The following is a 556,227-nucleotide window of genomic DNA, read 5'->3' on the forward strand; positions in this document are numbered from 1 at the left end:
GGGCTGGTGGCGCGGGACCTGTGAACCTCCAGAGGTTTCTGGAACTACAACTCCCATCATCCCTGACCATAGACCATGATGGCTGAGGTTGATGGGAGTTGGAGTTCAGCAACATCTTGAGGGCCAGTGGTTCCTCAGAGTGCAAGTAAAGAAGCACAAAACATCCAGTGATGGTTCCCTAGCCTGGCAGGGCTTTATTTCCTTCAGAATCTCTCCTAGAATGTACCTGATGAAGCCCACTGAATTCTTTCTCTCCCCCTTTCCTTCCTGGAATGCCCTTGTCATATTTCTGGGCAACACAATGATGGATGAAACAAAAGGAAGTTCAAGGTGCAGATTTGTTTATTCCCCGCCCCCTCCTGAATTTGATGCATTCCAAAAATTATTTTAATGTTAATAGTCTTCTTAATCCTTTTTGCAGTGCACCTATCCAGTTGGACACCAGACCGTACAGTTATCTGCAGGAAGCAGGTAATCACTCTTTATCCAGTGACACAATGCGTAGCTGTTAATGCATAGCTCAGATAAAAGTGCCCTTCAAACTAAACATTGCAAAGTTTAGCAATGCTAAATTCAGCTAATCCTAACAATAACAGTCCTCCACACCTCCTGTGTGTCGTCTTGTGCCAAGCAGCAGTAAAAGACACAGCCAAATTGACAAAAACATTAAAATCCTCAAAGTTGTACACACCCTGCACTTTCCTTATACAGAAAGCACTTCCACATAGTGGGGAAAGGTATGAAAACTTGTATGTGGAACATCATAAGTGATGACAGCACATGTGTATTTTGTTGCATTCAAATCAGAGGAGACATGCATGTGTCTGGGAATTGCAGTTTGTTAAGGGTGCTGGGAACTGTAGCTCTGACAGGGCTTTTTCGGCTGTGGCTCCAATCTGGTGGAACGCTCTGTAACAAGAGACTAGGGCCCTGCGGGACTTGACATCTTTCTGCAGGGCCTGCAAGACAGAGCTGTTCTGCCAGGCCTTTGGTCGGGGTTCAGTCTGACTCCCTCTCCCCTTTCATAAGAACTTGCATGAAAGTGGCCTCCCAATTTTTCTCACAGGCCCATATAAGTTCAGCATAAACAGTTGGGCCTGGTGAGCATTTAAGGTCCCCAACCCTAATCTGCAGGTTGCCATCTGATTGGATTTTATTCTGATCCCGATTTGATTTTTGGATGTATTTTAATTGATTGTCTGATTTTGTGTTAATGTGTTATACATTTGATGTTAGCCGCTCTGAGCCCGGCTTTGGCTGGGGGGGCGGGATATAAATTATTATTATTATTATTATTATTATTATTATTATTATTATTATTATTATTATTACAGTTCCTGTGATTCTTTGGGGGAAATTGTGCTCTTTAAATCTATGGTGTATTGATGTTTTGGCAATGTGCAGAACTATTTACATTGTAGCACTTAAATAGTTAAAAGGCATGCAGTTAATAAGCATTCTAGAATCAGCTGGCATTCCTAAAAATTGCTGTGTGGTCGTTTCCTTACTATATCTCTGTGGAGACAGCTAGCCTATCTAGTAGGAGAATGGTGGAGCAAAGGAGTGGGAGGATCATTCTCCCCTGACAGCTGTCTACCTTTGAACCTGTCTACCTTTACAAGCTTTTACCCTCGGAGAACATCTGAAGGAAGGCTGGGTGGGGGGATGACAAATGGAATTCCTCACAGAATGGAACTCTGCCTGGGTGCCACGTTTCAATAAGCACCAGCCTGTATCCATGGTTATATGGAATTTGTTTTGCCCAGTTACCTTAGCTAGGCCAGTAGTGGGGTGTATAATGGAGGGTGGAGTGTCAAAGCACACCCATAATTTAAAAGGCTCATCAGAAACCAACATGGCATTCGGAAAGAAGAGGCATGTCCAAACCTCGGATTGGAACTGATGGTTGGCATTGCTAGAGCTGCAAAAATTATTGTCGCCGCGTAAGAAATAAGTCAATCATGTATCCAAATTTCGCCTGCCTTTTACAGCCAGTGAAAATTCTGCCACCGTTTTTAATGGAAAGTGTGGGTGAAGCTCCTATTCAGATGGTTTTCTGATGTGCCAGTGCCCACATGTTCAGGCAAGAGAAGGGGGACAATCTCCATTGCTGTGTGATGACCTCCACATATTATGGGCCAATTCCCATCAGCATGGCCAGTGGTCAGGGATCATGGGAGTTGTAGTCCACAGCATCTGGAGGATGGCATCACACTGGCCCACCTATCTCAGTGCTGTCTACACTAACTGGCAGCGCCTCTCCGGCATTGCAGAAAGGAATCTTGCCCGTCTCTCTCAGCAGTCAGCAACCAGCAACTGAACCCAGGGCCTATTAAAGGCCCAGCATGTGTTGCCCTACTGAGCTATGGCTCCACCTCATGAGGGTTATTCCTCATGCAATTATAATTATGGTAGCTCAAAACTTATGGTAGAGCAACAGAAATGCTATCTGTGTCGTGAGCTCCCTTCCAGCTATCAGAAGTGACCTAACTTCTGAAGTGAATCTGTCAAAGTTGTGTATGTATCTAATTTTGGGGAGAGAAAAAAGTATGCTATATCCCAGTACTAGGGAAAGGACATTGTTAAAATCACCTGAATGGATTAATACAGTGGTACCCCAGGTTACAGACACTTCATGTTACAGATGCTTCAGGATACAGACTCTGCTCACCCAGAAATAGTACCTCGGGTTAAGAACTTTGCTTCAGGATGAGAACAGAAATTGCATGGCAGCAGCAGCAGGAGGCCCCATTAGCTAAAGTGGTACCTCAGGTTAAGAACAGTTTCAGGTGAAGAACGGACCTCCAGAACGAATTAAGTTCTTAACCTGAGGTACCACTGTACATGCAAATGAAAAATGACCTGTTCCTTCTCCCCCTTCCTCTGGAGAGTAGAGATGGCAACTCCAACCTGTTGAAATAATGGGGATTTCATCTCTCAGCATACATTTCAGACCCCCTGGTAATGCAGGGTTAGAAAGATTGATGGCTTCTCAATGGCCAGTGATTTAAATATCCCATCAATAGCCTGCCTGGTGTTTATATTAACTCCACTGAGGGTGTAAAGGGAATCATTTTTTGGAAAGTCTGCGATCCAAATGCATGGTTCACATTTGCAGCTATTGCCAAGCTCAAGCAACAAGAACAGAATTTCACTTGATTCCGACTCTTCCATAAATTACACTTCTTCTGAGTGAATGATACAAACCAGTTGTTCCCTGAAAGGGATGTGGAAAGCAATTGGGTCAGTGTATTAATGCTAAAAGAATGTGGCTTCCTTGCTCAAGTTTTATTAAAAAGAAATAAACAGAGGTGGCATGCAGGGAAAGATGGCCTTGTCAGGTAGGCCTCCTTTTGGAAAATAGCCCTGTGATCCATTGCTAGTTCTTGAGAAAATGATCTGCCAGCTTAAAACTAAGCTGTCAAAGGGTAAAATGCAAAACTCAACAGCAAGGCAGTGTGTAGCACAAAATAACTGGTTATCTCGTGCAATGATAATGAGGTCATTGTGCTTGTACAGGAGGTTGATAAACATAGTTGTGCTCTAAATGGTCTTTGATGGAGTTGACCAAGAGGTTAGAATCATGACCCATATCCTTCTGCTTCCAGAGAATGATCAGAAGAACTCATTTCTTCCACCAGCAACTGAATGCCAACAGGAAGTTTGCAATTTGCTGAACTGAAAAGGACTACAGATTCTTTAATCAAACTATTTATCCATGCCACATAAATCCATGTTTTGTTCTTAGAGTTGGCAGGCAATAAAGGAAAGCCATGTACCACGGCAGTAGGGCTGAAGGGGTGAGGAGAAAAAAAGAACATGTTAATGAATGTAATACTTTTGAAAATGGCCAGCAGATACCACTAGATTTTTTTTTTGGGGGGGGGGTGGAATGAATGAATGAACTTTATTATGGTCACAGAGGAATACAGATTCTTGTTTCCTCTTTCCTGGACACACCATGGCTGGTGCATATTTGCCCTGGCATCCAGTCTTTATTGAGTAGAGTATAGACCTGGGCAAATGACTATAGAGGCAGAAAGAATGGCTCTCTGCTTCCTCTTTTTCAAATCCATAATTGCTAAGGAATCTTTAGTGATGGACTTTGTCAAAAGCTTTCTAGAATGTCATATCTACTGCCCAGATGCTTGTTGAAAATTTCAAAGAACTCTAAAATATTGGAAAAGCGGGACTTTGGTTTAGGCTTACAGAAGCCATGCTGATATTCCCAGCAGTGCTTGTTCTCTTAAAAACTTATAATGATTTCTGCACATTTACCCCAAACAGATCTATTTATTTTTATTTATTCATTGCCTTTGTATCTCAGCTTTCTTCCACAGAATCCAAGGTGGCATACACGGTACTCCCCCTCCTCATTTAATCCCCACAACAACCTTGTGAGGTAGGTTAGGCTGAGCAGCAGCGACAGCCTCAAAGCCGTCCCTGAGTTTCATGTCTGGGGACCTGAACCATGGTCTCCCAAGTCCTAGTCTGACACTCTAACCACTATGAAACACTGTTGTTAGGGTAGCTGGCCTACAACCCACCCACCCCCGTCACATTTTTAAAAAAGGCATTGCATTGGCTACTTTACAATCCTCAAATAAGAAGGCTGATTTTAGGGACAAGCTGAACATTTTCATTACCAAGCCACCTCTTGCCTTCTCTGTTTCACTAGTTCTATCAGTGGTCCTTCCCAAATAAAGCATTTCAGAACTGGGTATGTATCTAACATCTTCCAAAGCCCTTCTGGGTGGTTTCCTGCTTTTGATGTACTTCAAGACATATGTATTGTTTGTCTTAATGTTTTTGGTAACATGCTCCTCACATTCCTTTCTCACTTGCCCTGTTGTCAACCTTATGCATTTTCCAAATAAAATATTACTGAGTTTCCACAGGCCTGTTTGCTCTGTCTTCTCTCTCACTCCTTTATTCATTCATCCCTGCAGAAATCCAGAGTTCTGAACTAACTCAACTTTCCATGTGATAAATGGCTTTTTAGAGCACATTACAAGCAGTAACTAATGCTCAGAAATGTGATATTTTAGGTGCCAGTTCTATATGCCCAATGGTAGGGATAGAGAAGAAATTTGATTCAGTAGGCATTAATAGCTGACTCTATAAAATTTGCACATTCCAAAACATTATGCAAACCACAACACAAAGATCCTTCAAAATTTGTAAACTTGAGTCTTGTGATGTAGTTCTCTAGCCAATGTTTACTTTTTTAAAAGAAAAAAACATGCATTAGGAGACAGTGTGCATAAAAACAAATATATTGGTGAAAATAACATACAAACATACATTATATTAGAGGAAACTGCTTTCAGAAATGTGTACATTAGTCAAAACTGCAGGTAAAATTCTGTTTTATTGAGATAAATTGGCACTAAGATATTGATGAATTTTCATGAGGATTCTTATTTTAAAACCCACAGACTCCTGCAAAATTTAGGGAACTCAATTTAAGATTTGAGAAATGAGAAACTGGGAGAATCAAAATGGAAAGATCCTTCCATCCTTACCTGGGAGTAAGTCCCATTGAATTATATGGTGTTCTTTCCGAGAAGATGTGCTGCTAAGAGTTCATTTATGTTGTCTTCAGTGTGATCCAAGATCTATTTAAAAAAAAAAAAAACTTTAAAAATGGTCTCTGGTCTACTATTTGTAGTGTGATTCATTAAGGTGAGCAGAAAAAGTAGCCTGCCTTTCTCTTGGGTTTTAAATTAATTTTTAAAGTAAAAAATGCAAATAAAGTAGTGTGTACACACACACACACACACACAAACACACCAGAGATACTACATTCGACAGGGTATTTTCTGTGATGGCACCAACGCTATGGAATACTTTGCTGAATGAGGTCTGTCAGGCCCCATCACTATGCTGTTCAGGTGACTGGTGAAGGTCTGACTTTAAAAAAAGCATTTATTCATTGTGTATTTTTTGCTGGCTCAGTTATGCTACTTTTGTGCTACTGGAATTTGTTAAATAGGTTGGATATTATTAACTTATTAATTTGAATATATATATATTGGTGTTTTGCTTACTCTGTTTTCATTATCGTCTGTTAGCTACCTTGATTTCCTTTGGAGAAATAACAGGGACAGACAATTTTCATTGAAATCACAGGAATCAATAATAGAATAATTGAAATGAATGACTAAATAAAATTGAGGAGGTAGGTTCCCCACTGTGCCCTCCTGTGGATAAAAAGCTGTATCCACTTTAATATCCCCTTTTGTGACAACTCAGCATTACACTTTCCATTTTTAAGTTTGGAACGGTTCTTGCAGCTGCCTAACATGAACATGTATCTGAAGCTGCCTAACATGAACATGTATCTGAAGGAAATCAAAACGAGTAAGTCAAAATTTCAGCCACTGGGGGGCAGCAGAGCCCACAACAATTCTAGACCCAATGTATGAAAAACTGCAGTGGGAAGAACAGTGGCCATGCTATCTAAGGAAGACTTTACAGTAATATGTTTTATTGGACGGATGTGTTCTAGTGAAACAGCCTTCAAGCCTTTGAGTATTGCAAGGTGCTTCTTCAGAAGGTAAAAGCAGAAAGTGGTGTGTGGTTTACAAAGCAAATGATCTGAGCTGACACGCTGACGGAATTGATTGAAATACAAATATAGTGCAATCGTTTTAAGCAAAACAATATATTAGTGTTGGCCTTACAACTGTGGTTTGCCTCTGCTTCCCTGGAGAGAGAAAAATATACAGTAGTACCTCGGGTTACATACGCTTCAGGTTACATATGCTTCAGGTTACACACTCCACTAACCCAGAAATATTGCTTCAGGTTAAGAACTTTGCTTCAGGATGAGAACAGAAATCGGGCTCCAGTGGTGCAGCAGCAGGAGGCCCCATTAGCTAAAGTGGTGCTTCAGGTTAAGTTTCAGGTTAAGTACGGACCTCCGGAACGAATTAAGTACTTCACCCGAGGTACCACTGTATAGGCATGGGAAAAACAGATAGGCACGGGATATCCCCAGTTAGCATGCTGTTTCCTGGGGGGGGGGGGGTGCTTCGATGGCCATAGTATTATTAGTATGGCATGCAGGAACCACCTCTTATTAAACTGCAGCATAAATAAACTCTAATTCCAAAGTCTTGTGCAAGCTTAAAAACTTTGATAAAAGGCTTCTGTCAGTTAAATTAACAATACTAGTCTACATGGACAAATACCCTGACTTGGTATTGGCTAACTTTCTACATTCCTATGGTGCCATATTCTTTCATGGACCATTTCATCAGATGCATGAAGTGCCCACTTAAGTGCTTAGGCATATATACTCTGATTACAGAGGAAAAAATGAACAAAGTTAGGCCAAAAGGTCAAGCAATGCAAGAGGCAGCAGTTTGCGGGTCATAGTGCTGTGGTTTTGTTTTATTGCAAACTGCCCTGTGATCCTAAGATGGAGGGCAGCAGGGAAATTCAGTAAATAAATAAAAGTAATAAATTCTATGCAGATCACAGAAGAATATAGGACTGGATTCAAATCTGATACAAGACACAAACAGTGAGGCTGTGACTCATTCATAGCTGGGGGCACACTTCTGTTTTTGTTCTGCCTTGTAGCCTAAAACAAATAGACTTGAACCAATCTTGTTATTGTCCCATATTTCTAACTTGTACCGTGCAATTGGTACAAGTGAGAAACAATTGGATACAGTACATGCAGTTGGGTTTCGCTTTTATTTATTTTGGATGGCTTTGGCCTGATTGAGTCTGAAAGGCCAGTGGTGGTTGGTGGTGACAGTGTTATAACTGATACCGCACCTTCCTAACTAGTCATGGAGTCCATTTGGTCAGCCATACATGCCTCAGTTAAAATACAGGAACCAGTCAGGGGAATTTGCCACAGTGCTGTGTTATTGTTCCATCAAAGGGAAAGGCTGGCAGCCAAGGCTCAGTTGTATAGTTTAATCAGCAGAATTAACCCAGATGCAAAGGAAGCAATGGAAGGCTCAAATGATGCTTGGCACAGGCTTCAAAACATCTTTGCCCTGGGCTCGGCAGGGCGTACAGCAAACACACCTCGTGTGACTATTTGTTTTTGTCTGAAAGTGATTTAGACTTTGTCCCAGGAAGCAAATTAACATGTTCCAAGCAGTCTGCCCATTGATCTTTAGCTCTTGGAGTGCTGGGGACACTTTATTTCAGTAACCCTAAGTGTGCCCGGCACGCCAAGAGAGCTCTGAAGTGTGTGTGTGTGCGTGTGTGTGCGTATGTGTGTGTGTGTGTCAGCCTCGCTTAACCACAAAAGCTGTCAGAATAGCTCTCATACTTAGTTGGTGCAGTGGGGATTCATCTATATTACACAGCGCTTTCAAGTCTTGTTGAGGCAGGGGGTGGCGGTGGCAATGCTTGAAAGGTGAGAAAGTAGAGCAACCTACTAGAGCAACATCAGAGTTTTTGCTCCCAACTTCAGGGATGGGTTCATAGTAGCAGCTTTAATAGTATAATGGGGCACAGTCTCTTCCAGCTGGATAGCGACTGACGTAACAGACTCTCTGGAGAGCGATGGGCAACAGTCCTTTTCTATCTTCCAGTAATATCATTTTGATATCTGCTGCTGGTTTTCTTGTTGCAGCTACAATTTACACAACATTAAAAGAACAATCATAGAATTGTAGAGTTGGAAGGGACCCTGAGGATCACCTAGTGTCCAACGCAGGAATCCCAACTAAAAGCATCCAAGACAGAGGGCCATCCAACCTCTGCTTAAAAACCTCCAAGGAAGGAGAGTCTACCATCTTTGAAGGGAGTCTGTTCCACTGTCAAACAGCTCTTACCATCAGAAAGCTCTTCCTGATGTTTAGTTGTAATCTCCTCCTGGTAACTTGGAAGCCATTGCTTCAGGTCCTACCCTCTGCAGCAGGAGAAAACAAGCTTGCTCCAGCTTCCACGTGACAGCCCTTGAGATATTTAGAGATGGCTATCATATCTCCTCTTAGTCTTCTCTTTTCCAGGCTAAATATATCCAACTCCTTCAACCATTCCTCAAGGCGTTTGGTATCCAGACCTTTGCCTTGACCACCTTGCTCACCCTCCTCTGCACTCATTCCAGCTTGTCAATGTCCTTCTTAAATTGCAACGACCAGAACTGGATACAGGACTCCAGGTGTGGTCTGACCAAGGCAGAACATTTACATCTGCCTTGTCTTGCCTCAGCAATGGACTAGATGAGAGCCATTAAAATGAAGTTCAACAAATCTTTGGCAAGGGCATTCACATATTCGAAGCTTAGCAGTTTTATCCTTTTTTTCTGCCATTCCGATTGGGAGTGTACATGAGGTATGTTTACCATTCAGGCTCTAAAATTAGAAGCAGACTTGTCAAGTTGCTACCTTCTTATGACATTAGCCTGGAGCACAGCCCTTCTCCAGCTGGAATAACAGCAGAGTGTCAGAAATGAAAGCAAAAAATGTGCTTTTGATGATCACTTGATCTTCTTTCATGCTGTTAAGGACTTGAGACTTGCTTCTTACTCATAGCGAATATTCAGTACACCTCTAAGATATTGTCAAGCTTTTTGTAGCCCTTCAGACATAAGATGGTTAATAAGAAGATCAAAATGAAGTTCCCAACATTTTCTGGAATGGACTCCTTTTCTTAAATATGTATTGCATGCAGAAATTCAGCAAAATCCGCTTCTCTCATTACAGTGGTACCTCAGGTTAAGAACCTAATTCATTCTGGAGGTCCGTTCTTAACCTAAAACTGTTCTTAACCTGAAGCACCACTTTAGCTAATGGGGCCTCCTGCTACTGCTGAGCCACCATCACGTGATTTCTGTTCTCATCCTGAAGCAAGGTTCTTAACCCAAGGTACTATTTCTGGTTTAGCAGAGTCTGTAATCTGAAGCATCTGTAACCTGAAGTGTCTGTAACCCAAGGTACCACTGAACTTCATCACCATACAAAGGAAATTTGTATCCAATGGGCTCCTTTACTGACCAACTACCTGATTCTAAGCTCCAGCTAATGCTCTTGAATTGGGGCTGGTTAACCCCCACCCACCCCCGCTACTGCTTTCCATGTAAGATGGGACTCCTCACACAGATCAACAGGGCTAAGTCTAATCCAGAGTTTCGGAGTGAAGTGTGGAGGGGAAGCTTTGGTGGCAATATAAAAACAAATAACCCAATGAGTACATAAGCATCTGTGTTAAAAAAATTGTCTATTTGTCTATTCCATCAGATGTTTCAGTCCAAGAAAGTGATACTTTCCTTTTCATTCCAATTAGTTTAAACAGGAAACTTTGTGGTAGACCTGCTTTGTGTCTGATTGTTAAGCATCTTGGATGGCTCATTGTTCCTCAAACACAACCTTTTCACCTGAATCAGGAAATATAGGCAACCAGGGCTCTGCAAAACCTGCGTTTATATTTTGCAGTCACAGTTACAAGCATCATATGCTGCTGCAGTTTGATTAGTGTAATCAGATTTCATTTAATCAAAGGGTCCAGTGCTAGCCCTACTCAGAGTAGACCCATTTAAGTTAATGGATAAGACTGAGGACTCATCTACATTTTCATTTCTCCTCTGATTTCTAAGCAGAGGTTGGAGAAGTTTTTGTTTTGTCCTGCCCCTTTCCCCCAGGAAAACTCACTGTTTACTGCTGAATCAGAACAAACATCAGTCTGCAGGCATCAGAGACCCAATTGATGTTTGTGCCGATTCAGGAGTAAGCAGCAGGAAGTGGCAGGACAAAAGAAAAACCTCTCAGACCCACGCCTAGAGAACATGGGGCAAATGGAAGTGTGGATGAACCTTGACTTAGGTTCACTAATTTCTATGGGTCTGGCAAGTGGTCCCTTTTTTTGCCCCATTCATGATCAGTCACCAAAATGGGGAAGGGATATATGGAAAGGAAGCCACATTTTAGTTCAGACACAGGAAAAACATATTCCACGCCATGTGCCACTCAAATGTATTGTTGTGGGTGTCATGTTTTACTCCAAGGCAATGTGCAGCATAGTGTAAGAACTCTTGCCCAAGTATCACCAGAGGCAAACTCTCACAAATGAGCTGATAATCCCTTGTCTTTCTGACATTTGCACTTGCTGCAATGCGAATGAAGAGGTGCAATCGTTTCCCATCTTTCTTATTATACAGCTACATTGAATTGTAGGCTCCAGTGCTCACCCCTTTGTGCCTCTTGTCTCATGGGATTTTAGCTGGAGGAAAAACCAACAGGTAGCTTTTAAAACCAACGTATTATAGGAAGTGTCATGTGGTTATTAAGTAATGATTTGCTGTCAAGAAACACAGATTCCATCAGGCTTGATGCCCCTTTGCTACTGCATGCTTCTTTGTGCTCAAAGACAGTTTGAAAAGACAAAATATGGGAGCCAAACGAGATCTGAGTGTGAGAACTTTGATTTCTGCCAAGCAGCTTTTCCCCTCTGGATTACTGCAAAATACACACATGCCACCATAGATAGGTGGTTCTGGCTCAAAGGCATTATGGGGGTTTTTAAAATAATATTTTTTATTGATTTTCAAGAATATAAGCATACAACATAAAACAATTCAAAATCCAAATATTCAGATTACTCTGAATCTCCTGACTTCCCCCAATTCCATCCATGGTTCCTTTTGATTTTATTTTCAACTGCATATCAGTACTTCTCCAGGTTTCATATTCCTTATCAATACGTTCTGTTACATTACAAGTGTATTTAAAATCCTGCTAATATTTTGACCTGCTTACAATGGTTTTGTATATGCATTATAAACATTTCCCCTTCTTTTTTAAATTTCTTGTCTTCTTGATTCCTGAGCTTCCCAGTTAGTTTTGCCTTTTCGGCATAGTCCATCAATTTGATTTGCCATCCTGCATTATGAAAGATTTCATTGGTGGTGAAGGAGTGGGCTGTACCACAGTGCTAGGAGCCATCCATTGCAGGGGGCAGAAGCATCTACACTTGGTCATGTGCCCTATTTTACAGCAGACACTCGTCTGGTTCAAAATATATTCCTCTATTTGAAGGGCTGGTCCAGGTCTGCTTCAAAGCTAAAAGTGATCAAATGGATAAGACAAACTGATCACCTGTTCACCATCTTCCTCACTATGGCCAGATGTGTTGTTTTTCTATTTCAATTACAGAAATTATTTCTAAATTTGCATCTCTACATAAGAATTAGCTCGTGAAAGATCTGTGCCCTCTTTTTTGGTGGGTGATGAATAGTCTCTTTTTCAGTGATACACCAGATCTTCACTGCCCAATGGGAGGCACCAGCACAGACCACAAACAGTGTGATCCTATACATGTCCACTTAGATGCAAGACATATTTAATTCCGTGGAATTTACTCCAACATGAGGATTGCAGCCTAATGTTCATACTTTTCAGATCTAACCATTTAGTGCAAATTTCCTGACCTCTTTTTTCTTCACCAGTAAATGAGGCCCGGAACTGGCAAAAAACAAGGAAGCTAGAGGCACACATATTGGCTAGAGGTCAGTACATTTTCTTCTGAAGTCTTTCCATGAGCACCAATGCAGGGGTAATGAAAGGAGATTGGTACCTTGTGGGAAATCAGAAGATGAGGTTCATTGGAGAGGACAAGCTCTTTTGCTGCCAGGGTGAGGAATGAATAGGTTTGTTGTCCTGCATGCATCTGTGACAAAAGACACGTTTCAAGAGATGAATGAGCCACATGCTCCGCTGGGAAAGAACACCAGGGAAAATGCATTTAACTCTTCCCTTGTCCGTCAGAGATGCATCTCTACTGCATAGGCAGTCCATTAAAAGGAGTTATTTTCAATAGTAGCCCATTCTTCAGCTGGGCCATTTCATCTGCTTATTATATTTATACCTTACCCATGGGCAGCTTACAGCAATTGCCTCTCCCCCCCCCCCTCTCTCTCTCTCCCCAAAGGATTCATAAACCTCAGGTGAGGAGACAGCATCAGGAGTTAGCATCATCTGGTACCCAAGGCTCACATCCTACCAACAGTCCTGCTCTATCTCCAAGCAGGGAAGCCCGCTTTTAGCCCCTCTCAGCTATTCCCCTGTCAGCTGGGCAGCATCAAGGGAACGTCAAGCAGCAGAACATTTTACAGCTCACCTCCCATAATTATGATGGAAATCCGTCCCTGCCCCTGAAGGAAGGTGTAAATTTCCTCCAGCATCTGATGCCCTTAGAAGGCTGCAAAAATTCCTTGCATTGTGAAGGAATGCTGCCATCCTTTCCCCCTAGTCAAGTCTTGCACGTGATGATCAGGGTGTTGCATGAGGTCGTGCAACTCTCATGCCGCCCCTTTCCATCTCATTCCTTCACAGCCCCTTCCAGCACTTGATCACAGTCTCCCCTTGCCAGACATATGCCACACATTCAAAACAGCACTTTCTTCTTCCTCGCTAGTCCTCTGTTCCTTCTCTCCGACCCTCCTAACATTCCCCTTTAAATGCAAACAGAATCAAATTTATTCCCCATCCCTGGTCCTGAGTGGCGGCTTCCCAGAAACCCTCATTAACCTTGCTATGAATCTGGTGAGCCTCTAGTTATTAGCCTGCACTGACTTGTGGGTGTTAAAGGTCAGAATGGTTCGTGAAGTGACAAATGTGTGGGCAATTGTCTTATATCTCTACTTTTGGTTCTCTTTCTTGTGTGTCACTCAAGGCCCGTCTCTTCATCAAATGTTATGTTACGGCTCCTTCATTTCACAGAGGATTCTATTTGACTTTTAAAACTCTATTGTTATTGCTATTGGCATCATTAGCATTTTTCTTCACTTTATACAATGAACAAATGTCTCAAAGTGACTTAACAGCAACAACAAATGCAAACAAATAAAATAACTTAAAAGCCAAATTAGAATGATGCAATACAATACAAAATTCTTAAAACATTCAGGCAGCTATGCAGCAAGAAGCATAGGTCCTACTCTACCTGGCTAAAGGATGATCACAGTAAGGCCTAACTTAACCTCTAAAAGCAGATCTTCTGTCTGCCTGTGAGTCTACACATGACCAATTCTGAAACATAGTAATAACCAGTAAGTCTGAGATTTTCCCACATAGTTCCTTAATGGAATTGTTGATTAATGACTTGGTTAGAAGTAATGAATTGATACAGGCATTAATCACCTGACAGCCTTAATCAGAAAAATATTTGTAAAAGCAAAACAACAACAACAAACTCCTGGTTTGTATAGGAAGTTTCAGCCTCCTAAGATACCTTGGCCAATGCAAAGTCCTCTAGAAGATAGTAGTAATGATAACTAATATGTATAGGGATGCATTACATCAGTCAAGATGCAGCAGAGCAACGTATGTTTGTTGTGTTCTGCCTTCACACAGGCACAGCTACTAGAATTTCAGAGCAGACAAGGTCCAAAAATATATGTTCTTTAATACAAGCGACTAATCAAATTAAGAAAAAGTCCTTGCAATCTGCCCACTCTGCCGTGAAACGAAGCCATGTGGGCGACTTTAGCTTTGACACATGAGTCAATAACACCCCCTACACCCAGAAAACCCCCTCAGGGCTCTCGTTTACTGAAAAATCAAATACCACTATACCTTCAATCCTTATTTGCACAGGCTTCTGTATTACAGTATTTGACACATTTACAAGTATCTAGGATAGGAACTTGTTGAATGTGACCCAGATTCCCAGCAGTGACTTGGACACTGACTCAAAGAGAGAGGGTCCAGATGAGACAGAATGGCCAGTAACACAGGCCAGAGAAGCAAAGAATCATCAAGCCTGAGTCCACCAAGTACCTCCTAAGCCAGAGATCCCTAATGCTGATGCCCCAGCAAGCATCAGCAGCCTCATCTGAAATCCTGCTCATCACTACAGGCAGTGCACCCAGTGATAGATAACAGAGAGGAGGCAGAGTGTCAGGCTCCAAGCCAAAAGGCTGGAGCAACTCTTTCTCATCAGGCCTGAGAAGGGTTGTCAGGTCCAGGGTATATGCAAGGATACACATAATACCATGCATTCATTGGAAGAAGTCATCTTACTTTCTGGACCATCCTTGTTTCCAGATGGTCCCTGCCTGTCTCTGGTTTTCCACTCTAGGCTAGGGGTTCCCAAATAGCTTCATGTACTTCATTCATGTGGTCCATGGCTTATCTGTAAAAATACTCTTAAAAATCATACAGTGAAGATCTGGCCACTGCAGATCCGGAGCCAGTGACTCTGTTTTCATTTTTTTATTTCTTATTATATTGCAATTTCAAATTTACAGGTAAAAGGCATCTTTTGCTTTACATTTACATACATAGTCTACTTATTCTTCTCTACATGTTCATATAATGACTGACTTCCCCCTACCTCTTAACAGTTTCATCTTCTCTCTTTATTTCATTTTTTTTAGTACTATGTCCTAATATACCTTCAACCTTCTCTTTATATAGGATATCTCCACTAACTGTCTTTTACTTTGTGAAATTTACTCTAAGCACATCCAAGTTTTAATTTGGGAACCATGTTTGCATATATATTTTTTAAAATTTATATACCAGCCACTCTATTTTTAAAAAGGGTGAAGCTTAAAATAGAAAAGGGTGACCCAAACAGCTGGAGTTTCTTCACTGAGAGGAAAGGCTTTGGGGATTTTTTTAGCTAAACTGGAAGTTTGGGGCTTTTTAGTTTAGAAAAAAAGGTGAAGAAGTGACAGAGGTGCCTAAAATTTTACATGATGTGGATAAATTTGAAAATGTTTTCTCCCTCTCTCATAATACTAGAATCTGTTCTGATCTGATCCTATGTGGCAGAACTAATCGGCTAGAGTTTCAGGGCAAACAAGGAAAGTACTTCCTCACTGCCACAATATGTGGGGACTGATAACCACCAACCTGCATGGCTTTGAAAAGGAATTGAATGAATTCATGGAGGATGACTATAAGTCACGATGGCTGTAAGTGTCTATAAAAGTCATGATGGTAATGTGCTAGCTCCAAGTTCAGAGGAAGTATGCCTCTGATGGTGTAATCCTATACATCAGACACCCCCAAACTCAGCCCTCTATATGTTTTGGGACTACAACTCCCATCATCCCTAGCTAACAAGACCAGTGGTCAGGGATGATGGGAACTGTAGTCCCAAAACATCTGGAGGGCCGAGTTTGGGGGTGCCTACTATACATGTTTGCTCAAAAGTAAGTCTCATTGTGTTCAGTAGGACTTACTCCCAAATACATCTGCCTAGGATTACATTATGAGGCTGTGTACACAGTGTCATTTTATTCTGGCTCCAGCCCACTCCCACCTCTGGTGTTTGAAGCCAGTTACACATGGTGCTAGCCACAAACCATCTGCATCCTGCAGCTTTTTGAGAAATACGCCTGACTGATGCACTTTCCCTCAGACCAGGTTCCATCCAATTTGAGAATAAAAGCTGTTTGTGAAGCTGAGATGTGTACATTCCAGACAGCTGTTGCACATGCTCTGATGTTAGTGCATGCACAGATGACAGCTTTGGTGAACTGGAGTTCAGCATGAGAAAATAAATCAAGTGATAGGCATTGGGGGGGGAGATTCCCCCCCAGTGCATTTGTTGTTGTTTAGTCATTTAGTCGTGTCCGACTCTTCGTGACCCCATGGACCAGAGCACGCCAGGCACTCCTGTCTTCCACTGCCTCCCGCAGTTTGGTCAAACTCATGCTGGTAGCTTCGAGAACACTGTCCAACCATCTCATCCTCTGTCCCCTTCTCCTTGTGCCCTCAGTCTTTCCCAACATCAGGGTCTTTTCCAGGGAGTCTTCTCTTCTCAAGAGGTGGCCAAAGTACTGAAGCCTCAGCTTCAAGAGCATACAGTGCATACAATAACTTAATAAAGCAGCTTGAAACACAGTGGGGAGAAACAGCCTAGCTGCCCTTCAAGCCAATAGCCCAAATTACTAGTTGCTGAAAAATAACAGAGGAAGCTATTGCTCTCGTGTCCTGCCTGCACAAGACACATCTGCTTGGCTATTTAGGGTTGCTTTATTTTGAAGAGCAAAAAAGAGGACACATTTGCCGACTTCCACTTTTAACTATGGATCACTATGACCACTCTGCCCATGAAAAATAGGGCGTGTCCTGGGAAAAGAGGACATATAGCAATCCTACTATTCTGCAAAAATAGAATGATGGACTAGGCTTATGACCTGATCCAGCAAAGGGTCTTCTTTAGTTGTTCTGTTTTTGTGAAAGTGCTGCCTCCTCCATTGTATACTGAAATCTCATGCATGGCTCATGCAAATAAAATGGAACTGCATTGGCTGGGTAGGCAAATTGCCTGATAAGCAAATGGTAGTTTGTCATTGTCTTAGTCAACTTCAAGAACTGAGTGCTAACTCCTGACTAAGAACTGAGCGGTTGCATTCAGGGAAGCCAACAAAACAAGGATCAAATTAACCTAATGTTAAAATGGAAGAATTTTTTATTGGTGAAATCAGCACCCAAATTGTTTCTATAAAATGAAAGTGACTTCCCAGGAAGGAACCTCCTTCTTCATTAGAATGATAATGTACAGTGGTACCTCAGGTTAAGTACTTAATTCATTCCGGAGGTCCGTTCTTAACCTGAAACTGTTCTTAACCTGAGGTACCACTTTAGCTAATGGGGCCTCCTGCTGCCGCCGTGCCGCCAGAGCATGATTTCTGTTCTCATCCTGAAGCAAAGTTCTTAACCCGAGGGACTATTTCTGGGTTAGCAGAGTCTGTAACCTGAAGCATCTGTCACCCTAAGCGTCTGTAACCCGAGGTACCACTGTAATGCCAGAAGAGTAATTATACATTGTGCAAATAATGGGAAGAAATGTGGAAGATCCAGCAGAACCATTTCTGGATGCTTGACAATCACAGATGTCCAGATTTGGCATTTTCATGCCTTGTATCTTCAAGCATCTTAGGAGATGGTAGGAACTCACAAGGTTATTATTGGACAAGTAATCTTAATATCTTTTTTGGACAGCTTTATGTGGGATTTCCATAAGGAGAGAAATCAAAATGCAAAGCAGGGTTTTGTCTTCACTTGCCCTGAGGGCCATGCAGGAATGCATCTTTGCTACTTCCTTTCAACGTTGGTGTAGGAAACCTTTTTATTTCAAAGAGCACATAGACTGAGCTAAGCCTGGAGCTGTCAAGTTGTAATTCCTACTGCTAACCTGTTCGTATTTTCTTAGTATTGTGGTGGAAACAGAGGAAATTAAGTCACCCATTAGTCCCACTGAAATGAATGGGAGACAAGTTAGTCATGGCTAAACTTGTCCAGTTCATTTCAGTGGGACTAATTCATGGCTAAGTTCTTCTGAATCCAGCTCATTGTAATTGCAGCATGTTTGGTTTATATAGCACAAACAGCCTTGTATCTGACATGGCTTGGAAAGAAACAAAAGAAATCAGTGCCGTTTTGAAATGTTCAGTCTGCCATCTTGATTCAAGAAGATCTCCATGATTCCAGGAACTATCATGCAAATTTTGGTTATGATATCTTAAGAGGTGCCCAAAAGCATGGAGAACAGATTTTTTAAAATTGCCAAGAATCAAGGCATGTTCTTATATGTAGCATGTGGCCTCTGGTGGGGCTTGATTATGCTGCTCTAGAACCACTTGCTTACTGTTTGTTCCTTCCTCTTTAGCATTTCCCTTGGCTTAATTATTTAAGTCTCTGATTGTAGCAGCCCATGCACATTAATGGATCTGTTGATGTCATGCCTTGCAGAAATGGGAGGTCCTTTCTGATATTATAGTCTTCATTGATTTAAATAATTTATACTCTACTAGCTGGGTTCCCCCCCCCAAAAAAAAAATGTGAAAATCATCTTCAAAGCTAAAACAGTCTAGGAATGGCACTTTTAGAGTAATTAACGAATTCATTATGATTGCAATGTGAACAGATCCAGAATGTCTTTACCCCAGGTGTGCTTTGATGTTATATGCCAGCACTCCAGAAAACGAACAATCCTCACCATCAGCCTTTAGTTCAATTCAGTTAAATTAAATAGATGGTCTCTCTCACACACACCCAATCCACATTTCTCCGTACTCCACTTTGAATTACCCGCAACACAAAAGGGAAAGGGCTACTGTTGCTTACCTGATCCGGTTGAGATATTATATTAATCAGAAACATCAAGGACAGCTGGCTGTATAATGTTGAATGTTAACCATTGACTTTGTTGTTCTCTTTATTTTAATTCTGTTTCTAAATTAAGATTAATGCACTAGCTACAGATAATGAACCAAACATCTGCAAAGGTATAGTGAACCTAACACGTTTCATCCTGTGCATGTATGAATGATGCTAGGGCGTCATGGTTTGCTAATTTGTATTTGTATTTGCATTTTTTCTGTAAAACCCAATAAAAGCTGTATTAAAAAAACAAACTAGATTTGGCATTACTGACTTATGACTTTGATAATCATAATAAAACAGAGTCCTAAATCAGAGCCCTTTGCTAAATGTTGCCAGACATAATGCCATCAGATAACAATGCATTGGTGTCATTCAAAATACTATGTTGACTCTCGATATTGTGCTCCTGTTTACTACAATCATGTTTCTAACAAAAAACCCCAAAATAGCACACCTGTTTCATATATGTTTAAAGTCAAATTTCCCCAGGTGGTTGTAAACAGAATTTGGGGAAATCCTGTCCTTAATCAACTGTAACCAAGCTCTTTGGGGGCTTTCTCAAAGTTCTGACACTCGAGGGATATATAAAGGTCAAACTGAAAATGAAACTTTCTGCTTCTTTATTTGGAACAGAGTGAATGAATCACACAAAGATGTTTTTGCTCATTTCCTGCGGCTGCTCCTAGCTGAAACAAGTAAGAGAAACCTTGTGTTATTGCTACACTGAATATTCACCAGTTTTGATTTGGGGTAGAAATTGTCGTTTCATTGGGGATAGGATCCCCACACCCCTGGAAATGGTTAAAATGTGTTGATAGTCACCTTTTCTCTCTTCTGTTCAGTGCCATTGCTTCTCTTAGCTGCTACTGTCTTTTTTCCCCTTTGGCAGCTTCTTCTTCATCCAGTCTGGATTAGTCACATGAGTGATTCCACCCAATCAAGAGATAATACTGTGAACGCTAAATAGCGAATTGGATTTGGCTCAGTGCAGTGTGTAAGTCAGCATTTTTTCATGGAATGCAAAAAGAAGGGGAGGATTCTTATTTTTATTTTTTAGCACTGCCAAAAAAAATTTTTTTTAAGCATCTGTGAGTAATTTCAGCTCAGCTTTAATTACCCATGGAAAAAACAGAGGTTGCAGAGGTTTGTTTTGAACAAGGTAAACTGCTGCCCTGATTTTTTATGCTGACTTTGGCTACAATGTTTCCTTGTGAATAACTACTTGTATGCAGATAACACCTTGCTATTTTGGCTCAGATCTTCACGTGTGCTTCATTGGAGACATGGAGCTGGCTGGCTTTAAAAAGAGGATTAGGCTATCAGCAGTTACTTGCCACAGCGGTTATGTTCCACCTCCACTTAGCTCCTGTGTGAGAAAGCTGCCCCATGTACTCAAATAACTGGGATAACTTAACCCATCCACTTTGTGTCCAGAAACTGACCCTCTTGAATTTAAATTAGAGATCCTTGTGGGTAGTAGAATTCTGTGTGTTCACTGGAGCCTCAGCATCTAAAGCAGATTAGTAGACCAAGCAGTGTATATAACTCAAGGTCTGTCAGATTATATTTGTTTGACCCCAGTAAATACCACTGCATATTTTTCACCCTAATCTTAAAGGAAGGACGGTCTTAAACAATTAATGGATTTGCTTTAGATGAAAACGCAAGAGTCCATACTACAGTATAACACTCATGTGTGTGTCAAAAATGAGGTGCCAGTACTCATATCTTGAACTGTGGGTGCCAGCACAAAATGGCTGTCATGTACATAAAAAAAAGAGAGATGTAGGTACTCTGTACTAGTTAGTAGTGTCACAAAAAAAGGACTGATAACACTGCTATTTTAGGGAACAGGACAAAATCCCATCTACAGAAAGAGTTGAATTTGGCACTTAGATTTTGCATAGTATTCTAATCTTCATGGCTGTTCACCACCTTTTCTCATCAATAATTAGAGTGATATAACACATCTCTGTCTAAGTCAAGTTTTTTCTGTAGGAAAAATTTTGTCCTGACTATTTTTCATTATAGAAACATTGTTATAGTTGTCATAGGATTATTGAGCTGAGAACCAGCGCTAAATCAAGCACAGATGAAATAATTCATGACACATAATGGGGTTAAACTGCATTAAACTAGAAATAAATTCCAGAATCTGTTTTGAGACCTTCTTTCTTGCACTTGGATGGTGTCGCTGTGACATGAATTGGTGCCACTGGGAATAAGTTTTCCAACAGGTAGTTTTACTGACAGGGATCTTCCTTTTCAAGAACCATTGTGTCTTGTGCTCACAGTGTAAGCCGCCGCCACCAACACCACAACCACACACACACACACACAGAGAGAGAGAGAGAGAGAGAGAGAGAGAGAGAAGCAATAAAGATATCTGCTTTCAGACACAGGCCATAGTATTTCTGAAAATTCAAGAAAGCAATTCTATTTTTCTTCTTATCTTCCTATACAACAAGCACGAAAATAAAACTCCCCAAAATGTTCACCTTCCCAGCAGCTTCTCCTCCTCCAAAAACACACCCTAAGCCTGTTCAAGGAGGTACCACGTAGTGCCAGTGGTGGGGGAACCATCAATTTGATGTTGACCTTTAACTTCCCTCCTACATTCTTCTAATGGTTGTCTTCAGAAAGGCAGAACTTCATGCATTACTCATATTAAAGCTTTTTTTAATCACATTTCAATGCTTTGGAAATAACAGCTCTAACCAACAGCTTTCTGAATCAGCCTTGATTTCAGTATTTGCAAAAGTAATTGTGAGATTTGTTTCCCATCACTACTATTAATTTTAGTGTGACAAACCTACTGAAGAACTGAGAACTAAAGCAATTTTTTTCAAGTGTGGTATCTACAGACTTTGCTGTAGAGGAGAAAAGTTTGTACTGCCGCCCGCCCCCCAGCCTTCCACACCTGGGGTTGGTCTCTCACCTTTGATGGCTGTTTGCCAGCCTTGCCACCCAGGGCACATCCCCCCCTTTCATTGCCCCACCAGCTAGATCAGGTGATGATTCTATGGCCTTTCTTCCCTGAGGAGAAGTAACATTTATATAATACTTAAGTCTGTGCAAAGAATGCAGCAGATACAACAATCTTGTAACCGTTGCAGCGTAGAATGTAGGCCGATTGTATTATATTTTTATTGCAGAAAGTTGTTGAGGGGAGAGAGAGTTGCTTGCTTAAGGCTGAGGGAGGGTCAAAGCAGGGATTAACTTTTAGCTGCTGTGTTTTCTTTTTAATGACTGTTAGAACCTGCCCTGCCATTAGACAAAGTGAGGCAGCCTGCTCAGGTGGCTGATGCTTGGATGCAGTGGCAACACACACACACACACACACACTGCATTTATTCTGCACTTTCCCCTGACCAGTAGCAGGTGACGTGCTGGGGCTGCACTATTCACCTAAACTCCCTCCAGTTGTATCACTGCTGCACACCAGGATGGAGAGGCATAAAGATGAGACTGCAGTAAGGTTGGCACAGTGCAAATGTGCCGGCGAAGAAGAAGAAGAAAAAGAAGAAGAAGAAGAAGAAGAAGAAGAAGAGGAGGAGGAGTTTGGACTTGATATCCTGCCTTTCACTCCCCTTAAGGAGTCTCAAAGCGGCTCACAATCTCCTTTCCCTTCCTTCCCCACAACAAACACTCTGTGAGGTGAGTGGGGCTGAGAGACTTCAGAGAAGTGTGACTGGCCCAAGGTCACCCAGCAGCTGCATGTGGAGGAGCGGGGAATCAAACCTGGTTCACCAGATTACAAGTCCACCACTCTTAACCACTACACCACGCTGGCTCCCTTGCTCCAGACACTCTCCTCTGTTGCAGGATAGAACTGTGTGTGCTATATGGCCTGACATATGCTCCTATGGTTAGGCAGCTGCATTCAGGTGTGGTGAAGGATGCCATCTCCTCACAAATGTAGACATAAGATTCAGCTGCCAATCTGGCCAGCTTCTGTACATCAAATGGGGTGGGGGCCATTCCTGATTGTGATATATCTTTCTAGCCTTAGTTTGAGGAGATTTCCATTATACAAGGTATTTCAGGTGTGTGGATTTGTGTTTTAGGTGCTTGGTGGGCTTCCCACACACACCTAGTTCTCCTTTGGCTGTTTAAACAAGAGGCACTTAAATAGCTATTGGAAGGATCCACATCTGCTGGATGATGTCACACAATCTGACCTTAATATTCAAATAGAACTGTTTTATGCATCTAAATATACCAGTGTGGGAGAGTTCATGCCCTATATGGAGTCCCCAGATGGCATGTTTCTCTAGGGCAAAAATATAAATAAACAAAATGCACTTTTTTTAGAATGTGCATTTTCACAGATGCAAGAAGATGCTTATTTACCAGCTATTCAATAGCCTCTAGGCTAGTATTCAAATTAAATCTGGCTGTTTCCCATGTTACATGACACAAGAGCCATATGCTTAAATTTGCAGCTCCTGGGCTTCATTATACCAGTCTGCTCAGAAATAGGTTCCATTGGATTCAATGGTTTTTCTCCCAGGAAAGTGAATATCCTAAGGCAGATTCAATCACACTCGCCTCTGTTTTGAACTGTGGCCATTCAAGTATTACAAGTGAAAGGAAGCGCATTTTGAGGTTCTAGGGGACACAGAAAGGGATCTGTTTTCCAATTACTTGCCTGCTCAAAACAAGTACATATTTTAGTAAAGGCTTTTTGAATATGCTCAGCCACTGTCTGAGGTGAAAGAGATGTCATTGTTGTTTTACAGATGACTAAAGGTGCGACTCACAAAGGCATCAACATTCAAAAACTAACTGGGCAATCCTAATCATGCTTACTCAGTGGCAGGGATGGGGTTAGAAATGTGATTTACCGTAGTTCACATTTAAAGACGAATCTACCTAAATCACACTTTCCAAAATAATAAGCAAACTGAAACATAAGTACAGTGGTACCTTGGGTTACGAACTTAATTCGTTCCGAAGGTCCGTTCTTAACCCAAAACCGTTCTTAACTTGAGGTGCACTTTCGCTAATGGGGCCTCCCACTGCCACCGCGCTGCCACCGCACAATTTCCATCATCTTCCTGGGGCAAATTTCTCAACCCGAGGTACTACTTCCGGGTTAGTGGAGTTTGTAACCTGAAGTGTTTGTAACCTGAGGTACCACTGTACTATTCAAGATTTGCTCTTTGAATTAAGCAATTCTCCAGCCAAGCAATTTGTACAAAAATGCATATTAGTGAAAGTAACATCCAAATGTACATTGTGTATTAGGTAGAATGGCATAGAGAAATGTGTATATCATGAGCATGCACTAAAATGTTGGTGGGTTTTTAGAACTTCTTTTTTTAATTGCAAACTGATATAGAAATGTGAGGAACTGAATTTAAGTTTGGAAAAATGAGCATCTGAAATTGTTAAATTCACCCATTGCGACTCAGAAATGGGTCTTAATGAGTTGAGTGAGTTCAGTGAGGTTTACTCCCTTAATAGGTTCCCTAGTAAATTATTTTTCTTGTTCAGTCCTTACTTTCAGCTGAAATTAGAAGAAGAAGTTCCAAAATACTGTAAGAAAGAGTGTGTTCCTGGTGTGTCTAAAATTGCCAGAAATGGGAAGTTCCAACAAACAGACAGACTTGCTTTCACAAGATTGATCGCTGAAGTTTCATTCAGAGTTTTTCTGTTTCACTCTGAGTATATTTAAACAATTCTGAGTATATTTAAACAATCAGGTGTAAGGAAAACTGTCATGATACGAGAGAACTGCAGTTAAAGCAACTGGTGTGACTTTGGCCAAAGTAACTGCTTTAGTTTCATAGCACAAGGATCAATACCTTCCTTGACTGACTAGCGTTGAGAATGCTTAAAAGCAAACGTTTGAGCAGAGCCAGTCCAAGGTTTTCTGCTGCTCTAAGTAAATTAAAAAATTGCCACTCCTCGCTGCTGGTGTCTCTTTGTACCTTGAGCAGCAGAACATGTCTATCCTCTCCTTCAAGTAGCTTAGGGTGGGATGTGTGGTTGTCCCCCCCCCCCTTTATCCTCACAAGAACCCTGTGAAGTTGCTTTCTCTGAGATAACAACTGACCCAAGATCACTCAATGAGTTAGTTGGCTGAGCAGGCATCTATAGCTAGGTTTCCCTGGCAAGGGTGGAGGAAGGGGGCGGGGGGGCTGTCTGCCCCGGGTGTCATTACGGAGGGGGGTGACAATCGAGCCCATGACTCCCAAGACTACCCCGAGCCGTTGGGGGAAGGGGTGGAACGGCGCCGCCTTGCTGGTGGCCTTCCCCCCTTCCCCCTTCATTTTGACAGCTTGGGGGAGGCTTGGGAGTCATGGGCGGGCGGTGCGCCATTGCCCCCCCTGCTCCTGGGCTGCTTCCTGGGGTGGCCAAGGAGCCTCCCCCAAGCTGTCAAAAGGAAGAGGGAAGGGAGGAAGGCTGCTGGCAAAGCAGCGCAGCTCCCTCCCCCCGCCCAGGAAACAGCCCGCCATGGGCAGCTCGCTCTGCCCACCTGGGTGTCTCGCACCCCTGGGATGCTCGCCCTGCCCCCATGGCCCCGCCCCCAGGTACACAGCATGTGCACTGCTCCGGGTGCCGGAGCAGCTAGCTCCGCCTCTGCTCCCTGGTCTGAATCCAGTTAGCAAAATCACTTAAATAATGTAGATGGAATCCAGGCAGAAATCCAGATAACTCTTTACTGAGGGAAAACTGAACAAAAACAATGTGTACTTTGAGGAGAAATGAACAGAAAGGTTTTGTCTTTCTTAGCCTAGGCCTTGTACATAGCAAGGAGACATACAACTAAGCATACAGAGAGAGAAACCCCTTAGAACTACACAGCCAATTATGGCAGGTGCTTACCTCAGCATATATCATGCCACTTTGCCTGGTTGCTAAACAATATCTCCTCAACCCTCTTGGTTAGCAAAGCTGACATACTGATAACAGAATTAACCCTTGAGTTACAAACTGAATGATCACTTTTGCAACTCCAACACATTCAGCATAATAACTTGCACACCACATGGACTGTTACTTCCAGGCAACCCCTCTCATTTTCACATGTTTATGAAATCTACACCTGCAGATCCTCCTGCTAGCAGTGCCCAATTACAAGTGCTGAAGGAACACTACCCAGGCCCAGAAGTCCAGAGGCTCCAGGCCTGGGCCACAAGCTCAGTACCCTGAGGCTTAAGACTGTTTACACACATGTATTATAACCTTTTATCTAGGGTCTAGAAGCTTTATAATTTTCAAAAATTTGTTAGAACCAACCAGAAGTTATGTCAGAACAGAACAGAGAATAATTGGTGCATACTCTGTTTAGAAACACCACATAGACAATTTTGAAAGCTGCTTCTTCACAATGCATGATTAAAAGTTGAAGAGTTCATCTTGACTGTTAGAAAATGCCGTACACGCTTCCACAAGAAACCACCAAATAAGGCCAAAACGCCAAGTTCTCCAGACTGGTCATGTGATTCCATTAGTCTTTTGGCTTTATAGAACAAGCATGCATTTCTTAGCAAGTTAATTTCTAGGATTGGGTTTTGTCAAGAATTTCTTTTTCCCTCCTTCCACCTGTCAAACTCTGAACTAACCAAGCTTTATATCAGTCCAGGACAAAGCTGGAGAATGAAAGTATACTCAGTATCTGCCCCAATGTTGTGGATCTCCCTTCTCACAGAGATGCTTCTGACAACTTCACTATACAGTTTTCAAGCAATGCTGAAGACCTCTTTGGCACTGGAGATGTGAGACCCATCCAATTCCCCTTCTGACTCCCATAAACTGGTATTCAGAGGCATACTTCGTCTTACAGTGGAGGCAGAACATAGCTATCATGCCTTGCAGTCGCTAATAGCCCCATCCCTCATAAATCTGTCTATTCGTCTTTTAAAACCAAGTTGGTAGCCATCACTAATTCCCATGGGAGCAAATTCCATATTATATATTATAATTATGCACTGTGTGTATGAACCGTTGCCACTTTTTCTCTATAAAACAATAGCAGTTCTGAGGAAGCCCCCATTGTCCTTTAGTTTAGCAACTCGTGACAAGACACAGAGTCAAACCCACAGTCACCGGACCAAAGTTACGCAGGCCAGTCACTCTTCCTCTTTGTCCCAACTGAATCACAAACAGTTGATATTTTGTTGCCTTCCTCTAATTGCTGCAGCATTCTAGTAAAATGAAACTTAGCTTTTTCCTGAGTTTTTTTTACTTCCAAAAATACTGGGTGGATGGGTCTAACTTAGTCATGCTCACAAATTTCAACAGGTCTATGTCATCCGCTGCATCCATTATCTATGTCAGGGGTAGCCAGCCAGTTGTTGAATTGTTCTCACCCATGACCATTGGCCAAAGTGGCTGAGGCTGATGGGAGTTGTAGTCCAACAATAACATCTGGTGGCCACCAAATTGGCTATCTCAGATGTATATCAATGGACAGAGAGCAGATCTAGTCAGTAAGAAACAACTCTTGCCATGTACTCAAATACAGAGTTCCAGTCTTAAGCGAGAGGGCAGCAGATCCATTTGTTTAAGGTCTGGAATATGTAACATATAAAGCAGGGGGGAAGACCTTGTTTTTAAATGGTTTCCTCAATGAATTTGTCTAATCTTCCTTGAAAGCCCGTTCCTTGAGCTGTCTGGTTTGGCCAGTAACACATGCCTTCATTACAACCCCGTTTGGATTATTGTAATGTGCTCTACATGGAGCTACCTTTGAAAAGTGTTCAGGAAATTCAGCTGGCTCAAAGAGCTGCAGCCTTTGTTTGCTGACCGGGTCTGGGAGCACATAACTCCCTTGCTACAACAGCTCCACTGGCTACCTGTCTGTTTTCAGGCACAATTAGAAATGTTGCTTATGACCCATAAAGCCCTACACGGCTTAGGGCCAAGCTATCTGAAAGACCGCATTCCCTCATACGAATCTCCTTGGGCTTTGAGATCTTCAGGGAAGGCCTTTCTCTCAGTCCCGCCACCCTCACAGGTACATTTGGGACGTGGGACGTGGGAGAAGGCCTTCTCAGTGGGTTCTCCCATTCTTTGGAACTCCCCACCCCCCAGAGGTTAAACTGGCTCCCTCCCTGTTGTCCTTCCGCCAGCGGGTGAATCCCTTCTTGTTCCAACAGGCTTTTAGGAATTGACTGCTTTTAATGAACGGACTGGTGCTGTAATTATTTGTATGTTTTAAACAGATTTTATATATGTATATAGCTTCATATATGTATATAGTTTTCATTCTGTCATTGCTTAATGATTTTTTGTTTTGTTTTTAATTATACTTGCTTTTATCTGTTAGTTGCCTTGAGTCCTGTAGGGGAAAAAGGTGGGGTGATAATGCTAATAATAATAATAATAATAATTTATTTATACCCCACCCATCTGGCTGGGTTTCCCCAGTTACTCTGGGCAGCTTCCAACAAAATATTTAAAAAAAACAATAAAACACCAGACATTAAAAACTTCCCTAAACAGGGATGTCTTCAGATGTCTTCCAAAAGTCAGATAGTTTTTTATTTCCTTGACATCTGATGGGAGGGCGTTCCACAGGGAGGGCACAACAACTTCACTTCTCACAGTGAGGGAACCACCAGAAGGCCCACGGAGCTGGACCTCAGGGTATAAATAAGTATATAATTATAATTATAATAACATGAATTATGAGGTCATTTTGTGGCATTATCATATCGGACAGCCCTCTGGAGGGATATGAAGGTGCTACAACCCTCTTCATAATACAATATGGCTCCACCCTGCATGCTTGATGTAGGGCTTGCCTCCCAACACATGAAGCCAACAATGCAGCAGAGGTATTCCCTGCCTCCAGAACTGATTTGCCTACCCTTGTCAACTGCCATTCTCTGCTTTGAATGATACTGTAATGTTGCAGCTAAGGCATATACAGATTCGACGGGTTCAAATAAATGTAACGTCACGGTCACAAAACCATGCAAGTTCTAAGATGAAAACTGGAACTGACGCGTAAGTCACCTTCTAAATGATGTTTTATCTTATTTAGAAGAAAAGGATCTCTCAAATGCTACTTAAGGTTCCGGATCACCAAGCAAAAGGTCCTTATTGTGGGAAGTTTCAAGATGAGACCAAATAAGGCTCAGTTCGTAAGCTGTCTTTCTGACAGGGAATGATCTCAATTTCATTTATTCATCTGATAAATGAAAGGAAAGGTGAAGCCAAGATTCCTCTTTAAAAGGAAACATACGACTGGAAACTGTTTTTGAACAAGCAAATGTTTTTGTGCCGTGGTTACACAAACCCAGTCAATATTTAAGAAGCAGGGAAAGCATATCAGGGGAAATGGCTCTAAATAACTTAATAGGCTGTGTCATTATCCTTTGTCGGAAAGCATAAAGGTGCATACACACATGTGAATGTGCACACACACAATCATGTTATTTGGTTAATTGAATAAGGTAAAGGGAAAACATACAGGTGAGCCTGAAACCCCATCACATTTGTTTTTCAAGATCTGGAGAATCTGCACTTTATATTGCCACTCTTTCGCCTGCCCGTTTTCAAAAGAAGTCTCGCCACTTATGCAATCTTGTGAGGTCAGACAAAGCTTGCAACAACTTGAGAAGTTGTAAGGCACCATTCCCAATGCTATTAAGCTCACGCACACTAGTGTTTGCTTCTCAGCTTTAATAACTGAGCTGAATAACTTCATGAAGGGGAATTATCTTTATGTTGCATCACTTTCAGTGTAGGATCTGGGTGTTTCACTTCCTCAAAGGCCTTATACATGCATGTACAGCAGGAAGAATGATCCAAGTGGCAAATGTTTTATTCCTTTTGTGAGATTGTTTTGATAATTCATGAACTGATGGGGGGGGTACATTTCTTGACGACTTGCAGTTGAATGTGTGGAATGGTGATGTGAAAGTTCTGTCTGTGGACTTGGGTCTGTGATAAGCCATGCCCAGTTCTTCAGTATCTGTGGGTACCAAAGTTGTGAAGGATCTCTATAGAATGCATCTGGCCAGCCCCATCATTTAGACAAGGGCACACATGCCAGACACACACACAATGGGGGCCAGGGGGCAGCTGCCCCTCTAAATCAATACAAATCTGAGGTTCTGCCCCCTAACAAAAGCCTGCTGCCCCTAACAAAAATCCTGGCTTCACCCATGCACACAAAACCCAGCATCAGTCTAAAGGGAGCCCCTTGGAGGTAAAGCTATAGGCTTTCTTCAGACTGATACCAAGTGATCCTTGCCCAGCAGTATGGCCAGTGCACATATAGGCTCCTAGTGATGGCACGTCTGTTTTGTGTGCTTGGCTTATAGATTGCTTCAGGAAGTGTGAACAATTCCCGCCCCCCATCCCTAATAGCTATCTATAGATGCATAACTTCTGCCCACAATGCTTGATGACTTGCAGCTCTTGATTGTGTGAACTCTTCCAGCTGACAAACTACAATCATCGTGATAAGCATGATTGCATGTGAACCACAGGTTCCTCCATCACCTGCATACCTGCCTTAGCCTGTTTTAAGTTTGTTCTGTATTCCAGCTCATCCTAATATTTTTCAAGGATTATATTGGTTAAACAACGGTATGAACTGGATTCTCAATATACATGTACCCTTCTCAGGTGTTTTGCATCTTGAACAATATCTTTGTTGTTGTTTAGTTGTTAGTCGTGTCCGACTTTTTGTGACCCCATGGACCAGAGCACGCCAGGCACTCCTGTCTTCCACTGCCTACCACAGTTTGGTCAAACTCATGCTGGTAGCTTTGAGAACACTGTCCAACCATCTCGTCCTCTGTCATCCCCTTCTCCTTGTGCCCTCAATCTTTCCCAACATCAGGGTCTTTTCCAGGGAGTCTTCTCTTCTCAAGAGGTAGCCAAAGTATATTTTGCCTAATTCTGCCTATTAGAAGATCAGTCTTTACTAACCTGCTGCCCTCTAGATGTTTTGGGTTACAATTCCCATCAGCACCAGCCAGCTGGCTAGGATTGATGGGAGTTGTATTTCAAAACATATGGAAGTCACTGGATTTGCTAAGGCTGTTCTAGATTGTAGGTATGCGAATAGAAGGACTTTGATAAACTAGCATGGGGAAGCATTATTGACTTTAACAATTATTAGAGAGTGAAGGAAATCTGGAACAATGAAAGGCAATTAAGAGGTGTAAACATTTTATTGTGGAATATTCCATATCCCCAAACTGCGGATTCTCACTTTCTGCATAGTATGACATATATCATGGGAAGAAAACTAAACTTTCAAGTTAATACAAAAGTCATTCAATTTTAAAATACTGGTAGCAGTACAAACTAGCCTGTTTAAAACAGTAAAAGAGCAGTAGCAGGTTGCTAATGGCAACAACACAATACAAAGATCACAATCTACTTGGAAGATTAGTTTTCTCATTTGGAAGCATGATTTTGATGAATGGTTATCGTGTTGTACTTTAGAACATTTTGTTCTACATTTTCTCTGTTAAAAATATGCATGACTTAAACAGGGAGCAGCATGGGATATAAACTGCTAACACAACACATCACTATCCAATATTGATTAGGATACTTAGCTCTGTGTTGAAATGTCACCACCCTACCATCTTAAGTAAGTAGCGTTCCAGTCTCTGCAGTCCATTCAGAAACATTTTTTCCTCATGGTCAAACTCCTTTGGTTCAAACAGCTGAGAGAAATGTATTGGCCACAGTTTTTGTATGTGACCCCTACAAAGATTCCTTCAGCCAAAATTCTCAGTTTGTGTATTTAAACATGATTTCAAAACCAAGGCTGGCTCCACATAGTTTGCTACAAGGCGAAGTCCTATAGACCATTTCTACTAAAGGCTTGGCAACCAGAATAGTTGAAAAAACCAGAGGAGAAGATGGTGCCCCTCAAAATCCCTATACAGAAATTGCCTGGAGTGGCATTTCAGCATTGGTGATGATGCAGCGATCCTCATCACACATGAAGACTGCAGACTAGCTTAGGACTGCTCTGTCCTCCTTCCGAGGGGACTGGCTGACTGGACTTAGAAGGAATGACTGGTGTGGCTACTCTCCGCGCCTCACTCCACCCCAACCCCGCAATATTATCTGTTGTCTGAAGTAACTAACACATTCTGCCCAATAGCAGGACCAGCCCTTCATAAAACACTGTTTCTGCAAGTTGAATGCATTCTGAAAATTTTATCAATTTACTGTACAGCGGTACCTCGGGTTAAGTACTTAATTCGTTCCGGAGGTCTGTACTTAACCTGAAACTGTTCTTAACCTGAAGCACCACTTTAGCTAATGGGGCTTCCCGCTGCCACTGCACCGCCAGAGCACGATTTCTGTTCTCATCCTGAAGCAAAGTTCTTAACCCAAGGTAATATTTCTGGGTTAGCGGAGTCTGTAACCTGAAGCGTCTGTAACCTGAAGCGTATGTAACCCGAGGTACCACTGTACTTTGTACAGACTGGGGATAATTTCACAATTGGAAGTATGTTTTCCAAAGCAGTTTTCTTTTGGTAATAAATTGCAGAGGACTCCTGTAACTCATAGAATACTGAGAACAAGGAGTAGAAGGTGAGAAGGGGCTCAGTGAAGTGAATACGCCCCACTTTCTCACTGCTCTGGGGATTCTAAAGTGTCCCTTTGAAACTGCTTTGGTTGCAAAGCCTTTAGGAGAAGCTGTCTACGTTGCTTCTGTGTCTTCTCACCATTAATACAGCCATGAGAGCTAGCACTTTCGTTAAAATTGATTGGAGTTCAAAGAAAAGTTGTAAGAAAAGGTGTCAGGTACTCCAGCCGATTTTAAAAATAATCCTAATAATATGAAAAAGTTTCTAGCCCTTCTAAAACCCAAGAGAACCTAGTGTTGCTATACCCATTTTGCAGGTGGGTGGGCAGTGGAGGGTCATAGTTAAATAGTGTATGACAACCCTGGCATGTTGGCTTACTTAAGGTAAATGCAGTGTGAAGTTAATTGTAGCAGCAAACCCTGCTGGAACTGGTTTCACTCAGAAGCTCCCATTCAGAGCTCCCAACTGGAGCCAATCCTTGCCAAAAGCAGCAGGACTTGCCTTTGGTGCTGAAGTTGAACAGCACCAAATGCTAAGCCCCACAGCCTAGGAACAATTGCAAATGCACAGCTCAGATTCACGTTCCCAGTTGTTCCTTTGCAATGGGGCTTGCACCAGACACTGTTTAAATTCAGCACCAAAGGCAAGCTCGGCTGCTGTCTAGCCACCTTAGACCCACCTCACATTGTAGGATGCCAGGTGATGGGTGGATAGGGAGACCCCTCCACCTGCCAAAAGTAGCCTGCAGAGGAATGGCCACTGTTTGATCCAGCCCACCAGACAAAAGTGGTTCCCCACCCCTGCCATAGATGGGCCACAGTTCTTTTTTTTTTTTTTTTTTTTTTTTTTGGTTAAAGGTTTTATTGATTTTCCATTTTCAAAACAAATATCCAATATCAATACTAAACATTAGTTTTTCACACACACACACCCGTTGACTTCCCTCAGCTTCCATTTTTCGTGTATTACATCAAATGATATGTTCTGCTGTTTATATATAATGCTATGTTATCACAGTGTTATATTCCTTGTTTTATGTAAATAAAATTGTAAATGTTTATTTAAATCCTACCAATGAGTCCATTGTTTTTTTGGTGTTTCTGCAAATATATTGTAAAAGTCCCTGTTGTCCTTTTCTTGCAGTATGTCCATTAACTTTGCTAACTCTGCATAGTTCATCCATTTTTCTTGCCATTGTTTTTTAGGTGCTGTTGTAGCATACATAAATAATGTCCGTTTTTCTTTTAGCAGCTCTTGTCCTAAAATACCTAACAAAAAAGCTTCTGGTTTTTTAAAAAAATGTTATTTAAAACATTCTTTTCAGTTTGTTGTATATCATTTCCCAAAATTTTTTGATAATCTTGCAATGCCACCACATATGATAAAATGTACCTTCCCCTTATTTACACCTCAAACAGTTCTTTTGTTCTGTTTTATACATTTTTGCCAATTTTACTGGCGTGATATACCATCATTTTCATGTAACTCTCCTTCAGATGGGCAGCAGTTCTAACCAGTGAGAAACTGTGGAGTGGTAGGCCTGGAACACAGGTTTATCAGAAGCCAGGTCTGTCTAGGCTTCACCACCACTCAGTCACCAGATGTACGTGACATGTTAGACTCACTCCAGTTTTGTTTGTTTGTTCGGTGTATTTATTGTATGGAGATAGCCTGACACATGTGTATTATGTAGTTTTGCTGCTGAAAACATTGTATACAATCATCCTACACCATGTGAGTTAGTCCATGTATACTATTCATTTCAGAGTAGGTTGTGGAGGAGAAATTCAGCTCTTATATATAGGCGAAGCTACCAAATTAACATTTTTTCAAAACAATACATCAGCCAGCGCACGGCCATCCTTCAAAACTGCTCTGAATCATGCAGTGCAGGTATTCAACCAAGTAATGTGTACTAAAAGGCATAAGCAGTGTAAAGTGAAGCACATCTATTAGTGAAAAGAACATACAAAATGCATTCTATTACAGGAAATTGTTTTGCAAAAATGTCTATATTAGACAAAACCGCATACAAAAAATGTATTTATTAGGAGAAATCTGCACTGAAACACTGATGGATTTCCATGAGGACTTTTTTTTTGGGGGGGGGGGGATTTGCAAAGTGGTGTGGAAATGTAGAGAACTGAAGACAGGAAGAATGAAAAAACACAGAGAAACTGAAATTGACAGGTTTATCCATCCCTATTTCAGATTTTGCAAAAATGTGTGTGTGTGTGTGAGTGTGAGTGTGTGTGTGTGTGTGTGAGAGAGAGAGAGAGAGAGAGAGAACAAGCTAAGCATAATGAAAGCAATAGAGATGGTCCTATAAATCTGCTCTTTGCAATCCAAAATATTACGGGAGGGAGAGGTGGAGAAAGACAAATAGGACAACCAGACTGCCCATGGGCTTACATAACTGCTCCCTCTTTATTTGCTATGTCAATGTTGCTATTGTTTCCCAGGAGACGGTTATGCTGCCAGCTCTGGCAAAGCTGGAATACATTCTATATATGAACATTCAGAGGCACCAGCGCAGAACCTGGGTTGTTTTACTAGATTATAGGGCAGGGGGGAGGGAGGTTAAAGTGTCAATGGCTGAGTAGCATCCTTTTGTCCGCTCAGCTCTGTGGTAAGCTCTGCTGTTTTCTCATTAGCATGACACTGAAACAAGCACAGATTTGTCAGCCATTTGCTGCCATGCAACTCCCATTTGCAACGGTCATCAGGGGTGCCTCACGTCAGCTGAAAGCTCTATTGAAACAGACAAATGTTTGCCATGGTTGGGATTTTCCCATTTGGGGTTTCACAAAAGAAGGAAAACAGATGCTGCTCCTTGAGGGGAGGGGGGGAAAGGGGGGGACGTAGCAGTTTGGTTCCTTATTTTCTGATTCCCATGAACCTCTTAGCTGCCCTGGCTTCAAAATAAACTTTCTCTGCCGAGTGTAACCATTTATGTTTGCAAGTTTTCCTCTTTCATAACATTGACAAACAGTGCAAGCCTAGCCACGTCTGTGCAGAAGTAAGCCCTGTTGAATTCAATGGGGCTTACTCTCAGGGTAAGTGGGGTTAGGATTGCAGTTTAAAAGTGTGTCTGAAGTTGCAGACTGCAAGCACACTAAACTGATAGCATTGCTCAGGAAACTGTGGAACAACCAGCCTCATATAACCAACAGGTTTAAGTCTAGTTAAGACATGAAGGGGTTAATACGATAGAGTAAGCTGTCCTGCCAGGCTTAGCTTACCTTGGGATGAAATGAGTAATCAAGCCTATTGTTCCCCTTCAGTCTACCTGAGAAGCTGAGTGTGTGAAGAGGTTTTGAGCTAGCTAGCATGTGTCTCACAAGCCACTTTTGAGTTCCTCTACCGATAATTTAGCAACTTTCACCACTTGGTAACTAAACCAAGTTTTACTGTGCAACCTTTGGAGAATTTGTAAATAAACCACTTTTTAATTTACCAAATGTATGGTCTTTTTCTTATGCTGGGGGAAGAGGGAAACGTTTGGAATGTCACTGTGTTTGGTGCCTGCTAAAAACTTTTTTGTGTAGGCAAGCCTACCCAGACATGAAATTCAGCATGTATTTTAAAATGCCATTTTAATTTATTTAGTTTTTAATTGCTGGTTTTATTTTATTATTCTTTTGCTAAGTTTTCATTAAAATTTGTAAATTTTGTAAATTGTAACAGCTCAGTTCCGGGATTCAAAATGTATTCCTGCACTCAGAACTGATTAATTCTCAATTAATTCTGAAAGTATGTTTTTCACACCTGACTCCAGTTGGCAGACTGTGGAGTTCTAATAACAAAGAAAGTAAACCTTGCAAGCCCAAAGTCTGCTTTAAAGTATGGTTTAACATTGTGTGCAAACCTGGCCACAGGAACAGGAGCAGACTATTTGTTATTGCAGAAGATGTTTATGCATAAATAATTCAGCACAAGATATGGGGTGGCCATATGTACTGTTTTACAGGGAAAGTTCTCAGTGAAAAGGGCTCCCTAGACCAGATCCAGTTATTAGAGTTATTAAAGTCTAAGAATGGGAAGCAGTAGGCTTGAAGCTGTCCATCAACAATTAGCAGCTGTACATCAGACTGAGCAGTAAGACAGGTCTGCTATTACGGGACTCAGCTATACAGCTCCAATTAAAATGTTTTAAGTGTGTTTTAAATGTAATATACAATGTGACACTAGATGGCGATGGTGAGCCTTATAGAAAATTCAATGTATTTTTTAAAATGCCTCAGCTTTGCTGAAAGCCCAACTCCATCAGGCATCTCCTAACCCCTTAACTGTGCCAGATGGTGCCTGAGTTTAATTCCCCCCTCCCTTCCCTCCATTTCCGTTCTTGTGTGCATGGAGACTTTTTAGATGGTAAGCCACTCTAGGAGCCTTTTGAGGCTGAAGAGTGTGGTACAAATGCTCTCAATAAATAAATATTATTGCTAAATTTGCATCTAGATATAGAAATTATCATACAAAAGGTTCTATGCACATCTTTGTCCTCAGTTGGTCCTCTTTGTGGAGGTAATTAAATTTCCACTTTTTCTGCAAGGCATAAGTAACGACTTTAATAAGATGTCCCTGAATTAAAGACCTGTCAATGCATTTTATGCATTCAAGACTTCTGGAAACTAGTTTGCAAGGAGTTTGTGAACATTCTACAGTACTAAGCAATTTCATGCTTTCTAAGCGGATTTGATAGCTTTTGGAGGGGCATAATTTTCTGGTATTTTTTGTGTGGAAATATTGATGGCAGTGGAAAAATAAGATTAGTGGCATATTTTTGAGCTTCCACCCCCACCTCATAATTCAGCAGTGTGGATTCTCTGGCCTACATGCCAAATTGGGCTAGGACAGGAGTCCTAATTTAGGCCACCACGAGACTGTTTTCCCCAAGCCATTTCCATTTTATATCCCACCAGGTAATGTAGGTAAAGACACAGTTGCCAAGGAAGAACTGGTCACCTTAAAATGCACTCTCATTTGTTCCTCAGCAAGCAGGGCTCATATTCAGTGCCTATTAAAGTTGGCACCCAATATAAGATCTGCTGGGCTTGATCCCAAGCGGAGCCAATCCCTGCTGAAAATGGGGCTTGAAGTCAGCAGCCGATTGGTGGTGACTTCAAAGCCTGCTGGGATTTGACTGGCCTGGAGTTTCTGGTTGGGACTTGAGGTCATCAGTGATCAGTCGTGATACCAAGCACTGCTTGGATCAGCTTGGATCTACCTTTGCAATGAGCTTGAAGTCAAGCTACACTGCAGAGGTAAAACAGGTCACCTGATGCATGTTTTAACTGGTCAAGTTTGTTTATTTATTTATTTTTTAAAATAATGTTTATTACTTTTCCAACACTTACAAAGAGACAGTAAAATGAAAAGAAAAAAGAAAAAAAGAAAAAGAAGAGAAAAGAACAATACAAAAACAATTTAAAATACATCAAATGCATCCATCAGATTCAACATCTTATCTTTCATTCACTTATTTCCACGACCTCCTCACGCCTCCCTTTTTGTATTCCACTTCTACTAATTATTTCAGCAATTCCTTTCCATCTTCCTCTGTTTTTTATCCTGTAATCATCTTAATACATTCTAACCTTATTTTTTCCCTTTGATACTCTATTAATCTATTTACACTTAATTCCTTATAACATTTCTACTAAAGCCATGTAACTTCATTCCATGGTCAAGTTTATTTTCCCCCATGTTCAAAGCTATAGATTCTAAATTGCTAATAATGTCACACACTAACAGCAGTGTGTGACTTATCTGTGAGTTGAGAAGAAACGGCTTCAGTACTGGCAACTAAGCCTGGCGATTGGCTGCCAACTCCCTCCTAACTCCTTTGGTTGTGAGCTGCCCTGTCAGATGGAGAGAGAAAGGTGCTAAAATGTGTGACTAAGAACTGCTCGTCCCACCTCACCTCAAGCTTCCTGTTCCATTTTCCCTTGTTGCATGCCACATCTAAAGCCGTCACTGTAGAGCTGGATGAGGAACCTTTTTCCACCAGAGGCCTGCATTCCATCCCAGGTGAACTCTCAAGGGCCACATGCCAGGGGAGTCAGGGCCAGAGGCCAAAGTGTGCAGAGCAATAAGCATAAATTTAACCTTTATATAGTAGGCTAGTTCTACACAGACACTCCTCTCTACAGTCCACCCAGACAAGACAAAGGCATTATCAGAGTTCAAGGACATATGCCAGCCCAGCAGAAACACACACAAAAGTTGTGAAGCAGAGCCAAGGAGAGACATGGCCTGTGGTGAGTTCCAAGGGCCTGATCCAAGGGCTCCATTTGACCCTTGGCTTGAGATTTCCCACCCCTGCTGTAGACACTAGTGACTAGAGCCTTCTTTAAGTTTTATCATGATAGTCAATCATGATAAAACTTAAAGAAGGGAACAGGGAACAGGGAAGGTGGAATAATTTAGAGTGGTTTCCACTGCAGTGAAAACAGTCTGAAAATGAGTTACGCCAGGCTCTCCATTTATAATGTGATCCTGAGGGGGTTTTGTTTGGCAACCCCACAAAATGCAGTGTCAATCCCTTCTTAGTAAATGTGCTTAAGGACTGCAGCCTTGGTTCCTCTTGGCCTGCCAGGATCTGCTCCCATGAGGCATGAAACCCGTTTTGGCAGCACCTGCTGTTTCACAGAGAGCGTGAGCTCACTCCGCCAGCTGTAATAAACCCCATTGTTCCTTCCAAAGGCAGCTTCCCCACTAGTGACTATTTTTCCTCCTCCACCTGGCGCTGCCTGCCTGCCACCATTTCTTGTTGTGGGGGTATTGCAGCTGGTCTCCTGGCTTTGTGGAGTTGTGTGGCGTTTTGTGAGGCTGCGTAAGGGCCAAGGCTTAATTTAACTCTCCCTTTTTAACCTGGGATGTTGGCTGCTCCAGAGAAGAGTTAGTCATGAACATCCCTAGGTATCCAAAACTCCAATGTTTCCCTCTGAAGATGGTGCTGGCCTTGTGGAGGGAAAGCAGCATTCTGGGAAATGCATGTACTTAACCATTTCATCCATTGCTTTTTTAATGGGTATTTCATTTGATTTTTTCCCCCATCAAGTAGAATATGTATGGGAGTGTCAGCAAACTTAATAGAAGAATCTGAGGCACAAATGTGTATAACTAATAGATAACTTTCTGCTTTTTGACCTTCCTCCCTCAATTTTTCTCCCCATATGCTCTATCCAACTCCATTGTCAAGGCTCAGACCCTGACCTACTTGCCTTGATTTGGAACTTTTTAAAAAGACGTGGTTTATTAATTTGAGGTCAGATTTGACGTCTTAAGAGTCGGGTGCACAGTGAAAGAAAGGTCTCTGAGAAGGATTCTCGTGCCTAAAACTGCAGAATGCCCTTTAAAAGGCCTCGAGCCAGCCTACACAAGACCACTTCTTTTTCTTCACACATCCCACCTGATTCCTGTCGTAAGGTGGAACGTTCACCTGTGAGGCACTTCATCTGTTCCATTGCCTTTCCGTCTGTGACAATACTGGGGGGTTTTTTTATTCAAGAAGGAAAAAACAAAACACCCAAACACACAGCCAGACTGCAGCTGCCCTAAAAGGAAAGAGGAAGCCAAGGGGACTGGCGAGCATCTGCCGGGGAGCTCTGACTTCTGCCTTTGAGCCGTGATGCTCCTTCCTGTGCCTCTTACGTTTGTGACTTTCCACCTGCCCCCCTTTCCACCACAACTCATTTTGCATGCAGCACACGTGGTACGGAAGGGCTCTGTGTGTGTCTCTGCATCTCTCTCTGGCAAATTAGTCTGAGGAGGAGGAGAGCGTCATGCTGGTTCCCTTTCTGTCTGCAGTTCACTCAAGTTGAAAGAACTCTGTCCAGATACCATTCTCTGGTGAGCCTAGAAGATGAATGTCTGTTAAAAGTTCACTGTAAGTAGCTCGCTGGGATTTTTGTTAAGAGAAATGTTGAGGGCAAGGCACCCACTGCCCAACTTAACTGTACCTCTTAACTGTACAGCTGATGGGGGCTTTTTGATGTTTAGCATTGCACATGAAACTTAGCACCAATATCAAGCAGGTTAGGGGTGTTCTTACATTGACAGGTGTAATCCATCTGGTTACAACTGTCTGCATCCACATAGCTTACTGCTATAGATTATCTTTTCACATTGCCACATATTTTACAGCATGCTGTACACAGTGCTTGAATGGAGTGGAATCAAGAGTTGTTTTCACTAGTGTAATGATGCTTTTATGTCAGGTTGTCGAGAGAATATTTGAATGTGGGAGCACCTTTTAGTTCACATCTGATGCTTGAGACTAATCAAAGCCTTTTCAGAGGATTGAAGGCAGTTTGAGACAGAGAGCTTACCACTTGTGGTGTGCACACTCGGTCCACTTTTCACTTGGGTAAAATAGACTTTGCGGATTTTGTACTGTGTCAAACACTCTCAGAAACCAGAGGTGACAAGGAGAGAAAACTAATGTGTGTGCGTGTCACAGCCTCTCTCTCAAATCACTTTCAGATCACTGTTGTTGTTTGTATTGAGTTTGAGTTTGCAGAAGGGGGGAATAAAATATTGTTAATATTTGCCTCCTCATTCTAAACAGGCAAACAAAAGGACTCAAAGGAGCAAACATTGTTAAAGCTTCCTTAACCAAAATCCTGATGAAGGTGCTAAGCAGCTGCAATACAGTGAGTCTTTATTGCCCCTTCAACTAATCTACTCTCTGAAGATGTTATTACGCATAACTGAATGGGATTTTCACGATATCCTGCCTTTGTTTTGATTTGCAGCCCAAAACCATAAATGCGAGTGATATGGAGACTTTGATTGCATGCCAGTCAGAGGTAAACACCAGCTTCAAATTCTTTGCTGAGTCTTTACGTTACAGGCTACAATCCTAAGCATGCTTCGTAGGAAGTATGCCCCATTGAACTTAGTGGGACTTACTTCTGAGCAAAGCTGCTCAGGATTGTACTACACAGCTCTGCCACTATGAAATCGCAGTCAGTCAAGGTTTTGCTATGCTTAATTGAAGTCAGAACAGAAACACTGCTATTGTTGCTATTGCCATTACTGTTGTCTTTTGAAATACCCAGAGTTGCCATGTACCCCTTAGCTTGTGCCTTCATGCTTATTGCATTAAAATCGTGTTTGTCGAAATTCAGTCATGAGCCTTGAGTGCAGTCCACAGTCTGGTAACTTGCAAGCAGCTCTATGTGGTCTGTTCTAGAGTGAATTAGGATGACATGCTTAACTGATATGGATGTACATCCCACTGAAATGAAAAATAGCTCTTTTCAGATGCTCTCGCCTGCTCGCCCAATTACAGTTGTATGAAGGGAGGAGCAGGGGCCCCATTCACACACTGGGTGTGAGGTCTGAGGCAAGGTTCCCGCTGTACGATTGTGGGCTCACAATATGAATTAGAACTCTGATCACTACCAAGCCAAGTTCACGGTGCTTGTTTTTATATATACAGCCTGAAATGGCTAGGGACCATGATATTTGATGAAATGCCTTATCTCATATCTACATTGCCTGGGCATGAAGGTCAGGTGGGAATGCTTTCCCGTTCCTAATGGTGCCACGTCTGCCACAAATCTGGTACATGGTTACTTGACAAAAGGCATTCTCCACACACTCTGGGAACCCCTTTCGCTCTCAGATAAGATCAGTGGCAGCACTTCACAGCTTTCAATAAAAATTTCACCCAGGCTTGATTTTTTGCTTTTGCTTGATTTTTGTTTTCACGGTTTTCTGAATTTTGTCATTAAAATTTTTTCTTGTTCTATGGGCTGATGATGCTTTTATAGATGGATTATTTAATGGCTTGGGTTGGTGTATTTTTAATGCAAGTATATTGTAAACAAGTTTGAGTCTGTTGCTTGATTCTGTTGCACATCTTTTGAGGGGGTACACCAGCTGCTAAGTTTTGAAAATAAAATAAATACATTTGTACAGCAGGTTCCCTGCTTCAGACCTTGTCCCTGTAATGTCTGAATGGAAGGGTACAGGGCCAGCAAAGACCAGGCAGCAGCCACCAGGGCCCTGTTCTCCCATTCCCACCCCCCATGTAGTTGTAGTTGTAGGAGGAAAAAGACCTGAAAAGGACATTAGACTTTGCTAAAGTAAAGATGTTTTGAATTGAGCTGTAAAGCTGAAGCCTGTATGACCATAATACCAAAGCCTAAACATATTTCACTTTAAAGCCCCATCAATTTCAATGAGACACTGTCCTATGATGTGCGGTTAGAGCCTTACTTGGGTCTATGGCTATGATCCAAAGACCTGCTTAGGTTCACAGAAGAAGCTTGCACTACTCCCTCTGGGATTGTTGACTTTTTCAGTGAGCCAATAACCCCCATGCCAAATTGCAAGCTGTTTTCGAAACTCAGTTGCTCAGTTACAAAAGCTGGGGGGGGGTGTGATAGGGGAGAAAGGTATCTGAGAAAGCATCTTGTGCCCAACTCATCCCATAGTTCACTCTATTATTGTTTTCTATACAAATTGATAAGAGCTCTGCCAGGGAACCTAGCAAGCTGGGATTGCACATGCCAGTCCATGTAACTTCCAGCCCTACTGTTGCCAATATGGACTGTTTGCTTATCCCCTGCTAAGTGCCAGGCAGAAGTTGTGAGACAACTTGAAGGAAGTTTGCTTTCCATTTGGGGGAAGAGACATTGCACAGGCATATTACGGCAGTGAGCTACGTGGATATGCTAACTAAATAAACCATTTAAGTGACTTTCTTTCTTACTTATTATTGTTTATTTCAGGCTGACATCAAGAAATGCCACTTGTTCATGCCATGTGACACTGAAGATGGACTGTGTCATCTGACTGGTGCGTTTTAACAAGGAAATGATGCCCTTTGATAAGCATGAAAATGAGTCATTCTGCCATGCCATAACGATGCTCCTTAATTTTACTATACAAGTGCAGTCAAGTGCTGAAACATTTACTTTGCTCCACTGTGCAGTAGCAGCAGATAGTAGGATCTGTCTTTACAGAGGTTATACTTTGTTTCTTCCTGATGGGGCCATTCTGTGCAATGGAACAGCAGCAGCCTGGCATGCCCCCACGTTTAAGACTGGGATTACAATCAGTATCAGCTTTGTAAATTGCCCCCTGGTGGCAGCTCTGCATAGAACTGAGGTTTCTAATACTGTAGTAGGCAACGAGTTTGGCGGGAAGGCCATTGTAAAGCCAAAGCAAAGTGGCTACAGATTCTTCCACCTTAGTTATGCTGCATCTGCACTGTACATTTAAAGCACTGTTATACCACTTTCAGGGTACTGAGGGTTGCTAGGAGGCCTCTATTCCCCTCATGAAGCTCTATGAACTGGTGCCCTCTTTCTCCTTGTCTGTTTGTTTTACGTTTTAGGCTGCACATCATATACTCACTTAGCTGGGAGTCAGGCCCATTGAATCTAATGGGGCTCACCTCTGAACAGGCACACATGGGATTGCACTATTAATCACCTATACTTCATGGCTTCTCTTTATTCCATGGGGGTTTTACGTCTCTTTATACAATTTAGCAGTAATATGTCATTCACCCGTGTATCTAATGTTACTCATTTTTCTTGTTCCTTTTTCTTCTCTTCAACAGATAGTAATAAGAAGAGAAAGAAAGTAATATCTTGGCCATTTATGCTGAGAAGAAGCACCACTGGATCAGAGACTCTGGGGAATCTGGAATCTGACCTAAAGCCTCCACTGTTTGACCAGCCATTGTCGATTGTCTGCAGTGAAGATGATATGCTGCCCAAGCCAATACAGGTAAGCAAAGCGTATACATATTCCAGGTAAACAGTTGTGTTACAATGACTGTGTTGGGTTCTTTCTGGCTGTTTCTAATGAGATGACAAGCAGCCTTTCTTTTGTTCTTGTTCTTTTGCGTAAATAGGATATCCTTACAATGCTCTTCTTGGAAGGGCCTTTAACAGAAGGAATATTCCGGAAAGCTGCCAACGAAAAGGCCCGCAAGGAGCTGAAAGAAGAGTTAAACTTTGGAGGGAAAGTTGTTTTCGAAGATAAACCTGTTCATCTGTTAGCAGTGGTTTTAAAGGTATATTTGCTTGGTTTCTTGCTGTAACAATTTGTTTCATTACCCCAACTCTTGGAAAAGGCACCAATACTTACTGTTACACTATAGCAAAACATGTTTCCTCCATGTTAAAATGAGGCTCATTATCTTGCAGGATTTCCTTCGAAACATTCCCCATAAACTGCTGCTCTCTGAGCTTTATGATGAGTGGATGATGGCACTGGAGAAGATGACCCACCACAAAAGAACTGAAGCAATGAAAGAGTAAGCTGATCCTCCTTCAGAAAGTCTCTTATTGCTGTGCCTTGCAATGCAGTGGGATCCTGATCCTAAACATATATCCTTGTCAGAAGGTTGATTCAGGTGGAGATTCCTTCCAAGTGTGTATGCTTACGATTACAGCCCTACAGCTTTTATCTCAGCTCATATTTATTCTGGTAATGGTTTAAGGAATCATTTAGGTGGCTTTTAAGGTCACCTCCATGATTCCTCATGATTCTTATTGAAAGTACACCTGAACATGCTTGTTTGTGAAACCGATCGATATCAATGGTGATCATGCTTAGGATGTCTAAGAGTGATTCTAAGTATGTTTGCTCAGAAATATGTCTCTCTGAAGTTGGGCTTATTCTCCAATAAGTATGGGTCAGATTGCATCCTAAGGCTTGCAATCATATAAACGTAGTGGGAACTTACTTAAGAATAAATCTATATATGGTGAAACTACTATTTGTGCAGTCAACAACAAGGGAAGGTTTGAGGGTTTTCTCTTCCAAACTATGAGCTTGCTTTCAATAATTTTTCTTCTCTAGTTCAAAAGGGTGTGAAAGTGGTCCTAAGGGGGCAAATGTGGTAGAAGGTTATGTATTCCCACTGCCAAGGCAATTGGTATGTCAAGACAGAAAATGTTGTCTCAGTTGCCTAAGCCACTGGTTTTTCAACCAGTGTGCTGCGGCACCCTGGGGTGCCTTGAATGATGGCCAGGGGTGCTGCAGGCAACGCTGGCCTCTGTCCCTCTTTCCATCCCTCCTTCCTCTGATGCCCTCTCACATCTCTGCCTCCCAAAGGCTTGCACAGCTGTTTGTTGCAACAGCTCTGGCTACAAGCTTCGCAGGCAATTGGTGCTTCTGGGGCTGGGCAGGGGGGGCTTCCCAGGCCCCTGTGGGGCAGTGTGAGGAGGTGCCTCTTTTTGGGGCAGGGGGGAGCAGCTCAGAGACCAGGGGCGGCAGCTGCGGTTGTCCAGAGGACTACCAAGGAAAGGGGAGAGGAAGCTGAGGTAACACTCCACAAGGGAGGGTATTTGAAAAAGGGTGAGAGGCTGCCAGCTCTGCAGGCAAGAGGTGACATAACTGGGCCCTTGAGTCCCACAGGAGTGCTGCAGAAAAAATGTAGCTGGTCAAGGGAGCCAACTCAAAAAGTTTGAAAACCTCTGGCCTAGGCAATGGGGTTGTATTTACTCTTTCCTACAATTCAGAATGAGGACTTTGTTTGCCTCATGAAGTTATCAGCCAAATCTGAATGGCTACATGACATCGTGAAGGTATCATCCTGTCACAGTGATCACATCACCAGATCTGAATGATAATGTGAAACATGTCATCTCTATGTGATCCCTATGATCTCTATGTGATCCCTGAATGGCAAGGATGAAGCAGTGAAGAAGCCCTTCACTGACTGCAGCTGGGTGCAGGACGGAGGTGAAAGAGTGAAATGTACAGTATTTCTCATAAATGTTTTTGCACACTTTGAAATAGCAACTATCGCAGCAAAAACAAAGCTCACACAAATTTAGAACATCGTAAATTGTAGTCCTAAGTGTATTTACTTTCAAGCAAGCTCCACTGAATTCAATAGGATTTACTGCTGAGCAAGCATGATTAGGATCCGGTTATAACAAGTATTGAAAGCTTACAATCCAGTTACCATTTTACTAAAATAAACAGTGAGTGAGTAATGGTATGCCGCAAACAAATACATTCAACTACTGAGAACTTTTAAGCCACATTGAAGTCAGTAGGAGTAAAATGTGCTCAACCCTGGATGAACCGTGACCATATTTTCAGTCACCTTTTCAATCCTGTAGGGAGAATAGCCAACCCTCTGTGATAGCTAAGAACTGACTTACATGGAATAAATGTCAATATTTATTTATTTGTTTGTTTGTTGTTTAAAAAATGTGCATACCATGCTTATTATTGTTACAAATATCAAATTAGGTGCTTTTTTAACTCCATAGTTTTATATCGGAATTACACTGTTTGGGGCCTGGTCAGGAGTTTGTGGTTAGCCAGTTTCGACCATGCAAAGCTACAGTCTGGGGACTTTTGAATGGGAATTTTGAGAGACCACTTTAAGTGAGCATTTCCACATTTGAGCGGAAGTATCACTCATACTGGTGAATCTGATGGTTTTAAAAAAGCAGAAGTTTCTGAGGATGACTTTTTCCTCTCATATGTTCATTTCTTTAGGGTTGCGAGCAAACTCCCGAGACCCAACCTTCTTCTGCTCAAGCATTTGCTCTGCGTGCTTCACCACATCAGCAAAAGCTCAGACATCAACAAAATGGATTCCAGCAACCTTGCCATCTGTGTTGGGCCAAACATGCTGACTCCAGTTCGTGACCAAAGCCTTCCACTTGAAGCCCAGAAAAAGCTAACAGATAAGGTTGGCTTACTTTTGCTTCCTGTTCCCATCATGTTCACTTTTCATCTTTTGCTATTTATTTTCCAAAATAAAGGCCATTGCTATGACACACATTGAAACACAGGAAGCCGACTTATGGCGAATCGGACCAGCTATTTCCCCATTGTCTACCCTAGCTTCATGCAGCGTGTAGTTAAACTATGGAGCTCAGAGTAATAACAATGATCTTATTATTTATACCCTGCCACCTGATTCCAGGCTTCTCTCAGGCATCTCTAGCAGTCTTCAGTGGTGATGGGCAAAGGCCCTGAGCCAAAACAGGTGGGGAAAGCAAGGCAGGTTAGCCATGCATTTCCTTTCCATCCCATCTGCAGGACTACACCATATATGTCCTGCAAATTTCCCTTCCAGAATTCTTAAATGTGAAGAACTATACAAATAACTGTTGGTTGAGACGAATGCCTGATTAACAAATATCCTTCTTTGATTTGCACAGGTGAAGACACTGGTGGAATTTCTGATTGATAACTGCTTTGATATATTTGGGGAGGAAATCTCTTCACTGTTCAACATCTCTCCTGATGATTCCCTGGACAGGACAGGTACTAATAATATTCTATATCTGCATCCGGCTTCTTTAACGATTTGGCTAATCACGATTCAGAGAAATGTTTTCTCTTGAATGTGCCAGGATTTCGTTGAAAGTGCCACACCAATAGCTTGATATAATTGTTCATTGTTGGTTTATTTAGACGTGTTCTAAACTGCTGAGGAAGTGGTTAGTGATAGCCAACAAACCACAATGCTGGATCCTGTCCAACTGTTAAGCAGATGTATCTCAAAAGGAACATAGGAAGCTGCCTTTTGCTTAGTCAGACCAGTGGTCCATTGAGCTCGGTGACAGTGGTTCTTCAGGGTTCTGTCAGGGGTCTCTTCCAGCCCTACCTGGGGGTTGAGTCTGGGGCCCCTTCTGCAGGCAAACCAAATGCTCTCCCACTGAGCTCGGGTCCTTCCTCTGACAATCTCATATGTGAGTCTAATCCTATTAACCTACCACTAAAGTGGCTCTCCTACAGCAGTAGGCAAAAAGACCTCATTAAGCCACGTGAAGCTTCAACTAGAGGTACAGCCTTGAGTGGTGCTTTGCAGGATCAATGGACATATGAAAGAACCCTGGGTAAATGTGGAATGTCAATGTCTTTGGTTCTCACTTCCTTTTTACGCAGTTTGAGAAGGGGCAAAATGAGGTATCTGCTTCACACGTAGAAGATCCCAGGCTCAGTTCCCAGTATCTCCAGGTGGAACTGGGGATGTTCCCTGTCTAGAACCCTGGAAAGTTGCTGCCTCTCAGTGTTGATGACATTGAGATAGCTGGGCCAGCATTCTGACTCTGTATGAGCCAGTTTCCTGTGTCCCTATGGCATCTCAGGATGGCTGTATGTTGACCTAATAGCAGGCAGTTGTGTTTTACCTCAGAAACGTCAATAGAATTTCTCGGGCATTTAGAATGTGAGAAACCAGGATGAAGCACCTCTCATTTCTGAAGATAAAAAAATTTACTGTATATGTTTATATAGTATTTTTAATCATCGGAGATATTAGACAGAGCATGGAGGGGAGAAAAACCATGTGTATTTTGGTAAAAACATGAAAAATAAAAGTCACCAGTTCCCTAGGTTGGTAGAATTGCACACTACAATTTTTGGTAAATTCAAAAATATTGTTCTTAATGTTGAGGAATGTGGGCATTTGTCCATGACACTTTTAGAAGTAGAAAAATTTCAGGGGTACCCTGCCCTCCAGTTGTTGTTTGTCAGACCCAACCAACATAGCCAATAGTCGGGGGTGATGAGAATTGTAGTCTATCAACATCTGGAAGGTACCACTTTGGCTACCCTTAAATTATAGGCTTTCATATTGCAGAACCAGATTTGTCTTTCTACTGTGTCTGGAAGGTTTTAGCCCGCCCGCCCCTCCATTGCTATTTATATGCAATATATACATTTTTGTTGCTGCTAATGGTAATTGGCTAATTTATAAAGACTGGACTTGCCCCAGTTTGCTCACATTTGCTTCCTCTCCTCCAGATACGTTGTCTGCTAGACGCCAACATGATTCTGCCTATGACAGCACAGATTTTGAGGAAGAATGCAATTCCAGTGAACTCCAGGCCAACGATCTACCACAAGCCAGGGGAACAGAACACAGGTGCAGCAGTACAGAGCTGTACTCTCGAGAGCCAGTAGCCCAGACTCCACCTGTCTCTTCTCCTGTGACCCGGTTTAAAAAATCCATAGGCAACCTGGATAGGAGGTTCTCTGAGCCAGACATGCTCTCTTCTAAGGGCTGCCAGGGAAGCTGTATGAGAAGCCAGAAGTTAGCCAGAAGTGAGGAGAGTGTCCTTCGGCAGGAGGAACTGCGGTTGAAGTGCCAAGGCCTGAGAGAGGAAATGGCAGGAGAATGTCATCTTGCAGGCCTCTATAGGAACAAGAAGCCATCCAACCTGACAATAAAAACTAGTCTGCTGTCGGAATTGTCAAACAATTCATTGCCCAGAACATCCTCTGGCAGTTCGCTAGACAGTGCTTCTCCAGTCTCTGATTGTTCTGTCTTCACCAGCTCACCACTGACGTCGCCTTCCATCGCCAAGAAAAACGCCTTAACTCGGCCGCAGTCTTTTTCTACCAAGGCTTCCAGCGGAAGTGACACCACCTCTGTCAGAGAGCTCAAGAGGCATTCCATGTCGTTTTCTGTGGCAACCCGCAAGAAGGTGCTAGAGAAAACCCAGAGCTGTGGTATAGGTGGCTTTCAGAGGGACAGTTTCAAGAAGGACTCCAAGAAAGAGAGACATCTTTCCTGCCGCATAGTCCACGCAACTTGTGCTGATGACCACAGCCCAGCACCTTCGCGGGGTCAACCGAGGTCTCGTTTCATGTCAGCAGATGAAGTGTTTCGGCTTGTGGACCAGAGGAATCCTGGAAATCCTCCGTCTTATGAGGAGGCTACCAGAAACTGCTCAGCTGCTAGGCTTCCCTCATACAGTAGCTTAACGGTTCGAAATATGAGATCCACTGTGCTGTCTCCAGACTTCGAGCCTCAGCGTCCGAGACTCAATAAAGAGGTTACAAACAAAGTATACAAGGACTTTTTTAACGACAGGCTCTCTGTGACCAGTGATCCTAAGGACAAGGCACCAGCCGTTGACTTTGTTATTGGAATACATTCCCGAGCTAATTTGCCCCTAACCCCTCAAGTCTATCGCCTCAGGACCATGTCTGGGTCTTATCAAAAGAACAAACAAGAATACCTGACACAGCCATGCAGCCAGCCAGACTTTGGCCATATACAGTGTGCTAAGGAATCCTATGTTTAACTTATCTCTCCCCTTTCAACACAATGTCTGCTGTACACATGGCACGAAAGCAAGTCTTTCAACTGCATCTAATATAAGCTCTCCTATGTCTACCTTTCCTTGAAAAGGTAGTTTTCTCAGTGTCATATGGAATACGCACTGTTCTTCCTGAAATGTGTAGCTCTTGTACATAATGGATATATCTCTTGTTATTTTGTCTGTGGGTTTTAAAGCAATACAAGAGGACTGGCATTTTTATTCATCTTGTTCCTTATACATTGTGTGATCATTCCTTTCCCCCTTAAATATAGCCAGGAGTCCAGACTGCTGTAGGAAATGCTCTAGACCATCTTAACAATGAGCTGCTTTGCCTGGGTTTGCATTACTCAAGTGTCCTAGTATCTACCACTTCCCCTTTATATGCTATTTCCAACTGAAATAAACCTCCGTCTTATGAAATGGTCCCCAGCCAAAAATAAAAAATAAAAATGCAGGATCTGCTTTCTGTTTCTTTAGGTTATCACTAAAAATCCAAGCAAATACCCTCATCTGCAACATCTTTTCTGCTAGTTCAATGGATCTGAAGATTTGCCTTTCTGAATAAATGTTCATCCAGGTCACTATTCTGTCTCTTAATGTAGCCTGTCAGATGCTTGAGCACAATGGAGATTAGATCAACAGAGATATGCTACCTTTGAACTTCATTATTGCTGTTAGCTAAGAACCCATTACAACTGGATGCTGTGCAGAAAATTATTTAAAAACAAAAAGGCAGCAACCCCAAAGTTTCCAATTTTTAATGCTGTCTCCTCCCAATTTCATTACCCCACCTCAAATTCTAACAAGATCCCACTTTTCAAAACCTAGCAGAGAATAATTCAGGGTAGTGTTCAACTAGGTTTTACTCATAGTAGACCAATTGTAGTTAATGAACCTAACTTAGTCATCTTCATCCATTTTAATGGGTGTACTCTGAATCAAACTTAGTTGAATATTACATTCAGTCTCCTTTTTCAAGCATCCTGAACTCCCATAGGCAACTTGCATACACATTCAACTGGTGATTAGAACTCCAGCTATTGCCACTGCTATCGGTTACAGCTTTTGGCAATGGCCCCAAGCCACTCCATGCATGTATAGTGCAACTAGATGGTGACATGTATTGTCCCAATCAAAGGATGCAAGGATGCCAACTTAGTGAGATCTGGATGATTCTTCTGATGTTGATGTCCACCTGCATCTTCTTTGATTCTCAGTCTAAGCCAGTTTTGAAGATACAGTGAATTGCAGGAATTCTTTCAGGGAGGTAAAGGCTAGCAGTGGCTGCCAGCTATACTGGCTATCCTCTGTCTCCATGGTCAGAGTCAGTAGGCTTCTGAATACCAGTTGCTAGATATCACAGGAGGGGAGAGTGCTCTTGCGCCCTGCTTGTGGGCTTCCCATAGGCATCTAGTTAGCCACTTTGATAACAGGATGCTAGACAACAGGGGCCATTAGCCTGAAACAACAGGCTCTTACTGCGTACTTGTGACTCCGTGGAATTGTACAAAATGGGGATTTGAGACCTGTTGAGAGTGCTCTTCTGAACTTGCAGTATTACTTTTAAAAACACATTGTTCTTGCTATATCAATAGCAGCAGTCTTTTTTATTCATGGCTCACAGTAACCTAGTAGAGTGAACATAGCAATGTGCAAGCAATTGTTTTTAATTCAGAAGTAGAATAAAGAATAAAGCACCTTTCCTGCCTAGAACACCTGTACTGAAGTTGCTGTTTGTTTTCTAATATGCAACCAATGTCTGCAAAAGGGGGGGGGCAGAGCTGGATGATAATACAGGAATGACTATGTGGTCATGTGTGACCTGGCTCTTAGGAGGCAGTCAAAAGTTTGCATGTAGATCGCTGTGGGTAAAACCTCAGTGCCTAGGACTTGCTGATCATAAGGTCGGCGGTTCAAATCCCCGCGGGGGATATATAGCAGATTAAATTCCCCTTCCACTGCCCCCACAGTATAAACCGATGTGCATGATAAAGTCATAAGGTGTTCTTGGACAAATAGCTGTCAGTGCTAAAATGCTGCAAAGGTTATTAATAACTTGCAAAATGCACATGGTGATGACAGGTGGAATACATACGGAAGCAATGGCTGTACTGCACAGTCTCTTGGGTTGGTGTAAAATTGCCTGACACCACTCCCTATGGTTTCTGTGTCAATAGAGCCTCTGGAAGGTTAGTTACACCGTGTGTCTGACTGTGGGCTCCTCCAGAGAAACTATTTATTGAGCATTCATCCTGCTCTGCTTGCACAGAGGTTATACTAAAGCATTCTTTGTTTGCAGGGCAGTTATAAGACATCCTGATTGGCTTGTGGGGTGTTTATGTGTCTTCCCAGAATTCATTAATCCCACACTTTTCAGTGCATTTTCCCATCACTTTCCTAACAGCAAAAAGCAAATTTCTTCATCAAAGTGGATTTGTTGCACTAGGGTGACAGAGCACATTAATCCACTCTAATTAAATTAATGGCATGCGCTTGAATTCCTCCCACAAAACGGTAACATTCTGAAGGCACTCTAGCTTTGCACAAATGCAATGAAACCCTGAGCTATACGGATATGAGGCAATCTGCTGGCTCAGTGGGGTAACCCACAAGATTGCCCTCGTTCACGATAAGAAGGGTGCCGGAGAAGATGAGGAAATCACTTCCGTTTCAAACTGCTTAATCCTCATGTGAAGCAAAGCATTATGGCAGGAAACTCAAAACCACGCTCGGCCTAGGCTTTTTGTTTTCTATGAAATCTGATGTCAACATCAGCATTTATCTTTCACAGTATATCAACAAGGGATGTAAAGTTCTTTATCTGTGTTTGTTAACACTTCACCGGACAAGGTCATTTCTTAAATTATTTCGATTACAAAGTCCCATCTTTCATACAAGCTTACAGTTACATGATCCCAAGGATTTCTTTGTCACATGAATGACTGCCCTCTAGGATGGTGACTCACAAGTTGGATTGCAACACTTTCCTCTATATTTCCTTGGGGTTTCAAGACACAGCTATGGTTGCTATGGTGGTGTGTTTCCTGATTCATATCTCCCGTTCAGCTTAGGTACGATCAGTTCTTGTTTTCTTGTAAACACACACAGACACACAGAAAAGCATGCTACTGAGATACAGTTGTTACATCCACTTTCTGGCAAGGTACTAGCTGAAAGGACCAGTTGTATGGATGAAGCACAACTTTAAAGCCTTGGAGAGAGCAAGTCAACAGGCAGAAACAGCAAAGAGGAAGAACAGCAGGTCCAAGAGGCTCCAAGGAGTGGCAGTGGGTCTGCTGCTGAAGCATGGGCCTCAAAGGATGCCCAACAGTGCCAACACCTTCTGCACACAGCCACCATTGGCTTCACGTGGAAATTGCATGGACTCACCAAGTTATGAACCAAGGCCTCCACACGGCATGTGCCAATTCTGCAATTGCAACTTGTGATCATGGGAATTACAGGGTACAGGTGCACAGTGTTTTATAAAGGCTCATAGACTTTCATGAAGTCCCCACCAAGCTGTGAGCCCACCAGCAGCCCTTATGGCAACCAACAAGTGCAGTGGCCATTCTACACTTCATGTTCCTGCCAGCGGAGCTTTTCCCCTGCTGGCGTCTTCCTGCCAATGTTCCAGAAGGTTCAGCCAGTGGAGGTGTCATCCTGCCAGTGCAGCTTCATTTCTGTCAGTAGGGATATGCACAAACCAGAAAATTCAGTTCAGTTTGGTGCTTCAGAAAACTGCTTGCCTCGGTCGAAAGCACTTTAGAGACTGCCTGATTTGCAAAACAGCCCACATTCGTTTGAAACACTTTAGAGACTACCTGGTTTGGCTCAGGGTCCAAGTCTGCTTCAGGAACCAGCAGGCTTCATTTCCTACCATTCACAATTGGAAAATTTAAAAACGGCTATAACATTTTCTCCTTGTTGACAGAAGTGGGTGAAATTGCACTAGAGTGGATTCTGCCTGCCAAATTAAAGACAAATAGGTTTGTGGGGGTTTTGCTGAGCACCTTAAAAAATAAATAAAATAAAATTTCTTTTGGGCAGAATTGGAAGAAATGTGCAAACACATTTGCTCCTTTTGAGAGGATAACTCCTACCAAATGTCAGAAAGAAGGTGCAGCTGTTTTCCTGCAAGGGCCTTTACAGTTTTGGAGCAGGTAAAAAAGGATTCAGTTAATCTTGCCTAATATTTAACAGACAATTGGTCTTGCAATAGCGAACGTAAGAGAGGAGTTCCTACAAAACAATCTTGCCAAATTCCAAACAAATAGGGCAGTGGCAGAACTTCATGCTCCAGCACCGGGGGGGGGGGGCAGAGAGCAGGCGGGGGCAGGGCTGGCACGCATCCCGAGGGCGTGACACGCCGCCCACAGGGGCGTGGTGTGCATCCCAGGGGCATGGAATGCCGCCTGCGGGGGAGTGGCGCCCAGCACGGGCGGGGGATAGCCACGATGGAACCCCACTAAACATCGTTCTGGAGGTCTGTACTTAACCTGAAACTGTTCTTAACCTGAAGCACCACTTTAGCTAATGGGGCCTCCAGCTTCTGCCGCGCCGCCAGAGCCCGATTTCTGTTCTCATCCTGAAGCAAAGTTCTTAACCCGAGGTACTATTTCTGGGTTAGCGGAGTCTGTAACCTGAAGCGTCTGTAACCTGAAGCGTCTGTAACCTGAGGTACCACTGTACCTCAGTTTGGCTCAGGAGTTGAAATTTGTCCAAACCCACTCACTGAACACCCTTATCCAACAGCAGACTGAAGCCACTCAACCAGTGCATCTCCGGGGTGGATATGTGCCCTCACTAGTCTGCAGTTTAATTCTTTACTAGCCCTGCTCCTGTGCCTTTAACAGCCTCATTTAGCAAGTAAATCTGTCCTGGCATAAAGATAAGAACTTAAGAAGAGTCTACTGGGTCGGATCAAAGGCCTATCTCCTCCTCCTCCTCTTCCTTCTTTGGCAATCACTCGTAGTTGAGTAAGATTGTATTCCATAAACACGGTTTTAACAGTGAGTCCATAAGTGACTGTGGAGGCAAATTCTGGATCCACACGTCCTTCCACAGGTTTCTGGGTGGGCGTTGATCATGGTGAGGGTTTGCCAAACGTGCCTTCCTCTTAGCTCATTTCTCCTTTTCGTCCTGAGTTCGAGCATCTTCAAAACCCATGACACCTTTGGTAAAGGCTGTTCTCCAACTGGAGCACTTGCAGGCCAGTGTTTCCCAGTTGTCAGCGTTTATACTACTTGTTTTAGATTTGCCTTGAGAGAGTCTTTGAACCTCTTTTGTTGACCACTGGCATTACGCTTTCCATTTTAAAGTTCAGAATAGAGTAGTTGCTTTGGAAGATGATAAACAGGCATCCGTACAACATGACCAGTCCAACAAAGCTGATGTTGAAGAATCGTTGCTTTGACACTAGTGATCTTTGCTTCTTCCAGTACACTGGCATCAGTTCATCTGTCTTCCCAAGTGATGTGTAAATTTTTTCGGAGACACCGTTGATGGAATCTTTTGAGGAGATGGAGATGGCATTTATAAGTCGTCCACGTTTCACAAGCATATCTAGTCCAGCATCCTGTTCTCACAGTGGCCAACCAGATGCCTATGGGAACCCCACAAGCAGGCTCTGAGTGCAACAGCTCTCTCCCCACTTGTCATCCCCAGAAAATAACATTCAGGGGCATGTTGCCTCTGACAGTGGAGGCAGAACATGGTTGCCATGGGGCAGGTTTGTCTGCCAGTGATTAGTGCTGGAAACTGGAAGCTAGCCACCAATGAGATCAAGTAATCCAAGGAAAGTGACAGGGAAGGTTTCACCTGCTTAACTTCTACATGTCAAGTGACTACTCAGCAACAACGAAAGGAATCAACTTGTTTACACTGCGTTGGCAGTTGTTGGACAATTGGGTTTTTTTTCATGCATACAGCAGAGCTTTTCCAGTAAGCATGTGGTTCTTTTTCATCAAAGCAATTATCAGCCTGTGTGTGTCTTACACATAGTTCTTTCCATGACTCTAATTCAGAGTGATGTATATGTTTTATAGTCGAACATTATTTTACTGTGTATCAAATACTATGTTGATTGCAGCAGTGTACATTTGTATTCATCTGCACAAGAGCTGTATGCCTGAGAACATCTCGCTGTCTGAGGCTGCAGCCAGAGGAAAATACGTCCAGTGACACACACACACAAAAGGATCGCAGTGACATCTTGTGGTAAAACTCCCAGGAGTGACCATTGCAAATGCTATGATACCAGTGACATGCATCATCTGCCTCTTTCCTCATGTGCAACTGGCAACAGAAGAACAGCACTGGCATGTTCTCATTTTTCTTGCATTGTTGTGCCTGAGGTAAGCATAAAAGTAGCTTTTAAAAATAGCTTTGAATAGGAAATGTTAAAGACAACAGAAGGATAGGCAAATGCTTATAATATGCTTTCCCTGGATAATATCAGAATCCAAATTAACAGGCAATCCTACTCACAAGTAAGACCCACTTAGTTCAGTAGGTGTCAGGAGTGATTAGGCAGTAATGCTATGCAAGTTGGAGTTCAATCTTTATTAGCAAGAGCAAAATCTACACAGACCTGGCGGAGTGTCAGGCCTAATGAGCCTAGCAGCTCATACCCAGTAAGTCTTGCTCCATGGATCAGTTGCCAAGACTGAAAGTCCCTGCCTCCCCCAGGATTTCCTCCAAGCAATTAGAGACAGCACCTGCATGCAACCAACCTCTCCTCCTCCCTCTTCATGCCTCTTCTGGTTCCAGGATACAAGGGGGAACAGGAGCTGGTCACAGTAGGAGGGGGAGACACCCATGACTCTTCACCAGCCTGACTCATTATGGCCTCTTGGCCTCTCTCCTCCCATCCTCCTGTTGCAGCTTCTGATGCTGATTCCGGACTGCTCTCTGCCACAGAATCTCCCAGATCACTAAGCCCTGTTACTTCTTTAGCTTCTGACACCTCCTTTTCCCAATCTTCTCCTTCTTCCCCCTATGACCACTCATTGTTGTCCCACCACCAATCCCTGGACTCTGAGCCTTCTTCCCTTGCTGGTTCCTCCCACCATTCCTCTACATCCAACCAGTCCATGACAATAGGGCTTATTCTGAGACTAGTGGGTATAGAAGTGCAGCCTAAGATACATTTAAGAAAAAGGAGCGACCATTGGCTCTGAGAAAATTTATCAGGAAAAGTCTAGGAGAAGTTCAGAATGTTGGAGTGCCAGCTAATCAGCAGAGTTGCCTAACCCGGATCAGTTTACCTTGACAACCGTTGTTTAGGATGGAACTCCACATCGCCTAGCAACAGTGGGCAAGGAGGATTCTTCTATTATGCCACCAAGACTTTGAAAAGTCTATTAGAACTAAAGTGGATAAAAGTGGACAAATCTCAGAATGACCACAGGCTCAGTGATTTTCACCCCAAATGGTGCTCCAGGATCTAGTACTTACTCCTATAGCACCCGCCCCCGAGTTGTGCCCTCTAGAAAACGATTTCCAGATCCAACAGCCAGTGATCAGTGAGTAGCATTGCCTGACCATAATAGTCCTAGCCTCAATCCTCAGTCCCAGAGTAGAGACTATCTTGGCATGAGCAGGCCCTCACATCTCCAACTTTGGCTTTTCTACCCTATCATCTACTCTGCTTCTTCTCTCACATATGTCCACATGAGCAGTAAGTGTGTCCCACTATTGGGGTACCTACTCTAGGGTTGCTGTATTTCCTCATACAGTTAATTTGAGCAGCTTTCCCTAACCTTGTGCCCTCCAGCCAGATGTTTTTGGACTCCAGATACCATCTGTCCCAGCCATGATGGTCAATGGTCAAGGTTGAAGGGACTTGTAGGTCGCTTCCTGTTGGGTGTTTACCATGGAAATGGTGCTGTTCACACATGCAGGCTTTCCGCAGCGTTCACACAACATCATCGGCATCACAATGCCAGCTCATATCCCCTGCCCTATTTAATCCGGATTTTCCCTTTCCATGAAAAATCTAATAAATGTCACCAATGACAGATTCAGAAAATCTAAAGAGCAGCAGGCTGGGGAACACAGCTTTTGAGTTTAAAGCGGGAAGAAAACAAATGAACAAATGGTACATCATCATTGTACTCAAGTTCTTAAAAGTAGAATTATCTATCGGTTGCCATGTGAATAATGTGGTTTTTTAATTGGTGGTAAAATAATAGAAAGTGATCTCTTGCACACTGTAAATGTTCCCTCTCCATGAGAAGGCAAAACCTTGTATCTCTGGATTTTTTTGTAAGTAACAAGACTACATATGAATCCATACATGCAGTTATAAACTTTGCTGTCCTGTTTTTCAAAGCTTCCGTTTGTTACTGACTTAAGATCTTTCTGAATTTTGGGCCATGTAATTCTTTTACTCTTAACCAGAACAACGCAGTACACCAGCCTCACAAAGGGGAAATGGATCCAATATGGCTCTTGTTGTGCTAATGCCCCACTTGCTAATTAATTTGTCACCTTACATAGCATTCGGCTTCATGGGGAGAATTTTCAGGCAATAACCTTTCACTTTCATGGCTTATTCTAAAGAAATCCACCCACCAGAAGTAATATGTTGCATATTATACCATTAAAGCACCCTCAAAGGACATTGTTTCTACTAAAGAATTCTGGGCACTGGGCATTTGTACCTTGGAAGTCCAAAAGCTTAGTTCCCGAACGTTTTGGCTGCAAACATCGCCAACCTGGAAATGACTGTTCCAGTTTGCGAACTATTTTTGGAAGCCGAACATCCGACGGGGCTCCTGCAGCTTCCGACAACATTTCAAACTCCACTGAACTTTTTCTTGTCTTAATTTAATGTATTTCAGTGAAGAATACCCAGTCGGCTATGGGAATCTCATGTATGACAGAAGAGTGGTTCGAGGCAACACATATGCTCTTCAGTCATTACCTTGGGTAGGTCCTTTTTACACAAATCTATATATTTTTCTTGAACATGAGAAAACAAGCAAATGGTGGTTGGAAATGCACACATATATCCAAGAGAACACTGTTGGGGCTGGTTCACACATTAATGTTAATCAAATGATGACTTCAGCATCAAGCAACGACTTGCATGTGTGAATGGGCCATCACAGATTTAGCAGAGGAATGCTGCAGATTAAGAGGACATGGCTGACAAATATCCTGGGGTAAGCCATGTTTAAAGCATATGGAAAACTACTTTAGAACCTATAGTGGATTCTGAAAGTATCCAGGGATTCCACAGTTATCTCTCCAGGGGAGGAAGAACTTAGTTGGGACTGGAAAGTAAATCAGAGGGAATGGTTTTACCAGGACTCTCCAATCTCAGTGCTTTGGGGAAGACAAGTTTAAGTAAATTGCAGTGCCACCTAGAGCACTTACACTGCCACAGATTGAAGGTTATATTTATGTCCCATTGACCTTAATTCTATGCCTATTTTCTTGAGTCCCCCATTTTTGCAATGCTATTTTCAGGCACGGATGCAACGCAGTTTGGACTGAAGTGTGGTGGGGGACTTCCCAGCCTAGGGTCTCCCACACTTGGGGGAGGGAAATGCTTTCCACCACATTACTATGCAGTTAAGGTCATGCATTGTTTGGGGCCCTTATTGAATTCTTAGTAGGAATACATCTGATCAGAATGTATGTTCCATTGACTTCAATGGGATTTAAGCAGGCTAGATTTTCTTTGGATTATTCCTGGCCTAGGACTCCTTTTTACCAGCCAAAAAAGGAAAAAGAAATCTTAGGTTTTCTCACCTCTACCACCAGTGCTATTTTTCTAGAAAAAATGGTGATGGAACTCACCATGAATGTCTCCCTTCTTCTCTTATCATGGCAGTGGCTCTCATCTGAGAGGTGCAGGAAGTGAGTTCCATTGAGTTCTGGCTGAAATATTGCCCTGTTTACTGCCCAGGTTAGCTGCTCTTTTAAGAGGAACTTTCCACCCCATTTCCCAGTGCCCCGCTGAAACTGATCCTGTTGAGATTCAGAAGCAACGAGAAGCCCACCAGAAAATGCTTGCCAGAAAGAGAGCAAAGGAAGAGAGCGAAGTCCATGCCCCTCAGGTTGAGATTCCCCAGCTCCGGGCCGATGTGCAGACAGGTAAAGCGCCAGAAATCCTTGTGCAGGGCTTTTGCTGACACAACTCATTGGTTGACTCTGACCCACACTATTTCAGTAAAGATTATTGATTGGTTGGTTTTATTTATATTCTGCCCTTCCTCCAAAAGTAGTCAATGGGAGCCATGCTCAGGGCTACTAAGAGGGGGTTTGAGCCCTGGTGGGGGGGAAATCAGACCTCTCCACCCCAACAAGGGCAGACCAGCTAAAAACATTTATGGTACATGGGATATAAAATAAATGTGTGGTCTCGTTTTTACATTAATGATAAATATGATCATATCCGTACCTGTTGAGGATATTAAGAGCCTAATGACTTATATCAATAATATAAGCACCCACACAATCATTGCTGAACTTACCATACACTTTAAATGTTAAATTTATACATGTAACGCAACACAATGAGTATCACATAACAACTTTGTTATATTTGTACAGCGTTCACATACAAATGTGGCTGAGCATAATAAGTTGAGACTGCATTGTCCTAATAATGTCAAAGCGCAGAAGCCAATGTTCATATAAATACTGGGAATTGCTTGGTCCACAGCACAGGTTCACAAGCCATTATTCTGTGCATGCACTGACCATGAAACATATATTTTGGTAAGAATTACATAAAACATATGCAAGATAGTCGGGCCCCAGATCCCATTCTGAACCTTGGTAATTTGTACCAGCTTCCCCCACCCTCACCCCTCTTGTCAGCCCTGCCAATTTTAAATTGCGGAAGCTAGGAGCCCCCTAACCATAGTCTTCATTGTGTGACTGTTTCAGAATTGTACCTGGAAGAGATTGCAGACCGCATTATCGAAGTTGATATGGAATGTCAAACAGATGCTTTCCTGCTGAGACCAGACAGCCCCTTGTTCGTACCAGCAAAAACTGGGGCAGATGTCGCTACACAAATAGAAGAAGGAGAGGTATTCAGAGCTTAATTTACCTGATAAAACTACCTGAACAGTAAAACCCCTTCTCCTCTTAAATTAAAGCATTCAGAAATGCTCTGCATTCACCACATCGTAAAATTCAATACTGGAAGAACAGAATAGCAGGGGGATCAGTCGGCATGCAAGTTTTATCCTTTCCTGTTGACAAAATGCTTCCTAAGTAAATATGATTTAATTGGCCCTTTGGATCCAGTAGAGGTATCAAAAAGGTACTATCTCTAGGTAAAGGATCCCTGGACAGTTAAGTCCAGTCAAAGGCGACTATGGGGTGTGGCGCTCATGTCGCTTCAGGCCGAGGGAGCCGACGTTTGTCCACAGACAGCTTTCTGGGTCATGTGGCCAGCATGAGCAAACCGCTTCTAGCGCAACGGAACACTGTGACGGAAGTCAGAGTGCACGGAAACGCCATTTACCTTCCCACCACAGTGGTACCTATTTATCTACTTGCCGTGGTGTACTTTCAAACTGCTAGGTTGGCAGGAGCTGGGACACAGCAATGGAAGCTCACCCCGTCACGCAGTTTCAAACTGCCGACCTTCTGATCAGCAAGCCCAAGAGGCTTAGTGGTTTAGACCACAGGACTACCCGCTCCTGCTATCTTTGTTGACCAGCAGGCAGTACAGCAATTCAGAGGCTGAGTGATGATTTTGTTATGCAATGGCAAACAGAGCAAGCGTAGTGCTAGGATTTGCCTTTGTCTTGATTCTATGGCACAAAATCACCTAACGTGGAAGCCTGAAAGAAAATCACTGTTCTGCCTACCTCCTTGCCATAATTTGGTACAGGTAGATTTTCTACATGCATAAGTGCGCTTTCTCGTTTGCTAGCTGAGCGCAAAATTATGTCTAAAAGGGGGAAATAGAAGCAAGTCTATTTTGTCCCTGGCTTCGGTAAAAGAATTGGCTACTCCTGAACAAGGTAACCTATTTTGGCAAGAGATCTTCTCGAGTGTGCTATTCCTGAATTACAAACAGGTTCAGATGAAAAGTAACTAATTCTAATAGGATATCCGACCCTGCCAGATTTTGCCATGAAATGAAGCTAGAGAACAGCTGGCACAATGGGATGGATCCAGCCATGATCATGCTTAGAGTTGACCCATGGACATCAATAGAACTTAAATTATGATTAACTTAAGCCCCACTATTTCAATGGCTCTACGCTAAGATTGAATGTCCACTTCCAGCCCACTATCTCCCCCTGATAGATTTGTTAGCAGCCTTGGATTTTCTTCTGGACAGAGTTTGTTTTAAGTTCCAAATAATGTAAAAATAGTTATGACTTCAGCATTTGCTATTATTAGTGTTACTGTTTATCCATCATTTGCAAAAGATTAACATGCTCCTTGCAAGTGCCTTATCTAGGTTTGTCTTATTTCAAAAAGTTTTTTAAGAAGACCCCAAAATCGTTGAGGGGTTTTTTTGTTTGCTTGTTGTTGAACATTTTTTTACAAAAGCGTGATTTTTCAGTTGACTTGAAATTCCATCCAGACGTCAATTCCGCCTTTGAAATCCACTGGTAATGTCCGGGAAAATCCGGACGTATGGCAACAATCTTGTCACCAATGAAAGGCTCATTTGTAATTTCAGAAATTGTTTCAGAAGTCAGTTATTTCTGTTCCCCCTTCATAAAACATAACATTATGTGTTGACTCAGCACTGGCTTTTTATCCTCAGCTCTTTGACTTCGATATTGAAGTCAGACCAATTGTTGAAGTTTTAGTTGGAAAAACCGTGGAGCAAGCTTTACTGGAAGTCACGGAGGAAGAAGAGCTGGCCAATCTTCAGGCGCACCAGTTCGGATATCACGAACTGCGCAACGCAGAGCTGGCTGAAGTCCAGCGCCTTGAACAACAAGAGAGACGACGGAATGAGGAAAAGGTATAGAGTTTGGATTTGATATCCCGCTTTATCACTACTTGACGGAGTCTCAAAGCGGCTAACATTCTCCTTTCCCTTCCTCCCCAACAACAAACACTCTGTGAGGTGAGTGAGGCTGAGAGACTTCAAAGAAGTGTGACTGGCCCAAGGTCACCCAGCAGCTGCTTGTGGAGGAGCAGAGACACGAACCCAGTTCCCCAGATTACAATTCTATAGCTCTTAACCACTACACCACACTGGCTGGTGTGAACCCAAGTTTCCTTGTTCATTTGAAAAATTCCTAACCCGCTCTTCGTTCTGTAAAATCACAAAGAGATAGACATCATAATAAATGTAATACAGTCATAACTTGGAAGTCAAACGGAATCTGTTCCGGAAGTTTGTTCGACTTCCAAAACGTTCAGAAACCAAAGCACAGCTTCCAATTGGCTGCAGGAAGCTCCTGCAGCCAATCAGAAGCAGCAGAAGTTGCACCAGATGTTCAGCTTCTGAAAATCGTTCGAGAACCAGAGCACTTGCTTACGGTTTTCGATCGTTTGAGATCCAAGGCGTTTGAGATCCAAGGTATGACTGCACAGAATAAGAGTGCCATTACAATCTTAGTACAGTACAGCTAGTAGGAAACAAGTCAGGTAAGGCAAAGCTGCCCATCTCCACCAGTCCTGGATGGGGTGATGAGGCAGTTGGGCTCACTTGACCTCCCAATAGCTGGGTTGCTGCTGGTTACTGGGAAGTGGGGAAAGGCAAGGCGGCCTGGAGATTGGCGCAATGCAAATACACCATGATCTTTATTTGGACCATTTATATACCACTTAATTACAATCATCTCTAAGTGGTGTACAAATAAAACAAAGAGTGGTATTCAAGTCAGTTTTATTCAGAGTATATTTATTGAAATAATTAGACCAAACTTTGCCACATGCATTCATTTCAGTGGGTGGAATTCAGTGTAGCACTAAGGAAATCGTTCCACCAGTTCAAGCATTTAGTTCTCTTTTCCCTTTATTATCCCTCTGTTTTATATTATGCTGTTAAATTTACCTTAATCCTGCTAACATTTTCACATGTTCACAATTATTTTCCAAATACTCCAGAAGCTGATATTGATGCCTCTAGTAGCTACTTAACAAATACAGTGGTACCTCTAGTTGCGTTCACCTCCAGTTACGTATCCTGTGGGAGTATTTTTCTGGGTTTCGCCACATGTGCAGAAGCACTAAGCCGTGCCACATGCATGCATGCACATAAACACTAAAGCGGGCCACGCACATGCACAGAAGTGGCACTTCCGGTTGCAAATTCCTCGGGATGCGGCCAGACCTCCAGAATGGATGCTGTTCACACAACCAGCGGTACCACTGTTTGATGGATGAGGCATCACATACAAGTGGATTTGGGACTGTATAGCTACATGCCACACTCATAGCATCTGAAGAATGGTTGGGTTTCACCAGTGGAATATGGCCAGAGCAGTGTTTTGGCAGAACTAAGGGAGCAAAAGAGAAAAGCACAATAGGGGAAAGAGGCAGTGCTGATGGTGCACCTCACCTGGTCACCTGGGAGCAATTGTCTCTCACCATAGGTAACCAGGCAACCACTTAGTTAGAAAGCTGCCTTGTTTCATCAAAGGCCAGGCCATAAACTTTGCCATCAGCAGACAGAAATAGGTGTTATCACACAAAGGCATGGTAAGATGTGGTGATCTAAATTACAAAACAGGTAAACAGAAATAGTTCCTTTGCTGGACTCTAGATCCCATCATCCCTGGGCATTGACCATGTTGGCTACAGCTGATGGGAGCTGGGATCCAATAGCATCTTCAGGACACAGGTTCTCCACTCTTCCTTCATAGATTTGCTCACTGGAAGAAAATAAGCTTTTGAAGGCCTGGGATGAAGTACATGCTGTATTGTTCTCTTCAGTTTCCGTTTCTTGTATCACTTTTTTTCCTTTTTATGAAAATGGTTTCTTCACACATTGCACAAATTAATAAAGAGTAATAAAGATTTTAATATCTCATTAAAAGTAATTAATAGGATTCTTACAGTTTCTTTTGTCAGGATTCAGCAAGCTTTTCAGCACTTAATTAAAGGGGGTTTTTTGTTTGTTTTAGAGCACTGGCATATTTTATGCAGAGATTGGGTAGCCATCTGTCATGTATGATTTAGTTAAGATTCCTACATTTCAAGGGGTTGGATTAGATGACCTTTAGGTTCCCTTCCAGCTCTACAATTCTATGTTTCCATAGAAAAATGTCTACATTTATTGAAGTTATATGCACCCTTTCCTTATTATTTAAAGGCTCGCCGTAAAGCGCAGCAGGTCACTGCAAATACAAAGTCATCAGAAGTCAAGCAGAAAATTGCATCTCGAGCCTTTTCTCTGCGATATTTGTCGAACCTCATTCCTTCAGTCTTTAATGATCTTCACAATAAGGGTTTCTTCTTCGATATCATAGAAAGAGGTATGTATCATTCTTTATTGCACATAAGCTTTTAAAACGGGAATTCTGCATCACAAAGTTCAGGGCTGATTAACCCCCAGCTGAGGGTTAATCAGGCCTCCCCAAGCAATTTTTTCCGGTCCCCCAATTCTGGTGGCACTGGCGAAAAAGACACATATTTAAACCACTCCAGCCAGTCCACCACCTTAACAGGGACGCATCTCACACCTCCCTAGCCATCAGATCAACAACCCTTTTGATAACGCCCCACCCCATGATCCATGGATCTACATGGACTGTGTGCTTATGTGTGTCCTGTGTGTATACAGCCTTGTGAAGGTAGCCACACCCACAACTGGCACATGGTTGGCGAAGGGTGAATGTGCCCCTCAGACCAAAAAACAGGTTAGCCCCCCGGTGGAAAGAATCAGCTAAAATGGACTGAACAAGGACACACACATACACATATCTGCAGACAGCTGAGATATTTTGGAGTATTAAAAAGAAGAGATGTATATTTCAGACCACTCAGCTTAGAACAGAAGAATACCGGTCATCTTTGCTTGTTCCAAAATGAAGTCCTTTTGTGAAGCAATGCATAATTGAACTACCATAAAATGTAGTGATGCCCACCAATTCAGATGACTTTCAAACAGGGCACAAGTCAGGGTGGCTTTGTATTGCCTCCCCTCTCGGAGGCAGTATGCCTCTTGAATATCAGTTGCTAGGCAGCACAAGAGGGGAGATGTTACTGCACTCCTGCCCTGCCTTTCAGCTTCTCAGAGGCATCCGGGTGGCTATTGTGTGGGCTGAAGGATGGCCTTGTGGGTCTTTGGACTGATCCAGGTGGACTCTTTTGCTCTCTTACATCATATAGATGTTGAGAAAGAATTCCTTCCATATTTGATGACCGGCGTGGTAAAAAGAATGGCGTCGAACCAGCTAGGAAGAGTAATGACTGACTGTAAGTTAGTAGAAATAAGGTAATACAGACTAGCTAACATTCTGCCATACTGATTACAGAATAGCACTGTGATCAGGGACTCAGCTACATTAGTAAAGAAACAGCAATTTGAATGCACTATAAACATGCAACACCAGATGGTGCCAGAGACCAGGAAATTTAAAAACTCAATTTTCCATAGAGATTATTTTCTTTTGTTAACAAGATCTAATTTCTGACTTATTTTTCCTGTGTTTAGATCCACTCCAAGTGTGATCTCAGGTACCGTACTTATTAACAAACAAACAAACAAACAAACAGAATTGACCATTACAAGTATATTTCACCATGGCTGTTATAAACACACTTATTGTTAGAACTCAGCTTGCAAATTATCCATGAAGAGTTGATGTAGGTAAACTTAAGAGAAGTCCAAATGTGAGCCCAATTTTGTTTCTGGTACATAATAAGAAGGTTGATTCAAAAACTATTGAGAAAACCTAGAATGACAAGCCCAGTAACAGGAATGTTTATTGAACTATTGTGAATAAGTAGTTATGGGTTGCACCCCATTGAATTCCACTCAGTGACATTAATGGACCTTCATTAGCTGTTGTCTGTTAGCTACAGTGGGTCTACTTGTAGCTAATGTTCACGGCTGCCATATGTGCGGGGGGTAACACAATAATTTTGGGGTCTTCCTTCAAAAAGCTCAACAACTTTTAGGGTGTCCTGGTCTTCTTACTTTTCTAAATATGGGAACCCTCCAATGCTAGATGCAAACTTCTGTTTCTAACTGTATATTTCATAGAATCATGTGGAGTTAGTGGGGATCTCATAGAGTATATTGTCCAACTACTGCTCAGTTTAAGAAACCCAGAGCTAGAACATCCCTAATAGTTGGCTGCTACTGAAAGAGCCCCACCAGGGAGAGGCCACCACCTTTATAAGTAATGGATTTCGTGGTTGAATTGCTCTTTCTGATATAAGTCAGCCAAAGTTAAATTTGGCTCAAATGATTTGAGCAGTCTCTCATGCTGAAACTAGTGGGAAAGTCTTTACTTCAAGTCATATCCTGCCCTTCCTTCCTTCCCTATGTATTTAAAATGTCATAAACGTGCCTAATGGGACTTTTGACTGTCTTAGAGCAGCAGACCCAGGCACCCCAAATTTCAGACATGATTTGCTGTGCTGGGGAATCATGCATGTGCCACTGTTTTTTTTAGGACATGCAAATCTAAAGACAATACAGTGCTTTTTTTCTGGGGGGACGTAGGGGTATGCACATAGCTGTCAACGTTTCCCTTTTTTAAAGGGAAATTCCCTTATTCCGAATAGGATTCCTCACAAAAAAAGGGAAAAGTTGGCAGCTATGGGTATGCATACCCCTAAAATCTTTGTGAATCTAAGTTTTGCCTCATTGAGGGGCAGTATTTAAATAGGAGTAGGAAAATTAGAGTAAACCTAAACATTTTTTTAGGAAAAAAAGCACTGGGCATATGTATCTCTTGACTATCATTCATCTTGCTAAGGAACTCCGAAAACAAGACAACACCCAAAGATGAAAAGCACTTTCCTGCACATGTAAACCTCTGTTTCTTTCATTTTCTAGCCTTTTTGCATTTAGTTTCTGACCTATGTATGTTTTATGAACTATGTATTCTTTTCCTAATGATATCTAATATCCCCTGAGCCCTTGTGGACAACTATGCATCAAAATAAATCAGTACAATTGCTGTGCCGACTATAGCTTCAAAGAAATTATCTAAATGGCTCATTGGATAAACTTCCATTCAAAGCAATTAAATTTTCAGGCTTAATTAATGACGTGGTTGAAAAGAGGTTGAAGGACTTTGCCGAAAATCAGCCAATTGGTCGCCTACCACGACGTCAAAAATCGTGGAAAAATTCTCGTTTCCCTACTACTGGAAAGTAAAGTGGCTAAACTCCAAAGAAGCAGGTAATGGGAAAGAAATTAGGTATTGGTCCTATCAAAATGATATACAGCCTGATGATAATAATCTCAATGACTACTGATGGCCCTGCAGGGACCAGGGCCGCAGCGAGGTCAAAAAATTGCCTCAGGTGGCAGATCCCTCCTCTTGTGCCTTCTCTGCGCCTGGCTGCCTGCTTTGCCAAAATCTGCCACTGCCTCCTCCATGCCTGCCTGCCACAGCTGTCTCCAAGGCTGCAGGCAGACACTGAGGAGGAGGAGGCAGGCGGCAGCAGAGGAGGAAGACAGGTGGGCACGGAGGCAGCGGGGGGGGGCAGCATTTTCTGTTTGGCCTGGAGTGGCGGGACATCCATGGCTGGCCCTGGCAGCGACAGTTTTTAATGGGATTGCAGCTGGGGAAGAAAAGCTAAACCTCCCCTACACATCCATGAAAATGACTCCACCCTCCCCAAACACATGCCAGGTATTTACAAATCCAGATGTCTTTGCTAGCTATGCAATTAATCTTTACTTAGGTCCTGGGATAATGAAGACACGGAGGGATCTGACCAAAATTCACTGCATTCCACTCACAATTATTTAAATCACACAAGGTGCATTGAGGCATTATTAGAACTGAGGGGAAAGAAGTCGTGCGAATGTTGTGGGCAGCAGCCCTGTGCTCGCATACCTGTTCATGGCTTTGCTAGATCCAGTTTCAACCTTCACTTGTTCAGCAGAAAAATATTCTGCACATGCTCAGTTAAATGTGCTTAGGTGCCTCCTTGGGACTGCAAAACCTCATTACGCAGGTCTCCTCACCTTAGGCAAGCTTCTGTGGGCATTCAGCTACATATTCTTAGAAGCTCCCTTCAGTCCTTTGCATTGAAGATGCAAAGGTTGAAAACAGCATCTATGTGGATGTTTGCTGGTTGGGGGTGAGGTCTGTGTGCATGGCCCCCAAAATTATTGCAAGTTATTGCAATTCATGAGGATGATGTTCTTATATTACCCCAGCTATTCTGGGCAGCTCCACTGGGCGTCTTAACAACGCCAGTTCTAATAACACCAGAATAAGGTTTCTGTTAAGAACGTGTGTGTGTTTTATTCCCATTCAAATGGATGAAATTTTGAAACGTTTCAACACTGGCTGGATCAAACCTTTAACACAGAACTTGAAAATAGATTTTAATCCCTGCACTGAAGTTCAGTATGTTTTACCACTAGATGTCAGTAATGCCATTAGAAACCGAAAATTACATATCTCTTGATGAATGCCTTTGCTTTTACCCACAAACCCTCTGGTTTGCTGAAGGTGTATGCATTCCTTAATAGAGCAATCTGATGCATGCCTACTCAGACTTGTTGAATCCAGTGGAACTTGCTGCCAGGTAAGTGTGCATTGGATTGCCCACACTGGAGTAATAATCAGGAGTTTAAAGACAATTTGCGGTTGCTGTTGCATCTTTCACAATCACTCTGGCCAACTTTTATCAGTGAAAAACAAGGCCAGAGTTTGTGTTGGGGTGTAGCTCAGATTGTTGTTATCAACACACAATGCCCCCCCCCCAAAAAAAATCCTATATCTGAGGTAGGTTTCCTTGGGAATTCAAACAGCCAGGTCAGGAGCATATCTACATGTGTAATTCCAATTATCCTTTTGTAATAATCTCAAGAGTAGTATGTCTGTCTCTGTTATGGGTGGAGAACCTGTAGACCTCCACCTTCCAAAGTGGCCATGTTCACTGCAGCTGGTGGAAACTAGACTCCAACATCTGGAAGGCCATGCGTGAGCCACTCCTCTTTGAGCATGTGCCAGTCATAGTGGTGAATCACATCATTTACATGTTGAAAGACTCTTGGGAACAAGAGAAATCTGCATTGTCTCCCAGTATGTTTCTGAGCACAATTCAAAGTGTTGGTGCTTGGCCACTTACAATGTTAGCTTGCCCCAAATTAGGCAGTTTTAGGGTGGCGCAACTGGTGTGGTTGCACTGGGCGCCACACTACAGGGAGCACTAAACAGTGCTGTAGAACACAACGCAAGAGGCATGGAGGAGCTGAATTTTGGCATTGCACAAGGCGCCACTGAAATTTGAGAGCCCAAGGTCCGCCACTGCCAAAATGCAGTGGCTCATCCTCTGCCCATCACCAAAGAATGTCTGAAGACATGGCAGAGAGTGAGGAGAGTGACTGAGGGAACAGCGGCAGAGGAAATGTGTGGAACTACAGTGGCAAACAGCAGCACTGGACAGGGGAAGCTGGTGGGCATTAGATGGGTGACACCTACTGAAGTCCAAGTCAGACTGAACATTCCCTTTCACACAGCTCTTCATAATAGTCTTCTTGCTTATGACGTGTTTGATCAGAATTTGCCAGAACCAATGTCTGCCAATGAGTAAGCCTTCTTAAGGAATGCACATTTGCAGGGGGATGCTGAGTCACGTTAATGGATTGTGTTAGGTGTGGTTATGTACCAGCTCTTAGACCTGGAAATCTTGGCCAGTTGTAATAGTTGTAATAGAATCTCTAGCTATTTCTGATATACAGGAGCCTGAGCAAGCTAGTTTTATTTTTAATTTTATTTTAATTGTTCATTTAAACAATTTATATTAACTACAATAGTCCCTGGGACGCGGGTGGCGCTGTGGGTTAAAGCCTCAGCACCTAGGGCTTGCCGATCGAAAGGTCGGTGGTTTGAATCCCCGCGGCGGGGTGCGCTCCCGTCGCTCGGTCCCAGCGCCTGCCAACCTAGCAGTTCGAAAGCACTCTCGGGTGCAAGTAGATAAATAGGGAACGCTTATCAGCGGGAAGGTAAACGGCGTTCCGTGTGCTGCGCTGGCTCGCCAGATGCAGCTTTGTCATGCTGGCCACGTGACCCGGAAGTGTCTGCGGACAGCGCTGGCCCCCGGCCTCTTAAGTGAGATGGGCGCACAACCCTAGAGTCTGGCAAGACTGGCCCGTATGGGCAGGGGTACCTTTACCCTTTTACAATAGTCCCTAAGCAGTTTTCAAAGCTACAGCATAATGAATACAGCTACAGCTACAATGAATACATTCCTTTAAAACAGATCTGGACCCAGGGATGGGGAATGTGTGGTCTGTAGATGGCAGCTGGACTATAACTTCCATCATCCTTGAACAAACATGCTGGGGCTGATGGGAGTCCAACCATGTTCCCACTGAAATCAGACATGCACTTACCATTTTGGTATTTCATCACTGACTGAAAACATTTCTGTTTTGCCAAGCATTTTCAGAGAATTAATTTGATTCAGTGTCAGTCATTTATTCTCTGTTTCCTTATTTCATATTTTTATGATTTTTTTTTAACACCACGGTTTTTAAAAATGTGTTGGCAGTTTGGAAATACTTTTATAAACTGGCTAAAAAAATAAATCTGAAAGAACACTACCCCATATGTAACCTGATGTAGTTGGAGGACTGTTTTCTGTATTCCAGAGGTGGCGCTGTGTCTTTGTTTTGCCACAGTTACACTTCATCTATGGGCAGAGGTGTAAACCAGGGGGAGTTGGGAGGGGGGTTCTCGTTTCCAGGGGTTTTTTCTGGCTGAGTCAGACACTGTGAGCTGAATGCATCAGACCAGGTGGAACGGCAGGATGTATTTACTCTGCCACCTCAGGTATACCTCAAAAGCATGTGTATTGCTATGCCAACAGTTCAAGTGGAACCCTGCCACTTAAAAGAGCACCGCTGCATTCCACTGTCGAAAAGCAGTGTAATCTTTAACCACACCTGAAAGCAGCCCCACCTTTTCAAAACTGAACGTCTCTTGTGCCAGCTCTGTAGAACAATCTGAAGTTGTTAATTAAGCCCATGTTATAAAGCCAAGTTTGAAAGTGAAGTACCGAGAGAATTAATTATTACATTTTCCGAAGGGTCTAAGTGATGCTCCTTCAAGCCTCACTGTCTGGGCAGCAAGTCTACATGTGTAGATTTCTTTGGCTCTCTAATTCTTTGGAGTAAATGAAGCAGTGACTTGCATGGAGCAGTCAGCCCCACTTTGCCAGGTGACGCTGTAACTCAGTGGTGGAGCTTAGGCTTTGCCATGTCAAAAGATCCCAGGTTCAATCCCTATCTGAAACCCTGGAAAGTTGCTGCCACCCTGTGTAGACAATACTAGGCTAGATGGGGACCTTCTGGATGCAAAGCAGATGCTCTGAATGATCAGCAAGTAGGTATAATGGTACTGTCTAATAACAAAGATTTAGATTTGTATCGAGCAATTGTTTTTCATATATTTATATCACAGCAAAGTTAAGAAATTAGTGCGTCTGATTTCAGTGGGAAAGTTAGAAACATAGAATCATAGAGTTGGAAGAGACCACAAGGGCCATCGAGTCCAACCCCCTGCCAAGCAGGAAACACCATCAGAGCACTCCTGACATATGGTTGTCAAGCTTCTGCTTACAGACCTCCAAAGAAGGAGACTCCACCACACTCCTTGGCAGCAAATTCCACTGTCGAACAGCTGTTACTGTCAGGAAGTTCTTCCTAATGTTTAGGTGGAATCTTCTTTCTTGTAGTTTGGATCCATTGCTCCGTGTCCGCTTCTCTGGAGCAGCAGAAAACAACCTTTCTCCCTCCTCTATGTGACATCCTTTAATATATTTGAACATGGCTATCATCTCATTTTTTGACAGAATTACAAGCCTGGTAGATGAAGGGAACGCAGTGGATGTAGTCTACCTTGATTTCAGCAAGGCATTTGACAAGGTGCCCCATGATATTCTTGTAAAGAAGCTGGTAAAATGCGGTCTTGACTATGCTACCACTCAGTGGATTTGTAACTGGCTGACTGACCGGACCCAAAGGGTGCTCATCAATGGTTCCTCTTCATCCTGGAGAAGAGTGACTAGTGGGGTGCCACAGGGTTCTGTATTGGGCCCGGTCTTATTCAACATCTTTATCAACGACTTGGATGATGGACTCAAGGGCATCCTGATCAAATTTGCAGATGACACCAAACTGGGAGGGGTGGCTAACACCCCAGAAGACAGGATCACACTTCAAAACGACCTTGACAGATTAGAGAACTGGGCCAAAACAAACAAGATGAATTTTAACAGGGAGAAATGTAAAGTATTGCACTTGGGCAAAAAAAATGAGAGGCACAAATACAAGATGGGTGCCACCTGGCTTGAGAGCAGTACATGTGAAAAGGATCTAGGAGTCTTGGTTGACCACAAACTTAACATGAGCCAACAGTGTGACGCGGCAGCTAAAAAAGCCAATGCAATTCTGGGCTGCATCAATAGGAGTATAGCATCTAGATCAAGGGAAGTTATAGTGCCACTGTATTCTGCTCTGGTCAGACCTCACCTGGAGTACTGTGTCCAGTTCTGGGCACCACAGTTCAAGAAGGACACTGACAAACTAGAACGTGTACAGAGGAGGGCAACCAAAATGGTCAAAGGCCTGGAAACAATGCCTTATGAGGATCGGCTAAGGGAGCTGGGCATGTTTAGCCTGGAGAAGAGGAGGTTAAGGGGTGATATGATAGCCATGTTCAAATATATAAAAGGATGTCACATAGAGGAGGGAGAAAGGTTGTTTTCTGCTGCTCCAGAGAAGCGGACACGGAGCAATGGATACAAACTACAAGAAAGAAGATTCCACCTAAACATTAGGAAGAACTTCCTGACAGTAAGAGCTGTCCGACAGTGGAATTTGCTGCCAAGGAGTGTGGTGGAGTCTCCTTCTTTGGAGGTCTTTAAGCAGAGGCTTGACAACCATATGTCAGGAGTGCTCTGATGGTGTTTCCTGCTTGGCAGGGGGTTGGACTCGATGGCCCTTGTGGTCTCTTCCAACTCTATGATTCTATGATTCTATGATCATATCACCCCTTAACCTCCTCTTCTCCAGGCTAAACATGCCCAGCTCCCTTAGCCGTTCCTCATTAGGCATCGCTTCCAGGCCTTTGACCATTTTGGTTGTCCTCCTCTGGACACGTTCCAGTTTGTCAGTGTCCTTCTTGAACTGTGGTGCCCAGAACTGGACACAGTACTCCAGGTGAGGTCTGACCAGAGCAGGTGTTTAAGTTTCTCCTGCCGAAGTCAATGTTGATCTTTTAAATGTTTGGCTGGATCGTGTCGTAAGTCTTGATGCAATGTACTTTTAAGATAATGGTGTGAACTGGAGATGATAAAACAAAAGAATGAATAAAATCAAGCACTTCTTAAAAAGTGATGTAGAGCCAAGTTCTCTGAACCCTTTCCAGGTTGTCAATGTCCTTGCTTACATATTCAAAATGGGCTCTCTCCAGTGTGAAGGTTGTAAAGCATTTTTAAATACTTTGATGATAAAAGAGACAATGCACAGTTTTAACATAAACTTTTCTGTGTTTTAACAGGGATCTTTAATATATTCAAGAAGATTGCACATCGTTATTTGGGAACATCAACCATATATTGAATTTGTCCTGCTGAAAATTATCCCCAGGGCAAATAATAAAATGAAAATTACTGTTTTGGTTTTTTCCTAATGTTGGCAAACCTGATAATTTTATTACAACAACATTGTTTGTTCTAATGTTAACTGTATGTTTTGCCCTTATTTCTCTTATTAGTTATTGTTATTGATGTAATCAACAGGATAGTAAGCTTTTAAGATGAGAAGAAAATTACATAAATGTTGCATGTGTGTATTTTTCAGTACTTAGGGGGTGAGATCCAAGGTAGATCCAAGCAGGGATCTACTCACACAATGGGACTTCTGCTTCTGCTTCCTCTTGCAGTCTTCCTTAAGCTCACCAAATCTGTGCTGGACTGTTGGCACAGATTTGGGGGAGATGTGGGGGGACGAGAAACCAGAAGTCCCGCTGTCCAAGCAAATTTTCATTGCCCTAGCAGGCAGACATCACCGGATGTTGCCCAGATTTTGAGTATGCTGTTTTTATTCATTTTAATATTGTTGCATTTTTAATTGTTTAAATGTTGTTTAATGCTCTAGAAGTGCTGTGGAGAAAATGTTTCTGAAGGTTGTAATATAAATCCTATCACTGATAAACGGAAGCAGATTGTACTCATTCTTTATGTGTGTTTCACTCAGGGGCGGCACATGCTGTTTCACCACTTGAGCCAAAACAGAAAGCGCTGCCTGGCCCTGCCACTGCAGCCCCCACCGTCATACCTGCTGCCGCTGGAGCCGCTTCTCCACCTGCCCTGCCACCTCTGCCGCTGGTGAAGCAGTGCCATCATTGGCGTCAATTTTGGGTTGGATCTCACCTGATTGGGCCGAAACGAGTGCTGTTACTGCACTGGCGGCAGGGCAGATGGGGCCCCTGCAGGACTAATGCCTTGGTGGCTGCTTCTGCCTAAGACAGCTTCCTCAGTCGTTCTAATGACTGAGCTGGCTCTGGTTTCATTGTGTAAAGAGAATTTAAATGCATTTTTAAAATAAATGAACGTTCTACAGTTAGAAACCGCTTCCTTATTTTGTAATATACTGCAACCCCACCTCCCCCATTATGTTTCGTTAAACTATGGATTGTGAACTTTAGGCCTGCAGAACATGCAAGGGCAATTCTGCTTTTTCTCTCTGTTTCATTTCTGTCTTCAGAAAGCGAGAATCATAGAATCATATAATGGTAGAATTGGAAGGGATCCCAAGGACAGTGGCGTAGCGTGGGGGGTGCAGGGGGGGCCGGCCGCACCGGGCGCAACATCTGGGGGGGGCGCTCGCACTCGCAGCTCTCTGCCCCTACCTGGCTCACTGTGCGAATCCGATCCGAGTCACCAGGTCGCCGCCCACTGTGGAGGGGAGGGTGCCAGGCGTGTGGTGCAGTGCAGAGAGACAGCGAGGGACTATCTGGGGGAGGGACAGCGCAGCGGGGGCGCAAATTACTTGCCTTGCCCCGGGTGCTGACAACCCACGCTACGCCACTGCCCAAGGATCATCTAGTCCAGCCTCCTGCAATGCAGGAATCACAGCTAAAGGATCCCTGACAGATGGCCATCCAACCTCTGCTTTAAAACCTCCAAGGAAGGAGAGCTCACCACCTTCAGAGGGAGTCCATTCCACTCACTGTTTTTTTGAAAGAAAAATCGGTGTCTGTATGCTTTCCTTTGCCTGCAGCCACAGGAAGCAGCAGCAACAGAGGAGGAGATGGCAAAGGTGCGGGGAGGGGCGGAGCAAGCAAATGCGGGCACAGGCATGTGGCAGCAGCAAAATTGGGGGGGCTGAGAGAGAGAGGCGGCGGTATGCCGTACAGACCGAAAAAAGCACTGGTTCCATTGTCAAACAGCTCTTACCATTAGAAAAATCTTCCTAATGTTTATTTGCAGTCTGCTTTCCTGGTGGCGCTGTGGGTTAAACCACAGAGCCTAGGACTTGCCAATCAGAAGGTCAGCTGTTCGAATCCCCGCAACGGGGTGAGCTCCCGTTGCTCGGTCCCTGCTCCTGCCAAACTAGCAGTTCAAAAGCACACCAGTGCAAGTAGATAAATAGGTACCGCTCCCGCGGGGAGGTAAACGGTGTTTCCGTGCACTGCTCTGGTTTGCCAGAAACGGCTTAGTCATGCTGGCCACATGACCTGGAAGCTGTACGCTGGCTCCCACGGCCAATAAAGTGAGATGAGCGCTGCAAACCCAGAGTCGGCCACGACTAAACCTAATGGTCAGGGGTCCCTTTACCTTTACTTCCTGTAATTTGAATCTGTTGGTCTGGTTCCTTCTGGAGCAGTGGAAAGAGGGGGTTTTTGTTGTTGTTGTTGTTGTTTGCATTTAGAGTGTAATTTATTTTCCAGGGGGCAAAAAATCAAACTACATGTGAAGCATCAACATCCTTTGTAGTGGTCCAAAAGTGTGTTTTATTTTAATGTGGATCAGGACCACAGCACTCGGGGAGAGGTTAAACATTTCCTCCCTGCCAGATACCTGTGACACAGACACTCATTCCCTCCTATTAGCCCTGGCAAAGAAGCTGCCATTGCCATCACTGGGAACAATATTTCCTCCTTTTGTCTTTTTTCCCATTATTAGTTCACAATTCCAGGGCAGTTTATAGCATAAGACATACAGAACACTTTACAGCCGCAGTGGCATTACAATATAAAAGTTTAATCATCAAATAAAAATTTAAAACACTCTCAATAATTCAGCCATCGTGGCTAATTCCCATCAATAGACAATGCATCTAGAGACCTCTGTAGTCATGGCTTCTTAAATGATTCTCTTTTCAGACCTATGAACCACAGCACCCCTTAGAGAACAACAAATTACAAACTGGCTTCATACTGATTTCAGTGTGTGGTCATTTTGTAATGGAGGTATTCAGTTTATTTTTATTTTTATTTATTGTTCATTAAATTTGTATACCGCCCTGTACCTGCAGCTCTCTGGGTGGTTCACAGGATAAAATTGCAATATGAAAACACAAAATACATAAGCAAAGTAAAAACACCCCCCCCAAAAAAAAAAAACACACAACCCCCTTTAGGCCAGGAATGGGGGATCTGAGGCCCTCTTGATGCTGCTCTCTTCATCCTGACCATTGACTACACTGGCTGGGATGGATGTGAATTTGACTCCAACAACATCCAAGACGTGTTGAGCACAAGGAATGTGTGATGTGACAGAATCATGTCCAGCATTTCCACACTCCCTGCAAGCAGTAGTCAATGATGAGGATATGCTGCTATGTACAATGACATAATGTCACATGTTTCTTTTATGAGATATTGCTAGAAACACATGAGGGGAGAGGCTGGTTGGCGGCACTCGTGTCCTTGTCCCCCCATGATATCTAGTTAGGCCGAAATTTTATTCCTTTCCCCCTAGCTTTATAATGTTTCTCAACAAGGCTTTAAACCAGCACAGAACCCATATTGTATAACTGCACAGAAATCATGAAGATAGGCCAAAAATTACCATTTTACGGCTATACAAACAGCTACTCACCAGACCCTGAGAGGTAAAACTAATGCAAATGGTTTAATATTGTGTGTTTTTCTTCGGAAACTGTAGTCCATTTTTGTTTCTCAGAAGGTCACTTGTTTGATATTGGGACATTTCCACTGAGTTTATGTTTGCAAATCCAGTGTATTTCTATAATCATATCTATACTTTCCAGATTACTTAGGTAAAAACAAACACAATGTGACGATAGTTCTGTGGTATAAACTTTCTTTGACGATAAAACCCCTATAATGTTTTCCCAATCTGGCTTATGACATAGCATATGTTCTATGATCAGCTAATGGTTCTAGCTGGCAAGGAATCCAATATTAAACAAGCTCCCCCCCCCCCCCACTTCCATTCTCCTGAATACAGTTTAGATGATATAAATGGGGTGTATGGGGTATGAGGGGAGAAGTAGTACCTCTGGTGGGGGACACATTGTGCTCCTCCTCCTGGCCAAGTTTGTCCACCTTTGGTCCCCACCCTGCACTCAGCCACACCCTAGGAAACGGATTTGACTGGCCGGCTAAACCAGGTGAGGGTAACTGATGAGTCTCAAATCCTTGGTTGGTTAGGGACTTCTCCCACATGTGAAGGCAGCAGATTGAGCAGATGAGACTAATACTGGGCCTTGCAGTCAAGAAAGCAGTTTCTGCATGTGCTGTAAAGTGAGGGGCAGACGAGTCCTTGGGAATAATTCAGACGGAAATTCCCAGGTGTCAAAAAAGGTTATTTATTTATGTATGCCATGACTGCTACCCATGTTTTGTTAGCCCCAAAATGGAAAACGAGCGAGGTCCCAACTAAAAAAGAATGGCAACTTAAACTGGTGGAATATGCACAGCTTACGGACCTAACATACAGAATAAGAGAACAAGAAGAACATACATTTAAATAAGATTGGAAAATGTTTATTGAATATATGGAGGGGGGAACTGTGTGCACTTGGAAACATTGGCAGCATTAAGATAAATTCAACAGTGTAAATAAGTTTTGATGGATGCAGTAATGGAATACTGAATGGTTTAGTTCATGTAAAATAGGCAGGGATTTATGTTATGCGAAATGAACGACGGAAAGAGAAGAAGGGAAGTCATTGATATTTTAAGGTTGTTTAGATGAATATTCTAAATTGTAAATCAGAAAATTTAATAAAAATGATATTTAAAAAACAGAAGAATAAAGGGGGGGCAGATGAGATATGTCAACCTGGGAAGGTAGCCCATCTAGGAGAAGGAAAACTCTGGTCCTAAACCTTCACTGCCTTGTGGGATATCTTCAGGAGAAAAAACGGCCAAGGAGAAACTCTACACAAATCCAGAGTGGAGTCCCTAAGGCAGTTGAATAGTGCCTTGCACACCTCCTTCCGGCAACTCCTGCAGCTAAGCTGGTGTATTGCTCTGCCAAATGTATTGCTCTTCTTTCCTTTGGACCACGTCAGCGAGGCCGAGAGAGGGATCTTCTCATCTGGGCAGCCCAGGACCTCCCAACACTCTGCCCAGGCTTGGAGGTCACTTCAGTGCTGCCAGCACAGCAGTCTGACTTCACCCCAGAGGTGCACTCCATTGTCTCTTGAAACAAAAAGATGCCAACAACAAGGTAGCAAGGAGAAGGGAGAGGGGTTCTCATGGGATCCCCTCCATTTGCCAGGTAGCACAATAAATATTACACATTACTTCATATTTGCTTTCTTATCTTTGTACCTCAAAATGGCTTGCAACAATTTAACTCCAACACAAATCGCTTTTTAAAATAACACTAAAACCAAACACCAAAATCCAGAGCAAACCGTCACATCAGGGAAGTGCTATTTTTCAGAGACAAACTACTGGCCCATCTAGTTCAGTACAGTCTGCACTGACCAGCTGTAGCTCTTCAGAGTTTCAGATAGTGGAGGGCTGGTGTTCCCCAGTCCTACCTGGAGATTCAACTTGGGGCCTTCTGCACACAGAGCAGGTGCTTTACCACTGAACTATGGTCCTTCCTGTAAAGTAAGATTCCAGTTCTCTAGTTTCCAGTCCTACCTGGAGATGTCAGAGCTAGAAACTGGGTGGTTGTGTATTCAAAGCACATGCTCTGCCACTGACCTATTTCTGTATGTTCGACCTTTGTCCTCTAGTGCTTATGCCTGAGAATTGCTAACTTGCCTACTATATTTTTGCAAGGGAGGAGGATGAGAAACAGAATAATTTGACTCTGCCTCCAGTGGACCCCTGGCTCTGTCTCCCATAAGCGGCCCTGACCACTGCTCCACCAGCTCCAGGGATTACTAGCCACCACTGCATGGGGGAGATGGTGGTGGTTGTATGAATGTTCAGGAAGAAGCTGCAAGGTAGAAAGTGGAGCAGAGAGAAGATTTTCATGGCAGACTGGGAATGTAGGAAAATTCCTGACATATCCTGGTTGTCGTGTGTAAAAATGGCGTCAGGGGGGAATTTTGCCAAACTGGCAAAATGTCAGGGAAAACCTGGATGTATGGCAACACAATAGAAAAAGCAGCGGAAACAGTTCCAAAAGCTTAAAACCACTATTTTGGCAGGAGCTCAACAATTTGGGTTTGTTCCCAAAGAAATCTCAACAATTTTGATGGGTATCTTAAGGAAAGCTTGACAGTTTTGGGGTCTTCCTTTAAAAAGCTCGACAACTTTTTGAAATATGGCAACCCTAGGAAATGTCTCCCTTATTTATTATATCTTTAGTGGAAAAACTTTAGGTGGGGATTTAGGAAACCCCTAAATAGCCCAATAAGGCCTGAGCATGGTCAGTGGATGTGGAATGGCTGGCTGGCCAGTTAATTTTTGCTGGGAGGGAGGAAAATGTGATGAAAAACAAATTGGATAGAGTAGCCAGAATCATGAAAAGGGAACAGTCTAACACTGTCATCCCAAACTCTCCCCCGCCCTCAAATGCTTATTTGCAAAAACATTAGAGACAGGAGATTGTCTGCAGTGTCTCACCTTGTTTGCCCCTCTCAACAGTGAAGGAAGGACTTCTACCAAAAACTTGGCCTACAGTTAGAGTACCAAAGCATTAATCTTTTGAGCAGGATAAACATTTCAAGTAAGCAGTGGGGAGAGGGGAGAACGTTGTACACACAAGAGGGTGTGTTTCATAAGCATGAGAACAGTGAATCCTTGTGAAAATAAAACTGGCAGAATACTGCCAATATAATTGTTTGCCTGAAATAATCAAGAGCAGTGGCAGTGGTATAAGGCAAATTCATTTTTGTGGACTGACCAGCTGATGTGCATAACTTAGCTCACAAATGATTTTTTAAAAGTTGTTGTTGTTGTTTTGAGCACACCTTAGCTTCAGTGTGGGAGCCAGTGTGATGTAGTGGTTAAGAGCGGTAGTCTCATAATCTGGTGAACCGGGTTCGCATCTCTGCTCCTCCACATGCAGCTGCTGGGTGACCTTGGACCAGTCACACTTCTTTGAAGTCTCTCAGCCCCACTCACCTCACAGAGTGTTTGTTGTGGGGGAGGAAGGGAAAGGAGAATGTTAGCCGCTTTGAGACTCCTTAGGGTAGTGATAAAGCGGGATAGCAAATCCAAACTCTTCTTCTTCTTCTTCTTCTTCTTCTTCTTCTTCTTCTTCTTCTTCTTCTTCTTCTTCTTCTGTCTGCCCTGTGTTATTATGTCTATTAACAGGCCTAGTACGTAAATACATTAGAATTCAATCTCTTATTTCTAATTCTTCAAACAAATAAAATCCTTGAGCTGTGGAACTGCATAAAGCAGAGTTCCATTGCGAATTTTGCCACACAAGTGAAACAGCAGCTTTTGATCCCCATAAGGGGCAGCTGCATATTCCTGCATTGCAGGGGGTTGGACTAAATGACCCTCAGGGTTCCCTTCCATCTCTATGATTCCCTGTTGTCTCAGTAACACCGTGTAATGTTATGAACACAACTGCCACCAGCTTTTTTTTTTTTTCCCAATAGAAGAATTTATCCCTTTCACATGGAAATCCAGCACACAATCCCATTTAATTATCCTTAAAAGTCGCTCAGAGTCACTGGGTAAAACAGATGAGTTGGCCAGAAATATAGGAATAAACAGGTGCTGCTTCAAATCCAAAGGGGAGTCTTCCTCCCCTGCTCTCCCCTAATGTAACTCCTGCTCTGCATCACCAAGACTGGGTATAAAAAAGAAAATGGGAGTTACCACTTCACAGGGTGGGGATTGGTATGATAAAAACAAAATCCAAGCTCATATAAGTCCCATACCTATCTGGAGTCAATTTCTTCCTAATCCCATTAATTTCAGCTGGTGAAATCTTACAGTGCAAAGGGTTAAAGGATGCATGTTGTTGCATGCCGCCAGAATCTTAAAAGCAATGAAAAATTCCAGGTGGTCACCCAGGGTTTGGTTTGCTTGGCTCTTTCAACAATTTGAATCCTTGTTTAGATTTTAATAATTGCTGGATTCAGGAATTGGAAGGTGGCTCAGGTATACATCTTACCCACCCGCACTCCCCCCCCCAAAAAAGAAACCTCATAACAATGCTTTTTTGCTTTGTGGAGATGTTATCTAGAGGCATAATTACTAGTTTTTGCACTTGCTGCTTAGCTGTGACATGTAAACCTAAGAGATATTCAAATGTTCAGGAAACTAGCCGCACCACCTCATTATGCACTGTGAAGATTACATATTTGAAGGTAGTCTAGTGTCAAAATCACCCTGCATGTGCAGGGTTGGGGAGGCAGATTATACTTATGATTCACATAAACACCATATATATTCAAAGCACCCTTATACCACTTTAACATCATGGCTTCCCCCAAAGGATCCTTGGAACTGTAATTTGTTAAATGTGCTGGGAACTGTAGCTTTTTGAGGGGTCTCCTATCAACTCTTGGCACCCTTAACAAATTAGAATTCCCAGGATTCACTGGGGAAACCCTTACCATTCAGAGTGGTATGGTGAGTGCGACCATGGTCATTTAGAGCAGTCTGCACCAGAAAAGTGATCACACACCACCTCTAGCAGTAATTCCAGATCTGTGCAAACTGTACATTATCGTTTTGGCCTTCTCAATGCATGAGCATCTACAATTAGGAGAAAATACAACTCTGTATCTCATTTCAATGTGAAAGTGTCAGAGTTCACCATTTTATTTCAAAACATTTATACCCTGCTCGATTAAAAAACAACAACCCTCAAAGCAGTTTCCGCATGTTGACCATCTGAAATTAAGATAGATTTAAGCTTGTTTGTGTCTCTGGTGAATTCTCTCACACACATCATGGATATTGGCTTACATTTTGTATGTTCCATATTATTTTATAGATACTATTTCTACAAGTTTGCCATGGCCTTTGGACAGAACAATAAACTTATGAACAGAACTGAATTAAAGGGTGTTGACAACAGTGCATCAACGGTGTGACTAAGTATAATAAGGCAGCTTTGGGTGTCCCTAAATAAAGAACACAGAGGCGGGGAAATGCACCAGGAAGGCAGGAATACAGAAACCCTACTGGTCCATTAGCTCAGCCTGGAAGGGGCTTTCCAGGGCTTCATAATCTCCAGGGTTTCTTCCCAGCTTAACCTGCAGATGCCAGGGACTCAACCTGGGACGTCCCGGGTGCCAAGCACCTCCGCTACAGCCGTCACCTCGAACCCACGGAGGCGCACAAAGCAGTCCAACAGTGAACTGCCGTGATACCCGCCGATTAATCCATTTTTAACCAAGCTGTGGCGAAAGGTCCTCGCGCTTGTGACACCTACTAACAGCGAAAGGGGGGGGGGATCCTAACTTGTCAAAATCCAGAAGTGTACCCTGCGCCAAGCCACAAAGCGGTAACGATAATGGCCGAGGGCAGAAAACTTCGCGTTCTAGACGCCTGACTTTTAATATACGGATACAATGCAAAGAACGTGCAGGCGGCTTCCAGGCCGAAGGACGAGAAGCCGCAGGTAAGGGAGAGGCACCTGCGTAGCCTCTTGGCACGTCTTCTCGGCCCGCTGCAACGCCCTGCTACTTATAGGGCCCTATTTTCACCTCCCGCGCTCATTGGCCGCCGGGCCTTTGTGACGCCACAATCGCACCCAGGGCAAAGTTCCACCGCCCTCCCGGGAGAGCGAAACTAGGCTGGGCGGCTGGGCGGCGATCCAGCAGGAGGCGGAAGTTGCTGCCTCCGCTTCGCCGGCGCGCAGCTTCTCCGACTGAGCCTCCCAGCGAGACCGCCCGGCGCTTCCTGGCGGAGGAGCAGTTGCAGCTCTGCGGCCTCCGCCACGTGGCGTGGAAGTTATGCCATTAGGACTCGCGGGGCCCGCGGGCAAGAGCAGGCACTTGCGATGGGGGCGGCTGACTAGTTTTTCGATGATAATAATAATAATAATTGTTCTTGTTTAATGTTTCAACAGCCATCTGTAGGGCAAATTCAACTAGCCTCATAGTTCTGGTGGTAGCAACAAATGCTGCCTCTATCCATGGGTAGAGGGGGGGGCAGCTGCCTCCCTTAAATCAATCAAAATCGATACAAATTTGAGGTTCTGCCCCCCATAACAAAAATCCTGGCTGCACCCCTGCCTCCGTGAAGAGTATAACCTCACAGTGAGGGGGAAATCTCAAAAGTGAGACTGCGAAATAGATATTTCATCCATCTTCGTGCCGAGAGAAAAAATATTTGTACTCTGGGCCCTGCTTTATAGATGGGTACTCGGAACAGCAATAATTACAGACAAAGGTGGCTATGTCTCTATTGCCAGCTCCATTTGAATTCTACTGGAGAGCTCCACTTTTTCTGTAACCTCTTCTGATTCTTCCCCTGGCCCATCTTCCGTTTTTTCCTCCTTCGCCTTTGTCTCATTCATGATAATTATATGATGGACTCTATAGGCAGAAATCAGGTTTTTATTCTCTGTGCCACAATAAACACTGTATTGCTGTTTAAATACAAAGCGAGCAGTCACTGCCATAAATGTGCATGGAGGTGAATTCCTCTACATTATCCTACAATCAACTGCTGGCACACAGTGCCCTAGCTCAGATTTATAGCTCTTGCTTTGCATACAAAAGGTCCCAAATTCAGTCCGTGGCATCTCCCAAGTAGGGCTGGGAAAGGCCCCGGTGAAACCACTGCCTGTGTTGACAGTACTGGAGTAGATGGGCAGATTCAAACGTAGGCAGCTTCCCATGTTCCACACAGTCCTGTCTATATAGTTAAACCTTCCTTATGGCATAGGTTTGGGCTGATGAAACTTGTTTCTTTAAATATCACTCGTTGCATGCTTCTTGTTCATAATTCCTTTCTTGGGCTACACAGTCAAGCTGGAGGGAGCTGGTGGATTGGGTTACATGAGGCAGGTAGGGAAATGGTTCAATGGGTCTTGTTTATGGCACAGCTGTAGTGATGAATTCTCAAGTGCAGGCGTTCTTCATGACGACCTCCAGTCACACCTCTGCAGCCATGCTTCTTCTAAGGCAAAAAATTATAAGGAAATTTTTGACTAATGCAGACATGGCTTCAGTACAAAGCCAGGTGTTTTTTTCACCCCACTTTAAATCACATCCGGATGATAATGGTGATTTATTGCATATTTTTTAAAAAAAGCTTTTATTAATGTATAGCAAAATAAAAATTTAAAAAATACAGACATTTAAAACAAGCACGCCACGCTGTATACCCCTTACTACCCCCTTATAACATGTCAGTAGTACAGGTTAATGAATATTAATGTATTTCCACTTCTCTTCACATTTATTGCATTTATTAATCTCTTCCTACGTAATCTGTCAAAATGTGTACATATTGAATTGACAGGCTGGCCAGAAAACTGCCAGCTTGGCCTATGTGCCTAAGAGAGCTTTGATATGCAGAAGTCATTGGATGCAACCTTTATGGAACAGCATGAAACAAGTTATTCATTGTAGATCAAACTGCTGTTCATAAAACAGCTAGAATGGGGAGTAGCCAGTGTCTTTTGACTTCAGTGCCCATCAGCCCTGACCATTTGGCCATTCTGGTTCAGGCTCATGGGAACTGTAGTCCAACATCTGAAGGGCACCATCTTGTCTACTGCTGAGCTAAAGGATATGCAATACATGTACAGTAGTTGAATTTCAAATCCCATCAACCTCAGCCAACATGAGCCAAAGATCAAGGATGTGGGATGTTTTAGTCCCACAACATCTGGAGGGCCACAAGTTAACACACGCACCTTTAAAAAGTTGGCAGCTCTGCTGAAGGCAGCTTCTGACAAAGCACACATTTCATGAACCAAAAGTGTCTTTTAAAAATATATAATTAATGTACAGGAATAATTGCCAGAGAAGGCTTCCAGAATATGATCTAACAAAGTTTAGACGGGAGTTGCTAGCCAACACTCCACTGAGCCTTTCTGTTTACCTTTCCTGCTATGAATCATAGCTAGTTCCTCCAGTTGCCACAGCTGTGTACCTCAGATTGGGTGCGTCTTAAGGAGGCAGTGAGTAAACCGTCTGTTTCAGATTACCTCATAGCTTTCTGTTTCCTGGTGAGAAGGTACCTGCACACTGCCTTTTCCCCTGTCCTCCCCCTCACCATGTAATTGGGGTTTTGAATGCTTCTGAAACACTGCTGTGAAAGTCCAAGTGGCTGCTTATGTAAGGAGCTGCAGAGCATATAGAATTACCTGGCCCAACTTCCTTAAGTACAAGACATGCTGTAGCCACCGTGATAATTTTGCAGTTGCCAACTTCTTCACTGGCCCTGCTCCTGTGCCTTTACCAGCAGCCTGTTATGGAAATTAAGCATGAAGTGTTTCACTTCACTGTAGGGGAAAGCTTCAGCTGCTTAATCTCTGCATGCCCGGCTGTGGCACAGGAGCAGGACCAGTAAAAAAAAACACACAGAGACCTTGAGAGAGAGAGAATAGGTTCAGGGACAATTTCAACCTGGAAAAAGGTGCAGTGGGGGAAGATTAAATATTTCCACCCTCAAGCAATGTCCTTAATCCAACTCAGGTCATATTTATATTTGTGGGAGAGATACAATTGCAGATATTTCTTTGAAAGATCTCCAGCATGGATGATATGTCAAAGGACAGTCTCTTCAACCACCACCTTCTGAACAGGGTGTCAGAAGTACTGAGTTTGCTATTGTTTCCATCCCGATTGACTTGTCATGATCTCAGATGAGCTTCTAGCATGCTAAATACTATATACTTGCTGCTGCCAATTCGTAACTGAGGTCATTGAGCATGGGTAAGACTGCACTTTTCCACCATTATTGCTCTGTTTGTGTGTTAAGAATATTAGTTCCATATAGCTCTAGCAGTTTTCTGTCATCATCTCCTCAGTTATGCAATTGCTGCTCTGTGACCTGAACTTCCTTCGTCTCCTATGGTTTGGTTGGTAGAGATAATCACCATGGCACAAGTTTTGTGTGGCATAACTTGCTTGACCTCAGAGTATCCTGGCAAGTCAAGAAATTCTACTGCCATTAAGATCTTTATCAGGTTTAGTGTCTGTAGGGCTTTCAGTCCCAATACTGGCATAGCTGATGTTCCTGCCACATAGAGACTGGAGGCTAGCATCTTTTTCTGTACCTACATTGGAATGCACACTTTCCTGTCATCCAATATGGGTGACTCCCATATCCTATTCTGTTGATCCAGGTGATACTAGTCTTGTGTCCCAGGCTGTTCTCTTGTATTGTCTCTCAAGGATGTTTACCTTTGCTGCAATGCCAATATTTATTCGTTTTTCTTGGGGACTTTTCATTCATTCAAAGTATTTATACCCTACTCTTTAGCCAGAAAAGCTCCCAGGGCAACTTGCAAATCAATAGAAATGGCACAAGTCTTGTCTCTCAGGTTTGCAATCTAATAACACATGTCTCATAAGGAAAAAGAGACTAGGGAGGGGAATACTTCCTCTGTTCCAAAATCCTTCTTCAATATTTTGGCTAGGAGTAGCATTGCATCTGAGGGTGTTTCCACACTGTCACTGTTTTGGGGTGTGGTTCAATCACACGTTGGCATATTCAAATTTCAACGGCTTGGGAGGTATTGCGCAACAAATCCGCTTTCCCAAAATATCGGTCTCTTTGCGATAAGAAAAGTAAAGGAGAAAGATACCGTGTAGTGTGGGAGAACACTTGCTTTGGTGTAACATCATCTAACTTGCACACAAACAAATCAGAATGAACCTTCATGGAATAGCCAGTGTCATCTAATCTGGCTGCAAACAAGTGAGGATGAATGCTCAATAAACAGGTCATCTGGAAGCATCCCGTGTCTTGGAACTTCCCTTCCACTGTATGTATATTTGGATGGTGGATGTTTGGGTTTTGCTTTGTTTTGCTTTGCTTTCCTGCCAATTTGCATAGTGTCTTTTTGCAAAGTGGTTTTGTGTTCTGGCACTCCCTGCAGCTCTTGCCTAGGACTGGGCAGTCCTCTTGCTGTGCATGCAATGCTGCACATCTGTTACCAACATGCAGAATTTGTGTGTTTACTGTTCACCTTTCATTCTGTGCTGCTTGTGGCTCATAGGCTGTTGCACCTTCGCCCACTTACGGTGGGCACATCCCTGTGGCCAAGTTAAGTACTTCGATAACGTCTGTTTTTATAGTTTGTAAGTTCCAGCTGTCATTATAACGTGACCTAGAATCGCTGCTCTGTTCTGTGGCGCTGTTTTGTTATTCTGATATTGATTATCTTGGTGCTTTTTATTTTTATTATTTAATTTTTCTGAAATAATTTTTATTTGATTTTACAAGTGTAAAATTATAACAATACAAAATACATATCCATATTTAGAGATTTCTCTGAATCTCTGGTCTTCCCACCTTCCCCTCCATGGGTCCAATTGTCAACCTGTTCAACTACATGTTATTCCATAATCCATATTTTATGTCACTCCCTTTTGTCCATAGTATGTGCTACATTACAAGTGTTATTGCAATCCTGCTAATGTTTTTATCTGCTTACAGTGATCTCCCAGATTTTTCCCATTCTTTATTAAAGTTTTGGTCGTCTTGGTTCCTGAGATTTCTGGTCAGTTTATTTTTATTATTTTATTTGCTCATTGCCTTTATCTTGATTGTGATATTTTTGTAAGAGGTTGTGATACTATTTAGTGACGGGCAGGCTAGAAGTACAAATAAGAAACAATAAATACATAAAATAGAAAGAATCCATTCTCCCCTAGTGGTTCCTCATGTATTATTTTTTAGTTGGATCAAAATGCATCTCTGCATTTCAGGGATGAACTATGTGACCCTTACATTCCTGGTTAATTTGTTCTCAAGATGTTATCACTTTTGGGAAGTCTCATTTGACGTCCTGTGAGAACATCTTCAGGGAAATTGGATCACACAGGCCTCTCTACTAGGTTAAGGGAGGAGGCCCACAAAACTGCATGTTGTAACTCCTGTTTCGGTAGTGCTACCCTTGCTTGCGCCAAGCCTAATTTTAGCCTGCATATAGTACTACACAACAAAGAGGATCTCTTTAGAGTAGGTGTATTCCTGGACTCTTACTCACAGTATCAAAAGTTAATTATCTGCAACTGGGATCTCTTGTTGAGGAACAAATGTTGGACTCCCATGGTGACAATGTGCCCGTTTCTACGTAACATTTTTCACTGCAGCAATCTGTTACATTCCTCCATTCTGCTGAGTGGAAGGCAGCCGAAAAAGGATCAGGCTGACTGTTGACATCATTTTGCTCACTGTCACGTTTCTCTTCTGCCTGGCTGGAGGGGGCTTAGAGGAGACAAAAGTGTCCCCTTCTGGCCAGCCCTGCTTGGCTCTACTGCAGGGATCTGCTGGATCCTAAACCAGCTATGCTGCCATTACTTGACAACAGTGGACTCAATCTGGGTCTCTTTGCTGCACCAGCATAGGAGATACAGTGGTACCTCGGGTTAAGAACTTAATTTGTTCTGGAGGTCCGTTCTTAACCTGAAACTGTTCTTAACCTGAGGTACCACTTTAGCTAATGGGGCCTCCCACTGCCACTGCGCCACCTCCACACGATTTCTGTTCTCATCCTAAGGTAAAGTTCTTAACCCGAGGTAATATTTCTGGGTTAGCGGCGTCTGTAACCTGAAGCGTCTGTAACCTGAGGTACCACTGTAGTGTAGAAAAAAGCCATTTTTCCCTGCCCTTGCCCTTTCCCTGGCTAGCATGAGTGGCACATTTATGGATGCAGCAGAAGCTACTCTATTCCATTAAGTGCTGCTGCTGATAGCCAGAGGGTTGGATTTGCTCTCTTTGTCTACACCTAATTTCTTCTGAAACACTATGTTTTGATGTGCTTTCTTTCCCTCAAGCCAGCTTTGATCAGACTTCAGAACTGTAGGCGGCAATGGAGCATATGCCCACGCTGCCCAGGGCGGGTGCGCTCCCAAGGGGGGCATGGTGCGGAGGGTGCCCTCCCAGGCATGGGAGAACCGCTTGGGGGCCCAGAGCGACGAGCTGCCCAGGGGGGCGGAGTGAGGCGCCAATGGCATACATTCAACGCACCACCCACCCGCGACTCCCAAGCCTTCCCCAAGTTGTCAGGGGGAAGGGGGGAATGTTGCTGGCAAAGCAGCGCAGCTCCCCCCTTACCTTGGCGGTTCGGGGTATGCTTGGGAGTCGCGACAAATGGCAGCCCCCTCAGTGAGGGCACCCGGGGCGGACCGCCCCCACCGTCCTGCCTTCCCACGCCCCTGACCATAGGCATACTCAATGTGCAGTGAATTTTGGGTGTGCGCATTTGAAATGCTAAATAAACACCTGAACGCATGCACAAGTGGCTACAGCGCAAAGAGGATTTCCAGGGGCAGAGACAGGGTGGGCAACTTTGGTGTACATCAAAACAAGATGATGTGTACAGCAGAGTGCAAATTCCATTTGAAATGGACCAAGGGAAAAACAGCTTAGCTGTGTTTTAAGGTGGTGATGTGTACACAGTCTTAGTTCACAGGCGTAACTCAACAGTTTCAAGATGCAGTCTGTTCTTTTAATAAAGATGCAGTCTGTTCTTTTAATAAAAGAATAAATAAAAGAATAAAAGAATCTTGCAGACCTCTACATTATTTAACATCTCACCTGAATAAGAGTTCTGGAGAACTCAGAAGCTTTTGCTCTATTTGCAACACTTAGGTTGGTCCAAGTTAGGGTATTGCCCAACGGTGGATTTTTTAGTTTCTATCCAATACCACAGAAGTTTTTCTTAGCGTTGCAGTAGTGCTTTCAATTGCATAACTTGATACAGCTCCTCTCAACAATTACACAGTACAAAGCACTCTCTGTATTATTACCATGGGGTGAAATGGTTTTCTAATTACTCATGCTGCCGAGTGTGAACGCTTGCTGTAGCTCTCAACCCTGGACTCAGGATGTTGTGGTTATTTCTTCTGCGGCAAGAACTAATGCCCTAGTCCAGACATGAGCTACATTTAAAACATCCGCCATTTGCTTTGTTTTAATTAGAGGGCTCCTGTGCTTAAAGAGTTGTTTTTATAAGCAAATTAATTATATTTCACTACAGAAGATAGGAAAGCAATTTTATCCTTGCTAATGGCTGCCTCCTTTATACAACATACACATGTTCCATACTTGCTTAACCCAAATTATCCCCCCACCTGAGCATATACTAATTAATTCCAAAGACACCTGGATTGTCATTATAAAGACTGGTCATGATTTTCAGATAGGTGGTTGCTAGTTGTAGTCAACATATTGTTACAGATCTAGGGTAACAGAGTTTGGAGGTGCAAGGGCACCCATAATTGCTAGAGTCAGTGAATGTTAGAAATTAATAAATAGAATTTAGATAATATTTGGAGTTCTGAAGAGAAGATGCCAGGCCAGGACCTCACCTGGAATAGAAGTTGTTAGGAATGACAAAAAGTGCTGGGAGCAAGTCATTAATAAAAACCATAACCAGGGCAGGAGATTCTCTGCTGGTGGACAGAGTGGGGAGTCCGCATGGTTACCATGGACAGAGAAAGGTTTACGATTTCAGTTTCCATTGCGCAGGAAAACTGGGGCAGCTGCCTGTGCCTACAGGGGGAAAGTCCCATTTTACAAGAGGCTTGGGCTTTTCTGGCAAGGGTCTTTGGGAAGGAGAGGGGTGGAGCCAGAACCCCAAGAAGACACTATGTGGGGCAGAACCATCTTGGCAGGCTGGGACAGAGGCACAGAGATGGCGTGCAGGATGCCTTGGACTCTGATGCCGCACTGCTGTGAAGAACAAGCTCCTCTTGAGGTAATAATAATAATAATAATAATAATAATAATAATAATTTATTTGTACCCCACCCATCTGGCTGGGTTTCCTCAACCACTCTGGGCGGCTTCCAACACAGATTAAAAATACATTAAAATGTCACACATTAAAAACTTCCCTAAACAGGGCTGCCTTCAGATGTCTTCTAAAAGTCAGAAAGTTGTTTATTTTCTTGACATCTGATGGGAGGGTGTTCCACAGGGCAGGTGCCACTACTGAGAAGGCCCTCTGCCTGGTTCCCTGTAGCTTTGCTTCCCACAGTGAGGGAATCGCCAGAAGGCCCTCGGAGCTGGACCTCAGTGTCCGGGTAGAATGATGGGGGTGGAGATGCTCCTTCAGGTATACTGGGCTGAGGCCGTTGAGGGCTTTAAAGGTCAGCACCAACACTTTGAATTGTGTACGTAATGTATGTAATGCTCTGAAACGCTCTCCAAAATAGACCCAGGTCCAAATACGTGTACAATAAACCATATTTCTTAAAAGACACTAGTCTCTGCTGTGCCTTGATTTCTCAACACACCCCTGGGGGAGTGCTTGGAACCCCTGGGATCTCATGCTGACGCTCAGCAGAAATTTGGGTAGCGCGTAATAATATATCACCCCCAGGATCAGAGGATGAATGCCAGTCTCTGGGGAGCACAGGTGGGGGGGGAGTGCTGTTGCCCTTGCGTTCTGCTTTGGGGCTTCCCATTAGCATCTGACTGTCATGAGAACAGGCTCACCTTAAAGCTAAGTTCTCACTGAGGTGCCAGACCTGTGCCCAGACTGTGCCACTTCAGTATGACTCCCAGTTGGAGGGGGGCGCTTTGCAAAGTCCATGGGAAGCCTTCCTGACATGAGCAGCAGTGGGACATACTACATTCTGTGGGCAACCACCACTGACTGCTGCCCTGGTGCTCCCTTCTGCAGGCCAGCAACTTTTAAACATTTTTTAAAACTTTTTTTTTTGTCATAGGTGGCAGCAACCCAAACACAGCACCGGCAGCCTTCTGTTATGTACTAAGCTTGGATCCTAGAACAATAGGCAAGTAGGATCCTAGAATGCAACAACTGATTGGCTTGCAGGAAAAGACCAATCAGGTTCCAGGAAGAAGTTAATCAGCCTATTAGGCTGGTAGGATTGTAGAATGCAAGCACTGATTGGCCTGCAGGAAAAGACCAATCAGGCTCCAGGAGGGAAGCAGAATCAGCCAATCAGACGGGACTCATTGTGTAACTAATGTATATAAAAGCCTGAGGTTTGGGGGGCAATTCAGTCACTGTTTTACAAGCTGTAATAAAGAGCATGAAATCACTACAGGACTCTGAGTATATTTCACTTTCCCTCTCTCTCTTTTTGCCACTGCCTGCCATAGATGGCAGTGGCATAGCAAGGGAGAGGGGCCCACCATTTTGTTTTTCCTTGTGTAGTGTCAAAACAGCAAGCTGAGACCGCCAGTGCCTCTTCAGGTGCCATCACCTATAGCATCAGTGAAAACTTAAACAGATACCTGTGGGTGGAGGGTGCTGATTCTGATACTGCTTGCGCTACTTCCACTGTAGAAAGTTTCTTTAAAAAATAAGCTACTAACTAGACGATGGAAGAGTGCCAGAGAAAAAGTATCAAGGCATGCAGCTGACACACATGACTGAAAGCTCTGGCTATACCAAAAAAACATTAAATCCCTGCACATATAAAACTGGATTTTAGGAAGAAGCCAAGGGTAGAACCTTTATCCATGACATTCTAGTTTTTTATGTGCAGGGATGTTTTGTCTACATAGAGGTTTATTCAGCCCTGTGAGTCCTTCACTTTCAATCCAATCCAGGCACAGCTTTGCCACTTCAGTAAGAAGTAGGCATATACCAACACTAAAAGACAGGAAAAGTTTCAAAATTGTTATCTTTTCATATACATGAGCATTTACATGCTCCCTTTTCCCATAACACTCATAAGCTTGCAAGAAGACAACCAGACCATCTAGCTTCAAATACAGAGCAATTTTTTTAAAAAAATCCAGAACATAAATGTGCCCGTTAAGCATACTTTAGTCCCACTGGTTTCAGTGAGAAACTTATGTATGGCTTAATCTTTCCTCAGTCAATAATGCCCAAATATTCAGTCAGGCCTGAGTATTTGTATTTCAAAAATTACTGTGTACCTTATAAACACAAAATAAAGGATACTTCCTCTCCCCAAAGCTATTTTGAGTCTACAAAAATAATAATTATGTCATGAGGAACTCATCTTAAATAATTGGCTACATGAAGTAGGGCTCCAGTTTAACTCACAGGTTTGGCATTTTCTGCTTGTTAATGATGGGCTAAGTATTTATTGCATTTATATCCCACCCTTCTTCCAAAGAGATGAGGGCAGCATATCTAGTGTATTTCCCATTTCATCTTCACAACAACCCTGTGAGGTAGGTTAGGCTAAAAGTAGCAACTGGTCCAAGGTTACCCAATGAGCTTTGGGCAATCCAGGTTCTAAATCTTGCTGGAAGCTCCTCCCCCCCATGTTGTTGTTGTTTTATTAAACTTATTACTCGCTTGTAACCCAAAAGGTCTCCAAGAGCCTTACAATAATATACATATACAAACACACACACATACATAATACCATAAGGGAAGGAAAAGGGGAGGAATCATATAATACATTAATATATTATATAGCGTAAAACTTTTGAAAAGAAGCATAAACAACACACCCACGTTGTTAATAATAATAATAATAATAATAAATAATAATAATAATAAATTTACTCAAATATTCACACCCACTAACGAGCAAATAAATAACTATTTCACTCCTTTAACCTCCCCGGCCCACCCAAAAGTCTGATGTCAGGCCAGCTGTTGCAAATCAGCTGCAGATGAGTCCAGCATCTTCCTCCAGGGAATTGGTCCAGCATCGCTCCTCCCTTCAGCCAGGGGTAGTAGCAAGGCAGAGCAGGAAGATGGTAGCAAAAGTTTTACCTACTGTGCAGTTGTTCTCCTGGCTGAGGGCAGGTGGGTTGGAGTTAAACAACATTTGGAGAGCACATGTTCCTTATCTCTGCTGTAAAGCAAGAATGAAGTCATTTTTGCCTAAAGGAAACTCAGAAAGTTTTTTTGGGGGGGCGGTGCTTTTAATACTTTTGCTGCTATTTGCTGAAGTAGCTGAAAGGTATTTTCCAGAGTTTTCCTTTTGTTTCTTGTAATTTTATGTAGCCAATATTCCATCGCCATGTTGAAATGTGAGCTGATCCAACTCATGCTATGGCTCTTAGCTCAGTTAGTAAAGCATGCGACTCTTCATCTCAGGGTTGTGGGTTTGAACCCCATGTTGGGCAAAAGATTCCAGCATTGCAAGGGCTTGGACTAGATGACCCTCATCGTCCCTTCCAACTCTACAATTCTATGATTCTCTGTTTGGCGAGGTCTTCTTTTCAAAAAACACGTAGCCGCAGACAGGAAGCAAAACTGGAGCATGCTTGAGAAGCATTCGGAGGCAGAGCACAATGCCCTGATCAGCTAATCCACTTGAGAAGGCCTTAATCCATTAGCACACATGAGCTCCAGGAAGCAAAGGCAGAAGCACAGGACACACTCACTAGGGACTTAGGCGCTCTGCAAGGATCCTCAGGCCGCTGGGAGAAGCAGTTATCTTTCAGTCCACATATAAACTCTGTGATACCTGAACTCTTGTATCCCCTTAAAATGTTATTTATGCATGTAAATAAAAATGTTGCAAACTGATTTTTCACCTCTGCTATCAGTTACGAAGACAAGCTCCTTCGGTCACATGTAGGGCCGACCCAACCACCCAAGACATCTTGCTGCCCGAGCCAAAGGTCAAGATGGTGCATCCCCTGTTCCACATACAGAAGCTGACAGGACAGGAAGCTTACTTCAGCAATGGGACAGTGTCTTCTACCACGCCAGAGGGCAGCTGGCTAGCTAAAGGGGTGCAGGGCAGGTTGCATAGCTCTGACCTCCAGTGGAAGGGGGCTAGAGAGCCCAGGAGCTACTGCTTCTCTCTCTCTCTCTCTCTCTCTCTCTCTCTCTCTCACACACACACACACACACACACACACACACACACCAGCATCTACTGCCTCATTCTGCCTAACAATAGGGCCAGCCCTGGTCACATGAGTAATTCCTTGGCCATCACTTTGCCTGGTGGTTTTGAAAAGAAAAGGTCTGGACATTGTTGCTAACCTGCACACACATTTCATATGATGGGAAGAATACAGATTCTAAGATGTCTGTTAACTTGGACTGACTTGCAAAGATATTGCAAGCTTTCTAATTTTCATGGGCTGTTTTGTTTTCCTGCCAACCAGTCAGCCCTGTGAAAGAGATCATCTAAACTTATTACTCTGACGCTCCAGTGCCAGTGTACCAGTAATAACTCTGCATGCCAAGGAAGCCAAACCTATTATTGTTGCTGTGTGCAATTGCATTTTTCCTGTGTCCTTCCACCCATAGTCAAATTTCCCACCCTTTCCTACACAAGATAACCTCTGCTAATAACTGTTTACAACCAATGCTGAAATCCTTTCTTTTCAGTTGTAAAGGTGCTCATCATCTTCACCTCACATATTATACTGGCAAGGCTTTGGGCCACACTGGGCACAATGGCAGCAGCCACATTTGCTCAATCATGTATTTTCCCTGTTGCGATATAAGGCAAATATTGTTGTGTGTGTGATTTCACAGGAAAGGAAAGCTAAGTTTCAATCCCCGCCCCTCCCCACCATGCCTTTGCACACCCTGCCACTCATATACTCTTCTCCCAACCCAAACCCCAGCCAGTGTCAGTCCGAGGGGAAAAGAAGAAATCACAGAGAAGTAAGGTCAAGGAGGATTTACTCTTCACTTGCAAACACTCATTTGGATGTTAAAATCAGACCCCTCAATCCCACTCTGCTTCATACATGAATGAGGCACTCACCGTCACATCAAATTTGGTCCTAAGCCAAAATAACTGCCAAAGAGGCTGTTTGTTTCCTTATTGTCTGTAATGAAAACAGCTGAGGACAATGGCAGAGACACACTTCAACATTTCCTCCCATACCTTGGCAAAACAACAAGACACTTGTCTTTAACAACTACCTCTAAGGGTGAGAGGCTTCTTTGTTTATTAATGGAGATGGGCCTATCTTAGGTGGCTGCTGTTGAGCTACCTAGAGGCTGAGAGCATTGTATGGTGGTTAAAGAACTGGGCTTAGAGTCCCATGTTTGAAATTTCTGCCTAGTTCATGGGTTGGCCTTGAGCATATCACTCGCTCAGTCTAGTCTATCTTGCCATAAGTGAACTTCTCTGAGGAAGGGACAGAAGATGCAATTTTGACACAAGCTTTTGTGAACTGCAACCTGCTTCGTCAGAGGTACACATCTGATTCTAGTACACAAAAGCTTAAGCCCCATTAATGTGTTCTCTCTCTTTTATGCACTGTTTGTTGAGACCATAAAGTAAGCTGTCCTGCCAGGCTTAGTTAGGTCACTCCCCACTCATCTTGGGAGAAAGGGTTATCAAGCCTTTGTTCTTCCATCTTCCACTATGTGAACCCTCCCAGGAAGGAGGTCTGGGCTTGTTGCTCTGAGCCTAGACTGCATGGCTTAAACAAGCCATATTTGTGTTTCCATACAATTTATTTATATTCACCACTTGGGAATCTAAGTTTAACTGCCTGTGTTTTTCTCAATGCTGCATGGAAAAGCATATGAACCTGACCTTTGAAGAGTTTGTAAGTAAAACATCTTCACCTTACCAAATGTGTGGTCTTTTTCTATGCTAAAGGAAGTGGTGAATTTTGGAAGCAGCTTAGAAGGGGATATTTTAAAGGTCTTAACAACCTATGTTTCAATGCTTTGCTGCATATTTGGTGATTTTGAATCTCTGCTGGGGTTCTCTCATCAAAGAGTACTTGCCCCCAAACCTGAATCTTAGGCATCCAGGAAATTATCTTTTTTATTATACAGTACTTACATCTTTTTCTTTAGCCAAACCAGCAAACATCACAAGGGACCTTTCCTGAACTGCAGTACAATAAGGAAACACAAACTACTTGTTAAACTCACACACATTTATACAACACCTCAATATTTTGGGATGTGGGAATGATTGTTTAGAAAAGCACATATTTGTGTATGTGTGTACATAGGAGCTTGCTGGCTCAGAGACAAAGACCACAAAGCACTTTGCACTCTATGAATTATTTATAATTCCTGAAGGACTCAACTAAATGTTTCCTTACTTTGTGATGATAGCTGTGTTGATTGCCAATTTGGCACCAACCAACGAAAGCTACTTTTCTTTGGGGTAGTACTTAAATGCATCATACATTTTGAAAGGCATTTGATTTATTTTACTCTCTATCCTGTTAGTTATATCCTGCCATCAGCTTCTTTGTCATTTATGATAACTTTATTGTTTTGATAGGTGGATTTTCAAACGTTTCAGATGAACAAAAATACCTTATTTCATCCTGAAGATGCAACACATTCTTGTTGTTGGCATCTCTCCGACTCAAGAGACAATGGAGTGGGCATCCAGGGGTGAAGCCAAACCATTGCATTAGCAGCACTGAAGTGACCTCCTCGGGGCGCAAGCTTGGGCAGTGTCTATAGAGGTCCTGAGATGCCCAGATGACAAGACCCCTCTCTTGGCTTCGCTGATGTGGTCCAAAGGAAAGCAGAGCAATATGTCTGGCACCGGCTTGGCTGCAGGAGATGGGACTGCTTAGACAGGGCAGCTGTCTGGTGACCAAATGCCCCATATCCTTCTGATGCATTAAAAGGGTGGTGTGGAACCCCCAGGCCTATTTACCTGCCCTTCAGGACTTTCCCCAGGCTATGTCCCTGCTCTGCACCACCCTCAAGTGCTTTTGCCTGGCTGGAACATGTTATTGAGCTGTGATAGTGCCCCGTTTGCCTGGCTGGAGGTGTGTGTGTAGAAATCACTGCTTTTTGCATCACTAGAATGCAGCCTATAGCACAAAGCTAGAAGTCACAGCCACTGCTCCAACCACATTTGCCTCTGGCCACTCCCACCACTAGGAAGCACCCCTCCCTCACCTTTCTGAAGGAGGTTGTCCGGGAGCAAATGCAGCACTTTGGGTGGAAACATTTCCCCACCTCTGCACAGCAATGAGCCCAAAGCTGGTAGCACCCCTGAGAGTGACCAAGCCCAGAAGCCTGGCGAAGAATCAGGGGTGCTCTTTCGGAATCCAGAACACAGGGGCAGTATTTAACCATTTCACAAGCAAAATACATCCAGGGAAAACCAAGCCCATATGTAAAATACGTGTGATGATCACACATGAGTACTTTGTTGTGTGCGCAGTTACTGGAAGCAACAGCACATATGTATATAGCAAAATGCATGGGCAATCATCACACAGAAGAATTGTGTGGATGGAAGCTTCATATCCTCCACCACCCTGCATGGATGTAGGAAATGCCTCGTGTATGATTCATCCCTCCAGAGCTAGTGTGAAGTCCAAGGGCACAGCTAGTGAAGGATGCTCGTTTGTAGACTGATTCTTAAATGCCCTGTCTCTGATTTTGTTCCTTATTAATTGTTCCCTGACCTGAAATAGCATGTCCTCTTACAGACAGGGCTGTTCTTTTTCAGCTGGAACTCAGTTCCGCCAGCTCTCAGGTGGGTGCCATTGCCATTCTAAGAGAACACAGGTGAGTTCACGAACCTCTTTCTCTAGAAAAACAGCAGTGCTTGCAGATTACACAATACTTCCGAACTGTTTGCATTCAGGTGTTGTTTAGCTGAGAATAAATGATGGGAAGCAGTTTAGATCTAGAAACACCTTGTACAGTGTTACCTCAGTTTAAGAACAGTCCTGTTTATTAACGATTTGGTTTATGAACTCCGCAAAACTGGAAGTAGTGTCCTGGTTTGCGAACTTTACCTAAGAACGGGATCCGAATGGTGGAAGGGCGCCGGCAGCAGGAGACCTCATTAGGGAAAGCACGCCTCACTTTAAGAACTGTTTTGGTTTAAGAATGGACTTCCGGAACAGATTAAGTTCATAAATCAAGGTACCACTGGACTTGATTCCTTCCCATGATCTCCTCCACCCACTTTCTTCCCCATTTGCCATCTTCTTAATTTCCTCTTGGGATGACAGATGGAGTTCTCCCAGTAGAAAATAAACCCTGGCTATTGCTTCTGTTCTGAAAGTCACCATCTCAGAGGACAATTTCCCAGAATGTGAGATCTAGATGTCAACAGCAGGTCTGCAAACATGAGTTAATGTATGGCTAGCTGGATGAGAGGATGCTATAAATTCTGGACTGGACTGTAAGGAGTTTTCAAGAGAGTTGTAGATTTCCACATTTCCACTCCTGCCCCCTTTCCAAGGAACTCTGATTTGCATCAAAGGAATGCGGAACTGGATACAATGACAAAGAGCTGTCTTGGCTCTTATTTGTCCACTGCCTCTTTTGATAGTCTGACCCTTGGCCAGACATGAGGCAAAGTGAAGGAAAAGGGATTACTGTATATGAATGAATAGCCTGTTTCAAAGTAGCCAACAAGCAAAAGTAGTTAAATATTTTCAAAGGGTCATCTGTAATTTTGTTTCATGTGAATCACACAATGATTAAATGCAGTAACATTTTCAAAAGACAACAGCAAGAAGAAAACAGCATTTGTAACACAGCTCTGTTTTCATGCCAAGAAACATTGCGAGAGTCCTAAGAAACACTGCTGAAGGCACTACTTTTCAGTACTTTCTGTGTGCTGTATTCATTTACTCTGCAATTGCTTGTCTTGCACTGGCTTAAAGGCCTGGAAGGTGTCTGTTTCTCTGGCAAAAGGTGTACTAGAAAAGCACAATTGTCCTACAATAGGTTATCAACATATCAAAGAAGACCTCAACAGGTGCAGTGTGCGGATTAGCAGGTTGATTACTGCATGGTCCCTTAATGTTCATGCACATATACTAACGATAGACAATGGCTCCTTGGAAGGATGACCAGACTGGCAACTTCACACTTGAAAATTTTGCCAATATTCCTTCAAAATGCAAAAAATATAGACAGGTCAGCAGAACTGTCCCTGGCTAACTAGGACAACTGGAGCCTGTATATATGAAAGATAATAATTGCTAAAGTTTTTCATATTTTGTCTACCGTGTCTATGGTAGTGCAACTAGTGGCAGAATCCCGACTTCGGGCAGAAATTGTAAACCTATGGTCTTCCAGTTGTTTTTAGACTACAATGCCCAACCTCCAGTGGTGCAGTGGTATACTGTGAAATTCAGACACCCACTCTCCCTATAGCCATGCCTCTTCTAAGACAGTAGAACAAAAATGAATTCTTGACCAATGCAATTATTATGGTTTCAGTATCAAGGCTACTTTTTCCTCCCCCTGCCTGCCCAACCTCCTGCCTGGCTTAACACCCAGTCTGATGAAGAGTTCTGCTGAACTCAAAAGCTTACTGACCAGCTGAGGGCCCTGCCCTTGCCTCTCTCCACCTGGCCTAGGGTGGGGCCTGACAGGCTGGAGCAGCTCCTGGTGAACAGGCCACAAGGCCACTGCTGGACCTCTTGGTTGGCCTCTACAGCAAGTGCCAGTCGCTGCTCCAGAGGGACAGACTTGTCTTGGACTTCCTCAAGTGGGAATGGGCCTCCTGATTATTGAAAGCAATGTGAGCTAGTTTCTCCTCAACAGTGCCTAGGCAGGCTACCTGGAGTCAACATCCACCTTACCACTGGCGGTAGGCCTGAGAGCCCCACCATCTCCACCATGACCTGCTACTCAGGACCCCAGCCAGCACAGCATCTGGCTGAGCTGGCTTAACAGTAGGCATTATGTGCATTTGTGTATTTGAATGAACTGAACAGAGTGAAAGGTTATGAGTCATGGGGGTGCAGAGATTGTGTGAATGAACTTAGTGCTTAGCATCTATTTTAAGTGCTATTTTGTTAATGTTTTAAATATTGTTTTATGGATTCTAAACGCTGCATTGATTTGTTAATCACATGACTTGCCATAATTGTGAGGTTTAGCTTATTTTTTAGTTGCTGTTCTGTTAAGTTTTTATAGATTGCAATTGTTTTATTGATAATTTGTTAATTATTTTATATGATGTATGCTGTATTCACGATGTGCTATTATGTTTTATTATGTTATGGTTATTTATTGGTTGTAAGCCGCTTTGAGATTCATTTGAGTGAAAAGTGGCATAGAAATACAGTAAATCAAATAAAATCACCTTTTTGTAACTTTTCAGTTAGGGACTTCAGAATTTTTGAAACAGAAAATGACACTTTAACACTTAGCCATGCATACCAGTATCACCTCTCTCTTCTTCACTTATTTTGTGGGTTTCTCTCTTGGGGGAGGGGGGAACCTGTCGCACTTCGCATGTTGCTAAACTACAAATTCCAATTTCTTCATTATTGGTTTTGTTGGCTGGGCTGGGCTGATGGGACCTGGGAGCCCAACAACATATTGAGGGCCAAAGATTCCCTGCCTCTGCTTACATGGAAGTAGTTAACTGCATCCAGATTGATGGATCATAAGTTGTGCAGGTCTGGGCGAGGAAGTTCAGTTTCTTGCTCAGCTAGGAAACTCAGTATGTGACCTTGAGTCATGTGCTCTTGCTTAGGCTAGCCTACCACAAACACTTCTTGTAAGAATAAATTAGGGAAACCCCATGTATGTACCTGGAGCCTCTTGGAGAAGTGAGGGGCATACTGGCTTGTTTGCTGTGAGCATGTTATGGCACCCTTTAATCAAATTCCCAGGCTGATCAACATTAAAATGAAAAATGGCAAAAGTTGACATTACAAAACACACACAACTCTCCCCCTAAGAAGAAAGCATGTCTCAAAGCAGCATAAACACTGTCAATAGAATCAAAATTTAAAACTAATTGCACAATCCTGTGCCTCTACTTAGAAGTTATTTGAGTTTATTACTTGCAGGTAAGTATAAAAACCAATCAAAAACTGCAAAGAAATGTGCAAGATTTCAACTTCGGCAGAACCGGATGATGAGCAAATAAATAAGCAGTGAAGAAACAAAAACAAAAGCGTGGGAAAAGCAACTTAATTCGTCCGCCCCCCCCCCTTGTTTTGTTTGGGCTTCTTTTTCCCCCTGGTTGTGGTTTATTTTGGAGGAGCACTATATTTGCTCAGTGTCGAATTTGAGGAAGAGTTCTTGCACACTACTCCAAATATACAACCTTCTGCATTAATACCACTCAGCTGGTTAGAGCATGGTGCTGATGCCAAGGTTGCAAGTTCGATCCCCATATGGGACAGTTGCATATTCCTGCTTTACAGGGGGTTGGACTAGATGATCCTCAGGGTCCCTTCCAATTCTGCAACTCTGATTTACAGGAAACGGTGAAGTGGGGAAGAACTGAAACTTAAACCAGCACTTGTCCGCTGTCCCGGGACCTTTATACAGCACTATCAAAACTTCTGGGGTTCTGGTTTGTGCCTGTTTGTTCGTTGTCTCCAAGAACCCTGTTGCTAACGAGCATGATTGCTGGCCCCTTAAATCCTCGTCAAGTGGCAAAGGAGTTCCGCAGACGCCTGTTTGGCAGCGAGAAAGGAGCGTGCAGATTACGGCTGCAGGCTGGAAGATTAGGACGCCCTAGAAAACAAACCGCGCGAGAGGGGGGCTTGCAGTGCAGACGTCGCGGCCGAGCTCGCTCTTTATTCGACTTTTCCGGCTCCTCGGTTCTTCCTGCAGCCGTCGAGCCCCTCCCTGTGCAAATCACAGGGCTTCGCTAAGGCCCGCACCATCTGCAGGCGCGCTCGGTCTCCTGCGTCGGCGGCGGCGCCTCCGCCTCTTCCTTCCGCAGGTTCGCAGCGCTCCGAGCCGTCGAGGCGGGAGGAAGGCGCAGCTCGAGCGCGCGCGCGGCTCCGGCTGGCTGGCGGAGGGGAGGCGGGGTGAAGGGCAGGCGAGGCGAGACCTGTGGCGCTTGCCCGCGCAGCAGCGCGTCAGCCATATTGCAGCAGCAGCAGCCGGGGAGGGGCAGCAGCGACGCCCACACGCCCAGAGGACCAAGAGCGCAGCCCGAGCGGACGCCCAGTACCAGCCGCAGCAGCCGCCTTGCCTGGTTGGAGCCACACGGACCTGCCGCGGCGAGGTAAGGACCCCCAGACGAAACCCCGCCCCACCCTCGACGGTCCTCACAGGAGCCGGGGGTTGGAGGGGGTTACCGGGAAGGAAACTTGGCGGCGAGCAAGTGGCGCGAAGTTGCTTTTGTGGCGCTGCAGCCGAGGCTTCGGCAACAGGTGGGGCGGCGGGGGATTAGCGCCCGGCTCTTCTTCCGAGAGAGGAGTTGGCGCACTTATTTAGCGCTTCTCGAAGCGGCGCGTTTGCATTCTGCCCCAAAAGCCTCGTTAAGTTTTTCTCCTCCCGCCGCTTTCCAGAGACTCTTTACGCTTCTTGAAGCTGAACCGGAAAGTGCTGCTTTTCTGTTCCGCCTCGTTTGAGCCGCCCTGCCTTGCATAGCCCGGCCCGAGTCAGCCTCGTGGGAGAAGTACCCCCCCCCCCCAGTTCAGCGCTTCTTACGCCCAAGGAAGTGGGAAAAGGATTTGCCGCTTAAATCCGCCCCCCTCCCTTGGGAATGCCCGCAACAGGATTATTACTCACATCCTCTGCAAACCGGCCTATTTCGACTCGGTTCTTGAATTCTTTGGATCTGGGGGTATTCAAGGGGTGACCAAGGCAGCGATCCGAAGCTCGCTTTCCTGGGAGTCGGCCCCATTGAATCCCACGGGATTTACTTCTGAGTAGAGGTGGCTGGGATTGCGCTGTTAGCCAGCTTGTTCTTACTTGTCCCGGGGTTGGAGAAAGGGTGGGTCCCCTCCCTGAGCCAGGGATGAAATATTGGGGGGGGGGTCAGGTAAGCGATCACTATAAGCAGCGCACGCAAACCATTTGAATGACAAACTTCGGGGGGGGGGGCTCCCTCGAATATCTCCTTGGCGTTGGCTCCTATGCCTCCCTCCCTTTCCATGCCATGCACGCAGGTGGGGGTGGCGGGGTGGGAGCGAGTTCTGCTTCCCGTAAACGGGAGTGAATACGAAACTCCGTTGGCGGCAACTCATTCCGGAGTGATTAACGCAAGTACAAAAAGCAGGGCTGCTGATAATACGCGGGCCGGTTCTTCCTCAGCGTTTCGTTTGACGAGGGGAGGAAGCTGAAGCAGTTCCTGTCTGTGGGTGAAAGACTGCAGGTTACATCAGACCTACATTTTGAGCTACCGGGAAACTCCTCTTGCCCTGCCCCGTTTCGAGGCAAAATGAAGCCTTGACTCTGTAAGGTTGTTCCCCGCCAGCTTCAGCCCTTTATTGAATGTGGGACTCGGTAGAATCGTTGCCTGCAACTTACTTCTTTCAGAGCAGTCTTAATGCGGGAAGGGGGGGCGGGGAGGTCCCTGATATTTATTTTAAAAGGCTGTATAGCTAGTGAATTACTGCTGCGAGGTCTTTAAAGCAGAGAGACTTTGAACGCAGACCGTTTCCCTTTAAGGCTTAAAGTTTTAAGTCAAGGGGTTTAGTTGATTCCGTGTTGCTTGGATACTTGTTCTGTAAGAGACCACTGTTTGGAAAAACTTGAAATATGATTAACCCTCCACACACGCACACACATGCATGTCCTTTAACATTTTTGAAATTGTGGTTGTTCCTATGGGTGTGGCTGAGCAAATGACCTTCTCTCCTTGCAATCAGACTCTTTCGCTGGGTGAGGTTGCTGGCTTTATGTTTTTTTTCTATAGGGGTTGGCGTAACTAAGTAATTATTGGTCATGAGTGAATCATCCTTGCTTACTTAACCTGCTTAAAGCTGCAATCCTATGCACATTTATATGGGAGTGTGTCCAACTGAGCACACTGAGAGTTACACCTGAGTAGGCTTAAGTAGAACTTCTCTATTGAACTTCTCTCCCCACACCTTACACCGTAGTTTAACTTTAGTGTGTTATTTATTTGGATTCTTTGCACAGATCTTGTAGAAGAAAGGAGGAATACCCTTAGGCTGCTGCATGAATATTTGCTTTTGGACCAACAGGAACACTTCAAGAACCGAAAATGCCAAAACCAGTAAGTGCTTCCATAGAACCTTACACTGTTCATTCATTAGTGCTCCATTTAATTGTTTTTCTTAGGACAAAAATTGTAGAAGTTATAGAATTGTAGAGTTGGAAGGGATCCTGAGGGTCATCTAGTCCAACCCCCTGCAATGCAGGACTATGCAGTTGCACATATGGGCATTGAATCTGCAACCTTGGCGTCATCTTAAAGAAACTATACTTTGAAAATTTATAGCACAGCTGTCCCTAAATCAGGGGAGGGGGAGTAGGAAGGGGTGCTAAGCTGTGACCCTCCAGATATCTCCCATGATCCCTGACTGCCTGAAGCTGTTGGGAGTTGAAATACAGTAACATTTGTCCAAATTCAAATAACATTTTCTTTCTGTAAAAAAGGTGGCATAAATTATCCTTATACATTCTAATGAAATTATTATAAAAGTAAAAAATTCTTATCTCTGTTATAAAAAACCCAATTACCTGATTGAGGCTAAATGGAATTTGCCTCTGAGTAGCCATGTATAGGATTGTGTTGTATAAAAAGAACAAACAGCAGGAACTTGTTTTTTTCATATCCCACAGAAGGTAGGAGTTGTGTTTACATATGAGCATTGGTCCATACTGATGCTTTTAAGAGTCTGCCATGTTTTATATGTTTATTCTCTAACTTTTATACTCTCTGGCTTGAAAGTTAATTGAATCTAAATTTAAGTTTGTTATACTTCCCACCCCCACTGTGTAATCACATTCAGCAGAATCCTAAACATGTTTCCACAGAAGTAAGCACTGTTCAATAGGGCTTACTTCATAATTGCACTTAGGTTTGCATTTCAGTAACAAAACTTCAAGCAACTAATACTATCTGTATTGGGGCTTAACATCTCCTCTAGCTGTGGCCCCTTTTTGACCTTGCACTGTGTGATCACACTGAGAGTGACTTTTCCTGAATTACTTTTCACACCAAGTCACAGGTTGCATGGAGACAAAGAATTTGCTTGTCCTGCAGAATTCGTATCTAAGGAGCAGTTTAATAATGAACTTGGATTTCAGAGGAATGACAGAGTTCATTAGCTTGTTAAGGGTGTTTTCTTCAAGAAAGAAACTAAAGTGTTAATCGGCACAGTTCAGCCTGCGTAAATGGGTTATAAAATGACTCAGTTACTTTACCTAGAGATTAACTGTACACATTGGATGTTCATAAGTTCAGTTAAAACTCCATGGATGCCATGTGAGTTCTTTGCCATGGCTGTGGGGAGCTGGTTTGTGTGGTGCGGGTGTCTTGCAAATTGCCACACTCAAGCTTAAGTTTTGGCTAACTACCTAAAGACTTGGTAGTGCTGTAGAACTCTTGCACTGTGTGCCAAATCTGCAAAAATTCTTCACACTCTTTTCTCCTTTCACCTCATAACTGTTGTGACAAGAGGTTATGAATAGAGTAGGATCGTTTTTTCATTCTGAGGGCCTTTTTCTTTCATGGACAGTTTTCTAGGGAGCTGCATGCCATTGGTGGGCATGGCCAGAGCAGCCCATGTGTCTCTTGTACCATAGGCTACATTCCAACTACACAAAAGTCAGAGGTTTCCATGCACACATCTCTCTATCCAGGCAAGCAAGAGGCATTCTCACAGTTCAAGGATACATTCCAGCCATGTAAAAGCACTCAAGGAGGGTGTGTAACAGGCATAGTGATGGATTGGCCGGGGGAAAGTCCTGGGGGTCAAATAGAGTGGCCTGGAGTACTGCATTTTGACCCCCAGGCCTGAAATTCCCCACTCTTGGCTTATTAGTTCTTCAGCCATTTATTTCAGCTTCCCACAGGGGGGAAGTTGTGGCTGAAAAGCTGTTTGTGCTACTGTTAAGCAAAGGAGCTTTTCTCTGTCCTGGAGATCAATCCTGTGCACACTTAGGTTAGGTGTAAGTTTCGTTAAACTTGGTGGGACTTAATTGTAAGTAATGTTTCGTATCGAGCTGCTATAGCAGAGATATGTTGGTCTAAGATGATTTGATTTTGCAGAAAACATTGTGAAACACTTCCCTTCTTCAAGGAAGCTTTTGCCATTGCTGCTGCTAGTCTAAATCAAGGGCATTTGTCACTACGTATGTGTGAGCAAACAAACAGAATCAGTCCCCTCAAGAAATTAGGACCAGCTCCCAAGTCATTGAAGTCTGGCAGGGCTTAGTGAAAAAGAGTGTTTGTAATTTTTCAAATATTATTTATTATTTAAAATGTTTTTAAACAACTCAACATCCTTACAGATCCCAAGGCAGCATACAAAGGGCATGGCTGACTAGCCATACCAAAATAAAATGCAGTAATACAAAAACCACAATCAAATGAAACAATACATGTCCCAGTCCTCTGTTGCTGCCAAAATGCTGAGGAGATCCATTTTCTTGATTTGAACGCTTTGATAAAGAGCCAGCAATATATAAATCACTGTCATCTTTTAGACCATTAGGAGGGTGGGTTAAAATGGCAGGATGAGTTTTTGTGAGAACCTGCTTCTACTGTAGATGGATGGATTTTCCCCCCAAGCTGCTGCATTGCTCCACAGGTGTGGCAAGTTGGAGTGATGTGGATAGAAATGGCTAAAGCTTTGACTTGAGAAAAGGGAGATAAATATGTTTGCCAATTGCTGATAACTTTGTTTCCACCCTTAGAAACTGAAATGTTTACTTCACTATGTGTGTGACAGCTAGGTCTCTGTTCAAGGCAAGCTACTCTTTTTGTCCACATTTCTATTAAAAAGTTGTGACTAGAGATGTAAGAGAAATTAGCTCTGGATTTTTACGTGAATACTTCAGAAGGGTAGCTTTCTTACCTTTGAAACAATCCTCAATAACTGTTCCCAATTTAGAGATGAAGGAACTAAAACTTGAGTGTGAGCTGCCCATGGCTATCCAGTTAGCTCAGGGCTTTGAATTGGTGTGTTCTCATCATGATTCTGAGGAGCAGCTAACCTGTTGCCCTCCAAGGGTTGTTGGACTCCAGCCAGCATGCTCAGTGGTCAGACATGATGGAAGTTGTGCTCCAACAACATGGAGGGCCATAGGCTAACCAGGCCTGCCATACAGGTTTGTGAAGAAGGTGTGAGGTCACTGCCAGAAACATGTAATAGGAATAGGTCATTGCCTGAAACTTGTAATGGGAACAGAATGTTTATAAGTCTGCCATAAGCACATAATGCCTTTCTTGGATTAATATTGGATTCATTATTCCTACTGATACTTTCCAAGACCTTAACTTCAAGGGTATCCATGCCACCTACTTTTCCTCCTTCCTCCCTCCATACTTTTCCATTCTCCCACTCTACCCTACACCCGGATGTTATTGTAGTGATGATGGAAATCCACTTCCTATGTAATCTGAGGCTTTCTACCATTTTCAGTCCAGCTGGATAGAGCAGTTAGGTGAATTAGAAACTCAAGTTCTCTGAGAATGCCATACCTCGACATGACCTCCTGGGCTCTGGTTAGTTACACAGAAACATTTCTGTAGGTTGAGGAAAAGTTCCTTCATCTAATCATCTAAAGCTGCTTACAACTGTGTTCTTAATTGTGCCTGAGCTTGGCCTGTCAGCTGACAAGTGGAGCAACAGCTAGCAGAGGTGAACTTGTTCTTCCTTCTCTTGCAGTCAACAAATGTCTTGAGAGCTAAAATTCTGACCTGGTCTGCAAGGTAAATGGGGAAAGCCAGCTATCACCTTTCCAGTAATTTCTGAGCTGTGTGGTGCTGCTGGGGATTTACAGGCATGGATCTGTGATGGTTCCTACCAGTGCAGTGTGCGCACAGCTTTCTACATAATCAGCAGTTAAGTAGCTCTTTGACTGATACAGTTATTAGGAAAGGAGAAAAATCACCATGGGGGATTACCTAGCTTAAAGTTATTGCTGATCCACCCGTTTCAAAAGAGCGAAGTTTAGTTTCGGAATTCTCCCCTCTCTTTGCTCCAGCTCTGCCCTCTACAATTGCTAATACCACTGAAGAGAGATGCATATTTGTTTACAGGCTCACAGCTGGAAATAAGGTTGCCTTTGCAGAATTGAAGCTGCCCAGAATTCTTTACAGGCATTTGGGCGTTCAAAGATTCCTTCCCTTGGAGAATGGGACTGTCTCTATAACATGGGCTGGGAACCTTTGGTCCTCCAGATGTTGCTGTAAAACTCCCATAATTCCTGGCTATTGCGTATGCTAGTCTGAGCTGGAGCTGGCAGGTGTTGTGGGTCCAGCAACATTTGGCAGAATACAGGCTCCCCAAGTTTGCCATAGAGAAGCAAGAAGCTATGGGTGTAACCCACCTTTATCCCAGCTTCAGTTCTATGAAGTTCACTGCCGTTTTCAGTTTAAAGATGAGGAAACATAGCCAAGTCACTCTGCCAGCCTGAGGCCGTGACCCTAAACACTAGGAATTAAGCCCAGTAGAACATGGGGGCTTATTTCCAAGCAGTGTTATGGGCTGAAAATCTCTCATAAGTTCATTAGTAACAATGGATAGATGCCAACTGTAAATAATACCATATTAGGCAAGCTTGGACATTTCAACTTTTTTTTTTTTTTAGCTTAAGTTGTTAGGAGCTGGAGTCAGGTGTAGGTCAGCAACAAAAAAACCAAAAAACCACTGTGTCAGTGAAGTTAACTCCTTATTCAAAGAAACCAAAACAGTGCAGGCCTAGTGATCCCAGCCATGGGCGTAGCCAGGATTTATTGGGGGGGGGGGGCTCAGTTACTTAAGTATTTTTATTGATTTATCTTGGCTATGCCCATGATCCCAGCAACTCTTCCCAGTAGGTCTTTCCCCAATGAGGCAGTTGTGAGAAGTGAAGTCTGCCCCACCCTCCCACAGCTGCTTAAGTCCCCCTTCTCTGAGTTACACTCTCAGCAAATACAAGTAGATACTCTGGGATAAATTAGACTGAACTGATATGAATAACTTTTTTAAAAAAAAGGATAATCTAGCAAATAAAAATTAGTACTGCAATAGGGAACAAAAACTTAAAGCCCACATCAAACATGAGGATATATTTTCCCATGATAATCAGCTTCTGTAAACCACTATGGTATTTTTTAAAATGGAAAACAGTTTAGACATAAATACTCTCACCAAGGTTCCAATCTGCACTGGGCCCGTCACACCTCCTGTATAAAAAATTATTCCCACAACTGTCCCATTTCATGAATGGCTCCATATCTGGTATGGTGCCTAGACATTCTTGTGTAAGACCGTCATTTAAGACCTGTCTGAAAATACCAAGTGCTAAAATAAAACTGTACACTGATTCACAGGGCAGAGCTTGTTGAAAGGCAGCTTAAACTTTAATTCAAGGCAAATGCATTGGAGTAAAGAAAATATTAAGGTACAAATACTAATTTGAGACAGGCTCTAGAGATTTTTATATTTGCCTATGTATGAGGATATCTTTACACAGGCTGGGCAGAGCCTGAAGAATTAGTTTCTACTTGCATGTACAATATGTCCTGCTTTTCCAGCAATAGTAAAAAGTGTGTACATGGAACACATGGATAAAAGTATATATATTTGGCCCTGTTCCTTAAGAGGGTTGACTATACTGTTATGTTCGTCAGAGCAGGAGGTACTGTTGAATCGGGCATATGGTGGAACTGTTTTTCTCTGCGTATTAGCCAGAAGGATGTAATTACTAGCCTATTTCCAGTGCCTGCCATCAAGTGATTGCTGCTTACTTTTCATTCACCGCATAAAGTCTATACGCTTTCTTTGTATTTTAGAACGCTTCCTAAATAAAGCTTAAGCATCCATTCTTAGCATAATCATCTCCTTTTATTAATGAACTACCAATCTGCATACAGCTGTTGCAACAAAGAAATCTGATTAGGGAGGAGTTTGGTACAGTCGGCTGCTGCTTTTCTCTGTGTTTGGCCTCGTACAAAGAGTTTGTTTAGTCTCTTATAGTATGTGTGGCGCAAAGGCACATGAATCATTTGTCACCCAAAACTGGACAGTACTATCCTAATCTGTGTAGATATAAACATTTACGATTTTACAAAATAATGCAGCTAGCTTCATCGGAATTTTCTTCTACATTGAAAATCAGTTCACATTAATTTAACAAGCTCTATGGGCTTGGGGGAATATTAATATTTTGCATAAGTAAAAAGTCATGACTTTAGTCCCAAATCTTGGATGTTAACCACAGGCGAAAAGTATCTCTTAGAAAATCCCATGATGGTTTCATATATTTGATCATGATACATACCACCAGGTGCTACATTCCCTGGTGACATAAAGTATGTAAGCAAAGATTTCTCCCAAAGATGATGAAGCGTCATAAGTTAGAATGACTGTTCTTCAGTCCAGGTGAAAGGCAGTTAAAAGGAGGTTTATATTTTTTTTAAAAAAACACCCGCTAACGGTGCCTCAGTCTTATATGAACTTTAGTTTATTGGCTCTCATCCAGTCCACTACTGAGGCAAGACAACTGTCCAGCACATCCACTGCCACTCCTGCAGATATAAAGGAGAAGGAGAGCTGTGTGTCATCATATTGCTGACAACATACTCCAAAACTCCAGATGACCCCACTAAGTAGTTTTGTATAGATGTTAAATAGCATGGGGAATAAAATTGAACTCTGAGGAACCCCACATTGAAGGCTCCATGGGGCCGAAGAGCACTCTCCAAGCATCACCCTCCCGAAGCAGATTATTCTCTTTTTAGACGCCAAAAAGCATTTGATAATGTGGAGAAGCAGCATTTTAATTGTTTCTTGAACCTTTTAAAATTAGCTATTTTAGATGTTGGAATCTGTTTGCACTAAGGGTCTTTTCAACAATTAGGTTTTTTTCTGGTTTCTGTTATACAGAAGGGCATGTCAAAGTTACTCCTCCTCCTCCTGTTATTATTTGTGCTTTCATTAGAGCATTTGCCAATTGATACTAGGAAGAACAAGTTGACATTTGCAATATGTTATCCCTAGTGTGTCTGTGGTACCCGATCCTAAAGCTGATGCGGTTGAGGGGCAAATAAGTTCCAAAATACAAATTACAGTAAGGTTGTGGAAAATTCTGGCTCATTGACTGGAAAAAGAGTAAGCGAATTAGTTTATTGCTTAGAAGAATAGCAGCTATTTATTGTGTAAAATACTTTTTCTTATTTATGAATATTCGGGTTAATCTTTCTATCTTGGAAATGTATCTGAATTTTTTTTAAAAAAAATTAGATGGACAAATGTCTCAACAGCTACTCTAGGAGGTTCTTTATCAAGTTAATAGAGGAGCCTAGGAGTTCTTTATATTTAAATGTACCATCAAGCAGTTGAACTTGCTTCAGTGTATGACTGCTTTCATCCATTTGAAAAGCAGAACATGGTTTATTTTATTTTTTTAATGACTCAACTTGTTTGCTTTGGTTTCAAAAATGGTTATGGCCTATGATGTGTTAAACCTGGATTCTATTATTGCCTTATTTACATTAGCGTTAACTTAGATCATGTTTAAGACTATCATTATTTACTTCTGTGCTATTAAAAAAACCAAGTCACAGAAGTTCTACAAAATCTTTGCAAACATTACAACATAGAAGCACATATTTAACTTTCCTGTACCAGGAGTAATGTAGAACTTGACTGAGGTTGGGGGCATTCAACAGAACTCCAGATACCCAGTAGAGGAGTGTGTGTTGGCTATAGGTGGCAATGGTGAGATACCGCTTCTCAAGCCATTCTTAGAAACCCTGAGTGCTTCTTCCAGTCAACACAGTTAAAAGAAGCAGTGAAAAACAATGAAATAACATTGGATAATATCTTTCCTACATCCCTCTCCAAAGCACTGTCATTGGAAGTAAAAAGAATAAGCATTCCTTGGTTGGAAGCTACAATTTTTGTCACCAAAGTGCGTGCGGTCTCACACTTTCCTCCTGCCTACCATTTCCTTTTACGGAGAACTGGGGAAGAGTACCTATTTTTAAATGATTTTCTGTGTCCCTCCGAAGCAGCCTTTCCAAACATGGTTCCTTCCAGACATCTGGCCTGCAACAGCCATCAGTCTCAAGCAGCATGGTCCATGGTCAGGGACTATGAGAGTTGTAATTAAAACCATTTGGAGAGCACCACATTGTAGAAGTGTCCCTTGAAACTTCAGGAGCAGCCTGTTTCACTTCAGACTGCTCTGGATGAGGTCTGAATCTCTGGATGTTGGTTTTGTCCAAACTGAATGCATACCCCTAGTTATTCCTGTTCCAGTAAATAACTACCGGAAGGAAGATTGAGGCTAGAGTACAAAAAAACTGACCGTATGGTTGCATAGTAATTATTGTATTGCTAATAGGAGCTAATAAAGGTGACTTGCATTGTGGTCAAGCAATGTCTGTAAGAGAGTTTTCTCCATATGCAGAAGCCATTGTGAAGTGTTGTGTTGAGAACTGGTGACATGTGTTCTGCCTTGTAGCCATTGTGCCCAGAAATGATACTGTGGTATTTATGATGAGGCTTGTAAGCTTTCTCCTGGGGTTCCCAGTTATCTTGCTATTCCATTTTCAAGGGATATATGGAGGAGGTAATCACTGGTCTTCAGTTACAACTTTTCCCATCCTGCCTTGTTCTTTGTACTGGTCTAAAGGGTCTTTGTAGATAGGCCCTGTAAAGTTTAACCTTGGGATTTTTAGTTCCATTGAGAATGCTGAAAGTTATATTTCTTTATCCACCACACTAGTGGTCACAAAGGGTTCCTTCTGTTAACCTACAACACAGGTATGTGGAAATTTTGGCCTTCCCGATGTTGGTGAACTACAACTGCCATCAATTCTAGACAGCATGGCCAATGGACAGAGATGATGGGAGTTCAGCAAAATCTGGAGGGCCAACTGTTCTCTATGCCTACTCTATGTATAGGAATCTGCTTTTGAAAACTGAGCAACCCTATCTAGGCAAAAAAACCCACACGTGTTATGTCTATCAAGGTACTACATCATTCTTGCTTAAGACAGCTGAGTAGGTGATACTGTTTAGGAGTGCAGTAAATGAAACAATAATGGCAAGCATCAGTATTCACCAATTCTGTTTCTTGCTTTTCCACTAGCTTCATTAGTCCTTCTCCTAATAGCCAACAGTTCTTTAACCTGCTCTCAGAAGATGGTCCACATAATGTTCCTGACCTTGATGGACCTGGTGAAAGCCAACCTTTGGTGATTCTGAGATGCTTTTATATTATTATATTGTATATGCCTTTTTATTTATTAAATTTGTATACTACCCTTCATGTGAAGATCACAAGGTTGTTCACAATATAAAAATACAAAATGAGAACACAAAATACACAATAAAACATAAAATCCCCCTCCCACAAATGCATTTAAATAGCCATAGGATGTTAATCGGCCAAATGCCTGGTTGAAGAGAACCATTTTTGCCTGGAGTCTAAAGCTATGTAATGAAAGGACCAGGCCAGCCTTCTTGGGGGAGAGCATTCCACAAGTGGGGAGCTACCATAGAAAAGACCTGTTCTTGAGTTGCCACTTTCTAGACCAGTGTTTCCCAATTGGGGGCCATGACCCTCTGCCCCCCCCCTAATATTCCAAGGGGGGCACAGGTGAAAATTATGTAAATGGGGGGAGCCACAGCATGAGGCTAGGGAGCCACAGGGGGAAGTGAGAAGAAAAGAATTTTTTAATATATATAAATCCTGATTGGCAGGCTACCTGCTTAGCACATAAGGGGGCAACCCACCAGGGGGCGGCCTGGAGCTTCTTTTTGCCACATGCATCTTCTTGGAGCAGTCCATTTGTTTCCAGCGGGAAAGGGCAACCGGCTCTCATTTTGACCACTGCTTGTATCTGCTGCCAGTGCTGGACCAGGTGGCCGCCTGGGCCTGACTCCACAAGGCAAGTGCAATCCACACTGGAGCCTAGCAGATCAGGGTCTTTAGATGTTGCCGAGGGAGCATCAGCCTGGCTCTGCATGGCGTGGGGCGAAATCCACCCCAGCGCCTAGTTGAGCAGGGTTCTCTGGTGCTGCTGACTTGCATCTAGGAAATAACTAAGTGTCTGCTCAGAAGAAAGCTGCACTAAGTTCAGTGGGCCTTACTCCCAGGTAAAGGTGTGTGGGGCTATAGTGTTTTATGTAGGCAGCCAGGGCTCCTTTGGATGACAATATCTTTTTGCATCAGGTCAGTGAGGACCGCTTGTTTTTAAAATTCTCCCATATATGCAGAACTCCCTGTGTGCCTTTTGCAGACCCTTCACGTGTTTTCCAGGGTCCAATCCTGGATTTACAGAAGTTGTCCCAGTTTCTGATTTGATCCCAGAATGTCCCACTTTTCCTTAGGATGTCTCTATTTTCACCAGAGAAATGTTGGAGAGTATGGAATTATCTGACCCCCACAAGCCATCTGAAGGCTGCCCTGAATAGGAAGGTTTTTATAATGTGTTAAATGTTTTATTATGCTTTTACATATCTTGGAAGACGCCCAGAGTGGCTGGAGCAACCCAGTCAAGATGGGCAGGATATAAATAGTAAAATTATTATTATGGAATAGGACATCCTTATTTTCATCAAGAGAAATGTTGGAGGGTATGCCTTTGGACTGTTATCTGTAGGTTTCCCCCTCTGTGTCAAATCACTGGGGTCAAAAAAGTGTTGTTTACTTTTTATAATACATGGAAGATGGCTCTCCCTTGGGAGGTTCTGGACTCTCCTTCCTTGGAGGTTTCAAAGCAGAGGTTGGATGGCCATCTGTCATGCATGCTTTAGCTGAGTTTCCTACGTTGCAGGGGGTTGCACTAGAAAGATGACCCTTAGGGTCCCTTTTCAGATCTATGATTCTATGTTTTTCTGCTTCAACAATATTTCCTTATGTTCCTATCATTTTATGCAATTGTATTTTGTATAAATTATAAAAGTTATAACTAAAACATGTTCTGTTTACAAACAGTAGTTGCTAACTACATTATTAATGTAACATCTAGTTTGACTGTTTTAAAGCACATTTTGGATGGTCTGTATGTGTAGTGGGTTAATCTGTGCATTTATAACTGATTTCTGAGGTTGGAAACATTACTGTTGTATGTATGATTTCAGGTTTAGCAGCTAAAGGCTTTTTTATTACATAAAATGATGGAGTAAAAAGTTAAGCTAAGAAGGATGTCTATACTCAGACTCTTAAGGAAATGCATAGGTCTTTTGAACTTTCCTCAGTGGTTTAGTTCAAATTTGCTTTATGCGGGTATTAGTTTTCTCCAGGAAGTGTAAACAATATATGGGAGTTGCAGCTTTTGTGCTCTGTAAGGAGTATGATTATGTGCATTCCTTAAGGAGAGGCTAGAAATAAATCTTATCAGACCTGATTATGTGGGGGTTGGAAGGAGGTTTTCTTAATTGAAACGCCTTTAAGATTTATATTGAGAAATGGTTTGCTAAAGCCTTTGGAATTTGTTAAATCCAGTCACTATACATTTCATGGATATCCTGGGATACACACAGAGAGAGACCTTATTGCTTAAAAATAGCCTTTGTTAAATTGTGGGGAAGTGGGTGTGTGCTTGGAATGAGGATTAGAAAAACCCAAACATTCTTTAACACTTCTCCACTCTTGGTTTATCACACTAAAGATTAGATATTGAGAATGCATAATTTGCATGTATTCCTATAATACATTCTTTTTAATTTAGAATGCTCAGAATAAGAGTTCTGACCACAACTTTCTGATGCTTGAGAGTAATGAAAAACCAGTATGATTTATTCCTAGTGTTAATCTACAGAGATATAGAACAGGACAAATGCTTGATTAACCCATTGTGCCATATTGTCTAACATCCACTAACAGCAGATTAGAACATTTATAGAGAGCAAGCTTATGAATGGATGTTGGCCACCATCTCTAAATGGAGTATTCATGTTCAGCTATACTATATCTCAAAGATCCAAATACTAGGTACAAACAAGGGGTGGCCTTTACCTTTATACCCTCTTTATGAGTTCTGTGTTGAAACATTAGGTTGGCCATTATGGAAAACAGAATTCTTGACCAAGTAGGCTTTGACCTGATAGAGTAGTGACCATATTAACTTCTGACCCACTGGGGTCTTCTTATCTTGGTTTGCAGAAACATAGGTTTCTCATGAACAGCATTAGCTATACAGAAATATGTCTGTTGTCATCACGCTATGTCCACAAACCGCTCTCTGCTCATTTTCTGCTTCAGCCATCCTCTTTTAAAAGAGGCAACATAACCGTATAGGGAGAATAATTAGCATGCTTTTACCTCTTAAAAAACCCAGAATAACTCCAACTCTTAATATAACAGGGAGACCTGTGTTGTAATTTAAAAGCCTTCCCTTAATGTGGTCAATTCCTTGCCCTAATTCTAAATGGATGTTAATTAAGATGTCAGGCTTCATACTAATAGTAGCCCTGGCTTAGCATAACACTATGCACTGGAAGAATGAACACTAAAATGTCATTTTACTTAAACTAAAAAGCGCAATCAAAGCCCGGAGCTGCAAAGCAAGTAGAGCACTCAGGATAATGTCTGGCAAATTACCTTGATGGACCAGCATCTTGAAATGTTTGTAGCACTTATGCGTTTAAACACTATGGTGATTTTATTTTTAAAAATTGTTTACTAGCACATAGCATTTTGTATACACTTCAAATCCTGAACCACAGTTCTAAAATCTGTTATACAAATCACAGTGCACACTGGCTCTGTTTTCATATCCATTACTTTAATTTCTCTTCTAGGTCAATGTTCGAGTTACCACTATGGATGCAGAGCTGGAGTTTGCTATCCAGCCTAACACAACAGGCAAACAGCTGTTTGACCAGGTCAGTATATAGTGTGTAAGTTTTCATCAAAGTTTTCTGCAGGGAGGAAGGCGATACTCTACAGTGGATCACCTGAGACTTTCTCCTTAGCTCAAGGGACCATTCACTGGGTGGCATGTTGCAGATCTGCCTCTGTACAAATCAGCAATAGAAGCTGGTGTTCCTTTAAAAATCTTAAGTTTGCATGTGCCTGAAATCCTTAAGGAGAGGTAAAGGGATTTTCCACCTACTCTTCTGGACATAAAGAAAAGGGAGAAAACCCCAGCACTCTGCGTCTGTCAAGTAAAGTTGTTAGATCAAAATTTAATCAGTAAAGGAATATAGCAAAAAGTACTGTGTGTTCTGTGACTTTGCTGCGATTTAGAAAAAAATGAAATCTATAGTCTTCATTGAAGCTATATTGCTCAGGGGTGAGGGGAAAGCCATTCACTTCCAAAATGGGTAGGAAAACATTGTGTCAAGATTGTTTATTTGCTACACACACACAACTTTGTAATGTAACAGTACTCAGTTAATAAATGTTTTTAGATTAATTGGCTGCTAATAAATTATTTCTAGGGTTCAAGTACAGGTTCTGTTATATTGAATCAACATGAGTAATTGTAGAAGTGTGTATTAATCATACTTAAACTGCTCAGCACCTGTCACTGCTGTGGGATTACCAAATGGGGAGAAGAAAATACCCTGTATTAAAGGGGATGTGGTAATGACTTAATGGAGCATATCCCAAAGAATATTGGAAAGGATTTAATATGTTCAATCTGTATACTTTGGAAATGGGCTTCCATTTTGTCATTTCTGCTTAGTAAAGGTCACCACAGAATTTGCAACAGGAAAGCTATGCTATTCTGCCTTACTAGTTCCTTAAGGTTTATAAGATACGCTGTCTTTAAGGGATTTGTCTGTTATTGGTGGCTGTTGTAAGAAAAATGAAAGACAATTGGGAATGATCAATAGAGTGTAAACATTCATAGATATGATAGATAGCCCATTCACCTTATTACAGTGATTGAATACAGGTGTGGGTAATATTCCACCTGCGTCCAGTTTGCCATTTATATTGATATCCTCAGGCAGAGAGGCAATGACTGCAAGGCATTTGACCTATGCACATGTGGGCCTTTGTGTTAGAGACTATAATGAACTGTGTAGTACAGCAGAGGGTCTGTATATTTCTATTATTGTGAAGTCAGATAAAATTGTACAGTGCTACAAAGAATAAAATCCAGTTTTCCTCTTAATATATCTTGCAAATTCCTATTTTATTTTATTTTTTACAACCAAGGAGGAAAAGCAATATTGCACCATCCATAGCTGTATATTAACTACAGTAAAGTTTTAACTATTTTTTGAAGTTGTGAATAGGGAGAGGGAGTTTTGTTAATAAATAACAAATATAAGGGGTTAGCAGTCACTTTCCTGCCAGCAATTTAACTCTTTCACAAGGTTTATGTAAGAATATAGGATTTGAGAATTTAGCAAGTTTTCCTTATGTAGAAAGGAAAGGCAGCATGTTGTGGGGTGTCAGTTCTGTGCATTTTATGAGGGAAATAACGTTGGAGGCTGTCAGTGCCACCATTTCTCTCTGTCTAGGCTAGGAAGCTGACCAGGTAGTGCCAGCAGCCTGCTTAATGCTGAGAAGTGCAAGGCAGAATTGTTTACAGGAATGGCAGATCGATAGTGGAATAACCCTCCTGGGTCAGAGGAAGGTTCATCAGTTCCCACATTCTGTCTCCCAGGGATGTAGAGCATGTGTCACATTGAGCGCCCTCACCTCAGGACCTGACATTTGGATGTAAATTGCTTCCATACAACCGAGATTCCTTTTAACAGCTAGTTTATTTAAAAGTAAACTATCAGGAATTGCCTTATCTAGTGTGGTAATTATTCCATGTTATGTTTTGGATGGGAGAAAAAAACTTTATTTTGTCTGACCTGAACCTACTGCGAATCAGTGCCTTTGGATTTCTGTGTTTGTGAGTGTATGAGAGAGAGAGATTTTCTACCTCATGCTTCCCCACCCACATAGTTGTCTCTTTTCTAAACAAACAAACAAAGCCCCAATGTTTTAATAAGGGGAATGTCCTAAGGCCTTGCCAGTGACCCAACTGCAGCCCTGTAGCCACACAACCCTGACCCTGCATTTAAAAATAAGGTATTCTAGAACAGATGCCAGTGGAGGCCTGACAAGACTTCTCTCTGTAGAAATGATGCAACATCTCCTCTTATCTGCCAATATGTACAACCAGAACATAGTCGCTTTCCTTCCATAAAAGGGTCTCTTTCTTGGCTTTTTCCTTCCACACCATCACTGTGCCTTACGTAGGTATTTTCAGGATTGGGGTAGTAGCACTCTGTTTCTGCTGTTGGTAACATCAGTAAGCCTGGAAACCTTGCCCGCCCCCCTAAAGATGTTGGGAACAGCAGAGTGAGGATGAAGATATATGAACAGGCCTCAATTCCCAAACAAAGTGTAATAAATGAAAAAAAGATTAAGTACCACTGCCCTAAAGGGGGCAGATCTCTGAGGAAGTTGTCATACAAGTGTTTGCCCCTTTGATCTGTATTCATAACGAAGTTTATGCTGTCGGTTCATCCAGTGTGTTTAAAGCAATTATAGTGTTCATTAAATAATTTATCAGATCTGGAAAGAGCCAGACAACCCATGGTCCAGAAAGTCTCGCTAATTATGCTCAAACTGTACTGGAGAATAGATTTAAACACAGCCCTGCAGAACATAAATTAACTTAGATTGGTACATTACTGAGGCTGAATACTGCAGTTTCCCTTGGTTGCAAAACTAGTTCTGAATGCATGAGACTCTCCTAGAATATATAATTCCAAGTGTTCATTTTATCTCTGGCACTGTTTTAGAGTGTGTGTTTTCTCCTACATTCAGTGCTTTTTATTGGCTTTGAAGATTGTATTGATAGGGATTCACATTGCCACCCTTTATTTCCTTGCCAGAAATATTTTGAGTAAATTCCATTTGTTGCTTCCTTTAAAATGTTTTAAGTATCAGAGTTGTGAAGCAACAAATCTGCACTATACTTTGCAAATCTGAGTGGCATTCCTCTCCCACTTTGTGTTCTGTACTCTTAATCTCAATATTTTCCATAGCACGTAGTAAAGATTTGAAACTTTTCCAGGTGAAATAGGGAATGCTGAGAGAATTATGTGATAGAATTGTAATTAAACAGTGGTGCAAAATTTTTGTGTTACTTCACCTAATTCTTGGGCATATTTTTGGGAGTGAGGCATTTTATTTTGTTTTGACACTTGGTTTAAAATAGTATTTTCAACTATTTCAGTAAGAAAACTGAGGTTACATGAGGCTGGAAATTTTACTTAATTCCAAAATGTCAAAACAATTCATTCTCTCTTATGCATTTCCAGACAGTAAAAGCATAGTCTTGAGAGTTGGTCTTGTCTTTAAATAGGGCATCTTACTTTTATCTTTTTGTAAGCTCTTCCTTGATTTCCATTTTGTCCCCCATTACTTGTCATTGATTTAATCTATTAGATTATCTGTCACTAATAATGTAATGCAGTTGAAGGAGACAATCCCCACAGAGTGTTAATTAAAGGCAAATGGCATATATATGTCAATTGGCTATCAGGGCAACTAGTAGATCACAGTAAGAGGAAATCACTGCAGAAGGAATGCCATTTTAACACATGGCTAGCTTTATGCTACTTTTAATCACTATTATATATTTTCAGGGTGATTTTCAGTAATAAAATAGTATTTATAAAAATATGTGTGTGGTATAGAAAATTAATAATGGGGAAGTCTTTGACACCTTAAAGCATCTTCCACCCCACAAAGCAGATGCTGCTAATTCATTCGTTTTTGAAAATTTGTACAGTAGTTTTCTTTTTAAAAAAATCTTATGTGATTACTTTTGACAGGAGAGCAATTACAGTTTTGCATGAGCCTAATAGTTGTTACACTTGGCCGCTCATCTTGTTTAAATTCCAATATCAGAATTAATTACAGGAAGCATTTACAGCTTTCAAGCAGCTTTGCAGTTTTTATTAAGGGAGGATCACATTTCAGAGATACAGCTCCTCCTAGCTGAGCTTTCTTTCTCTATCTGGGTCTTTTTGAACCCTGAGACTCTTCTTAAAAGAGACATCTAGTTATGCTATTACTGATGGTAGCTAGTTATGCTATTACTGATGAGACTGCACCAAGCAGCTCTTAAATTTTGGAGTGCTTAAAAAAGAGAAAGAGCTGTAAATACCTATCGGTTTCATTGTCTGTTTTGCACACTGATTAATCTGACCTCTGATAATATGAGGCAGCAGGCAACTGATCAGCATGTCCTTTGTTCAGTCTTTTTCAAACCAGCATTTTTACACGGAAAAAACCTTACCAAGCATTTGCCACGTTCTCCTCTCAGCCTTTTGTTTCTTCCCTGTATTGAATGGGATCAAATTCCATGGGATCAAGTAGTCCTGGCAAAGCTGGCTTTTAGAGGGTCTTGAAATTTGCATCTTTTTCAGAGGGTGGAGTTGGCAGTCCACATATTCAGGCTTACGTGCTATGGCAAGAGTCTTAGAAAACATAGGTGTTTGACCTTTTTATTTTAACTCTTCTGGCCTCCCTTCTCATCTTTTAGGTAGTCAAGACGATAGGCTTACGCGAAGTCTGGTACTTTGGTCTTCAGTATGTGGATAACAAAGGATTCCCAACCTGGCTGAAGCTTGACAAAAAGGTAAATGAAATGAAATGAAATGGAAAATACAGCCACTAGCCGCCTTAGCTGCATCTCTGCATTACTTTATTATACAAGAAGGGCACACAGATAATATTGAGAGTATGAATTTGGTCAATATTAGTCTGCAATGGGACTTACAGTACAATGAGACATTCGATTGGGCCTGGCAGACACTAGGGAGCCATCTACATCAAGACTTCTATCCAGTAAGCCCAGCAATTGCTGTGGTGACTTCCAGAGGTTAAAATGCTTAGTATGGGAAATTCCATTTAAGAAAAAAGAGGTGCAGTGTTAAAACTATTCAGTCCTCTGGTGACTAACGGCCTGGCAAACAAGAGTTCTTGCTTAATTTCTGAATACTGACTGTTTGTACATAGTCTAGTCTCAGCTTGTCTGTTGCCTACTCCAAATAGCTGGCTATTGTGTTTATTTCAATTAGCGGAACTTCTCGGTATACATTGCTTAATCTCTGCAGGACTAGTTGCCAAATTGCCTAGAATAAATTGTTCTCTCAGATTAGTGAATTGCCATGTGGAGACTAGTATAGACCTATTCCTTGTTCTAAAGCCTTCAGGATTTTTAAATAAAACAAGCCATGTGTGTGCCTGTGTTGTCATAGCTTTCTCTTTTCCAGCCTACGGTTGCTATTATGGTTGATGCTTTGGTGAAAAATACAATAGCATTGTACTGCAGTTCTGTTCTGTCTGAGATAATTTATTTCTCTTGCCATCCTAGCAAACATTCAGCATGAGCTGTACATAATATTGATATACCTTAGGAATGCTGATGCACTAGTAATTTGGTCTGGCATTGTATAATGAGCAAAGTGGCTGAAAGCATGCACTCATTACTTCATCACACATCTACGCATCTATTTATTTAATAAATTAATGCTCTGCTTTTTCACCATGCATCTCAAAGCTGCTTAAGAAAAGGCAAAACATACATCGTTGCATCCAGATAGTTACTATGAGGCTGCCCTTTGACTTAAATAAATGAAGAGCCCCTATCAAAAGTAGCACCAAAGAATGGAGTACAAAGTAGGATGCGAAGAGCAAAATCGCCTCTTGGCAAGTGGGAAGCCTTATGGTCACAATGCTAAGGACAGTGTTCAACTGAATTAATTGTGTGAATAGAATGACACCTGCTTCTGCAACTGGACTCCTCCACCACCATCACCCCATGCCACCCTCAGTTATACTCCAAAGGGATAGGGGAAACCACAGAACAAATTTAGGAGGGGTGTGGAGTAAGGGGAGGAGTCCTGTTGTGCAAGCAGTTTTTCATCTCACACAAGGAGCTATTTAGAGTTTCTATGCAACTCTAAGGCTGACAACCAAAAGACTTAACTTTGAATAATGTGTTCAGAAATGTTAATAGTCAACAATAACTTGCTAACATTCCGTTGTGTTTTAACATGCTGCTCATGTTTTGCTGCTGCTCCCTCCTTGCCCCCTCTCCGTTTCAGGTCTCTGCTCAAGAGGTCAGGAAAGAGAACCCTCTGCAGTTCAAATTCCGTGCCAAGTTCTACCCTGAAGATGTATCTGAGGAGCTGATCCAGGACATCACACAGAAGCTGTTCTTCCTGCAGGTGAAAGAAGGAATCCTTAGTGATGAAATCTATTGCCCACCTGAAACTGCAGTCCTCCTTGGGTCTTACGCTGTGCAAGCCAAATATGGAGACTACAATAAAGAGCTGCACAAGCCTGGATACCTCAGTTCTGAACGCCTCATTCCCCAAAGGTGAGAATGTCTCATGGAAAACTTAGGGACAGGGCTTCTCTGGGGAAATTTAAAGGCATTCTTTAAAACTAGATGTACACAAGTTTAAACTAGAGCTTACAGCTTTCTCACCTCATGGGTTTTCTTTTTGTTTGTTTTTTGTATATTTAGAGTAATGGACCAACATAAGCTCTCTAGAGAACAGTGGGAAGAACGGATCCAGGTCTGGCATGCCGAACATGGTGGAATGCTCAAGTGAGTTATGGCACTGAAGGGGTCTGTCTGTTTTCTTGAGCCCACATTTTGCATTCCCATTCCTCATCAGCTCTTAGATGAAAGGTAACCCTGTAGCAAAGAACTTCAACAGGTTCTTTACATATATCTTGCTCTGGCCCGTCATCTTCTCTGCATTCCTGATACATAATTGTCCGTTGATGTATGTAGAAATTCCCGTGCTGGGCACAATGTGTGGGTGAAGCACAACGTGATAGACTGGAATTTTTGAAATGCTCTTGAAAGTACACAGGTGGGGCTACATTCAATGAGTGTGTAAGCAAACATGTGTAGTGTGTAAGCAAACACGTGTATGTACCTGTGCATACAATAGAGATGAGTTGTAGAAATCAGCAACTGCACACTCCTCCACCCAAACACTTGCACGTGTGTACAGGTAGTTTGTATCTGTTCATTGCAACTTCCGAACAAGCTTATAGGCAAAAGCTTTAGAGGATTAGCAAAGCTGGAAATTTATGGAAGCATTTCTATTGTACCATATCATAAAATATAAGGGCGGTGTACAAAAATAAAAAAAGCCATTAAAAGCAATAGAAAAAATAATTGTGGCGAGTGGCTAGTTAAAAAGCTGTGAAGGCCTGTTGGCACAAAGATGTCTTCAAGGGACGCCTGGAAATCCAGAGGAAAGGATGGCAGCCCATCACTGCTGGAAGAGTGCTCCACAGCATGGCATCAGCAATACTAAATGTCCAACTTCTAGTTAAGGCCAGTTGGGCCTCTGCTGTAACCCGGGTACAACTAACAGGTCTCATGTTGGACAAGAAATAAGTAATATTGTAATCGTTTTGTAGTAAGGTGGTGTTTCTGTTAGTCTCCTCCTGTTACCCCAATGAGTGCATTTATTTTCCCACTGGCACAAAGGTTTTCATCAGTCTTAAAAGAGAAACATCATCTAACATTTCCTATGTATGATTTCCTTGTCACCCAGAGAGAATGCCATGCTGGAATACCTGAAGATTGCCCAGGATCTGGAGATGTATGGAATCAACTACTTTGAAATCAAGAATAAGAAAGGGACTGATCTCTGGCTAGGAGTAGATGCACTTGGGCTGAACATTTATGAGAAGGACGACAAGTAAGCGGATGTTTTATTATTCCTTTGAGGTTGAAGAGCAGGCATTAGTGCCAGATAATTCTCTCGTTATCTATGCTTTGTATTTTTATGGCAGCCTTATCAAAGCAAGTCACCTTGGTGTGCTGAATGCGGTTGTGCTGGGAAACACGTGGCCCCAAAGTGACTTGCCTTTACTATCTCCAAACTGCGACCTGTTTTCCCCTTAACTTGTATACTAGCCCTTTAGAAGGGCAGGCAGGGGTCAAACGGAAGAATCCATTATATGGTGTAAAGGTAAGCCATATATCAGATCCTAATGATAGGGCTGGCAGAAGCTTGGATCCAACTTCATCAAAACATTGTGCACAAGCAGAATTAATGGGGAGGAATTCAACATTGCACTTTGGCAATCATTCTGTCAGGGCAAGCATTTTGGCTTGTCAGTTGGAATGATTCCCCCTTCACCTCCTGAACCCCCAGAGCCAATTTTGAGGGGTGGGGAGAAGGAAGAAAGCCCCTTTGTACAAATTAAGTTATTGCATTCATTAGTTGAATCCTGCCCATTATCTCTTAACTGATCGCTGGTAGGTGTCTACCAACATCTGAAGCAGACAGGACTCTAGGGCCATTCAGAGCCAATATACAATATATTCAAGTTGGAGAGAGCACTTTAACTGACTTTTGTTAGTGGCTGGCTCCAGCCGTGAGCCATTTGTGCGTACCTGTCCTTAGATGGCTAGGTTGGGGTCAAACTGGAAGCAAATTAGGTTGTGTCCTCTGCCATACACAAATTTGTAGCTGATCGTCTTTCATTAGGTAGCTGTGAGATCTCTAGTTTTGGAAGAAGGGTGAGGAAACAGCAGAGTGGTAATCAGGGAGCAAGAGAGAAGAAACTTAATGGGGAGAAAATGTAAAAGAAAACTAGTCTTATTCACATTTAGCAGAGTTAAAGGATATGAGTTTGGAAGAATCTGAAATAAAGAACATACCTTTTTGCCAGTACTAACTTTGGTTTGTCCTCTCTGTTCAAGGTAAACCATAAGCCCATATAACTAGAGATGTCAAGCAGTTTATGGAAATAGGATAGAATAGGTCTTCATGTTGATTTTAAATTAAATAGTCTTGGGATGGTAGAGTAGGAGAGAGATTTTTCTGAAATGCTAAGGTGCACCATCACCCAGAAAACAAGGAGTGTCACTCTAGGTATTGCATGAGTGAAACTACTTCTAGTTTTAGTGTAGCCATAGTCATTCAAACAGGTTTTGCAAGCTATCGACGCTTCAGAAAGGAAACTTTGCCTCTGAAGGAAAATCAGGGGAGGGGCAAAGTAAGCGCTGGGACACCTGAAAATTAATTCATAACCTTCATGGTATGAAGAGGCTGGATCCCACCCTCTCTGTTTATGCAGTTAGATATCTCAGTTTGCTTAAATGAATTAGAGCTGGGTTGCACGTGAAGGGCTGTAGGTAGGAATGGCCAGGTAGGAAAAAAGAGAAGGGGCCCCTGCACATTTTATTAGTTGTTTAGAGGCAACCTTCTCCAACCTGGTGCACTTAAGATATTTTGGACTACAACATTTGGAAGGCAACAAGTTGGGGGAAGTCTGGTGTAGAAAAGGAATTTCAGCAGGTTTAGCTGGCATAGCTTGTCATGCCTGTTGGAATTTCCTCTTCTACACAACTGTGTCAGAACCCAGTCTTCTTCCTTTTTTTTCTTTCCTTTTTTGCATCTGGCCACCTTAGCTGCAGGGCAGAATAGGGCAGAACCACACCTGTGGTTAATAGAGCTTAACATATAAATATTAGTGCCACTGCTTTTCATAATGAAAACAAAATTATAGTTCTTCTGCACATAATTATTGTGTTGGTGTTTTAAAGTGGCAGACAGAAGGGATACATTAAATTTTAGTGTTACGGTTATAATTTTATAGATTGTCCTTCTAGAGATGGGATTGAACAGAGGGAGCATTTTGACACCTTTCATCATAAGAGATGTGCAATACACACATATAAAGTAAATGGGTATCAACATATTGAGTGGATTTTAATAGTTTGCTTTGCTTTAAAGCAGAAATTGTGATGTTGTTGTTGTTTAGTCGTTCAGTCGTGTCCGACTCTTCGTGACCCCATGGACCAGAGCACGCCAGGCACTTCTGTCTTCCACTGCCACCCGCAGTTTGGTCAGATTCATGTTTGTTTGCTTCGAGAACAGAAATTGTGATAGTTTGCCATTAACTGGAAGTGAATTTTTGACATGAATAAAACCTGCATAGAAATGAATTGATGGGCAAGGTGCAACTAAGCTTCCATAAGATAGTTTCTTTGGTTCTTTTCAATCTGCTTGTATCAGAAGGACAGGAAATTTAGAATGGTTGAACACACAGCAACCCCGGAAAAAGTAATGCATTAAAGCACCAGTGAATAAGCACTAAAAAAAAGAGGATGCATATTTACATAAAGTTTGCTATGCAAATTTGCATAAATATACTTTCAGAAATAATTGTCTCTCACCCTAACGGGGAACAAGACTATGGCCACGTGACCTGCGTGTTCTGCAGGTGTGAACCCTCCATGGGCAAATTCAGAGCGACTGTTGCTGCTCACCTTTCATATGGTTATTTATATTTTCATCAGATTTGGACTGGACAGCCTTTCAAACAGAGGACAGTCCTCCCTAAAGTAGGACACATGGCTGCCCAACTGTCCCGAAAGGCAAAACTCAAAAGTCACAAAAACCAGACAAAAGTCAACCACCACAGACTACCCAAACAATAGCACATCTCAAGAAACAGGCAAATCTCCACCCGCGAAGGGGGAAAGGAATACATATACCCCACTCAGAAAGGCAGCACACAAGTGTGCATACACACAACAAAACAAAAGGCATTCTGCACACAATCCCCCAAGCAAGCACCAGTAGGATCCCTTTTCCTAATTAAAAAAAAAAGGTGTAGCAAGAAAGACCCTCGCTGACCAGGTGTAGCAAAAAAAACCCTCGCTGACCAGCCCCTCCATTCCTTTGTTGAGAGGAAGTCTTTGGTCTTAACCTGAGCCCCAGAGGTATTCCGAGGAAAGGAGACGAAGAGGGAAAGAGACTGAAGTTCTGAACTTCTGTTTTCTAGCCAGCCCAGCACTGCTCAAGTTAAAAGAAGAAAAAGAAAAAAGGGAGGGGCAAGGGACCTCCAGCTGAGGGTGACATAATATCTGTGGGGCCCCAGATCTAAGAAAAATCAATACCTAGGTTTAGAACTACAGGCCCCAGCCCTGAGATTAAATTGAAAAATGGTTTGCTTTTACGTAATTCTTGTGTACATAGGACCAAACCCGACAGTAATGATGCTGTAGAGATCTGACCCTTTTTATATTTAGCATAGTCACATTCAAGACAATTTATGTATAGAATCAATGTATCTTCTTAAAAAACAAAACCATAATAATTTTTGTGCTTGCAGATTAACTCCCAAGATTGGCTTCCCTTGGAGTGAGATCAGAAACATCTCTTTCAATGACAAAAAGTTTGTCATAAAACCAATTGACAAGAAAGCCCCAGTAAGTATTGCCGATGACAAGTATTCCTGCCAAATCGAGAGTGTTAACTTCCATCTTTACTCTGATCTTTTTATGCTAATAGCTCAGTTGTGGATTGTATGTGTCAGCAATCCACCAGTACTTCAGCTCATAGGTATCAAATTCCTTATTAAAGGATCAAGAAAAGAAATGGTGGCATAAAAAGTAACATTGACCTAATAGAAAATTATTGCCATTCAGTTGTGTCCCCTCCCCCTTTTAGTATTTTCTCCAAAATGTTCTTTGTGACCTTAATCTGTAGTACTTCAGAGACCACAGGAGCAATGACTCATTAACTCTTCCCAGCAACAACTCAGATTACTGTTTCCTGTATCTGATGGAAATATTTCCTCCTGAGGCTTCTAAATATCTCACCCCATAGACCACTTGCTGTAAATAATTTGTATTTGCTAATTGCCTTTGCCCCCCCCCCTAAATACCCCTCCAATGTATTGATGAGAGCTTGGTGAGTGAAGTTGCCTCCCCTCCAGACTCTCGCTGCTTCGTAGCACTGAAAGCCTTTATTTCCATGAGATAAATCTGGTTGGTGACAATTCATGAAATGCTCCTTTATTCTTGTGTGCATAAGCTTTCCATGCAAGATAGTTGTTCATTATGTTGTAATTTATATACAAAATATTTATGAATCTTGGGCATAGCTGGTCTTGTACAAACTGGGATGCACTTTTAAAATGAGATTTTTTCATGAGGGTATTACAAAAATTAGTGTAGCCAAGGGAAGGGCATTGTGTCTATACTTAAAAATTTTGAACGCACAAAATGCTTCGCAGTCTGACTGTGATATGCAATGAGTACTAGCAAGGTTCTCCTGCTGGCAATTGCAGAGGGAGAAAAGCCTTTGTGTGTGCAGGGCACTGGATCACAACCCACATGGATCTTGGGAAAGTGGGTCCAGAAATTCAAGGGTTCTCATTCCTTTTACTTAAAAAGAACTGCTATTAAAAGTCAATTTCATACACAGTAATCTGCATAAAAGGATACTCTCTCAAATGAAATGCACACGTCTTTATAGCCATGATCAAAGCTCAATGAATGTCTTTTCTCATGAGCATAGTAGTCTGTGAAAACCTTGGTAACAAAAGAACTCTCAACCACTGCTGCACTATTTATCCTATTAGGAGTGGGAATTGAGAAGCTGTATAGGCATCCAGTTCAGAGAAACACTGAAGACATGGTGACCTCTGTGCTTTAAAAAGAAACATACACTGCCTTGGATGATTAAGGCATGCCTTCTGTTAAGCTAAAAGAAGTTTGAATTATTAGGGAAATAAGAGCCATTGAGGTGTAGGAATTGGACTGAGGAAGTTGGACTGCAAATACTTAGCTCAGCTCTAAGCAAACATGACTTGCCCCAAGTCGCTATCTACCTCAGCCTAAATTGCCTCACAAGGCTGTTAGGCTAAAGGGGGATTTTAATTCTCATTGCTGTGAGGTCCTGACATACAAGTATGATAAATAGCAAGAAAATGTAACTTTGCAGTTCAGTAGAACTGGCAAGATGCAGGTTTGTGCCAAGTTTACTTTGGTGAAACAGCAGTGAAGTAACTTGTTTCAATAAAAACTCAGTGTTGGAAAAAATAAATGTGATAAAAGTTATCTCCAAAGTACTGGACACAATTTTGTTTAAACATTTTTCATAGCTTTGAAGTACACAGGGAAAAAGGCAAAGTAGTAGCAGTAGTATTAATAATTAATAATAATAATAAAAAAACAAAATAAAAAAACAATGTTTTAAAGCTGACTGCTTGGAGAAGTGGAATATTTGTTTCCTCTGCCACATGAATGGTTTGGTCCAGTTATTTGACAAAATGCTCTCATTTGAGTCTACATCCCATGCTGAGTATATTAATTGGTGCAGTATATCACTTCAGATTAATAGGAAGATTAAAGTATACATCTCATTGACACACTTAAAAACAAACAAACCAGAGTCATAGACACTTTTATTGTACTGTTTTTCTTAACTTTAAATTCCATTTCCATAGTACCATCAAAATCTCTAGTCTGCGTTTGCTTCCCCTAAGTTCTCTTTTCTCTTCTCTCCATATTTGGGCCTTGGCTCATCATTCTAAAGCGACACACCATGTGTAAGTTTCAGGAAAAGAACAAGGCCCCATACAATAAAAACACATAAGCTGTTGTAATAGGATGCTGCTGCCTGTGTTTTCCATAACAAAGAATTAAGGACTGAGTGGGGAAGATGAGAATGCTTGTGGGAAGTCCAAGTAGATGATTTTATTTTTTTTACTTACTTTCCCCCCTTCCTCCTTCTGCCAGGACTTTGTGTTTTATGCTCCTCGTCTAAGAATTAACAAGAGGATTCTGCAGCTGTGCATGGGAAATCATGAGCTGTACATGCGCCGTCGGAAACCTGACACCATTGAGGTCCAACAGATGAAAGCCCAGGCCCGTGAAGAGAAGCACCAGAAGCAGCTAGAAAGGTACTCGTGGTGGTGGTGGAGGACAGTGGTGGGAAGGGTGTGGTTCACTTGAATGGAGAAAGTGGCTGGGCCTAATGTGTTGTCTTCAATAAAACTTGGCAGAGGTAGAGATTGGTGGTGAGGGTAAAATGCCACCACTGCAAGGGTAGAAATCTAGAGAACTCCGTTTTTCTTGCTAAATGTAGGCATGCACACTTAGCTGAGAAGAGGTGACATAAAGCAATAGGTAACTATTTAAAGAAATTATTATATGCTTTATTTTGCAAACTGCCTTAGGTGCCTTTCCAAAAAGGCCATATATAAATGCAACAAATGACTATGAAAATAAATAATATTGGATCACAATAGAACTGTGACCTCCAGCATTTTGTATCCCATATCAAGATGCTCCAGAGATCCATCTTAATCAATCTTAACCACTATAATGCAGTAATATGGCAACTAAGCAGAACCAAACCAGGGAACTCATACTCCTGGAATCTCTATTCTTCCTCCTTTATGAAGGCTCCTTTGGATAAACAACACTCATTATCAGTTTAGCAGTTAACCCTGCAGCATATTCTATGTTGCACTGGTGCTGCCTACCACGCTCCCCCAAATAAACTCAGATACATGGAGTCATCCCTATAATGTGATGCCTACCCAGAATGGAGCTAATAGAAGTCATATCAGCAGTGGGTAAAGCCTGGTGAGCAGCTAAATTCCCTGATTCTCTCTGGCACAGCTCCATACTTTGTAATTTCTTCCTAGTTTCTTAATTTGAGAGCTTGTGGCACCTGATTGTTGCCGCCTCCCTGGATGCAGCCACAGGAATGTTTGAATGCCATATTTTCATCAAGCTTCTGTCATTGTAGAAAATCACAGAAAAGAAAAGCTTTTCACCCCAGCACAGGATAGTTGTGAAGGGGTAAGCAGACTTGTAACCTCCAGAGTTTCTATCCGTTACAGACAACAGCTAGAAAATGAAAAGAAGAAGAGAGAGACAATTGAGAAGGAGAAAGAGCAGATGCTAAGGGAGAAGGAAGAACTGATGATGAGACTGCAGGAGTACGAACTGAAGACGCAGAAAGCAGAAAAAGGTACAATTTGCCTTCATTAAACAGGCAACCGGAACCCATGGTTCCACCACTTCCTCACATTCTCAGCCTTGCTTAGACATCCAACATGGCAGTGTGTTGGCACACTATAATACCCTAACAGTGCTGTCGCATGACATTTCATTGGGTTTCATGATAGAAATATACAAACCAGGATAACATCTACTTCACTAGAGCACAGGAACCACTCTCTTAATGGATGGAGGTTTAATAGGAGCTTCCTTTTAGTCTTTGAATCATTTATTACTTGTGCATATTGCTCCATAAATACAGCTGGCATTACTGCTATCTACAGTTAGATGGCTGAGCTAAGCAGTTTCATAAAAACAACTTCTAAAATCTCCCTCAACTATTAATCAAACTATTTAAAAAATACGGTAGGCGCCTTGTAATCTTGTTTTACGATTATATAGATAATTCAAGATTAGATGTCTGCCATAATAACCCCAGGAAAATGTTATTGAAAACCCAATCCGATGTCCAATACGCATATGTGGCTGTAAAGTTCCTAAAATGTCTGCACCCAGTAGTGGCAGTTCAATTGACAGGAAGCTTTTCCCTTTGCCTAAAGGGAAAATGTTAAACTGCCTGCATTGCCGGATGTTTTCTGAGCAGACCAGCTGTGAGATCTGATGCAGTGCACCGTAGTTTCCTTTACACCCTGATCTGGCTGAGCCAATCTCTCTGAACAAGATTATGAAATCTAAATGCATAACATCCCACTGCCCTCCCTTTATCCTGTATCAATCCAATGCTTTAGAATCCGTACTTTTCCTGCATCCCTGTAAGCAGCATAATGCAAAGCTATACCTATTAAGCTTCAAAGAAGAATGTTTTACATATTGATAAGACCTTGGAATTGTCTTGGCATTCAGAAAGCAAGCTCCTCTTTGCATTTGCAGGTAGAAGACACCGAATTTGCTAAGTATCTTTATAAGGCTGGAGTTTACAGAAACACAACTTTTTATTGTGTGGCTTTTTCCCCCCCATTGCAGAGCTCTCAGACCAAATCCAAAAAGCCAGGGAGCTTGAAGATGAAAGGAGAAGGGCTCAGGAGGAAGCTGAACGCCTAGAGAACGAGCGCTTAGCTGCTCTGCAAGCCAAGGAAGAACTGGAGAGGCAAGCGGCCGACCAGATGAAGAGTCAGGAGCAGCTGGTATGCATCCAAGGCACTTGGGAGATAAACTCTGACAATTATATAAATAGTAGCAAACGAGTTTGGCTGAATGCTACATTGGGGGGGGGGGGGCAAGAAAAAGTTATTGACCAAAGCAAAGCAAATCCTACAATCTAGGACAAATTAATACATGGCTGAGAGTCTGTATTCCTGAGCAGTGAGTCTTGAGAATGAAAGGGGGAAATCAAGATACTGTACAGTATGGACATTTGTTTTTCATGGAATTCGTGTCCTTCCTTGCCACTCAAAGCAAGTATTACAGTAGAGTAATACGGGGAAGCATTATAACCAGAAGACCAAAACATTCAAGCAGAAAACAAGCCCAGTGTTTAAGAGACAGGACAAAGTGATCTCACAAAACAAATTCCATTTATCTGGGCATTACCGTGGTGAAATCTCCCTGTTACCTCTAGCTACACATCAGCTGGTAGTGAGATATGCAACAGACCCTAATAGTAGGTTAACTCCTGCTGGAACATCGGGCCAAAGGGCACCTGATCCAGCATCCTGTTCTCACAGTGGCCAGCCAGATGTATATAGGAAGCCAGCAAGCAAAATCTGAGTGCAATCTCAGCTGTCCTCCACTGTGATTGATTCCCAGTTACTGAGATGCACAGGCATATTGATCATAGCCATTGTTACTGTTTTTATTTACTTATTATTTCTGGCATTTATATGCTGCTCAATCATTAACATTTCTAGGGGTATGCATAAAAATAAACCATACAGGAGAAAATAAGAATTCATAAAACCAAATAGAAACCTGAAAGGCAACCTTAAAATGTCTGCAGGAATAAGAAAGTCTTTGCCATGTGCCTGTCTAATCTCAGGTGGAAGGGCCCATAACATTAAACACAACTTCTAGTAGTTGTGCATCTAAGCTATTGAGGTGGCACCTATAGACAACCCCAAAGATACCAGTGATATAAGGGATCAGGCAGGCATTAGGAAATCATGAACCCAGATTGTTAGCTAGTAAACATTCATAGCATTATCTTCTTAAATACATCCAAGTTGGTGGCCCTCTACTTAAGGTTGTCCCTCTCCGGCCAACTCAAGGGCACTGGCAGAATCATATTGGAGATAAATACCCTTGCGGTATTCTAGCTCTAAACCACTTGAGGCTTTAGGGACATAACCAGAATCTTAAATTGAACAGGAGTGGAATAACATGCCTCCCTAGAGCTGGTTCCAGCTAACACTATTGCAATGGCATTTTGTACCTGATTTTTCATCAGGAGAGCAGCGTCATCCAAAATGGATTGCTTCCCTACTTCTAGATCTTACTGACCAATAGTACTTCCATCTTCTCCGGATTATGTTAAAATGCCTTTCTCTCTGTCAAACAGGCTACAGAGCTTGCTGAATACACAGCCAGGATTGCACTGCTGGAAGAGGCAAGGAAACGCAAGGAGAACGAAGTAGAAGAGTGGCAGCACAGGGTAAGTGCTAAGTTTCTTTAGAGCTACGTATCAGTCTGTTTGGCCTCCAAGGGTTTAGCAGTTTTAGTCCTGCCTTGGAACTTTCAGTGCCATTAATCTGAGAGTAAGAGCTACACAGTTCTGTAGAACAGTAGTTTTTGCTACTCTTCCAGCCCTAGAAGCGTATGATGGGATTGTGTGGGGTAGGACCAGATTGTTCACTTAAGATATTTGTATATCTTCTGAGGTGCTTGTCTCAAAGTGGTTTGTATAAAAATGTTTAAACAATAAGCATTTGTAAAACTGCTTTATTTATAAAATAGTTTAGAAATAGCCTTTTACAATCCATCTCAAACCAGTGTGTACAAGTTAACATGAAAAAATAGTAAAATCACAGTAATTAAATACAACGAATGGCCCCCAGGACACCATTCATCCTGAGATTAAACCCCTGAAATGTTTTGAGCGCTGAAAAATGACCCATATGGGTGCTTGCTGGAGCTCCAAGAGAAGGTAGTTCCCTAGGCAGGAGGCACCATAGAGGGGGCCTTCCCCGTGGCGGCCATTGGCAGGATTACAATGCAGCTAGGAGAACCTCCAACGGCTGAGCACAATGTTCAGACAGGGAAACAGGGAGAGAGGCTCTCTTTTAGGTATCCTGATCCTTGGTTTGGAGTTTTAGAAATTAAAACCAAAGCCTTGGTACTTGGGCTGCTAGCTTGTCACCTCTTTTAGGAGAAGTGTATTATGTCTGTGTTAGGGCATTCCACTGAGTTACCTCACTGCAGCCTTCTGCACCACGTGTGGCTTCCAGACCAACCTCGGGCAAAGCCCCACAGAAGAAGAGTGCTCCTCGTTCTGTACCCACCGGAATCCTAGTAAAAAGTATTTTGTCTAAATTTTATTTCTGGTTCCATTACAATAGGCTATAGAAGCCCAAGAAGATCTTGTAAAAACAAAAGAGGAGCTGCACTTGGTGATGACTGCTCCACCTCCTCCACCCCCACCTGTGTATGAGCCAGTGAACTACCATGTCCACGACAACCTTCAGGATGAAGGAACTGAGTCCTCTGGCTACAGCGCAGAATTCTCCAGTGAAGGGATCTTGGATGATCGTAACGAAGAGAAGAGAATCACTGAAGCCCAAAAGAATGAGCGTGTGCAAAAGCAGCTGAAGGTACGATACAGCTAGATCAGTTTCACATGACTGAGATGAATGCTGCTCTTCATGGTTAATGATTTTGTCCGAAATGGGGCTTCAGTCCCAGTGTTTCCATCTAAAACCATACGGTAGCCACTTCATGAAACTGATTGTGTGGATCAGTAGCCCACCCAGTTTGTGCTCAGCAGCATCCATGTTGCCCAAACATATGCAGCTGTCCTGCAGAAGATGCCATGTTCAGTCCCTGGCATCTCCATGCAGGACTGGGAGAGATTTCTGCCTTGAATGCTGGAGAGCTGCTGCCAGCCAGTGTAGACAAACAGAGCTAGATGGACTGAGTGGACTCACGCAATAGAAGGCAGCTGCCTTTGTTGGTTGTTCCAAAGAGCTGAGAGATGTTTATATCTGCTTCTTTCACTGCCCTTGTACTGAATGCTGAACCTGTTAAATGCAGGCGCTAATAAATGTACCAGGAAGCTCATATGGAACTGAGGATTCTTATATTTCATTTAATAATTGTGGGTCGTTATTGTAGGCCTCAATTGCCTATCTAAGGAAGCCTGGCATGGCTAGGATTGGAAGAAATCCAGAATCTTCTAAATTGCCCGCAGGCTCACTTCTAGTTGTCCTATTACAAGAAACACCGTGGCAAAGATTTTCATATCCTGGCTTCCAAGCAACAGAAGGACTGAGGAATGATGTTCTGTTATGGTCTTGTGTGCTACCTCATACTCCCCTAAGTATTTGTATGTCTGTGTAACTCATGTGTTTTAAATATTGCAGACGCTGACTGATGAACTAGCCCAGGCCAGAGATGAGAACAAGAAGACACAAAACGACCTCATTCACACAGAGAATATGCGGCAAGGACGAGACAAGTACAAGACACTGAGGCAGATCCGACAAGGCAACACCAAGCAAAGAATTGACGAGTTTGAAGCTATGTAAATGCATAAGGCAAGACTCTGGGAAAGGCAGGTTTTCAATGCTGACCTTTCTTTCTGAAGGGTCACTGAACAGTCATACCAAAAAAATAAATAATCCCCAAACCCTCACACCTGTCAGATGCTACCTGATTTTAGCTTAATACAACATCAGTTTTAAGCATACAAGGATAGCCACCACAAGGTTTTCAGTCAAGACTTGGTGAAATTTGGTCCTATGCTAGTGCCAAAAGGCTTGTCAGAATTGTTTCTTTTCCGTGTTACTATTGTGCTGCTTGTTACACTGCTTGTCTGCACCCATTTCTATAGTGTGGTAGGTATGTCCAGATTGGGGAATCAGCCTACTAGTTTGCTGCACCAGGTTGTTTCTTAAGCAGCACAGACAATTCAGGGTTGTAAAGATCTTCATGGCGTCCATCTCTTTCCCCCCCTTACACTGTTGACATTTCTACAGTGGTGGCAAGTAGTAAGTCTGAGGAAGCTTATTAATTGCACTGTTGTATTGGAGAAGTTCCCACAGTGATCATTCAGAAGCTATGCATTACAGGCACACTTGGATGCTCTTCTTACATAACAGATAGGCAGGGATATTGTTGGCCTTCAATGTTATTGAAGTGTGGTACTCCAGCTTAACCAATCAGCTGTAGTGTAGTATTTATATATACCTATGTTAAAGATGCAAGTGACAGATATAATTCTAGTTTGAAAAGGGAGGATAAAAGTTTTTTGCTTTGTATATTTTGTTACTACTTTCAGACTTAATATGAAAAGAATAATGTAAAAAATAGACAATAATTTCTAGTCTCTGAAGCCAAGGCAGTGTAGGAAACTATTTTGATCTAGAAAACATTTGTAAAGATGATTTTTTTTTTTTTTTACTTTAAAGCAAATTGTGATAACATGGCTGTGATTCAGTATATACAATTTCACTGTACCTATTTTTTTTTCTAACAAATTTTCTAATTTTTTAAAAATGATATAGTTTCAGACTCCAACCATGAAGGGACTTTGTCAGCTTATTTTCTCTATTAAAGAGAATTTCTATGGATTTCTTCTACCACTGTGTCCATGTTAACTTCCACCCGTGAAACAATCCCACCTCAGGCTTTGGAAATCTGCTAGAATGTCAAGTGAACAATACATTGTTAGCTCTGTTCAACATGTAACTCCCTATGCTGCTTTGTACTCAAAGACGTTTTAACCGTTGTCTCCTGATAACAGTGTTGTGGGATTTGTTTGTGTAATTCACCAACAAATAAAAAAAAATCTGCAAGGCAGCATGTGTTTGAAGTTCTGTGTGATTTCCCGCCCCCGCCCCCCCAAATACTTTCTATTCCTGCCATCAAAGATATTTGAAAAATTAATGGGTGGTATTGGTAAATAAAACAGCTCATCTAGTCACTCTATAGAAGTTGAGATCCAGTGTCGTGTAAGTGAATGCCCACGTGTGCAATGGGTTGTCTTCCACATATCCCCATAATAAGCTCCAGAGGCTCAGACTCTGTGGACCAGATGGGGCGCTTGCAGAGAACTGGAGGTGGGAGAAGAGAAATCAGAAGCTCTATTGTAGATGCTTGTTGTGCACGCAGACATTCACTGGATGTCTCTTGGAACAGATGAAACAAAGGAAGAACAGAAATCATTGTAGTGATTGTATTATTAATTTATTTATGACTGTGACTTATCCTGTTTCCCTCACCCTCCATTTTATCACAATAAATTAAGTCCCTTGCATATATGGTTAAAAGACCCTTAGATTAAGACACTAGGGAGCAGATGCGTGTTAGGGTAGATAATACTAAATTAATTGGCTCAATAGTACTGGGAGCTATACAGGGGTACCTTGGTTTATGAACTTAATCCGTTCCTAAACTGAGGCACGCTTTTCCTAATGAGGCCTCCTGCCACCAGTGCCTTTCCACCGTTCTTGGACCAAGGTAAAGTTTGCAAACCAGGACACTACCAGTTTTGCAGAGTTCGTAAACCGAATAGTTTGTAAACAGGGCTGTTCTTAAACCAAGGTAGCACTGTCTATGGAACTAAGCAAAACACTCTCTTTGTGGTTATTTTCCAGTTAAAGAAGAAATAAGTGGTTTAGAAAAACAACTTTCCAAAAAGGATACATGTGTGTGCTTGTTTCCCCTAGCCCAACTAATTACATGCATAGATAAAATGCCATACATTGGGGTTTTCTTTTACTTCTGTAGATTACAGATACCAATAAATCAAAGATTTATCTCAAACTTTCATTGGAGGTGTTCTGTTCTTTGATGCTGACATATTTTGGCTGCAGTTATAGGCGTCATCTCAAGTAATTGGTGTACAGTGCTGCTGAATTTACAGGCATAGCCAGGTTGATTTAGGAGAACAAAGCTGAGGCTGTCAAAGTAGAATAGAAATATGGAGAAAGAAAAAGGTTTGGGCTGAGAGAGAAGCAGGCAGGAGTGAAAATGAACAAGGGTGTTACAGCAAACATTCTTGCATTGCTTAGTCCTAGCCTTTTGGAGTTTGCAAAAAGAGATGCAACCATGAAATAGTTAATCAACAGCAGCATTAAATTTCCAGTCTAACCTTGCTATTGCTTGAATTGTGCCAGGAAATCATGCCTGCTGCTCTGGCTAAGATACCCAGCTAGTTTCCCAGAGAAATGGGTGAACTCTAAATTTGCAGTTAACACTTGTGGATCTGAGGGTCTTTCACACATGCACAGTCTGACTTGCTGTGAAGCTCCTGACATACACAGAGATCAGTAAAGCTGTTCCTTTCCTGTTCTTTTCATTCATTGTTTACATTTCTTGGGGTTAAAATAACTGGCATACCATACTTGTCTGAGCAGGCAATGACCAATGCTACACATAGCTTTCCATATGTTGTTAAGGAAGAGACATTCAGAATTTAAAGGCAGGAGCATTAGGATACAGTGAAAGTGCTATGTCTGTCCATGTGTCTGGGCTGCTGAGCATCTTTTCCCACTGAAGACATGCTTGGGAGGTTGCATCCACTGTACCGGTTGATGTTTCTGGAAACACAAGAAAGGGAAAGTGATTCATCTTGACTTTGTCCATTTAATAGCTCTCGTTTTGTTAAGAAAACCTAACACCTCATGTCCTGATAGAATGCAGTACATGAATTACAATCAAGAATTAGGCAAAGGCTCCTCACATCTTGAGTTTCAATAGATACCATTATGTTTGCAAAACAGAGCATATCTGGGGTGTGAGAGTCAGACCCAGCAATTTCTTTGTTTATCTTACATGCAAACTTTGGAAGCAGAGCAAAAAGTTCAGTCTACTCTTCCAACTCCCTTTGCGGAGATGTCACATCTATTTATATGTGACAAATAAAACTTTGTGCTTTAAACATGTTTACATTCTACAAAGCCCTTTCCTGAAACCATGTCCTTTGAAGATAGTACATTCAGAACCAGCTCTCTGAAATTTGTTCCTACAAAGTTTTGAGTACTGAGATTCAGGCTGCTTCATGCATTTATCTGGTCAATGGGTCTCTTTTGCATGGTGCAAGTACACAGTGGAAACACACACTCAGAGCAAGGGTCCTCAATCTTTTAAAATTCCAGGACCAAAATAATGGGAAACCCTGGCACCACAAAATACCATTTTGCCGGAGAAAAAAACTGGTGATACTCAGTGAACCAAAATATTCATGCACACTCCAAATAAGCAGAAGAAACAGGCAAACAAAAAGCAAGTTAAACAATAAAAAGCAGCCAAAATACCAGGGACCTCTCCCCCCCCCCCCCAATTAAACAACATGCAATCTGGGGTGTGGAAAGGAAGAGCGTAGGGCAGCTGGAGGCCTGCACTTCTCTTTCCAGCAAGATTTAAAAGCTGGAAAGGAGCTCCAAAAATGTTTTCAAAAGAAATGGCAGGGGGTCTGGGGATGCCATGATGCCCACAGGCACTATGTTGGGGGCTCCAGAATTAGAGTACAATTGGCCAATTAAGTATGTGGATCATCGTTGAGTATAATCTATTGAAAGATTCCTCTTGCACTTTCTATTGTTATGAGTTTGTGGGTGCTAGACCACTATAATCTCCAGATCAAGCAAACGTTAGAAATTAATCAATGCTTGAAGTGTTAAGACAGACCTGTGTGTATTAAATTGTGTGCTGGAAAATGCTAATCCCCTGGAATTAACAAGTGATGAGAACTTATTAAGATAGGCGAAATTTCCCTTGTCCAGAAAATCATCTTGGGGTGGGGGGATGAGTCATTACAAAAGCCAATGGATCAAATGAACTTTGTGTTAAATGGCAAATGGATCAACAGATAAAGAGGGCTTGCGGTAGCAAGAGTTAAGAGTGATGTCTCTGGGAAGTTATGTGGGCAGAAGCCGAAGAAAAGCTGCAGGCAGGCAGAGAGCCATGGCTGATGTCAGACTCCTAAGCTGCACCTATGGAGGAAGCAAGAGCCTCTTGAAGTATAATGCTGGGAACCCCTCCATCATAGGGTCAGGTTGTATATATGTGTAAATAAACCATATAACATAAAGGCACCACAGTCTTTGCTATGCCTCATCCCCGAAACATGAACCTTGCGTAAGCATGCCTGGAACCCCTGGAATCTCACACTGCTTGGCAATTGGGGTGGCGTGTAACAATACCTTTATAACAAATGTAGTAAAGGTAAAGGTACCCCTGCCCGTATGGGCCAGTCTTGACAGACTCTAGGGTTGTGCGCCCATCTCACTCAAGAGGCCGGGGGCCGGCGCTGTCCGGAGACACTTCCGGGTCACGTGGCCAGCGTGACATCGCTGCTCTGGTGAGCCAGAGCCGCACACGGAACGCCGTTTACCTTCCCGCTAGTAAGCGGTCCCTATTTATCTACTTGCACCCGGGAGTGCTTTCGAACTGCTAGGTTGGCAGGCGCTGGGACCGAGCAACGGGAGCGCACCCCGCTGCGGGGATTCGAACCACCGACCTTTCGATCGGCAAGCCCTAGGCGCTGAGGCTTTTACCCACAGCGCCACCCGCGTCCCAACAAATGTAGCAGTTCTCACTCATTTACAAGAGATGTATACATTTTTAAATAAACTATGCAGTTTACGAAATAATCTTTTGCAGTTGAACTGGGTTTTGGAGTAGTTTGCTGGTCCTGCTATATTTTGTGTGTGTCTGTCCAGCTTTTAATTAGATGGGTCTTTGACACTGAGAAAAATAATGGCTTGCCACAGGGAAAGCTTAGCAGGATACAACGCCTGCTGCGAGCAATTCCAATTAGTGTTGCTAATGACGTGTCAGCATTGCTCTGTCCCTTTGATTGTTTGCCAAAGAGAAGGCCTTTATGACAAACTGAGGAGAGCCAAAACAAGGAAAAACAGAGAATACAGTGGATTAATTCAGCAAGCAGCAACTAGGTCAGTGGTTCTCGACATGTGAAGTGCTTCCATAGTGAACTATGGGGGATGTTGGCGTTCCCCTGTGACATCCTCCTAGTATACTGTATGTTCTAACTGGGCCAGGAAGCAAAGTTCCAATGCTTGTGTCGATTGGCTGTGCCAGGGATCAATAGGGTGGCTATCAGTGTGTTCTCCAAAGCTTCCTTTTAAGGTAGTATGGTGGACTTACGTGCCCTATTTCCTATGTTTAAAAATTCATCACATGAAATGGTCCTGCTGCAGGGAGAAAATATCATATAATAAACCAGAGCATTCACATTAGTGTGTGGACTGCTGAAGCCCGTCAGATGCAATTTTTAACTTCACCACTTTTTGAGGGAGTTATTATTTAAGTGAGGCTTCCAAAGGACTGAGCATCTGCATGAATGCTCCAGCTCATATAGTATCTCCTCAATGCAGTTATGGCAATGGGACTACTCTGTGTAGATATTTAAATGAATGAAATGGGGCTGTGGATCTCTGTTCCCGCTTCCTTTTCATGTTTGTATGGGCAGGGTAGTTCGCAAACTGAGCTATGAATCAAGTCACCCCTGGTTTGAATGTCATAAATTCACTGAGACCAACCTCAGACCCTCACTCCTCAAAATGAAGATAAAACTGACCTCTCTTTACATGAGTGTTTTACAAATTACAGGAAGATAATATATGTGATATGCTCTGAACAGACTTGAAGCTCTGCATAAACACAATACTCAAGTTGAATTACTTAATTCAACATACATGTTGAACTGAGATGAGGAACCTGGGGTCTTCCAGATTTTGCAGGGCTCCTGAACTCTCAATAGTATATTCCAGCAACTTCTAGAGGGCTACAGGTTCCTCAGCCCAACCCAGGACAGTCATTTCAAGCCTTAAAAAAATTATCTAACATGAGTTGTGCTGTTTTCCTAAAGTGTTTCATAGCCATCATTTTAGTAAACCTTACAAGAGTTGTGCACTGTGTAGACTGATGATATTATACCATTACATTATAGATGGGAGAGAGCCCGAGAACCCAGTGAATTCATAGCCAAGGCGAGATTTGATCTATAGAACTCCTAGGTCTTCCGTCTCCACCTCCTTCACATTATCCCTAATGCAATACTGTGCTATGTGGGGTGATTGTGATATCTATCAGCACAAAAGTCTCATTTTTTCCACTTACGTTTTCCGAGTCTTGCACCGCCCAAGAACTGATCACGTAAACCGAACGATGCTTGATCCCAGACAGTTAAGTCCAGGCAAGATTGCTGCAGCTGAGATGCGGTAACCCCATTAAAGACAAACAAGTGGTTCCATTGTGGCTGGGCTTGTTTCTTCAGCACAGGAGTCCTTTGTTTTAAGTCACGTTGCCCCAGGATGCAAAGGCAGCTTCCCAAAGAGAAAGTTAGAAACCATTCAGTGAGATTTATGACAGGGAAAAGGTGAGGGCACAATCCAGCTAAAGTTAGGCATTTTCAGTCTCCTTGATTTCAGTGAGGAAGTTGAGCATGCCCCATTTGAAAGCAACAGGGACTTTAAAGTGCTCAACTTTGACTGAACTCTGCCCCTACTTTGCAGAACAAACCAGTATCTCATGGCACCTTGAAGTCTGACATTTATCGAGGCTTGAGATACAATTAATGCAGGCATCAAATGAAGCAGGCACTAGCCTACAAAGGTTCATACTACAATTCATGAATTGTTAAGGTACCAAAATACAATGCCATTTTTTTCTTGCCACTGACTGACTAACGTAGCTACTCTTCTTGAATTACTTCAGGAAAGTTTTATAAAATACCTTACAATCCTTCAATTCTGTTGGTCTTTCTGTTTTTACTATAGGAGGCTTTAAACAAAGCAGGGGTAAGGAACCTTCAGTGCATGGGCATAATTAAACCTGGCACAGATCGCAATTTGGCCAGAGAGGCAGTTTTGCAGCTTTTCACCAAACCTTGCCCACCTGCCCTGGGCATGATGTCATAAATGACATTGGGTGGGCAGATAAGGGCATGGCCACAAAAGAACAACCATGAGCTTAACGTGAGCTCTTGACTGCTCCTTTGCATGTAGGGTTTACTGACAACATCAGTCAATTGATCAGTTGATCCGAGCCCATCAGGATTGGCTGTGCTAACTACCAGTACAGGCAGCCCCTTTGAACTTTGACAGGTGGGCAGGGCCTTTTGTCAGTTAATGCTGGCCCACAGGGAGGGGCCAGATTCCAGATTAAGCATCTAGTCCCTGGCTGGATCCAGTTCCCCACTCCTGAACTAAGGTCTTGTCCCTCATCCTCATCCACACACACACACACACACACACACACAAACACACACAGATTTGTCTTCTTGACTTTGGCAGTTACGAGGCTGTACCATTTTGGGGCTGCTAATCACTACAATTCTTACTGGCCAGTGTTACTGCTTCTAACCATATCCCCAGGGGTAGCACACAAGGGACCTGCATGGACAGGTACCATTCCTGTGCCACAGTACAGTGCACATCATCCCCCATCTCTTGGCAAAAGCTCTTTGCCTTTAACTTTGTCATGACAATTAGCTTCAGGGGGATTTTGCAGCAGCAGGCAAGAAAAGAGGTAAGCACCTCTTTCTACTGCATCATTAGCTATGCCCAATTGTTTTTCTTTCTTTTTTTCAAAGAAAGAGTCAGGATTTTGTTATACATGTTTAAATTGGCTAAACTAAGTCTGGGAGAAATGGAGTACCAAGGCTGTGAAAGCAGTCCCCTCTTTATATTCTCCCATACAGGCAAGGCCGGCGTTTCTTAGAAATGCATGTCTGCCAGCCTTTTGGCCAAAATCAGGACCTGACATGCCTGCGACTAGAAAGGAATCCAGCCTCTGGAAGAATGAAGTTGCATGCTCCGGGCAACTCTCTTTGCAGGAAGAAGGCAGCTACATTTTGCATCACTTACAGTTACTAGCCAACTGAAGATTTCAGCCTTGATTATACCTTTATCTTCACTCTAAGGCTTTTTTGGCGAGAAGGCGATGCTGACAATTGATATTACATTCTTATCTTGTACATATTTTTACTTCCTCCAACTCTGTCATGTTTCTAAGTCAACTACAAGCTAACCACCATGGTCACTATATCTTTTTACATTTTAAACCCAAGTCACAGAATTGGACCAATCTTGGGCTCACTCTGTGATGCCCAGAAATATTCTGCCATGCGGATGATAATGTCTACAATCCAGCTATAGTTAAACAGCTTTAACGCCATCATTTTGACAGGAGATATTTAAACCCATACTTAACTATTCCCACTGAAATGAGAAGAATTGCAAAGGGTGTACCAGTAGTTTGTTGAGCATAAGGTTAAGCTGCACACACTTAACAGTTATCTGATTTTACATATAAAGATTTATCTTAAACTAACTTTCAAAAAGTTTAATGCATGATAAATAATAAAACAATTACATTTTAAACAGCATAGCAAACCATACCCTTTAACAAATGCGTTCAATAGGCCATCAGGTCTTAGCATAGGCAAGTTGCGGGCTCCAAGAACTAGAAGTTGAAGCTGGTACTCAGGATGTGCTCTGTCTTCCATCCCTGAAAGAGGGCAGAAACCAGAAGAGAGTTATCACAGTGTTGAGGGTAAAATGTCTAGGTGCTATCAGCTGCCATTACTGTGAGCAAGGAAATTATGAAAAGAAGACTCAAATGCTACAATGTCTTACAGACTAACACAGCTCTCCAAACCCCCAATCTGCCATTCTAGAGGGAGGTTTGGAGTGGAAGTGTCCTTTCATATAGCCCCACCACTGGCAGGAGAGTTTTGTCGGTGAGGAACACTCCAATGTGCCCTCCCAGAAGCAGAGTGCTGCAGGAGTGTGGAGAGAAAGGGACGGGCTGGGTGGGCACAGGATCTGCTGGATCTTGAGTGGGCCCTGCTGCTGTCAGGAACAGTCCTGATCTGGGTCTCTTTGCTGTACCAGCTGGGAGCTGGCATAGCATTTTTCCTGACCCCACCCACCTTCCGGTGCCAGCAGTGAAACAGTGATGGCTAGGCTACTTCATTGAGACCTACTACTGCTAGTCAAGGGTTTGGATTGTTCCCTAAATAGTTTAGTGCAGGGGCAGCAAATAAAAAAAAGTGGGTGCCTGCACCCACACACAGCACTCAGAATCACCCACTTTAGGCAGTTGCCTTATTCTGTCTGATAGTAGGGCAAGTCCTGTGCCAGAGATGAATTAAGACTAATGACTTCCATCATAATCCATAGAATCACCAACACTGATACACATCACATCACAAATGGTGAATACTATGGAAGAATTATTTGGCAGTCTAAATCCCTAGTGTGATTAAAAACCTAAGACACAGGGTCAGAGGGCTGAGTATATATGTTGTTGCTGTGCCCCATGACAGTCATTTTGTGTTTTGCCACACACCCCACAGGAGCCATTTTGTGTCCAGTGCCCACAAACTTTCCTTAAAATTCCAAATGTGTCCACTGGCCCAAAAAAACCCCTAAACAAGTGAATGTCATTTTTGAGGACTTTACATAAACTGACATAGAGTTTTAATAGCAAAGTTAATACATACGGTGCTTTGTATTTTCTTTCCCATGCTCACCATATTGGAACTTGTTATGTAGGGAAGGTGAAACCAGCTTTGCACGCACCAGAAGTTCTCCACTGTACTGGAGTACATTATCACCAGGCTTTTCGGGCTATACAGAAGTTGAGAGAAGAATACACACAAACATAGTTGACAGCTTGTGATTGCCCTGTGCCTTTCCTCTCGTCTCATAATTAATTCATATAATCAGTTGTGACATTATTCTCAAATGATAAAACAGGTCAAGCCTGAAAGTTTACCTGCAATAATCACAGTTATTAGACACTAACAGGAATAACTGATCTCATATTTCAATGACCCCATACTATAAAACTGAATAAGCAGCTCAACTTTCATCTAGGGCAAGACCACGGATCCATAATTTTCTTTTTGTTAAAAATATAGTGACAGGTTAGGAGGTGACTCGAGGTGACTCAGCTATCAGGGTGAATGTCTAATGACTTAATCAATTCCTTTGATGACACTATCCATCTCATTATAGTGGACAAAGTAAGTTTGCATCAGAATGTTGGGAATTAAAAGCATACACTGTATATTCATATACAGACATACTTCTCTCTCTCTCTCTCTCTCTCTCTCTCTCTCTCTCTCTCTGTGTGTGTGTGTGTGTGCATTTGCTGGAAAATATGTAGCTCTAATACAAAGCTGGAGTCACCTTTGCTTTGAGTTGATACCAGTTGAATGACTGAGTTGAACTGTCTTCAAAATCCCAAGATTCAAATGGGATCACCACTTCTCCAAGGAATACTCGATGTCTAAAAGTTCCAGCATGCCATACAGATATTTGCAGTTGTCGAGTTTCCAGCTGTGAGTATTCAATCTTGTACTGTAAGCATCAAAAGTACCACAGTGCAGTGCATAAGACTAACATATTTTTATGAAGTTGCAGCATTAAAATCTGCCAGATTAACAAAGGAATTCCCTCTTCTGTACAACTATTAAAGATAAATGAGTGCTGTGCTCTAGTATGATCAACCCATTGTGGTCTACTCACCTGGTGAGTCAGTTAATGTTTTAAAAGAAATCTGCCTGTGTACTTAATCAGCATCAAAGCATGCAAATATCTTCTGAAAGTTCAGAAATCAAGTACAATTCCCTCCCTCTATGATATAAGGATGAGTATCCTGAAACACTGCACTGATGCATCACGGCAGCAGCTAGTGGTACTGACTTTTCATAATGCCTTTTAATGTAACAGTTGGATTTTTTTTTAAGTTAGCAAGTCCAAACAGTAATGTTTGAGACATTCATTGTGAAAAGAGGAAGCTGGCACAATAGATTTTAATTCCTTTCAACTTCATAAATATTCCATCCAAATCATGATTCACTTCCTTTAACCTTTGAAAGAAGAGACATTTGCTCAGGCTCTTAAAAGCAAATAGTTGTCCTTTGCACAATACACAACCTTGTTTTGGTTAGGATTTTTCAAGTGCAGTCTATATAGCTTTGGCCACATCATAATTCAGAAGACAGGCAGCTATTTTAATAGGGCTTTTTAAAGGCGAGGCTGATTCTGATATATTGGAAATATATCAGTATACTGATGATACCCAAGCTCAATCAATCCAAGCTATGCAGTGAATCTGTGCAAGTGCTGTGCTGGTATCTGGAGGTACTAATGGGCTGGATGAAGGCCAATAAACTGAAGGTGAATCTCAACAAGATGGAGGCACTCTTGGTGGGAAATTGGGGAATAAACCTGTCATGATGCTGTTAAACTCCTTCTGGAGAAGCAGGTTCATAACTTGGGAGTACATCTTAATCCAGCTTTGTCACTTGAGACCCAAGTGGCCTCCATGGCTAGTAGTGCCTATTGCTAAATCTGGCCAATTCACCAGCAGCGCCCCTTCCTGGGTCAAGATAGCTTAGCCACACAGTGGTCCATGTTCTAGTGACTGCTAGGTTAGACTTCTGCAATGTGCTCTACATGGTGCAATCATTGAAGATGGTTCAGAAGCTGCAGCTAGTGCAGAATGCTGCTACTAGACTACTCTGTGGTATGACCAGCCAAAATCACATTACACCTATCCTTCAGAAGTTGTGCTGGTTGCCTATTCACTACTGGGTTCAATTCAAGTTACTAACAATAGCATATATTGACTTAGGTCCCAAATACTTAAAGGATAGCCTCCTCCTATATCTGCCTATTTGGCCAGATATAGGGAAGGCCCTTCTCATGGCCCCATTGATGGGCACAGCCCCATGTATAGAGCTATAGGATAGGATCTTCTCCATGGCAATGCCTCAGTAATAGAACTTCTTTTGGAGATATGATTCACAATCTCTTCACAAAGGCATTCAGGTGAGGACTGTGGGCCAAATGTTTATTTTAACCTACTGCTGAACTGTTTAAATGCTTTAACTGGGTGACTGCTATCAATTTTATATGTGGTTTCATCTTTTAGTTAAGCACCATTGACCTCTCCTTCGCAGGAAGCTCTGCTTCTAGATCCACTAAAAGCAGGAGTTTAGCTGTGCACAACAGCGAGGGTGAGAGTGGGGAATGTAGAAATCTGGATTATAAATGTTGCTTAGTGTACCTTTAATGTTTCTTGGAAGGTTGGATCCAATGTGTTCTTTTTCACAGAGGTCTTCCGTTTACTCTGAGAAGATTTATCAGGCAGCAAGCGAGTCTTGATGTACCTTGCAATCAGAGATGGAAACAGCAGTTAAGAGCCGAAGAAAGAGAGGGAGAGGAAATGAAACCACGTGTTTCCTACTACTTAATCTCTGTAGCATTTACTGATATATGTTTTCCTTGCAGCATTCTAGGACTTTCTACATTATCAGTTTATTGCTAGCTGCACACATCAGTATATATTCCCTCAAGCTAGCTGTTCCATAAATAGTACATTTTCTGAGCCTTCAAAATGTAGTCTTTTGCACCTGAGGAAGAATAGAAGACTACCCCCAGCTACCACTGAGGGAATTCTTGTGCATCCATGATAATTTGTGCCTATAATACTATTGGAGCAGTTATATGCAAACCCACTTTTAATACTGCTTATGCTGCCAAACGTTTTGGGGCAGACATACTGCTCCATTTCCAGTCTTGTACACCCCATGATTTCCTGCTGAAATCCTGTAACTTTTCATACCACAAAATAACCCAAAGTTGTTGTTATTTTGTCCTGCTTTCATTGAGCTACAGTGTAAGAGGGCTAATGCACACCCAGGATCACACTCAGTCAGTACAGCAGGAGACTCTTAATCTCAGGGTTGTGTGTTCAACCCCAACATTGGACAAAAGATTCCTGCACTGTAAAGGGTTGAACTAGATGACCTTTGTGGTCCCTTCCAACTCTACAATTTTATGATTCTAACTAATAAAGCAGAATGAAGTGTGGAAAGTCCAGTATAAAGTCACCACTAATGCACATCTTCTTGCATCAGTGCCATGTTGCAGAATATATTCACACACCAGAAACCACTGATCTGGAGGAGCTCTGAGATTCTTTTTTTTTTAAGTGGGCAGGTGCAGAACTCCCCACTATTACTCAACCCGGCACTATCATACAAACCTTTTATTAAGCCTGCCCCCTCCCTTACAGATTTGTTTTTTTAAAAAAAGATTTCCCCCTCAGCAATGCAAAGTCAATTTCTGAATCTGTTGTTATTTTATTTAACTTCCTTTTGTTTCTGTTTGTCCTATTCAGGGCCATCCACACTTGCATTATGATCATCTTGATGGCCTGTAGGTATGTATGAAGACCAGGTCCATTTGGAAGGGCTCCAGTTTGATCACCTGGCAATGCAACAGATTCAGCACCAAACCCTGGGAAAGTGTTAGGACAGTTTTGAAATTCCAGAATGCTTTTCCCATTCTGCTCAAAGGATGACTTAACATGAAGCTCAAGTGCTACTCATTACACACATGCTTCTTAAAAAGCGAAACATCCTGCTTTAATCCTAGCTTCAGCATAGTCAAAGAGTAGAAAGGGCTCTTGAGGTTCAACATGACTACAGCCCTGCAATTAAAGTCAGAATCTTAAGCACTTATTCCGGAGTAAACTATATGGAACTCAGTGGAACTTATGCCCAAGTAAAAATGTCTGTGGCTGGGCTTTCAAGCTCTCTGGGCTTAAACAATCCTCACAAATATACTTGTCCAGGCTAGACTCTACCTGATAAAAATCCATTTTCCTGGAAGTAATTGCTACAGTTTCACTTCTTAAAATCATCACAACAGCCTATAGCCCCCTGATGGTCAGTAAGAGTTTGCAGTGAAATAAACTTCTGCAGCTACATCCAAGCATACCTAGAAGTGACTAAAATATCTGCATTGATCTATAACCTCTCTGGTTTCTAAACAGCAGGGGAAATAGTTGTTTTTCCCTTTTGCTTGATTGTATGTATGTATTTATGTATGTATGTAAACTATGAGGGACGTGGGTGGCACTGTGGTCTAAACCTAGGGCTTGCAGATCAGAAGGTCAGCAGCTCGAATCCCTGTGATGGGGTGAGCTCCCGTTGCTCCGTCCCTGCTCCTGCCAACCTAGCAGTTCTAAAGTACGTCAAAGTGCAAGTAGATAAATAGGTACAGATCCGGAAAGAAGGTAAACGGCATTTCCGTGCGCTGCTCTGGTTCGCCAGAAGCGGCTTAGTCATGCTGGCCAAATGACCTGGAAGCTGTAAGACGGCTCCCTCGGCCAAAAAAGCGAGATGGGGTCCCTTTTATGTAAACTGTATAAATAATCTACCTATTTTCTTTTAATTTACAGATGGCCACAACACAGCAACAAAATCTATACCAAACAATTTCCCCAGACTGGTTCCATTGTCCAATGCAATTTTTAAGTTTGAACATCCAACATAAATATTATTGGTTGAAACATGACCCACTTTGCCTCTTGTCCTTCATACAGTCTTTAATTATCAGTCATTCCACCTCATCTTTTTGGTAGTCATTTATATGAAAACTGAAAACCACGCTAAAGAAGGAGGGAGGGATATTTACAGGAGTCAAAGCTTCAAGCCCCAATTTTACTTGTATCAGAATTTCATGCCATAGGCTTTGGAAAGATAAGCCTAGACAAACTTACGGATTGCATTTTTTCTTTTTCTCCTCTCCATAAGCCAAGTTCTTGCAGGCTCTGATATATACCTCTAAAATGCCAGATTTGAAGAGATATCTGATGGCAACTTCTATCTCACCGCTGACGTCAGCTTGCTCAAAGTTGCCAGCCTCAGTGCAAGTGCTGTTAATGCTGAATAAACTACCCTGTAATGAAGAAAATGAAAACAATGTAAAAAGACATAATCACTTGCTCTATAGGCTTAACGGCGGTGCATGATATTGTAAGAGCCTTGAAATATTACAACCATCTTAATTTCTTTAATAACAACAACTATTATTATTGTTATTGTTAATATATTTGAACCCCACCCATCTGCCATCTTTATCATAAGATTCCTCGTGTTTCTGGAATTCCCCAAAGATAAGCAATATGTTGTCCAATATAGAACATCACTGCATTCCTCTGTGAATTTTCCACTGTTAGATTACAAGCAGTGAATTGCTAAGCTTCTACAATCTAACAGTGACAAAAAAAAACTGAGTTAAAGAAGAAATGTGTGTGTAATATCTATAACTTTCTTAAATTATTTTTCTATAATTTCCCCCCTTAACTGAGTTTTCTGGTCACAGAGTTTTTGGTTAAGAGTTAGTTTTCACTTAAACTGTTTGCATATTTCCTTCCATTGTGAACATAGGATGAAAACAGGATCACTACTTACACTTAGTTTTCCTGAAGAAAATAGGTCACTTATGGCACTGGATGGAATTAGCTCTTCACTGGATTTCCTTTTGGCAGCAACTCCATTGACACCTTGATCTCCACTTATGAGACGTTGAAGACTTGGGGCATCATTTACCTGTAGAGAGATGTACTAATGGGTTTTTATTACTTTCCTCAATTAACTGTTCTCTGAAAATAGCTGCCCACTCCAGCAAATTGCAGCAGGTACAAGACATGCACTCATGCAGTGTATTCTCCCATTTCAAAGGATTTCCCCATACACTTCAATAGAGGAACACAGATTTGCAAGGATATTCCTTTACAACCATGGTTACCCCCCCATTAGAGTTCATAGGGCAACTTGCAGTTCACACAGACATTTCTTCTGATTCACATTCAGAAGCCTTGGGGAGATCGGTGGGAGGGGAAGTAAAACACGTAATTCCCAATTATACAAAAAATGTACTTATGGAACTAAGAACAGAAAATCATCACAATCAAGAAAGGAGAAACTATGTGTATTTTATTCCATTCAAAGAATCTTTTGTGTTTTCCGGGAGCAGAATTTGGAGTTTACTTTCAAGTGCAGAAAGCTAAGCCCTGTGTGAATATTTGCTTGTAAACAGTCCTTTAAAATATACTGAATGTATATCCAACTGAATACCCTGGATGAAATATCAATGGCAGTGTCAGACAGGCTTCTCCTCTCCTTCTTTGGATCCATAGCTTGCCCATAATCTGTTGTTAGCAACCCTTTCTCAGCTGTCATATCATTCTGGGACTTTGATATTTCTAGAATTAATAAAAGGAGAATTAAAAAGATAAAAAAACCATCAAACATACTCATTTTGTTTATGAAGTTTATCTATTGTCTTGTACACTACTTTGTACTATGCAAAAGATAACATTAGATTCATAACTGAAAGCATGGCTGATATTTATGATACAATGCACACACAAAATTGAGGTGTGAAGGAAGGGTCAAGTTTTCAAGACCTGATAAAAACCTACTAATAAAGAAATCAAAGTATTGCCATAAACTGGGAATGTACAATACCCATAGTTCCCCTAGGATTAGACCCATATTGCTGAGTAACATTATTTCATTGTATGTAATACTGTCCTTGTCAGAAAGAATCTCAGAGACTGCATGTCATTTTGATACCAGAAGACAGGGCCTTGAGCGCTTTTAAGTCCACAAAAGAAAGGAAATTCTGAGTCATGTCTGACTTATGAAACCTTCCCATCATTACTCAGTGTTTGCAGGGCAGCGGCTGAAGAAGGAGCCAAAAGGGTTTTCTTGTGTGTGTGATTCTTTGTGGCTAATTAGCTGCTCTCCCTGTACAAAGGTCAGAGGGGGCAGGGTTTCTGTTGAGGCAGGTGATTAGCTGTGGGAGGAGCTTATCAGTGTTTGAACCATCTTTTAGATTTAGGGGAGCTAGTCTCAAGCCCAACGACACATTCTCAAGATGGAGGGGGAGGGAACAGCTGCAGTCGCCTGCGGTTCCTGCGCAATGTTTGCCATCTTGCCAAAGGTTGCAGGCAGCTTTACGTGCAGCAATTGCATGTTGATTGCCCTCCTAAAAGACAAAGTCCAGCAACTGGAGGAACATGTAGCTACGCTCCAAAGAATTAGAGAGCTGGAGCTCTTCTTGGAAGCAACAGAGCACACCGTCTCCACCAAGGAGGAGATAGGGGACTCCCCTGAGAAGGAGGCTAGTTCACCAACACAGGAGCCAGATATATGGAGAAACGTGACTCAAAGAAGTAGGAGGCCCAGGGTTCGCTCTGATTGTTTAGAAATACACAATCGTTTTGAGGTCCTCTCCCCTAGCATGGAAGACGAAGAGCAGACTCCATTTGAGGATCTCTCCCTCATTACAGTCGATCAGGTATATGAACAAGAGCAGCAAAGTCAGTCCTCAGGGAATGTGCAGGCGACCTTGGAACGGACAGCTCATGGAAGAACCCCGACCAAACCTAAGAGGAGGCGTGTAGTGGTGATAGGGGATTCCCTACTGAGGGGAACAGAAGCAGTGATCTGTGGGCCTGACAAGATGTCTCGGGAAGTGTGCTGTCTCCCCGGGGCTAAGATCCAAGATGTAACTGAACGAGTGCAGGGAATCATAAAACCCACTGACAAATACCCCTTCCTCTTGGTTCATGTGGGAACCAATGACACTGCAAGCAATAGCCTCCAGAAGATCAAAAGAGACTACGAGGCTCTGGGCAGGAAATTGAAGCAATTAAATGCACAAATTGTCATCTCATCTGTCCTCCCAGTTGAACGACGTGGCCCAGGGAGAGAGGGGAAAATAGTGGAAGTGAACAGCTGGCTTCGCAAATGGTGTAAACAGGAACGGTTTGGATTCTTCGATCACGGACTGCAGTTTCTGGAAGATGGACTTCTGGCAAGCGATGGGCTGCACCTCACAACGGTTGGGAGGAATGTTTTTGCCAAAAATCTCAGAAACCTCATCAGGAGGGCTTTAAACTGACTAATGTGGGGGAGGGAGACAGTGCTCCTGAAGGTAGGAGTCTATCAACTGATGAAGATGATCATCCAAATGTCATAGACCAAATGGAGCAAACAGCACGCAGACCTGGTGGTGGGAGGAAAAAATCCTTAAATAAGAGACACGGTGGAATGATTAATGGACTTCAATGTCTGTACACTAATGCACAAAGCATGGGAAATAAACAAGATGAGCTTGAGCTCTTGGTACAGCAAACTAAATATGACATAATAGGCATCACTGAAACCTGGTGGGATAAGTCCCACGATTGGAATGTAATAATGGAGGGATACAATCTATTTCAGAGAAACAGACCAGACAAGAAAGGAGGAGGAGTGGCATTATATGTCAGGGATGTGTATACCTGTGAAGAGATCCAAGATTTAGAACCTCAAAGCCAAAGTGAGAGCATTTGGGTCAAAATTAAGGGAGAGAAGAATAACAGAGACCTCATTGTGGGAGTTTACTATAGATCCCCAAGCCAAACGGAGGACATAGATGATTCCTTCCTGGAACAGATGGCCAAACATGCAAAAGGAAGGGAGATAGTAGTAATGGGGGACTTCAATTACCCGGATATTTGTTGGATGTCAAACTCAGCCAAGAGCATAAGGTCAAACAGATTCCTCACTGGCCTTGCAGACAACTTCATTGTGCAGAAAGTGGGAGAAGCAACAAGAGGAACAGCCATTTTAGATCTGGTCCTAACCAATGCTGATGACCTGGTTAGTGGGGTAGAAGTGGAAGGATCATTAGGCGCGAGTGATCATGCTCTTCTGAAGTTTACTATACAGCGGAAAGGAGCAGCCAAGCATACTAGGACTCAATTTCTTGACTTTAAGAAAGCCGACTTCATAAAACTTAGGGAAGTGCTGGGTGAGATCCCATGGACAGTAATACTAAAAGGAAAGGGAGTTCATGATGGCTGGGAGTTTGTTAAGAGGGAGATAGTAAAAGCACAACTTCAGGCAATACCAATGAGACGGAAACATGGAAGGTGCCTAAAGAAGCCAGGGTGGCTATCTAAAGAACTTCTAACTGAGTTAAGATTAAAAAAGGATGTGTACAAAAAATGGAAAAGGGGGGAAACCACCAAAGAGGAATTCAAACAAATAGCCAGCACATGTAGACACAAAGTCAGAAAAGCTAAGGCACAGAATGAACTCAGGCTTGCTAGAGAGGTTAAAAGCAACAAAAAAGGCTTTTATGGGTATGTTCGTAGCAAAAGGAGGAACAAAGAAACAGTGGGGTCACTCAGAGGAGAAGATGGAGAAATGCAAACAGGGGACACAGAAAGGGCTGAACTCCTCAATGCCTTCTTTGCCTCAGTCTTCTCCGATAAAGAAAACAATGCCCGACCTGAAGAATTTGGAGGAAATGATTCAGCAGAGGAAACACAGCCCAGAATAACTAAGGAGATAGTACAAGAATACTTGGCTAGTTTAGATGTATTCAAGTCTCCAGGGCCAGATGAACTGCATCCAAGAGTATTAAAAGAACTGGCAGATGTGATCTCAGAACCACTGGCAGTCATCTTTGAGAATTCCTGGAGAACAGGCGAAGTCCCGGCAGACTGGAGGAGGGCAAATGTTGTCCCTATTTTCAAAAAGGGGAAAAGAGAGGACCCAAATAATTACCGCCCAGTCAGTCTGACATCAATACCAGGGAAGATTCTGGAGCAGATCATTAAGCAAACAGTCTGTGAGCACCTAGAAAGGAATGCTGTGATCACCAATAGTCAGCATGGATTTCTGAAAAATAAGTCATGTCAGACTAACCTGATCTCGTTTTATGACAGAATTACAAGCCTGGTAGATGAAGGGAACGCAGTGGATGTAGCCTACCTTGATTTCAGCAAGGCATTTGACAAGGTGCCCCATGATATTCTTGTAAAGAAGCTGGTAAAATGCGGTCTTGACTATGCTACCACTCAGTGGATTTGTAACTGGCTGACTGACCGGACCCAAAGGGTGCTCATCAATGGTTCCTCTTCATCCTGGAGAAGAGTGACTAGTGGGGTGCCACAGGGTTCTGTCTTGGGCCCGGTCTTATTCAACATCTTTATCAACGACTTGGAGGATGGACTCAAGGGCATCCTGATCAAATTTGCAGATGACACCAAACTGGGAGGGGTGGCTAACACCCCAGAGGACAGGATCACACTTCAAAACGACCTTGACAGATTAGAGAACTGGGCCAAAACAAACAAGATGAATTTTAACAGGGAGAAATGTAAAGTATTGCACTTGGGCAAAAAAAATGAGAGGCACAAATACAAGATGGGTGACACCTGGCTTGAGAGCAGTACATGTGAAAAGGATCTAGGAGTCTTGGTTGACCACAAACTTGACATGAGCCAACAGTGTGACGCGGCAGCTAAAAAAGCCAATGCAATTCTGGGCTGCATCAATAGGAGTATAGCATCTAGATCAAGGGAAGTAATAGTGCCACTGTATTCTGCTCTGGTCAGACCTCACCTGGAGTACTGTGTCCAGTTCTGGGCACCACAGTTCAAGAAGGACACTGACAAACTGGAACGTGTCCAGAGGAGGGCAACCAAAATGGTCAAAGGCCTGGAAACGATGCCTTATGAGGAACGGCTAAGGGAGCTGGGCATGTTTAGCCTGGAGAAGAGGAGGTTAAGGGGTGATATGATAGCCATGTTCAAATATATGAAGGGATGTCACATGGAGGAGGGAGAAAGGTTGTTTTCTGCTGCTCCAGAGAAGCGGACACGGAGCAATGGATCCAAACTACAAGAAAGAAGATTCCACCTAAACATTAGGAAGAACTTCCTGACAGTAAGAGCTGTTCGACAGTGGAATTTGCTGCCAAGGAGTGTGGTGGAGTCTCCTTCTTTGGAGGTCTTTAAGCAGAGGCTTGACAACCATATGTCAGGAGTGCTCTGATGGTGTTTCCTGCTTGGCAGGGGGTTGGACTCGATGGCCCTTGTGGTCTCTTCCAACTCTATGATTCTATGATTCTATGATTACCCTTTATAACAATCAATATTTGTTTACCCATCGTTTGCAGTAAATGGCCCATGAGACACACAAACAGTTAAACCAAATCTGATCATCTCCTGTAGGAAATGCAACATGTCTGTTTAGTTATTATTCACTGTCTATGCCCATAAGGTGGGTTGAAGCTGAGGGGCAGCTGCTGCTGGTGGAGCAGCATATAAAAGCTTCTGCTTAGAGCCTCTCCACAAAAACACAAGGTCAGATATTGTTTGATGCTCTGTTGACATTTCCAACATGGGTGATACTGGAAAAGAGCTTAAACATACTGAAGTACAAAATGCAGAATTGATTACAGAACTGAACCAATGAGTGTAAGAGCAGAAAGTGCATTATGTCCAACAATCTGTTTTCTACAGCAAGCTCCTGTATTTGTTATAACAATGAATAAAAATGTCAATTGCAGGGAGGGGAAATCTTGTTCCAGACATGCTCTTAGGCTGTGTATGCGCTGTACCTTTCAAGCACATTCAAGGCACATTTCCCCCTCAGAGAATTTTGGACGCTGTAGTTTGTTAAAGGTTGATGGGAATTGTAATTCTGTGAGTCTGCAGTGTTCAGAATTCTTTGAGAAGAAAAATGGGCTTTGAATGTGCTAAGATACAGGATGTAGGCAGCCTTAGAGAGGCATATATGCAATCTTAATTTACAGGACAGCATTGGAATTTACATTTGAAGAAACTGGCTGGAATACATCACATTAGGTCACCTCAGCTTTGAACACAACACAGCTAGAAGTTAGTTCCATTTCGGTGGAACACAGTGCTTCAAGAAAGGGGTTCTCTGTTACTGACAACTTTGATGCACAACAAGTCTGGAGTACTGAAAACAGGAATAATGCTAACTGCCATTACACTGCAGTAGTACCTACTGTAAGTTTTCAAGTTACACATAGGGTAGTTATACATATGGGTCACATTCAGTGTTTTTCTAAAAAAAATGTTTAGGGGTACTCTCATTTTCCTACTCATATTGAAATACTGCCCCTCAATGAGACCAAACCTAGATTCACAAAATGTTTAGGAGTATGTGTACCCCTGTGTCCCCCCAGAAAAAAAGCACTGGTCACATTGCATAGTGGTTTTCTGAACTCAAGTAAATCACTTTTGCCAGCTTGCAGCAGAAGCTGGCTATATACAGTAGCAATTGACTGGCATCCATGCTGTTACCAAATAATGTTCCCTGGAACAGTTTTCAACTTTTGAAAACCTCATTGTTATTTTCACTAAAATTAAGGTGCTGAATGAATACTTCAGAGCATAAATAAAGGTGCTGAATGAATACTTCAGAGAATAAATAAACAAGCTGCACCTTAAGCAATTAAAAAATAGCCAGCATGTTCCAAACACAATGTGGGAGGATCACAATGTAAGACTAAAAAGTAGTACTGGAATCAGAAGCAAGTGTGCCTGTTATTTTCAAAAGTTTGGCATGGGGAGCTGCTTCCCTTCATGGACCTTGGAGAAAAAAACACCAACTCCTCTACTTAGAAGAGGTTGAATTCTCCCCTCTGCTTTCCATTAAATGGCCTGACCCGTCCTCTCAAGCTGAAACATTTTACTGCTTGCTTTAAAATAGCAAAGTCCTTAAGAACACTTACTTTTTATATGTGATGTAAATGTCAGAAACAGATTTTCCATAGACCTGTGGAAACTTTTAGTCTGGTCAAGTTCCTGCAATACAGGGTGAAAATAAAAAGATAAAAGTGATAAAAGAAGGAGTTGTGTTTTCAAGGGTTCTCAAGTCACATGCTCATAGAAGCCTACCAAAAAAAAAAGTGCATGTGTGCAAACAGAGCTATCATATCTGTAGCTAAGCAATTAAGGGAAATGTTTTGGCATGACTTGAGCTGTCTGTGTTTGCAAAAAGGACACACAGGTCAGTTCAATCCTTTTGCATCTACCACAGCACAAATATGCTGTGATGATGTTACAAATAAAAGCAAGTAGCTTATCAAATGGAACATATTTAGGTGAAGAGCTGCAGCTCTGTGGTAGATCATCTGCTTTGCACGCAGAAGGTCCAAGATTCAGTATGGGAAACCCTGCAGAGAGATTATTTGACACTGACTGAACTTCTACTTTGATTGCTGGGGCAGTAATTTATTGATATATTTACTTATTTGTACATATAGCCTGCCCTTCACTGAATGGTCCCATGGCAAATTACATAAGATACCACATTTTAAAACAATATACAGCTTTCGTTAAAATCAGTAAGTTAAAGGGCCACAAAAATTGACATAATCCCCTGAATGGCAAAAACAACAATACAGCAGGAGGGGGAAAACAAGGGTAAAGAAGTATATCTTTACCACTTGCCAAAAGGTATGCAATCTGGTGCAAGACGCATCCTGGTGGCTTATAAAGAAACAAAAGTAATCTGTATTGCAATCCTGTATGTGCCCATTAAAAAACAAGTCCCACTGAATTCAATGGTGTTTACGTCCAAGTGAGACAATATAGGATTGCAGCCTTAACAGCCATTCAGTCAGTCTCCTGCTCCTTGCCGCTGGTGTACAATAGGACCGAGTCAACCTTCTTCAATCATCCCTATTTCAAAAACATTCATATTTATCTAGAAAACTAACAAACGAGTTCAGTGGCGCTTACTGCTAGGACTGCACTCTGAAAAACATAAAATGCACTCAATGGCACAAGTCTATCAGGAAAACAAAAATTAAAAGAAAATGTGCTAAAAGGGAATAATTGTGCTAAAAGATGTGGTGCCACATTGAATTGAAAGATAGAAGTATACATTACCACTGTATTATGTTCACTTGTGGATTCAGCAAATGGAGGGGGAGTTGGAGGAACCACTGATATGTTACTGAGAATTTAAGGAGAATAGAATTTTACCATAAAGATGTAAGTTCATTTCTGACATACTGTATTCGCTATATCGCCTACACTCCATTTTAAAACCCATCAACCACCATTTCAATGAGATCAATCACCCAAAAAAATCAATAAAAATAATCACAAAAATCAATCAAAGCAGAACAGCACTAGACATTAGAGACCAACAATGTTATATTTAATGTAAAGGGTAAATAAGTTTATTTTAGGGAACAGAGATGGCTGCAAAATTAATCAATTGTTTACGTGTATAAAACAGAAAGCAGATTATGTTAGAAGTAATTGGATGCTTTAAAGGTTACTACAGTAGGTAACAGTAGTATTTCTTTAACAATGCTTAAACAATACTTATTGGCATTTAAATTTATACTTATATGGTTTATGGTTTATATTTAATAATGCTGGAATATATTTATTTATAAATTAGGTGGAATATGAAAGGACAGTAACTCGAATTTGTAAGCACACTATCTTATCATTCCCTTTATTGTGTTGATTATTTAATATAATAATAAAAACCATGGTAATAAATAATTGTAGAGATTAAATATGAAAGGAAAATAACCAGGGGAATGGTAGACATTCCTAGAAAATAAATTTCATATCGGAGGCGACAAAACTTGTCATACTATAAATCCCTCTCAGCTTAACCTCCAAAACAGATAAGATCCGTTAGATAATCTGGTGCATCTATTGACTGTGAAATGAAGTATACCATCACAGTATTGGATGCAGGTTCTGTATATTTTGACATTGGAACGAAGTCTGTAGGCTAAGTCATGGAAAAATACCCCAAAACAGAGCAAAGCAAATTTTATTAGGAAGTTGTGGGAACAACTAACATTCTGAGGTTAACAACATTGAAAAATAAGGAAAAATACCCTGAAATATTATACAGATAGAATCCAATGTCTTATTACTTTACAAGAAAATCAAGGATATTGGGAAGTCAGATAAATTATATGTTGCTGTAGAAAATGTTGACATTGTACAACAGTCTACTAAAATGTAAGTAAGAATTTTATTTTACTGTATAAGGGGGGAAATGGTGCAAATAAACATTTAAGCCACTTTATTCTTCTGTTATTGTGCTATTACTAACTGTAATACTGATTACTCTTTTGATTATTTTGTATTACATTGAATAATAAAAAAGGTTTTGCTTTATGTTGTATCATGAAATCTTTTGAAAATAGTGGGAAAGGGAATCTACCAAATATTTCTTCAGAAGAACTAAGGCAGATCCTGTGATATTTACCATCAACTAAGGGCCTAAGTTACATGCAGAGTTAAGCATTTTGCTGAGAAGTGACTTTTCAGCCTTAATGCTTAACTTAAACATTCAATAAGCATTCCCCCTACAACATATTTACTGCTTGTCTGTCACATTCCTGACAGTCTTGGTATTTACTTTTAACCTTTACTCTTTCAGCAGAGCAAGGCGTTGAGCAAGATTTTACTGAAAATTAACAAACCACTTAATCTGTCTCAGGGTTAAGGGCCACCATACTAATGTGTGAGGTCACAGCTAGCGGTCTGGCAGCGCAGGTGGGGGTGGGAATCCCTGCTCCACCACACTGTGAGCATTGCAGTTCCCCATGTGATCACCCCAAGAAGCCATACCACAGTGCCACATAGCGGCATCTGGCTGTACTGCAATATTGAGGGTGGCAGAGCTTTGGATGGGCATGGCTGTAATTTAGTCACAAGCCTACTAGGATCAAAGGAAAGCTGGCATAATTCCCTGCTGGTCTTCCCCAGGATTTAGGGAGCGAGATCAGAGTTGTTGAGTTGGGGTTTTTTGGTCGATCTCTGGAGATCAACAAGGATTGACCAGGGACGGCCCGCGATTGACGGGTAGATCGCGATCGACCGGTTGGACAGGCCTGCTATATTAGATACAGGATTGAATACACCACTGTAGCTAAAGTGAGCCCATATAACAGGCTTGCCTGTCCCACTGAACAAAACTCTCACTCTGAGACCCCCTAAAAAAAATCATAGAAAGCGATGAGAATGTAACCAGGACATTTTGCTGTCCCAAACCACTGATGTGTGATCCAATAGATGCCTCCCATAATCTTTGCAGTGTTGCACACAAGTTTTGAATTGTCAGCAACTGCTCATGATCTGGGCCTTCCGTCACATATCTTCTGAGATGCTGCAAGATATCCTTTGCTACCTATCGAAAAACTGACTGGTCCTTCACTAGCATCTCAATAAGTACCTTGGCTTGCTTGTACGGTGGGACTTTGATGAACATACACCCAAATGGAGAACAAGCTGACTGATCTGAAGCGTGGAACCACATGCTACGAAAAACATGGGGGCTACTACCAAAAATGGCAGCCCTGCACTAAGGTCCCTCTTCCTCCATAACATCTAGTGCAACTTGCCTTATATGACCTAACAGAATCAAGTGATTCTGCCGCATAATTGCCTACTAATGAGAGTGGCAGGGAAACATAGCAAGTAATGACAACAAGACATGGGATAAGTTGTACAAGACATTACAGGCAGCAGGTAGATAACTTGACATGGCAATAGAATCATAGAATCATAGAGTTGGAATAGACCACAAGGGCCCTCGAGTCCAACCCCCTGCCAAGCAGGAAATACCATCAGAGCACTCCTGACATATGGTTGTCAAGCCTCTGCTTAAAGACCTCCAAAGAAGGAGACTCCACCACACTCCTTGGCAGCAAATTCCACTGTCGAACAGCTCTTACTGTCAGGAAGTTCTTCCTAATGTTTAGGTGGACTCTTCTTTCTTGTAGTTTGGATCCATTGCTCCGTGTCCGCTTCTCTGGAGCAGCAGAAAACAACCTTTCTCCCTCCTCTATATGACATCCTTTTATATATTTGAACATGGCTATCATATCACCCATTAACCTCCTCTTCTCCAGGCTAAACATGCCCAGCTCCCTTAGACGTTCCTCATAAGGCATCGTTTCCAAACCTTTGACCATTTTGGTTGCCCTCCTCTGGACACGTTCCAGTTTGTCAGTGTCCTTCTTGAACTGTGGTGCCCAGAACTGGACACAGTACTCCAGGTGAGGTCTGACCAGAGCAGAATACAGTGGCACTATTACTTCCCTTGATCTAGATGCTATACTCCTATTGATGCAGCCCAGAATTGCATTGGCTTTTTTAGCTGCCGCGTCACACTGTTGGCTCATGTCAAGTTTGTGGTCAACCAAGACTCCTAGATCCTTTTCACATGTACTGCTCTCAAGCCAGGTGTCACCCATCTTGTATTTGTGCCTCTCATTTTTTTTGCCCAAGTGCAATACTTTACATTTCTCCCTGTTAAAGTTCATCTTGTTTGTTTTGGCCCAGTTCTCTAATCTGTCAAGGTCGTTTTGAAGTGTGATCCTGTCCTCTGGGGTGTTAGCCACCCCTCCCAGTTTGGTGTCATCTGCAAATTTGATCAGGATGCCCTTGAGTCCATCTTCCAAGTCGTTGATAAAGATGTTGAATAAGACCGGGCCCAAGACAGAACCCTGTGGCACCCCACTAGTCACTCTTCTCCAGGTTGAAATAAAATAAAATAAAATAAATAAATAAATTCCTTCCAGTAGCACCTTAGAGCCCAACTGAGTAACTAACTTGACATGGGAATGTCATTTTTGGTGACAGTCTTGCTTTTATTATATTATTACTTTTATACCCCACTTTTCTTCCAAGAAGACATTCATGGTCCTTCCACTCCCCATTTTATCTTCACAACAACCCTGTGAGGTAGGCTAGGTTGAGAGACTGACTGCCCTAAGGTCACACAGTGAGATTCATGGCTGAATGGGGATTTGAACCTTGGCTTACCAGGTCCTAATCCAATACACTAACCACTACAATACTCAGGCCCTACTAGGTTTTGTACTATGCTAACTTGTTTTAAAAGCACAGCAAAAGCACCAAAATAAGTTTTATATTTCTGCTTGTTCTATTGCAAGCTTTTAAAATTAAACCTTGGCATCTGAAGGTAGCTTCAGGGGGCAAATTATTTTGTACTGCACAATACATTCCTTGTACTGCATCCACCTCTCTAGGACAAGCTCACCTTCTTGTCCTTACCTTAGTAGTGCTTGATAAGAGTCCAAGAGCTTTGCCCCAGCAGTTTCATATCTACCTGTGAAGCAAGAGGGGGGGGGGGGAAACCCCATCAAGGTCATTTGCTAGCAATAAAATTCTATTCACAAACCAGTTCTTTGTCACAATTTTCTGTCATTTATTGTTGCCAATATACTTCAATTTCGCCAACCCTTAAAAGTGCTCAAGAGATTCTGTGACCATTTAGAAAAATGTAGTTTTACATTTAGTTATTGGTATTGATTCAAGCAATGTACAATAACAGATGGTAGAAATTTAAATTACAGCTGAAAAGTTCAGTAATACAAGCAGCACAACATTATTTTAAAAATTTAATTGATTCATTGAATTTACATTCCACCCTTCCTCCCAAAGGAGCCCAGGGTGGCAAACACATCTGCAATTTTAAAAAAGGATTTTAAAACAGGGAAATCATTCTAAAATAGTTGCAATTAAAATCATTATTTCATTCAATGATCTCTGGGTTGCCAGAAACAGTATTCTTCACCTGCAAAATGCCTGAGTAAACAAGAATGTTTTCAAATTCCTCCTGAAAGTTAACACTGACAGAAAATGATGCACCTCACTAGGGAGGGTATTCCACAAACAGGGAAGCACCTCTGAAAATGCCCTGTCATTACACAATTTCATTTGTGTGCAGGAACGTAACTCCCACATAAGGGGGGGGGGAGGGACACATTGGCCTTTTGAAATAAACGGGCTTAGGTTTGTTGATTTTAATGGATCTACTCAGAGTATGACTTCATTGGCTACCACTCAACCTGTATAACTAAGTACCAAAATAATATTTCTGCTTATAAAATGGTGGACAATCAACTAAGAGCAAGGAATCTTTCTGTCATCAATCACATGTAACAAATGATGAATTGCACAGAGCAATATATATATATATATATATATGGCATTAATCTCAATATGCTTTTACAGCTACTTACAAAGATAATAATTCTGCAACAGATCAATTATTAACACTGTATAAAGTAAGTCTCTGGCACAATCAACAACATTGTTGATAAAAAATATTTTCTCACAATGCCTGCTTGATATTTCAGGCCACGTTATGCCAGCAAATAGGGAAGTGGTTGCATATTTTACAAGAACCCTGCTGCAAGCATGCCGCTGCTCTTAATTCACTATCTTATGTCTAAAGGCCACTTCCTGCCCTTATTCATGTGCCAGCATAGGTTGGAGGCCATTAAAGAAATGAAATGAGAAACAAGCAGACTGTACCCAATGCTGATCTGTTCCACTTGTGCAAATGAACTTCCCACTCCTCTCCTCTGTAGCCCCCACTAACTCAAAATCTGTTCCCTATAATTGAGAGACCCTCCAAAGCAGATTGAGGGGCTGCATGCTTTGTGTGCAGAAGATCTCACATCCAATTCAGTCAACAACAATGTCTAACTGACAGTACTAGTTTCTAAAGTTTCCTGTTGAAATATTGGGCCACTTATGTCATAAGTTTGTGTTGTCTTTGAAGGAATTACCATGGACTGATTGGTCACAGAGGCAATTAACAGAGAACAACAGCTATAATTTTGGTTCATCACTGTTAATTTATTCCTGCTCCAAGAGAGTCACAAAATGGGAACATTTATTCCTTTGGCTGTAATCCTGCACCCAAACAAGCCAGTTTGAATTCCACTGACTTCTATTGATTTATGCAACCCAAGCATGTGCAGGACTGCAGATTTTAACTGGATCAGCTTCAGCATGCTTTCAAATTATAGTTACCAGCCAAGCACTCAGACTGTCTTTCACCAATAGAAATAAATTCCAGTAAAATGATCTCATATTTTCTTTTCTATACATTTCTGTCTCATTCTCTAGTCTAGGGCAAAGAAAGCAACATCTCTCTGTGCAAAACTATTGGTGAGGCTGTTTAAGGGTTTCATTTGAATTCTACAAAATGTTGACATATGGGCAGATGAACTTTCTGTTGTAAGTCCATAACAAATCATTTTTAAAATGGCACTAATAATATATATAATAATTAACCGCTTCAGGACTCATTAATACAACAAAAAACCAAGAGGGAGTAGTATCTGAATCTGTAATTTAACACAGCATCAGTATCAGTTCAAAAGAAACAGTTATTCTTAGTAAGAGTTTACAGCCAGGGTAGAGTGCATTGTAAGGGACACGGGTGGCGCTGTGGGTTAGACCACAGAGCCTAGGACTTGCCGATCAGAAGGTCGGCGGTTCGAATCCCCGTGACGGGGTGAGCTCCTGTTGCTCAGTCCCTGCTCCTGCCAACCTAGCAGTTTGAAAGCACGTCAAGTGCAAGTAGATAAAAAGGTACTGCTCCGGCAGGAAGGTAAACAGCGTTTCCATGTGCTGATCTGGTTCGCCAGAAGTGGCTTAGTCATGCTGGCCACATGACCTGGAAGCTGTACGCCGGCTCCCTCGGCCAATAAAGCGAGATGAGCGCCGCAACCCCAGAGTCGGTCACAACTTGACCTAATTTGTCAGGGGTCCTTTACCTAGAGTGCATTGTACTTAGTTAAAATTATTTTTATATTAAATTTGTGTAATGCCCTTCATCCATACAGCCCAAAGCAGTTCACAACACAAAAATACAATATAAAAAACACAAACAAAATACATAATAAATAACCCCTTCACTCCCACAACACATCTAAAAGGGTATCAGATGCTAATCAGCCTAAGGCCTGGTTGAAGAGGAACACTAATGCCTAGCACCTAAATACTTCTACATTGTAGCCAAAGGTAACTGTTATGTGCTCATATATTTACTTACTTATTTACTTCCTTACTATTACTTATTTCCGATTATACATATCTTGCTAAGAGAACAAAATGTGAAATAAAAATAACAGACCATCAATTTATCTTGCATTTAATAGTGTAGCTTCCTGCTACTTTTTAAAAGCATTACCTTCAGCTGGAAATTTCTTTGATCGCTGCTCAAAAAACCACTCGCCTGCTTTCACTTTAAGTTCCCTGCAAAACAAATATTTGAACCTTTTACTGAAAGATTTTGAAAATCACCTGTAGGCTCATCACAAAAATTCCATCATTACCGCGTTGGAACCTCAACTATTACATAACCCAGAAGGACATTCCAGAATATGCACAAGAATAGAAAACCTATAGAATTTGGTACTGGGCATAGAATTCAACTTCCTGAGAATCTTAGCTTTCATTTTCATTTCATTTTTTAATTAAGTGAAAAAGACCTATGTGGTTCTAGGCTTCAAATATACACTACATTACAGGAAAGAAACTCCCATCCTACTGAAGGTGCATGCAAAGGAGTCCCATGGCTCTGACTACCAAGTGTTGTGTGTTAATTCCACAGCAATATTGCCAGTGTGCCCTCTGTGTGAACCTCCTTAGACACTGCCTTGTCGCACGGAGGGGGGAGGTGAGCCCAAAATTTGATGCCCCCCTACCTAGCCCTTCCACTACCTTCCCAAACCTGGATAAGTGAGGTGCTGGGGCCGGGCTTTGGGAAGGATATAAGGCTCTGGCAAAGTTCTAAAGCCTTCCCACCTCCTTCCCAAAGCTGGGGAAGCGCTAACTAAGCTTTGGGAAGGTGGAGAGACCTGACAGAGCCCTCAGGTCTCCTTCCCAAAGCTCAGCACTTTGCTTACCCAGCTTTGGGAAGGTGGTGGGAGGGCTGCTGTGGTGTGTGTGTGTGTGTGTGAAATGTTGCCAAGGGCCTCCAAAAAAGCCCTTGAGGGCTTCATGTGGTCCTCTGGCAGTGCATTGGATCACACTGTCCTACTCCCCGCCAAAGTATATGCTGCCTCTGTCTCCTTCTTCTTTGATAGCAGAGGGCTGCTGTGAAACCCCTACAGACCTGATCCTCATGACATATGCAACTAAGGCATAAACACCCACAACGCAAATATTACTGAGCAATTTCTCTAGAATTTCTCACTCATGAGCGTAGCAGACAGTGCATTTCCACAGGTAGCGATTCAAAGTGATGCGACATCTGGAGCATACTTGGTGACTGCACCCATTGCACACTGCACCTCTGTTGATTAGCACTCCAAGAGGTTTCTGACAGCGAGCACAAGACTTATATTCCAGGTTTGAGTTTTTTGTCCCTTTCCATCGAAGTTCCTGCAGCTGCAGCTTCAGTTTCCTGTTCTCAGCCAGAAATAAATAAATAAATATGCACATATTTTATCAGGTGGGAGTGAAAAAAATGAACAATTATTCACACTTATTCTCTAAGTAGCTGCATGAATTCACTTTCATTAATAATATGCTGTAATTTGAATAGCCAATGTAAACCAAAAACAAGAGGTTAACCTGTAATTTCAACTTCCACCAAATTTAAACAATATAATACCATGCTGAAATAACTGGCTGACCTATGGAGATGAGTGAGTGCAATTTCCTTCTGTGTTGCTTTCCTAGATAACCACCTTAATTTTAAAAAGGGGGTTGGAGGAATTTACTAGTGAACCTTCCTACCATACTGAAACATCATAATTGCTTTCCAAATTTTGCTTAGAGCCCTTGGCAGGAACTTGGAAAAACTCTAGCAGGTCAATGCTATGTGCTTGCTGTGAAAGATACATCTGGATTAGACTGGAATATAGGCTCACATTTTAATGCCAGCATCATATGAATGCTGGGGGGGGGGGGGTTAGGGGAACTGCATGCATGAGGAGCATGCACAATAATCACCCATCTGAAAACACCCTTAGTGCAAGGAGTAGGGAATGTACAAAACTACTGTAAGAATAGTCATGACAAAGCCATTCAATAAATTTCTTCCTGCAAAGTATTTAATCTAGAATTTAATCACTAGAATGGTCTAACAAAGAATCTGAGAAAAGGACTTTAGCAAAGAATAGATGAAAAGAAGTAAATAAAACAGGGAGATGCAATGGCACGCTGTATTCCAAAATGGCCACATACCTTATTCGTTCTTCGTCCACCTTCCTCAACATCTGATCACGGTTCAGGACATCTAAAACAACTTGTCGTTCCAATCCCTTTAGTACACTGAGGTCAAGTTCCTGAGTCATTTTTTCTTCTGATTCTTAGAAGGCTTTTGTTTGTTTGTTTGTTTGTCTGTTTTGTTTTTTAAAGAATTTTAATCTTCTTCAGCAACCCCACCAAGGAAAGTTGGGGCTTAAAGCTAGGGGCAGGGTTCAGCAACCAAAAGATCTATGAGTCCCTTTAACTGCTTGCATACATCTTCCATCAGAGATACGTTTGAACTGTGTCATAAGATGGAAGGGAGAGGAAAAGAACCCTTTTCCATATACGCCATAATTTTCAGTCTCATCACCTGCTCAAGGCACTTTCTTTGCTGGATGAAGGCAGTTTATCGTCTTGTATAAATAAAATGACTTCAGGCTCCCAATTTGCTGCTGGTAGTTTCTAAACTGATAAAAACGAGAGAGGTTTGGCTTAGATCCACCATTCTGCAAAGAAAATTGGGGTATGATTCAAGCTGATAGGCAGCAGCAGGTATAAGGGGGAGAAACTCCACCTCCATTGCTTTAAATTCACAAATTTCCTATTAGGAAATTAGGATTGTATTTCTTAGGAATGCAGAAAAAAGAACAACCTACTTCTCCTTTCTTATTCTGAAGTAGATCACTATCTTCTACTTTTCCTGAAAAAGAAAAGCTACATCCTGTCAGCATATCGTTTCATAGTATGCTTGGGCCACAGTTCAGTTATGAAATATGATTCATCATCTTTCAAACAGCCTCATTACAATAAGCACCATTGCCCATCAGCATGTTACTTACCCTGGTGTCAAAAGGCCTGTATAAAAGCCATTTTGCTTATGTGGATTGTGCAAAAGATAATGAAAAATGAGAATAACAATAATCCAAATAATAAAAGGTGTCATGAAATTCAGTTGATTGCCTCCTAGTCAACCACAAAGATAAATGCGCCTTAATTGGAATACGATGCCCTCTGACTGCTAGCTGTTGAACCTTTTATCCCATGGAAGTAAAACTAGTATGGTGTGAAGGCGAGATGTTCTAAAGTAAGTCTTTACTATCAATCAATTATTTATAGGCTTTAATAGCTAATGGGCCTGTCATCTGAATCATGTCTAGTTTGTGTCTGTTGAGGCAGATAAAAAGGTCTTGCAAAAAACAGTGTGGTTTATCACTGAGACAACACACATCCCTCACAAATCTAGAAGATGTTTCAGGCATTATGCACCAATACCAGCTTATGGTTTCACTTTGTGCACACACAAAATGAACAGGAAAACTCATATGACACAATCAAAAACTAGAAGGACTTTAAACAAGAGCCTAAGGCAGTTGTGAATGGATTTTGGAGAGACTGTGCCCCACTCTCACCTGCCCCAAATGAGTGAAAAATAGATTGCAACTGACTGAAAGGCCACTCACCTGATGTTCTGCTATTGTTTAAGGTCTTTGTAGGAAGTCCTTCCTTACAAAGTCAGAGGAGGCACAAGAATTTAGGGGTAGGATGTGGGAGGGATCAGGTGCATTGAGTCTGACAAAAGCAGATTATGGCCCTGCCTCCATGCAAGTTAATTTAAACTAGATAGTTCCGTGCCTTGATTGATGCTGGCACTGAGGGCCAAACAAGGCAGATCACTTACTTTCTGCAGTTGGGAGGGGGATATTAGTTTACTCCCAATGTCAAAAAAGCATATTAAAACATGTTGCAAAATTAAGCAAATATTGTACCATTTGCTGCACCATCAAAAACAACTGGGTTCAGGACCACATGCTTAACCATGACAATGTATTGCAATTACTGTGTAAGCAAGCAAGACATTCACACACAACATAAGATGAAAAGTTGGTGAACGACTAAGTCTGATGGAATTGTGTCTCTGTCCAATTACACCTAAATGTAAAGTCACTGGAATTATAGTTGTAGTATGATTTTATATAATAAATAAGCTGTTCAAAGGATCAATAAAAAGTTCAGAACGCATTACACACATTGATCCTATGCACAGCTTATTATAAGATGACATACTACAAATCCAAAAACTTAACATTTAGAAAGCAAGACCTTCATGAAAGATACCAGTGTCATATATCCTTCCCTGAGATGTTTATTGGGCTTAACACAGAAAAATTGCCTATCTTGGACACACCAGAAGATACAGTGTGGAAAAATAAGCTACTTACTATAGACACATACACATGAACAGGGTTACTCAAACTACAACGTTTGGGGTGTGCAGTGTTAGAGAGCTAAATATACAGTACAGAGGAAGGAATCAAAGTTGCACAATACATTAGTCCATGTTATACTACCACGAGGAAATAAATATCCATCTTTTAACGGCAGAAATTCAGAGGCATCTTTTACATATTTACATAGCTTTGAGAAACAGATACACAGCAATAGTAGAACTTAATTATTTGCATTCACCAGTTTTTGAATGTTAAAGCAATAGAAATGTCTAAAATAATTTGAGACAGGGTGTTTTCCAATTCAATAACCCCTAAAGATCAATGTGTCCTATCTGCTAGGGAACGAAACACAGCAAATAATCACAAATAAGAGAGGAATGCAAGGCACTTGCCTTGCAAACATTTAAACATTTTTTATGCCTACCTTTAGCAAACACTGACTTACCTTTTACTTTCATAGAAGAAATGCAGGATGCTAGTTTTACTGAAGAAAAAATGATATCTTCTTTTTCTCCGTTTCCTTCTTCCTAGACTGAAGTTTGACACAGAATATTTTAGTGCACATCATCGTATGATCCTACAGCCCACTGCATTGGAAGTAACTGCCACCAATGCAGTCTGCTATCAAAGAGAGGCTTTAAATAATGCCTTAGTGGTCTGGGAGGAAACAGTTGACTGCGAGAAAAGACAATGTTTTTTCTTAAAGTGTACATGAAACCCCTAAACTAACAGGAAGAGTAGTGGCCATTAAGTATGATACTTTCACGTGGTTTCTCTCTGTGTCACTCGCTTATGTTAGATGTGTGCAACACTGCAAACCTCAACTTCCGCAAGATTCAGAGCGAGCATTTACTAGAAATGACAGATCCCTCCTGACCGCTTAGCTATCTCAGGGGGCTGTGGAATGCATGACAATTAATACATATTGCTGGTATTATTAATATGAATAATACAAATACAGTACCAGTAATAGCAGCATAAATAGTACGCACATTTTAAAATCCCCAATGCTTTTAAGCTATCAAAGGGAAGGCTTTATTCACCTATTTTTCAAGTAATATTACGTACAAATCAATCCAAACCCAAATCTAGAAATATCTGAATTGGATGTTCCATTTCATCTTATTACATATGCTTCAGAAGTTTAATAGCCAAATATTCATGTGTGTAGAAACCTTTTCCATTTTTAAAGAGAATATTCATATTCCAGGCCAAGCTCGGCTTTTTTTGTTATCTGTTTTGGATGTGTTTCTTTGTGTTTGATTGTAGAAACATCTGTAATAACCATAGCCAAACATTCTGTTTTCCACAGCAACCAACAAGAAGCATACTGCCTCTGAATCTGGAAGTCGTAATGACCAATAGCCATTGACTCATTGATTTATCTTGCCCACAGGCAAGGTTAGCTTCCCACACCACGTTCTCATTCCTCACATTTTGCCTCTGATATTGTCCTCAGTCTTACCTAGGCTCCTGAAGTGCTTGAATGTTGGAAGGATGTGGAAGGAGGGGAATGTTTCAGACATCTCCAAGTCTGTTCCCCTCCTCCTCAAGCACTTTGCTGGTACAGGTGGTAAAGATCAGGAAGTTAAGTACTAGTCAAAGTCTGTATTTGGGGAACCTAGTTTTAACCTGGGAGAGAGACATGCAAATGCCCTTCCACTAAGAGAGCCTTTGCCAACCTGCTATCTTCCAGATGTTTTGATCTACAACTTCCATCAGTCCCAGCCAGCATGAAGAAAAGCTAGCTTAAATAAAGTATGCCAGCTTGCACTACCATAAAAACTGATGCACCAAGACAGAGTTCCACAGAGAGTGGCACAGACAGACCATTTTGTTGACAATTGGCTTCCCTTTGTCAGAAGGAGGAAGACCACCTGAGCTTCAATAGAGCCTTTTGGAAACTTCTTCCCCCATGTTTACATCAGGAAAACCCATAGTAACGAGTATAATTTGCTTACTGTATCCTGAATTTGAATTATTTGGAAAACATGCACATATGCACTATGATTGTTTATGTGTATGCTTTTAATAAAACAATTAACAGCATTATCTATATCTATCTATACATAAAGATTACCTGAGAAGGGAGCTTCCAGTGTCCTAACAGTGAGTATGCATCTCTCCACAGCCATTGACTAAATCCTGCATTGTAGAATTTGGGCTAGGTAGGCGCTAAGTTCTGGAAGATGTTGGCAATGCAGTGTTGCCCTCACCAACTGCTGTGGGTTGGAAAGGGAAGAAATTAAAAGGGCTGAAAGAAGGTAAGAGTGAAGAAAAAAGCAAGCTTAATGTCATCTGTGAAAAGCAGTTGATGGTGCCCTCAGTTATAAAACCTGCAAATTATTCAGGCAGAGTAAATGAATAAATGCAGAGTATGCATAAATGCACAAATTTAATTAATAATAATAGGAATGTAAATGGGAGGGATTAAGAACTGTCATCTAGCCTGTGATTCTTGAGAAGTAATGCAATTCTTTTGAAGCATTTGAGGAGAGTTCTGTTGAAGCATTTGAGAAGCAAAGCCAAGATAGTAATCTACCCTCTCTGAGGGAGTGAGCTACGCATCCTGGCAAATGAAACGCTTCAAACTCTTTTGCCAAGATAGCATGATAGGGAGGGGAAAAAACAATTTTATGTATATGTATATTTTATGTATAACTTTTAGTTATTTGTTAATCAATAAGCATAAATGTGATTTAATAAATATATATGGGGGGAATAGTTTGAAGGGTGGAAAGCTTTGTTTTTGGATTCTGAATTGAGAATTTGCAGCTCCCAAAATATTGTTGAACTGTAACTCTCAATTCATTGGCTGTATTGCCTGGGGTGATCATGAGAGTTGTCATCCAACACCATGCAGGTTCTCCACAGTGCTGCATTATTGCACAAGGTCCCATTTTACAAGATGACACTTCCTTCTGTAAAAAAAAAACAACAAATGCGTCTTCTAACATGGTGTCTCCTGAAATCCAGTTTTTGTTTTTTGCTGTGGTGGCCAGTCAGGTGATGCACTATTCTGCAGATAAAAAGCCTTCAGTACTAAGCAGTGAAAGAGGTGACGAGGGCCCTACATTTACAAATGGGTGTTGCTAGTGCTGTTTTTCTAGAAAAAGAGGTGCTGGAACTCACCGTGAACACCTATCTTGATCTCTTATAAAGGCAATGGTGCCCACCTGAGAGGTGCCGGAACTGAGTCCAGTGAGTTATGGTTGAAAAAACGCCCTGGATGTTGCAGGACAACAGAGGCATGGGAGCTGCTACATCTCAGTGGTGTCTGTTGCTTACTGTTGGCCAGGCAGCAATGACTCCCTTCCATGGTACGGACCTTGAAGTCTCCAGGTGACACCTTTGGATAAGGGCTTTGGGACCTACCCCTCAGTTCACTGCTCAGCAGCAATATCTTTATTCCCCCTTATACCATTTCACTGGCTGCTTCCATTTTTGTTAAGGATTTCTATTTAATTTTTTAAAATTCATCTATCGATTAACTTTGGTCAGACCTCCCTTCTGCACCCTTCATTTTAAGCTTACTGACAAAATAGAATGCATCCAGAGGAGGGTGACGGTCGGATATGAGGAACCCTGAGCCAAAGGCTGCACTCCAGAGGGTCAGACTAGATGTCCCTTTGGGTTCCTAACTACAATTCCGAGACTGAAGGAGCCTGATAATAGTGGGCCTGCAGAAAAGGCTATTAAGAGGCGACGTATCGTCTTCAAGCACCTGAAGGCCCAGCCAGCATTGAAGATGGGGAGTTTTGGAGGAGGGTGAGCCACCCCTGTATTCAAAATAAAATAAAATAAGCGACGAATGTGTGCTAATCCTCCCTTCCCTACGGTCGCTAAAGCGCAGGCTCCTCAGCTCAGCGCGAACCACACGCAAAAACCCCCCAGAAACGGCGACTGGGGAGGGGGGCATTTTCCACACCTCTTATTAAACAACGGAAACCGCGCGCGCTCGCCCTTGATGGCGCAAGCGCGCGCGAGAGGGGGGGGAATAAAGAGAGAGCGTAGCTCAGCAACGCTTCCGGTATATTTGCAAGCGTCGGGTGATTGGTTGGGAAAGCACAGGAGCGCACTGCGCAGCCGCGTAGCTCGAGCGAGAGAGAAAAGAAAGAAAGAAAGTGCTGCTGTCTGCGACCGGCGAAGAGTCGGTTGCGCATGCGCCGCGTGGGAGACGATAGGCTGGATTGCTGAAGAAGAAGATGGACGAGCTTCAGTCTGCAGAGGAGGTAACGGTTCCTGAGGACAGCGGCGTCCCTCCTCCTCCTCCTCTTGGCGGGCGGGCGGGCGGCCGTGGAGGGAAGGGACGGCGTGCCCCTTTCTTCCGTAGCTGCGGGGACCTCGGTGGGGAGGGCGGTGGCCATGGCGGGGTCCGCCCCTTTGCCCATTGTCGGCCACGTTCCCGTTCCTGGAAGGTCGCCTGGCCCTCCTCTCTTGCCAGCCCCGGCGCTCCCTTGGGTTGAGAGGAGAGATGCCGCCGCCAGGCTGCCTTACAAGCCCCGGGGCAACTTTTCCTGCTGGCGGTGCTGCATCTCCCCGCTCCCCCCGTGGTAGGGATGGCTTGTGCCAGAAAGCGCCTCTCTTCGTGGCACGCGGGTACACGCATTGGGGAGGTGCGCGTGCAGCAATCCGAATAAATAAATCTCTTGCCGTCTGGTCTAATGGCCCAGGATCTTGTCCTAAAGGAAACTTCGCAAAATTGAAGAGGGAAGGGAATTTGCCCCTCTTAAAGGAGAAGAGAAGGAAACTGGCAGGTTTCATCTGGGGTGTGGCGGGATCTCCTTTTGGCATTCACAGGTTACTGTTCCATCAAATCCATGGTTATGTGGCTATAGAGAATAGATCCTCAGACATTCTTTCAGTGTTCAAATGAATCTCCTAACCCTAATCATGATCAGGTAGTAAACGTGGCCCATGGTCAAAGGTGAGATGGAGCCTCATGTACTCCTGTCTGCAGATGAGATCTGTGTCTCAGCTAGTCATAAACAAGTATTTCATAAAATTTATATACCAGGATTGAAAAACAAAAAAACCCCAACACCTCAAAACCTTTATTATCATTTATAGTAAAGTTTATTATATATGATAATAAAATTATAAAAGAAAAAGGGGGGGCAGATAAGAGTTGCCTTGATGCATGTGTGCCAGAAAGGCCTCCACATATTTATGAATAGATTGTAAAAGGGGAGTAAAAGTAAAGGTTAAGGTAAAGGGACCCCTGATGGTTAAGTCCAGTCACGGACGACTCGGGGGTTGCAGCGCTCATCTCACTGTATAGGCTGAGGGAGCCGGCATTTGTCCGCAGACAGCTTCAGGGTCATGTGGCCAGCATGACTAAGCCGCTTCTGGTGAACCAGAGCAGCGCATGGAAACACTTTCCCACTGGAAGGGTACCTATTTATCTACTTGCACTTTGATGTGCTTTTGAACTGCTAGGTTGGCAGGAGCAGGGACCGAGCAAAGGGAGCTCACCTGGTCGCAGGGATTCAAATTGCCTGATCGGCAAGCCCTAGGCTCTGTGGTTTAAACCACAGCGCCACCCGTGTCGTTAAAAGGGGAGTAGTTGTGGCCTTTTATGTGTTCCCTGGCCACTATATGTGCCTGCCACCTCTATTCTATAAGTGTTTGAAGGGATGTTAAACATATGCAGTTATGTGACTGCTTAAGAAGTTCGTTTGCTGCAGTTACAAGCATTAAGGAATCTTTTGGCATACTTTGTGATGGCAGGATTCTATGTCTGGTGAAGTAGAAACAAGGTGTTAGATGCTTAGGGAAATCAATCAAATCTGATTAATGTTTGAAGCATTAGCCTGTTTGTTAAACTTCTTTTGTGTCAGTACTGCAAATTGCTTACTTGGTTTAAATGGTTTAAACTTCTTTTTCTCTTCTTTCCTCCCGCAAGACTGCATTTATTGTGGATGAAGTAAGCAACATTATAAAAGAGGTAGGATGGTGTTTATGCTATATCTTCCATTAATATATCCTCATTGAACAGCATCTGCTATATTTCCACTGCACCCCATAACTCCCTTTAGAAAGATAAATATATCACTGCTGCATTGTGGAAAATACACATTGCACTGAATTGTAAGGCTGCAATCACTCACACTTACCTAGGAATAGGTCTCATTGAACTCAGTGGTACTTCTGAGTAGACATGCCTAAGTTTGTGTTGTAAGTCCACATTTAAAGTGGCAACATGAGCTATGTAAACAGCCTCTTAACACACATTGCAATGTGAATTATTTAAATTTTGCTCCGAAATATGTGTGTGTCTGTGTGCTCATAATTTTGTTATTGGTGTATACATTTTGTGCAATTACATACAGATACATATTATTTCATTTGAAACATTTCTAGGGGATTGTGACTCGCTGGCTCTGTTTTGTGAACATTTAACCTCTCAGCTAGTGATATAGTGTCTTAAAAGTATGAAAGCGGCAAAGCAGGGCAGTTCCCACAAGTGAAAGGGGTGGGAGGGACTCTGCAGAATCTCTTGAATACATAGAAAACATTTCTGCATGTGCAGATTGTGTCTCCGAGGGGAAAAACCCACTCCCCCAACTTTACTTTATAGTCCCTCATGCTATGTTGAATTCCACTCTGGAGGTGACTTCAGATCTGCAGGGATGATTTTTCTGGGAGTATCAAGAGCTGCAGTGGGAAGAGGAGTAGAGGCTCGTTGGCCTTATGTCATACTTTTAATCCCAGCCAGCCTATATAGAAGAAACGATCTTATTTTGATATCCTCATAGAATTGCATTCGTAAAGGTTTTTACCTCTCTTTTTAAATGATTAAGCATATCAAATTTAGGACTTCGTCTTGTAATATGAACTGACTTCTGGCCTAATCTGCAAGCTAGTTAAATCTACTTGAATCACCGTGGTGACATCAGTATTTAATGCATGTACCTTGGCTTAAATGGAGTGGACTGTTCTATTTCATTAGATTCCAACTTCAGGAATAATCTTTTGATGACTTGCAGCTATAGAATTAATATAGTTAGTAGATTTAGAGCAAATTTACTCTAGTTATGTGTTACCCGGGTACCAGTGTCTTGTTTGCTAATCCTCTGTTGTGGCAACCTTCCTGGCGATTAGTGAAGGCTTAGGAGCACAAGCTAAATATGTTGTACATGCCATTCTTTGTTAAGCAAATATATGATTGGTAACTTATCAAGTATGTACTACTCATCTGTGTAAAAAACCTGCATGCCTCCCTTGCATGTTTTGTGGTGGTGCTGGTGTTTATTACTCACTTTTCACCCTAAAGCCCCAAGGCAGGTTACAACATTAAAAACAATTTAAAATAATAGGGCTATTAGATGCTAGTACACTCTGCTACAGTAATGTTTGCAAACAGAATCTGCAGGAAAAAGCACAAAAGGACCACAACTTAGTGGCATTCAATGAACAGCCACTCCCTTGTTCTCAGTCTTGGCACTAATGCTTTACAGAGTGTGAAACTATGCCTACAACCGCAGGATAAGACTGAGTAAGCCAGACACCCATTTATTACAGAGGGTATTAATTTGGGCTGTTCAGCCTCTTGTTGCAAGATTTCATTGTCACTCCCTCTGTAGCTTCAGAAGTGGAAGACATATTTCTCCCTTTGTGTTTCTGGTGATACATTAAATGTTGTTTATAAAGTTCCTAATATTTTTTAGGTACTGGGGAAAGACCGAAAAGCAACACAGTCCCTGCCTCCATGCTTACAATCTGTCAAACACAGCACAAAAGAGATGAACAGTAACAGGTGCCTGTGCTCACCTGAACACCATCACTGGTGGCACCGCAGCTCACCATGAGGGGTGAGGTTGGCACACTGCTTGGATCCTAGGTTGCCTTAATCCCACCCCTGCCGCACTCCCAGAACACCCAACAGTACAGTTACTGCCCACAGAGCTTTTTACGTGCATGGCCTTTGCAGTGGACATGGTCTCCCACTGGCAGAGAGGTGTGTCTGCTCCACTGTAATTAGGATTGCAGTAGCCTCGGAATAAATATGCTGCGCCATATTGTTGGTTACCTGCCCAAATCATTCTTGCAAAGGTGGGGGGGGGGGTCTTTGTGTGTTTGGAACTCTTGAGATTGTTCCACCACCTCACAGATGGCAGCTCAAGCTAGCATTTCAGTGATCATTGCTTATCAGTATGGCTGTTAGTTGGTTCTGGGTTTTCCTTCTTGTTTGATGGTGTGATCTGTGTTGCTTGGAAAAAACATTGGCATATTTATTCTAGCTTTTGAAATCAATGCATGCTTTTTAAAAAATTAAAATTCCTTAGCAGCTTGGTGGTAATTTGAACCTCTCTTTGTTTGCAGGCCATAGAAGGAACAATAGGTGGCAATGCATATCTGCACAGCAAAGTGAATCAATGGACTACAAGTGTTGTAGAGCAAATTCTGAGTCATCTCACAAAGCTGGGGAAACCTTTCAAATATGTTGGTAAATGAATGGGTTTCTGTGCTCATTGTATTATTGTTTTGACAAATGGTTTTGAGTAAAACCGAAAATTAAACTCTAAAATGGAAATTGCAGGTGAGGGGGCAAAAACTCTTGGTGATTAGTTTAATAACTGCTGTGACCCTAAAAGGTCATTTAAGATAAGAAATGTTTACATAGGCATTTAAGGCTAAAAACAGATGTGGATGTAACTGTGTAGCTTATGTCATGGAAACATTCCATTTTCTAACAATACTATATCTTCAATTTACAGTGACATGTGTGATTATGCAAAAGAATGGTGCTGGACTTCATACTGCAAGCTCTTGCTTCTGGGACAACTCTGCTGATGGTAACAGGAATGTTTTAATACTTTGTCTTAGTTTCTCCATTGAAATGTTTCACAAGATATTTGTGTGACTCCGAAAGAGAAAAATCAACACACACCTGTTCTGTGGTAATAAACTTCTAATACTAGAAGTCACAAGTGACCATGGGGCAGGTTGTTCTAGTTAGAAGTGCCTTATTCCCTTATTTCCCTAGGGTAGCTTAGTAGAGCATCTCTGCTTTAAAATTGAAGGATTGTAGAGTTGGAAGGGACCCCGAAGAGTTATCTCTTCCAACCTCCTTCAATGCAGGAATCTCAGCTAAAGCATCCATGACAGATGACCATTCAACCTCTGCTTTAAAACCTCCAAGGAATGAGAGTCCACCATCTTCCAAGAGAGCCCATTACACTGTCGAACACCTCTTACTGTCAGAAAGTTCTTCCTGATACTTAGTTGGAAGAATCATCACCACCAGTGAATAAACATATATGATTCCTGTGGAAGAACAAAGTGTGACTGAATATCGGTGTAATGTGGTTCCACTGCTCCAAATTATGGGATGTTGTCTATGTGGTACGGAGTTGGCTGAGGCTTAAACTTAGTAAGTGTGGCTTAAGATGCAATAGATTTGTTCTATGTGTTCTTTAAATTGAAAGCTATGAATTTTGTGATCTAATGTAGTTCTTCTGTATATAGTATAGCCACCCTGATTGATTTTTCTTCTCTTTTTGTAGGAACCTGCACTGTGAGATGGGAGAACAAGACTATGTACTGTATCGTCAGTGCCTTTGGACTTGCAATATGATTGCCTTGGAATTCTTCAGCCTTTGTGTCATCCCTTCCATTTCATATATCCACTAAAACTGTGAATTCAATGAACAACTTTGTTTTTAAAGAATTTCTGTCTTCTTCCAGTGAGAAAAAATGGGGAAGCAATTTCTATGCTGTTACATAAACACATCACCTCTTTTCCATATCAAATCACTCCCTGTCTTAACACTTTAAGGACTCTTTTCTCAAGGTGCTAAAACCTGAAACATGCTGCACTTCTTCAGCTTTATTGCAACTGGTTTGAATAAGACTAATTTCACACAATGCTTTTGTTTGTTATTAAATTATTGAAGTTCTGAACTTGTGTATGTGCGTTCATAAAAGCTGTACATTCCACAAGCAAGTGTGAGGCTAACCTCACATGCCTTTAACAGCTTGGCCCTAAGGGATCATTGTGAAGTAATGGGGGTGCAGTTGTTCCTTAAGCACTCGCTCAGCTGCTTAGTCCTTTTGGGGGCTTCTGTGGTACCCTAAAACTCCCAATAGAGCCACCAACGCTCCAGTTATTTACACTAGACAACTGTAGGTATTTTAAATATTCCCATATAAAGTAACTCCAGTTTTAATGGTAGCCAAAACTTTTAGGAGCATGGAGGGGCTAACAGCTAATTGCTTCAAGGTGCATAGTTATCTTTAAAGTAAAATTGAGTTTTATTTTTTTAAAAAAATCAATTTAGATGGCTCTTTGCTCCCTGACCAAACATGTAAGTAGGAGCGGTCCCAAGTTAATTGATTGTAGAAAAAGGTAAAGGTACCCCTGCCCGTACGGGCCAGTCGTGTCCGACTCTAGGGTTGTGCGCCCATCTCATTTAAGAGGCCGGGGGCCAGCGCCGTCCGGAGACACTTCCGGGTCACGTGGCCAGCGTGACAAAGCTGCTCTGGCGAGCCAGCACCAGCGCAGCACACGGAAACGCCGTTTACCTTCCCGCTATAAAGTGGTACCTATTTATCTACCTGCACTTAGGGGTGCTTTCGAACTGCTAGGTGGGCAGGAGCTGGGACTGAAAGACGGGAGCTCACCCCGCCGCGGGGATTCAAACCGCCGATCATGCGATCGGCAAGCCCGAGGCACTGAGGTTTTACCTACAGCGCCATGTAGAGAAAGTAATCCTTATTTTACCCCATTCTCAAAATGGGAGACCAGTACACCTCACAGAACAGAAACAAGAAGCAGCAGAATGTTGATCCATGCTTGCCATAGCACAGGGCACATCCTTTGAATGTAAAAGACTCAAGGCTCCATCTCAGGGATCTCAAAGTAGGATAAAGACCCTGTGTCTTAGTACACAGAAGCTGTCACTTAAGGAGTAAACTGACATTTGAGAGCCTAATCATCTCTTATGGAGAAGGTAGACTTGTACCAACCAATCAGAAATCCACTTAACTGCAAGATCTCCTGGAACAGTAAATTGGGCTAAATGTTATTTAAAATAGCCACATAATAGTATTCCACACACCCCAAAGAATTGCCAGAATGCAATTTCATCAAAGTGTTTTTCAGAACACTCCAGAATGAGTGAGCTGTTTTACTGTAAATTGAATTTGACCGTATGGCTGCACTCTGCTTAAGTGTCTGTATAATTAAGTGGTCAAAAACATGAACTGCAGTTTTCAACTAGTGGGATTGTCGCTAGCACAGTGGGAGAGGTACATGCTTTTCATGTAGCTTCAATCTCTGGCATCAGTGCTTCTTGGGTTGGCAGGGCTGGGAAAGTCCTCTGGCTGAGACTAGATGGAGAACAATTGTGTGATACAGTATAAAGAAGCATAATTTGTTCAGTTGGGACCCCTGGGAAAACTGAGTAGGACACACTAATGTTAAATAGCATGTTACTAAAATAATTGTTTAGTATTTATGGCCTTATTGTGCTCCAGTGTTTCTGAAACCACAGGGCATTTAAAAGCCTAAGAACAAAACATACTGCTACTCCATTAAAATAGCAAGCTTATCTGAAAAATTCAAGCACACAGGTGTTTGCAGGTGGACGATAGAATTCTCCCCACCCCCACTCCAGGGCCAACATAGGCCCTGCAAATCCATACTGGCAAATTGACATGTTTATAAACTTGCGCTCATTGGCAGTGCTCTCACTGCGGCAGTTTTTTGGGGAAAGGCAGTGGTGAGACTGGACCCCAACAATTGCAGCATCTATCATCCAGCTGCAAAGTTGGTGGCAGTTCAACAGCATGCACTTCAAGAAAGATTGTTTGCCAATTATCTTCGTCGGGAAAGAGAAAGGGGGTGTGCACCCCCATTTATTGTCCTTGAGCACTTGGCAGAGTTTGCTGCGCATGCAAGTGAGGTTCCAGTACTGTGCCTGCTCATACCTACAGTTCCATCAAGTAGCATCAAGGGGCTTCTGCTTGTCCCCCTGGAATTTTGGCTGGTTGTCCACCATGCTTCCTGAAGATATTTAGAGTCAGACGTCATTATTTTGAGCCGTGTCATCATTTGATGTCACTTTCCCCCACCAAATATAGACAACCAATTTTGTTTTCCTCAGATGCATTTATATCTATTTCCATCAAATTCAGGTCAATGAAAAGACAGTGAAATTGAGAGTTTTTTTCATCCTAAATCCAGAGCAGTTTTAGCTTATCTATTACATGCCACCAAATGAATTTCCATATGCACACATGGAAATAAACGTGCCACCATTTATTGTGTATCGGGAGGAACAATACTGAGATAGGCACAAAGGTTCTATATAAAACTTTATTGTGAATGCATTGGATTGGAACGTAATTTTACTATGCACAGTCTCCAAAACATCTCTGCGCCCAGTATTTTACTGAAAGTAAACTAACTCTTAAATTCCTGCTCAGGGAAAGTTATCACCACTGTTGCTAGTGCCTCATCATAATTACAAATAGCATCTACCCTGAAGCATGAAGATGACACATTGAGGTACCCCATGCATACCCTTCCAAAAGCAAAATTATAGTTACAACTTTTCATTAACATAAACATACACTATGAAAAGGTTCTAGCCACGTTTTGGTAGAAAATATTTTCTAGAGGTTTATTTCATTTTACATCTATTTACAAATGTTGAGTTCAGTTGTACAGTAGCATAAGGAGCTTTTCATTTCAATTACTGGCACAATTGGAACATATGGCTAAAAATGCAACATCATTTAAATGCAGTAATGGCCTTGGGCACCATTTAGATGTAACTCTCTTGTAAGTAAGGCTTTGTACCTCTTGTGGGAGTAAGTCTGATCGAACCAACTTGGACTTGCTTCTGAGTAAGCACGCACAGGATCAGGCTGCCAATTTCTTGCTAAACAAACTTCTTTCAATGTACCTTTATATAAACACAGATTTCCTGTTCTTTGGCATGATTCTACTGGGTTTACACCTATGGCTGAGCCAAGATTACTCAGAAAAAAAATGTTTTCCGTGACCCTTTTGCCAGTGCTTTTTGTGTGTGTGTAATCTGTAGAAATCTTTGCTTGTTTAAACTTGCCGCCCCTCAACCATAGCGATATTATAGCACAGCCACATCTGATTGGCTACAAGACAGTATGGCATCTTCCTCCTTCGCTATCTCTGGCTGGTAGATGATCACTTATGTGACTAAGCCAGGAAGAAAGAAGTGGTGGGTGTGTGGAAAGATCCTAAAGCAGCAGCAGGGAATCCCACCACCAAAATCACTAGTTTCTATTTAAAAATTTGAGAACACTACAGGCTACTTTCCCTGAAGGCGGAAACTGAAGGTTGAGCAGACAAAACACAAGATTATAGCTTGTCTGAACGTTGAGCACAGTCCTAGTTACATTACTGCCTCTTAGCTTTACTGGCACATCGAAATTTTAACCATAAAAGCCAGTGTGTACAAACTGCATATTTACCTAAACAGCGCTGCAACTGACAATCACAACTGCTAAGGCAAAAGTGATCCATGTTAAACAAGGGCAAAGACAAAGTAGGCAAAAACTACAAGCACTTTGGGGCAGGTTACACCATATGCGGGGCATGGAGGGCAATGCTCATATTTTCTTTATCTAGAGATGTTTTTCACCAACAGTGGGCATCAGCAAGCCTTTTTACACACTCTACAGAAGCCATTTCAAAAGGAGCAACTTCTGTCAACAAAAAAGATGAGACACATTTTTTTTAAAAAAGAAAACCCACAATGAAACAAAATATGCTTTGTATTGGGCAATGTTCTCCCACTGTAGCAGAATTACTGCTGCAGTTGTCCACTGGGAATTATTTTATTTGATGAGGGGATCTAGCTCATACTCACTCAAAAGCCCAGCTGAAGCAAAATTGCTTGGCAACTGATCCTTGGGGAAGCCAACTAAACACCACATCCAAAGGCACTTTCACTAACAGCTTCCTCATCCGGCTGCAGGGCAGTAATTCCCAAATGTTTCCCCCCATGGACCACTTGAAAATTGCTGAGGTTCTTGGCAGACCTCTAAATTGTTTTTCTGCTTGTAGCAACTGTAAGGTGCAGTACTACATTGCTGGATGCTTTTAAACTGCATTTTTACCGATCCACTGCAGACTACCTGAATGAAGCTTGTGGTCCATGGAACAGAGTTTATGAAGCCCTGCTAAAAGGAAAACAACAGCTTTCCCAGCGACTCTCCTATTCATAGGGAACCCCTTAGCAAAAAATAAAAATACAACACACCGTGCTCAATTATCATATCTGTGCAAAAGAATTCCAATTAATAAACCTGGAAATAGTCTCTACTACTACCTTGTGTTTCCCCCAGTTTGCAATATGACAACTTTAAATGTTCTGGGTTTTTAACACTGAGCATTTTAAACAAGTTGCGATGTGACATAAGAACAAATGGCACTAAAATGGGAAACACAGCTAGATGCTTGTTCCTGGGACTCGTCAGATGAGTGAGATTAGTGGAGACAAATGCAATAGTAGCCTTCAATTCCTAAAGATCAATGAACTTCAGGGGCATTTAATTAAAAAATTAACTCAGGAATTCATTTATTTTCTCCAGAATTAAGGGAAAAGGTAACTTGGGAACTTAAGTAAAATTGAGTGATCGTTATGTAAGGGCAAGCATTCAGACTTTGTAATGACCCCCCCCCTTGTCCCTCTGAATATTGTTCTGAAAGCAGAAGTCCTCACACAGGGCTGACAGGACTCATTAATTGAATATCACCCTAGGTATTTAAAACGTAGAAGAGAAACCAACAATAATTTAAAAGAATATATACATCAAAAGACAAGTAGTACAATTTTTCCACATGATTACTAGGGGTCAATATCAAGCAATATAAAATATTAGGAAAAATACACATCTAGTTTCCCAAGTTTTACAATGTATTTTAGGCAAAGTCATACTCAGATCCACTGAAATCAATGAACAAGTTACTGAAATCCATTGATTTAAATGGGTCTACTCTGAGTATGACTAACATTGGATATTATCCATAGAATATACTCCATGCCTTGGTTTTAATTTGCTGTTAAAAACAACAACATTTTACTAAATACATATTAGCACTCTAACTTGCTGATTGCCACAGAACAAAACATCTGAAATGGTTTATCAGAAACCTAGCAAAAGCAAACTATTACATTTAGATGATTATACTAATATTATGTCTTGTACTTTTGATATGCAAAGTGCATGACACTCTTTCATAGCTTTAATATCAGTGTAGATATTTACTTGCAAAAATAGCTGAACAAATCCTTCACAGTGCCGTAAATTCACATGTCACACTAAGCCAAACCGTGGTTTAGGACCAACAAGCTCCCAGAATGGGGATCACAGCTGCTTTTATTGTCACTGCTCTTTTTACTGCTGAGCTAAGCCATGGTTTGCCTTATCGTGTTGTTCAACCCAGAGGTCATGGTTCAGAATATGCAGTAAGCCAAACCATGGCTTAGTTCAGCAGCAGCAATAGCAGTAAAATGATGGGGGTAGCAAAGCAAATGGGATCTCCTCAGGAGGCTGTATGTATGCACTAAGCCATGGTTTGGCTCAGTATGATGTGCAAACTGGGTCAGTTTATTCGTAGCCTTGAGGTATCAATCACCATATACTTGTCTATGGCCAGGATTCAAAGCGCTGTGTTTTTTTGCAAGTACTAACCCTTTCCCAGAGTAACTCCTTGCACATACTGAAAAGCCAATACTGAGAAAGTTCCCCCCCCCCCGACACACACATCAACTCTCTCATATACCCACAGAGGAAAGTCCTTTCCACTCATGCACAAGGTTCTTATTATCCCAGCCTATTGCTAGAAAACAGTAACAGCAGAATGAACAGGTAACTACAGGTAACTCGCATCTGACGCTTATTTAACAGGCACACTCTCAGCATTATGCACGTTGCCCAAAAGTGGTGCAAAAATGGCAGGCACAGGGGAAAAATAAGAAAATGGTACGCAAGGGGGAAAGAGGGGGCATGAGAGCAAGGAGAAAGAGCCAGCAGCCTTCGTAAGAGTGTTTGGGCATAGAAGGGGTGGTTGCAGAGGGTGATCAGAGGTGGCCAGAGAGACTTGTGGAGGGGTTTGGAGAGACAACTGACGGGTGTGGAGAAACTTCAGACTGCAGAGTTAACTGAGGGCCAAACAGGTATTGACTGCTGAATTGCTAAAGGAACTGGTCAGCTGAAGTTCAGTATGCGAGGTTGAGGATGGAGAGCATGGGTCAGCAAGTTGGAGCCTGCAGAAATTTTCTCAACTTTTCTACGCATATGATCTGACCCCTCCATGGAATGCATCCTCAAGATCATCTGTGGGAATACAGACATTCTGAGACCATGCAAGGAAATGTTTGATGAGCCCAACAGCAGCACCTATCAATCACAATGTTCCTCACAAAGAAGCTAGCAACAGCAGTAGCAGATGTGCCCAGGCAACCCACCTCCGGATCTGAACCACAGCCAAGCACTTCTTCCGGCTACCAGTCAACTCCCCAGGGTCTTCGTATCATCTGCAGCAGCATCCAGAAAGGGAAAGAATGCAGAAGACAAAGAGCCACATTCGTCCCTCACCATTTAAGTGCAGTGATTTTAAAAATGGTTGTTGAATGGCTTGCTAGGGGTCTTTTGGGGCTTTACACAATTTTGCTTATACCCGCGATGGCCAGGAATGCGACCCCTGCATAAGATGCAAGTTACCTGTAGACTGTTTCTGCAGCTTGAATTATGTTAGGACAAGGTTTGCCAAGCAAGAGATGCAAATAGCAATTCAAGTGTGACCAGCAGAAATGCACTGAACTTTTACATTCAACTCAAAAAGGGTCTTCAGTCCTTGCATATTGGTCATTTTTGTTTTGGTCAGTGATATAACAAAGTGTTTCTGCAAAAGGAACTTACTGGAGTTATTTATAGGCAGGAACATGGGCTTGAAAAAGCACATGAAAATACTGACAGCTTCTGTGAGGTAGGAGGGCTATCCACGATTTTCCCATCATACTATTTTAATAAATCCATTCAGAACCAAAACTACCAGGGTGGGAGAGTAAAGAGGCATTTCTCAACAAACTGTGATTGGAAGCACCATTCTGCTAAACTGTATCAACTTCAGTAGTGCACATTTCCAGCATGGGTAAGAATGGAACACACGAAAGCTGCCATTTTAGGTGTGTCTTGAAGATGAGCTAAAAGAAATGCCTATCGTAAAACAGAACACAAAATGGCTCAGATCATACCTTTCATTGAACCAACTACAGTCAAGTACACACATCACAACCACAACACGGAGGCTTCACCACGCCATTGCTGCAATGTGTATAGTGGCTTGGTCCCATTGTATGCACGCAATGAGGATGATTCATTCCATGTTAGCCATTGTCTTCTGCATATGTGGCAGGCATCGTACAAAGGCTGTTTCAAGTGGCCTCCACATGGTCATAACATACCGTCACGTTCCAACAATTATTGCAGAACTCTGAAATCTGAAGACTTCTCTGTAATTTGAAGGCTCCAATTTACCTTGCCAGTTTATACAGTTGGTTCAACAAAATGGATCAACCACCATTTTGGATCGTGCTCAGTTAAAGGAAGAGAATTTCCTACCCAAATATATCCAAGAGCCCACCTAGGTTCATATCCAACACATAATGTGTTTGTGTTTCTATACTACTGGTTATGAATACCAAACTATTTAAAACACCCTTATTCAGGAGGAGGGGAAAAACATTTACAGAATTTAAGGTAATGTGTGTTGAAATTATATATTGTTCCCTCTTAATTAACAGCAGCAAGCAGCATTCAGTCATCATTTACACAGGCAGAAGACGCTCAGGTGCAAGGCTATGATTTTCACCGAATGTGACTGTTGTTTTAAGATAAAGCAGCCTTAGAACACCTTCTTTCTCAAATTATTTTGCTCTTCCAATACAATTATATAGAATTATGTCGGTCTCAGAAGAAGCTAAAATGGTGTGCTTAATCGCAATCACAAAATCAGATAACTGAAAAAACTCCTTCATTTAATTCAAGTCACGTACAGTGCTGAATCACAATTGCAATTCCTGCCCACCACCCTTCAACCCCTGAAATGGGAAAACAGAAATTGAGGTTTATCAAGGTGTTGGAAGTGCCAAGCAGATTCCAATCAGTGTAAGTTTGGGGTTGAATGACGTTGGGAGCTGGGGCATTTCCTCTCTCCCCTTCTCTGCAAACACGGTTTGCAAATGTCAAAATAAAATTATTTTGGAGTAAAAAATAAGCATCTCAATACTAAATTCCAAGTAAATGGTTATGAAACTATGAGGAAATCAAAGTATTAGCTGTGAAAGTGCACAACAAGCTCCCCAAACAATCTGGTCAGGAGGCATTCCCATCACAACTGTTTTCTAAAAAGGGGGGGGGTACAATTTGAGTTTACAAAATAACTCTTCCCTAAAAATTATATTCTCCCCCCTCTTCCACTTCAGTTTTAGGTTTGTAAACAGAAAGGGAGAAACAGGAAATCCTTCCACAGAAGTCTATGATCAGTTAACAGTAGACTCAGGAAAAAGATTTTTAGGGGGGTGGGGGGAAGAGTGTCAAAATTGCTTTTGTTCTCATAGAGCAGGTCACTTCTATGAAAACTTAATCGCTGTCCGATTCTTCCTTGAATTTGGCTCTGATGGCTTGACCGTTCTGAAGTGGCATTTCTTCATAATCACTCCTGTCCCCACAAAAAAGAGATATTCAAGAACATCTTAAGACATAAATAGCATAAAACAACACTTATTCTGGGCAAGTAGACGAAATTAGTATGATCTCAAAAGATTTGTTATTCTTTCAAACATGAACCCTCTTCAGGTAGGAATGAAAGCAGTATTCTTTAGCTTCCTTCCAATATCTAAAGAGCATGGCTTCAAAATCTGACCATATTGGAAGGTTGGTATAGGGAGCTTGCTTTAATTTTAGTGTTCAAAGCAATTCACTTATTTTCAAGGCATCCTAAATGTAACACTGATGGCTCAGTTGGAAGTGTACACTTGTCTTGCTTGCTGCTGAATTCGAGACAGGACCAAAAGATGAGGAAACAAGCAATGACACATGCTTTTCTCAGAAAAGAAAAGCAAAACTCCATGGGAAAACAATCCCCCTGTAATTATTCAAGCAGCTGAACATCCCCACAGTAAGGGTTGTTGCATAGCTGCTTACACATAGAACAGGCTCAAAAAGAATAAGGAAGCAAATTGATACTCTTTCTGCCCCACACAAAGATTATTCATACGTTGGAAAGGGTTGGGGTAGAATTTGCAGCTGCATTTTCCAATACAAACTGTCATTATCCTCAAAATTACATTATTTTTGTAAACTGGTGCTTAAAAACTTTATACTTTTGAATTAAATGGCTAACAAGTTAGATACATAATAATAGGCACAGTGTCTGTCTTAGCACTTGCTTTCCCTGCCACACATACATTTCGCTCACGTGGCTTATCTCACAAATTCAGACCTTGCTGCCTAGAACGGAGCCCTCTCACCTTATAACCAATTCTGTGGCTATAAAACTCTGCGGTCACAAAGGCTATAGAGCAAGTGAGCACCCTGGGACCAGAAGAGAAGAAGAGCCTGCTGGACCAGGCTCTCACAGGGGACAACCTGATGCCTGTGGGAAACCAGCAAGCAGGATTCAAGCACAAGAACACTCTCTCCCCGCATGGTTTCCAGCAACTGGTATTCAGAAGCATTACTGCCTCCAACTGTGGAGGCAGAGTATAGCCATCGATAGCCCTCTCCTCCATGAATGTCTCTTTTAAAGTCATGCAGGTTGGTGGCCATCTCTGCCTCCTGCGGGAGCGAGTTCAAATCACTGCTCCGCCGATGAAGCTCACAAGAGATCTACTGGCCTTTCACTCTCTCAGACCAACTTACCTTGGTAAGTTGCCCTGAGGATAAATGGGGCAAGGGACCACATATGCCACTTTAGTTCCATGAGGGAACTAATGGAAGCTTTTTAAAAATGTTTGACCTCATACTATGCCTACCACAAGTACAAGATTCTTCATCATTTGCTTCCAATATACAACTATCACCAGTGAGAGGGCAGTCCTTTTTAAAAGGAAACCTCCATGGCTTATATTTTGTAGAATATGAGAAAAAACATTAAATTAATACTACTGTAAGCCTTACGTTACTTACCCATAGATCACATCATCATCTGAGTCGTTCAGCATAGAGAAGGCAGGGTTGTCTTTCAACTGAGACTCTGAAAGGTTTTGCAAAGGAAAAGTTCACTTAACAAGATATCTCTCCATTATAGGACCTTTTCAGGTCAGCTCAGTTTCAGAAAGCTTTCGATAGTCAAGATGAGACTTTCAAGGGAGACCACAAGCCTAGCATTTTGGGGAGGAGGGGAATACGTCTTCTTATGGAGCACCATGGAGGGAAGCAAGACTCTGCCAGCATGGCGAGTGGTGGCAGGTGATGGGATGGGAGCTTGAAGACAACTTGTGGAAAGCCACAAGTTTCTTATGCCTGCTCTAGGGCTTAAATCCAAACAGAGATAATACCTGAATATTTTACACAATAGTATGACATGCAACCTTTTTGCAATAGAAGAGAATATGGAAGAAAAAGAGGGGGGAAATCAAAAGCCGAACTGAGGCCAACTTACCATACAGGGCATTTTTTGATGGAGAATATACAAAGGCTAATGTGTATAAATAGAAGTTCAATAAGCCATAGAAGGATAAGAATTCTGCAGGTGGTAACGGTCAAGGATATCAAGCAAAACAATTCAAGATGCACACCTCACAGCACACAAATGTCATTCTCCACATATGTGTAGGCAGCTAACCTGGACATGGTCAAAACCCTAGCAAAACATCTAGGAAAAAGTTATCTCCAAATTTAAAAGTCAGCTGCCTCACCTATAGGTAGTGTCACAGACAAAACCAGTGCTAATGTTCAAAGCTGCCCCAACATACAAAAAGCTAAAAGCCAGCCTGTCTACTAAGATCACATAGAGAGGCTCTCCTTCACATGCCACCAACATCTGAGCTATGTTTTCTTGGGATGCAGGAGAGGGGCTTTTCTGTGGATGTGCCATTGCTTTGCAACATCCTGCGTAGCTGTGCTTGCCTTGCCTACACTTTGATGGCCTTCATTATATAAGGAACTACAGTATGCTAATCCCTCAAACAGCCTGAGATACACAGCTTGACTGAAACATCTCAGTACCACAATGTCACAATAAAAGGATATAATTATGATAATGGGTCGACAGTTCAGCCACAAAGTTGTCTTGCAGAACCTGGGCTCCAAAACGCAGATAAAGTATAACGATGCTGCAGTTAAGGGAGAAGAAACCAAAAAGTCACTCAACATTTTGTAATTACTTTCTAACCAGAGTTAAATGAAACTTTAAATTAGTGCTGGGGCAAATGTTAAAAGGTAAAGGTAAAGGTCAAAACCCCCTGACGGTTAAGTCCAGTCACGAACAACTCTGGGGTTGCAGCGCTCATCTCGCTTTACTGGCTGAGGAAGCCAAAGTTTGTCTGCAGACAGTTTTTCTGGGTCATGTAGCCAGCATGACTAAGCCGCTTCTGCTGAAACCAGAACAGCACACGGAAACGCCGTTTACCTTCTCGCCGGAGCGGTACCTATTTATCTACTTGCACTTTTTGGCGTGCTTTCGAACTGCTAGATTGGCAGGAGCTGGGACTGAACAACAGGAGCTCACCCCATCGCAGGGATTCAAACCATCGACCTTCCGATCGACAAACACTAGGCTCAGTGGTTTAGACCACAGCGCCACCCACGTCCCTTAGGGCAAATGTTAGCCGTCCTAATTAAATCTACTGTCAATGCACAGGAACACCCAGATTCTCAAAAGATGAGTGCATGGGAGGGGATGCAGTTGTGAGAAGGATGTGGTAATTGTGCCAATGGAAGTTATTATTTCATATATTTATATACCACAATACCAAAACAGTCTAAGTGGTTTGTAAAAACCAAAAAATATTACATGTATATATGCCCAGCATAAAGTATCGGCATCTAATATAGTCAAACCTTCGTTGTCAAACGTAATTCATTCTGGAAGCCCATTCGGCTTCTGAAATGTTTGACAACCGAGGCATGGCTTCTGATTGGTTGCAGGAGCTTCCTGCACTCAAGCGGAAGCTGTGTTGGACATTCGGCTTCCGAAATACAGTGGTACCTCAGGTTACAGAAGCTTCAGGTTACAGACTCCGCTAACCCAGAAACAGTACCTCGGGTTAAGAACTTTGCTTCATGATGAGAACAGAAATTGCGCAGCGGTGGCACGGTGGAAGCGGGAGGCCTCATTAGCTAAAGAACAGTTTCAGGTTAAGAACAGTCCTCCAGACGAATTAAGTTCTTAATCCGAGGTACCACTGTATATTTGAAAACCAGAGCATTTACTTCTGGGTTTTTGTCGTTCGGGAGTTGAAATGTTCCAGAACGGAGGCGTTTGGGACCCAAGGTTTGACTGTGTGTGCTTTATCAGAAATGTGTAAGATGCTGATCTGCACCTCAGCAGAATGATTTCTGTATCTAGCACCTTTCAGAAAAGAATTAATATCTTACCTAATGACGAGAACTACAAATGTCAACGCGGTCAAGAATTTTAGCCTGAGATCTGCAGAAAGGAGAAGAAAAATGGTTATCTGAAAGTGAACACAAATATCTCGCTGGAAGAACATTGCCATGCAGCAACCATGACTGGCACAGAACAGAGCTTACCGACATAGGGCATGTTACGGAGTTCTGAGCATGCCCTGATTATCAGGAACAAAAGGTACAAAATGTACACAGCTGCCACCACAAGGAAGAAGATTTTCATACCCTGTTACAAAAATATATACAAGAGTTTTAAAAATATTATTCTGATGACGATTATGACAACAACATTTCTTTCCTATCCTTCATAATGAGGTCCAAGGGCAGCTTACAAGAATGTAAAAATACAATATCAAAGACAGTTAAAACAAATTACAGCCATGAGAATGGGATGGGCCCTAAAATATATGTCTCCAGTGTCAAAGGTGCATATCTAGCCTTTCACTCAGGCAAAAGTGCCTTTAGATGAAAGCCTTTACATTTGAATAACCATGGCTAAACTTAATCCCAGTCACTATATGCTTCTCGGATAAGAACAGTTTTACATGATTTCCAAAATGCTGATCAGGCTAAACATAGGGATGTTGTGCTATCAATCCTGTTTCTCTATGTGTTTCCCCTGATTTGCAGACCTGGTGCACAGGTGGTCACATGTTTTTAAAAGAAACTGAGAACAGTGACTTTATAAGTCACTTCATTTTTCCTGTTCTGTTTCATTTTCTCTTAATGCAGTTATCTCCCAATATTTATTGTGTTGTACTAAGACATCCTCATGTGGTCTTAGAAACAGCAACTGGACTTCTAAGAATCTAAATGAAAGATATAATTGATGACCAACAAAGAGTTATAGTTTACAGAAGTGAGCAACAAAAGTCTTTCAACAAAATTAGAATAATAGAATCGTAGAATTGTAGAAGGGAAGTTGGAAGGGAGTCCAACCCCTGAAATGCAGGAATACCAACCAAAGCATCTCTGGAAGACGCTATCCACCTCTACTTAAAAACCTCAAAGGAAGGAGAGTCCATCATGTTTAGAAGGAGTCTGTTCCAGCACGATGCAGCTCTTACAGTCAAAAAAATATTCCTGATGTTTAGTCAGAATCTCCTTTTTTGTAACTTGAATCCATTGGTTCAGGTCCTATACTCTGGAGTGGGAGAGAACAAGCTTGCTCCATCTTCCATGTGACAGCCCTTTAGAAACTTGATTTTGTTACATGTGAGATTCTCCTAATTATAAGAATCTGTGTGAGATGTTTTTTTGCAAAGCTGGTAGGCTTTTGTTGTGATCAGGGGAGTCTTACACGTAACAATTTCAAGTTTCTAACCCTGAATTTAAGTGGGCTCTCACCATTCTTTTTCTGAAGGTTCTTCCAGAGATCTCAGAAGAAGTCTCTAGAAACTAAATGTAAGCAAAGCTACAACCAATATTTAAGTGACAGCCTGTTACCTATTGTTTTGCAATTGTGTCAGCATAGGACATCAGCTGGACAGACGGATCAGAATAGCTCAGCGTTTTTCAAAATCTGATAATCCACATAGCATTTCTTATATAAACAGAAAGGATTGTTCACACTAATTTACCTGAAAGTTGTTTGTGTCAATCCCATACTGGTATGTTGGGTCATGTAGTTCATTGACACTAAAAAAAACAACACAAGACCATTTAATGTAAGAATTTGTACGCATCATAAAACTAAAAATAAGTCCACAGAAACTAACATGTTAAAAAAAATGGTCATTCTCCCCCCTCATCTTAATAAGATACAGATTTAGACTCTCTCTACTAGTCTTCCCAACAGTTTCCAAGAAAAAGCCAGAAAAAATTGATTCCAATTTGAGTTTGTAATTATGTTGCCTATTTATGCAGAACTGAGAAAGCTGGAACCAACACATTCAAATACACATACACATAGCACTAGGGAAATGTTTAAAAATCCTATGACTACTCAGAGCTGAATAACGTTTGCCACTTCTTGAGTATCCAATGCAGTGCTTACCCATGGAAGAAAATAATTCCTCGGCGGAATAGGGGAGGGAGAGAATTTTCAGTGATTCTTCCTTACCATGAAGGCTCCTGGACTCCCTCAATCTGCTCCAGAGGGTACCTCAGCTACAAGGAAAGTGGGCTCTCTCTATGTAGTAGGAAGACTTCATATTCTGATCATATGCTAACAGACTGAATAATCTATGCAGCTAAGGAAGACTTAGTCAGATCTCAGGATACAAAGTTATCTCCCAATATTTACTGCAGTTTCAACATGTGCTTTACACTCTCCGAATGGTGGACTTAGTCTTTGCTTTTACTAGACGAAAAGCAAAAGATAGGAACTATTAAAAAAAATAATTCCTGCTTTCTTGTTCAAGGCTATTTAGTGATCAGAGAATTTAGTGATCAGAGAAGGGAAAAGACAAAAGATGAAAAGAGAGAAGTTACTCACGTCTGCCATATTCCTAATGTAACAGAAGCCAGCCACAAAAGACCAACAATAAGGAGTTTAGGAAAATAGAATGTTATGCACCTCCTTTCGCCCTAACAAAGAAAAGGATAAATTAAGATTATTAAACTTGGTTTTCAGACATCCGTTAATTTACAATACTGTGAAATATTGCTGTACTTTTTTTCTGAGGGACAGCAGCAACAAATAGTTTAATTTTGAGAAACTCACACAGAGGATGCATGCAAGGGGGGGGAAATAATTCATAAAGTTCATAGGGTATTTGTAGGTTCTCTCTAATCTACTTGGCTGGGAGAGGGGGAGAGAGGCTGAACAACAGCTTTCTGAGTTCAGCGGAGGAAGGGAAGGATTAAAAATGGTACAAATAAAGTAAGTTTAAATTGTTCTTTGACAAGTGAGACCATTTATTAACGTTATTTATTCCTTTGGTTTAAGATTTTTCCAAAACTGTTTATTTGGAATAGGTTTTAATGAGTGACTTAATGAGTGTTTATCCAGTAAATAGCAGTAAAGCGCACACACATATGGACAGAGCAAGAGATAAGTGTGAAAGGCAGAATGCAGATATCATTGAAATATGTGTCTCCTCCTGACCTGCACTCTGATCCCATGGTAGACACAGAGCCAAAACAGCAGCAATGCACACAAGAACAGCGACTGGAAGAGGTCATCTAGCATTCCAGGAAACCAACTGTTGATTAGGAACGAGAGGGGAAAAAATGGATCTGCAACAAAAGAAAAAGCGTCACAAGACAACCACGGAAATTGTTGTTCCACTCTGCACTTGGGCACTCTCTTGCAGCCTAATTGTGTGCCAGAGTTGCAATTCAATAGAGCCTTCTCAGTGGCTGCACCCAGACTATGCAAATCCTCTCCTAAGGAGTCCTGTCTACCTCCCTCTCATATGGACTCCAGCTAGCAGGGAAAGAGTTTTGGCTTTTTCAAACAGGCCTTTAGCATGCCAAACTGATATTGCTTTCCTGCAACTCTGTGATGGTAGATGGCGAAAGCCAGCTGCTGTTTTTTATCTGCTCCTGTTGTTCAGCCACTTGTTTTATACATAAACCACTGTATTTTATTTTATTTTTGTAATAATTTCCCGACCCCCCCCCCCCCACTTTGCTGGCTGCCTTGGACACCTAACTGTGGAAAGGGAGAATAAATAGTTATTTTTAAAAGCTAGAATCAGTGAGAACTGAAATTCTCCCATGCTGACTCTGGGTGCAATCCAACTGGTACACTTGTACTCACACAAAAGGCTTTTTTTAACCAGCAGATGCCTCTGCTATCAGAAGAGGGGGGTGTTGATTTTTGCCAGCCCCATGCAGTATCCTGTGCCCCCTAAATTCAACTGCTGGAAGTTTTTTTGGGCGGGGGGGGGGACCACCAGAGGGAATTGGCAAAAATTGCAGTCCTTCTTTGAGCACAAGGGCATCACATGGATCCTGCTCTTCCCCAAACTTATTTCAAAAGAAAGGGGCTTGTATTTATTTATTTTTCCTTTCCTCCTCATTCTCACTTATGTGATGAGGGCGGGGGAGAATCTGCCTTATAAAGCATGGCCCCAGGAGCCGATCACAGCATGATGTAATACATATAAATACCATTATAGAGCAACAGCAGGGGGAGGAGGATCGACATCCACTTCTGCTCTATTCCCCAATCTCGCATTGAGAACTTGCGCAGGGAGTGTGCAAAGAGACACTGCAAAGGAACATAAAAAAAATCAGCGAAGATTATGCAGTACCCGTTTGCCTTCAGATAAAAAAGGAAGAATGGCGGCAGAATGTAAGCTGCGGCACATGGGCTACATTAGGCAGCAAGTTCTGCAAGGTTTTTTGCACTTCAGAGAATAGGTTGGCTGATGCAGCCCCAGGAGAACAACAGTGCCCCCAAAACCCAGGGAACAGGAACCACCTCAAACCATGTTGGGGAGGCATCACATACCAGAACACTTCAGTGTCTTATATTTCTTATATTTCAGTGTCTTATATTTCCTTGTTTTCACTTCACTTTTCTTATCCCGTAGCACTCCCTCTTTTGTATCCCACCTATGTCTCTGGCCCAGTGGACACGGGTGGTGCTGTGGGTTAAACCACAGAGCCTAGGACTTGCCAAACAGAAGGTCGGCAGTTCGAATCCCCGTGATGGGGTGAGCTCCCGTTGCTCGGTCCCAGCTTCTGCCAACCTAGCAGTTCCAAAGCACGTCAAAGTGCAAGTAGATAAATAGGTACCGCTCCAGCGGGAAGGTAAACAGTGTTTCCGTGCACTGCTCAGGTTCGCCAGAAGTGGCTTAGTCATGCTGGCCACATGACCCGAAAGCTGTCTGTGGACAAACGCTGGCTCCCTCGGCCAATAAAGCGAGATGAGCGCCACAACCCCAGAGTCGGCCACGACTGGACCTAATGGTCAGGGGTCCCTTTATCTTTATGTCTCTGGCCATTATCCTTCCAACCCACTAGCAATGAACTCTCCCTCCCAGAGCAACTTCCGTATCTCATACAAAAATAAAACTGAACAATCAACACTCACTGTGACAATGAAAGTAAGGACCACAAAGACAAATCGGAACCAGATTTCCACTTGAGAGAAGGCTGAGTTATAGGTTTTCCACTGAAAGAAAGGAATTAGAATATTAACAAAAAAGCTAAAGGAATGTAGATGGCATCAGTCATAATAGTTTATATTCAGTATTTTATTACTCATTTATTTATCAGTGTGATGTACTGGATTTAGTACTGGTACCAGTATTTCTTGTGGGTCTAGCTACTGAAACTTCGAGGGGAAATAATGTGCCCTTTAATATTACAGTCAACACAAAGATTTACAGTTAAAACTACACTTTCATTCTATGTTTGCCTTTACTTCACTTACTGTAAAATTGTAATGCTTGATTGGAGGAAGGTTTTCAAAGGCGACAGTGATCTCATAGCGAGTGTAGTTCAGATAACCAAGATGGACCACAATAAATTCAGCACATTGCTAGGAGCACACATTGGAAGAGGGGAAATTGGGAGAGAAGGGGAATGAAATTCAACAGTGAGAACACCATACGCACACTAACTACAATCAGGTTTTTTTCTTTCTGGGCTTTTGAGACATTTAGGGTTGGGCCAACCATTGCAATAAATGAGTTAGCATATCAAAATTGATTTAATGGTGAAATTCAGTTAGGGTATCCCTGCCTTCTTGCATGACATTCCCTTAGACTTCTCTGCTGTTTGCAACAGCACAGCTGCCCTAAGCTCATAAGGCAAAGGAAGAATAAAGACTCATCTGGGACCTCTAGTTGCATTCAATAGAAGTGCTGCTTTGTGACCACTGGATTTCAAGGAAAACTAACAAAGCAAACACAGAAACTGTTGATTAGCAGATCGTTAACAGCTGTAACCTTGATTTGATTTGTGGATTCCAGAAAGAGGATCTGGAGGTTCATACTTCTAAAACATGCTCTCTGCACTTCCTCCCTTTGTTGTTAACAAGAAACTAGAATCAAAAAATTCATCCACCTAATATAATATAGTCAATCCTGTCTGGCAACAATTTTCCAGGACCTCCAACAGAATTATTGCCCATGACTGCTTCTCAAAATGCAACGTTTTGAATGTGGGGTCAAATACATTAGCTGCTATTTTGTTTATGGATTTCACCAACAGAGATATTTCCTCACCTTGCCTCACCTCTCTATCATGCTTTTAAACCACAGAAATAGCTCATCTGTAAGAAATGGTACATTGCCATTACCTGTGCACAGTTCAGTGTCCTTGTTCGGTTGTGAAGTTCCTTGTTAAAATACCTGACGCTTGCATTCTCTATTACACCACTTATTGTAACCAGCATATTGAAGGTTTTTTTCAAGCCATTCCATTTGTTATCTGAAAAAACAAAAGTCCATTCAGATGCTACAATTTATGTGCTAGAGTATACACACACACACACACACACACACATATATATATATATATATATATATGATAACAGATGCAGTAACAACAAAAAATGAATGGATTCTATAACGGAATCAAGAGTACATTCCAACCCTCAATAACAACTGCTCACTGCAGCTAGTACATTGTGGTAACAAATTGCATTGTTTAACTACGCACTGTGTGAAGCACTGCTTCCTTTTATCTGTCCTGGTGACCTTACATTGTACAGGCAGGCAATATACACACATTTCCGTATATGGTTGATATATACATAAGTAATATAATCATATAAGCTAAGTAACACTTACCAAAACGTTGGTCCAACTCCACTACACATGTCAGCCATAACTGCTGATTATAAGTAGATAATGGCGGTGAACTTAAATTAAATGGCCTTATCTAAAACAAAATGGAAGAAAGAGTTAAACCACAGTCATTCATTTTACTATATTAGCTTCTCCAAGTTTTGTGAGCAAGTTTTGTCTGTGAGGTTGTTATACTATGAGATTCCACTGGGCTCCATTTTACCCTCCATGCTATTTCATAACTAGAAGAAACTCCGAGAGGGGTTATTGGGAGATGTGGACTGAGATGTGGTGCAATCAATATGGGGATTACACACAGCTTTCTCTCTCCTTTTCATCAAATCCAGACGAGGCAGTGGGTGTTCTAAATCAGCGCATGAGCAGAGTAAAGGACTGGATGCAGGCCAATCTATTCTACCAGGGGTTCTCCAGAAGACAGGCAGAAATCTTACAAGCACTGCTACATCAGAACTTTAACTGAATATTTTTGAGATTGAATCTGGGACCTTCTGCATGCATAGAATGTGTCCTGCTACTGAGTCATGGCCCTTCCTCATCAACATGCAGCACAGCTAAAATGCTTGTTGCAGGAAAGGTGCAGATACTGTCCTCTTGTTCATAGTGTTTTCAAGAATAGCAAAGCAAAGTGATGGAATTCTTACAAGGTACAGCAAAAAAACAGAAACAAACTAGGACACGATGAAAAAGTGCTATCAATCAGTTCTTAGGCAAATGCATGCCTCTCTTTTCTGTACATCATGACTGTGGCAGGAGCTAGGAGGAGCATCCATACCCTCTGTTGATATCATTGAGATTAGACTGTTAAGCTTGGCTACTTGCAGATGACCTTTGAACCCCACGCCCTACACAAGGTCTGCAGTCTAGGTTCTGCTTCGCTCCACAGGGTCCTGAAAATGCCCCATGTAACATGACCAGCTCAAGAGATGATGGAATAAGTCCTAAGGCAAACTCCCACAGACCTAGGAAGGATTATGTCGAATACACCAAATACTTGAGGCTACGTGTGGAATTCCATGTTGTGCTCTTCCTATTGTTCTAGCTTGCCAGGTGAAGCGACTCTCTCTCTCCTCCAACTGCACACAGTTCTGGAGGTTCTCCCAACCTCCCTCTCAGAGCCAATTTCAGGGGGCTCAGAGGAAAGCCCCATTGCACAAGCATAAGTCCTTGTGCAGGGCTCCCCTGACAGGGCTTGTTAGGTGAATCCCACCCTGAAATATTTGTGTGTCAGAACAAGCATGCACAATCTATAAACAGTATAAGAAGACTTACCTTGGAGCCATTATTCAACTGAGATTTCACTTGAAAGGGTTCAATGACATTGGGACCTATACAATAGACAGAGACATGGGTTCAATATGCGAATACCTGCTGTAGCCTAAATTTTTAATGACAACCGTTATTAGCTGAAAATGTCAGGAATGATAGACAGATAGAGAATGTTAAATTACACAGAAGCTCCTGTTTTACACATGCATCAAAATTAAGGGATGATTTCTTATCCACATTGCCGATAGAATTCAATTGGACTCAGAGTCAAGTTCCACATTCACATTACCATACACTACAGACGTCAAATGATCTTTAGACATATAGCTCACCACAGAACAAAACTGGACTATAGACTACATAGCCAGAGACTCTTCTACTTTAGAGGGCGTTTTAGTGGAGGGTTGAATGGTCCTCCCACTTTTAAAACACACTCTATGCACACAGGAAGCGATATGCCAGTGAAAAGGGTACCAGCCTAGTTGCCCCCAGTATAGCAGCTTTCTATAAGTAGGTTGTTTCCTCTGGTGGGAGAAGAACAGGTCTATCAATAACTATTAGCCATGATAGCTAAATGGCATCTCGGTATCAGGGTTGGGAACATGCATTCCTCCATATGCTATTAGACACCAACTCCCATCAAGCCCAGCCAGCCTGGACAATGGTCAGGGCTCATGGGAGTTTTAGTCCAACATTTGGACAGCCACAGATTCCCCAGCCCTGCTGTGAATTCAGGTCACATGCAGAATTCCAGATGCCAGGCACAAGAAACAGGAGATTTGATTTGCCTGCAACAGGTTTGCAACCAGATTTTCTTTTTGTAAACCACTGCAGCACAATGGAAGAGAGCAGCCTTGAGAAGGTTTCTATGATATCACAGTCCAGCAGCAGGAAGAGGGATTGCCCACTGCAGTATCTAGCAATGCCTCAGAAACAACTGGAGTGAAATAATATTTGAAGAGTGGGAGCAGGTGGCATCTCTCAAGGCCCACCCTTCCTTCATGCTCATCACCACCCAAGGGACTACAAATGCCAGTTTGCCACTGGCCAGAGGATGGTCTGGAAAATATGCAGGAGCCCTCCCCAATGCAGAGAGATTTCTCAGTGCTTTCCTGGTGTCACTGTGACTCAGTGCAAGAGGGAAAGCCCCTCAGCTCACTTTCTAGCTCAGAGGGCAGGGGACCACAGGAACTCCCACCACCACACAGTGACTTTGGATCTTGAACACGGCGTGATCTCAGACGAGACCTTGCCCCCTACGTCTGAAGGGCAGGCTGGGATGTGTCAGCCACAATATGCGGACTTGTCTTTGCCTTGCAGAAAATCCTGCTCTTCCATACTGCACCCACAGCTATGCCTTTGAGCTCTCATTCTGCTACAGTCTGGATTCTCATCTTGTTTTAAGAAACAGAAGTCTCAAAAAAGTATTTTTCTTTTTTTAAAAAAACAGCTGGAGCATCCTTTATTGCTACTGAACTCTTTAAAAGTAAACTATGTATATCAGTAAATTGGGCTCAAATAAACCAGTCTGCCAACATAACAGAGTATGGATAAAGAAGCTACAGCATCAACAGTTTCACCACAATATCAAAGGTCAGGTCCACCATTCCAGTATGGTACAAAGTACCATATGGTGCTTGAGAGCAATTCTACATGATGGAATGTAGCTCAGATTATTATGTAGCAAAACTATTGACTACACAGTTTCAGCAGAGAATAGAAATTTACTGAAAGCGGCACTCCAATCCCAAGTGTACCAAGGAAATTCCATTACAAGACACTTCTAAGTATGCGTGTTTAGAATCGCACGCAAGAAGCTTACGGGTTACTGTCTTCAGATAACTGTATTCAGTTCAGAGTTTGTATTCTTTTCAACAAGTGTTTTCAGTGTAGACTAGTCTCTGTACTAAATATGTAAATAACTTTTGAATACCCCAGCCAATAGAGAATAATCAGCGGTGGTCAACCTACTGTGGACCGGATCGCACTCCCTAGTCAATCTTATTTGGAAGGCAGGATAATATCTATTCAATAATAATGAGAAATTAGAACTGGAAGTGAAAGGTTCTGAACTTCTTTCCTCTATGTCTGTGCTGAATGGAGACAGGGAAGAATGTGAGCCTGAGGCTCACTGTGACTTAGTCGCATCATGACATGCCAGGGGTGGCTCACCTTTAGGGGGCTGATGGCCGCACTCTGATGGCCTAAGGGCGCATGCCTAAGTTTCATGGCCAAAGTGTAAAAGTGGCTATGGTGAGAACTGCAATTCTCAAGCTTGCCTTCGGACGATTTTTTTATCATTCATTATTAAATTCAGTTTAAAATATAGGTTTTTAAAAGACACGTTTTGGGGAAATTGGGTGTGTGGGTGTGACAAAAATCTTTTCATATCACAGAATCTTAAAAGGGGTCCTCTGTGAACAGTTGGGGGGGGACTTTTAAAAATGGATGAAGTTGGGGAAGACTAAGGGGCAAATAAGCCTTTTGCATTACAGGAGCAGTAGAAAAACATGAGGTTTTTTGGGGGGGATAAATATTAAAAGTTTTAAACAGTTTTGTATTTAAAAATGAAAAATTAGGTGACACGTTTTGGAGAGTCTTCCAGGGGGGCACAAAAGCTTACAGGAACAGCTGCCAGTTTGTCACTCCCCCTGGTATAAACCATAGGTTACAGTGATGTTCAAATGCAGCCACTGATTAGCATCAATACAGCCACCTGCTGCCACTGCACGATTTCTGTTCTCATCCTGAAGCAAAGTTCTTAACCCTAGGTAGTATTTCTGGGTGAGCGGAGTCTGTAACCTGAAGCGTATGTAACCCGAGGTACCACTGTACAGCAATGTGGAGCTGCAACTGATGACAGTGTAAGTTTTAGCATTACATCTTGAAATGTCTCAAGACCTGCAGCTTGACCCTGGCTGCTTCCAGCCAAATAAAAAGGGTCTATCACATCAAATGAACTGTTTTTAAGCAGTTCAAAAGCTCAATTTGAAATCACCAAGAAATTGGATGAAATACCAAAATATCACCTTAAGAAAAAAAATCCATCAAAGGAATCACTTTTACTAGTGATTACACTTTTACTAGTGATTACTCAACCTCTCCATAAGAAATCGAGACATCACAATTGAGAGGCATGTCTCTCCAAAAGAAAGAATGCTCAAGCATGCACTAGCCACTTCTCACAGTACATAGTACATTTGAGAAGGACTATCAACGGCTGGATTAAATTGCTTCAAGGACCAGCAAGCTGGTCCTTGACTACACTGTTTGTGGTTATGTTTTACTAAAATCTAAGTTCAATATAATTTCAGGACGCAGATTCTGGACTATGTATGGTGAGAATGGAGACACAGGCTAATTTGTAACCTTGCAGTGGTCAGGGATAAAGGTAAAGGTACCCCTGCCCGTACGGGCCAGTCTTGACAGACTCTAGGGTTGTGCGCCCATCTCACTCAAGAGGCCGGGGGCCAGCGCTGTCCGGAGACACTTCTGGGTCACGTGGCCAGCGTGACGAAGGGAAACACCGTTTACCTTCCCGCTAGTAAGCAGTCCCTATTTATCTACTTGCACTTTGACGTGCTTTCGAACTGCTAGGTTGGCAGGCGCTGGGACCGAACAACGGGAGCACACCCTGCCGCGGGGATTCGAACCACCGACCTTTCGATCGGCAAGCCCTAGGCGCTGAGGCTTTTACCCACAGCGCCACCCGCGTCCCTGTGGTCAGGGATAAGACAACATAAAAGGCAAACATGGCTCCATGGCTGGGGTTGGTGGGTAGGCTCTCTGCTCCTTGTCAGTTTTGGGTGGGGCCAGCTTCTTTTAAATACTTGATAAATTTCAATCCCCACCACCAACTACTCATTAAAAACCTAAGGAAGGGGCACAAATTCAAGCTGTATATCTTGATAGCAAAACAATGGGAAAGAATAGGAGGCAAGTAAATAGAGAAAACAATCATTAACCGAAAAGACAAAATCTTACCTGCAATACCTATTAAAACGGTTAAACCAAAACAAATGAAGAATACAACGAAGACCAAGACAAAGTGGCGTTTGGACAGCGTATATAATCGCATTGGGGCCAACCTGCAAACAAGGAGAGAAAGAACAAGTTAGCAAGTTTCCCACACCAAGTATCCAGTAAAAACACTCTACGTTTTGTTTGATAAAATGTGCCATCAGAAAGTGGAAGGCTTTTTCGAAGGCTGTAGCCCTATACACAGTTACCTGGGAGCAAATATCATTAAGCTGAACCAACAGGGACCAGGACTGGCAGTAAAGCACTGCTTTGATTGGCAGCAGGTTCATTCTGACCACATACCCCACACACTGGTGTGCCCCATAACAGAACCTTACATATAGCTAAGCAGGTGGTACAAGCAGGCACATTTGTATCTGTGGAATATTGGCTATATCTTCTCAAAGTCGTCAAAATTCTGAAATGTATGTGCAACCTTTTTTCTAACTTATATGCTACAGATCTGCAGTAGTCGTGATATCAGCTGCTTAATACAACTTGGTAACAAGAGGGATGAATCAACATTTTCCACATGCACAGTCATGAACTGACATTAAGATTGTGCTTGAATCAATAGGAAGGCAACGCCAAGATACATTATGGAGCAGACTTTCAAACTATAAACAGTTAGCCATCTATAAATTAACCCATCTATTACAGGGCGAAAAACAGGTTGGACACTTTTAGCATTCAGCCTATTGGGAACTCAAAACAGGACTAACATGTTATTTTGAAACACTTTCCTTGTTGAATGAATGCTTCCACTTCTGCATTACAGGTATTCAAGGAAATCGAAAAGCATGTCAAAATACATAGTTAAGAAATTAGGAGATTTTTTTGGTAATAAATAGCAATTCACAAAAAGAAAAAAAAACATCATCTAGGAAATTATCTTCAAACTCAGCAGCAGCAAATATGAGGCAAAGGAACCAAACTGCAAAGCATGTAGTGAGAGCGTGACTGTCCCTCATAGAAGCTCTTTTCCTTTGGACACCCACCCAACTGTTTTTTTTCCAGTTGGGTTCCTAGAAATGGGGGGGGGGGGAATGATTGGGGTGATCAAAGAAAGAAACCAGCATGTGAAGTAGGTATATACACCCCCTTTCCCCTGCAAGTTATCCCCATACACCCTGCTTACGACGGATTAACTTTATTCCCCATAAGTAACGTAAACAAGATCCAGCTTGATTTTGCACTAGCCGTCTGTACCTTTTTTCACTTAAGGACAGCAGAACAAGAGCGAGGGAAAGGAACGCAAAGTGTGCACAAGTCTGCGGCTTGCCTCTTTTTCATACTTTGCAGGCACAAAATGGTTTATACCGACAAAGCCGGGGTTTAGAGAGCGCAAAATGCCACTCAGCCCACAAGCAGCCTTTGGTTTGCTTCCTCCCATGCAATGCAGGCTGCAATGTACAAAAGCAGAGGAGCAGAGATACACTGCAAGAAGGGCTTACAGAACTGCTGCTCCAGATCAGCCATGCAGGCCAGCCAAGCTGCAGTGAAAGACAGAGGGGAAAACCAACACCCTCAAAAGGCCACGATCCCATCTGATCCAAAAGGGGGGGGAATCGTTCCTAAGGATGTTAGACTGAACACAACATATCCACAGGTTTAACCGTCCTTGATTTACCTCTGATGCAACAGTCCTAAAGAGAGAGGCGTCTTAACCCCATCACTCAGCAGCATCAGAGAAGCAGGAGAGAGAGAAAACAGAAGATTTAAAGAAGGGAAAAGATCTAGCATTCACTTGGAGCACATGTAACCAGCAGTCGCACAGTACACCCGTACCAGTCCCAGGATGAATTTAGTACAGTGGTGCCTCGCAAGACGAAAAGAATCCGTTCCGGGAGTCTTTTCGTCTTGCGGTTTTTTCGTCTTGCAAAGCAAGCCCATTGACGGAGTAGCGCTATTAGCACTATTGGCTAAAAAAGGGCTAAAAACGGCTTTTTTAGGGGGGGGGATTAGCGGTTTTGCTGCTAAAATGCTTTTAGCAGCTTAGCGATTCAGAATAAGGGGTTTTGGAGCAAAAAAAAAAAATTTTGCTTTTTTTCGTCATTTTTCGTCTTGCGAAGCAAGCCCATAGGGAAATTCGTCTTGCAAAGCGCCTCTGCAGACGGAAAACCCTTTCGTCTTGCGGGTTTTCCGTCTTGCGAGGCATTCGTCTTGTGGGGCACCACTGTATGGGCAATAAAGAAGCAGGAATATTAGTGACTTAAAATTGTAGCTGGAAGTTCTAAGACAGTGATGTGGGATGGGGGGTGGGTAATTTCAAATCAAGGTAATCTGCATCTGAACACCTTTTGATGCCCTAGACTAGAGCAGTGATGGCCAAACTTGGCCCTCCAGCTGTTTTTGGACTACAACTCCCATCATCCCTCACTAACAGTGGTCAGGGATGATGGGAATTGCAGTCTCAAAACAGCTAGAGGGCCAAGTTTGGCCTTCACTGCCCTAGAGACTAATCCAATTTAGAATGTTTATTTTACCTGTATTTAGCAAACAAAGCTAAACATTTGAAAGCACCAAGGTTGCCTAATATTGCATTTGCTGTTGGCATCCATTCATTGCTACTACTGAAATTATCAAATGGAACCTTTTTTCATAGAAAAAAAAACTGGAAAAATGTGCCCTTTAAAAAAAAGTCCGCCCCACATCACTGGACCTAGCAGTCAGTTTCCCCACTGGCAAACAAGTATTCAGCTAGAGTCCACCCCCCTCACTTTGCCACACCTCCCATAATTAATTCTTAAGGTAAAGGTACCCCTGCCCATACGGGCCAGTCTTGACAGACTCTAGGGTTGTGCGCCCATCTCACTCAAGAGGCCGGGGGCCAGCACTGTCCGGAGACACTTCCGGGTCACGTGGCCAGCGTGACGAAGCTGCTCTGGCGAGCCAGCACCAGCGCAGCACACGGAAACGCCATTTACCTTCCCGCTATAAAGCGGTACCTATTTATCTACTTGCACTTAGGGGTGCTTTCGAACTGCTAGGTGGGCAGGGGCTGGGACCGAACGACGGGAGCTCACCCCGCCGCGTAAGTGCAATGAGGTTTTCTTCTGAGTCATATTCTTATGGTCAGGATGTACGTTGCATGAAAAGTGTGCAGAATGACACCTTAATGTGACTCAAGGCAATTCACATTATTTGTTTTACTGTGCTTTTTTCCTGCAGTACCACCAAGCTTTCTCCAAAAGTAAAACAAAGAAACACAGAGAGATTTTCCTGTTGGTCATGCTTATTATTGGATATCTGAATCTTCTGCCACATACTTGAAGATGTGCAGAGGTGGAGATGTAACTAAAACGAGCATATCGCAAGTGAAGCAAATCAACTGCATATACCCTGAAACGTAGTGACTAAGAGGTTGAGCTGTGTACCAGAAAGTGTGGATCTAATCTTACCTCTGGTTGCTACAAGAACTATTACTATTAATACCAAAAATTAAAGAAATTTGTATAGTGCTTTCAAGTGTTCAAAGCACTTCACATGCTTTATCTAGTTAAAATCCTTATAACAACCCTGCAGGCTAATTCAGTATTATTTTCTCCCATATTGCAGGCAGCGGCCGGAGGCTAAGAGAGAGTGGCTTATGACCAAGGTGAGCTATGAACCTGGAATTTCCTGGTTTGTAGCTCAGACTCTATTACCCACTATGCAATATTTTAAGTAAAGCTCTTTTAACACATTAAAACATTATATAAATGCTAAAATATTACTCAATTCCTGAAGAACATGTCAGGTACCATGAGTTTTCAGTCCAGCGTGTTGTCTAGAAGTTATCTACTTTATTCATGGCACTGGTTTTCAAGCAGCCATTGTGAAAATCTGCTGGGGACAGAAGGTAATACCACCTCTTACAGCCATGGTCATTTTGAGACACTGGTTAACTTGCTTGCTATGGCAGAGATTCAGTATGCAATAGAGAAGCAACCCAACATTTAAGTTGACTTTTCTACAGAGGAATCAGCCTTCAGGTCCTCAGCAGGAAACACAAAAAGGAGAGTCGGTTTCCTTGAAAGGAGAGCAAGGAAATGATCTAGTGGCCTTGAATCATAGCTTGTGTGTGTTTGTTTTAAGAACCAGTTTTGTGAACTTTTGTCCACACATTTTATAAAGTTGCTTCTGATAATTAGGCAGAGAAATCATTCCGTTCTCTCTAAAGGTCACAAGCAGAAAATAGGTATTATTTATTAAATTTATTAAACTTGTATGAAGTATGAGGAGAAGCAAAAATCAGAAGCACCCTGAACTCGGCTTCTTAAACAGATCTTTCCTAAGACATTTGCAAACATTGTAAATACCACAGCAGTCCTACTAAGAGCTAGTTTCAAACTATCTCATAGACAGTTCATACATTTAAAGAAACAAGGAGTGCAAAAGAACAGCACTTCTCTTTAACATGTGTGAATTGGAGCTTGAGTGAAGCTTTCATCTACAGGAAGATCTAGAGGGTCTCAGCTACTTTTTAAACTCCTGGATCTCATCACTGATAAAAGTCCACTTTAAATGCAATAGCAGAAGTTATAGAATCATAGAAGTACAGAGTTGGAAGGGACTCGTAAGGGTCATCTAGTCCAACCTCCTGCAATGCAGGAATCTCAACTAGATTATACGTGACAGATGGCCATCCAACCTCTGCTTAAAAATCTCCAATGAAGTAGAGTCCACCACCTCTTGTAGGAGTTTGTTCCAGAATACTGTTCTTCCCGGTGTTTAGACTGACTCTCCTTTCTTGTAACTTGAAGCCACTGGTTCAGGTACTGCCCTCTGGAGCAGGAGAAAACAAGCTTGCTCCATCCTCCATGTGACAGCCCTCTACATATTTGAAGATGTGCATCGTATCTCAGTCCCCTCTTCTCCAGGGTAAGCAAACCCAATTCTATCAACTGTTCCTCATAAGGCTTGGTTTCCAGACCCTTTAGCATCTTGGTCACCCTCCTTTGCACACATTCCAGCTTGTCAATATCCTTAAATTGTAGCACCCTGAGCTGAACACAGGACTCCATGTGTGGTACCTATGTTAAGACATGTGGTACCTGAAAATGTCTTATCCTGCTTCACTGTAACATTTGAGCTAGCTTTTGTATGTCAATATAACTCGAGCCAACAACTGTCCAGACTCCAGCCTTTACACAGGCATGGCTTTGGGGACAATGTGAGGCAACTCTCTTCCACTCAGCATTTCTGTCAAAAATAAGTTAACACTACCCGGCTCACCAAATGCACAAAAGGCCTTAATGAGTGGTACAAATATGACACACATGCTCAGACATCTCTCCCTGCCTCTCACAATCACTAAGCGATAAAGGAGCTAGAGGAAAGAAGGATCCATTCCTCAAATGATTTGTTTCTAAAATGAACGGGGCTGCGGGTCAAAGTCTGTGTCATATTCACCTGTCACCTGTCACCTGCTGACCCAAGGCTCTGACACTAATTATAAAGGCAAAGGGGGTGGCGGCGACTATTCCATAATAAGCAAGCAGTCAGTGTATGTTCAGGGGAACTGCTGCCTTTTCAAGGGAACTGCTGCCTTCCCAGCTTGCTCCGATTTAGCTAAAATAGGGAGGTAGCGAGGGAGCTGTTCCCATTCTGCTCTGCTTGTGAGCTCTGGGACACTGTTATTAGCAGGTCGCTGGGTTAGACAGAGTTCCTCGTATAGCCTAAGCCCCCCCAATTCTCGCCAGCCCCACAAGGCAGGGAAAGAGGAGCGTTTTCCTCCTCCAAATCTGAGCCTAAAGCACTACACGCTCCGGGTGGGGCGGGGCAACACTCGCTCAGCAACCCGTGTGGTCCGGCCAGAGGAATAGGCTCAGGTCAGCCAGAGTTCCCTCCGCGGCCTGCGCAACTACCGCGCACCCCCCCCCCCTCAGCGCAGGTCCCGCTACCCCCAAAACTCACAGATCCATATCCATGCTGCGCATGCGCGCCGCGCCGCCTCCACTCCGGCAGCGGGTCTCTCCCAAGCTAAGCGGTAGCCGCCCGCCCGCCAAGCTCCGTGGCAGCGCCAGCTGCGCACATCACTTCCGCGTGCGTCACCCAACGTGCCAGCTCCGCCTCTCGGGCGCTGTAGGGGGCGGGGCCGTGACCGGAGGGGCGGGGCCGCAACGCCTCGGAAAACACCCTCTGAGAGCCTGTCAGTATAGTGTGCCCGTTAGGCACAGAGGGTGTGCGCCTGCGCGTTGCTCCTTCTGCGAACAGCTGTCAGTTTGAAAGCCGCCGGGGGCGAAACTACCTCAGGGCAGTTAGTTCCATGGCAGTGCGTCTCGCAAGGAGACATGGGAATTGTAGTTTTCAAGTATCTCAATCACACATACGCACACAGAGCTATCTCCCATGGAAAGAGAGGCATATATTTAGTTCTCAGCAACGCCACTCAAATCTTACCTTCTATTTCCCCACACATACACACACTTAAAATAAAAAAAATAGTTCGTTTTAATAATCAAACCTCCAATAGCCTTTATCTGTCCTGACGGTACAAAAGGCAAAATGTGACGCGCCACCCACCAGTGATTCAGATAGAAGCAGGCTTTTCCTGGCTCATAAGATTGGACCTGGTTATTACTTAATTTCTAATTTTATAATACTTCTTAAGGTTTGCATCTCCGTTTTTATTATACAGCAGACCCGTAATTTACAATACAATCCCTATTAAGCACAGTGAAACTTAGCTTCTGAGTAAATATGTACAGAGATGTGCCTTTCATCAAGGGATATGAGCTAAGACTGTAGGTAAAGGATGCAATTCTAATTTTGTTGAAGTCAACAGCAAACCTCTCACTGGATTTAGGGGAGCTGGATTTCATCCACTATTACAAGGAGGGCTGTTGTTTTTTAATTGTATTTCTTTATGGCTAGAGTTGCTGGAACCTGAACCACATGGAAAAATAAAATTCCGCAAAGACTTTAGTTAGTAATGCATGTAGTATGCATAGGTAACGGTAAAGGGACCCCTGACCATAGGAACCATCTATTTCATGGAGTTCCACACAGAGGACACTCCCTGGCTTGTGGCTCAGGGAGACACCTTGCTCCTGTGATTTTGTCGAACTCTGAAAATTTCGGAAAGGTAGTTTTCTTCTTCATATGGAAGGGAAATCAGCTATTAGGTGGGGGGAAACCTGAATATGGGCAGGAGAAGGTTTAGGGAAGAATGAGCAAAGAACCCACAGCTCTTGGATCCTGAGGACTCATGGGAGAGAAGGTGGAGCCCTGATTATTTACATTACAACCCCATGTAACTACAAGAGGATCATGGGCTCTTTCGGCGGTGATGGGGTGGGGGAAATCCCTCTCAGCTTTTCCGGGCAGGGTGGTGGTGGAATATGATCAGAGTTGAGAAGAACCCCAGACCCAGATTCCACATTTAGAAAATGCCATCAGGAAGGTTACTCAAGCAACTCTTTCCCTTTCCCCCTTTTCCTTACACAAGCAACTCTTTCCCTTTCAGGGACTCTCAAAACCACATCGCAAAAGAACCCAAAAGGGTAGCTCCGCTGGAAGAAGGTAACTCTCCTTTTCCCAGCAGCCATATTGAAACGCTGGACCATCTCCATCCTTGGTACTGAGAAAGCGGCGGCGCGGGAGGGAAAAGACTGTCGCAGCCGGCAAGGAGGAGGAGGAGGAGGAGGAGGAGGGGTGGGTGGGAAGGCTTCACTCTGGAAATCACGTCCCCCAAAGTGCATGCAAATAAGGATTCCCCTTGGGATTGCTCATAAATGAATAGCTGCTTCTGAATCCTACCTGCTGTATTTAAAGAAGCATTTTTAACAGGGCTTGGCCAGACCGCTAATGCAAACAGCTATTTCCCTAGAAAATAAAAAGGCCTCTCTTTCGCTCTCCATCCCTCCGCGCGCTGTTCCCTTCGCCCCCCCTGCTCTTACCTGTAGTAGCGATCATCTTTGTAAGGGGTCAGGTCTTCTTTGATCTCCTTGTAGGTCTCTCTGATTCTTTTGCAAATGTGCTTGAGCTCGCCGCAGAGCGGGTTCTCAAAGGCGGGGTAATCGGCCTCCATCCCGCACCCGGACATCGCGCCAGCCCCTCCTCACCCAGTCAGCGGCCGCGGAGACAGCAGCAACCCCCGGGGGCCCCGCTCTAAGCCCGCCGCCGCCTCCTGCGCTCGGCCATGGAGACCCCGGTGGCGCCTGGGCCTCGGTCTGGAGCTCCTCGGGGCTGAGCCGGGCTGCCGAGGGGGAGAGAGCTGCAATGGCCGAGAGGCCGCCGCTTGAAGCGACCCTCCGCTTTCCTCTCTTCCTTTCTCGGCAGAGCGCCGCCACTGGGCGCCGAAGGGAGTTTTGTGGGCGGCGGCGGCGGCGGCTCCAGCTCTGCTTTGGCTGCTGAAGCCCCATACATTTTCTAAGGGGACGCGGAGGGCTTTTGTTATTAAATGCGCGCAAAGAGCAGGCAAGGCGAGGCTGGCCGATAATGTATGGTGGTGGTGGTTGTTTTTAACGAGATAAAAGCCCCATGGTCCACGGACCAGGTGGAGCTGGAAAAGAATCAGCACCGTGGACAGCGCCACTGGGGACTGGTGGCAAAATGGCCCCTGGGAAACTGGTCCCGTGATGTTTTTCAGGCACGTTTACACATGGCATGGTTTGAAGTGGGGCAGAGGCCCTCATTTGGCAACACGGTATTCCTCGCAAGCAGAGCAGTTTCTCCATCAGCTGGTATTTTGTCCGATATATGTTTGGTTCCTGCCCAAGGAAGCGCCCGTGCTACTGGAATACTGTATCACCTTTCAGCAGACTTCAGACTGCAGGCAGTTCAGAACATGAGGCTTGGCTCTGCTTTGAGGAGCACATTAGGGCGGGGTAGAAACAATACCTGCAGCTGCCTGTCAATTTTAAAGCATCAGTTTCCAAGCAAAGACCAAGCAAGTGAGAAATGGGCAGTTCTTGAAACTGGTGTGGGGGGGGGGGACATAAGAGACCCCCGGAATCAGACTAAACGCCCACCTAGTATTTCTGTTTTCAGAATGGTCAACAAGATGCCCACAGGAAGCCCAAAAGCAGGGCCCAAGTGATTCCCAGCTACTGGTACAGAGGCATATTTCCTCCAATAGTGGAATTAGAATAAAGCCTCATCCTCCATGAATTTGCTCTGTCAAACTATAAAATTCTGGCTCCGCCTACATTTCAAGTCTGACCCAAGTGGCAGAATCCTACCACTCCAAATAGTTGGCTTGCATTGAGAGCAAAATCAGAACCTGTGGCCTATCACTCGAGTTGCTGCTTATGTGCCCACAATTGAAAGCATAGAATTCTATAAATTGAATTCCAAACCCTTAGCAGCGCAGCCAATAAAACCTGTTCCCCATTGGGGTTGGGAATTCCACCCTCGTTTGAAGCCCTGCAGTACCAAGTGCTGTGCCAGTCTTGCTGTTTGACAGAGTCTGGAGAACTGAGACCTTGCTGTTGCTGGCACCGCGATCCACTCTTCTGGGATTTTTATAAACTCTAAGGCATCAGCCTTACATAGTCATGTTTCTGGAGTGTGTGTGTGTGTGTCAGAGTTTTAAAAGGGCTCCTTTCCAATGGCATCCAAAGTAGGGCTTCACTATGGTGATTCAGAGGCAAGAGCATATGGACTGTACCTGGTTCCACTTGAGAAATATGTGTTGCATCTGCATCCAGAAAGGTTGCCCACTAAAAGAGGGTAACAATCTTGCACCCCAGTACTTTATTTATTTACAGAAAAGGAAAATATGGAGGCTTTCTTTGAGGGAACACTGATGTTCCTTGTTTATCTACTTTTAAGTATGACAAGAAACACAAATCCCATTGTGATATCTTCATCAACTATCCAGAGGAAACTGGCTGTTATCCAAAATTTGGTTATAGCAGAAGGTTTCTGGTCCAGCATCATGCTGTAGGAATGACAGCAAGTGTGCATCAAAAAGAACAAGAGGCATCCAGATATACAAATAAGAATAAAACAATCTGTTAAGAATATTGAGGCTATACACTGCATACTAAAACACACAAACATTCAAGATTCTCAGTGTGAGACAAAACACCAAAATCAACTCACAGTTTCTCTAGTTTGCCAAAACTTTAATAAGCAACACCTGGACAACTCTTACAATTCCAAACCATCAAGGAAAATAGGGCAACTGACCCCATTTCAATCATGTAGACAGTCAAAATTTTGGACAAACCACATTTTTGAAAGGAAACCATTTAATGCTTTCTAGGTACCTTCTTCACAATCTATTACACAGGGCACATAACAGGAGAGGCAGGTCAGGGCAAGGTTCAGAATTACAATGGAAACCCAGGTCTGAATGGCATATTTAGAAAAGAAAAACAAAACAAAGGCCATTAAAAATACTGCAGGTGGTCAGATAAGTGTACCATTTTCTCTGCAGAACTGAGATCATCATGCAGGCTTTGCATGGTTAGGAAATCCATGCACCTGACTATATATTTTTATTAAAACTTGGAAGAAAATAAAAATAAAACAAAAGCAATCCTCAAATAACATTTTTAAAGGCAAGTAATAAATTCAGAAACAATTACCAAAGTTACAGTACCCAAATAATGCATTTATAAACAAATGCAAAATTAAAAAATATCACCCTTTTCCAGTAAAGATTACAGTGCCTTTTCAACCCTATGTATCCCCATGCAATTCCACAATAATACAAAAAATTGTATCTACAACAAATAGCAAGAGCTTAAAACCCTCCCCTGCTAAATAACAGGAGAGGATAAAAACACAGACTGAGAGGGGTAGGGAAAATTAGAACAGAAGACCAAATGGAGACAAAGAAAAGAGAAACGGACCTGAAATGACAAGAACAATGGTTATGACATGAGCTCATTGAGCACTATTTTAACAAAACACTGGAAATACAAGCATCTTCTAATATTTTTACCCATTTCATCTTAACACACTATTTCAATGCCTCTTTCAGTTAGCCATTTATAAAGACAGAGTAAACATTCAACAAGTGAAGACCTTCCTAACTCTCCAGAACACCTCGATCAGATTACAATATTTTGGGTTGTATGCATTGGTTTAAACAGAAATCAAATTTATTAAAAGGTTTGCATCAGATTTTTCTCTCTCCATCCCAATAATTTTGGTGTGAAACAATTGCTGCATAACATGGAATGCAATCTTAAAACGTATCCATTTTAGCCAATTCTTCCAGTAATATTCTGAAAAGTGTTACTTTTTAGAAGTTCCTCATAAACTATTAACATTCCAAATGACATATTTAGCATGTACCATCACTCTTGTAGAGAGGAAGGGACAATGGACAAGAGGATTTGACCAGCTCCTGACTGCTATGGCTGTCTTGCCCTGATAGAAGTTACATGACAAGGCAGTGAAGAAAATTCCAGTTGTACCCAAAAGTGCTGGAAGGACTGGGAAAGTATATATTCCAGCACACTCAACTCTATAAGCCACTGCCACATGTGATCAGTCTGTTCAATTTAAGGACCAGCTCTAACATAACTTTCTCCTACTCTTATCTTTTCAGTTGCTTGTGAGAGCCACTTCACACATTTCATTTAGGTGCACATCCAAAAATGTAACCTGCGAATGAAAAACACAGGTATTATACCTTTGTCGGGCAAACTTAGGTTTCATACAGTGTATGAAATGCCCTTTAGAAAGCAGGGGAGGAAATGGCCAAAGATGCAAAACGTTGCAATGTCAAATGCAAAGCTCCTCAAAGCTGGTACATGAACTCTATGTCAGATTATATTGCCATCACAAAGACTCCATCTGGTCTTCAGGCAAACACACACACACACCACTTCTATACAAAGCTCTTAAAAGATACTAGAAGGGGAAAGTATGAGGGACATGGGCCTTAAAAATATTTTCCCTGCACAAGATGCTATACTGTTCGCTGCAGGAAACCAGGATTTATATATTTAATTTATATGCCACTCTTTACACTCCACCTTTCTTCCATGTACATTCAAGACAGTATATATAGGGTTGCCCATCCAAGCATTGATCAAACCCAGATCTGCTTAGCTTCAACCAAGTTGCTGCATCATGTGACTTTAAGAGTACACCTTGAGTCTCAAGAGCCAGTTCTACTATTTAATCAGCTGAGAAGCTGCTTCAGCACCAGCATGGCCTAATAATATATGGACTGCAGTCTCCAAAAGGCACTGGGTTCTGTTTTGGTAGACCACTGGATCCAATTCAATTTTGTAGAGATGTAAGGGAACCAACCTTGCTCACATGAGCTGGAGCCTAAGGCTGCAGAGTTTAACACAAAAAGCAAATATGGCCCTTTTTATTCCATCACTTTGTCTTCTTACTAGGTTAGTTGGTCTTGCCTTTCATTTCACGAACACAACAAAAACAAGCCACAGCACCAATATTTTAATTTTTCTATACATCTTCCAAGACTTCCCTTCAAACGAAATGTTAGTTAGGCCTGGGTTCTGTATTCCCAAGGTTTCCTTGTAAATAATATAATTCAAGTTTATGAAGACCAAAAAAACGTAAAAGATAATGTCTTTTAAGACAATATATTGGGGGAATTCTGAGACATGTATTATAAGTGTCAATTACAGCTGGGAGAGGATCACAGAGCTTGTTTCATTCCAGTAACAGTCTGGAGACATTTCCCCACACAGTGACCTGTGCAAACCTTCCTACTGATTCAGATTGATCTTACACAGCTGGGATCTATTCTTAATTATCTTTGTTCGTACTCCACTTTGCAAGGATACTTTTGTTAAAAAACAATCAGCACTAAGGCTTTAATGCTTCTATATTTGCTTCTCTTTATATTTGCTTTATTTTCTCTATAGGGTTCCAGATACATTGACACAATTAACATGTTCAGGGCCAACTCCAAATTTGAAAAGGCACTGGGCAGCGTCCTCTAGTGGCACCAGTCTGCTATCAGTAGGTCCTAGTGGACTTGCCTGACAGTGGTAGCCGTGCTCTGGTCACTTAGATCTAGCTACCTTTTAATTTCCCACAATGCTCACGAACAATTAGGTTGGGGGGCATTGTGGGAAATGAGAAGGGTGGCTAAATCCAGGTGCCTGGCAGTGCTCAGAGAATCAGACCAGAATTTCTTTTAAAGAAAAGCCCAGAGCAAGCATCACCAGTGTGCCATGTCAGCACACAGGTGCCATGGCAGCTGCGTAAGGATGTCAGATGCTGATGCCAGCTGCGAACATGTTGATTTTTCTCCCCGGTTTTATTTTGAAATGTTTTAGATGAAATGTTCTAAGTGTGTTTCTAGGATATGTAGCACTGCTAAATGCCATTCTCCTAAATGCCATATATTTTTTTATATAGACCTGAACTTAAAAGCTCCATTTCACATTCTAGAATCTAGAAATCAAGAGACACTTCTCCCACTTATGGAATAATCCTGACCAGAATTATCTGAAGTGTTACGTATCCCTAATTAGCCTTTCCACTATCCTGGTGACTCTCAAGCTAGTCTTTAGCTGTGACTGCAGTAGTAGTGGCTGGAGTTGTGGAGTGGAGCAGCCCTCTGAACACTGGCATCACTGCAACTTACCTGGATATGACTGGAGGCAGCCAGCAGTGAGGTTAGGGCTTTGTAGACAAACCTGTAGAGCCAAATGGCCATTCTCACAGGCACATCCACACAGCCCTTACCCCGCAGTCCAGGTAAGCTGCAGCAATGTCAGCAACAGGAGGGCAGCTCCACAGCTCTGTCCCACCCCAACAGCCGCTACTGGATGGCAAGTGTAGCCGAAGAAAATGTCAAAGAAAATGTCAACGTACTGGGAAGACTGCATTAAGGGTTAACCTACTGCATGCTATTGATTAGGAAGCAATGGAGGGGGCACTTGGCCATTCATTTGTCTACAGGCTCTGTGCCAGAAGGGGTTGCCGATTCCATCCAAGTGTTTTATTACCTCTTATGTTATCCCGTGCAAGTGAAATGAGAGAATGCACTCCACCGATCATGTGTGTATGCACATTATCCTCTCAGTTTTTTCTTGATTGCAGCCTGTTTCATATAGAAGAATCAATGGAATCAATCGAGCAAATGCACACAAAAGATCTTGGTGGCCACCTTTGAGAAACCATGCTCTGCATCATTATGTGTGTGGAGAATTAAAGTCAAATAAGCCTGTGAGCAAAGGAAGGGTGAATATTTTTCTAAGGTTGCAATCAAAAATCCCAACGCTGAATGACTTAGGCTGCTAGTTTCCATGGGGAAGGTGTCATGGTCAAGAAGTGCAGCACTAAAAAGATTAAAGGTGCCAAGATAGATGAGGAAACTGACATAAACATGTCACTTGCCCAATGCATTTATGTAGAAAGCTACCTCTGGGACGCAGAGTCCCTGACACAGAATCTTATTTTGTTAAAATTCTCCAGCAGGAAAACACGTCTTCCTGCTAGGTTATTCCAACAAAATAATATTCTCGTGACCCCAAGGAACATTTCTACTGAAATGCATCAGACAACTGACACTTTTATTAAAGATTCCTCATATATTCTGGGACTGCATTGGGGTTTGTCACTTTTTCATCTTCCTTCCTTCCTCTTTCTTTCGTTCTTTGTGAACCCAGGAGATTTGTCATAATGTTTCCCACTTCAGGCCTTGCTGAGTGATAGCATTGGTATCAATCCAAACTAATGATTTACCAAGAAAAAAACCTTGCTTACAGCTCATGGCTTGTTTGGAGTTAGGACAAACCATGAGGCCAGGTTCACATGCAAACCATGGCTTTGCTCTGGGTATCACAGGAGCAGGGGAGGATTGAAGTGGCCACAACCTTTGCTCTCTGTAGCTGCATACTTGCTTATCCAAGCTATGTCATCATCTGTCTTAGCATTATGTGCTGATCAGGCCATCTTTTGCAAGCAATCCAACAGGTAACAGCTCTGCTTTTCTTCTGAATAACATTTTGGAAACTAGGTAAGGTTTCTGAAAAACCTCCATGGTGCCTACAGTGCTCAGTTATCAGAGAAGAAACATGTGTCTTCAAGTATATAGTAGCATTTTTGTTGTTCTTGTTTTTCCTTTTTTTGCTGTAACTATTGATGAAAATAGTACAAAGTGGTCCAGGGGGAAAGAAAGTTGCATTCCCTGCTTTAAAAAGAACAGCATGGTATAAGGCAGTCTATAAAAGAATGAAAGAAAACGAAGGGCAGTCTTTTAAAATCCTTCTATCAGCCTACATCAGCTATTTTTTTTTTGCAGCAAACACAGAAGAACCGCCACAACAAGCCAAAAGCCACATTTCCCAACATAACACTGAATAGCTCTCCTCCTTGGCTTGCCCTGAAGAAACCAGCACATATGTTGATTCAAATAAAATAAATCCCAAACCACAGAGTCCCCACCCCATCCCCGATAATGTTTACAGTTGATGCCCTCCTTTGGGCACTCGCTCTTTTCTTCCAGTTGCACTTTCTTCTTTACTTGCAGAATCCTTTGCACGTCTCTGCCAGGCCTCCGTGGGTTGGCCATTATGAGAAAGATTTATCAGGGTTTCTCTCCCTCCCCCCTCTCTGGTCTTTTTCTCTTTTTCATTTGAGGCGCTGAGTCACATTAGCCAGAGCCACTGCAAAGGCCTGCACCGCTGAAAATGGATATTGAAAGTCCAAAATGTAAGCATTGCCATCGATCCTCCCAAACTGCATGACCTGGAGGAGAAAGTGGTGGGGAAAGAAATAAAGAAGAGGAAAAGTTGGTAAAGATAAACAAGAAATCGAGCAGGAGTTAAATATGAAAATTGGCCCATTAAAGCAAGGGGGGGTGATTTCACAACTTCTTGCCTCATATGAGAGCTGCATTTCAATTGGCAAGTGGCTCTGCCCCGAGGAACTCAGTTCAGGCACCTCTCAGGTGGGCGCCATTGCCATTCTAAGAGAATGAGGGAGGTGTTCATGGTGAGTTCTGGCGCCTCTATAGCACTGGCTTCACCTATTTTCACAGGGGAAGTTCAAAGCCCACAATGATGAATGAGGTTGAATATTCTGAGGAGATCATATCAGCACAACAGGAATTTTCCATGATTTTCAACAGACTGAAGCCGTTATGTTCTGGTGGATCTTGGTTGTTCTTGGACAACGTCGATGCAACATGACTGCAATCCCAAAATAACCTATAGATATCACAATCAAATCTACAGCGACTTGTCTGCTCAGCCTCCTGGTAGATCAGGGAGTCTGCAAAATTACACAACGAAGCAGAGCTAGCTACAGTGCCATTCCAATCCTGGATCCCAGCAAATAAAAGCTAAGGTTTGTACAATGTTTTGCACCTCCTTTCATATATCTTTGCTACAGAATGCACCAGTTTTTCTACACTGCAGCAGCAGCAGGGCTGAGGAACTGATGATTCTTGAATGTTCTTGGACTCCAACTCCCATGAGCCCCAGTCAGCATTGTGAATGGTCAGGAACAATGGGAGTAGTAGTCCAACAACATTTGGAAGGCCACAAATTCACTATACCTGCTCTAAGAGACTGAAAATAATGGCCAGGGTTTAAAGTTCATATATTCCCCCATCACTTTCACCTTACACATACATTACTGTTGCTTGTTTTTCAGACTCTCATGACCTTTGACACTGGGTTGGTTGGTTGTTGTATTACTCTTGTGATCATGATAGAGTGCAATCCCAGGACCAAAAGGCTGTTCTCACATTGCATTATTTTCATGCGAAATGTGCATCTGTGGTATGACATCAGCTGAAGATAACATCATATTTCTATGTTCCTTATAGTTACATGGGTTCATATGTTTCTATTCACAGTGACATTTAAAATATCCCATAATCTGTTATAGCTGCTCTGAGGCACAGAAGCCACAATTATAAGCAGCTACCATCAAATTTCTTCTTGGTGGAATAGAATAGCTTTGAGTTTATACAGTCAAGATTTTTATGCTGCAGAGAAGTTGCCTGTACCTCAAAGGCAACCTCTGTATGGACTGTATTCAATATTTGTGAAATTGTGACAGAGACAAATGCTCTACAGATGTTACACAAACGTATGTCCAATGCCTTGGGCAGATATTGGCCACCCAAGGGATAAGGCATCAGGATCCTGTTTGCACCAGGCCTTTCACATGCCACTATTTCCTGCAAATTAATCTGCAAGAAGCTGTGTCTATTTGAAGGAAGTCACATCATACTGCATTTGCAGGGCCAGCATTCCTGTAGAAAGCAAACTGAGGCAACTGTTTCTGGTGGTGGCAGTAGGAGGTCACAGATTACTGCCCCCAGGTCCTCACTCACTCGTTTCACCAGTCCATCCACCCAGCTGTCACCACTACCCAACCACCCAGTTGCTTTGAGCTTTCCAGACCCTTGCCTCATCCTCATGCCTTACACTGAAGGGGGTCCTTCCTTAGAGCAAAGTATTCTGAGTGAGGTGAACTGGAAGAGTGCCTGCCCCAACACTGCTTTGCCACAACAGCTGGACTTTAAAAAATAGTTAGAAGTTACTAGTGATTTGAAACCTTTAACTAGCCACTGAGACAAAGTGGTAGTGGTGCAGGCACTTTCCAAGGCCACCTCGCCCAGAATGCCTAACCCTAAGGAAGGATCCCTTTCCCCAGAGCAAGGCAGAAGATAGGGGTGGGAGGAGATGGGGAGTTCTGCCACCATGTTAGCTGCAGCAAAACTTACAAAGCTGGAGGGGGGGGGGAGGAGTTGGCAGTGGCAGCACTCGCATCAGAGGCACAAGTCTTGGGCCAGCCCTGCTCCTCTGGCGCACATGTCAAGGCCTAACACAAGAAACAGCCTGGAATTTCCGACTCGTTATCCTACCTGTCTCCCTTCCAGCTCAATCTGGAAGTTTTTTGCAGATTCTTGGGTCACTCTCCCTCCAAAGTCCAGCTGATAGACTTGTGTTGCCTCATTCCACAAGGGCTGCTTGTTAGCCATCACGTACACAAAGCCCTGGCTTCCCAGCCGCCCATCCTCCTTTTCGTTGGCTTTCCGGCACTTAAACTCATCCAGTTCACTGGCTGTTCTCAAGTTCCTTTTTGTTTTCCATCCCTTTTTACTGCCCTGGCTCTGGTTCATTAGCTCATCCCCGCTAATAAACAGTTCAGGCTCACTTTCTGAGCTGTCCTGAAATTCGTTCATCTTGTTCAGTTTTTTGGACTTCAACTGGTCCTTTTGACTTTTGACCTTCTTCTTCTCCCTGCCCAGCCTAGGGCTGGATATCAGTGAGTTGAAGTCGGTCAGAGTCGTCCTTGCCTCCTTCTTGACCTTTCCCTCTGTAATAGCCTGCATATTCCCTTCATCTGCTCGGCTATCCAGGCGCTTCCGATTCTTCTTCCCAAACTTGTCTGTCCGCTGAGGCACGGGGCTCTCGGTCAAGGACAGGACTTCTTGGAAGTTGTCTGCTGTCTCCGCCATCGCGTCTGTGCCCGTGTGGCCTTGAGGCTCCACTGGTGGTGGTGGTGGTGGTGGAGGAGGAGACATGACAGGCTTCTCCACCACCAGCAGCGCCTTGGGGGGCAGAGTGCCTTGGGTGCTCTGCGGAGCAGGTGGGCATGTGCTGTAGGAATTCCACGGGTGCAAGGCCATTGGTGGCAGCTGTAAACTCGAGCAAGTGCTGTTTCCAGGGTACAGGGGGGGCAAAGGGCAGTAAGCAAGGTTGGAGGGGTAACCTGGCTGAAGCACAACCGTTGGCTCCTGCTGTGCAATCTGGGGTGGGGCCAAAGCTTCTTTGGGAGAACAGGGGACCTGCATTCCCTGAAGAAGAGGAGGGGGAGGAGGGGGAGGAACACCGTAGTTCCCCAAGTAGGGGGCTCCAACCCCGTAGCTCATCTGGAAAGTGGCAGTGGGACTGGTTGGAGATTTGGGGGAAACAAACGGTGCTCGGGATATATCCAGGTGCTGAGTTTGGCCAATGACTAGGGGGGCAGGTTTGGCAGGGTGAGGCAAAGTACTCGGAGCTGTCCTTTCTTGAGGGACCCATATCTCCTCACCCACCATTGGTTCCCACTGATAGGGGGGTGGTCTTTTGACACCAATGCCTGGCTCAGCCATGGCCACAGGCATGTGGCGCACCGGTTTCTCCACGGGGCAGTGCTGAGAAAGAGCTTCATCCTCCATGAAGGCAGAGTTCACGTAATCTGTCCGTTCACGAGAGCTGTCCAGTGGGCTAAGCAAATTGTAAGAGGACTGGGAGGCCAGGGGCGAAGTACTGACGGAGTGTGCGATGACCGAGCTGTGCTGAGAGCTGCTCCCGGTCGTCATGTCCAGTCTCATGCTGTTCATGCCGGACGTGCTGCTGTTACCACTGATGCCACTCATATTCCCACTTCCGCTATTAGGGTTGCCGCTGCCACCACCGCCACCACCGTTGTTGCCACTGCCGCTGCTGCACTGGCTGCAGGTGTAGAGTGCCGTTGGCACCCTCTGCTGGTACTGGGCTGCCACAATGTTGCTCTTCATTTTCGGGGGCAGCTGCAGAGTGGCTCTCTGGCTGTCGACCAGCTGGGCCATTTTCAGCGCTGCCTCTCTGCTGTTCCGCCGCAGAGTGGCGTGGATTATGCTGTTGTCCAATCTCTGGGCCATGCCGCGACCTTGAGACAGCTGGGCTGCGATCTCCGGGTAAGGTGGCGGATCCCCGGTTGGAATGGAGTAACGCGGCACCGTGAGCCTGTTTAGGGTGGCGCTGGTACAAGGCTGCTGAATCTTCTTCTCTGAGGAAGTGATCCTTAAAGTGGCGGAGCTGCCAGGCCCTGGCAGAGTGTAAGTGTTCTGGGCGCACAGCATCCGCGTTCGAGGCCGGCAAACTTCCTCCACATTCCCGCTGCTGTCGAAGGTAGTGATTCTTTCATAGCCGAGAGGGGTTTGATAATGCCCTGTGGAATAAAGGGGGAAATCTCCCTTTTTCAAGCAGAGATCTATGGGAGGTTGAGGAGGTACCGGAGGAGGAGGAGGAGGAGCTGTAGTCGGAGCTGCTGGTATGGTTCCAGGGTACGGAGGGGGAGGATTCATTTTGTTCATCTGAATTTCCTGGGCAGTCGTGAAGACAGATGCTTCTCCTTCAGCTGCCTGTGGCACTGGACGCAATGTCTTGGCCTTCTGGAGGTGTTCGTGGTCTCTGTCCCCATCTCTGTGGTCCACAATTGCCATCTGGATTGCACCCTGGGGCGGCAGAGGGAGCTGAGGGGGTGCCTGGATGATGCGCCCCATTTCAACGCCTCCAAAGATCACTTGGCCTGGGTTGGAATACCTGCTTGGGATTGGGTAGTGGACTGCGTTGTCAGTCACGTGGTCCGCCGCTGCCACAGCTGTCGTCTGATTGGCGAGGACGTCCAGCTGCACATTCTGATTGGCCAGCAAAGACTGAACCAGTCCTATGCTCTGTGTTGGTGACATTGCTTGTGCTGAGCTGTGAATAGGAGCAATCGGGATGTTTACGGTGCAAGGTGGGTTGTTCTCGGGAACTCCAGATGTTCCAGTCACTGGGACAAAAAGATATGAGTATTAGAATACAGCATCACAGCCTTCATCCAAAAAGAGATATAGCGCTACCTCAAGTTAAGAACTTAATTCGTTCTGGAGGTCCGTTCTTAACCTGAAACTGTTCTTAACCTGGGGTACCACTTTAGGTAACGGGGCCTCCCGCTGCCACCCACTGCGATTTCTGTTCTCATCCTGAAGCAAAATTCTTAAGCCAAGGTACTATTTCTGGGTTAGCAGAGTCTGTAACCTGAAGCGTCTGTAACCTGAAGTATCTGTAACCCAAGGTACCACTGTATACTAAATTAATTCTGCCATCTAGAGCATTAATTTCCATTTTAAAGGTATTGGAATCATTTGTTAAATACTGATTATTTAACTTTTGTACTTGTGCTGTCACATTAGGTCAGTAATATTATCTCCTACCTCACTACAGTAAGGGTATTAAGAGCCAGATCTGAGAACATGCAGTCCCTCCACAAAGCCCCTCACCTCCTTTTCAAGAACCTGGTTTAAGGGAAATCCTGGCTAGACTTAATAGTGGTAAGCATTGGAGCCAACAAACTGCTTCATCATAGCAAAAGGAGAGGGAATTTGCCCCAGAAAGAGGAAGGTTTGGCTTCCAATTTGTTGACCACAGCTAGCAGGAAGCCAGCATTGTATCTGCATCAGACCTTTATCTCAGAAGGAACAGGAACAATCTAGTGTTCTGCCACTCTGTTAAACCAGACTCTGATGCAAGTGGGTGGAATATATAATAAGCTATAGTCCATGTCATGAAAAGCAAGCAGTTATGAAGGTATGAATGACAGTAACCCAATGTGAATCCGAGGAGAGAATACAACCTGTTCACCTGTTGACATTTGTGAATGCTTCTGGCTACCACTGCAGCCTCAGTTCCCAGGCACCATGATGGATTCCTGCCACTCTAAGGTTATGCAGTTAAGTCACCACTGGAGATTGAACCTTTTCAGTTATGAGTGCCTCTATATCACTCCAGGTCTTTTGTTTGCTTGCTTGTGTCAATCCCCTTGCAGATTTCTAAAATGCGGTTAATACTGAAGCCTCATAATTTAATTCCCAGTTTAAGAGATGCTTCTTCTCAGGGGATTAATGGACTCTCTCTGGATCAAATTCATAACTGACCCATTTAAAATGGATTAATTAAAAGGACATCCACCGGACATCTAAACCAATGGTGGTGGTTGCTGCTGCCACCATTTACAGATTAACTATAGGCCCTTTTGAGCTCTCAGCTATGGCATCAGAAACTTGTTGGAGCCAAGAAACACCCCTCCACCCCAGCAGCCTGCACTGTTCCTGGTCTTGCCTCATCACCCTTTTCAACTTCACATTCCTTTCAGGAGCCAGAGAAGGTTCCATTAAGGCTTTAAATGCACCATGTATGTACACCAGCTCCCCTGATATTGAATGCACTGTTCACAACACAGGGCAGGGGCAGTATGGTAGGGAATGCCCACACAGGCTGCGAAGGGCACAGGGAGCCCTCTAGGCTCTACCAGGCTCCCAATGACAACACCGGAAGTACACAGGTCTTTCAAGCCCTATTTTGCAGTTCCCAGCCTCACCACAGACTCCAAAATGGAAGTCAAAGAGCAAGCTCCAATTTGGCCTCTCCACCACAACAAGCATATCTTGCCAAACATGGAATGGACTCGTGTGCCTTGGGCTTTTAATTACAAGGAGAGTCAATCTTCTTACAAAGTTTCATAAAATTTTAGACAATCAGTTCAATCTCACCTGGCAAATCATCTTCATCTTCACTAAAAACATTGGGGTTGAAGACAGGCAGGTTTATATAGTCCATGGAAATCTTCCGCACTTCTGGAAGGTATATCGTCATTTGCCTAGGCTGGAGATGCAGCAAGCTGGTTTTATAGATAACTACAAAAAGGATGCAAGGAAAGGGAAGAAAGAAAAGATCTGTGATGCAGAAAATACAAAGGGAGGGTCCAGCATTACTAAAAGAATCAGCCAATTAGAGGGACTTCAACCATGATAAAACTCCTACATGGAAAGCATGTCTATTTAAGAAAGAGGGTGCAATATTTGGATGACTGCATGCGACAAGCACACCCAACTACATTTTGTTGTATGTACATGCACCGGGAAGATAACAGGCAAACAAGGCTTCCCAGTGATGACACACTAAGACAAAAATATACACGTATCCGGAAGTACTTTCTATTTATGTATTTTTTCATAACTGAAGAAGTCTCTAAGCAAAAGGTCTAGTATGATTTCATTCAATTACTGAAATTAAGCAAGTTTGGGCTTGGTCAGTGTCCGGACTACTGGGAAACCATGTGGATGAGGAATACAAACATGACCACTCCTCCAAAAGCAAGTGGGGAGAATCAAAAGAGCTACAGATGTGATTTATTTACCAAGCAAACAGATATAAAGTATATCCTTAACATGGCAATGAAATAGGCTCTGGAGCAGAAGGAATTTCTCCCTACATGGAATGTTTTTCTGGCATACTCCCACAATTAGGGACAGTATCCTTTTAAGCACCACTTCTATGGAGTTTTGACCCAGCAGAAGATGCCACAGAAATAGTCCAAACTGTTTCATGGCTTACAACTCCATGACTGAATTAGATGCAAAATTGTAACTACTGTTAAAGAATATTTGCACACTTTTTCTGGTCAGGAAGGGTCTGAAATGAAGACAGTTCTTAAAGAGTTAATTTACCTGCACCAAGATTGGTTGGTAGGAAAGCAGCCAAACCCACAATTTTGAATTTGGTTCCCCAGATATTTGACGTGACCTGAGCAAGGTAGTTGTGCTGCAATAAAAAGGTATGACAGAACGACGACAAGCATTTATATAGTATTCACATACATTATCTTAGTTATCCTTACAATAGTCCTGTTAGGTCATTCAGTATGATTATTTCTATCTTCACACTGACAAGGGCAATTCTACCAATGAAAAAGAGTGAAGGACAAAAGAAGGGCATGCTGGATCAGGCCAGAGGCCCATTTAGTCCAACATCATGTTCTCACAGTGGCCAATCAGATGCCTATGGGAAGTCCACGAACAGGACACGGGGGCAACAGCGCTCTCCCATTGTTGTACCTTAGCAACTGGTATTCAGAGACATGGTCCTCTGTTTCTGGTAGATAATGAGATAGCCATGCAGTACCTGAGTGATATCATCCAAAGGAAACTCTCTACGAGTTAGGCTTGGTGAACCTATGGAAGGCTTCCTTATCGGTAGCCTGGGAGATCTTGATATCTCCTGAGCAGCTCGTGACAACTTTGGAGATTTGCGAGCTTCTATATTAATTCTGCATACAAAACAAAAATGACAATAATGAGGCAGGCACAGATAGGTACTCTCTGTCTCTCTGTACAAAAAGAGAACGTGGAATACAAATTTAGGTGGGTGGTGGGGGAAATGCTAACAAGTTTTACCATTTGAAAGTAGCTTCAAGAGCAAAGACAGTGTTAATATGAAAAGAGTTCACAGTGCATCCTTCGGTCTGACATTGCAAATGGGATGACAGACAGCCACACCAATGAACAGGACATCCTTGCTTAGCCATCAGACTTGCATAGGTTTCCTCCCCCCCCCCCCCGGAAAAAAGCTGTAAGGATGTTCATGTCCCTTATTAATTAAAACGGTCACTTTAAATGCAAACGGGACCTGAGGATTGGAGGGAGGTTTCTTGGTGATGTTAAATGGAGCCTGTCAATTGGTATAGCTGCTTTCTGTCTCATACTTGCAAACTTTTGCAGAATGACTCTTGAAAGGCGAGGGGCAATGGGACTGAATGCAGAAAGAGCATTTCAGACCGGCCCATTACTATAAAAGATGTCACATCTGTCTTCAACCTAACATACTAGATAATCCAAGTACACTTTAACCAGCATCTCTAGTTCTGGCTAAACGGTAAACAGAAAGATAACATATGAAGTCCCATGGAATTTTTGTACTAGAACAGTGGTTCTATTTTAATAATTGGTAAGGAAAGCATTTTCCCCCCTTGCTGGCCTGTCTCCAGGTTCAGGAGCTAAGGATCATAATAGGCTTATGCCTATGCATCAAACCAGAGCATCAGGCTTAATACCCTGCTAAAGAGCATCACAGGGACAACAGCTGTTTCGAAAGAACTAGGGCATTATTTCTCCGACACAATGCACATGGCTGGTGCTGTGAGCTTTGGAGAAGCATCACTCACCTTTTAGAAACATCAAAAGGCAGCCCTGTTTAGGGAAATTTTTAATGTTTAATGCTGTATTGTGCTTTTAATATTCGGTTGGGAGCCGCCCAGAGTGGCTGGGGAAACCCAGCCAGATGGGAGGAGTATAAATATTATTTATTATTATCATTATCATCATTATCATCATTATCATCATTATTATGCTGGAATGGAAAAAGGGATATCTAGCCCAGCCCCACAAAGATCAAAATACACAACTCAGACCACAGTGTCCCATAAGCAGAGAGAAGAATAGTGCTTAGAGAACATGTTTCTCAGGGAAGGGAGCTAAGCACTCTCCTAGCACCAGTAGCAAATCTGGAACCTTGCTCTCAAAAGTCTGAGCAGAGAGAGAGAGAGAGAGAGAGAGATATTGTGGTAGATTTCTTTATGTTGATATATATCTAGGATATATAGTAGAATACAATGGTGGTCCAGGGGTGGAACTTCAGCACCCTGGGTTGTTATCATTCACTGGTCATTGCCCACACTATTTACCTAGAATTTATTCCCAAACACTGATTTTCTCAGTGCTTGCCAATTATTCCAAATTTTTGAAAAGCTAATCTTGGAACCAGGACACAGTATGCAAACTAAGTCAAGAAATTATAATCCAAGTAGGTGGTTTTATCCTAATCACAAGATTTGACTTATTATTATTTTTTGCACCGTGCACATGTGTGCACATGCACACACACACACAATATATAGAACTCTGCTTAAAACACTCACTAGTAGCAAGCAAATAACCTAACAAGTACCCTGCACTGTTATGTGCTGTTAAACATTTGAAACTGTCAGGGACAGGACACCAGAACTATAGGGGGATTATGTCTGTATTATGCTTGTAGCTGATCACAGAGGAGAACTCTATGGGCCTTAATAATGTTTCACAGCAAAAAGAACCCTAACATTTCTGAAGCAGCCTGTTTCTGATGCCTGTATGAAAAGGTTCCCCTTTGTTCTAAGTGTGTAGGGTGCCCTCTCAGCATAAAAAAGGAATTCAAAGACCCAGGAGAAAAAGGAAGGTGGAGTTTTGAAAATACCAAAATGATTACCTGGGAAGTTTGGGTGATTTGCTAGCTCGAGTGATTTTGGGAGACTTTTTTGCAGCCCAGTCATCGCTCAGTTCAATATCGCTGGAATCAGAGCAGTTGCAGCTGTCAATCACGGTGGAAATCAAACTGTTTCCATAGATTTCATCTGTCAACACAGGCCCCATTAAAAAAAAAAAGGTTTCAGAAACCAAATCCCAATTACAACTGTCAATCATTTCTAGGATATCCTACAAGCAATAGCCGAGATACAACCACAGCAAGGAGCATGGCGTATTCTTTGAAACTCATGCAGAATCAGCAATAGCCTAAAATCAAGTGGATGGTGCTCAATTATGCTAGTTGACAGGCGTCTCTTTGACACTGAAAAATGTCTACAGCTAATTAGAGAATCTTTCCTCTCCTGACAGGACACTGAATATTATAATGTACTGCAACTTGGAAGATGACTTGAACTATGCCTGTTACTGAGTCTCTTTCAGAATGGCTGATGAGAGCAGGGAAATAGTACTGCCATGGGTTCTTGTGTGGATGCACGATTTTGGGGCATTAACAGGATACACATCTCCACAACCCAATCCACTAATTTGTTCCACAAGCGGGAGCTCCAGTGAGTACATGACGCTCGACCAACAAGAATGACACATTTCAACAAAGAGCGTATTTGTGGGCATATTTTTCCCCATGTGAAGATCAGTTACATACAATAAAATCAACGAGGTTTGCACGAGAAATTCACGTGCAGTACGCTTGCAACACTTGAGGGTCTCTGCACAGGACCGGAATCTAGAAATCGGCACTAAAATGTTGCCTAATGCCTTGTACCTGCTTTTCCGTCAGTCTTTGGATCCATGATGACAAACTCAGGCCGCAGTTTGCTAATTCGGCGCCCTTTCAAGATAGGCACCAGACCCCCTAAGTATTCCAAATACAGTGTATAGCAAGGCCCTCCAACCTCCGGGTCATCTTCTGTCCGCTTCATTGTGCAGTGAAGCCTTTCGTTGCCAGATGTTGGGTAGCTAACAAAATCTCTCATGTTGTTGGGGTCTGGGATAGGAGGCTGAGTTAAATATAGGAGGAAAACTTGTGAGTCATACAAAGAGTTTTCCCTCGTGTTGCTTTTTCATGCTCCTGATTATTATTATTATTAATAATAATGACTGCAGTGGTAAATTCTGCCTTTAAATTAATAAAACAATAAAAGAAATCAGGACCACAAAAAGCTAGCTACATTTTAAATGAGAAGTGACCACTTCTAGAATGATGCACCAGAACTGCAGAGAGACCAAGAAGCATCCACTACAGTAATACAGTGGTACCTCTGGTTGCGAACAGGATCCATTCTAGAGGCCCGTTCGCAACATGAAAAGAGCGCAACCTGAAGAGCCGTGTCTGCGCATGTGCGTGGCATGATTTGGTGCTTGTGCGCATGCGTGAAGCACAATTTAGTGCTTCTGCGCATGTGGCGAAACCCTTTCCAGTACTTCTGGGTCGCCGCGGGACATAACCTGAAAGAACGTAACCTGAAGCAAACGTAACGTGAGGTACGATTGTATGTGCTTGCTTCTTTTACAGAAGTATAAAGATTGTCAACAGCACAGGGACTGGGATCAAATTTCTCAAGAGGTTCTCATAAGAGCCAGACAAAAGGTGTTGCTATCTAGCTGGTAGCTTTTACGCCTTGTCCTGGGAAACCTTTAAATAAAGGCCCATTCACCAGGCTCTGTTCGTGCACAAAGTTTACACCTACCCCAAAGCAGTCCCATCCACCTCCCATACATTTGCATGGCTAATATAATGTGTGAACTTTCTAATCATGGATACACTTGGCCACAACTGAAGCAGATGTGGAAAATGTCATTACAGCCAAAAACTGTGGCTGGCAGCAGTTGTGATTGACTGGTTTTATTAATAAGCTCTCGGTACACGAACATGCCTGAGGGCAGTCTGGACTGCTTAACCTGTACAAGAAAACTACATTTGTGAAACAGCCCTTAGTCAGGTTGCCCTGCACTGCTCTTCAAACGGCCATCACAACCCTCTCAAAACGACAGCGATAAAACCCTACAAGCTGTTCTGCACGGTTATGCAACCCTAGGTGTATTTACTCAGAAGTCCCAAGGCATTCAAGGGGACAGAGTCCCAAATAAGTGTTTGAGACGACAGTCTCAAGAGTGCAATCTGAATGTTTATTACCAATCAAACATTCCCTGCTTGTGCACTTTATGCCTCAGCTGCTGTCAGCTGTCCATCTACCTTTGTCCACTGACCCTGATACACTCAACACCCAGCCATTTGTTTACCTTGATCGTTGGTGTAAAGGCAGTGGTGAGGTATGAGCAGAGCCTGGGAGGCAGAGTCAATTTACTGATATCTTTGTCATCCCGCAAGGAGCTAGCGATGGTTTGCTGGCACAGAAGCTGTAAGCTGGACACTCTGTGCTCCACTCGGACAACGTAGAGGGCAGGACCAGAAGCCATGAGAAGGCGGGAGTCCCTGTGACCCCAGCAGATTGAGATTATGGGACGCTGCATGAAAAGTAACATTTCAGATGTTTTCCTCTCATTGAAGCATATTTTAAGACCCATTCTATTTTGGAAAACCCTAATGTCTCAGGGCTTTTCTGTATGTTCAAGTAGTATAATTCTCTGGGGACTGTACAACTTACAATTTCGCTAAGATGCGGTATCAGTTTATTACAGTAACCAGAAGACATTTTGTTTTAAAATACAGATTTCTCCATTATTTTTCATCCTTCATTGAATATTATTGTAACTAATAGCATGGAATCAAAAATTATTTGTTGTGTGTGGGGAGGCCTACATATGAAATTATCTAAATTATAGTGACCATCATCCACTGGCCAAACCTCCCTTGATCTAAATTATAGTGACCATCAACCACTGGCCCAAACCCCTCCGCTAGCAGTTGTTTTTGTGGGCTGTTATTCTCCCACGCTCCTGTTTCAATATCTCACTTCAGAGTAATCTTTACCTGCACAGGAGTCTCCAGGGTATAGATATGTTCTCCGTGAACATTGTAGAACTTGACCAGTGCACTTTTCAGAAAGGAAGCACCGCTGAGTTCAGCCAGCTGGCTTAGCTTTTCCATGCCTGCAACAGCCAGCAAGTCTCCCTGGGTGCACCACTGAGCCACTACATCTGAAATCACAAAGGGGAGGGGGAGGTTCACTTTACTACACTTAGCAAATAGGCCCAATCCCACACACTTACACTCAGTAAGCAGGCCAGTGGAGGTAGCGGGGGCCTCCACTGCTCCCCTGGCTAACCAAAAGAACAGGTTACTGCCACTAACCAGGAGGGTTAATCTCTCCACCAACCTTTCCCTGCTAATTTCTACAAGAGGCAGCCCTGAGACTGAGGAGGAGGAAGCTGACAGGCCGTGCCATCTCCAGGTCTGGTTTTAAGCAAGGAGGCAGGCAGGTGGGGTCTGGCTAAAGGCAGGCTGAGGTTGGTGGAGCAAGCCTTCATTCACTCTACTGACTGAAGCTACTGCTTCAACTGAATTAAACCTGAAGTTCCACTTTTAAGCCTTTGGAAACATTGCCTCAAACTAAAATAACTGTGGAACCCACCAGCCTTCCGGCTTTGGTTTCCTAAGGGTTTCACAAAACCCTTGAAGGAACATAACAGAGGAGAGCAAAACAAAATTGGTCATTGCCTAAAGCTGGAGGTTATTTTGAAAAGCACATGGTTCTCATTTGCTGCTGTCGAGCACCAGAGAATGTAAGACAGGCTACCAGTTTATTTCAGAAGGAATCCCCTTGTTGAGATGTGCTCTTTTCACCAGCAGGCGTCACTCTTGTTAGTGGAAATTGCTGCAGATGGATGTTGCATTTCAAGAGACAGATGCTGAAATATTCATGTCAAGGCAATCAAGATCTAAAGCAGAAAATTAAGCGGTGGGAGCAGGGCAGGAAGACAAGTCTCCCTTTGCGTACCTTTCAACCCTGAGCGGATGATGGTAGGAGACAAGTCGTCATAGTTGTTCATTAAGCTAATGTCTCCTGATGTGAAGCTGACAGTGAGCAGCGGTTTGGTGTTCTGCACCAGAACTGGATATGCAGCTGGACCATCTGCAGGGTGAGGGGGGAAAACAGGAAGAAGTTTGAACCAAGGTTCCTAGCTCATCACCTGTTGACTGTGCAAAGAGCTGTGACACTCAGGGGATGTTTTCCTACCCTGTCTAGTACTGTTAAGGAATAAACCCTACCCTCACACCACAGCACTGTGGTATGGTCTCTGCAGTGTTATGCAAATGACACAATTCTTCTATTGTGCCCTCAGTGATCCTGCACAGTGGGAATATTAACATGTCCCTGGAGCTGTATGAGGAAAAGAATGGAGTCAGAAGCAACCATCCTGGCCCATAATGGGCGCAAACACGGAGGCAGTGCCAACCATGCTAGGAAATAAAAGGGCAGAGGGGCCTTCATACAAAGAGTCTGTTCAGTTTGCACCTCTCTGTGACACCTAGCAATGTTCAGCCTCTAAGCCAGGGGTAGCCAACTGGCAGTTGTGGGCCAGACCTGGCCCTTGAAGTAGTGCTATTATCACCTTATGAAAGTCTGGGATTCAAAAAAGCAATTTGTTCACAGCTTTCTGTTAAAAGAAAAATAAGCAATGATTCACCATGTTCATTTCATAAAAAGTTTCTTGCACTGCTATCTCATCCACATTCTCAAAAGCCAAGGGACGATTACCAATCTGACTCAATATTTTTTTTCAAGAAACACGTTCCCCTCCTCAGCCCTCCAGACTGAAGACCTCATGGTACTGGACCAAGCATACTTCAGCTCTGTTAAGCCCTTACTGCTACATGACATAGACTTTAATATAGAAGCTGGCCCTCCATAAAGACTGGATCCCAAAATGGGAGTCTGGAGCATCAGAATGGACTTAACTATGTGCCCTGAGAAGCCAGTTGGCTAAACCCTATTCTCTGCCATTATAAAAGAGAGTCTGGTTTTGACAAGATCATTCTTCAGTGTTTAACTTCCTTTGTATATAATATTAAATTGCCCACAGCACCATCTGCAGCATTCACTATTTTATTCTCTGTTTTATGTAACTAGCTTTGACAGAAGGTGCTGCTGTCCCAAGAGAAAGGCACTCTCCAGGCACCAGTTAAGCATATTCTCACTAATCATACATTAGGCTACATTCAGTTGTGAACGGAACCAAATGTTGTTATCCATGTGCTTATGTGTTAAAATGAGGTGCCGTATTTTTCGCTCTAGAAGACGCACCAGACCACAAGACGCACCTAGTTTTTGGAGGAGGACAACAAGAAAAAAAATATTCTGAATCTCAGAAGCCAGAACAGCAAGAGGGATCGCTGCGCAGCGAAAGCAGCAATCCCTCTTGCTGTTCTGGCTTCTGGGATAGCTGTGCAGCCAGCATTCGCTCCATAAGACGCACACACATTCCCCCTTACTTTTTAGGAGGGGAAAAGTGAGTCTTATAGAGCAAAAAATACGGTAATTGAACTACAGGGAAATTGTGCTGTGGACGGTGACTTAAAAGCCAGCACCATATAATTGGTATAGTTTTAGAAGTAAGTAAAATCCAATTAAGCCCCTCCTAGTCATGTATGTGAGTCAAAGGCATGTCTCCTTTGAAAGGTTTATGAAGAACAAGTGATACTTCACAAGAACACGTCATATCAGAATAATTATTAGAAGCTACCAAGCTCACCCACTCCTGATTGACTCAGCATCAACTACACACTAGCCTCCTTCACTCATCTAAAGGGAAGCACCAGAAGTTACAATGTTCCTGCCTAGAACAGTAAATCAATCTTATAATAAACCTAATATCACCACTCTCATTAATCACACTCCGACAAAGGAAAACTGGAGCACAGTCCTCTAAGGATGTTGTGCATATTTGATTTACCCTCATGTATGCATTTGCCATTGCAGGGAAGTGTCCTTAGCAGGCAATAAGCCAGTCGTCCTCCATGCTAAGCACACTGTGGGGCGTTTTTGCTCCTATTGTCCTAGAAGAGAGAGTGAGGAATGGAAGGGTCCCTGGCCCTTGCACCCAGATGCATGCTGCCCCAACCAATAAAAGGCAGGAAATCCAGGTGCATGGAGAAAGATTTACTTGAGGTGCAACAGAATTCAGCATAATCATTCTTTAGGGGCCCATTTTGTGCTTAGTCCCCACCCTATACACCCTGTGTTGAAGCAGGAAAGGTCTGAAGGAGGCTTTTGCTTGTGTTCACTCAAAGGTTGAGTAGAGCCCTCCTTGCAGTCGGGGAACCCTGATATTTCCCCTCAACCTTCTCTCTCTTTGCAACAATGACACTCAGTATGAAACCACAGTTTGAGTCTTGAAGGTATGTCATGAAAGTCACATTCATGCAGTACATTTCCCCCAGTGTTGTTAACCTTCCTCAAAAAAATTGAAGGAAGTTTTCTCACTGAAACCAGCATTGTCAAAAACGTTTCTTTCTTACAGTTGCACCTGAAGTGGACCCAGAATTGCAAAGGTTTGAATCTGTGATGCTAATTCACAGTCAACTTTGTTCCATGCAAGCTTTTAAACTACTTTGTTTTGGTTGTGCATTTTTTTCTGTTTTGGAAAGTGTGGAAGTAGTTCATTTTATCTTGCTTCTTGCTCCATTATGAAAAGTCACACATCAGATATGGAGTTTAGTCTTTTAACTAGGGGCAACAGGTCATTCACTAGAGAAGAAAAACGAGTTCTCAGATCCTCCTTTTGATTAAGTAATATGCAAAAGCACAATAACTTAATCTCTATTTGATTTGAACATCTTTGCACCATATCTGGTTTTCTTGCATTAAGGAGTAAAGGAGGCGTCTTACATTCATCTTATTTTTTAAAATATATGACATAGCAAGAAGAAAACAAGTAATTTAAGGATGTAAAGGAGAAGCTACATTCTTCAGGACCACTATAATCTAAAAAGTATGGGTAACTGCAGATGAACCATAAAGGATATCATGGCCATTTATTATCCTGTGCAAAACTTGATGCCTTGTTAATAGCAATTGCATGATGCTAATGGCATTAAAAGCACTGTCAATACAAACATGCTGTATATGTTAGGTTTACCAATGCAGTCTGAATCTTCACTGGATTTGAAGTTTTCCATGAAATTGTTTTAATTACTTGTTTATATACGGAATTGTTTTCATTGTTTTTACATATGGAATTGTACTTAAAGGTTTTCAGTGTTGATGTTATTATTGTTAATCGCTCTGAGATGTTTTGAAGGAAGCAATTAATAAATGGAATTAAATGAATAAATGAATCATTTTCACTATAGTCCTTGGCTGCATCATTTCAATCTGCAGCTGCAGGCTTACACAACCAAATGCTCAGAATAACAATAAATTCCTCTTCATAGAAAACTGGACAACAGAGACAAGAGTTCTAGCCTACCCTTCGATGTGGAGTTTTTCAACGTGGAAAGAACATTTTTCTATGGAAGGGCATTCAAGCATGTCACACAACTTTACCATTTCAGTGAAAAGCAGGCCACAGAAATTCAATGAACAAAAAATGGAGGCAAAATGACCTTGAGGCGGGGAGTAGTCATCTGAATCAGTGTCACTCTCACTACTATCTTCCACCAAAAAGCTCGGGTAATTCCAGGACATGCTCAGGATGCCATCAGATTCATGAAGGAGAACATGTGCCAGCATTCGGCCATGGCAATCCATGACAATAACCTGACCATCAGCAGTGCCAAAGAGGACCTGGCAAAATAAGGAAGCATCATAGTTAACCAGAATGCAAACGCAATTAAAAATAAAAACAGGCTGAAGAAGACAGTTCTCTATTATCATATTTCAAGTAATCTGAAATGCTAAACTGGCCACATCAACAGTGAATACAAGACAAAGCAAACAACTATTAAAAAATACATCCGTATCAGCCAGGAATAAGTGGAGTTCCTGATTCAAAAAATTCGTAACCCCCATTAAATTCTCTTTTAGGATTATGGGCAATACTGGGTACCATGTCATAACTACTACTCTTCCACAAACAACATTTTCTAAAGCCATCATGACTGAAGCCCTCACCTTCTTCATCTCTGCCATTTCTCCTGCTCTTTCCCACAAACTTGCTTCTTTCTCCATTTCACTGATTCCCATCAGGCACTTTTCTCCTTTCCAGTTCTACATCCCCACCTGTCCTGTGGTCATCCTATAGCTAACCCCACCTCCACCCTATACTAGTTTGAAAAACTAGTTCTAAAATAATGACTTTTGGTTTCCAGATTACAGAAAAACCTTCCTTAAATATATCAGTATAAACCCAACTGGTTTTATAGAAAATAGGTCCTTGAAATCAAATATTTAAAGAACATGAGACATCATCAAAACGATTAAAAAGAAAGAACACCAACAGTATTGTCCTTGATGCAGACAAAGCGCACTCTGTCAGAGTGGGCTTATCTAATAGAATATTTAAACTGATTTGGCTTTGAAAAGAATTTAGATATTATTGCTTCTTGTTGGCATCGTTGTTCATTATCTCAGTTTAATTTTAGCAGATGTAATTAGGCAACATGAGCAAATCAAAGTATCAAGATTTGTTAATGTAGAGCATAAAACCAGCCTATCTGCAGATAACATAGCAGTTTTTTATGAAATTTGTTAATTTATTACCATACAAAATTATGGATAAATTATCAGATTTAGTATAAATTACACTGGTCAACAACAAATTTGTTGTCTGCGTTTTTGCAGTTGATTTAGGATGAATCTGATGCGCTGAATCCAAAAATCACATTGGTTTTGCTCAATCAGGTCAAGTTTTTGAGCTATGGCCACATGTCTTTTTTTACATTTTTGTTCACATGTACGCTTGTGTGGAGCATTTTAGAAGAAGTTGGTGGGGGTAAAATGCAATGTGGAATAATTGTTTTGATTGGAAATGATTATTTTAATGACAAGAAGTATTCAGGTCCGATAGTTCTGGGTGATTATGTCGAAAAGGGATCAGTTTGAAGTCATAAAACCTTGAAATCTTCCATAAATTGGTGCGGCTCCATAAATTGGTGGGATCAACAGAAAGAACTGGAGCAGCCTCAAGTATCCTGATCTTCAATCAGCACGTCGTCTTGTAGCTCATTGTGATGAAATTCCAGTGCCTATCTTCGGAGAACTTCCTGACATTAGTGACGAAGATGCCTCCAGTGTTGAAGGACATGAAGAAGAAGTGGTTCTTGAAGATGATGCTCCACATCCATTTTCCCAAAAGGAGTTGAATGCTCTAGTTCGCGAACTCAGCTTGTCAAAGGACTCTGCCGAACTGTTGGCATCCAGATTGAAGGAAAAAAACCTCCTCTCTGACAGTGCTCGCATCAGCTTCTTCCGCAACAGGCATCAAGAGTACCTCCGTTTTTTCTCGGAAGAGAAGGACATGGTGTACTGTGCAGATATTGCGCAGCTTCTGCTCAAGCTTGGAGTGCCACAGTACGAACCCAAAGATTGGAGACTGTTCATTGACAGCAGCAAGCGATCACTGAAATGTGTTCTGCTACACAACGGCAACCAGTTTGCCTCTATACCCCTGGCTCACTCGAGTACACTGAAGGAGAACTATGAAGCGGTGAAATATGTGCTGGAGAAAATTGGTTATGATCAGCATAAGTGGTTTATTTGTGTTGTGTTATTTGTGTTGACCTGAAGATGGTGAACTTTTTGTTGGGACAACAATCTGGCTTCACCAAGTACCCATGTTTTCTGTGCATATGGGATAGTAGGGACCGTGCTCAGCATTACACGAAGAAGGACTGGCCTGTGCGGGAGGAATTGGTGCCTTGCAAAAAAAGGAACGTCATCAACGACCCTCTGGTGGACAGAGACAGAATACTTTTCCCACCGCTGCACATCAAGCTTGGCTTAATCAAGCAGTTCACCAAAGCTCTGGACAAGGATGGTGACTGCTTCACTTACTTGTGCCAGGCTTTTCCAGGATTGACCATGGAGAAGTTGAAAGCTGGCATCTTTGACGGTCCTCAGATCCGTCAGCTCATCAGAGATCCAGAATTCGGAAACTCAATGAACGAAGTGGAACTGGAAGCATGGAAGGCATTTGTTCTGGTAGTGAAGAACTTTCTTGGCAACAATAAGGCCAGAAACTATGCAGAACTTGTCAACAACATGCTGACTGCTTTCAGAAACCTGAGCTGCAACATGAGCGTCAAGATGCACTACCTATTTTCACATATGGACCGGTTTCCTGAGAACCTGGGTCCAATGAGTGATGAGCAGGGGGAGAGATTCCATCAGGACATGAAAGAGATGGAGACCAGGTATCAGGGTTGCTGGGACGTGGTCATGATGGCTGACTACTGTTGGACTCTGAAGAGAGACCTCCCTGCCGCTGAGCATTCCAGGAGTTCCAAGAAATGGAAGTTCAAGCCCTGAAGTTTGAAAAATTGTGAAGCAACATGCAATTTACCTGTACTTACCTTTATCAATGCCCACCATTCAGTTTACAGTAAACCTGACCTGATGGAGAGAAACGGATGCAATTTCCTGATTCAGCAGTGCAAAAATACCCTAAATCAGTTGTAGAAATCTAGACAACATTCAAAAAGTAAAAAATTGTTGCCCAGTGTTATAGTAATATTAAAATCCTGCATTTCTTTTTTAAGTGAATAGTTGGTTGGGGAAGATTAACTGGAAGGAGGAGGAAATTCAGTATTTAGTGATAAATATTCATATAGAATATAGCAACAACTTTATACCTCTAATAAAATCAATGTAGGAATATGTTTAAAATTTCTAAAACTTGAAAATGTTCCCTAATAGTGGAACATAAATGATGGAAAAATGATACAACACTGCTACAATTATTTTAACTGTCATCCAGGAGCAATTTACAGATGATTGCGAAGTACAAGCATGATGGGATGCTGGACCAATGAGTAGTCAACCATCGAAGACCAATGTGGATGCCTGTCCCTGGAGCAAAATTGGCAAAAAACAATGTGACTCAATCAGGTGGAACTAGAGCATTATAGGATAGGTGGAAAAGCAATGTGTTACAAGCCTGACAGCAACAAATAAAGGAAAGTTTCCACCTAAATACAGACTGGAGGAGGCAAGGCTTTTGTGTTGTTTAAAATAGCAGTTAGCAAACAGCCAAGGTACATCATCTAAGATAAGGCTGACTGTAACCTACAGATATCTTCCCCTTGGGCATGTTTTGTTCCCTGGTGTATTGAACAAGCTCTGGCTTGCACATTTTGGCAGGTTATAGAAGACATACAACATAATCCAGGAAAGGGCAAATGCATTAAGAGCATCATGCCTGGAAAAATAAACTCTGCCCTACAACCTTAGTCACGCGTACTTCCATTTCAGTTCCAGTCCACTAATGATAAGGGCCCTCTTTCACATGAACATTTTTTAGGATTCGTTTATGCAGTATGGTTGATTGGGAATCTGAATATATTCAAGAGGCTTGCTCATTCTGTTTAAGGAAACGAAGAGCACTGACTAATCTCCCATTACATTATGTTCAATCATTACTGCAGCAAAAAACTAAATCCAACCACTGCTAAGAAATCATGGAGGATTCTTTTTAAAAGGTGTTAGTGTGGAAAACTGCTAACTAGCAGGATCCAAGAATTAACAGTATAGAATTGCTGATATGGTTAGTGTGACACCAATGTTTTCTATTTTAGGAGCTTACTAGTTCTGCCTGGTATGTTTTAATTATATGTTTTAAATGAGCTTGGAAGGTTATTTGGATCTTGCCATGCTATGTTGACGGATGCTTTAAGAATGTTTATGGATCAAAAGATGGGATTGCGCAATCCTATGCAAACTTAGATGGACATAAGTCCCACTGAACACAGTACAACTAACTCCAGAGTAAGAACACGTAGAATTGCCCTGTAAGTCAATCAACTTTTAAGAAAACAAGAAATAAATGAAGTTCTTAGGTTGCAGCCATTCTGACAGGAACATTTCAAGATCTGTATCTTTGTCTGTGCTTAGTCATTCAACACTACAAGGCCACTGACAAAAGCATGCTGTCCTTGGTCAGTGATCCAAATGGAAGCTATATTGTGTAAGCTGCCTACCTCGTCAGTGTTTTGCCTGTTAAAAGATGAGGCCTTGGCTGATTGGAGGTTTTTAATAATTTGCAGACAGCTGTGCCTTCTAGATCAGCTGTGCCTTATCTTCCCCGCCTGCCTTCCCCCAACCAGAGGCATAATTGTTAGGGATGGTGGAGAAAATCCACAGATGAATAATACTTGCTCACAAACTCCACTTGGAAAAAGGCACTCCTTGGAAAGGACAGTAAGTGAAAACCACATCTGTTTTGTCAGAGGTACAATGGCAAAAGGCTTAAAGGGAATCCCTGTTTGCTTCCGTTCACCCATTTGGCCATTTATTGGTATAGTCAGACCAGAAAATGACTCTACAGTCTTCACAACCGTCTCATATTCAGTCCTTTCACTATCCAAGGTACAGAAACGATGAACTGATTAAAGCCCAAAGCACACCTTCAAATCAAAGCAGCAGGTCCAGGCTTAGGTCCCAGGGGGATGCACCTCAAATCAAGAGTGTGAGTTCTCCAGCTTTAGAGTCCCTGAACATTCAGTATTGGAAAGGGATTTTTGTTCTTGTAGACTACTACCAGTTATGACTTGAGAGCAGCTGGGGCAGGAGATGAGCTGCATAAACCTTTTCAAGGCAATTTAAAAAGCAAAAAAATGCCACCCAGATTTTCATATTGAAAATGCTCTTTCCAGGTTTAAATGGTTGCAGATCCTTTATGCACCAAAAGTCTTACAGCTTTTCATCAGTACTATAATCTCAAATTCTTGGGAGAATGTGAGAGACACTCTGAACCTACTGGTTGGATTGTATGTTTAAAAAAAGGCTTTCTTCCTCTCTAGGAGAGTGTATATTAATCCTGATTAATAAGTGACTTAATTACTTTGTTTGACTGTTATATGTAAATCCACTATCACCCCCATGGTATTTATACAGGACACAGAATACACTATACTGATCTGACAAGAACCTCTGAACTCCTCAGTTACTGGTTCCCTATTTAAAAGAAAGGTTTATGCTTTACTTCAAAGCAGTCCCAGAAAAACATATTTGGCTGATGACAAGAATAAGCGCTGCCAAGGCAGCAGTGATTTTATTGACTCAGAGTCCAATCCTATGCATGTCCCACTGAGTTCAATGGACTGCAATCTTTTTACACAGGATCTATTAACCATTTCACAGAAACTCATAAAACAGGTGACTGAGCAAGAAGCTAAGCAGTGTTGTCTGTTTCCATAATTTATAACTATAAAAAGCAGGCAGGTCTCACTAAAATGTAAGCCTTCTATATATAGAAAGAAAGCCACGTTTTCAGTCCAAAAAGAGCAGCAATGGAATATAAAACATTCATAAAGCTCTTAGCATGAGCAACCAGAGGTCATTAATTTTAAATGCCAAGACTAACAAGAAAACCTGAAGTAATTCTAAAAATAGCCCAAAATATTATATGCTGGAATGTTTTGTTTATACAACAACAGAATCAAGATGATATGAGCTCGAGTATTCTTCCCTTGTTATATTTGAACTCCCTGAATTGCGCTGTTATTGGTTATACTGCTCTATTTTACACTGGCAATTTAGTCATTGACTCCATTCCATGCAACATTAAATGTACTGCCTAATTAATTAAAAGCTTTCTGCTTCTATTTTGTGTGGTCCTAAGAATCAGAAATGTAATAAACATAGGGGGATCAAAGAATGCTTTTGGAGTTACAGCTTGCAAAACGCGTTGTTCGTATTTCGTGGCATTTTCAGAGAACAACATTGAAAATAGGTCTAAGCTGCCGTATGGCTCCTGGGGGGATAATGGCTTCCAGGTAGCAAGCTGTTCTTCTAATGTTGTTGCTTGATAGCTGAACCCTGGCCTAGATATTTTAAGGCCTCTGGCCGAAGAAGGCTCATGCTGAGGACGTATCTCGGAAAATCAGAGGGCATTTCCACCTTCCCCATATCGATTAACAAAGAGCATGATGGAATCTTATAATGTTAACCATGTGGTGTTAGGAACTGTGGATTTGGCATCCCAAGAGAATTTTGTGTGAAAAGTCTAGGTGAGCAGTTTCTGCGCAAGGTTTGATTAGGCCCTTGCTATGGCCACATGCTGCCTTTGTATATCAAATCTCACCTCATCCCACTCTCTAACAGAATATAGCATATTCTGACTAAAATAATAATTTTAAAAATTGCCTGCCTTCAGCTGTGGCTTCATCTGACCAAGCAGCAGCTGCACTGCCTTCATTTCTGTGGCTCAGTCTTGCGATCAACCTCCAAGACACATGCAGTGTGGCGGCGTCAGCAGAACAAGTAAACACGGCCTTACTAAAAAAGTATTTTGCTTTGTGACAGGATTTCAAATGCTATCAGCTTTTCCCTGATTTTTTATTTTAGGCAGCAGAAGCTGTGGCGAGCTCTCCGTAAGCAAAACAGAAGTGAAAATGAGAGAGAGCAGAGAAGCAAGCCTATGTTTCAGTCAGGAAACTTGATACTAAAAACTGAACAGCAACTGCAGGTTAGCAATTAAAACAATACAACTGGGAGCCAGAAGATCTGTGTTCTGAACCCAGCCTTTTCATTTAATTGTGGTCACTGAAGTCAATGAGAACTTTCTTATCAGCTCCAATGAGATTTGCATTGGTTCGTCCCAGGGAGATTTTTTAAGCAAAGCAAGCAATTTCTCTTTCTCTTTTCCCTCAACATCAAAATGAGCAGCTGAGAAGGTGCACCTTAGCAAGAGTGGCATGAAGATAATTAATTCCCTCTTCAAAGTGATACAGGACCCACAGAGAGAGCTAAATGTTAAGTGTTAGTATAATATTTCATTAACACTTCATTATGGAATTCTGCATTTGGTTTAGATTGACTGGTTTCTAAACTAGAACACCCTGAACTGGGTTTGAGATTAGGAGTCCACAAATGTATTTGCTAGCTCACCTGGGGTGAGCATGTCTTTTAAGGTATGGTCTGATAGGCACAAAGCAAGAGATGAGCGGAGGCTCATTTCTGACCCCAAGGTGAGCTTCCCTCCCTGAATCTGTGCTGAGAATGTGTTAACCCTTTTCCTGCCTGCCTATTCTATCCTCAGACACCTTCTTTCCCCCAGTAGAGGAAGGTAGGATGCTGCAGCAATTGCCAAGCTCAGGACTGGATTGGGCTGGCTGCATTTAAAAACAATGCTACTGCTCATCAAATATGTCTACTACTGAAGGTGCTCTCAAGCAGTTTTCAAGCCTTTCAATACTCAATATACATATGACTGGAGGAGGGTATATGTAGCCATGTGATGTGAATTACCACTGAACACTTGTGTAGCTTGAAATCAGCTACAAGAGTGTGTCAGTCATACAGCTAAATTAATCTACCATCTTCTTGTCCTGTGTGCAGCAGGAAGGTGCTTACCGATTAATGCATAGTGAACCCTGACATACACACAGAGTGTGGCAATTTTTGTTTTCAAAGCAACCTTACCTGTAGATCATCAGGAGTCCATATGCCACAGGTGATCTGACTCTCCAGGTTAATTTCTGAAGACCAATGTCTCTGTCCACTGACTGATCCAACTAGCACAAACCCATCTCTATAGGAGATCAGTGCTTGTGTTCCATCATGGCTCCACGTAAAGTCACTCACCTTAAAACACACACAGACAAGAAGAGGCTAGAACATTATTCTGACAATGCAGCCCATATGTAAAAGAAACAGTGCCATATAGAAGCAAATGAGACTAGAATCAATTGGTACCAATATGTTTAGCAGGTTCCGGTTAAGTGGCTCGTGTGCCCCCACTTTTTTTCTTTTAAGAGAAGTTAACACAAGTTTGGCCAACAAGCAGGGAACATTAATGCCAAAGCATCTGCTGCATCCACCATCTTGCATTTCAGATTTTCAAACAATGCTATAAAAAAAGTTTTTTTAAAATAAAATGAAGTTCAATCCAGACAAGGGTGGTATCCAGCTATAAACAGTTCTGCTGGTACAACTGGGTTCATGTAGGAGAGGGGGAGCACCCCACCACAACCCCTACCTTGTGTAGCGTATAGTTTGCAGAAGAGTTCTGAATAATTCAAAAATGTGCTCTCTATCTTGTGACGTTTTTGTCGGTCCTAATAAAAGTATTGCCCAACTATGGATTTTGGAGTTCAATTAAAATATTGCTCTTTCCACAATTTACTCTTTCCACACGGAGTGAGAACTTTAGTGGTCTTTCTTTAAAATGAAAAAAGGAGGGAGGGGATACTAACCTGTGCCCCACGGTCATTCACAAGTTCCACAGACCATCTGCCTTCATACTGAATCCAAACAAATATTCCACCGTCTGCATCACAAGTTGCAAGCTTCTGGAATGGTTCGTTCCATCTTACCAGTACCACCTAAGAAGATTCCAGAAAACAGAACTTTATCCCAAGAGTCTATACAAGGTTCCAACATGCAGCTCACTTGAAATTTCATTATCTGATATAGCAAAAATATATTGCCGTGCTTAAATTATAAATTAAGGCTACAAAAATTTGAAATGTTCAGCCGATGAGGCTTCTCTTTAAGAACAGCAGGATGTGTTTCACTGCTGCCATAAAAGCAACGGAGAATCTTCATGGGCACACTTTACTGAAACCAAGGACTTTTAAGTCCAGCTCTCTCCAATGTTTTCAAATGGAAACAAATCAAGTTCCTAAAGGGTTGTCAGCTTTCTCTAGGTTGTAAAGCACAGATGTGCTCTCTGAGATCTGCACACACTCATTGACCTGGCTGAACAACACACACATGAAACCTCTCTCTGACAGACTGCAGACTTTGGTGGGAGTGGAAGGTTCTTGTGCAACAAGTTTGTGGAGATCTAGAGAGATGGCAGTTTCTTGAAAGGATTAATGTGCTTGGAGTCATGGGCCTTTCCAGAGATCAAAGCTGTTTGATGTAAAAGCTTGAACAGGGCCCAACAACACGGCACCTCCTCTTCTCCCTCAGAAAGTCTAGCAGTCCAAAATGGTGTCATTCCACTTTCACGTTCCTCTGCTCCACTTCACTAGTGGGTACTCATAGGGGCAGGGAAACTTTCAGTGCAATGACATGATGTCACTAGTTTGGGATTACCAGGTGAAAGGAGAAGGAAAATGAAAGTAGCAGCCGCACAACTCTTGTGATGTCTAGTATCAGCCATGGCCCTACTGCACTGTAGCTACCAGCCATCAGATGGACCCTGCTTCTAGCTGCAGAGGAATCTGTTTGGCTTATCGTAGCTAATAACCACTGACAGATCTATGCAATCGATTAATATTTTATTATATAAAAATAGCCACACTAGTGTTAGTTACCATACATACCAGAAGCACATTCCAAAAGTCAATTATGGAGTGTAGGAAGAATTTATTTTTGTTGGCCCTGAAACTACCCCCAATCAACTTTGTTGGGTTTCTCTAAATCTTTAGTAGTGTGTGAAGAAGTGCTAGAGAAGGGGACAGCCAAAAATGTCTACCAGTTGACCTGGTTATAGTCAGCCACTTCATAAACTAGTGACTGATATAGGAGAACCCAACCATACAATAATGGTGAGGAACATAATCTGCCCTGTCTTTAAGATGCTATAAGACTTAAATTATGTTATGTTGTTTTAAATTCATATGCGCTGAAGGCTTAAGATAGTATCTGCTGAGTATTTACAATGCACTCATGAATCAACGCATCGTTTCCAGAAAGCATGACAATGCTCCCAACAAAGTATCATGACAGCTATTTGGATTGTTATGGATTTAGATTGTTGGGTGAATGTTTCACCTTGTTTTATGCACCAGGATCTTTGTTGTAACCCAGGGATGACTAAGAAGGCATGTCCTGATGCAGTGTCAGTTTCACTCTGCAGCTTTAAGTGAATTCTGCCTGCTAGCTAACAAGGGCATCCCACCATATAGCTAGCAATGTTACACAATTTTGTCAGGAAGGGAGAGATGCACTGTCTCATGTGCTGCCTCTGTTTACAGGAGAAGCAAGGAAACGATTGCAATATTGTTGCTATGAACTGTTCTGCAGTTGGGCGGAAAAGCTGCCAGAACAACTCCATCCCACATATGCATAATAAGCTCAAATTATGCATTTCCATGTATAACAGCTCTTCTCTCTCCCCACCCCCCAACACCACACCATGCCTTTCACTGTTTCCTACAGGCAGGCAAATACTACCATCACCCCAAAGTAACTGCCTCCTCGATCCCTGGGGTGAAATGAAGCCACACCATGACAGCACATACCCATGACATCCACAACAGTATCAAGGAGGAGGTGAAGAAAACATCTTGTTTACTACCTAGAAAAGCACAGCATGAACTTGATTTCTCTCTCTCTCTCAAATAAAACTCAATGCCTGCACAATTCCTACTTGCTAACTATGGTTGTGGGTGGCTGGGCATTTTGAAAAATAGAGCCTTTTAATACCTGATAAAAGAGAAAGTAATGGGACATTTGACAAATACAATAAAGAAAACTGCAGGGAGGAAATAATGCAGAGATTATAAGATACTCACTCAACTCATGTTACAATCCTTATCTGATACCAAAAGAAGCCAATACATTCAACCCAAGGATGTCATAACATAGCTGCTCCATAAAGGCCGATTCTTGTAATATTTGCTTATTTTTCAGGCAGCATGTAATTGCCACCTGCTGAAAAGCGTCAGAATCTAGGCTCTAAAATGCCAAGTCTTGCCAGTTCTAAACTGGATTGTTACAGATACCTGGTGCCTTTTCCCTGCGTCCTTTCTTGGTAATGAAGTATGAAATCAGTGGTAGATCTCAGGATCTCAAGGATTTCAGGGATGACCTGACCGTTGCCAAAATTCAGTGAGCCCCTTCCCCAGCCTCTCACCTTCCATTCTACACCATATTCATGGTGCCCCCGGGGCTCTGCAATGTAATTCCAACTCTGATGGAATCGAGCGACATGACGGCAGAGGAAATCTATTAGAATGATCTATCTGTAGTGTCTAAAGGCTGCATTGTATCAAAGAAGGGCAAGTCTGATTCACACATAGATCTAGCATGCATGTTCCATGTGCAGTGGAGCCTCCCTCCCCCCCACTTTGGACACAACACTTTATGTAACCAAGGGCCTGCGTGCATAAATTTGCATGCAAGCTTGTAGTTAACCCACTGCTTTTAAAAATGAAACAAACAGGTATCAGGATATTGCATGGGCAGAGCATACTTCCTTACGAAAGCGCCCAGTAAGCTCCAGTTCATAGAAGATATTCCACGTGCAACGTACAGGCTGAAGCCCTTTAACTTCTACGTCAGCCACTTTTTCTCTAAAGTTGTAAGAGCCTCTTACAAGCCCTTTCAACAAAGCAGGTTCCTCAGCATACAGCACACCAGCAAAGCCATGACTGATTATTGGATCACCCAACCATCATTAAGCATCACTGCAGGACCACAAAACTGAGAGGACGGTAAGCCCCAGCCCAGAAGGAAAGTGGAATAATTCAATAATAGCTTTATTATTATTATTATTATTATTATTATTATTATTATTATTTCATTATCACTTTTGTGGTGAAGGGGTGGAAGTGGTAGATGTATTACTGAAAAAGACATGTGCTTAGGCTGAGTCAACGTCAATCTGTGTCAGCCAAATAACTACAGGACAACAGATGGCTAAAATGGGTGTTTTTCAGAACGCCCCCACAAAATTAGCATAAAGTACTGTCCCATAGTGGTGGAGAATTGAGCAGCATCCAAAAATCAACATAGATTTTCTACAAAACACTCTTCATACAGACATAAATTCTGTTCACTTGCCATCATCTGCTCTACTCAGTTCCAACTGAACGGTCCAATGGATGGGATTACTGACTCCCCCTCTCCCAAATTCTAAAGAGAGATTTAATTGAGATGTACAATGACACATGTCCAATGCTATTGCCTATTGTGGCCTCTTTCTCTTCTCTTAATTCAAGTCCGGGAGGTCTTTGCTGAGATTGCTTGTTTATTTCATCCTTCTCATAATAGCTACTTTTTCTTTAGATATTTGTATTAGTTGCAGACACTTTCTGAAGCAGATTCCAGTTTAAATGTTCTTAATAATTCTCCATCTTTGACTATATGGACTAATTTACATGGCCCATCTTAAACATGGATTATTTATTTATTGATGCTAAAATAAGCTTCTAAGTGGTTTATATGCATATAAACCAATGACATCAACATTAAAACATTAAACTCCTGAACTGATATACACAATAAAACAAGCGTTGAAAACATTAAAATATAAACATCATCTCTATATCTACATCTATGTATCTATTGTGAAGCATTTAAAGCAGGGCCAATAGTTTTGTGTGGTGGACTGGCTGTCTGATCAGTTGGCTATGAGCCCAGTTCACTGGCAAGCTTCTTCTAAACAGTGTGGGAAAAGGTCCACACTGAGCTCATCATGTGGTCCTGATGAACAGCTCAGGGCTGATTCACCTGGCTTGTTTCAAACTGGGTTGACCTTTTCTATATCACCTGTTATGAGCCATCACAAAGCAGCCAGCCAAATGCATACTCTTAAACCCCCCCCCCCAAAGCACCAGAACTTTTGTGAGCTGCTTTGCTCAGAAAACCCAGAACAAACCTGCTTGTGCGATGAGCCTCTGCATGTGACCAATCTGACTCCAGCCAAGCAAATGTCAATTCAGTTTTAAAATAAATCTCTATAAAGCTGTTCTACTGTTCTACACAATACACAGAATGTCACTGTAGAATTATGGACTTAAAATCGCTTCAGATTTCAGGTGGGAGGGTGGTATCTTTAAATGCCCCCATGTGTAAATCCCTCTGTGTGCATGACAGAAAGAGGACTTCTCTGAATTCTTCTCCTTAATCTTCTGGATTACATGGAAGAAGTTCAAATGGCAATATTTAAAAATATGACAACCTCACTCTCATGCACAATCTCTGCAATCCAGAATTCCGCCATCCCAATCTTCTACTTCATTCTGCAAGTGTAGTTCTGCTACACTTCTGTGTCAGGAGAGTCAGCCTTCCAAACAACAAAACCAAAAGGGATCAATATCTACACACACACACACACACACACACATTCAAACTTTATAAACTTTCCCCATCAAGCTTACTCAAAAAATAAGCTTCCAAATAAATTATTTGGACTTGCTTCTCACTTTCATTTTACAGTGGTACCTCGGGTTAACTACTTAATTCGTTTCTAGAGGTCCGTTCTTAACCTGAAACTGTTCTTAACCTGAAGCACCACTTTAGCTAATGGGGCCTCCTGCTGCTGCCGCCGCCGCACCGCCGGAGCACAATTTCTGTTCTCATCCTGAAGCAAAGTTCTTAACCCAAGGTACTATTTCTGGGTTAGCGGAGTCTGTAACCTGAAGCATATGTAACCCGAGGTACCACTGTATATGTTCTGTTTTCAGAAGCAGCATCTAAAGACATCATGGAGGAAATGCTGCAGGTATGCGCTCCCAATGGTGAAGAACAAACTGCCTTCTGCAGATTGTCTTACAGAATCTAATCATGACATGCGATGGGAAAAGGTGACTTGCAAATAGCTCAATCAAATGAGCAAAACCGTATGTTCCAAAATAATTCTGAAAGGAAAGGGCAGTGGGGAAGGAGCCTGAGAATGCGAGCCAGTAGGAATAGATGGAAAATATCTTCCTAATTTCCCTCCTGCCATTTTCCATTGGCCAGTGAAGACCTTTATTTTACTGGCAGGCTTTTGCTGCTCCATCTTAGGTAAAGGGTCTGTGTTGAGGACTGGTTTTTATCTGTCACACTTGTCTTCCTTGCATTTTATCGATATGACTTGTTGTGATTTTCATCCATATCATCTGCCCATATCAGTATCACAGCCAGATGGGTAGGGTACTATTATTAGTAGTAGTACAGTGGTACCTCGGGTTACATATGCTTCAGGTTACATACGCTTCAGGTTACAGACTCCGTTAACCCAGAAATAGCGCTTCAGGTTAAGAACTTTGCTTCAGGATAAGAACAGAAATTGTGCTCCGGCAGCGCGGCGGCAGCAGCAGGAGGCCCCATTAGCTAAAGTGGTGCTTCAGGTTAAGAACAGTTTCAGGTTAAGTATGGACCTCCAGAACTAATTAAGTGCTTAACCCGAGGTACCACTGTATTCGTATTTAAAAGCATTACTGCCTCTGATCATGGAGACAGAGCATAGCCCTCATAGCCATTTTATTTCTAGCAAAGTCAGTCTCTTATGCTGCAAATGCAGAGGGCATACGAGAGCATCATTTAAATGCCGAGTCATTCTAAACTGTCACAAACACTCACATGCCTTACTTCTTCACCTTTTCCTATTGGCTAAACAAGTTTGAATGCTCAATCAAGGCTTGTCAATTCTCCTGGACTTCATTGACTGGGAATCATTTATCAGCTTCTGCACAAAAGCAAATTGCATGCATGAAAGACAACACAGAATATATTATCCTTCAGGAAACACCATTCATATGTTAGAGGAATGGTGGGGGGATATCCTTTAATGACCTTGAACCACTGGAAGCAAAGAAATAAAAACTGTCACTGACAAGTTCCACTCAGAGTGACAGCAGTGCAGTTGCTTGCAAACCCCGAAGGCCACACTGGACAATGGCCTCCAGTTGAACTCATATTTCAGACACTTCCTCTTATGTTTATAGTTTTACTTTGGGAAGATGAATTATTCTGCCAATTACTGTCATCTTTGGTTTCTTCCTCTAAAGAGCAGATAATAAATTATGCACATATTATCGCAACATGGGAGATAAGGAGTTTTAAAGCTAAATGCTGCAATTAAAACATGTTTTAAGAGCTATTCGATTAGAAATATTTCTTGGATTGTTTGCTTTTTCCCTTTCTCCTCTCCCTCTGGAAAAAAATTCAATAAAAATGAGATTTCTTTATTTACCTCAAGGAGCGATCTACTGTGGAAGTTGAACAGAAATGAAGCTTTAGTGACCTATTTATGATTAGAGGTTATGATGCTGAATATTACAGAAACAATTCTATTTCAGCTGGTCAGTGGGATTAATTTCAACCTAATAAATAATCAAAGGTGTTCAGGTTGTGTGACTTCTTCTATGAAACCTTTTTTTATTTACCCAGGACTTTTTGATGCCTTGATTTTATTTCTGTCCTATCCTGGCATTTCTGACTGCTGTGCTTTTTTGACTTCATATTTATTGTTTAAGGGTTTTGGCATTATTATTTAGAAAAATTCTGATTTTGCATATTTTCCATAGGTCTTTTATTGGTTGTTTGAGCCATTTTGGGCACAAATCTTCATGGAAACGCCTGGTATCAATTTTGCCAAGCCAACAACAAAGAAAGAACTGGATAATTGTGGCTGACTTGTAGCAGAATGTGATCACAAAAGATAGCCGCTATCCTGTTGTAAATTCTGCAAGCATTGAGTTCTGTTCAGTTCTGGGTTTTCCTTCAACATCTAGACCAGATTGGGGGCTGTGGGAGCAGGAAGAGGAAAGGGAGAGGATGTCCTGTCTTAACTGGATGGCTTCATCGAATATAATCCTCACATACCCCATTGTCAGGGTTGTTAAGTGGGTAACATGTCAGGATTGCCTATGGGGAACCCAGTCCAAACGAAGGTTACTGGATGGCTTTGAGTATGTGATGAAAGTGAGAAGTAAGGCACTGTCTACCTCGCAGGGTTGTCATGAAGGCAAAATGGGGAAAAAATGAAATTAGAGACCTGGTCATGTGGTTTGGGCAGTTTCTCTTGTAGGAAGAAGAAGAAGAAGAAGAAGAAGAAGAAGAAGAAGAAGAAGAAGAAGAAGAAGAGGAGGAGGAGTTTGGATTTGATATCCCGCTTTTCACTCCCCTTAAGGAGTCTCAAAGCGGCTACCATTCTCCTTTCCCTTCCTCCCCCACAACAAACACTCTGTGAGGTGAGTGAGGCTGAGAGACTTCAGAGAAGTGTGACTGGCCCAAGGTCACCCAGCAGCTGCATGTGGAGGAGGGGAGACGCGAACCCGGTTCCCCAGATTACGAGACTAATGCTCTTAACCACTACACCACACTGGCTCTAGGATTTAGCTTTGTGCTCATAACCTGTCATCTTTTGCAGCTTTCCCTCTTGGAAGCAGGGGAAAAAACCTATTCCAACTGCAGAGTAGAAAAGTGAAATACATTTCTTTTTTCACAGTTCTGAAGAGCAAATCAGCTTACTGCTTTGCAAAGATGAAACGTGTATGTCAGTTCACCATGTGTTTACTTTCCTCTTGTAGCAGAAAAAGGAAAAAGGCGAGTTATAAAAGTATGAAACCTGTATATTTCAGTAGAATCCTGAAGGGGATTCTTTGGAGCGAGATATGTACATATTTCCTGCCTCAGAACAATGGCTTGCCTCCTGAGCATCTGGAAAGTGACAGAGGGGAAAACCTGCTGAAAGAATGAATTATATTTAGACAAGTGAGACCATACCTTTCCTCTCATTATCCTCCCAGTACTATTTTCCTCCCTCCTGTCATGCTAAAAAAATAAAGCCTTCCCCCAGGCAACTGGCTGCTCCCTTTCAGGCGTTCAGTAACTCAGAGCAAGCTGGAAAGATGCAGCAGGGAAGAAGAAGCAAGTTTCTGTGAGATTGTCTGAGAGAAAGAATTACTACCGTAAATGCTCAAATATAAGCTGACTTTTTAAGAACATTTTTTATGCTAAAAAAGCCCCACTTGGCTTATACTTGAGGTGGGTGGCGGCAGCGGAGGGACGAGCAGCCTGAAATAAGCCCTTTCGGGCTGATTGTTCTTCCTCCACAGCTGCTGCCATCACCAGGTTTGGTGTGTGGTGAACCGGCTTATACTTGAGTCAATAAGTTTTCCCAGTTTTTTTGTGCTAAAATTAGGTGCCTTGGCTTATATACTCGAGTATATACGGTATCTTGATAAAAGGAAATACTTGAACTGTTTAAAAGCCTATAGAATTGTTGCCACTTTCAATATGGCAGTAGCCAAAGTTTAGAGCTGGAAGTCCAAATTTACAATTTTGATGTAATTCTTTTGCAACAAAGAGTCTTGTGGGACTACCCTTAGGCCTGGTTCAGAGGCTGGGGCAAAACACTGCAGCTAGAATGTTGACAGGAAGAGATGCTGCTTAGAGATTATTCTGATTAGGTGGCAGATACATTGACAAATACTGCTGCCATTGCTACTAGCTAACAAATTGATTACGGCTTAAGTTTTCATGGACCAGAATCTGATCCAGCTTCACAATCCATAGTTTAAAAGTCACTTTAAAAAACACACACAACCCTGACCCCTTTGTTTTCAACCAGCCTTGGGTTTATACACACATGGTGCTATACCTTGGTTCTTTGAAATTGAAAGTAAATACTAACCACGTCCTTCTGCTGGCCAGAAAAACAAGAAAGGGGGACATCAAGCCCAAGGCTTCATTCAGCTCATTATAGTGAACCTAGTGTTAAACTATGGCTCAGCATTACATGCAAGCCAGCCACACATCATTCCATTCCTGTGCACTTTTAATTCAGCCCATCAGTTATTCCATAACAAATATTCCACAGAGCCTCATAAACCACCACGGAATATTTGGAAAGTGGTCTTCACTCTGTCCTCTGCATTGCATATTTTGTTTTTGTACTCAGATGTTGAATGATCCCACAAGAGGCACTAATGGCCACCAACCTGGGTGGCTTTAAAAGAGAAGACAAATTAATGGAGGATGAGATTATCAGTGGCTACCAGCCACAATGACTATACTCTGGCTCCACAGTCGGAGGCAGTATGTTTCCATAGGTATCATCTAAAAAACATTTTGAGTCAAATCACACTTGCTTATAAGCTCTCTTCCTCTCATTCACACACTACATATACCTTAAATATATTACTAATATCATCAGAAGATTTATGGATTTAAGCACCCAACAGAAACTAAAAAAATATATTAAAAAATCACTTATGTATGTAGGCTACTATAAAAATATTTAATAGTAGAAACACCTTTTTTATTTACAAAAACACTCCTTATAATCAGAAATAATCAATTTCTATCTCCCTTATTTCCAATTCTTGCTTAATATATCGCATGACTAAGTTCAATTTATTTAAAGACTCACTGGAGGTAGAGCATAACACTGATGTTAATTTTATCAGTCCTAACTGCTCCCATCATTTCCAAATTAATTCCTGTTTGATTGATGCTTGTTCTTTCTTCCAAGTCTTAGCATATAATATTCTTGCTAGGGTGAGTACATTCAACACCCGGGTTTGAAATTTCTCAAGAGCTACCACACACTGCGATTAATTTAAAAGGCATAATGAGAGGAAAGTAATTAGACTAACCTGGAAGATTTCTTTGATCATATTTATAGCCACTGACCAGAAGCTTTTCGCCTTCTGGCATTTCCACCAGACATGGAGAAAATCTGCCTACACTTCTTGAACCAGCATTTACCTTCTCTGGTCTTTTCCGCCATCTTTAACATCATAGCACATACCTGTCACATCCCTCCACCCCACATGTTCTCCTCCTGCACGTGAAGAACATGGGGAAGTGCATTATACTGAGCCAGAACATTGGTCCATCTAGCTTAGTACTGTTTGCATTGATTGGCGGTGGCTTTCCAGGGTTTCAGACAGGAGGGTTTCCCAGCCCAACCTAAAGATTCCAAGGATTGTATCTGAGAGCAGCGGCATGCCAAGCATGTGCTCTACCACTGGGCAGAGCCTTTCCCTGTAGCTAGGATGGAAAGGATCATTTCCTTCACAATTAGAAGGCTTTGCTAATGTGCAAATTAAACCACACAGCATACAATGACCAGCAATGGGGTCTCAACATTTTGTAATAATTTGCCTTTATTAATGTTATGATATGGAGGAAAGATTAGAATCTGTCATGTGGTTTTAAATACAATAACGGTCTTAAAATAAATAAAAAAATTCCTTCCAGTAGCACCCTAGAGACCAACTAAGTTTGTTATTGGTATGAGCTTTTGTGTGCATGTATCTGAAGAAGTGTGCGTGCACACAAAAGCTCATACCAATAACAAACTTAGTTGGTCTCTAAGGTGCTACTGGAAGGAATTTTTTTATTTTGTTTCAACAACGGCAGACCAACATGGCTACCTACCTGTAACCAGGTCTTAAAAGAAAAACTAAACAACTGGTTTGTCCTTTGAAAGGACAAGAAAGATCACACACACACACACAAATAAAAATGGATCCTATCATTAAAGCAACAGCTTAACTGTATTAGTCAGAAATCTAGTCGAGCCAAGCTATTTTTTTCTTTATACTATTTATACTTTATACTATACTATTTTCAAAAATAAAATATACACAAGCTTTCATCACAACCATCTGTGACACTCTCAAGCTCTTCACAATGCTGGTTCTGGAAGAAAGTTGCTCCTCTTTGTAGGCAGAGAGAGTTACATCACAATCTTTCCACATGTGCTGGACTTGTTCTATAAAAGTAAGAGGCCTGTGGGCTTTTTCATGTCTGCATGCAGATCAGCAAAAAGACTAGCTGTTCCCTCCACCAGGATTTCATCTGTGAGTTTCCCTTAGTTGTGCTCATGCCCTACAGCAGCTTCTGGAGACAGTTTCTCTACAAACCCAGATTATGATGGACCATTAAATGGTGCAAGTTAATGAAAGAGTCACTAACTCGGTCTCTAAAGGTAAAGGTAAAGGTACCCCTGCCCGTACGGGCCAGTCGTGTCCGACTCTAGGGTTGGGCGCCCATCTCACTTAAGAGGCCAGGGGCCAGCGCTGTCCGGAGACACTTCCGGGTCACATGGCCAGCGTGACGAAGCTGCTCTGGCGAGCCAGCACCAGCGCAGCACACGGAAATGCCGTTTACCTTCCCGCTATAAAGCAGTACCTATTTATCTACTTGCACTTAAGAGTGCTTTCGAACTGCTAGGTGGGCAGGAGCTGGGACTGAACGACGGGAGCTCACCCTGCCGCGGGGATTCGAACCGCCGACCATACGATCGGCAAGTCCTAGGCGCTGAGGTTTTACCCACCGCGCCACCCGTGTCCCCACTCTGTCTCTACCCACTCCCAAAAAATCAGAATCATAACCTCAGCACTTGATAAGCATGGTCAGTTTTTCTACATCAATGTGATAAAGCTATCTGTATATAGAATAGAATCATAGAAGGGACCACGAGGCTCTAATCCAACCCTCTGCTTTACCAATGGAGCTTTTCATCTTCCTTATTCATGGAGAGAGAAAGAGGTGGGTGGGACTTTCTTCTATCCTGCACCCAACTGCTCAGCCTACCTCTCTCCAGAGCGAGTGCCTGAATGGATTGCACCAGAAATTCTGGCCCCATAATTCCTTTTGTCTCTTCTGCAGACTGGGATGCATAAGTTCATAGTTACGTAAGTGCAAATGTCAGCATAGTTCCTATGTCACTTGAATGAACTGGAGAGAGCAAAATCAGCAAACCCAAGTCCTGCCCCAAACATCATGTGGATGTAACACGAAATGACCTATGAATGTGCGTCCAGAGCCTTTGAAGAATGAGTTTTCTGCCCTAGAGGTTCTCAAGGTGGCAACAAGAGTTATGTTAGACTATTTCTACTTACCTACCATTCCCAAAATAGCCCTGATCACAGGGTTATCTTTTCCCACCACCACAGATATATTTCTTTAAAAAAGAAAGGGCAATGCCTGGGGTAAGCTGGTATTTATTTTGAAGGCCGGCTGAGGCACCATAGAGTGTTATATGGAAACAGAAAGTTCCTGGCAGAAGATGTAGACCAGAGAAAATGAAAGGGCTGGGGAAACTGCCACTGGTTTCACTGGCTCTGACCCACCTTTAACTCTATGTAATTAAGACAACTAATGGTGCACTGGCCACGTCTTGCCAATTCAGTGTGGGCTAGATGAGCATCATGAAAATGAGCATTGAGATGCACGTTTTCATCTGCATCAGCTATGCAAGTGGAAGGCTGCTTCTCTCCCCTGCTGGATAGATGAAATCTATGGTGCATACAATCATGTCTTCCTTAAAGTCATGGCCCAAATAGCACCCTTTCCCTTTGAAAACCCTGGAAGGATCATCAAATGCCATTTTTCAGCTGGCACTGGTTCTCTGCCAGTCTGCTGATCAGATTTGTATATTCATGGGGCCAGCACAGTCGGTACAGTGTGCATCATCCATAATGTTGGTTCCCTACATTAAATTGCATAAAATTATAGCCTTTGTGCCTATGCTTTTTCCCCAGGTATCCAACTGTTTTCATGCTCTGGATTCTCTGAGTTGAACTGATTTCTGACATGTTCTGTGAACAAGCTGGCTGCGTATGGATGCCATTTAACATAGTTATATTAAAGGATACTGTTTTGCTTTTAATCTGATTAATGTGCCTTGACAGTTGCCCCATGCAATGCAGCAGCATTTTTTAAAAAGAGCACAATCATGATTCTTGATGCTGTGAAGCCTCCTGCTGCAACAGCAAATGAAATGAGCTCAGGTGCTCTGTCAACAGAGGAAACCAAATGCCAATGTTTTTTAGTAAAAAGTCACGCAAGTTGTTAGCAATTTTGCTACCACTTCTCACAGAAAACAAGGCAGGCATTTTATGCTTTTTTAAAAGAGCACATTGCCACACCATGTACAAACCTATGTGGCAGCTATGTCATTATTTGTAAACAACTGACACCCCAAGTTTATTTTAAAGGCAGAATAACCCTGAATGAAACTAGATGTCTGAGGGAAATGGCAATCCTTATCACAGGGATCCGTAGGTCAACTGTCCCCTTCAGAGGGGATACCACTGGAGAAGCCTGGTTCAGCTACTGGTGAATCTACAGGTGGCAAGCAGAGCTGTTGCATAACTGAATCAGAGGAAGAGTAAATTTATTTTACTCAATTTGGGCACCATCTTAGACCATGAAGATAACCCAGCCTTCAACAACCTGAAAGCTCCCATCACAGCCATGCTGGGTAGTTGTAGTGCAAAACATTTGGAGGCCATATTGTTAGGCACTTTTCTTCCAACCACAGCAAAATGGATCTAGACACCCTCTCTTATTATTTATTAATATGATGAGCAGGGGTCGATAACCTAAGGCCCATGGGCCACAAGTGGCCCACGGGGGTCGTTGAACTGGCCCACGAGCTGCCCCCGAACTGAGCCGTCCACTTGGCAAGTCCCCACACGCTGTGCTAAACCAGCGCAGCACAGCGCGGGGACTCACTTCTGCGGCGCTGGAAATCGCGTCTGCACAGATGCCGGAAATCGCGGGCCACAGAAGTATCTCCGCTGGAGTGAACCGGCCCAGGCGAGGTAAACCTTGCCAACCCCTGATGAAGAGAATAGAGGGGAGAAACAGAGGAAGCATTACACACGTTCCCACTGGTTTTCTTCTGCCTTTCTTCCACTACTGCTAGATAACTTGGGAGAGAGCCAGGTTCCCAGACAGATCTTCTGTCAAATATCACGTCTGCCTCAAGAAGAAACGCAGGTTGTGTAGCAATGGTGGGAGTGCTGAACTAGGACAAGGAAGGCACAGGTTCAATTCCTCACTTAGCTATGGAACTCAACAGGTAACCTTGTGACAGTCACAATTACACAGCCTAATCTATCTCACAAGCTTGTTTTGAGTATATTAACGGTGGGCACGGGTGATCCATTACACAACTTTCAACTCCTTGGATACCAATGTAACAAACAAACAATCCCCCATTTAAAGCAGAGGAACCGAGCTTCTGATTTAAGCGTGGATTCTCCACCCATACCGTGTCATAAAACTTCAAGAACAGAAGTGCAGGACCTTAGGTTCATCAGCCAAGAAGCACCATATTTTTCCTGGTGTGGATGTTATTGCAGTTGGCTTACTCATTTAAATATTTGCATATGCATGCACCATAGCACTGTGGAGGGGTCTCCTTCTCTTCTATACATTGCACAAGTAATCTAACCAAAATAATGTCTGTACTGGCTCACTGGATCCGCCACCCCCCGGCAACTTCATTAACCTTTATGATTGTATCTAGTGCTGCCAGTCCACTTGTGCAGTAGAATTTTCCCCATATCTCCACTCCCCATGCCTTTCAGGCCCCATAAAATCTGCTCCAGAAGGTCGAGAGACACTCTGGAACATACTTTGAGGGTGCATGGGGGAGAGGAGAGAAAGGGGAAACCCTGTTGCGCAAGCAAAACCCTGTGCATCTCACGTTAAGCACAGCCAAGTGGGTTTTTATTTTAACTGTTCAAAGTCTCTGCACACCACATTTCCAAGCAGAGCTCTTAATTCCTGTGATTCCTTTTTTTAAATTGTAAGCAGAAAGACAGCTATGTCCCCAACATGATATTCTGCCTTCCTGCAATGGATAGGTAGAAGCATCATGCTATCTATTATAGAAAAGCAGAATATCATGATGCTTATGATGGATCTAGGAGAGCTTGAACATAGTGCTAAGAGAAAATTGGTGTTTTAAATCATCCAGAGATATCTGAACAGTATTGAACCTGTAATGTATTATCTTGGGTTCCAACATCTAGAAGCACCACTTTAAGTTAATTTTTCATTTACAGTTTTTTGAGAGGATATCATCAATAATTCTTAAACCACGGAATGTATACTTCAGTGATTCTGTGAGGCACTTATTTTATATCATAACAAGACTAACTCAAGTGTCAGATTATATTATATTACTATATTAAGCATATAAACATTTGTTTACCTACCAACATCTAAACATTTTAATTTTGAATACTTTGGTCACAGATCAACATTAGCTACACAGTTTAAAAAATGCATCTTGACTCCTTGAATACAAGAAATTGACTTATCATTAAATAAATCCACAGAATCAAATGCCTAGTTTTCACTGAAGGTAAAGGTGCCTGGGCACTATATTCTAGACCAGGGGTGGAGAACCACATGCCAAATGTGGCCCTTCAGGAGAGTTGACCCTCAGGTGACATCCCACACTTGCTCTGCTTCACACCCAAACATCTTTGCCTGGCTGGAATGTGTCCCTGAACTCTGATAACTTCATATTTTGTTGGACTCCAGCTCCCATGAACCCCAGTCAGCATTGCCAATGGTCATGAGGTGATGGCAGCTGTGGTCCAACAACATCTGAGGGGCTCCAGCTCTTCCATCTTTGCTCTACAGAAAAATGTGGATTTGAGGGACGAGAGCCTTCTCCCTCACATGCTACCTTTCTATGTGAAAGGAATTTTGTTCAGGGGACAGGGAAAGCTAGAGCAGCTTTCAGTCCTATACGCTCCAAGCTGCATCCTGAAGTGCTATACCCAAGACCCAGATTTACCACATGCTTGTGGGGCTGGCCTGGCCCTGTTTGTCTTTTCCCTTCAGATTCAGAGGACTCCTCCTCACCTCCAGCACCTGACAAAGAGGAATCTGATTCCCGGCCCCTAACGGCTTCCATCTTAGGCAACAAAATGCCTTGGGCTGGCCCTGCTGAATACTCAGTAAATAATGTAATATTAACACTGTAGGGAAGGGAGTTGTGGATTGGCTGCCAGCAGCAGTGTCCAACTGCTCTGTTGCTGCTTCTGACATGAACAAAATGTGGTTTATCAACCTTGCTCTACTTAGTTATGGCTAACTCCAGAGAGGAATGTATATTCTTGAGACCATTCAAGTTATTTTTGGCTTCCATTGTCAAACAGCTTTTCCTTTCAGCACAGCACAATTTACTTAGGCTTATTCAAGACCTGGATATGCTGATGCGGCAAAATAAAATAAAAAAGAATAAAGGCAGCGATTATTTTTATACAAACATGTCTCAATAGGTGATGACCGCTCAAGTGTGGAGAAACATCAGTGCTGGGTCAATTTTCAGGAGGGCAGTCTGCAAATGCACAATGGCTGGTCTTGTGTGCAAAAACCACAAGCAGCGGTGAAAGCAGATACCTGATCATTTAAAATAAATCAAGGTAATGCAAAAAAACAAAACGGACATTCAACCATAGCAGAAATTATAAGAGCAGCAATATGGCTTGCTGAGTATTCCTGGTGGTGGTTGTTTTAAAGCTGTCACTCAACTGTCAAGTGGGGGAATGCAGTTCTTTCATTACAAAAATGACATTAATGAGCTGTGTGTGCAATTCTCATGTTTTTACCACTTTTCCAATTAAACTATTTTCTGTGTTGGTGAACGGCTTGTGAAATTGTTTCTTCTCTGAAATAAGTAATGTGCACAACTGCAATGTGCTTTTGGCATTTTACAAAAAGTGTGAAGCATTTTCAGGTCACTGCCCAGTCCTTTGTAGATTTCTCTAGTTATTGCAGATGTTGTTATTTTCTTTCTTAAATGTTAATATTACTGAACTTGTTTCATTTTTCCTGTGAGCTGCCTTGGGATTGTTAATGAAGGGTGGTATAATGGTGTTTTAATTAAATAAATATCTAATACTTAATGAGGGGCTGGTTGAGCATCCATTTCTTCAGTCACCCATACTTGTTTCCTTCCTTCACCTCCTCTGCCTGCCACTTTAAAAGAATTAAGAGGCAAATGTTTAATACCCCTCCTCTCATGAACTCCTATACTCTGATGTAGCTCAATAAAGCCTCCTAGAACCTCTGGAAATCTCAGAAGAATGGCGAGTAAGCATATCCATAAACTATGAGCAAGCATATCCTGTCCTTTGTCTTTGAATAAGCATCCAGGAGATATAGCTGGTTTTCACAATGGTTCAACAGGACTGAACTGGTCAAGACCTTTAGTAATGTAAGCTCAGAGTCCTTAGGGAGGTGGAACTAGCCTCACAGTAATTTTATGATTGGCCAAAAAGGCCCCTGACATCACAGATGGAGAAAATTTCATGGTAGGGTCAAACAACAATTCATTTTGGGAAGGAAGTTGGCTTCTACTGGTCTCTTATTCTTATCCATATGTGAGACTTTACTCTCTACTTTTGACTTCATGGAAATGTCCAAAGATGCTGACTCTCAGAAGTTCTCTTCTACAAGGAACTCTGCATATCTTCTGAATCCCAAGAGCCTTCTCAAGCAGATAGGATGGAACTAGAGCTAGACTGGCTTTATTAATATATTTTATTGCGGCCTTCCCTTTTCTTCCTTTCCACATTTTTCCTAATACAATTAAATCCAATTTGGACATTTGGCTTTGTTAAGTTTTAAATAGCAAGCAGCTATTTACAAACTGTTCCTAGAATGCGATGGTAGCTCTGTCAATGTTATTTATTTATTTTTACACTGTGGAATAAAACTAGCCTTTTCCATGTGTCTGTGATTCTCTTCGATAATAATCTAGTTAATCCCATATTTGGCTATGATTATATTACCAGACAGAGCATTCCACACTGCAAGAAAATGCAGAATAAAATAAATATAAAGCAATTATAATTAGGAATTAAGCTTCAGGATAAAATCTAAGTCATGTGACCCTTTAGCAGCCCTTTGATCTATGAGACCAAAAATTTGAGTTGCAAAACGTACATTCAATAGCTTCTATTTGTTCTCATTCCCTAAGACTGAAGATGTGCCACAATACAGTATTATAACAAAGTTCTCACATCTGCTGATGTAACCACAGTCTTTCACATCAAGTATTTCTAGCTTAGTATATATTTAATGACAGCCTTTAATTATAGAGCCAGTGTGGTGTAGTGGTTGAGAGCGGTAGTCTCGTAATCTGGGGAACCGGGATCGTGTCTCCGCTCCTCCACATGCAGCTGCTGGGTGACCTTGGGCCAGTCACACTTCCTTGAAGTCTCTCAGCCCCACTCACCTCACAGAGTGTTTGTTGTGGGGGAGGAAGGGAAAGGAGAATGTTAGCCGCTTTGAGACTCCTTAAAGGGAGTTAAAGGCGGGATATCAAATCCAAACTCTTCTTCTTCTTCTTCTACTTGGAATTTTTAAGGTTTTAACTTCTTTTTTGTTACCAACATCTGACTTTTATTGACAATTTTAAGGTATGTTCTGCATTCTATGTAAACCGCTTAGAGGTTCTGACAATTAAGCACTATTAAAAAGATGACGACGACAACAACAACAACAACAACGTATTCTGCATGAGCCCCATTGGAATGAATGGAGAGCTGAGCAAGAAAAAATTATTTTGAAACACTATGGCCACATCAACCGACATGAGAGCTGTGTTATACAATATCTGGCATTTTTAAAACCTCGGTGAAGAAAAAGATTGACGGTCCATTTCTCAAAGAAAATCATTAGTCTCATAGATTTCTGAAGGAACGTCCAAGTCTCATAGCTTTCATTTCCATTCTGTAAATTAATTCCTAACTGTAATTTCTTCCAGTTATTTTTGGCAGAACCTCCTAAAATGGAATGTTTTGTTTCTTTCTTCTAGCCCAACCCTGTCTAAGAGGATAATCTTGAAAGCTTGCAGCTGTAGTTGATTAAAGCAATTAAATCTTTTTTAAAAAAAGCAAAAGGTATCCCCAATTAATTGTGCAAGCCGGTTTTTTTAGAAAAAATATTATTTAAATGCAAGCTCTTATGAAAGGTGCAGGTGGCAGGCACAACCTGAGAAGAGACATTTCCCGGTACAGTGGTACCTCAGGTTAAGAACTTAATTTGTTCTGAGGGTCTGTTCTTAACCTGAAACTGTTCTTAACCTGAGGTACCACATTAGCTAATGGGGCCTCCCGCTGCTGCCGTGCCGCCACCACACAATTTCTGTTCTCATCCTGAAACAAAGTTCTTAACCCGAGGTACTATTTCTGGGTTAGCAGAGTCTGTAACCTGAAGCGTCTGTAACCTGAAGCGTCTGTAACCTGAGGTACCACTGTACTTTCATTTATATAGCACACATAAGGGAATGTCTCTTCCAAAATGGCACTTACTGCATGCAACGCAAGGGTGGGCTAACCTGTTTCAGGCCCAAGGACCACAATCATTCTTGGCTAATTCTCTAGAGGCTGCATGTCAGCTGTGCATGTGGCCAACACACAGACATATTCTCACATGCACGCACACCGTGTACACAGGCACACAGTCTCCCCCACTTCAACCGACTTTTGCATCCCTCCCTATTCTTCAGGTGACTGAGCCAATGAGCGGAGAGGAGGCGATCTGCATCCCCATTGCAGTGCTGAGCAGCTGAGGTTTAAGCTGCCAGTATGGGGGTGGAAACCACTCCATCCCAGCTTGACTCTAAAAACAAAGGCATTATGCCTCTTTGTTCAAAAAACTAACCAACAAACTGAAACTGACACGGGGACAAATAGAAGAAGACGCCTTCACCTCGGTATAGTTACCCTTTATCACATACACAGCCCAACAAGACGACAGCAAGAACTTGCCAACAGGATTCGAATCAATTTGGCTAACTTGATCCAAAAACACGCACACCCCCCACTCACACACGAAAACATAATTCCCCCCCCACACACCTCTTTCTCCCTTTTCTTCCTAATGTAACACCAATGTTTCACAACAAATGAAACTGATCTGTAGAAAACGCAACTTGGAAAAAAGAGACAATGCACGTACTTTTGTAAACTAAGAAATTTTAAATAAAAGTATATTTTTAAAACCCGGCTGTTTTATTCATATGCAAACATGCCATTTTATTGATTGATCTATTAAAATAGCGCAGGCTAATGAAGAATGCTTGCTTCAGCTATGCGACAGCCCTATTAAAAAAAACTCATGTAGCCTATTATGAGGTTAATGAGATGACTATCATGCTTGTGTGCAGCTGCCTTTATTTCAGGCATACCTTCCCCATAGACAGGACACTAGGTAAGGCAGAACCTCAAGATGATCATCTACCCAATCTTAAATGCATCAGCAAATTCAAAATGCCAGCTGAAATGAAAAGAATTGCTTGAGGGGTTCTTCTTGTTGCCGCTGCTTGCTTAAAAAACAACAAAACTAATATTGAATGCAAGTACCGTTTCTATTCTCCATCTCTAAAATTAGGTAAACCACCATATGGTTGCTTCTTTGCAAAGCTATAATTTCCCCACCCCCCCTCAAATGTTGACTGAGATTCTGGCAGTTCTTCTTTAAACATTAGGCCTAAAATATAAACAAACAACTCCAGCAATCATTCATTCGAAAGATCCTTTTTTATTATTTTTTCTCAAAACACAGCTCTCCATAATGAAAAGGAATAAACATGAACCAAGATTGCTGTAGTGCAACCTATAATCCTCTTGATGGAGGAATGGGGGGGTGTTGGGGGGGGGGAGCGCCGCTGCCCCTGAAGAAGCAATGCTTGATTTCTGGCAGCTTTTTTGGAATTGGGCTGGTGCATAAGCAGCCATCGAGGGAGATCGCTGTGCTTCCTTGCCACCCCCACAACTCCAAACAATGTACAAGGGAACAAATGCACGGCACAGCTACTCACTCAACTAGGAAGTCTACGGGGATGTTCTTCCCCAAGCAACTGCGCACATGGTGAAAGGGAAGAGACAGAATCCGTTACATCTAGACAACGGATCATTTGTAGAACGATTCTATCACATTTCTTAATAAAAACAATGGCTGGCATTCACTCTTGGGGGAGTGGGTAAGCACACAGCCCCTGACACTGGGATGCCCAGCCTCCATTGAAAGGGACTTTTTTGAGGGGGAGGGTGTGTGTGTGTGTGTGTTATAGAGCATACAGAGATGCATTGTGTGCTCCCAAGTGTATCTGCAACTTGCCCTCCCAGTGGAAATTTTCCTAGTTTTAAGTACATGTACCAGTACATGAAAATGGGTTAACTCAGCCCTTGGCTTACAGACAAATACAACAGTATCACTGAACCACTGAGCTGGAGGGGACCCTGATGATCATCTAGCCCAACCCCCTGCACAACAGGAACCGTTTGCCCAATGTGGGACTTGAACCAACGAAGCTGAGATTAAGAGTCTCATGGTCTACCACCTGAGCTATGTATCCTTACCTGTAAGGTCAAATAAAAAGTGACGTGGAAGGTTCATAACTGGATCTTCCAACTTATTTCTGTTGACGCTTAAAAGCAGGTATGAGAGGGGATATAGACTGGGATTTCCCCACTGGGATTTACTTTTCCCCGCTGTGGTATTTCTCCAGTGTGCCTCCCTAAATTAGCTGTTAATTTGTGGGGTCTCGTCTCTTTATTCTTTCCACGCTTTTTAGTGGATTAAACTGCAGCAGCTATGTGATTAAGACACAAAGATTCTCAAAACTAAAATCTATTGTCAAATGAAAATTCTGGCAAATCAAGGAACATAACCAATTCCTACTGAGAGCTAGCTACATTATTTGGGGTTTTTTTAATCATAAAATGAACACATGGAGGTATCTTTTCCATACATCAGTGAAAGATATCAGATAACCCTCTGGGATGATCATTAAATCAGTAAGAAAAAAGCAAGTCATGGCAATACTGCCACATGTTTGCTTCCACCAAGATATTTCTCTCTCTCTCTCCTTTGCTCAAAGGTCATCACCATACTTCATTCCTTGTTCCTAATGATACCAGTGGGTGTGCTTTTGATGTTTTCTCCTATTCAGAATGATATATGGCATTATTCACCCCACTAGTTGGCTTTCTAGCCTTGCAAACAAATATAAACATTAGGGGAAGAGAAGCAGCCACCTGTAAAATTGGTGAGAAAAACAAATACATGTCCTCCAACGCAGACCCAGACTGGCAATCCTGCAGCCCTCAGAAATGCTAGAGGGGCTCGTGTACTCAAGGGTTGGGGTATGTGTCAATATCCGTGGAGGGAAATATTGCATCAAATGGATCGTGCCCGTGCACAGTCCTTGGATTTATTTCCTGTATTTACAAAGTGCTACTTTGGTTTCACTGGCTGGTATTCTGGGAAACAGCAGGAAGATGGAAGGTTCTTTCTTACCCATCAGTCCCTTAGCATGGAAATAATAATATTTGGTGTGTAGTATGCTAAAAAGCTCTTACACAAGGGGAAGACAGAAGGCCATGATCCTTTTGCTGCAGATTCTAGAGGAGTCTGGTGCTGAAATCCGAAACACAAGAGCAACCTCAGTGTTGATTTTATACTCCACAGAATCTGCTACAGGATATGCTGAAAACAAGCTCCATCCTTATTTCAGATATTGTGATATGTCAAGTATATCACAATGTTCAGCTGGTGATATATTGCAATGTTGAAAACCAGATCTTGCTCAGCCCTATCTAGTGACCTCTGGGAATATGATTTGTTTGTATGATTCTTCTAACTCCATTTTTTATTTATATAGTAAAGACTTTCTCTGACTGAAATGCTTCAGACTGCAAGTGAGGAAGGGATTGCATGTGTGCTGCCTCTGGAGAAAAAAAAGAAGTTTCTTGCCCATAGGAAAAGAGCATAATGAGGAAGAAGGTTGGGATGAACCCATCTCTTGTTTCCTATATGTAGTAGGTGCTTTAATGCGACAGCAAAAAAGCAATCCTCCTTTACTTGCAACCTGAAAGAACTCAGTCCAAGGAAGGGGAAATTGCCATTTGATTCTGCTGAATGTATAAACTGGCCTTGGCCTAGTTCACTGTGATCTTTGCTAGAAAAATGGCTCCACTACTAGTCTAGACAGTCTGGAACTACCTTGCATCCTTTTGGCTGCTTTTCCCAACCACCCCCTTGCTTCTGTCTGCCAAGCTTTGGACTGACTCCTGCATTCTTGTCTTGACAACTGGATCTTGCACGCCTGATGTAAATACTATGTACAAAAACTCCAACTGCCATCCTATGTGCTCTCCCAAGCCACCCTTTGCGTGGCGTGAAGTGTGAGTCCTCTACATTGCCGAACACTGTGGCTACCCCAGCTGTTTCTCTAGCGCTTGGTGGAGATGTAAGCTCAGATTGGTGCTGCTTTTCTAGTGCCGACCTTTCGATCGGCAAGCCCTAGGCACTGAGGCTTTAACCCACAGCGCCACCCGTGTCCCTTTTCTAGTGATATAGCAATGCTGTATTATTATTAATGCAATGCTACAGAAGCTGCCCACGTATATGTGCTCTGTCTCCTGGCTTGACAGGACTAGGTCTTTTATTAATGCCAGAAGAAACTAAGGGTTCCAGCATGGTGTTGTGGTTAGAGTACTGGACTAGGACCTGAAAGAACAGGGTTCAAAACCCCACTCAGCCATGAAGCACACTATGTGACCTTGGGCCTGTCACTGTCTCCCAGCCTAATATACCTCACAGGGTGATTGTCCAGATAAAATTAGGAAGGAGGAGAGCCATGCAGGCTGCCTTGAATTCCTTGGGAAAAAGCTATAAATATAACAATCAATAAATAAATAAATAATGAATATAAAGTTGACAATAGCTTAAAATAAATAAGTGTTTTTGCAGTGAGCACTGATGAGAAATGGAATGTATCCTAAATAAATGAATTTTCTCCAAGCAGAAAAGTATATGTTGATTATCAGAGGATGAAGGAAGTTTAGCAAACTCACATTATTTAAGAAATGGGTGATGCACTGGAGTGAAGCAATGCTACACAGAAAGATGTTCTGCTTGTTTTGTTTATTTTTGCAAGATGTCTGCCTATCATTGTCCTGGAAACGATACAATAATCTAAAAGCAAAACAGGATGTAAATATCTCTGGCAACTGACTAGAAGCGTTACTTCAAAAAAGATTAAACCATTACAAGATTACAGCACTGTCCTTCATAGGACTATAGATATTTGCTTTTAGAAAGTTGTGTTTCATCATTGGCACAACACACCTCACTTTATCAGTGATGCAAACCTACATTCACACTGCCTCCTTTCCATAGCTGTACTTCTCAAGTGTCTGCATTTAAGAGACCTCTCTGGAAAATGTGAATACCTAACACAGCACACAGAGAGCAGGTCATACCCAAACTCAGCCACAGGTAGGATTGTGAGTAAACCACAATTATGTGTAAGCTGAAGAGAGACCAAGGACTGTTGCATGGTGGTCATCTTCCTACCAACTTCATGTTTCATTTAGAATGAACATGAAAACAAGCTTCTAGCCCTTCTAGTTGGTGAGCAGTGTTTGAAATCAGCCTGGCGCCAGACACGTTTTGCTATGGGCTGGCAGGTCCAATTGCGACTACATGGAGATTTCTGGGTGCAAGCTTGGCAGCCACAGTTTAAAAACCTCTTCCTTAGTCCATCGTTAATATTGTTTCCATTTCCACTATGTGTGTTTCTCCTTCCTGCACTGGGACAAGTGAATTGTTGTAAGAGCAAGCTACAGTCAAGCAATGTAGCTGAGATCACAGAATCATAGAATTGTAGCGTTGGAAGGGACCCTGAGGGTGATTTAGTTGAACCCCCCAGTTGTGGTGACTGCAACCTAGATTCAAGATGCCATTTGGCGCTCAGCTTATATACCTGAATTTCTAACACTGTAGAGATCTCAGAAGAGAGGAAGGCAGTACCTGTCTGTCCTTGCATCAGATATCACTGCTTTCTACCTCCCTCTAGAACACTGTTCTACTAAGTATAATATCTAGTGCTGAGCATCAGCACCACAGTGGTGACTTCTGCAGAAACGGCTATCTCCCCAAGATCACTGCAGCCTCGATCAACAGCAGTCCATTTGCAGACCAGCCATAAAAACTTTGAGATGGCTGTGGGAAGTCCTTACTCAATATCCTAAGAACAGAGTGCAAGCTCCATAGAAAAGGAAATGTTTTGAATACAGAAGTTCTCAGGTTCAATCCCTGTCACCTTCAGAAAAGGGGATTTTCATTGTTGAGCATGCTCCCTCTTATGTGAATGTAGGGTTACACTCAAGATTAACACTGGTCTAGGTGAGAGCTAGGAAAGAAGTCTGGTTGGTGAGAGACATACCACCACCACCTGCCATGGTGGGACAGACCTTCTTTGGGGCAATTCTGGAGGTCTGTTTTGTTGATAAATTGCTACTGGACTGCATTGGGTTGCAATGCTTTGCTTTTAATAACTGGCATAGTATTCCTCTTTTTAACAGCTGCTATATATTACTTTAAAAACACCTGGGTGTTGGTGTTATATAGCTCCTGGTGTTCTTATTCTTCCCCTTTATGAGAAGCACATGCATTTTAACAAGCTTAGGGAGGGGAACGTGGGCCTCCCAATCATCAGCATTCTCGGTAGGGGCGATAAGGTCGTTGTGGAACACAGATGGGCCCATTAAGGGAAATGGGGATATTTTATTTTATTTAAACTTCAAGGCTACCCTTCATCTGGAAAGATTCCTGGGTGGTTTACAAGGAATTAATAAAGCACAATTAAAACCATGAAACAAAGCAACCATTTAAAATAATGCAATACAAAATGGGCAAATAACAGCAACAAACATAATACACCCATACACCCTGGGCTTCCACAATCTAAACGATTCCACAAAGGGCCAGGATGAACAGGTATGTTCTGACTCGGTGTTAGAAGCACCAACTGCACCTCCAGTGGAAGAGAATTCCACATTTGGGACACCACTGCAGAGAAAGATCTTCCTAAAGGGTGTATCCCTCTTCTCTTATGATGTTTGGATTGACAGAGCTCCATGCTGCATTTTATTCTGCCTTGGAAACAATGTATGAACAATTCTGGCTTATGCATGGACAGTCCAAAACACTGTGGATGGTTTGTAACACTGTTGAGATGCTCAGTCCCCACTGTCCTCAGGCAATTGTTCATCTACTTAACCAAATCAACCTTTGTATTTAATTTACCTTGTGCTGCACTACACACTGACCTCATTCTTTCTATTTTTGACTTCATCCTTGTTGTCTCCTGAGTTAGCCTTCGGTTTCTCATTCCCCCTGGTTGCAGTACACAACAGCTGTTGTTGATTTCTGCTGCAAATGCTCCAAAGATATGTTTTGCAAAACAGACGGTAGCATTACGTATGGTTTGTTAGCATTTTTAAACTGTGCCTACAATGGATACTGTTGCCCCCTTCATGCAGTAGAACCACCATTAGTTTTTCATTCACTTTATTCCGAAAAAAAGGTGGCTAAGCTACCGCATCAGTACCTCCAGACAAGCAAGTCCACTTGGAACCATTCTAACCATTGGAACCATTTAGTGAAGGACCAGCCAGCTGAGATCAGTGATGTGCAAGCAAGATTTCAGGTCCCATCCTTGACATATGATGAAAAATCTCACAAAGATGTAGTCCAAAATATCTGGAAGGCACCAGGTTGGCAAAGGCTATGCTATACACATGTTTTCTGCAAATTATGACGTGTAAGCACACACCACAAATCAGAGGGAAACAAGAGATAGTTAGAAACACTGAAATGCAGAGGATTTAATGTGGATGCTTTGTAAAAAGTGAGAGAACAAAAGGCTGAAATTCCACCGGGGGGGAACAGGATTGAAACATGTTCTGTGACAACCAGGGCCTTTGAGGCTGGGGGAGAAGTGGCTGGCTCCATGCTCTCTTTCTTCTACATTGCATTTCCTAATGGTACTGTGAACGATGGGTATCTCTCTTTGGTCCCTCCAAGCTTCCAAAAGAGACACAGCCATCTTTTTTGGCTCAGTACTTCCCGGTTCTCTAGGTCTCAAGGCTCATCAGTCCCATGTCCCTTCTAAGGGTCATTGTGCACATGCCCCAACCAAGTACACCACTGATGCAGGAAAAGGACAGTGGGGAATGCAGAAAGAAATTAAAAATGAACATATTCCCGAATGAAGACAGAGTAAGCACACATTCATGCACCATTAGGTTATTGAAGCCGGCCCAATCTCAGTAAGAAGCTAGCCATAATGGTCAAAGAAACTCTACGGAAAAAAATAGTTATGTCTTGATATAAAACATGATAAAAGCAATAATAAGATCTTCCCTGGTTATAAAACCAATTTAAAGTAAAAGGCCTGTGACAAATGGAGCCTATGTACATGCAGGCATTTATGATTTAAAGCACAACTGGCCAAAGACTTTGTACTAGTGAAACCTACACCAATTTTATAATTATCTTCAGTGGGACATGAATGCGATGCACTAGGCATAAATCACATTTTACCGGTAATTGCATAGCCACCTCATCTTTTCTGCACGTTCTGTTGATACATTAACTCCCTGCTGCCAACTTCTTGCTGTTCATATATCAAAGCCTTCCCCTTGTCCTCATCCCCACCCCTGTACTCCATTTAGTTCATGTAGCAATCTACTTCCCTGCTTTCTGTGCCTGTGGACAGCTAGCATCCCCAGGTGGTCTCCCATCAAGACAAAGGTCGGGATGGAGCCTGCTTAGTTTCTAAGATCAGATCCATAAACGTATCTCTGAAATTGCCAATTTCTTAGGAGTTATTGGTCAATGCAGCTCCTGTTTGTAGTCAGCACAAATTATGACAGCCCTGTACATGAGTAGAATTTACGTCTGACTCCTTAGCAATGGTATCTCGTAAGGAATCAAAATTTGCAGAGGGGGCCTTATTGGTTAACCCTCTTCTTTGCAGCACACAGACATACATTTCCCCTCCTTTCCATATCCAACCGTTAAATCAGGGGTGGGAACACTCTGCAGCTGGAGGGTTACATTCCCTTGTGGGGAATCTTCCAAAGGTCATATTAGCAGTGGGTGGGGTGAGAGGTGAAAAGGAGGCAAGACAACATATGTGAATTTGACATGTACCCTGTGCTATGTTCCAGTCACACAGAGGTGTGTTTCTGAAAGCACACATGCACACACCTCCATCCAGGCAAGCTATACATTATCACAGTTTGAGGACACATTCCAGCCAGGGGGTTGTGAGGGGTGTGGACTAGGAAGGACGTGGGGCTTGCGGAGCGCTCCAGGGGTCGGAAAGAGAAGCTACCATCTAGTGGACCTACACAGAAATATTGATTGCCCTCAAGTCAGAGGAAAGGTATCACAGATTTCAACAGCATCCCAGTTTCTGATTTCTTCTAACTGGTAGGTGCTCTTCTAGCATTTTCAGATTACAGTGGTACCTTGGGTTAAGTACTTAATTCGTTCCGGAGGTCTGTACTTAACCTGAAACTGTTCTTAACCTGAAGCACCACTTTAGCTAATGGGGCCTCCTGCTGCTGCGGCGCCGCTGGAGCACAATTTCTGTTCCCATCCTAAAGCAAAGTTTTTAATCAGAGGTACTATTTCTGGGTTAGCAGAGTCTGTAACCAGAAACGTGTATGTAACCCGAGGTACCACTGTATTGTTCTGAAGACCCCCCTCAGCCTACAATCCAAGAACTTTTCGGATTGCCAAAATAGTAGCATCCAAATAACATTTTTCCATATATTCTAGGTCTTGCATTTTAGAAGCCCTGGAGGGTTCTAGTTATGCACTCTTTAGATACCTGTCAGAATTAGGCTGTATAAGCTGACAGAATACTATTTAAAAAGTCAAAACAACCGAATGAAGACCGCACCTGCCTGTTGGCAAGATGGCCTAAGATACCAATAGCATGAAACACTTATTGCTTATGCGTATTTCTGTCCTATGGGCGCTCTCTCTCTCTCTCTCTCTCTCTCTCTCTCTCACACACACACACACACACACACACATTCTGGTTTCCTACAAATCTGATCAAATCTTGCTCAAACATTTTGATACATTGTATATATTCTTTTAGATGTAGTGATTATTTATTAATTCAGTTTAATAATATTTTTGAAATCATTTGTATCTGACCTTTTATGCCCTTCTCTAAAGCGGCTCACAAGAAGACAGAAAGAAAACATGACAACATCCAGTCAAACCAAGTCCAGAACAAAATTAGCCAAAATGCAAGGATAGAGATCAAACATTCAAACCAGCTTAAAAGCCAAGCAAAATACAACAAAGTCTCAGCAACTCACTTAAAAGCTTAAAACGGAGCCAGTCTAGTCTCTCATGGAAGGGAGTTCCACAACTGAAAAGTTTCTCCTAACATTTCGTTGAAACTTGCTTCAGTGCAATTTCCACCTGTTCCCTGTGCTCTGGAGCAACATATTCTGCAGAACAGCCCTTCCAACAACGCCCCTGTCACGTCCCCCTTTAATCTTCTCCACACCAACCACACCCAACTCTTTCAAGTGTTCCTCAAAGGACTTAATTTTCACACTCCTCGCCATCTTGAACACCTTCCTCTGGACATGCAGGAATGACATGATCAATGTAATGTCTGTACATTACAATGTCTTACAATGTGGAACTGAGAACACCGTACTTCAGATGCAGTACAGAACAGAGTGGAACTATTACTTTTCATAATCTGCTCCCATTAATGCAGCTTAATACTGCATTAGTTTTTTATCGTTCACATTGCGTCGCTAGCCCATGTTTAGTTTATGATCAGCTAAGTCACCTAGATGCCTTTCATGCTGCCATGCTGGTTTACCCATCCTATATTGGAGATTTTGATTCCTGGTTCCAAATTCCAGGATTTAACATTTACCTCTATGCAGCATTTGCTATAACATTTCTTCTGTGTAAGGAAAAAGAAAGCACAAAATAGCACAGGCATAGCTTTAGACTACAGTCTAGTTCTCATTAAGCTAGTAAACCTATGTCTGACCTACACCTCTTAATTGCAAGTATGCCTCAATATTTCTACTTGCAAGAGAGAAAGGCCCAAAGAGGTAACAAGGCAAAGAAAAATTAGTAAGAAAAATTGGAAGGAGATAAGCTATTAGTGTGAAACAAGCCCTTGTTGATGCATGCTTTGTGTGTGCTTATACTTTGGTGTATCTTCTACATAAGGCATTTTTGGTGGATGTTGAGTTTTGGTTCCCTTCATTCAAGAGGAGAAAAATATTTGTCAGTTCTAAGGTGGTAAAACAGGAAGACTCAAGACAAACCTGTTCTTCGTACTGCTCTCATGAAACAATTACACTCTGAGAGATTAACCAAGAGCTTATTTGTTATTAGTACAAGGACAAGGGCCTATATAATTTGCTCCCTGTCCTAGAACAAAACAGCTATTGTACCGACAGGCAATTATTCGGAGGACTGTGATCAATTACACTCCGAACTGTTTCTGGTGTTTAATTGGGTTCTTAACCATTTAAACTATTAGATTTCATCTTTAGACAAGTCACTTTAATCAAGGTGGAATTGTTTTCTAGCTATTACGGCTCAGAAATGCAGCCTTCATCCTCAGTACTTCTCCCCTGGGATAACTGGTAGATTGTATAATTCAGGTTTTGTAAAATGTTCCAAGATATGGTCAGATTTGTTCTCATGTTGAAGGATCTCTCACAAAAGCAAGCAGGTAGGTAGTTTGCATCTCCCTGCCCAAAAGTCCTTCTTAGTACTCTCCGACCCTTCACAGAAATTAATATCGGCCTGTGTAGACTCACTTCCAGAAATCAGTTTTAACAGTTGAGCAGAAGTTAAAAGTAAATTAGTTTTCCGTTTTGCTGAACATGCTAACAATTTTGGTTTAATTCACAAAAACATGAAGTCACTTGCACGTAGACAGGAGTCACTGGGAAGACATATGCAGAACCCCACAGTCCATTTTAGTAGGACAGATTTAATTCTGTTTTTAATTCTGTATTTAACACTGTTAAATAATCAGAAACAACATATTTTTTATTAAAAGAAAATGTGAGCAAAACCAATCCTTCAAAAATCTCCACACGAGCACCAATTGTAGGACCTCAGAGCCCCATCTTCTCCAAGCTACACATCGAGCCAAGTAATTCACTCTCTGGAGGTCACTCTCAGCACTCTTCCCCAGCGTAGCCCCTAACACTACTTTCTTATACATTCCAAATCCAAACAATAATCTTTTCATTCTGCCTCCCCACTCAATCTCTCCCAAACAACCATGATTCCAACTCACTTGTACTCTCTGGCTTGCATCCAACCAAGTTTTACTCAGAGTTGGGCGGTTTGGCTGGTGCCTTCATCATACACTTTTAAGCACCAGGTGTTCCTCTTCAACCATGCCTTTGGCTAATTAACATCTGCTACCCTTTTAAACGTGTTGTGGGATGGGAGAGTATTGGTTTGTTTTTGCTCTTATTTTTATTATGTATTTTGTGGTTTTATAGTGTACTTTTATGTTGTGAACTGCCCTGAGATCTACAGGATGAAGGGTGGTATACAATTAATTGATTTTGGACCAAAAATAGTCATGTTCATTAATTTCAATGGTCCTATGATGAGTAGGGGTAGCATTGGATACAACCCTCCGTCTTATTCTCTAGATTCCCCATGGCTTTTTCATTCCAAGCAATGCTCAATTCTACTTTTAGAATTGTACTAGAATCCCTGTGTGTTCATCTCAGCCCTAAACAGAATCATAGAATCATAGAGTTGGAAGAGACTACAAGGGCCATCGAGTCCAACCCCCTGCCAAGCAGGAAACACCATCAGAGCACTCCTGACATATGGTTGTCAAGCCTCTGCTTAAAGACCTCCAAAGAAGGAGACTCCACCACACTCCTTGGCAGCAAATTCCACTGTCAAACAGCTCTTACTGTCAGGAAGTTCTTCCTAATGTTTAGGTGGAATCTTCTTTCTTGTAGTTTGGATCCATTGCTCCGTGTCCGCTTCTCTGGAGCAGCAGAAAACAACCTTTCTCCCTCCTCTATGTGACATCCTTTTATATATTTGAACATGGCTATCATATCACCCCTTAACCTCCTCTTCTCCAGGCTAAACATGCCCAGCTCCCTTAGCCGTTCCTCATAAGGCATCGTTTCCGGGCCTTTGACCATTTTGGTTGCCCTCCTGTGGACACGTTCCAGTTTGTCAGTGTCCTTCTTGAACTGTGGTGCCCAGAACTGGACACAGTACTCCAGGTGAGGTCTGACCAGAGCAGAATACAGTGGCACTATTACTTCCCTTGATCTAGATGCTATACTCCTATTGATGCAGCCCAGAATTGCATTGGCTTTTTTAGCTGCCGCGTCACACTATTGGCTCATGTCAAGTTTGTGGTCAACCAAGACTCCTAGATCCTTTTCACATGTACTGCTCTCAAGCCAGGTGTCACCCATCTTGTATTTGTGCCTCTCATTTTTTTTGCCCAAGTGCAATACTTTACATTTCTCCCTGTTAAAATTCATCTTGTTTGTTTTGGCCCAGTTCTCTAATCTGTCAAGGCCGTTTTGAAGTGTGATCCTGTCCTCTAGGGTGTTAGCCACCCCTCCCAGTTTGGTGTCATCTGCAAATTTGATCAGGATGCCCTTGAGTCCATCATCCAAGTCGTTGATAAAGATGTTGAATAAGACCGGGCCCAAGACAGAACCCTGTGGCACCCCACTAGTCACTCTTCTCCAGGATGAAGAGGAACCATTGATGAGCACCCTTTGGGTTCGGTCAGTCAGCCAGTTACAAATCCACTGAGTGGTAGCATAGTCAAGACCGCATTTTACCAGCTTCTTTACAAGAATATCATGGGGCACCTTGTCAAATGCCTTGCTGAAATCAAGGTAGGCTACATCCACTGCGTTCCCTTCATCTACCAGGCAAAAAGAGCAGGCAAAAGCCACAACTTGTTAGAATCTCAGAAACGAGGGGGATGGGACGGGGAACTGCTCTTTAATTAGCTGAAATTGCCTGCCACTGTTTGGCCAATTCCTCTAATACACATATTGAAAATGCAATTATATTATTTGGTTTTATGATTACGTTGTACGCCACTCTCGGTATTTTTAGAAGTACGGGCAGCTTTCTCCAACCTCGTATCTCCCAGATGTTTTTGGCTACAGTTTCCATCATTGCCATCATCCGCCATGCTGTCTGAGGCTGATGGGAGTTGTAGTGCAAAACCTCTGGAGGTCCCCAGGTTGGGGAAGGCTGAACTAGGAGAAGCACTTCTGCTGATGCAAGGCACAGCCCCTGATTTCTACCAGTTCCTCCTACCCAACAGCCCCCCATAAGCTTCTCTTGAGCTTTGGGTGGCCTTCTGTAACAGCGTGGAACAGAGGAATCAACTGGATGTCATTTTTATGACATCTTTCTGTACTGAATTCATTACAACCCTTTGCACATACAAGACATTCCTTTATACATCATTATTTCCACTTTGTAAATGGAAATTGGAAGCTGAGGGATAATGGACTTGATAAAGCCATCCAATAGCCTGGTTTGCACATAACACTAAGCTATAGTTAACATTAACCAAGCTTTATAAACCAACAACGATTTACAAACATGGTTTATCTGTGGTTAAGAAACTATTGTTTAGCTGCTGGGCTGGATTCTGGCAATCAAAGTATGGTATAAGTGCTATGCGCAAACCAGGTGTGTTCATGGATGAGCTGTGATTTGATGCCTGGTCTCTTACGTTAAACTCCCATGGTAAATTTCTATATATCAATCAAGATTGCCCCTGATCAAAATCTAAAACAGTACTTTTATCGCCATTTTGGACCTTGCTTTAAGTCAAGCTCATAAAAGCTTTTAAACTTTTAAAGTTAGGGTTAGCATAAGTCTGCTTTAGAATGAAGCATTCTCTCACAAAATACAACAAAAGACTATGCTTCATTCCACACATTTTTATATTGGTACGTGTGTGCCATTTTTAAAGAGATTTTTGGATTGCCCGTAAGAATAAGCCATTTTCCAGTTTCAGGCTCTAACCATTATTTAAATCTAATTACCTTGCCGTAGTGGTTTTGTTTTGTTTTTTAAGAAAAAGCACCACCACAGCTGCACTGTGGAGGCTGTCATATTCAATTGCTTATGGCGCTATGAGTCATTTAAGAGGTCTCTGTTCCAGGCATTCTATGTAATCTGTTATCAGAGGGTCTTCCCTAGAATTGGAGAGGAGCATGATTGAGGCAGGTTTCTACAAGTGGCTTTTATTGGAATGCTTTGCATTATAATTCTACTATACTATAAAGTATTCGGCAGCATTTAATTTCCACCTGCATTTTACAAACAGATTCAAAGGGACACTATGCCCACATTTTCCTGCAATTATAGCTAATACGATTTTTTACAGCATAAGAAGAGAAAAATATAACTAATACAAGCAGGCAGTAATAAATTAAAAACAAAAACAAAAACAAAACCAGTAGGATCAAAAAGAAAACAGTTGCAGAATCAGTCCTTATATCTTGGAACATGAGTTTCACTGCACAAAGGCTTCATTCTCAAAAGACCTGGTACAACAATAGTACTTTTGTTTGCCTCCAGAAAATAAAAATAAAAATAAGGAAGTGCTTATGCCCTGGGGGATGAGCAGTACTAGAGTAGCACATTAGCAGATCTTAAAAGTTCACACACCAGAATGGTGCTGACAGTAGAAACCCTATATTCTGATGTAGATGTTCCCAATATGCCATCTCCAATCAACTTCTATGGAAGTTTGCAACACAAAAACATCCTGTCTCTGGCATGCCCACTGTATCCCCAGTTCCTTACATATACACATTGGATTTCATACCTGTACACAGCCCACATTTTGTGATGTATACTTTGGTCCCTATATATTCTTATGCAAACATGTTGTCCAATGTGCAGGTGTCGGGAGAGCTCAGGAGGATAGCAGTGGGAGGACACAGGCCTCACCGTGCACCATTCCTGATCAAACTTTGGCATGCATCTTACATTTCCTTTTTTTATTTGGAACCTGTTTGGTCTTGCTCTAAAGGTAAGCCCAGGCATAGCAAATTTAGTGCCCTGCAGGTGTTGTTTGACTCCAGCTCCCTTTGTCCCTGACCACTGGCCGTGTTATCCGGGGCTGAAGGAAGTTGGGGTCCAACAATATCTGGTGGAAGGTGGGGACCATGTGGGCTACGTCTGCTTTCTCTTTTAAGACAACCAATGCATACATTACAGCAAGGCATTACCAATGATAAAGATTACGGCAAGGCATTGCCGATAATAAACTTTAATCCATCACAGTTATTTCCTGAAGCAGGAGGGGCGATGGCAAGCAGCAATTCCATTTATTTTCCTAAGGCTTTTCTGTAATCTACCTATTTGGCACAAATGCCCTTTTATCAAAAGAAACCACTGTGTTCACCTTTCTAAACTGAAACTTAAGAGCTTGGCATTTACTCACCTCACTGTTGTGGCCCCTTAAATTGAAGTTGATGCGTTGCGGAGTGTTCCGGTCTCTTCTACAATGGCTGGAGGTGAACGTAACACCCACAACTCCTCTGCCATTGCCCGTCGCCAGCCAGCCTTCCTCATAATATCGCCTGCGGCAGACAGGCTTCTCCTTCTCACTTTTAGGAACCCTGCCTTTCCAAGAGAGGCAGAGGATGTTGGAATCACTACAGAGAACAGGCCCATGTTCCACTGCGGCATACATGCTTTGCTATATATTTCCCTTTTGGCATAAGAAAGTACTATGTCTAGTGCAGAAAATGTAAATCTGACGCTTCTGTTTTATTGATAAGCTCAAGAGTTTCGACAGATCAGAATACGAAGTGGGGAGGAGAGAGAAGGTCAGTTTTTATAAATATCCACCAAATGCATAGTGAAAAATTTCTCTATAAAAGATGACGACAGTCGGCTAAGAAAACGTAATGCTTAAAAAAACCAAAACAAAACCAGGTTCATTTTGATTTGGAGTCATTGGAGTGAGGGTACACTTATCCTTTGGAGAAACAGCTACTGCAGAAGAGGCGTTCAAGGAAACGGCAAGCTGTCTTTTTGCTCAATTGGATATAATCATCGTACAGCCTGAGATTTCCAGTATAGCATGATGCGATTCCAGAGACAAAGGTTTGCAGATGTGTGGGTTTCAAGTAACTTAAGGCTTTAAAAATATTTCCTTCAGTTGGATTTTCACACGTTCATAAATATCGGACATTCATCTTTCCGCAAAGCCACCCTCTGGCAGATCTTCCCCGTCAGATGAAATTTCCGCTGCTAAAGCTGAAATAGATTGCATAAAGGGGTGGGGGGAAAGGCACACAGACCGTGCGAGACCGAAGACCAGAGTTCTGGGCAGTTACCAATGTGCCAAGCCAGGTGGGAAAGCCCTTTCTGAACTCCACTGCTCACTGTTCAACCCAGCAGTCTCTGCAATCCAAAGGCTGCCCCATTTCCTTTGCAGCTGGCGGCTTCCCCACCACCTCCAATGGAGTCCCTGTTTATCACACTGCCTTGCCTGCTTCCTCACAACTCACAGCCACATGCAGGCATGAAAAGAAAAGCCCCTTTGCACTTAGCTGTTGTTGTGTTCTTGTTGTTCCTTAAACACTCTGAACCTTTTAAGCTTCTCAAACAAAGACATTCACCTCATGTAAACTCCAATAGTTTGGGCTGTTTTTATTTTATTTTATGCCTTTGTCTTTTCCCTTTTTTCCACTAGGAGAGAATTGTAGGACTCGCTTTTCATCCTCTTGTTAAAAGAAGTGCCAGAGCTGAAAGCACATCAAGTAAGCGATTATTTGCAGATCCTGATGGATTCAAGAAGGCCAATTAGAAATAGTCTGGGGAGCCGCACAGAAAATCCAACTTCCCTTTCCTTCTACGGTTTCCCATCATGCCTCCTCTGTGCATCCAACAGGTTCCTTCCTTATTGATATTTCTCCAGAGTGCAGATTCATAATTTTAACACGTTTGCAGCTGTAGAATGCGTTTAAAAAGTGTTCCAAATGCTTTGAGTAATATTTATTATCAAATATTTGTACCATGATACAAGGAACCCAAATAAGAACTGCATTAACAGTAAACAGGAGAAGAAAAAGCAGCAAATTGAGCTGCAAAACTCAATACAGGATGATAAAGTCTGTGAAGCTCAATCCCTAGATCTGTCCCACTGCTCCTAAACTTGCCTGCTTCCAGTCATCAGCCCACGATTACTTGTCACAACTTAACAGGCGGACGTATGAAAACCCCACTGCATCAATCAGAGTCCAGCGCAGAAAAGCACCAGAGATTTGCGAATTATTCCACTTTCAGGGATGCCAATATCAATCTCCCCTCCGCTCAGACTGTTTTATTTATTTCATAGAGGTATTTGTGTAATTTGCTCTGTGCAGAGGGTGTTTTTCTTATGCTGCTTCTTGGAAGGGTTTTGCCACAGACCGTATGGCAAACTGACCACTAGTAACAGATGGCATTCCATGGGATTTTGGTCTTTGTGCTGTCAGGTCGCTCCATCTGGTGCTTGAATTAATTTTCATCCATGGCAAAAACTCTCCAAAGTATGCAACTGCCAGTCTGTGGGTTTGCAGAAATGTGTTTGTATATATGTGTGTGTGTGTGTGTGTGTGTGTGTGCATACATACAGTATGTACAGGCACTCCCTCAACTTGGCAATTTGGGCTGCATCTGGTGCCGCAGTTTGGCTATGGCAGTCTAGCAAGCCATCTGTCACTTATTTGAGTTGGGACTCCTTGGGTGCTTCCAATTCTGTAAAATAAAAAATAAAGAATTATATATACACACATGTACTGAAATAGAAGGACTGTACAACTGTGCACATTGAAACTGAGGGTGCCAAATGAGATGGCAGTTCTTGTTCAGTATCATGTACTGACAATATACTCTCATTTTACAACTTTGGTGTGAAAAATATTTCAAAACATTTTTTTAAAAAATTAAATCACATAACATGCAGGACCTGAAAGTGACACAATAGGTTTTTAATCAAAGTAGGAAAGGTGGGTGGGTAGGGTAGAAGAGTGGGGAACATACACTATAGCGACCACTGATTCCAAAATGATGAATGAAACTTGTCAGCAAATCTGTAAACTGAGAGACAGTGTAGAGTGTTGGACTAAATCCTGGAAGACCAGAGTTCAAGTCCCTGGACTCAGCCATGAAGCACACTGAGATGGTCACTGCCTCTTAGCCTAATGTACCTCACAGGGTTGTGAGAATATCATCAGGAGATGACACGGAGAACCATCTACTCCACCTTGAACTCCATGGACGAAAGGAGGGATATAAACGCAATAAAACAAAACAAAATAAAACAAAGAGGAATAAACGGGTTGTCAAGCCTCCACAAATGAGTCTTTTGGTTAGCACAAAGCAAAACAGGAAGAGGAGATAATTATTTCTTCAGCTATTATTCCTCGGATAAGAAGCTTCAGCTCTTGGGATTCCTTCGACAAAATATTTCTCAGCAACTGCTACTTAACACAAGACTCAGCATTAGCTCCAAAAGATTAAAAGGTCCTTTTCTGTTTGACTTTAAACATTTGATTCTCAGAAATATGAATAAGCTGCTCTTCAGTCACACCATTACTTACTCACACTGTCCAGGGTTTTGTAATTATTATTATTATTATTATTATTACTACTACTACTACAGTAAATGAATTTGCTCAAATATGCCTGGTATTAAAAAAGAGGGCACTATAATCCCCTATCTAATACTCAGTATGTTCAAAGGAGCTTTAGTGACTTACCAAGTACAAAAATGGGAGAGAAATAGAGAGCAGAGAAAGAGCAACATAATAATGTTCTGCATTTGGAGATGGAAAAATTCATCCCTGGGTGTATCAGTGTTATCAATTTTTAATATGTTAAACCGAGAATATATACCAATCACATCCCGTCTCATTCTATTTAAATCCATGGTTCTCCAAATATGGAACTGGGATTTCCTAAGAAGAGAAGCAGTTGCTATGTAAGGCCCAAGCTGCTCCCTGATGCAATCTATACTGTCTTAATTAGAACCAGAAGAACAGTGTCATGTCAATGTTGAGGACAAAATAAGTTGACTGACAGTACAAGAATCTAATAGTGCTAGCTCATGTTCTTTGCTTCCTTGTGCACCTTCTCATCTAGCATCCTGATGTAGCTTTCTAGCAGATACCTATCATATCATAGAATTATAAAGCTGGAAGGACCCAAAGGGTCGTCTAGTCCAATCCCCTGCAGCATCAGGTATGTTATTCTCAGTCCAGAGATATAAATACATCAAAAATCTTTCTACTAGTCAACTACTTGCTAATCAACCCTTATTTTACTTTGCCTTAATTGCTTTTGATCATGGCTAGTTACACTGTGCAGCATCCAGCTCATCCCATGTACTTATTCACTGATATTTTATATTTTCCCAGTTTGCAGGACTACTGATCCCATTTACAAACACAGTAGCTGCCACTGCTGACTTTTCCTGAAAATAATTATCTGATTTCTGTCGTTGTTGTTATTAAATTTACAAACACAACAGAAATACTAAAACCAATGATAATAAACACAATCAATAGGTGAAGAAACACCACATTATGCAAATATGAGAGGTCTAGCAGATTCTGCCTCATTCAAAAATGCCACAAACACTTTAAAACTTCAAATTAAAGGCCAAAAGCACAGGTAAAACTGAAAGTTCTTGCCTGCCCCCTAAAACTAGATGTAGTCACCTCTGCTACAAATATAGCCACCTCTTAAAAGACAACCTTTTGGTAGTGTTGTGGTAAGTGCAGGGTTATCCCAAACTTGAATACCACACAGTTTTTAAAATGTTAAAAACAAAGAACAGGTCTTTGCTACATAGTTGAAACATAAATATTTCCCAATTTTAAACATAGGGAGCTAACTGATGTATACCTAATTCGGCCACTTATCCATCTAGCTCCGTATTGTCAACGCCGGCACTCAAGCAGTGGCCTCTCCCAAACCCAGCCCTAACTGGGGATGCTGGATACAATCAGTCCTACTCTATTCCAACAGATTATCCAAAACAGACCATTCTAATCTCATAGATTGTGCTTTACAAACTTCTAGGTAGAACAGCCCTCCTCTCTCCCTCCATCTTTTTCTTTTTAGCTTCTAACCGAAAAGAACAATTCTTCTCTGCCAATCTTGGCAGAGCAGAGAAGCTTCCTTACAGCCAATAAACATTAATCCCCCCCCCCCTTTGAGTGGTGTTTTTTATCCAATAGAAATAAAGTATTCTCAATCCCTTCTGCTATTCCATCTCCTCTTTATCCTCATTAAGTGGTCCACCAACCCTCAGAAATTTTCAAGGGACCCAATAGTGGGGGTGGGGGGGAAGAGTTTGGAAACTACTTATCTAGCTCAATCAATAATTCAAATTTACTAGAAAAGCAGACTTTTATTTTGAATTAGAATACATACTGCATGCATACTAAAACTGTAAACAACATTTTTTTGTAAATTAAAAAATAAAATAGAAATAATTTTAAAACCAAAATTAATGCTTACTCTTTTTCATTCAAATGCTAAGAGCCAAGATGCTCCTGGAGGTAGAATTCTGGAGTAGAGATCTAGTTTCAAATACATGCCAGGTCATGAATTGTCCAAGTGGACTTGAACAAGCCACCAGTTGTCAGTATTCCACTTGTAAAATATGAGTAACAGTGACCTAACTTAAAAGTTTGTTGTGACAAAGTCGCAAATGGGGATTTAAAGTTCTCCCACCATCAAGCAACACATGATGAACTGGACACTCCATTGATATTGTTAGATTTGCCTACTCAAACGCATGACCCACTTAGTTCACTGGGGCTTACCCACAGGTAAGGAGGCATGGGATTGGAGCAGAAATGTTTTGTAACACTCATATAGAATCGTCATACAAGATACACTGGATTCTTTGGAGTTTGTGCATGCATGCTCCCCAGTGTAGTCACAGGAGAACTGAACATCAAGACTGCCGCTTTTGATGAAGCCAGTAGCAGCTCTTAAAATTTCCCTGTTGCTTTGATCTCTGCCTAGAAAGGTGGCTAGGTATAGGTGTCCTAGTTTGCTACTTAATGCTCTAGATTTATTTTTTTTAAGAGTGCGCAGATGACCAATGATAAAGCTCAGAACCCCTCCTCCCCAATGCAAAAAATGAGCACTTGTGACTTTTTGCAAAACAGCTCTAAAACAGGTTTCTCCCCATTTCATTCCTCCTGCCAAGTGAAAAACTGGCAAAAGGACTTACAGGCCTAGTTTCTGGTACTACATAAGACCCTACGGTGCTTACAAATGATCAACAGCTGGCTGGCACTGTGAAGAGGAACTCCACACAGTCACTTTTTCTCATCGACTATCAATCTCATGGCTGCTATCTGCTAGAGAGTCACAGCTTTGGCCTTAACTATGGGAGAAAAGAAAAATGTTAAAAACTGGATACAGTATATATTCTGTCATTTATTTTTATATTTATTATATTTAGTGGTTTCCAATTAATACCTTTTACCAGCCAAAGCCAACCAAATTGTTAGAGGAGAAGACCTAGCATATTCCTGATTTATCCCCTTGTACTCACTACAGGTTAGGAGAACACACATTTCTAAGCTGCCAGTAGTGTGCGCAAGGGAATAATTCAGGTGGAATCCACATACCTTTGAAATCGAAAGCAGCAGCTCATAATGCATCTGGAATCTGCTCTGAAATTGTCAAGCGGTACTGTGGTTCATAGTAGGCATAAATACCTGGGATTCAATAGATTTAAGTCAATATATTTAGACGATAAACTTTAACATATTTATTAGAAAGACAGTGCCCTTTAAATAAATGGGACCTTCTCCCAAATGTAAGACTTGTATGTTAGAAATTTCCACTGGACAGCACCCAATAGCCATACTTCAGCACAACTCTTCCCACGCATCCTTTGCTTGCAATACATGATGTCCAACAGTTAATACCATACTCAAAGGTATTCTTCCACTTAATTTTGTTTGTATGTTCATTAGTGAATTCTTAATGTTAATTAGTGAATTCTTTTTATTTATTATTTAATAATAATAATAATAATAATAATAATAATAATAATAAATACCACCCCTCATCTGAAGATCACAGGGAAGTTTAGAATATAAAAATGCAAAAATGCAACAAAAACACTACCCTCCCACAGTTTAAAAGGCCACAGAGTGTTTAATTAGCCAAGGGTCTGGGAGAAGAGGACTGTTTTTGCCTGGGGCCTAAAGATATCTGGTGCTTAAAGAGTGGCTGGGAAAACCCAGCCAGATGGGTAGGGTATAAATAAAGTTGTTGTTGTTAAGCAAAGTGCGTCAGGCGAGCCTCCCTGGGAAGAGCATTCCACAAGCGGGGAGCCACCGCAGAAAACGCCTGTTCTCATGTTGCCACCCTCTGGACCTCTCATGCAATGGGCACATGAAGAAGGGCCTCAGAGGATGATTGCAGAGTCCGCAAAACATTACCTCCATCCCTTCTCCAGACCCACCTTCACTTTCTTTCTTTTATCTCCCCTTTTTCACCAGGGCCAGCTCTTAAGCAACTGTTTGTCCATTTTGGTCTCCAGGGTAAAAGAGAACCCCCTTTTTCTGGATGTCTATGCAGGCAAATAAAGGTTTCTGTATACTTTTAGGCTCATTAAGAGGCTTCTCCTCAGCAACAGCCTGTGGGTGGCAATGTATAATACTGTGAAGGCAGATGTTAAGAAACTAGATTTTAAATAATGACATGTGGCCATGTCAGCTGCAGGTAATCAGTTCCTAATTTTAGAATACCAACTGTGTTGACATCCACTTTGCTGATTAAAACCTTCTAATCAGCCCCTCTGGCCTATATGACCTGATAGGAGATGGCTGATTTTGCTTATTAACATTCTAGGAGCCTTCTCCTGTTTCTCCAAGTCCACATTTCATATAAATGTAAGTACTGAGGACTTCTGGAGGCTTCAAAATAAACAAAGATGCTCTGATAACATGAAGAATATTACATCTGATACAATCATCCTTATGAGGATTTTCTGTGACTACATGGCGGTATCTCACCCACACATTAAAATAAAAATAAAAATGATGTGATAGCTTGGTTCTACAAGAAGAAAGCTGCTATGCCCCTCCCTGCACATGGCCTTCAAATAAATAATAAATAAAAAGTACCAAATATTCGGTAACAAGGTCATCACAAACAATATCCTGTTGGTACCACAGTCCATTGAGCAACCATGATACTAATTTATGAACTAGGTCAGGAATATCATGTCCACCTCCCCTGTCCCCCATACAAGATATACATTGCACACTCCATGACAAAAGTGCTACTTTCAGGGAAACTGGCCATACCATGTACAACATATGAGGGGAAATATGCATTTATTGCATTAAAAGAAATTGAAGGAAAAGATCCTTAAAGATTACTTGCACAGTTGCTTTACACAGAGAAGACGTTAAAAACCTGTCCTTCAACAGGGAAAGATATTCAATTTATAACACTTTAGGGCCAGTAAAAAGAAGTTACTGTCCAACCATAGTACATGAAACCAGCAGTATTTCCTACACAGAAGAATCTGAAAGCAAAAGCGTATGCAAAATATTCAATTTTCTGCTTACACAGAACAAGGCAGAATTTCCTCAGCAGAAATAGTCTTACTGTAAGATCTCTTTTTACAAAATGAATAATGTTTTTGCCTACATTGCACAGAGATAATGCATAGAAGTGAATATACTACCTAGCTTTTGGACTTGGCAGATCAGGACTTGGCAAGCGTGCATAGCTACAATCACCCTGCACACAGCAAAGCCCCACTAGTGCGGCATTTAAAACCAGTAAAGTATTATGGATGATACAACTCCACAACCAAGCATTGTACCCTGAGTGCTCTCTCCACAAGACTGTCCACTTCTGAGAATACTTTTTGTTGTACAGTAAACTGTCCTGTGATTCTTGGATGAAGGGCAGTATATAAATAAAATTAAAATAAAATAAATAGTACTATTTCAGAGTCTTTCCCAATGCCTCCTACTTCTAATCAAGAGGCTCTGAGAAAGTCTGAGGTTCCCAAAGTGGGAGGAGAGGCAAGGGAAGAATCTATGCATTATCTCCCACTCATTCAGTTGTATCTTTCAGACGGGGAAGTCTACAAAATCAAAGGCATTTATGTGCTTTTCCTTTGACTAGTCTTCCTCAAAGACTGGAGGAAAGGAAGCAAAATTTGTGATCCTACTTTTAAAAGTTGCTTTCTCTTCTCTCTTCCCCCCCCCCCCCCGCCAAAGCAACTGGAGCTTCGAAGTACAGTGGTACCTCTGGTTACGAACTTAATTTGTTCCGGAGGTCCGTTCTTAACCTGAAACCGTTCTTAACCTGAGGTACCACTTTAGCTAATGGGGCTCCCGCTGCTGCCGCACGATTTCTGTTCTCATCCTGAGGTAAAGTTCTTAACCCAAGGTACTACTTCCGGGTTAGTGGAGTCTGTAACCTGAAGTGTTTGTAACCCGAGGTGTTTGTAACCCAAGGTGCCACTGTAAATGCTGCTTGCTTCCAGGGAACATGCACCATCGCAATTTACTTTGAATGTATCAGCTTAGGGCCCCCTTGGCTATCTAAATTTGTTTTTGGATGGGTAAATCTTTGTATGATCTAATTTAGTATGGAATACATAGAGTTCAAACTGCAGGTTTGTTTTAGTATAATATTGTAACATATTGTTGAGGAGTGCTCTTTTTATGAGGGACTTGGGATTTTATCAGCTTGAATAAGAAGCTGATAATGCTACATACAGCTTGCTTTGGTTGCTTTAACCGGGTTTCATCCATTAGAGGAAACAAATTGAAAAACCAATTTCACCTCAACACATCTTGTACAGAGACACAAAATATGCCCAATTGTTTAACCAGTATTCCATGTTGTTCCAAGCTGCCTGATTTATTTGGGCAATTTCCTTCTGAATTAATAACATGTGTTATTTATATCAATTTATGACACATGCAAAGAGATGTGAAGCGCATAATGGATTAAAAAAGAAAAGGGGGAAACTACCAGCAAGGTTTAATGCCATCTTGTACATCAAGCTCTTGAGCTGTGAAATCATGATTAAGATTTAAGGCAAAGTACTTTCTGAGGCCTCAAAGTGACAAACAACAAAGAACTGAGAGCCACGGCCATATCACAGCTGCATTTCAAGTCTTGGTTAATAGTCATGTAGCCAGTTGGTGAACATTATGCTCTGCATTTCACACAGTTGATGTTGACTGGGCAGATGCTAGGTGGATAAATTTTACTATACCTGTGTATGTTAATGAGGTATTTGAGCAGGCTTCATCATACCTACTACTTACTATACAAATGATTTTGTCATGATTGTGTCCATCAGAATGAGGAGCAGGTCAGATTTGTCTAAGAAAAGGAAACTGAACAAGGCCAATATTTCAGACCTGACTTGTGTAATCAGGACAGCTGTAGCCCAGATGCCTTTGTAGCCTGTGAAAGCTCAGAGATCTTGCCATCATCCTATCTTTACAGGGCAGTGACCAAATCAATTGTTGTTGTTTAGTCATTTAGTCGTGTCCGACTCTTCGTGACCCCATGGACCAGAGCACGCCAGGCCACGCCAGGTGTGGATCAATTAATTAAATCAACTAACAAAGACAAAAACTACCTATTCGAAGAGGGCCATCAGAGTTATTTGAATGACTATCACAAGTTATTTCCTTTCCTTTCCTTAATATATGACGAAGATAGGGCATCTTCAGTTTATAAGCCATGTCGACTCTGCTCTTCAGTCTTCCCCTGCTGGCCACAAAGCTACTTCCATAGCTATTCTACTGGTCTACATGGACCTATTTCATCTCCCAGGATATAAAAAAAAAATGTAGGCAGGACCACACCATGTATGTGAGAAACCTAGAGCAGCCTTATTATATACAATGGCTATTGGGACTGGAATCCATTCAGATGCAATGCCAGCACTGGAGATATGTAGCTATATCAGGGTAGAGGATAAAGGGGTTGCTACTAATTCTAGGATAAACAATGACTTTTGCAAAGGTCAAATAAAGGTTAAAGCCTTCTCCATCTTCATTGCCAAAGATAAAGGCCTAGTTGCTTGATATTCTTGACTTTACTTTTCCTCTTTAGAAATTTAAGCACCTGGTAAACCACAACAGATGGTTAATAAGCTGTGCAGCCTTTTGCAACATCTCCAGCCTTCGAAACCTTGTTGCAGAAGTGACAGGGGAGAAAGCACTTGCAGAGGTGCTTCCAAGCAACAGCTGATGTTTTTTAACACTACGGTAGCACTAATCCAGGCTTCCTCAACCTCGGCCCTCCAGATGTTTTTGGCCTACAAGTCCCATGATCCCTAGCTAGCAGGACCGGTGGTCAAGAATGATGGGAATTGTAGTCTCAAAACATCTGGAGGGCCAAGGTTGAAGAAGCCTGCACTAATCCCAGTCCTGTTCAGTGCTAATTGTGCATTACTTAGTCCCTTAAACATGGGACTAAGTATGGGATTACTTAGACATGTAAATGTCAAAACTGCACATTGCACTAAATGTGTGGTTCGTATCTGCACCTAAAAAAGAAAGAGTGGGAGTCTGATCTGGACTAAAACTACAGCAGAGTTACAGCCTGGACTGTTTGTCTTGCTTTGCTAATGGACTGGATGAGAGCCAGTAAACTGAAACTCAATCCAGATAAGACTGAGGCACTGTTAGTGGATCATTCCCTAGGCTGGATGGGTGGAAGATTGCCTGCTCTTGAGGGGGTCACACACCCTCTTAAGGAGCAAGTACGTAGCTTGGGGGTGCTTCTGGATCCACTACTGTCACTTGAGGCCCAGGTGACCTCAGTGGGGGGAGTGCCTTCTGTCAGCTTCAACTGGTGGCCCAACTATGCCCCTATTTGGACAGGGATAGCCTAACTTCTGTGGCTTATGCTCTGGTAACATCTAGGTTGGATTACTGTAATGCATTATACATGGGGCTGCCTCTGAAGACAGTTCAGAAACTTCAGCTGGTGCAAATCCTGGCACAACTGCACTGACTGCCAATTAGTTTCTGGGCCCAATTCAAAGTGCTGGCATTGCACTTAACATAGCTCAGCACTTCAGTACCTTAAGGATTGCCACTCCCCATACAAACCAACCTGGACCCTGCACTTGTCATCTGAAGCTCTTCTCTATGTGTCCGCTCCGAGAGGTTTAGAGGGTGGCAACAAGAGGATGGGCCTCTTCTGTGGCGGCTCCCCAATTGTGGAATTCTCTCCCCAGAGAGGCTCATCTGACACCATCATTACATGTCTTCAGATGCCAGGCAAAAACACTGTTGTTTACCTATGACTATTAAATAATCTATGTCCTGTGTAAGTGTGGGGGAGAGGACGGTTATGATTATTTTACTGTTAGGCTGTCTATCAGCATGCATTTTGCTATGTTTTTATCACTGATGTTTTGTAATGCGTTTCTAATGTTGTACACTGCCCTGAAAGCTTTTCATAAAAGGTGATACATAAATTGAATAAATGATGGTGGTGGTGGTGATGATGGATTATTCACTGGATGTCCTTGAGTTCTAGCATTACAAAACGGGGGGGGGGGGGGGATTTTTCTCTGCCCACATTCTGTTTGCTAATACTTCCATGGGAAAAATATACCATGCATATTTTTATACTCCTCTATCATATCCCATTTCACTTGCCTTCTCTCTAAATTAAAGAAGCCCAAATATTATAGTGTTTCCTCATACAGGAGATGTTGCATCCCCTCAATCATTTCAGTTGCCCTTTTCTGAACCTTTTCCAGCACTACAATCTCTTTCAATCTGTTCCTCTGCCAGCCAGCACAAGAAACAAATGGGATTCACCAAAGAAAAGACAAAATTACATTAATTGCACCACCTACTGCTGTTCTAAAGAGGGGACTTGTTTTTAAATGGAAATTTGAGTGCTCTATCACTGTGAAACCAACAAGGCAGTTGTGAAACTGACATACAGTGGTACCTCGGGTTAAGAACTTAATTCGTTCCGGAGGTCTGTTCTTAACCTGAAACTGTTCTTAACCTGAAGCACCACTTTAGCTAATGGGGGCTCCTGCTGCTGCCACGCCACCAGAGCACGATTTCTGTTCTCATCCTGAAGCAAAGTTCTTAACCCGAGGTACTATTTCTGGGTTAGCGGAGTCTCTAACCTGAAGCATATGTAACCTGAAGCGTATGTAACCCGAGGTACCACTGTACCTCCCTCCCCACCTGCCACACACACCTTGTCCGTTCCACTGGCAAGCTGAACGGAGGGTGGGGAAGGCAATGATAGAAGCGCTGGGAGATGACAAAGAAGCAGGGTTGCATGCTGTCACCGGCCACATCAAAAGCTGCACCTCAAGACTCGAAGAAATAGTAGTGTGCTCCCATCTGAAAGCTTTGTTCTGCAGTTGTGTCCAAAGCGCTAACATTTCCTAAAAACGGGAGAAACAACTGCACTGCAAGACACCAACAGGAAAAAGATATGAATGCAACTGTGGTGGTGAAAGATGTCAAATGATTTCTCAGGAATTGTTCCATGGGTGAATAGTAGGCGAGTGGTGAAGAATTTCCATGCTTTCTAAGCCTCATGTGAAGGGGAAACATACATACCTGTTGATGTTGAGGACTTTGCATCTAAGCTATTGCATTACTGCCGTGCAGCTGGCACTCTTGTCACCCGCTAAATGCAATAAAGTTATCACTTCTTATCTCTTCACTAATACTTCCATGGGAAAAAGCAATTCAGTCTAGAGGAAAGAGCATGGCCAAATTGCCTTAAAAGCCTTGGGCATGGCTTCATATTGATTATTGCCAGCAGAACTTCAAAAAGCTTTACAAAGTTAATACATTCACATAATTCCTTTGCAATGGACAAGCTGTTTCAAAGCTGATGAATCACATTAATGGCACGGTAACAATACGCAGCAATTCAAGAGACTGTTGAAGACAGGAGAGGTCCCTAATCATACTTAATGCACAGCATTAATATCCCAGGATCATATTCCAGGGGATTGTTACTCATATAAAATGAAAAGGAGCCTTGTTTCTCAGCCATAGCCATAAAAAGTGGCTGCTGAAACCCCACATGGAATTTCAGCCCCGACTACTTCACAGCTGGCAGCCTACAACTGGCACCATCATTGCTAATCAGACTTTTTGCTAACCAATAATGTACAGCAGCAGCAGCAGCAGCCTTGCCAAAGAATATTGTATCCCTGATCACCAGTGCAAAGCAGGGGACAGGAAAGGCATGCAGACACACGCAGAGAATCATCGGTTTATCAGATGCAGACCCTATCAGAAGGCTGGGCAAGGGACCTTGAATTAGGAATCTCTTTCAGTTTAGAGAATACTTTTATTCTGCCATCTGAAGCAAGAGAGATTGGGGGAAAGAGAGAGAGCATAGGAATGGCAGAAGGAAGATATTCAACAATCAGTGACAAAATATCCCCAACCCTGGAGAAAGGAGAAGCACTCCATATTGCCCAGGTAGTATTCCAGCCACTCACAGCATGTTCAGAATCTGGTAATTCAAGGCAGAATGTGACAGTGAGAATGTGACTGGGCACCACAGATCAAGAAGGACACTGACAAACTGGAACGTGTCCAGAGGAGGGCTACCAAAATGGTCAAAGGCCTGGAAACAATGCCTTATGAGGAACGGCTAAGGGAGCTGGGCATGTTTAGCCTGGAGAAGAGGAGGTTAAGGGGTGATATGATAGCCATGTTCAAATATATCAAAGGATGTCACATAGAGGAGGGAGAAAGGTTGTTTTCTGCTGCTCCAGAGAAGCGGACACGGAGCAATGGATCCAAACTACAAGAAAGAAGATTCCACCTAAACATTAGGAAGAACTTCCTGACAGTAAGAGCTGTTCGACAGTGGAATTTGCTGCCAAGGAGTGTGGTGGAGTCTCCTTCTTCGGAGGTCTTTAAGCAGAGGCTTGACAACCATATGTCAGGAGTGCTCTGATGGTGTTTCCTGCTTGGCAGGGGGTTGGACTCGATGGCCCTTGTGGCCTCTTCCAACTCTATGATTCTATGATTCTAATTTCTTATTTATTTGTAGAAACAAACAAACAGCCATGACCCAAGTTCCCTACAAGGAACTAATTTGTTTGGGGGCAAGGGAACTATGGATCCTAGGTATTTCGCTTCAAAACTATGTAAAGAGGCATAATGCCAAGGCCCCAAATTAGCACCCGGCATTTCCAGTCTCTTCACTTCCAGAAAGTATACAGGAGGAAACTAGCAGTCAACTCACTAAAATGGGAAAGTAACAGCTGGATTTACTTAACAAGCTGAGGCAGGGGGAGGGGGAGGGGGGGAGAAAGGGAACCAACTCTGGTAAAATACAATTTAAGGCACGTATTTAACTTTAATCCAAAAAGGAGGGATGAATCTCAATAAAATTCAGACTCCCAGACGGTGAAGCTGCTGCTGGATAAATGCTACCAGGTTAGGCGGTTTCATTTTTCTCCTGCACTGTTAGGCTCTGGATGATTCTTTTTGCTCCTCCTCAGCCCTCTTTTCCTCTTTCAAATGTTCAAGCCTCCTTCTCTGAATCTCTTCAACTCCCATTTCTTAGAATCTCCTCACCATCTCCTAAACCACCTGCTACACAAAGTACCTTTTAAAGGGCAACCTCCCGCAAGAGAATGGGCCTTCCACAATAGACCATTACACAATTGTAGCCTCTGCTTTTGTACAACACATACACAGAAAAACACAATTTCTTGCTGCAGACCCTAAGAGCAAAGTACCCTTTTTTCATAGCTTTCCTAGAAATAAGGAGCGGTGGGGAGCAAACAACACAGAACTAAAGAAAATAAGGAAAATCAATTGAAACCTTCAATATGCTGCTTCATAACATCTGGAACAAGATAGCTGGTGCACAGCATAGGCCTTGACATGCCCAAGAAAGGATTATTCACCAGCCATTTAGAATTGGGTAATTATGGATGTATATTAATTAAGCTGCTATATATTGCCAGGAGTCTTGAATCTTGGGGAAGCTATGGGTGAAATAGCTCTGGGTCAGAATCTAAGGCAATGGTTACAGAGTTTTCCCAGGTGCCTGTCTAGATGAAGCAACGTGAGCAGTTGTAAGCTATAAACTTGAAAGATAGGAAGTTACTCTAAGTACCTAATGCCACTTGGGAGAAAGCTTTTCCGTCTTTTTTCCCCAACACTTGGATGCATGTTCCTTTCACGGGAAAACATACACCAGATAGTACAGCTGGTATTAAAACAGTTTTCTCTCCCCCCCCCAACCCCCCGAGATACATTAGGAAAGCAGTCCCTAAATGCATCTGTTTGCTTGAATCATCCTAAAAGGCAGGGAGGAGGTCTTTCAGGACTCAGTCAAGGTAATAAACAGGCAACAGAATACTGGGACAACCTGGTTAGAGGCAACTCTGCTAGGAGTGGCATCACCCAGTATAAATGCTGGGGGAGATAAGCTAGAGGCTACCCTGCTCCTCCTAAGGCTCTTGTTCTTCTCTTGCTGTTCCTGCCTGTTCAATGATTGCTCTTAAAACCCCATCAATACCAAAACCTTCAGCTTCTCTGCTTTCCCGACTCTCCTCCCTTTTGGCGTTTCTAGGCTTTTGCCCTTGTATTCCCTTATTGTTCTCTCTTCGCTTTTGGATCTTAATTCAGTTTCTGTTCTTCCCTTGACACTACTATACTGGGAGTAACTGGCTTTCCAATTCCAACTTTGCCATTAGACTTGCTCAGTGAGCAGCAGCTCAAGTAGATGTGAGCGAACTCTACCCTCAAACTTGTAGCATCTTGCTCTAGCCTCCTCTAATTTTAGGTAAGTCTTTTCTTAAAAGAATTTATATGTTGATTTGTAAGTTTGTTTTAAAAGAAGGTTTTGCTCTAGATTTGGGGGTATAAACACTAAATACAATTTTGGCAACATTTGGCACTTTCCAAGAATGGTAGTTTTCTGCATTACCTTCTACCAATAAACATACTAGGATTTGGCACACAGCATTGTGTTAGACCACTGACAAGTACCTGCTTTTCTTACACAAAATATAATACCTCATTAAAGAGGTACCAACTTTTAATTAGTCTGAATAGAATTCTCATGGCATTGCAACTTTGTGGTCACTGCCCTGTCTTTCCTCTACTGGAAAATTCTCCCTTTTTTTTAAATGAAATTCTAATCTGCATGTGAGAGCAACATTTTTTACTACAGCACACAGGGAACGGAACTCCTGCAATCCAGAGATGTGGTTGGCTCTCTGTTTTGAAAGCTTTAGATGGGCTTTTAAGAGCTATTCATTCTCCAAAAATTTAATAGTTCATTTTTCACACAATGCTAAGCCAAACCAAGATATCAGTGTGAGTATGGAAGACATGCAGTCTCCTCAAGAGAAGATCAGGGACACTTTGTTCCTACTTTGGTCTTGCTGCTGCTAACTAAGCCATGATTTGCACTAGCCTGTCCCTGACAAACTACAAGCTGTAAACCAGAAAGGTAGAGCAATACAAACCATGAGTCTGGGTTCAGAGGCCACGCTAAGCCAAACCATAGCTTAGCTCACAGCAGCACGACTGGAGGAAGAGCAAAGCAGCCACAATCTCCTCCCCAGAAACCTGCACACTCACACATTCATGCTAAGCCGGGTCAATGCAAATTAGAGTTTTTGCATCCTTGCTTTTATGTGGAATTGTTTTCATAAAATCAAAGAGCTGAGTGTAACCTTGGATGTCATCTGGACCAACCTCTGCTTAGCACAGGATCTGTTGTGCAGGATGCAACTACAGCACCTCTGAACAATTTGGCCTCAGCCTGAATACCTCTAGCAACAGAAAACTCACTATACCTCTTGAGGTAGGTAGACTGTTCCACTGCCAAACAACTCTCATCATTTTAACCTGCTCTTGGTTTTATAATACAATATTGACCTCAGATATTTTGGGTTTGTTGTATTTATTAGGTTTCATATATTTTGGGAACTATGTCTTTCAATCCAACAAATTTCAGTGCTTCCCATCAAAAGAAAAGCAATTCATGTACTAAGCATCTTTTAATAAGCTGACCCACAGCTTGAGTGCTCCTACAGAACACCAGTGGCCTGATGCACCTCTAGAGAGGTGATGTACTATGTACTCACTGATTCTGAGAATCTAATGAAATACCAAAAGGGATAGAATGCATTTGTTATTGCTCTGCAGAGAAATACATTTGAATGTAGTTGTACTAGGTGTTTTTTTAAAGTACTGTTAACTACAGAGAGAAAAAGCTTGGCACAATGGATATCTTTAAAAAAGAGGGGGGCAACTTTAGGCTTGTGGGTTCTTTCTTTCTTTCTTTCTTTCTTTCTTTCTTTCTTTCTTTTAGCATGCCACCCTTTATCTGTAGATCTCAGGGCAGTTCACAACCTATTTCATTAAAACTAAAAGTCCACCAGCTTGAGCCAGGTGAACAAAACATTGGCTGAGAAAGGCAACACACTCATAGAATGAAAGAACAGGGTGCTTAGAATATTTTTTTTTTCCAGTTACAACACTGAGCTCACAGTCCTGGTTTCCCCTTCCCAAGATTTCTTCATCTCAGCAGCCTAATTTAGAAGAGAGGGAAGCCTTTTGCTATTGTCAAGAATCAGAACCCTTCAAATTGCTTCCAATCACCCAGAGATCTACCAGAAGCACTTCTGCTCACACCCAGTGTAAACGACACCAATACTACAATTATTCCCTCCCAAGTCTTCTAGAAACAATAGCTAAAGGAGCTGTCAGAAAAGGTATGGCCATACACTAAGTGGAAGAATAGAAGCATCCCCACCCCATCCCACCCTCCCCCTCTTTTCTTCCCAAACTTATACTGCATGCGACACTAACGTCTCACAACAAATGAAACTGATCTGTAGAAAAAGCAACTTGAAAAAGAGATAATGCATGTTTTTGTAAACTAATAAATCTTTAATAAAAATTATTTTTTTAAGAAAGAAAAGTTATGGTGACCCCCCTTCTATAAAATGGGTTCTGAGTGGGACTGGCCTGCAGCAGCAGGGGTCAGGAGCAGAGACTGCACAGAAAGAGCTCTCAAAACAAACTTGCTGGAGCCCAAATAAACCCAATACAGTTGTACCTTGGTTTTTGAACAGCTTAGTTCTCAAACGTTTTGGCTCCCGGACACCACAAACCCAGAAGTGACTGTTCCGGTTTGCAAACTATTTTTGGAAGCCGAATGTCCGACGGGGCTTCCGTTGCTTCCGATTGGCTGCAGCAGCTTCCTGCAACCAATCAGAAGCTGTGCTTCGGTTTTCGAAACGTTTTGGAAGTGGAACGGACTTCCGGAATGGATTCCATTCGACTTCCAAGTTACGACTGTATAGGCAATGTATTTTACTTTTATTTATTTAATGTTACATTGCGACCCCACCTTTCCTCCAAGAATCTCAAGATGGCATACATGGTTCTCCATCCTCTCCACTGTTATCCTCACAACAACCCTGGGAGTTAGGCTGGACTGAGAGCCAGGGACAACGTCACCCAGTGAGCTTAATGGCTGAGTGAGGATTTGAATGCTGGTCTCCCAGGTCTGAATCCAGTTCTCTAACCACTACAGCTCTCTCACTGCAACTCTCAAGGGGAGATGTGTTAAAAAAAAAAAAACCATGGCTGGCTGCCCATCTGTTCAGCCTGTCTGAATTAGAAAATATAAAAAGTGAAATGTGTATTTGCAGCCTTCCCAATGTGCAAGACAGGGCTCAGGTGTGAGCACGCACAGCACTCAGGATCGACGTTTCCCTTTCTTTGCCCATGCAGTTTGTGTGTGTGAACCCCGGAGAGCCCCAAGCCGTTTATTCCCCTGAGACATTGCTCCATCACTACCAGAAGCAGAGAGCTTAGTCTGAATCACAGTTATATTCTCTAGCAATCGACAAGAAGTCTCCTTGCGAGGAGAGCTAGACTCATCGGCTCCTGGGAAAAGGGCTCATGTCAAGCAATTGCTCAACCTAGAAAACGCACGGCAAATGTCAAAACACATCATCCTTCGCCTTTCCACCCCCACAAAACAAAAGCATAATCATTCATCTGAACACACATACCAGAAAAACCCACACACAACTCATTATGGGGTCACCAGCAATTCAGGACTCTCACAGTGGGACACTTACTGTGTGTGTGTGTGTGTGTGTGTGTGTGTGTGTGCGCGTGTGTGTGTGTGTGTGTGTGTGTCACTATATTAAGCTCAAAATTCAATGATAAACTGGTGCTAATGAGATATTTTAACAGAAGGGCCAGGGAGTGTATTCCAGTGAAATATGGTTCAATTTTAATAAAGACTCTTAAAATAGCTTTGCAGTTTTGAAGCTGGCGGCTCATCCTCCTACACAACGCATTATCCAAAAGGGTTGCCCATTATTAACTCCAGCAGACTGGAGTACTAACTCTTAAATGCATGTCCTTCTTGTCAACACTGCAGCAGGAGCTGGGTTATTTGGGGGTAAGATTAGCTACTACCAGGCAGTTTTCTGGATCCCTGAGTTTGTTGCTTCCTCGCCTGTTTCTCTTACTGCTCCTCAGCAAAGTTTTTTCCTTTCTCTAGCTAGTTCTCATCTCTCCTTTAAAGGAGAAGCAATGGCCACGGAGAGAGGGTGACAGAATAGCCATCAATGGTTAGCTTTTCCTGTTCTTCCGTACTTCATCTCATGCTACTTTGTTCCATTTTGGACCATAACTCAGCGGCATAGCATCTGCCTTGTACACAGAAGACGATCCCACATAGGGTTGGGCATGTCCCCAGACAGCTCCTGCCAATCAGTGTAAACCAGGGGTAGACAATGGGATGTCCTCCAGACACTGTTGGACTACAACTCCCATCAGCCCCAGCCAGCATAACCAATGGTGAAGGATGATGGGAGTTTTAGTCCAACAACATCTGAAGGGCACCAGGTTGGCTGTCCCTGGTGTAGGCAATGCCAAGTTAGACAGACCAATGGGTCCGACTCCGTATAAGGCAGCTTCTTATGTCCATACATAGCTCAGTTGGTTAGAGCATGGTGCTGATAACACCAAGGTCACAGGCTCAATCCCTGTATGGGACAGCTGCATATTCCTGCATTGCAGGGGGTTGGACTAGATGATCCTCAGGATCCCTTCCAGCTCTACAATTCTACATTGTTTCATGCAGCTTTTTCTGTTATTTCAGTATTGGACTGATGCAGAAACTACAACTAGTGGCCCAGCGAGAAATACATGCGGAAATAGGTAAGGAAAACCCAACTGTTTTCCAGTGAGTGTCTTGCTGCCAGTCCTTCTATTCCCCCCCCCCCAATATCAAATACTTGAATGACTACTGCAAACTTTAATTGGTTTAATCAGTGGATTAATCAGCTAAAGCTTTAAGATCAATTTTAATCAGTGAGGGCAACCTTTAATTGCTAGGGCTGAGAGTTAAAGACACACTTTTTGAGGCTATTTTGATTCTGGTGTGTTACTGTAACATAGGAAATGAAACAAATATTAAAAGACAAGTCTTTCCTTCAAATTGTGATCAGTAGATTTTGTTTATTAAATGGTAAGTTGTTTCACAGTTCCTTTAGTATCCCAAAAAGGGATATTTGATGTGTTCTAGAGGTGTAGCTCCATCAATTTGCTGCAGCAAAGACTAATACACTGCTTGTGGACCAAAGTGTACTTTGTGAGATGCACAGACTGTGAGATCATTGGCTGGCATATTTTATACAAAACACAGGAGCCAGTATGGTATAGTGCAGGAGTGGGGAACCACTGGCCTGTGGCCCAATTCCGGCCCACCAGGAGGACCAAGTTGGCCTGAAAAGCCATTCCCCTCCCCCAACCATGACCTCCTGCGGGGGCAGGGTTCAGTCCTGCTGGGTGCTGCTTCACCACTGCGTTCCTTGCAGGGAACACGTTGCTGAAGCAGAGTCCACTCCCCACGAGCACAAGTCATCATGATGCCAGATGACTGGCAGGCGGGTAGCCCCGCCCACCCATCAAAGTTGACCTGTGGGGGTGGAGGGAGATAAACATAGGGCCCACAGGGCCAAAAAGGTTCCCATTGCGGTATAGCGGTTGGAATTATACTGCAGAGGGCCCAGTTCAAACTCCTACTCAGCAACAGAGGGCACTGGGCGACCTTGGGCCTATCACTGCCTCTAATTATAACCTACCACACAAGGTTGTTGTGAGGGGAAAGGAAAAGCAATGTAGGCTGCCTTGACTTTTTGTAAGGAAAATGTTAGTGAGGGGTAAAGACAGAGGCATCAGGCAGGGAGAACATTTCATGAAGCAAGATTATAAGGCCCAACCCAACAGATAAGTGAAATGCATGATCTTTTTGAGAGGGCAGCTGCTTGCCCCATCAGCCTCCCCCCCCCCAAAAAAAAAACTACCAATGTGCAAGGCAGCCAAATACCAGGCTGGGCATACACATTCAGCCCACATGAGAAAAGGTCCTACAAGCATACATCTGTGCATACAGAGCGCACTTCCACATGGGGGGGGGGAGTGTCCTCTAGGTTAACCAGAATCCGCCCCCCATGTGGAATTCTACATGCATACGTTGGTACACGTGTGCACATATCCATGTACGCTGAATGTGCACATAGCCAGAAGGAGCATAGCTCTGGGGTACGTAACTGGTAGGAGGCAAAGCCAGTCCAAGCCGCCCTATGGACACCTCACACTTTCTTCAGATGCATGTGGGGATATATTTGAACCCCCTCCCTGAAACAGAAGATCAAATCAGAGCAAGCAGCCTATTCCTAATTGGTAATGAATGGGCAATGCAACACAAATAGTGTACACTGGCACCTAAAAAAGTGTTCGCAGTGAGTTAGTCTCATGGGTAATGGCTAAGTATGATCATTTGCAGATTTTACAATAATTCCAGTTTCATGCTGGAGAATCTCTTTGAAACTTTCTTTTTTAGGTATGGCAGCTTTCAAGTCTGCTAGAAAATGCCCAAGGGGATTGAAACATTTCCCCACTATTATCAAAGTGTTGGCATCTTTAATGACTGGTTTGTTTAACTTATTCTCTTTGCACTGAGGTAGTCTGGCTTGTCCCCTTGAAACAGCAAACGGGCAAACTGATGAGCAAGACTGATTATTTTTTGATTGTTTGTATTTATTAAAACACCTCTTAAAATTATTTCTGTGTTATGCGGGGGTACCACAGAGGCAGGAAAAGTCAAGGTCTCAAAATGATATTGTTTTATTATTTTTTAAGCCTGAGAGATCAACATTGGCCTTGCACCAAAAGGAAAATATGGGTGCCAGGCAAGCTTCCCTAAAGAGATAATTTTATGGAACAGGTTGGGAAACATCTGGCTATCCAGATGTTGCTGAGCTACAACTCCCATCATACCTGGCCATTTTTACTGCAGGTGATTAGAGTTGTAGTTCAGCAACATCTGGAGGGCAAACTGTTCCCCACGCCTGCCATATATTACCAGTTTAGAAAATGTGGTGTGGCTTATGTTGTTGGCTCCTGTGCTTATGCCATAATACATTTGTTAGCCTTTAAGATAGTACCAAACTATTTTGTCTTTGAGATATTGAGTTTTGCATAAAATACATATTTAATACATCAAATTAATGACTGGTCTGTTTAAAAAGGATAATATTCATCAAATAAAAGCTATTTGATCAAAAGCTCTCAGTTTAATATGACTAAGTCTATGGGTGCCTTATATGTTACGTGCCCCGGTATTCTCATCTTACTTTTAAATGAAGTTTCCAGCTCTTGGGGCTATCAATAAAAGCTGAAGAGATAATCTGAAATGTAACAAGATCAGACACCCGTTCTTAGGATGCTGAATTGCCATAATACAGAGGACAGCTTGCTCAAATGTAGCTACAAACAGGTGTGCTGGGAGAAGTAAATCCAACCTGCACATGCAGCTTTCCTAACTTAGGATCACTATATGTGACATTATCAAATACTGCAATTCCCAGTACTGACTCTCCCCACCCCTTCAATCCTCTGTGAACACAGCCCTTAAGATGAGTCGCAGAAGAACAAGCTCTCTGTCCTGTTCATAAGTGAGATTAGGTGAGGAACCAATATTGTGGAATGCCCTCTCAGTGGAGACCTGCTGGGCTCCTTCTCTGCCTGTCTTTCAGTGGTTAGGAAGTGCTTTATAAACATTCAACCTAATTCTTAATGCATGATCTGCTATTCAAAGAGTTTTAAACCTGCTATACGCTAGAGATTTGAGTTTTTAATAACTGCTCTCTTCCAAATGTTTTCAACTGTTGTCATTTTTACTGCTTACAGCGGATTTAGTGTTTTAATTTTGTTTACTCCTGCCTTGATGTATTTTTATCCTTTTTACTGTAAGCTACTTTAATTGTTCCTACAGAAAAGCAGGATGTAAATAATAAACAAAAACGAAAATAAACTAAACTGAAAGGCTTTGTGCGGTGCTTTTATTCCACACTGGACTAAAGGTCTTATTGGAACAGCACTGAAATTTTGAAACTTCTCGGGTTGGTGCCATACCACAGGTCAGAACTGTGGCCTGGAGTAGCAGTCACTGTATCTCAGTTTTGTTGGCACAGCAAGCTATTTGGATCGGGCCATTAGAAACCAAAAATGGAAATGAAAAGACAATTTTCAGTTCATTATCTACTCATCGGCAACTCTACTCAGAAGAAGCAAGTCACACTGAGTTCACTGAGCTTATTTCCAGGTTGAACTGGAGCCCATAGGTGGTATTCAAGTAAGTAGTTCTGTCAGTGCAAGGATTTATATTTGTGCCACAGAACCTCCCCTGGGGAGAATCCTGAGCGCCAGAGAGAGAGACCTGGAGACCATATTTGGTCCACAGCCTTAGGTTTCCCACCTCAGTCTGCACTGACTGGCCATAGTCTTTAGGGTTACAGACAAGGGTCTTTCCCAGTCCTGCCGCAAAATGCCAGGGGTTGAACCTCAGACCTTCTGTACACGAAGATGCTCTACTACTGAGCTGCAGCTCTTCCCCACCAGGGCAGTGTGATCAAACCACTTAGTCCCAAAGCTGCAAAAGCAAAGACCTTTACACTGCCAATCAATGTATATGGTACTGAATGAGAAAGGCAGTGGTTTCAGTGGCGTAGCGTGGGGGGTGCAGGGGGGGCCGGCTGCACCGGGCGCAACATCTGGGGGGGGGGCGCTCGCACTCGCAGCTCTCTGCCCCTACCTGGCTCACTCACTCTCTCTCACTGCAGTGCTGGCTGTGCGAATCCGATCCGAGCTGCCGGGTCGCCGCCCACTGTGGAGGGGAGGGTGCCAGGCGTGCGGTGCGGTGCGGAGAGAGAGCGAGGGACTATCTGGGGGAGGGACAGTGCAGCGGGGGGGGGGCCGCAAATTACTTGCCTTGCCCCGGGCTAGGGGGCACAAATTACTTGCCTTGCCCCGGGTGCTGACAACCCACGCTACGCCACTGAGTGGTCTGACTCAGTATAACATAGGTTTGTATGTAAGAGATAAATTAAAGTACTGGTGAGGCACACAACACTGCCCTCTTATAGGACTTTACATCCTTTAAACCAGTCTCCCCTGCTCTTGCGTCCTCTTGTTTTGGACTACAGCTCTCATTAGTCAACATGGCCAATGCCTAGTGATGACTGATGCCAAGGTTCAATGTATCTGGAGAGTACCAGGTTGAGGAATGATGGTGTAAGTTAAGCAAACTCTGTCTAAATTACAGAGGTCTCTCCACATCCCATAAATATTCTCCATTTCATTTTTAAAGCTGCTCCACATACAAGGCTATGTAGAATCACATATAAGAAAGTTAATAGTAACTATTACTCACTCTTCTAGGTGTTTGACAGTTGCCTTCCACAAAAGTTGATTCGTACATACCAATTATTTTCTGAATCATTCAATTGAAAATTGCTCTACGCAGCATTTATGAAGTGAAGATTGCCCATCATAACGGTGACAGAGAATAAGTTGTAATTTTTTATTTTTTTACTGGACCCATCAATTCTGGTATTTTGCGAGATTTCAACCCTTTTCCTGAATAGCAAAACAGATTCATGGCAAAAAAGGGGGGCGGATTTATTACCCAGTCAACTGGTTGGGCTGCCCTGTGAGCAGATTATGGTGTTGGCCACATGAAGTTCACTTCAATTTGCATCGCTGTGAGCTTGCTCTACATTTGCAATAAGTCACTAATTTAATATGGCAAGCCCAGAAGGATGTGCTGCCACTGGGGCAATTTAACAGCTTCCACGGAACTACCTGCTAACACAAACTGGCCCTTCATTTGGCAAATCAGAGGCTGCTATGCCTTGCTTGAAGAAAACGAACAGGAATCGGCTCTCGATGAGCTCTTCACAAACAATGCAAGGGGCCACAGCATGTGGTAGGACACCTGCTTTGCATGAAGAAGGTCTCAGGTTCAATCCCAAGCTTCTCAGATAAGGCTGGGAGAGACCCATGTCTGAAGCAGCAGCTGCTAGTCAATGCAGTGCATACAGTACAGTCGTACCTTGGAAGTCAAGCAGAATCCGTTCTGGAAGTTCGTTCGACTTCCGAAACATTCGGAAACCAAGGCACGACTTCCAATTGGTTTCCAATTGCGCAGGCGCGCTGGAAACAATAGCGGAAGCTGCACCGGACATTTGGCTTCCAAAAAAGTTCGAAAACCGGAACACTCACTTCCAGTTTTCAATCGTTTGGGAGCCAGAACGTTCGACTCCCAAGGTGTTCGGGAACCAAGGCACAACTGTACTGAGCTAGATGGACCAATGGTATGACTCAGTATAAGTCAGGCTCCTTTGCTCCTAGCATAGCAACTTTTGAGCTAGGCATTTCCCTATTTCCTCTGCGTTAGAGCAGGGGGAGCCAACATGGTGCCCTCCAGTTGTTCTTGGACTACAATTCCCACCAGCCCCAGACAGAGGTGATCAGAGTTGTAGTCCAACCACAGCTGGAGGGCAATACGTCAGATCAAGAGGAATTCATGTGAGAAGAACATTAACTGGAATGTCAGATCACAGTGACTATCTCCTCACCCTTGTACAATGGTACTAGCTTGCAGATGCACCATATGTAATATGAAATTCATAGTCTCGTGAGACTCTGGCAACCATGCATAGAACTGCCCACTCCATATAGGGTAAGGGGGAAGAAAGGTGAGGAGAACTGTGGCTGACACAGGCAGGCAAAATAAAATAAAATAATACACTGGATACAATCATAGCATGCCATGGACTTAACCCAGGAACACTGTGTTGTGAGGCTGGGACACATCCTACAGAACTACTAAGGACTGTGCGTGTTTAGGCCTCAGATACCTCTTCTCGTGTGGGAGAATAGAGTTGTGCAACATCAGCTTCTGCAGTTAGTGGGCAGGATGATTCCTCTCCACTGGCCAGGTCTGCTTCTACATACCAGAAGCCTTGCTTTCTGCCTTTGCCTATTCAGAAGGGTAGTATGTCCTGCCTGCTACACTTCAAGTTCCACTTTCCCCAACTCCACCCACTAATCTCAGCATACTGACCTGGAAAATATGCCCTCTGGGATTGCAATATTGCCACCCACAACCCACCTTGTCCCAACAGCACATTAATTGTCTTCTACCTAATCCTTTACAGCACAGAAGTTCTCTGTCCCACGTTGTTGTGGCCACACGGTCACCCTCTTATGATTTTATTTGGGACATTATGCTTAGGGCACGATGCAGTAAATATTCCCGCAATTCCCTCTTTCTCTATCTTTCTAGATTAGCGTTTCCCAAAGTTGGGTCTCTAATTGTTGGACTACAACTCCCATCATCCCTAGCTAGCAGGACCAGTGGTCAGGGATGATGGGAACTGTAGTCCAAAAACACCCTGATCTACATCAATAATAATGCAGTCATTATTATTACTACTATAATACTAATATATTTAGATAGCACATTTCCTAGCTCAGTGAACAACAGCCCTGCATCATACTCCAGTATCATTATCCTCATAACATAGACAGCACACTGAGCCTGAAGTGTAGCTTAGTTGTCTGCTAAGTTCATAGCAGAGGTGAGATGTGAACTGGGACTGTCCTAGCCCACAGCTGATTCTTAATCCATATGCTATTCTAGTTCTCAGCTAGAGTTTATGCAAAACTATGATGAATAAACCAAATCTTATTTTAAAAATTATTTTTATTTAAAGAAAAGATCAATATAAATGAAATATTAGTAAAACTATAAAAACTCTAGGAACCTCATCAGAAGAATCGTGAACATGAAATAATTTTCAGAGCTTGCAACCATACTATGCTAAATGATAGGGCTACTTTTCTTATTTTGATACCATCCATTTAAATCTGATTAAGTGTGCGGGATGGGGGAGCATGAGGAGCTTTTGGTTCAGCATCTTCCGCTTCACAAACTTGTCTTGCAAAGGCTGGCATTTAAAACTAATTTTGCCAGTGTCTGGTTTCTGATGTTGCAAACCGCATCAGAATACAAACACCAAAGCCTCTCATTTGAGAGCACAGCATGTGGCTTAAGAAAGGGATGCCTTGGGCAGACAAATTTCAGCATGATAAAATGGACCTGCCAGTGAAACATGCTGCATAACATATAGTTGTATGGCCAACAGTTCTCATCAGATGACCCTTTACATCCTATTGCCTACCTAGTCAAAACTATTTCTGCACGTTGCAAGAATAACTAAACACAGATACATGTACCAGCTATGGGGCGGGGGGGTAACCTGGAAAGTCCATCACCAACTCTCCTTTTTATTTGAAATAAACAAGCATTAGAAAGAAAATGACAGGGTTGGGGATATTGCCCATTAACCTAGAGCTGAGAAAGTTATCACACTGTCTGATTAATTGTAGTAGCAGAGAAAGCTCACAGAATCTTCTTCCCAGGACCTTATTGATTACTTGTTCCCTATCTCCTAAGTTTTTAGGTAAAAGGTTTAGTGATCCCATCTTCAAATTGTGCAGAAATTAGCATCATTTGTAAGAAGTGAAACACGGTAGCAAAAACATCCAGATCAAAACAAGACTTAACCATAAGTCCAGCACTACAGGTAAATGACATCAGTATTTTTCAGACAACAACTAATGCTGTTTCTCCTCCTTTCTTCTGTCCTTAAAGCTGGCAGCTACTGCCAGGTCCATCTATAGCAATGCTGTATATTCCATCCAGCAAGCTATATTACACAGGAAGGTTCAGAAAATCAAAATTCCTTCAATGGCGTGACACATAGGAAGGAAGCACAGGGAAGGGGTTTGAGAAGAGGAAAGAGGGGTGGTTTTGCTGCAAACCTACACCACAAGCAAAACAAGGGGCTCCATTCCAGTCACTGCCTCCTTTCCTACATAGCCTCCTGGATGGCTGGCTAGTTGGCAGGCAAGACTGTAGACAAAAACAGCGCACCCTGAAGGGGGGGGGGCAAAATCAGGTGGTCCATCAGAACAAAAGAACCACAAACCAGAAGCCACCTGGCTCCTTGCATGACACAACAACACACAGCCACCTTCCCACTCACCCACCCACCTACCCACCACAGCCACCACCCGACCCCAATCGCCTCCACCCCCACACCTCTGGGCAGCCTGTATTTTTGCTGCTTTCAGAAGTCCCACGCTCTTCTCCCCCACCCTCTCCTTTTTTTAAAAAAATAATAATGATGAATATAATAGAGCAAATGAAAATAAAGCCACAAAATCTCTTGCCGAGCGAGAAGCAGCCCTGCTCCATCGCGAGAGGAAAAACAAACAAATAAAATACCTCAACATTCACAAGCAGCCGGAGCATCTGATCTGACATGGAGGGGAGATGGGCAGGATTTTATAGGCACCAACATCAGCCCTGGCGAGGTTCTCCCGCCCATACACAGAGATCCTGCATCCTCCTCCCGCGGGGAAGGGAGAATAATACCGCCAGGAGGGAATGCAATTGGAGGAGGGGGGGAGAGAGAAGAAGAAAGAAAAGAGAGAGAGAGATCCAGTGTCCACATAGCAGCTAATAGGGTGGGTGGATGCAGTTAAAAGAAAATGGGACACACACACACAGACACACAGGCCAATTCCTTACCTCCGTCCAGGGCGCAGCAGACTAAACAGGCAGCGCCGGCGGCAGCCACTAGAGCTCGTCCTGTGTGGCTTCCGCCCCGCCAGCCCCGTCTGCCTGCCGTTGCTCCTCCCCAACCAGCCCGGAGTCCAGAGTCTGTCTGTGTCTCTGTCTCTCGGTCCTGCTGCTGCTGCTGCTGGGCCTGACTCCCCTTTCACGTGACGCAGCCACATGACCCAACATGTTACTTGCTTCTCTCTCTTTCTCTCGCCGCCCCCTCCCCACCCGCAACTCCGCCTCGGCCCCCTCCTCCTCCTCTTCTCCGTGTCGGGGTCTCTCGCTCGGTGTCACGCGAGGAGGGCCAAAGGCGAGCCGCGCCTCTGAGCACGTGCAGAGCACTTTTGCGCCTCCGCGCGGCGGGGCATCGCAGCCGAGCCTGTCCACCCCGCTATACGGGAGCGGAGGCAGTCGCTTCGGGTCAAAGGATGCGGCTTTCAGGCCTCGGCGTGGTGCTGCCTCAATGCGATTCCTTTATTTTCATCGCGAAAGGAAGATTCCGTTATTGTTTTATCATTTGCCACTGCGTTTTTTGAACGTTTATAATAATATTAATAACTGCAATGCTTAACAATATTCCCGTGATTTAAGACATCGTTCTGGGGTGTTGTGCAACTTCCCCAAGGGATGTGTTTTCTTTGTGGTATATTTAAGTACAGATTCTTAGGTGGTTTATAGGCCGTTGGTTTTTTTCTGGAGCCACAACTGCAAATTCTGTCTTATTGCTGCCTACAGCGCCAACCTTGATCCAGCATCAATAGCTTTATAACTGCCATATATAATGGGCCTCCCAGGATGGAAAAGGGTGTGTCCTTGCTTTCCTAGTTCCTAATTGCAGCCATTCTGCCTAATCCTCTATAATTCAGAAAAGAGGTGTTTGTATTTAGAATGATTGTTCAGAGGCGGTTTTAGGGTAGCACTACCAGTTCAGTTGCACTGGGCTCTGGCACTGCAAGGGTTGCTGCAACAATAATGTAGAATGGGCAGGCCAAATTTTAGCATTGCACAGGGCACCACAGAAATTTGAGACCCCCAAGTCTGCCGCTGGATTTATAAATCATTTAATCAATGTAGTATACATAATAAAATTTTAAAAACAATAAAATAAAAACTTAAAAGAAATGTAAGGTAAAGGTACCCCTGCCCGTACTGGCCAGTCGTGTCCGACTCTAGGGTTGTGCGCCCATCTCACTTAAGTGGCCGGGGGCCAGCGCTGTCCGGAGACACGAGGCCAGCGTGACGAAGCTGCTCTGGCGAGCTGGCACCAGCACAGCACATGGAAACGCCGTTTACCTTCCCACTATAAAGTGGTACCTATTTATCTACTTGCACTTAGGGGTGCTTTCGAACTGCTAGGTGGGCAGGAGCTGGGACCGAAGATGGGAGCTCACCCCGCCACGGGGATTCGAACTGCCGACCATGCGATCTGCGTCCCAACATTGTTATTACTAGCACCCTCATAACTTGCATTGCTCTGGAATTCTAATAAAACAAAAAATAAGTGCAGTTTTGAAAGTTTGAGTCCGCCTTCTTGATTCAAAATGGCAGGCAGTTGCATCCTCACAGATGAAAATCCACTCCTTGATCTCAATAACCATGCACATTTAGGTTACATCTTATAAGGGGTCCAAACACAGAGCGAACACACCACTCTGCAAAATGATGACGATTTAAATTTCTTACTTGCACTTCACCATAAGGTCCCAAGGCAGCTTACTGTGGTTTGTCAATGCAATATTAAAAAAACAATTTAAAACAAAGTACAGCCAGGAATAGGGTGGGTCCTTAATAATACACCGTATCTCTAAAGGCCAGGGTGAAGAGGTGCATCTTCAGCATTCGATGCATAATAAATTCAGACACAGTTCTGTGGAAATAGATTATATGTTTAGGTAGGCTTGCTGAAATAATAAAAAATGGAATTTACTAGAACGCATATAGCTTCTGTTCCAGCTAATTTAACTTTGAAGGAGAATTTCACTTTAAAATGACAAGTAAGAAATAACATGATGGGGACATTTTAATAATCGCTCAAATGCTGTCGACATGGGAAATAGACAAACTATTATCCTTTGAAGTTATGAGGCAGAAAGTCGCAAATGCCCTGTTGATGAATAAACTATTAATTCAAATAAGGTTCAGATACAGGTTTAAAACTGGTATGAGCTGTGGATAAAACAATAGATAGGTTCACAGACAAAGGTGCGATGGAAACCCACCTCACTCCCTGAAAATAAGGAGTGGTGTTTTTATTTGTATAGACATGTTATAGTTTGTATTATATTGAAAGTCTGGAGTGTATTACTGGTGTCTCTGTGCCCCCCCTCCCCCGCCCCCTCTACTTTGATATTTTAATACCTGTTTTCCGTGATTATTTTGTTGTATGCTTGATTTAGCATTTTAATAAAATAAAATAACCTGGTATGAGCACTGGAGTTAGAGAGGGTGTCTCTGGAGTGGAATGGATTTCTGAGCAATAGTTACACTGAAATTTAAATCAAAAGAAGAGCTGAGCTAGATCAGGCCAAAGACTCATCTAGTCCAGTATCCTGTTCTCTTCATGGCAAACAAGATGCCTATAGGGAGCCCACGAGCAGGGCCTGAATACAGCAGCATCACTCTTATAATAATAATTAAAATTTTATGCCACCTTTGCACACACAAAAATCATGCACAAAGCAACTTACAACAAAAAGAGCAGCAGTACGTCTCAAAAACGACAATCACAAAAAAAATCATACTAATAAAACGGCACTATAATAGCATATAAAACATCATACGAATAACATTTCAATGCTACAAATATAATAGCATAACAGTAGAAACAACAAGAGAGCTTGAGAGTTTCACCTTCCATGGAGAAATCCAAACCGACCCTCCCATGATGCTGCTCGCAGCCCCTTTCCTACAGTGGCATATTACAAGGCTTCCGAAAGTAGGGGTTTGGGATAGCTGGAAAGACCTTTCCCATGGTGTTGCTCGCAATCATTCCTTGCTAGTATTTCCCAGCAACCGGCATTCAGAAGGATACAGCTTCTTTCAGTGGTGGTAGAACATAGCCAACATGACTCGTAGCAACTGATAGTCTTATGCTCCTTAATCTGCTGAAAAAGTCTTAGTTATTGTTCTAGGTACAGTACTTGTTTTTGCTTTTTCAGGATATTGCTTGACATGTTGCAAAATCCTGTAAAATTGGTTTCAGCAAAGTCATGGTGGGATCTTTGCAGCAATAAGCAATGACAGCCTGGAGGAGATGTTGCATGTTGTAAATTGTCTTCTGTTAAAAAACACACACACTTAGCTCTCCTAACTCGTAGCATACATAATCCAGCACTGCAACTTTGTTGGATTGAACGACAATAAGCATAATTGAGTTTTGCCTTGATTGTATTATAATTCTTGCATAAACACCATCCCAGATAAAATCTGTTAGAGGGCAAAACTAGATTTCTCTTGGTTGGGGAATGAGTGTGGCATATTCACCATGGATCCTGTTTCCATCTCTCCTGTCCTACCTGCCTAGCAGCATCACACTAGTTTTTTTATATTTTATGCTCTTGGATTTTTCAGAGTCTTGGTATAAAACCTCACTAGCATACAGTGGTATCATGTTACCACATCTGTTGACTGTTGAATCCCAAGATCACCTTTTCTAATAACAGGAGAGTAATTTCCCTGACAAAAACAGTAACGTCAATACCATTCACAAATCCAGAAGAAAGTTGCAAATTTCAGAACAAATCATGTCTGTGGCACAGAATATCTACCATATTTTTTAATGGGAGTGATTTGTGAGTGCCCTCCTGTGAAAGCAACAAGTATTATCAGAAGCAGCTGTGAGTTGGTGTCAATCTAACAGTTGTTAACTGATCTGTTAAATGAAAGGAAGTGGGCTGTCCCTCAGTGAACATTTTTAAGGAGAGGCTGTAGTTCTGTCGTTCCTTCACTGAGCAAAGCTTGGACCAGAAAGCCTAAAAGGTCCCCTCCAACTCTATGATTTTATATAAGATATAATCACTTTGGATGGTATCAAATGCTACTCCTACTCAGAATTAGACCATTGAAATTAATAGACATGCATAACTTAGGGGTATTCATTTCAGTGGGAGGAGTTCAATACTGTATAGCGCTATGGCAATCGTTCTGTCAGCGCAAAAAAATTCAGGTTGCCAGACAGAACGATCCCCATCTCCTTCCATGCTTTTCTCAGGGTTCGCTTCACACAGCCAATTGCAGAAGGTGCATGCATAGAAGTGGGGGAAATCCCATTGCTCTAGCAGAAGTCCTTGCATAGGTTTCCACAAGAATGACGCATTAGTTGAATCCTGCACACGGAATCTACTGAGTACAACTCCATCTCTCCACAGTCTACTTGACACAAGAAATAGGAGCCCTATTCACTTGTTCCTCCTGTGTGTAGGAACCAGGGCTTTTTCAGCCGGAACTCAGTTCTGGCACCTCAGGTGGGTGCCATTGCCATTATAAGAGAACAAGGGTGAGTTCATGGTGAGTTCCGACACCTCTTTTTCTAGAAAAATAGCACTTGTAGGAACCATACAAAAGAGGTGAGCAGGATCTCATCTGTCTAGCCCGGCTGCTCCCAATATTACCATGGCCAACTGTCTGTGCTGAAAGAAAAGGAGATGCCCAAACACTTGTACACACATAGATTCTCCACATGTTTGGAAATCTCAATCGTGCAGAGTTCTTGAACTTGTGGAAAGCCTGAACATGCATCCAGCAGTACAGATGTAGGATCACCTTTCAAACATTGTGCAAACAACTTTAGTTGTTAAAGACATTACTCTAGTCCATGCACACCTTTGATCTATCATGCTTGTTAAAGCCCAAGCTTAAAAATGGGACACATGCAAACACTAGCCATGACAAATGATGTCAGCCACAAGTGGAAGTATTTTGAATCCTGAGAAATCTGGAAAGGCTACTCTTCAGCTTTTTACTCACTTCTTGTAATACCTGATTATCCGGATTAATGATTGCTGAGCTGAACATCCTGCCTCACCGAATTAGTTTCCTCTCATTTGTGTTATAAGCATAAAAATCAGTATAATACAGAACACGCACAATAGCAGTCTGTTCTTTCTTTTAAGATATATCTCACAGACCCATGATATCTAGAGTGAATTGGGATAGCCCTTTGCAGTTGCTCAGTTCAAGTTGTTACATCTGGATAATTATGCTGTAAACTGCCCTGTGATCTTTGGATGAAGGGCAGTATATAAACTTAATGAATAATAAAATAAAATAATAATTGTCTGAAATCAGCAAATTAAAATTTTGTATTACACCATTTAGCTCCACAATGGAGCTTCCAAATTAGCTAACTTTAATAAAGAACAAACACAAACAGAAAAAAGTGAAAAAGTAGAGAGCAACCACCAACAGCAAATACTGAAACCAACAAGCATCTAAATAAGAAATGTTTTTATTGACACTGGAATGTGCCAATTACACATTATAAATCAAGAGGGAATAGCTAGAATTCTCATAGGGAGCATTTCATAGTCCACATCTGATGTCATATTATGTCCAATGTGGAGTAGATGGGCTGGATTTGAGGACTTTTAGTGCTAAATTGATGTTAAATATATATGTATTTGGGGGGACAAAAATTCAGGCCTTTTCACCAAAATTTGAACAATGATACATACAGACCACCCCAAACACTGAAGATATACCCCCAAACTAGAAAAATGTCCCAAGTTGTAGTCATCAAATCTCTGATTCAAAATTCAAATTCAGAAATCTTTGAATGTCTGTTCAGTGACATGAATATTTGAAAGTGGAGACTTGTTTCCCCAACATTAGTTTCTGCTTTTAAAATAGTCCAGAAATGTACCCCATCATAGCTGAGAGGAGGCCTTCTTGATGCTCCACTGCTAGGTGAGATTTCTTACGTGGTGACATGGGAGGCCTTTTCGGTGGTGACACCCCATTTGTGGAATGGTCTCCCTCTTGGGATATAACTGCTGCCATCTCTTCTTTGGTTTTGTTCCCAGCAAAGTGAAGATACATTTATTTGCTCAAGCATTTGTGAAGTATTACTATACAGACTGTGTTAAGATATAGTTATTTCTGTGGTAGCTCTCGGTATTGATTTGTTAACTGCTCTCGTTTTATGGTATCATTAAGGTTTTTAAATGTTTTATTGTGCCCTAACCATAGATCATTTATGATTAAGGGTGGGCTAGAAATAATAAAAGAAACAAAATAATACCTTTCCTTCTCACCACCTGATGACATACTTGGGTGGAAATGCTATGCCACTTACCTGGGAACAAACCCCATTGAACTAAATGCTAATTAACTTCAGAGTAAACTTGCACAGGATTGCTCTGTTAGTGTTGCCTACTTTTATTATTGCCTTTTTTATATCATACTTTTCAGAGACATTGTTTCTTCTTTTACACCTGTATCAGCCTGGCAATATTGGCTGTGATCTAAATATGAGCCATTGGCCCTTCATACAATATCTAAATAGCAATAGCAATGTTATAGTGCCACAAATATTGGCCTACCTTCAGTGCCTCTCACTGTTAATATTAATATAAATAACACCCAAGCCTCCCAGAAAATGGCAGTAGTCACTAAGTGAAAAACTTCAAATGTTTTAATTCTACCAAGTCTCATGCTATGTGGAGTTTTCACTAAAGTGTTTTTCATCTCAAAGTGAGGCATCATGATGCAAGCTTGCTGCAATGGAGATAATACTCGGACAATAAACAATAAAAAAACGTATTTGTGAGGCTAGGGAACAAGAAAATCTGTTGAATATCAATACCTACAAATAAAAAGTGGCTTTCTGTAAACCAAATAGAACTGTAATACCAGAAACCGAAATGGAATTTACTGTTTCTGACTTATTTTTTGCCAGCAGGGGGAGACTTGCCTCCCTCGTAAGATGAGGGAGTTCCAGCTGCTCACCTCAATTTCCTTTGCTCAAGGTCCTTGGGAAAATCGGTTGCCTGGCAACTTCCAGCAGGGCAAGACTTCCCTCCATTATGGGCTGAGTTCTAGCTACTTGACCTATTCCCATGCCTCAGAGTTCTGGTAATCAAAGGGAAACACCAGGGAAGACCAAGGAGGGCAGGTAACGTTGCTTGGATAATCACGGCACCATATGAGGACACCATGTTACTTATACAAAAAGCAAAAAAAGAAGCTATGTTTGCCTATAAGATAAATTCCAAAGGCCTATCAAAAGGTCACAAAATAGTGTGCAAGCCTTTTGGTTCTCCAGCTTTTGTTATGTTGTCATTATGTATATTTTTCATGTTGAAAGCTGCCCTGAGCATGGCTTGAACTATGGAAAGGCAGCATACAAATAAAATTATGTATGTATGCATGTATGTGCTGTTTTATCAAGTTCAATGGTAAACAAAGCATGGTGGTGAAGCCACCTGTCTGCATGTGGAAGGATGAGAGGACGTAGCAGACATTCAAACAAGGCTCTATTGGGTGTTGTGCAGGTTTCAGGTTATACCAGTCTATCAGAAATTTAAAAACAGAATGGTCAATTCCCCATGTCTGGAAATACAAAAATAGCTGTTATCCTGCTATGTCTATTTATGTTTCTGATGCTACACTTGAGTGTGATTGTATTGTGCAAGTCCTTTGCAAGCTGCTTTGAGAGCCTCTCAGGGTCTCAGCAGGATGTAACTTCTCTGAATAAACACATTTCTTCCCATCTTCCTTTTATATAATAGATTAAAATCAAGCATCCTTCCACTATGATATCACTCATAATCAATACACATATATTGATTAGAGTAATTCCTGACTTTAAAGGCACTTATTTTGTTTTATTAAGTCTCACCTTGCCTACAAAGGGCTCAGAGCAGCTTATATATAATTCCCAACAGGCTCTCACCTGGACAGCTTCCAAGGATACAGATTCATCAGAAATGCATCACTGCATGTGCCAGCAGACCATTCTCTGAGCTGACAATGGAACATGCTCTTTTGGATATGATTAGTGTAGGAAGCATAATAAAAGAAATATGTGTCTCGGGTGACTTTCTATGTTCTTGTGTCGACTCTTTGTTCACTGCTCTTTTTTTTTTTTAAAAAAAAAAGATGGGTCATGCAGATGACTTCTTCGCCAAAGGTAAACAATTTCAGTGGAAAACCTGCTCTTGCCCCATTTCTGTTTGCATGCACCTCTGGAAGAGGTGCAGAAGTGTCTTCAGAGCATAGCATTACAGAAGCCAGCTGAACGGGAGGGGCTGGAAACAGATCTAGAACAGCGATGACCAGCTGCTTCATTCTAATTTGTGGGATGCTTTTTTGACCAAGGGGCTCAGAGTATGAGTATCACATATGCACTTTATAAATCCAACGTATATAAAGCAGGGAGGTGAGAGAGAGAGCACAAAAGGAAACTAACAGGGGAGGGGAGAAGGAAAACAGCATGAAAGCAGAGCCTAGTAGTGGGATCATGGACGCCACTTCCTTGCATGTAGTCCTGAAAGCTGGACAAATAATCTTATAGGCCAGCTGCTGCCTTCAAGCTGCTTGTGGGTCATTCTTGCCCTAGACAATTCCCTTGCACTGTGTCAGGATTCTCTTTCAATGCGCATGAGAAGCCAAAATTATTAAACTGGGAAAACAAGATTAATAAAACTCAATTTTAATTGCTTAAGCATGTTACCAGTGCTTGAAAAAGTGACAGCTCCTTCCTTTTTCCTGTATAAGTAATGAACTAACTGAAAGAAACCATGCATCTGTTTAAAATGAAATACATCTCAGATTTCCCACTCTCCTTTTATAAGGAAAGCAACAGGCTGGAGGGTAACTGTGTTGCATCACCATAAAAGCCACTTAGCAAGTGACATGATTTTAAATTAATGGGAAAACATCTGAATCGGTAGAAGCAGGTGCAAGTAATGCATACTAACCTTCTCAGTGACCAAAAGTTTAATTCCTTCCTGTTTTTTAGATTTCATAATCAGCTATAAAATCTTTATTGCACTCTATTTTTATACAATATTGTAAAAGCTTGAATAAAAGTTTCAAACTTCATTTCAGTAGGGTTCATAATGAACCCTATAAATCAAAAGAAGAAAATTCCTGGAAATGCTAAAAAATAAAAGCCTGACCAAACCAAGCACAAGAACACTTTCCAACAGTGCAATCTCTACTCAGAAGTAAATCCTACTGAATTCAACTGGGCTCACTCCCAGGTAAGTGTGCCTAAGACTGCAATCCTATACACAAACCTGATGAAACTTAAGTGAAATGTAGTTCTCTAAAAATGTGTAAGACAGAGCTATAAACCTGTTGAAAATTATTCAATGTTATGCAGGATTCATATTATTGTTTATTTTTCAAGGTCCATCACAAGAAATTTGGTAGTCTCCTTTGGTCCTGTAAAAAAGTTGCACAATCCATTAAAAACAGAAGGCATATGTGCTTTAAGGTTATCTTCCCTCTAAAAGGAAAGTTACAAAGAATAAACAATATGAACATTGATTTCCCTCACCCTCAATAAAGCACAGCCTAAAGTTCAAACAAGTAAACTCTAAAATCACTTGCAGTGGCAGACACTTTACTGGCTATCAGAAAACTATACTTCATAGTCTGTAACTACCATAGCAAGAAAATCAAAGAGAATTTTTGAACATACAATCTAATTAAATAGTTTATTTGCTATAGTGACTTTTGCTATTGAATCTCCACCAAATCTATTACCAGGAATATCTACACATAAAGTTTCAGTTCCACATTTATTGATTGTAGTTAGACACAGACAATTCCAGTCCCATTTTCTATTTTTGTGTAATGGGGAAAGAGTTCTGGTCCATTAACTCTCCCACTTTCTCCTGCAGGAAGTAAACCATCTCAGCTAACACAAAGACATGTGTTTCATCCAAGTCTTGTATGATGAACTTCTTCCCCAGGGCATTTGATTCATCCAAGTACAGCAGAAACTGCTTCATGGCTGGGTCACTGTGGAGGCACAAATAAAATGGTCACATCACATGATACTTTAACTGAATTAAATTTACACTCTTTTGGAATAACTGAACTATAAGGCAGCTCAGGAGTATGTTTTCAGGACTGGTTTGTTACTTACCTCTGTAGTCATGGAAACTGGATGGTCTTCAGAAGCATTACTGAAATCCCCAGAGTGCTCTAAAGTTATTACATAGCTGGTGAGCTTCAGAAAAAGAAATTGGGAGTGCTGCAGTTAAGACCCCTTTTGAAAGCCAGGAGTCTGAGCAGCTCTTTGAGCTTAACCTATCAAAATACAACTAAAATTCAGTCAAGCTGTTTATAATGTAAAAATCTGGCCTTCAAATAGGCTGACCTGGACAGGGAACACAATCATAGAGCTATGGTAGTAGGCATGATAGCTGTATTACAAGCAACAATACTTTTCAACTACAGGGGAAAGGAAATGTGGTATAACGGACAAAAATTAAAGCATAACATATTGCAGGGTGGTTCAACAATTTGAATGAAGATATTTATTCTGTACCTCAAGAGTCTTGGATTTAGGAAAGGCCATTTTTTCTAGTCTCCTACTTTTATTCATACTCCATGCCAATGATTTCATTCAGGAATTATAATAACCAGTTTCCAGTTTCACTTATGTCATTTCATTTATTATTGTTTATAAAATTTGTCCATCGCTTTAGCTTAGCCGGGGCAACCCAAAGCAACTTTCAACCAGACAGACAAACCCTCCTGCAAATAAATACATTAAAACCAAGAGGAAAATGAAATACACTTAAAACATCCTGCTCACTTAAAAAGGCAAGATAAAGAATAAAGGCCAGGTTACAAAGGAAAGTTTTTGCCTGGCACATAAAGATATATAATGAAGGTGCTTGGTGAACCTCCCTGATGAGAGCATTCCACAAACAAGGAGCCACCACAGAAAAGGCCTGTTCTCATGTTGCCACACTTTGGACCTCTCACAGAAGAGGCACCCAAAGAAGGGCTTAAGATGACAATCACATGGTCCAGGTTGATTCATAGGGGGAGAGGCGGTCCTTGAAATATTGCTGTCCCAAGCCATTTAAGGCTTTATAGGTCAAAGCCAGCACTTTGAATTGGGCCCAGAAACTGATTGGCAGTTAGTGCAGTTGGGCCAAGATTGGTATTATATGCTCAAACGGTCTTGCCCCAGTGAACAACCTGGCTGCTGGAATCTGCACCAGCTGAAGTTTCTGAACCATCTTCAGAGGCAGCCCTACATATAATGTGCTACTTACCATTCTATAAGTATTCCTTTCAAAACATTCACCATCTTCACAAAAGATTTTCAGACTCCTAAAGAAACCTATAAATAAAAAATGAGTAAAAATATATGTGTGACACAGCTTATAGGAGAAGAAATTTTACTGAAGTTTTAAGGCTTCAGTCCTATGGAGGAATTCAGGAAAAGCCTCATTGAAACCAGTTAGGTATTTTGCATGCAGAGAATTGCACTCTCAATCACCCTACAACTAGTAAAACAAGTTGCTAACGTTACACATTACTGGCTGTTATGAGAAGTTGCTGAATTACAACTTATTACTAAACTGAAAACTAGGGAGAGACCTGGTCTGAACAGCGATATTAGATTCTTGTCTCATTACATATGCTAAAGCTATTTTTGGTCATCTGCATACTATCCCTTGCTTCAACAGCATTACCATACCCATTGAGTCAATCACCCATCTTCTACTACCTCACCCCACCCTCCCACTATATGCTGTTATGTAAACTTTGGGGTGCATGCATGGCAAACCTGGAAGTATTTTAGTGGGTTTCGCCACACGCGCATGCGGAAACCTTGGGATCCGACCGGACCTCCGGAATGGATCCCATCCACAACCAAAAGTACCACTGTATAAGGGTCTCGTGACTTCTGTTTCAGTGTACAGTATCTGAAGAAGTGTGCATGCACACGAAAGCTTATACCCAGAACAAACTCAGTTGGTCTCTAAGGTGCTACTGGACAATTTTTAAATTAATTAATTTATTTACACATTAACACAATATGTAAACACGTACTAGCACTCAACATAGAATCACAGAATTGTAGCGTTGGGAAGGTCCATTAGGGTCATCTAGTCCCGATGGAATCTTTTGCCCAACGTGGGGCTCCAACTCACAACCCTGATATTTAAAGTCTCATACTTTACCTACTGAGTAAACATAAATAAAGTAAATAAAAAGTAATATTTTCAAAAAAGAAAGGGGGGGAGCTATCATTCATGAGCTAGAGGCTCAGGTTTAGAATCAGGTGGCGGGGGCAAATATTCGCACATTTCAGCGTTGGCCACCAGGCATCACATCAGCCTTTCTCTACACACAACACAACAAGACGCTACGCGAAGCAGGAAGAGGAAAACTGAGGGGAGCGAGGAAGAGGCCGCACAACTACTCTGGCCGAGGGAAAGAGCTGGCGGCGAACACGACAAACAAGGGGAAGCGGGGGGGAGAGAGAAACACCCTCTTACGTTTCACACAACCGGCAGCATCCCCTCGGAGGCGGAAAAATAAACCAAGGTATCGCCTCTCCAGCAAACCGGAAGAGGCGGGCGCAGTTTAAGCCGCCGAGCTCCCGCCCACCACCCCACCCCCGCGCGCGCGTCTCGGCTCGCCGTGGGATTGGCTGGAATCTGCCGGCTGCGGCGCGCGTGCGTGCGTGGGGAGGGGGGCTGTGGGCGGGCGCGGCGCCCTCCGCAGAGAGCGTAGGCGGCGCCGAGAGCGTCTCTGTTCGTTGAGAGCTGGGAATGGGCAGATGGGCAGGTAGGCGGGGGCGCGAGGAGGCTGGAGCTCATGGGCGGCCGCGGGGATGCGGTGCTGAAGCCGGCGCTCCGGAAGGCAGGTGAGGCTGCGGGGGGCGGACTTAGCCCTGTGGGAGGTCACACGCGGCTTCAGCACAGCTTTCCCCCGGTCCCAGGCCTGCCTGCCGCTGCTGCTGCTGCTGCTTCGGGCTGTGGCGAATGCTTTTCGTCGTTTTGGCGGGGCGTCCAAGCCCTCAGCCCTTTGGGAGTAAAGCTCCCCTCGCCCTCTTTTGCACTGTGGGGTTTCATTCCTACGGAAACGTGCCTCCATGGATGGAAGGGCTCTTTGGAGAGACGCTTCTCTTCCATTCCGAATTAAAGCCTTTCTCCTCCCTTAATGTCGTCACTCATAAATTCGAAGTTAGTCATCGCCCCCACAGCCGCCAGGTTTGGATGTGTTGCTCCGGAACCTTCGCTGCGGAGCACGTTAACGCGGTTATAACATAAGCCACTTTACTGAAGCGTCGCTTTTAGGCGGTTTAGACCATTTTTGTAAGGGGTGCTTTAATTGGCTTAGATAGACACACGATCAGTTTCAGGTGGGCTCTTTAGCTGTCTGCCGTGCTTGCAACAGTCGCGGGTGGTGCATTTCGGATTGCATCGTTCTCACTGAGTCACTCGTGCAAACGCACAGACAGGCCCATTCCCACCCACATGTGCCTCCCTAAATACTAAGATTTGCAGTGAAGGCTTTTTTATGGGTTGAGAGATGGGTGGGAAGAAGGAGGCTGCATGCAAGAGCGTTCTAACCACTGGATCCAAGCAAGTGTTAGACTATAAAGCAGACTAGTTTCCTGCATTGAGGTGATAGTCTGGGTGATGGGCCATTAAGAGAACAAAGGAAAAGGGGCTCTGTGGGAGAGACCAAATACAGTGGTACCTCTAGTTATGAACTTAGTTTGTTCCGGAGGTCCGTTCTTAACCTGAAACTGTTCTTAACTAGAGGCGTGCTTTCGCTAATGGGGCCTCTTGCTGTCGCAAAGTTCTCAACTCGAGGTAACTCTTCCAAGGTTAGCGGAGTTGTAACCTGAAGCGTTTGTAACCTGAGGCGTTTGTAACTCGAGGTACCACTGTAGGTAGACCCTCAACTCAGAGATAATTAGAATGAAAACGAGCATTTGAAGTAGAGTTCTGGGGCTGTGACTTGAACTAGAGGGAAAGCAACAAGCTGCAGAGTCAATCAGAATAGCATGTTTGATTCTTGTTTGAATCCAAGGCTGCCGCTATGGGAGAAACAAGACCCTTTTGGTGTGCTAATGCTGTGAACCCCTCCATGATAGGCTCAGGTTGTATATATGTGTAAATAGACCATATACAGTATCATAAAGACATCACAGTCTCTGCTGTGCCTCTTTTCCAAAAGGAAACATGAGCCCTGACCAAGTGCCTGGAACCCCTGTAATCTCGTACTGCTTGGAGATTGGGCTGGTGTGCAACAGTACGTAGAAAAGATAGGGTTTTCTCAGTTATTGCACCAAACCTGTGGAATTCCATCTCAAGGGACACTAAACAGGCACTTTTGCTTCTAGCCTTCTATTGTGCAGTTAGAAAGCATTTTTTTGTAGATTGACATGCTTTATACCATTTCTTTCTCTTTTTTAATGTATTTTAATAAAGATTTTCTTGGTTTACAACTTTATTACCATTTCATACTTTTACAGAATGTCACTGGCTGCTTATTGTGGGATTTGTTGTCGAAAGATAGGAACTCTTGGTTCAGCCCAGAAGACTGACCAATCATGGAAAGACATCCGTAAGTGCAATTCTATGATTACTAGGTTAACGGAAATACATTAATCATTATTTTTACTGATGAGTTGTTTCCAGATTGGCTGATCATCATTTTACGGGAAGGTCTTGTTTAAAACAAATAGATTATACATTATCTACAGTCAGCTCTGTTTCAGTTGGGGTTTTCCAAAGAAAGAGGCTAGCCTTTATGTTACAGTATTTTTTGGCACTTGTGAAGAAATTTTTTATTTTCCATTCATTTTAATCTGCAGAATCTGAAGTACCTCTAGCTCTGTTGTATTAGGGTTTCACTGCTTCTGGTTTTATTTATTTTAACTTACACTGTAGTTTTTCTGCTTTGACTTTTCATTTATAAGTTTTAGTTGCTGTTAAATAAATGTAGAAATGTCATAAATAAAGAAAGAAATGTCAATGAGTACAGTGGTGCCCCGCAAGACGAATGCCTCGCAAGACGGAAAACCCGCTAGACGAAAGGGTTTTCCGTTTTGGAGGTGCTTCGCAAAACGAATTTGCTATGGGCTTGCTTCGCAAGACGAAAATGTCTTGCGATTCCTGGGGTTTTTTTCCCCTCCCCCCCCTTTTCCCAAGCCCCTAAGCCGCTTAACAGCTGTTCGCTAAGCCGCTTAACAGCTGATCGCTAAGCCGCTTAACAGCTGATCTAAGCCGCTTATCAGCTGATCTAAGCCGCTAATAGCCTTTTAGCAGCTAATCCGCTAATCCCTTAAGCCTTTAATAGCCACTAATAGCCTTTTAGCAGCTAATCCGCTAATCCCTTAAGCCTTTAATAGCCGCTAATAGCGCTAATCCGCTAATGGGCTTGCTTCGCAAGACGAAAAAAACCGCAAGACGAAGAGACTCGCGGAACGGATTCTTTTCGTCTTGCGAGGCACCACTGTACAAGTAATATTTCATTGTCATTTCTACTTGTCATTGGATATTTTCCATTGCTACAGTGGTAGAGGATGGGAATCTTGCCTTTGATCAGGCCATGTTTGTTGGTTCTACATCTGATAATTCGACTAGATGACTATCGTGATCCCTTCCGACTCTACAATTCTGAGATTCTCTTTTCATAGTCTTCATCATGTTCTGCCTCCTACCAGCAGATTTGTGACTTCTTTATAGGTCAACTGCAATCAGCTGATGAATCCTAATTCATAATTTGTGACTTGCTGAATTAAAAAGTATTTTCTTAAAATACAGAGCAGCTTAAATATTCTTTTCTAATGCAGAAACCTAATGCTAGTGATGGATAAGCTTGCATGTCTCTGAGATGCTGCTGAACCATAGCCATCTGGGGAAAAGGTGAACAATGCTGATTAGAGTCATCAGTAAAAGTTAAGCACCTTAATACAACTTAATCCTCCAAGTACCCGACTGATGCTGTTTAAGTGAAAGTAGCTTCTGGTGGTGCATCCCTTTAATCATGATTAGTAATTTTAAACTTATCAGAATGATGATAGAAGGAGCATGTCTGTATAAAAAGCAATGAAGTTGCTTCTGCTAATGGAAACAAAAATGACTTTACCAGCCAGATCCTATGCATGTTTATGTGGAAGTAAGTCTCATTGAGTTCTTTGAGATTTATTGCCAAGCAAAGGTGCCAAAGATTGTAGGATTTGTACAAAACTCATTGTGACTTGCCCTTCAGATAAATGTGTAAGATTGCAGCTTTATTTTTTAACTTTTTGTTTTATTTATTAAACATGAAGAAGTAAAATATGGTTACATACAGAATCATAACAGAACACAATCTAAGGCAAATTGTAAAACATAGTCATGAGAGCTGCAGCTTTAACACTGTTCTTATATCTACATTAGGTTGGAGCCAGAGAAAGTTAGTTGCTCTTGGTTCGTAACTTTTCACATTGACTTGGGGCCTAAGACTGCAGCCTAAATTAGCCGTACTTAGCTTACCTGGGAGTTAACCCCAGGTGAATTCAGTAGGACTTATTTCTGAGTAGACCTGGGTAGGATTGCACTGTAAGGCTGGATCCATCTGATTACTGTTTATGATGTGATGAATAATTCAATATTTTAAAACCTGCTTTTTTGCATATACAGTGACACTTTTTTATTTTTATTTTATTTTTAAGGGAAAATAGCAAAATTAACTGGCTCACTTATTCTGAGGTAAGTTTGAATATGCAAACATCCAAATAGTTAACATTGAATTAAAAATGAATGTAGATATATGTGTGTGTGTATCTGTACCTCCGGAAAATACAGTGGTACCTCTAATTACGAACTTAATTTGTTCCGGAGATCCGTTCTTACCCTGAAACTGTTCTTAACTAGGGGCGTGCTTTCGCTAATGGGGCCTCTTGCTGCCGCTGCGCCGCCGGCACACAATTTCCGTTCTCATCCTAGGGCAAAGTTCTCAACTCGATGTAGCTCTTCCAAGGTTAGCGGAGTTTGTAACCTGAAGCATTTGTAACCTGAAGCGTTTGTAACTCGAGGTACCACTGTAATGTTAATGAACTTTTGTATTAATTTTTCATCTGTTCGCATGATGTTCACACACTTGTGGTATGGAAGTATGGTTGCGTCACAGGACCTCCAGTTTTTCTTCTTCCCCTCCAGTCCTTGACCCTCCAGAGCAAATTGTTGGGGAGGACAGGAGAGCAATGAGGGGAGAGGAGAGGAGCCCCACTGTGTGAGCTGATGCTTACTTGTGGCACATTAGATGTTCCCCAACATGTGAGGAACACTATGAAACTTAGCCTCATCTAAAAATATGTGTGAAATAGGCTTCGGCAACTTAGCAATGAAGGCCACTTCAGAAGTAAAATATAAGCAAATATACAATGCTGGAGATGTAATTTTTTAAAGAGATAAATTATTGTCGAATATTGCATTTACCGTATTTTTCGCCCTATTGGACGCACCGGCCCATAGGACGCACCTAGTTTTCAGGGGGGGAAATCAAGGAAAAAAATATGTTTTCCCCCCCGCAGCTCTGGGAGCAGCGGACAGGCTGCACGCAGCCTGTGCGCTACTCCAAGACCTTCTCCCTGCTTTTACAGGAGGTGGAGGAATTCCCCCACCTCCCCCAAAAGCCCACAGGAGCCCTGCGCGACTCCTGTGGGCTTTTCGACCAGGAGGGAAAAGGGACTGAAATGGCCAGTCAGTCCCTTCTCCCTCCTTGGGAAAAGCCCCCAAGAGCGGAGCTCTTCAAAGGGTTCGTGGCTCCTGCTGGCTTTTCTACGAGGTGGGGGAATTCCCCCAGCTCCTAGAAAAGCCAGCAGAAGCCGTGGAGCCCCTTTAAAGAGCCCACGGCTTTTGCCTGCTTTTGCGGGAGGTGGGGGAATTCCCCCATCTCCCGCAAAAGCCCACAGGAGGGAGAAGGGACGGACTCAGCCAGTCAGTCCCTTCTCCCTCCTCCGGGAAAAGCCCCCAAGAGCAGCGCGCTCTTCAAAGGGTTCGTGGCTCCTGCTGGCTTTTCTACGAGGTGCGGGAATTCCCCCACCTCCTAGAAAAGCCAGCAGAAGCCACGGAGCCCCTTTAAAGAGCGTGCGGCTTTTGCCTGCTTTTGCGGGAGGTGGGGGAATTCCCCCGTCTCCTGCAAAAGCCCACAGGAGGGAGAAGGGACGGACTCGGCCAGTCAGTCCCTTCTCCCTCCTCGGGAAAAGCCCCCAAGAGCAGCACGCTCTTTAAAGGCTTCGTGGCTCCTGCTGGCTTTTCTCCTAGAAAAAGCCAGCAGAAGCCGCGGAGCCCCTTTAAAGAGCCTGCGGCTTTTGCCTGCTTTTGCGGGAGGTGGGGGAATTCCCCCATCTCCCGCAAAAGCCCACAGGAGGGTTGGAGAGTAGGGGGAAGGCGTCGCGCGCCTTCCTGCTGCCCCCCATCCTCTGGGGCTGACGATGGGGGAAGCGCTCCTTTCCCCCCCGCCAGCCTCAAAGCCGGGTTGGAGGGTAGCAGGAAGGCGACGCGCGCCTTCCTGCTGCCCCCCATCCTCTGGGGCTGACGATGGGGGAAGCGCTCCTTTCCCCACCGCCAGCCTCCAAGCCGGGTTGGAGGGTAGCAGGAAGGCGTCGCGCGCCTTCCTGCTGCCCCCCATCCTCTGGGGCTGACGATGGGGGAAGCGCTCCTTTCCCCACCGCCAGCCTCAAAGCCGGGTTGGAGGGTAGCAGGAAGGCGTCGCGCGCCTTCCTGCTGCCCCCCATCCTCTGGGGCTGACGATGGGGGAAGCGCTCCTTTCCCCACCGCCAGCCTCCAAGCCGGGTTGGAGGGTAGCAGGAAGGCGTCGCGCGCCTTCCTGCTGCCCCCCATCCTCTGGGGCTGATGATGGGGGAAGCGCTGCTTCCCCCCCGCCAGCCTCCAAGCCGGGTTGGAGGGTAGCGGGAAGGCGTCGCGCGCCTTCCCGCTGCCCCCCATCCTCTGGGGCTAGCCATGGGGGAAGCGCTCCTTTCCCCACCGCCAGCCTCCAAGCCAGGTTGGAGGGTAGCAGGAAGGCGACGCGCGCCTTCCTGCTGCCCCCCATCCTCTGGGGCTGACGATGGGGGAAGCGCTCCTTTCCCCACCGCCAGCCTCCAAGCCGGGTTGGAGGGTAGCAGGAAGGCGTCGCACGCCTTCCTGCTGCCCCCCATCCTCTGGGGCTGACGATGGGGGAAGCGCTCCTTTCCCCACCGCCAGCCTCAAAGCCGGGTTGGAGGGTAACGGGAAGGCGTCGCGCGCCTTCCCGCTGCCCCCCATCCTCTGGGGCTGGCGATGGAGGAGGCGCTGCTTTCCCCCACCGCCAGCCTCAAAGAGCAGACTCTCCTGGCTCCAGCGGAAGCAACGCAAAGCCTCCAGAGCACAGGCTTTGGAGGCTTCGCCTTGCTATCGCTGAAGCCAAGGAGCCTGCATTCGCCCCATAAGACGCACCCACATTTCCCCTTCATTTTTGGAGGGGGAAAAGTGCGTCTTATAGGGCGAAAAATACGGTAATTCATTGTTTGGAAATTGTACCTTCTAATCTTAAAAGTGCGAAAAACAATTGATTTAGACTTCCTGTTGACTTTCCACTTTGCTTCTTAGCCATTAGCAATTTTTACCTTCCTAGGTTCAAAATGGACATTAAAAAATTAATCAAACTTGCACTTTTAATGCTCATTTAAGGAGTAGGTCAGCTGTGTGTTGCTTACTCCAGTGAAAAGCATTGAACACTCACTGTGCAGTTTAGTGGCATGTGCAAAGTACTTCAACCTTGTGACTGTTCCTTTGCCTCCCTGTTTGGCAGCTGAATACTGTGGATCCTATTACCAAAGGAACGTACGTTACTGCTTCAATCAAAGTTTGCTCAGACTTGGGAATAAGCAGGGGGAAGTGACCAATCATGGGTTTGGTGGTAGTTTGCCCTCTTCTCTACTGCTCCAGGCTTCATTGCTGGCAACAGATGTCTTCTATATTTTAAAATTTGTGTTGGAGATAATCCATCTAAAGTTCCCAGACTGCTGTAAAAGAACTGCTAGGATGTCACAAGATGAATCTGCCTGCTGCACATCTTCATGGTTCACTGGTCAGGCCTTTCCTAACCATGATCTGAGTTACTGGATTTGAATGTCACAGGGACACTTGTTTAAGAAACCAAATTAACTTTGCTAAAGCTGGGCACAACAGGGAGAGGTGAGGAGGGAGTGAATGGGCAACAGCTTCTTCCTGGGCTGATAAACCATGGTTTATTGGACCAGATCGGTATGCCTGAACTAGCCCATCATGTTTAAAATTCAGAGAACCGTACATACACATGCTTCCAATTTGCATCTTAAGAAAAGTCATTTTAGAATTTTTGTATTAATACTTAAATGATATCTTTATTTTTAAAGTGGTTGCATCTTTGCTATATATGAAGTTCTGGCTTTAAGGAAGTTGTTCTCTTTTGATACCCAAGTGGTACAGCAAGAAAAACTGAAGTCCTACATTTATTTACAAACAGTTTCTTTAGATCCCAGTGAATATCAAGGTAAGAGACCGTTGGGCTTTTATGTTATTCAAGAAATAATGTAGAGAAAAAAGAGGGGGTGGAAATAACATGAATTCTATGTTTAATAAAGAGTACTGCAGTGCTGAGATTAGTAGCAAAATTTACTTTACAAGCACCAGGATTTTGCCCATATTCTTTCAGAATTCAGGTTGAAGAAATGCATCTTCTGACTGGAAGTTTTCTTAGTCTATGTGCAGAGCTCTTAAGAGTGCTGCTGATTTTACGAACGCTCATTGCTAGAAGCCAGGGCAAGCAGCCAAGCCCCATTAATCCTCAAGCATACCTGGGAGCCAGCCATTGCTTGGCCTGCAGCACTATACACCTGGTGACATTGTACAGTTTTTCCTGGTTGGCAGGTTTTGTCATAATTGGAGCCCAAAGAAATATGTGTGTGGGAGGGAGAGTTTGTAATAGGACATTATCTCTATAAGAAATGTGCTTAATATGACAGCAGCCTTTATGTATTGTATGATCCTAACTAAATCTGCACTTTTGTTGTTTTTTAATAGGGATTACTTACCAAGTGAGAAAAGAACTTCACAGAGCAGCAAGGAAAATACTAGAAACAAATGCTAGAATTTTTCGAAGACCATTTGATCGTAGGTTTGATCAAATCTGCTATATCTTAAGAGTGTCATTCCTAGGTTTAGCTATTTAACTTTGCTCTTTGCCTCTGACAGTGTCCATTGAAATGCCCTATGTAGTTGACAAGATGATCATGATGGCGAAGGCATAAAGCCCAGCCTCCTTACTGCCTTGCCTGTTAGCTCTGCCTACATCATTCGCTCCAAACCCAGTTCCTTGCTTTCCTGTTCTGTAGACTGCTTATTGAGTGTTTTCAGTTCTGCCCTAGCTCAGCTAGGTCTGCCTGCCTCTGAATAACTATATTTTAAGGTAACAGGTTTAGAGTTACATAATGGCAAAGCTGTGAACCAGAAAGGTCCCAGTTTCAGTCGCAGCTCTGGCATCAACCCACTAGGTGATTTAACACAAGCCACTATATCACAGCCTGATGCAGATGATAATGCTGACTTGCTGAACAGGATTGTTGTACAGAATATTGCACTTAGAACACTTTTAAGCACAGCTTATATGCAGAGCATAATTAATTACACAATAATGGTTTTATCAGTATACAGCATACATAACCATTTCTTCTGTCCTGCTGCACTTTCAGCTCATTTCTGTGTACTGTTTTTATTTTTATTGGTAAACTGCCTTGAGTCCCTGTCAGGGAGGGCAAGGCAGAGTTTAAATAAATGTATAATAATTATACTGTTGTAGAAATAATGATTCCATCTGTTGAATAATATGCTTTAAAATGTCGTTTCTGGAAGAAGTTATCTGCTGATAATGCAAAGTTTAATGAACAACTGCAATCATTTGGTTCTTATTTTATTTTATTTTTGAGTAAAGAACGCTTCAGTACTTTTGACGCAGATGAGCATGAGTGTGCCTTGTGGCTCCTTGTGAAAAGAAGCCAGTCAGAAGATAAAATGGTCCGATTACAAGCTGTGCAGGAACTAGCCTCCAATTGCTACTGGCATGGTAAGGTATTCTGTTATGAAAGCTAGTGTTTTAACTTGTGGCCCTTAACTCACAGTTATTACTATGGAAAGAGCCCTCAAGCTAAGGGATAGGAATACAATCTAAGATAAAATTCTCCTGTGAAGGAGATTTGTGCAGGAGAGGATCTCAGTATTTTGTTTTTTTAAAATAGGGGGTTTTGTACATATTTAAATATTTAACTTGGGTTATGCTCACACTAGTGGGTGTACATTGGATATATTTCCTATATACTGGAGAATCACTGCAGCATTTTCATATTTGGCATCCTGTTTAATCTCAGGCTTCAACATGGGATCAACTTCTGAATTATTTACCAGACCTATCATCCTTTATCCTTCTGTCTGCTGTTTATTTTATCAATCTTTATCTTGCTCTTGAAATCTTAAACAAACAAATATGGTTGTGCAACAATATGAACAACCTTGAGGCATTACCCAAATCCCTACTTGGTTATGAAGCTCACTAGGTGACCTTGGGTCAGTCACTGCCTCTCAGCCTAACCAACTTGCAGCATTGTTGTTGTTGTTTTTTTTTGGGGGGGGGACCATATATACCACCTTGAGTTCCTTGGAGGAAAAGGTAGAATATAAATGCACTAAATAACTGTGATTTGTATTTTCATTTTAAAAAATGTAAAAGAAGAGGAACATTTTTAGTTGTCTGCCATCTGCTTAGAAAAAAGCTAGCACTGAATATCCAGTTTTGACTCGGCTCTACAACCTACCCATTGAAGTCCAATGCTTTAAGGATTATATCAATGTTCATGTGAGCGCCTGGTGTATAAATTTATAAATTGATAAGCTAAGTTTAAAAAAACCTAAATGTGGACACTAGGGTTTCAAATCAGTGCTGCAGCTATTCTCCCCCACACACCTGAAAAATTGATATATTTATTTTAATCTTATATGTGTTCAACACCTTAGTGCATACAGTCCTTTCCAAACAGAAAGATGGAAAGTCTCTCCCTTTTCTGTTCCTCCGTACATTGTGAATTACCATATGTCCTTACTTTCATTTATTAATTACAAATTTGTATTGTTTGCTTACTTGCATGGACTTTACAAAACTTTATAAACAAAGGCAAATACTTCAAGTTTGTTTAAGTCCTAACTCTATTTGTTCTAATACAGATTATCAGTATAGGACAGCTGCCCAAGCAAGTGATCAGAGAACTACTATTGGTTTAGCTCGAAGTAAAGATGTTGACCTGCGGTTTTTCCTGCGACCCCATCTTTTACCAAAACAAAAAGATGTACGTATTATGAAATCCAGACTTCACCATTTTTCATAGAAGTATTTTGAAATCTAGTGTCTAGGAGTTGACCCATACAGCTGATCTAACATAATAACTGATTTACATTTTCATCTATGTGGATTAACAACATTTTGATATCTTAAGAGTTGGTTTGACATTTCCTAAGTTAAGGAAGGTATCTTTCATTATCCAGTCCCTATGGCTGATGGCAACTTCAAGATCAGGGCTTAGATTTAAGGGGCAGAGTCATGGTGCACCCTGGAATGAAGAGAGTGAGAAGAGGAGATGAGATCAGGGATATGTCAAGCCATGCCATCCCTGGGAGTGTAGAGGCAGGGACATAGAAATGAACTGAAGTCTGTAGGCAAACAGGGAGGAATACAATGCATTACAAAGGAGGTTGCTCCATAAGCACGAACATTGCTGCTTGCATGATGGAACAATCTCCCCTCTTGTCTTCTGGTGTGCTGTTCTGGGGGTTCTCCCCTCCCAAGCCAATTTGGGGAGCTTGAGAGGCGTGCTGAGGGAAGGGGAAGCTCAATTGTGCAGGCCTCAGTTAGTAGGAGCAGTCAGTTGAATCCAGCCCATAGCAGGAAAGGGAAAGATCGAAGGACAAAACACAGTGACATAAAAGATTAATTGGAATGAGTGCAGAAGGGGAGGAGTGGCAACTATTGGATGCTCAGACTGGGGTCTGCAAACTGTCCTGGAAACAGTTATACTTTGCAAAACTTAGGGCACAACTGAACTACATGACAGACTGCTCTTCCAGGCAGGCTGGGATGTGTCTCCCTAAACTAGCCTTGGCTAGAGCTAGCAGTGAGCAGAAACATCTAGAGAAATCCTCATCCTTGTACCACATCTGGAAGTCAGTTCAAATTGCTGTTATTGTTAGGTGGCCCTTGCTGTGCATATTATGGAGGGCAAGATAAAACATATGGAAGCAGTTTCCAAGATATCTAAGACCCATGGCATCTAGGGCAGTAACGTCAATAGCAGTTAGGCACAACATTTTTCTGATGTGAACTGGACATTTCACACGGTTCAGTGTTTTTACATAATTTCCTGGTGCCTGCTGTTGTGGGAGGTGTTAACAGGTATTTTTGGTTTACATTACAGGCTTGTTATTCAGAAGATGAACTTCTGCTGTTGCTGGGAGCTTTACCTCAGACAGATCTTGACCCATGTGTACAATATTTTACATCATTGGCTTTAAGAGAAAGCAGCCAGACCATCGCTGCACGAAAGGTGTGTTCCTAACTCTAAATATTTTGACAAAAATGGAACAATGCATGCTCTGAGTTACCAATGAAGGTGGAAGAGGCTTGACCGAACAATTTTATCCTGATGTCTGTGTTTACCTAATCTGTCTTCCAGTTAATGTGTGAAACCATTAAAAAACCACTCTGTCTGCCAGTAAGTTCCTAAATTTTATGTACCATTCTGTGCTAGCTTGCCTTTTCCCTTCTCACTATTATTTCCAGCTCTTAATATGTTCTAGGAATGGAAAATCCTTGAATCCTTGTTGGGTGACTCCTGACACACACAGTAACATTCTTAAGGAAATGTATTTTTTGTCTTGAGAAACAAAGTCAGGATAACATAAAGGCTGGTGATTATTTCTTAAAGAAAAAAATTATCAAAAATTCATTTCCAAGTTCAATAGTTTAATAGTTTGGGAGGTAATCTTAAAAGCAGAAAAGCTCTGCAGTGCTTCAGGCCTGCCTGTTTACTATCTTGCTAACTAGTCCTAGCTACCATAAACAGGAAGCATTAGCCAGTACATCTTATGGAGGCTGGAAGTTGGACCTCTCTTCCATTTGCCCCGTCAAGTTACCAAGATGGCCTAATTCTTAAATGCAAATTTTACAAACCTAGTTGTAAAGAAAGCTTTTAATGTTGACTTTTCTTTTTTGAAATGAATTGAAATATATTCCTGAATATACATATATATATTTTATTCCAGGGGGGCTTATGGTGTTTTGGTGGAAATGGGCTTCCTTATTGTGAAAGTCTCAGTACTGTTCCTTCAAAGGCTGTGGAACTCTTCTGCTTACAAGCCTTAGTGCATCATTCCAAGGTAATTCTGTAGCAACACCATCACCTTCTTAAGCCTCTGCAAATAAATGCCTGTTCCCTAGATAGAATTTCTATAATGATTTCTATCTGGATAGAAGACAAAACATATCACAAACTATTTGCCAGCTAATCCTGCCTAATTTCAGATTCCTAGTCATTGTGATGAAATTGAAGCAAGTGGGGGGCTTCAGCTGCTGCAAAAACTATACCAAATCCGCAAGGATTCCCCCAAAATACAGAGGAGCATCATTCACATAATTGGGAACATGGCGCTTAATGAACAGCTTCATTCATCTATATTTCGTGCAGGTAATAGCAAAGCTTATGGTCTCTGAAAAATGGAGAATTAACGATAAAAGAAACGGGACCCTGTAGCGTTTTCTTTATAACAGCCGCAGATGCTTTTTATTCTTTTGGGTTCAGTGGGGCTTGCCTCCAGGTAAGTGGGCAGAGGACTGTAGTCTGAGATAATGTGCCAAGTGGTCCAAGGTGAAAGGAATTCATTGCTGGATTATGAATGAACCTTAATGGAAGAACATAATTATGCATAAGTATAGCCTACTAATGTAGGCGACATGTTTCCTTCTATTATTTAACACTTTAAGCCTATTTATACAGTCAGCCCGATTATCCATTCTTATCTGTTGAATATCTGATGCATTCTCATTCTGAGAACTGCATATTAAATGGATGTTTAGAAAAGGGTGGTGGTCCCTCCGTGTGCCAATACTGCAGTGATTCCAGAAGTAGGGCAGTTCCCTACATTCTTATCAAATGTGGATATGAAATAATAAAATGAAATGAAAAGAACTGCAGATGGTAAGGCATTTTCATCAGTGGGCTGTGTCAGGTAGAAGGCTGCTTGTTCAAATGCTCCCCTGCAAGCAGACAAGTAGCATATTGGAGGAAGGCTAGGCTGGGCCCTTTTCCCTGATATGCTGCTTCTAAAAGTGCAAGGAGAGTTTTTAAAATAGGGAAATATTTGAACAGGCAACCCCTCTCGCAGACTGCTCTTGTTGAGTCCAGAAAAATAAACTTTACCGTGTGATTTCCGCTGCACATATAGACTGACCACAATTAATCTTTGACATATTGAACTTTTTCTTATAAGAACACCTGCATCGCACCTTTAAATGATGAGCTTGAGAAACAATATCCAGCAGAGCATCACAATTTTATCTTTTAGACACCAGGAATCTTATCAAACGTGATGGAAACTGTCAAAGAACATACTGCAAAAATCACTGTGTGTGTTTTTGTGTGTGTGTTTCCTACTGTACAGTAGCAGCACTTGTTTCCCTTTTAAAATGTTTAATAAATGGATTGCCCTTTTGGTCAGTGACAGGTGATGATACATATGCTTGCTTGATTCAATCCTAGGTTGGGTTTCTGTACTTGCTCATATGATGAAGTCTCCACGTGTCATGGAATCCTCCCATGCAGCAAGAGCCTTGGCCAACCTAGACAGGGAAACGGTGCAGGAGAAGTATCCAGAAGGAGTATATCTTTTGCACCCACAATATCGAACCAAGTAAGGAGAGAGCTTCTATATACTGCCTCCTCCCTCCACTACAACCACTTCATTACTCACAATAAGCCTCTCCATTCTAAACTTCACCCGTTTCTCTGTGGATAGATTCCTCGCAGGGCCGGATCATAAATGCTTGCTCCTTACATGATGGCTTGTAGGCGAACATTGGCACGTATGAAAGGTACCTAAGAGAAATTGTCTCCAGAGAAAGTTGCTGTGCAGCTATTCCATTTGACCCTACCTCCTGTACCCTTGCAACAGGCACGCACATGTACAACGCTGCTTTGGAAAGGCTTAGGAAAAAATATGTCCGCCTTTATGACTACCCTGTACCCAGGGCCAACCCACCTGTGATCCTTGCTCAGATGGCAGGATCCACAGGGGCATCGCATCCAGCCTCCAAAGGATGCCTTGCCCACGGCTGCTGCCGTGGTGGCAGTAACAGCTGCAGTGCACTCCTTGGAAGCCAGACCTGCCTCTTCAAGGCTGCCTCTACAGTGGCCTCTTGACAAATAGGAAGCACTGCTGGTCTCCTCCCACCCTTGTTCCCGATGCATATATTTGTTTCCCACTTGTTCCTGTTGCAGATCTTCACTCATCCTTCTTTCCAGATGCATCAGCACCATTTTGTGGTTCGCCTCCGGTGCAAAAATGTCTTAGTCCAACACTGCCCATACCATTTATTCCGCATAGCTTCTCTGATGGTGGAGAGTACTTAGTGGTGGATAGAGTGAGAAAGAACTCTAAACATATTAGTGTGAGTGCAATCCTATGCATATCAACTTGGAACCGAGTCCCACTGAGTTCAGGGGGGATTTCCCCAGAGGAAGTAGATATAGGATTACAGCCCAGATTGTTCCGTTTCACTCCATCTTGGGGCAGAAAATGTTCCCCCTAGTAGAATACATCCTGCAGTTGTTACGAAGTTCCTTTGTCTCATTGAAAAGAGAGGTTCTGCAATGCAATGTTTTAGTAGCAGGCTCCAGTACAGAGAAACTTTAGGTATTCCTAAATTTCCTTAAACTCAGGAAGATTAGACACAGTCTTAACCATATATGTAAATCTCACTAAGGTCAGGAGTTTGTCACCTTAGCTAACATTTTCTGGATTTGCCCTGCTGGTTCCAAGGACCAAGTACTTGCTGTTTTGGGGAGCAGTGTAAAGCTATTTAATACGTTGCAGCTTTGGGAAGTGTAGGCTGTAGAGAAGCAAGTGACAGGGAGCCCAGGGGCTGAAAGAATGGCACAGAAGAAGACTTTTTTGGGGGGGGGGGAGCAGAGGAGGGAAAAAAGGTGAACCCAGAAGGGGCAAAGAAGCTTCACAACACTTAAAATCGGTCTGGGATTGTGTACTGTGGAGAGTGAGGGGTGAAGATAGGAGTAGTGGGATGGTTAATCAAAATACCAGGTGGCTCGAAAGAAGTGTATTCTAAGCCTAGAATCTGTAGGGCTCAGTCAATGTGTGTAGAAACTAGCTGACTGTACAAAAGTAAAATTCACATTTGCTACTGTGCTTTAGCATGTGGCCCTCAGAAGGTTGCCCAGAAAGGAATGCGGACCTCCAACTGTAAAAGGTTATTCATCCGTGCTCAAGATTATAATGGGAGAATTCTTCCATTATGGCCTTTTCTATTGCTACAGCATTGCAACTGTGTCAACCATAAGGCCCCACTGAGGGCCCCAAAATACATTTTGCTTCTGCCCATTTTAGCTTCACAACAGCTCTGTGAGGTAGGTTAGGTTAAGAGCGAGTGACTGTAAGCTTCATGACTGTGCGGAGATTTGAACCGCGGTCTCCCAGCTGTTAGTCCAAAACTCTAACCAGTACGTGTGATTTGGTAGCAGTTCTTTGGATGCCGGCTTCTAGTAATGCATACTCCCTTTTGCAACTTTTATTTCCACTACCAGTGAGCCCATTAAAGCTGATGTCCTTTTCGTTCATGGTCTTTTGGGAGCAGCATTTAAAACATGGCGGCAACAGGACATAGAGCAGCCTGCTGCTGAGAAGGAAGTGGATACGGAAGACGATTATACAGAGTGCTGGCCAAAGGTATGGACAATGCTATTTTTCTATGTAAAGAAGTGGCAGAACTCACTGTGAAAGCTTCTCTTGTTCTCTTATAATGGCAGTGGCGCCCACCTGGGAGGCACCCATGCAGAGATTTAGTGGCACACATAACTAATCAACCATCCTGAATGAAAACAGTGCTGTGGCCTGGAGTGAAAATGCTTACACAGGTGTTTTTTTGGGGGGGGGTGTACTGTGGTGGGGATACCTTGTATGCTAACACTGAATTAATGTTTTTTAAAAGAAAAATGAGTTCAGATTATAAGACATCTAGCAAACTACTTCAGAAAGAAGCTTCAGTTTCAAAAGAGCATACTCTATAACCATACTTTACTCTTCCAATTCACTGTCTGTCTTGAAAAAAGGTGACTAGTTTTGATTTCAGTGCCTGAAACCCAATAACTTTTGTGAATCCAATATTCTGTCTTGTTTTCCTGTATTCTCAATGTAGACATGGTTGGCATCTGACTGCCCGTCACTTAGAATTATATCTGTGGAGTATGATACACATCTGAGTGACTGGAGAGCAAAATGTCCCGTGGACAGCTACAGGTAAAAAATGGAGGGCACACAAATGGGGTGGGAAGTAGAAACTGTGTGATTATACCGAGGCAGACATGGCGATTTCCATTTCTGCTTTGTAAAGCATCTTGAATTGTTTAGGAACTAATGATGGTGACAGTTGTAAGCAGCCTAAATCCACATTTGCATTTGATCAAAATAATTGATCGTTTTTTGTAAGCTCCAGTTTCGCAGAATTGGCTGGGCCATCCTTTGGCACGTACGAAGCTGCCTTATACCCAGTCATATCACTGGTCCATTTTGCCTGGGGTTCTCTATTCCAGTGATCAGCAACTCTGTAAAGGCTCGCAACAGAGTTCCCAGCTTGCTCCCTGAGATAGTTTTTTAAACAAGAAATGCCAAGGGTCTGAGCCTAAGTCCTTCTGTATGCACAGTCTGTCCTCTGTCACTGAGCTGTGCCCCCTCCCTCAAGTGTCACAGGAGGCACAGTTACTCTAAACCCAGTTTGATTGTCCTTGACGGTTTTAAAACACCAGCTTTGGCGAAATCTGCAAAAAAAAATTCTAATCATAACTGCATGCACAGCAAATCCCGTGACCTTAAGACTAAGGTGAACTGTCGGTATAAATTCACAAGCAGTTCTGGAAAGTTTGCATTGCTATTTATAAGCATGCCAGCTTTTAAGGAATGAATCTGTAATGCTGCCAAGGACCCTTGAGACAACATCTAAGGACCCTGCTGAATTCTAGAATTTAGTGTGCTCTTCTGCTTTGGAACAAGTCCCCATAGATTTCTTGAAGTTTTAACTAAAAAGGCCTATTTGAATATTTGGGTCAACTCTGGCTGCAATCCTGCACACAGCTAGGCTGCATAAATCCCATACACCTCAGTGGGATTTTAACAGCCTCAGCTGTGTGCAGAATTGCACCCAAAATCTCTTTAGCATCCATGCTGATTGGAAAGGGGCATTAAGTAGCAGTCAGCATGCACAACCTAGCTGGGATGCATTGAATCTATTTTTGCTTTTTAATAACTGCAGTGGTTTTGAAACGTACTATTCTCAGTAAACCCTTTCCACATCAGCTATTTGTGCGTCTGCCAAAGGACCCCGATGTACTGCAGAACATCCTGAGGCATGTTCTAGGGCACCCATGAAAATAAGGTGGGACCCTGGCCAGACCTTTTGGGTCTCAGTATTGCCCTGCTTGATCTGAGAATGTGGCCTAGAAAACACCCATCCCTTCCCCATGACTGTCGGTGGTGCACAAGCTGTTTCTCAGTAAAGCTTGCTCACCAGTACTGACCTGATTGAGGAGCCCTTGCAAGCTTCCTTGGCTGTCCAGTGTTTCCCAGAACAGGGTTTAAAAGCCACTGCCTTTGCCTCTGCTACTTGGTTCTCTCTCCTTGATTTGCAGGGAGTCTCTTTCCTACAAGAGCACTGAGCTTCTCAAGAAACTGCGAGCTGCTGGTGTTGGAGATAGACCTCTTGTATGGCTGTCACACAGCATGGGGGGCAAGTTATTTAATTTTTTCTTTAAATTGCACTGTTCTGCAATTTCATGTATTTCAACCATGTTAACTAGGGGTGCTTGAGGAATTTGACCTTTGTGAACTGACCTAATCCACATCACCCTAAATTATGTTATAATTATGCTTCGGATTTCACATTTCCCCCAATTTTACAATGTTCTTTTAAAAATGCACATTTTTAGGATAAAACATATTTAGAAATGCATGATAAAATATATCTAGGAGTGCATGTTCTGTGAGAAATTATTTTCAAAAATAGGTATTTAAATACCTATTCAGAGACAGATATTTTACAAAGATGGCATGAACCAGAAATAGGCTGACAGGTCCATCCATAATGTTAACTGGGTATAAAAAGATTGCTTCTATTTGAGGACCATGAAAGACTATATATGTTTCGCAAGAACTGCCACAGGACGTGGTATCATGAACTAGAGGGCCAACAGCAATTTTCCTGACATACATGTGGTTGGTGCTCAGACAGTGGAGGCTTTTTCCTGTGCCATTCGTCGAATTTCAGTTTTGGACCCGATTGTCTCAACTGTACAAATGGATAATTAGGTTGGCAGGCCCAGTTCCATGGGTTTTAGGGTGGGGGGCGGGTTGTGGGCAGAATGGCATAGTGGTCTCCCAGCACTGACCACTCTCTTACTTGGGGCTCTGGTGGGGCTGCAGCAGCTGCCGGCCTTGTATTTCACCCTCATGCTTGTGAGTGGGGTTACCTAGTAACAGTGATGTTATGGGTAGGATTCAAGCTGATCGGGACTCAGAATCCATTTAGCTCTCAGCCCATTATATCATTGCCACTGGGTGTGCCTGCTTCTAAGAGGGAGACTAGTCGCCTCTCCCTCAGAGAGCCAAAATGGCAGCTAGCGGGGACCCCAGATGAGGAACTGATCTGCTGAGCCCTGCTAGGATGGATATGCTCCCAATATGCCATGTGCTGACATGTCTCTGCATTGGCATACAATCATTTGGATATACATCTACCTTGACATTACCTGCCAATAGTTACTTTAGCTCACCATTTTGCCTGTCAACTGCAATCTCTTTATAAAAGACCTGTGGGTATAGGGCAGTATATAAATTTAATTAATGATAATAATATGTGTGCCTCCCTACATGTGGCGACTGTTGTCAGTGTAATAATGCTGGCTGATTGGGCATGGTGTCCTGGGTTGGCTGTGGTATCCTCACATGGGATGTTGCCACAGGCTGCACCTTTGCAGTTACTGCACCTTGTCTTTAACGTTTATTTGAAGAGATTGTTCTGGCAACGATCAAGTCATCAACATGTAGAAAGTTTAGGTAGGCAATAAGGCCACATGTTGTTAATTTTCACAAAACCATTCTTCAGATTTTGAGTAATACCCAACTTCCAGTTGGTGCAAAAAACCCCACAAAAAACCACAGGGCATATATACAGTTAATGTCCATAAAAACCAACAAGAAGTTCTTAAATTCTCTGCTGTTCTACAGGGTGATTGGTTAGGGGCTTCATAGAATATATTTGGGTTTTTTATCAGTGTTGTTCAAGAATTCACTTTTCCCAGTAGTAGAATAATATAGTAGCTTGTTTTTTAAACACTGTAAGCTCTTTAAGTCAATTTACTGTCTTATTCAATCCCTTGATAGTTACCTCATATTTTCTCCAGAATATTCTCCAGTAGTGGGATCTCAACTATTTTCCTTGCAGAGATTCTGAGGAAACTAAATTAGGGAATTGAAAACTGCATGTTAAGTGTAGGGATTTGACTCAGATCTGTTTTAATTGAATGTTACATTGGTGGAAAAGCAAAAAAGCAGTGGTTTTTAGCTATACACATCTTTTCTCTGACATAATGAGTATACCAGGATGATAGTTATGGTTGGCTAACAGATCTTTGAGGTAAAAGTAAAACTTCACTAAAAAGGAGCAAGTGGGCCTCCCCCATTTTTATTTGCAAATAGAAAGAAGAGGGTTTTTTAAAAAAACAAATAAATCAAAACACGGCAACAAAAAAACATTGCTAGCTGGCATTAACAAGAATAAGATTACATTCCTCTTATTTAGTATATTACCATATCTGCCTAACTGACAGAATGTATTAGTGCTTTTCTGCATTTTCATCTTCGAGGAGCACATCTAACAGATGAAGGAGAAATAGGATAGGATGTTTTGTACATTAATTTAAGCATCGTTCTTGCATTGGTCCTACTTTATAAATATATTTTCTTGTCAGGTCTCCTGGTCAAGAAGATGCTTCTGGATGCTTCCAAGGACTCTGATATGGATTCCATTGTAAACAACACCCAGGGAATTGTGTTTTATAGCGTTCCTCATCACGGCTCCAGGTTGGCTGAATACTCAAAAACTGTTAGATTTCTGCTTTTCCCCTCTGTGGGCGTTAAGGAACTCAGCAAAGGTATGCTTTGGTTGCGGTAATTTAATATTTAGAGAGTTTGCATGCACACAAACCATTTGCGTTGTTTTTACCTTGCTCAGGAATGTATTTATTTGTGGTGCTTATTCCCCGCATTTCCTCAGTTGAGCTCAAAGCAGCTAACAATATTTGAACCAGAATACACGAAAGGGAGTTGCGAGGAAGTCGAGGAAATAGGCTAATGAAAGATATAGGTATAAAATTTGGATGTGTGTTGTTTTTTTATGTTGTATTGTATTCTTTTGATTGTTGATGTTTGTTGATTCTATGTATTGTTTTTCTTGATTTTTTTTTCTTTTCATAATTATAAAATATCTAATAAATATTATTTTAAAAAAACAAAGCAGCTAACAATAAATTAAAACCATTTAAACAACTATAAAGTAACAATAAAAGTAAAACTTCACTGAAAGGACAACTGCTCAAGGCCCCAAAGCCTTCTTGAAGAAAGTTCAATGGAAAGAGTTCACAACACAGAGAGAATATAGATATTGCAAATCTGACTGAAAAGCGAAAGGGAACTGTACAGTGATCTGTAAATGGCACGCTGTCTAAGACTGTGTTGCTTGCCTGTGCCATTCTAATACTAATCCCTCAGAAGCAGGGCTTGTCTGAACTTAAATCTAGTTATTCCAAGTGCACCTTTCATAGGAAAATGCTGCATGCAAACACAATCAGAAATATGCATTTAATTTTCTTTCTTGTTCCCCTAGATTCTCCTGACCTTAAAGTACTGAACGATGACTTTCTCTCATTTGCCAAGGATAAGGACCTTCCTGTATTGAGTTTTGCAGAAACAATGCCAACACGAGTCAGCAGAGTTCTGAGCCTGCATGTAGTACCAGTGGAATCTGCAGGTGTGATATTCTCAGCATTCCCTTTTTAAAAACGTATTGATCTGGCAAGATACAGCCATGCGAGTTCTGTGATAGAAACATCCAGAAATGGATGCAGATAGAAAATGTGGTATAAAAAAAAACAGTGTTTCAGATAAATTAATGATTGAGGTCTTTCTGGTGTAAGGCTGGATCAGCCACCCTCAAAGAAACCCTTCTCCCAACTTCTTCCTCTCTTGCTCATTGCACATTGCTTGCAGTTAAAGTACTGTGAGCATAAATTTATATGAACACTTTCAGTAGCACAGCAAAAAGATTGGAGCCCACAGTTTCCATGCATTGTATATTAAAAATTAAGTACAGTCGTACCTTGGATCCCGAACGCCTTGCAAGTTAAACATTTTGGCTCCCCAACGCTGCAAACCCGGAAGTGAGTGTTCCAGTTTGTAAACGTTCTTTGGAACCCGAACATCCAATTGGGCTTCCACAGCTTCTGATTGGCTGCAGGAGTTTCCTGCAGCCAATCGGAAGCTGCGACTTGGTTTCTGAACGTTTTGGAAGTTGAATGGCCTTCCAGAACGGATTCTGTTCAACTTCCAAGGTATCACTGTACATGGATTTATTTAATGTAATTGAATAAAACAGAGCTCCAGGAGCCATACGTAATAGGAATAGAGGTATCAGTGGCTGCTATTGATGATAGTTAATGTGTTGTTTCCGGTATCTCAGGCAGTAAGTCTCAGAATATCAGTTGCTAGGGAGTGCAAGTGGGGAGAATTTTACTGTGCTTATGGGCTGAGGTGGATTGCAGAGTTGTGGTGCAGGCTGGGATGTGTCTAAGTTTTAAAAGGTTGAATCTTTGCAACTGGAAAACTCCCCCCACCCCAACAGCTAAAACAGAAATGACAAGAGAAACCCCCAAGACTATATGAAGCTGTCAGATTTGCATTTTTTTTGGTACAGAAAGTATTGGATTAAAGTGTAGAGATCTTTCCTATTCTAATTAATTCAAGAGGGTTCTGCTCTGTGTGATCCAAGCGGATGCAAGCCGGAAGTTTCTAGCTAACAAGCAAGTTTCTATTCTGCCTGGAAACAGGCAGGAGGTTCCTGATGTTTGGGTTATTCCTTCAGAGAAGCTGAACAGCTGGTTTAAACTGGTTCTATTACAGTGGTACCTCGGATTAAGAATTTAATTCATTCTGGAGGTCCGTTCTTAACCTGAAACTGTTCTTAACCTGAGGTACCACTTTAGCTAATGGGGCCTCCCTCTGCCGCCACGCGATTTCTGTTCTCATCCTGAAGCAAAGTTCTTAACCCGAGGTATTATTTCTGGGTTAGCGAAGTCTGTAACCTGAAGCGTCTAACCCAAGGTACCACTGTATCTCTTTATGTCAAAGTCTGTAATAATGGGCCAGAAGGAGCCTGAGTTTCACTTTCTGTCTCTCTTTCCTTCTAGTGTGGTATTCTGTATATAGTATGCTAAGTGTTAAGATCTTAGTCTTATTGTAAGTTTAAGTTAAGTCTGCTGCAACTGGATTTCTCATGGAGTGTGCCGATCCTGAAGATGTATGAATTTGTGGCCGACATGCTCATTTGCCTTCAGTAGTAAACTCTGCTGGATGAAATTGCCTCTGGTCTATTATTGGCAATCCTGCAACATGTTTGTGCTTTACTCTGCTAACTGTACATTGGGGTCTGCTCTGGATCAATATGAGCAGAGTCAATGACAGAAGCTTGCTCACTCTACCTTCTGTGCTTAACGCATGGATTACTGAGCCTAACATACATTTTAAGGTGCTCTGCCTGCACTATTTAAAACCTGGTTCCAAGGTAAATTATTTGCCCCCTTAAATTTTTTGCTTAGCTCTGATCCATAGATAATTGTTGGCACACACAATAGAAGCATGACTGGTTCTCCCCACATAGCAAATGAGAAAGTGCATCTCCACCAGTATCACAAGATGGGTGCTGCTGTGTATAATTTGTGTCTTTTCCTTGACATTCATTGGTGCTGACTTTTGTTATTTGTTTTTTTCCAGATTTAGGCATAGGAGAACTCATTCCTGTAGATGTCAGCCACTTGAATATTTGCAAACCGAAGAACAAGGACTCTTTCCTCTACCAATGCACACTAAAGTTTATTCGAGATTCTTTAGAAAGAAAGCTGGGAAACTGAGGAACTGCGCACCAGAGCTTTACTTCTTTGATGTAATTCCTAACACATTCTTGGACTGAAACAGGCAGAATTGACAGGTACAGCACAAGTTTTTTTTTGCTGTCAATGGCTTTTTAACAAGTCCTCTAACTGCTGACCTTGGCGTGTACCTAGGATATGAAAGTGCGTAGATGCACTTCTGTACATCCCACAGAGAAAATCCATGGTAGCTTTGGTTCCCTTTGCCTTTATCGCTATATACTTTACCTGGTGGAAGCATACGAGAAAAGTCCTGTTTGCTACTTGAGTTGGAAGCACTTCTTGCCTGAGCTTGTAATGGGATCTTTACAGTCCAGTAGGAAATACATGAAATGGCCTTTTTACCCGAAAGTAACCCTTCTTCCCTTGAAAGAGATGACCCTGTTTGCTGCTGCCTGTTAGAGCCCTGCTGTGCAGACTCAGGCTGCATTTTTCATAGATTCGTTTTAGCCAGACCCATGTACTTGCTGGTTTGGGGTTGAGCACATGCTGAAACGTAATGTGTGGGTGTACTGTGAGGAGTAAATGTCCTGACATAGTACACCGTAAGGACACGGGATTACCCATCAGCAACAGAAATGCCAGTTTTATGGTATGATTTCTTATTAGACAAATTGGTGTGATAAAGAAAGACCTTGAGCTGTCTGTAAATAATAGAGAAAAATTGTATAGTGACATCTAAACCTGCAAAGCTAGACTGTGCCATTTGCATCTGTTTTCCAAGAAGCAGCAAGAATGTCCCTCAGAGTGTAGATTTGCTACCGCATTTGTTTTAGAAGCAGGGGCAACACTTCAGTTGCTGCAAATCCTGTCTTCGCTTATTTCAGAGAAAGCGCTGTTGAGCTCAGTGGAACTAACTTCCAATGAAGCATACATAAGAATTTCTTTTAAGGACTAGTTCATTTTATTATTCCCATTGTGATGGCCTTTTCTCTAGTCATGTTAAATCAGAGTGTTGTGGGAAGGAACCAAACTTTAAAATCATTGCTTTCTCCTGCATGAAAGGCTGAATTAATGCAGATAGCTTTCTAAACCTTCACTGTCATTGTGGTAGCATAGAATGTGTTTGCCACATACATTCTAAAACTCAATGGACACAAACCTAAGGCCTACATCATCTGAACAGCTCAGCCAATTCTATACTGTAATATCCAGAATGCCAAGCACTGCACAAGGGAAGGATTCTTCCCTTTGAATAAATGCCTTTTAAGTATTTCAGACACAGTTATTTAACGGTTCTTCTAGTCTAAGAACGGATGTTTTGATCAACTCTCAGTGGCCTAATTCAGACATTATGTCAAACCATGGTTTGATAACACTACACAATCTAGAAATTTCTGATGTGGAGTTGTGCTGTTCTATATCCCATCTGCTTAGCATTTCCATGTTAGCTGCTCTGGAGGTGAAGTAAAAGCCATTATTATGAATGGTCTAACCAGAAAGCATGCCAAACCATAATTAGCACAAACCCACTTTATTGATTTGTCTTCTCCTATAACAAACTGTGGTTTGAACATGATGGCAAACCTTATCTAAGTTTCCTTAACCATGGTTTGATTGATAACTGAATAGAGCCATTTTGTATGTATCAAAAAAATCTGCCTACAAGGCAGAATGGGGGAGCTCTTTATTAGAAACAAGCTACTGTGTTGCCTTGCACAGAAGATGTTTTATCTGTAATGTTGGAGCTGTTTGAAGCAGGTCATGTTCCCCTTCTCCCCTTAAATTAATCACAGGTGGTTTATACTGTAAATATAATTCGTGTAGTATCTGTGTTTGGGCATTTTCAAATAAAACCAAAAGAATTTTAATGTTTGGAGATGCTAAACTTTTAAAGCTGGTTAAAAGTTAATATATTTTATATTAAGCAATCACCTGCAGTTGTAACATAATACACCTAAGACAAGCATGGGAAACTTGTGAACCTCTCATCATTCCTAATCCTGCCTGAGTTCAAATCGCCTGTAGGATTGCAGGTTCCTCGCTCTTGGCTTAAAGGTAAAGAGTATAAATAAAACACAGCTGCACTCTTAACTCTCACAAAACTCTCAACCAAGCCTCGCTAACCACTTGACGGTACATGATGTCATTTCATTTTGGAAACCAAGTAGGTCAGAGCCTGACCAAGTGCAGACCAAAGGAGGCTGCCTGGAAAGGCTCATATCTGCCACTGGGCTTGAGAGTTCAAGCTGCCATAGCAGAGACTGCCAAACATCCATCCACCTCCACCCCAAGAATCTGCTTAAAGTGCTTACTGAGCACACTGAAGCTGGCTGTTGGGGTCGCCAACTTCTAGCCCTGCTCCCGTGCCTTTAATAGCCTGTAAAATTCATAAATTAGGTAGCTAAAACTTCTGTCAGTCTTTAAGAACAAGACTCCAAGGGTCATCTACTCCAGCCCCTTGCAATGCAGGAATCTCAACTAAAGCATCCATGGCAGATGGCCGTCCAACCTCTGCTTAAAAACCTCCAAGGAAGGAGAGTCTACCATCTTCGGAGGGTGTCCATTCCACTGCCAAACGGCTCTTACCATCAGAAAGCTCTTCCTGATGTTTAGTCGGAATCTTCTTGCTTGTAACTTGAAGCCATTGGTTTGGGTCCTAGCCTCTGAAGCAAAATTCACATATAGCTTGGCGCTACTTTTTCAAGACACACACACAAATCAACAATCTATGAGTAGCATAGGAGCTAAGAATAGCACATGAATTTTTGCTGTAGTCATTTCCATGAAGGTGAATGTACAGTGGTTGTGGACTATAACAATAATTCATGCTAGTCAACCAAATGCTGACTTCTTCCTGTCACATGAGCCAGTAGCTTACAGATCTCTGGGGGGGGGGGGGTCTGTTCTCCATTCCCTTACCCTCCAGCCTTTGGTTAAACTAGCAGTGGACCCTCTGCCCCATGGGCCTAATTGAACCCATCAGGCTTCTGAATTTAGCCTGTGAGACCATATGGGGCAATCCATAGCCACCCATCAGTCATATGACAGATTTCTGCACCTATCTATATTAGCATTAAGTTCTAAGATCAGAGATAAGGGATTTCCTCACACGACAGCACTAAGATGGGAGGTGAGCCTCTTCTTGCTACTTAATAGTAAAAAGCATCAGGAGAGGCTTATCTCCAGTCTTAGTGCTGTGGGACCAGTAAGTTTAACCATTCAGCTCACATCTTGTTATGTGGGATGAGTGTTCTCTTTCCATGTGCTCTGCAGGGCAGGGGGGAAGAGCTGTGCTGTGTCATCCTTTTTGAAAGATGAGTGGCTGAAGTAACTTGGAAAGGTAAGGGGCAATAACTTGCCATGCTCTCTTCCTACTCTGTTTTGCAGTCTTGATAAAATGTTAAAACTAAGGCCTAGCTCACATGTGTATGTACATGATTTAATCTCTCATCACATGGTTGCTTAATGCTTGATGGCTGATAAGCTGTGAAAACTGTCACGTGGAACACCTTTTACACCAAATTTGTAGTAAGTATTGTGTCTAACTGACTTGTGATTTGTTTATGATACTTCACTTTGACATGACGCAGGTGATGAGTGGACAAATAAACATGTGACCTTGTCCTAAACTGTATAATGGGTAACAAAACGTCTTGATGAGGAACAACCATGAAACCGAAATTCAGTCTTCCTCTCCTATGCCATGAATTATTGAAATATTTTGTCTCTTATCAGATGTGCGAATGTATGTGGATTTATTTAGACACAGTTCTCTGTACGTATTTCTAGAGTTGTATCCTTAAGCACAATTTTTAGTCTGGAAATCAAAGTTCTGATTTCCCATCAAAAAACATTTTAAAAACAGTCAATCCACTTGACAGCTTTTATTATTATTATACCAATACTTTTTTTATTATTTGTATTTGTTCAGACTGAGCAGCGTGAACTGCAATTGATTGCGCAGAGGACGCTCCTGGCAAGATCTAAGTTTTAATGAGATAGCTCACCAGTGAGCCAGTTATAGGATATAGTGCCAAAGGCCAGATACTTCACTTCTTCAAGCAGTGTAATAAAAATAACTTTTATTTGCAATTTATAAATCGACTTAAATTGGTTTTCCTTCTAATGCTTTTATTATCATGCAAATGAGCTGCCACAAAGCTGTTAAATTATCTTTGTTGCAGACAATATTGGCACTAACTTATAAACCATGCTCCTTTTTAAAATAGGCATTCATGTTTTATGTTGAAATGTCGCCATAAATATCCAGTGATAACTTTTTAATTTCTTCATTAAAGAGGAAGGGTGAGGGGTTTTGTAACACGTTCTGCAGGAGTTAAGCTGAAGATTGTCATTTGTCCCTACCCACCTTTCATTTGTGTGGGACACTCAAAATAGCCTCTTGAAATCCTACCTTTTGCTAAGTGTCAAGAATGAAAAGGATAGGTGGAAAGTAGAAAAGGGGTTGGGAACTGGAGCTGGCTGGTGGGCTGGATCCTCGTCTCCCCTGCCTGCTGTGAGCCATATGTGGCAAGTAGGCATCATACATGACATCAGACAGTTGGTGTGACTTGTGAACCAAATGGCATCGCCTGGCAAGCCTAATTGGGTCCATGAGCAGGATGTTTCCCACCACTGCAGTAGCATTTCTATTCTAAGTCCTGATCCAGAAATGTACCTGTGCAGAAGTAGGCTGTGTGCATGGCTGCTTAACTGCCCAGTGTTTTGAGAATACTAGTGATCCCTTTTGGAGAAGTGGAGTGCTTAAGCACAAGACAACTTTTAAGCCCATCAATGTTGTTTCTTATTGTAAAATATACTTTTACCTTCATGGCCTACTAGTGAGCTTCCCAGAGTCAGCTGGCTGACCACTGTTGGTGATGAAAAGTTTTAGAAGACTCATAGGTCCAATTCACCAAGGACTTCCGTTATTTTATGCTGCAGTGAAGTGCACACTAAGCAGTGAGGTCTCTAGCAGTTGCCAGTTTCTGTCTATACCGAGTAGCAAACCTACTTTGGGTCCACACCTCGTTTGGTGAGAGAATTGGCCTTGGTTGTGCTGATATTTATGTTTTTCAGGTGGGATGAGGAGTATGACTGGTGATTCTGCTTTGATATGGTAGGTAATGTTATCTTCCTGGGCTGTCTCCATGAGTTGGGGGCAGTGGTTTATGGTGGTTACACCCAAACCAGGCTTTTCCAAATAGTGGTATTGGGTGACTGTACCTCAGGCATTCTCAAAATTCAACTGCAGGCTGTTAAAATCATTAGGAGATCTTGGACAAGGTGTCACTAGTTCCATTGATCTGTAAATCAGCAGAGGCAATGCATGTATGGAAATGGTGTCTGGAGGCAATTGTGGACTGGATGAGGGCTATTGCAGCTGAATCCTGACAAAACGGAGACTCCATGGATAGATGGTTCCAAGGTCTAGGAATTGGATTGTGTACCAGTTCTGGATGGGACTGCAATTCTTCAGAAGGAGCAGGTTCGTAGTTTGGGGGCGGGGGCATGTGCCTAGATCCATCAGTGTCACTAGAGGCCCACCTGACCTTGCTGCCTTAGAGCACCCATGGCCAAGTTGGGGCAGCAACTTCAGTACAAGGATGGCCTTGTTACAGTGGTCCATTGATTACCAATCTCACAGTTACTACTGCACACTACTGTATGTGGGGCCATACTTGCACCTGGTTCAGAGGCTGCAGCTTGAGCAAAATGCAGTCCTTAGGCAGTGCAGATCTTTCTAAGCAGCCTATTAGCTCACAAGCAAAAGTCATGGTTTTGGGGTCTCTAAGCAACTTGGGGCCAATTGTTAAGATCATCTGAGGAGAACCTGCTGGTTGTTCCATGACTAGTAAAGTGTGACTTGGTGACAATGTGAAAGCTGGCCTTTTGAGTGATAGCACCATGGAATGCTCTCCCTTGGGTATTTCATGGATACATTAATGGCTAATATATGCCTCTTTAACATTTATAAGTTTGCCCCAGCCTTCTTGGACTCTTATCTTTTCCCTAGCTTCTTGGAAACATTATTAAATGTTGTATTTTTATTCAGCAGTACAAACATTGATTAAATAATCAATGTTTAGTCATTATTGTGTATCTGATTCCCTCCTCCTTTTACCTTTCTGGGCTCTAATTCATTGAATCATCAAATGAAACATTTGGCCTTTCAGTTTTGAGGACAATATAATACAGAAACAAAATAAGCCAAGTTCAGTTTCATAAAAAAGAAATTTAATGATATTATTTACAGCCTTGATACAAAAAAGGATAGTCAAATACTTTATAGTTCCCCCCTCTTCTGATCTTTACTATTTCAAAACAAATTAAAATCATGAAGTATGCCGCTCCATCAGAAGATTCCATCCTGTCACTAATAAATTACCAGTCTTAAACAATCACCTGATTCTATAACTTCGTTGCACATGTTCCCATATTATTTAACAATTATCGATAAAATTATCCTCTGCCTTTTATACTCACACTACATTATCTGTCTGTTCTCTACAGACAGTTTCCTTGAGGCTGTATTATGCCAAGGTAACTTTCACTCTCAGGACTGTAGCTCCAAAGGGTGAGAGCTGGGGAACCTTGAGTACAGAAGTCTCTCTCATGTGTACCATTGATATTTCTACATATGCACATTTAGACTCGTCTTACCCTTGTCCAGCCTTCACCAACCTGGTGCTCTCCAGAGGTTTTGGACACCAGCACCTGCCAGCTGGAGCTGATGGAAGTCCTAATCTAAAACATCTATAGAGCTTCAGGCTGGGGGAGACTGTCCTAGGCAATATATGGCCTTGCTGATCACTGTGAGCTAAAGAGGACATGGGTCCTGTCAACAGGGTGATACACTAGGACAGGAATGGGGAGCCTGTGGCCCTCCAGTTGTTGGACTACAATTCTCGCTACTGGTGCTCAACCACATGGTCCCCACTATGAGAGGCACGTGTGATCGGCTTCCCAGCCTCTACCCAAGCCAGAGATGAGACTGCAACCACATTGCTCAGTTATACATTCTAGTGCTTTCATATAACCATAGCTTTAGTTTTCTCTGAGATACCATTTTCTATTTATTAGCTGCTTTATCGCTTGGGACTCCTACATGGCAGTCCTTGATACCCCTAGCAGCACTACAGCTACAGCAGCCTTGGTTGACCATCTCCACGTTATTCTGTTGTCATTAGGCACAATCTGCAGGTAATTTCCTCCCTTTCAGGCCTTGGTGGAAAAAACAACAGAGCGCTTACTGGCTTGAGCTCATTTAGTTTAAGCTTCCCAGACTGCAGATGTTAACAAGCATGAAAGGGAAGATGCAGAGGCAAACATACTGTGAGATCTTCAGCATGTTTATCTGGAATTATGTCCTACCCAGTTCACTAGGGCCTCTCCTAGGAAGTGTGTTCAGCTTTTCAAAGCAACTACCGCTGTGTGCCCAAACAGACACAAAATGCCTCTTTAGACATAATGCAGAAACCTCCATGCTATCCTTTTCACAGCAAGCGAGTACTATGGGACAGACAGCCTTGGTATGAAGTACAGAAAGCAAGCAAAGTGCAAATGAGAAGCAATTGTACCAAAAGGCATTATAGCATGCACATGGAAGAGAAAGTTGCCACTCACCATACAAATTAAATCAGAATTCATTGGAGGGGGCGTGGAGTGTACTTCAACCATAACAACTCATTTAACTCTGTCCTTCCTGTACCAAAGGCTCTGAGAATAAAGCAAATTGTTTCAGCAAAAATCCTGTCCTGTTATGATTTGTTTGTTTGTCGTAGAAAAAAACAAAAGGGGGGGGACGACCCATGCTCATAGTTTTAAACTGGTGTTGGGGTCCACACAGTCATTTTGGGTCTGCTTGGACGCAACCAGTACACTAGGACTTTCAGAGATGGTGCCGCTGTTGCCGTCTTCACCAAATGTAACCCAGTGGCTGAAATCACTTGCACTGGGAAGTTTCACATCTTTTGGAACGTGTGTTGGGCTGATCGGCAGCGGTTGAGGGATTGACTGATAAGCAATGAAGTCAGTCTCCAGGTCTAAAAGACTGGTGCTCCCTCTAAGAAAGTCGTCTGAAAGCTGCTGGTGTTGCTGCTGGAGGCACATGGGCGGAAGAACCTGCAGGCCACTAATTAACTCTGAAGCCATGAGCCTCAAGGGTTTGGAGTCGTCGTCTATCGGGCTGGTCATGGCTCCTGTTGCTGCAGGTAGAAAGGGCTCACTTGGAGAAAGTGGGATGGGATCAGACTGAGTGTGAGACGGATTGTTGTTATTGTTGGAATTAAATGTTAACCCCTTGAGAAACAGGCTGTCACTGCTCTGGAGCACTTGCAGATGAAAATCAGGAGGGGCAGATTTCTTTCTCCTCGGTGGAACTCTTGGAGCATGGGTAGAATTTTGAGAAGGAAGACAAGAGCTCTCCTCCAGAAGACGCAAGGCAGCTGAGTACCTTTCGCTGCTCCTTCTCCTCTCAAGGATTTTGCCCGGGGGGACTGTTCTTGGCTTAGGAACAGGGGCTGCTCTGGTAGGACTTGTAGCAATGGCTCTAGCCTCAAGGCAGGACTCTGGCAGCGCAAAGGAGAAGTGACCAGCAGATTGCTCAAACTGCTCTTCTGGAGAAGGAGGCTAAGAAAAGGATGTCATAATGTCAATCAGTTGCTATTCAACCAGCCCCATAGTGATTAAAAAAAGAGACAATCGCACATACCCACCCCCAAAGCAAGGCTGATGTATTCTTGACAGAGGTAAGATGGCCTTCTCTAATTCTGTACATGCAGCATTCTAAAGTCTTAATATATCCATTTAAAAATGTGCTAAAAAGCTTCAACATTCCGGGGAAAGAATTATGTCCTTGCCATGGCTCTCATTCCTCCTGCTAATTATGAACTCTGTCTCAGAGTGCTAACAAGCTTTGAAGCCAAAATATGGCCATCAAGGAAGAGGAGGTGCCTGCATGCTCAGGTGAACTCTCAAGTTTGCAGAAGTACAAAAATCTGAAGGGGGAATCCCTACCCCCTTAAAAACAGATCAGAGAGAACTGCGCATGCTTAGTAACTAGTTGGAAAAGATAAATGGGCTGTGGTGGAGGGACAGAACAATACTAGGGGAGTACTCAGTTGGCTGTGGAATGGCTGAACACAAGGAGTTAGAAGCTGACCAGCAGCATTGACTCTAATTTACTTAATTTGTTTTAACAATGTGTAACCCACCCTTCATCCAAAAATGGCATTCAAGCTGTTAAAATTACTGCTTCCTTTTTTTGCCCCTCCCCTGCTGCTGTGGTGGTGTGGAAGGGCAAAGGAGAGGGGGCAAGAGCAGAGGCGGAGCTAGCTGCTCCAGCACCTGGGGGCGGGGTGAGTGTCCCAGTGGGGGTGGGGTGGCGGTGTCACCCCCTCAGGGATGACACCCAGGATGAACTGCACCCCCTTTCCTCCACCAGTGGGCAAGAGAGAGGCCTGCTGAAAGAGAAGGCCAGAGAGCAAAAGGAGTAAGTAGGAGAGTGGAAAGTAGACAGGGCCATCTATTTGTCTCTCTGTTGGCATTTACTTATTCTCCCTTTTTCTCCTTTTCCAAGAGAAATGGATATATAAATACAAAAAGGGCAGAGGAACCCTCTCAGTGTCTGTCTAGGTGATTTCCTGGTTCACATAGAAAAGCTATTTTTCATGTCCCCAGAACAGAAGTGAGAACTTCCCATAAAAAACCCAATGGAGAAATCCAAGGTCATAATGTAGCTGGGATTGAGCAAGAGTGTGTCCTGGCTATTCATCTCACTCCCTATGTAACCCAAAGGTTGCAGTCTTCTTTCTCCTTGATGGTACTCTGGGGGCAGTTTTGGAGATGAAGGGACTTTTGAAGCCCACATACCTATTAACTCTGCTCAATGACAAGTTCAATTGCAAACTTCTACCGACTGCATGTGCAACCCCCAAATTTGCCCTCTGAATATTGACTTAACCCTATGGAGACTTACACATCCTGGCTTCCCTCCCATCCTCTGCAGGGGTGCTGGTTTCTTAGCAGAGGGAACTTTTGGTGCTGGACGCTGAGGTATGAGCACTGGGGGTGGTTGCGGGCTGTGAAGTTGTGCAGACTTTGCAACACCAGGGAAGCTTTCAGATTTAGTGACAGTTTGGGTCCTTCCTGAAATGGGTGCCAAGGCTTCCTCCGGAGTTACTGAAATACAGAATTGTAGAAATCTACTTATCCGACATGCCAGGTAAATTGAAAAGTTTTATTTGCCCAAATAGTCTTATTCGCACCAACAGATCAGTTTGAAAATGGAGCAGTATGTTCAAGTCGAAACAAAAATACAAGCATTATTTTAATCCAAACTGAGAGCTCCTCAGGTTACACTACAGGAAATGAGAACAGCAGTAAATAACATTGTAAGATGGCGCCCAAATGAGATGTTTCTTAGGCATGCTTATGTAGCTCTGAAAAGATAACATAGAAACATCAACGTTCTTAACTGAAATTTGTTCATGTTACCTCCTTTTGCTTGCATCAGGCATCTAATCGCTTCCTCTGCTTCCTGAGGAGTGGTGGTTTTGATCTGCTTGACATTATATGGCTTGCTAATTCCAGTCCGTGATTTTGGCTTACAAAAATTTAAAGGAAAACAAATAACAGACGGAGTGAGCCCAGAAGGAAATCATGCATATGCCACTTTCTAAAGCAGAGTATAAACAGGGAAGTAGCCTTAACATTTTCATAGTGGTTAGTTTTTGTCTACCAGCCATGAATTAATGTCAATAAATCCCTCTCACAAGAAGGAATACTTATATATGCTTCATTCCACTCTCCCAATCCACTGTGCCCTTAGGTCTTCCAATAGACACCCTGTTTAAGGAGCTGCCACGACTTGGTGTGCTGATTAGGCCTTGGGCAGGTATGGGGAACCTGGTGCCCTCCAAAAGTTGTTGAGTTCCAGATCTCATCAGCCTCAACCAGCCTGGCCAATGGCAAGGGATGATGGGAGTTTTAGTCTGACAGTATCTGATAGGCCACAGGTTCCCCATCCCTGATCTAGGGGCTTCACTGCTGGGGCACCCTAACCCCAGAACAGTAATATTTCTAGGAAAGGTCCTATACAAACATGTTGTTTCTTCACTTTAGCAAATTGGCAAAGGATGAACAAAGGATGTACTTTGCTGTCATATATTGGCAAGGTCATGCTGTGTGAGATGCTCCTGAAATGGCTCTTTATAGATGCATGCGCCCATGCATGAGTGTTTTTTCTGGCTGCCCCTTTAATGTCTTCATCCCACAGATAATGGTTGCTATGCAACTTCAGCATCTCATAGATGACACTGGAGATTTCAAGCACAATGCACAAAAATAAATAATACACTGGGTACTTTACACATCTGATGTGTCTGTTGACTTTTTAATATTTTTTTAAACATCACAAATATTTTCAACATATGTTGTATATGCTGCCTTGGATGGATTTCTATCCAGAAAGGCAGGATATGCGTAATTGTAAATACACTGTTTTCTTTTTCGTCTCACCTCTTGCCCTCCACCAAATGACTCAAACAATTGTGCTGAACTACTCACTGGTTGCTGAGGTGCCCCTGGAAGAAGCTTTGCAGTCTGCAGGATGGAACACAGAGAGTGGCCTCCTGAAGAGATGAACCCATCTGATGTAGATTTTTTAACAGATACTCCAGCTGGAGGAGAGACACATGCATTGATTTCTGACATTTTGCACGTGTGTGTGTTAAAAAAAAAGTAACAGTGAAAGCACTACAGTTCAGCCATTGATTTAAACAATTCTGGTCCTTGGGGCAGAATTCTGCCCTAAGCTAATAAATTATTTTAGGTGGAATCTAGCATTGTGTGAGCAGACTTCACCATCTTTTCTTCCCTGAGCACAACCTCAAAACCTGTTCCAGGATGCAGGGGGAGGAAGACAGTGGTGGACGTACCACTGCAGAAGCCCCTTCTGCTCATGCAGAGCACTGGATACAGCCCTTGTTTGCTCCAGTGGTTAATGCTCAAAGATAGGCTGGGCTGCATCTGTACTTGGGGTTCTTGCATAGAGTGGCATATGCAGATTCCCCCACAGCAGCTGGTACTGCTGCTAAGTCACCAGATTGCTCTGCTCCTGCTGCTAACCCTCTCCTCTCAGCTTAACCTGTGGAGTGACAGCTGTGGAAGAAGCACACAGATGCATCTTTCGCGTGTGAAATGGTGTCCTGTGGTTTTGCTCAACAATCTGTCTCCTTGCATTAGTAGGCACAGCTCAGCTGTGTGCATTAAGTAAAAAACCTGCACCTTTGCAGTCATGAATGAAGAAACTTGTGGCACCTTAAAGGTTAGTAAATGTATTAAGCCATCATAAATTAGTTATCCATTAAGTTGCCGCAATTCCACTGCCCTGTGGAACGCCCTCCCATCAGATGTCAAAGAGAGAAAACAGTTACAAGCAGTGCTATTTTTCTAGAAAAAGAGGTGCTGGAAGACATCTGAAGCCCTGTATTTTTAATATTTGATGTTTCGCTGTGTTTTTATATTTATGAAGTTGCCCAGAGTGGCTGGGGCAACCCAGTCAGATGAGTTGGGTATTAGTAATATATGATGTTGTTGTTGCAGCAACAGCTCTGAAACCGTGACCCCTTTGAAAAGTGTTACAATTGTCTTTTCCTATGGGCATTATTAACTGAGTTTCACCCACTTGGACAGTACGTATTACAAAGCATTTGGTAGGATCTTTCCATTCAAAAGCCACCCTTCTCTACCAGAGCTTAGGGAGTTAAAAGAAAGAATGGGATGCAAAGGCAGAACGTGAGGCCAAATATCAGACAGTTAACACCCATGCACATTTACTCAAACATTCTACAGAGTTTCATAGGTCATGCTGCCAAATGAGTGTGATTGCTGCTTTTGTCAGACTAAAACGGCAAGGATTTATACAGCCAATGACTCAATCTTATGTAAACTGGGCCAAGTTTGCTACTGGGCCAGGTTGAAAGGTCTTATGCTAATTCACAAACCTATAAACAACCTGGGCCCAAAGTACCTCAAGGACCATCTGAATGCTTATGCTCTTCCTTGATCATGGAAATCATCTGATGGTGGTTCCCCAATGCCCTGAGGTCCAGCTGGCATTTACCAGGGACTGAGCCTTTCACGTGGCTGGTCCTACCCTATGGAATTCCCTGACAGGAATCATCCCTGCCTACATTTCCTGAAAACTCTGTTATCCAGACAGGCCTTTGAAACATGCATTTCTTTTTCCCAACCAGTTTTCATTTATGTTTTGGGTCTTATTGTAATTTTGTATGTTGTCTTCTGCCTTGCAGTATTTTTTAATGAAATGCCCACAGGCATAAATCTCACTGGCTTCAGCACACTCCTTCCAGTGTTCTGGCTATGCTGTGGCTTTGAGGAGCCAGCAATCCAAACACTGTTTTCCGCACAGAGGGAGAAAATGGAGCCCCCCACCTGGAGGAGGAGGTCGCTGTGGTGGCTGAGGCTGCCGAGGCCTGCCTGGGACAGAAAGAGACCTGCTCGGGGAACGATGGCGAAACTCCCCACCTCCGTCCAGCTCTTGTTTCTGTTCGATCAGGTCAGCATCATCTAGGGAACGTGTCAAAATCATTAAAAAATAGAAAACAGACCAATGCAAGGGAAAAAGCCATGATATCAAAAAAGAAATGTTTACCCATCAAAGAAGGTAAGCTGAGGAATGAACCAGGAGAAACTTCCCAAGTGTTCAGTGACTCAACATTCAGCCACCCTCTTCTGTCAAGCGGCAATGTATCAAACTTCATCAACTGCTTGAGCTGTTTCTCCCTCTCATTTTGGGGGGAAAGAGTTGCAGGGGAAGTCTGGCTAGCAAATGAAGTGGTGTGCTCTCTTAAGCACTGGGCAGAGGTTTCTGAAATTTATTTTCAGTGGCATGGAGATTGGGTCACATGGTTTGCTCTCAAGGCACAGTGAGACAGAGCTTTCTAAAAAGGACCAGATGTATATTCAGTGCATATCTAAAAGGCACACAACATACATGTGGTGTACAAATGCCCTTGCAGGTCCCACACCATGTGCAATGCAGGCTGGGATAATGTGATGAAAAGCAGAGGCAAACCAATCAGGTGACTCCAGCTTGCAGTCATGGGAAGCCTAATACCAAACAATGAATTCAATATAGATTGAGATCAAGTGACAAAAGGCGATTGAATATACCTTTCTATATGAAGGACATATTGAAAGAAATAAACCCATACTTATATTTTGCATGGAAGTATGTGTCTGTGTTATATAAATTTAGCTCCTTCATTTTATTATTGGTTTGTTTTATACTAATAACAAAAACATTGCTTTTTTCTCTGTGCTGCATAATATAGCCATGGATGAAAAATACTTTGTTCAACCAGTTTCAGTTCAAAGCTTGTAAAAAGTCAATAAACAAAACACATGCACACACTTGATTGGGCTTGACTCAGATAATGAGACTTGACAAGGAACCATATTTTCTCTGGGAACAATGACAGTTTTAACTTGGTCAGCCAGCCACACCCACAGTGTAACTTGCTCATGGAAGCCAGTCTCCAAAGCCCAATCACTGTGCTTTGAACACACCAGTTGTCTAGTTAGCCACTATCCTATAAAGATGTTACCTTTATACAGATGCAGCTTTCTTCCAGCATGGTGAGATTTGTTTGCATGTACCGTGGATGCCACCATCAAACATTCAGGCCCATCCAGCAAATCGTCCACCGCTAATGCCACTTCTGTCGTTAGAGGTAAATGTGGCGGCATGTCATCCAAATCATCATCATCATCATCAAGGATATCACCTAAATCAGAAGATACAGCAATGGAAATATTGGTGGGAAACTGGACTATCTGTTCTTGGTTCTGACTCTAGTTACAATTTGTATAAAAAGGAAGCAGGAATGTTTAAAAGTGAGGTGTGGTGGCATTTTCCTATAGAAAGGATCAGAGGGCTGTGAGGGGAACCTTTGCACATCGATCAGGGCTTTTGAACCCCTCTCCTGAATGTAGCCCCATCACATCGCTTAACAAAGCTCTTCCAAAACACTTTCCAATGCAACAAGAGAAGCAGCAGAAGCAACAAGAAGAAGAAATAGGGAAATCTCTCTGCTAAATGCCCATTTCTTTTTCTGCAGCTGTCTCTGGCAGCAAGTCTCACTATAGGAAGTACAGTGAAGAGGAAGGTTAGCAAATAAGTGTTGCTCACTTTCCTGATTCAAAAGATACCAATCAAGAGCACACAGAGAGACTTGCAGAGAAACTGAGGGCTCACACATCTAGCTACAGTCCAGGCCACAAACCTTCTGATTCATAATCTAAACTTGTAAAATCAAAATTTTCCTCCAGTAGACAGGAGTTTGCTGTGGGTGACATGGGGGCGATGCTGTCTCGTTTCCTAGTGATTTCCTCCTGAAGGCCCTTCAGCCAGTCCTGGGTTTTAGGCCAGATCTTCACTGTCTTGCCTTTAATCTGCATTACAAAAAGAAAAAAGGAAATTGGTTAATCAAATCACTATGCACAAACGAGACCCAACCTTCAAAAGGATGTAAACCAAAAGCCTAGTTCAACAGATTTAAGACAAAAGCTGTCAGCTAAATATTCTAAAGAGTAGGTGGAGCTACTTTTGATAGCTGACATGTAGAGGGAAGGTACTATGACATTTTCCTCACTCTTTTGTAATACTCTCTAAGGTTTTGTTTCGCCTTGGTGGTGGCTGAAGTGTGTTCAAGGGCCATTTGCACTGTGACGCTGATGGGGGACTAGCCCCGGTTACATAAACAGTACGTTGCCTACTCTCTAGAAGCTATGGAATAATTATGCAATTCTTCAGTGCCGTATCGAACTGCTTAATTGCCTAGTCTAATCTGAACTCTGAAAATACTGCTGCTCCACTGTTAATGCCCCTTTCCCAGGCACTGATGATTATGGTAAAACCAAGAGGGCCAAGATGATTCATCTGTAAAGTAGTACTGCATGCCTCTCCCTCTAAAGAAAGTTGGTCATTTATATATGCCCCGCATTACCGACTAATTACACAGCACATAAGAGTGTTTATGTTAATGCTAGGTAGGGGGATTTAATTTGTGTGAGTGTTTCCTGGAGAAATTTGACCTGCTTTTCAAAGTCCAAGTGTGCATAGTATTGACTTGATCCACCCATATTCACATCACTGACATCCTTAAAACTGAGGCTCCTTGAAGTTCAGCCTACAAAATGTCACTCTCATACAAAACATAAAGACAACGAGTCCTGTGGAAAATTAAAGACTAATGGATTTACTGTGGCAATGGCTTGAGCATCTAGTAAAGTAGGCAAGTGCATGCCGTAATAAATGTATAAGGGATGACCGGAGTCTTCCTTGTCTGAGTAGTCACATCCACCAGCTTATAGTTTTCAGAGATTCTCTCTGGAGCTGTATTAGTAGCTGACTTAAAAAAAAAAAAAAAAAGTAGTCAGCCTGAAACTACAAGCTGGTGTTCAGGGAAATGTCAGTTCCATATTAAAGATGCGGTCCAATGAGGGCTGTAAAAATGCCTGGCATTCAAAGAAATCGAAGAGAATAGTGAATGTCAGCTCTCTCTCCAATAGCCATTTAAGTACCTAAAATAGTGCAGGGAATTTTTTATTTTCCTTACCTTGGCACCATCTACATCAAGAACTTGAAGAGCAGACCTGCTTTCTGCAAATGTTACAAGCATCTGGCCTCCATTGATCCTGACAAGAATAGAAAGAAAGAAAGAAAGAAAGAAAGAAAGAAAGAGGTGGTCAATCAACTGTGCACATGCCTATTACTTCCTGCATTTAGTCTTGTGAATAATGCAATTGCCTCCAATGCTTTTAGGGCAGATGGTACTAAATTTCTCATCATGCTCATTCAGAGTGAATGATTCTTTATCTGTGCTTAACTGAAAAGCTGGTGTAAAGAGATAATGTCTGATATGTTGTTTCAATCACATCTTATGTTCTCACTCTGTGCTTAAAATTAGAGCAGATTTAAGCTGAAATGGGGAAGAGGGGAAGCATGAATGGCTTAGGTGACTTCTTTAATATTTCTTAGGTAATATCCAGACTGCAGAGAGAATTATTGGGTGCACTCTTCCCACCTTAGATCAAATCTATGCTGCCAGGTGCCATAAGAAAGCGGCAGAAATAGCACAGGATAGTACGCACCCCAGAAATGATCTCTTTCAGCTTCTGCCTTCTGAAAGAAGGTATAGGGTTATAAAGGCCAGGACTAGCCGCCTTAGAAACAGTTTCTATGCAAATGCAATTCTGGTTCTAAACGCAGCATAAGGGTTTCTTCTTTTTTATGTTCTATTCTCTGTTTCTGTTTTGATGTCATGTTATTGGAAAAATCAATAAATATTATTTTTAAAAAAATATTCTTCTTTTTTATGTTCTATTTTCTGTTTCTGTTTTGATGTCATGTTATTGGAAAAATCAATAAATATTATTTAAAAAAAAACTAAACGCAGCATAAGGGGTCTATATAGTATAGTGTATTTTAAAATGGGGTTTTAGAGTTTTTAGGGGTTTTTAAATGTTTTATGTAGTTTTGCAGTACTTTTATGTAGTTTTATGTAGTTTTTATGTAGTTTTATGTAGTTTTTCAATTTCATTGTTCCGCATGGGACAATGACAGTAAAGATATCGTTATCGTTATCGGCTCTGGTTGTTGCTCCCCAGCAACTGGTACATTGCCTCTGAATCTGAATCTCCTTTGTTTTGAGATGTGTACATTATACGTACATATAGCTTTCATGACTTGAAACTTTTCATTTTCTTGATCCTGTATCATTAAATCTGCCACAAGTGTTGCTGGGTATCTAGGAGAGCTTATTGAAAGAGGGCTCAGCACTTTTTGGAATGTAATTGTACTGCCATATACTAAAGACCACATAACGTTGATTCATAGAAAACATGTATTATTTCTCCTTTGGCACACTTCAGTGATTGCTATGATGATACACTCACAATTGGGATGACTGAAGGGTGGTAAAAGGATGAGTTTTTTCAAAGCTTCAGCACAAGGCAATAGGAATTCTATTCCATGCTGATGATCATGATAAATAACTAGGTTGTGGGATAAATTCTGGGGCAAGTAATTTATACACAAGGATGGTGGTGCCTTTTGACTATGTGCCAAAGGTATGCAAATTTGTTAAATAATGTGAAGATCCAATACGGAGATGGGGCTGCATTATTCGCACGCATACACAATGCTCAATGTATGTGAGGAGAAACAACAACACATTATATCAGAGTATAAAAGCTTTTTGTTTCAGGCAGCCAAGAACGCAATGTTCTGACCCACCTGTGTTTGAATTAGGGTTAAGTCCATTCAGCATAAATAATTCAGAAATATACCCAGAACGCAAGAGAAGTGTGTGCATTTTTAAGCTGACGCTTTAGTTTGCCCTAAGGTAAACTTCAGGGTAAGCTGTCAAGCTTGTCTGACCAATTCTCTAGAGGAGACCACTAGCTCTCAGGAGCCAGTTCGTCAGATAAACATACAGGAAAGCTGACCTGCCATTTCCTAAGCACAGTGGCTCAACTTTTTGGTCTAATTCACTTTGACCTTCTGTTGTTATGGCTGTGATTGTTGACATTAACTAAAAACAATGCTCAATAAAATGTATTACTTGGAAAAAGGATTGTGGCACTGAAATATACTCTAATAATTATTATTTGTTGTGACATGAACAAACTTCCACACTTCACAGAAACTCATTTCAGTCACAGGAGCAAGAAGTTAGAATCCAAGCCACTGGGGTAATGAGGATAATATTTGTACCTTACAAGTACAACGATGCCATAAGTCTCAAAGATTTGCATTAGTTCGGTACGCAGGTCCTCTGGAAATTCATCTCTCTCTTCAGGTGATGGTGTCTGCAGAGTCACCACTACGGTGGCATCCAGAGGACCCTGGAAGGATGACACTTCCTGGAAAACTTTCTCCCGAGCCGCTACATCAACTTCTTGGACTTCTACTTCCACGATAGCTAAAACAGGCCTAATCAGAGAAATAAGAAGAAAGAGATGGGTGAGGGAAACCAATAATTCCAGGGGAAATAAAGAAGCAAGAAGACAGAGGGCAATGTTGACTTGTTATTAAAAATTGTTGGCACAATCAAAGCAATTGGAAATCAGGCCTGCTTAACACACATAGTTTCCTTGCTTGGTTTCCCAATATATCCGATGGGGCAACTTATGCAACACTTTCCTTTATTTTTTAAAAATAGCATATCTGTCCACACAATCATATAAGAATCTATACAAAGAGTTGGTCAACTGGGGAAAAGCCTATAGCCATAGGAGACTGATGGATTAAAGGCCTTGTTCTTCACAGTGGCAGATGAACTCTAAAAAGACAAGACAAAATTCCCTCCTCTGTTGTTGTCAAGTACCCAACCAGATACCACCGTTACTGATAGCAACCTCCTAATGGCAGGGTAGCCAGAGGGAGGATTACGTATGTCTGCAAATGACATATGGTCTCAGCCTACAGGTGCTGTCTACAGAAGATTTCTGTCTTCTGATATTTTTGTTACATTTTAGGGAAATGCAGATACTAAAACTAGTGAGAAAATAAAAAACAGCAAAAGTTATTTATGCTTTAATTATTTTACAAAGGAAACAAATCAAGTGTAGAATCAAAGCCTGAAACAAAACATTAGCTTCTTTCTCTTTCTTTCCCCACATTTTTTCATAACATAAAGTAAGCTTCACATGTTTTTATCCTTAAGATTTGCCATCACAGACTATCTCCTTTCCCCTCTGGGCACTCAGTGAGCACAACAGATTTTCCATGATGCAGCAAGATGGTGGCACAAGATTACAACCACACAGCAGGTGTGGAGTCAGGGAACCAATGGCAACCATCGGCTGGGTCACACAGGGATAGGTGGAGGGGTAAAATTGTATATGGGGTTGCCCATGTTGTTTGAAATGCTTCAGTTTTGCACCAATCATTCATTGATCCAGAATTATGGATTCATATGACAATTTCAATCAGCTGACTGGCTTCACGTGACCATTACTACTTGCTTTTTGGTGTTCTGATGACCACATAATTTTTTTTTATGAGAAAAGGCTCTAGGATCACACTGATAGCATAGGGTGCCACAAAGGGCTATCTGGGATTCCTCATGAACTGTCAATGCTGCACACCTAATTGGCCAAAGGATTTTGTGAGCATGAACCAAGCACACACTCCTTTATAGTGAATTAGGTCAATCTCACCAACTATTGTCTGCTCTGCCTGGCAATGGCTCTCCACAGTCCTGGATAATTTCCTCATAATCTTTTTTTAAATCTGTGATCTTTTGAATTAGAGATGCTAGAGGCTGAACCTAGGACCTTATGCATGTTTTGCATGCTGCTTTCCATATGAGCTACAGAACCATCCTTTACTATGCAACAGTACAGAAAAGCATGACAATCACAGAAACAACAGCATCTCTGCCATTTCAGAGGGGTTATGCTTCTGTTGATGTTACAGTACCTGTGATCGCTTGCTTGGAGTTCAGCTCTTCCATAATACATCAAGGCACCAGGAGACCAAATGGGTTTGAATTTGGTTTCTGGACTGAGATCAGTGTCAAAAAGATTGATCTCTCCAGCTTGTAAAAGAAAACAGAATTCAGTTTCAGAGTTTAAAATCATTAGAGCAAAACGTTCAATAAAATGTTGGGACTTCAATCACTTTTTATGGTGGCTTATAACTTATGTGGGGACGCGGGTGGCGCTGTGGGTTAAAGCCTCAGTGCCTAGGGCTTGCCGGTCGAAAGGTCGGCGGTTCGAATCCCCGCGGCGGGGTGCGCTCCCGTTGTTCGGTCCCAGCGCCTGCCAACCTAGCAGTTCGAAAGCACTCTTGGGTGCAAGTAGATAAATAGGGACCGCTTACTAGCGGGAAGGTAAACGGCGTTTCCGTGTGCGGCTCTGGCTTGCCAGATGCAGCTTGTCACGCTGGCCACGTGACCCGGAAGTGTCTTCGGACAGCGCTGGCCCCCGGCCTCTTGAGTGAGATGGGCGCACAACCCTAGAGTCTGTCAAGACTGGCCCGTAAGGGCAGGGGTACCTTTACCTTTACCTTTATAACTTATGTGGCACCCAACTGTCATGACACAAAATATTATTATATATATTATTTTAACACATGAGTACTGCAATGGTATGGGCAACAAAACACAATGCATTGATGGTAAATAGTAATTCATTTATGTGCATACAGGGTGACTCAAATGGTAAGTATGGCAATTTTGAGTTCTTTGCCCCACAGAGGTGTCAGTTGACACAACTTTGGTACCCGTCTATAATTAAGCTATTACAATACATATCTTCATTTCATGATCCAAAAAGAAGTCTATCAGACTTTTAAAAAACTGAAAAGATCCTACCCACCCGTTTTATGAATAGGAAGTTTCTTCCTCCACCAAAGTACTCTGTCAGTCCAGGCTGGAGTTCTGCATTTGTCACTTGTATCATAAGCCTCTGAGCCAACATCGTACTTATATGTTGGACCAAAATTAATAGTTCCTTCATGAAAATCCTTAAAGATCTATAAAACAAATCACAGGTCATCTAAATCTTGGCTTATTATGGTGCCATTCATACAGTATTTTTTCTCTTGGTATAAAACAGATCTCCACCATGTAGTACTAAGCACAGATAGCAGCCTGATTACAGTCATACCTCGGGATGAATATGCTTCAGCTTAAATATTTTCGGGTTGCGCTCCGTGGTGACCCAGAAGTAACGGAGCACGTTACTTCCGGGTTTCGCCACCCGCGCCTGCGCAGATACTCAAAATGATGTCAAGTGCATGTGTGGAAGCGACGAAACGCGACCCGCGCACACGCAGAAGTGTCTTACGTTCGCTTCAGGATGTGAACAGGGCTCTGGAACGGATCCCGTTCGCATCCAGAGGTACCACTGTACTTGCATTTTTAGCAAAGTATTTTTGCTTATGTTATGTACCTGAATAAGACAAAACGGCAACTAGAAAAATGATCCCATTAAAAAATAATTATAATCCTGTTTGGCCATTAAGAGTATAAATTTTGGTTGTTTTTTTTTAAAAAAAAATTTCCAACTTTTCTAACTTCATTATTATTTTACTATAGTCCCCCCCCCAAAAAAAACCTAGCTAACCTACCTTGATATTTATTTCATAAGGAAGGTGGGATTAATTTTTTTTTTCAAACAAAAGCAACCAGATGTACACCATGGACCTCTGGCAGCACAAGTTTTAAGAATATCATTGTTTATTAAATGAATAATCACCCTGCCTTCCACTGCAAAACAGAAGGTGGCCTCAATAGTGTCCCTAAGTAGTCTCTCATCCAGACCCAAAGCTGCTTAGATTCAGCTAGGTTGCTGCAACATGTGCATTCAGATGAGGCTTTGGGCATCTGCTTCAAATAACTAAAGAGCTTTCGGGTGAATATCTCTTTTACAGTAAATGCTCTTTCAAACAGCACCAGTCCCCTTACTTTTCCACTGGATTTCTGCTGCTGCAGTTGATCAAACTCCAGGAGTGTCTTCCAATCTTGTCGTTTGAGAAAATAAAATACTTCTTCATAGGTCAAGTCAATGCGGTAGTTAAAATCACCACACCAGAACACATAGTCATGGGAAAACATGCTTCTTCCCTGGTTGTGTGTGAGAGAAAATTGTATTTTCAAGCACAGATTAAACAACAGGATTTTAATCTTCCTTATTTCTGAGTGCTGTTTTAGACTTTTCTTCAGAGTATGGCCCATTAATAAATCCTGGGCACTACGTTTCTCGATACAACTTTGATCTTTAGTTTCAGTACAGGCCACTATCTTATACTGAAACAATACTGATCCTATAATCTGGCACAATCACAGTTAACTAAGATAGCTCAAGCGCATATGCACATCTGTTTTGATGACGCATGCTTTTAACTTTAAAAATGTGCTTCTTCCAACAGAAATGGCCCACACAGAGATATGAGGTGCAATGCTAGCTTCCTGGCAGGGGTGTCCCTGACATTTACCTGGAGGGAAATGGAGCGGTGGAGGCATTGGTTCAGTACAAGTGCATCGGTGGAGCCAATCCAGTGCTCCTGCCAGTGAACCTGCCCCACCATGCCAACCTCCCTGCCATTTCATCCCTCCCACGCCTGGTAAGTGGCAGCAATACTGTTGCCAGGAAACTAGTGTTGTTGGTTCCACCTCCCCAAGTGAGCAACTTCCTGTCCACCAAAGCACAATCTTCATATTAAATGAAGGTGAATTTGCCCCTTAAAACTATAGTCTCACACTACTATAACTGCGGGTGGCGCTGTGGGCTAAAGCCTCAGCGCCTAGGGCTTGCCGATCGAAAGTTCGGCAGTTCGAATCCCCGCGGCGGGGTGCGCTCCCGTTGTTCGGTCCCAGCGCCTGCCAACCTAGCAGTTCGAAAGCACTTTTGGGTGCAAGTAGATAAATAGGGACTGCTTACTGGCGGGAAGGTAAACGGCGTTTCGTGTGCGGCTCTGGCTCGCCAGAGCAGCGATGTCACGCTGGCCACGTGACCCGGAAGTGTCTTCGGACAGCGCTGGCCCCCGGCCTCTTTGAGTGAGATGGGCGCACAACCCTAGAGTCTGTCAAGACTGGCCCGTACGGGCAGGGGTACCTTTACCTTACTATAACTATATAAATTGAAACAAACTGTAATAAAGATTTACTGCAATTCTCAACCATCAAGCTTTTGTTTAGAGTCCATTGTTTCAGCTAAATTTAAATGTTTGTTATAAAATCAAGCATAACAAAAACTCAAACCATACCCAACAAAAATATATGCATTCCACACCAAATCGTGTCTGCAACTATAGTATCACTAGAGGGCACTGTTAATATGGATATATTTTGAATACAGATGTACAAGCTACTTCTAAGCATGGTTTGCCCAAATTCAGGCTATCTTTTTAAGGCTTCGGAATCAGCAGCTACCGATATCCTCACACACGCACGGAGATAAATGTCTGTGCTACATTCCCTGAATTAAGATTGGGGAGAAAGGAAAACGGGTGGAACTTTACACCCACCCGCCCCTGAATATATTCCTTTTGCTCTGATAGTTTTCATGGGTGAGAATTCAGCACAACTCTAAATAAAACATTTCAAGAACCTCACCATTGGAAAGCTCAGCTTCTGTGTGATCTCTTTATAGTCCTCATTCCGCTCTTTCACCTGAGACTGACCAGCTGTCAAGTGGCTGCATAGAAAGCATAAGCTGGTGCTATGAAACTGAAAACGGATGGCAACTGCTCCTTTATTGCCAGCTTTCCCTCCCATTCCAGTCTTCACTGTGTCCACTGCTACATCCCTGGGCAGGAGAGAACAGCCAAAGACAAAAGGAAGCGTTTGCTAAGGAAGTGTAAAGGAAATACATAGAACAATAGGCACAGTAGACTGTCACTAGGTTGGATGGCCGTCTGTCTTGGATGCTTCAGTTGAGATTCCTGCATTGCAGGGAGTTGGACTGGATGACCCTTGGGGTCCCTTCCAACTCTATAATTCTATGGCTCCATGACTAGCAAAGAAGGTTCCTGTGCAAGCCCTGCCAAAATGAATGAACATGGAAGGTCCAATGCATCTACATGGGCCTTACAAAAGAGAAACTGCCACTACACTGACTTTATCCAGCTCATGTATTTATAATCTTGATGTGATGTCACAGAATTACGCTCCAGGTCTCTCCATCTAACACTTGTGACTGTCCTGTGGCCACACCCTCAACGCCCCTGCTTCTGACCCTCCTTGAGTGTTTTTGTCTGGCTGAACTGTGTTTTGAACTTTGATAATGCCTCTTGCTTGTGTGTATGAAGGACGGAGCAGGGTGTTTGTGAGTGTGTATATCTGTGTGCATGGCAACTAGCCTAGCATACAAAGGTAAACTTTACATTCATTGCTCTGCCCACTTTCGCCTCTGGCTGCACACTCACCAGTCGTATGTGGCCACTGGGAGATTTCCCAGAATAAAATACAGCCAACTCCCCTCACCTCAATAAATTTTGACCCATTTTTCACCCATTCAAAACTTCAAAACTCTAAATCACATTTGGCATAACAGCATTTCTGAACCTGGGTTTTTTTTTTAAAAAAAAGTTTATTAAGGCTTAGATGGAACAACTGCCTTGAAAGAAATATATAGAATTAAACAGAAACATTATATATATTTTTAATTTTGCTCACACGCCTTTGTTAATTCTGCCATCTATCTAGCCAGCCATATTCAAGACGCATGCCATTAAGCTTGCCCTAAAATATAGTTTCCTTAATGGAGGGCATGTCCAATTTGAAGACATATCAATAAAGATTCCAAGACTCACTGGTTGTACTCTGTGAATTATTCAAGCAGAATCCAATTCAAAGGGAGCAATTCATCAATCACAGTTCCTGCCCATATTCTTTGAAAAGGAATGGAGTTTGCTGCAAGAATTACAGTTGGTAACAGGATCCCAAAAGCAGAATCCTTAATTCAGTGGGTCTTACTTATATTTAGGATTTCAGGCTCAATCACGGATTATGAAAGTTTCTTTTGTTAAACAAAAACAATGTGTGTAATGCAAAAGCAGCATGAGCAAGAGTGAGTAAATTCCACTTAATAATTATTTCCCTTCACTTTCACCAAATTTGCAGTGAAAGAAGACTTCTACTTGCTCCCAGTTCCCCACTGCAGGGGATATACCTGATGAAGGGGACATGGAAAGGTCGTACAAAGATGAAGAGGCAAACACCAACAAGCTGTGCTGATGTCAACAGAATGTATCGATGTGTCCTGGAAAGGGCTTTCTGAAGCTGTTCTCCCCACATCTTCTTATTAGTTGTGCTGCAGCAGGTGAACACAAGCGTTAATTGCAGTAGCAGGAAAATTGGATAGGGCATGAAATAGTCTTCACTGGATAAAACACAGGGTTAATTCCAGAGCTTATAAATGGTACCTTATTGATAACTCAGGGCTACATCAACACTTTATCTAACTATCATGTTCATACAGGATACACCAGTCTTACTCTGCTCCAGAGCCCCTCTGTGTCTCCACCACTTCAGGCAGATAAGACAATAATAGACCAGTTTCTAACAGAGATTCAGAGAAATCAGCATTTTTCATTTCATTCTCTTTCTGCCATGTTTGAAAGGCTGCAAAATCATAGTTATTTATTGCAATGAATAAAGCCCATCTGAGTGTGGTTCACGTATGAATGAACATAACTTGATTATTCAGCACTTGATGATGTTCCATTGAATGAATGAATGCAGTTTCCATTTAAATTTATTGTGCTTGAATTGGTATCAGGTGATATGAAAGATTTATTTGTGGTGATTCATCTTTGAAGGCTCATGCATGCATGACAATCATCACTTGGTGCCAGAGTCAACAGGTGATGAGCATGCATATGTGAACCAGCTATTAGCATTTTGTAAATTATGCACGCACCACTACACAGAGTATAAGCAACTATGTCAATATATGATATGGAGTATAATACAGTTAAATAGCTCAGTTTAAGCATACCTAGCATTCACAATATTCCCAGCATTTAATTCTACCATCTCTTCAAATCCCACGGCAAATATGTCGGCTGGACAATGGTCATCTATGGTAACAGGAGGGGGGCGGGGAAGAACACATACAAAAGTGAGTTGATGCTTTGTGAGTATGTTTCTTTTCCTAATGTAAAAACAAAATAAACCATGGTTATTAACCATGGTTAAGTGATTTCAGTGGTCAACTGGTCAAGTTGAGAGAGTATGTGAGAGACACTAGTGCATTATGCTTGCTTTCTGTAGGCACAGAAGCACATACCCAGCTTTTAGTAAAAATGCCCACTCACCCACAATGCAAGCAAGTATGATTCTAGAACAGAACAGGGTTCTTCATCAATGGGTTCCCATGTGTCACTGGACTGCATCTTCCATAAACCCCAGCTAGCTTAGTCACTGATGGGAGTTATAGTCCAATAGCCTGTCGCCCAAGGTTGCAGAACACTGCCATAGAGAAAGGCAACAGAACTCACAAAGCCCACTATTATTTCCCATGTGGAGCTTTGGCTTTTTCTGTGGTGGAATGCTTCCCTCTATTATTATACTGTATATGATAATCCTAATACTGACTTAGATTTTCAAATATTGTTCACACGTGCATGTTCATCACAGAATCCCCCTTTCAGACTTGTCTACCAATCAGGGGGTGAAATTCTGTGTTGTGCTCTTCCAAACAATCCATCTACATAAACATTGTAGCTTGCCAGGCGGAAAGATTCCTTCCCCTCTCCTCTTCTAGGGGTTCTCCTGACCCCCAAAATCAATTTTGGGGAAAGGGGAAGACCCATTGCACAAATGGAAGTCTTTGTACAGGGTTTCCACTGACAGGGCTGATTAGGTGAATCCCACCAGGGGTGCCTTAAATGTGAACTAAATTCCAGCTTTTTAAATGGGGTGGAAGTATCTTAGACTACGGGGGTAAAACTTACAAGTCCCTCACTTTGAGTGGAAAATATACAAATGCTGCATTTTCAGACTTCTCTATTAACCACATTATCTTGGACTATTTATGAACAAAACTAGAGGGTTCTAGGTGGTGTGCAAGTACCCTAACCATTTTAATGCCCCACAAACTGAGTTAGAACAAATACAAACATAGATACATATGTATGCATGTATGCAGGAATATGATATGTGTGTATGTAAGCACAAACACGCTTGTCACTGCATGACTAGTGCTCTTTGTTACCTTGAAATTCTGAAACACCAGAAAGCTTCGGGGAATCCAGTAACCAATCTGTTAACTCGCTGGTACCAAGGATATTGCTCTTAAACTGTTTGCCTCCATTTACATTCCAAGTCCCCATAGCAACACGAATTCTCTTGAAGTTTGTGAATTCAAACTGATGCTCTGACATGGCTTTCAAAATGCTAGGAGTCACTGATGGAAAGAAGGGGGGGAAAGGGGAGTGGGATTTCTGCCATGAAATAAAACGGACCATATGAATCATCAGAATACCAACATCTCTCCTGATCATTGCTTTTGTTGGCATGCCTTAAATCACTAGGGATAAACATTTCAGGCTATGTCACAAGCCACAAGTGATGCTCTTCCTCACAGTTCATAAGCAGGAACATGAACAGTTTGGGAGCAACTGGGCAGCTTATGAGGAAACGTTAAGCAGGCATTAGTGCTCATCTGCTGTTGGGCATTTTGCAGACTGACAGCGCAATCCTATGCATGTTCACTCAGAGGTAAACTTCCATTGTGTTCAGCAGCATTTATTCCCAAGAAATATACACAGAATTGCAACCTGACAATCCAAACCAACCTATATCTATTTTTGTTTTCATGCACATAGTTGTATTATTTTAAAAAGTTTTAAAAGACATCATGAATAGGAGTGTGAAATTGTAACCACTAGAACAGGCACACTGGTTACTCAAATTCAAACACCCAAGTGTCTGAATCAGTGGTACAGAAAGCCCAAATATATGCACTGGGGACAAAAACCCTGAATGTCAAAAGGTTCAAACGTCAAAAGAAAAGGAGGGTGGGTTCATTGTATCCTGCATATATGGTTTTAATTATTGGTGCAAGTTGGATGCTTGGATTATACTTTCCCAGTATACTTTCCCAGTATAGTTTCTGTCTCTCTCTGATGTTGTTTTACTATTATAGGTCTCATGCTGATGATCACCAGGGCAAGATGGTCTGAGCACATAGCACAAATATGGCATGGTTGTACCAGCTACCAATTAGTTTCTACGCCCAATTCAAAGTGCTGGTTTTGACCTATAAAGCCTTATGCAGCTCAGGACCCCAATACCTCAAGAACCATCTCTCCCCACAAGAATCAACCCAAACCTTGCATTCCTCAACAAAGGCCCCTATGAGGGAGGTGAAAAGGGTGCAGATGTTTTATCATATGTGGTGGTCCTGTAGTGAGGTTAAAGCTTACTGGGAAATGATATCCTGTATAATGAACTGAAAATGATGTTTAAAATAGCATTTATTTTAAAAATCAGAAGCTTTTCTTTTGGGAATTATAGGTGTAGAACTACCCAAACAGTATAGAAATTTATTTATGTACGCAACTACAGCTGCAAGAATGTTACTTGCCCCAAAATGGAAAGAAGAAGTCCTGATGAGAGATGAATGGATACAAAACTTACGGATTATGCAGAAATGGCAAAACTTACTGGAAGAATAAGAAACCAAGATAACAAACTTTTTTTAATAGAAGAATGGAAATGGTTTATTGAATATCTACAAATTATAAACAGATAAAGACATTAACAGGATTATTGTAATAATCTGCAGTTTCAAAAGAATATATAATCAAAATGATGAATTAAAGAATAAGTTAAGTTAATTTAGAATATGCAGGAAATGATAAAATAAATTTAAGGAAACTGCAGAAAGAGGAAGTTGAGGTTTGAAATGTTAGAATTATTGTTAAACTACTGAAATGTATATAAATGATAACTATAAATAATTTAAATTAAAAAAGAGGTTGAAGGCATGAGTATGGGTCTTTTAAGTGACGGCCCCTAATTGGTGGAATGCCCTCCCCCGGCACCATCCCTAGCTGTTTTTAGGCACCAGGCGAAACATTATTATTCATCTAGGCCTTTGAATTTTTATTTTAGTGGGGGGATCTGTCTTATCTGTCTTTCTGTCATGGGGCAGAGTTGGAACTGTCTGCCTGTCTACCTATCTTTTACATATACTATTTTCATTGACTTTTGTCTGAGCTGCAGCTGCTAATTCCTTTACACACCAATACCAAAAATAGTCAGAGCTAAATCTTACTTACTCAGCAATGCCGTGTGGTCCATGAGCATCCTCTCTTTTTCCGCTTGCTCTTCACTGTAGAAATCACCCATAAGCAGCAAGTCAATGGCTTCCTGTTTCACACCATCAAAAAAGTTTGACTGGATTGTCCGTGACACTGAGCGCGCCCCGTCCTTGAACTTCCCAACCTGTGTAACAAAAGGATTAATAGCATTCATTTAACTCACAGCGACAGCTTCCAAGAATATGACGATTATCACTTCTCTCCTCTACCTTAGCTTTTCCATCCAAGGCACGGCTGCCTGTAAAAATCCTACTTAGGTTGTGTCCATTGAGGGCCCACATTGCTTTATAAGACTCCAGGAAACGTTCAACTATAGGCTTGGAGTTTAATCCCAGGCTCTCTAGCTGAGTGAACAGAACCTGGATGAGAAAAAAAGAGGAATAAGCCTGAGAGAAACAGATAAGATCACTGCCCTCATCATACCAAAACTTGCTGCTGGTTGTTACATTAAGGATTTTGCTCAGGATATTAATCTCAAAGCATAAGAAAGAGCCCTGCTGGATCTGACCAGAGTCAAGCATCCTGTCCTCACTTTGGCCAACCAGATATGTATGAGAAAGACACAATCTTTCACCTTTTCACAAGATTGACATAATGCAAGCATGAAAAAGAGGGGGAAAGCATTCCTGTAAAATGTCTGGTGGATTACTCACCTCAAGTGCTATGAAGGACTGAACGGTGTTAGTTCGAGCCAGACAATCCAGGCAGTTGGTTCGCAAGGTACCCATCTGTTGACTTCAAAAATCAAGTCAAAGAATGAAATGATTTAGCGTTCCCACAAATCCCAAAAAACAATTACTTTCTAAAAACCTACTGAAAAGGGAAGAAGGGAAGAAGCAGACACATAAATATGTAGAGATTTGGGTTGTTTACTGTTAGCTTCCTTTGCCGCAATCCAATGAGGATGCAACCTTCATATGCAGAGTCCATGCGCAACTGGAAGCTCGAAAAGGAAAGCACAAGCCATTGGTATCAAAGGGTTAAGACACTCACCGGAAACCTGCATGCTCGCCCTTGGTGAAGATGCCTAATTCTTCCCAATGCAACTTCAGCTGAGGCCCCAGCAAATTCTCAAGCTTCTCCATTTTCCCACCTTTTGCAAACTGGTGGTAATCAAAATTAATCATGGGTGTGTCTCCTGCATGGGATGATGCCCAGAGCAACTTCTAATTGCAAAGGAAAGAGACAGAAAGAAAAACCTTTTTGCAGAAAAATATATATGATAATATGCACTGAACTGCTGTTGAACCATTTATACCTAATCATGATGCTTAGTTGTAAATTCAACAATATTCACTGTATATTTTAAAATTCAATTACCTTAGCAAGAATGCAAGATATGCTGCTGCCCCCCCCCAAAAAAATACCAGCAGAAAACCCTCCAGGTGCACTGTCAGAAAGCCACATGAGGCAAAGTGCTTATACTGTACATTTATTTAGTGTTTCTACCCTGCCCTTTAAGCTGCATTGCATATAGGGAGAGGTATAGGTGCAAATGTTTCAGATTGAGATATTAAACATGGCTGCATTCTTGCTTCCTGTGTTTGCTCACTTAGAACTATTATCAAGCTCATTTCAAAGTTCAAATGGCCAAGTTCCAAAATAAATTCAGAAGAAGAGGCGCTTCAGGCACTGACGGTGTTAAGAACTGCTTATAACTAGAGGAGAGTCATGCTTCCACAGTCTGTTACTGCCGTTGGATCTGTTTCTTTGGTAACTGCCCACACTTCAGTGACTATTTACAGACAGCTGCATTAGGGAGCATACTTGGGAATGATATCAGACTAAACCATTACTATCTCAGCATGAATCATTGTTCAAAGTATTGTGCCCAATTGTGCAGCTGGGCTACTCATTAACATTACAGAGAAATGACAAATTATCATCTCTAACAGGAATTACAGGTGATACTGAGAGGGAGGATAGGACCTAACAGGGGAACAATACTGACAATGAACACAGTGGGAGATTGTGAAGGAGAAGAAGTGGAACCACCTGAGGGCTCAGTCCATGCTGATGCCTCAACTTCCCCTCCACATGGGGTAGAAAGTAGAGACTGTAGTGCCTGTATAAATTTTATGAAATGAATGAATGAATGAATGAATGAGGGTTTGGCCAGCATCAGTTGTAGTGGCTGGAGCAGAGTGCCCAGTCTTGATCAACAGGCTTTGATCAACAGGCGTTGATCTTTGATCAACTTGCTTGTGAGGAACATTGTCTCCCCCTTGGAGAAGGAGGGAGATACAGCTCAGACACAGCAAAGCATCACACATTTTTGCAAACCACTTAGAGGTTTTATTACAATCAAGTGGTATATCAAAACATAAAAGGTAAAGGTACCCCTGCCCATACGGGCCAGTCGTGTCCGACTCTAGGGTTGTGTGCCCATCTCACTTAAGAGGCCGGGGGCCAGCGCTGTCCGCAGGCACTTCCGGGTCACGTGGCCAGCGTGACAAGCTGCATCTGGCGAGCCAGCGCAGCACACGGAAACACCGTTTACCTTCCCGCTAGTAAGCGGACCCTATTTATCTACTTGCACCCGGGGGTGCTTTTGAACTGCTAGGTTGGCAGGAGCTGGGACCGAGCAACAGGAGTGCACCCCGCCACGGGGATTCGAACCGCCGACCTGACGATCGGCAAGTCCTAGGCACTGAAGTTTTACCCACAGCGCCACCCGCGTCCATATCAAAACATATCAATTGTTAAATATATATTTTTTAATAAAAGGAGGGGGACTTCAGGTCCACCTGGGGTACCAATTTGGGTCCAAGAAACCATTTATTCTAAACTGTGCCCACCTGTCAATTAGGTGACATCACAGTGATGGGCAGGTAATGTCACGTGGTGGGTAACAGTGGAAGCTTGGTTTGGCTGTTGCCCTAGTTCACTGTAGGAAGCCAGCATGGACAATGATCACATTGAACACATCCTGCTCTGTGTGAGTCTGTGAGAGAGTCTCCTGCAGGGAATGCCTCTGCATACCAGAAGCCTGCAGAAAGCAGGATTGAACTCCCCGTGCAACAGCTGCTGTGTGGGGAGTTGAAATCTGTTCATTATCTCCCTGCACCTGCCAACTCTTAACAGGTGGGCAAAACTACCTATGGGTCAAAGTTTGCCTGCAGGGTGGAAGGAGATAAAAGATCTGGCTTGCCAGGTCAAAAAGGTTCCTCAGGCCTGCCACAGGGCAAGGGGGCTGTTGGGTGGGAAGATTAAAGACAATTGCAGTAGTTAATTGTATGTGTTCCTCTTTCTTTTCTCAGTGACAAGTATGGTTGGAATTTCAAAGGCATACTGCTATTTAATTTTTAAAATATTTAAAATACCAATAATATGATCTGGCAAACTCTGCTTTAAATGGAAATATCCTTCCTTTGGGAATGTTGATGATTTTCAAAGAACTGATTTTTTAAATATTTTATTTAACAGAATTTATCATCAGCAGTTATATAAAATATAGCATGTATGTTAAAATTACCTATAAAACCCAGGTGTTAAAAATCAAGCTAATTCAATGTTTTCCAAAATAAAATCAGCAATTTAAAAAGCATAAATTGTAAAATAAAATAGCATATTAAAATACATGTAAAATTTTCATGTCTGTATAGGCTTAATTAACCAAGAATGGTTTGCTTTATCAGTTTAACTGATGTGCTTACAATGACATTTACAATTGACATTGTGATGGTAACTGCAAAGGTCAGATAAGAATGTATTTTTAGCAAACATTCATACATACAAACTTTATGAAGTCTCCCAAGAATCCCAGTTATACTAAACAAACATGTCTTTGCTCTTTGTTTTTACCTTGAAAGCCCTGTTGAGGACGTCCTCTCCTCCTTTGCTTCCTAACAGGTTAACTATCACTTGTTTACCATATTGTTCTTTCATGAGCATTATATGCCTGCAAAAGTAGAAACAGATTGCTTTGGTTTCATAAATATTCGACATGCTCTCGGATGGAATCTACCCTAGTAGATTGTGAAAATGCTTTTTTTAAAAATCGTTTTGAAAAATGCATTGAATTTGCTATAGCTCACAGTTGCCATCTGGCGTCACAGTTGTATATTGCACTTTTCAACACATTCAAAACATTTTATTTGCAGCTGTATAGCTGAGTCTTATAACTCTTCTTAAAACACGTGATGAGGAGCAGGGGCAGCCTTAAAAACACACACAACTTTCTCTGAGAAGCATTACAATGGACTGATTCCCTCCTATATCACCTGAGTTGCTCTACCTGTGGGATCTTCATCTATTTCAATAGCCGTTCACCACTCTTTGCACACAGCCTTCTGCCATTTAGCTGGCTTTAGTAGTTCCTAAGAGGTTGTGCAAATGCAAGAACAGCTTATTATACAGGTGGGGGTGGGGGAAATCTACTAGTCTTCAAAACCAACTGTGCAATAAAGGTAGCAAATGCACAGTTAACTCTTTTTTTTTTTTTTTTTGGGGTGGCAGATCAAGATATCTTCCTTCAAGGTATTACTAGTGCTACAAAATATCCCACCTTTCTAGCACACAAACTGAATTCCCCTCCCTATCCCTAAAAATGAGATTCTTCCCTCAACTGAAGCATCCAGCGCTGTTTGAAGTGTTACAAGAAAAAAACCTAAAATCCTTATTTTATTCCAGCTGGGGAGTGGGATGGGTGGGTTTGCAAGCATATGCGTGCAAACTATACAGGTGCTTGATATGCATGCTGTGTGTGCTGTATGTGTTCATAGTGACGAGTTGCGTGTGCGCCAGCTCCAGCCAAACCCAAAACCTACTTCTCATCTGGCCCCACCTGTCACTAGTATGTGTCCCTTTGGGAGATGAGGGTTAGGCTAAAAAAAGGTTTCCTAACCCCAGACCTAAACTCTGATTAAGACAATAATTTCAATAAGCCTAGTAGCGTTACTGTCTTCAGATGTAGCAGCCACAATGCAGACGGCTTCTTTTTCTCCTTAGCGAAACCCCTGACATTTGTCCCTGCTCCACAGCCAGATGCTGGCATAATGACCAGCAGGAGTTCCTGAGCAAGAGGAGAGTGGACAGCAGCATGCTGACCCCACAGCCAGTATTTGATCCCTTATATATGGTTAGCTCAGCTGGTTAGAGCGTGGTGCTGACGACGCCATGGTTGCAGGTTCGATCCCCATATGGGCCAGCTGCATATGCCTGCATTGCAGTGGGTTGGACTACCCGATCCACAGGATCCCTTCCAACTCTACAATTCTATGATTCTATGGTTAAGTGTTATGCCTGCACTTGTAGGGATTCAACCAAAATGCTTCTCATAAAAAGGTGAGTTTTGAAGTGGGATTTGAAAGAAGAAAGATGTGACACCATGAAGATGTTCTGGGAAACCCTGGAATGCAAACAGTAACATCTGATTTTACTCAGTTATCAGCAGCGTCACAATTAAACCTACTTGTCAAAAGCAGGAGCATTAGCTTCCAGGCCTCTGGTGAGTTTTAGATGATGGGAGCCAACCTAAGTGGATAACAATGAAAATAATAGAAAGCAATAGTTTTAAACATGAGTCACTAGATGTCTCCCTTTTTCATTCAAAGAAAATGTTCCTTTATTATCTCTTAGCAACCACACTGCCACCCCCATATGGCACTCAAAGCACAAATTACACATTTTATTAGCAAACAACACTGACAAATGAATGCAAAATCATATTAACACCCAGTGAATGGCCATGGTTTCACCTTGCCCAGAATCCTCTATCTAACTGATCCTCCAGTTGTCAAAGTGAGTTTCCTTTGGGCCACCAATGAATATAACAGGCATAGCTGCTGAGGGAAACACCACTGTATTCATTGCATTCTTGAATCTGTCCCTAACTCACATTCCAGAGCTCATGTAAGCATCTATTCTGTACATACACAGATATAACTGCTGTCTTAAAGCACAGACCATGCCTGAACCACTGCAATTAAAAAATAAACAAGCAGAAAGTGTTGTCTTTAGCTAGCCAGGTTTGATTGTTTTAAAGGAGAAATAATCAGCTTATAAAAAGTATTTGAGCTTACAAAAACAAACAGGTCCAGTTTTGAATAATCAATATTTTTTAAAATATACATATTAAGTTTCAGGTTAACAGCTTTTTTGTATAAACCAGACCATATGATCTTCCAGAGTGATATAGAGATGGAGCCATTCATGATTCAAATATAGGAGTTATTCTCTAAAAACAGTTTTAATGCAATCTGTAGGCACCCATTTCAGGTTGTGGCTGACAAAACTGCTTTTGGTGCCTCCCTTTGTCATAGCCAATAGTGCTAGACAGTGGCCTTTATAAGAAGCACTGAATCACAGCACACAAGTTTTTGTTTTTTTTTAAAACACAATCTAAAATCTCAGCACCTTGAATATTAATGTCTCCAATGTTGGCATAGCAACTTTCAAAGTTACCTTAACCACAGCATCAGGCCTCTTTGACATCTCAGGGGCTGTAAGATAGATCACGTCTCTCTCTACAAGGTCAGAGACAGAGCACCAATAACTGGAGAGGGAGATGGGTACTTCCTCCCTGCAACCGGACCCCTGGATGTCCTGGCCCAGTTGATGCCAAAAACTCTAACCATCAGTAGGGCCAAAAGGAGGCATGCCAAGGGAGGACCAGGAAGCAGCTTAGATTCAAAGACATCACATCCAGATCCAGGGGGAAAGACAGACATGTTCAGCAGCCCCTCAGACTCTTTATTTTCTTCCCATTATTCCCAGTGGGAAGGAAGCTCTTAAATAATAACTAATCAAAGTGCAAAAAAGGATGGATAACATTCCTCTGTTCTTGATGCTTGGTAGGGCATTGGATATGGTGGTTAAACTGCCTACAATCCCTCCTCTTGCCTTGAGACTGCAGCCTTAGTGATTTTTGCTACTTACATGTAGCCCAGGTTGCTCCCAAAATAGTGGAACTGAGCCTCTGATTTGAACAAAGGAAGAAACATCATTGTCCAAATAGATAGTCTACAGAAACAAAAGAGATAAAGCATATTCAGATCAATGCAATTTTTTGGCCACTTCTCAACTATGTGTATGACTATATTGATTGAAATGCAAAGCTAGATATCACTTCAGCTTGAATATGAGGTATCTTCAGGTTTTGTTTTTTTTTAAAAAAAAATGGCAAAAATACATGGGAAATAAGACATCTATTTGGACCAAAGAAAAGAATATGTGCTATTTAGTCAACTGGACAAATTTGAACAACTAACTTGCTGTTGATATGACAAGTATGAATCTGGGATGGCCAGTCTTTCAACATTAGGGTTTATGTATGTTTAATAGTTGGATGAATGAAAAAGCTTTTGCTGAGGAAGATTTTCAAATCCTTGCAGACTGCAATACAGGAATTTCACTGGCTGCAATGCCCTCTTATATGCAAATACTAAAGATACATGAGTCCTAAGGTTAAAAGGCTAGTTATTCTAAAATTTAATATAGATTATTATTTTTAAAAATATTAGCTACCCCGATACATACATGCAGGCAGGCACAACCTCTCTCTCTCCCGCTCCCCCGCCCCATCCCCGGAAATGTCACACATATTAGGACCACTCTTGGGTAGTGGTAAGTGGATGTATTAGCTTCACTTACAACACTTACTAATTTTTGTTAATCACACATTGTGCCTTGGCAACATGTTAAGTAACAAAAAGCCTGAGGACCGTCAGGGAAACAAAATAGTTGGGCTGACTAACTTGGTATTCATCTCCTTTCCCAAGATCAATTCACTATTTTCCTTCCCCTCCCTAACCACTTTTATTTTTGTGATGATCTGTAAAAAAATTTTTTATCTCAGAACAAACAGTATCGCCAATACTTATTTATTTACTGCATTTATACCCTGCCCTTCCTCCAGGGAGTTCAGGCAGTGTACACACTTCTCCATGTTATCCTAACAACAACCCTGTAAGGTAGGTTACGGCTGAGAGATTCTGACAGATCCAAGGTCACTTGGCGGCCTTCACCACACTGGTTGGTTGGTTGGATGGATGGATGGCTGTGAGTGCCTATGTCTTTGCCTCCCCCAGTACCCATATCCAATTTTAGGCCAGCTAAAAGCAGAGATGAAGGCACGGCCCTGGAAAGAATAGCACAATGGCAAACTTAACAGCGTTGGCCTATATTTAGCAATTAAATCCTGGCCCGTTTCCACCTGCGATATATAATAGTGGTGTCATTGTTCATCACAAAGAGCTTTCAGCAAAGAAAGGGTATCGGACAAGTCACCCAAGAGCCTTCTTTTATAAGCACGCTGCATTGCTCAGGATGAAGGCAGACAGCTGGATCAGCACCAATGCCCACAGGGGAAATGTGAACACAAGGACCATCACTGGTTTGAACAGTATAACTGCACTTAATTAATGGACTTCATGAATATGGTGGATGCCAGAGTGCTCATGATGGGCAAGTCCCATCCCATCAAGGGAATTTTCTATTTCATTCCTTTTAATAAGGATACTATGAGAAAATGCCCAGGACCACACACAGGTTTGTGCTCTGTTCTGACCACTGAAGCAGCTCCAAATATTACAACGGCTGCTGTAATCCTGGCGGCTGCTGAAGCAGCATTTCCCCACAGCAGATCTGTAACATGTGCACATCATGCACAAGTGAACACCCGTCTTTTGCACACTTTAAATGCCATTTTTAAAAGTGATGGGAAAGGTAGAAATGGCTAAATCAAACACTTCTTTGGGCACATGAATCACACTGAACAAACTAAATGCCTTAAGTGGAGGCGGGGGGGGGGGGAGAGAAAGGGAGGGGAATATGAATTTATATTTTTCTGTAAGAAATCCCACAAAGAGAATCCCATTCTTCCCCTGTGTCATATGCCACAGAAGGAAAACTTTAGGCTCTTTCTGGAGATATGAAAAAGAATGTAAAATAATCTACCAATGGATCTGGAAGCTGCTTGCCTTAGGAGGCTGCTAGGTCTATTTGCTCAGTATTGTCAACACTATCTAGCAGGTGCTCTCCAGGGTTTTCAGACAAGAGAGCCAGTGTGGTGTAGTGGATAAGAGCGGTAGTCTCGTAATCTGGGGAACCGGGTTCACGTCTCCGCTCCTCCACATGCAGCTGCTGGGTGACCTTGGGCCAGTCACACTTCTTTGAAGTCTCTCAGCCCCACTCACCTCACAGAGTGTTTGTTGTGGGGGAGGAAGGGAAAGGAGAATGTTAGCTGCTTTGAGACTCCTTCAGGTAGTGATAACACAGGATATCAAATCCAAAACTCCAAGAGTCTTTCCCAGCAAATCCTACCTAGAGATGCCAGAGATGGAACCTGGGTCTTTCGGCATGCAAACCAAGTGCCCTACTGCAGTACCCTGAGTGGGAAAATGGCACTCTTCCCCAGCAGCGTAGCTAGCCGCTCGGGTGCCTGGTGCAGGGGCATGTCCTGGAGCCAGGGGTGGGATGATCTGCCCATGGGGGTGAGCCTCTCCGATGCCTCCCCCTCAGCTGTAGGGCAGCTGAGGGAGAGGCAGTAGGCAGATGCAAGTCCCGTGCTGCCATTTCAGGCAGCGCAGAACCTGCAGGTGCCTAAGCCACCACGTCACTCCTAAATAATGTCGTGAGCCCATTTTTAAAAAACCTCATTTTGTCACACCCCCCCCCTCATTGATGACACCCAGGGCAGACCACAGCCGCAGCACCCCCTTCCTCTGCCACTGCTCTTCCCTCCCCACCCCCAGCAGCCCCAATTTCATATGACCTGTACACTGGTTGTCAAATGCCTCCCCACCCTACCTTCTTTCAGTTCTCAGTCTTGCAGTTTTGTGTGTTCCTGCTAGTTTTATCAGGCTTGTAAACTAAAATGGCCAAATAAGTTAAAACGTTAAGTGTTGGCTTCAGTTTAGAAAGCAAAAAGACTTGAAATTGGTTTGTTTTCTTTTCTTCGCCTGTTGCAGTGAGTCATTTCCAGCCACCAAAAAAAAGAAAAAAAAGAAGAGATGACTCATAGCCAAGCTGAAATGCCAGAAGGCTAACTCGGTGGGAGACAAAGGAATACCATTTATGTATAAAAGAGCTGCCTGGAGATAAAGCTAATTGTTTCTTTCTCTCCTGAAACCAGGGGAAAATGTCAGAACTAATGCAATGTAAAGGGGTCAGAGAGCCTTCCCTCAGCATCCAGGTTCCTGGGGTGCCATTTATTCATGAAAGAGGAGAGCCAGCATGTCATTATGAAGCAAGTGGAAACAATTTTTTCTCCACTGAATTAGAAGCAGCCAAGTTATTACTTCATCACTGATTATCCAGTAGTCTGCTAAGAAAGCAGGAGAGATTTTCCTCCTAGGCTTGTGCATTCCAAACTGGACTGGATTCGAGCCATTCTGAGGTGCAGCCCTGTTTGGAAAGAGTGCAGCGGCTGCGAGTGATGCATATATAAGTGAATGAGAAAGAGGCTGGCGGGGGGGAGGTGGTGACTTCACCCAATGCCTCTTTTGCTAGTTCCAGAGAGAACGATTCTCGCTAACTCTATCTAGCTTCCTTCTCTCAGCTTAATATTTAGGGCATGTTTTGGGTGTGTTTTAAGCCAGAATGCCAACAATCGCTACCACATGGATATATGCCACTTTCCAATATCAGCATTAGAAAAAGCGTTTCTGTCGACTCAGGTGACCTGATGAGACTGATAAGGGTGACCCATACCTTTCCCAGATCTACGTTTACAAGAGGATAGCAAGTGCAGATTTATTTTTCTTCTGGGTCTGCATAAATAACAATCTCATACCTATCAACTATCACTCTCTGCCAAGGAAGTGGGGCAAGCAGTAATGTGAGCATACCCTAATAGTCACTGCCTCAGATGAGAGCTTCACTAGTAGAGGTTCTGGGGAGAGTCAAAGGATGGGAAACAAAAAAAGTAAACAAAAAAGTTAATGCAAAAACAATGTAAATATGTGGCTAGAAATGGGGGGGGGGAATGACCTCACTGCATTTTAATCTGTTTATATGAATACCCCCCTAGACAATATGGAGCCAATTATCATGTTTTGATAGCCTAGTTCCAGAATGACCACATGATTAAGTCCCCAGTTACAAGAGATTCAATATCTTCACTTCTTCCAAAATTTAAGTCATGTCATTCCTGTAGCAGTGATCCAGGTTAAAAATGGTGCTCATTACTATTTCTAAAGTAAAATTTATATTCCATATTAAAGTGACTGAATAAAGTTCCATGGAACAAAAATATAGAGCTCCATTATTCACTCAAGTGCACTGAGCAGCAAAGGCATAATCACTCCTTTTTCTCCATGCCCTTTTTCCAGTTTCAAATATCTCCTAACATAAATATAAGGATAAATTGAATCTATAAAGGAAGCAATGCTTTCCAGCAGTGGTGGGGAACCTCTGGCCTGCAGACCTTATTAAGACTGGCAGGCCTCTGCATTTGGCCTGCAAGGCCATTTTGGTCAAGCCGTGCCCACCTGCCCTACATATATATATGGCATCAGGTGCGGAGCAGGTTAAGATGCAGCTCTATGCTGATTGCAAAGCCTTGTGCCCTTGCAAGTGTGTCTGTGAAGTGTCAGTGTTTGCAAAGGTACAGAGTTTTGTAGGCTCTGCCAATCAGCTGATTGGCAGAGCTTGCAAAACATTATGCCTTTCCCCACATGATTTGATTTCAAAAATGGTTAAGGTGATGTCATGGTGACATCAGGTAAATGACAGGTGAATGGTCCACAGGGGACAGGTCACTGCAGCATCCACCACCCCCCACCGCAAACTGGAAATGATTCTCCATCCCTGCTCGACAATCATTCTCAAGCTTCAGCAAACAATTGCTAATCCTTTTGGTCTGTCCTCAATTGTCCAACATCGAGCTTCTTTGCATGGCCTTGGCTTCAACTATTATGAGAGAGGGAGAAAAATGCAATTGATAGCTGCCAACAGGCTTATTCTTCATGAGGATGCTTAGCCCTCAAGGCTGATACAATGGCGAGTTGGACAATGAACATGAGAAATCCCTTGCAGAAACCCAACGATTCTATACACTTTTTAACCCCTGAAGAGAAGTGCAGGTGTTCTTGCAATGTGACAATAGTGATACCCGACAGTATGCAAGCTATATTTTAGTCACTGTATCCCAGGCAACAGGAGCCTTAACGCTGAAAATCATTGTCAGCTCCCTTCCTCCTACTCTGCTCCAGGCCTCAAATTATCTTAGCATCATATAAACAGTGTTTTTATTTGACTTGTGTTATTTGAACATTAGCATGCACAGAAGAAATCATGTTCGCTACATAACTAAAAAAAAGAGAAAATAATAATGCCAAGATCCCCATAATATTATCAAGGCTGAGAGCCAGGCAGGTGTAGAGGTTAGAGTGTTGGACTAGGACCTGAGAGACCAGGGACTGAATCTGCACTCGGGCATGAAGCTCACTGGGTGACCTTGGGCCAGCCGCCCAAGCCGTCCCTTGCCCCCCTGAAATATTTGAGGGGGCTGCCCCCCCCCAAGTTGACGGCACTGCCATTCAAATGGTGTGTGTGTGCCACATCTCATGATCAATTAGGTGGGGCAAAACAAACCAGTAACACCCAAGCCTCCCCAGACACATTTAGATGGCTATAGAATGTTAACACTGGCCTTTCAGGAACTCCACTTTCTACATCTCTTTACAGCTTAGCCCAGCCTACCTCACAGGGTTGTTGCAAGGATAAACTGGGGAGAGGAAAGAACCATGTATGTCACCTTGAGCTCCTGGGAGAAAAGGTGGGATACAAATGTAGGGAATAATAAATAACTAAAACTGTCTGGAAAATATAAAAGCTACTGCAATGTACATGCAGCCTGCAACCCATAAGTCAGGCACTAGTAGAACAAGATTCCATGCGCTCTTTTTCCTTTTTGCAAAATGATTAAATATGTTGTATGAATACAGGTACAGTTTGCCTTTTATATGCAAGCATTTGAATAAAAAGCTGTTTATGACGCCAGTAGGGTCTATAAAATCAGCACGTTGTGATTAAAGTTATCACCTGTTTTGCTTTCTTGCATTGTTATTGAAATGCTTTTCATAGGCCACAAGTCCAACAAACATAGGTGCCATTTGGATCTCAAGGTTGTGGGTTCGAGCCTCACGTTGGGCAAAAGATTCCTGCATTGCAGGGGCTTGGACTAGATGACCCTCATGGTCCCCTCCAACTCTACAATTCTATGATTCTATTATACTTCAGTTTCCATAACGATGCAAAGGAAATGTCCATTATCCTTCCCAGTTTTCCTCTTTAAGACAGTAGGTGCATGAACATCACTCGACAGCTTCATTTTTAGTGAGTAGCATTTCAATCCCGGATCAGCAAACACTACCCCTTGCCAGAGTTCCCCAACAGTGCATTTTCTCTTACTTACGCCCCCCGAAACAACTATCCATCTTCTAGCACATTGCATACCACAGCATCATTTCTTATGCAGATGGTATCTCAATAGCTAGATACCAAAATGAACATTTGGACAGAGCTTAAGTATAAGCTAACTAGAGATCTGTCCTCCCTGACACACTACCCCAGTTTGGATGCAATGAAAATCTCTAGTTAGTCTAAACAGGAAGTGTCTGTTTCTAATCCTCTCCTCATGGCCATGCCAGAGGAGGGAAGAAGGGAAGAGTTTTGCTACTGCTCATGCACGTACTGTTAAAACATGGTTTAGTATTATGATGTGCAAAATAGGCCTCTCAGTTACACTGTGGAAACAAGGCCCCAACAGCAAAGTATTTCAAATCATTAGCTTAATGAGACAGATTATAATGATGGTGGTGGTGATGATAATTCCTTCTTTAGCTGTAAGAAGAAATAATGCTGCCAAAGAATTAGATATATGTATAGAAAGCAGGGGCATCAATACTTCTTAGCCAGAATGCTAACCCCCAATGCTCAGGGGTGTGACTAAAGATAGACTTATACTTTTGCCCTCTTGCACTGTGCTGTCACTGAAGAATGCAGGGATCCAGTCACAGGAAAAAGGGTGAGTTGAACCACCTGCCTGGTAGTTACGGTATCATGGTGACAAACATTACACTCTTGATGACAGGAATTCATGATTTATTTTTGTTTTAAAGCAGAAGAAAGGATAACAGAGAAGAGATTGACACAAAAGCAATATATGATCATTTCAAAATCAAACCCTGCTCCATAATTTTTTTAAAAATAAATTGCCTTTTACGATACCATAGGGAAATGGTTAAAATATGTCATAAAATACACTTTACATTTGGGGGTGGGTTGGTGTTAGTGTCCTTGTGAACACAAATAAACTCACATTTCCCTTTACCTGTGCATGAGATGTTTGGTATGGACTATTAAAGCTTCAGGAAAGAATCTCTGATTAGAACCTAGTCCAGTCTACAATCCTTATGGGGAAAGTGTGTGATAATGAACAAGAAGAATTTATTTTGCTTCTATTCTTCCCCACTCAGGGATTTTTTTAAATGTACTGAAAAATCACACTCCCACCCCCCAACCGCAGAATACACAAGTTCTCAACTGTAAATCAAATGGGGGGGTGGGAGGAATGCAAACTCCAAGCCAAACGAATTGAAGAGGAGGGAATGGAGTGGGTGTATTCTTCTGTAGACATGTGTAATGAACAAAAAGGAAAAAAGCAGAGTTAATGAACATACTGTGGGCGGTTAGACACTACTTCTGAAAAGCACTTGCTAGCTTCTCTCATGTCACTTGTCACTGTGAAAGATGTCATCCTGATCCCTCAACTGCCACCCCACTTTGTGTAAATGCAATCAATTATTTAGAGACATGGGATCCAGCCCTTACCTGCTCTGTCTCAGCAAAGTTAGAAACGTGGCCATCATCATTGACTCCTCGTATGTGAAACCGGGCACCAGCTCTCTCGCAGCTGATCCGGGAGATGAGACAGGCCTTTGCCTTCTTGTGAGAAGCGTACAGAGTGCGAATGTCCACCACACCACAGATCACTTTTAACAGCCAATCAGAGCAATTCACCTGGTAGTGTTTAAAGGGGACATGCAGTAGCTGGTTCCTGCAAGATTCAATAATAATCACTCACTAGGTGTACTATATATTATTAACAAAGCTAACTTTAAAGTATTATCCCTTGGTAAGGTTTTATAATTTATTTGAGTTCAAGCCACAGAAAGGATTCCAGTCTTGCTTGTTTCTTGCCAGAAAGCCAATATTACAGTGAAGATAAACCTTGGGAAATATTCTGTTAAGGTAGCAACTCACAGAACCACAGACATTTTAATAGGAGGATTTCATAGTTCAGGTTGTGACCTGAAAAACTGCAGTGCAGGTTCAATGGTTTTTAGTCATGAAATCCTTGTTTGCAATCAAATCTGGAAAAAATAAAGGTAGTGCAACTTTACCACACAATATAGGTAATAATACTTTGGTGACACCAAAGTATTATTACCTATATCGTGTGGTAAAGTTGCATAGCTTGTGACCAACCAAGCTGAATTCAGCCCATCAGATATTTTGACCTTGAAAGATCCTGTTTTTACTGTTGTAGTCAGGCAGAATCTCCCCATGCCCTGGGCTTACAATTACTATATTAATATATGTAATCTTCCAGGATCATAAATATTAAAAAACTTTGGGCTGTATTCAGTTGTGGTTTTGCCTTAATGGATGCACCCAATTTTTGCCAACTCCTCTAACACACTTACATTTCCCTAAAAGCTGCTCCTTGGGATCAGGGGATCCTCCAGAACAGAATGGGACACAGCAGTAGGGAAGTCAGTGAAAATTGGGTGCCTTGCCTTGCCAGGAACAGAAGTACATTTTGCTAAGACAAAGGTACCGTTAGATACCACTCAAAAAGTGTACAGCTATTGTTGGATTTCCCAGCACTACTGAAAGGAAATATAACCAGTAAAGGCAATGTAGTGATGATTTCTGCATGTGACTATGTTTAATATTCCATACTGTTTGTCTGGCAATATGAATACTGTCTATATATATATCTGGATAGAAGCTACTTACTACTCACTCAGACTAATTCATTAAATACAATTTCCTCTGAATAAAGTCAGCAGTTTTCTGTGAAACTACATTCTGTACTGATATCACTCTTGTAAGCCACTTGCATCTCAAAATGCCACCACATGATGCAGATAATGGACACGATCCAGGTAAAAGTTACATGCTTTTAAAAAGTCCCACTGATTTCAGTTAAATATATAATTTAAATCTCTCCCATTTAAACCAGGACTTTTGGTCAAATTGTGTCAAATGAATTTAGGAGAACTGAGTCAAGAAAAATTACACAAAATTTTGAATATATTTAGGTCTATTAATCAACATGCCAAAGGTTGATTAGATGAGCCCTTATAGAACAGACTGGGCTTCCCCACCCTGGTAACCTCCAGGTGTTTTGGACTCACCTCAGCACCAGCCAGTGTGCCCAAAAGCATGGGATGATGGGAGTTGCAGTCCGAAACATCTAGAGAGCACCAGATTGGGAAACGCTGGGTCAGACCAAATAGCCATCTTGCCCAGGATCCTGCTTCCCGCAGCAGTCCTACTGGGTCTCAGAGAAGCCCAGAAGTGGTTCATGGAAACACCAGCATCAGTACACCTCTGAACCCAGCTGCTGTGGATCACAAATGGGAGAGTGCTTATGGGTTCATGGTTTCATTGCAGGCTTTCCATTGGCATTTGGTTGCCCAATGTGAGAATGTGATGCTGGATGTGATAGCTCTTTGGTCTGATGCAGCAGAGCTGTCCTGATGCTCTTACTGGCCTAATGGAACCCTGAAGGCCACAGGGAGAGTGCCATATAGAGAAGTACAGTGGTACCTCAGGTTACATACACTTCAGGTTATATACGCTTCAGGTTACAGACTCCACTAACCCAGAAATAGTGCTTCAGGTTAAGAACTTTGCTTCAGGATGAGAACACAAATCGTGCTCCGGCAGCGCGGCAGCAGCAGGAGGCCCCATTAGCTAAAGTGGTGCTTCAGGTTAAGAACAGTTTCAGGTTAAGTACTTAACCCGAGGTACCACTGTAATTATGATGGTGCATTCAGCTGTCTTGACTAGTACCCAGGAGAATGTTCACTGGATCTATTGCCCACCTTCGCTTTGTGACTATGTGTCAAGCATATCTGGTCAAGAAAAATAATAGCTAAGTACCTTGAACGCCTTTAACAAGTTCAGAACTGCAGTATCATCTACAGTACACGTACAACAACAACAACAACAAAACTTTGGCCAAAATAGCTTGGTGCCTGGGCATTTAAAACTTATTTAGATAAATAATTCATGCAGGCTTACATTGACATAGGCCTGCCCAATCATCCCAATTCAATTATTTTTCACTGGGCTTTGTATTTACCTTCAATGGGCTGCAAAAGGAGCGCCATGCTCAGAAGCAGCTGCTAACTTTCATTTTGCTTGGTATCATTATCACTGCATACATTATGCAGAAGTTGCCATTTATTATTTAAAATGTTGAAAATAAAATGTATTGATCTTCTCTATTTAACACACACAAAAATTAAATTTGCACACTGTACAAGTTGCAGGTACTCGGGATTTGCTTAAAGTGAGGTGCAAACATTCAGAAATGGTTGCTTCACAAATAGTTAGGCATCCAGGATTGGTTCACATACACAGCAGGGCCCAAGGGCAAATCTCAGGGCTCACAAACTCTGATTCACATGAAAGGTTCCATTCACCAAGGGGAGGGGAAGCATGTGAGCCTTCAATTCACTATTGTGCCCTGCCGCTTACAGAGCCAATGTGGTGTAGTGGTTAACGTGTTGGACTAGGACCTGGGAGAACAGGTTTCAAATCCCCACTCGGCCATGAAGTTCACTTGGTGGCCTTGGGCCAGTTATTGCCTCTTGGTCTAACTTTCCTCATAGGGTTGTAATGGGGATTAAATGATGAGGGGGAAGAAACATCTACAACACCTTGAGTTCCCTGGAGAAAAAAGTGGGATGTAAATGCAATAATAAATTTAACAACCCAGCACACCTGAGCTATGTGTGAACCAGCTCTTAAAGCTTTGTGCATTGGCAATCCAATCCAATATAAGTTTCACTAAGTTTAGTGGGACTTATTCCCATATATATTCTATTTAGAAATATGACATTTTTCCTCCCACAAAAGGACACTCTCTAGCTATAATAGCAATGCATTTATTGCTATGCTTTAGAAGATCCCAAAAAGATTCCAGTCCTTCATGAAGCAGAAATCCACATGGATTTGAAGTCTAGGACATATTAGCTAAGGAATGACCAAATCTAGGATGTAACATATTGCACTTACCAGAAGAATGAGTTTGCAGTTCCATAATTGTTATCGCCCTGTTTTTGGGCTCGGACAGTGATATCAAAGTTTGACCCTGCATTTGGCCAAGAAAAATAAAACACCCCAGAATTAAGAATTTTCTTCAAGGCAGAAACACGATCTTCTTCCTTAGTTTCTTCCTGGAGAGGACAGAATTCTGTTGTCGTGATTCTGTAAACTTCAGCATCAAGTATTTTCCCCACTGATGCACAGCCTGTCACAAGGACCAGAAAATGCAGGGTGGTGTTGCCTGGAAAATGACAGGCACATTAGAATTACATGGGAATACAAATACTTATTCCATTCTAGACCTTTTCTGTAAAGGCAGCCTGTCAATACAGTGGTACCTCGGGTTACAGACGCTTCAGGTTACAGACTCTGCTAACCCATAAATAGTACCTCGGGTTAAGAACTTTGCTTCAGGATGAGAACAGAAATTGTGCTCCGGTGGCGTGGCGGCAGCAGGAGGCCACATTAGCTAAAGTGGTACCTCAGGTTAAGAACGGACCTCCAGAACGAATTAAGTTCTTAACCCGAGGTACCACTGTATCTCATAATATGTTTTGTTTGTTTGTTTTTGTTTCAGAAGGTGACAATGTCAAGCTGATACCAGATTAAATTCATTGGTCTGGGACTAACTGTAGGTATGGCAGAAACCTATGTTGGCATGATTAAATGTATAAATCTGTGAAAGGAAAACATTTCTCACATAGAACATACAAGTGTGAACAGAAATATTGCATTAACTGCCAACTCAACCATCCTCATTGCTGTACAAGGAGAAAATCTAGTCTAAGGGCATGATCTCATCAGCTGTTCCTCCCCCCCCCCCCCAAGCTGGGGAACATCTGGGGCAGGAAAGGAGTACTTTGTGAAAAAGGTACTCATTCCCTCCACAGCATCCATCATAATATCTGAAAATATATGGCAGGAGAAACATTGCTCTTAACAAGTTGGCCACCTGGAATGACAAGCAAGAGCACTTATTTGTGACTGAATCCACTCTCAGGAGACATCCACGACTGCTGTTTCAAGCGGCAAGCTCATAAAAGTCAATCTGTGAGCTTCTCTATTAGGTACTTAAGCTTTGGTTCAAGTCAGTTTTACTCCTAACAGTGAGTCTGTGGGTCAGTCAATCACAATGCTATGTCTAAAATACAATTTCATAGCTAAATAAAACGTTTTATAAAAAAAAGAAAAACTAACCAACATAGCTGGTCTAAGAGGCATGACAACATTCAGATATTTTGCCACTTGCTTGATAATAAATGTGAAAGGCCTCTCAAGGGAAATGCTCATGAAGGATGCTAAGGGTCAATCAGAAAAATGTCTTGTAACGGGATGCATTATTTAAGACATATAGAAAACAAGGTAGTCCAGCTGTTGATAGAGTCCCAACTCTAATCAGCTCTAATAATGCTATTCGGATACCACCTTCTTGTTATTTACGCAATTATTTATGAAATTTCTATCTCACCCTTTCTCCCAAATGTGCCCAGGGCAAAACATCAAGAAGTTAAAATAATACAGTTCAAAATGAAATAAAAATGTATCTGCAACAGTTAAAAACAATTTTAAAACCACCTAAAAAACTTCCCAACTAATTAAAAAAAATCATCTAACACATTTCAAAACATTTGGAACATCTTACATTTAATGCTGCACATGTCTCCTACACTGTCATGCTATGTGCCAATATAAATTCAGACTAGAATTCATTAAGGAAATCGAACCAACGAATACAAAACACTCCCCCCCCCCCCGCAAGGCCCAGCCCATAACATACTTGGCTCTTCATTCTGCTCTAGCCCATCCCAAAGGCAAATAATGGGAACTAGTGAGTTGTTCTAGCTGATCAGACCCACTACGAGTTCTGGCTTTTGAGAAACATTACCCAGGCAATCAGCTAGGCAAAACCCACCGGCCTTATAGTGCAAGTATCTTGCATGGGAAATGGTTGGGTTTGTAGCCTATCAATTTTGACAGCCTAACACAGACAAAGAACTAAGACAAAGTATTCACACACAAGTTCTGCAGTATGACAAAAAGGAAGAATTTCCTACTAAACCCCCAGAAGGTCCTTAGTGCCAAAAAGTGAGACTGAAAAACCAGTGTGATTAGCTATTCTGCTTACTGTCTGAATAGCTAGTCAGAACAGTCATGCTTCCTTTTTTGTCTGTTTTATAAGCCAGCTAAGCCAAATGTTTGGATTTAAACCAGTTTTGTCTCCCCACGGTGACTAATTCATATTTCAGAAGATTTATGGAGTTTTCTGCCCAGTAGCTGGTTCAGGCTATTGCTGCTATCGCTATAAACTTTCTTTATCATCAGGCATTCTGGAAAAATCTTTCATGCTCTTACTGACTTACTACCCTCCTTAGGGAGCCTACTTGTTTCAAGGGCCGAACGACCACACTGTCTCTCCCTTCCAGCCAGCCAAACACTTCTTGCGGCAAGAAGCAAAGTGTCTAGGCAGACTCTTTTAAATTCATATTATGGAAATGAAACTGGCACCATGTATATGTCAGGAAATCCACAAATTGGTGGGTGGGATGGTTTGGACAGTATCTGCACAAATCCTATGGAGTCACAAAAACCTTTTCTATCATGGGTTGACTTCAGAAGTAACTAATGCGTTGTCAAAGTACTAGGGCAACTATGAAAATTTCAAGGGCTGTGACTGGCCATGGCTGAGCCTCTGGTCTGTGGCACAGCCTCTTTCATGCTCTCACAACCCTTAATTAAATATGAACAGAATTCTTGGATTATTATTATTTTTGGTTTTGCATAACCACATCCCCTGACATTCCTTGTTACTGGACATTGGAAAGTTGACTTCTTGTTCATATGATCTTGCACTCAGCTGCCCACACTCCATCATACCCCCCCTCACAAATTGTTTAAATACTTCAGATGCTTTTATGTGCATAAAACCATATGCCAGCCAACGAAGAGGCAAAGCTATAGTCCATTTATTTCATTTACATTTTTCAGTTTTAGATACCACATTCACTCTAGCCGTAGCAGGTTCTCCAGAGATATGCTTGCGCCTTTAAAATACCCAAAGCACCAAGATGCAAAGCAGCAACTACCACGCCACTCACCTCCCTGGCTCCATTTGTGTTGTCACAGGGCTACACCATTGCCTTCAGTCAGCAGGAAAAGAGGTTGGAGAAAAGGTTGGGAGGGGCAGTGACTTATATGCTCTCTCAATGCCCCCAAGCTGTTAAAGGGATAGTCAGCATCTCCTAGTGCAGACCTGTCTACCCTTGCCCACATTAGATGGCTGTAACATGAAATCCAAGGAGGGAGCCATGCTCATTGTGATGAAAATGCTAGGTTCAGGAAACCCAAATTAGAAGGTCACCAGAACAGAGAAAATTGTCGATTGCAGGGCTGTAGTCTTAGTTAACCATGAACTACTGCTGTTAATAAAGATAGTCATTCAAAATAAAAAGGGAAAAGTGCTATTCAGTACTGTGGTACCTTGGGTTACATATGCTTCAGGTTACAGACACAGCAGCAGCAGGAGGCCCCATTAGCTAAAGTGGTGCTTCAGGTTAAGAACAGTTTCAGGTTAAGAACAGACCTCCAGAACGAATTAAGTTCTTAACCTGAGGTACCACTGTAGAGCTGTTGATTCTTGGCCTGAAAAGGCTGACTTCCTTAGAATTGTTGTATTTTTATGGGCCGGAGCTCTGTGCTTTTAACAGATATGTGCAAGCCAAAAAGGGAACAAGTGCAGCTTTCCCAAGCACTGTATCTCCATGCCAGAAAAAAGGGGGTCACTTGCTGCATTTCTGCCTGAGCCTCAATGCATAATAAAAGCAGCAGCCCAAAAATCTGTCTTTTATAGTTACTTGTCAGGGAGCGGCTCAGAGGGTATCATTTTTCTGTGGCTGCAGCAATGCAATTTGAGATCTTTCACCTATTGAGCATCATTTCCCCAACAGATTAAAAAAACAAAACCCAAAGGCAGGACAGGAGATGGAGGATAGGAGCAGGCAAACCTAGTCATGATCCTAAGCATTTACTGATAGGTAAGTCAATTAAGACTTAGTACCCACTCACTGAGGCTGTAATCTTAAACATATTTGCTAAGGAAGAAGCTCTTGTGTAGGATTGCATTTTATGGGACAGCTACCCAAGACCAACAAGGAGCACAACAAATCTGGTAAAAAGAAACAGAAGCTGTTTTCAAGTTAAAACCAGAAGCTATTATTAGTAAATGCAAAGGTTTTTTTTTAAAAAAAGAGAAACCCTGCAATAAGCCATTGTTTAATAATTGTCCTTAAATCCAATGATTACCACACAACTCATTTTAAAGAATTAGTCCTTGAAGGTTAACCAAAGAATAGTTTCACTTCATTGTGTCGGATTGAAGGACACATTGTTCACCTTATTATTCTAAAAGTGGCATTAAGGTACTTACCAGATCTTAACTGGAGTTCTCCTAGGCACCCATAAGCATCCATGAGCTTCTCATATTGCCCTTTAATTTCTTCCTTTTCTTCAGGCGCTAAGGGAATTGCACAATAAAAGACAACAATTCTTATTTATTTTTAATCCTTTGATAATACAGCAAGCCAACAGAAACTGGCAAGATTTACTTTTCTTTAAGCCTATGGTTTGTGCTAAAGTACAATAACTCATGATAAAATTAAGTCTCCTAGATGCCATAATACTTTTATAGCCCAATTCTACTCATGGTTACTCAGAGGTAAGTTGCAACAAAATCAGTGAGACTAACTCCATAGTAAATATGCACAGGATCAGGCCATTTGGCTTCTTTCACAACCTCTTACACTGCAATGAGTAGGAGAAGTTGGGGTGTGATATAGGTGCTCTGCAAGGGCCAGAAAGAGATGTCTCCCTAAGACGACTTATCTTATGTGTTGAGCAGCTTGACTACAAACTTACATACAGTGCTAATACAGTGATACCTCGGGTTAAGAACTTTGCTTCAGGATGAGAACAGAAATTGTGCTCCAGCAGCGCGCGGCAGCAGCAGGAGGCCCCAAAGTGGTGCTTCAGGTTAAGAACAGTTTCAGGTTAAGAACGGACCTCCGGAGCGAATTAAGTACTTAACCCGAGGTAACACTGTAATACATTTCAGAGATTGACAGTTTTGCATCAACCTTCTATCTCCAGGCCCAATAAACATGTGTGCAGTGGAATGTGTCCCTACATCTTGGCTACGTTCTTCCATACAGTACTATCAATATATTTTAGTCATTATCCAATTATCTAACTGAAGATAATTCTCTATGCATGCAATTGGGAATCCTGCTGTGATTCTAGAGCTTTCTCACTTGTAGGAGAGAAAGAAATAACAGGGCCATTCCCTGTGCAAATCTTCACATCTTTATCTCCCAATGAAAGTACAATGGAGTCACTGGATCAGGAGATGCTTAAGTAGACAAAGGAATTACTGTAGTAATAGACTACAGTAAAACTGTAAAAATAAAGTAATGACATTTAAAGACGTAGGCAAGTGTTGAAAAATGCAAGCAATGTTTGGACTTTGTCATAATCATGCCTCCTAAGAGAAAAGAGGGTTGAAACCAAAGAGTTCATTCCCTTCTTTCAATCAGCAAGTAGAAATAAGCTTTAAACAGCATGTTGGTTATTGTTCACTGTTTATGATATTTTGGAATGACAAATATGAGGATGATATCCATCCATGTAATGTTTTTTTTCTTCATTGTAACCCTATAGATTATGTAAGGTTATGCATGTAGAGATACTGTATTGTTCAGAATACACACACACACACTTTGGTTATTACAGAAAACAAAGCCTTTATACCAAGGTTTGTCCCTAATTAGTAACATATGCTTAACGTTCTGGAAGCAACAACAGAAACCCACAACATTCATTGAGCCTTTAGAAGATTGCAAAGCAACTGCACTTTAAACGTAGCAAACATTTAAAAATAAAAAATACTTGGGTTTGTAAAATAATATTATTACAGTTAGGATGAATGAGGCTGATACTCATGGGTATGCAATGCTATGCAGGGCACTATTCAAGTTTTCTCAATCTGAGGCTGGCTTGTCTAAGGAGCAGGTTGTAGCCAGAATCGTTCACAATCCTCCCCCTGGGTGAGTATGTATTATGTCAGGAGGTTAAAAATTCTAGAAGACCTGTTCCCCTCCACTAGCAGTTATGCTAACAGAACGAATGGCAAAACCCTTTGTTTTTCACAGGTACTTTGTATTGCATTTCTTCTTCTTCTTAATAGTCTATAATACCATGTCATATAATATAGATCTTATACAAGTTTACATGGGAGGTAAGTCCAACTGAACTCAGCAGGGTTTACATACATCATTTTATTTGTATGCCACCTTTCCATAGATAAAACCATGCTCAAAGTGGCTTACAACATGAGGGGGGGATTACATAATTATAAATACAGCGGAACCTCGGTTTTCGAGCACCTCAGAAGCCGAACGTTTCGATTTTCAAATGCTGAAAACCCGGAAGTAATTGCTTCCATTTTCAAATGCACCTCGGAAGTTGAACAGCTTCCGAAGTGTGTTTCTCAATTTTCTCAATTTAATTTTGCACCTCAGTTGTCGAATGTTTCAGAAGTCGAACAGTCTTCCAGAACAGATTACGTTCGACAACTAAGGTTCCACTGTATAACAAAAATAGTCATAAACAATAAATAACACACATCAAAAAGTACCCAACCAAACTGAACAATTTCCACATTAAAACATCATCAGATCTAATAAAAAAGGTACAAAAATTAATATTGATAACAGCAACAATCCCATCAGCAACAAAAAAAACCCTTAGCAATACACCAACCTGTTCAACAGCCTCAGCATTTGCAGCTGGAGTCTGTCAGGACCCTGCCCACCCAGGGCAGGTGGAAAAGGGCCTGCAAGGCAGAGAGCAGTTCTTCCAAGACTCACAGCCAAGGTGGCTTACATCTCATCAGATACGCACAGAATTGTACTGTTAAAGCTGAGTACAGCAATCCTAATGAGGGGCCAAGGAGGCAAGCAGCAAGCAGATCCTCCAGTACCTCTGAGTCCAGTCAGCTCCTACCAACCAATGAGGAGGGTGAGAGCAACTATTTTAGCTGCTCGTTCTAAGCATCAGGCCCCAGCAGATCCAGCACCCTTCTCCAAAATGTCTACTTTCGTGTCTTTCCACTGATGACTCACCGTGATAACATACCACCTGCTTCAGCAGAGCTAGGGCTTCCCCCTGCCACTGGAGCTCTTCTTGGCTGACAGAGACCAATGGGGAGGGGATTGTGCACCATCCTAACACTTACACACCAGCATTGTATGGTTAGGATTGCTCTACAAACTCCCCTCTCCTATCTCAAAGTGCGCAGGTCCTGCAGTATGCAAGTTTTTTGTAATTAACATTACCCCGAGACAGACATTTTCTAGATACGTATGGCCCAGGACAGATAATACGTAGTAGATGGGATTGCATCCCTTCAAGAAGTCACAAGTGAAGCAGAACAGATTCATGGAAGAATAGAAAAGGGACGGAGAGAGTATCTTAAAATATTAATCCAATATTAACCTTTAAAGTACACATAAATAATTTGTTTTCTTGATAAAATAAATAGGCCATCAAGCTCACATTTGTGTGACATGTTGACCATTTCATTTTTCACTTATAAATGCTTTGCAAATATCTCAATCAGGTTTTCTTTACTGCAGTCCACCAATCACATACGATTTCCCAAAACTGACTCAATAAACCTTCCTGTTTTTGTTCCTGGCCCAGAACTGTAAAACTGCTTTGTAGAGTTGTCAAGCTCCTGGTTGCAGATAGACAACACGTGACTTTAGTTAGGCCAAGCATTTCCAACTATGGTCCATGGACCACCAGTGGCCAGGCAGCTTAATTCAGGTGGTCCACGGCATGTCTGTAGATTTGTGGTGGGAGGCAGGAGACAGCACATCCATCACATTAAATATATTGAGTCTTGATTGCATTCTAATTGCTTCTTTTATTTCTTATCTCGTATTTTACTGCATTACAATTTGACTGTTATGAAATATAACAACTTACAATATAGAAGAAATAAAAAAGCGATAAAATACAATTAAAAAATCATGCAGCGTCTGCTACAAGTGGGCAAAAAAACAATGAAGTGCTCTGCAAAGACCCTCAGCAATTTTCCATGGGGAAAAAAAGACTGGGAACCACTGAGTTAGGCCATTACTTCTGTAGCCTTTTAGCAGGGAATTCAACAGTGGGTGGTGATAAGGGGTGGAGTCATTGCAGTTTGGAAAAAGAGGCTGCATTTCCCTCTCCTTTTTGAAAGTTGGCTACAGCCATAGAACACAGCTGAAAGTCTGAAGACAAAACACAGTCCTTCCTCTTACAATATCCAATTCACATCTCTGTCTCCTCCTGTACCAGCACCCAAAACACCACATAAACACGGGTTTATTAATTTACTGAACCCATGGCAACAAGATGCAGCGATAGCCTTAGACCTAAATGGCTTCAAATGGTTGTTTTCCCCCTTTCTCCAAGGGATTTGCCATAGTAACCTGAACAGCTGCCTAGCAAGCCATCCAGAGGTTTGGGCCTCCAACTCCCATCATTCCTGAGAGCATTGAGAACTCTGGCTGGGGCTGATGGAAGTTGGAGTCCAGAAACATCTGGAAGGTGCCAGGTGGCAGCCCTACAGAGCCTCCAAGCTCAGGAGCAGTGTAGCTCTCGGAATGCCAGTTGCAGCCAGGGGGCAGGAGGCAAACGGCGAGGGAGGGCCCGTTGTCTTTATGGCTGGATGTTGGACTGGCAGCGCCACCTCCAACCCGGTGGGTGGGGGGCTCCAAGAGTAGCAAGGTCGCCCACCTCCCCACCCTCTCCCCGCCCCACCCACTTGGGCGCGAGGCACTTACTGAGGGTGGCCATCGTGCCGGCTTCCAGCAGCAGGCAGTCCTGGCGGCCGCGCGCCTCCAGCAGGGCGCTCGCCGTGGGTTCCTGCTTCCACAACACCCTCAGCCCTTTGCTCAGAGCCATGGCAGCCGCTTTCCATGGAGGGGGAAGGAGGGAGAGGAAGGGGAAAGTCAGTCACACCAGGGCAGCTGGGTGGGAAAGAAGGCCTCCTCCTCTGAAACAAGACACACACACACACACGCCCCAGAAAACAGTCACGAGAAACTGGGCGGCGTGAGGGAATTTTCTCCCCACAACTTCTCAGCTGCCAGAAGTTCGTTCCAAAGGAAAACGGAGCAACAGCTTCCCAGTGGTGGTGGTGTGTGCTTTTAAATAATTAAGAAAGGTTTGAAAGGAGACGTTGAAAGAAGAGGAGACGGGTATCTCCAAACAAAATATTTTTAAAAAATAAAAACACCACCCCACGCCGCTGAGGTGTTCCCTCGACTGGAAAGTTGTCCGCCTCGTGGGAGGCTGGAAAGTACTTAGCTGCCTCCTTCGCGCGCCCTGAGCATCTTCTGAAGACAAGTCGCAGCTGAGTCTCCTCTTTGTGTAAGTCAAGCAAGTTTCTAGTCACAAGCCTCCGGCCGGCGGTGCAGGAAAGGGAGGTCAAAATGCTCTTTTTTTCTGCAAAGAGAGAGGGGGGGCATTGGAAAAACGTCCCCCCTTCGCGCAAGTTGTTCTTGCCCAATTTCCGGACTTTCTGTTTCCTTGTTGGAAAATCCCTCCCTGTTTCCCGCTACCGCCCAGGGCGGCGGCGACGTCGTCGTCTTCTTTCTTCCACGCCGCTCTCTTTCTCTCTCTCGTCCTTTTTTTCTTTTTCCTGCGTAAACTTTCTGGACGAGTTCAAGTTCCTCGAGTCTCCGCCTCTTTCTCCTCCTCGGGGGACAGGTGAGAGGCGATGTGTCTCCGCCCTGTTTCCCTTCCCAGAGAGCTGCAAGATTATCACACTGGCTCCCCCAAGAGGAGAGGCAACTGCGGTGCTCTTTTCTCTCCAAGCAGAGAGAGTCAGAGAGACAGGCAGATGCTGGCAAAGCAGAGGCTGAAAGGGAGGGGACACAAGGCAGCTGGATTGGCCATCAGCCAGAATTTCTACAGTCCCCCCCCCTGCATTCTTCCTCACTTCCTGCCCCAGTGAAATACTTTAGCTCTGCTCACCAGCTGTTCACTTTTTGTTGTGATGAACCAAGTGTTGAATTTCTTTCATGCATAGGGCTGCTGAGTATATGCATATAGGGCTGGATGCAGAAGTTCCCTACATGTTCAGTAGACACAGGAAAGACTCCCGTGTGTACACTAGGATGGGAAGGTTCACACAGAAATCTAGTAATGTAGACTGCTATTCCCAGTTTCAAATGTCAACCAAACAGAGAAATCAGAGCATTTGACCACCATGCCCTAACTTTGTGCTTCAGTAGGTGTTAGACATTGGGGTAATTAGATGTGCTCCCTCTCTTGCACACTCTGTACTGAACTCATGAAAGAGGTATTAATTTCCACATTTTATTAATTTTTGTTCAGCAATATTTATACATATCGTGTTGCTGGGTTCAGAGTGTAGATTTGTACAGCTTTACAGTCAAACTGTATAATATAATTTCATTTGGGCTGTTCTAGTGATGGTGTCTTGTCCATATCAGCTCCAGCCCAGTTTTCAATCCAACTCTCTTATTGGTAGAATAAAATGGGGGGGGGTAGGGGGGAATGCCTTCAGTCGGTACCATTTCACACCATACTGTTACAGCTGCCATTTACCATCTGTATGCTTGCTAATGGTAAGGGATGATGGGTTGTTAATCCCTCAGTGGGAGTTAACAAATTGAAGCTATGATGGTTTATATGTAGTGTTGGATCATGGACAAGTGTTTTGTGGTGAGAGGGGGACAAAAGAAAGGAGATGGCAGCCTAAACTTGGAAATGGATAGCTGTGAGCTTAGCTCTGATCACACAGCAGTGAATGGAGCATTTTTCTAGAAAAAGAGGTGCCAGAGCTCACCATGAACTTCTCCCTTGTTCTCTTAGTATTATGGCCAACAATTACAGCCAGTTGCAACACACCAGCACCAGTATACAAGCCCCAAATAGGGACACCACAACTCAGAATATAAGGCATGCAGGATAGGGCCAAAGTACTATGGCTTTGTGTTATGTGTACATTTGTCTTCTCAGAACTACTGAAATGTCCTGTGCCTCAGGACTCCACACATAAACATGCAACAGGAGTTCACACTCCATGGTGAAGGACAAAAGCAGCATGGCATGCCTGCCAATCCCCCGTTGACTGTGTGAGAAGAGAGATGTTCTGTGGAGTGTCCACAGAGTTCACTTCCCATCCCTCTTTTTCTTTTTTACTTATTTCATAGAAACATAAGAAGACCCTGCTGGATCAAGCCTGTCTAGTCTAACATCATGTTCTCACTGTGGCCACACACATGCCTGTGGGAAACTGGCAAGCAGGACCTGAGCACACAAGCACTCTCCCCTCCTGTGGCTTCCAGCAACTGGTATTCAGAAGCATCACTGTCTCCAACCTGTCCTTATAACTCATTCTTCCTCCCCAAGGGGAGTCCAGGATGACTCATAACAATAAAGTTACACAAAGCAATTCAAAACATTATAATATATTACAGGCAGCAGTTAAAACCAGGAGTATAAAAAAAATTCATAACATTATTGGGTAAATAATCTGGGTAAATGAGGAAGTCTTCACATGTTTCCTGAATGGAGACTGCCTGATTTCCCTTGGGTGGTGATGCTGACAATGGCCTGTCCCAGATCCCCATTCTTCGTGTTATTGCTGGTAGTGGAACCATAAGACAGGCTTCTCTCCCTGGTTGCAAATTTCAGCTTGGAAGGTAGTAGAGAAGGCAGCCAATCATCTTCCAGGCGCTTGAGTCCCAAGCCATTAATGTTGCTGACTCTCCATAGGCAAGGTGACTTCCACCTGAAGGATTTGTACATTTAGTGAGCTATCAGTTGTTGCCCTTGTGAGACTACAGTTGTGGCCTCTTTACTTGTGTGTTCCTTTACATTCTCTGGCAAAGTCCTCCTTTTCCTGGCATGATAGTTATTCCTACCCCCTGCCTCTTAGGACTTGATCCCTCACATCAAAAAGCCTGTATGTTCTCTTGGCTAGCCTTGAGCCAAATAAACTTTGAAGCTTCCTGGGTATGCAGTTGGGTGGTTCCACTTCCTTTTCCTTCTCTAGGTACCCATTGTGTTCTGCAAAAACACTCAACCTTGCAACCCTATAGAGCTGTCCCTGCTACCCTGCCTATGTGTCCTTACTCCCAACCCTAGTGGGTCACTGGAGAAACATCTTCCAGAGATTAGCCAATTAAGAAACGTTTGTGTCTGTTCCCTAAACAAAAGACGGGGTGGGGTGGGGGGTGGGGAGGAGAATCTTTCTTGAGATGCCACAAGGTAGCATTCTATCCTGAATATCCCAGGGCTTTGGGTTTAGGACAATGTTCCCACATAGTTGCAATGGTTATGTTTAAAACCTGGCTGCCGTGGAAGGCAGGGTGGTGGTGCACAAACATGACAGGATGTAGAAAGAAGTCTGTGTTTTGAGAATTTTTTGAGTGTATGTGAGAAAGGGGATCTATTCAACATTTATCAAGAAGTTCTACCCTCCCTGCTTCTTTCACTCTAACTGCATTGTAAACTATTTTTTCCCTAGCTGTAATATTTGGTTTGTGTTTGAATCACTTTCTGAACATTGGTCTTTTGCAAACTGTAATCTTTGCTTCATAATTATTGAATGTCGAAGAGACCACCCATTCTTGTATTTGGTTTATTTTTACAAACTATTTTAAGTGTTTCTCACTGTCACACATGCCATGCCACACACTTTTCAGTAGGGGATATATATCTGAGGTGCCTGTTGTCTATCAAAGGCCAAGCTAAATGTGACCAGCTCTCAGATGTGGAAGGGAATGGCCAGCACTCATTGACAGAGCACATGCTTTGCAGACGCAAGGTTCCAGGATCATTCTCCAGTTAAATAAGGCTGCCATATTTCAAAAAGTGAAAAATCTGGACACAAAAGTTGATGAGATTTTTTAAGTTTTGCAAAATATATTTTAAGAAAAGTAAGTTTTTGAGCTATTTTTAAAGAAAATTTGCCAGAATATACACTTCCAAAATGGATTGTCATACGTCCGAATTTTCCTGGACATTAAATTGAGTTCTGCCCAGGCACTGTTACAAATGGTTGAATCCCGGCTACGTCCGGTAAATTCCAGACATATGGCAGCCCTAAGTTAAAGGATCTTGGGCAGCAAAACTACTGGGAAATATGTCTTTCTGAGATCTTAATAGTCACTGCCATGTGGGAGTTGATAATGCTAGGCTAGATGAAGCAGTGGTCTGTGTCACTATAAGGCAGCTTCATATTTATTTAGGTATCCTGCCTTTCCTCTGGAGAATGACAAAGATAAAGATGTGCTGGGGCAGCAAGGTCATGAAAGGGCAGAACGACCTTATTTCAGTAGATACAGGAAGAAGGAAGTATGTCACCTGGGGTTAAAAAAGCAAGCTGAGTGGTGAGTCGTCTAAGGCCTACTGTGACATGTTTTCTAAGCACTTAGAAGGCAATGTTGCTCATATGTGCTCTGACCTAGATATCATCATTAATACAGTTCCAGTTCCATTTGCTGCAACCTGAGGATGTAGCCAAGGTGCCTGGAGAGGTTTTTCCAGTAACATGTGCTCTCAACCATTGCTCAACTTGGTTACTGGAGCCAAAGTGAGCTCAATGGCTCCAGAAGGTTATAAATGCTGCACTGGCAGAGGAAATGATTTTTGCCACTCTGAAGTAGATGGTTCTGAGACCACACCTGGGAGATTGTAACAATTATCAGCTACTTGCCAACACCCCCTTTTGGCAAGGTCCTTGAGAGGTGATGGTGATTTCACCAGGGTGCTATTGGATGAAACAGATTATCAAGGCCAATTAGAATATAGGTTTAGGTGGCGATTTGGCATTAAAACATGATTGGTCGACCTCATAGGAGCCAACTCCAAAGGGGCCACGTCCTGCACTAGCAGGACTCCTGCTGTTTAGTTTATTCCAGCCCACTGCCATCTTCCAAGCCTAACCTAGGGTTGGAATAATTCTATTTGGTATTTGGAAGAAATGCAGGGCTTCCCCCCTCCCCCCAAAGACAAAAACTCTCTGCATCCTTTATATATTCTTAGATCTTACCTCTGTACTTTAAAAACGTAGAATCTCTTAGCAAAAACAGACTTGCCATGACAGATGCGAAACCTTTCCTATTAAAAGTCTGTTTTTAGCAGCAGCTGTTTAAAAGCTTGACTCATTTCATCCCAAAACTATTTGCAGATGAGTAAATTTTAGCTAGACCATATTTATTTAGGCAGAGAGAGTGAACAGACAACCATATTTTTTGTAGTCTTATTTTGTTTTGACTCTCCAAAAGGAGCTGGTATAGTATAGTGGCTTAGAGGCTAAACTATGAATCAATAACTTCTTGGTTCAAAACGTCATCAGACTCTTAACATGTTTTTTAACATGTCTATTGTGGTTTCTTAACATGTTTTATAAGTTCATCTGACTTTTGAAAAATGTGCTAAGCGCGTGTATTAAAGATAATAGAAGGAGAAGCAAAATCACATCTGTAGAAGTACTGGGGGAAATTGTATCTGTCAAACAGGAGGTGGTGAGAATGAAGCTTTCTTGTTCAGTTAATAAATTGTTCCCATTAATAACAATTTATTTAAATCCCATTGAGTTGTATCCTCCTCTCAGCATGAACAAGCAATCAGCAGAGAAATCACCCACTGAGTTTCAATTAAACTCTATTAATGATAGCTATTAAAGTACCTCTAAAGTTAAAAAAAAAACCCAAAACCACCAAAACAACCCTATGAATAGAATCTTGCATTTTTAATGTTGACTCTGTTGATGTTATCTTTCCTATGATCATTGTGTGCATGCATTCAAATAAGAAAATTAGGCACATCCAAACTAATACGTACTACTTTTGCATGAGTATATTGAAAAAAGAGGTACGCAGAAGATAAGTATAGCCCAATGTACCAAGTACATTAAGGATCAAGTTGATTACCTTTTAGAAAGTCCAGGTTCACTGTAGGGAAATGCCCTGAGCAAGAGTTTTTGGTATATTAAGTATATATTTTATTTTATATTTGCCAAATTTGAGATGGGTCCTTTCATGCTCTTTATAACAAAGTTAAATGCTAGAGTCCTAAATCCACGTAGTAACAAATGACACTTAAGGCTGCATCACAAATACCTGGCTGACAACTGCTCCTGCTTACAGTACAGTACATGACCCCTCTAAATTTGGAGCCATTGAGTTTAACAATGAGATGTTGACTCTATTAGCCTTCTGAGTTTTTTATATTTTGGCCAGGATCTAAAGAACAGTTAAACTAACTTCTCCAAGTCTATTGGTATGAGCTTTCGTGTGCATGCACACTTCTTCAGATACATACACACAAAAGCTCATACCAATAACAAACTTATTGGTCTCTAAGGTGCTACTGGAAGGAATTTTTAAATTTTGTTTTGACTATGGCAGACCAACACGGCTACCCACCTGCAACTAGCTTCTCCAAGGTGAGCCCAAGAGAGATATAGTTATTTTTATCAAATGGTTGCTCCCCACCCGCAACTTCATGACAAACTGCAAATGGTTTGCAATATGGCAGAAAATGGGACAGCACACACTCAGTGCATGAGCCTACATTGCTCCATGGAATACAGACTGCATGTTGAAAATGCCTCCTATCATTGCAGGAGTCCTTTCACGGGGGGGGGGGGGAATCACCTTCACATCTAGGGTAAAAACATTTAGAAAGATTGAGGATCCATTCAAGTAACAGTGCTTACATTTTTCTTTTTAAAAAAATAAAAATAAAAGATAAAATCATATAACTGTAGAGTTGGAAGGGACCACGAGGATCATCTAACCCCCTGCCATGCAGGAATCTTTTTGCCCAACATGCTGCTCAAACCCATGACCCTGAGATTAAGAGTCTCATACTCTACCAACTGAGCTATCGCAGTGGGTCTAAGCAGTGGGAGTAATTAAAAGGACTTTCAAGATGGTTGTTAATCAGGGCAGTGCCATTGCAAGATGGTCATATGTTTAATTTACTCTGATCTTCCTGCAGCCCAGGTCAAATCTGTCTTTTCAACAGATCCTGTTCTAGAAAGTGAAGCATAAGACACATAACAACTATCATGGAAAAATAAGAAATCTCACTATATACATGGGCATGAATTGATGCTCAAAAAGATGAGTGCCCCATGGGACAAGGTGTGGGTAAATGCTTTCCTTTGGGAAATCACTCCCCCCACACACTTAAGTATTGGGAGCTTATCTCCCTTATTTGTTTTTCACTTGAGAGCAGGATTTAAATTGACTTTTTGTTAAGCCACTTTTGCTGGATTGCAGAGAGTGTGCTAAGCAGGGCAGCAGCCAGCAATTATTATTTTACTAAGCTAGATGCTTGATGCAGCTGCCTCCCTACAGCTTCAACTGTTGAGGCAGCCACAAAGCAGTCCTGCTTTGAAGAGAAAAGGGGAAATTGTTCTAGTTAAAGTAGGATTACCAGATGTTCCCGGGGACAGTCCCCAGATTTGCAAATCTGTCCCCGGACAAATTCCGTCCCCGGAATTTCCCCAGATTTGCAAATCTGTCCCCGGGAAATGTGGTGACAGCAGCCTCAGCAGCCCGGAGCCTTCCTAGTAGCGCAGTTGGCTCTGGCTGCCTTCATGGGCTGCTCACTACCGTGGTGCCCGCCATTTTGTGCACAACACATCATATGGGGACTTTCGGGTTACATACCTCGGGTTACATACGCTTCAGGTTACATACACTTCAGGTTACAGACTCCGCTAACCCAGAAATAGTGCTTCAGGTCAAGAACTTTGCTTTAGGATGAGAACAGAAATCGTGCTCCGGCGGCACGGCAGCAGCAGGAGGCTCCATTAGCTAGAGTGGTGCTTCAGGTTAAGAACAGTTTCAGGTTAAGAACGGACCTCTGGAACGAATTAAGTACTTAACCCGAGGTACCACTGTACAATATGGATGTGTGCTTGGGCCCAGGGTATTTTGCCTCACCATCCCCACTACTGACTCCCTGTTGCTACTCAGCTTCCAAAAAAAAAAAAAAAAGGGTCCCCGGATTCATTGAAAAAAAATCTGGTCATCATAAGTTATGGATAGGTATGCTACTTTTTTAGGTACCTTGGCTGAAATGTTTAACAGTTTGAAAATTAACTGACAAACAGCAGTCCCAAGAGGTTAAAAAAAGTTGATATAGATGGAAATTTTCTTGGTTAATATGCGTTTGCCTCTCAGCATAGTGTGTTTCCTTTCTTTTAATGCAGCTAGTCTCAAAATGCAGGGAGATATCTCAGATGCTATGAAGGGAAATGCATAATTATCTATATTACAGGAAATACATTAGAGAACTGCACAATTAAAGCTAATGAGTTCTAAATTAATCAACAGTAGCAACCAAATATTCTTTAAAGAGCCAATTGAAGTGATACAAAAAAATATCTGTATTAAGAATATCCAGTGTAAGCTGTGTCAACAAACTTGGCTTCAAGTGTGAGTTGTAGTGGTTTGTTTAACTTAAGAGTGTTCCTTAAGTTTTTGCTTTTTGTTAATACTATTAAAGCTGAGTTGCAGATACAAATGATAAAATTTTCACCCTTGAAATAAGTACTCTTATTATTGCAAAAATGCTCAGAAATTATGGGTTTTGTTTTGTTTTTAATTTTAAGGCTGAGGGCTACTAAACAATGAGACATTATGCAGCAAAATTTTGTCATTTTGTTACCTGCAGTTTGGCATAATCTACATAGTTTAAAACCAAAACTAAAAAAAGAAGTTTTGTTGCAATAGCTACTCATGATTGTTTAACAAAATTAAAATCAACTTCAGTTGCTGAAATGTCAACATTTATTCATCTCATTTATCATTGCTGCCATTTTTAATAGTGGCAGAAGTGCAATATTAGTAAGTAGCCCCCAAGCTAAATTTCATAACCGACTGCTAAAAATGATTTCCAGTCATGCCTCTGTTCTGACTAACTTTGAGCAGTACGTAGCCTAGATATGGAGGGTGGAGTTTAAACACAACTCTCCTAAAAAGACAAAAAGTTACACTTTTGTAAATCAAGAAAATCTTTAATAATAAAAAAGACAAAAAGTTACTATATATTATTGGAGTTTTTGTGTAGAAGCAGATAAAAGGTAAAGGTAAAGGTACCCCTGCCCGTACGGGCCAGTCATGACAGACTCTAGGGTTGTGCGCTCATCTCACTCTAGAGGCCGGGAGCCAGCGCTGTCCGCAGACACTTCCGGGTCACGTGGCCAGCGTGACATCGCTGCTCTGGCGAGCCAGAGCCGCACACGGAAACGCCGTTTACCTTCCCGCTAGTAAGCGGTCCCTATTTATCTACTTGCCCCCGGGGGTGCTTTCAAACTGCTAGGTTGGCAGGCGCTGGGACCGAGCGACGGGAGCTCACCCCGCCGCGGGGATTCGAACCGCTGACCTTTCGATCGGCAAGTCCTAGGCGCTGAGGCTTTTACCCACAGCGCCACCCGGGTCCCTGTAGAAGCAGATATATGCCCCTAAATATATTTCTTATGAGATATATAAGGAAATCTGGAGATGATGTTTGTATATAAGGTTTCACGCTACCAAGATTCAAGGCAACTTTAAGCTCTTTCAGGATGTAATACGGTAACTAGAATGATATTTGTGCAGAAGCTTTGTAGATTTCAAAACTTAAAAGAAGCCTCTTACTGCCAGGAGAAAATTGCAACTTTGGTTCAAAAACTGCATCCTAAAATAAAATAGGAGATGTGTCCTTGGTGAAAAGTACAGATGTGGTGGTACCTGCAAACACCTGTTTTTATAGAGTAGCAAAATAATGAGGGGGGGGCCCACAAAGTTTCTTTTATGTATAAATATTTATTATCAATTTAAAGACTTAATTTGCTGGGAAGTTACAGATCTGCCTTTTCAAATGGTCTTGCTACATACATGGCTTTTCCACACTGAAACCATCTCTTCTGTTCTTCTGTCCCAGTTTGTCTGTTAAAGATGGTAAGTCTGCAACTTCTGTCATCAGGATCAATTTAAAGTTTGGTAAAAAGAAATCCTCAGCGAACCAGTAACAAAGATTGACACAAAAAGTGAATATACAAATGCTGGAAAAGTGGTGCTGTGAAAAAGTGCCTTAGAATTTACTATACACTTTGCATTAACTTCATAAATTGTTTCTACATGCAAGATAGATCTCATTACATTTGGCATAAAACATTTATACACATTCTTTACAATTTGTACATATCTGAATGGCTGTATCGTAACACTTTATGGAATTTTGGAAGACAAACTAAATTAATAGGAAAACAAAAAAAAAAATGTAGAAAAATAATTAAATACCTGACAATAGAGAGGATTGAGCCATGTTTACCTTCTGGGATTTTGTGTTTTTTTGGGGGGCAGGGTACAGCATTATATTATCATGGCAGACAGAGATTCTTTATTACTCTAACACACACAAAATGACAACAGCGCACAAGTCAACAGAACATATAGGGAGTACTACTCTCTTAGAATGACTTGGTAGATGAAAGAATGTTTATTTATGCAGTGAAGACTAATTCTAATGGAAGTTGTGTGTGGTATAGTGAGAAAATTTGTGGCAACATACCTTCAAGCCTTTATTGCCCACTGTTGGTATGCAAAAGCTGTTTTAACAACAGTGGCCTGAACATAACATTTCAAGCATAGTTGCATTTTGAAGTAGATACTTGTTTTATAAGCCCATGTTGTATTTAACACCTGAATAAATGGTCTGTTTTCCAGAGGTAAAAAATAAAGAATTTTGGCCATTATGGGATCATTTTAAAGTGGATAAAAAAAAGTAGTATCATGCTATTATATAAGCACCCAGAATCTGGCAGTGACCTTGAAACATTTTCTATCATGGCAGTGGTGATGGGACATGAGACACTATTGATGCTACACACTTGGTAAGGACAGAGCAAAAAGGCTCCAAACACACAACCATGACTATTGGGTAGTTAACCAAAGTGCATGGCTCAGAATTACTGGATGGAACAATATCTTCCAGATGTTTGGAATGGCTGTCTTTAGGTTCAGCTCTTTTTTTTTCTCATATAGACAGGAAGAAAAAAATAATCTAGCCCTCATGTTTTGAGGCATCTGTGGTTCAAGGACAGGATATTAAAAGATTCTCATATGCGTCAGCAACTTTATTTCAGATTTTGTATACCATTGCTACAGGAGAGGGAAGCTAAACTGCTTTCAACAGTAGGCTCGTAACAAAAAAAGTATATGCTAGAAAGCATTTCAGCAATCAGGATAAAGTATTTTTAAAAATCTAATCAGGTGACACAGAATACTCTTATAGAGTATGTAACCCTTGGCAACAAACCATTTGGCAATTTGAAGCCCTATCATAGAGCAGAGTAGGGGAGCCCATGGCCCTCCAGATGTAATTGAATTCCAACTCCCACAGCCCTGGAACCAAGGCAATGGTCAATGAGGATGGGAGCTAGCTCCAACTGGAGAGCCATAGATTACCCTTCCCTAATATAGGGCATTTTCCAGTTCTACTAAGATAGTGGGTAGGAGGGGAAAGCATATAGGATAAAAATATACATAAATATCCAAGGCATTTAGGTTAACAAAGTAAACTCCTGAAGTTTTCACTTTCTTTTGCATTTTATTTCTTTTAAAAAAGGCTTTTTGGATGGCGAAGACTTAACTTATTTGCACTGCCCCACCAAAAATCAGAAAAGCACTTTGGAGTTCTTCATTATCTGTCTCTGTATCTACATCATTGGAAAGCGACTGAGAGCCTGCCTCAGCTTTTGTGCAATCTGAAATAGACAAACAAATATGGCACATGAAAAGCGAGATAACCCCATATATTCAGAATTATTCAGGTTTGTTTGTTTTTGCAAACCGCTTGGAGGTGGTTGTTTTTACAGCCGTTATATAAATTGTAATAAATAAAATAAACCTTATCTCAAAGAACTTATGAGAACATTTAAAGCAATTCATTCCATTAACATAGAAAAGGTAAACAAACTGTATAGACCTACTATAATAATTTATTCTGCATGCTGTTCAAGAAACCTGATATCTTTGACAGCTCAAACATTTGTCCATTTGAAGCATATTCTAGCACTCTTAAAGGTTGCTGTATCATGAATAAAAATATAGATGATTTTTTAAAAAAGGCAAGTTGCCAAATAATTAAATCTGCTTACTGAGTAGTCCCAAAGGAGAAAGTATGAACTTAGATTCACAAAATGTTTAGGGGTATGCATACCCCGGCATTCCCTCAGAAAAAAGCACACTGTGTGTGTGTGTGTGTACACTTTGGGATTTTTTTCTGTAGTTTTTACTATTTGTTTTTGTAATTATAGGTAAAAGGTAAAGGTAAAGTCCAGTCAAAGGCGACCATGGGGAGTGGCACTCATCTTGCTTCAGTCCACAGACAGCTTTCTGGATCATGTGGACAGCATGCCTAAACCGCTACTGGCGCAATGGAACACTGTGACGGAAGCCAGAGCGCATGGAAACACCATTTACTTTTCAGCCACAGCAGTACCAATTTATCTACTTGCACTGGTGTGCTTTCAAACTGCTAGGGTCTCAGAAGCTGGGATAGAGCAACAGGAGCTCACCCCATCACACAGATTCAAACTGCCAACCTTCTGATCAGCGAGGCTCAGTGGTTTAGACCACAGTGTCACCAATGTCCTAATAATAATAATAATAATAATAATAATTGTCAGAGCTGGCTCCTGGTCCCAGCTCACAGAGGACCAACGCTAGCCGGCAGTAATGTACAAAAGTCTTTATTGAAGTACAGTTTCCATTTCCAAGCCGCAGCGCCCCAGCTCTACGTCTAGGGTTTAGACCGGCGAAGCTCCATCTGAATCTCCGCCCCCTGTACACCAGTTTAAGACTCTAACCTTACTCCACCTCTTCCTTCTCTCCTTTCTCCTCTGGGTCCTGCTACCCCCCTGGGTCCCTTCTTTCCTGGACTCCTCCGACGCAGACGTTGACCCCCCTGACTCCTCCCTCTCTCTTCGACGGGCTTTAGGACCCGGCTCCCTCTCCGGGCTGCCAACTGTGCTGCTCTCCTGTACATTTGAACTTGGCGCGCGCGCGCAGCTTTTAACCTTCCTCTTGACCGTTTCCTCGCTCCCCGACGGAGGCGTGGTCAACCCTGCCTCATGTTCTCCCGCTGGTAGCGCGCCGCCTGATCCCGATGCCTGGGACTCCTCCCCCCTACTGCACTCTGGTGTGGACGCTGGTCCGGATTTCCAACTGCTGCTCTCTGAGTCCCCTCTGTCCCCTTCTTCCTGAAGTGCCCCCCTGGGCACTCCCCTTGCCCTGACCATGGGAGCCCCTTTTTGTGAATCCTCCGATTCACTGGAAAGACTCAGAGACCTCGGACCGCTGTCATCGCTGACATTTCCTTCGGACTCCTCCCCCTCGCTCTCCATTTCCTCCCTATCCTGTGCCTCTGCTCCTGAACCCCTGACAATAATAATAATAATAAATGCTGTAAACAGCTCTTGTCCCAAATATCTGAAGCAGCAGCTCCTTCCACATTGACCTACCAGGATATTAAGATAAACAGGAGATGTCCTGTTAGAGGAGCTGCCATCTCTGTGGTCAAGGGACAGCTTTCTGTGTGGCGGACCCTGGTTGTAGAATGACCTTCCCTCTTTGTGCATCCACTGGATGCTTTGGCGACTGGTGATGATGCACCTCCTACTCAGGCCTTTGGGTGAGTAAGGGTCGTCGCTCCTCCTGCTTTGCTATATACTGCTGTTTGGTGCTGATGCTTTACTACTTGGTTATTGGTTGTTTTGTAGTTTTGTTTTATGATTTTAACATACACTGTACTTGTTTTTAACTGTAACGTCTTTGTGACTTGCCCTGGGACCGTTTGGTGAAGGGCAGTACAAATACATAAATAAATGCTGGAGTCACTAAATAGGAGGGAAAAGAGAGAAGCTGCCACCCCCCCCCCCCCCGGCAGTAGGCTAACACTACAACGTGTTCACTTTCCAAGGTATAAAAGGGATGAAATTAGAGAGAATTAAGCGGAATAACTGCATACAGCTTAATCATTATCCCTTCTCTGAAATGAATGAAAAGAATTGCTAATGAACTGCCAAATGCAATTCATTGTGAATCCCAGCCAAAAAGCAAGCAGCAGCTGCATAGTCTTGTCATGCGAAGTATGTGGTAGAGGAAGAATTGGCAGTGCCAAGGAGCATTTTCCAATGAGGGGATGAAAGAACTATTACTTCATAAACCTGTATTTTAAAAATAAATTTGTTCACCACATGAAGTGTTTCTGAAGTCAACAATTTCAAGCACATGATGAGTATTTGAGCACAAATGCACTTGAAGCAGTCCATGGAAGGTTGTTGTTTTTTTACAATCAAGTGGTTTGTATAATTTTTATGAAAAAATATGAAATTTTGGAAGAATAAGCAAGTGCAGACAGAGAGAGTTCAAGACACATTGCAACTTACTGTTTCATAGAACTGTGCCTGTTGCTCCAGATACAAGCGCATCACACTATTGTAATCATAAATTCGGTTACTGTGGAAGTGATTCATTTCAGCTGTAAAATCAAAACCAGAGCACATATTGAAGTCTGACTCCAAAAGGGAATAAATTTTACTCATTTAGGAATCCAAGCAAAATGCCAGATTTGCACTTTATGGTAGTGGAGGGGTAGGAAACCATTTTTCTGTTGAAGGCATGGCAGCAGCAGTAGCAGCAGCAACAACCAAAAACAATTTTATTATTTATACCCCACCTGACTGGCAGAGCCAATGAAAGGCTGATTTGAGACTGAAGTATTTTGTCTTAACTAATCAAGAATAAAGACTGAGTATCTCACCCAATGTCACCACAGATTACACTCCCCAATCATATGCAGGTCAACCCCGAAGCCTGCCTTATGCTGTTTGACACTGCTGTTCTTAAATAAGCATACAGAAGACTTCATTTAATACAGTAGACGAATACTGCTACTGTTCCAGAAAGCAAGTGAAAGGGATTCCTTTCTGACTACACACACAGAGAGACGGAGGGGACACCAATTAATTCAGACAGGTGGGGAAAACCTCTTCGCTCCCTGCACCCCAAACCATATAAACATCACGTATTTGTAATGTGACTAAAATTATTCTTAAAATTCCCTTTCACCAATCCCCTTCTATCCCCATTCCCAATTAACAGGGGAAACAATGTCATTTAAATGTAAAGTACATTTTACCTTGTAGTGCATATGACATGGTGCTTACACGCTTCAGCATGTTTTGTTTATCCTGTGGGGTGATTTTGCTGGTAGCAACTAATTTATCACTTTCCTTCACTTTTTCTATTGCTCCCTGTTAAGACAAAAATCACATAAAGCATCAACGGAAAAGCATCTCAAATTAAATTAATTAGTTTCATTTGCCTGTGTTGTATCTGCATTCATTCTATTTCCTAAGACTACCTCCCCTCCCTCAAAAATTTACAAAGCCTGGAAGGAGGAGTGTTGTATGCTAGGATCAACCACCACATACTTAATCTTCCTCCAAACCAATTCACACAATCATGGGGCATGCTATGGGAACTATAAAACCAAGCTGCAATGTACACTAGTTTTGTGCTGCTATTTATTCATGCAGAACTGCAATCCTCTGCACAGCAAGCAGCGCTGTTGCAAAACTGGCTTGGGAAAGGCAGTGGGCAGTAGTTTCAGGTCATCATCAGATGACTACGAATCTGCCATCAGTAGTTTCAAAATTAAGTTTAAATTTAAGCTACTAAAATACATTAAAGCATAGCCACGAAAGATGCTTAGCCATTTTCATGTATCCTGGAGGGGGCAGTCACAAAGGGTAAACACAGCTACAACACAGCTACAACTCTGTTAACACCTAACTTGTCGTAATCAGCCTGACTTTGAATAAAATGCCTGGGTTTTGTGGGGCAGATAATCAACCGAAATTAGAGGTTGTCTATGTGGATATTTAATGTCTTAAGGCTAGATTCAACTAAGGACTTGTGCTAGCTCAACAGCATTTTCTCAGCTTGCCAACCTCTCAACTGGCTCTTTGGGTGGTCAGGAAAACCCCTAGAACAGCATATGCAGGCGGAGGAGAGGGAGGATTGTTCCATCCAGCAAGGTGAAATGCTTGCACTGATGGAGCAATTTCCATAATGCTATACTGAGTTGCTCCCTAATAGGTTCTTCCACAGAAAAGTGCTCCTGAAAGTCCTCTCAAAATAGTGACTGAAGCTCTCAGCTTCCATCACACTTTATAAACCACAGAGACTATTTTGGGTTTCCTCAAGTGTGAGAACTATACAGTGTGCACCATACTCTATGCAGGCTTTCTAATCTTGGTCTTCACAGGAAGCTGCCTTCTAGCTGACCATCTAGCTCAGTAGTGTTGAAACTCAGTGGCAGTGGTTCCCCAGTATTTCAGAAGATAATCTTTCTCAGCCCCACCTGGGGACTGAAGCTAAGCCATTTTGCCTGCAAGGCAGATGCTCTGCCACTGAGCTATAGCCCTTCTCCAAATACCGTAGGACAAGAACCCCCAACCTTTCTTGGCCTGCAGGCACATCTGGAAATCCAAGAACCTGCTGTGGGCAACACAAAACACCCATATCCCAGTAGAAAAACTGGTGGTGCTCAGGACTGCTCCCCCCCCCCCTGCAAAAAAGCACCCTGCAGACAAAACACATACACCCTACCAAAAAAAGCAAACATCAAATGCCAAACCTCCAAGGTGTAAAGCAATTCCCCAAACAATGCAAAAAAGGGCAGACAGAACACCCCTTCACCCTAAAAACAAGCAGGAAAAATACTTCCATCCACTTCAGCAACCAATCAAATACAAAAACCAACTAAAATACATACATCCCAAAACTTAGCAGGTAGTAGCAAGACCCCTTTTCCTTTCCTGAAGAGATCGAGAGTCTGCATAACTTACAGTATGATAAGTAGCTCCCACCTCTTTAAAAGTCATGGTGAAAAAGGCTCCTTACCTTGTGAGCACCTATGATATCTGGGAAGCAACCAAGAAATCCTTTGTATTCATGATTGGTTTCCATTAGAAAATGAAGATCCTGCTTTGGCTGATAAAGAGGGGGGAAATCCAGTTATTGACTCCATAACAATAGGTCATACAAACTCCACATCTAAACTGAAAATTAGAAGACTACCAATGGGGAGGGGATCGTGAAATTTTGAGTGCTGAAAAATGGCAGCTCACCTACAGATTGCAAATGGATACACGTAAGAAATTGTTACTTTAAAAAAAGATAGCAAATTCAAATATAAAATCAGTGAACACAAATCACTGTATTTTACCCAATCTTTGTACAAATAGGCTTTAATACAACAGGGGGTATAAGATTTCAGGGGGTTTTTTTGCCCATTGCCCTTTAAAAAGAGGCACATATCCTGAAAATCATGTGTTGGTGTGGCTGAATCTAGCCGCTGCCCCCTGCACTTTATAGAGCTAGCAGGTGAGGAGTTGAATGCCCAGCTCCCAGTTACACACAAATTTCCCATTCATTTACTGATACAGAAGCAGGCTTCTGCATACCATGACTATGGTGGTAGATTTTGTAAGGGGGGGGGAAACCTCAAAGTGTTTTATAATCACCAACTCTTGCTAAATTCTTAGCACCTTTATAATCACTCAAAAGTATGCTATGCATTCCTAGGGAGACAGCCATCCAATGAGCTTTGCCCACTTGTACAACATGACCTCTTGTTTCTCTTCTCCCCAACCAGCTCCAGAAGAAGGTGGCTCACCATGTAAGCAAACACCTGCTCCATCTGAACTCACCCATGGACTTCCCCCCACAATGTAGTAGTATGACATACCTGTTCTGCTACAAGACTGGCAATTTCTTCATATGTTTTTCCTGCTTCCGTTATTGCTTCATGGAGGTCAGACTCTCCTAAAAACAAATGAGACATAGAGGTTTTCAAGTACGTCAAAATGAGTCGCTGAAACAAACAAAAATGGGACATGTAGAAACATCTACATTTTAAAATAAGTGTTTGTTGGTACATCCAGTGATTTCTATAGTAGAAGGTTTATAAGTATTTGTGGAAGTAAATCAATACTTAATATAAAAATCTTACTTAAGATTTACTTCAAATGCGAAGAATAAACCAATCCATGAGGAAAAATAAACCGCCTTTAATTATACCAGTAATTATAAATTTGAAACTGGCAAACTATCAGGACTAAGATGACAAAATTAAATGATAGCATCTTTATATTTTTTCATATCCTTCCCTAGCCACACATGTTCAAATTTTTCTGCTGAACACATCAACACAAGGCTGGGGTTTAGTTTGGCACATTAAGTTTTAGGGCAAAACAGCAGGGCTTTCATGTAGTCTAATTCACCTATTCTTTGTTTACTGTTGCAGAGAAATGCTGTAAATGTGTTTATGTTTGGAATGAAAACATGTTCTGTGACCTCTGCAACAGAGTTCAAAGCCTGCAGAGCTGATATTGGAGAGAGGAGAGAGATAGCTGCTTTAAGATTTCATTATACGGGGCCTGGATCAGGTAATTTTAGTCTGATTGCTCTGGATCACAACAATTAACTGGATGTTCCAGACAGTTGGGAGTTAGCTATCAGTTAGGGAAAGGCTGTTGAGGAGTTGGATGAGAAGCAAACAGCTGAGGCAGATGTGTGGAAAAGGCCTGAGTATCAATACGCAATGTGTGGTTAATACATGTCTGGCAAAAAAAATCTGAAGGGAGCCAGTGATTGAGTTGGTCTGAGAGGCTGTCCTGTGTAAAAGTCTTACTAGAAGGGAGGTTACAACAGTTAACCACAATATTTTGATCTTTTAAGAAATCACTATCAGTATAACTCTCCAAACAGAGATTATATTAATAAATCGTATTTCTAGTATTGATGCCTTTGCTTAAAACAAATATTTAACCCCAATATCTAATCCTTATAAATCGGAGCATGACAGGGAAGGACTCATAAGCATCTTGGTAGCCACTAAGCGAACAGTGTGCAGGACTAGGTAAGTCTTTCGCCTGATCCAGCAGGGCTCTTTTCATATGTTCAGCTTACCTGATGTTTGAAGGAAGTTTAGTCCAGTAAAAACCCAAAATATTTATTCCGAGCTCATCCAATTAATGCAGCCCAAATACTAGAAACAGGTGAAGTTGCTTTGAAAGACAAATCAAAACAGAGCTAGAATGAAATACCTTGATAACCACTGCTATGGAAAACCACTGCTAAACCCTGTAAAGCTTTTCCTATTTTCTGGTATTCCTTGGGCAATGCTGAAAGAAAAAAAAGGATTTAACGTTAAGATATAATCTGGTAAAGCCAGAAAAATGCAATGAGCTTGTTTAAAAGCAGTGCTAGTGTTTAGTGGCTATGCAGGGTTACATAGATGAGCTTCAATGTGCCCAAGTGAAGTACAGTACGCATCTCACACAACTCCCCTCCCCATCCTCCCATCGGGGCGGAGCAAAGGGGGGGCAGGGCACCCCAGGTGCCATCTTTGAGGGGGTGACAAGAAGGCACCCCGTGGGGGGCTCGCCCTGCCACCACCTCCCATGCGGCAAAGAGGAGGACTTCTGCTGAGATTACTTTGTTTCAAAGAAGCCTGACTTAGCATTACGCATGTATCAGAGATCCTGTTTTACTGGCAATAGTTTGTTAAACCAGTAAGCTTTACTTGAAGCTGGCTTGTTTATGAAACCATTTGTTTGCTTTAATCCATCATTCCTGGCACAAACAGGAGGAGACAAGGGGAAGGATGAGTGCATAAGCTCAGTGCTTCACTTGGGCTTGCTGAGATTCGCGCATGTAGCATTATGCAGGAGCCAACTCAGCAAATAACTGACTACAAAACACTACCTAAATCAGAGGTGGGCAATCTTATCAGAGGATGGGCTGGTCGACGCTCCATCCGTCAGAGGATGGGCTGGAGCGTGTGCGCCCATGCGCTCTTCCAGGTCGGAGGAGCGCCCATGCGCAGGCGCCATTTCTGGCGCTCTTCTGACCTGGAAGTGCGCCAGAATTAGCGTGTGTGCATGTGCACGGGCGCTTCTCCGTCCCACACGCATGTGCACATGCTATTTCCGGTGCACATCCGGGTTGGAGCAGCACCCGTGCGCATGCACACAGGCACCATCAACCCGGAAGTCGGTCCCTGCACCGTGCTGGTAAGAGTGGGGGGCGGCAGGGGTCACTATGGGCCGGTTAGACAAGCCTTGTGGGCCACTACTGGCCCACGGCCCTTAGGTTGCCAACCCCTGACCTAAATAAACATCAGTATGGCAGACAGCCAAAGTTCTTTCTGATAGTCCCTGTATTCTCCACCTCTCTCCTCACATTTACAGTGGTACCTTGGGTTAAGAACTTAGTTTGTTCTGGAGGTCCGTTCTTAACCTGAGGTACCACTTTAGCTAATGGGGCCTCCCGCTGCTGCGCGATTTCTGTTCTCATCCTGAAGCAACGTTCTTAACCCGAGGTACTATTTCTGGGTTAGCAGAGTCTGTGACCTGAAGCGTCTGTAACCCGAGGTACCACTGTATTTCACATCCACTGGCTTGATTACTAGTACTTGCACTACCCTCTTGGTGCCATTAGTTCATTTACTTTGATCAGTGGGTATACAAGTGCTTCAGCTGCTTGGCCCAAGCTTGCAGTGTCCCCTGTGACCTCAAGATCTAATGGGAAACTCATTTCTGAAGTCCAAGGTCTATGGGGCTGCATTAAACAGTTCTGTGGTGTATTTACTTTTCAAATGGCAGCTTGGTGCAGATCAGTTAAGTAGTCTGAGTCTTTCACACAGAAATGCTTTTCTAGAGAAATTGTGCCTTTTAAAAAACATACTACAAATGGCTAATGAATCATGTATGCAAACTGTCACACTACACAACCATACCAGTAATATGAACAATAGTTCATTTCCAAATTCATTCAAAAGGTGGATCTTGGAAAATTGGCATTAATCCAGCTATACCAAGTTGGATGACTCTGTTTATTCTGCTGTGATCTTTTCTGGCAAGCTCGTTTATGCTTTCAAAACACCAAGATCTAAAACATTTACTAGCTTTGAAAATTCATTTTGTTCGCCAAGTATTCTGTAAATAAAGTTGCCTACAGTAGATAAACACATGCTCATTGCAAAATCATGTGAAGGAGAAAAAAACATTCTGTAAGAGCTCTTTAAACCCAGAACACACACACGCACGCACGCACACACACACCCATTCCTGATCTTGAGAACTTATTCAAACATCTTAAAAAAAGAAGAAGCATGATTAAAAAATAAGAATGCATAAGCTGTGGGGCAACTTCCAAAAGCAACGTCTTTCAGAACCAGAGCTTTCAAGTGTTTATGAGGCAAGCACAGTCACTTTTGTGGATTGCATATTTTATATGCAATTGATTCATTCATTTCATGAATACTGCACTAGTAGTTCTAGTCTTTTGCCAAAGTAAGTCCTGTTACACATTGTATAAACACATTAAAAAAATAGTCAAGAAACGACAAATTTCATTGTGTTAAATATATTCCAACACTTACGTCCTGTACAGCGTTTCCAGTGTTCGTGGCCCACTGTCAACAACTCCTTAACTCCATCATCCATGGCTTTAGTGAACTTCCCAACTGCATCACATTTCTGTTCACTGTATAATGAAGAACTGAATTACACAGGGTTTTCCTCATTTTCTACTGTGAACATTTTTTATCTGTATTTTTTGTTTCTTTTTGCATACTGACTAGGAGGCCACATGCCCTCAGTACAGTTTACATCCCTTTTGCAAAGTGAAAACTACATTTTAGTCCTACATTTTAGATTAAATATGCTTTAAAAACAATTGCACCTTTTTTTAAAAAGCAGGCAACAGCAATTTTGAAATAAGACATGAAAACGAATAATCCAACACCTTACATTTCTAACAAATCCAAGTCAGGTGCTTCTGGTTCCATAGTAGAAAAGACCATAACACCCACAACCTCATCTTTTTCTGCCTTCCTTTTACCGGTTTTCCATTCCTAGGGAAAAGAACAAGTGTGGCAATGTGAGACAACACACTCTTGCAGTGACATCTTGAACAGTCTCAATCACACAGGGACTTTGGCCTGCTCCCATACGTTTCTTGAGCAGGGCAGGGGCCTGCCATATATCTTCAGATTCCTCCCAGTCCTCAGTTCAAAACTGGTATGAAAAAAAAATAATCAAGCATGAAAGAAGCCGTGATCCAGACAGCCACATATGTGACTTAACATCTATTATTCTTCAGCTTCTTTTTCAGAAAGCTCCTTTCTGCAAAAATATCTTTTTAATCTTGGGGAAGTTTCACACTGAATTTTTAATGTAGCTATTTGAAAGCTGAGTATAGCTCATTCAATGGTCACTTCAGCACTGGATTACTGCTATGTGCTCTATGTGAGGCTTCAGTTGTGCTTGATCTGAAAGCTGCAGTTAGTGCAGAATGCCACAGCATGATCGCTGAGAGGAGTAAGACTCTGCCAGCATAGAACATCCCTGCACAGAGATCTGCACTGGTTGCAGATTTACTGTCGGGCCAAGTTCAAGGTGTTCCTATTAATATATGAAACTTTTAACAGCCTGAGGTCATTTACTAGTGAGATTGCCTAACTTCATACATACCTACTCGACCACTTTGACCTGCAAAACTGGCACTGTTACAGATGCCACATAACTCTTGCTTCACGTTTGTAAGAAATCAATCATTTAGTGTGGCAGTATCCACCCTTTGAATTCCCTGCCTATTGATGTAAGGTAGGCCTCTTTCACTGTACTCTTTTCAGCACCTGCTAAGAATATTTTTGTTTAGGCAAGCCTATCTGGATGTGTAGAATGTTGACATGTGTTTTACTTTGGTTTTTAGCTTATTGTTTAATGTAATACCTTTTCATCACGGAAACTAAGGAACTGCTGAAAAACTTCACTTTCCGAAACAACTGGATGACGACACATCCTGGTCATCCATGCCTGTAGCCTCTCCATCCTCATTTTGATGAATTCTTCCTCGAAACGCCCTGCAGGCCAATTAGTAACAGATACTGACATTCACACTTAATGCCATCTATCCTCCACCCCCCCTCCAATAAGACAAGCAATTTTTAGCTTGTTTACTTATTTGAAGCCTTTTAGCCTGCCCTTCACTAAAAATCCCACAATATAATCTAAAACAAACAGCAAACATCCAGGTCACACGAAATTCAACAAGGGAGGAAAATACTTCTAAAATTAGCTCAGTCAAATGGCTAGGGAAATAAATAGGATCTTCAAAAGGTGTCTATAACCCAACAGGGTTGGCACCGACTATTTTGGGGGACTCAGATTTAAGAAAACAGGAGGAGATGTATCCGTGTATAAAACGCCCCCTAATTTTTGACATTAAGGTAAAAAACCTAGCCTTATACCTTGAAAAATATGGTATATTGGGGGGGGGGAGCATTTCACAACCTAGGTGTGATGCAACAAAATGGCGTCCAGCATTCAAAAAACCCCTCAGCTTGCATTAACTAGCCACACACAAGGCATGCAAGCTCCACCCCCCAGTCATTCTTAGACTTCTTATTGGGTGAGCAACACAGCCAAGCAACACAGTTGGAGCCTCCCTACTCCCTGGCCGGCCGGCAGGGAGGGAGGGAGAGGAGCTGATTCCTTTGAAATTTAAGGGACATCATTTAAGGGACATTTAAGGGACATCTATCAATAAGGGATAGCAGCGGGACATGGTGCTGGAATAAGGGACTGTCCCTTCAAATAAAGGACACTTGACAGCTATGAATGGTGCCCTTGAAGTCTTCTCCTAGTGCTCATGAAGCCTGAAGGCTCCCCACCACAGCCTGCCCCCTAGTCATAAGTTGAGGCGTGGCAACTTTTTCCTCTCTTTAAAAGCACATAGAGCTAAAGGACAAATTTGGAAGAGCAACACTGTTTCCTACTTTCTCTTTCAGTTCTATGTGCTTTTCAAAGTTCAGATTAAATCTACTGGATCCAACATTTACCTAGACATCAAGGAAAAATGAAGTGTTTCTGTGCATGCACTCTATTTAATTGCTTTTATTGCTTTGGGCTGCAAAGCACTAGATAAATGCGAGAAACGCCACAATAAAATATAAGGCAGTGCCAAGTCTCTCATTTATTTTGCATATGCTAATTGTCGACATTAACACAGCAAACATACTTTTTAAAAAAACACAAAAAACCCCAGTGCATTTACCAAAGAAAATAGCAAGAAGCATACAATTTTTCTATATTACCATTTAACAAGGTTAGAGGAGAATAAACACTGATTGGAAAATAAAGTTTCTTTCAATCTCACAATACTCAAAATAATGGAGAAAAAATTCTCTAAATCTTAATCAGTGATTCCCAATGTGCTAGTCTGCTATGGCTTTCTTTCAAGCTCATGTGTGCACTTCAGAAAAAACTGCTGGAATTCTAAGCTTGAAGTTCTAGTTAAGGAAAAAGTAAATCACTTCCTTAGTTTTCCACTTCCTTGGCATGCATCGTAGTACACACATCAATGCTCAATTTCCTTCTCACGCAGTATGCTGTTTGCATTTCCAGCATTACACAGAGCTATAGAGCAGGTTGCACATTAGATTCTTTTTTACTGGCTGACTTTAAGATATCTGTTTAAAAGATCATACTTCAGGGGTACAGAGAGTCAAATGGAAAGAAATGCCAATTAATCAGAACAGAAGTGGTAAGCTTAGCTGCACCACTGCAAGAAGGCCTATAATTTCCACAGCATAATCCTTGGACATTACATGCTGAATTAGTTTAATCTTATATTTTATAAAAACTGGACCACATTCCAACACTCCTTTGGTTTCAGAATAGCCCAATCAAGCACATAATGAATGGAAAGACAAAGCCTCAACTCTATCAAGGCAGTATAAACAAAATATCAACATCTACTTTTTTCAGGAAGTGTAGCATTAGGAGGCAGATTAAAAAAAGACTAGTGCAGGCTCTTAAACGAACCAGCAACAGCATACTCTGTTCTCAACCACTTTGTAGCCGCTCTACATTTTTATTCCTCCAATGTTCTTATGAAATTTAAGGGGATAGTCAGTTTTAAGCTGAGAAGTCCTCATTTTCAGAGTGACCCTATTGCATTAATATCATCTTTCAGAAAAACAACAAAGCTAATCATAAACTTCCTGTTTCAAGAACCATCAATTTAGAGAAGGTTACCTGTCACTTGCTTGTCTGGAAGAGATGGAATTGGAATGGCTGATCCAAACTTAATCAAGAGACGTTCATACAACCAGTCGAAGTGCTTGTATCTGTGGTTGACAGCTCGATTAGTGTTCTGTAAGATAGGCAGACAAAACACTCTTGCTTATGACTTCCAAAATATATTTACTACTATGTCTGTATAAGTCAGGGTTATTTAACTGTATGATGTAAATCACAGATAAACGATCAAAAGAATTGGGACATTTTGAGATGTCACCTAAAGAAACTTCTCTGGTACGCACTTACTGTACATGTAAGCTGATATTCGATGTAGCTCTTCAAACCATACATTTTAGAACCCTTTTTTGGATCAGCCACAACACAGTCAAATGTAGAGGTAGGATAGACCCACATTGGCCCATAATCTCCAATCTACAGAACAACAAAAGTATTTATTAACTCCAGGCATGCTATACAAATCTAAAATATGCAATTGCATTTAATGCACACTAAACCTACATGTAGAACCAAAGATGCATCCATTCTATACCTGAAAGTAATTACTACAATAAGCAATCCAGAGGCTTAGCAAGTTGCATTATCAGGCATAATACAAAAATGGGCCACACAGAACTTTATACCTGGATGCCAGTTTGAAGCAGGTGCCTAAAGCACCTTTTGCAAACAGCATTTTAGGATCTCTCAATGATAGTATACCATTTCAACTACTCAGCACAAATAGCTGCCTAGGAAGAAAATTGCCCAAAAAGTTATAGTGGTGTTATTGTGTTGTAGGGTGATGAACAAAGACTTGAATCCTGGTCCCTGTGAATTACATGCTTAATTTCTGGAAGAGTGCCCTTGAGGCTTCACAGTTCCCATGGAAGTATGCAACATACTCAGCATGTTCATGGCCAGACAGGCTTTTCATTCAAGAAGCACTTTCCTAAGTACATACTGCTTTGGCTAAAAGTGAGTATGTATATGTTTACACACTAATGCCACAGGCAGTTGCCAAAGATAGATATGAATACAACACACACGCACACACAATATTTTAAACTTACAATTATAGGAATTTTCTCTTTGGGTTTTGCTAGCTGCTTTGACAAGAGATACTGCTCCACTCCAGGTTTTGCAAATCCAGGAAATCTGATCAGAGAAATTAAGTGAGTGAATCCTTCTTTCACAGGCTCTTTGGCAGATTCAGAACTGCTTGCCATATTTTATAGACATTTGGTGTATCCAAGAAGGTAAATGCGTCTGTTACTAAAACAATGGAGCTGAAATGATCTAGTTAGTTACAGACTGAGCAACAACTGCATTAGGACCTACAATTAAGTCATTGCTGAGTGGCTGAATTCAGCCAATCAGAACAAACTGTGCAGAAGAACTGTTAGTACCAACTGCCACTATAACACCATATAAGAGGCCTCTTGAATTCTCTTCTGTCATTTGATAAACTGACAGTTACATTCTCCTGCAGTTCAGAATCCTGAAACATTTCAAGTGCATGAAAAGGCCCAGTCCTTAGCAGGAATTTCATCTCCTCACTTCCCAATCAACCCCCTTACTCTTGACTGTATTACTAACTTTCTTTTTTTAAAAGTGACAGACAGACAAACAGAATATCCAGAATGTATATCTAATTGCAGAGCTGGACAACTGGGCAGAAGGAGGCTGCTGAGGAGTGGAGGTGGAGGTGCATACAAAAGCCCCACGGGGCAAAGGAGTGCAAAGGATTTATATCTCTGGCTGTAAGCAAGAACTATCCTGTCAAGACAAAGCACTTAACTAAAATCCACTTACTGCAGAAAATGTGAAAACTAATAAACTATATTGTCAAATCATTCCAGCTGTTCAAAACCACCTAAGGGACACCAACATTTTGGTCCAACAAGTCCACACAAAAGAGATGATAAAGCCCAATTGAAGGGCATGTTTTATTTGAGGAAATAAGTTTTGTTTGGGACTTATAAATAGGTTTTGTTTTTGTTTTTTACTATTTTCTTTAGCTGAATACTGATTTTGTTACCCTTTCCCACTGAAACAAGTTTATTATTTGTAAACTTTACATGGAAAATGCACTACAGCTTGTGAACACAGTCAACTATTCCATTTTAAAATCCTCTTTAAATTTCTATTTCCCCTACCCCCACCCTATTCAGTCCTGCAGTTTTTACTTGTTAAGTGGTAGCTTCATAGCAGCTCCACGGCTATTGCCACGCTGAAGTCCTGCTGGGTCTGAAGGCTCTGCCTCTTTATATCCAAGATAGGGTGCAGCCGTTGATTTTGGGTCATCCCAATCATCATCCCAGTCATCGTCATCAGCAGCCGCTAAAGAAGAGACAATACTAGTTGCATACATAATATCCAAACCACACTTAATGCGAACAACAGTGCATCTAATTAACTGGCATCTTTCAGTTCTACAGTATCCTAATGCAACATTCAAATAGCTGTCAAGACTAAACAGCATTCTGGAGCATTCTGGCGATAAGGGTATAGCGTAAGAAGTCCCAATCAACACACCCACACAAACATCTAATCAAAATGGCTTATTATTATTATTATTATTACACACAACAATAATCTGCTGATGGTCTCTGAGTAAGTTTACCATGTAGTTTTAGCAGAATTCTGAAATCAAATATCATTATTTACTTTCTGAATTATGTTTATCTGGAGTCCTACCAGACCCCAATAATCAGCAATGGTTACGGAAACACTCAGCTGACCTGGACCTTGATAAGCCTGTGGATGACCAAATGCTGCTGCATCCCAGTTGTTTGAAGCGCTGTTTTTCTGCCTATTTTCAGGTTTTGCTGCCCAGCCATCACCACCTGTTGTGTTGTCCCAGCTTGACCAGGGGTCGTTTGCATTGCTGCTAGCCTAAGTTTAAAAATGAAAAAAGGTGGGATATATGTGTTTTTTGAAAAATAGCACAGAAAAAGTAAAATTTTAGTCACAAATGTTACCAATAAATTTCCTTTTAAAGTAAAATAGGGAAAATTGTTTTTTCCACACAGGTGCACATATAGGGTGCTATTCAACTACAGTTTACTCAAAACAGACCCACAACAATTAATATGACTAAGTTAGTAAGCCCATCATTTTCAATGGGTAAACAGGGTAAACTACTGAGTAAACAGTAGTTGCACTCCCTTATTTAAATCTACAAATAAAAGTCAAAAAGCAATTCTAAACAGTTAAAATATAAAAGGCACATTTTATGCTTTTAGATAACACTATGGCATAAAAAACAGCAGCTCATTAGACGCCGACAGTCTGATCCTAGTTGGAAGCAAACGTTATTCTTTTCAATGGAGTTTAAAATCAGCAAAAACAGAACCTGTTAGTAGGCTAACAGTGGTTCTACCCAGACTTTGAACACAAACACATGTTTAGGTAACAAAAGAAGCAATTATAGTCACAAATATGTCCACTTTGATATACAAGCCCAAACATCATTTTATAATAATCATAATCATCTAAGATACACTGTTTCATTGCCCTGGTTGTCAATTTGATTTGAGGAGCAACTCAAAAGTTTTGGTAATTATCTTTAACGCCCTAAGCAGCTCAAGTCCAGGATGCCAAAGAGACTGCCTACTCCCATTCCAACCAGCCTGCTCTCTGGAGATGCCCTTTTCTGTTTTTCACAGGTTCTTTTTCAAAGTCTTATTTTGCTTACAGATGTAGCAAAGTTCTGAAAATGGTTTAGCCACTGCCTTAGGAGTTGAGAAGAAAGCCTGTCATTAGTTCTGCGTATCTTCACAAGAATACCAGCAGCTCACCAGTGACTAAATTTAGACATTTCTGTAAATTCTACTTTATGCAGGTAGCGTGTAACATCTTCCAGCAGTGTTATTAAAATTCAGACTTGCAGGTGAGATTTAAAAAAAAAAGAGAGAGAGACAGAAATCAAGTTGTATGGGTATACTTTTAGTATACTTTTTAAGGATATACCCTTTTAGTAACATTTTAAGAATTACCTTTCTTGTAGAAGGAGTTGAAGGTGGAGAGTGAGTAAAAAATTCCAAAATAGAAGAATGAGTGGCAGATGCCTGAGAATCCACCTTAAAAATAAGAAGCACTCAGTAAAGGGGGAAAGGCAGAAGTATGAAAGCCTGATGTGGTTTTCAGCTCTGCAGCATAGAAAGATTCTTGCAGGCAAGGTGAACTGCTGAAATGCAGGCATGCCACACAATATTCAGAAGCAGCATGCATGTAAATAAAAACTCTTCTCTAAAGATTGCAGGATTTTCTCCCATAGCCTATTCAAACTACACTATTGTGCTCAGATCAAGCACAAAGGCAAACAACAAAAAAACTTAAGTAAAACCATGCAACCATGAGACATAACTTCCAAAAGCCAAGCAATGTTTCCCACATCATGAAATAATCATACAACAAATACTTCCTGATCTGCTTACAAATGAACTTCATCTACAGGGCCTTCATACCAAGTATCACAATGCCATTCATGAACACCCGGTCTTAAAAGCATTTGTTGCCACTGTATTGGCATCAATGAAGTCATTCAGTGTTCTTATTCCTCAAATGGAAACATTTATATATTGTTGTGTTTTTATGGCATTCATCACATCAGAAGCATTAAGAGAACCTGAAACTGTGAAACCAACATGTGTGGTTAACATATGAAGGGAGCCTTTGTTCACACGCATTTATAACAATCAAAACACATACTAGAGTATTTTCTTAAAGTGTTACTGGGAAAATATAAATGAAACAGGAATTACTAAGCCCGAGTCCTAGGCTTAGCTCACAACGCTAAGTAATTTGCTGAGTAACTTGGTTGGCTATGTCTTGCCTCATTAATTTTTACTGGTTTTCCTGAAACAAAAGTATTTTCTAAGACTTTGGAATTGACATAACTACAATTATATAGCCACTGTATATTGTTCAACCATGTTTAATTTAGAAATGATAGTAGTGTATCCCAGTCAGATGGACAGGGCACAAATAAAAAATTTGTTGTTGCTCTCCTTCATGTCCAAAGCAAATCTCCTCTAAAGTAGTATCGTCGGGAGGAAGGAAATAATTTACATTCTGGGAGGAATTCAACATCTCTCCTGAATGTCCCATCAGTACAAGCATTTCTGCTTGCAAGACAAACAATTTCCCCTCATGAGTTGTTCTGGGGATTTCCTAATCCTCCAGAGTGGATTGAGGGAAGCATGAATCCAAGTGCTGGCTTCTGCTAGCACAAAGCTAGCATATGAGTACTAAAAACAATTTAAACATAATGTATGAAGCCATCAACCAATACTAAAGTCAATTACAGTGGTACCTCTGGTTAAGTACTTAATGCGTTCCGGAGGTCCATTCTTAACCTGAAACTGTTCTTAACCTGAAGCACCACTTTAGCTAATGGGGCCTCCTGCTGCTGCCGCCGGAGCACGATATCTGTTCTCACCCCGAAGTGAAGTTCTTAACCCGAGGTACTATTTCTGGGTTAGCCGAGTCTGTAACCTGAAGCGTATGTAACCTGAAGCATATGTAACCCGAGGTACCACTGTACTTAGATCTTAGGGCAAATGTAATGCTTAATCATGCTTATTACCAAGTAGCATAGGAGCCAACTCCTAGGGGCCAAGGTCCCTTGCCCCCTGAAATATTTGAGGGGGCTGCCCCCCCCCCCAAGTTGACGGCACTCCCATTCAAATGGTGTGTGTGTGCTACATCTCATGATCAATTAGGCGGGGCAAAACAAACCAGTAACACCCAAGCCTCCCCAGACACATTTAGATGGCTATAGAATGTTAACCCTGGTCTTTCAGGGACTCCACTTTCTACATCCCTTTACAGAGAGAACTGTCTATTTATTACCCTTTGCTTCTGTCTCCTAAACCAATCACTGATCCATAGGAGGAACTCTCATTTTATTCCATGACTGCTAACCTTATTCAGGACTCTTTGGTGAGGTCGAAAGCTTTTTGAAAGTCCAAATACAGAATATCAGCTTTATCTATATGCCTGTAGATACTTTCCAAGAACTCCAATACATAGTGACACAGGACTTACCCTTGCAGAAGCCATACTGCTTATGCTTCAGCAAGTCTTGTTCTTTGATATATGTAGCAGTTTTCCCAGAACAGGCATTAAGCTAACTAATCTGTAATTTCCAGAATTCTCCCCTGGATCCCTTTTATACAAAATGATATCGCATTGACTGCTTTGTAGTCAACAGATATGTAGGTTGATCTTGGGAACAAGTTACAGGTACATATTTTTGCTAGAAGATCAGCTATTTCCCATATGAGTTCTTTAAGGCCTCTCAGATGGATGCCACATGGACACAGTGATTTGTAAGTTTTTATTTTGTCAACAAGGCCTAGGACTTTGTCTCTTGCCTATTTGCCTCAGTTCCTCTGTCTCCCTTCCTGTGCTCTATATATGCTGCTCTGAAGATTGATGAAATTAACCCATTCCTCCTTTTCCTCTTTAGCACACCTTTGACATCCTTATCATACATCGGTCCAATCACCTCTCTAGCTGGTCTCCTGCTCCAAATGTATTTAACAATTTTTTATTATTGTTGGTATTTAGATTTTTAGCATTCTTGTTTAGCATACTAATTATTATGTAGTATCCCTTATTGTCTGCTTGCATTTCTTGTGCCAATATTTATTTATGTTTTGTTCCCCACATTTGGACAAGGCTTCTATTTTCTTACTTCTGCAGTTGTTTTAGTATTAAAAAGTTTTATTTTTTACAAATCAGAGATGAAACAAAAAACAGGAATGATTTCTTTTGAAATTCAAATAATTATATGGAAGAAAAGAAAATAACTTAAAGCCTAAATGGGAAAAATGTTAAGAAATGCCAATTCTGAACACAACATAAGCAGAACACCATAATAAAAGGGCCATAGCTCCTACTTCTATAATCAAAGAAAATCACTACCACTTTGTTTACTATTTGCATTTAACTCCACATCAATTAGCAATGGAAATGAAGTATTTTAGATGTGTTGCAAATGAAATCTGACTTTTCACATTTAACAGACATGCTCCAATTTAAGATATTTTGGAGAAAAATCTTTTACATTATCAGTCCGATGATTAAATAAGATCTGCCTTGTGATCAGTTGAATATTTTGCTCGGGTGTCTGAAATAAGCATTTTTGAACTGGTACAGGACACACTGAATTAGATTCTGTGACACTCCTGCTGCAGGAAGCGAAAGGTATAGTTAAAGGAGAAACTGTTGCATTTGATCACAGTTCATTTCATGAATGGAAGAAGCTGTCTGTGAAAACTGCATGCAGGATTCAACTTATTAAGTGTAGCAGAAGTATTACTGGCAGTGGTATACCTCTTCCTTTAAAAGATAAAGTTGGAAAGTCAATGGAATGTGTTCACGTGAGAGAAGGTAAACAAGGAGCAGAGATTTAAGAGCATAATGGCTGCCCTATACTGACTGGCTTACAGACTTCATCTGAAGCTGCAGTATGTCAACAACCTTTGATACTCTCTGATAATCTCTGGATCTCCTGAGATTGCTTACTTGTGGAGTTTCTTCGCTTTGGCCAGCTCCCACTTCTCTCAAGGAAGAAGTTTCATAGACTAACTTATTCTGGTTCACTGCTTAGATTCCACTGTCAGCCTGGATTTGGGGTTCCCAACACTTCTGAGAATGAAGTACAATTTGAGTCTCAAAAGGAAAACTAGATGAGTTGGTTGCTTTTTCGTGCATCAGGATTTTTTGTGAGCAGCCACAGTAGTCCAAGGAAAAGATTTGCTTGTTTTCTTGCTTCAAAATTATATTACAACAAGAACAAAAATACAAGGTTTGGAATCCAAAAAGCTATGTAATTTTAATCTTAAGATAGGTTCAATAACTTTAATGTGCCTACAGGAGCTAATTTATGTGCCTTGAATAGCAATCATACATGCCATATCCTTTTTGAAACTGAGGGTAGTTTGTGATAGGGTATGAGAATCTACAGTTTAGAGAAAGAGCCAATAACTTCACCAGGCATACATTAAAAAGCTCTTCAGATCCCTGGCAGTGTCCAAAAGTACTCATTGCCTTTGTGTCTAATGTACCTCCTCTTCACCATCTCTGTAAAATTCTTTGGTTTACAATTTTGCTATTTGTCTCCCAGTCAACCTAACTTCCTTTCTAGCAGGGAGTAGTGAAGCAACCTTGTGGCTGGGTCCGAAGTCCAAATTCAGTCCTCTACCTATACGACTACACTGGCTGTTATTTACATTTCATCTGCCATTCTGCTAGGTCAACTTGTTTAAAATTTTAATTTTATAAAGGCTATCAAGTGATTGATTGCATTGTATTACTATACTGAAGTATTACTCGCTATAGTTTTCAGCAGTGCTTTTTTCTAACATTTTGTGAATCTAAGTTTGGCCTCACTGAGAGGCAGTATTTCAATACGAGTAGGAAAATGAGAATACCCCTAAACATTTTTTTTTTAGGAAAAAAGCACTGGTTTTCAGTCTTCACTGTTTTAAATAGCTAAGCAAACAGGCTTATCAAATTTACACTGCAAAGCTGTGCAAACAAGTTTGCTTTTCTGTACAACAGCAGTGTTCATATTTGTTAAAAATCCTTGCACTGAAATTAAAAAGCTTCTTTTAGAATTTTAGTACAGTTTAATTTTTCAGTTATTAATGAATGAACTACCCTGCCACCAACTCAAAAGTTTGTTTTCGTGTTACAAGACCTTTGACCACCACTACCTGCCTCTGACCTATGGACTACCACAAAGATTTAGGCATGTTGAAAGATATTCCTATCCAGATCCAAGTCTCTATTACAATAGAGTTATGGGGGTTGCCACAGTTGTCATGAGGCCTTTCATAATAACTGGTTGAACTGCTCTAGTATCAGAGCTGCAAAGGAGTCTACTGCTATAGGCTGAGCTTTCTGAGCCTCATGGTCTCTGGTTCCCACTAACTGAGCTGCTCAGGCCCTAACGAGGGGCAAGATGGACAAGCACAGCAAAAGCTGAGGGAAGCAGAAGTTGGGAGACTCAAAAAGCAGCACGGTAGAGACTTAAGAACTCACAGTTGGGATGAGCAAGAATGAAGGGTCCAGAGGAACCAGAGTATGCAGGCAGACATATTAGGGGCTTTGGGATGCAGAAACAGCTAAAACATATTGTGCCACAGACTTGAGCAGTTCCTTCAAAATCTAACAAAGAACAAGGTGGGGGGGGGGGGAGAGGAAAAAGCAAGAGAAGAAGCCATTAGCGAAGAAGAAAACTGAAATAGGTGAGAAATGAGAGACTTATGTCCAAGAGCTAGAGACGCAAGGAATTGCATATGTATTTGAAATAACCAACCAAAACTTTAACTCGGCTGATATGAGACACTGAAACATTTCAAAGCACCTTTATCCATTGAGCTTACATGGTCATAGTACGTTCAGGTGTGGCGCACCAGACCTCTGCTTCTGGCACTTGGAACTCTCTCCAGGCCACACACCTCACTGGCTCTGCTTTTTGTGTGGCTGGAATGTGCCCCCGAGCTTGTCTGGATGGAGGCTAGAGAGATGTGTGTGAATGTGTATAGAAACTAGTAAATGTACATTCATAGCTCCACCTACTTTGGCCATTTGCCCTGCCCACACTGGCATTTAGCCCTTTGAAGGTTGCCCAGAAGTAAATTCAGCCCTCGAATTGAAAAAGGTTCCTCTAACATGTGCATGTAAACCAAATGAGCTAGCCCCACCTTAATTGGCGCCTGCTCCCTTGATGTCCACATATTCAGCAATGACATCTAGGAAGAGGGGCCTATATGTCAGCAGCTATTTATACATATTGCTCTTTCCAGATATTTAAAAATTTGGAATGGGCCTGCTGTGGTGGTTGGTGGCATGGCTAGCCAGTGGAGCTCCATTTCAGCCTCACACATACAAGGGATGTATAAGCTCTAATGGGAGAAAGGGACTCGTGTTTAGGAGAACCAAATGGGATGGGTAACATGGAATATTCAGAGTTTCAGGCAGTGACAACGACAATGGATCTAGCGACAAATGGTGCTACTTGGCCAAGATATGCAGGCTGAATGAAAAGAGGTTAGGTATCTGGAGGCAGGGAAGAAACAGGAAGAGAGCAAACTCAGCAATTGGCTGATACATTACAATAGAAAGGAAGAACAAGTGGAGGAGACAGAGAACTGAGCAACAGAAAGGCCAATAAGGAAATGGATTTCAGAAATAACTCACACAGGAACTAACAGGTCAAGAAACTGTATTTTGTTTCCTCTTTCCTGCCAACATGGGCAGTCAAGGATGCTGGCTGGTTGATGTGGTAAAGACACACAGGATCCAAGCGGGGATAAGAGAGAACCTGGGATCAATCTTCATACAGGGGTGCTTAAGATCTGGTGCAAGATGCTCAACTGCTAACAGCTGACAAAGAGCTATCAAATTCAACACATATTTATGTGAACAGTTGGATGACTCAGTGGTTATAGACAGTTGTTAAGACTAGTTCTGATAAAATGTATACCGCACATATTAGGAAAGGTAAAGACAAGTCCAAGAGGATACCAGCATGGTTAACGAGCAGAGTAAAGGAAGCTATACAGATTCATAGAATTGTAGTATTGGAAAGTACCATGAAGATCTTCTAGTCCAACCCCCTGCAATGCCAGAATCTTTCACCCAACATGGGGCTCAAACTCACAACCCTGAGATTAAGAGTCTCATTCTTTACTGACTGAGCTATCCCTCATGGAGAAGAAGGAAGTCTTATTTTAAAGAAGGAAAAACAAGAACAAAGAAGGAACAAAATCTGTGTCAAAATTAATACAAGTGAACAATAAAGAATTGCCCACCACAAAGAGAGATGAGACACATTAATGGAGAATAGGTTTATCAACCACCATGATAACTAACTGGAATCTCTATGCCCAGAGAATGCCAGTACCTGGAGTGCAAATAAAAAAAAAGGAGAACCTTTGGCTGTTTAAGGTAAGGTAAAGGTACCCCTGCCCATACGGGCCAGTCTTGACAGACTCTAGGGTTGTGCACCCCATCTCACTCAAGAGGCCGGGGGCCAGCGCTGTCCGGAGACACTTCCGGGTCACGTGGCCAGCGTGCCGAAGCTGCTCTGGTGAGCCAGCACCAGCGCAGCACACGGAAACGCCGTTTACCTTCCCGCTAGTAAGCGGTCCCTATTTATCTACTTGCACCCGGGAGTGCTTTCGAACTGCTAGGTTGGCAGGCGCTGGGACCGAACAACGGGAGCGCACCCCACCGCGGGGATTCGAACCGCTGACCTTTCAATCGGCAAGCCCTAGGCGCTGAGGCTTTTACCTACAGCGCCACCCGCGTCCCTATTTATGGCTGTTTATGGCTTCCTAAAAGAAATCTGGTTGGTCATAGAAAAGCGATTCTGGATTAGACAAGAGCTTTGGTCTGACCCAGAAGAGATCCAATGTAATGTTAGCAGAACTTTTCCATTCATTTCCCTTACAACTATGTCAATAAATGAGGAGTTAATTTTCAAAGGGTTAATGAACACCTGAGGTTGTCTTTTCCATGCAGGTTAGAGTAACTCACAACAAGGGACTTCAACAAGCTTCTTTGGTTCAATACAGTCTGTCATGCTTCTGGTGCTCAAGAAAACATGCTCTAAAAAAAGGGTTTTTTTGAAGAAACAAGACCTACCTGGCTATTGGTTTTTGCTGCTTGCAAATTAGCCTGTGCAGTAGAGAGACCATCAAAAAAGGCTTGGTCAGCTACTGAAATTCCATCTTTGGTACCTTCAGGTAGAATCTGAAAAACAGAATGCTGCTGAAAATACATTTCTAAAATAAAATGTCAAGTTTATATTAAAGAAAAGTCACACTCTGAACACACTCAGTGAGATCAATGGACTTAAGTTCTCTGTGAGACTCATTCAGATGGCAGTGTGTGTTTATGGCTGAAGACAGGAGACAGGACACCCATCACCCTAAACACTCATATTGATTTTAATTGTATTTTTATTGCTTATTTTATTGCTTATATTGTATTCTATTATACTATAATACAGAATTAAAACTGTAATACAATAAAATCCAATATGTAAGAAATTAAAGAAGCAATAAAAATACAATTAAAAATAATACAGCATCTTGCACAGCACATTGTGACTGCTACAAGAGGCAGAAAAACCATTAAATGATTCACAAAGATGCTCAGCAATTTTCAAATGGTCCCTGTGAAAAACATTTGCGAACCACTGCCTTACTGTATCACTCTATGTGCATGCATTGAACATACAAGACGGGAACAAGCCCTGTTTCATTTCATCTTCCATTTAAGTAAGAACAAGCTGCTCCTTGTAAGTGAGAACAACCCTAATTCAATGGAACTTGCTCCCAGGTAAGTGGAGTTAGGATTGCAGCCCCAAGCAGACTGCAATTTGGTTTTTAGTGTACTATAGGCCTCTTATATGTACAAACACAGAAACAATGGTGTGATACTGTATCTCACTTACTGACTTACAAGAGTGTATGTTTCCAGTTTTTAAAAAATGGTTATCTATAGAATACGTAGTAATTTCACTTTATCTCACCGATGAATATCATTTTGTAACTTACTTCAACATAATCTGTGGGAACAAGTCCTCGTTCTCCTTTGCTGTTTTTGCCTTCCAGCCAGCCTCCACCTACATCCTACAACAAATAAAAACAAATGTGTTAAGTAGTTAAAATTATGAAGACAATAAATTGTAAGTTTAGTTATTTTAAAGAAATGCATTCCAAATGTCTTTTTAGCATATTCATGTTTTCTTAGTATCACGTTTTTGTTCCAAGCTTCCTCCAAAGCACAATGGGGTCTCCCAATTAACAGAGCAATCTAAACCCCTGATACAATGTGCTGGAAAGTTTTTAATGCAGCACAAGTATCCCTTCACTCAGAAGCTACTGCCACTGGCGTCTCCAAAAGCTGCAGTTGATGACCTCTCCACACCCCCCCCCCCAAAAAAACCTCAGCATTTCAGCAGTGGGGCTGTGCTGGCACAGGATTTGCTGGATACTGAGGGGCTCTGCTGCTGATCCAGGCTTCTTCAACATGACAGCCTAGGAGCCGACACAGCAAAAGGGTATTGTTTCCTGCACCCCCATCTTCTGTCCTGGCTGGCATGAATGGTGGGACTGTTGATGCAGGACACCATCAAGTCCCACCACTGCCAGTCAGGGGATAGGTTTTGCAGTCTTATTATCACAGCCACCATAAGAGCTAGGTCAGGTTGAGAGACAGCAAAGGCTAAGCAGTCTATTTCATAGCTGGATGAAAATCGGAATTTGAGTCCAACATACGACATCATGTTGGCTCTATGAAAACCTGATGCAGCTACATACAGCTGCAGTCCTACACATGTTCATTTTGGAGTAAACCCCGCAAGGCAGTGTTTAGGCTTGAGCAGTTCAAGTTGGATCTATTCAACTCGCCAGCAATTTTAGCTGGCAGATTTGATGGAAGCAGATATACCTATTGAACTATTAAATTTTCCGTAGTTTTTTTTAAAAAAATAGATTATGAATTTTTCTCACTAAGGATGCAAACAAAACACAAACCTGAACATGCTTAAGCAGAAGCAAGTCCAAAATTCAATGGGACTTCCTTCCAAGTAAGGCTACATTTAAGTTATAGCTCCAATATCATTATATCATATGTATGTTTGCCCAAGATATATTTGCAACTTTGAGGCACAGTTCAAAGAACTATTTGTAACTAATAAGTCTATAGAATTCCAGTCCTGCCCCCTTAGAAAAATGCATAAAAGTGACCAACTCTTTTTATGACTTCCTTTTAAGTAAGTAAGTAAGTAATGTACAGTGGTGCCCCGCAAGATGAATGCCTCGCAAGACGGAAAACCCGCTAGACGAAAGGGTTTTCCGTTTTTCAATGCGCTTCGCAGGATGAATTTCTCTATGGGCTTGCTTCGCAAGACGAAAATGTCTTGCGATTCTTGAGATTTTTTTCCGCTCCCCCACCCCCTTTTTCTAAGGCGCTAAGCTGCTAATAGCCTTTTAGCAGCTAATCCGCTAATCCCTTAAGCCTTTAATAGCCGCTAATAGCCGCTAAACCGCTAATAGCGCTAATCCGCTAAACCGCTAATAGGGTTGCTTCGCAAGACGAAAAAACCGCTAGACGAAGAGACTCGCGGAACGGAGACTCGCGGAACGGATTCTTTTCGTCTTGCGAGGCACCACTGTATCTATTAACTTGGAGGGTAATGGCAAATCTACTAAGACAGAAGGGAAATGTACAAGTTGTGTATCTGTAGGTTTCAGGTTCAATAATATGGTAAATATTTGATGTTTCTATACCAAAATTCCAGGAAGTAGGTTTATGTATGGTACTTTGATTTCCACTGACTGCATCTTACCGGATTGGTAACTGTGATGATTTCTCCTTCATTAACTGTCAGCTCATTGTTTCCAGGTTCAGCAGCAAAGTCATACATAACCCGAGCCTGTAGATGTGCAAAAACTATATCAGTGACAACACTTCTGTGTTTAGTTAAAGGTTCATAGCAAACATTTGTAGCAAGCCAGAGTTCAAAAGAAATGACGTAACAGCAGAGAGGAATTGGTGACACATCACTTGTTGCGGTTAGCACTTTGAAAAACTTGGAACTCCAAAAATTTATGTAATACCTGCTATCAGTAAAAATCTAAATTGTAGACACAATCAGGTCTCAAGTTCCAAAACTGATTATTGCTTAATTTTCTGAGGAAATTTAGGAATCTCTCCACCACCAACCAACAACCTCAAGTCTACACTGTCCACCCATCCTTTTAAAGCACCTTCACAAGGACCAGAACAGAAGTTTGAATACCACATTCAACCTAATTAGTAGCTCACAGCACACTCATATATCAAAATGCCCTCACTTGAGTCTGAGGATTGATCTCATAAAAAAAAAGACCTCTAATAATTTGTACTTAATGGATGCATGACAGCTCTACCATAAATTGTTTTCCATCCCCAAGGATGAGCAATATGGGGCAGAAATATGGCCTCTTATCCACATGATGTATAGCTAGTTGTCCAATTGTAAACCTTTATGGGGTGAAGTTTTGGTAATTACAAAGGCCTGGTTAAAAAGGAAAGTTTTTGCTTGGTGGTTGAAGATATAATTTAGTCCTGGGAACCTCATATTATTAACCTCCTATTATTTCAAATATGCGATTTTTGTTGTTATTGAATTACATCTCTGGTATTTGGAATTTAATGTCATGCATGGTGCTTCAAGCACCATAAGGAGAAGTTGTCACCTTCTGTACGGCAATGGATTAACTATTTGATCCCCTGTCCTATCCTTATTTAAACTAGCAGTGTGTTAGTATGCGAAGATAGCATTTCAATTTCCACTTTTAGTTTTTGTATGAATATTTATTTGCATTGTTCAGAAAAAAATATTGCTGAGATCAGGAATCAACAAAATCTACAGCTCTCCACTCTTTTATGTACCATGAGTAGGGAACAGGAGTCAACAAGGTCTCTTTTCTCCCTATGGAACTAATTACTTCACACAAACAAAGAAGTGGAACAATAACTCCAGGGCTTTGTATTTTATTATAAAAATACTTATATCCTGCCCCACAGAGCATACAATCTAAGACTGGACACAGGAAAAACAACAAAGGGGAGGGAAAGGGAGTGGAGGCAAATGGGAATGCAATATGCAGTTGTTTCAGTTACGTGTGCTTAGGCTTAATTACAGGTTTGGTTTCAATCAAAATTGGTCCCCAATGTGGCTTACAAGAATCGTGCATTCTGTGTTGTTCCTGCTCAGTTAAAAACACAAGAATAAGTTGGTTTAAAAATAAATAAATTAAAGCTGAATCTTCATAATATATACTATCAGTTTTCTGGTTTTATCAAATGCAACAATGTTTATTAGGGACTGGCAGCACCCTAAGAAGTTACTGTGAATCAGCAGCTGAAAATTATATCTTGTTCTGGCCATCTTATACCCATCCTCCATCTGCTGGACTCCACAGCATCTGGTCCTGATAAGGGTGTGTTTCTTAGAAATGAGCCCCAGCAATGCCTTCAGTTGTGGCATACACTATTTAATAGACGGCTGTGCTATTCATGCTCATTTCCATGCTTTAGCCAGGGATGGGAACTTGATCCAACTGGCAGGTTTCCTCCAACCCTGTAGGCCAACTTTGATCGGTGGGCACCTATTTATCAATCAGCTGAATCATTTTTATGTCAGATGACAACTTAAAAAGGGCTCACTGAGCAGCTTTGAAGGCTAGCTGCAGCACCAATCAGTTGATTGGTGATGACAGGAAGTCCCACTTACCAAGAAACTGACCAGGCCCAGAAGTCAGAGATTCCTGACTGCTTCTTTATTAAGTGTAGACTAAAACGCTGAGGGTGTTCTACTGTCAGGAAAAACAGGGCAGTTCATCTTCATATTACAGTGGTACCTCAGGTTACATACGCTTCAGGTTACAGACTCCTCTAACCCAGAAATAGCGCTTCAGGTTAAGAACTTTGCTTCAGGATAAGAACAGAAATCGTGCTCTGGCGGCGCAGCGGCAGGAGGCCCAATTAGCTAAAGTGGTGCTTCAGGTTAAGAACCGTTTCAAGTAAAGTACAGACCTCCGGAACGAATTAAGTACTTAATCCGAGGTACCACTGTACTGAAGTGCCTTATGCATGATAAAAGTAAGTTGCAGCAGTGTCCTTCTCATAAGCTGTTTGAAACCTTGAAAGCTAATGGGTTGTGGAACACAATGGTGGACAGTGTTGCTAGCTAGTCAAATTTTGACTGCAGAAACACATGCTGATAATGCTGTTGTGTTGTATAAAGTATTAACAAGAAGACTCTCATTCTGCCGGTATCATGCTATGAAAGTATTCAGTAGATCAGGTGATAGTAGAAAGTTGTCCTTACTCCACTTCCCTTGTTTTGGACTTTATGCTTGTATTAGTAGTGTAAACCAGTAATTCGCGCGTGCTTTCCATTTGGCTTGAGCTCCCCAATTTCCTTCTCTACTAAGTTCATTAAATATGTACTTTCAGAACTTGCCCTAATTTTGCACATTTCAAAAATGAAATATTGTTAGAATTAACTTTTGTTCAGAAAGTATTTGTTCACTACAAAACCAAAAACTAATTTCTTGGTAGAGCATGAGACTCTTAATCTCAGGCTTGTGGGTTCAAGCTCCACGGTGGGCAAAACATTCCTGCATTGCAGAGGGTTGGACTAGATGACCCTGGTGCTCACTTCCAACTCTACAATTCTATGATTCTATGAAAAGTACGAGTCCAAATTAAGTACATCTTTTATAATGTAGCATGGGAAAGACGGTAAATTCTGCCTAATTTTTATGTAGACCATATATTGTCCACATTTATTGCCTGGATGATTGATTATGTGAGCCTTGTGCAAGGCACAGATGTTATTTAAACAATTATGAATATACAAACATATTGTAGTAAGGAATTCATTCTTAGCACATAAAACTGGTTAGATTACTGTCAGGAAACCTGCCTGGGTGCTTCAGAAACAAACAGGGATGCCACTCTGGGAAACAATTACTAGCACTGTTGAGTGGAAATAAACTCTTCAGCAAAATGTAATTGCAACATGTTCCAAGTCTTTTCCAGACACAAAAACATTCTCAGAATGATATTTTTCCACATGGTTTCTAAAATCTCACTGACTATGCAGAATACATGCCTGTTGAAAATATATTTCAATGCTGTTTTAACCACTGTTTTACAAATGGACTGTATATCTAGCTGTGTGTCAGCAGCGGCTCAACGAATGAAAGGGCACGTCAGAGTTTACCTCAGCGCGGTGTGGGGACTGTCCAATCAGTCCCCGCGCTGCTGAAAAGCCATGTTGGGGTTGCTTGGCACCCCCTACTGCGCTAAGGAAAAGCGGACTCTCAGTGGGTTTTCAAATGGCCCTGCGGGCCAGATTCGCAACTCAGTTGGGTCCTGCAGGCTCTAGATTGAAGACTCCTGCTCTAATGAGTCAATAAAATGAGCACTGTTCCAAGATGTTTTGCTCCTACATTGTTTTCTTAAGTTCTAAATTATCTTGGAAGAATATTTTTTTTAAAAAAACTGCTGAGCTTCAGCAAGCCTTTAAAAAACGGAAGGAAGAAATCTGTTCTGTCAATTAAGGCCAAAGCAAAGAGTTTCATTCCCTACATGCAAAGATTCCTTGCCCTAACCAAAAAGAATTAAGGGGGTGGGGGGTGGAATCCAGCACACAGCCATGTTTATGGAAATGTTGGGTTACCAGCACAGCAAGTAATGCCATTAAAGTTGCAGGGAAGATAACCATTTTCAGGAATGAACAACACCCCATATGGCAAAATATACTATTTCTATCAGTCAGTAGCACAATGGAGCAAAAAAGGACAGCACTTTCACAATTGTTTTCTTGCTCATCCTTGCAACAGGATGAGACTGCAAGAAAAAAGAATGACTGTCTAGGATACATAGTACATCCACATGAAGTAGAAGCAACAATGGGGCTCTCAATAAAGTTTCCATTAAGCACTAAACACTGGCCACACTCACACACAACACTAAGCCAAACCAAGGCATAATGTGAATAGACTGTTCCCAGGGAGAAAATCAGTCACTTTGCTGTTCCCCATTCTTTTTAGCTCAGTTTGGCTTAGCATGTCATCTGAATCGTGGTTAAGCTCTCTTTTCCTTAACTATGATCTGTAGTCAAGGATTGCCCTAGGGTTACAGATCATGGTTAAAAAGGAGAGAGCTTAACCATGATCCTGGGTTCAAGTGACAAACTAAGACAAACTTTGAACAATAAGGACCAGGAGGGTGGAAAGTAGATGCAAGCTTGCCTCCAAGAGACAGAATGTTCACAGAGTCCCTGTAAGCCGTAGTTTGGCTTATTGCATGGGCAAATCAAGCCATTATCATTTAAGAGTCCCAAGCAACGAGGAAAGGGTAGCATAGCTCAGTGGTAGAGCATATGCTTTGTAAGTAAGAAGCCCTGAGTTCAAGCCCAGCAATCTCCAGGCATGGCTGGAAAAGACTTCTGAAACACTGTAAAGGCACTGCCAGCTGGCGTAATAGACAAAAGTGAGCTAAATTGACCAATATTGGGCTTCACTCACTGTAACACAGCTTTTTATTTATCCTTCATTAAGTTTGATATCTCCCCTTCAAGTACATGAGGGCTGCTTACAATAAAATATCAAGCCACTATAAAATAAGCTAAAGACTGAAAATCTATAAAAGCAGGATAAAATTAATATTAGAGTAGAAAAGACAGAGAAAAATTTAAAAGCCTAAGGAAAATAAAAATGACATTACCTGACAACATCAAGTGTACTTTTCTGGGGAGAGCATTCCAAAGTCCTATGCTTCCTACCATGTGAAACAGTTCTGATCGTTCTTATAGGACATGGGAAAAATATGGCATGCTATCACAAATGTGTCCTAGGAAACAGTCTAGCGTAGGCCCTGTCGCAATTCCTGACACTGCTGCAGTTAGGTTTTGAGAAAGGAGGCCTTCAGTTCTTTGCATCACCAGAAACCTGACTGAACTGAACTTTGGCATGGCAGGGTGGGCTTGATTTTCCTTTGTTTCAAAACCTTTTTTCCCTGACTCCATTCGTATCAAGCTGAAGGAAAGGGGAGGGCTCACCATCATGAGTTCTAATATACAATAATTGAAAAGTATAAAGTCACCATCTGGCCAGAACAAAGGAAGATTGTAACTGAAGTCATGTGTTCATGTTCCAAGAAGATTATTTTTGTATCATCTGAAATCAATTCATGCTTGTTCATAGACTCCATTTGTAACTATGGGAAGGTATCTTTAAAAGGGATGCTCTACATAAAAATAATTATGTTTTATCCAGATGATCTCCAATTTTCTCAAATTCATGCCAAAGAAAAATAACTTCATTTCAATAATGGAAATGCCCTTTCTCCTTAACTTGTTACATAGGGATGCAAACAACGGCACTTGTTAAGAATGGTCATTTCTCAACAATTATGAAAAAAATGAGGTGTGCTTGTTCTTCTCTGACCACAAGATATTGGCAAAATGTGGCACAATTCACATTTCATTGTAAACCATAGTTAATGATTTACAGTAAATACACAGTTGACTCCCCTTGGTAAAGCATTATGTCTGAACTGGGGATTGTGGATCATGGCAAGCTAAGCTTTTCGGTGGGCCACAACACTTCCAGCTGTATTGTGTTTGCTCAGCATGTCATTGGAAATATACCAACTATTGTGAATTCACAATAAATTAAGAGGATCCAAAACTTTTATCCCCATGGACCACTTGAGTTTGGCTGGGGGTCTTGGCAAACAACTTAATGGTTCTTCTGTCTCTTGCAACAATTGCAGGAACCTGTGCTAGATGCTGTTATGATTTTCAATTGCATTTTTATTACTTCTTTTATTTCTTATGTTGTATTGTTTTGTATTACAGTTAGAATTCTATAGAATTAACATTGTAAAGGTTCTTCACAGACAACTACTGTAACTAAATGAAACTTAGTCTATAGACCACAGTTTGGAAAACCCTGCAATAAATGTCAAGGTTTTGAGGTGTTATCAAACTATACCACAACAAACTAGCATGGTTACCTCACTAGAATTAGCTATTTACAAAAGCAAGAGACTTTGCTTGCTTTTGGGGCACCTACTCTCAGATCACAGTAGTGTAAATTCTTATATTTACTGACAGAGTTGATGAACGATGGTCCAGTTTTGCAACAACCAGCTAGACTAATGGCCTATACAGTGGTACCTCGGGTTACATACGCTTCAGGTTACAGACTCCGCTAACCCAGAAATATTACCTCGGGTTAAGAACTTTGCTTCAGGATGAGAACAGAAATCATGCTCTGGCGGCGCAGCGGCAGAAGGCCCCATTAGCTAAAGTGGTGCTTCAGGTTAAGAACAGTTTCAGGTTAAGAACGGACCTCCGGAACGCATTAAGTACTTAACCCGAGGTACCACTGTATTAGTCTCTTCTAACCTTATGAGATCCTGACTATCCTAACAGACATGTCCTCAAAAAGGGCAAAACCCCATTCTTGATTATGGCAAGAGAAACATTACCTCATTAATAGGAGGTTTTTAAGAAGAGGTTGAATAGCCATCTGTCATGGATGTCTTGGCTGAGATTCCTGTATTGCAGGGGTTTAGGCTAGATGACCCTCGGGTATCTTCCAACTCTGCAATTCTATTATTCTATATGTCACTTGCTCACCTAAAGCAAACAGTTTTCCCAACTGCAAGAGCCAGGTCATCAAGTTGCACCCACCTCTCTCAGGTTAACTCTGGACACACACGCTTACATGAAAATTCTACATCATTGCACATATAGTACACTCAATTCACAGAGATTGTGAATGAGAATTACATGGGTAGACTGAGTTGTCTGACATTTAGCTTTATAGAGTCATTGGTCTTTTCAGCTTTGAGAAGCACATATTCGCAGCTAACCATTTTAAGTTTCTGGCTGGCAATTTTTAATGCCTGTATCTTATCATCCATGGACTTAAATGCTGAATTTCAATTTTTGAAATAACCAGGTTTAAATATCATCCAATTAGTTGTTTAAAATAGCACTTTAATTTTTTTAAGTTAATTTTTGAAAATGTGAACATTGCTTCAGGTACCTGCAACTCATATAGAGAGTCAATAATTCAAGAATGTAAACAAAGCAGACCAAGAAACAATGTAGCACAAGCCTTTCATTTTTAAGCTTTTTATTATTCCTGAATGCTTCCCAGAATCTCAGATATATATTTTTATTTATTATTCACAGTACAATTTCACGTAAGCAAAAGATAGGGCAATCCTCATTTGACTTTAGAAAACTAGCCAAATAAAAGGATGCAGCAAGCTTCTATGTTTACACAATGAAGTTGCATTTGTTTGGCACTGAAACAATGATCCTTCACTTCCTTTCAACACTGAAGTAAGCAAGCACCAATTGGACTACGTTTCTGCTACTGCCTAAGCGGAAAACCTTCAATAGCTTTGGCTTTCAACAGCTGGCAAGAGGAAATTCACATTGCACTCTGGTATTAAAAGTGCTTTGTAAATATATTTCCATGCCATACTGGAAAGGGACATCAACAGAGCACAGCACTATAAATCTGCAAAAGCAAGCAATAGCTTTAGATCTCCTCAAAGTGTCCAAAATCTAGGCATATACTTCCACTGATGAATAACTAATATAAGATTTTTTTTTTCCACAGGAGGCATTAGACTCAAGAAAAAGTGCCTATGCAAGTCAAATAGCTTATGAATAGACATGTCACTGTACCCAGGCTCTATCAAACAGGCACACAGTGCATCTCAAACTTTGGCTTCTCTTCCAAACTTTGGCCCCTTCCCTCAGCTGATTGGCGTTTTAGTGCACAGAGTCTGTGAGCATGTGCATGTGAGCATGTCCACCACTTTGCGTAAGGACTCACAGATTGAGGCTGGGAGACTAAAAACTTTCAGCAGGAATTCCTTCCTTCCTCTCATCCCAACTCATGCCAAGCTCAAGTACCACTCATCCAATGAGCTCTTCACTGGAATGCATACAAGAATGACTGCAGATTATTTATTATCTTTACAGCAGTTCCTTCTCCACAGGTGTCTGGAGTCCTTCAGTAAAAATCTACATATGCCCCATTTTAAAGCAAGCCAGGAAAGAAAAAGTTATAGCAAATTCCACTGAGTGGTGGCAAGTGAAACAAAACTGCATTTCCAATTAGTGGCCTTTCTCTCCCGCTCTTCTTTTTCTTAAAGAAGGAAAGCATGTTACTTCATCAACTTTTTACTCAACTACTGCCAAAAGATATTAAAACTATCAAAACAGTTATTTTTATTTTTATTGATTTGTTGATTATTCAGCTGTCATTACACTATAATATTATATTATCCGGTCCATATTATATTATCTAGGTCCAGACAAGGAAAGGAACTCAATTAAAATAAAACCAGAGCAGCAAATTAAACAAAAAACTCTTCCATTCAAATTTTTGCTGTAAAATGGAAACCACTTGATTTCCACAGCCCTATTCACAATTATTTTTAAGACCTCATAACTGCACATCCTAGACTAGTAATAATACAGAATACCAATAATTTTCATAATAAAACTGTAAGAAAACAATCTACCTTGGTCATATACTTTAAACTGAGAACTCACACTGAACTTTAAACTGAGAACTCACACTGAAGGAGTTTCAATACTCTTTCTGTGGTTATTATACCTAAAAACACCACTTCAAAGGAAAGAGCTATCTATAGCCATGGATGAGGTAAGAGTATTACTCAGCAATTGTTCCTTGTGACTAGTTTTTTAAAACTTTGTCTTTACTCATTTTTTCCTTTCCTACTTGAATGCTGAGTACTCAAAAATAAAGGATAAACTACAAAGAACTTGATGCCTTTCTGAACATAAGGATCAATTTAATCAGTACTTATATCCAAGTTCTCTCTAATTTACCTTTCCTTTTTCAGTACTCATAATTCAAGCAGGAAAAGGAGTTGGGACCCACTTTTTAAAACTTGTCAGAAAAGTAGCACGAGTCCACAATATGGCCTGAATTGGTCTGCAATAAAGAAGTGGACTGAGGCCCATTGTGAGTGATCTGATTCAGTCCTGCTTATGCCATGGATACAGTAAATCCACAGATATATTTGCTTTGGCATCTCGTCTATAAAATGGGATGAGTTGCCTGAGGGATATTGCAATAATAATGAATTCTGTATAAACACTTTTGCAAAGTTAGAGCATTCCACATCACAGACAGCAGTAATAATTACAGTGTTTTAGAGAGTGCTAGGCCTGTTGGTCTTTTGTTTCAGTTTCTGAAAGACTATTTAAGAACTCCAAGAATTAAACCACTTTTTAAAAAAGTCAACAGCTTTATCTGGGTAACAGAAGCGTCCAAAAGCATGTCTAAACTAAACATTAAAATGCCATTCTAAAGCATATGCATAAACTAAGAAGCAAACATGGTCTCTTTCTTTAAGAATAGATACACCACATTTCATTTTCCCCTCATCATGTGTAGGTTGGAAATACTAGTTATAAATATACACGTGATCAAAACTAACATATGATGTAATCAAGGAAAGGAAAAAGGACGTATTAAAAACACCTGGTGGCCAATTTTTTACTGCTTGATCTTAGAACTAAAAACAGTAGCAGAATGAAGTAGCTGTAGAATTTAAACATTTACAGTATGAAAACAGTACTGATTTTTTAAAACAAGTTTCCACACAGACTATGCTAACATCAATCAGCTGCTGCTCCCTTGAGATATCTTAGCACTTTTCCCCGCCCCAGAAAAGTATTTTTGAAATGTTTTCTTGCAACCCAGAAAGCACATGTAGGCTGTAACTCAAAACACACTCGTAGGAAAGACCAATTGAACACTTTGGGTTTGCTTCCTGGTAAACATGCATAGGACTTGGCTGTTGGGATACTACCAGTTGTAATGTCTGCATTACTTCAAGCAACTTTTCAGAATTACAAAACGGAACAGATACTAGCACAGGGACAACCAGTTAACACGCACTGTGTACAAAATGTGATGACACCTAGGAATGGAGTTGGGAAGCAGGTTTTTTCTTTCTTCACTGACACATATTACTGTCTTCAAACCCTGAACTTGGGGAAAAGTTACTCATGGAGGAGTTTGTCTCCTAGAAGAGAGGAGCCTTTTAACACAGCGAGTCATTCATTTCACTGTTTACCACGGGTTAATGAAAATATCGCCAGTGGAAAGGAAACTCTTTCCAGAGGCACTCAGAAGTTTGAAGGCTGCTCTTCGCCAGCCATTCCTCCCGTTTGCTGAGACCACAGCGGAGAGTTGTGCTGGAGGCCCAAACGCACGTTTGCCCGTCTGCCTGGAATAGATTAAACTGTGCCAAGTGACTTCAACTGGGGGGGGGGGGGGGAATGCCCCTCAGACGCCGCCCTCCGCCATGCCCCGCTCCTCAAGCCAGCAGCAGACCCCGGCGCGGACGGGCAGGCAAGCCAAGAGTCCCGCCAAAACGCCCTCCGGTTCCTCCCAACCCCCAGAGAAACGCGCCCCACTTGCGAGCCGTTCCCTCAGAAACTACACCCCTCACCCACCCGAGTTATTTGAAAACAAACAAAAAGCGGGCGGCGCTGGGGAAGGGAGGCTGCCGCGTGCAGGGCTCGCTTTCTGCTCACCTTGGTGGCCATGGCGGGGCTGCGTGTGCCACCCCCACCAGCAGGGAATGAGCTCCGGGGGGCTCCTCTGGGTCCCTCCTAGTGGGCCTCGGCGCTGGGGGAGGAGAGAAAGGAGGAGGAGGAGGAGGAGGAGGGTGGCGGCGGTGGCTGCCGCGGCTCCTGCGCCCTCAACCAGCCAACCAGCCCCCGGCCGCCGCCTCTTCCCCGGAGTTGGTCGGGCTCCCCCGGCAGATGGGAAGGCGAAGCAGCTCCCGAGCTCACGACAAAGCCGAGCCCCCTGCGCTTCCTTTCGCCTGCCTTTCTCTTTCCCTTCGCCTCTTCCTCGTTCGCTCGCCCATATCCAGGGGCGGAGTTTCACGGAGGGCGTCCCGAAACCCAGGCGAGGGAAGAGGGACGGGAAGGAGCCGCGGAGCAGCCCTTTCCGAAGGCAACCCGCCCACCGACCCACCCTTCGCCGCGCGCACGTGATGCCTCCCGAGGCCGCCGCCGCTGCGGGCAACTTCTCCACAGAGAAGAGCCGTCGGCGCCCACTTTTTGGTCCCCGTCTTCCCCACATCCCGTCGCTGCCGACGTGGTTAGGACAAGCCCTAATACTCGTCAGCTAAACTTTTTCCGACAGTGTTAAGCCATAGCATCGAAGTGTCTGTACTGATCCCGTAGCAAGCAGCAGCAATAATAATGATTTCGAGCAGCAGCAAAAAGCTGCGCAGTGTCCCCACCCCATGTCTCCCGTGACAGCGGCAGGGTTAAGGGAAAACGCACAGCAGATCCTGAATTTGTCAATTGCATAGGAGGAGCCTAGAAGGTGGGTTGAGGGGACCTGTGGCCTATCGGATGCTGCTGGATCCCACCTCCCATCATGCCTGACTTATTTGCTATGCTGGCTGAGGCTGATGGGAATTGTTGTGCAACATCTGGAAGGCTAAAAGATCCCCATCATTGCTTCTAGATTACGATAAGAAACAACTGGGGATCTTTGTTTCATTGGGAGCACACATATGGGCCCCGATTTCTTCTTCAGCCTTGACTGCTGAGGAGTGCTCTAGTAATCCAGTGTAGGTGTGGGGTAGCTGGGGGTAGTTGTTTAAGGGTCAGCCGGCAGCCTTCACAGACTAGATTCCACCTGCATGTAACAATTCTCTGCTCCTTACAATGAACTAAACTCAATCCTAGGCTGTTAGGTATTCCTAAATCCCCTGAAATAAGTTGATCAACTGCTCATTGCTTGCTCCTTAATCTTAAATACAGCGACTTGAAGGGACACTCCCTTTATTTCGTTGCAGCTTTACAACATTCCCCCTGCCCCCACAAGAGTGCTTCACCTCTTCTATTGTTGGAGGGTGAAAAAGTCATGACAAATGCAGATCCCAGCAGAATGTGGAAAGCAGGCAAAACTTTTAAAAAAGTTTGACTCTGCAAGAAACTGGTCTGACACAGGAAAAGAAACCACATTTCTCCCTCATCTCATGTAATTTCATATTTGTTCCTGTTATGTATTGGGTTTAACACATGTTATGTTACAAGGCGCGTTCTAACCAATTGTATAAGCGTTGGTAGACGAATGCGCCTTGTAACATAAACATGTGTTAAACCCAATACATAACAGTTCCTGAAAGTGAGATTTCTCCCCTGCTGAAATAAGGTACCGTAATTAGCAGATAAGCCTCAATTTCAGTCCTGCCACCTTTCTAGTCTCTTGCTACTAAAGCTGAGTTCCATAAAGATTTTATGATGGAAGCGTGGGGTGGAATCTACTTGGTGGGCAGGGACACATAGTGGAGGCACTTTTCTTTATGTTTCACAACATGAATTATTCTAGTCCGGGAGCACTGTGGCCTACTGAGATGATAACCAGCACATCATGGGATATGTGTAGTCTAAAGCAGAGAGTTCCAAAATTATTTTGGGGGCAATATTCTCCACCCAGCAAATAAATGAACGTGTCCTACTCGCTCCATTTTGTGGCAATGGCCTTGTTAAAAACTTTACTTCTTAAAAAATAAGTTGTGACAGAGATACAGTATATATCAGGATGTTCTGTGGTTCATATTTCAGGTTGAAGAGGAATGTTAAAAGTGATTCACTGATTTATCAAAACTCCCAAAAATCTTAACTTCATGCCACTGCCCATTTAATCCAGTGGAGGAATCTGATACTTGGTGCTTACCAACTCTACAGCCTCTGATGATTATAGAAGCAGAAGAGAGCTGAGTAAACACTGTCAGGTATGTTATATCTCCTAGTCATCATCAGCATGTGATGAACACATAGTGCAGTGCATGATGATATCATCACATAATTACATCATTATATAATGACTTTTTAAAAATTCATCCAAAATCAGATAAGATTTTTAACACAAAGCAAAGAAAGAGCCTCAAGTGCCTCGAGCAAAGTGGTTTTAGAAAATATAAAATTAAATCAAAATTGGAAGGTCAGAATTGTTGAAAGCTGTACCAGAGAAGGTGTAGGATCGCCTACTCCCACCTTTTCTGACAGGGCTCCTGTCTTTAAGACCTATGTGTGAGGCTCCAATTGAAGCATTTCTCATCAGCACATCTCCATGGTGGGGAAAGCTAAAAATAACTGATAATCAGTAATTTAAAGATGATGATTGTATCTTTTAATCACACAGACATAACGATCCGTTAAAATGAGTTTTGCAGTGCAAAATGTGGAGCAAAACTTGGTGTTGCTAATTTTATCAAGGAACCTGAGAATCATGCATTAACCATCTACCTCTGGCCAAGAGGGAATGTAAGTAGCAGCCATACCTGCGAAACCACTTCAGTTTAAGAAAAAAATAGACAGGTACAGGTTTTTCACCATTTGCTGCTCTGAATGTTCTTTTTGTCTGATGTAATATGTAACTTACAGTGCAGTCTTGCTATACATGTCTACTCAGAAGTAAGCCCTGAGTTAAATGGGACTTACTCCCACATGATGGTGTATGATTGCAGCCTTAAGCATTTGCATCACTACAGAAACCAGAACTTTAAAAATAGATACAATGAACTATGCAAAGCATAAACATTCAGATATAGTCATTTCATCCTTTTTAAGAAAAATAAATAAAATTAATACTATGAGACTCTAAAGCATATTATAAAAGCATAAGATCCTGCTATCTTTGCAACCCTACCTTCAGGTACAGTCTTTGTTGTGAAATCGAGTTACAAATTTATTTATTTTTGTGAATAAAAATAACTGTGTATGAATTGTTACTAATAAGAACACTTTCCTTATTAGTAACAATACACTATTTTTATTCAGTGCTCTAATCACTCATGCATGTCACCCTATTTAAAACTCCCCCAGAAGGAAACATTAACGTCATGGTATTTCCTTTTAAGTACTGTATTTCATCTGAGTAAATTTAGCTTTTCAGATAGGGCAGCAGTAGTACAAAGCAGCCCCATCTTCCTCTTTCATAATTTCCCCCCATCATTAAGAAGGAATTTGTTGGCCTGATTACAGCCTGCAAAGGATCTAAATACTGGTCTGCATTTTAATGAATTGCCTTTCTCTGTGCTTTTATGCAGATATAAAATGACAACAATTCTACAAAGGCATTTTTAATAAGCTGACAAACTTACACAATGAAATTCAGGTTTTAATTGTAGAGACTGGAGGCTGTTACATATTTCCAAAATAAGACGAGACAGTGTTTTATGTAATTTTGAAATATTTTATTTGCAGGACAATCTCACCTTTGCCCAATACAGGTTATTGTCAGTTTTTGTTATTGTCAATGCTTTTTTTCTAAAAAAATGTTTGGGGTACTCTCATTTTCCTACTCATATTGAAATAATGCCCCTCAATGAAGCCAAATTTATATTCACAAAATGTTTAGGTGTATGCGTACCCCTGCGTACCCCCATAAAAAAGCACTGGTTAGTGTTGTGTACATAAGGTTTTTTAAATAATAAAGTTCAGCAGAATCAGAATCATTACAGAAATACCTTTTCTGAAAAAAAATTCCCTTGTATGTATGAAATAAACATATTCACATGAAATTTCCAGCAATAAAGTAATTTTGTAAAACCTGTTGAGTCTTTGTGGTACAATATACTCTTGATACAACATTTTATACTCAAGGATAACACAACCAATATGTTTGTATACAGATTTCCAATAATGGAAGATGAAATTACGCACAATTAGAGTAACAAGTTCTGATACCCATGTGTTTTTGTTACACATCATCCTCTAAGATGGTATTCGACATAAGCCCTCACATTATTGCTTCTTCTTGGTATCTCACTTGCAGTTTTTGTCCAGAAATTTTGAAAGCTTATAGTTATCTTCTGAGCTTCCAATCTGTTAAAAAATCCTTAATCTGTTATTAAAGTTTAATTCTAGCTCCTGGATAATTGAGGCCAAAGGCTAAATAGCTGGGAATAGAATTTTTACTTACAGATTCAATGGTTCAAAAATAGGAAAGTATAACCATATTAATGCAGATTGCTCTCAGATAACAATAATAAAGGATAAAACATACTTTTACTGCAAATTATACCATACCAAGGATGAGAACCAACAAACTGAATCTAAATCCAGATGTGACTGAGGCACTGCTTGCTGGTTAGTTCCCTAGACTTGACGGATGGGTAGCAGCCTGCTCTTGATAGAGGTACACTCCCTCTAACGGAGCAGGTATGTAGCTTGTGGTTACTTTTGGATCCCATTGCTGTTGCTTGAGGCTCAGAAGGCCTTGGTGGTGCAGAGTGCCTTTCATCAGCTTTGACTGATGGCCTATCTGGATGGGAATTGCCTAACTTCTGTTATCTATGTTCTGGTAATCTCTAGGTTAGGTTGTTGCAATGTATTATACATGGGGCTGTCTCTAAAGACGTTATGAGAAACATCTGGTGCAAAATTTAGTGGGCTACTGTTGCTCACCTGGGCAATACAGTTTGAGCATATAACACCAGTCCTGGCCCAACTGCACTGGCTGCCAATCAGTTTCCAAGCCCAACTCAAAGTGCAGGTTTTGACTTATAAAGCCTTAAATGGCTCAGGACCACAATACCTCAAGGACTGCCTCTCCCCATATAAACTGATATGGACCCTGCAATCGTAATTTGATGCCCTTATTCATGTGCTCCTTCCATGAGAGGTCCAGTGGGTGACAACACCAGAACGGACCTTTTCTGCAATGCCTCCCCATTTGTGGAATGCTCTTCCCAGGGAGACTTGCCTGGCGCCTTTGTTAGATATCTTTAGGCACCAGGCAAAAGCATTCCTCTTCTCCTGGGCCTTGGGGTAATTAAACAATCTATGGTCTTTTAAACTGGGAGTGCTTTGTTTTGTTTGTTATTATGTTGTGTGTTTTTATATTGTGATCCTTGGATGAAGGGCACATAGAAATTTAGCAAACAAACAAACAATGCCCTGACATTCTCTTTATGAAACAGTTTTATTAACCAACCACTCTGAGCAGCCTTAGAGCAAATTTTTAAGATTGGATATTGCTAAACCTGGTTCAACTAGCTTCTAGGTTTTTGTTGCTGTCAAGCTTTAGCTCTTCTTTCATTCCCAAATAAAAGCTCCAGGTTTGGGGCAGCCCTTAGCAAATTATGGCTTGTGGGCTCACCTTATCTGCCAGACAGAAGGAGACAGTTATGTCAGTGGTCACTGTGCATTATGGTGTTGTGAACAATGATGGACTTGCTCAATGGCAAAGCTGACAGGATGATATTGTGCCACTCCTATTCTTTCAACCTAAACTACCTCAAAGGAAATTGTGAGGGGGGAGATGGCATAACCTGATGTTTGCCACTTTGAACTATTCGAAGAAAAGGTAGAACCCAACAGCATTGCTTTTTCATACCAATTTTGTTTCCAAGAACGCTAGTCACCACCAAATTGTCTAAATGCTTATTTGTAGTGATGTAGCAAATAAGTTCTCATTGACAATGTTTTCTTATGGAGAAAAATGGCTGTAACAGTCCCTCCAAAGGATGATTTGAAGCCTCTTGTATTATAAATGTAGAATATGCTCCTGAGTTTCAAGTAGTAATTGCATCAAATGTAATACCCAAGAACTATAATCCTGGGCACAGTTAGACTGTTAAAACCCTTTTGTAGTTGGAGGGATAAAAGTAGCCAAACTGTGCATGGGATTGCAGCCAAAAAGAGCTGCCAAAACAGATCGCTCTCCCCACAACTTGCAACACACAGTTTACTGGATAACATTCTGCTGCTTGAGTGCACCTAAGAAAGATGACGCCACCATACAATCTACTTTACAGCTTGTCAGATTTAAATGGCACATGTACAATCTGTCTAGTCTTCCACCTTAAAATGCACTTGCAAATTTTGCTCCCAACTCATCCCAGCTGTTATTGATGGTCTTATTCTGCAAACCCTACAATCATTCTGCCATTCTTACAATATAGTTTCTCAGACCCACAAACATGGAAAATGGAAGTAGGAAGAATGGGGGTGAAGGAGTAGGCTCAAATCTGCCAGCCACACTTATTGACCTAGAACAGTTGCATCCAAATGTTTTTTGATGGGCTGAAATTATTGAATGTGCCCTTCAAATAAATTTAATATTGCTGATGGTTTTAATATTTCTTGTAACTGCTTAAAGGATTTTTTACAGTCAAGTGGTATATAAATTTTGTTCAATAAATAAAATAACAAAACCATGCTCAAAGGTACTGTCTTACATATTCCAGGGCTGATCAAGAACATTCAGTAGAAGTACTGATACTGGATATTGATTGAAACTAAATTTTGGTCTTTACATGGAATGTAAATTGGTAGTGGGAAGGAAAAGTGTGTTTGTTTTAACGCTGATCAATTATTGCTCAGTAGGCAGCAAAACAAAGTGGGTGTCCTTACTTGCTGCAATAGAATGTTAGGCTTGAAGGTTCACTGTCAAACAGCTCAATCTTATACATAGTTATTCAGAAATAAGTCCTACTGTGCTCAGTGAAGCTTATTCCAGGATATACATGCATAGGCTTGCTGCCAAAACCTATATAAAGCTAGGCAATAACTTTTCACAACGATAACCCTTCTCAATATACTTTTAGAACATTATTTTGTGGATAATCAATTCTAAGATGTTACATTTTGATTGGGACATCATATTTTATAGGGCCAGGCCTAGGTACTAATGACTTAAAAGAATGTTGTTGGGACAATAAAATTAATATGCATTGTAAATCTCTCTGAGCACCTTGATTGTTTTCAGGACTGGCTCAAGACATTTTGCTGCCTGAGGCAAAGGGCATCATGATACCCCACCCCACTCTATTCCATTCACAGAAGTGAAGAGATAGACAGTTGATTGACATACATAACTCCAGTGCTATTTTTCTAGAAAAAGAGGTGCTGGAATTCACCATGAACACCTCCCTTGTTCTCATATAATCGCAATGGTGCTTACCTGAGAGGTGCTGGAACTGAGTTCCGGTGAGTTCCGCTCGAAAAAAGCCCTGCATAGCTCCATACATATAGAGGGATGTATATACAAACATACATGTACACTCCCTCTCTCTCCCCCTCCTTGTTTGAAAAGCATTTCGGATATAGTATAGTTACCACAAATATATTAGTTTCCCAGGTTTGAAAGCATAATCTAAGATAACAAACAGAATAATGATTATGGCAAAAAATCTGGAGAATGTACTTTCATACACACAGTGTGCACTAATTGGCAAGAAACACAACTTTTATTAATGTAATTGTGGTTTATTATTTATGCCAAAATACACAAAATCACTTGCAGAGTACTCTTCCAAATGTTGAGATGTCTGTGGACAAGTAGCTTGATGGGAATGTGAACAAATGCAAGATTATTAGACTATAGGTAAAGGTAAAGGGACCCCTGACCGTTAGGTCCAGTCACAAATGACTCTGGGGTTGCAGCGCTCATCTCACTTTACTGGCCAAGGGAGCCAATGTATAGCTTCCGGGTCATGTGGCCAGCATGACTAAGCTGCTTCTGGTGAACCAGAGCAGTGCACGAAAATGCCGTTTACTTTCCCGCCGGAGTGGTACTTATTTATCTACTTGCACTTTGACCTGCTTTCGAACTGCTAGGTTGGCAGGAGCAGGGACTGAGCAACGAGAGCTCACCCCGTCGCGGGGATTCAAACCGCCAACCTTCTGATCGGCGAGCCCTAGGCTCAGTGGTTTAGACTACAGCGCCACCCGCGTCCCATTGTTAGACTATAGTGCTTGCAAAATGTGAGAATGTATTTCACTCTGCATTCCCTAAGGATCCAAAATGGATTCATTCAAACAACTTTGACCAAATGGTCCATTTGGTCCAAATGGTCCACAGGAGGTTTTGCTTTGCACTTTGTTTCTGGGAGTCCAATCTGTATAGGCAAGTACATGCGAGTGCTTAGCTTCACCCTCTTAACAGAGGGTGGATTAATAGAATTTGGAAAAGTAGTAACAATGGCCAAATTCTCTTCTCAAAGTGGTGAAAAGGAAAATCCTGGTGGTTCAGATAACATTCCCCTGTCTGGTTCCTGATCTTATGTACAGAAATACCTGGGAAAAAAATAATACATCCTGTGGGGATGTATTCTGATTTGCTTTAATATCTGTATATAATTAGTTATCTTTCTTGCAATATTTGCAGTAAATATTATGTTTTCTAAAGGGAGCAGGGAGAGGATAATCATTTTGAGGTTCCTAAGCAGTTTATCAAAGCAGTAGAAGACTTGATACACAATAGATATATTGCTTCTTAAGTGAATTCGCTATTTTACATTTAAGGATTCAACTACTGTATACAAAAGTAAAGGTAAAGATACCCCTGACCATTAGGTCCAGTCGTGGATGACTCTGGGGTTGCGGTGCTCATCTCGCTCTATAGGCCGAGGGAGCCGGCATTTGTCCGCAGACAGCTTCTGGGTCATGTGGCCAGCATGACTAAGCCACTTTCTGGCGAACCAGAGCAGTGCCCGGAAACGCCGTTTACCTTTCCGCCTGAGCGGTACCTATTTATCTACTTGCACTTTGACGTGCTTTCAATCTGCTAGGTGGGCAGGAGCTGGGACCAAACGGGAGCTCACCACATCGTGGGGATTCGAACCACCGACCTTCTGATCGGCAAGCCCAAGGCTCCCTGGTACAACCCATTTAATACACAATTTCAGATACGGTACTTTTTAAAAGAATGATGCTAGTTGTTTTATAAATTTTGGAATTTTTACATTGCAACACGGCCTCTGTTTTGTATGAAGGTCATGGAAAGGACAAAATTCAGGAAGATACTTTTTCAAGCACCGGAAAGGAAATTTACTTGTCATAGTCCCCAACAAGATGGATAGTATCCTGCATTTGTTTATTCCTTTATCCTAGCAAAGAAGTTTTTCCTCCTTTTCCCATTCCCACAGGCTTGGCTAAAAATCTTGGAATCTTCCTCAAATTCTTACCTTTCTGTGCTGTTAAGATTGTAGCAGGCACACATTAATTTTCCTTCTGCGCAGAACCTTAGTATATCCAATAGGCACTTTATGAATATTTAATTCTGATGTGCTTAAAACTGCAATCAAATTCCCCCTTTTTAATGATATTTTTAGACCACTTTTCAGCATATGCTTTTAAAGCAGTTTAAAACATAAAACAAAACAAAAATGCCATAATCATTAAAAAGCACTACTCTGGAGCAGCCGCACTGAGGGTAATAATGGCACTACTCCAAAACTAAATGATTTGAGAATTGTAGCTTTATTGCCTAAGGGGTAACAGGAAAAACCTGATCAGTCTCCTTTTTTGATTAAGAGAACAGTACTCCAAGAATATCTGTCTTGCAAGTCACAAATAAGCAGGTGGCTAAGAAACTGAAACTTCTTATGGCACAAATTTTTCTATGTGGCTTTAACTGCAGAGGAGAATAGAAAACTGAGTGGGTTAAATTAATTTCAGAGAACACGTTTCTCAGAAATGTTGAAGAAGAAAATTTCAGTGTTCTATTTGACATCCTGAAACTATCTTAATTTTGAATGTCATAAAAACGTTTTAAATTTGAAAAGCTACATTAAGGAAAACCACAGATTATTGGTTCCAGAATGTCGATGGGAATTGACATTTGATGTTTGTTTGGAGATAATAGATCACCAAAGTCAACATTTTCTAACAGAAATGTTGATTATGCACTAAACTTCAGCCTGGATTAAACAGAAAGCAAAATTAGTAACAACTGAAATCAAAGGGACTTTGATATGCTTAACTTGGTCGAGATCATGCTAACTTCTTGGAGTAAATATGTGCGTGGCATTTAGCAACTATTGTTTGCGCTACATCTGCAGACAGTGTTGTCTAGCAAAACTCAGGTTATGTCTCTAAGACCACTTTGTATAAGCCTTCAACCAGTTAGGATTTTTGTTTTTTTTAAGGGACTCAGGCTTTGAACTATTTTAGAACAGGGGTAGGCAACCTAAGGCCCAGGGGCTGGATCTGACCCAGTCGCCTTCTAAATCCGGCCTGTGGATGGTCAGGGAATTAGCGTGTTTTTACATGAGTAGAATGTGTCCTTTTATTTAAAATGCATCTCTGGGTTATTTATGGGGCCTGCCTGGTGTTTTTACATGAGTGGAATGCGTGCTTTTATTTAAAATGATTCTCTGGGTTATTTGTGGGGCATAGGAATTAATTCATCCCACCCCACCCCACCCAAAAAAAACAGTCTGGCCCACCACATGATCTGAGGGACAGCCCACGGCTGAAAAAGGTTGCTGACCCCTGGTTTAGAAGCTACAGAGCAATATGCCACTTAATCTGGATGTCTGACAATGTTTACTGGGGAAGCACCATAGCTCAGTGGTAAAAGCATCCGTCTTCCAGGCAGAAAGTCTCAGAGGGCTCTCTAGGTATCACCATCTCTAGGTAGGACTGGAAATATCACCTGTATGAAATCCTGGAGAAGAGAACCATTTATGCCTTTGTGAGTTCTTTGGAGGAAATGTAATAACAATTAAACATATGGTTACAAATGAGTCTGTTTCTCCCTAATGCATGCACTCAGGTATGTTAGAATATGCACATATTGTTCCTGAAGGACACTGTGTCACTGGTGTACCTTAAGCACAATTGTTGAAAACAGCATGGGGCTACTTTCAGTCAGAAGCGCTATTGTTGCTTCATGCGTCCCACTGACGCATTCAGAAGAGATTCTGGCTTTGAGCCCTGCTGGCATTGTGATTGTCTACAACATCAGCAGTTTGGAGCAACGTGGAGTAGTGTTGTTAAGTAATACATTGCTCTAGTTCATGGTGGACAGCCTGCAACCTGGGAGACGCATGCAGCTCCCAGTCTCATTTTATGTAGTCCAACACCTCCTGAAGCCACCCGTTCTTCCCTCCCATCAGACTTCTTCCCTTATTATTTCTTTTAAAGCGTCCCCCCCCTTCTTTCTTGTGTGGTTGCAGAACAAAAGAAAGGGGTAGGATTAAATATGATAAAAAACAACTTTATTTACAAAAACTTCGTTCTTAGCTGTATGTCTTTGGGAAAGAAGTCAGACGACTGAGAACAAATTGTCAGGCTTCTACCATATATGTATGTGTGTGTGCTTATATATGTGTGTACTGGTTCATATAGGTGTTGAAAAGTCCTCTGTATACTTATTTGGGAGTTGCCCCATCAAACCTCATACGGCTTACTTCTGAGTACTGTGACGGAAAAGATTGTTTTCTTTTTCTTCTTTTCCTGCCAGCAAATGGTTAATGAACTGCAGTTTCTGATTGGCCGAGGTTCCAGGAGTGGGGAGTTGAAAAGGAGAGGATTTGGAGAGACAGTTGGGTTAGTTGAGGGAGTAGGTTGGGAGGATAGGTAGGAAGATAGGGAGTGAGAGAGTTGGTTCTGGGTAGAAACATCCAATCTGAGGAAAATATCACAAGCTAGAGAAAGGAGTCCCTGAGCTTAGTGTGAAGGACAGTGTGTGGTGTCCTGTCAGAGTGATTAGGCCAGGAATTAACTGGGAGGCTGAGACAGGAGAAGTAGAAGCTGTAAAGAGACAGTCTCCTTAGGTCTCATTCCAGCCAGGAGGGGAGATATTCTTCTAGAAAAAGACTTCCAAACCAGTGAAACCTTGAGTCTGTTACTTTGAGTACCTCAGGAGTAGGGTTGTCTATGCGCTGTGTAACTGACAGAAAATACCACCTTGTTTAAGAACCAAAGTATTAAGCGGTAACAGCTATGCAACAACTGAGAAAGCACTAAAGTGAAATAACATTATAATCTGAAGTATCCTTTGTTTTACCCGCTCGTGTCATAAACTTCCTTTGTTAAATAAAATATTTATTGTTTATTTGAGCAAATGCTGCCTGAGACTCCAAATTATTAAGTTTTACCTCACATAAGTCCCCCACAAGACCATCTGAGGTAGTTTGTGCGAATTCATGGAATTGGTGTTCTGTGAGGTGGGTGCACTATTTTTTAGTGAGGGCCGGCCCAATAACCCTGGGGAGAAAAGGGCCATTCAGCCGCCCCATATTAAACCTACAAAGACGATTGAATTCTAATCTGAGGTAGCCACAGTGAAAACTAAAGTGGGTAGTATTTATTCTGGATTATTCTGGATCAGAACACTTCTGTCCCTGGGCCTGCTCATCATCAGCTCTGGCTCCATTCACCACCATATGACCCTGACATATTTCCCTCAGGAGAAAGCAGACTCTGACATAAAAATGTCACCTATTCGTGTTAAAATGTAAAGAAGAAACATTTTCCCTGCTACAATTTCTCCTACTTAAAACCAAAGTAGCAATGCACTTACATGGAAATATAGCCTTCCAGAGAGTACATTTCTCTGTTAAAAAAACCACAAAAAACAGAAGCAAATGCCAACCTTAACTGGGGCTAATATTTACCATCTTTTTGCAAAATACATGAACTCCAGTGTCCTTAGCACTGGCACTAATTCAGGACTCTAATTTGCTTACTGGGAATTGATTTGTTTCATAAGTAGTTCATGCACTCATTTTTATATTTTTTTAAATATGAAGGAGGTATATCAAATATTAAAATAAAAACTATATTAATAAGTGTGGGGGTGTGGGGTGTTAAATAAGATAAGCAGAAAAAGAACCATCTTTCATTTTCTTCCCCAAGGGAGTATGGTAGTGGTTTGCATTGATATATAACATTGAGGTTTATTGTAGTGTACAAATATGCAGCAGCCATTATAATACTACCTTGTGACTATACCACAAGTTTCTTTAACCATGGTTTGTTGAAGAAGTCAGGATCCCTCTCACAGATTATCACACTAAGTACAGTTTGTCTCAACCCCTGACACTTTCATGAGCCTATTAGTCCCCCATAAACTCAAGAAAGCTTTTCAAAGCAGAGATTGGATGGCCATCTGTCATGGATGTTTTAGTTGAGATTCCTGCATTGCAGGGGGTTCAATTAGATGAGCCTCAGGATCCCTTCCAACTCTGCAATTATATGATTCTATAAGTCTACAATTATTGCAATTTTCTTAGACATGTTCCTCCTGTCCCTGTTTTGTTATTTATTATTATATATTGATATGACTATATATCCTGTTCTTCCTCCCAAAGGAACAAAGGGAGGCAAACAGAACCACAGAACCTTTATCTGTTTATCTGTAGGATCTGTAGGATCAGGGTGCCAGAAAGGAATAATTTGGCATAATCTTGCTTTTGCAGGACCCAGACCTCATGGGGGGGGGGTGACTGTGAGTTGGATTGGGGGGCCTTGTCTTGCTGCAGCTTGCTCATGCATATTCAAATCTAAGTAAAATTATTGGGTTCTACTTCTAAGTAATTGTGGGGGATGCAAAACTGAAATTGTGCGCAACTGGGCAGGGTTGCACCCACAGCTTCTGCAGAGTGCTCCCTCCCCCCAGTGTTCTTGAACCTTCACCAGCTCCTGTGCCTTGTGATCTATTTTGTGCCAGCTCACACTTCTGCAATTATGCCCACATGGGGGTACAATTCAAGGACATTTCTGCTAATAACTGCAGCTGCAGTTTTCTATATCATTTGAGTTTCAACCCTAAAGGTCAGACAGGCTGCAAAAGTGACAGGATTTGTCTAACTTCCTCCTACGTGCCAAGCTCTCTCTCTCTTCTTGCTTAATACTGCTGCCAAAATAATAAAACACATCTAGACTTTGATCTGGAATTCATGTCATTATAGGACATTCCAGCTATCACACAAATCATTTGATTTTTGTTTCCGCAATACTTTTTCTGCCCTTGGGCTTGGTTTTCATGCCTAGCAACCAAAGTTATACATGATAAGGTCCTAAGTATTTCCATGACTATATCTGCTGGAAGGCTCCATCCTTCTTAAAGCAGCAATGACCCGACTTCTTCTTTTTAACTAGAGGGCACATGGGTGCTCACAGCAAACCATTACCGTTCAGCTTTCATTTCAGACTAATGGTCCAGCACTGTTTTGACAGCAGCATGGAACTTCACAACAGTTATGTAAGGTCAGACTAAAGGTGACTTTCCACGATATTGGTCAGATTACCCCTGTCTCCAAAACATCTGTTAGTGTTTGGTTGCAGTTCCTGGGAAAAGCTAAATCTAGCTTCCAGTAGTTTGGCTAGAATGCCTGAAATATGTATGCATGAACTACCATTACTATGGTGAATAAACTCAATTTAACAAGTATAAATCACAAAATCATAGAGTTGGAAGGGACCAGGAGAGTCATCTAGTCCAACCCCCTGCAATCCAGGAATCCTTTCACCCACCGTGTGGCTCCAACCAATAACCCTGATTAAGAGTCTTGTGCTCTACCCACTGAGCTATCAACTTGGGTAATATGTACAATATGTACAAATTATATGTACAAATTATTTAAATAACAATTCATTTAAATTTATTTAAATTATACTACCTATCATATTAAAACATAGAAAACAGCAACAGCATATGTAATAGCATTTATGTATCACAGCCAACCACAACAGGAAACCTGCTGAAATACATAAGTTAAACCACCCTTCTAAAGGCAAGCAGCTATGCAGATTTCAAGGAAACCAGCCTTTAAAAAGGCCTCTGGGCAGGACTTGGAGAGCAATTTACTAGGAATTTCAGCTTGGCATGCTAAAGCCATGGGGGGGGGGGGAGGGACAGCCAAAGACTATATTTGGTGTGATTAAGAAAGGGAGGGGAAATGAAAAGATAAACTTGGCATTTATAAGTCAGTTATTTTCTCAACCTGAGATTTATAAGTCAGTTATTTTCTTCTTATAGTTTTGCAGGTGGACCCTCCTGAACTGGAATCAATCATTTGAACTTAAAAACTATGTTCTTTAATTTTTCTTTTATTGCAGGTAATGCTGCTACAAAAACAGCTGCCCCTCCCAGGGGGCAAAATGTCATACTGTCTTATGTTTATTTCTCATAACTCATTCCTACCCATGCCTTAAAATGACAAATGTGCTGAACTAACACTCAATCATTGATTTGAACATAACAGCCCCACTCAGCCAAGAACAAGGACACTTGCATTTTACCCTGAGATAGTCGCTGGAAACAAAAGATTCACCAGAGCAGTATTGTTTGGTATCTGTCCGTCTCAAGAGACAATTGAGTGTGCCTCTGGGGATGAAGTCAAACTGCTGTGTTAGCAGCACCAAAATGACCTCCCGGGGTGCAAGCCTGGGCAGTGTATATGGAGGTCCTGGGCTGCCCAGATGACAAGACCCCTCTCTTGGCTTCGCTGATGTGGTCAAAAGGAAAGCAGAGCAATATGTTTGGCACCAGCGTGGCTGCAGGAGTTGCTGGAAGGAGGCATACAAAGCACCATCCAGCCATCTTAGGGACTCTGTGTAGTGTTTCTTCTCCTGAAGATATCCTGCAAGGCTTTAGGAGTGGAGTTTTCCTTCTCCTAGACTGGCTACCTTCCCAAGCTGATGAGCCCCATTTGCCCCTCACTTCCTTTTACAACATGGGCAGAAATGCTTTGACTGCTTGACCCACTATTAGTATCATCTGCTCAATATGTTGTCTTCACATGGAGAAGTCCCTAACTCACCAAGGATTTGAGACCCATTGGGTATCCTCACCTGATTTAGCCAGCCAGTCAAAGCCATTTACCAGGGTGTGGCTGCTGTCGCATGCTGACAGCTTCTAGGAGCTACAGGTGACAGCTGAGTGCAGAGTAGGGTCAAAGGTGGACAAATTACACTGGAAGGAGCACAATGTGTCTCCCACCAGAGGTACTACCCCTCCCCTAATACCCCATACACCCCAAAGCAGGATAGGTGACAAAGCTCAAACTTTCCTTCTGTCATTGTTTTTGCCAAGTTGTTTTGTTTGTAGTTGTTTTCCTCATTCAGTTCTGGCTACCAAATTAACTAAACACAGCAGCTGTAAAGCAAACAGAATTATAGCTGACACACTAATAATGATACTCAGCAAGTTGTGCCCTGTTCTGGTGTTTTAAAAAACCCTATGTATACTCATCCTACAGTTAAATGTACTATGCATTCTACAATGTTTAGCCCAACTTCATTCTCTCCAGGACCTATGCTGCTGAATCATTTAATTGGCTGAACCATCTGTGTAAACCACTTACAAAACAGTTAGCTGTTCACAGTAAGTTTTCAGCATATTTTAAAATCATCCTAAGAACTGTCTCTGAAGTGCAGAGATATACAATTTTCAGACATGCATTTCATATAATTAGACTTCCACACATAATATATATTATTTACAATGCAATCCCATTCTTAAATTATGCTAGCTAGGTGAGGATAGGATTCAATCATGCATGTCAACATAATTTCAATTTATGATAGATGCTGCTAGGCTTTCATTACCTTAAATGAGCATTGTGCCCTGCCATTGTAACTAAAGCCATGTAAAGCAGGTCAGGGGAACAGCTGGCTTAGGCAATGCAAAGAATGGAAACGACAACATGCCGCTCCTGTATCTGCAAAACCACAAGTAGAATAATGCACAAGTGGGGATTAAGTGATGGAAACTTTGGTGAGCAGAGGACTTTGCACAAACAACAAATACTGGGCAGCCCAGGGGATTTATAAAAAAATAAATCAATTAAGGTTTAGATCAGGGTTTCCCGAACTTGGGTCTCCATCTGTTGTTGGACTACAATTCCCATCATCCCTAGCTAGCAGGACCAGTGGTCATGGATGATGCGAATTGTTGTCCAAAAACCGCTGGAGACCCAAGTTTGGGAACCCCTTATTTATACAAATTATTGTATTGTGAGACCTTCTTACAGTGGCCTCAGTGCTCCAGACACCTACCAGGAAATTTAAAACTTGCTATTTTACCTGGGGCTGTAAGGAAAATGTACCCCCAGTTAGGCTAGGGAAGGGGACTCACTGGGATGAGACTATGACTCAGAGCAGGACTCCTGACCCTCTTCCATTCTCCCCCCTCGAAGAAAATAGCAATTGCCACAAAGTGTCTACCATCTGTTTGAAACACTGGGGAGCTGCTCCATGGTTGGGATAGGGACAGCACACATAGCCCCACACCATGTGCTGTTTGAATGCACTGAAGTTATGGCCAGAGCCATAACTGGGGGTAGGGGAGACTAGCCAGGTTCCCACCCCCCAGATGAAGCTTCCAGAGGAGTGCCATTGAAGCTCCTAGCCTGTGTGTATGTGTACACAAATGTGCATGGGGGAGGGTGCCAAACTTGGTCTTTGAGCCTAGTTTCCCTCCTGCTTTTAGCAGAATGTGAGGGTTGAATGAAACCGCCGGCTGAGCTGTAGCCCTTTGATGCCACTACCAGCAACTCCCTGCATGGTGAGTAAAGATGGCTGAGAATCTGATAAGGCTTCGGGTGAGGGGAGCTGGTCTCCGCCCCAGCTGAGGGAAAAGGACAAGAGGAGGTGTTGAAGGAAACTGGAGGGGCTTTTTAAATAAAAAAAGTAAACTGATATGGACATAATTGGACAGATGAGAGAAAATTGCAGTTTGGGAGGGGATAAAATGCAAGTTAAATATGAAAGGAAAAGAGGAATAGAATTTAAAAGAATATGAACAACAGTTTGTGACACATGAGGCAAGGGAAGTAGAAAAAGCCTCTCTACGTAGAGCTTCTGGATCAGCAAATTCTTCCTAAAATGGGGAGCTGAGTCAGAATACCTCCACAGCTAATGTCCTTATTTAACAGTATTTAACTTCCCTGTTCTACAGAAATGCTACAGAATTTCTGCCTGATGCATCCATACAACATACAGTGGTGCCTCGCAAGACGAAAAGAATCCGTTCCGCGAGCCTCTTCGTCTAGCGGGTTTTCCGTCTTGCGAGGCATTCGTCTTGCGGGGCACCACTGTACTGTGGAGCTGGGAGGCCAGGGTTCAAATCCTCACTCAGCCATGAAATTCACTGGGTGACCTTGGACAAGTCACTGCCTCTCAGCCTAACCTACTTCACAGGGTTGTTGCAGGGATTAAATGAGGAGGGGGGAGAACCACATGCCTCACCGTGAGCTCATGGATGAGATAATAGTGATAACATTTGAATGCAAAAGAAACAACAAAAAAGAAACCCCTCAGCTTTTACTATGTGGGTGAATCACATTCCACCATAACAGCCCGAAACTGGGGAAGAAGGGCGTCTCTTACCACAACTTTACTTCTTGAAGGTTCAGTTCTACATAGGTTCTTCAGGAACAAACAGCTCAGCTGGGCTGAACAGATGTAAGAGGTTTATAGAAAAACTAGTAAGTCCAGGGCTGGCCGGTGCAATGCTCATGGGCACAAGTATGACCTCGTAAGTTATCCCAAAAACATCTCAGTAAATAGCCCCTCAAAATTCCACAATATACATTTGCTCTTTCTGCCATGTTCCTGTCTGCATGGGTTTGGCCTATACTTGAACACATTCCCTTAAACATGGTCACATTTCATTGGATGCCAGGATTGGATGCCCACCCTTTCTTCCATTCTTAACAGAGGAGAGGTGTAAATATCTTCTCTCTGTGAGTGTGATCGTGGTTGATATAGGGTTCTTTTCCCCATTGAAGAGGGGGACATATGCCATTTTGTGGTCCTGTCGTCATTGTCCCCCGCCGCTCTTTTAATTGTGGCAGCCATTTTCTATTACGTCAATATGTCGTGCCACCCACAATAGCCATTTTGTGTTATGCCACACTCCCACAGCAGCCATTTTATGTTATGCTATACCCCATGACACCTGTGGAACTTTCCCAGAATTCCAAATGTACCTTCTGGCCCAAAATGTTGGCAACCGCTGAGGTAGACTAAGACGCTCAAAGAACTCCAGACCAATTGAAATACAGTCTGGTATTATGACATTATTAAGATGTGCTTTAAAATGTTTTATCTATGGCAGGGGGTAAGACAACCTGATCCCTTACAACTCTGATCATTCTTTGATGATAATATTGATTGCCAGTTTGGTACTTGTGTGGAATAGCAGCTTCAGTTATGTGCCTAGTCCAGTGAACAGACATATCTGTGACGTGGATCCACTCCTTTGCCACTTTCCATCATCCAGTTCCAAAGTAGTGGTGAAGCCTGAACCAATTACGGCAAAAGATACCATACTATATCCATATTGTTTAAATGACATGTCTGTTAATGGTGTGGCCATTAACAGCTGTAATTTCCTGTCATTCTGGAGTTTGAGTGGACATGGAAAGCCCTTTACCTATTATGTTAAACTGAAAGGGTTGTTGTTGTTGTTAATTGAATTAGGTCATTAGTCCATGGAGCAAGAGGTCTGAGTTCTAATATCATATAATATGATTCACAAAGGAGTCAGGCTACTGCATTTCCTCCTGTTTCTAAACTAAATTATCTAAACGGACATAGAGAGTATAGGAATAACATTACCATGGACTTAATATGACATACAACCTCCTTCACTAATGGTCTGATAGCAAGCAGTCCAAAAGGAACACACTCTGATTTTATTTTGTTTTTATTGTAAGGTTTCAATACATTCTGACAAGGGGGTTGGGACAATCCGTGATCAACGTTTCTCATTTCCTTCATTTGCCCACCAGGAATCCACTAGATGTGTATTTGCAATATCAGGATTTAAGTCATAATCCACCAGTCATTACAGCTGTATAGCCTTTATTCATTCAGTGGGGCCATCATTAGATGACAAATAATTATTTTCTGAGTCCGTTGCTGCCGTGGGATCTTAAAAATCATTCCTTTTTCTTCTGAAATATGGGGTTTACTTGAATACAGTAACTAGCACATATCAGGTCAGCAAGTATGGGTATGTTTCTGTATTCTTGAAACTACAGCAACACTTTCAGGAAATTATATTTGCAAAACCTTTGGGAGCACTAGAAAGCAAAATAAAATAAAAACTGACTTAAAAGTTATCAATTTTAAATTATAACCCATTTATTTTTCTACATATTTATTATTAATTGCTGCAAATATTTAATGTATAGCATTTTGATGCTAATTTATTACTCAGTACCAGAAACCTAACCTTGTGGATTAATTTTAATAAGTTCATTGTCTGGGTGAGGGTTGTTTGTCTTCCCCCACTTCACCAGCAAACTAAATTATTTTTGCAACACACAATAGTCATGCATGGCTCAATCAGATCCCAAACAGTGACTAGTATTTCCTGTTTACTTTAACGCAAAGCTTAACTGACCATGTGATGCAATTTCCCTGGAGTCACAGAAACAAAAATGCAGTAGTGGCATTTAAATCGACACACAAAAGAATACTTGAAGCATTGTTGACTGTTCAGTTGCAACTGAAGAAAACAAAAATGGTATTTAAAACGACAACAAGCAAGCCAGTGTCCAGCATAGTTGCCCTGGCAAGGCTAGCACCAGAACTCCGGCTGCTCCAAGAGATGTGAGCAAGAGCCATCAAATATCTGCAGCAACAGTTTGCTTGGGAATGGAATCCTATTGACTTTCCTCATTTTGAAAAATGTTAGTTTAACTTTGGTTTTTCAGCTGGCCTTACGATTCCTACAAATACTTCCCTACAGTCATTTTATTTATTTTGTGCAATGCTGCAGAAGCCCTGGCTGCCTGAACACAGGCACTGTTGCTTCTCTCTCGCAGCTTTCTTCCTGCCTGAATTTTCAGCTTAGTGGCTGGGTTGGCAACTATTTTTAACAAGAGCCATCTTTTTTAAATTTGATGAGGCTGAGATATTCCTATCCAATCAGAATCAAGAAGGGCAAAGGGTTCTTTAACACTGTCATATGCCACATTAACAGAAGTTTGGGTTTTTTTTGGTCCCATTGGTGTCTTTGGTCCGCAGCTGTCTTTTACCCAAGAAACCTGTAATACAGGGCTGGAGAACCTGAGGGCTGGATCCAGAACTGACTTACCCCTTGCAGCAATTTTTGATAGGTAGGTGGGGCAACCTGTTAGTGCCGTCACATCAAATCAATCAAATGCTAAGCCAAGATCTTGGCATTTAGATCATAGATAACAGATCTCTGCACCTAGCATCATATGACGTCAGGTGACTGCCATATTGTTTTGAGTTTACTTACTCCCTTGGAGTAAAAATTGTTTATTACAGTATGTTTATATAACTTCCATTTCTACATATATCTTTACACAAGTTTGGAAGCATGAGGACAGAAAGTAGTTGTGGGGGGAGGGTAGGCTGGGAAAGTGCCAAGTGGGGAAAGGGTTAAAGAACCCTGCCACCCAGCCATTTCTCTGCTCCAATTCCTCCATCCCCCCTGGATGATTTTAGTTGGGAAAAGCAGCCACTGGGCTAACAGTAAGTGTACATGCATGCAATATGAAGTTCTACCCTAAAGGTTGACTACACCAGGGAATAAAAGGCCCCTACTTTTTAAACGATATTGTTTCTGCACAACACAGCCATTCAGACCTTGAGATGTACGCAACCAGTATCTGCATAAAAATATATTGTACACAGATAGTGCCAATAAAGAACATTCACTATTTTATTTACTACCCTAATAAGAAGGAAAATAGAAAAAAAAAATCCAGCATATTCCTTAGATCAGAAACATCACTTCATACAGCTGATGTCTATCTTCAACATGACCAAGTCTCTTGAACCTAACAAAAACAGATCGAACTGGTTAAATAAAGTGGTAAAATGTGTTTGGTTTTAACTCACTCCTATCCTAGGTACATGGATTTCAGAGGAAGTCTCAGTGGACTTAGTGGGGCTTACTTCTGAGTAAAGCTGTCCAGGATTGTGCTGAAAATATTAAAACTATTTCACTGGTGGTAAAACAGACGATGAGAGGTCAATCTGTTGGAAATTGTAACTGTTCTACTTCTAAAGCTACTGTATACCATTAATGAAGAACTGCAATTAAAAGAAGCATATGCTCAGTTCCATTGTTTTCCAGCAGATGTCATCAAATCGCAACAGTAAAAGTTCTAAAATGTCATGGTAACGAAAATAAACAGATGTACTAGGGCTGGTGGAGAGTAAGAAGAGATTTAACACCAAGGGGAATGAAAAATCTTAAAACAGAAGGGAATGCTTAAAAATGCTGTACTTTTTATTCTTCAACACAAAGTCAAAAAATATTATAAACAGCAAAAAATTACTGTACAACAATGCAAACAGAAATAATAAATTCATTCTAAAATAGGTATTCACAGTACTTTTTCTGTCATCGAGCATTTTCTTTCCCTCAAGCTCTAAGAAAACCAAAGTATTCTAATGTGGCAGTGCAGAATTTTAAAGCTTTACGTAAGAGACACTTAAAAACAACAGCATGGCGGCATTCTCATGCCCCTCCCTCAGTAAAAAATACTACCAGAACCATATTGTGGACTTAAGTGACATGTGATGCTATTTCCATATAGCAAAGGTATCCAAATGCTGCTACTGAAAAAGAACCCAAAGTATTTCTGTGAAAATGTAAGCAGATGAATTTTTAAACATTTCTACTCCTTTGTGTAAGCGCCACAGCTGTGAAGTCATAATGGCAGACTAAAATATTTATCATTGTTTATTTTCCGCACTGTGGGGAATGTAGGCTCCATGATCTGGCATCTGCAGAAGGAGCAAAATATTCAGGTACACTGAAATAATTCAATACTGGTGGGTTTTTTAAAGAAATGAACTTCACAAAATAAGTGTCCATGTGATACTTTCCTTCTGTCGTCAGAAATGTTGCCAAACCTATTTCAATGTAATGAGCAAAAAAAAAAAGGCAGTTCTCCTCCTGCCCCAATCTTTGTTTGTTTTGCAGGAAAATCGGAATCCTTCTGGCAGAGAGGAAGGATAGCAAGAAATTGAAGTATCCCAACTTTCTAGAATGTATTGTGTAATTGTGTATTCCTAGCACATGACATAACATTATTAGCTCACAAACTTAAAATCTGATTTAGGATTATTGCCTCTGAGGTGTTGTATGGAGACTGAGATTTACAAAGGCAATCAACCTCACCCACTTCCATTGAAAACGTTTCCCTAAATCAATGTGTTCACTGCTGTTATATTGGTGCTTATAGTTGTTTAAATTCTTCTTATAGCTCCTTCTAGTACAGTAATCAAACAATAAGTCAAGAGAATGCATCTCAAAGTTGTTTTTTCTTTGGAATAAGCCTGTGCTAAAGGAAATAATGTATGCAGGATTTTAAATAAATCCTATGAGGTCAGACAGGAAAAGAGACAATATCCCTTTATATGAAAGCTTGTAAACATTTGAATGGCTCACAACCAGATAACTGCAGATCATGCATAGCTTTCTGCAAAACAGAAAAAGCAAGGAACCTATGGATATAATCCCCCCCTCTAGATATTTACTATACATGCAAACAAGGTGAACATTTTATCACTTTTAAGAGAAAAATAATATCTTTTATAAAATTGTACACAGTGTGAAGCTTCTTGCCAGTATGTCTTCTGGCACTTCTACAAGAGAGATGGCCTTATTCCAATTAAAACATTGTGCTTTTGTTTTCTTTTAAACTGTATTTTTCCATGTCTCAGAGATGCAACAAATCCATGTCTTCATGATCCTTGGTTTCAAAAGTAGTTGCCTGCAGTGAAGCTTGAATTTTTTAAAAAATACTTTGCACGAAATTTTGTCCTGAGAAAAGATTATTGCAGGTCCTAGCATCTTAAAAGCAAGGCAAGATACAGCAATACATAGCATTTGAATGATCACCATTAATGTTCTTTTTGGCTATCCCCGAGCAGTTTTTTTTTCTTTAAATCATAACTAATTTGTCCTAACCTCAAATAAAAACAAATAATTATGTCTCATAAATATGTCAATTTTAAATTAAAAATAGAATATAGTTGAAAATACACATGACTAGATGGCAGCTATGAATCACATGTAACTTATGTTCCAGTAATTTATCTCTTCCTCTTCCCAAAGTTTAGAACCTTGGGGCACCCTTACCTTGCAAATCTCTTACTTGGGAGATCTCTCTGGGCACCATTGGTATGGGTCCTAAGTAAGATATTAGATCGGATCCAAAGGTGCCATTCCATGAATGCAACAGATATCCCAACTAGCAGAAGTCCTGAAAATGGAAGGAGAGGAAGGTGACCTTTGCCAGTTACCCCTAATACCTGCAGCCTCCACCCTATGCTGTTCCACAGGTCTCTCAACCCTCCACATCAGATTTTCAGGGGGTACTTGTTAATAGCACACCCCTTCTGTTTGTGAGAACCAGATAATGGAAGAGGGCTTTTAGATGCAACTCATTAACTTCAAGTTATTTTGACACTCAGGTTAGTTGTAGGCATGGTTTGTCCTAAAATTAAACTGCCTATTTTCAAAACCACACACAATACTAAAAACCATTCATAATTGGACTCTATATACTCCTTTGATCTTCTTAATTGCATTATCATGAGGAAAAGTAACTCGCAATCCATATGGAGCTGTTGTCGTCGTCCGCACTGTATGGGTATTAACTGTACACATATTTAAAGGAACAGAGGGTGCCATTTTATCTAACGGTGATGGTAGAGAGAAATCAATGGCACAACACAGTATCTTATATTAGACACTCAAAGTGAAATGATATGCAAAAAATGGTAGTCCTCCACGTTTGAAGTACCACCAGTTCATTTATTTATAACAACTTTGACTGATTTTAAAAAAAAAACATTTGTCCATTGGTTTGTTGCACTGCCTTTTATATGAAACAGTACTTCAAAACTCACAAATAATAAAGCAGCACTTTCTCTCAATACCAACACTACTGTAACATACACTGTAGCGTGGCATGCAAATCCACAATTGCAGTATTTATTGGTTTTGTATTATCTGAATGGCAATTTTTTTGTTTCAAATATTAGTAGAGTAATAACATGAAAAGGGTGGCCGGCATGGCCTCAAAGGCAACATTACAGGAGAACTTCATAAAACATGGAATATGATGCTAACTTCCAGTAATATCTTTTAAAGTATTATCATAATCAAATTCAAAGTACCAGGTTTCCAAGCTGCTGGACACTATTAGTCACCAAACAAGGTTAATGTACATTTCTGTTATTTTGACAATGTCACATCAAATCCAAGCCATAAATTGGCTATTAAAGAAATGCCATAGCTTCTTCACTGCACAAAAATAACTTGTCCTTTTAAGAAGACCTAGCAAAGTTTCAGTGGCTTATGCATGTTACGGAGTCCGAAGGCGACTCGGCAAGTATCTGTTGTTAGCATATAAGGGCTGTATAATCACCATCATATTGAAAGTTGCTCAGACTGAGCTGAGTTTCACAAGGCCACGTACTGAGTCTTCGTGCAACGAGTCCTGGCTGGCTAGGCTGAGGATATGCATGGTACGGCTGTGAATCATAGGACTCCCAATTGGCAACATCCCAGGTGGTGATGGAGCTTCCTCAGGAGTAAGAAACTGATGACTTTCAGAGTCCTCTTTTAATGGTATCATGTCTGTCAAACCTGTTTCTGATGTGAGATTTGGCATGGAGGAGGGTGGTGTTGGCTGCCCTAGTGTTAATGTGGCACAGGGAGCACTGATAGAGGTCTTTCCTGGCAAAGGTAGCTCTTCACTACTTATGCTGGGCTCACTCTGGAGAAGCGGTGTGGCAGCAGCCTGCAAAACGAATTTAGTGCTCTGAATGCACTGATCTTGATCACACTGAAGTATTGAAGGGTGCCAAAATAATATACAAAGCATATGCACAGAGAGAGAGAGAGAGAGAGAGAAAGAAAGAAATAAATAAAGAAAGAAAGAAAGAAAGAAAGAGAGAGAGAGAGAGATGGAGAGAGAGAGAGAGATGGAAGGATATAGGCAAAAGAGGAATGGGGTGTGAAGAGAAAGAAAAGAGTTGTTAGTAATTTTTCTTTGTCAGTTTAACCTATAGGGCATGCTCATCTTAGCGCAACCCAGGAAAGTGACAGTATGCATTATTACTATCATTTGCTGTATGCGAGAGCCAGAGTCCTCCTTTCTCTTGAAGAAAATAATCTGTAAATGATACTAACTTTTCCCAACTAAAAATTGCATTTATTTTTTTGTGCAGACCTTACAGCTTACTTTTGGTTTTGCTTTGGATAGCAGCGTTAACACATGAACATCTTTTAACCAGTAGATAAGCAACATTAATGCTGCATAAAACAAAGACAGTGGCATTTCTGTTCCTGATGTGTTTAAAGAAAAGGTGTTTCACTCAATACTTCTTTGAAAATTACTTTGGACTACATGTATTTAACACACTGGAGGTTGCAGGATCTTGTAAATGGAATAACTGGCCTCATTTGTACAGGTGCATATTCAAAGCCAATACTTCTAACAATTCCTAGTAACATGCCTTGTGTAACATAGCACTGAATCCTCTTTGATAAGAGTCTCTCAGATTGCCATGCAGTGCCTTCCACATATTGTTGAAATACAATTCTTGGCCTCAGTCAGCATGGCCAATGATTGATGGGAGCCAAAGTCCAGGAACATCTGGAAGGCACTACATTGGTTAAATCGGGGTAAGATGCTATAGAAGATGCAGCTTCATGAAGCAGAAAGAATATTGCAGGAAAATACAGCAAGCACACATTTTAAATGGGCATAATGCCAAGCATCATATATGTTGTAAACGGGCTCAAACATATTAACTGTTGCATGCAAATATTGCAATCTTTCTTAGAATTCAGAAAGAGGACTGAAACAAGATTTTTTTTCTGTTAGACCACCAAAGTGCACGGATAATTTTTATATTCTGAAATTAGTGGGGACTACACCAGAGTACATAGCAGTTAAACTGTCTCATTTGATTTTGCTGATATTGAACAATGCTAACATGGAAATACACAAAACCTGTCCATAATGAAATACGGACATGGATTACAATTTTGAACAGGGCATTTGAATCAGGTAATCAGTACAACATAAAGTGAGATTATTATACAGTCTTCCTGCTATTCGGATAAACGAGACTAAGGGCTAAAGTTAACACACAAAAGCAAAAAGAGTATTTTTTAAATCTGCATCTCATAATGAAGTTGCCTCAAATAACTTAAAGCAGCATTTTCTGTAATAGTTTACTATTTTATTATGCTCAGAATCATACAATTTTATTCTCTGAATTTAAGCAGTTTTGAAAAGAAAGGAAGACGACTCACTGAAGGCAAAACAAGAGGTGCAAGATTTTGCAGCGAGGTTGCATTCATTGTAAAATAACCAGAAAAATCAAAATAGTATTTAAATAGGACTCTTCCTGAGCGTTCAAAACATTTCACATGCATTATGTCAATAATCTTTAGGAACAGCTCTTTCAAGGTGGGCTAATATTATTTCTTAATCTCCACATGATAGAAGACTGGAACAAAGAGGCTTGCCTAAAGTCACTTGAATTCATGGCTATGGAAATATTTGAAATAGGGGCTTCCCATAGCCACCACCCTATCACAAAATCTACCGGTACCTTGTTTTCCATGAATAAAACGAGTCATTCAGCTCAGCAAAACAGAAATGAAAAAAATTACACACTTCTCTATCTAGCTAGACAAGAATGTGTATGGTGTGTGCATGTGTGTGTGTGTACACATGCATGCCCTTGGCTCTTTTCCACTTCTCTTTAACTTTTGCTAAAGGTGAAATTTTGCTTCATAGCTTTCTGTCTAGGGGGGTTAGAGACTTACTTTTTACAAAAAATGAAAGCTCATTGACTGCGCCCCCTTGCATGTATGGGCCCTGATGCCCTTGCTCCAGTTGTGCCCTTGTAATCTGGCCACCAGGCACTCCCACCATACAGAGTTCCTGACTGGGGCAAAGGCTGTAACCTCATTCAGCCAAATGGACTTACAAAGTGCCTTTCAGACCTTCCCACATCAGAGGTGGAGAGGACAGAGCCGGCACATCCTCCTGCATGCCTCTTTCATCGGTGCAATTTGGGAATGCTTAAAGGCCATTATCTCCAGAATTCTTTATAGAATGCGAGACAGATTGGGCAAGTATATTTTATGTCTGGACCAAGCTACTCATTAATAACTGACACTCTGAAAAATGTTTGCTGTTACGTGGTGGTTCATTCTGAATGCAGTTCACTGTACTTCAGCCTCATTCCAGTAAAGTACTTAAGATGAAATCATGGCCAAAGTATTTTTCATCTTTCAGATTAAAGTTCCAGCTTGCTTCTTAAAGCACTGTTCAAAACGTTCAACGCCACTATGGCTGCACTGAAAAAGCACTAGAGCAAGAACCTTTCTTTCAAAGAAGCATCATATATTAGCTACTAGGGAGGCAGCAGTCACAAGATACTGGTCTCTGCTGATAACTGATTCTCCAATGGTTTGACTTCACCACTGAAGGCACACTTCTGTGTTTCTTGAGACAGATGCAAACAATCAAGAATTTGAAAGTAACAAACCAAGAAATGCCTTGTTATGTAACAAAAGATGTATACACTCTGGAATTTATTTTACATAATTCTGGAACCTTTAGAAAAGGATATCCAAAATGTTCTATTTGCATGTATCTTTAAAAGAGAGGGAGAAATTGCTTTGAAATAGCGGCTTATAGTAAGTGGCTGTGCTTAACTTTAAATACAGATGAATGCTTTGTAATTATTCCAGTACGATAGGATTACAATTATATAAATGGGGTCAATTTTGAACTAATATGAAAATAATTTGAATTTATTTATGATTAGTATATCTTAAGCTTGGATTGTTTTAATGGAAAGTTCCATCCTATTGCTTCCTGGAGAAGCAATAAAGCAGACAACATGCATTAATAGTAGCATCTTCATGTTGTTGTGTGATCTCCTATGTGTGACTAACTTGATTTTTCATTACCCATTTTCTAGGTGCACTTCTTCCAAAAACCCTACTTATCCTTTATCGTGTTTCCAGTTTTGCTGAAGCCAAAGAAAGACGGCTACAGAAAGTTACAGGAACAATGTGTCAGGGGATAACACTGCTCCTGAAACGCCTATGGAATTGACACTGTGCCTGACAAACTGCAGCGTATCTAGCGTAGACCAACCTGCAATAAGCTCACATAGTATTAGATTGCAATTTAAGAAAAACATAGGCTATTGACACTTTAGGACTGGTACACAAGTTACCTCTGCAGTATGGAAGCCTCTGAAGTGCTCTTACTTTTTGCTGCCAGGTAATGTTATAAACCAGGGATCAGACAGAAGGAATCCACACTGCACTCTCCTCTCTGCATCAGTTTCTACCCTCATGAAATTGGGTTAACCTAGGTGTGGAGAGGAGTTGCGAAGTGGACTCCTCTTGTGTGGCCCTGGACTGCTCACATCACACAGTGGAACAAGATGCTGTTCTGTATCCCATGCCACTAGCATGCATTCTTGACTCCTCGTAGCTTTTCAGTCTCTTGCCTTGTGCAAATTTGGATGATAAGGGTTTTGTTCTGTATGGAATTTAACAAAAAGGGCAGAAATAATAATTGATCTCAACAATAACACACAAAGCTTAGTAGTAATTCTCTTTTAAATGTCCTATGGGGGAAAATGAGATGATAATGAGTAGTACTGTGAGTATGTGTGATGTGTAAGCAATGTATATTTTCCGCAAGAGACAAATACCGAGAAACACAAATATAAACAATTCACATTTAAGGGTAATAAAAAAGGTGTTTCAGTAGCACCTGGCAAGGTAGTATGGCTCAAAGTGACTTAGCAGGCAATATATGGCCACTATCATGGAATGGTGATAGAGGGAGAAGTGGCTTCATGCTTTTACTGGTGTGAGTTACGTGCTGCTGCTGGAGCTACTGGGCTGATGCTGCCGGCCATTTAGCAGCAATATGCTGGCCAATGAAGTTTGGGCCAGCAAATCATGATTCCTCTGTGTTCCTTAGCAACTGCTCTCTGCAGGTGGTGATATACTACCAGCCATACCACCTCGCAAGTCACTACCAGAACATTTAATTAATTATGAGTTAAAATCAATGAAAATAATATATTTAAAGGGCTGTCAGGCCACTGACATATGCCCAAATAAAGCATGCTCTAGTTTTGGCTTTTTTTAATCTAAACTCTGGTATTGTTTTTTTAAATGTAAACTCTGGTATTGTGTAAATTTGCCTCAAGAAATCTTCTTAATGTATTAGAACTACCGGTACCTATTCCTCCTTAGAATAAAATATCAACTGCACAGCCAAAATAAAATGTCAGACCAGGAGCCTACTCCTGAAGCACCCTGTCAGAAAAACCCAACCAACTAATTTTAAAGGGCTTTACCCTGTTAAAACATTGCTTTTATTTATACAGATATGAGGTCTAAGCCATTTAAAATGTTATTTCCGTACAACAATAGCCATACACTAAATGCAAGTTAGACACATACTTAAATTCCAGTGCTTTTCTTTATTTGTCATATAACTGATACAAAAATCAATTTGAAACAGTTTCATTTTTTAAAAAAATCTGATTTTATCTGCCCCCCCAAATTATACAAATTAACAGAGATTTTGAGTTCCTATTTACAATACTGAAACACAACTATTTATCTAAATCAAGAGGCAACATTGAAGAGCAATAACATTACACATATTGATTTTTTTTGGCAAATGCCTGATAAATTTTAGTACAAGGTTATTTAGTTATCCAACGGTTTTTAAAGAAATAGGAGTAATTAAACATTAATCTAAAAATACATTTGTATGGCCAAGATGATGTTATGACCAAAGTGGAGTAACTATAACTTAGGAAGTGGTTTCTATGACTGGAATGCTGCCAAGTGGGTATTATTTAGGTAGGATGATGGCACAGAATACCTGTGGGATGAAATGGTTAGGGAAGAAGCAGTGGATTTTACAGTGGTCTTCTGAAGTGTGCTACTCAGAAAGATAAAGAGGGGAAATTAAAACTAGTGTGATCGAGTGTTATCAAACAAAGAACAGCATGTTCATCACGAAAATTAACTAAATCCCCCACAATGTCCACCAAATGGCTGTATGCAAAAAAAATATGATTGAGTGTTGTTCATAATATAGAAAAACAGAGAGTAAGAAGATGCACAGAAAAATGTACAAAGGGTTCTGCAGAAACAGATATTCTAAAAGGAAAATGAAAAAAGGAGAAACAAGAACTCAATAAATTATCACATGTATTGAGACACAATGGTCATAGCTGAGTTGTGGACTCCTAAGGCTATTGCAGAGATAATGCTATTGCTCTATTAACCACAGTTAAGAGAATGGAGACAGGTGGTGAGACTGCACACTCTGTCCAGCCAGCTGCTACCGTCTCACTTACAAATCTCCCCCTGCCAACTTTACCGATAGTTAAGGATCATGTTGACATAGCTGCTAATAACGGCCAATAGGAGAAATATTTATGGTGGCTGATTCAAGCATGCTATGAGCAGCGGCAGTTTCTCTCATTTTATATTGGCTTTAAAGTTGCATTTTTGTTGCTGTCTGTGGCAGCGACCATGAAAGTACAACTTTAAAGCCTGTGTAAGAAAAGGGGAAAAGGATAAATGTTTGCCATCTGCTGCCGCTGTAAGTTAACCCCTCTTCCCAAAATGATCTGTGCATGGAGTCATAAACAGGAGGCATTTTCCTCAGCCCTAGCAGGAATTGCTACCTTAAACTACCTTACATCATAGTTAAGAGTGAACCCTGATTATTATTTATATTGATTGATTACATTTATGTCCCAATTTTTTTCAGGAGCTCATGGCAGCATGCATATTTTTCCTCCCATTTTAATATCACAAGAGTCCTGAGAAGTAGGTTAGGCAGAAAGATAGTGACTGTTCCAAGATCACCCAAATCACTCAGTAAAACTCATGGCCAAGTGGGTATTTGAACCTCCGTCTCCCTGGTCCTGGTTGGACGCACTAAACTCTTTGTCACACTGGCTTTAAATCATACTTGACTGTTAATCACACCAACACTGCTGCCAATCACACAAACGTTGTTGTCAGTGTGACACTTAGCCACAGTTAAGACCAGCAGGGAGAAATAAAATGTTGGAAGAGAGAATACTCATACACCTAATCTCTTATTTTGTCTCTGGATGTACAGGTTACTCCTGCAGAACGTAGTACTTTTTACCAGTTTAGGTTGGTGCAGCAGCTGGAAACCTTGACAGAGAGCCTAGTCTCAGTGGTTCTTACTTCGTTAACCTCCAAGTTGGACTTGTGCAATGTGTCCTAGGAAAACAGGAAGCTGTCTTCTGAGTCAGACTTGCTGGTTCATCTAGTTCTTCTCTACACTGACTGGCAGCAGCTCTCCATGTTTCAGAGAGGATTCTCTCCCAGTCCTACCTGGAGATGCTGGGGACTGAAACGGGGATCTGCAAGGCGGAGCTATGGCACTTCTATGTGTGGCTGCCTCTGATGACTGCAGAGAATCTGCCGTTGGTATTGTCATAGCCATATACTGAATTAACTGAGACTGAGTGTTATGATCATATCACACTGGTGTTATGCTGCTCCCATGGGCTCCCAGTCAGCTTCCATGCCAAAGTGATTCTATTTTTTAACCTCGAAAGGCCTTATGGCTTAGGACCAGATAATTGGGAGAGCTGCCTATCTTCATTAGTTCCTACTTATAGGTTAGATCTTCTGTGAAAGGCTATCTGTTGGTGCCCATCATCTATAAAGCAAGGTGACCCCCAAATTAAGGAATGCTCTTCTCAAGAGAAGTCTGCCTGATGCCTCCTTATTGTACTTTGATGCGAGACAAACATCTTTGCATTTCTCCTGGACTTGAAAGATATGTTTAGCCCTATGACTTTTAAACAAATCTTATTTTTAAGAGCTTGCTGTCATTTTAGTTTGATTGGTATTACCTGCAATTTAATTGCCCTAGAAATTTCTATTGAAAGGCAGTATGGAAATTTCAATCCTAAATTAACCATGGTTAACCATCCAGAAATTTGTGTCATCTGCATCCCTAAATAAACTAGGAGAAATATCCTAAACTTGAAACAGAAATTGAATAAATGTTATTATTACAACATTATTATAAAGTTGCAAAAGGAAAAAGGAAGAAAGTATATTGCAGAAAGGTATTGGCACAGCCAGGACGATAGAATATTGAAACTATTGTAGATCCAGCAACAGTTAATATACAAATGAGAAATGTGGAAGGAACAGGTTTTTCTAAAATGGTTGAAATGCTTTCTTGCACAGAACTCTCTTCAAAAATAAGAAAAATGGGTTGAGTTGGTCAGTTATGAAGAGAGAAATAGGACACAATCCACAACACTGAATCAGCAGTTATCTTCTGATTAAGCAATTTTTTTCCTAGTGTAAGTGGATTGCAGCCATAGCTTCTAATGAAAAGATAACATGTTTAGGAATAATGAATAATCAGCAAGTCTGTGGATTCTCATGGCACATTTCTATGGTGTAAGGGAATTGGTTAATGAATTCACAAAACTACTAAAAAGTGATGGAGAACTGGATGTGTACTAGAAAGGGGGGAACCAAAATATACTACCAACCTTCAAAAAGGAAAGGGTGATCCTGGCAATTACCACCTGGTTAATCTAACTTCAGTTCCCTATTAAAATAACGGAAATATTGAGAGAAAACATAAAAAACCAAATACTGTTTAACATTTAGGAAGTAAAGCAGTGGTGACTAAAGTATAGTAATAAAGAGATTTTGCTTTTTGAGGCCATTATAGAGAAAAAGCATAAACTAGATGGATCAGAAAGATTTCAGTTGTCTTTTACTTTCAGATTTCACACCAGCAAGTTCTTTTGAATTATGAACTATGGTACATGGATTGCCTGATTTACTGCAAAAAGGCTAGAGCTAAAAATATTTATCAGAGGGGAGAGGTGTTTAAAAGTGCTGCTATGGAGTTTACCATTTGAGCTCATCTTCTTACAAATCTTTATGATCACAAGATGACAAAAAAGCAAATGGCACAACAAATTCACAGAATCACAACAGACCTGGATACCAAGAACAATGACAAAAAGGCATGAAAAATCAGTCTGCAGAGATTAAAATAACGTATAGATCATAGGAACATAGAGTTGGAAGGGACCCTGAGGATCATCTAGTCCAACCCCCTGCAATGCAGGAATATACAGCTGTCCCATATGGGGATCAAACCTGCAACCTTGGTGTTATCAGCACCATGCTCTAACCAACTGAGCTATCCAGGCTCTAACTTTTAGAATGTAGCCTGGGATACTTATAGGAGAAAAAATCTGAAGGAATGCTATAAAACTTTACATCATATGTCATCACTAGGAGGAGTTGTTTGGTGGGAGCACAACTGAAATATCTGCACCTAGTTTTAGGAATATTAACAAAATGGATTGCAAACTCTATGTATCAGTGTTAAAATAAAAATTGACAACTCTGAATGAGTCCATCATGATTTAAATCAAAAAGAAGAAAAGATAAATTAATTTAAAATCACTGCTATAAATCAAGTTCCCTATTTAGAAATAATCCCCAGCATGGCCACTAACTGGTTGTATAACTATTGGGTTATATCTGATGCTACGTGATTGGAAGCCTGCTTGCATGATAGGTCTTCCACTTCCTCTGCTCCTCCCCTTTGGGTATACTCTAGAACAGGCCTTTGGTTGGGGGACCCTCCAGAGCAGATTGGATACTGCAAGGCGAAGAAGGGAAAGGGAGAGGTCCCATTCTGCTTACAGAAGTCCATGCCACTTAAAAAGAAGATACTGTTCACCTGCATGTTGCCCATATTCGTTTGCAACTAGCTGAGAGGAAGTGGGTGAGCCTGGTGATATACAGAATGGCAGCTCTTAAATCCTAGTGTGTGTGATGGCGTGCTTGTCAATAGTTTCAATGGCAAGCCCATGGTGTGTGTGTGTGGGGGGGGGGGGGAGACACATAGAACTGTCTTTCTGTGTCATTATAATGCGTAATCTCATAAACTAGGTAAGCTGCCACTAATTCAAATCTGTTTGACAGGTGATCCTGGTTGACTGTGAAGAGATCCTAAGTGTCAGCTTTAACATGTTTGCGTTTAATTCAGATTTCATTATAACTAGGCTGATTTTATGAAAAAAGAGAGAAACTATAATTGACTTTTTAAAAAATCTGGTATGTGTAATATTTTGCATCTTTTCATGGGCATAAGTGTCTAAATTTTTTGACATGAATATACTTGCCTTTTCTTCTAAATCTGGTGGAAGAAAAATCCTGATTGTGATTTTTGGTGATTTCGGTTGGCTTTTTTTTTTTATCTCTTTTTAAGCATTTAAGTTTACAAATTTAATTTATGTGGAAAGATTGATAAACTCTGGAGACTCCCCAAAACATGAGACGACAGTTAGAATTAGTTTCTTTTTTTACATGCAGTATATGTGTGTGTGTGTGTGTGTGTGCGCGCATATATGTGCATATATCTATATGCATTTACAAAAATTGCTCTCTAGCAAGGAAATTTATCACTTTGTCCAAAAGACCATGCTTCATCCTTTATCCCAATAAACACAATATCCTTTGTATTTAACTTTTCAGAGTAACTATGGCTAAAGAGCTAAATAGTTGAAACAGCAGCTGGTCAACATATGCTACATCAGACACACACATACTTTTTTCAGGGTTGATTTCATCTCCACGTAATGTGAAGATGCAGAAGTATGCAAGTGAAAGAAACGTCAAAGAGAATGTATGAGAAGAGGGAGTAGTTGCTACTTATTTCCGAACTTGGCCATTTGGCTAAGAGTCTTAAGTGGCACCTGATTACATTATCTAGTTGTGATACAGCCAAATTAAACCAGGGCCTGAAAGGAGAGGTGGCACAGCAGGCAGGGAAAGAATAGCAAGGAAGTTGTCCAGAAAGCTAAACCAGGTAAGGAGTAGAGGAAAAAGTAAGGCTAGCTGTAGACCAGAAAGGAAGAATAATGGTGGGAAGGCAGCCTCCAGACCTGAGGGAGACTGTGAGCTAGGCAAGTGGCTCTGTACGTGGCCCTCCCTGTGTGCATTGGTATTTTCGGTTCACACACAGCGAACCATGATAGTGGCCTGAACACAGCATTTCTTAAAAACAGGAGCATGTGGGTTTGTTTCAAACTACCCTGTAAAGACCCAATGTAAAAATATAGGAAGAGAAACACTACAATAATTTGACAACTGAAAAATGTTTAAATATAACAATTTATTGGCAATCTCTTAGAGATATAGTTTTATCATCTCTGCCTACAAGCTGGCAAAGCTCTCTGATGGCTACAGTAACCAGGGGACCCAGTGTTAAGAACTACTGGTGTAAACATAAGGCAAACAAATAATTCACCCCTTTCAGGCCACCCCACTTAAAGAAAATCTTCTGGAGTTGTTCTGAAAATTAAAGCAGCCAAGATGAGACAAGGCTGCAATCCTATATCCATGGAACTGGAAATGTCACTCAAGTACACATATAAAGGATCACACTATGAATGACCATTCAAAATGCTATCAAAGATACAACTGGCACTAGAAGTCGGTTAAATGTGCCTGATCTTTAAAATCTAAGAAACATTGCTAACAAATATGAAAAAATGATGAATGAACCCATTCTTAATAAGTCCACTGATCATGTGTTTCTCATTTCCAAGAGAGTATCCACATAGCTATGAAAACTAACTTTGCTTCAGTTAAGTGCAAAAAATCTGAAATGCTTGGGATTGCTTTTATTTCTTTGCCTTGGAGACTGGGAAGAAATCCATGAAGCCAAAAATACAAAGGAATGTTGGCACTATTTCAGAACATACATGTTAGAATAAGGTTACTCCAATGAGGACTTTTGGTTAAGAAAGTTTCCTTAGGCTGGGTTCTGCTCCTTGGCACATGGAGAAAAATGTACTGCTCTCAAGAAGACACAATGGAAGTAATTGGCACAATTTATAAAAACAAAAACATTATTTAGAAATTTGCAATAGTCAAGTACAGTGGCCTCCTCTAAGTTCACAAGAAATTAAAAGACTTCTCTATAAATATTCTATTCATGCTGATATGACAGGTTTTGTAGAAACGTATCAGGCAGCAAGGATTTCTGCAACACAATCAACAACTTTTGGGAAAAAGGAATTTAAAAGCAACAAATATGATATTGAAGATCCAAGGTCCATCTAAGGCTAACAAAGACAGGCAAAACTTCAACCATACATGAAAACTTCTCTTGGCACTATATTTAACTGTCTGGAGGCAGGCAATCTTTTCCTTTTGTCCATTACACTACTTCCCCCCTTCCAAATGATTATGAAAATCTAGAAGTTTGTTGCAGTTTACTACAGTACAACAATGAAATATCGCCTAACAGAGAGTACCAGTAGCATCCAGTTAGTTTAGCGACTTGATTAGTTCACAGGAAACCTGAGAAGGAAAACATTCACAGGGCTCTTGATCAACATTATGGGATGGTTCCTACCATATTACTCTGAGACTGTGTGGCCCCATACATTGTAATGCCATTTGAGGGTGCTGCCGGCTGTGGAGTATCTGGCTGCAAAAATCCTCTTCTGTCAATTAAGCTACAGAATAATAAAAAGTTTTGTTACAAAAAATTCTGGTTAGATAATTTTGGTCCAGCTTTAAAAGGAAAAAAAGTTTCACCTTAAGAACAATGAACCATATGAGAATAGCTTCAGTACCTCTTTTAATGGAACAGTAAAATAGATTTATTTGTTCCCAAGAGTTTGGTAGCAAAAACGAAAGCTGCATTTCTGAGTTTTTGCAATATATTTGTAACTTGGAGAAACATAAAAAGAGGAAGGAAACTGGCTGCAATCCATAAGTCACTCTGGAACAGTTGGTCTGAAGTTTTCTCAAGGTTGCAATCCTATACTTGAGACTTACTTGAGACTAAGCCTCATTTAACTCAATGGTGCTTATGTTAGAATAATGACTGGAACATTTAAAAAATGAAATAGAAACTCTAATCAAAGTTTACTATGGATGCATTCTACAGAATAACAAGGTTATTCAGTTTCTAGTGGGGAACTGCTTGTTAATTTAACAGAGTTGTATCATGAAATTGGAGAACCTACACAATTCTGTTACCACAGATCATTGCTGAAAAATTTAACCACACACTTAAAACTGTTAATTATTTAAGATCTTCCTCAATGGCCTTCTCTGGATGCCCCCAACAGAGGTTAGGTGACTGGTGACCAGGAATCAGGCCTTTTCTGCACTGATGTCTCATATTTTGAAGCCTTTCCCCAGAGCTGCTCACTTTGTGTCCATTTTACTAATTTCAAGAACAGGTTTTGTTGGCACAGGCATTTTCTTCTTAACAGTCACCTTGGACTTTCAGTGCTCCTAATATTTTTTTACCTACGTTTGCAATAGTTTTACTCAGTTTTTGTTGGGTACTGGTCAGAATATTAACTTTATTGTAAACTGCCTTGTATATTTCTAATTGAAAATGTAGTGTATACATTTTAATTAGACAAATATTTTTTTAAAATTCCTAGTATTGGTGCCTGGAAAAAACTTACCATAAGCAGTTAGAAGTGAAGAAGAACAAAAATAGTGTAGAATATCTGCAAGTTAAAACTTTGAACAATTTTGCCATCATTTACATAAAACAAGCAGTATAAAATGTATGGGAAGTGGTAGATTTAACAGGAAGCAAGGATGTTATAACCTTCTGTTGCATATCCACACCATAACAGAGTAGCAGCAGCAGCATTTTTCTCATTCTAAACATGCTCTTATTCTGAAATGTACTCCACTTTAAAGTGTGAAATACACTCGACAGATTTTTAATATATTTCCAATCAAATAAACAATAAATAATGTTTACAACATCAAGCTTTTAAACATATTGCTAGCAATTTTAAAATGCAATTGCTGCATCTGGAGAGAAGAGCAAATCAATTGTCGTGGATCATCAGAAGATCATAGCTAAGGTTCTTCCTTCCAAAAGTCTAGTTACTGCAAGCTCCACAAGTGAGGAATGGGTGGTACACAACAGACTTATGTGGTACCAGTGTCCTATTAGCAGCAAACCATCCAACATACATGACCACTACACTAGAGGACTCAAATGTCACATTATATTATTATTAACTATGTGGTCTTGCAAGTTACATACAATTGACCCAATGAGCACTAAGGACCAAAAGGAAGAGAAGATACTGAACAATTGTATTTTACCCCTTACCTGGGAGAGATGGGCCCACAGAGTGCAGAACAACAGTTAGTGAAAATGTTGCCATAGCTGTATGGATTGAAGTTTTCTTTACCTCTTTTATTTGACCAAGATCCCTTGATCTGGTAAGAAAGGAATGTTAGTGCACCATTTTGTAGCACTCTTCAATATACAAAGTGCTACAACTCTTCCGTACTCTCCTAAGGTAAACCAGGCTGACCCAACAGTACCCCACAACCTAAACCTACAACCAAACATGTCACTTTATTCACAATGTCTCACTGTTCCACATTCCCCTGTGAAACATACTGTCACATATACCCTCCAAGGGCAAAGGACTACTCTGTACCAGCTGTTTCTCCATTCCAGGATGTAACAGCTGGTTCCTTCCTAATCACATCCTGGGATGTCACTGGTGACAGCTCCACTTTTTATTTCTATATTATGAATGTTTTAATATCATTCTTGAATCATATTCCCAGAGCTGCTTATAACAGGAATAAAGCAAATTAAATGTAAAAACCAAATAAACATAACTAAAAAAAACAGTCATATTTTATAACAGGGAATTTTAGTATCTCAGTAAAGCAGGTATGGGGAGCCTGTGGTTATCCTGATGACTGCAACTTCCATTGTCCCCGACCACTGGCCATGCTGGCTGGGGCTGACAGGAGCTGGACGCTAATAGCATCTGGAGGGCCACAGGTTCCCCATTTTCACATTCAAGTAACACTGTTTCTCACAAGTTTGCAACTTAAACTGGCAAGCTATGTGATTTACTCCCAGACAGCTCCAACGTGCTCTTTTCAAAACTGGAACCCTTCCCAACAAGCAGCTCCTGAACGAATCAGTCTATTTACTCCTAAAGCAGCAGTGACCAACTTACTTGGTTTGCAGCGGCTGGACACTGTCTTGCCAAGCATTTGGGGGGCCATTTTCTAGTGGTGACATAATTCCCCCTCAGAGCAACTTGGTTGGGGAGGGTTCCGTTCCCCTGGCTGAGGATGCTGGAAGGGAGCATCCAAAGCAAAAGGAAAGAATGTTCCAGGGTAAGGCCTCAGTGGCATCCTCTTCTTTTCTTCTGAGAGGAATATCTGCTGGCTTGAAATGCTGTTTCAAGCACTGATGTTGGCCCAGACAGCATACTAGTTCTCAAGAACTTGCTTGGAAATGGCACTGCTGGGGCCAACAGCTATGTGCAAGGCATCGTTTCTGATTCAGCTGGCAGTATTTCAATCCTCCCAGCACTCAGTGAAGAGATGCCTCAGAGATCTCTGCGTCACAAAAGAGCCTCTGGGGGATTGGAGCTCTGAGAAGGCTGAAATGCTGCCAGATTGGCTCAAAAGGGTCTCTGCAATGATGCAGAGGTCCCTGAGCTATCTAATTTATTAATTTTAAGGGTTTGTATCCAATCTCTCTAAGGCCTGAGGAGGCTTCCAACAATAATATGATTAAAAATAGAAATACCAAAACAATAACCCATTAAAAACACAGAACCTCTGTCTATCAACTTCATAGGCTTATAAGGGGAATGTCTTGTACACTCTCCAAAAGAACAGAACTCAGGAAGGACTGAATCTGTATCCAAACTTCATATGCAGCTATTGCCCTTGCATGACCAACTGTTTCCTGTGCAAGTCCTTGGGAAGCAACACTGTCTGGGTCAATCCATCAAGGTCAGAGAACCAAAGTAGTGAAACAATTTAGAGAGCCAGAGTAGGACTGGGAACGCCCAGGTTCAAATCTGTATTTTGCTACAAACCCACTAAGTGACCTTGAGCCAGTCACTACTGACTAAGGGGATAAAACTGAGGGAGGGAATCTGGTATGCCACCCAGAGAACACAATCTTGGTCGTTAGGTTCCCACTTCATTATTCCAAAGTTTGGAACAGAGCTGCACAAGCAGGCTGAAGAAGGAAGTGTTCTCAATAAGCATTCTCTCCAGTCAATAATATTGCTTTTACAGAACACCCATTAATGCATAATGACCTAAAGACCATGCTTATGAATAAGGAAGAGGAGATTTTTAACTACTAAATGAGATTTGGGCCCAAATGAAACATCAATGTGTCCAGTCCAGTGCTTTGTTTTAGCAGAAAGCACTGTCATGTGTGCTGTTTCCATGACAAACATAGTTACTAAATAAAGGTTAAAAACACTTACATCCTCATTTGTTGTTTGATTGGAGCTGATCAAATAAGTATGAAAACCTGAGAGCCCAACAATGGACCAAACGGAGAAGAAACATACCACAGCTTCCAGCACAGTAACTGAACGTCAAGGGAATAGTAACCGAGAAGTCAATGAATGTAAATGCTATTAGCAATTATGGCTACATGGAAATTTCAGGCCATGAATATACTGCTCCAAATTGCCAATGCCTCGGATAGCCATAACTATCATGCTGAGTTTGTGAACATCCAGAAAATGTATATTTAGAAGAGGCAGAATGCTGTACTAGGTGGACCTTTGCTTATTTCATCACGATTTTTAGTACATAGATAGCTTTTAATCCCTACATTTTTGCACGTAGAAGCCTAAACAAACATTCCTTATGTAGTTCAAAAGAGCCTAGGCTCACATGACACAACTGCACACACAAAAATTAGGACATAGTGAGAACAGAAGGCATCAGGAAATCACAAAATTTTGCCCAAGGCCTTGCTATGAGTTACTGGCAGTTTCAGAAATCCAACACAAATTCTAGCCTCAGAGTCATTACCACACCCCACCATTTCCACTCCTGCTTGAAGGGGCATCATCAAACACACTGTATTCATGGGATTTTTCCTACTAGATGCTTTCCTGCTTTCCCCCCAACTGCCCAACCCTTAAATGCAAATTTTGAATAAATAGCTAATTGTCGTGGCTGAATAGTCCACAAATGTGGAATCAACTACCTTTTGATTTTAAAACAACTGAAAGGCTCTTTCATTTTCAGAGAACTGAAAAGCCTAATACATTATTAGAAGCTATTGTAATTCTTTTAACTGGAGGCTATTGTTGTGTTATTTATGAACATTGTGTTCAAACCTAAGTTCTTCCAACGGAGAGGTGCTTGTGCATTAGCATTTCTACCCAATGAATACACAAGTAAGTGAACATAGTAGAAGTTATACCTGAAGATTTTTTTATTTTTAAAGTACCTGGGCTGCTATCTTCACTGCTTTTGTGCATAACTCCCACTAAGTTAGTGACACTTAGATGTTCACAACTTTGTGCAGGACTGAAGTCATGGTACTTCCAAATGCGCTCTGTTTTGTATGCTAGTGAGTTAAGTTAGTGCTTTTTAGCTTGACTGTGCTCTTATAATTCTCTTACACTTCTTGCTGCTGGGTGGAGCATTGGCCTCAATCTAGTTATGCTGTGATAAAACAAAGTTGTGTTTGAAGGCCTGACTATGTTTGTCTTCTCCTTGAACTGACACAACACACCCATTACTAAAAAACAGCATTCTGTGTGTCAACAGAATGCTGCTTGTTGGCTTCTTCCTGCACTCCCAGATCTTCAAAATTGTATGATGGGAATTTATAATCCATGTACAATTTCTTTGTTGATCTCTGCTAGGATCAGCACTGTAGGTATAGGTTTGGGGAGTGGGAAGCAACAGTCAGGTAAAACATGCAACAGTAGTTCCAAATATTTGAAAGAGAGGCACAACTTCTTGTTATGCTCCTTCCTATTTTGTTTCTGGATTTGCTGCTACTTCTGCTGATAATGCTGGAAGTTCTCTTGAAGTAAACTGGGTAAATTATCACCCAATGCAAAATCATTCTGTCAGGAAGTTTAATTTTAAAAACATACATTCTCTTTTTATTACCGTATTTTTCGTCCCATAGGGCGCACCGGCCCATAGGACGCACCTAGCCTTCCCGCTGTCCCCCGAGCTTGTGGGCTGCAGGCTGCTGCCCGCAAGCCTTGTGAGCCCGCGGGAGAGTAAACAACTCCAAATAAATCTAGATAGCAATGCTTTCAAAATTTATACAATATTAACTAAGAGCATGCAACACTCCAGTTGAAAGGATATCTTGCAGGACTGTCCTTGAGTGCATTTAAGAACCCTGTTTGTTGAGATCCTGTAGAAAGAATAAATGTAAATATTAAACAATAATATATACTGTCTACATAAAAACAAATCTCAAAATCCAATATACAGTTAGAGTTTCAAAGAACTACAACACAAATTTTGCTAAATTTAGCCTTGAAATTTTACTGAAACTGTTCAGCAAAAATGGAAGTTTTAAAACCAGAATTAACATATGCTGGATGTTTTCTCAATAGTAACACATTAATGTCTGCAGTCACCAGTTCCCCATAAATAAGTTTTCTGTTATCAATCTGTTCATTTCTATCCTATCATGGTGGAAAAACACTGCAAGATTATTTTTAAACATGAAAGGTATCCATAAATATACTTTCTCTCACACAAAAATGTTTCTGTTGGATCAGGAAATCCTGTAAATGCATCATAATATGACCCAAATTCCAAGCTGCTTACGGATTTCTCTGGATACAATTAGGAGACATGATGCAAGGAGCCAGCAATGGATACTTGCTTTAACTCATTAATTTGTTCAGCAAAAAAGAATGACAAGCAATTGTCAAATTAAGGTCCAGATCTATTTTTAACTGCTGACATTTAGGGACAGAGAGAGCTGAGCACTGTTTTGACTCTGTGCCCTGGCAAGAAGTCCCAGCCACCTAACTGAACAACACAGGGCTTTCTAAGGCTACCTCCAGGAGGGAATATCTGTTGGACTGTCGGCCTCAAAAACAGCATTAGTTCATGTCAAAGGAGCTGGTGAAATGGACCTGTCTGCTATCCAATTCTTGCATTTCAAGTGCAATTGAAATTGGGATTTTTAAACATATATTTATGACAATCTCTTGTATACGCTCCCTTAAAAATATTTTAACTGCTTTATTATTTTTGTGTTATGTCTCTGCGTTAAATGGGGGAGGGGGAAAGACAAGAGTCTGTAAACACAAGCTAGTGGTTACAGGCAGAGGGAGGTATGGTAGTAGTGGGGTAAGTAAGTGCTGGCTAGTTGAGAAGGAGAAGCCAGCATATAAGGTCTGTTCCACAATAGTGCCATCCTCATCCACAATAACATAACCTCAGGATTCCTTAACGTGTTGCTATTTAATGCATGATCAGTTTACAGTAAGACATCAATTATCCATTATCTGGTCATGGAGACTCATCTAGTCTATCTCATCATCACTTGACAGGGCACAAAAAGCCAGTCTCTCCTGGCTTTACACTTTACGCCATCTACCACGTCGCAGAAGGAACATTGCTGTGGTTTATAAAAACGATTGGCAAAAAAATATAGTTATGGTCAACAGGGATTCCATCTCCCTCCCAATGCTTACTATTAGGTTGGGTGCTGATTTGGGGTGTTTGTACTTGGTGTTGTATACTAGGGACACAGCGGGATTGTTGTTTGTGTACCAACCACCCTTCTAGCAAGCAGTCTTTCCACCTGAGCTGGCTGAGTTGAAACTGATTTTCTTAGGGGACTTCAACATTATTTCAGAATCAGTCTTATCAGAAGATATTCAGGACTTCCTGGTTGCCATGATAACCATGGGGCTGTCACAATGTGTCATGGCCCAACCTATGTGGCAGGTCACAATGTAGATCTGGAGCTCTCAACTAGGCAGGAAGATGCTGGACTGGAAATGGAGCACAAAGGATCTTCTGTTGCCACAGTTATACCCATGTCCTGGTAACTTGGAAGCTGGATTACTGCAATGTGCTTTACATGGGGCTGCCTTTGAAGACAGTTTGAAAATTGCAGCTAGTCCATAACGCTGTGGTTAGGCTGTGAACATGGACCAGGCAAAGAGATTTCATCTTGCCTGTGCTAAAGCAACTCCACTGCCTTCCATATTTTTTTTGAGCTCAATTCAAAGTGCTGGTATTAATTTTAAAGCCCTACACAATTTAGGACCCAGATAACTGTTGAAGGCATCTCTCTTTATCAATCCACATAATCTGCAGCCTTTTTCCAGGTCCTCCTGCTATCTGAAGTGTGGCAGGTGGAAACTGGAGACACACTTTGCTTCCTTGCTTTTGGAAAGACATTGCCAAGAGGCCTATTTAGAGACCTTCTTGCTTCCATTTAGACACCAGGTAAAAACATATCGTTTTCACAGACTAAAAAAAATGCTAATGTAAGCATTTAGAGTGGTTGATTTTATTGAATAGGCTGCTGCTACTTCAATTTTAATTTGCTGTATTAGTCTATTAAATTGTAAAACTGTGTTTCTTACTACTCTGTAGGTTGTCCTAGGAATATAAATCACCTGGCAATTTCATTACATATCTTTAGGTGGCAGGCAGAAACATACTTCTCCCAGGCCTTTGGCTAATTAAACAACCTGTGGCCTTCAAAACTTGTGGGTTTTTGTTTGTTTGTTTGTTTGTTTGTTTATTATGTATCTTTGTGTTTTTATACTGTAGACTGCCCTGTGATCTTCAGATGAATGGCAGTATATAAGTTTAATAATAAAATATGCAAATTAATAAATACAACAGGTTGTGAACGTTGACCAACTATTGGAAATTGTTCTGTTTGCCAATAGGGTTTTCCAGTCAGCAAGGCAGGCCACAAACCAAGGAACAGTCACAGACCAATGAAACCAATCTGCAGGAAAACTGAGAGTGGGACAGAATGTTCCCTTTATATGAACTGTTCAGCAGTACAACAAATAAAGCTGAATAAAATGCATTTGCCTTAAGATTCTGAATTAAGAAGTAAGCTTAACAGTTGAAAGTCTTGTTAATGATCAAACTAGGTATACCATTTTGGGTATATTCTGAATGTCCAAAAGAGTAAAATGAAAAATAGAGTTTCAAGCAAATGGCTATATATGTAATCTGATTGTACTAGCATACTTACGATGGATGATGTGGGTGATAACGAATGCAAATATAAAGACTGTCAGAAAAGACAGAGATAAAATAAACATATAAAAAAATCTGTAGTTTCTTTTCCCCACACAGTTGCCTACCCAGGGACAATGGTGATCAAACCGTTCTGAAAGAAAAGGCAGAAAAAGAATGGAACACAATTACAAAAACAACAACAACAGACCTGCTTGAGAAAATTGTTGTAGCCATGTTCAGGTGTCTACCTGAAGATGCAGTCAAGTAAAACTGGTGATGGGGAAGATGTGTGTGCAAGCCTCACCCCCAAGGTCACATGAACTGCTTTTAGATCTTCACATGACAACTACAGTAGGGAATTTAAAGTGTGTTCAACTGAACACACTCAAACTCTCTTCAAGAACAGAAACCCTTATTAGCCTGGGATCAATTGAACATGCTTTAAAACCTTCTAATGTCATTTGCACTAATCATACAATGATCTTAAGAGCTGTTGGCACACATATATGCCCCTGTCCCCAGTTTTTAATCATATGCTCATGTGAATGCTTGAATATAAATGACAAAAACATGACCAAAATTGGATGTTTAAATGCATATTTTTATCATAGTCATTTGTCTTTAGTCTTACTATTTTTTTATAAATCTCTTTCAAAGTACAGTTAATTACAAACCATGAATAGAACAGGGAATTGAGGAGAAGGGAACAATTACATTTATCCCTAACACTTTTTTCTGCAGGATAGCACAGTTGGTACAGCACGAGACCGTTAATTTCAGGGTTGTGAGTTTGAGTCCTACATTGGGCAAAAAGATTCCTGCATTTCAAAGGATTGGACTAGATTATCTTCATGGTCCCTTCCAACTCTACAATCCTATGATTCTGTCTCCGTCCAGGGAGTGTGAGAAGGTAGTGATTTGGAGGAGAAATTCATATGGACAAGAGAGAATGGAGGTACAGGAAGCTTACTATCAACATTAAATTTGATTATTTAATTTATATACTGCTTAATATATTAAAAATATCTCTAAGCAGTGTACAGAAAACTGAACAAAAGACAACTTAAACATAATATAACAAAAATACACAGTTAAATATAAAATTGTTACATTAATCTTCTTCTTCTTCTTTGGTGATCACTCGTGGCCGAGTAAGATTGTCTTCCATAAACACGGTTTTAACAATGAGTCCGTAAGAGACTGTGGAGGCCAATTCTGGATCCACACGTCCTTCCACATTGGGGACATTGGTTTCCGGGCGGGAGTTGAACACCGTGTGGATTTGCCAAGCATGCCTTCCTCCTAGCACGTTTCTCCCTTGCATCCTGAGTTTGAGTGTCTTCAAAGCCCATGACACATTTGGTAAAGGCTGTTCTCCAACTGGAGCGCTCACAGGCCAGTGTTTCCCAGTTGTCAGTGTTTATACTACATTTTTTAAGATTTGCCTTGAGACAGTCTTTAAACCTCTTTTGTTGACCACCAGCATTATGCTTTCCGTTTTAAGTTCAGAGTAGAGTAGTTGCTTTGGAAGACGATCATCAGGCATCCGCACAACATGACCAGTCCAACGAAGTTGATGTTGAAGAATCATTGCTTCGATACTAATACAAGGTTACTAATATATATAAATCTATATCAATTCATGTTCCTTCTGACACACCCTCCTTCTCAGCCTCCAGGTTCTCACCCACAGTTCAGCAAAGTCTCAGCTCACCCACAAAACGTCTCAGATGACAGGATGGATGAGCTCAGAATCAGAGATGTTAAGATAAGTTCTCTTGACTGGTTGGGAGGATGGGTAGAGTCAGCTTTTGTACACAAAAGACCAAATCAGTATTGTCAAAAACCACTGCTGAAAAACTAATGGGCTAGAAGATACAGGGGCCTTTGTATAACATACCAGCAGCCCGGCTAATTCAACTGATATCATTCACATCTGTGCTTGTTTGGCAATATGTAATGTTGTGGTTTCCTTTGTAGCCCCTATGATTTCATAATTTATGTGCATCCATTTTGGGGCTGTTCTTCATTTATCTGTTGTTGTTGTTGTTGTTGTTGTTGTTGTTGTTGTTGTTGTTGTTGTTGTTAAAAACCCAGTATGGATGCTTGCAGTACATACTGCCTTTTCCTGCATTTGAAACATTTGTAAATGCAGCAACATAAGAATCCTGCAATTTCAATGCTAGTAATCATTTCCTGCAGATATGGGAAAAGATACATAGCACCTTCAAAGAACTTGGGTTTCAGACTAAGAGACTAATTTTTAGCAAGTCAACTGTTCCTGCAAATTTTTCACTTGCTTTACTAGAATTAGAACAGAATAGTGCCCCTGGGGTATACACAGACTTCCAAGGCTGTTTCCATAGCCTAAACAAATTCATGCAGGCACTGTGTAGCAACTGTCTCATAGGTGAGGGGGAAAGAGGTTCACATGGCCTTGGTAGCAAGCTGGTATTTGTTACTGAACCTAATCTTCCCCATTTCAATCTAAGAAGAAGGGAACATTTTGCAGAGACCTTTGACCTCATGCAGGGCTTTTGGGAGTGCCCCAAATCTCAGGCTACAATTTGAGATTAGCCCCTGGATCTCTTTTACTTTGTGTGGACTTGATCTGGCTCATGGGCCTTACAATATGTACCTTCAAACTCAGGGACAGAAAACCAAAAAGGAAACTGAAAGGGCTCTATAAAAATTTAATATTGGACTGTTTCCCAGCTGCAGTTGTTCATACAATTTCTCTGTTTCTAAGTAGAATATTAATAGTTTTCAATTAGGATTAGACAGCATTAAAAGAGAACATTTGATGACAGAACTATTCAGAACTATGTGTGTTAATGGCAGGATTTAACACAGTGGGCAGTATCCAACTAAGTCGTTCTGTCAGTGCAAGGATTTTCACTTGTGCAACAAAACCTCCCCCCTCCTTCCCCCCGTATGTCCCCATATCTATTCTGGCATTCCCCACAACCCTCTAGAATAGATTACGGGAGGGTGCATGGTGCATTCAGGGAGTGGAGAGGGGCGAAGTCCTCTTGCAGAAGCAGAAACCCTTGTGTTGGTGGAATCAGTTGGTTGAATACAGCTCAGCAGTTCCCTCTCCCCCAAGGTGGCTATCAATGGCTACTTGCCATGATGGCTATGTTCTGCCTCCACTGTTGGTGGCAATATGGCAATATGCCTCTGAATATCTGTTGCTGGGAATTGCAAGGGGGGAGAGTGCTGCTGTGCTCAGTTACTCCATAGGCATCTGGTTGGTCACTGCCCTTGGCCTGATCTAGCAGGGCTTTTCTTATGTTCCTGTTGGATTTTGCCCTGCTTTTGTATCCTGGAGGGAAAAATCTGTCAGTCTGTTCAAGAGCCTGGTCAAGGCCCATTTCAGATAAATTGCTGCAAGATTATCTTAAGTTTTTCTCTGGGTTAAGGACACATAAACCACATCCTATATCTTCTACCTAAGAAACAATGGTTGCTTACCATGATGCCACATTCAGTACAAATCTGTTTCATGAATAGTTCAAGCTCCTTGAATACCTCTTGAATGGTCAGTAAACCATGAAATACAAAAGGATCACCTGTTGTAATCACCCTCACATCTTTAATTATAAAGGCATTAAAGGATTACTCTTCAAGGATTACTTTGAACAGTAGAAATTACCTTGGAATTAGACCTAGCTTTGTTCAACAAGAACAGTTATCAAAAAACAAGGATAAGGATATAGAAATAGTAGGGTCCAAAAAATCCCACCCTTATGGTGGGTGTGGGTGTCCGTGTCCCAAATGATGTAAAAAAATCAATTCACATTTATTCCAGAAAGCAAGTACAAAAAAACCTTAAAATTCATATTTGTGCATTGAATTCTTTTTACCTTTTAAAAAATTAAAATTAAAAACTTTTAAAAAATCAAAGTATGGGGAAATGGGAGACCCTTACAATACTAAGCTGCAAGACTAGATATTTTAAAAGAATGGTATGGGGAAGGCTTAGTAACTCAAGCAGAAAGCTTTGTTTTGAAGAGACTACTGAAATCAATGCTGTGGTATCATGAAGAAAACCAAGAGGAAATTACTTATAAAATTCCATTTTTTCATACACACTATACTATACTATAACAGTATAGTATAAAATATAAATCTAACAAGAAATCTAGAGAAAAACAGGGGAGGGGGAGGGATTAGGAGGAAGGGTGTATTAGTTTAATTCTTATTTATATACCCTGTAGTATAGAAAATCAATAAATATATTAGATACCCGTAAGGTATCAAATAAGAAAGAAACCATGTCTAGAACTTTCACCACATACCTTACCATTTCATAATGAATTCTTAACAAGTAAACATGGTGTGTTAGGTGACTTGTCAATATGGTCTCAAACAAGATTGAACTCTGCTAAAAATTTACTATCTGAGCAAGATGTAAAACCATTAGCTGAAATTTCATTGGCAATGGGCAGCACAGGACCCCACTATTCCAGTACAGTGGTACCTCTGGATGTGAACGAGATCCGTTCCGGAGCCCTGTTCGCATCCTGAAGCGAACGCAACCTGCGTCCGCGCGTGCATGGGTCACGATTCGCTGCTTCCGCGCATGCACGTGACATTATTTTGAGCATCTGCTCATGTGCGAGCGGCGAAACCCAGAAGTAACGTGTTCTGTTACTTCTGGGTTGCCATGGAGCGCAACCTGAAAACACTCATCCCGAAGCTACTTCAACCCAAGGTATGACTGTTCTTTCCAATGAGAGAAGCATTATTAGCTTGAATTAGAATACAATGAGGTAACCGAGACTAGAGCTGAAATTTTATTTATATCTGAAAACAACAAGTACTTAACAAGTCAGTTCTATTTTATTATTTTGGAATTTGATAACAAGCCAGGGACACTTCTGAGGATATCAGCTAGTGATCTACAGTAGGAATTAAGTACTGAGGGATTCAACTGGATTTGGGTTAAGATTCTAGCAAGAACAACACCTGTGGAGTTAAAAGAATAATTTTATAACATATTTGATTCCCTATAGACTTAGTAGGATATATTCACCAGTACAAAGTAACTGTTGGAGATGTAGTAGGCCTCAAACAGACTTCTTGCATATAGTTCAGAGCTGCCCAATTATATAGCTGTATGTATTTTAAATCTGGAATTTTATTACAGAAAGGCTTGGCTACAAGTTACCAATGAATCTTAAAACAGTTTTATTAAATTATTAAAGAGGAGGATTATTAGAGGAGGATTTCAAGGTAATATTAAATCTGCTATTAGGTAATATTAAATCTATTATTTGATGCAAAATATACTGTATTATATTGTCTGAGTTACAGAGAATCTTCAATGCAGGCATCCTCCCACTTACGCGCGAGCAACTAACTCACACACAACCACATATATGTGAGGCACCAGGAAATAAATAAATAATTCAATTCTAACCTGAGATGGTGGAGAGCTTAAAAGTCCTGTGGCTCGCGAGGAGACCCTTCGCTGAGCCCAAAGAGGATGTCAGTGAGCCAAAAGTCCAGAAAAAAAAGACTCCAAGGGCTCCAAAATGGTGCACAGGAGCTCTCGCTGCTGCCACGCTACCAGGCTCTGTCAATAGATTCTGGACTCCTAGACTCCGTAAGCAGGATGTGTGTGTGTGTGTGTGTGTGTGTGTGTGTACACAATACTACTTTTAAGCACAGATTTCAAAGTGGCCGGCGGGGGGGGGGGGTAACTATGGATGAAATATGTTTCCACAGGCACCACACAGATTCAGTCTATAATACAGAAGAGATATTGCTTAACGAACTATATTTTGAAGTACGCAACTGTCAGGGGTTCAGGAGCAGAGTCACTGGAGAGGGAAGAAACAGAGAGCGAGGGGGAGGAGTCGGAAGGAAATGTCAGCGGCGACAGTAGTCCAAGATCTCTGAGTCTCTCCAGTGACTCGGAGGATTCACAGAAAGGGGCCCCCATGGTCAGGGCAAGGGGAGTGCCCAGGGGGACACCTCGGGAAGAAGGGGACTCAGAGAGTAGCAGCTGGAAATCCGGACCAGCGTCCCCCCCAGAGTGCAGTAGGGGGGAGGAGTCCAAGGCATCGGGATCAGGGAGCGCGCAGGCAGAGGGAGAACGTGAGGCAGGAGTGGCCACACCCTCGTCAGGGAGCGAGGAAACGGTCATCCGGAAAGTAAAACGCGCGCGCGCGCCAAGTTCAAATGTACAGGAGGGCGGCAAGGTGGGCAGCCCGGGTAAGGAGCCAGGTCCTAAAGCCCGCCGAAGAGAGGGGGAGGAGTCAGAGGGGTCTAGCTCCGCATCGGAAGAGTCCAGGAGGAATGAGACCCCGGGGGGTAGTAAGACCCAGAGGAAGAGAGAGAGAAGGAAGAGGTGGAGTAAGATTAGAGTCTTGAACTGGTGCACGGGGGGTGGAGATCCAGACAGAGCTTCGCCGGTCTAGAGTCCAGACGTAGGGCTGGGACGCTGAGACTTGTAAATGGAGACTATTCTTCAATAAAGACTTTTATACTGTACTATCGGCTAGCGTTGGTCCTTGGTGAGCTGGGACCCGGAGCCAGCCCTGACAGTAAGCTCTGTCTCAAATTTTAAAGTTTGGGCACCAAGAACCTCGCCACGTGAGTCGGCGCAGCGAGGACAGAGGAGGGGTGCTTACAGAGCTCACAAAACTCAGGCAAGATGACGACGGAAGAGAAGATAAAAGCCCTGCAAGAAGCGGTGACACAACTCAGCACTGAGGTAATTGCATCCAGGAAGAGAGAGGAGGAGATGGTTACCTCCTGCCGGGATCTCCAGGCCAGGTTGGACGTGCTTTCCAAAGAGGGGCAAACGGGAGCCAAGGCAGAAGGCATAGGTTTGGGGAGAAGGGGAGGAAGCCTTGTATCGCATTTCGACGGGAGTTTGCAGCAGTACCCCAACTTCAGAGCAGACCTGCTGTTTGCGCTGGATTTACTTGACAAAGACTTTAGAGATGAGAGAGAGAGAGTGGGGTTTATCTTGTCCCATTTGCATGGGGAAGCCAAAACGTGGCTGCGGAATCTATGGAGGGACAATGATCCAGCGCTCCAAGATGCGAAGGCTTTTATTAAAGCAATGGACTCATGCTTTTTATCAAAGGTAGACGTCGATATTGCCAGGAGGGACATACATGGACTTAAACAAGGCAAAGCCAGCGTGCGGCAGTACCATACTCGATTTTTCGGACTGGTTCATGCCCTGGGGTGGGAAAAAGATTCTGCGCCAGTCAGAGACCTCTTTTGGGAGGGGTTGAATGCAGATGTAAAAGCGGAGATTGGAAGAGGGGAGAGACCAAGGAGCACCCAGCAGGTAGTCCAGAGGGCTCTGGAGATCGGGGTGCATCTGGAAGAACGTCCTTGCAACAGGGAGGAAGGGCGTTGGGGAAGGGCACCAGCCAGAGCACCTCCCTTCTCTCCCAGAGAAGCAGCGCGTGCGCACTCCACACCCTCGCAGGGAGGGGGAGAAGAGCCGATGGAGATAGGAGGTGCCAGGGCTCAGTCAGCTAACAGAGCCCTAACGCCGGGAGCAGCCAAAACGAAGCCTCCTAGAGGGAACAGGAAGTGCTACATCTGCGACAGTGCTCAACACATGGCGAAAGAGTGTCCCCAGAGGCTCCACAAGCACACTGCAGCCTCCGCAACAGTCGCTGAAGCAGCTCAATTGAAAACGCAGCAACAGTTAAACGACAGAGTCTGGCTGGAGGAAGAGGCACTGGGGTCCAGTCAGACAAGTCAATGAAACAATCCCCAGCACTTTTGCAACCCACAGACCCCCTCCCACCCAAACCAGTGGTGCAGCTTACAGCGTCTCTCCAACTGCCCAATGGACGCACTCTGGAGGTGCCGATCACCATTGACTCCGGCAGCAACGCTGACTTTATGGGACTGGAATTCATTCAGCAGCACAATATACCACTGCTACCAGCCACGCTGCCCCTGAACGTTGTCACGGTGGATGGCAGAGACTTGTTAGGGGGGCAGGTGGTGCAACAAACGCAACCAATGGTGATGCGGATTGGAAATCACCGAGAAGTCATCAGCTTTAATGTCACACACCTGTCGGACACGCCGGTAGTCCTCGGCATGAGTTGGCTGCACAGGCACAGCCCAGCATTGGCGTGGTACCAACGCCAACTGACCTTCGGCTCCTCCTATTGCGCGGAACATTGCATCCTTCCTAGCCCGGAAGAAGGAGGGGACGACCCGCAGCTACAATTAGGCACGCTGCAAGCAGTGCCTCGCAAGTATGCAGCGTTTTTGGAGGTTTTCTGCGAGAAGGAAGCGGACAAGCTGCCCCCCCACAGGCCCTATGACTGCAAGATTGACCTCCTGCCAGGAGCGACGCTGCCAGCCGGGAAACTGTATTCCATGTCTGAGGATGAGCTGCAGGAGCTCAAGGAGTTCATAGACCTCAACTTGAAGCGCGGTTTCATCCGGGAGTCGAAGGCAGCGGGGGGCAGTCCTGTATTCTTTGTGAAGAAGAGGGACACGCCCCAAAAAAGACTTGTGGTAGACTTCAGAATTTTAAATTCCAGAACCAAGCCCGCGGCCTTTCCCATGCCCAAGATAGATGACCTGCTGGCGACGGCGAGGAAAGGACGCGTTTTTACAAAGTTGGATCTGCGAGGGGCGTACAACCTGATTCGCATACGGGAAGGAGACGAGTGGAAGACTGCCATGTTCACGCCCCTGGGCACATATGAATACAGAGTTATGCCCTTCGGTTTACAAAATGGCGCCCACTGTTTTCAAGCTTTCATGCATCACGTCCTGGCGGGTCTCCTCTACAAGACATGCGTCTGCTTCTTGGACGACATCCTGATATTCTCAGAATCGGAGGAGGCCCACGAAGGTGACGTCAAGGCAGTTCTGCAGAGACTGCAGGAGCATCGGCTGTATGCCAAGCTGGAGAAGTGCCAGTTCGACAGGACGGAGGTTGATTTCCTAGGCTACAAGCTGTCGGACAAGGGGCTTGCCATGGACAGCGCCAAGGTTCGCGCAGTGTTGGACTGGAAGAGCCCGCGCAATCGGAAGGAGGTCCAGCGGTTTGTGGGGTTCGCCAACTTTTACCGCAAGTTCATCAAGGGGTTCGCGATGCAGACGGCGGCCATTACTGACACGCTCAGCTCTAAGAAGAAGAAGTTCATCTGGACGGAGCAAGCGGAGCAGTCCTTTCAGAACCTTAAGCGTCTCTTCTCGTCCGAAGGGCAGCTACTGCATGTGAATCCCAGCAAACCGATGAGGGTTGAAACAGACGCCTCAGACAGAGCCGTGGGCGCCGTACTGTTGCAGGAGGACCCGCATGGGGACTGGAGACCGTGTGCCTTCTACTCTAGGAAGCTCAGCAAGTCGGAGCAAAACTACACCATCTGGGACAGGGAGTTGCTGGCCATTCATGCAGCATTCAAGGCGTGGCGACACTTCCTAGTCGGGGCCAAGCACACCGTGCAGGTCCGCACGGATCATAAGAACCTGGAGTACTGGCGCACGGCAAGATTCCTAAACCAGCGGCACATCAGATGGGCGGAATTTTTCGCGGATTTCGACTTCAGGATAGAATACATCCCAGGCGACAACAACATCATGGCGGATGCACTGTCCAGGAAGCCGCAATACCTCGAAGAGGCGGCACCAGCAGCGGCCAAGCACATTTTCGCTCCGAAAGCGTGGGCGTGCGCTGCAGCAACCGTGGACTTGGAGGCGGTCCGTCGAGCACTGCAGAGGGACCCCTTTGCACAAGCCAAGATGGAGGAGGTGCACAAGGGCACGGTGAAGGACGACGAGTTCCAAGTACGAGACGGATTGCTCATCCGCAGAGGGGCCCTCTACGTACCGGGAGACGACCTCCGGGCGAAAGTACTGCAGCAGTTACACGACGCACCCACCGCCGGGCACTTTGGCAAGGAGAAGACGGCAGAACTCGTTGCCAGAGATTTTTGGTGGCCCAAGATGCGGGGGGAAGTCGCGGAGTACGTCTCGAGGTGCGACACCTGCCAAAGGGCCAAGTCAGTCCACAAACCTCCGGCGGGACTGCTCGAACCGCTGCAGACTCCGAGCGAACCGTGGGAGAGGGTGGCCCTGGACTTTGTCACGGATTTACCCAGCTCAAGGGGTAAAACGGCAGTGCTAGTGGTGGTGGACATGTTCACTAAAATGGCCCACTTCATTCCGTGCGCGAAGGTCGCCACGGCAGAACAGACCGCCAAACTGTTCATAGACCACGTCTTCAGAGTGCATGGACTGCCACGGTCTATCTTGTCCGACAGGGGGCGCCAGTTCATTTCGAGCTTCTGGCAGAAGCTGATGGGTTTCCTGAACGTCAAGATCAACCTAGCGTCGGCGAGACACCCGCAGACCAATGGACAAGCGGAACGCGTCAACGCCGTCATGCAGCAGTACCTGAGATGCTACGCAAATCAACAGCCGACGACATGGGTGGACTACCTGCCGCTCGCTGAGTTCGCTTACAACAACACGAAGCACGTGTCCACAGGGGTGACGCCGTTCTTCGCCAACAACGGGAGGCATCCCAGAACCTTCCCGGGATTAGAGAGACTGGGGGAGGGGGAGCCACAGGCAGCGGAAGTCTTGGCGGCGGAATTGCAGGAAGTCCACGAGCAGCTTAGGAGGCAGTTAGAGCTGGCAAAGCACGCATACAAACTGCAGGCTGACAAGCACAGGAGGGTTGGTGAAGACATACAGGTGGGAGACTGGGTGTGGTTAGCGGCCCACGCAGTGCCGACCAGATCCTTAGCTAAGAAGAAACTCGGACATAAGCAGCTAGGACCTTACCTAGTTGAGGCACAGATCAATCCGGTGGCCTTCCGGTTGACACTTCCGGAAGGATCCAGAATGCACCCAGTATTCCATAGGTCGGTGCTCACGCCCTACAAAGCACCTCACCGATTTCAGGCGCAGGGCACGGCACCAGACCGGTATGAGGAGATCCCCCCAAGGAGGGAGTCGCCAAGAAGGGAACCCATCAACCAGGTCACAGAGATTTTGGACTCGAGATGGGGGGAAGAGGGAGTAGAATATTTTCTCGCAAGGGAAGGTACCCCGGCCAGCGCCAACAGTTGGGTGCCGGACTATGCCCTGGACGAGCCTCTCCTCAAAGAGGAGTTTCATGCCTTGTTCCCACACAGGCCCATGCCAGCCGAGTATTTCGACGACTGGCTTTTCACACCCACGCTTTCTACCAGCACGTTCCAGGGATTTACCTCGGACGAAGAACCACCATTAGACACACGTTCACCGGAGGGCTCGCCCTCGGGGTTTGCCTCAGACCGCTCGTTTTGGTGGGACAATCGAGGAGAGGAGAGGTGGCTGAGGGGCCCTTGGCAGGCAACGGACCCAGAGGGGAACGAGGGTGAGAGGGACATGGACGTGATGGGGGAGGACGTTGGGTTCGAGCATGGCGGCACGGAGATGGAAGCAGAGGAGAACGAGGTCGGCGAAGACATGGAGGACGAGACGGATTTCTCTAACTGGATGCACGCCACGGGGGACGAACTGTATCCACCATTCACCCCCACAACGACGGAGCACCCAGCACCCCCGCCGGAGGAAGGGGAGGGGGGAAGGGGGGGCTTCGAGGGGGGGATGGATGTCAGGGGTTCAGGAGCAGAGTCACTGGAGAGGGAAGAAACAGAGAGCGAGGGGGAGGAGTCGGAAGGAAATGTCAGCGGCGACAGTAGTCCAAGATCTCTGAGTCTCTCCAGTGACTCGGAGGATTCACAGAAAGGGGCCCCCATGGTCAGGGCAAGGGGAGTGCCCAGGGGGACACCTCGGGAAGAAGGGGACTCAGAGAGTAGCAGCTGGAAATCCGGACCAGCGTCCCCCCCAGAGTGCAGTAGGGGGGAGGAGTCCAAGGCATCGGGATCAGGGAGCGCGCAGGCAGAGGGAGAACGTGAGGCAGGAGTGGCCACACCCTCGTCAGGGAGCGAGGAAACGGTCATCCGGAAAGTAAAACGCGCGCGCGCGCCAAGTTCAAATGTACAGGAGGGCGGCAAGGTGGGCAGCCCGGGTAAGGAGCCAGGTCCTAAAGCCCGCCGAAGAGAGGGGGAGGAGTCAGAGGGGTCTAGCTCCGCATCGGAAGAGTCCAGGAGGAATGAGACCCCGGGGGGTAGTAAGACCCAGAGGAAGAGAGAGAGAAGGAAGAGGTGGAGTAAGATTAGAGTCTTGAACTGGTGCACGGGGGGTGGAGATCCAGACAGAGCTTCGCCGGTCTAGAGTCCAGACGTAGGGCTGGGACGCTGAGACTTGTAAATGGAGACTATTCTTCAATAAAGACTTTTATACTGTACTATCGGCTAGCGTTGGTCCTTGGTGAGCTGGGACCCGGAGCCAGCCCTGACAGCAACATTAAACATTATCCCCTCTTATTTAGTCTTCAACACCACAGTTAGGGCAGTGTATTCAACACCAAAGTTAAGCCATTATATTCCACAGCAAACTAGTAAGAAAGCTAGGACAGTGCCTTATCTTTTATTTTTACTGCAAAAATGTATGCCCTGTTAAAATAGATGTTACATTTAAGCTTTCTTTGTTTTGCCCCAGGTTTCCAGGTGTTCTGACTCACAAAAGATGCCTACTATAAATGTGACAGGTGTAGCCTGTGGCTCTGAATCAACCCAAAGCTCCATGGTTTTATTTCAAATTGAACAAAGAATTGAGAGATGAATCACTGTGACTCTTAACAAGAGGGAATGCTCAAACAGGAAAACTGAACTGAAATGGAATATATATAGTGCACAAACAGAAAAGTTTAGCAGGTTGAAAACTTTATTTTTGGCTCTATCAAGCCCGAAAATACACAAAAAAGTTATACTTTCATAGAATTGGAAGGAATCCTGAGAGTCATCTAGTCCAACCCCCTGCAATGCAACCTCGGCTTAAAAACCTCCAGTGAAAGAGAGTCAGCAATCTCCCAAGGGAGTCTGTTCCGCTGCTGAACAGCTTTTACTTTCAGAAAGTTCTTCCTGCTGTTTAGTCGGAATCTCCTTTTCATCATGAGAAACACCAAAATATGCTGACCAGTACATATTAATCTTTCATTATAGCTAGCAAGATCTGTATATTAATTTTTGTGTGTGTGTTTTTACTCACCTACACAGTTATCACAAAGGCTGCAATGTGAGGCACGAGGTGGGCGAAAAATCTTGCAGGTAAAACAGTATTTTAACTTCACTGTCTGCCCATTGATGACTACTTCTTTTGTTCTGGGAGGTGGACGATACCCTCCTGAACTGGAGCCATTTGCAATTTCTAAAAATGGAAATAAAAACAATAAGTTGAAAGATTGAGTTTTCATCCAGTATATTTGGAATAAGTACATTACTGTAATTTTTAATATAATCTAGATGAATTGGAAATAGTTACTGTATTTTTTGCTCCATAGGGCGCACCTGACCATAGGGCGCACCTAGTTTTTAGAGGAGGAAAATATGGAAAAAAATATTCTGAATCAAATGTTGCACTAAACTATTTAAAGCAGCAAAGCGGGCGGCTCCTGTCCACTTTGCTGCTTTAAATTGAGCCTCAGAGGAGGGTAGGAAGGGGAACCATGGCTTATCTAAGTAATATAATGCTGAGCCTGACTTATGGCCATCGAGATTAGCCTGGCCATCTCAGTGGAAATCTGGGGAGGCTGGGGTGGACTTTCAGTGGTCAAAGTGTGGTTGTGTCTTCCTGCCCAGCATCTATTTCCTGCCGTCTTTCCCCCTGCACCCCCACACCCTGCTTCGAGGGAAGGAAGCGGAGCCATGGATCCTCTGCTCGCAACTGCAGTGGATTCCCTCCACTTTGAAGCAGGAAAGTGGGAGAGGAGCTGCTTACATGAGTGTAAGCTGCTCCCCTCCCACTTTGCTGCTTCAAAGGGAGCCCTGGAGAAGGGAATCTCCTGCATTCACCAGCAGAGGATGCATGGTCCCCTTCCTTCCCTCCTCCGTAGTTGCTTTGAAGGAGGAAAGTGGGAGAGGAGCTGCTTACACGAGTGTAAGCTGCCCCCCTCCCACTTTCCTCCTTCAAAGCAATCACGGAGGAGGAATCCGCTGCAGCCGTGAGCAGCGGAGGATCCATGGTCCCCTTCCTTCCCTCCTCCGTAGTTGCTTTGAAGGAGGAAAGTGGGAGAGGAGCTGCTTACACGAGTGTAAGCTGCTCCCCTCCCCCATTGCCGCTTCAAAGGGAGCCCGGGAGGAGGGAATCTGCTGCAGCTTCCCCCACCTCCCGCAGAAGCCGCACGCTCTTTAACAGGGCTGAGCGGCTTCCCCTGGGATTTTTTGGGAGATGGGGGGATTCCCCCACCTCGTAGAAAAGCCCACAGGAGCCGCGCAGCCTTTAAAGAGCGCGCCGCTCTTGGGGGCTTTTCCCCGAGGAGGGAGAAGGGACTGATGCGGCCAGTCAGTCCCTTCTCCCTCCTGGGGAAAAGCCCCCAAGAGCGCATGAAGCTTGTGTGTGGCTCTTGGGGGCTTTTCCCCCCTGCCTCCGCCTTGCATTCGTTCCATAGGACGCACACACATTTTCCCTTGCTTTTTAGGAGGGAAAAGTGCGTCCTATGGTGCGAAAAATACGGTAACTAAAATTGTCCTTTAAATCCTTTTTATAAATAAGGAGGGTAATATATAACAAACTGAACTATATTAGGTCCTCTTTTGATTGAAAACATGATGTTATATGAGAATCTTTACTTGTTCCAAATGCAGTGTCAAAGATGACATGCAGAAAAATCTGTTAATTCCTACGTTTCCTTGGGAGGGAAATGAGTCCTGAAGGTGTTTAGCCCAAACATCTTATGCATTATGATCCTTCCTGCATCCATACAGTACTGTGTGATTCTTTTCAGGAGCCTATAGCCCTATGCCAACTTACTGGGGGGTGACCCCACTGAACTCAATGGGCCCTACTTCCAAGTTAACCTGCATAGGTATTATTTTCTAATTGTAGATTTCATTCTCTAAGGACAAACACGGTAAGATACCTCTGTGCCAACCATAAACAGTGCTGTAGGAGGGGGCGGGGGGCTAGCCGGGTTTCTTGCCCCGGGTAAAGCTTCCAGAGGGCCCCATTGAGACTCCCAGCCTGTGTGTGTGTGCGTGTGTGTACACAAACGTATGTGGGGAGTGTGTGCGCCAAACTGGGTCTTTGACCTGGGTGAAATAAAGCCTAGTTTCATAACGTGCTAAACTACATGCATATTATTATATGCATATATTTGTCTTACCCATAATATTTATTTTTATATATATATATATATATATATATATATAATATTTATATATTTGCAATATCTCTATCTTAAAGTGTATTGAAAAAGTTTTAACCTGAAGGATACTTTTAACAATGTTTTAAATTGCATATTAATTGTGTTTTTATTTTAATTAATAGTTTTACTTGTTTTGTTTTACTTTGGGAGACACTCAGACAGGTGATATAGATGGAGTTAATTTATTGCCTGGAAGTAAGCTCCACTGAATTCAGTAATACTTATTTCAAAGTAGAAAGGTAGCAACCAAACCCAAAAGAATTTGCTTATTCATGTTGCTACCTTCACATGGCCAGTTTTTGTGTGCTGACTTAAAACAAGTGAGTCCGATCTCCATAAATTAAAGATCTGTTAGATGAGTGTAGCTACACAAAGTCATACTTAGAACCCTTGTTGCTCTTCCTAATGCTGTTAATTCTGCTGCATCCTTATTGCCATCTGTGGCCCTGAGAGGCCTTCTATGACCTGATTTAACTCCAGCAGAGCACTTGGCACCTTCTGAAGCGCCCTTTTCCTGGCAAGGCAACTTTTTGTTGGTGGTGGCAAATTTGCACTTTGCTCTAAATACTTTGAGGACATATCTCCTCCAATTAAAACATTTCTGTTCTGTACTACCTATAACTTATGGTGGCATTTGGGATTCTCTTTCACATTTTCTGCTCACAGCCCTGAGACAAAGGCTGACAATGAATAGTCCAAGGTCTCTTAGGGAGCTTCATAGATGAACCATGATTTTAACCCTGGTCTCCTACACCTTAGTCCATTTATGGGGGGAAAGCCATAGAAGCAAAAAAGTTGGGGTGGGGGTATAATCTTTTTCCATAGGGCTGAAAGTTTAGTGGGGCCCTTGTTAACAGTTCTGTGTGACACCTTTAAGATTGATCAGTTCAGGCTCCAGGCCTACTTGGTAGCCATCCCTATAGAATTTAGTGGGGATTACTTCTGTGTAATGTATGGTTATTGCAACATTAGTCCACACTAGAAGGGGTCTCTGCTTTCACAATTGATAAACCAAGGTCAAACAGTGTTTCACTTAGTTGAATTTAATGCTTTTGTATCCATACCTTTGCAAGGGAGGAGGATGGGAAGAAAACCACAACAAACTGGGTTATCTGGCATCTAGAATTCTTATTTCTTTAGTTATTACTTACTCTCAACTTTACAGGACAGATTAAGCTCTGAAACTCATTTGGGAATTCTCCAAAGCAATGTTGTAATGTATAATAGCAGGTTCCCTTAGAAAACAAGGGCATCACAGGGAATCTGTGGCACAGCAATTTTGAATGCATGTACTTGTGTGAACATTATCCCTTCCTGACCTAAAATACTTTATAAAAACGTGGCACGCACATTGAGAGCAAATGGGAAAATGACTTTATTTATTATGCAGGAACACCACAGTGTTAGTACACAAAAGCAGCATGCTTTGTGAGGGTAGTTAATATGGCCTATTTTGCAGTACCTGAGAACAGGAAAAATCTGTGACAATCCTCCAATTAATAAGGATTTTAAAAAACAAACACTGCATTCTGTGTGACTAGCTAACATCTGAAGGCTCTTTATACTTCTGCCACTCTGTTTGGTAAGAACAGAAACTTAATCAAATTGCATAATGATCACTTAAACCAACTACTAATATGTCCACATCAATACCATGAGTGCAATTAACTATCCCAAATAGAAGTACTTTGTGCCCAAACTGAAGAACTCATTAAATTAGAAATCCTTAAATGAACTGAAGACATCAAATTAAAGCTGAAGTATAAATGTAATGACATCCAAGATGATCAGACAGCATCCACTCCAGTGCATCTGCTCAAAGAATTTTACAAATTCCCAGATACTCGTATTTGCCATGGCAAGATAGCACCTAACACATTTATTCTGCATTATGCTCTAAGATAATCACAACGTGTTGGATCTTTTTAAATTTAATAACCAGCTGAAAGCAGTCTTGGTTGCCAGAGTACACACATAAATAAGCAGAGGGGCACAATAAAACCTTATGCCTTGTAATATTAGGTAGGAATTACAAGCCCCTGAATAGTTCCTGACGTTAATAAGATTCAGTATGACCTTAATTAACCATACCCCAAACTAATGAAAAAGGTCCTTGACCAAATCCTCCAAACTCTATTCTTAATTCAGCCCTCACATAAAGATATATACAAATACATATGCAAATGTTATTTAGAGGACAAACTTCTTTGCTTATCTCCTTCCTCAAACCTGTACAGTGAACAAATGCTAAATCCCTCCATTTGCAAGTGTTCATAAATACTGATATCAGTCTAAAAGTCTGTGCTCTTAGCCAAGAAAACTACGTGCAATTTTCTCCCTGGTTTCCTAACCTGCAACTTCATCTGGTTTCACCACTACAGGAATAGATGCAAGACAGCACCTTTCAACATAAAACATTCTCTTCTAACTTATTTATACTGTATTAACAGCTGTTTCCAAAGGCTTATTATGCAGTTTCATTATTTATAGCTGGAAAGAGGGAACAGCAGTTGGCTCATTCAAAGCAAGCAAACGAACACTTTATTTGGACCATCTACATTTAAAATGCTGAAAGCAAGCTTTAATGTTGCAAGATTCTTCCAGGAGAAAAAAATACAAAAAAAGCCCCCAATGGTGCTGCATTGGATATTTACCCAGTCTTGCAGATTTGATCTCAAATATGCTAGAAGATGGAGGAAATTAGTTGAAGCAAACACCAAGGGATTATCTCAGTGTTCCAATGAAGCAGGGATAGAGAGGAAGTAGGAATGACTTGCACTTCGGTCATTTCTTGATGACAGGGGCAGATACATGTTGCCCAATGTGATGTCAAAAATGTGCATTTCTCATGGGTCTTGGAGGAAATGGGAATGGAAGGATCAACTACTTCTTTTTCCTCCAATGCTGCTTTTTTGAAACTTCTGAAGTGGCCCATATTGGAGCCTGACAAAACAATTTAGAACTTTTGCTGGATTAAAGTGTATGTTTCAGTTATCAAAAGAAATTACCCAACCTCTTTGTGTCTTGATGTTTAGGCAGCTACTGAAGATATTTTTGTACGAGAAGGCTTTTAAAAATGAAATGATAACTGTACAATCACAGGAATTGTTATATTGCTTTTAGTTTATTGGGTTTTGTAATTTTTGTATTTTATCTTATTTTAATTTATTGTATTGTACTATTTGTACACCACCTCAGTAACTTTTGGTTGTGAAGGAATTTATAAATCTGCAGATATATAAATAAAAGACAGAGGAATACCTCTAATGTAAAAACTGACATTACCTCCTGTTAGAAAAATGAATTTAGCCAACCACTCCAAAAATACACAAAGTTTTTCAACAGTTTAGATGGGAGATGGTGAACTCCATATGCTAATTTATGGGTGATTTAAACATTTGCTCATGGAGTGTTTGAGGGTTGGGGACAGTAATAAAAAAGAAAAAGTATAAAACAACTTAATGAAACAATGACACAACATTATCCTCAGTGTTTGAAACTCCCATTGCTCTAGGCACATTTTGTGACAGGGAATTTCATTAGCGCAAGCAGTTTCTGAGCTCTGGGTGCAGCACTGCGCCTGAGATTTCAGATTAAAACCGCAGAGTGGAAGGAAAGGAGGACCTTTCTACCTCCCCACTTCCCCCTTAAAAATATTAGAGGGAGGGCAGGGGGAGGACTGTACCATGTAAAAAATGAACATAATATTTTAACTGTAATTCATTCATTTTCAGCTTTGTATTCTTGTTATTAAAAAAGCGTGCCAGGACATTCCGTTGTTGTAGCCGTAACCTAGGTTTAAGGTGCCATTCAGCTCCTAGCTTTCATATATCAGTTTCTAACATGGATCACCCTCATTCAGGTATCTCACCAAAATGACAGCAAACAAACAAAAAGCCACCATTGTCTAGTACATAGAGCATTTTCATGACTTAGATTATTATTTATTAAATATCTATACTGCCCTTCATTCAAAGATCACAGGGTGGTTTACAATATAAAAATTCAAAAATACATACAATAATAACAAACAAGTACACCTCCCCCCCATTTAAAAGGCCATAGATTGTTTAATTAGCCAAAGGCCTAGGACATGAAGAATGTTTTTGCCTGGTGCCTAATGGTATGTGACGAAGGTTTCAGGCGAGCCTCCCTGGGAAGAGCATTCCACAAGCAGGGAGCCACCACAGAAAAGGCCCATCCTTGTGTCGCCACCCTCTGGACCTCTTGTGGAGGAGGCAAACAAAGAAGGGCCTCAGAGGTCCAGGTTGATTCACATGGGGCTAGATGCAGTCCAGAATTATTTAAAGTTTTATAGATCAAGACCAGCACTTTGAATTGGGCCCAGAAACTAATAGGCAGCCAGTGCTGTAGGGCCAGGATTGGCGTTATATGCTCAAACCGTCTTGCCCCAGTGAGCGACTTGGCAGCCAAAATCTGCAATACAGTAGCTAGTTTCCAAACCTTTTTAAGAGGCAGCCCCACATATAACATGTTGCAGTAATCTAACCTAGAGGTTACCAAAGTATGGACAACAGAAGTTAGGCTATCCCTGCCCAGATAAGGGTACAGCTGGACTATTGGCAGCAGCTGATGGAAGGCACTTTGCACCACCATGGCCACCTGAGCCTCAAGTGACAGCAATGGGTCCAGATGTACAGTACCCCCAACTGTGTAGATCAGGGATGGCGAACCCTTGACCCACAGCAGGATTTCTTCCAGTCCTCTGGGTCCCTACCTGCCCATCAGCAGGGAGAGATTAAAACCACACTGCTATATGCCTGTGTCTTCTGAAAGTGAATTCACATAACCCGTAGGAGCCAACTCCTAGGGGCCGTGCAGGCTTTGGCCCCCACAATAAGATATTTGCGGGGGCTACCCTCCCCTAAAGTTGGTGGACACTTCCAGTCAAACAGTTTGTGTCCTCTGAGTCATGTGATTGATCATGTGGGGCAGGGCTTACCTGGGCCCCACAATATTTTATTCAAGTTGGCACCCCTGACATAAGCACTCCATTCCTGGCGAGACACTCTGCACCAGCGGTTGGTAACCGTTTTGGACCAGTGGTCACATTTTGAATTTTGAGAGTGTGCTGTAGAAGTAATTGTTGCTCCTTTTCAATATCGCTGTAAACACAAATACTTCTTTCTACAAGACAGACCATTCCAGCTATCACTGCCCTAGAACTGAAAAATTACAAAACTCATTCTTTTTAGAAAAAAGAACAAGTATGTGATGTTGCCATTCAGCATGCATGCACGTGTGTGTGCGCGCGCATGGATACACACACACACACACACACACACACACACAGTTACAAAGAAGATGATGGGACAACAACAGACCTTCAGTGTTACCTATTTGTCTTTCAAGATCTGCGGCTTCATCTGGTGTTGCACGAGGCAGGACTCCAGGATCACTGAAGCTAGTACGTAGCAAGGTCCCCATAACAAAAAAGAACAGAACTGCTCCTACTGCAGGAATAGCAGGTGTAATCTGATCTGATAAATATCGACAACTGTAAAACAGAGAAAAATTGAAAGTTTAAGGGTCATTAATACTGCATAATACACCTTTTAACCTGGCTTTTGACACCTGAGATATTTTTCAGGACCCACCCTATTCCTATAAATGTAATTTGTTTTAACTGCTTTTAACACTGAATTTTAAATTGCTATAATCCACCCTGGGATCTTATGATGAAGGGAGGGTAAGAAATCAAATTATTATTACTAGTAATAAGGCTGCTGATGTAAGTTCCATTATTGTAAGGGAATTAGGTGTGGGGGAGAGAACTCCTGGAAAACCATTCCAGATAACCAGCTTAGAGAAGTTATTTCCCCATGAAGCACAAAACCTAAAAAGCTCAAATTTTATTTGAGAACTTCTTTATTTCAGAAAATTTCTGAGTGTGCGTTCAGATTATATTTTCCACCACCACCACCATTTTGTACTCAAGGAGGGCTCTGGTGCAGGTCCAGACTCACATTCTATTTTCCCACCTTATTTTCTAGACATCAGTAAATTATTGTGTTAACAAAGGATCTCCTGAGCCAGTCATTCACTTCTCCTTGGAGCAAATGGAGCAGAAGTAGTGAAAGAAACCACGGTTTACTACAGATCATTTCCTTCTGTACACTTTAGTAACATTTCCTGAAAAATCAACACCCACTTTATTTATTTGTTTGTTTAAAGTGAGGCAATAGCATGATGTCATGTACAAAAACAAAAAAATGATAGAGTGCGTTGATAAGAGATGCAAAGCCTTTTATAAATGGCATCTTTTAATGTTATGGATATGTATAGCAGTGTGGTTAAAATGTAACCCAGTTTTATTTAGACTCCCTGCCTTCTTTGATTTTAATATTAAATGTTTCCTGAGGGATAACTATCTTAATCACTTTCAGCAAAACCAAAAACTTAAAGACTAACGGATTTATTACAAGATAAGCTTCTGAGGACTCAAGCCCCTTTTGGAAAATAAATAACTCTTCTATGTACAGAAGAGCAGCCTTGCCATTGACTTTCAGGAATCTCTTGAATACTTTTCTATGCCAACAGGTCTATGCAGCTTTTTAAACTTCTTGATTAGCCAGTGTTATGATTCTTATGATCGTTTTGTATTGCTTTTATGGTGTTTTATATTTTATTTTATATATTGTTGTATACCACCTTGATATTTATATGAGTTAGAGGTATATAAATATGTTTAATAAAAAAAATGTTATTGTTGACAGATATTTGAAATTTAAATATTAGCTTAAAAAAACTTAACAATATGCCTAGCATTTTATATTGCATAAAAAGACAGCTGCAGAAAAGCAAGTTATGACCTCTGCAATGTATCCATGCTGTTATACAGCATACTCCTGGCAACTGACAAACAAGAAGACTTGCTTCTATCATGGGCTGAATGAAGTCTAGCTGCTTCAGTGGGAGCTGCTGCCTGATAACACCAGCAAAGACCAAAGATGAGGGCAGGAAATGCTGCCCTTATAAATCTGGTGCCATATGGACTTCATGTTATTTCTGTTCCTAATACTACAAAATCTTTTGCAAACCACTTCTGAGTCTCTTCTGGGACAATAAAAGGGGACATAAGTATTCTAAATAAATAAATACAACCCTTTTAATTTGATTTCTGGAGTATCCTAATTTAAGAACTTCTTAAAAGCTTAAATTATTAAGATCACAAGGGTATATATCGTTTACTTGGTGAATTTCAGGGTTATTGCAATGAATGCATACCAGTCTAGGCTGAATTTGTGTGCAGAGAGTTGAACAAATGATTCACTGTGATGAATGGTGTAAATTCCCTCACAAGGAACTACAGGAATGTATTTTCATGCTGAACTAATTCACCACGGGATACACTCAATCCAAGCAGGTCTTCACAGGCATGGTTTACACTTCACAATCTGTGTGTTTACAAGTAGCACCTAATTATTTGTATTACACTAAAGTATTCATAGGCTACTGTCCTCAATTCAAGGCAACTCAAAATATCAACACACATATTCTAAATGCAACAATCACACTAAAACAGGAAATTCTTAACAGATAACTTAGAAAAGTATAACAAAAGCATAATAGATCATAACAACCAAATACCCTTTGGAATAAGAACTATCCCAAAAGAAATGAGAGAGAAAGGACTCTATATCTCATCTGGGAGGATATTCCAGAGCCATGAGGTGACAGTAATGAAGACCCTGTTTCTGACAGCTGATAATTCCATAGCAAACGTGCTTGAAAACAGAGTCCAGTGTAGCAATCACAATCACAACTACTATGGGGCGTAACAGATGGAGAAGTAGTTTCTAAGGTATGTAGATCACAGGCTGTGACCAGATTTAAAAGTAATTAAGCACCAGCCCCTTGCATTCAGTCTGGAAGCAAGCTAGCAATCAGTGAAGTTGTTGCAGAATTGGCCAAGTATGATCACAGACAATAACCATAGTTAGCAGACAAGTAGCCTCCTGCTGACTCGTAGAAATTCTCCCTCCTTTTCCTTTTCAGTATTAACACTGGCATAGTTCTGTGCCATGGTTTCTTTAATCATTAGTAAACCAGCACCAAATCCTGCTTTCAAACTCTAGTGTAAAGCAAACAATTGTTAGCTTTCTCAGTGCAGAATTCAGTGGCTCAATAGGGCAAGACAGTTTGTGCATATAACACCAATCCTAGCCCAACTGCACTGGCTGCCAGTGAATTTCTAAGCACAATTAAAAGTGCTCATTTTGATCTAAAAAGCCTTAAACAGCGCAGGACCGCAATACCTCAAGGACTGCCTCTCACCATATGAACCAATCTGGACCCTGTGACCATCATCTGAGGCCCTTCTTCGTATGCCTCCTCCGTGAGAGGTCTGGAGGGAAGCAACACAAGAACAAGCGTTTTCTGTGGTGGCTCCCCATTTGTGGAATGCCCTTCCCAGAGCATTCATTACATATCTTCAGGGACCAGGCAAAAACATTCCTCTTCTCCCAGGCCTTTAGCTAATTAAACTATCTATGGCCTTTAAAACAGGAGGGGGGCATTGTTCTTGTTTGCTACTATGTTATGTATTTTTGTGTTTTCATATGGTAAGCCACCTTGTGAACTTCAGGTGAAGGGTGGTTTAGAAATTAATAATAATAATAATAATAATAATAATAATAATAATAATAATAGACCTTTGGTGCTGATTTAAGTCCACACTAGGGCTAGCTAACCTCTGAATGTCCAGATGTTGATGAAATACAACTCCCATTATCATCACTAACCATTTGCCATGCTGGTTGAGGACTTATAGTTCAGCAACATCTGGAGGGACACAAGTTCTTCACCAGGGGTTTTACACCACGGCTAATACTGAAAAGGGAAAGGAGAGGTGGGAGACAGGAGGAAGGAGTGGGCATGATCCCACTTGACACTTGCATCAAGTCAGTGTCAAAACCAACAGAAATTACAGGACTGTACATTGCCAGGGGTACAGGGAGCTCACATATTTAAAGTTACTCATTAAAAGGAAACCTAGAAAAAAAGGAGTTTTTACTAATTTGTACTGAGCTTCGGATTGTAGCCAGAACAGACACATTCTCTTTGATCTTGGTGGACTGACAGTACTGTCTATTCCTGAAACAAACTGCAACTGTCACTATGTTAACTGCAAAATATTCATTTAAACTGGCTACAAAATACTTTATTAAAAAATAATTTGTTCAGACTGAATCCTGTTGCCACCTGCAATGCTAAATTGCAGAAGACCAAGATTCTAATGAATCTGCAAAACTACAAATATCAAATGTACCAGTAAGCTAAGCTAACAAGTAAGCTTTTCTACATGTTCTTCTGCTTTTCCTTCCCCGATTTATCTCTAACACTCAGATACTATGTGTTTGAAGGCTTACAGGAGAATGGGAGGAAACAGAAATTGCCAGAGATTTTAATCTGCTGCATCTGGGTTTAAAAAAACCAAAAACACTGCTATACTGAGCACAGATTATGGTCAAGCCATCTGAACTAAACACACCTAAGGAGTGATACAAAACAGGGATAATCTACATAGTCACCAACCTTTTTGGGCCGATGGACACATTTGCAAACCAGAGAAACTATTGTGAGCACCATACACAAACCACAACCAAACACACACAACAGCCTATTCTGTTGGCTACAACAGAATATTTCTTTCAAATCTTATTTTAGCAGGGGGAAGGAACCCTGCTAAACCCTGTGGGCACCAGAGAATGTTAGGGGAAGGCAGGGCACATTGATGCAAGGGGCACATTGATACACCAACAATATATCAATATCAAGCAACGTTATTTGTGTCGCGACATCACTAAAATGTGTCTATACATGTGTGAGTACAACAGTTGCGACCGTGCTGCCCGCCAGTTAGCCGTTGGCGTTTGACGAGAGTAGGTGTGTTTTTAGCATGGCCAACTAAAAAATTACGTGAAATGTAAAAGTGTTCCAATGCTGTTTTACGTCGTTTAGTTAAGATTTAAAAATACCAAAGGAAAGTTATTCCACTCAGTAATCAGGATTACACGTGATATTTAAATAAGTTCAGTGGTTTTATTAATAATTGTAAGTTTTTTGAAAATGTCCGTTGGGGCACTTTTATACATTAAGACACGGGGCACACTGATATGCATAAAAGTACCCCACTAGTGTACAATATACAAGTTTGCATGAAATCTCTAAACTAGTCATTCTGTTTTCCAGAAAATGATTTGGAAAGAAAAAAACTGTTGTTTACTACTGTTGTTTATTATCTTCAAACTTTAATGGTTCTTTTGATTGCTATTATAATATTGATTAGTTATGCCATGCATAAAGAATTTTTTTTTTATTTGACTCATCTTTGTTACATAAAATATAAGATTGAATGTTTCTGCATCAATCTGCCCCACCTCTCCCTACTGTGAGCACAAGTGTGCCATATTAACAATTGCCTAGAGGTTACGTGCCTTTAGATCAGGATATGGTATGGTCGGAAGACACAAGGCCATTACCTTGCTAAAGCTAAGCAGATCTACATCAGGGCAGGGTTTGGATGGGTGACTGCCTAAGAATATCATGTATGCCACCATGGGTTCCAGCACAGAAGAAAGACAGGATATAAATGTAAAGAAAGATGGCAAATAAATAAAATTTATATTGAGGAGATATAGCACATCAAGAACCACTTGTGGTCTTTTAGAACAGCTTTAAAGCAGTCACTGTCAGAATTGTGCCCACACTAGTGGACCCCTCACCTTCAAACTTGCCTCAAGGTGCCTCAGAGAGTAACCCTTCCCTGGGCATAGCCACCACCAGCAAACAATTTTTTAATTGATGGAAGACACCACCACACCACAAAGTATGTCCCATGAATGATGCTACTTCATGGTGTAGTATCATTTCAACTGAGCTGTTCTGAAACAAATGGGAACACCATGAGGCAAACGGATTGCAGCTCTTCAACCAAACAAAGGCATTTTTTACTGTACAACAAAGTGGGGGAAAGTACAAAGAACCTGCCTCCTGTGATAGAATAGAAAGTTCCTTCAACAGAAATAAATGGATTTCAAAAACAAAAGAGCAAAACCCGCAAAGCCATCAAGAAAGCCCTGCACTTTTGTGAGACATGAATAACACTCCAAAAGTATGTATGTATTGGGAGGAAGAGGAGGGTATTCAGTCCCAATCTAATTTAGACATGCTCTGTTTCACAGCTGAAAAGACTAAATGGAAGAAACTGCTGGGTACTAAACAATAAGAGAATTAATTCATGGCTTTTGTGTTGATTTCCACATTCTGTGACTTACATTATAAATGAAGTGCAAGGTGTGTCGTGTTAAAATAACGGTGTATTATGATGACATTGAAACAGAACTTTAAACTTTAAAGTGTTCAACTTTGGTTAGATTGCATCCAATATCTAGAAAGTAAAACTTGAAAACATGGACACTTCAGATCAGCATGGAACTATTTCAGCATGGAACAAAGTGTGGATGCACCACACTTCTAATAAAAAGTATGAGGTAGGTATCCAAGACTCTCTCTGTGTAACAACCCACACATTCTAAACCTTCTTCAGTTCCTGCTTGCTATACGTTTAGCAATTCTCCAATAACATTTTCAAGTTTAAGACCTAGGAAACAAGGGGGAGGTTTGGACGTAATGATAAACTGTGGTTTATCATACTGGGAATGAGTTTAGGTGCCCTCTGCATTCATTTGCCCACCCCTCCCCTACCCAAGCAGGTCTACAAGACTTGAAGCTTTTGCTTCCAATTTTAATTAAACACATTTAAGCATTATATCTGAACTCTAAACTGTGGTTAATTTTAACTGACATACTGAAAAAAGGCAGCTTTATAAGCTACCGTTTTATATTGGTTTGTTTCATACAAATTGTAATGGATTCACTCCTTTTGTTAGGTTTGGATGACACAACAAGCTGTGGCTGATAAAAAAAAACAGTAGCAAAACTTCTGCACTTCTCAAGGACACACAAGCCTAAAGGCTGACTAGGTTCATTCCTGTCACAATAAACCACAATTGATCATGATATAAATCCAGTTTCATTTTTAAAACTTAGATGTAAAATGCATTGTAATCTACTGAGGACAAATTTAAACAAAATCTGAATGAATCATTCAGAATAAGGTGATACAGGTCTGCATGGGGGGAGACAGGGGGGGGGGTTATGGGTCCTGCACTAGGATTACTTAATATTTGTATAGGTGTTCAAACAATGCACATGCATTATATAGGCATAATCTGTCAGGTTTAGCACTTCTCTCACACAAGACACGACACGCTGGCAATTCGACTAATTGAGGTTTATTTATCAACAACAGGCTTACAACAATCCAAGCTTCCCACAACTCATTCCACACTGTTGGAGTCAGTTGACTCGACTGGCTTCCGTCCCCTTCCAAGGCCAGATATACGCCAAGCCCACCCCCCGCTTCCTGCTGGTCTTCCTTGGTTCTAATCGCTTGCTCCGCCTCCTACTTCTTGGAGAGTCAGGTGCAGCCAATTCCTCCTCCTCTAGAGTTTAACACAACCCCCTACTACCACCTGCATCCTGATCCTTCATCTCTGTGCTGCTGCGAAAACTTACAGGCAGCAATCCAGAGTGAGAAGGGCTTATCTCACTTTCGTGTGCACGAATCAAATTCCTTTTTTCCTCTGCCTCTTCCTCCTCCTCTGCAGATTCCTCTCTGCTAGCCATGTCTCTGACATAATCCTTACAAAACCCCTGTTAGGTTAGACAATTTTATCATCTTTCATATTGCAGATGAGAGAACTGTGGGTGAAAAACAGTAGCATGCTCCAGAGGTCATTTAGCGAGTTCATGGCAGAGCTGACATTCAAACCAGGAACAACCTGATTAGTAATTAAATCTCTTCACAACTATGCTTTATCAGCAGGTTTTTTGGAAATGCCCATGCGTATGTAAAAAATGGCGAGGTGTATTTTAAAAGGCACTTACGGTAATCATGCAAAAAGAACCTGAGGATACCTTGTTGGAACGCAATAAAGGTCAATCTGGTTTCAGCAATGATCAGCCAGATGCCTCTGTGAAGCTTGCAGCATAGCATGGAAGTCAAAAATGCACATAACAAACTAAAAGTTATAAAGCTCATTGTTTGAATGTTAAGGTTAAAATTATTGAAACATACTGGTAAAACTTGGCAGGATTTTATTCTTTCAAAGCTGAAACAAAATGAAGAACAGCTGAAAGAGACCATAGGGCAACCAGGCATGATCTCAATTCCCCATCTATACATTTTCACTGTACATCCATAACATATGCACAGTTCAAGAATCTTTATGATAATGAAAGTTCTTGCTAATCCTGTGTGATAACATGTATGTTAAAATGTTGACATAACATAATAAATGTTCATTCACTTACCACATCTCATAAGTGGGTTTTTTTTAGCATCCATTAAAAATCATGCAAGAATGTTACCATTTATTCACTGCCCATCAAAAATCAGTCTGTCCCCTTTGCTATTCTCCCTAAACTAGTTCTATTTATATTTTCTTTTCTTTTCAACTGATTTTTTTTCTTTGTTTTTATTTTTTCTAAGTCAAAGTTCCTCAGAGTCCTTCTTTCCTCACCCAAATTCTCTCAAGTACATTTTTTCACTAAGGTGATCAACAGGAGGTGCTAACTTTAATGCTACTCCTTCATTTCTATTCCCTGCTGGATGCATTGTTCCTCCTGCTTTGATGCCTTCAGCAGCACTTGGGGATGATTATTAATGATCAGCTGCTGAAGGCAACCTAGCTGGAGAAAAAACAACAGTGAATAGAAATGAAGTGAATAGGCCGCCACTGAGTTGTACTATTAATGGTGCACCTAGAAGCAGAAAGAGGAAATAATTAATTTTATGGCGGGGGTGGGTGGGGAGGACAGGAACCCCAACTGACTCTAAAATGGCAAAAATTACCTGAGAGCACTTGGTGAAGCCCAACGAAGGAAATTAATTAGCTGTGAAAAAATTGGGGAAAGTGTGTGTGTGTGTGGAGGGATTGCCAGTAAAAGATCACACAGAATTGTTTGGGGATCCACCCAAAACCTTTTGGGGGTCCATATATGGTCCACTTTAGCACCTTTGTCTTAGATGTTGAAAATGCTTCGGCTTCCTCACATTGAACCTGCACATCTCCCATATATTAGTTTTGGTATGGCTCAGGCATGTCCAAAGTCCATTTCAGGGGCCTAATTCAGCCCACCAATCAATTTAATCTGGCCCTTGTGGCAGTATATGTCCTGGGGTAAAATCCAAAAAAAACCCAAACAAACAAGAAAGCTCAGCAACTTCAATCCTAAAAGAAGCTCAAAACTTTGGTTGGCCCTCACGCATGTTCACTCCATCAAATCTGGCCCTTTGAAAAAAGATTTGGCACCCCTGGTATGGCCCTTGAATTTTAAGACTGCCATAGACAACAGCTGCTAAACTTTTAAGGTGTTACAAAATATACAAGGCGTAATATTTACTGTATTGACCCGAATATAAGCCATACCTTTAAAATTGGGGGGGGGGGGGAGAAAAGAAAACATATCTGAATATAAGCTGCTCCATTCCTCGCTGCTCCCGGCTGCATGCTGGGGGGGGGGGGAGAACTACACTGTCTCCCTTCCCAGCCTTGGGGGAGAGGTTGGGGGACTACACGCAGGGCGGGTGCCACTTTGCAACGCTCCTAGCGCTGTTTGCCCCGTGCTCCTAGCTACATACCATAAGGTCACGAATATAAGTTGCACTTTAACTTTTCATGGTCGGAATTTGGGGAAAAGTGAGGCTTATATTCAGGCCAATAAAGTATTCCCATTTCTTAAAGTTCATTAATCCTTTATATTCCTGTAATTTAACACACACTTACTTATATTAGCAAAAGAACTAATTTGCCAATACAACTTCAAAGTAACTTTTAAAAGCCCAAGACAGATTTGAGTCAAGTATTTGAAAAATGCCGTAAGACCATCCTTGTAAGATGGCCTTTCACTCTAAGGGAAACTATTTCCTTTTCACAATTTATATTGTCATACTCTAGACAGTTATGAGAAAAAGCACACAATTCAATCATGCAAGCTATCATACAATGTGATGCCACTGCTGAACAAAACACCCAAGAGCAGATACTGTCCAGGAACCATGGGAGATGCCTGCTAAATTACAACACAAGCGTCCTTTTAGCAAAATACTGTATTTCTGCCAGAACTTGTCATCCCAGAAGGACAAGATGAAAACATGCAAATAATTATTCTAGATATTATCAAGTATTTGAAATCCCAGTACACTGCTTAGTCTAGAAATCAACAATTTTGTATAACAGGAAATAGGTAACATGTGTAGAAAAGTTCTAAATGTTTTTGTTTAGATAAACAAAATTGGGGCCCAAAATAACTAGTTATTCAGAACTATGAGATATATATTTACCAGATGTTTACACACATTGTGGCTATGGTCTCTGGCCAATTTTAAATTATGCTTAATCCTAATTTGGGCAATGATGAAACAACAAATTAATATTTGTAAACCACTGTAGTAGGATAGCAGGAAGAACGCCATTCTCTTCTCACCATTCATCAATATAGACACATACTTGAGATTGTATACAATACTGACCATCTTGTGGACAGTCACACTTGTGGACATAACACAAACAACAGCAAATTTACTATGGTGCATACTCACAAGTGTTCATCCTTCCTATTTCCACCCACCCTATCCCCACGATGATTCTGCCCATCAGCCTTTGTCATATTCACAAAGCCTAACTCTCGAATGTCTTCACACACAGAAATTGAGCCCTTCAGAATTGCTGTCATTCCCTAATTTGCCCAACCACTATCTTGGTAGAGTGCACGCTTAGAACGCAGATGGTTCCAGGTTTAGTTCCTAGCCTGAGTTGAAAGGATTTCACATAGACGAGCTAAGAAAGACCTCTGTCCAACACCCTGGAGACTACTCTTGAACAAAATAGACAATAAATGGATTTTTTGACTCAGTATAAGACATATTCTGAACTGTTTTGTGGATACCGCCCTCCCCGCAAAGGAATTCCCGCTTTGCCTGTGAAGCAACCTGCAGATTCCGTCAGCAAATATTTTACAAATGATACAGGGCCTCACAAACTTTCAGTCACTTCATACAGTCTCTGGTTATTTGTAACAAGGCTGAGTGTGGCAGACACTCAAAACTGCTTCCATTTTGTTGGAAACTAACGTGATGTGTGGGGGGGGGGGTCACCAATATCAAGTGGATAACAAAGATGCACTCAAGTGATACAGGCTCCAGTTAGACATCTATGGAGATTGGCCAAACGAAAACAGGTTTTGGCAGTACCACATAGATATCAGGCCTTAGCTTTTACAACTGAAGTAGCATGGCACATTTTCTTTAACAAAATGCATATTTGAACTTAGTCCAGTTTGATGCTCAATGAAAGTGAGTTACTTGTTTTGGGTAATAAACAGATCATTTAAAAAATAATAATCTCTGCTTTCAAACAAACAAATACCTGATGTTTCAGAGTACAACTCCCATACTCCCTGACCACTAGCCACACTGGTTGGGGCTGAAGGGAGTTGTAGTCTGCAACATCTGGAGTGTAAGATCTGATCAATATTAGTCATACTCATAATATACCCAGTGATATCAGTGGGCTTACTGTGGACATAACTTAGTTGGATATCACCCACGAGGTACAAGTTCTTATGCATCCTGCTGTTGAGTGGCTGCATCAGAAAATTCACAAAGATGATGGAGTTTTGGAGGAATGAGCTTATGCAGTGGCTATTTCCAAATGTGAATATGATAAAATATGACTGCGTATTTGAACACTGTGCACAAAATCAAGGATTCAAGATCAGTTTCTGAAATGGGCTTGTGTACCAAGTTGCTGCATATTTAATCATTTTTATTTCTGAATGTGTGGGACTAGTTTACTAATACCTATAGAAAAAACATCAACCCACCACAGATGTAATTAAAAGAAGGGTTTCCAAACTTTTATCACAATGTGTTTCATTTAAGTCTATTCACAATCAAGGGTAAAACAAAGCAAGGATATAATTCCCCTAGCAATGCTTACTTTAGGACTCTATCTGGGAACAGATCTTAGGCAGAAGTGGGAGGAAGTGAAGAAGTTAAATTGCATTCTATTTCAAGAAGCTATCTTAAAAATTCACATACAGAAGAATTACAAAAAGAATACCAAGAGAAACATATTATACTTCATCTGTAAGGATTTATCATTTGATCTCTGCAAGTTTCATTCAAAAACCAAATTTTAGGATTACAGATGAAACAACTGCACTGGTTATTTTGTCAATGACAACACTCATTTGACACTGAAATATTGCTGCACAGTTGCAAAAGGAAAATTAGCAGTGTTCAAAAGAGAAAGTGCCATTAAAAACCTCAAGCAATTTACTGTCCTAGGCATTTCAGCTCATGTTGGTGTGTGCCAAAAAGGATGGAAATCAGCTACTCATATTATATTATCATTTTGCCCGGAAAAGGCAAGCAACATTATGTCACCAAAACTGCAGTCTATGCATACAGCTCTAAAGCTAACAGCAGCTAAAGAATTAGAAAAAGTGACATGTTGGATGGCCACAAAAGCTATTTATTCAGTACCTCCAGAACAGAAAAAAATGTTTCATATAAAATTCAGGATAGTCAATCAAGCAAATGTACAAGAACCTACAAGTCACCATAACAAATCTGATGGGCACAAAGCTTTTTAAATGTAAAAATTCTGAAGTTGAGATGGTACCCAAGTTAATTTGCTTCAGCTAGAATTTGATTTCACTGAGAATAAACACACATCTTCAGTTCATACTGCAGGACATGTTTTTATTTATTTAATTCATATTCCATCTGCTTTCCATTATAAACCCAAGGCAGTTACATGTAGTTCCCAGAAGATCACTCAGCCAGGCACTGACCAACCCCAGACCTGCTTAGCTTCAGCAAGGTGATGGCCTTATGTACTTTCAGATGATAGCCTGGGATCTCACACAATGTAGCTTGTTATCTCAACTCCAATATTTTAGAAATGTCATGAAATATCCCGATGCTTGAAGATGAGTAATGGTTATAGCTAATTCACAAATACAGTTATCGCTGATACCCTAACTCAGGGTTGAGAAACCTGTGGCATTCCAGGTGTTGTTGGACTACAACTTCCATCAGCCCTAGCCAGCATGGCCAATGGTCAGGGATGATGGGAGCTGAAGTTAAGTAACTAACATATGGAGAATTGCACATTAGCAAACCCTGCCCTAAATTATCACATTGTACATCACACCACATGAACACACTTCTATTTCGTTTCCACTTTAAACTAGTTTATAAACTATATACAGACTGAACTTGTCTGGGCAATACTTTAATTTTCAGTCACAATTCATGGAAACCTGGGTATCAGAATCCATAAAAAGTTTATGTTGGGATTACTGCACACGTGGAAAAAACAGTGCTGGACAGAGTAGTCTCAAATGCTGCATCAGTTACACAGACACTCATAAATCATGCAAGAAGCGGTTTGTGTACGTTCCATTTTCAAAGATACATTAACTTCACATGCATTCTTTCAGCAAAATAATTAGTCAGCTTTTAAAGAAGTTTGCTTTTGATCTGAACCACAAACATTGACATATTGTCAAGACACTGCACTTGCTGGCACTAAGCTAACACTAATGCAACCAAATGTTTTAGTTCCTTTAAGGCTGCCTTCCCCAATCTGCTGTCTGCCAGATGTTGTTGGATTCCTAACTCCTATCAGCCCCAGTCAGTGTGGCGAATAGTCAGGAACAATGAGAGCTGGAGTTCGACAACAGCTGGAGAGCACTCGATTGTGGATGCCCTTCTTTAAGGTGTATCACTGAAGAGGAAAATTAAATAGGGGGAAATGCTCGAGTTATATTTTTTTGTTCAGTTGTACTGCAAAGTGCTAAGGAAGAAAAAGTAATCACAAAGAAAAATCAATCACTTTGTTAGCAACTTTATTCAATATAAAGTAGGCTGGCAATCTTGATGTGTGGCATTAGAAAGAAAGTGGTTGCACCTTTATTTATTATTTCAGTTTTATCAGCCACACAATAATAAAGAGTTGACTGTCCGGGCTTCATACAAAGTAAAAACATGTTAGAAACTACCATTACAATAAGATAAATAAGGAAGCAGCAATTAGGGAGCATCTGAATAAGTTCAAGAGAATTATCTTTTCAGAAACCCATTAAAATCCAAATGTAATATTTTTTTAAAATATAAATTACCAACATTTTACAGTTATCTAAGCCAACAGATGCCTAGATACCTAGCACATCAAACAGATGCACCCCCACTATTGGCTTACGCTGTTTGTGTACGTAAACAGTTCTGATGGTTTACTACAGAGAATGGGCCTCAAGAGTATCATTAGATTGCTACCATATAGAATCTATGGTAGAGAAAACAATTGTCAACAGTTTTCAAACTTGGGCTAGCTTTGACAGCCTGCCAATTTTTGAAGTCACTCCCTATGTTACGCATCCATGTTGCTCCTTGGGAGAAGGAGGCCTTGTTCTTGCATTGGTATTGAGCCTCAGAAGCATTAAGTAGCAGAAATACTGCTTGCTGTTTCCAAGTGCCTCTGAAGCTGAATACAGTGGTACCTCGGGTTAAGTACTTAATTCGTTCCGGAGGTCCGTTCTTAACCTGAAACTGTTCTTAACCTGAGACACCACTTTAGCTAATGGGGCCTCCCGCTGCCGACGTCGCACAATTTCTGTTCTCATCCTGAAGCAAAGTTCTTAACCCGAGGTAATATTTCTGGGTTAGTGGAGTCTGTAACCTGAAGCGTATGTAACCCGAGGTACCACTGTATAAGGTCTGAGATGAGCCTCTGCCCATTCACTTGTTTGAGCTGGTGGTGTTACCCTCATTCATTATCAAAGTGGACTCCAAGGGCTTATACTACTGAATATGCATATCAGGAACAGAATTCCTCCTTCCCTTGGAAGCTATGGTTCAAATGCCTTTTGGTGCTCGCATGTGAATACCATCTGAACGATCTCACTAAAATGAATATAAAAGAAAGCCTCCCTCTTGCACATTCTTAAAACACTAAAGAAACAAGACTTTGGGTGCAGCATCAATGGACAGAGGAACACAAACACACCTGCTAATGTCAGGAGCCCCACTCTTTACCTCCCTCCCACTTTCCTCATTTGGTGTACACAGAAGGCTTGGAGTAACTGTTAATGTGAAGAAGAGTTCCCCACAAATTTCTACCATACTGCTTCCTCATTGGCCAAGGGAAGAAGGAAAAAGAAATAGGGCTCAGTCTAAACTCTAAAGAGACCCAGAATGATTCCTGCACATATGAGCACTGTAGTTACATGCAAAGGAATACAGAATATACCCCAAATGTTCAGACTGATTCAACATACAGCAACTGAACATTACAAGTGTATGAGTCATGAACATTTAATTTCTACAATCCTTTAAGGGATGGGGAGGGGGGATGGACTGCACAGTTATTTCTAGAATTCAGAAAATCTCATAAATTTCTTCCCATGACCCTTTATTGACATTGCAGCCATGGTAAGCAGCTCCTACACGGGTTGCTAATTCTCAAGATTAGATGTTATCTCGTTTCATAAAAATAATAATAATTGGGCTATACAGATTATCCTCATGAACTACAGCAGCAATCCTATGTACACATACCTGGGTGTAAGTCCCACAAAGCACAGTAATATTTATGTCTAAGTAAATATGCATGCACACACACATATATATGCACTACCTCAAGGGACTTAAGGCAGCTTACAAACAAGAACAGTTATTCATTCCTTGCAAAAGAGGAGTTTGAACATACATTTCCTTTTATGGTTACTGAGTTGCTAATAAACAAGACAAAATTCAGGATGCTGAATGGCTACATTGGAATAGGAAATACACGCAGAGACTTCTATCAGAAAGCTTTTTATCCGCAAATCCAGTTATCCAATCATAAAGAGTTATGGCCAAACCTTGCTACATGCACGGCTGATTCAGATATCTGAACAGCTCGAGTTTGCCCACTTGTTTGTGCTTTGCTAGTCAACCTCAGCCATTTTCAGGGAAGAAACCATGGGAGAGATACCAGAAAAATCAAAGAGCAATTCCTTCATAATGCTAAAGAGAATGGCACTTATAGACTACCAGGTCTCCCCTGCAAAATGCCACCCCCTCAAATATACCTGAAGGAGCGTCTCCACCTCCATCGTTCTGCCTGGACGCTGAGATCCAGCACCAAGGCCCTTCTGGCGGTTCCCTCATTGCGAGAAGCAAAGCTACAGGGAACCAGACAGAGGGCCTTCTCGGTAGTGGCACCCGCCCTGTGGAACGCCCTCCCATTAGATGTCAAAGCGATAAATAACTACCTTACATTCAGAAGACATCTTAGGGCAGCCCTGTTCAGGGAAGTTTTTAATGTGTGATTTTAGTGTATTTTTGGTTTCTGTTGAAGCTGCCCAGAGTGGCTGGGGAGACCCAGCCAGATGGGCGGGGTACAAATAATAAATTATTATTATTATTATTATTATTATTATTATTATTATTATTATTATTACTATTATCTTTTCTTCAAGGTGGACTCCAAAACCACAACCCAATCCAACTGGGACAACAACAGCCTTAGAAACGAGGCAGTTGCCAGCAAGAGTTGTCTGGAATAGGAATGGTTAAGGGACCCTCCTCCTTATCATCCAAGTGTCCCTCATCCATGCATTTGAATCATCTCTACAAAAATTTAGGGCTCAGGAGTACATCCTCAAGAAGATGTCCTTTCCTGATGAAAGTATCTTGACTGGGCTACAGATCAGCTTGTTAATTTGCCCAGTTCCAATCCATGCAACAGCAAAGCCCCCACCCCCCCTCACTGCCTGTCAATGCTTGGATGTCAGTGTGCCAAGACTTAATTCTGCAAGTTTTCCTTCCTTGGGGTTACTTACTGAGGAAGCAGGGCCCAGACATCCTTATTTCCTCCCTTTTAAAAATAGTGTTCTTCTAAGCCGTGGACAAAAATGGAATTGTCAGGAAATCAATCCTTTTTTAAAATGTATTTTTATTAAAGATTTTCTTGATTTACAAGAAATCTATCCTTTCTATGCTAGTTATAAATGGAGAAGTTTATTAAGGTGTTTTTGTGACTGGTGCATGTGTATGTCTCCACAACAAATGTTAAGTATCTAGGAATCTAATGTATATTGCCAAGTATGAATCATTCTTATTTTAACATGGCTAATATGCCTAGTGCATTATGCCTAAAAAACATATACCTAAATCTGAAACAACCTCATTGCCTGATATTTCTCTTTTCAGTTTTAATGTTGTGGATTAGAAATAATTCAAGATACTGATTTATAACACAAATTTTGCAATCAGCACAAATTGTTCCACAAAGCTTACATTATATGTGTTCCAGGGATGCAGTTACCTTGCACTTACCCAATCACTGATAGCAACATAAAATTGGTTTCAAATGCATAAGGATAAATAAAGCTGTGTCCAGCAACCATTGTAAGCTGTTTTAAATACTTCATTTCTTAATGTGAACTGCCTCAGGAGTCAATGACAGAAAGGTAGAATATACCATATATACTCAAGTATAAGCTGACCCGAATATAAGCCAAGGCACCTAATTTTAGGGCAAAAAACTGGGAAAACGTATTGACTCGAGTGTAAGTCAGTTCACACCACAAACCTGGTGGTGGTGGCAGCGGAAGAGGAAGAACAAACAGCCTGAAAGGGCTCCTTTTGGGCCGCTCGTCCCTCTGCCGCCCCCTCTGCCACTTGCAAGAGCAGGCATAGGAGTCCGGTTGGGAGAGGCGCAGCTTCCCGTGCAAGAGGCGGGCGGCGGTGGAGGAACGAGCGGTGAGAAAGGGCTCGTCCCTCCGCTGCTGCCCGCCTCACTTGAGTATAAGCCAAGGGAAGCTTTTTCAGCATAAAAAAATGCTGAAAAAGTCAGCTTATATTTGAGTATATACAGTAAACACTTTTCTCAACATATTACAGCTTGGCTTTGTATTTAAGTACAGTGGTACCTCGTTCTGGAGGTCCGTTCTTCACCTGAAACTGTTTTTAACCTGAAGCACCACTTTAGCTAATGGGGCCTCCTGCTGCTGCCGCGCTGCCGAAGCACGATTTCTGTTCTCATCCTGAAGCAAAATTCTTAACCTGAAGCACTATTTCTGGGTTAGCGGAGTCTGTAACCTGAAGAGTATGTAACCTGAAGCGTATGTAACCTGAGGTACCACTGTAGTAGAATGGTAGCCACAGGTGGCAAGAATTGCATGCCAGCAAGTGTATTCAATTCCATGAGAAGTGAAGAGAGGTCTGGCAGTGCAGGGATGGAGCACTCTCTCTCTCCTCTGTGCTCTGCACAGAAACCAATCAGAGTGCAGAAGTGTGGATTGATTTTACCCATCTCTCCTCTGCCACCCCCCAGCAGACTAATGATGTTTTTTTGCAGGCTAGGAAATGTTGTATGCTTACTTATCAGACATGCAGTGAGATATTTATGCGGAAGTGCAATCTTTTGGGCAATAGTTTTACTTTGCAAATGCAATGTTCTTTTAGCACATGTATTTAAACAGCACTTTTGAGAGTTTAACACACATTTGCCCCCAGTTCCCTTTCACAAGATCCAACCGTCATTTCCTAAGATCCCCTACTTCTCTTTTTCTGCTGCTTTCTGTGCATGAACTGGGGGAGGGACGCAGGCATGCTTGTTCTCCGCTTACCACTTTGAGCTTAGCTGCCTCTTCTTACTCTGTGATATCCGATCAGCTAATCACTACTAGGGGCTTCACTACCAAATTCCCAATGCACATTACAACAGGATTTTTATATCATTTCCAGAGAATGCAAACTTTATAAACAATACTGTATCACTGGTGTAAAGTGCATAGCTTAATTCTGTATTAAAAATATCACAAATATTCTGATTTTTGCAAACTATACTCTAGGAAGAAAATAATAGTGTAGGCCAATGTCAAAAAAGATAAAATACTCTTGTATTATTTGTGCAAAAAAACCAGACACTGTCCTGTTGCAGCTCCCCCCACCCCGATCTTTTCAAGATGAAGATATACTTTTCTAGGAGCATAGAACCACTGGGTAAGCAACAAAGATATGGAAGTATCCATTGCTAATGTACAGTATGTCTCTACTAATGTCTCAAAAGGCATGTTTGAGTATATGCTATGAAATATTCACACTGTAATTGTTTCCATTACAAGAAAGTGTCATTAGAATGTACTGTTTTTCCTATACTGTATGTAGTAAAAGAGGTAATCTAGAAATCACGTATTTATAGAACATCAATGGGGTATTATTTCAATGACTCTATCTTTACAGTCTTCATTACTATTTTTAAGATACTGGCATGGTTCAGACACAATAAACTTTGTTTACTGGCCTTGTGATCATACATTCCCCTCTCCCCACCCCACACATCCCCATAATAAATTGTGGTTTGTTAAACCAATCCCCATAATATTACAACTGGGGAACTGTGGCTCAAACAGTGCTTTAAAAGGAATATACAACCAGGAGAAGACTGTAACATCTGAATCAGATCACTACCATGCTGTAAGTACCTATATCTGTACAGTTTTCAAGGCAAATGCAAACAACTTGTTCTCCATGCAATTAGATTGGGCCTATGAGAGCCTGTAGGGACGCGGGTGGCGCTGTGGGTTAAACCACAGAGCCTAGGACTTGCCGATCAGAAGGTCGGCGGTTCGAATCCCCGCAATAGGGTGAGCTCCTGTTGATCAGTCCCTGCTCCTGCCAACCTAGCAGTTTGAAAGCACATCAAAGTGCAAGTAGATAAATAGGTACTGCTCTGGCGGGAAGGTAAACGGCATTTCCGTGTGCTGCTCTGGTTTTGCCAGAAGCGGCTTAGTCATGCTGGCCACATGACCCACAAGCTGTATGCCGGCTCCCTCGGCCAATAAAGCGAGATGAGCGTCGCAACCCCAGAGTTGGTAACGACTGGACCTAATGGTCAGGGGTCCCTTTGCCTTTACGATAGCCTGTATCACCTGCATCCAGGAACCAATAGATCAGGCAGATGGCATGGCTACTTCCCAAATCAGCACCAGGGATCCAGGGTTATTAGAGGGAACTGGAATAGTCTGATTATCACTTGTGTAGCAGGCTTGTTTAGTAAGAAGCTGTAAGACTTTAAAAACAACAACTAATAAAGTCCTCTTCAACCTGCTGCCCTCCAGATATTGCTGGACTCCAACTCCCATCATCCCTGACTATTGCTCACGCTCACTGGGGCTGAACAGGAACTAGAATATCTGGCTAGGACTTTCACTCACTAAAGAATCTAACATAGCCAAAGTAACCGCAACAGTATGTGACAGAGCATCTTGCAGTGGGGGGCAGACCATATTTAGAAAAATATTCCAGATTGGAAACAGAATTCCACAGGACTATTTTATAATAATAAAATAATTTAATGATACAATCTCATAAGGGGAAACAAAGTAAGGGGGGACGACCAGTTTGCCTAAATATCAATATCCTAAAACTATTTTTTGTAACAGAATTACTCCAACTCTCCCATCATAACATTTTAAGGGAGTAAGAAACATTTGTAATTTTTAATCATCTTTCCATGATCAAATGATGTACTGCAGGCATCTAAGGGATCCATTTAAGACAGATGTAGTGGCCTGCAGCTCTCATGCAACTTCACAGGTCTCTTCTGACGCCTGCTGTGAATCCCTTAACATGCCTTCCACCTACCATCACATTGCTTGGAGGCTGAAGACAGCACAATTCCAATGAGGAAGGAAACAGTCATCTGTGCGTGCCTTCCTCCCTAAGTAAAACATGCTCCTCTCAGCCTGCCAAACAGTTATTTGGCAGGGTGGGGGAAGCACAATCTCTATCTGTTGGAGTGGAGTCTGCCTTTCTCTGCCCCAGTAGGAAGCAGCTGAAAGTGAGAACATCACCTGCTTTCAGGAGCTTTCTGTATGTTAGACAGAGATCCTCAGGAGTCACTGCTAACCAAGTACAGATACCCGAAGGGGTGGAAATGTTCCCTTCCCCCATTAACTTCCTTCCAGGAGTGATTCTTAAGATCTACCCATTTGTTTGTCATTTGGTCGTTTCTTCCAGATCAGCAACCATTTGTTTTTATATAACAAGCTTAACTTGTTATGATATCCAAGATTTCAGTCTTCCTGACCTGCCCACCTTCTTATTAAGGCTGGCAAACTCTACATGAATATTCAGTATTTTTACTGGCCCCTATAAACTTTCTGAAAAATTAGCTGTCACATCATCAGGCATATTCAAATCTTGAAGTATGTGCGGCATGGGGGAAACTAATTACATATTTGGTTCTGCATCCTGAATTTATATATAATTATTGTGATGAAATAATGATACTATTAAGAGAATTATAAATTATGTTGTAGATAGTATGCTTTAATAACTATTAAACCATAAAATGAAGAAGGCCATGGGAAACTGCATATGAATCATTTTTGTGCCAGTTTTGTGTATTTGCATATACACAAGATTTCAACATTCCATATTCAAGCACTTCATGTAATAATAGCTCAAGATACTGATTCCTCATGCTGTTGCTAAGGGCAGAGCAAAAGACTATTGCTTCTGACTGAATCTTCTGGGACATACGCATTCTACTAGAGCACATGAGACAAAAAAAAAACCTGCTTTAGAGCATTAGATTTCACTCTGCAGAATAAGAATATGTTTTACATTGTGAGACAGATGCTTTGAGAGCCTTAAACTTAATAATACTAATTATTACATGTCCACAATTCTAAAGCATATCCACCATATCCTATCAAAAAGAACTCTGCCTGGTATGCTATATGGCAATATATACCTCCTTGTAAGCCACTACAGTTGTACTTCGGGTTAAGAACTTAATTCGTTCTGGAGGTCCGTTCTTAACCTGAAACTGTTCTTAACCTGAGGTACCCCTTTAGCTAATGGGGCCTCCTGCTGCCGCGCAATTTCTTTTCTCATCCTGAAGCAAAGTTCTTAACCCGAGGTACTATTTCTGGGTTAGCAGAGTCTGTAACCTGAAGCGTCTATAACCTGAAGTGTCTGTAACCCGAGGTACCACTGTACAGCTATACATTTACACACAAATAGCGCTCAGGAGAATTTCCACCACATGCATGCACTTAATTACAGCTTCACAGCTTTTTGTATTTTGTATTAAAAATAAAGGGAAACACCTGCAGATTGTTTAATATTCAATATTATTTAATTAAATATTATGTAATAAAGTAAACCAATAACAGATTATGCCAGTGTTAAATGGTGTCTCTTATGAAAAATTAGCAGCATGCGCCTGCGTGTTTGTTGCAAAAAGTTCTTGATAACAGCAAGCAGAGTGTACAAATACACAAAAACCTATGGAGTCTTGCACAAGTATGTAGAGTAGAAATGAGTTACTTATGTGATGTGTTTTGAGAAGATTTTAGACTCTAATATGCCTAATTCAAATTAAATTGCAGTTCAATAAATGACAGCCTATTAGGCTGATAAAAATAACTGCCAAACTTATGACATCAGATCAAAAGTAGAGCAACAGTGTCTGTATATAGGGCATTTGCAACAAATTGATTATCACATGATTATTGTCTCAAAACATGTTTTGTTCTTTAGCCATCAGGAAGAGGCAGAAATACCCAGAGCTGCTGTACCATTTTATTCTTATGCAGATTATTTGCAATCTACTTTACTTCTGATTAGCCTCTTTCAATACATGTCATACCCACTGACAGGTAAGGACAAGACCTAACATTTTGCTTTAGAACTTTTAAAGTGAGTCCTGAAATAGTATAATGTTTCCATGCATTAGCAAACTCTATGATGGATTCATGAAGATGTGAGTGGTTACTTAAAATTAGAGGATTTATTATTTTCCTAGTGAAATTTTCTCACTACTCAAGCAAGAATTGCTGTACTGAAAAAAAATCCATTAGGTGCACCTCTCTGAAAGGTGCCCATTAGGATACTTGATGAGACTAAAAAAGAAAAATAAAGATAATAAAGCAGGATGAATAAAATGCTTCCAGCAGGTGAAATTACTGGGCATGGTATCTATCCTCCTACTTTGTATGGAAACAATATGGTCTCATCATGTTTTAAATATGTAGGTACAAAAAACAAACACCAACCCCATCTATTTATGCATATTTGTAGTTATGCTTCTCTAAGGAACTCTTTCAACTTCTACAGATCAAATATGATAACTTACCAAGTGTATATGAACAAGTATCTGGAGATCTAAGAAAGTCTAATTTCACCAAGAATCTCTTTCAGCCTCTATTTCACCTTTTGAATATCAGATCAGCACTTAGTTCAGTGGTTCCCAATTTCTCCTTGCCCGCTGCCACAGACAGCTTGAAAACTGCTGGTGGTCTTGACTACGGTACTTAATTATTTTTCTACATGCCATAGCAACTATAATGTTTTTAATGGTATTTTTATTGGTTCTTTCATTTCTAAAGTTGTATCTTATTGTATTGTAATTTGCATTTCATAGAATTTGAATTGTAGTTCAATAAAATACAATATAAGAAACGAAAGAAACAATGAAGATACCACTAAAAATAAATATGAAATTTGAATGTGGACATGCCATGGACTAGCTGAATGGGGTTCACATATCACTGGTGGTCCATGGACCACAAAACCCCTTATCTAATTCATACTCATATAAACTAACCTGAAACAGAAGCTCTTTCTTTCAATGAAAAATGGATCATGTAAACACACCATGTCTTCAGTGGCTCGACCCAAAACCTGATCTTGTGGAAAAAATCGTCCCCAAGCACAAAAAAATAATTTTAGCGCAATCGTATGTGTTTATACTCAAAAGTAGGCTCCACTGTTTTCAGTGCATGGAAGAATGGATCACGACTCAGTTCAAAAAAACTTATCTGCTAAACAGATTATCAAATAACATTTCCCTCAGGACTCATAATTTACACAATTTCTCCATAGGATGCTAAACTGCACTGTACATTAAAAGGTCCACTTAATAACATAAGGAGGGTCTCCTGGATCAGGCTAACAGTTCATCTTGTCCAGCACCCAGTTCTCACAGTGGCAAACTAGATATGTATAGGAAGCCCAACTAGCCTTCCATGAGCATGGAACTTTAAGACACCACAGCATAACTAGGCATGAGCCACAGAGGAAGCAATAAAGGGTTTGTACACCAGTGCTCCTTGATCACTTTCATCACACAGGCTTATTGCACGTATCTCATATTTACACGCTACTTCTTGCTCAGTTACAGTTTTTTCCCCTTTCTTTTTTTAAATACCAAACTCACATAGTTGCAAATACTAGATGCTGTGGGGTGAGGAGAAGACTTTAAAGCTAACAAAGACTAAGCAAAGTCAGAAGCAATATCCTTCACCTCTCAAACAGGGAAGTGAGTAAGGTATTTATGATAAACAGGTGGATTTATATATTTTTTCTTATTTTTTAAAGGAAGAATTGCCTAACAACAAAAAAGAAAGAAGTTTGAACAATAGCTGAGAAGAGGAATTTTGTGAAATGTCTAGTTAGCCTAATTATACAAAGTTTGCCTTTTGGATGAGGTTTTAAAATTCATCTAACTAAACCAAGCAGCAGCATAATGAACAGACCATGCTACCAGATACAAACTGCAGTTCTACAGACTGCATCCACTGGCAGGCTAACAACTTGATACATACATACCTTTACACAGAGGATTTGATCAGAGAAAGAGGAAAATGTAGTTCACAGTTGGATGTACTGTAAATGTAAACACCTGGTTCCTTAACAGCCTGTTGCAAAGTAATCTAAAAATCATTCAGCTAGACTCAATAAGGTTTTTAAAAATTTCTTTTAAAAATGCAAGTATGTTCAGCTTAGTACAAGATGTGTGAAAAAGTACAATCAAGTAATAGTTTTGAAAAATAAAAAGACAGGAATAACTAGTCTTCTCATTCATATGTAGCAGCCCAAGTTGCTGGACATAAGGAAAGAATGGCTGTTTTAAATATAGATGCAGTGGAAAATAGTAGCAATCTCAGCTTCAAGGTCTCAACATACTGTAAACATAACTATATCAGTCATGATATAGGTACAGCTCAATTATCCATGCCTACAGACTACAAACCATCTTTGGTAATTATAGAACAGAATGGAAATAGAAACCTTTTTCAAAAAGCTGTATCATTATGGAAAGGGGGAAAATAAATGAAAACTTTAACGCCACTTACTCAAATGCGAAGAACAGTCCACTGGTAACCAAAATAAGAACAAGGGTCAGGTAGAAGACTCCAGTCTGACGAGCCATCATGATCCTTCCATCACAGAAGAACTTGTTTCTTCCAGGGAAAACCTCCCATTTTCTCTTGGCAGTTGTTTTCTTTTTCTTATGAGGAGACTCCATGGGAGAAGAGGAGCTGTGAGTGCTGATCTGACTGTATTCACAGTCTTTCATGGGCCCTCCTCCACCACCTCCTGGAGTCATCAAGGGGGAATAAGGAGGGGAGTAACCCCCAAAACACCTCTTGGGTAAGATGTTTCCTTGAAGCCACTTTTAGTACTTTAGTTTATCAGGGCATTATACAACACCCAGTTAACTGTTCAGTGTCCAAAGCTGTCATTGCAGAAGTCATAAGTAGTCTATACTTTCTTCACAATGAAGTGAAACAGTTCAAAACAGTTCCTTAAAAGTATGTAATCATACAAGGAAACGGGAACTAGAAACAGCTAAAATATAAATCGACTGTCGAAGAAATAGTGCTTTAAAAGGATTTTGAAGCATTGTTCCTTTTGTTTAACAAGCTGCTCAGTTTTTACATCAAATCCACATCCTTAAGCATGTCTTGGTTAAAAATGTTAAGAGTGTTCTGTAACCGAGTAGATTCCTTTCATATAAGTTTGTTAAGATCCTTTATCAGATCATTTTATAAAAATTAAAATTCCTATTAATTGTTCCAAACACATATATCCAAATCCAAAACCAGCAGCTGAGAAACCATCCATAATATCCAATTTCCTCCTAGACTCTGTAAGCTGCCTGCATTTTTCTGGCCGTTGTTCGGAATGACAACAAAAGACTATTAGTTCCTCTTTGCTCTCACTATAGAAAAGAAAGTTTTTGGAACATAACAGAAATGTGGTGGTCAATATCCATTGCCAGGGGAAAAATAATACATGACATTTTAAAAGCCAGCCTTCATTTCTATTTGCCAACAAATATCCAGTTCACCCTTCCTTTCTTCCAGAAAAAACAACAACTTGATTTCAGAGGAAAGAGATGCAAATAAAATGTTTATATTATAAATCCCTTCCGCTTTTCTTCCTTCCGTCGCTCTTATTGAGACTTCCAGGCTTTTATATAAGCAAATCAAGGAGTTGCTCTCTGAAACTCATTCCAGCTTCGATACAGGAATTAGTCAGTCAGATAGTGAAGCCATCCAAGATTCGTCTCCCGTTCCAGAAGGTATCGGGCTGGCAGCCCACCCACCCACCCCGCTCCTTTCAAACTGTCGTCGGACCTAAATCTGTCCACGACCCCAGAGCTGCCTTCCACTTGAACAGAGCCTGATGTCGAGAAAAAGAGCGGCGGGTGCTTCACTTTCCACCTCCTACTCTATCTGGGTTTATTTATCCCCAGCAGCCAGACCAAGCAGAATCAGCTTCCTGGATCCCGCTTTTCATCGCCGGGAGCAGCGTGTGGGAGAGAAGCGACCCGAAAACAGCGCCCGGCGGCGGCGACAGCACCCGCTTCCCCCTCGCCTCCCGACATCCACGCGCCCCCGTTCAAAAGCGATGGAAGCTGTTGGCAAAGGCAGGCGAAAGGAGGGAGGGAAAGGAAGAGGGAGGCACGGTTATAAAATATCCGCCCTCACACACGCTTCCCTCGGCGCCGTTTCTTCTTCTCCTCTTGCTGCTGAGGGGAACCAGGAGTCACTTCGTTTACACGGGGCAGAAGCAGAAGCAGCAGCAGCAGCAGCAGCAGCAGCGGGGAGAGATTTCTTTCCCTTGAACCGTTCCTGGAAGAAGCCTCCTCGCCAGGGGAGGAGGTCGGGTTCACTGAGAGCCGCGGCAGAGCGAGCACCAGCCGCCAGAAGCCCCTTCTCGGGATTTGCTCTTCCGTCTCATGGCTGGAAGGCAGGGGAAACTCTGCCCGTTGAGCGTCCGCCTCACGGGGCTCCTTCTCGGCCAGGGAATGTCCTCCGGTCCCTTCGCCGGGCAAGGCGGGCAGCCTTTGTTCGCCTCGCTCCGTCTCGCCCGGGGAGCCCCTCGCTCCCTGCCTCGTCCTCCGCCGCCCACAAGCCACGCAGCAGCAGCGGCAGCGAGCCCAGGTCGCTTGCGGTCTCTCAGGGTCTCTCCCCGTCGCCTCCCAGCCCGCTTTCCTCTCGGCAGCCGGCGGCGATGCCTCCTCTCGCCAACCCCAAGCGGCGGCAGCGGGAACGGCCGGCTTGTGCTCCCGCTGCCCTTATTGTTTTCACTCTCTTCCTCCAACCTCCCCCCCGCGCCCTGCGCTGGATCCTGACTCCCGACCACGCGACGGCGCGAAAGCGGAGATTCCCCCGCCAGCCTCCAATGTTCTCCTGCCTCAAGAGGAAGAAGGCTCAAGGTCCATCTCCCGCCTCCCACTCTCGAGCGCACGGCCTTCTGGGGAATGTAGTCCAATGCCTTCCTTCCGCGTGTAACCAGACTACATAGATGTTAAAACAAAAACAGCTCTCGTAAGGGGAAGTGAGGTTAGCCGAAGAGGAAACGGGGCAGGACTACAAGTCCCAGGGTCTCCCCCCTTTCCTCCCCTCTACGATTGTCTGCTGATGTAAATAATCGCGAGGGCGGTGAATTCTGAGCTGGGAACGGAAACGGAGAGAGTCCAGCAGCAGCAATTTAAAGAAAAAGGGGAGCGGGGTAGGAAGCAGAGGAGCGGGGAGTAGTGTTTTTTTAAAAAAATAAACAACTCATCTGGAATATACATATTATAATGCTGTGTTACTATTAATGACGATATTGTAATAGGTATAAATATTATTATTTGCGTTCGCCTTCTGATAGACTAGCATTTAATATGTTAGTTGGGGTCCTGGGGGGGAAATGGTGTGTGTGTGTGTTAAATTATTGGGATCCCCTCTCTTCCCGATAGCACAGTTGTACATAACGTTTATGCACAATTTGCATTATATGCATAACGTTTACCCCAATAATCAGCAGTTCAGTAAGCAGTCCAGTTGGGACCAGCCCACACAAGAGGCAAGGTGAGGTGACGGTCTCAGGTGGCAGAATCCACTAGGGCAGCAGATCCCGATGTCAATCTTTCTCTCCCCACCTTGTTTCTGATGTAGATATTCTGTGGTGGGGAGCATGGCACCATTTTGGAGTCCGCCTCAGGTGCTAAAATGTCTCTGGCCGGACCTGAGTCCAGTCCTATTTATAGTGCATGCAATAAACCTATGGTCTCAACAGCCCCCTGGAGGAATCTGCTTCTTTAGCTTTGAACCCAAGCAGTGCAGTGCATCTTCAGGGTATGTGGGAGGGCATGGGGCAGGAAATTAATGTATGCCATGAGGTGTATATATTCTGGCCCTAATCACCCTTCTAATCCAGGATGCTATAAGAAAAGTGCTTTCTGATGGAGTCTTCTCCTTCCTCAGTGGACGCCCCTCCTCCTGCCCTAGGCTTACCACAAGCAGATGCGCTACTGTGCTGGGTGGCTGCAAGGCACCCATCTCAGTAATTACCTATACAGTG

General features: G+C 42.0%; 12 protein-coding genes and 6 long non-coding RNA genes across 46 annotated transcripts; 7 read left to right on the plus strand and 11 right to left on the minus strand.

Moving 5' to 3' along the window:
* Window positions 1–35,212: 35,212 nt before the first annotated feature.
* Window positions 35,213–51,127, plus strand: TAGAP (T cell activation RhoGTPase activating protein). 2 transcript variants are annotated; one of them, XM_083434090.1, is made up of 13 exons: window positions 35,213–35,249; window positions 35,905–37,922; window positions 38,312–38,502; window positions 40,433–40,511; window positions 41,193–41,277; window positions 41,380–41,433; window positions 43,366–43,432; window positions 44,202–44,371; window positions 44,499–44,660; window positions 44,794–44,903; window positions 47,108–47,303; window positions 47,779–47,884; window positions 49,370–51,127. In XM_083434090.1, exons 4-13 carry the CDS (start codon window positions 40,492–40,494, stop codon window positions 50,653–50,655), a joined length of 2,256 nt encoding a protein of 751 aa, XP_083290216.1. In that variant the 5' UTR covers window positions 35,213–35,249; window positions 35,905–37,922; window positions 38,312–38,502; window positions 40,433–40,491; the 3' UTR covers window positions 50,656–51,127. The 2 variants fall into 2 exon arrangements, with proteins under 2 accessions (XP_083290216.1, XP_083290217.1); XM_083434091.1 differs by lacking the exon at window positions 38,312–38,502 and having other exon boundaries at window positions 35,905–36,052.
* Window positions 51,128–58,008: 6,881 nt separating this feature from the next.
* RSPH3 (radial spoke head 3) lies at window positions 58,009–75,455 on the plus strand. Its single transcript, XM_083432347.1, has 9 exons — window positions 58,009–58,199; window positions 59,520–59,607; window positions 60,636–60,780; window positions 61,579–61,724; window positions 63,428–63,631; window positions 65,933–66,095; window positions 66,952–67,038; window positions 68,832–68,977; window positions 75,324–75,455. Exons 1-8 carry the CDS (start codon window positions 58,075–58,077, stop codon window positions 68,951–68,953), a joined length of 1,080 nt encoding a protein of 359 aa, XP_083288473.1. The 5' UTR covers window positions 58,009–58,074; the 3' UTR covers window positions 68,954–68,977; window positions 75,324–75,455.
* Window positions 75,456–82,839: 7,384 nt separating this feature from the next.
* Window positions 82,840–84,851, minus strand: LOC310673773. The gene is made up of 3 exons (XR_014509223.1): window positions 84,742–84,851; window positions 83,099–83,148; window positions 82,840–83,007 (listed from the first exon to the last, which is right to left on the minus strand). It is a non-coding gene; the product is annotated as an uncharacterized lncRNA (long non-coding RNA).
* A 19,604-nt stretch (window positions 84,852–104,455) lies between these two features.
* Window positions 104,456–140,821, plus strand: EZR (ezrin). Of its 2 annotated transcripts, none has more exons than XM_083434160.1 (14): window positions 104,456–105,178; window positions 107,044–107,140; window positions 119,838–119,921; window positions 124,547–124,642; window positions 126,114–126,388; window positions 126,539–126,622; window positions 127,590–127,736; window positions 131,167–131,263; window positions 133,580–133,743; window positions 134,692–134,822; window positions 135,836–135,996; window positions 137,367–137,459; window positions 138,364–138,615; window positions 139,384–140,821. In XM_083434160.1, exons 2-14 carry the CDS (start codon window positions 107,129–107,131, stop codon window positions 139,546–139,548), a joined length of 1,761 nt encoding a protein of 586 aa, XP_083290286.1. In that variant the 5' UTR covers window positions 104,456–105,178; window positions 107,044–107,128; the 3' UTR covers window positions 139,549–140,821. The 2 variants fall into 2 exon arrangements, with proteins under 2 accessions (XP_083290286.1, XP_083290287.1); XM_083434161.1 differs by lacking the exon at window positions 104,456–105,178 and adding an exon at window positions 105,418–105,574.
* A 1,485-nt stretch (window positions 140,822–142,306) lies between these two features.
* SYTL3 (synaptotagmin like 3) lies at window positions 142,307–178,859 on the minus strand. Of its 8 annotated transcripts, none has more exons than XM_083434151.1 (18): window positions 178,634–178,859; window positions 176,990–177,131; window positions 175,355–175,441; window positions 172,676–173,143; window positions 171,681–171,890; window positions 170,673–170,737; window positions 167,738–167,792; window positions 163,568–163,634; window positions 162,406–162,478; window positions 155,934–156,061; window positions 155,268–155,405; window positions 154,574–154,752; window positions 152,072–152,174; window positions 150,187–150,357; window positions 149,496–149,622; window positions 148,390–148,498; window positions 146,108–146,313; window positions 142,307–142,563 (listed from the first exon to the last, which is right to left on the minus strand). In XM_083434151.1, the coding sequence occupies exons 4-18, from the start codon at window positions 172,783–172,785 to the stop codon at window positions 142,433–142,435; spliced, it is 1,872 nt and encodes a 623-aa protein (XP_083290277.1). In that variant the 5' UTR covers window positions 172,786–173,143; window positions 175,355–175,441; window positions 176,990–177,131; window positions 178,634–178,859; the 3' UTR covers window positions 142,307–142,432. The 8 variants fall into 8 exon arrangements, with proteins under 8 accessions (XP_083290277.1, XP_083290275.1, XP_083290273.1 ...); XM_083434149.1 differs by having other exon boundaries at window positions 172,676–173,148; XM_083434147.1 differs by having other exon boundaries at window positions 172,676–173,148; window positions 175,355–175,527.
* An 89-nt stretch (window positions 178,860–178,948) lies between these two features.
* DYNLT1 (dynein light chain Tctex-type 1) lies at window positions 178,949–184,815 on the plus strand. The gene is made up of 5 exons (XM_083434322.1): window positions 178,949–179,141; window positions 180,815–180,856; window positions 183,235–183,358; window positions 183,630–183,707; window positions 184,419–184,815. The coding sequence occupies exons 1-5, from the start codon at window positions 179,115–179,117 to the stop codon at window positions 184,487–184,489; spliced, it is 342 nt and encodes a 113-aa protein (XP_083290448.1). The 5' UTR covers window positions 178,949–179,114; the 3' UTR covers window positions 184,490–184,815.
* A 2,402-nt stretch (window positions 184,816–187,217) lies between these two features.
* On the minus strand, window positions 187,218–218,012 carry TMEM181 (transmembrane protein 181). 6 transcript variants are annotated; one of them, XM_083434169.1, is made up of 18 exons: window positions 217,421–218,012; window positions 211,168–211,212; window positions 209,502–209,605; window positions 205,521–205,576; window positions 204,234–204,324; window positions 203,741–203,871; window positions 202,871–202,978; window positions 202,529–202,609; window positions 201,601–201,700; window positions 200,591–200,721; window positions 199,979–200,070; window positions 199,122–199,179; window positions 197,665–197,767; window positions 197,509–197,560; window positions 196,162–196,244; window positions 195,572–195,661; window positions 195,097–195,163; window positions 187,218–193,627 (listed from the first exon to the last, which is right to left on the minus strand). In XM_083434169.1, exons 1-18 carry the CDS (start codon window positions 217,564–217,566, stop codon window positions 193,549–193,551), a joined length of 1,617 nt encoding a protein of 538 aa, XP_083290295.1. In that variant the 5' UTR covers window positions 217,567–218,012; the 3' UTR covers window positions 187,218–193,548. The 6 variants fall into 6 exon arrangements, 5 of the variants coding, with proteins under 5 accessions (XP_083290295.1, XP_083290297.1, XP_083290299.1 ...); XM_083434171.1 differs by lacking the exon at window positions 217,421–218,012 and adding an exon at window positions 215,436–215,566; XM_083434173.1 differs by lacking the exon at window positions 217,421–218,012 and adding an exon at window positions 214,209–214,248.
* A 1,559-nt stretch (window positions 218,013–219,571) lies between these two features.
* On the minus strand, window positions 219,572–316,957 carry TULP4 (TUB like protein 4). Of its 4 annotated transcripts, none has more exons than XM_083434344.1 (15): window positions 316,728–316,957; window positions 287,140–289,445; window positions 251,555–251,683; window positions 250,782–250,943; window positions 242,807–242,987; window positions 239,199–239,333; window positions 238,232–238,398; window positions 237,541–237,765; window positions 236,063–236,297; window positions 235,241–235,385; window positions 233,123–233,267; window positions 232,669–232,762; window positions 231,712–231,855; window positions 227,293–229,952; window positions 219,572–225,161 (listed from the first exon to the last, which is right to left on the minus strand). In XM_083434344.1, the coding sequence occupies exons 2-15, from the start codon at window positions 287,389–287,391 to the stop codon at window positions 225,045–225,047; spliced, it is 4,791 nt and encodes a 1,596-aa protein (XP_083290470.1). In that variant the 5' UTR covers window positions 287,392–289,445; window positions 316,728–316,957; the 3' UTR covers window positions 219,572–225,044. The 4 variants fall into 4 exon arrangements, with proteins under 4 accessions (XP_083290470.1, XP_083290472.1, XP_083290471.1 ...); XM_083434346.1 differs by lacking the exon at window positions 316,728–316,957 and adding an exon at window positions 316,422–316,599; XM_083434345.1 differs by lacking the exon at window positions 316,728–316,957 and adding an exon at window positions 293,342–293,433.
* LOC310674736 lies at window positions 257,531–271,528 on the minus strand. The gene is made up of 3 exons (XR_014509744.1): window positions 271,106–271,528; window positions 259,591–259,682; window positions 257,531–257,706 (listed from the first exon to the last, which is right to left on the minus strand). It is a non-coding gene; the product is annotated as an uncharacterized lncRNA (long non-coding RNA).
* On the minus strand, window positions 258,316–259,426 carry LOC310675116. The gene is made up of 2 exons (XR_014509960.1): window positions 259,346–259,426; window positions 258,316–259,041 (listed from the first exon to the last, which is right to left on the minus strand). It is a non-coding gene; the product is annotated as an uncharacterized lncRNA (long non-coding RNA).
* A 9,120-nt stretch (window positions 316,958–326,077) lies between the features above and the next one.
* Window positions 326,078–329,335, minus strand: GTF2H5 (general transcription factor IIH subunit 5). The gene is made up of 3 exons (XM_083434324.1): window positions 329,234–329,335; window positions 328,001–328,058; window positions 326,078–326,729 (listed from the first exon to the last, which is right to left on the minus strand). The coding sequence occupies exons 2-3, from the start codon at window positions 328,033–328,035 to the stop codon at window positions 326,549–326,551; spliced, it is 216 nt and encodes a 71-aa protein (XP_083290450.1). The 5' UTR covers window positions 328,036–328,058; window positions 329,234–329,335; the 3' UTR covers window positions 326,078–326,548.
* Window positions 329,336–329,338: 3 nt separating this feature from the next.
* SERAC1 (serine active site containing 1) lies at window positions 329,339–355,094 on the plus strand. Of its 3 annotated transcripts, none has more exons than XM_083434102.1 (17): window positions 329,339–329,525; window positions 331,225–331,316; window positions 333,412–333,448; window positions 337,120–337,256; window positions 337,787–337,876; window positions 338,694–338,825; window positions 339,977–340,098; window positions 341,221–341,349; window positions 342,068–342,181; window positions 342,327–342,489; window positions 343,561–343,711; window positions 345,619–345,760; window positions 346,230–346,330; window positions 347,716–347,813; window positions 350,053–350,235; window positions 350,967–351,110; window positions 353,129–355,094. In XM_083434102.1, exons 1-17 carry the CDS (start codon window positions 329,518–329,520, stop codon window positions 353,263–353,265), a joined length of 1,980 nt encoding a protein of 659 aa, XP_083290228.1. In that variant the 5' UTR covers window positions 329,339–329,517; the 3' UTR covers window positions 353,266–355,094. The 3 variants fall into 3 exon arrangements, with proteins under 3 accessions (XP_083290228.1, XP_083290227.1, XP_083290229.1); XM_083434101.1 differs by having other exon boundaries at window positions 329,417–329,604; XM_083434103.1 differs by having other exon boundaries at window positions 329,444–329,600.
* Window positions 355,095–359,441: 4,347 nt separating this feature from the next.
* Window positions 359,442–411,356, minus strand: SYNJ2 (synaptojanin 2). 3 transcript variants are annotated; one of them, XM_083434034.1, is made up of 27 exons: window positions 410,272–411,356; window positions 405,813–405,899; window positions 401,360–401,630; window positions 397,877–398,102; window positions 389,978–390,061; window positions 388,512–388,573; window positions 386,903–386,999; window positions 384,092–384,264; window positions 383,752–383,833; window positions 383,308–383,457; window positions 383,057–383,222; window positions 380,986–381,177; window positions 379,768–379,849; window positions 378,940–379,080; window positions 377,382–377,574; window positions 375,732–375,890; window positions 374,641–374,797; window positions 373,742–373,859; window positions 372,032–372,250; window positions 369,873–369,951; window positions 368,538–368,706; window positions 367,860–368,039; window positions 366,685–366,819; window positions 364,795–364,907; window positions 363,724–363,832; window positions 363,206–363,408; window positions 359,442–361,857 (listed from the first exon to the last, which is right to left on the minus strand). In XM_083434034.1, exons 1-27 carry the CDS (start codon window positions 410,390–410,392, stop codon window positions 361,042–361,044), a joined length of 4,584 nt encoding a protein of 1,527 aa, XP_083290160.1. In that variant the 5' UTR covers window positions 410,393–411,356; the 3' UTR covers window positions 359,442–361,041. The 3 variants fall into 3 exon arrangements, with proteins under 3 accessions (XP_083290160.1, XP_083290159.1, XP_083290161.1); XM_083434033.1 differs by having other exon boundaries at window positions 384,092–384,261; window positions 410,272–411,306; XM_083434035.1 differs by lacking the exons at window positions 401,360–401,630; window positions 405,813–405,899; window positions 410,272–411,356 and adding an exon at window positions 398,752–398,770.
* Window positions 385,807–393,138, plus strand: LOC310674706. The gene is made up of 3 exons (XR_014509720.1): window positions 385,807–386,182; window positions 388,355–388,547; window positions 393,010–393,138. It is a non-coding gene; the product is annotated as an uncharacterized lncRNA (long non-coding RNA).
* An 8,915-nt stretch (window positions 411,357–420,271) lies between the features above and the next one.
* SNX9 (sorting nexin 9) lies at window positions 420,272–463,045 on the minus strand. Of its 4 annotated transcripts, none has more exons than XM_083434154.1 (19): window positions 462,995–463,045; window positions 450,010–450,096; window positions 448,214–448,288; window positions 447,297–447,404; window positions 439,628–439,711; window positions 438,371–438,524; window positions 437,816–437,969; window positions 436,700–436,784; window positions 435,939–436,064; window positions 435,648–435,765; window positions 433,341–433,471; window positions 432,357–432,460; window positions 431,987–432,090; window positions 429,648–429,725; window positions 428,288–428,364; window positions 427,441–427,530; window positions 425,672–425,786; window positions 424,920–425,011; window positions 420,272–422,234 (listed from the first exon to the last, which is right to left on the minus strand). In XM_083434154.1, exons 2-19 carry the CDS (start codon window positions 450,085–450,087, stop codon window positions 422,187–422,189), a joined length of 1,821 nt encoding a protein of 606 aa, XP_083290280.1. In that variant the 5' UTR covers window positions 450,088–450,096; window positions 462,995–463,045; the 3' UTR covers window positions 420,272–422,186. The 4 variants fall into 4 exon arrangements, with proteins under 4 accessions (XP_083290280.1, XP_083290279.1, XP_083290282.1 ...); XM_083434153.1 differs by lacking the exon at window positions 462,995–463,045 and adding an exon at window positions 460,828–461,268; XM_083434156.1 differs by lacking the exon at window positions 439,628–439,711 and having other exon boundaries at window positions 462,995–463,043.
* A 3,164-nt stretch (window positions 463,046–466,209) lies between these two features.
* Window positions 466,210–471,692, minus strand: LOC310674713. Its single transcript, XR_014509727.1, has 4 exons — window positions 470,235–471,692; window positions 469,128–469,344; window positions 468,230–468,421; window positions 466,210–466,428 (listed from the first exon to the last, which is right to left on the minus strand). It is a non-coding gene; the product is annotated as an uncharacterized lncRNA (long non-coding RNA).
* A 10,988-nt stretch (window positions 471,693–482,680) lies between these two features.
* On the minus strand, window positions 482,681–555,107 carry ZDHHC14 (zDHHC palmitoyltransferase 14). Of its 5 annotated transcripts, XR_014509679.1 has the most exons (10): window positions 552,723–555,107; window positions 527,771–527,943; window positions 520,271–520,429; window positions 507,174–507,311; window positions 504,293–504,341; window positions 502,429–502,531; window positions 500,277–500,386; window positions 498,537–498,639; window positions 485,138–486,851; window positions 482,681–482,822 (listed from the first exon to the last, which is right to left on the minus strand). XR_014509679.1 is itself a non-coding variant. In XM_083434177.1 (9 exons), the coding sequence occupies exons 1-9, from the start codon at window positions 552,974–552,976 to the stop codon at window positions 486,450–486,452; spliced, it is 1,446 nt and encodes a 481-aa protein (XP_083290303.1). In that variant the 5' UTR covers window positions 552,977–555,107; the 3' UTR covers window positions 483,257–486,449. The 5 variants fall into 5 exon arrangements, 4 of the variants coding, with proteins under 4 accessions (XP_083290303.1, XP_083290301.1, XP_083290304.1 ...); XM_083434177.1 differs by lacking the exon at window positions 482,681–482,822 and having other exon boundaries at window positions 483,257–486,806; XM_083434175.1 differs by lacking the exon at window positions 482,681–482,822 and having other exon boundaries at window positions 483,257–486,851.
* On the plus strand, window positions 505,798–507,002 carry LOC310674697. Its single transcript, XR_014509704.1, has 2 exons — window positions 505,798–505,997; window positions 506,857–507,002. It is a non-coding gene; the product is annotated as an uncharacterized lncRNA (long non-coding RNA).
* Window positions 555,108–556,227: the final 1,120 nt, after the last annotated feature.

Source organism: Podarcis tiliguerta (assembly GCF_965153285.1).
Source record: "Podarcis tiliguerta genome assembly, chromosome: 3".
In the NCBI taxonomy this organism is placed as follows: Eukaryota; Metazoa; Chordata; class Lepidosauria; order Squamata; family Lacertidae; genus Podarcis; species Podarcis tiliguerta.

Coding starts and splice junctions, on each gene's coding strand:
- TAGAP (XM_083434090.1), top strand. CDS start 40,492: ATGTCTGTTAAAAGTTCACT. Junction 44,372..44,498: donor TGCTGCCCAAGCCAATACAG/GTAAGCAAAGCG, acceptor TTGCGTAAATAG/GATATCCTTACAATGCTCTT. Junction 47,885..49,369: donor TGATTCCCTGGACAGGACAG/GTACTAATAATA, acceptor CCTCTCCTCCAG/ATACGTTGTCTGCTAGACGC.
- RSPH3 (XM_083432347.1), top strand. CDS start 58,075: ATGACCACAGGCTCAGTGATTTTCACCCCAAATGGTGCTCCAGGATCT. Junction 59,608..60,635: donor CTCTTCAGTCATTACCTTGG/GTAGGTCCTTTT, acceptor CCCATTTCCCAG/TGCCCCGCTGAAACTGATCC. Junction 67,039..68,831: donor AGGAAGAGTAATGACTGACT/GTAAGTTAGTAG, acceptor TTAAATTTTCAG/GCTTAATTAATGACGTGGTT.
- EZR (XM_083434160.1), top strand. Junction 119,922..124,546: donor GCAAACAGCTGTTTGACCAG/GTCAGTATATAG, acceptor CTCATCTTTTAG/GTAGTCAAGACGATAGGCTT. Junction 127,737..131,166: donor ATTTATGAGAAGGACGACAA/GTAAGCGGATGT, acceptor TTGTGCTTGCAG/ATTAACTCCCAAGATTGGCT.
- SYTL3 (XM_083434150.1), bottom strand. CDS start 172,785: ATGACTCAGGAACTTGACCTCAGTGTACTAAAGGGATTGGAACGACAA. Junction 152,175..154,573: donor AAAAAGAAAAAATGCAATCC/GTAAGTTTGTCT, acceptor TCTGATTGCAAG/GTACATCAAGACTCGCTTGC. Junction 149,623..150,186: donor GGTATCAACTCAAAGCAAAG/GTGACTCCAGCT, acceptor ACTTCTGTATAG/CCCGAAAAGCCTGGTGATAA.
- DYNLT1 (XM_083434322.1), top strand. CDS start 179,115: ATGGACGAGCTTCAGTCTGCAGAGGAG. Junction 179,142..180,814: donor AGCTTCAGTCTGCAGAGGAG/GTAACGGTTCCT, acceptor TCCTCCCGCAAG/ACTGCATTTATTGTGGATGA. Junction 180,857..183,234: donor TAAGCAACATTATAAAAGAG/GTAGGATGGTGT, acceptor CTTTGTTTGCAG/GCCATAGAAGGAACAATAGG.
- TMEM181 (XM_083434169.1), bottom strand. CDS start 217,566: ATGTCCGGGTGCGGGATGGAGGCCGATTACCCCGCCTTTGAGAACCCG. Junction 211,213..217,420: donor AAAGATGATCGCTACTACAG/GTAAGAGCAGGG, acceptor GATGCTGCTGAG/TGATGGGGTTAAGACGCCTC. Junction 195,164..195,571: donor ATCAAAAAATGCCCTGTATG/GTAAGTTGGCCT, acceptor AAAACCTTTCAG/AGTCTCAGTTGAAAGACAAC.
- TULP4 (XM_083434344.1), bottom strand. CDS start 287,391: ATGTATGCCGCAGTGGAACATGGGCCTGTTCTCTGTAGTGATTCCAAC. Junction 229,953..231,711: donor AGATGAAGATGATTTGCCAG/GTGAGATTGAAC, acceptor TTTTTGTCCCAG/TGACTGGAACATCTGGAGTT. Junction 225,162..227,292: donor TTGAGCTGGAAGGGAGACAG/GTAGGATAACGA, acceptor TTTCTCCTCCAG/GTCATGCAGTTTGGGAGGAT.
- GTF2H5 (XM_083434324.1), bottom strand. CDS start 328,035: ATGGTGAATGTTTTGAAAGGAATACTTATAGAATG. Junction 326,730..328,000: donor AAAGGAATACTTATAGAATG/GTAAGTAGCACA, acceptor GTGCCTCCACAG/TGACCCAGCCATGAAGCAGT.
- SERAC1 (XM_083434101.1), top strand. CDS start 329,510: ATGGGCAGATGGGCAGGTAGGCGGGGGCGCGAGGAGGCTGGAGCTCAT. Junction 329,605..331,224: donor GCCGGCGCTCCGGAAGGCAG/GTGAGGCTGCGG, acceptor ATACTTTTACAG/AATGTCACTGGCTGCTTATT. Junction 338,826..339,976: donor CTCCAATTGCTACTGGCATG/GTAAGGTATTCT, acceptor GTTCTAATACAG/ATTATCAGTATAGGACAGCT.
- SYNJ2 (XM_083434034.1), bottom strand. CDS start 410,392: ATGGCTCTGAGCAAAGGGCTGAGGGTGTTGTGGAAGCAGGAACCCACG. Junction 383,834..384,091: donor GGCGAGCATGCAGGTTTCCG/GTGAGTGTCTTA, acceptor TGATTTTTGAAG/TCAACAGATGGGTACCTTGC. Junction 383,223..383,307: donor CCTTGGATGGAAAAGCTAAG/GTAGAGGAGAGA, acceptor TTTGTTACACAG/GTTGGGAAGTTCAAGGACGG.
- SNX9 (XM_083434153.1), bottom strand. Junction 438,525..439,627: donor CAACTCCTTCTACAAGAAAG/GTAATTCTTAAA, acceptor TTTTAAACTTAG/GCTAGCAGCAATGCAAACGA. Junction 425,787..427,440: donor ATATCATAGGTGCTCACAAG/GTAAGGAGCCTT, acceptor TTGTCTTAACAG/GGAGCAATAGAAAAAGTGAA.
- ZDHHC14 (XM_083434175.1), bottom strand. CDS start 552,976: ATGACTCCAGGAGGTGGTGGAGGAGGGCCCATGAAAGACTGTGAATAC. Junction 498,640..500,276: donor TGTGGGCCCATCTCTCCCAG/GTAAGGGGTAAA, acceptor ATTATTCTGTAG/CTTAATTGACAGAAGAGGAT. Junction 486,852..498,536: donor CACAGTCTCAGAGTAATATG/GTAGGAACCATC, acceptor TCAATACTTCAG/TGTGATCAAGATCAGTGCAT.